Source organism: Bombina bombina, chromosome 6, assembly GCF_027579735.1.
Source record: "Bombina bombina isolate aBomBom1 chromosome 6, aBomBom1.pri, whole genome shotgun sequence".
NCBI classification, from domain to species: Eukaryota; Metazoa; Chordata; class Amphibia; order Anura; family Bombinatoridae; genus Bombina; species Bombina bombina.
In genome coordinates, this window is record NC_069504.1 from 206,277,863 (window position 1) to 206,854,578 (window position 576,716).

The 576,716-nt window shown below is 38.1% G+C and overlaps 1 protein-coding gene across 1 annotated transcript; it reads left to right on the top strand.

Moving 5' to 3' along the window:
* The first annotated feature begins 128,812 nt into the window (after positions 1-128,812).
* NRCAM (neuronal cell adhesion molecule) lies at positions 128,813-463,160 on the top strand. Its single transcript, XM_053716724.1, has 32 exons — positions 128,813-128,898; positions 143,862-143,918; positions 260,751-260,945; positions 274,101-274,206; positions 281,341-281,537; positions 284,136-284,258; positions 286,256-286,426; positions 290,212-290,268; positions 300,063-300,174; positions 303,512-303,696; positions 309,850-309,981; positions 313,020-313,163; positions 314,054-314,162; positions 318,226-318,392; positions 318,496-318,643; positions 319,987-320,111; positions 323,234-323,263; positions 328,729-328,830; positions 329,160-329,357; positions 329,638-329,708; positions 344,213-344,438; positions 344,538-344,653; positions 356,208-356,412; positions 358,665-358,787; positions 365,988-366,164; positions 366,487-366,522; positions 403,143-403,199; positions 409,737-409,850; positions 423,005-423,157; positions 438,174-438,305; positions 443,683-443,761; positions 459,966-463,160. Exons 3-32 carry the CDS (start codon positions 260,855-260,857, stop codon positions 460,201-460,203), a joined length of 3,924 nt encoding a protein of 1,307 aa, XP_053572699.1. The 5' UTR covers positions 128,813-128,898; positions 143,862-143,918; positions 260,751-260,854; the 3' UTR covers positions 460,204-463,160.
* The last annotated feature ends 113,556 nt before the right edge of the window (positions 463,161-576,716 follow it).

Below are 576,716 nucleotides of genomic sequence, written 5' to 3' on the forward strand. Positions count from 1 at the left end.
AATGATTATTTTAATCCCTTTTATTCTTATTGTCTTTTAATGAAAAATTTTAATTAAAAAGGTTTTATGTTTAGCCATACAAAAATCTGGTTCATTATTTTTGCACCATCACCGGCTGAGGAGCTGTGAGCTGGGATTCAGTGAGCTGGAGCACTCCAGAACGTCCCTATTAGCACAAGAGAGTGCTGCCACAATTTGTGATTATCCTGTATCTCTACACCACTGAGTGATTATATTACTGATATGCACATGAAGCGCCCCCTGTGTGTGTTTTTTTCTGTTCAGAATAGAATAACATTTTAATCATATCAATCTGCGATTAATACCCTTGAGCGAGCATGCATAAGGCAAAAATGTTAACTTTATATAAATTTACTTTTTTGTGTGTCATCTTATGTATATGAATTTATCAATTGCTGCTATATATATATATATATATATATATATATATATATATACAGGGAGTGCAGAATTATTAGGCAAATGAGTATTTTGACCACATCATCCTCTTTATGCATGTTGTCTTACTCCAAGCTGTATAGGCTCGAAAGCCTACTACCAATTAAGCATATTAGGTGATGTGCATCTCTGTAATGAGAAGGGGTGTGGTCTAATGACATCAACACCCTATATCAGATGTGCATAATTATTAGGCAACTTCCTTTCCTTTGGCAAAATGGGTCAAAAGAAGGACTTGACAGGCTCAGAAAAGTCAAAAATAGTGAGATATCTTGCAGAGGGATGCAGCACTCTTAAAATAGCAAAGCTTCTGAAGCGTGATCATCGAAAATCAAGCGTTTCATTCAAAATAGTCAACAGGGTCGCAAGAAGCGTGTGGAAAAACCAAGGCGCAAAATAACTGCCCATAAACTGAGAAAGTCAAGCGTGCAGCTGCCAGATGCCACTTACCACCAGTTTGGCCAATTTCAGAGCTGCAACATCACTGGAGTGCCCAAAAGCACAAGGTGTGCAATACTCAGAGACATGGCCAAGGTAAGAAAGGCTGAAAGACGACCACCACTGAACAAGACACACAAGCTGAAACGTCAAGACTGGGCCAAGAAATATCTCAAGACTGATTTTTCTATTTTAGGTTTTATGATGAAAATGAGAGTGAGTCTTGATGGGCCAGATGGATGGGCCCGTGGCTGGATTGGTAAAGGGCAGAGAGCTCCATTCCGACTCAGACGCCAGCAAGGTGGAGGTGGAGTAGTGGTTTGGGCTGGTATCATCAAAGATGAGCTTGTGAGGCCTTTTCGGGTTGAGGATGGAGTCAAGCTCAACTCCCAGTCCTACTGCCAGTTTCTGGAAGACACCTTCTTCAAGCAGTGGTACAGGAAGAAGTCTGCATCCTTCAAGAAAAACATGATTTTCATGCAGGACAATGCTCCATCACATGCGTCCAAGTACTCCACAGCGTGGCTGGCAAGAAAGGGTATAAAAGAAGAAAATCTAATGACATGGCCTCCTTGTTCACCTGATCTGAACCCCATTGAAAACCTGTGGTCCATCATCAAATGTGAGATTTACAAGGAGGGAAAATAGTACACCTCTCTGAACAGTGTCTGGGAGGCTGTGGTTGCTGCTGCACGCAATGTTGATGGTGAACAGATCAAAACACTGACAGAATCCATGGATGGGAGGCTTTAGTGTCCTTGCAAAGAAAGGTGGCTATATTGGTCTCTGATTTGTTTTTGTTTTGTTTTTGAATGTCAGAAATGTATATTTGTGAATGTTGAGATGTTATATTGGTTTCACTGGTAAAAATAAATAATTGAAATGGGTATATATTTGTTTTTTGTTAAGTTGCCTAATAATTATGCACAGTAATAGTCACCTGCACACACAGATATCCCCCTAAAATAGCTAAAACAAAACAAACTAAAAACTACTTCCAAAAATTCAGCTTTGATATTAATGAGTTTTTTTGGGTTCATGAGAACATGGTTGTTGTTCAATAATAAAATTAATCCTCAAAAATACAACTTGCCTAATAATTCTGCACTCCCTGTATATATATATATATATATATATATATATATTCTTCATAAATGGAAAGAGTCCACAGCTGCATTCAGGAGGAGACAAAGACACCCCAGCCAAAGGCTTAAATACTCCTCCCATTCCCCTCATCCCCCAGTCATTGTTTGCCTTTCGTCCCAGAAGGTTGGCAGAGAAGTGTCAGAAGTTTTCGATAGTCTCTTATGGAAGGTAGTACTCTTCGGCATTGGACTGGAGTTTTAAGTAGTAGTCCTATCAGCCTCTCAGTGAGTGCGTGGATGAAAGTCAGAGTCTGGAGATGCAGGGAGAGTTTTTCTGCAAATCCATCCCGACTCATATTAACATCCACAAGCAATCAGCGTTGCCGAGTTTCGCTGCCTGATTTCTTCTCTCAAGTCTATGGCAGAGGCGACGCTACTATCTGTCACACTTGAAGGGCCGTTTTGCTGTTCCACGGTGTAGATTCCGGTAAGACCGTTTCATTTTACTTTCTCATGAACTTATTGCGACAAATACGAAACCGACCCAGATGACGCATGACAGTCAGTTATGTTCCGAAAGCCATTCTAGTGGACCCAATTCATCGGGACCGGGGAATCAAGGGGTCGCTGAGCCATTCGCCTCTGGGGGTTCTGTCCCTCGAGTGGCGAGTTCCCTAACACTTTCTGTTGCTACCTGCAGGTGAACCAGATTATGCTTATCCTTCCCTGGAGGGTGGTTTGTTCCCTCTAGAGGTTGCAGCACGTTTCCGTATCCTAATTTCTATGGCGTTGGCACATCTACAGCTTCCAGATGTCAGCTTAAGATTGTGTTCTTCTTCCGTCAACCCGGGTTCTCTAGGCATGGGATGGTCCGTTCAGTTTTCCGGCGGAGCGACTGGGCCTGAGCTCCGGTGGAGGTGTGCTGTGCTTTTCAGTACAGATTGGCGCCCTTGGTGTTCTGCTACAGCACATTCTGGCATTGTTGGAGGATCCCATCATTAATAGATATAGGGGTTCTGAGTCTTCCTCTCCGAATAGCTCTCAGAATTAATTATAAGGGGATGAAGTAGTCTTTTTATAATCTTATTTGAGTATCTTTTCCTATCCTGAGCTTGCTCGGGCAGGGTTCCATTGGGCTGGTCCTGTGGATGTGCCTCTTGTTATTAGGCGTTAACCTACGGGTTGCCTTTTCTTTAATCTGGTTAGGATGTTTTTTTATTTGATTTTACAAGCTCTTGTTATGTTTTATTTTCCTTCGGGAATTTTCTCTTCTGGAATTGATACTCGTGATATCATGATCTCACTGGTTACTTCTATGGAATTTGTTCTGGGGACACGTTAGTCCTCTGTTTGTCGTTTATTCTCCCTTCCTGGGGGTGTGTATCTCAGCCTTGCAAGTAAGGGCTGAGTTCAGCTCTTTATGGCTTGAGGCCTAAATTTGGTCAAGTGGCGCCTGTCTGCCTGGCTGGTTCGGTTTTGGTGCTGAGTGCTTGCATTACTGTTTGTGTTTGTTTATTATCTTGTTTTTACAAGTTCAACTAAGCATGCTGTAAGGACCTTCGGGTCCGTTTGGCATGGGGGACTGGTTGAGTCCTCATCGGCTCCGAGCTGGTCATTTGGGACTCAGTGGAGTTTCAGTCTGTCCACTCTGTAGGTTCCGATTCTTCGGGATTGAGTGTTTTTCCTTCCCCGCGTGGGTTGAGAATTTGGACCTATTTACCGCCGTTTTGGGCGGTCTTGCCTTCCAGGGCTATTAGACTTTTTGGGGACTGTTCTTAGGGTCGAGATATCTGGTCTGGGTATATTTTCTCCTTATCGGTTGAGGCCGCCATATGGGAGGGCCTTGCGTACTCCTTTTTATGGGGGTTTGTGTTATTAATGGGATAATGGCTATTTTTCTTATCCTAGCTATGTCTAGGGGTTGTTTCTGGGATAGGGATGCTATGCATTCACCTTCCCTGGATGTTGTCCTCTGGGTTGGTACTCTGAGGAGATTTTGAGGTTTAGCCTTATTGACTTGCTCTCCGGGTGACTTTGTCCCTGATGTTTTACCCTTGGTGATGGAAGGGTGGGTATTATAGCCTGTTGGGCTTAGAATCTTTTCGGTTCTGGCATGCCTATTGCTTGGAGTTGGACCTCTGTACGGGGTGTTCTCTTCCCTTTGGGTTGGGATTATTTGTGTGAGTCTTTGACCCGTTCTCTGGTTTGGTCTTACTTCCCGGCGTAGTCTGTTTTTTCTTCAGACGGAAAAATGGTGTTCCCTGGGGCTTCTTTTAGGAAATTTTTATTTTTCTATGTCTGGTCCGGAAGCCCTTATTCTCCAGGGAACGTGGACTATTTCTTATGTTCTTGCTAGTTGTGCTGCTAGAAGCTGGGCCAGGAGCTATGTGTGTTTAGGCTCCTTGCGACCTGTCTTTTTCTTGAGGGTATGTGCTTTCCTTTTGGAGAGTTCCTTTTTCATGTTCATCAGGGGCACCTGGATGATTTTCTTTCGGCTCTACTTCCTACCTCCTCCTTCTTTCTGCTCTCCTTCTACATCCTTGTCTGTGCCCTTCCCTTGAGGTGGGTTTTCTTGCTTTCCTTAGAGGTGAGGTTTCCTCTCTCTGGAAGATGTTGCCCTGTCCTGTGTGTAGGAGGGTGGAAGGTTGTCCTGTTAAGAGGGTGATTCTCTTTCTGGGATTGTTCCTTTCTGTCTGTGATTTTGCAGTTTCCATTCTGGACCACATAGTTCCGCTCATCTTTATTGGTTCTCCTTTGGAGTGTCTGTTGTGGGTGCTATGTGGAGTCTGCCATAGAGTGTTGGGCTACATTCATAAGACTTATTCTTGAGGTTATTTTAAACCTACCTCTATGGGGATCTTCCTTGGAAGTATCTGTTGGTGCTTTTGAATGGTTCCCGAGCTCTGTTGGGGTGTCTGGGATCATCCTTTTCTGCCCATTCTTTCTATGGGGGCTGGTGGTTGGGGCCCTTCTGTTCCCTTGTATTTTAGTCCTGTTGCTTGGGCTGGTCCGGTGTGGACTAGGATCTGAGATGAGCAGTGTCTCCTTGGTTTGTGGAGGTCTAGAGAGCCTTTGTTTGAGGTTCTGGGCTTCTTGTTGCCCGGCTACGTTTGTTGGCCTTGCAGCCTTGGATATCCTGAGTGTACCCACTAGTTGGTGGATGTTACTCTATCTTTGGCTACTTTTTACTTGCCTGCAAGTGTTTCCTTTTTTTTGTTCAGTCATCTTGGTATGTCTGCTGCATTGGGTGCTCAGAAGCTGCTTCTCTGGCGTTATTGCACATGTTGGTGAGAATATTTTTATATTCTGTGTTCCTGGCGACTTGGGACTTGGCTTCAGTCATTTATTCGAGGCATTTGCTCTGATTTTTTCAGAGAAGTGTGTTTCTCTGTTCTGTTTCCCGATCCAACCTTGTGGTTCAGTGCTGTCGGGGTCTGGGCGTTGCCTTACCTTGTTTCGGAAGCATTGGGGTCCCTGTGAGCGTGGTTCACTTTTTTGAGTTCCTCTTTTATTTGGATTTTATTGAGCCCTGTTTAAGGTTTTCTGGGAATCCTTGTTATTCCTCCATATCCTCTCCTTTTGGGAGTTTTCCGTTGTCTCCCTTTCTATGAAGAGGTATGTGGTTGAGGTTCATCCTTTGGGAGGAGTGTTGGCTCAGTTGCGTCCGTTTGCGGGCTCTAGTTTGGCTTGTGGACTATCCTTGGGGCCGTGTTTTCTTTTTCAAATGTTTCTGGCTTCGGATGAAGCAGATTTTTTTCCGGGGTTGTGGTTTCAGAATGGGCCACTTTTTGTACCCTCCCGTTTTAGCATTCAGTGTCCTCTATAGCTTGGGTATTGTTTTCCCAAAAGTAATGAATGCAGCTGTGGGCTCTTTCCATTTATGCTGAAAAACATAAATTATGCTTACCTGAAATGCTCCCCGCCCGTGTTTTTATGGGGGCGGCTGTGATTTTGGTTCTTCTGGCACCTTTTCACCCTGATGTTTCTTCTACTGTTCCTTGTTCCTCGGCAGAATGACTGGGAGGAATATTTAAGCCTTTGGCTGGGGTGTCTTTGCCTCCTCCTGGTGGCCAGGTTCTTATTTCCCAAAAGTAATGAATGCAGCTGTGGACTCTTTCCATCTGAAGAAAAGAAAATTATCAGGTAAGCATAATTTATGTTATATATATGTATATATACACACACTAGGGCTGTGTGATTTTTAAAAATAAATAAAATTGTGGTTTTCGACCCAAAAAAACGCGGTTTCCGATTCAACTTACGATTTTATTAAAAATGACTAAAACACCTTAAATTTTCATTTAGAAATTTATTTAACACTGCAGAATCTTAATGTGTACAATACACAGTCACAGCTATTCTGTAGTACATAACAGAACACTAAGAAGTGGAAAAGTTATAGTTAGAGAACATAAAACAAACAAGTGAACTCAACACACACGCAGCTAAGATTATTGATGAACTATCTGCACTCAACTAAATTATCAGGGAATGCAATCAATCAATGTTTTGCGTCAAATAAGTTAATAAAAAAAAGGCAGTGGCACTTTAAAGTTTTTCTACAATACTACTCACTTTAGAGTCACAACTTTGAGCGCATGTCCCACCGCCACACCACCGTCACACCACCGCTTGACCACCGCCACACTCCCAGATGAAGGACTGTTGCCGCTACTCCCACGTACACTGCAAAAAAAATGGCCGTTTCCCCGGCTTCTAAGGTCCGCCCACAGGTCCGCCTCTCATCCTCCCTCATTCAATAGAACCCTGGAGGACTCCGCCTCCGTTTTCATGACAATCAGACTAATTTATTTTTTTCAAAAAAACGCAGACTCTCAAGGTTTTTAAATCGCGGCAATTAATCATGGTTTAAAACCGCATCCGGGGTAAATCGCACAGCCCTAATACACACACAGTGTGTGTGTGTATATATAATATATATATATAAATATATATATATTATAATAAATATATACAGTATATATATCACATATATCACTACAGATTGTTTTCTGAAGCTGGGGCAATATTGAGACGTTGGATGATGTACTGTATCTATCTATGAGTATTTTATATATGAGAGGGAGGAGTACATTTAAATTTATATCCATTTTTTAATTGTTGTGTATTGGAACTAGTCATGTATAGTGAATACAAATATTTTTCCATATACTTTTTACAAATAATCATCCTTTTTTTAAGTAGGTACTAGATAGCAGGGCTGTCACTCCCCCCCCCCCCCCCCTTGCTTGCATAAGAAATTATCCTCGTATGTACACTTTTGTTACATGACACCACAAGGTAGGGATAATGAGAGCTGTTTGGGAGGGATCAGGTAGGGATCAGGGGGGTGGGAATTGTCAGGTTGAAGGTTAATCTCTACACTAAATCTAAAATTAACCTTAAAAGTTACCTAATTAACTCCTTCACTGCCTGTGCACAGCTGAAATTAAGGGCATCTAATTACCTAAAAAGCAATAGCAAAGCCATATATGTCTGCTATTTCTGAACAAAGGGATCGCAAGAGAAGCTTTTTACAACCAATTGTGCCATGATTGCACAAGCAGTATGTAAATAATTTCAGTGAGAAATCCAAAGTTTTGTGAAAAAATTAACAATTTTTTTTTTATTTGATGACATTTGGCAGTGCAAATGGTGAGGCATGAAATGTAACAAAATGGGCCTAGATCAATACCTTGTGTTGTCTACTTAAAAAAATAAATATAAGTTTTGACAGGCCAAATAAATACATTTTAAAAAAAGGCTCTATTTCTGTTTAAATGAGTGATAGCAAAAATACAAAAAAAATTCCAGTATTTTGGCCACGTTTTTTCCTCTGAAAATCTCGTTGGTGAAGGGGTTAAAAGATGAACAACTTTCTTTCATGTAAGTGGCAAGAGTCCATGAGCTAGTGACGTATGGGATTTACATTCCTACCAGGAGGGGGCAAAGTTTCCCAAAACCTCAAAATGCCTATAAATACATCTCCCACCCTCACTCATACCTTAGTTTTACAAACTTTGCCTCATTGTGGAGGTGGTGAAGAAAGTTGTGTCTTGATTTTCTTCTGTGATAGGCGCTCAGTTCCTCTCAAATACAGTGTTTTCTGAGGGATGTGAAGGTCGTATTGCCTAACGATGCCATGTTTTCACCTATGGGAAATCTATTCTAAGGCTCCTCTGTAATAAGCTCACAGAGATTCATCTCCTGCCTCCCTTTGCAGATAGACATTATACTCCTCTACCATTACCTCTGCTGATATGTTTCAATACTGGTTTGGCTGTCTGCTATATGTGGATGGGTGTCTTCTGGTAAATAAAATATCATTTTTTAAGACACTCTTAGCTATGTTTGGCACTTTATCTTATAAAGTTTTAAATGTATATTGTATATATTTGCCATGAGTCAAGGTCTGTGTATTTCCTTTGCAGTCTAAACAATTTCAGTTTGGGAATTATGCTTATGGGAGTTTTAAGACTTACCTGGGATTCAGTTAATTATAACTTAAAGTCTGTTTTTTTCAAAATTTTGCGGCCTTAGGCTCGGGATGATGCAGAATGTTACTTTTCATTGCAGCATTTTTGGCTGCGAACATTTTTGGCATGAAGTCGCGTCTGCCGTGACTCGAGTCACGTAATTTCTTGCAACTTTCTTGTCGCAAAGGTTGCGCTTGTTATGACGCGAGTCGCATCAATTATCTTTGGCGCAAAAAGTTTTTTGCCTCTGCATTTGCGTCGTTTTTGGTGCCTTAAATTTGTTATATACGGCTCTCCCTCCTTTTTGCTCTCTGCTCAAATTTGATCTTAGAGGGCTAGGGTTGCTTGCTTTTGATTTTACTTTTGTATAAAAATTTTATCATAAGCATTTTTCCCCCCATTCCTTAAACTGCTATTTGAGGAAATTGGATATTTTGTTTAAATGTTTTTTCCTTTTTGTTACATTTTGCAAGATGTCTCAGACTGATTCTGCCTCTGATGTTTACTATAGGAACTAAGCTGCCTGAACACAATTCTACCAAAGTTGTGTGTATGTTGTAATTAGCTGATCTTACTTCTTCAACTCAAAATATGTGGCATCTTTTACATGCTGTGAATCTTTTACATGCTGATAATGTTTCTATAAGTACAAATACATCTACTGTTAAACCTTCACAGTCTAATGTACATGATATTTCTGTAGATATTAAAGATTATATTGCTGCAGCCATAGAGAAGGCTATGACTGCTATTTTCGCCTTCAAATAAACGTAAAAGGTCTCTCCTTACTTTTCATAAATCTGATGAAGCCTGTATTGATCGTCAGCGTACTGAAGTATTTTCTGCTAATGAGGATTTCTCTGGCTCAGAGGATCCTACTTCAGAGTCTGAAATTGATAAATCTTCCTTTCTTTTTCAGATTGAATATATTCGTTTTTTATTAAAGGAATTATTGTTTACTTTGGCATTGAGGAATCTAGTCCTCTTGATAACAAGAATAGCAAACATTTGAATTCTGTTTTTAAAACTTCTGAGGATCGTCCTGAGGTTTTTCCTATTCCAGATGCTATCTTTCATATGATTACTAAGGAATGGTCTATGCTTGGTGCTTCTTTTAACCCTTCTTCTTGGTTTAAAAAAGTTATATCCTTTACCTATGGCTAATTAGAGTTTTTGGGAAAAAGTCCCAAAGGTTGATGGGGCTATTTCTACTTTGGGCAATACATACTACTATTTCTATGGAAGATAGTACTTGTTTTCAGGATCCTTTAGATAGGAGGATTGAATCTTATATTAGAAAAGCATATTTACATACTGGCTATATTCTTAGACCTACCTTTCTTTCTATGGCTGATGTTGCTGCTGCTTCAACTTTTTGGTTGGGCAGTTTAGTTCAACAGTTAAAAGATCCTGAATTGTCTAGCATTGTTCTTTTATTTCAACATGCTAATAATTTTATTTGTGATGCTATATTTGATGTCATTAAGATTGATATTAAATCTATGTCTTTATTTATTCTTACTAGAAGAGCTTTATGGCTTAAATCTTGAAATGCTGATATGGTGTTTAAATCTAGATACTATCCTTATCATTTCAGGGTAATAATTTATTTGGTTCTCAATTGGATTCTATTATCTCCACAATCACCGAGGGAAAGGGAGTTTTTCTGCCCCAAGATACCAAGATAAGAAATCTAAGGACAAATTTAAAGCTCCCAATCATTTTGTTCCTTTCCCTAAGGCCTCTGGCTCTAATTGGAGACCATTCTACGAATTGGAATAAATACAATCCTTTTAAAAAAACCTAATCAGGCCCTAAGACTGCATGAAGGTGTGGCCCTCAATCCAGTTCAACTGGTGGGTGCAGATTGAAATTATTCAACACATTGGACAGTCTCTGTTCAAAACCAGTGTATTCAGAATATTGTTTCTCAGGGGTATTGAATAGTTTTCCGAATAAGACCTCCCATGGGAAGATTCTTATCTCTCTCATGCTCCAACAAACCCTGTGAAGGCTCAGGCTTTTCGCAAATGTGTTTCAGACCTGGAGCTTTCAGGGGTGATTGTTCCAGTTCATTGTCCCAAAGAAAGAAGGTTTGTTCAGACCAATTCTGGATCTGAAATTTCTAAATCATTTTGTAAGAGTCACAACTTTCAAGATGGTGACTATAAGGACTATTCTGCCTTTTTTCAGCAAGGTAATTTCATGTCCACAATAGACTTACAGGATGCTTATCTTTATATTCCGATTCATCCAGACACAATCGTTTTCTGAGATTCTCTTTTTTAGACAAGCATTACCAATTTGTCGCTCTTCAGTTTGGCCTAGCTACAGCTCGAGAATCTTTTCAAAAGTTCTTGGTGCTCTTCTATCTGTAATCAGGAGAGCAGGGTATTGTGGTGTTTCCTTATTTGGACAATATCTTAAAACTAGCTCAATACTTTTCATTTAACAATATTTCACATGAAACAACTAGTGTGGTTTCTTCAAAGACATGGTTGGAGGAACAATTTACAAAAGAGTTTCTTGATTCTTCAGACAAGGGTCACCTTTTTAGGTTTCCAGATACATTCAGTGTCCATGACTCTTTCTCTGACAGACAAGAGACGAATGAAGTTAGTTATAGCTTGTCTAAACCTTCAGTCTCTATCATTCCCTTTAGTGGTTATGTGCATGGAGGTTTTAGGTCTCATGACTGCAGCATCGGGACACGATCTCCTTTGCTCATTTTCATATGAGGCCTTTACAGCTTTGCATGTTGCACCAATGGTGCAGGGATTATACTCAGATATCACAACTAATATACTTAAATCACCAGCACTCAACGCTTGCTGACTTGATTATTCAAGGGGCTGATTTGTTTGTCCTACCTGGACTGTGATCACAAAAGATGCAAGTCTTACAGGTTTGGGAGCTGTCTGGGGGTCTCTGACAGCACAAGGGGTTTGGAAACCTCAAGAGGCGAGGTTACCAATCAATATTTTAGAACTCTGTGCTATTTTTCAGAGCTCTTCAGGCATGGCCTCTATTGAAGAGAGAACTTTTAATTTGTTTTCAAACAGACCAAATCACAACAGTGGCATTTGTCAATCATCAAAGAGGGACTCGCAGTCCTTCAGCAATGAAAGAAGTATCTTAGATACTTTCTTGGGCGGAATCCAACTCTTGTCAAATATCTGCAATTCATATCCCAGGTGTAGACCATTGGGAAGCAGATTATCTCAGCCATCAGACTTTACATACGGGGGAGTGGTCTCTCCATCCAGATGTGTTTTTTCATCTTGTACAGATGTGGGGGTCTTCCAGAAACAGATCTGATGGCCTCTATTCTAAACAAGAAGCTTCCCAGATACCTTTCCAGGTCCAGGGATCCTCAGGTGGATGCCCTTAGCAGTTCCTTGGCTTTACCAACCTGCTTATATTTTCCGCCTCTGGTTCTTCTTCCAAGGGTGATCTCCAAGATCATAATGGAACAATCTCATGTGTTTCTGATAGCACCAGCATGGCCTCACAGGTTTTGGTATGCTGTATCTTGTCCGGTTGTCCAGTTGCCAGCCTTGGCCACTTCCTTTAAGGCCAGACCTTCTGTTTCAAGGGTCGTTTTTCGATCAGGATCTCAAATCTCTGAATTTGAAGGCATGGAAATTGAACGCGTAGTGCTTAGTCATAGAGGTTTCCTCTGACTCAGTGTTTAGCTCTATGATACAGGCTCGTAAGTCTGTTTTAAGGAAAATTTGTTATCGAGTTTGGAAAACCTATATTTCATGGTGTACCACTCATAATTATTCCTGGCATATTTTCAGAAATTCTAGGATTTTACAGATTCTTAAAGATGGTTTGGATAAGGGTTTTGTCTGCAAAAACTTTGAAAGTACAAATTTCTGCTCTCTGTCTTATTTCATAGAAAGATTGCTAAACTTCCTGACATTCACTGTTTTGTTCAGGCTTTGATTCACATCAAACCTGTTGTTAAATCTATTTCTCCTCCTTGGAGTCTCAATTTGGTTTTAAAGATTTTGCAGGTCCTCCTTTTGAGCCTATGCATTCTTTGGATATTAAACTACTGTTATTACTCCATGGATGCAATGACACTGTTTTGATGCCAGATTTCTCATCTTGCGTCACCTGTAATGCATCTCGTCACCTGTGAACACATCACGTCACCTTTGGCACTTCGCATCACCCGTGATGCCCCACGTCACCTATGAAGCATCGCGTCACCTGTGATGCATCACGTTACCTTTGGCGCACTTTTTCCTTTATATGCCATTCAGTTTCTCTGTCTCATTGTCCTAGTATTGAGTGTATCTCGTGGGTGTGCTTGAACTATATTTTGGATTTCCGAATTCTGGCTTCTGACCTGGACCTCTTTTTGAACATTCTTCTGCCTGCTGATTCCACTCTGTTTGTGCCCAAATGGTTCTGACCTTGGATATTCCCTGACTAAGCATTTGGACTCAGATTCTGTTTCTAGTTACCGTTTGGTTTGACCTCTGGCCTGTCGATTTTGCCTTGACCTTTCCGGTCATTTGCTGGTTTATTGCTCCTGGCTTTCCTTCTGGTACTTAGCCTATCCCCTCCTGGGTCATAATGCTATTATCCCTAGGATTTTTCTTTATCACTCCACTTGATGCTGGGATAACATCAAGTGGAGTGATAAAGTGGAGTAATATGAAGGATTCTAACAACTACTTTCTTGGAAAATGTTATTTATTTTGGCTATCTCTTCTACTAGAAGAGTTTCCGAATTGTCTGCTCTCTCTTGCGATTCTCCTTATCTGATTTTCCATCAAGATAAAGCTGTTTTGCGGACTTTATTTAAATTTTTACCTAAAGTTGTGAATTCTAACAACATCAATAGGAAAATTGTTGTTCCTTCCTTGTGTCCTAATCCTAAGAATACATTTTACATTCTTTGGATGTGGTAAGAGCTTTGAAATATTATGTTGAGGCTACTAAAGATTTCAGAAAGACTTCTAGTCTATTTGTTATTTTTTTCGGTTCCAGGAAGGTCAGAAAGTCTCTGCATTTCTTTGGCATCTTGTTTGAAACTTTGATCACAAAGCTCTTATTTGGAGGCAGGGCAGTCTCCCGCCTCAGAGAATTACAACTCATTTCTACTAGATCAGTTGCCACTTCTTGGGCATTTTAAGAATGAGCTTCGGTTGATCAAATTTGCAAAGCAGCAACTTGGCTCTTCTTTGCATACTTTTACTAAATTTTACCATTTTGGTGTCTTTGCTTCCTCGGATGCAGCCTTTGGTTAGAAAGGTTCTTCAGGCAGTTATCTTGGTTTGATTCTACTGCCTTTTGATCTTGAATTTTTTTTAAAGAAAACTCAATTATTTTGGATTTAATTTCTCAGCGGCTTTAACTGTTGTTATTTTATCCCTCCCTCTCTGGTGAATAGTGGTTTTCCACATCTTGGGGTAATATATCCCATACGTCACTAGTCATGACTCTTGCCACTTACATGAAAGAAGCACATTATTTTTTCCAGTTCCTCTTCGTGTATGCTTTTTACTCCTTCTTTCACACCTCACTTCTTGGCTACATAAGGTATGAGTGAGGTGGGAGGTGTATTTATAGGCATTTTGATGTTTGGTAAACTTTGCCCCCTCCTGGTAGGGAATGTATATCCCCATACGTCACTAGCTCATGGACTCTTGCCAATATTGTTATGTTCTCTGTGTAGTTCAGGATTAGAACATTCAGTTGTGTTGCTGTTACCTTGTGTCTGATGTCTCTTGCACATATCATGAAGACTGCAGCAGGAACTTTAGATAACTTTTATTCAGCTACAACCACATGGCTTATTCACTACAGGTTCATCAGTAACAACTAACATGGCTTCTGATGATGTCACAGAGACCCCAGACACACCCAGAGGGTATGTGGTGAGCTGAGCTTAAAGCTGCAGCACTTCTAAATATAATAATGAGACAAGGTTAGTGCAAAGATACAGTAAAAGCTGCAGTAATCTTAAACATCCCCTTTTTTCTCAAAAAAATAAATAAATACATGTAATAAATAAATAAAAATAAAGAGAACAGACAGTGGATAATATTGTAACATACAACAAGTAACTAAACCATACAGTTGAACTTAGAACAGTTTATCTCTATAGTCTATGTGCACAAGACCTAGGTCGCAGCCTAGGATTTTAGTCACAGTTATGTTTTCTGCGATAAGTCCGCCTTCGGATTAGGTCATTCCTTGCTGAATAATCTCTCACAGAATACTCACATTGCCATCTAGAAGGTGGCCTTCTGTTTCTAGAGGGCCGTAGAGTATTTGGTTCAGGAGAAATAGTCTGTAGAGGAGTACCCAATGGTTGTTGATCACTTGTGATAATTTTGTTGTTGGACAGAATCATTCTGAGGTTGATCTGTTTCAGTTGTGTTCATTGCATTTTCATCCTCAGAAGACTCAGGTGGGCACCACACTCCATGCCAGATATCCTCACCATCTGAATCATTGGACCTATTTGTGTAGCTGGTTGAGATCTATGTCTCATTTGTTCTACATGGCGGGAAACTGTACCACCAGCTTGTAGTTGAACTTTAAACATTCTGTTGCCCATACCTTGTATTATGACAGCTGGAATCCATTTATTTGGGCCCACGGAAGATTCTAACCCATACTCTGTCAACGAAGAACAAATTCTGAAACGCTAGAAGTGTTCAACTCTTTTTTGGAATGTTCTGGTCTAACTTTATCCAGTGGAGTTCTCAGGTGCTCTTCAAACATTAACATTGCAGGTGATAGCCCAGTAGTGGCATGGGGTGTGTTTTGATAGTTAAACAAAAAGTTAGAAAGGGAGTTTTCGATTAAATTTTGATTTGTGAGAGACAGCTAAGTGGCGTCTTTCAGCCTGTCCATTAGAGGCTGGAAATATGGAGCTGTCTTACAATGTTTGATGTTATTCTGTATCTAGAAATGTTTCAACATTCATGTGATATGAACTGTGGACCATTGTCTGAGACTAAAGTTTGTGGCAGTCCAAATCTTGCAAACATACTGGAAAGACACGACAATGGTTTTGTTGTGTTGTAGTACTTGACATTTGAACTACTTCTGGCCACTTGGAATGAGCATCAACAGCTACCAATAACATTCGTCCATCCACCTGGCCCTGCCAAACTCAACATGGATTCTTGTCCAAGGTTCATTTGGCCCATGGCCAAGTTTTTGAGGTGTCCCTGCTGGGATTCTGCTGTGTCTGTGCACATGCATTGCAAGCAGCTACATAAGAAGCAATATCTGTATCCAATTTAGGCCACCAAAAATATTCTCGTGCTCTTTGCTTCATTTTTACTACACCCTGATGTGAGCTGTTGTAGTAACATTAATGCTAATGTTATGCAGTAAGTTTCGGAATTATCCACTCGTGACCCCCATAACAGACAGCCTGAGTCATGCACAATCTTCCCTTCTTCCTTGTAAAATATGGACAGAAGCTCAGAGCGAACTACTTTAGGCCACCCATGTTGAACAAAAGACTTAATTTCCTGTAAGGTAGAATCGAGCATGTATAAGTAGCAATCACTTTGGAATTTAGATTTACAGGCTCTGGAGGGGTTCTCTATGATTTTTAGAAGATGCTGTCATGTGATGTACCATTGGTAATCTTGAAAACATATCCACATTCGTTATGTCACTGTAGGCATCGATATTTGATGGAGTAGTTGTAAGCCACCAGCTGAAGTGCATAGCGCTGAAGTCAAGCAGCTGTTGTGTTGGAGATACCCTTCTGAGGGTGCAGAATGGACAAAAGTGGTTTATGATCAGTGATCCAGAGTAAAGGTCTGCCATATATATAAATGTGGAATTTCTTCACAGCCCAAATTATTGCTAAAGCTTCCCGATCAATCTGGGGATAATTTCTCTCAGATGGAGTTAAAGATCTGGATCGCAAAAGACACAGGACATTCAGAACCATCGGGCATAATGTGTGAAAGCTACTGCGCCTAAACCATACTGGTGAAGCATACAGGCTGAGTACCTAAGGCTTCTTAAGGTCATAGTGGAAAGGAGTCTTGATTCCAGAAGAAGTTGCTTAGAGTTTTCAAATGCTCGTGTACATAAGTCAGTCCAGGCCCACTGGTTTTTACTATCTAAAAGGCAGTGTAGTGGATATAGTAAATGAGCCAAATTTGGTACAAAATCTGTCTGATCGTACTAGAGCAACCCACATACGAAAGTAAGCTGAGATACATTACTCAAGGGTGGGAGCATGAACCAGCGCTATCACTTTATCAGCAGTTGGTGTGGAGACCAGTTTTGTACCACTCCATGTGCACAATCTCTAAACACTTGTCAGAAGAAGACTTCACACTTATTCCATGTTAACTTTCAGTTTGAATTCCAGAAGGCGCTGTAAAAACAGCTTAACACATTGGCTTTTATGACGCAGCATCATTTTCACCAGTGATAAGCATGTCATCTAACATACAGTGGGTATGTGGAATACCTGCCAAGATCTCATCCATTATCCGTTGCCACACTGCAGGTGCTGGGGCAATGCCAAACACCATCCACGTATACTGAAAAAGTCTTTGTGAGTGTTGATAGTTACAGGTGTCTGGAGTCTGGATGCACCTCTAATTGTAAGTATGCTTGATGCAAGTCAATTTTGTAAATTTTTCATCCCCTGCCAGAGAACTAAACAATTCTTCAATCCGTGGTAAAGGATACTGATCCACAAGTAATTGAGGGTTAAGGCCCACTCTGAAATCTCCACAGATGCGAATGTCCCCATTTTTTTTTCTGACAGGAACTATTGGGGAAGCCCATTCACTGCTAGAAACTGGAACAATAATCCCCTGATTTTGTAGTCTTTCTAGTTATGCTTCAATTTTAGGTTAAGTGCAAATGGTACAAATTTTGGAATAGCATTTTCTTTTAGGTGAAGCTGAATCTGCTTGTCTTTCACTAAACCTAGGTTCCTACCAAATACAGTCTTATATTTGTGCTTTAGTGAATTAATCCAAGAAGAATTTGAATTGCCACTTTGGTCCAGCAGTTTGTTAAGCAGTAGCTGTTGTGGTAACTTTGGCATGCCCAATGCTTGGATCCAGGATCTAACAAACATAGGTGGTCCTCCTTTAGGTAAAATGTAGAGGCGTAGCTTTTTAGTTATCCCATTAAATGTCACTGTAGGTGATACACTCCCAATAGGCTTTATTATTTCATTTGAATATGTTTGCATGGTGACAGCTGTTGGAACAATTGGTTGCCTTAGTCCCAGGCGGTTCCAATCAGCAGCTGTGATAACAGAGACTGCTGCTTCTGTATCAAATTCCATAATGAGATGTCTACCATCTATATTCACCTTTGCTTGCAGTTCTGGAATTTTATTTTCAAGGCTGTAGATCTGTAATGTGTATAATGGTTTGTCTTCCTCTGAATCAGTGTGTGGTGTATCTACTTGCACATGAAAAGCTGCACGTGACTTGCTGCCATTCTTACTTTTATCTCTGTCCAAGGAACTTCTGCATTCTCTTTGTATGACCAATCTTCCCACACCCATAGCAGGTGCTGTTCCTAAATCTGCAGGCATTTGCTGTGTGATTTGTGTCACCACATCTGTAACATGCTGTCTGTGAGCCTTGTCTAGCTGAATACTGTTTATTTAGGGGCATACTTGTATGAAAAACATCTATTTCCTTATTACAAACTGCCTGTGCTGGGGCCTGGAGCATTTGTGCATCTTTAGTAGCAAGTTCCATGACTGTAGCTATCTCTATAGCACGCTTTATTGTTAAATCATCCTCTGCTAATAGTCTCTTTTGTACTGTACAGTCCATGAGTCCAATAACAAACATATCACGTAAAGCAGTGTATAAATAATCACCAAATCTGCAGCTACTTGCTAGTTTCTTTAAACTGATCACTTAAGTTTTAATGTCTTCATGCTGCAATTGCTTGCGTGTGTAAAACTTAAAGCGTTCTGCTATCTCTAGAGGCTTAGGTAGGTAGTGGTCAGATAACAGGGCAGATCAGGTCAGACAGAGGTTTAGCATTAGGTTTATCTGGTGAGGAGAATGTCCCTTAACCCCTTAATGACCACAATGTACCCTGTATGTCACTGGTCGTTAAGGGTTTTTTCAGGACATAATAGCACAAGTCTAGCAAGAACACACTATTAATGCACTCCCTCCAGCAGGCTTTGTGGAATAGAGCAGTCTCAACGCTGGTAGCAAGACCGCGCTATAAAACAATCAAGTCCCAAAAAAAGGACCAGCGACATACAGGGTACGTCGCTGGTCCTTAAGGGGTTAATGTAGTGTAAGCTGCTGAGCCTATAGTTGTCAGAAACACAGCCACTTGCTTATCAGCTCCTATGTTATTTGCTGTACAATATAACTCAATCTGTTCAACCCATGTGTCACATCTGTCTGTGTCCTGCTGCAAACACAGGTAAGGTGCCAATAAGTGCCATTATAGGGTCAGACCACAGATCCTCGTCGCCAGCTGTTATGTTCTCTGTGTAGTCAGGATTAGAACATTCAGTTGTGTGCTGTTACCTTGTGTCTGATGTCTCTTGCACATATCATGAAGACTGCAGCAGGAAATTTAGCTAACTTTTATTCAGCTACAACCACATGGCTTATTCACTACAGGTTCATCAGTAAAACTAACATGGCTTCTGATGATGTCACAGAGACCCAGACACACCCAGAGGGTGTGGTGAGCTGAGCTTAAAGCTGCAGCACTTCTAACATATAATAATGAGACAAGGTTAGTGCAAAGATACAGTAAAAGCTGCAGTAATCTTAACAAATATGAGATAAATGCATTTATCAGGTAAGTTCTTACATAAATTATGTTTTTTACCTTCACAGTGCTGATTTATGAGCATATACAGCCTCTGATAGGTGTATATTCTCTGTGCACATGATCCATTATTTTGATTTTTTTGTGCAAACTTTCTTTGCTAGTAAGTTTAAGATTGCAAAACCTAAGAATAGTTATTGCTTCAATGTCACTTTAACATAGTTGTTATTCTAAACAATAATTTGTTTCCTTCTAAGGCTCTTAAAAAAAGATCAGTTTTATAACAACTCTACTTGTGTGGCACATTCTGTAAAATTGATGTCCAACAACAGAAGCAGCCAGCAAACTTACACTGAAACTTTACATTAAAAGTGAAAGTGTTTTGAAAGTGTCCAAAACAGGATGATAAGCAAATTGGAAAGTTCTCAAGTTGTACATAAATTGCTGAAATACCTGCTCAGTGGAAAGCAGTCTGCCATAATCAATGCTTCTGTTGCTAGCTGGCAGAGAATGCATTACATCTGATTTAACACTAATAATAAACACAAATCAAGCCCATTATAAGTCTACAGTCTGTGCACAATAAAAAGCCCTTTGGCTTGGTAAGATTCACTATATGCTATATATTGTACTGATTAGGAATATTATACATAATAAACTGCAGCTACATGAGGAAACAGATGGATTGTTTAAAGGACCAGTAAATACAGTAGATTTGCATAATCAGCAAATGCATGATAACAAGACAATACAATTGCACTTAGTGCTCAATTTATCAAGCGACAGTGGGACAGGGGCGTACATATGCACCCCTGTGCAGAGCAGCTTGCTTCTGGCGGGCAGAATTCCGCTGGTGGAATTCAGCATTCAACAAGAGTGCTATTTTGCACTCTTGTGCAACACCGCCCCCCTGGCCGCGCACAGCCAATCACGCGCGGGCAGGAGCTGTCAGAAGGGCTAGGTTAGAGAAACAGGGGTACCAGTGCTAGGCACATGCCCTCTGCAAGCTTGGGTACTGGAGCAGAATAGTGGAGCTTGGCAGATGCCCTCTAATCCAGCTGTCTAATCCATCATCAAATCCAAAGAAGAGCCATAAGAGAAATCAGTGTGCAAGCTGGATTCAGGAACCAGAAGAATCACCAAACAACAGGGAAATGGACTACAGGTCAAAGGCACTAACAGCGAGAATGAACCACAATGTCAGGGCAGGGCGTGCCCTGTGGGGCAGCCTGAACAGTACTTCTACTATGTGTTTAACCACTTTGTGAGGTTAAACACATAGGGGTGCAGGGTCACTAGTCTTATGATTACATGCTCTAACAAATTAGAGTGTGATTTTTTTAGTCAGCTCCAGGGCAGCAGTGCACTGTTTGGAGCTAGCTGAACACACCAGGTTACAATAGGCATATGTGTGTAGCTACCAATCAACAGCTCCCTGTAGTACATTACTGATATTGAGCCTATCTAGATTTGCTTTTAAACAAAGGATACCAAGAGAGCAAAGTAAATTGAAAAGTCTCTTAAAATTGCATGCTGTATATGAACCATGGAAGTTTAATTTTGACTTTTATATTATATTTCTTATGAATCCATGCTATGTATAGTTGTAACTTTTTTTTTTTTTTTTTTTTTTCTTTTCCGGTGCACTAAACAAAGAAATGCCAGATGCAAAGGAGGCAGAAAGGGGATTTAAAAATAGGTAGTAGAAAAAGGAACCTGCTTCCCATTGATACATTTTTAGTCATTTTTATTCACCCTACAGTTTATGAATTAGAATGACTCCTGTTTTGACATATTTCACTCTACGTTACTCAACTTCTTCTATGCTAAAATCCTAATGTAAACAAGCTCAGTGGTAAGTGGTGTTACTTTAACGTGGCAGTAAAGTCAAAATTAAAACTTTATGATTTAGGTAGACTATGCAGTAATAAAAAAAATACTTCTGTTGTCAAATGTACTTTGTGCTCTTGAAATTCTTTGTGAAAGAGTAAATCTAGTTAGGGTCATATGAGCTCAGGGCATGCACTCTAACGCAATAGTGTTTGCAACATTTTTGTACATTAGTCAAAAAACTACAACTATAGAGTGTCAGACAGTGCCTATCTAGGCTTGCTCTTCAACAAAAGATACCAAAAAACGAAGTAATGTGATAATATGCATATGCTGCAGAGTCACTGGAAACATAAATTAAGAAGCAGTGTCGTAAGACCGCTGCTTCTTAACCCTCTTTATTTAACTATTGTTAGCTAATTTTACACATTGGGGTAGATTTAACAAGCAGCGTATACCCCCGTAGTTTCCAGATCACTGTTAACATAAATTAAGAAGCAGTGTTTGTAAGACCGCTGCTTCTTAACTCGGCCGCCACCTCTGAGGCGGCGGACAGCAATCATCCCGATCAGATACGATCGGGATGATTGACACCCCCCTGCTTGCGGCCAAATGCTGTCGGCATTTAGAGATGTCAGGCAGACAGCTACAGCGGATCATGTCCGTCCGACAGTTAATAAATCGGTCCCATTACCTTTATTGCAATAGAATAAAAATAATTGAGTTACTATAAAACTTTATATTATAAAACCAAATTAGACAGTTCCTTTTACTGCACTAGATTCATAATAATATACTGTACTTCACAGAAGCATATGCAGATAAACAGTTGTTTATGTGCTCAAATGTTACAGAAAAAAAAAAAAAATATATATATATATATATATATATATACTACCTTGTGTGAACAACTTTCTTAGCATCTAATAATATCTTGTATGAAAAGATGTTATTCTTGTAACTGATATTAAATACTGTAATTTTGAGCATTTTAACAAACTTATTTTGGTAACAAACATGCAAAATCTACGTGGGTTTGCTCAAATTACTCTTTAAAAAGAACCCTGATTTAAACTGCACTCTGCAATTGCCCTTTAATACTGTAATTATTGTAAACAGACTATGTGACATTTCAAGAAAACCTGCTTTAAACTATGCACAGCGAAGCCCTTTTAAGATTAGGCTCTAGGGAATTATTCTTTGTTGACTTAGCTTTTATATTTGATCGATACAAATTGCTTCTAATATATCCGGAAATTGAATACGATGGAAGGTACATACACTGTTAGGTTGAAATTATTGCTGTAGTGGCACCATAATAGATTTATTTATCACATAAGTATAATAATCATATTATAGCTGTTTATATTGCAACAGAATGAGAAGTATGGGAAATCTCTTTCGTTAAGTGTGAAATACTTCCAGCTTTTCTTCTAAGTGTGTCCACATTTATTATTCATTATAATATTTGAAGCATAGGATCAGTGTTTCTCAAAAAGTCTTTTTGCATGATTACACTTCTGACTCATTTTTTATATTAGGTGATTCCTCAATCAGCCATGTAATATACTACATATAGGTAAATAAAATATGAAACCATTATAATTTCCTTCATAATTTTAAAATGAAATAATTACACAACATAAAAGCCAACCATTGTTTTGAGATTGGTTTATTGTCTTTTTCAGATACTTATATAACTCCAGAATGGCTGATCCTGTGAATTTTCACATAACAGTGAGGTTTTCTGTAAGCTATATTGCTTATACTGTATGTCCTTTAGCAGGTTTGCATTTTATAATGGCATCACAGAGAAGCAAATTGTTATCATTTGAACAGGTTTAAAGCATACTCTTTGCAAATTAGCAAAAAGACCACTGCTTCATAACTGCTGTTTCCTGCAAGCCTGAACTGTCACGCGGAAACAGGGGTATCAAGCTCCATTCGGGCTTGATAATTCGACCCCATAGGGTAGGTTCGATTTACTGAAGCATAATTTAGGATATTTCTTTATGTGCTCTAATACATGACTATTAAATCTGACATTTGGAAGTTTAGTTTTGTAATTTTTGTTAACTCATGGCCCATTACAGACACAGGGGTAATTTGTCAACAAATTTGTTCTATATGCAGATTATCATCATTAGAAACATGCACAAACAAAATCAATTTGAATGCCCAGCTTAGCTCTTCCAATTCTCAGGCCCTTACATTCATTAATTTAACATAACAGATTTTTATTAGTATTAAAAACATTCTGTAGGCTATAATATTGTTAAAGAAAATTCCCTTTATTAAACAAAATGATCTTGAGTGAGCAATTTTGTATAGATAAACATTTCTAACTAACTTACTCATTTTTTCCCCCATAGATAAGTTGACATCTGACAATTTACCTTGGAAAATTGTGAAATAGTTCGGTAGGCATTGGCAGGAAGAAATTAAATTTCTAATCTTGTATTGCAGATTAACAATGGATTCTGTCTGCATTTCCATGTAAAAAAAATGGTGTTAATGCTAGTCATTTGGGGAGTGATACGGGTCAACTAGTTCAAGGCTAGGATCCTTCCATCGCAAGTTTGGATGTCTAGGCAATGTGTTACATTATTCTACACTGGCATAACTTTCTGCCAAGTTATTAATAGTATATTTAGGCACAAAGACTTCAGTTGCCTTCATCTATAAACAAGGTGATCTTAGATATACAGAGATCTTCCCATATATTTAGAGACAGACTGAAGTCCTGGTTGAAGCTTACTTTGATGTTTTAACTGGGGATTATATTCCAGGAGTAGACAACATTTATGTGTACTATCCTAGCTACTATCCCCCAAACCAGATAGATGATTTCTACATTGAGCTTACAGACCTATGGGTTAAATGTGCTACAACATCTAAAATTGATAATATAAAGGCTGCAGTCATAAATATGCAGACCATGCCTTGGTCCATACTTTTAATATTTACCATCCCACTTCTCTCATCCCTATTGTCCTAGCTTCAATATAGTGGATTACACTGGTCACACATATTGCTCTACTATGACCTTGACCCTTTTGTTCCAGTATCTTCATTCTCTTTCTAGCCACTTTATACAACTTCCCCTTCAGTAATACCTCCTTTCAGAAGATCTTTCATATTTTCAAATCTATGGCAGCATGTCATGCCCTATTAGTACATAATTCTATAAGGGATGTAAGATATACCTCATTTGGATTTGTCTCCGTCTTTGTCAGAACCCTGTTTTTGTGACTGATTGAGGTTTCCTCTTACTTCTCCTCATGTTCTCTAATCACAGGTTCCCTCCCCCCTTCTACCCCTTGGATCCTTGTTACCATCTGGAGATCCCAGCCTTCTTCCCTGGATGGTGAGAAACACTCTAGCTAGAATAACTATCTGAACTGTAACTAAAGATTTTAGTTATCTGTTCATTTACTTTTTTATTTATTTATTTCTTTTTGTGTGTGGGGAGGTAGTAGAATTTAAGATTTTCTCTTGGTATTGTTAGTTATCAGGGTATTAATGATGATCATTGAGTTGTGAGGTATCATCTGTATTATTTTGTGTATTTTATACTCTTATACACTGGTTTAAGTTGTACCTTTCTTATCTGGCCCTCCTTGTAATCATCTTTTGTTTCATTTGTCTCTCTATTTCTCCCGTGGCAAAACACAAAAACTATGGAAATGGATGTAGACAGGAGGAGAAAGACTTCCAATTCCATTGCTATTTAAAGTTTCTGTTCTACTATAACAGGTGGATTGCTATTAGCTCCTTTAGTCATTAATAATCTGCAGCTTTGTAAAAACAATATTTAACAGATAGAGCACTAGTCAAAACATCATATCGAAAAGTGAAGAAAAAAAGAAAAAGAAACAAAAAAAAGGCATTAACAACTCGCAAAGTGAAACTTGTGGCTTATTATTTGATGGTATCATCATGGCGAAGATTAAGGAACTCTTTTATCCTATAAAACACGACAACTTCTAATTAGGGCCATCTTGGACAAATGTTATATTAATGTGTTGTTTATCAACAGTGCAGCTTTAGTTTAACATCCATATTGCAATTGACCAGTCATGAATTTTTGGTTAAAACAGGATTTTTTTGAAACAGTGATTCAATAATGTAACAATGGCAACAAGAATGCAAGGCTAAATAATCAAGGCAATGTATGTCATTACACAAGTCAGTCTATTCAGTCTATTAGACAACTTTTCTACTGAAATATTTATGCTAGCTAGTAGTCTTTAAATATTGATAATATGCAAAAAAAACCAGAGTAATTCATAGTAAATAAATGCATCTATTTATGGTATGGACAATAACCCTTTGTTTAGAAGATTGTAACATTATAATATATAATAGACAAATTTTATGGCATGCAGTCGCATGTGAGAGGAGCTCTGATACTTATAAAAGACTTCTGAAGGCGTCATTTGGTATCGTATTCCCCTTTGGGTTTGGTTGGGTCTCAGCAAAGCAGATACCAGGGACTGTAAAGGGGTTTAAAGCTTAAAACGGCTCCGGTTCCGTTATTTTAAGGGTTAAAGCTTCCAAAATTGGTGTGCAATATTTTCAAGGCTTTAAGACGCTGTGGTGAAAATTTGGTGAATTTTGAACAATTCCTTCATGTTTTTTCGCAATTGCAGTAATAAAGTGTGTTCAGTTTAAAATTTAAAGTGACAGTAACGGTTTTATTTTAAAACGTTTTTTGTACTTTCTGATCAAGTTTATGCCTGTTTAACATGTCTGAACTACCAGATAGACTGTGTTCTGAATGTGGGGAAGCCAGAATTCCTATTCATTTAAATAAATGTGATTTATGTGATAATGACAATGATGCCCAAGATGATTCCTCAAGTGAGGGGAGTAAGCATGGTACTGCATCATTCCCTCCTTCGTCTACACGAGTCTTGCCCACTCAGGAGGCCCCTAGTACATCTAGCGCGCCAATACTCCTTACTATGCAACAATTAACGGCTGTAATGGATAATTCTGTCAAAAACATTTTAGCCAAAATGAACCCTTGTCAGCGTAAGCGTGGCTGCTCTGTTTTAGTTACTGAAGAGCATGACGACGCTGATATTAATATCTCTGAAGGGCCCCTAACCCAATCTGAGGGGGCCAGGGAGGTTTTGTCTGAGGGAGAAATTACTGATTTAGGGAACATTTCTCAGCAGGCTGAATCTGATGTGATTACATTTAAATTTAAATTGGAACATCTCCGCATTTTGCTTAAGGAGGTATTATCCACTCTGGATGATTGTGAAAATTTAGTCATCCCAGAGAAACTATGTAAAATGGACAAGTTCCTAGAGGTGCCGGGGCTCCCAGAAGCTTTTCCTATACCCAAGCGGGTGGCGGACATTGTTAATAAAGAATGGGAAAGGCCCGGTATTCCTTTCGTCCCTCCCCCCATATTTAAAAAATTGTTTCCTATGGTCGACCCCAGAAAGGACTTATGGCAGTCAGTCCCCAAGGTCGAGGGAGCGGTTTCTACTTTAAACAAACGCACCACTATTCCCATAGAGGATAGTTGTGCTTTCAAAGATCCTATGGATAAAAAATTAGAAGGTTTGCTTAAAAAGATGTTTGTTCAGCAGGGTTACCTTCTACAACCCATTTCATGCATTGTCCCTGTCACTACTGCCGCATATTTCTGGTTTGATGAACTGCTTAAGGTGCTCGATAGTGACTCTCCTCCTTATGAGGAGATTATGGACAGAATCAATGCTCTCAAATTGGCTAATTCTTTCACTCTAGACGCCTCTTTGCAATTGGCTAAGTTAGCGGCTAAGAACTCTGGGTTTGCTATTGTGGCGCGCAGAGCGCTTTGGTTGAAATCTTGGTCGGCTGATGCGTCTTCCAAGAACAAGCTACTAAACATTCCTTTCAAGGGGAAAACGTTGTTTGGTCCTGACTTGAAGGAGATTATCTCTGATATCACTGGGGGTAAGGGCCACGCCCTTCCTCAGGATCGGCCTTTCAAGGCAAAAAATAGACCTAATTTTCGTCCCTTTCGTAAAAACGGACCAGCCCAAGGTGCTACGTCCTCTAAGCAAGAGGGTAATACTTCTCAGGCCAAGCCAGCTTGGAGACCAATGCAAGGCTGGAACAAGGGAAAGCAGGCCAAGAAACCTGCCACTGCTACCAAGACAGCATGAAATATTGGCCCCCGATCCGGGACCGGATCTGGTGGGGGGCAGACTCTCTCTTCGCTCAGGCTTGGGCAAGAGATGTTCTGGATCCTTGGGCGCTAGAAATAGTCTCCCAGGGTTATCTTCTGGAATTCAAGGGACTTCCCCCAGGGGGAGGTTCCACAGGTCGCAGTTGTCTTCAGACCACATAAAAAGACAGGCGTTCTTACATTGTGTAGAAGACCTGTTAAAAATGGGAGTGATTCATCCTGTTCCATTAAGAGAACAAGGGATGGGGTTCTACTCCAATCTGTTCATAGTTCCCAAAAAAGAGGGAACGTTCAGACCAATCCTAGATCTCAAGATCTTAAACAAATTTCTCAAGGTCCCATCGTTCAAGATGGAAACCATTCGAACTATCCTTCCTTCCATCCAGGAAGGTCAATTCATGACCACGGTGGATTTAAAGGATGCGTATCTACATATTCCTATCCACAAGGAACATCATCGGTTCCTAAGGTTTGCATTCCTGGACAAACATTACCAGTTCGTGGCGCTTCCTTTCGGATTAGCCACTGCTCCAAGGATTTTCACAAAGGTACTAGGTCCCTTCTAGCGGTGCTAAGACCAAGGGCATTGCAGTAGTACCTTACCTGGACGACATTCTGATTCAAGCGTCGTCCCTTCCTCAAGCAAAGGCTCACACGGACATTGTCCTGGCCTTTCTCAGATCTCACGGCTGGAAAGTGAACGTGGAAAAGAGTTCTCTATCCCCGTCAACAAGGGTTCCCTTCTTGGGAACAATTATAGACTCCTTAGAAATGAGGATCTTTCTAACAGAGGCCAGAAAAACAAAGCTTCTGGACTCTTGTCGGATACTTCATTCCGTTCCTCTTCCTTCCATAGCTCAGTGCATGGAAGTGATCGGGTTGAGGGTGGCGGCGATGGACATAGTTCCTTTTGCGCGCATTCATCTAAGACCATTACAACTGTGCATGCTCAGTCAGTGGAATGGGGACTATACAGACTTGTCTCCGAAGATACAAGTAAATCAGAGGACCAGAGACTCACTCCGTTGGTGGCTGTCCCTGGACAATCTGTCTCAAGGGATGATGTTCCACAGACCAGAGTGGGTCATTGTCACGACCGACGCCAGTCTGATAGGCTGGGGCGCGGTCTGGGGATCCCTGAAAGCTCAGGGTCTTTGGTCTCGGGAAGAATCTCTTCTACCGATAAATATTCTGGAACTGAGAGCGATATTCAATGCTCTCCAGGCCTGGCCCCAGCTTGCGAGGACCAGGTTCATACGGTTTCAATCAGACAACATGACGACTGTTGCGTACATCAACCATCAGGGGGGACAAGGAGTTCCCTAGCGATGGAAGAAGTAACCAAAATTATTCTTTGGGCGGAGTCTCACTCCTGCCACCTGTCTGCTATCCACATCCCAGGAGTGGAAAATTGGGAAGCGGATTTTCTGAGTCGGCAGACATTGCATCCGGGGGAGTGGGAACTCCATCCGGAAATCTTTGCCCAAGTCACTCACCTGTGGGGCATTCCAGACATGGATCTGATGGCCTCTCGTCAGAACTTCAAAGTTCCTTGCTACGGGGCCAGATCCAGGGATCCCAAGGCGGCTCTAGTGGATGCACTAGTAGCACCTTGGACCTTCAAACTAGCTTTTGTGTTCCGCCATTTCCTCTCATCCCCAGGCTGATAGCCAGGATCAAGCAGGAGAGGGCGTCGGTGATCTTGATAGCTCCTGCGTGGCCACGCAGGACTTGGTATGCAGATCTGGTGAATATGTCATCGGCTCCACCTTGGAAGCTACCTTTGAGACGAGACCTTCTTGTTCAGGGTCCGTTCGAACATCCGAATCTGGTTTCACTCCAGCTGACTGCTTGGAGATTGAACGCTTGATTTTATCGAAGCGAGGATTCTCAGATTCTGTTATCGATACTCTTGTTCAGGCCAGAAAGCCTGTGACTAGAAAGATTTACACAAAATTTGGAAAAAATATATCTGTTGGTGTGAATCTAAAGGATTCCCTTGGGACAAGGTTAAGATTCCTAGGATTCTATCCTTCCTTCAAGAAGGATTGGAAAAAGGATTATCTGCAAGTTCCCTGAAGGGACAGATTTCTGCCTTGTCGGTATTACTTCACAAAAAGCTGGCAGCTGTGCCAGATGTTCAAGCCTTTGTTCAGGCTCTGGTTAGAATCAAGCCTGTTTACAAACCTTTGACTCCTCCTTGGAGTCTCAATTTAGTTCTTTCAGTTCTTCAGGGGGTTCCGTTTGAACCCTTACATTCCGTTGATATTAAGTTATTATCTTGGAAAGTTTTGTTTTTAGTTGCGATTTCTTCTGCTAGAAGAGTCTCAGAATTATCTGCTCTGCAGTGTTCTCCTCCTTATCTGGTGTTCCATGCAGATAAGGTGGTTTTACGTACTAAACCTGGTTTTCTTCCAAAAGTTGTTTCTAACAAAAACATTAACCAGGAGATTATCGTACCTTCTCTGTGTCCAAAACCAGTTTCAAAGAAGGAACGTTTGTTGCACAATTTGGATGTTGTTCGCGCTCTAAAATTCTATTTAGATGCTACAAAGGATTTTAGACAAACATCTTCCTTGTTTGTTGTTTATTCAGGTAAAAGGAGAGGTCAAAAAGCAACTTTCTACCTCTCTCTCTTTTTGGATTAAAAGCATCATCAGATTGGCTTACGAGACTGCCGGACGGCAGCCTCCCGAAAGAATCACAGCTCATTCCACTAGGGCTGTGGCTTCCACATGGGCCTTCAAGAACGAGGCTTCTGTTGATCAGATATGTAGGGCAGCGACTTGGGCTTCACTGCACACTTTTACCAAATTTTACAAGTTTGATACTTTTGCTTCTTCTGAGGCTATTTTTGGAGAGAAAGGTTTTGCAAGCCGTGGTGCCTTCCATTTAGGTGACCTGATTTGCTCCCTCCCTTCATCCGTGTCCTAAAGCTTTGGTATTGGTTCCCACAAGTAAGGATGACGCCGTGGACCGGACACACCTATGTTGGAGAAAACAGAATTTATGTTTACCTGATAAATTTCTTTCTCCAACGGTGTGTCCGGTCCACGGCCCGCCCTGGTTTTTTTAATCAGGTCTGATATTTTATTTTCTTTAACTACAGTCACCACGGTACCATATGGTTTCTCCTATGCAAATATTCCTCCTTAACGTCGGTCGAATGACTGGGGTAGGCGGAGCCAATGATTCAGTTTTCTCATTCAGTTTTAATATTTTTGTACTATATGAAGAAAGTATACTTGTAATAAATACGTTATTGTCATTTTAAATATCTTTAGCTCAGTATGTTACAAATACAGTGTGCATGAATTAAAGGGAAATTTAACTCACATTCCCATAAAATGTGTTGTTATGCATAGTAAAAATTTGATCTCTTTTTATTTTACACAAATTCTTATGCAATTTAACTCTTATATCGAGGGACTGTTACTGGATGTTTAAGGATTCTGAACTCTGACCCTAAACATTCTGAATAGTGATTTGCTTTGATATATACTGAACTATATAACCCTAATTGGTCATATCAAAGAATACACAATAATAAGGAAGCAATGTCCTGTGACTGCAAAACAATGGACGATAACAGTATTGTAAATGTTATTAAAACAATTGTTTTGTATGCATATATTTTGTAAGCAAGTGATTGATATTTATACTATGGGCCCCATTTAAAGAGACATTAAACTGCTGGGTACTACAGTAGCATGGTTACTATCACCCATGCTATTGGTGCTAAAAGGACATTGTAAAGGGACATTGTACACTACGATTTTCTTGCATAAATGTTTTGTAGATGATCCATTTATATAAAACATCTGGGAGTGTTTTTGTAACAATCTATAGTTATGTTTTTTTTAATAACATTATGGTGATTTTCAGACTACTACCAAGCCCCAAAGAATCAGATGTAGACTGAGTCTACAGATTTGATGCTTTCTCTTGTTTGTGTAATGGATCTTTTCATATGCAGGGAAGGGTATGCTCTTCCTGCTTTATTAGCCCCTTTCAATGGTTGTCCAGCCTAACCTCATCAACCAGTGCTAAACTGGGAGCTTTTAAGTAAGTTTTTAAAAGATTTTATTCTGGATTGTTAGACCAGTATCGTTGCATATTTTTTCTTTATAGTAGTGTCACCTTACAATTCAGTTATATGAAAACAGGTGTATAATGTCGCCTTTAGCTTCTGTACCTGCAGCTCTCTCTAAAGCAATTCTCTTTTTTTAACTAAGTAGAGAATCCATTTGGTAAACCTCTGCATTTTTATACTGGGGCGCCGCCATCATTGTAACTTGTGTACTGTCTCCATTCTGATGATAGGAGCAGTGCACTTTCACAGATCTGCTTTTTGAAAGCCTGTACCTTTCACTTCAGATCTAGCTAACCATAATAGAGTCTAGTTACAATTTTTGCAGATTTTTACACAGTTTAAAAGTTAAATAACAAATATAAGCTCCAAGTTGGCGGTTGCCCAGTGTGAAGATGCAGAGCTTCACAAACTTATCTTATAGGATGGAAAGCAGGCAGTCTGATGACTGCTGCTTTTAAAACTATGGACTCCAGGCTTGCTCATGCGAGCCATTAACGAAGGAGCTCCCAAAGCTTAATAAATGGAGCGCTATGCTACATCTTAGAAATAATGTAATGTGCCTTAAGCAGCTTGCAAGAAAAAGGAAATTATATCACATGGGAAACAATATGTATCAACACTCTTAAAAGAGTAAAGGATCCATTTTGTTTAATCTATAATAATAATAGTTCCTTCCATAAGGCAGGGAGAGTCCACGGACTTCATTCCTACTGTTGGGAAATACAACACCTGGCCACCAGGAGGAGGCAAAGACACCACCAGCCAAAGGCTTAAATATCCCTCCCACTTCCCCATATTACCCCAGTCATTCTTTGCCTTTCGTCACTATAGGAGGGTGCAGAGAAGTGTCAGACAATTTGATAGTCCTGTAATGGGTATGCTCCCCTTCAAGAAAGGACTGGAGTTTTAAGTAGTCATGTCAAACCTCTCAGTGAGAGTATTGATGAGATGCAGGGAAAGTTTCTCTGCGAAAACCATCCAGACTGCTTGCTGTTACACACTCAAGTCCCATGTCAGAGGCGTCGCTGCAAGACTGTCACACTGAGAGGCTGTACCTGTTCCACAGCATCGATCCTGGAGGTAAGATCGTTTTAATATAAACACTTTTTGCTAATCAGGGTCACAGTGTGGCTCCTTCATGCCTCAATAGGATCAAGGGTTAATATCTCCTTCAGGGAGATTATCTTGAACGGCACAAGGGGTTATTTATAACTGCTTTTATGTGAGAGTTTATTTGGGCCTCTTAGACTGTGTGCCTTTTGGCTTGGAACAAGCAGGTTTGGCTCTGGAACAAACAGGTTTCACCTCTTTGTTTTTTGTGTGCTTGCAGCTACATAATAGCTTGGCACCTTTTTTTATAGCAGGGGAAGTCCTGTCCCTATGCACTACGTGACCAGGTGCAGTCTTTTTGTCTTTCCATACGGTCTTGCTCGCGAACATCGCTCCTAAGGAGAGCGTTTTCTCTCTCTAGCTGTATGGGTCTAGGAGGTGGTGAGTGCCCCCAGCCATTGGGATTATAAGGGCGCCGTTTTTTTTTTTAATAAAGTGTTACTTTTTGTCTGTCTTCTGTGAACTATATCCTAGATATGGAGGACTCTGATATTACATTAGACGGTTTTGCTCCTTCTGTACAGATTAATAATTCCTGTTTATATTGTGAGGAGGCCGCTGGTTTGCCCCACATGCTCAGTTTTGTTCCATTTGCCTAAATACTGTTCTAAAGTCTAAGAAGAGAGAGAAGCCCTGCTCATACTCAAAGCGCTATTAGCCCCCTCTGAGCCGGTCTACCTCTCAGGAATCTGGGTCCCTGAGAGATTACTACCCTTTCTACACTACCCACTCCACACTGTAGTTCCCGCGGCTCAACTAATCCTCCATCTGGAGGTTTTTTTTTTCCTGCAGATTTTACCGTGCAGTTGCAATCGACGGTGTCTGCAGCCCTGAGTGCCTTACCTCGCTCATAACAAACGCAAGAGAAAGGTTAAACAAGTTCTCCTAACTTAGAGTCATCTAAATATTTGTCGGATTTAGCTACTATGTCCCAGCTATCAAGGATGAGTTAACCTCTGTAGCTTCAGAGGGTGAACTTTCTAGTTGGAGACCTTCAGTTTCTAAACCCTCCTTCAGTGGAGGAACCCTCCTTTAGATTTAAAATTGAGCATCAGAGTTTTTTTATTTAAAAGTTCTGTCTATGCTAGAGGTTGCAGAGGCTACTCTCCCTGAGGAACCTATGATCCCTAAATTAGACAGGGTTTATAAAGACAGGAAGTCCCCCTGAATTTCCTGTGCCAGTTAAGATGGCGAACAATTATTAGTAACAAATCTGAAAGAATAGGAACTTCCTTCCTCCCTCTGTCTACTTTTAAGAAATTATTCCTGGTCCCTAACTCTCAATTAGACTTATGGGGCTCCATCCCTAAGGTGGATGGCGCTATTTCTACGCTGGCTAAGTGTACTACTATACCTCTGGAGGATAGTTTCTCTTTTAGAGAGCCTATGGATAAGAAAATAAAAACCCTGTCTGAGGAAAGATGTTTCAAAATACGGGTGTTTTCTTCTTAAATGGAAAGAGTCCACAGCTGCATTCATTACTTTGGGAATAAGAACCTGGCCACCAGGAGGGAGGCATAAGACACCCCAGCCAAAAGGCTTAAACTACTCCTCCCCACTCTCCTCATCCCCCAGTCATTCTTTGCCTTCTGTTTCCCAGGAGGTTGGCAGAGACGTGTCAGAATTTTTTTATTTTAGTTTTTTTGTCTCTTATGGAGGGTAGTAAACTTCCGGCATGGGACACGGAGTTTTTAAGTAGTCTTGTCAGTCTCTCAGTGAGGGATTCGGATTGTAGTTAGAGTCCGGAGATGCAGGGATACTCTTTCTGCGAAACCCATCCCAACTCATATTAACAGCCTCCTCAAGCCGTCTGTCGAACTTCTCTCTGCTGCCCTGCTTTCTTCTCTCAAGTCCATGGCGGAGGCGATGCCCACTATTCGTCAGACTTGAAAGGCCATGTTCCTGTTTCACTGACTAGATTCCGGTAACGATTGTTTCATTATTACTTTATCGTCAATGTACTGTAATGTGAATGTTTTCCAAAGAGTTACATGCCTTTGCGGGTCTAACTATATGACATAAGGGTCTCAGTGAGTCTCTATTAGTATCTTGGAAATTGAGGGTTAATATCTCCTGAGGGGGGTTATTGAACAGGGGGGTTTATAATCATGTTTGTTATGTGATACAACCTGCTTATGTGTGAAGTTTATGGGCTCGTGATTGGAACTTTGAGGGCCTTTGGAAGTAACGCTGCCTTTTGGTTGGGCGTGCTTTTTTGGACTATTCAGTTCACCTTGTGTTCGGGCGTTGGTTCCTTTCCGTTCCCCATTCTGCATTCCTGACCGTGTGGCAAAGGAGATATTCTAGTCCGCAGGGTTGGTCATAGGAGGTGGTGAGTGCCCCAGCCATTGTGGGTGTCAGGTGCCCGTTTTTGTTTTCATACTTTAGTCCACTCTTGATATTTCCTCTATTTTGATATCAGATTCAGATTCTGTGTCGGTGACGAATCGGATTGGCCTCGTTGACACATGTCAACCAGTTTTGTTCCGTACTGCCATTTTCGGAGCAGCCTAGGTTCTTGAGCTCGGGGAATCAAGGGACTGCTGAGCCACCGCCTCTGGGGGTCCTGTCCTCTGAGAGGCGAGTTCCCTACCAATTCATACTTCTACACATGTGGGTAGCCCCAGTTTCTAATTCCTCCATGCAGGGTTGCGTGTTCCCCTGAAGGTTTGCAGCACGTTTTCACCTTCCACATAATGTGGAGATTGTTCGTCTGCAGAGTCAAGACGTTTCTTTGAGAATGTGCTCGTGCCCTATTGTTCCGGGCCTTCCGCCTTGGGGAGGGCCTTCTACAGTTCCCCACGGGTGTAAACTGTCCCTGAGTGTTGTGCCTTTCGTTACAGTATTGCGCGCCTTCGCGTATTGCTCAGACATGTTTTTCAGTTATTGAATGATCCTATCGTTACCAGATACAGGGATTTCAGTCTGCATAATTCGAATGGTGCATCTCATTAGACATGTGGGGGATGAAGTAATCTCCTGATTGTCATTTGTTTGAGATCTTCTCCCGTTTTTGAACAGATAGGGCTCCGTTGGCTGGTCCTGCGGGTAGGGCCTGTGTCTTTTTGGGCGTTAAACCTCCGGGTTGCCTTCTATTTTATTTATATATCGATGGGATGTCTTTATTTGTTTTAGTTTCCTTCGGGAACCTTCCTGGGATTGGATACTCTTTATTACTTCTTCAGAAGTAGTTTTGGACATGTTGAGTCCTATGTTAAAAAATGTCTGTTTTCTGCTTTTTCCCCTATGATTGAGAATTTATGCAGCTTGCCGGCTAGGACCCTAGGTGCAGGATGGTCCCTGTTGGGCTGTTCAGTCACGTGGCCGACTGTTCTGCTACGGCCTGGTCCACGGTAGAAGCGCCCCGAGTGCTCAGGTTATCATTGTTTTTCATGTCTCAACTAAGCATTCGAGAGGACCTGTGGCTCCGTGAGGTGGGCCAGGGTTCGGTTTCAGTCCTTATAGCATTCAGTCATAGATGGCCGGACCAGGGGAGTTTTTCCGCTGCGTCCCACTCTGACATCTGATTTCATCAGAATTTATAGTTTTCCCTCCCCTATGTGGTGGAGGGTTGGAGGGCTTAACGCTCCTTACTGCAGTTGAGCGGTATTCAGTGTCCTCTATAGCTTGGGTATTGTTTTCCCAAAAGTAATGAATGCAGCTGTGGACTTTTTCCATTTAAGAAGAAAAACATTAATTATGCTTACCTGATAATTTCCTTTTCTTTTGATGGAAAGAGTCCACAGCTCCCACGCATAATTTTATGTGGGTCGTCCTTATTATGCTTCTGGCACCTTTCACCCTGATATTCTTCTACTGTTCCTTGTTCCTCGGCAGAATGGCTGGGGGATGAGGGGAGTGGGAGCAGTATTTAAGCCTTTGGCTGGGGTGTCTTTTGCCTCCTCCTGGTGGCCAGGTTGTTATTTCCCAAAAGTAATGAATGCAGCTGTGGACTTTTTCCATCAGAAGAAAAGGAAACTATCAGGTAAGCATAATTTATGTTTTTTATTTCAACCGGCGGCAGCTGTAGCCACGGTTGCTGGAGCAGCTACCTACTGGTGCTACACTCTGCTCGGAGCTCAATGAGGTGGAGACTCCCCCTCAAGGATATTCAGGAGAGAATTAAGGCTCTGAGACTTGCTAACTCCTTCATCTAAGACACGAATATGCAGATTATTTTGCATAAATGCAAAGGCTTCTGGCTTTGCGGTCCTAGCCTGGCGGGCTCTCTGGTTAAAGTCTTGGTCTGCTGATATGACTTCCCAAATCAGACTCCATTCCCTTCCCTTCAAGGGGAAGATTTTATTCGGTCCAGGGCTGGACTCCATTTATTCTATGGTTACCGGAGGGAAAGGTGCCTAAGGGAAAAGAAAAATAGGCCTAAGGGACGGCAATTGTCTAATTTTCGTTCTGTACAAATCACAATGACAGCAATCCTCGTCCAAGTCTGATGAGTACTTGGAAGCCAACTCAGTCCTGAATAAGTCCCAAACAGACTAAGAAGCCCGCTGAGAACAAATCAGCATGAAGGGGCGGCCTTAGATCCGGGATCGAATCGGAGTAGGGGGCAGACCTGTCTCTTTTTTCAGATGCTTGGTTCCAGGATGTACAGGATCCTTCGGGTCCTGGAGGTTGTATCTCAAGGATACAGGAAAGGATTCAAGTCTCATCCCCCCAGGGGCTTGATTCCTTCTCTCAGTCTGTCTACAAGACCAGAAAAGAGGGCTCGCCTTCTTAGGTTGCGTGCGGGATCTCTCCTCTCTAGGATTAATTGTCCCAGTACCTTACAGCAGAAAGAGGTTTGGGGTTTTATTCAAACGTTTTCATGGTTTCAAAGAAGTAGGGAACTTTTTGTCTAATTCTGGACCTAAAGTGCCTAAACAAGTTTCTGAGTGTTCCCTCTTTCAAAATGGAGATAATATGGTCAATCCTTCCTCTGGTTCAGGAAGGATAGATTATGACACAATAGATCTGAAGGATGCATACCTTCACATCCCGAATACACCGGGAACATTATTAGTTCCTGAGGTTTTGCCCTTTCTGTACCAGCACTTCTAGTTCCTAGCTCTTCCGTTTGGCCTAGCTACTGGTCCAATGATATTTTCAAAGGTTCTGGGGGCTCTTCTAGCTGTTGCCCAGCAACATGAGGTATTGTAGTAGCGCCTTACCTGGATGATATCTTGGTACAGGGCACTATCTTTTCATCTAGCGGAAAGAACATTGAGAGTCCCTTCTCAATCTCATTTGATCACATGGATGGAAGATAAACTTGGAAAAGAGTTCTTTTACTCCGAGTACAAGTATGAGTTTCCTGGGGACAATAATAGACTCCATATCAATGAGAATATTCCTCACAGATCAGAGACATTGCAAGCAAACCTCTGCATGTCTTGCCCTCCATGCCTCCTCGAGACCCTCAGTGGCTCAGTGTTATGGTGGTAATTGGACTCATTGTGTCCTGTAATGGACATCATTCCTTTTGCCAGATTCCATCTCAGACCCTTACAACTATGCATGCTGAGGCAATGGAACGGCGACCATTCAGATCTGTTTTAACAGATCGTGCTGCACTACCTGTCGAGAGTGATTCTGATTTGCTCCATCGTGGCCGCGAAGGACGTGGTTTGCGGATCTGGTGGGATGTCCTCATCTCCTCAGTGGAGGTTACCTTGTCACAGAGATATGCTGATACAGGGGCGCTTTGTTCATCAAAAGCTAGATTCTCTGAGGCTGACTGCGTTTAGACTTTAGTTTAGTCTTAGCCAAGAGAAGTTTCTCTGAGAGTTTTATCAACACTTTGGTTCAAGCTCGTAAGCCAGTTACTTGTCGTATCTACCATAAAGTGTGGAGCACTTACTTTTACTGGTGTGAAGAGTTTGGTTTTATCTGGCATAAGGTTAAGGTTGCCAGAATTTTATCTTTTCTCCAGGATGGACTGGAGAAGGGTCTATCTGCTAGTTCCCTGAAGGGACAGATATCGGCCCTGTCCGTATTACTGCATAAGAGATTGGTTGAGCTTCGGATGTGCAGTCCCTTGTTAAGGCTCTGGCTTGGATCAGACTGTGTTTTAGATCTGGGGCTCTGCCCTTGGAGCCTAAATCTTGTTCTTAGTGTTTTGCAGCAGGCTCCGTTTGAGCCTATGCATACTGTTGACATTAAATTGTTATCTTGGAAGGTTCTCTTTTTGCTGGCTATTACCTCTGCGCACAGAGTTTCTGAGATTTCTGCTTTACAGTGTGACTCCCCTTATCTTGTTTTCCATGCTGATAAGGCGGTTTTACATACTAAATTAGGGTTTCCTCCCTAAGGTGGTGTTGGACCTGTAACATTAATCAAGAAATTGTTGTTCCTTGCTTGTGTCCTAATCCTTCTTCAGATAAGGAACGCTTGCTTCAGAATCTGGATGTGGTTCGTGCCTTGAAGTTCTATCTTCAGGCTACTAAGGAATTCAGACAATCTTCCTCCTCTTTGTTTGTCATCTATACGGGGAAGCTTAAGGGGCAGACGGCTACTATGACTTCCCTCTCTTTTTGGTTGAGTGTTATCCACTTAGCTTATGAGACAGCGGGATGAGAGCCTCCTGAGTGGATAACAGCTTGTTCCACTAGAGCAGTGGCTTCCTCCTGGGCTTTTAAGAACAAAGCCTTAATGGATCAGATTTGTAAGGCGGCTACCTGATCCTCCTTACACACTTTTTCTAAATTTTACAAATTTGATGTGTTTGCTTCGGCTGAAGCAGCTTTCCGGGAGAAAAGTTTTTGCAGGCTGTGGTGCCTTTTAGAATAGGTTCCGCCTATATTTTTTTGTTCCCTCCCGTTCATTCAGTGTCCCTCTGGAGCTTTGGGTATAGTTTTCCCAACAGTAGGGAATGAAGTCGTGGGACTCTCATAAAAAAAACACATAATTTATGCTTTCCAGATAAATTTCTTTTCTTCCTGGCAGGGAGAGTCCACAACCCCCGCCCGTAATTTATTTTTTGATAGGCAGCTCCCTTTTTATATTATTTCTTCTGGCACCTTTTATACCCTGATGTTTCTCCTACTTTTCCTTGTTCCCTCGGAAGAATGACTGGGGGATAGGGGAAGTGGGAGGGATATTTAAGCATTTGGCTGGGGAGTCTTTGCCTCCTCCTGGTGGCCAGGTGTTGTATTTCCAGTAAGGAATGAAGTTGTGGACTCTCCCTGCCAGGAAGGAAAGGAATTTATCTGGTAAGCATGAATTATGTTTTTGTGTAAATCAGGGGCATATTTAGGTTTTGTGCTGCCCTAGGCATTTAAGATTCTGCTCCCCCCCCCCCATGTTTTAAGCCTTTTTCACATTAATATTTTTTGGGTCAAGGTGTAAATTTATTATTGTTTTTATTTTATTCATAAACAAAGTAAATGTAAAGGGAAAGAAGGAAGGGAGGAAGATAAGGGAAGGAGATAAGGAAGGGAGGGAGAGAAGGAAGGGAGGGAGAGAAGGAAGGGAAGGAGGGAGAGAAGGAAGGGAAGGAGGGAGAGGAGAGGAATGAAGGAGTGAGAGGAGGGAAGGAGGGAGAGGAGGGGAGAGGAGGGAAGGAGGGAGCGGAGGGAGGGGAAGGAGGGAGGTAGAGGAGGGAGGGAAAGGAGGGAGGGAGGGGAGGGAGGGAGAAGAGGGAGGGGAAGGAGGGAGAGGGGAGAGGAGAAGAGAGAGGAGGGAGGGAGAAGAGAGAGGAGGGGGAGAGAGGAGGGAGGGAGAGGAGGGAGGGAGAGGAGAGAGGAGGGAGGGAGAGGAGAGAGGGAGGGAGAGGAAGGAGAGAGGGAGGGAGAGGAGGGAGCCAGGAAGAGAAGGAAAGGAGAGATAAATAAAATAACCAGTGCAGACACAGCATATTTTTAATTACCTGGTGGCCCAGGGTTTTGCATTTCCAGTAAGGAATGAAGTCGTGGACTCTCCCTGTCAGGAAGGAAAGGAATTTATCTGGTAAGCATAAATTATGTTTTCGTGTAAATTTAGGTTTTGTGCTGCCCTAGGCATTTAAGTTTCTGCTGCCGCCCCCCCCACAGGAGGGAGAGGAGAGAGGAGGGAGAGGAGAAGAGAGAGGAGGGAGGGAGAAGAGAGAGGAGGGGGAGAGAGGAGGGAGGGAGAGGAGGGAGGGAGAGGAGAGAGGAGGGAGGGAGAGGAGGGAGAGGAGAGAGGGAGGGAGAGGAAGGAGAGAGTGAGGGAGAGGAGGGAGCCAGGAAGAGAAGGAAAGGAGAGATAAATAAAATAACCAGTGCAGACACAGCATATTTTTAATTACCTGGTGGCCAGGTTTTGCATTTCCAGTAAGGAATGAAGTCGTGGACTCTCCCTGTCAGGAAGGAAAGGAATTTATCTGGTAAGCATAAATTATGTTTTCGTGTAAATTTAGGTTTTGTGCTGCCCTAGGCATTTAAGTTTCTGCTGCCGCCCCCCCCCACATGTTTTAAGCCTTTTTGTTTTTATTTTATTCAAAGTAAATGTAAAGGGAAAGAAGGAAGGGAGGGAGATAAGGGCTCTCTTTTTATATTATTTCTTCTGGCTCCTTTTATACCCTGATGTTTCTCCTACTTTTCCTTGTTCCCTCGGCAGAATGACTGGAGGATAGGGGAAGTGGGAGGGATATTTAAGCATTTGGCTGAGGAGTCTTTGCCTCCTCCTGGTGGTCAGGTGTTGTATTTCCAGTAAGGAATGAAGTTGTGGACTCTCCCTGCCAGGAAGGAAAGGAATTTATCTGGTAAGCATAAATTATGTTTTCGTATAAATCAGGGGCATATTCAGGTTTTGTGCTGCCTTAGGCATTTAAGATTCTGCTGCCCCCCCATGTTTTAAGCCTTTTTCACATTAATATTTTTTGGGTCAAGGTGTAAATTTATTATTGTTTTATTTTATTCATAAACAAAGTAAATGTAAAGGGAAAGAAGGAAGGGAGGAAGATAAGGGAAGGAGATAAGGAAGGGAGGGAGAGAAGGAAGACAGGGAGAGAAGGAAGGGAAGGATGGAGAGGAGGGAAGGAGGGAGAGAAGGAAGGGAAGGAGGGAGAGAAGGAAGGGAAGGAGTGAGAGGAGAGGAGGGAAGGAGTGAGAGGAGGGAAGGAGGGAGAGGAGGGAAGGAGGGAGAGGAGGGAAGGAGGGGAGAGGAGAGAAGGAGGGAGGAGGGAGGTAGAGGAGGGAGGGGAGGGAAGGGAGGGAGGAGAGGGAGGGAGAGGAGGGAGAAGAGGGAGGGGAAGGAGGGAGAGGAGAGAGGAGGGAGAGGAGAAGAGAGAGGAGGGAGAGAGGAGGGAGAGGAGAAGAGAGTGGAGGGAGGGAGGAAGGGAGAGGAGAGAGGAGGGAGGGAGAGGAGAGAGGAGGGAGGGAGAGGAGAGAGGGAAGGAGGGAGGGAGAGGAAGGAGAGAGGGAGGGAGGGAGAGGAAGGAGAGAGGGAGGGAGAGGAAGGAGGGAGGGAGAGGAGGGAGCCAGGTAGAGAAGGAAAGGAGAGATAAATAAAATAACCAGTGCAGACCACAGCATATTTTTAATTACCTGGTGGCGCCGGTGTTGTATTTCCAGTAAGGAATGAAGTCGTGGACCTCTCCCTGTCAGGAAGGAAAGGAATTTATCTGGTAAGCATAAATTATGTTTTCGTGTAAATCAAGGGCGTATTTAGGTTTTGTACTGCCCTAGGCATTTAAGATTCTGCTGCCCCCCCCCCCCACATGTTTTAAGCCTTTTTCACATTAATATTTTTTGGGTCAAGGTGTAAATTTATTATTATTTTTATTTTATTCAAAGTAAATATAAAGGGAAAGAAGGAAGGGAGGGAGATAAGGAAGGGAGGGAGAAAAGGAAGGGAAGGAGGGAGAGGAGGGAAGGAGGGAGAGAAGGAAGGGAAGGAGGGAGAGGAGGAAAGGAGGGAGAGAAGGAAGGGAAGGAGGGAGAGGAGGGAAGGAGTGAGAGGAGAGGAGGGAAGGAGTGAGAGGAGGGAATAAAATTAAAATAAATATAAATAAAAATTCCTATCATTAACTAAATAATTCCTATTTAAAACTAAATACTTACTTATAAAATAAACCATAAACTAGCTACAATATAACTAATAGTTACACTGTAGCTAGCTTAGGGTTTATTTTTTATTTTACAGGCAAGTTTGTATTTATTTTAACTAGGTAAAATAGTTACTAAATAGTTATTAACTATTTAATAACTACCGAGCTAAAATAAATACAAATTGACCTGTAAAATCAAAGCTAACCTAAGTTACACTAACACCTAACCTTACACTACAATTAAATAAATTACCTAAATTAAATACAATGAACTAAATTAAATAAAATTAGCTAAATTACAAAAAAAACAAAAACACTAAAGAAACTGAAGGTAAGTAGTAGGCAATACTTGAACTGTGATTTATAACAGAAGGAAATGTTGTGGCTTATTAGTTTGTTTGTTTTTGGGGGGAGATTATAGTGGTCTAAGTGGTCCCCTGGTATTGTAAACAATAACAATATTAAATGTTTTATCTGTTTTGGTCTTGGACACCTTTATAAAAGCATCATAGCTAAAGTGAATAAAAAAAAAATTATTTTTTTCCTGTTTACTATACTCTGGATTTTGGCCGATGTTCTCCCATAGCCAGAAGTGGGGTTGTTTTTGCTGTTGGGACAACAGCTGTACCATCTGGTACCAGATTGCATAATATTTGTGGAGTTACCTTATAGATGTATTCTTTACAAAATCCCTTGGTATTGTTGGGTCTCAGGATATTAAAGAGACAGTATACACCAATTTTCATATAACTGCTTGTAATAGACACTACAATAAAGAAGAATATGCACAATATAAAACATTTTAAAAGCTTACTTAGAAGAGCACTGTCAATGAGGCTAGGCTGGGACATCCATTGAAAGGGGCTGGGAAAGCAGAAAAAGCAGACCCCCCCTCCCCTGAAAGACAGCTTAAACAAACAGGAGAAAGCAGGACTATGTATGCTGCAGTCTACAGCTGATATTTTGGGGCTCGGTTAGGAGTCTGAAAATCAGCACAATGTTATTAAAATATAAGCAAAACTATATATTGTTACAAAAACACTCCCAGATGAGCTATATAAATGGATCATCTACAAAACATTAATGCAAAGAAAATTCCAGTGTACAATGTCCCTTTAAGGAGGGGGATTGTGCAGGAGGTGTGAGGTAACATCTGCATTATTTTGTGTGTTTTATACATTGGAGCACTAGCTTACACACTAATATTAAGTAGTACCTCCATAAAATGTTCTGAGATACTGACAACACCATAGTCCCACTATTGCAATCCTCTTAGCAATAGGGGATTTTGCTACTTGGAGCAAAGCCTACATTTAATAAATAATGTTTGGAAAATATTGTTTTTGTATTTTTGGAGATGAATGTTATTAATCTAATAATATAAGGATCCAGAGTTTCACTGTCTTTCCATATCAATACAGAATTAAAAATAAGGTGGTAGTATTGCCTAGGGGGTCCCCTGGGGTTTGAGTTTAGGGATTATTGTGATGGTGAGGTTGACTTTTTGGACCATATGGCGTTCTAATGATGCCCAGTTGGGTTATAATTACTGTAGTAGCCGGTTTGAAAAGGATTAATTGTGGTTGGGTTAATTGTGAGGGAGGCTGGGTTCGGTACGACTTGTTCTGGGGGAGTTTTGGATTAAACTTTATTTTGCCAGGATAACTGTTAAAGGGTTGCTCTAATGTACTTTAAAACACAGGCACCTAATAATATAGGTGTCAGTAACTCAATACAAATGGCCCTTTATTTGTTATCTCTCTTCAAAAATTTGTACGCTGATCACGCCGGCAATAGCAAAAAAAAGTTGTTCAACAGGCAACAAATAATAGAGAAATATAAAATGAGAAAGAAGGCGCCACCATAGTGTACGATCAATGGAAACAGACAAGCTTCAGAAGCGAATGAAAAACTGGTACTTACAAGCTCCCTGACACTTGAGAAGTGTCACAAACGCCTTCTGGAACTTTATGAGTCGTCCAGCTAACTCCCACTGTTGTCCGTATTGACCCGTTCTTTGGGGTATTCAAATGGATGCCGGATAACTTGCTCTCCCGGTTTCAGTCTGCTTTAACAGGCTTCAATCTTAAGTTGGAGGTGGCCTAACCCGGTAGGCTCTTATGTGCAGTGGAGACCGTATGGCACCGTGAGCAGCACACACCAAAATGTATAAAGCTAACTGTTAGAATATGATAAAATAATATAAAGTTCGTGGATCCAACGTCTTTATAAAACTTCACTTTATTTTATAAACACAACGTTTCTCGGTCTTAGGTGACCGTTTCATCAGGCGTATCATACACCTGATGAAACGGTCACCTAAGACCGAGAAACGTTGTGTTATAAAATAAAGTGAAGTTTTATAAAGACGTTGGATCCACGAACTTTATATTATTTTATCATATTCTAACAGTTAGCTTTATACATTTTGGTGTGTGCTGCTCACGGTGCCATACGGTCTCCACTGCACATAAGAGCCTACCGGATTATGCCACCTCCAACTTAAGATTGAAGCCTGTTAAAGCAGACTGAAACCGGGAGAGCACGTTATCCGGCATCCATTTGAATACCCCAAAGAACGGGTCAATACGGACAACAGTGGGAGTTAGCTGGACGACTCATAAAGTTCCAGAAGGCGTTTGTGACACTTCTCAAGTGTCAGGGAGCTTGTAAGTACCAGTTTTTCATGCGCTTCTGAAGCTTGTCTGTTTCCATTGATCGTACACTATGGTGGCGCCTTCTTTCTCATTTTATATTTCTACAGATTTCTTTCTTTTGGGACACCAGCAAAAGTATTGAAGAAGCCGCGAGCCATCATTTGACCAAACCTGAGGGAATACTCTGACCCCCTTAGGGTTTACCAAGTTACATTGACGTAGCAATACAAGCTAAGTCATTTGAACATTCATATTTTGGTACATTATCAAATAATACCCATTGACATTTTTTGGGACATTTATTTTATTTTATTTTATTTCAATTTATATGTATAATTATTATGTATTATTTATACATTTTACATGGTTCAGTAACATTTTAGCACTGTATTTGTTGGCTCACTGTTCATTTTTATAATTTATGTTGAACAAATAATAGAGAGTGGCATGAGTTACCGTAGCTATTACTTAGATGCTGTCACAATGCCTGGTGATATCAGAGCGAACAAGCATATGAATCTGCTAAAAGTTTTTATTATTTTATTCCAATATGATGAAAGAAAATATATTTTTCTGTGCGCCTTTCAGATGCTGCCTTCTCAGAAAAAAAAAAAATAACTTTACCTTGGAGATGTAATTTTGTGTTTACTGCACAAAGCAAAATGAAATTAAAAAGGAAGCTTTTGGCCAATATTGCCAGATTTTGTGAAAGAACTGGCATTCCTAGAATGGCAAATCAAACTTAAAGCATTTTAAAAGGCCTACACAAACAACACAAAGGCCAGATTACAAGTGGAGTGCTAAATATCGTTTTCATAAAAGCAATATTAGCGCTCCACTGTTTAATACCAGCGCACGCTAATGTGAGCTGGTATTACAGGTTTTCAGCAATATGTTCACATTGTTGGAAGTATTGTTCTCACAAGAGCGCCCTTCCATAGGATCCTATGGGAGCCTTGTTCTGATGCCGTCAGAGAAAATGATACAGAGTTATTGTCCTCATTTTTCCCCTATGTACAACGGATCCAGACTTCTCTTGGGTCCTTGACAGAAACATATAACAATTATAGGGATTATATTAAGGTAAAGTCCTAATAAAGATCTCCTGTCAAATTTCAAATGCAAATGTAGCAAAAAATATAGTTTGTAAAATAAAGAACAGTGTGAAACTTAGGCTTTTCATATTGGTCTCAGTACGTGCCCCTCATTCACAAGTATGGCATTAGTGGTGGAGATTTTGACTGAGATTTGAGGGCTCAGTAAATTCACACGGCTCCCTGTGCTCCACATTGTATAGGCAAAGCAAATATTCTGCTGGTGCTTTTTTCGGAGTAGGGAATGCATGAGTGTCTCCCATTTTTCAAAGTTCTGATCAATTTGCTGCAATAGATTCTCTTCCCACGTGGTATCCATCTCCAACGGTCAAGTTTGTAGAATAGCTCTGAGGAGTTACTTATGTTTTGATAAAAAGTATGGTGCTGATATGTCCAGTTAAGGCTAGTTGACCTGGAATACCGGCGGGGGGGGGGGGGGGGGCTTGTCGTCCGATCCTTAGCCCCAAAGTCATTATATAAAGGAAATAAAGCCAAAATTCGGTCCACACTGTGTGGATGTTTGGAATTTTGAGTAAACTTTTTGTTTACCCTGTAAAATTGGCAGATATTACTGGTTTTGTTAGGAGCCTTTGAAAATGCGTCCTCACGGGACCGCTGTACGGACACGTCCCCCCGAAAATAATGTAATTTTTATTATTAAATATATATATATAGAGATATATATATATATACTGTATATATATAAATATATGATAATGTTTGTGTAAAATAGATATCGTATACCTATATATCTATAGAAAATAGATATACAGATATAGATATATATAGAAATATATATCTACAATACAAATTACATTATCCTGTAAATGAAGAACAATGGAATGCTAAATTTATGTATACATACATACACATATTTAGACATGTATATGTATGTAAATATACAATATAGCCCTTTGCAGTCAAACACCTTGTCACACACCATATACCTTTTAACCCTTATAACTCTTTTTTTAATATTTCCACGAATATTTTTTTAGCAGATAGTGTTTATATGAGTGTAATTGTAATGTTCAGTGTATTTATGTTATGTTTAGTGCAACTTTTTTTAACACACTACCATTTACGGTCTCAGTGCACTAGCCCAACGAGTGTAAAATGCAATTGGGCTCTCGCGATAAAATCTACTTCCAACTTGTAAAATGCACGCTGCTTCCAAAATACGCAGAAACCCATATGAATTGCACGCAACTGTTAGCGTGCCACTTGTAATCTAGCCCAAAGTTAATGTCCACTGAACAATGGCAATGTGCTGCTGCTCCTGAGATGAACGTGACCAGTGAGTCACAAGCAGCATATGTGCATAGCTGCCAGTCTGCCATGCACCAGCTCTGCCCCCGCTCAGGAGTGGACTTTATGTTTAAGCCTTTTGGTCATAAAATAAAAATAAGAATAGGCATGCAGTAGTGCAAAAGTAAAGGCTCCAGTGCATTATAGGATTTTATTTTCCTTTAAAGGGACATAATACTCATATGCTAAATCATTTTTTAACTGATGCAGTATAACTGTAAAAAGCTGACAGGAAAATATCACCTGAGCATCACTAGAGTAGTTCTGTGTAAAAGTTATACTCAGCTGCTGCCAAGCTGCAGGTAAAAAATAAAAATAAATGAAGAATTGAACAACAGCAGCCAATCAGCATTAACAGTGCTGAGGTCATGAGCTCTTTTACCTGTGATCTAATGAGATTTCACTTAACTCTCATGAGATTTCATAGTTAACTTCCTTAAACTAATAGGGAAATAAGACGAGTGTGCACGAAAGCTCACTCCCCTTAGCTGTCCCGGGACAGACATACTGATTTGCTGCTTAGAAGTCCTTTACAATGGGATGTGGCTACTGAGGAATTTTTGAGGTAAAATTTCTTTCTTTTTTACATAGAGATGTTCAGGTGATATTTTCTAGTCAGCTTTTTACAGCTATGCTGCATCACTTTCAAGTGTTTCAACGTTTGGGTATCATGGCCCTTTAAGCTTTAGGATATATTGACAATATGCTTTTTTAAAATTAAATTATATTTTTTCATATATATTTGGTATTTAGGTTTGTACTGTCTTCTAAAGTAACAAAATTAATGTTTTTGTATTTATTGTATTTATTTTTATTATGGAAAGATGGAATACATAATCATTCATGAGATATCCAGTAAGGTACAGTAAATTGTAAATTGACAGAAACAATAACCAAATCACACCATGAAAGGTGATGACGAATTAAAGTAAATCCAATTGTTTTTCAAATGCTATTAGCTAGTGTGTAGATAAGTTCAGAGTAAAGAATTCCAACATCTTTCAGAATTGTAACTTTATTTAATCAATGAACGTTATTCATGAAAAAGAATAAAGAAAATATAAGACATCTTATAGTTAAATATAGTATAGTAAATATAGTATAGTATAGTAAATTACATTACCTGCAGAGTGCTCATAAATAAGTCAGTGGACCATGGGTGACAGAGCTAAAAAAAAAAAAAAAAAAAGGTAGAATCAAAATCAAGTAGAATCAAACAGCCCTAGTCAAAATGAAGGATCTTCATAGTGTGATTCTGGAGTAATCTATGACTCTAGGCTGAAATATTTAAATGAGATGACTCTAGAGTCATTCATAGGCTGTTCATGTTTGTAAAGTAATCAGTAAAGTAATCTGCTAATCAATCTGAAGTTATCACCCAGAATTGTTTACCTTAGTTGATGAATTTGCAAGCCTGATGATGTGCAAACGACTTCTAAAGTACTTTGATGATCATCAAATGACTCCAAGATGGTCTCTTAAGTAATGCTGTTTGTCTTGGGAGGTGCGGCCATTCCCCTCTGAGAGAAGCCTCCAAAAATATGACAGAATGGAGAAACTAGGTCAACAAATGTCTCTGCACTTTTAATTCAAATGTCTGAATTGATCTGCGCCATTTTGGCAGAAAAAGTGCCAATCTATTTTGCACATCCATTCTTACATCTAGTCGTTCTATAAATAGTTGTGATTTAAAAGCATTTTTAAATTGAGAGAAAGAGGGAGCTGTCTTTTTCTTTCCTAAGATATGGAGAGTTCACTACGTCATTCAATTACTAGTGAGAATATCACTCCTGGCCAGCAGAAGGAGGCAAAGAGCACCACAGCAAAGCTGTTAAGTGTCACTCCCCTACCCATAATCCCCAGTCATTCTCTTTGCCTCTGTCAATGGAGGAGGTGAAGTTTAGTGTCTGAAGAAATTAATTCCTTTTTCGGGTACTTTTACCTGCAAGCAAGGATTTGGGTTTAGCTGAGTCCACGTCATTCTCCTTCAGTAGGAGTAGCGGTGGCTTTTAAGCAGTTAGGAAGTTGTGAGATAGTCCTTGCTTTGTTTTATAACACATTGCTGCCCATGGTACAGAAAGCCAGAGTTGGTTACTCTGTTCTTTCTTTTTCTGCAGGTCTCTGTAAGGAGTATGTGTCCTTTCCTCGCCTTGTGAGCTGTCTTCCTGCCGGACAGCTAGGACTTCAGGTAAGTGCTTTTGTCTTCTAGGTCTTGGAGACTTGCACTCAAGAAGAATATGTCATATACAGTAGATATAAAAGGATTTTCTTTGGCAGTGGGCAGGCACATTATGTATGTTGAGACTTGGGGGCATATTTATCAAGCTGCCTATGGAGCTTGAGGCCCCTTGTTTCTAAAGACCACTGCTCCATAACTTGTCCACCTGCTCTGAGGTGGCGGACAGAAATCAAGCCGATCGAATCTGCCGCAATCTGCAGGGGGCGGCATTGCACCAGCAGATCACAAGAACTGCTGGTGCAATGATAAATGCTGATAGCTTATGCTGTCTGCATTTATCGATGTGCAGCAGACATGATACGCTACTTCGTATCATGTCTGATCACACATTGATAAATATACCCCTAAGGGATAATCTTCCCTTTATTGGGACGTTTTTCCTCTTTGGGCTAATTTTGTTGAAATACTTTATTAGTATGTTTGTGGCTTATGTTTTATACAGATATTTATGTATAAACTTAAAATTTGGCAGTTGGTTTTCTTTGCTTGCTTAGCTAGAACAGGCTAACTGACAAACTGCTTGAGTTTGAAACCAGCTGCAGCTACTTGCGTCTTATATTGTAGGCAGAGGGAAATGCGCGCCTTTTACTTGCTGCGTAGTTTCCTTCTTTGCCGGTCATGTGACTTCTCTCTGCTGTTAGATATTCACGGAGCGGAGCAGTATCATTGAATTTCAGTCTCTTCAGTGTCGATCTACTATACAATCGTTTTAGAGACTTCTGGGAGCCAAATTGTGGTATTAAAAATGTGACAGTGTTTTTTTAAAAATGTCTACAATTTGGGGAATTTTATATTTAGTATTATGGACATGGATCAAGACTGTGTTTTTTCGACAAGTGCTTGTTATGCCTAGAGGCACAAATTGTTTTGCCTATGTAATTCTGTGCTGCATGCTTAGCTAGAACACTTCAATTTAAATATAAATAAATATAAATTGTTGCCCTCTGAGCCCAATGTCTCTCAGGATGATGCTGTTCAGGCAGTGCCACAGCTTTTTCCTCAAACGTCCCAAGCCTCTATGGCACCTTATACAGTGCCCTGCAGTTCATCTCAGCCTCCTGGAGGAGTTTATTTGCCTGTAGATTTTGCTGCACCGGTATCTTCTGCAGTATCTGCGGCATTATCTGCGGCATTATCTGCGGCATTATCTGCTTTTGCTATGCTGGGAAAACGCAAGAGGAAAATTACATAGTAAGGTTTTTGTTCCACCTACTGCTACGTAGGTTGCCCTCCCTCATAAGTCTGATGAGGAGGATACACCGTAGCTTCGGAGGGTGAAATCTCAAATTCGGACAGTATTATTCCTTCATCTGATACTGAAGAAGTAAACTTCAGATTTAAGCTTGAACACCTTTGTGTACTGTTAAAGGAGGTATTGGCTACTTTGGACGACTCTGATACTTCTGTCGTTGTCAACCCTAAGAAGTCTAGTAATCTTAATAAATACTATGAAGTTCCTTCCTCTGTGGAATTTTTTCCTATCTCAGACCGTGTGACGGATATTATTTTACAGGAATGGGAGAAGCCAGGGATTCCGTTCTTCCCTTCTTCCGTATTTAAAAAGATGTTTCCTGTTGCTGACTCCATTAAAGATTCTTGGCACACGGTGCCTAAAGTAGAAGGGGTTATTTCTACTCTGGCTAAGAGAACTACGATCCCTATAGAAGATAACTGCTCCTTTAAGGATCCCATGGAGAAAAGCTGAAAGCTTATTTGAAGAAGATGTTTGTTCATTAAGGTCTTAAATGGCAACCTGCAGTCTGTATTGCCACAGTAGTAAGTGCGGCATCTTATTGGTGCAACGCCTTGTCTGAATCAATTTTAGTAGAGACTCCGTTGGAGGAGAAACAAGATAGGATTAAGGCTCTCAAACTAGTCAATTCCTTTATTTCTGATGCTAACATGCAAGTTATTAGACTGGGAGCCAATATGTCTGGCTTCACTGTCCTAGCCCACAGGGCATTGTGGCTAAAAATCTTGGTCAGCTGATGTTAACTCTAAGTCCAAGCTTTATGGCGCTTCCTTACAAGGGGAAGACCTGTTCAGACCTGGTCTGGCAGAAATAATTTCGATATTACGGGGTGAAAAAAGGTCTTTTCTTTCTACCACAAGACAAGAAGAACAGACTCAAAGGACGTCAAAGTAATTTTTGTTCCTTTCGTAACTTCAAAGGTCAAAAGTCTTTCTCTCCCTCTTCCAAGCAGGAGCAGTCCAAGTCTTCTTGGAAACCCTATCAGTCTTGGAATAAGGGGAAGCAATCAAAGAAACCCTCAGCTGAGTATAAGTCAGCATGAAGGGTTGGCCCCCCGGTCAGGCACACCTTCCTTTTAAACCATCCCTTCAGAATTGTTGGTTAAAATTTCTGTAGATGAGTTGTTAAGAAAGTTTGATAGATTTCAGATAGGGAGAACCTTCCCATTTTAAATAAGGCCTGAGAAATTTTAAAATGGCGAACGCTCCCAGAACTCTTTGTTGTTTATTTGGAATCTCATAATGTCTCTGTATGGAAGGAAACATTTTAAGAATATGTGACACTTGATCTAATATTATTCCAATATTAATTATTCTTTTGCTTTCTCAGTACAAAAAAAAAGGTGGGCTGTCATCTCCAGCAGGAAAATTAGGATTACATCTAATGGGGTAAATAGATAGAAGAGAAACAAGATTTCTTCAGAAATGTGTGCACATGCCACCAAGCCTTTAAAGGATCTCTATAAAGTAAATTTCCTTCAATTTTTTGAAGGCCCAAATAATTAGACATATAAGGGGGTAAGACAACGAGAGGCTACCCAAAGCCGATTGTTCCACAAAGTTTGTCTATAAAAAAGCAGTGTGCCAAGATTCCAAAATAACACTAAACGCACCAAGGCAGCACAGTTGTATAGTCGGAAATCAGGTAACCCCAGCCTTCCATCTATATATCTTTAAAGGGACAGCCTAGTCCAAAATAAACTTTTATGATTCAGATAGGGCATGTAATTTTAAACAATTTTGCTTTGTTCTTTTGGTATTGTTAGTTGAAAGATAAGACTAGAATATTCATATGCTGATTTCTAAGACCTTCAAGGCCGCCTCTACTCTCAGGGCATTTTAACAGTTTTTCACCACTAGAGGGTGTTAGTTCATGTGTGTCATATAGATAACACTGTGCTCAAGCACGTGGAGTTTCTATGAGCCTGCACTGATTGGCTAAAATGCTTCTCTGTCAAAAGAACTGAAATAAAAAGGAAGTTTGCAAAGGCTTGGATACAAGATAATCACAGAGGTAAAAAAGTGTATTTATATAACTGTGTTGGTTATTGAAAATTAGGGAATGGGTAATAAAGGGATTATCTATCTTTTACAACAATAACAATTCTGGTGTAGACTGTCCCTTTAATTTAATTAATCTGCAGCAATCTTTGGCTTTACACCTTTTCAAATGAAAAGCTGTGCAGTTGAGTTAAAAATCCTAACATCCACTTTTGTTAGTAACAAAGGTAACATAAGTAGAGGCAGAAAGTTAATTTTCAATAAACTTTCTCTGCCAGCAATTGATAATGGCCGGGAGAGCCACCTAGCTCCTCATTAAATTGTGGAGTTTATGACATAGTGGAGTAAGGTTTACAGTGTATAGTTTGTTAGGATTTATATGTAATTTCATGCCTAAATAGTTCAAGGATCGTGCTTTCTTTTATCATGGGGAATTAAAAATAACATGCTTATATGTATTTTTTTTATTGCTGCTAAACTAGAAGGTGATTACTTTACTGCACGGTTTCATATGAGCAATACAAAGTTCATAATGTTTTCCTGCCTGCTGGACTCCTTTTTCTCATATCTGTTAAAGGGACAGTGAACACTTTGTAATTACAACATTGCTCTTCAGTCTTATAATAGATTAACTGTTAAACCTTAAAAGGGCATTTAGCTCTTTTTCTATTGCCCAAACCCTAATATAATTGGCTGGGTCAGCCAATAGGATTGAAGCTCAATCCTATTGACTGATTGCATCAGCCAATAGGATTTTTTCACCTTCAATTCCGATTGGCTGATAGAATTCTATCAGCCAATCGGAATTCAAGGGACGCCATCTTGGGTGGACTTTCACTTAAATGAACATTCATTCGGGAAGAAGACTTCGTTTGAAGAAGATGCTCCGTGCCGGATGTTTTGAAGATGGACTCGCTCCTCGCCGGATCGATAAAGATAGAAGATGCCGTCTGGATGAAGACATCTGCCCGTCTGGAAGGACCACTTCTGCCGGCTTGGATGAAGACTTCTCCCGGCTTCGTTGAGGACTTCTTGCCACTTCGCTGAGGACTTCTCCCGGCTTCGTTGAGGATGGATGTCGGTTCTGCAAAACTGTAAGTGGATCTTCGGGGGTTAGTATTAGGTTTTTTTAAGGGTTTATTGGGTGGGTTTTAGTTTAGATTAGGGTTTGGGCAATAGAAAATGAGCTAAATATGCCCATCCAAATGCCCTTTTCAGGGCAATGGGGAGCTTAGGTTTTTTTAGTTATGAATTTATTTGGGGGGTTGGTTGTGTGGGTGGTGGGTTTTACTGTTGGGGGGTTGTTTGTATTTTTTTTACAGGTAAAAGAGCTGATTTCTTTGGGGAAATGCCCTGTAAAAGGCCCTTTTAAGGGCTATTGGTAGTTTAGGCTAGGGTTTTTTTTTATTTTGGGGGGGCTTTTTTATTTTGATAGGGCTATTAGTTTAGGTGTAATTAGTTTAAATATCTGATAATTTATTTTTTTATTTTGTGTAATTTAGTGTTTATTTTTTTGTAATTTAGGTAATTGTATTTAATTAATTTAATTTATTTAATTGTAGTGTAAGGTTAGGTTTTATTGTAAGACAGATAAGGTTTTATTTAACAGGTAAATTTGTATTTATTTTAGCTAGGTAGTTAGTAAAATAGTTAATAACTATTTAGTAACTATTCTACCTAGTTAAAATAAATACAAACTTGCCTGTAAAATAAAAATAAACCCTAAGCTAGCTACAATGTAACTATTAGTTATATTGTAGCTAGCTTAGGGTTTATTTTACAGGTAAGTATTTAGTTTTAAATAGGAATAATTTAGGTAATGATAGGAATTTTTATTTATTTTAATTATATTTTTTAGGGGGTGTTAGTGTTAGGGTTAGACTTAGGTTTAGGGGTTAATAAATTTAGTATAGTTGCATCGACGTTGGGGGGCGGCAGATTAGTGGTTAATAATATTTAATTAGTGTTTGCGATGCGGGAGTGCGGCGGTTTAGGGGTTACTATGTTTATTATAGTGGCGGCGATGTCCGGAGCGGCAGATTAGGGGTTAATAAGTATAATGTAGGTGTCGGCAATGTCAGCTGCAGCAGATTAGGGGTTAATAAGTGTAAGATTAGGGGTGTTTAGACTCGGGGTTCATGTTAGGGTGTTAGGTGTAAACATAAATTTTGTTTCCGCATAGGAATCAATGGGGCTGCATTACAGAGCTTTACGCTGCTTTATTGCATTGATGTCTATGGGGAAATTGTGCACGAGCACGTGAAACCAGCTCACCACTGACTTGAGCAGCGCTGGTATTGGAGTGCTGTATGGAGCTTAATTTTGCTCTACACTAACTTCTTGCCTAATAACACCGGGTTTATGAAAACCTGTAATACCAGCGCTGTAGGGAAGTGAGCAGTTACAATAACTTGCAAGTTAGCACCGCACCCCTCATAACGCAAAACTCGTTATCTAGCCGTTTGTTTGCTGCAAATGGTTTTCAATGACCAAGGTCCACCCTCTAATTTTCTTATTTTATATTACAATATGAAATTTTTTTTTATCGTCCATTTAATATTTTAGTAAACATCTTTTTAAATGAACAAAGCATATATAAAAACAAAATTAAAAATAAAATACAAAACTGTGCATAAGTTAACAGATAATGCTTATTAATTATATTTTGAACTATTTTGACTGTTTTGTATTTGACTTATCTTTAGATCATTACGTTACCATTTTCATTCAATATGTTCAGGTTTCTCCAAGTTAGCATTAGTTTTTCATGTGCTAAAATTAAAAACATCTTGAACTCTGCCTTTAAGCTACAGCCTTTTATCTCTCTTTGTAGCCTGCATTTTATTCGCATGTATAGTGTTTTTAATGCATTACTTGTGTTTCTAGCTTCTAGTAATACAGTATGCTTTTTGAACTACAACCTTCTTCATGTTTGACTCATTTTTTTAACACTAAACAAGACGTAAAGTTATTGCAGTTAGCACACAAATAAAAATAAAAAAAATGTACTGAGTATTGTAAATGTGGGAGTCATGAACCACTTTAAACCATCTTAGATGAATATACATTTTTCAAGTACAAGTGTGTTATAATTTATTATAGGAGCAGTTATTTCTCAATTTCTATGCAATATTTCCGAGGTACGGTGCAAATTATAGGTGGCCCTCGGTTTACGCCGGTCCAATTTGCGCCGTTTCAGAATAACAACCATTTTTTTTCAGTCATGTGACTGCTATTGAAAAGCATTGGAAAGCAGTGCACTAATTAAAATATCCAGTAGGTGGAGCTGTCCGCTTGTGTTACAGCAAAGTTATGCAAGCTTAGCAGACTTAAAGTGATCTATGTACACAGAGCAGACCAGACCTATCGAGCAACAAGATCTAGCACCCACATCCCTTTTATCTTCCTGTCCAGCTGCTTGAGGTGAGGGTGCCTAACTGCCTATTAATCACTGCAGATTGAAATGCATATAATAGGTGCAGACCCAATATTAACTAACATGCTAACAATGCAGAGAACTGTTTGCAGAAAAATGCAAGTAAAAAAACGTTTTTGTTCATTAAACTTAGTTTGATGATGATACAGTCTGTTGTGTAATTATTTTATTAGGTGCTGTTTAGCAAATGTTTTTGTTCATTAAACTTAGTTTGATGATGATACAATCTATATTATTAGGTTTATAATGCTGTTTAGCATTTAAAGTCTTCATTTCAAAGCTTTAAAAATAATGTATTAGGTGTTACTTATGACAATTTTGAGAGGGGCCTGGAATCTAACTCCCTCACTTCCCATTGACATACATTATAAACTGGGTTTCAATTTACAATGGCTTCAATTTACAACCATTCCTTATGGAACCTAACCCCGGCGTAAACTGAGGGCTACCTGTATTTTTCTTGGTTGAAAGATATATAAAGATGAAAACTGTGATAAATTTTGCAGTGATATTTAAAAATTTGGAGCAGCAACAAGAACAACTAGTTCAGTTTAAACATTTAACTAAACAACTCTTGATTTTGTTTAAAAACTGTGCTCATTACACACTCCCTAAATAGATCAAAAAGCAATTCAGTTTTTTTTTTTTTTAAATACTTCATTTATACAAAGACATACAATGAGCATTTGAAATTCAAGTACGTGGTACAGTTTCTTCACATGACATGCAACTTGGAGCTGCAGATCGTTTGTTGTACATTACTCCTGCATGTCTTCAATTTTTAACATAACATAATTAAACCAAATATCCCTGACGTCTACACAATCCTAGATCATGTACCCATTACATTTCTTCAACTGCCATTCAGGACAACTGCAGAGGTTGTGACAGTAGCTTTACGGGTGGATACATTGTGTAATAAGACTCTTGTAAATCTTTAATATTAACATTATATATGACTGGATCAAAGCCTTTACATCCTACTTATGTCAATTGTTGAACTTAACTGGGTCTTCTCTATTTCTTCCCTGTTGTGTTTATTTGAGGTATGTGGGTGTCAGGGTGCCAGGAATCAGACTGAGACGAGAAGTGCAAAAATAATCACACCTTTATTAATAACAAAAAAATAATAAAAAGTCCACAAGTCAAATAACAAGCCAGGAATCAAAACCAGAACTGGTAGTCAGGCAAGCAGAGTCAGGAGCCAAAGCGAATAGTCAGACGAGCCGGAATCTGGAACAAGGAAAACAGCAGAGTCAGGAACAAGCCAGGGATCAGGAACCAGGAAGGACGTCAGACAGCCAGGTAATACACAGGAACTCTCACAAACAGGTCTGAGACAATGCAAAGGCAAAGCATACTGAACAGAGGCCCTTTAAATAATAAGTGATAACATCACAATTCTGAGACTGCATCCTGTCTCACACAGATGATGTACACCAGTCTGGCCATAAAATGAAGTGCAGGAAATGAGCAGCATCCCCCACAATGCACCATAGTCAGCAAGAGAGGTGAGTAAAATGGCTACCAGCAGCACATGGCAAACAAAACAGGGAAAAAACCCTGACAGTACCCTCCCCTCAACAAATCCTCCCCCGCGGGAGGACAAAAGGATTATTGGGGAAACGGGCATGGAAGGCACAGAGGAGGGTGGGAGCATGAACATTAGAGGAGGGAACCCAAGAACGCTCCTCCGGACCATAGCCCCTCCAGTGAACAAAATACTGTACATGACCCCTGGACATACGAGAGTCAATAATGCTGCTGACCTCATACTCCTCATGATTGTCAACAAAAATAGGACGGGGACGAGGCAACACAGTGGTAAACCGATTACAAACCAATGGTTTCAAGAGGGAGACATGAAAAACATTGGAGATGCGCATTGCAGGAGGAAGGTCAAGAGTGTAGGCCACAGGATTGACCCGTCGGAGAATTTGAAAAGGACCAACATAACGGGGATCCAGTTTATTGGAAGGCACACAAAGGTTCAAGTTGCAGGAGGACAGCCAAACTCTCTCACCAACCTGGTAGGAAGGTGCGGGCCTACGATCAGCCTGGAACTTTTGGCGCTGCATAGAACGATGAAGGCAATCCTGAATCTGCACCCACGTGGAACGGAGTTGCCGGAGATGCTCCTCCAAGCCGGAATACCCTGAGACATAAATGAATCGGGCAACAAGGATGGTTGAAACCCATAATTCGCCATGAACAGGGATAACTTGGAGGAAGCATTAATAGCACTATTACGAGCAAACTCTGCCCAAGGTAACCAATTATTGTGGTGATCTGAGACATAGCAACGGAGGAACTGTTCCAGAGCTTGCTTAGATCGTTCTGCAGCCCCATTGGATTGATGGTGATATGCCCAGGAGAAGGAAAGCTGGATCCCCATTTGAGCACAAAAGGAATGCCAAAATCTGGAGACAAACTGGCTACCCCAGTCCGACACTATCTCCTTGGGCAACCCATGTAAACGGAATACCTCCCGGGCAAAAATTGAAGCAAGCTCCTGAGCGGTAGACAACTTCATAAAGGGAATGCAATGTGACATTTTAGAAAAACGGTCAACCACAATAAGGATAACAGTATTGCCATTGGAAACAGGGAGCTCGACAATGAAGTCCATGGAAAGATGTGTCCAAGGACGCTCACCATTAGCAATAGGTTGAAGAAGACCCACAGGAAGACGTCGAGGAGTCTTATTCTGTGCACAAACTGAGCAGGAGGCAACATACGCAGAAACATCAGAACGAAGACCTGGCCACCAGAATTGTCGAGTGACAGACCAAATCATTTGGTTCTTGCCTGGGTGACCTGCGGCTTTAGGATAGTGGTAAGTGTGCAAAAGTTTAGTTCGAAGATTCTCAGGAACAAAACACTTACCACTAGGTTTCTCAGGAGATGCATTGGTTTGTGCAGCCAGGATCTCCTCCCCCAAGGGAGAAGTCAAATTAGTACGTATGGTAGCTAAAATATGGTCAGGAGGTATAACTGGAGTAGGTACAGACTCCTCCTTGGACAAAGGCAAAAATTGTCGAGAGAGGGCATCAGCCCTAACATTCTTACTACCAGGCAGGTAGGAGGCCACATAATTAAACCGAGACAAAAATAGCGCCCATCTGGCCTGTCGGGGGGAAAAATGTTTTGCTTCAGATAGATAAGTTAAATTCTTGTGGTCAGTAAGAATGAGCACTGGCACGCTAGTACCCTCAAGAAGATGCCTCCATTCCTTGAGTGGCAAAATCATAGCCAGTAATTCCCTGTCACCAATTTCATAATTGCACTCCGCTGGAGACAATTTCTTAGAGAAGAAACCACACGGATGCAAGGAACCGTCTGGCGTAGGACGTTGAGACAAGAGGGCACCTACTCCAGTCTCAGACTCATCGACATCAAGAACGAAAGGCAGGACAGGGTTAGGATGAGCCAGAACTGGAGCAGCAGCAAAGGCAGTCTTAAGACTATCAAAGGCCTTAATGGCAGTAGGTGACCATTCTCTTTACGGGTCATGTCTGTGATAGGTTTGACCAAGGAAGAAAAGTTTTTAATAAACTTTCTATAGTAATTGGCGAACCCCAAAAAATGTTGAATAGACTGAAGACCAACTGGGCGAGGCCACTGCAGAACTGCAGATAACTTGTCAGGATCCATGGAGAACCCTGCAACGGAGATAACATAACCTAGGAAGGTTACTTGAGTCTGATGGAACTCACATTTCTCGAGTTTACAAAACAGACCATTCTCACGTAGTCTCTGAAGAACCCGTGTAACATCAGAATGATGAACCTCAAGTGTGGGTGAGTGTATGAGGATGTCGTCTAAGTACACCACAACACACTGTTGCAACATATCTCGTAGGACATCATTAATAAATTCATGGAAAACAGCAGGACCATTACATAGGCCAAAGGGCATTACAAGATACTCATAATGCCCGCTCCTGGTGTTAAACGCTGTTTTCCATTCATGGCCCTCCTTGATCCTAACAAGATTGTACGCTCCTCTCAAATCAAGTTTAGTAAAGACCGTAGCTCCCTTGAGGCAGTCAAAGAGTTCCGTAATGAGCGGAATAGGGTAAGCATTCTAAATGGTAAGACGATTAAGACCCCTATAATCGTCTTAACTCGCCACCCTTTTTCTTCACAAAGAAGAAGCCAGCCCCTGCAGGAGAGCAGGATTTGCAGATGATCCCCCGCGACAGAGCATCGGCAACATACTCCTCCATAGCACAATTCTCTGCAACAGACAGAGGGTAATCCCGGCCCCAAGGAGGAATGGCTCCGGGTTGCAGGTCTATGGCACAATCGTAAGACCGGTAAGGAGGCAACGTACCGGCACGCACCTTGTCAAAAATGTCTAGGAACTCTCGGTACTCCTCTGGCAATTGAGATACTGAAGAAGTGCACAAGACTTTAACTGGTTTCCGAAGACAAGTGGAAATACATTGCGGGGACCAAGACAAAATTTCGGACCTGCGCCAGTCGAGACTGGGATTGTGCTTTTGGAGCCAGGGATAACCCAGAACAACCGGAAAATGCGGAGAGTTTATCACCTGGAACTGGAGGGTTTCAAAATGGAGAGCCCCAACAGCCATGGACAACAGAGCAGTTTCGTTAGTAAAGAGTGCGGGCTGAAGGGGCCTTCCATCAGTGGCCTCAATAGCAAGTGGAACGGACCGAGGCAAAACAGGAATGGAGTGCTTTGATACAATAGCACTGTCAATGAAATAGCCTGCAGCACCGGAGTCAACAAGAGCCTGGGTGACTATGGAGCAATCCACCCAGGAAAGGACAACCGTGACCAAAGGTTTCTCCTTAAGAGGTTCTGGGGACGAGGATAAACCACCCAAGGTCTGCCCCTGACAGAACCTTAGGTGTGAGCGTTTCCCGGCCGTGTAGGACAAGACTTCAAAAGGTGGCCCTATAACCCACAATAGAGGCAGAGCCCCTACCTCCTCCTAAAGGCCCTCTCCACCGCGGAGAGACGCGTGAATCCCAACTGCATCGGCTCAGCAGTACCTGGTGACTCTGGACCAGGAGGCATGGGTGGGAACGAACACGTAGGAGACAACGGAACAGGAGGCATCCGCAAGCGCTCCTTGAAAGAGGGCCTCTCTCTGAGTCTGATGTCAATTAGGATCAAAAAAGACACCAATGCCTTGAGATCCTCTGGTAAATCTCTGGCAGCAACTTCATCTTTAATCGCATCAGAGAGCCCATGAAAGAAGGCGGCAACAAGGGCTTCATTGTTCCAACCAACCTCTGCGGCAAGAGTACGGAACGCAATAGCATACTGAGCAACAGATCTTGTACCTTGCTGAATGGACATGAGTCGTTAAGCAGCAGAGGAGGAGCGAGCCAGAACATCAAATACCCTTCTAAAGGAGGCCACACATTCAGGGTAATTTGAAATCACAGGTTTATTAGTCTCCCACAAGGGATTAGCCCAGGCAAGAGCTGTGTCAGAGAGTAACAAGATGAGAAATCCCACATTAGCTCTGTCAGAGGGAAACGCCTGAGGTAACATCTCAAAGTAAATGCCCACCTGGTTCAAAAACCCTCTTCACTGAATAGGATCGCCTCCATATCTCTGAGGTAGAGGTGCAGAACCGGACATGCTCCTGGTTGGACTGGGTGCAGCAGCGGAAACAGGAGCAGCCATAACTTGTGGAACACTTTGGTCCAAATGTGCAGTGTGAGTCAGCAGGGTTTGCAGGGCTAGTGCAAATTGATCCAAGCGGTGATCCTGTCCATCCATCCTGGAAATGATGGCAGGTAAAGGTGGATTATTAGCACCATCAGGATTCATGGCCTTTGCGTAATGTCAGGGTGCCAGGAATCAGACTGAGACGAGAAGTGCAAAAATAATCACACCTTTATTAATAAAAAAAAATAATAAAAAGTCCACAAGTCAAATAACAAGCCAGGAGTCAAAACCAGAACTGGTAGTCAGACGAGCCGAGTCAGGAGCCAAGGTGAATAGTCAGACGAGCCGGAATCAGGAACAAGGAAAACAGCAGAGTCAGGATCAAGCCAGGGATCAGGAAGGACGTCAGACAGCCAGGTAGTACACATGAACTCTCACAAACAGGTCTGAGACAACGCAAAGGCAAAGCATACTGAACATAGGCTCTTTAAATAATAAGTGATGACATCACAATTCTGAGACTGCATCCTGTCTCACACAGATGATGCACACCCGTCTGGCCATAAAAGGAAGTGCAGGAAATGAGCAGCATCCCCCACAATGCACCATAGTCAGCAAGAGAGGTGAGTAAAATGGCTGCCAGCAGCACATGGCAAACAAAACAGGGAAAAAACCCTGACAGTGGGGTCTGATGGAGAGGGAAGGAGTGGGAGAAAAAAGGTAGAAGGGAACGAAGGGAGGGGGCATGACATGGGAGAGGTAAGACGGAGGGGACTAGAAAATGGACTGGACAGAGATATATGGTAGGAAAATAGAGTCTAGCTGGATACACAATTGTCACAGTTCCATGCAGCTTAACAGCCTATGTGTCTTTTGTTCTTTGATTTTTCTTTTAGCCTTCTGGCTATTGGTCCAGGGTCTCTGGGGTGCCATCAGCTTTCTTCCAAAGGGTTCATGTGTTTTTGAGTGTTTGCTAGTTTTGCTGTTCCTTCAAATTAAATGTACACTCTCCCCTCAGTTGGGCATTGAGAATGTATTCTGTGTTTCTGATTGGGTAAATTATTTGTGCTTGTTGAGTTTGAGTCTAGGTATGTATGTATGTTTCCCATTTTCTCATGAAATGTGTCGTCCTTCCCTTGAGGTCTCCTAGTGTGTCTGCCTGTTCATATAACATCTGTTGGTGTATTTCTTCCTTGAGCTGAGTTAGAGTAGGGGCGGGGCCTTTCAGCCAATATTTGAGTACTGTTTTCCTCGCTTGCAAGATGACATTATATGTAAAGAGTATATCTGTTTTGGGTATACCCTGAAGATCAAGGAATACTACCACTTGGGGTGTAAGAGTCAGCGTGGTTTTGGTCACGGCATTCAGCCAGTGGACAAGCATTCCCCAGACTTTGTACAATTTAGGACAGGCCCATAACATATGTAACAAGTCTGCTTTTAATGTGGAGCATTTCGGGCATTTGCCTTCTGACTCTGGTTCCCAGATTTTGTATATTTTGGGGGTGATGTATGTACCACCTAACAACTTGGTTTGTGATTCCCTGGTGTCTGCCGATAGGGAGGCTCGTCTCACTTTCTGTATGCTTTGCTCTACCAGTTTTGTTGTTATGTCTGCATCTAATATTTCTGTCCATTTCTCACTAATTTGTTTCAGTGAATTTTCATTGTCCGATGTCCCCAGTGTGATTGCGGTCACTCCGTGAGTATACAGATTACATAGTGAGTACTGTGGGTTGTTGTTGTCTGGGAGTCCCCCTTCCTTCTCAAGTGATCTTATATAGTGTTTTACTTGTAGGTATGCAAAGTGGTGCGTGCAGGACATGATACTGTGTTTTCAGCTGTGAGTGTAGTATTTTCCCATCTCCCTCCAGAAGTTTTGAAATAGTGTCAATGTCTAGTTTTTTCAATTCCCTAAACGCTTTAGAGGTGAGGCCGGGGGTGAAGCTTGGGTTTTTCGCATAATGGGAGAAATTTAGTAATTTCATGTTGTGTTTTAAGTTTTCGGCAGATTTTCCGCTATGCATATAACGGCTGATGCATTAAGGGGTAATGTGTAAGCATTTTGTCAGCTCTAGTGGCTTTTTTGTGTGGTAGTGCTGCCAATGACCAGGGTGTTATCGCCTGTCTTTCTAACGCTGATATAGTGAAGCACTCTTTGCCTGTTAACCAGTCCAGTACATACTTTGCCTGTATGGCCCAGCTGTAAAGCATATGAAAAGCTGCACACTCTGTAACAAAAGTAAAAAAGGTTTATTTACAAGCAACGTTTCGGGGCACCTGCACCTTTGTAAAGCTGAATACAAACTACACACAGTGAACATTTAAACCCATCTCCAATAATAGGCTGACCAATTAAAATTCACATTTGACAAAGTGGGATTGGTTAAACATGTCACATTTTAACCGTTTCTAGTTACACTGTTAACCCTTTCTTGACCACATGAATATTTTTCATTACATTTTAATTCTATATATACACAGCCTATAAACATTCTAAGGAAGTAGGCACAGAATAAACACATCATAGTGGCTATAAAATACTGAAATTTAAAAAAAACTCAAGTCAGTTAAATTAGTGGGTTGAGATCAAACTCCCTGTTCTTACCCTTTGGATACATAGAATCCATTTTACAGATCTACTTGGCCTCTTTAAGTAAGTGTTTTTTTCTATCACCTATTCTAGCTTTATGTTTAGCCTGGTCTATGACCATAAATCTTAATTGACTTACATGGTGGCCCATTTCGTGTTAGTGGGATGGCACAGGTAAATCTGTTGAATTTTGGGTTTCTTAGGCCTAGATTTGGAGTTTGGCGGTAGCCGTGAAAACCAGCGTTAGAGGCTCCTAACGCTGGTTTTAGGCTACCGCCGGTATTTGGAGTCAGTAAAAAAAGGGTCTAACGCTCACTTTTCAGCCGCGACTTTTCCATACCGCAGATCCCCTTACGTCAATTGCGTATCCTATCTTTTCAATGGGATCTTTCTAACTCCAGTATTTAGAGTCGTGGCTGAAGTGAGCGTTAGAAATCTAACGACCAAACTCCAGCCGCAGAAAAAAACCAGGAGTTAAGAGCTTTTTGGGCTAACGCCGGTTCATAAAGCTCTTAACTACTGTGCCCTAAAGTACACTAACACCCATAAACTACCTATGTACCCCTAAACTGAGGTCCCCCCCACATCGCCGCCACTCGATTAAATTTTTTTAACCCCTAATCTGCCGACCGCCACCAACGTTATCCTTATGTACCCCTAATCTGCTGCCCCTAACACCGCCGACCCCTGTATTATATTTATTAACCCCTAATCTGCCCCCCACAACGTCGCCGCTACCTACCTACACTTATTAACCCCTAATCTGCCGAGCGGACCGCACCGCTACTATAATAAAGTTATTAACCCCTAATCCGCCTCACTAACCCTATAATAAATAGTATTAACCCCTAATCTGCCCTCCCTAACATCGCCGACACCTAACTTCAAACATTAACCCCTAATCTGCCGACTGGAGCTCAACGCTATTCTAATAAATTTTTAAACCCCTAAAGCTAATTCTAACCCTAACCCTAACACCCCCCTAAATTAAATATAATTTAAATCTAACGAAATAAATTAACTCTTATTAAATAACTTATTCCTATTTAAAACTAAATACTCACCTGTAAAATAAACCCTAATATAGATACAATATAAATTAAAATTACATTGTAGCTATTTTAGGATTAATATTTATTTTACAGTCAACTTTGTAATTATTTTAACCAGGTACAATAGCTATTAAATAGTTAAGAACTATTTAATAGTTACCTAGTTAAAATAATAACAAAATTACCTGTAAAATAAATCCTAACCTAAGTTACAATTAAACCTAACACTAGACTATCATTAAATTAATTAAATAAAATATCTACAATTACCTACAATTAAACCTAACACTACACTATCAATACATTAATTAAATAAAATACCTACAAATAACTACAATGAAATAAACTAACTAAAGTACAAAAAATAAAAAAGAACTAAGTTACAAAAAATAAAAAAATATTTACAAACATAAGAAAAATCTTACAACAATTTTAAACTAATTACACCTACTCTAAGCCCCCTAATAAAATAACAACTCTCTGTCGGTGTTGGAGGCTGGGTTGAGCTCGGGGATCTGGGCCGGGGCCTGTGATGTGCGCTGAGTCCAGAGCCTGACTCTTTCTGCGGTACTCTCTCCCTCAGCCGCACGGCGCTGTCACACATCAAGGTCGCAATGAGAAGCGGTTTGCGGCTGTTGACACCACGTGATCACCCGGCATAGCGTTATCACCATGGCAACCTGGAGCTGCCTGTCAGTAAGGCTAATACTGAGGGTGAATGTCAGGGGATAATACTGAGAGCTGTATGGTCCACTGCCCGGTCCTGGTAAATAACCCCGGGCTAAGCGCTCCTCCGGCCAGCTTATTTTTTGCAAAGTCTGTGCTTGAGTCATTGCTGCGCCAGGGGAGCACTCAGCAAGGGGCATTTGAGGCTAGTTCCGGGACACGGGACACAGAGCCTCAGACCGGGATTGTCCCGGTGAAACCGGGGCGGGTGGCAACCCTAATTGGATCTGATACCTGTTAATTCTGTTTCACTATATCCTCAAATTTTTGTTGCATTTAATTTAATCTTAATTCCTTTTTTACAGGATCTGTTACAATCTTATCAACCCTGAGGAACTATGATTTTGGAACTGTTTTAAATACATTGGGGGGGATGAAAGCTTTTTCTGTGAAGAAGTGTGTTTCTATCTGTTGTTTTTGTATAAAGGTCGCTTTTGAGCATGCCTTCTTCTCTGTATATCAATGTATCTAAAAATAAAATCTGACCTCCATCATGTTTTGATGTAAATTTTATAACGGGTACATCTATCTCAATTTCCAATCTGAATTTTTCTAATAGCTCTAAGGGACCTGTCCAAATTATAAACAAATCATCTATATAGCGGTACCATGTTAAACAGTATTTTTTATAGTTAATATTAGTGTATACCATCCTTTCTTCAATACTGTCCATAACCAAGCAGGCATATGATGGAGCCACATTGGACCCCATAGCCGTCCCTGTGTTTTGTAAATAAAATGTACCATCAAATAGAAAATAATTCTGTGTTAGAATTAATTGTAACAGTTCAACCATAAAGCTAATTTGTTGAATGCTGTACTTTCCACATGTTTTCAGTTTGTTTTCAATGCATTCCACACCTACATTGTGTGGGATTACTGTGTAAAGACTAGACACATCCCATGTGGAAAGTACAGCATCATCTCCCAAATATTTTAATTCTTTGGTTTTTTTTTTTTTCAAAAAGTCATCAGTGTCCCTTACATAAGATTTACCCACTGTTTCCAAAGGGGCAAGAATTTTATCTAAACATTTTGCAGCATTGCTCAGTATGGAACCAATCCCAGCAACAATGTGCCTACCTGGTGGTGATACTAGATCTTTGTGTTTTTTTTAGGTGTGGTATAGAAATCTGGTATAATAGGCTGTTTAAGGTACAAAAAATCATATAGCTTTTTACTGATGATCTGATGTTAGCATTATCTAATAGCATTTTTAGCTGTGCCTGTATCTTAAAAGTAGGGTCCCCATTTAATTTTTCATATACAGTACTGTCTTCTAATTGGCCCAGTCTCCAAAGGGAGGGGATCATGCTCTTCTTCAGTATGTCACAGTACATGTTGGCATTCATGGTTCCCTCAATGAACTGTAGCTCCCCAGTGCCGGCAGCACTCATGCAGGCCCAGACCATGACACTCCCACCACCATGCTTGACTGTAGGCAAGACACACTTTTCTTTGTACTCCTCACCTGGTTGCCGCCACACAAGCTTGATACCATCTGAACCAAAAAAAGTGTATCTTGGTCTCATCAGACCACAGGACATGGTTCCAGCATTCCATGTCCTTAGTCTGCTTGTCTTCAGTAAACTGTTTACAGTCTTTCTTGTACATCATCTTTAGAAGAGGCTTCCTTCTGGGATGACAGCCATGCAGACCAATTTGATGCAGTGTGCGTAGTATGGTCTGAGCACTGACAGGCTGACCCCCCACCCTTCAACCTCTGCAGCAATGCTGGCAGCACTCATATGTCTATTTGCCAAAGACAACCTCTGGATATGATGCTGAGCATGTGCACTCAGTTTCTTTGGTTGACCATGGCGAGTCCTGTTCTGAGTGATATCTGTCCTGTGAAACCGCTGTATGGTCTTGCCCACTGTGCTGCAGCTCAGTTTCAGGGTCTTGGCAATCTTCGTATAGCCTATGCCATCTTTATGTAGAGCAACAATTCTTTTTTTCAGATCCTAAGAGAGTTCTTTGCCATGAGGTGCCATGTTGAACTTCCAGTGACTAGTATGAGAGAGTGTGAGAGCGATAACTCCAAATTTAATACACCTGCTCCCCATTCACACCTGAGACCTTGTAACACTAACGAGTCACATGACACCGGGGAGGGGAAATTGCTAATTGGGTCCAAGTTGGACATTTCCACTTAGGGGTGTACTCACTTTTGTTGCCAACGGTTTAGACATTAGTCGCTGTGTGTTGAATTATTTTGAGGGGACAGCAAATGTACACTGTTCTACAGGCTGTACACTCACTACTTTACATTCTAGCAAAGTGTAATTTCTTCAGTGTTGTCACATGAAACGATATAATAAAATATTTACAAAAGTGTGAGGAGTGTACTCACTTTTGTGGGATAGTGTATCCATCTTTAGACATGTATGTGTATGTATCTCTATGTTAAAGCCCCTTGGATGCCTTTTTTCCCCCCAACACCTGAGACCTCATATCTTTGAGCCCTTTTAACTTTTTATGTGCAATATTTTTTTTTAATCATTTTTATTAGATTGTATTATTATTAGTTTAACTAGTGATGTATTTTATTAATGTGTTTTGTGCAATTTTTTTAGTTTGGTGAAAAAACAGTTAACCTGAAGTTGCGGTAATCATTCTAGCGTAAATCGCGATTGCGCTCAAGCGATCGTGTTTACTTTAAACTTGTAATACCAGCAGTAAGCCTGACAAGCACAAACACCCTCAATAAACCCCTTATCGCTTGAGAGCAAACGTTTGCACCCCACTTGTAATCTTGCACATATGTCTTGAAATTTCTAATTTTTGCAATAAGGAAATGTGTTCCATTTATCATAGTTTATATTAGCATTTAAAAAAAAACAATTATGTGCTGTTTGCTGGGAAGGAGGCGTGGTATTTACCAGGCAGTGTGGCCTGTTAGTTGTTTCAATAACAAAGCTTTATAAAAACAAAAAAAGGAGCCATGAAAACTCATGAACCATAAAGACTTAGGTTGTATGGATGTAATGTACTCCAAGCATTAGTGCTCTCAAGTACAACCAGTTGAAAAGCTATGCCAGCTCATGTGACCTATTTACATAGTTATATGTATCACTATCATTGTGCCTGCCAAGGATTTGCCAGCTGAGCAATCACAAGCCTACACAGTAGTGGGGAATAGCCCAACCAGTCTAGCTAATTTGGACTAATTTGACACTGAGCCTTTGATGCGTATTCTTATTTCTATCCCAGGAAGTCCTGTACGTGGGCTGACATTCATTTCAAATGATCTCACAAAATGTATGCCAGCACAACATTTTAATACTCATGGCATATAGCTGCAGGCTCCTCTCTTTATGCTTTGGATTTTATTTTATATTAATACAATAAACTATTGATCTAGAAAAGTGCATTTTGGAAAGGAATTATGGGAAAATCTAGTTGTAGCCATAATAAATTTCTCATCTTTCTTTATTTCACTCTGTGTTAGTTACCTCCTGGGCTCAGTGTAATATTGGGTTTGTAAATATTATAACACAAAATGTATTTCATAAATGTTTTGATCCATTTTTTTTTCTATGGCTTGATTGATCCATACCTCCAATTTATTGTATAAAAAGTAACAAGATGGTACTTAAACATTTCCTTCAAATCTTTAAAGCGAAATTAAAGTCAAAATGAATACTTTATTATTCAGATAGCGAGCCCGATGATCAAAAGTTTGCATGCAATAACGTGAAAAATATGACCGGAAGAAACAGAAAAAACAGAAAAAAAAAAAATATAACCAATGCAGATGCCTGGGGATCTTCTTTGAGTAGTAAGGGATCTGGGAGGGGGAGGGATGTAGATTATTAAGGGGAGCCAGCTACACTACAGAAAACATATTTTTCATCTAAAAAGTAAAGAAAAAAATATTTTTGGGGGCAAATTGGGTACTGGCAGACAGCTGCCAGTACCCAAGATGGCGGCAAATAGGTAGAGGGGGAGGGTTAGAGAGATGTATGGGGGGATCAGGGAGGTTATGGGGTAAGGGGGGATGCAGACTGCAGACAGTATGAAAAAAAATAATAAAAAAAAATAATAAATGATTTTTATTTCAGTACTGGCAGACTTTCTGCCAGTACTTAAGATGGCGGTGACATTTGTGAGGTGGGGGAGGGAAGAGAGCTGTTTGAGGGAGGTCAGGGGGGGATCAGGGAGTGGGATGTGTCAGGTGGGAGGCTGATCTCTACACTAAAGCTGAAAATTAACCCTACAAGCTACCTAATTAACCCCTTAACTGCTGGGCATATTACAAGTGTGGTGCGCAGCAGCATTTAACGGCCTTATTATTACCATATATGTCTGCTATTTCTGAACAAAGGGGATCCCAGAGAAGCATTTACAACCATTTGTGCCATAATTACACAAGCTGTTTGTAAATAATTTCAGTGAGAAACCTAAAATTGTGAAAAATGTAACAGTTTTTTTTTTATATTTGATTGTATTTGGCGGTGAAATGGTGGCATGAAATATACCAAAATGGGCCTAGATCAATAATTTGGGTTGTCTATTACACTACACTAAATCTAAAATTAAACCTAAAAGCTCCCTACAAGCTCCCTAGTTAACCCCTTCACTGCTGGGCATAATACACGTGTGGTATGCTGCGACATTTAGCGGCCTTCTAATTACCAAAAATCAACACCAAAGCCATATATGTCTGCTTTTTCTGAACAAAGGGGATCCCAGAGAAGCATTTACAACCATTTATACCATAATTGCACAAGATGTTTGTAAATAAATTCAGCGAGAAACTTAAAGTTTGTGAAAAAATTTGTGAAAAAGTCAAAAATTTTCTTTATTTGATCGCATTTGGCGGTGAAATGGTGGCATGAAATATACCAAAATGGGCCTAGATCAATACTTTGGGATGTCTTCTAAAAAAAAATATATACATGTCAAGGGATATTCAGGGATTCCTGAAAGATATCAGTGTTCCAATGTAACTAGCGCTAATTTAAAAAAAAAAGTGGTTTGGAAATAGCAAAGTGCTACTTGTATTTATGGCCCTATAACTTGCAAAAAAAAAAGAAGAACATGTAAACATTGGGTATTTCTAAACTCAGGACACAATTTAGAAACTATTTAGAATGGGTGTTTTTTGGTGGTTGTAGATGTGTAACAGATTTTGGGGGTCAAAGTTAGAAAAAGTGTTTTTTTTTCCATTTTTTCCTCATATTTTGTATTTTTTTTATAGTAAATTATAAGATATGATGGAAATAATGGTATATTTAGAAAGTCAATTTAATGGCAAGAAAAACGGTATATAATATGTGTGGGTACAGTAAATGAGTAAGAGGAAAATTACAGCTAAACACAAACACTGCAGAAAATTAAAAATAGCCATTGTCATTAAGGGTAAGAAAATTTAAAAATGGTCCGGTCATTAAGGGGTTAAAGAACATTGCGCTGATTTTCAGAATCCTAACAATGCCCCAACGTTTTAGGAGAATACTGATGTATACCTACTCCAGCTTGCTTCTGTTTGTGTAAATTGTCTTTTCATATGCAGAGGAAGGGGGGAGTCTGCTTTTTTTTGCTATAGAACCACTTGAGGTGGGTGTTCCAGCTAACCTTTTAACAGTGCTAAACTGGGATCTCCTAAGTAAGTTTTTAAACGGTTTTATACTGGATTGTTAGTTCAGTATCTGTGCATATTATTCTTTATAGTAATGTCTATTACATGCAATTAAATGAAAATTTGTGTATACTGTCCCTTTAATGAGCGCTCTCTGCTTTATAAAAGTTTGCAATTAGAGGACGAAGCACACAGGAAGAAACTGGCGTATTTTAAACTTTAATATTATGCCTAATACAATTCAAAATATGCTGTTTTCAGTGCATTGTACATTAAATGTGCTGTTATTCTCATATCAGAGTAATTAGCAATACGTGTTTTAAGTATTTTGATAAAAGATTTCCACTTTTTGACATGAGAGAAAAAACAGTGAGATCTGTAGGGTGTAAATGTTTACAGAATGACAATTTCATACACCCCCATGGAACGTCCATGTTCAGCTGATTTTAGGAAAAACAACAATTATGCTCTTTTTTTGTTCTTAAAAGTACAATTTTCTATCGGCTAGATTTAGAGTTTTGTCGGTAACGACCCACGTAGCTAACGCTGGCTTTTTTCTGGCCGCACCTTTAAAATAACTCTGGTATTGAGAGTCCACAGAATGGCTGCGTTAGGCTCCAAAAAGGGAGCGTACAGGCATATTTAACGCTACTGCAACTCTCGATACCAGAGTTGCTTACGGACGTGGCCAGCCTCAAAAACGTGCTCGTGCACGATTCCCCCATAGGAAACAATGGGGCTGTTTGAGCTGAAAAAAAAACCTAACACCTGCAAAAAAGCCGCGTTCAGCTCCTAACGCAGCCCCATTGTTGTCTATGAGGAAACACTTCCTACGTCTGCACCTAACACCCTAACATGTACCCCGAGTCTAAACACCCCTAACCTTACACTTATTAACCTCTAATCTGCCGCCCCCGCTATCGCTGACCCCTGCATATTATTTTTAACCCCTAATCTGCCGCTCCGTAAGCCACCGCTACTTACATTATCCTTATGTACCCCTAATCTGCTGCCCCTAACACCGCCGACCCCTATATTATATTAATTAACCCCTAATCTGCCCCCCACAACGTCGCCTCCACCTGCCTACACTTATTAACCCCTAATCTGCCGAGCGGACCGCACCGCTATCATAATAAAATTATTAACCCCTAATCCGCCTCACTAACCCTATAATAAATAATATTAACCCCTAATCTGCCCTCCCTAACATCGCTGACACCTAACTTCAAACATTAACCCCTAATCTCCCGACCGGAGCTCACCGCTATTCTAATAAAAAATTTTAACCCCTAAAGCTAATTCTAACCCTAACACCCCCCTAAGTTAAATATAATATAAATCTAACGAAATAAATTAACTCATATTAAATAACTTATTCCTATTTAAAGCTAAATACTTACCTGTAAAATAAACCCTAATATAGCTACAATATAAATTATAATTACATTGTAGCTATTTTAGGATTAATATTTATTTTACAGGCAACTTTGTAATTATTTTAACCAGGTACAATAGCTATTAAATAGTTAAGAACTATTTAATAGTTACCTAGTTAAAATAATAACAAAATCACCTGTAAAATAAATCCTAACCTAAGTTACAATTAAACCTAACACTACACTATCAATAAATTAATTAAATAAAATACCTACAATTACCTACAATTAAACCTAACACTACACTATCAATACATTAATTAAATACAATATCTACAAATAAATACAATTAAATAAACTAACTAAAGTACAAAAAATAAAAAAAGAACTAAGTTACAAAAAATAAAAAAATATTTACAAACATTAGAAAAAATTACAACAATTTTAAACTAATTACACCTACTCTAAGCCCCCTAATAAAATAACAAAGCCCCCCAAAATAAAAAAAATGCCCTACCCTATTCTAAATTACTAAAGTTCAAAGCTCTTTTACCGTACCAGCCCTGAACAGGGCCCTTTGCGGGGCATGCCCCAAAGAATTCAGCTCTTTTGCCTGTAAAAAAACACATACAATACCCCCCCCCAACATTACAACCCACCACCCACATACCCCTAATCTAACCCAAACCCCCCTTAAATAAACCTAACACTAAGCCCCTGAAGATCTTCCTACCTTATCTTCACCATACCAGGTTCACCGATCGGTCCAGAGTCTTGATCCAAGCCCAAGCGGGGGGCTGAAGAGTGATGTCCATCCTCGGGCTGAAGTCTGGATCCAAGCGGCGGCTGAAGAAATCCATCATCGGGCTGAAGTCGGAAGTCCATCATCGGGATGAAGTCTTCTATCAAGCCGCATCTTCAATCTTCTTTCTTCTGTAGCGGAGCGGAGCCATCTTCTTCCAAGCCGACGCGGAACATCCTCTTCAACCGACGACTAGATGACGAATGACGGTTCCTTTAAGGGACGTCATCCAAGATGGCGTCCCTCGAATTCCGATTGGCTGATAGGATTCTATCAGCCAATCGGAAATTAAGGTAGGAATATTCTGATTGGCTGATGGAATCAGCCAATCAGAATCAAGTTCAATCCGATTGGCTGATCCGATCAGCCAATCAGATTGAGCTCGCATTCTATTGGCTGATCAGAACAGCCAATAGAATGCGAGCTCAATCTGATTGGCTGATTGAATCAGCCAATCGGATTGAACTTGATTCTGATTGGCTGATTCCATCAGCCAATCAGAATATTCCTACCTTAATTAAGGGTAGGGCATTTTTTATTTTGGGGGTCTTTGTTATTTTATTAGGGGGCTTAAAGTAGGTGTAATTAGTTTAAAATTGTTGTAATATTTTTCTTATGTTTGTAAATATTTTTTTATTTTTTGTACTTTAGTTAGTTTATTTCATTGTAGTTATTTGTAGATATTGTATTTAATTAATTTATTGATAGTGTAGTGTTAGGTTTAATTGTAGGTAATTGTAGGTAGTTTATTTAATTAATTTAATGATAGTATAGTGTTAGGTTTAATTGTAACTTAGGTTAGGATTTATTTTACAGGTAATTTTGTTATTATTTTAACTAGGTAACTATTAAATAGTTCTTAACTATTTAATAGCTATTGTACCTGGTTAAAATAAATACAAAGTTGCCTGTAAAATAAATATTAATCCTAAAATAGCTACAATTTAATTATAATTTATATTGTAGCTATGGGTTTATTTTACAGGTAAGTATTTAGCTTTAAATAGGAATAAGTTATTTAATAAGAGTTAATTTATTTAGTTAGAATAAAATTATATTTAACTTAGGGGGGTGTTAGGGTTAGGGTTAGAATTAGCTTTAGGGGTTAATAAATTTAATAGAGTAGCGGTGCGGTCCGCTCGGCAGATTAGGGATTAATAAGTGTAGCCAGGTGGAGGCGACGTTGTGGGGGGCAGGTTAGGGGTTAATAAATATAATATAGGGGTCGGCGGTGTTAGGGGCAGCAGATTAGGGGTACATAAGTATAACGTAGGTGGCGGTCGGCAGATTAGGGGTTAAAAAAATTTAATAGAGTGGCGGCGATGTGGGGGGACCTCGGTTTAGGGGTACATAGGTAGTTTATGGGTGTTAGTGTACTTTAGAGCACAGTAGTTAAGAGCTTTATGAACCGGCGTTAGCCCATAAAGCTCTTAACTACTGACTTTTTTCTGCGGCTGGAGTTTTGTCGTTAGAATTCTAACGCTCACTTCAGACACGACTCTAAATACCGGAGTTAGGAAGATCCCATTGAAAAGATAGGATACGCAATTGACGTAAGGGGATCTGCAGTATGGAAAAGTCGCGGCTGAAAAGTGAGCGTTAGACCCTTTTTTGACTGACTCCAAATACCGGCGGTAGCCTAAAACCAGCGTTAGGAGCCTCTAACGCTGGTTTTCACGGCTACCGCCAAACTCCAAATCTAGGCCTATGTGTTTTTTGCACATCCAGTGTACTTAAATTACCATTTACCCTGCACATATTTTAATACAATTTATTCCTGTGTAGTGTACATTAAAATTAAACGTTTTTGCTAAAATACGATTTTTTGTGAACAATTCTTTTTACGATTTTTGACTCACCGTAACAACACTTTTTTCCCCCTGAATATATTTGTTTGAATGGTTTAATTATTTATTTTGGCCTAGATTATAAGTGGAGCGCAAAATTGTGCTTTCGCGAGCACAGTATTTGTGCTCCACCCAGTAATAACAGCACACGTAAATGTGCGCTGGTATTACAAGTTAGGCGCAATGTGAACGCAACCTCATGTTCACATTGCCCGGAATCCTTGCGCTGATGAGAGTGTGCTTTGATAGGCTCCGTGAGACACGGCAAACCACCTAGCGTAGCTCAGGGAACAATTCACGCAGCATTGGGCAGCAAATAAGAAATATATATGTATATATTTATGTGTTTAGAAATGACAGGCTGGTTCATGCAGCTAATCAAGTTGTACTCTGAGTTATGGGATTTGATGGGAAGTTTAGCTTAGCTGCAGTTCAGTAAAAACACCCGTGTCTCCTAAGCTCTGTGTTCTTACATTGTATTGTGTGTCTTCTGTTATAAGCTGAGCTGTGAACATACTGGAAGCAGAAGAAATGTTTATACTGTACAGATCAGGATAAAAACACGAGCTGTTGCACTGTGCAGCCATTCATACATATGTCATAGCAGATAAAGCAGAGCATCAGGATCATGCTCTGCTTGATTATATGGAGCGGTTGGTATGGCATCTGATTGGCTGTATCGCCTGCTGAAGATTTAAAGAATAAATATGTACTATCATCATATTTAGAAAACATAATTTACTGTCCCTTTAAGTGATTAAAGGGATAGTAAAGACCAAAATAAACTTTCATGATTCAGATAGGGCTTGCAATTTTAAACAACTTTCTAATTTACTTTTATCATCAAATTTGCTTTGTTCTTTTGTTATTCGTAATTGAAAGATAAACCTAGGTAGGCTCATATGCTAATTTCTAAGCCCTTGAAGGCCGCCTCTCATCTGAATGCATTTGACAGTTTTTCACAGCTTGAGGACGTTAGTTCAGGTGTTTCATATAGAACACACTGTGCTGAGGCAGGTGAAGTTATTTATTTATTTTTTATTGAGGTTGAAAAACAGGTTACGACATACATGCCATGTTGCAAGAAGTAAGCTAATACAGAAAAAACTAAATCATATCTGATATACTTTTAGGAATATAGTCATAACCATTGTATCACAGAAAAATTTAAAGGGACACTGAACCCAATTTTTTTCTTTTGTGATTCAGATAGAGCATGGAATTTTAAGCAACTTTCTAATTTACTCCTATTATCAAATTTTCTTCATTCTCTTGGTATCTTTATTTGAAATGCAAGAATGTAAGTTTAGATGCCGGCCCATTTTTGATGAACAACCTGGGTTGTCCTTGCTGATTGGTGGATAACTTCATCCACCAATAAAAAAGTGCTATCCAGAGTTCTGAACCCAAAAAAAGTTTAGATGCCTTCTTTTTCAAATACAGATACCAAGAGAATGAAGAAAAATTGCTAATAGGAGTAAATTAGAAAGTTGCTTAAAATGGCATGCTCTATTTGAATCACAAAAGAAAAATTTTGGGTTCAGTGTCCCTTTAAACATACAGAATAAATACCTGTAGGTATGCATAAATAATTTTATAACATAGAGAATTAAGGGATTCCCTTACATATTGAAACATCCTATAAATATATATAACTTGTGTTACAGCATAAATGAATTTAAGGAATGCGACATTAATACTTGTAAGAGTTAGGGGAAACATTCTGTAGACATGCATGACTAGTTTTGTAATAGAGAAAATTAAGAGATTCCCTTGGATCTACAGGAAATTTGAGTATAAATAGAAGGAATCTCACAACTTCAAACTTTGTTATACTTTGAAACATTCTGTAGACATATATAAAGAGTGTCACAACATAAATTAAATTAAGGGATGTCACATTAATACTTTTAATATTTAGGGTTGCGGTACATGGAAGATAAACTGCATAAGTAGCCCTCCTAAGCAGGAAGGTACTTTATATGGAAATGAGGGGGGGGGGGGGAGGTGGACATTTAGGTGTGGTAGATAGTGTGGACTAAAAGCTATGGCAATAAAATAATTGGTGATAGTAAATATTAATAAAGATATAGCTCAGCATGTAAGGAGACTTAAAAAATATATAGACATTTGATACCAGTTGGATTGGTCGGTGATATGAGTGTGTACATCATGATAAGATGGGGTAAACCAATTATAGTAGGAGTTTGTAGTTAAAACTTGACGGGACAAACCGGACTTGAGTTTATGAGATTATATGAAAATGGAAACTGATTATAAATGCCAGCTCATTAGACATGGAGTGGGTTGATATGGGAAACGTATGTACTTGCCGTGACTGCCTAACAGCCATATATAAAGTATTAACAACATGCCTAGAACCCTATTATAAAATAGAAACATCACTTATACAGGTTAATTTTTATTGTGGTGTAAAGCCAGGTCTAAAACTCTTCCACAGAGCCATACACTAGTATAATACAGACGTCACGCTGCCCCGGCCGCTGGCAGCAGTGTGTCCCAATTAGAAGCTATATCCAAGCTCTGGGAATAAGTGTAATGCATAAAAATCTTCATTGAAACTGAGACTTAGCTAGGGAGGTGGTAGTCTAAGCTTACTTAAGTAAACATGGAAGCATATATAGATAGTATTAAATTTAAGTTCCATTAATATCACGGCGGGTGCTAATAAACTGTAAACAATGTCAACACAAAGCTGAAAAAAGCTAAAATGTATACTTAATGAAAAAATAACTTTTGTTACCACTCCCTGGATAAACAATAGCCCATATCAATTTAACAGCAAGCATTAAGAAACTGATCTCTGTTATGACGTTTGTCACTTAATGTCTTGGTGATCTGGGTCATACATATACATTCAGTAACTAGTTAGTACCAAAAATAGTGCTTGTTAATTTACGATAAGGATGCCTAGGGTATAGATCTGTAATCTGTCTCAGCCTTGGAAATGCTTTTTAATATACTGATGTTGTGTTAGATCTGGCTATAGTAGTAACACTTAAATACTATCATATGCAAAGGAAGAAAATAATATATGAGGCAGTCCAGTGTAAGAGTGCATCTAGGGTCTACCATATTGCTTCCAAACCTGATGGCTTAGAAAATAGTATGTCCTTTCTATCCTATACCCATCTTCCACATCCGTGCCTCGAGCCAGAGGCCTGCCATTACAGCATGCACCTCAGAGAAGTTAAGCCAGGGGATATGAAGTAGGTAGCGTTGTTTCCGTGCAGGAGAGAATTGTTGCGATGCCATCTTTATTAGTAAATCCATTGAAGAAGTACAGAGGGCAACCAAATGGTAATCGGTACTAGTATTTTCAGCACACTTTGAAGTCTCTCGAGACCCATAACTTGCCTTGTTTCCAAGTTGACCTATTTGAGTGAAATCGTCTCCCGTTTGAGTTTTGAGGGCCACGCTGGATGTTGTAACCTCATTGATACTCCCCTCAGCCTCACAAGATGTCTCCGCCTCAGCTGATACAAAGCTGGAAGTGTGCGGGGGACGCTGTGGCCCCAAAGCATCCCCATCAGTTGTAGTCGCCTCAGTCGGGTCCGAAGACCACACAGTCACAAGCCCGTGTTCCTCCACCAGATCTGCGGATCTATTCAAAGTTGGGAAGAGCTGTTTTTGATGATGGGTTAGGAGTTTACTGATCTCGGCTAGTATAAGGTGGATGTCAGCCATAACAACTATGCTCCCACGAGGGTGGTAAAATGGCCGCCTCCTTTGAAGTTCCAGAGTAGTTTTTTTTAGATCTAGCACACGACTAGAGCATAAGTAGCTAAAATTAGTGTCCTCCAGATACCAGATGAGGCTTTAGATGAGCAATCATACGATGGTAAAAGCTATTTGTACATTAAAATCCGGTATTAAATCATTCTTAGATAAAAATACACCGGAGCTCTCCTGTGCGCTTCTGGCTCCGCCCCCCCCCGGTGAAGTTATTTAAGAGTCAGCACTAATTGCCTGAAATGTAAGTCTGTCAAAAGATCTGAGATAAGGAGGCAGAAGTTTAGATACAAGGTAATTACAGAGGTAAAAAAGTATGTTTCTATAACAGTGTTGTTTATGCAAAACCAGAGATTTGTAAATAAAGGGATTATCTATCTTTTTAAACAATAACATTTTAGGGTTTACTATTACTTTAAGAATCTTAAGCCTATTTCCATGTCTCTATAAAGAGGTTTCAAGATGCTCCATAACTAAAAGTGCAGTGCTAATTACTACTGGATCATACTAACATTGTTACACATTTCCTGTGTTTCAGGACGTTGCTCTCTATTTAGAATGGTTACTTTGGGAAGTTAGCATATACAATGAAAAAATATACAAATTATACTGGGAATAGAAAATGCATTAATAGATGAAAATGGTCATGCACTTAACTAAGGAATTTCAGTCCCTCAAGACAAAATAGAAGAGCAATCTGTCTGGTGTACACAGAAATATTGCCTAATGCAATAAGTACATAACAATCAATCTCATCAAGCCTTAAAAAAGTAGGTAATATGTCATATTGATGATTGATTAGATTGTATACATTTATCAGGGAGATCTTTAAGGCTTTTAAGTACTTGGTATAGTTTTTGCATGTCAAAGACATCATTTGTTCTTTGGCTGTTGTGCTTTGTTCAGTAGGAGCTGGTGACTCAAAAATTGTATAAATATAAAAAAAAATTGTCCAAAGTTTTTTAATGGAAGTAAATTGTAAAGTTGTTTTAAAATTGCATGCTCCATCTAAATCAGGAACGTTTCATTTTTACTTGAGTGTCCCTTTAAAGGAATATGAAACCCAAAATAAATATTTTGTGATTTGGATAGAGCATGCAATTTTAAACAACTTTCTAATTTATTTATATTATCAATGTTTCTTCTTTCTTTTGGTATCTTTTGTTGAAAAGCAGGGATGTGAGCCTGCACATTTCTGGAGCACTATATGACAGCGGTTTTTCGAGAAAGTTATCCATTTGCAGGAACACTAGATGTTATCACTATTTTCTGCCATGCAGTGCTCCAGACACCTACCTAAGTATCTTTTCAACAAAAAATACCATAGGAACGAAGCATATTTGAACTTTTTAAAAATTGTATGTTCTGTCTGAATCAAATTTTTGGGTATCATATCCCATTAAGGCCCTTAGGTTGTAAAGTTTATAATTTAAAAATCCTAAAGGCCTCTTGCCTCTTTAGAAGGGATTCTCTATAACCACCCTCCTTAGTCTTTTAATCTGCTCTATAACCTGGAATCTTAAATGAGATATCTGATGGTCTGCCTGAACAAAACAATTGGACACTGGGGCTTCTAAGTTCCTTTTCTGAGTTTTTAGATTTATGTTTTTTAATCCGCTCACTGACTTTTCTATTGGTCTTTCCTACATAAAAAAGCCCACATGGACACATAAGATAAATAACAAATTCAGTATAACAAGTATAGTAACCTCTGTGGGTGTACAAAACTTGAACCTTTAATCATATTACTACAACTAAAAAATCTCAAACATGGGTAACATCCCTTATTGTTCGAAGTTACATACCACACCGTATCAATCTTAGATGTACCAAACCATATGGTGTGTGTATATATATATATATATATATATATATATATATATACAGGGAGTGCAGAATTATTAGGCAAGTTGTATTTTTGAGGATTAATTTTATTATTGAACAACAACCATGTTCTCAATGAACCCAAAAAACTCATTAATATCAAAGCTGAATAGTTTTGGAAGTAGTTTTTAGTTTGTTTTTAGTTATAGCTATTTTAGGGGGATATCTGTGTGTGCAGGTGACTATTACTGTGCATAATTATTAGGCAACTTAACAAAAAACAAATATATACCCATTTCAATTATTTATTTTTACCAGTGAAACCAATATAACATCTCAACATTCACAAATATACATTTCTGACATTCAAAAACAAAACAAAAACAAATCAGTGACCAATATAGCCACCTTTCTTTGCAAGGACACTCAAAAGCCTGCCATCCATGGATTCTGTCAGTGTTTTGATCTGTTCACCATCAACATTGCGTGCAGCAGCAACCACAGCCTCCCAGACACTGTTCAGAGAGGTGTACTGTTTTCCCTCCTTGTAAATCTCACATTTGATGATGGACCACAGGTTCTCAATGGGGTTCAGATCAGGTGAACAAGGAGGCCATGTCATTAGATTTTCTTCTTTTATACCCTTTCTTGCCAGCCACGCTGTGGAGTACTTGGACGCGTGTGATGGAGCATTGTCCTGCATGAAAATCATGTTTTTCTTGAAGGATGCAGACTTCTTCCTGTACCACTGCTTGAAGAAGGTGTCTTCCAGAAACTGGCAGTAGGACTGGGAGTTGAGCTTGACTCCATCCTCAACCCGAAAAGGCCCCACAAGCTCATCTTTGATGATACCAGCCCAAACCAGTACTCCACCTCCACCTTGCTGGCATCTGAGTCGGACTGGAGCTCTCTGCCCTTTACCAATCCAGCCACGGGCCCATCCATCTGGCCCATCAAGACTCACTCAGTCCATAAAACCTTAGAAAAATCAGTCTTGAGATATTTCTTGGCCCAGTCTTGACGTTTCAGCTTGTGTGTCTTGTTCAGTGGTGGTCATCTTTCAGCCTTTCTTACCTTGGCCATGTCTCTGAGTATTGCACACCTTGTGCTTTTGGGCACTCCAGTGATGTTGCAGCTCTGAAATATGGCCAAACTGGTGGCAAGAGGCATCTTGGCAGCTGCACGCTTGACTTTTCTCAGTTCATGGGCAGTTATTTTGCGCCTTGGTTTTTCTACACGCTTCTTGCGACCCTGTTGACTATTTTGAATGAAACGCTTGATTGTTCGATGATCACGCTTCTGAAGCTTTGCAATTTTAAGAGTGCTGCATCCCTCTGCAAGATATCTCACTATTTTTGACTTTTCTGAGCCTGTCAAGTCCTTCTTTTGACCCATTTTGCCAAAGGAAAGGAAGTTGCCTAATAATTATGCACACCTGATATAGGATGTTGATGTCATTAGACCACACCCCTTCTCATTACAGAGATGCACATCACCTAATATGCTTAATTGATAGTAGGCTTTCGAGCCTATACAGCTTGGAGTAAGACAACATGCATAAAGAGGATGATGTGGTCAAAATACTCATTTGCCTAATAATTCTGCACTCCCTGTATGTATATATATATATATATATATATATATATATATATATATATATATATATATGTATATATATATATATATATATATATATGCACCCAAATGTTAGTTAAGATGACGCAAAAATGATTTCTTGCCCACTCACCTCTCTATCCATTGTTGCTGCATTATGTGAAGGCTCCTTACCTTTGAGCTCTGCTCCCTTCTATCCCTGACTACTGGATAAATTGTCATTAGATTACTGAATGAGTTCTCTGAAGCTCAGATAAATAAGTCTGAGCCCTATCTGTATGGTTCATACAGTTCATCCTTGTGTGTCTTGCTAATCCATCTCTGTTTCATTCATGTGAACTACAAGCATCTTGCCAATCACAAAGCTTTCCCATATATGTGCCCTATACATGCTAACGTCTGCGTTACTGTATAGACACCTGTCATAAACTATGTACAAGCTTTCCCCTCTCTTGCAGGGTGTATCTAATTCCAGATGCATTGATCTTATTTTTGATCAATGTGTATGTTGACTTTTTAAATTAGAGATATAACTAGACCTGATTGACCCTCAGGGCAAAGTTTGTGGTTGGGCCGCCATCTCAACAGTGCCCTTTCTGGTTGTTTGCAATAAATTCTACCTGCAATGTCTCTGCTTGCACTTGAATAACAATATTAAAGGGCCAGGTTACCCATATAACCTGAAAGTGATGCAGCATATCTGTAAAAAGCTAGCTAGAAAATATCATATCTAGGTTAAAAAATGAAAATGATTTTATCTTAAAATGCCTTTGGCTCATCAGAATAAGTGCTCTTTACTCTTTCACCTATATTTTTTAGTGTCATCATCAGGGAGAACAAAACAGTCAGCATCGTTATTTTGCTTTAATGTGGTCATGTTAGATTCCACCATAATCTCGCAAGATTTCATAGTAAACTTCCTTATACTGAGGAGGCAAATATAGTGATTGTGCCTGCTCAGATGCTCTCTTCCTTGTAAGTCCTGGAATGGCATCCTGATTCCTATTACCAAGGGATGTGGCTACAGAGGAATGTTTGAGGTAAAATATCTTTGTTTTTTACATAGGGATGTTCAGGCTATATTTTCTAGTCAGTTTTTACAGATATGCTGTATCACTTTTAAGTGATTTAGCATTTGGGTAACATGCTCCTTTAAAGGGACAGTAAAGTCCAGATTAAACTTTCATGATTCAGATAGGGCATGTCATTTAAAACAACGTTCCAATAAATTTTTATTATCAAATTTGCTTTGTTCTCTTGGTATTCTTATTTAATATCCAAACCTAGGTAGGCTCATATGCTAGTTTCTAAGCCCTTGAAGGCCACCTATCTGAATGCATTTGACAGTTTTTCACAGCTAGAGGGTGTTAGTTCATCTGTGCCATATAGATAACATTGTGCTCACGCCTGTGGAGTTAAGTCAGCACTAATTGCCTGAAATGTAAGTCTGTCAAAAGAACTAAGATAAGGAGGCAGTCTGCAGAAGCTTAGATACAAGCTAATTACAGAGGTAAAAAGTATATTAATATAACCGTGTTGGTTATGCAAAAATAAATAAAAAATATAGTTGTACACTAACTTAAGGTGCATCACTTATACACACTGTATCTTGAATTAAAAGTGCAGACATAGGGGCCAAATTATCAAATGGCGGGTGGACATGATAAGCTGTAGCGAATCATGTCCGTCCGACATCGCTAAATGCCGACAGCATACGCTGTTGGCATTTAACATTGCACAAACATTTAACAAGAAATGCTTGTGCAATGCTGCCCCTGCACATTCGCAGCCAATCGGCTGCTAGCAGAGGCTGTCAATCATCCCGATCGTATCTGATTGGGATGATTGCAGGTGGTGGATGACTTAAGGTGCAGCGGTCTTACGACTGCTGCTTCTTTACTTATGCTTCCGACGAGCTTGAAACATCGGGCGGAGCAAGCAGCATCGGCAGCTTGATAGATCTCCCCCAAAATATTGCTAACGTTGCTAATAATAAAATACTAGATGTAAGTAAACTTAAGAGTCAGGAGTGTTTTGGAATGAAAGGTCTGTATGTTAATATCTTTATTTGTGGCTGACAATTTTTGTTGGTATTCACTTATTTTTCTAGTTTGTAAAGAACATAAAAAATGGCTCTGGAGATTACAGTATAGAGGCTGGTACAGATTAATATTTTGGTTCCTGTTAACCTCGAGAGAGACAATTTTATGTATTAGAATTGAGTGTTTGTAGTTAAGTACTCAAAATTTACTCAAATTGGAAGGACCATGACATTTCTTAAAGTGTTTTCTGTAAACTCATGTTGAGTGAATTGCTTGCTTAATTTATAGCTAAGTGCTTTACCTATTGAGCCATTCCAGTGCGCTGGTTGTAAAAAGTAGGATCCAAATGACTAAATTCACATATATGTCTTAAAAGCTTTCCCTCTCATTGCGCTCCTTAATGTCATTTATTGATTGATGTATATATTTAGAGCAAAACTCTTGAGACCTCGGAGCATATTCTTTAACTTTTTGCTTTTTCTAGTTATTGAGTTCATGGATGCCAGTAGAATTACCTAGTTAGAAAGCACAGATCACTCATAATATTGTAATATATTCTATAGAATGCCAGACTAAATGTCATGGTATATTGTTTTCCCATTAACAACAACAAATCACCAATAGAAAAAAACGTCTAATTAGTGAAGGTGATGATCAGGCTCATTAAAATGAGATTAAAGGGATATTAAAAGGCCATAAAGGTGCAAAAATAAAAACATTCTAATATGTTAAAGCGTTTTATTATTGCTCTACTGCTTTCCTTTAACTGTGTGTTTCACCCCAGCAAAAAGGTTAATCACATAGCTAAAATCAATAGAGCAGAAGTGCATTACTGGGAAGTAACGGAAAACATATCTGGCAAGCCGATGACAAGAGGCATATGTATGTAGCCACCAATCAGTAGCTAAATGACCCTACAGTCAAGCCATGCACATATTTTCATGAGTATTCATCGGGGCCTAAATGTGAAAGAGGTAAATTATGGTTGAACAAATATATAGCCCAAATTCTAGGTTTACATCAGAACTTGGACAATTGCCTCCATCCTTAAGGGGTTAATTGTCATCAGTAGGAGAGACATAGATAAATAAAATGAAGTTTAAACATGGCGGTGCCCAATACTTTATAGAAACTTAGTGGAATTTAGAAAACCAAGAATTTTAGAGTTAAATTACAGGAAAAAAGGACAAAATAAATAATGAAAGTATTTTGCAAAGTTGTTTTAACCACACATACCTAAACATTTTGGCCTATATTACAAGTGGAGTGCTCAAGTTAAATCAATAGTGCTCCTATTCTTGCAACTTGAATGTAAAAAGTTAGCCTCAGGCACACAAACATCTGGAGGTCGAATACTGCGACCACTCTGACTCCCTTTACCCATAGACTTATATAGGGCATGCTAAAAAACACTCTTCTGGCTTTCACTTACTTTCTAACACGAAAGTGCACTAAAACCAAAGGTGCATAAAGAAATACCTTCAATACCTTTGTTCTTCACTTAGAAGAATGTGTTATATTTCATTTTAAATATCTGTCTATATCTGTGTTTGTATGTGTGGATATAAGTATATATATATATATATATATATATATATATATATACTCTGTAGATATATATACAGTGTATATATATATATATATATATATATATATATATATATATATAAAATATGTCTATAGCTATATATATTTGAAATGAAAAATAACATTTTCTGCTAGCTGAATAAGAAAGATATTTAAAATATTTGTATTTAAAAATAAACATATTAAATTTTTCAAATTGGATATATTATATGTTAAGGTGTGACTGGGAAAGGCTCAAAAGTGTATATATACAATGCATTCAGAAAGTATTCAGACTGCTTTATCTGTTAAACTGGTTGAAATTATTTCCCCCCATCAATCTAGACTCCATACCCCATAATGACAAAGCTAAAAGCTTCCATCTTAATGGGAGGAGAGTCCACTGCTTCATTCATTACTTGTGGGAATTAAGAACCTGGCCAACAGGAGGAGGCAAAGACACTCCAGCCAAAGGCTTAAATACCTCCCCCACTCCCCTCATCCCCCAGTCATTCTTTGCCTTTCATCACAGGAGGTTGGCAGATAAGTGCTGTGAAGCTGTTTGGGGTGCCAGAAGGGCACAGGGCAGAGGAGTCGAGTCTACCTATAAATATTTTGGAACTTTGAGCAATATTCAACGCTCTGAGGGCTTGGCCCCTTCTCGGTTCTTCCCGATTCATCAGATTCCAATCGGACAACATTACCTCGGTGGCTTACATAAACCACCAGGGGGGGACGAGAAGCTCCCTAGCCATGAGAGAAGTATCTCGGATTCTGGAATGGGAAGAGACTCACAATTGTTCGCTATCAGCGATCCACATTCCGGATGTGGACAACTGGGAAGTGGACTTTCTGAGCAGACAGACATTTCATCCAGGGAAATGGTCTCTCAACCCCGAGATGTTCGCGGAGATCTGCAACAGATGAGGGACACTGGAGATAGACCTCATGGTGTCCAGACTCAATTGCAAGCTACCCAGATACGGGTTGCGACCCAGGGATCCACAGGCGGAACTGATAGATGCCTTGGCGGTGCCCTGGGACTTCAATCTAATTGACATATTTCCTTGTGTAGTGGCCCGTATTAAGCAGGAGCAAGCTTTGGCTATTCTGATTGCTCCGTCGTGGCTGAGGAGGATGTGGTTTGCGGATCTGCTGGTTCAAGGTCCTTTTCTACATCAAAATCTTGATTCTCTGAGGCTGACTGCGTGGAGATTGAACGACTAGTCAAGAGAGGATTTTCGGAAAGAGTTATTGACACTCTCGTTCGGGCCAGGAAGCCGGTCACTTGACGCATCTACCACAAGGTGTGGAGGACCTACTTGTCCTGGTGTGAGGAACGAGGATATCCCTGGCATAAGATCAGGGTATCCAGGATTTTGGTTTTCTCCAGGATGGTCTGGATAAGGGTCTTGCCGCCAGTTCCCTTAGGGGACAGATCTTGGCTTTATCTGTATTGTTGCATAAAAAGCTTGCAGAGCTTCCTGACATTCAGTCCTTTGTACAGGCCCTGGTTAGGAAGCCGGTCACTTGACGCATCTACCACAAGGTGTGGAGGACCTACTTGTCCTGGTGTGAGGAACGAGGATATCCCTGGCATAAGATCAGGGTATCCAGGATTTTGGTTTTCTCCAGGATGGTCTGGATAAGGGTCTTGCCGCCAGTTCCCTTAGGGGACAGATCTTGGCTTTATCTGTATTGTTGCATAAAAAGCTTGCAGAGCTTCCTGACATTCAGTCTTTTGTACAGGCCCTGGTTAGGATCAGGCCTGTATTGGAGCTTAAATTTGGTTCTTAAGGTTTTGCAGAGGGCTCCGTTTGAGCCTTTGCATGCCCTTGACATTAAGGTTCTTTCATGTTAAGTCCTATTTTTACTGGCTATTGCATCGGCACGCAGAGTCTCTGAGCTTGCGGCCTTACAATGTGAGCCTCCCTATTTGGTTTTTCGTGGATTCCTTCCCAAGATGGTGTTGAGTTGTAACATCAATCAGGAGATAGTAGTTCCTTCTTTGTGTCCTAACCCTTCTTCTACAAAGGAGAGGTTAATTCATAATTTGGACATGGTTCGGGCGTTGAAGTTTTATCTTCAGGCCACGAAGGAGTTCATACAGACCTTGTCTTTATTTGTTGTGTATTCAGGGAAGCGCAGGGGGTAAAGGGCCTCTGCCGCTTCTTTATCATTTTGCTTGAGGAGTATGATCCATCTGGTGTATGAGACAGCAGGACACAAGCCTCCTCAGAGGATTACGGCTCACTCTACTAGAGCTGTGGCCTCTTCTTGGGCCTTTAAGAATGAGGCTTCTATGGAGCAGATTTGTAAGGCGGCCACTTGGTCCTCCTTACATACTTTTTTTACATACTGTTTTTGCTTCGACAGAAGCAGCTTTTGGGAAAAAGGTTATTCAGGCTGCGGTGCCCTCAGTATAGGGTCCGCCTCCTTTACCCTCCCATTTTTTTCATTCAGTGTCCTCTAAAGCTTGGGTATTTGTTCCCACAAGTAATGAATGAAGCAGTGGACTCTCCTCCCATTAAGATGGAAAACATAAATTATGATGATAATTTAATTTCCATCTGTGGGAGGAGAGTCCACTGCCCTCGCCCGTGACTCCGGTGGATGGAACTAAATTTAATCTTATTCTTCTGGCACCTTTTATATCCTGATATTTCTCCTACTGTCCCTTGTTCCCTTGGCAGAATGACTGGGGGATGAGGGGAGTGGGGGAGGTATTTAAGCCTTTGGCTGGGGTGTCTTTGCCTCCTCCTGGTGGCCAGGTTCTTAATTCCCACAAGTAATGAATGAAGCAGTGGACTCTCCTCCCACAGATGGAAATGAAATTATCAGGTAAGCATAATTTATGTTTTTTGATAACTTTGCAAAAAAAAAAAACCCTGAAATTTCACATTGACATATAGTAAGTATTCAGACCCTTAACACAATGCTTTTTTGAAGCACATTTCACAGTGATTACAACCTCACACCTTTTTAGGTATGATGCAACAAGCTTTGTACACCTGGATTTGGGAATTGAACGACTAGTCAAGAGAGGATTTTCGGAAAGAGTGATTGACACTCTCGTTCGGGCCAGGAAGCCGGTCACTTGACGCATCTACCACAAGGTGTGGAGGACCTACTTGTCCTGGTGTGAGGAACGAGGATATCCCTGGCATAAGATCAGGGTATCCAGGATTTTGGTTTTCTCCAGGATGGTCTGGATAAGGGTCTTGCCGCCAGTTCCCTTAGGGGACAGATCTTGGCTTTATCTGTATTGTTGCATAAAAAGCTTGCAGAGCTTCCTGACATTCAGTCCTTTGTACAGGCTCTGGTTAGGATCAGGCCTGTATTGGAGCTTAAACTTGGTTCTTAAGGTTTTGCAGAGGGCTCCGTTTGAGCCTTTGCATGCCCTTGACATTAAGGTTCTTTCATGTTAAGTCCTATTTTTACTGGCTATTGCATTGGCACGCAGAGTCTCTGAGCTGGCGGCCTTACAATGTGAGCCTCCCTATTTGGTTTTTCATGGATTCCTTCCCAAGGTGGTGTTGAGTTGTAACATCAATCAGGAGATAGTAGTTCCTTCTTTGTGTCCTAACCCTTCTTCTACAAAGGAGAGGTTAATTCATAATTTGGACATGGTTCGGGCGTTGAAGTTTTATCTTCAGGCCACGAAGGAGTTCATACAGACCTCGTCTTTATTTGTTGTGTATTCAGGGAAGTGCAGGGGGCAAAGGGCCTCTGCCGCTTCTTTATCATTTTGCTTGAGGAGTATGATCCATCTGGTGTATGAGACAGCAGGACACAAGCCTCCTCAGAGGATTACAGCTCACTCTACTAGAGCTGTGGCCTCTTCTTGGCCCTTTAAGAATGAGGCTTCTATGGAGCAGATTTGTAAGGCGGCCACTTGGTCCTCCTTCCATACTTTTGCAAAATTGTATAAATTTGATGTTTTTGCTTCGACAGAAGCAGCTTTTGGGAAAAAGGTTATGCAGGCTGCGGTGCCCTCAGTATAGGGTCCGCCTCCTTTACCCTCCCGTTTTTTTCATTCAGTGTCCTCTAAAACTTGGATATTTGTTCCCACAAGTAATGAATGAAGCAGTGGACTCTCCTCCCATTAAGATGGAAAACATAAATTATGATGATAATTTAATTTCCATCTGTGGGAGGAGAGTCCACTGCCCCCGCCCGTGACTCCGGTGGATGGAACTAAATTTAATCTTATTCTTCTGGCACCTTTTATACCCTGATATTTCTCCTACTGTCCCTTGTTCCCTTGGCAGAATGACTGGGGGATGAGGGGAGTGGGTGAGGTATTTAAGCCTTTGGCTGGGGTGTCTTTGCCTCCTCCTGGTGGCCAGGTTCTTAATTCCCACAAGTAATGAATGAAGCAGTGGACTCTCCTCCCACAGATGGAAATGAAATTATCAGGTAAGCATAATTTATGTTTTTTGATAACTTTGCAAAAAAAAAACCCCTGAAATTTCACATTGACATATAGTAAGTATTCAGACCCTTAACACAGTACTTTTTTGAAGCACATTTCACAGTGATTACAACCTCACACCTTTTTAGGTATGATGCAACAAGCTTTGTACACCTGGATTTGGGGATTTTCTGCTGTTCTTCTCCACAGATCCTCTCAAGCTCTGTCAGGCTGGATGGGGACGATTTTAGGGCAGCTGCTTTGAACAGCCAATGAATTTCAGTAGCTCTCATCCTATCGGCTGATTTGAAAATGCGAGCCAACAGGAATGCAAGGCACCCCATTTTTAAACAGGTACCTTGCATTCAAGCTTCAGTGTACGGCGGTGATTGTATGAAGAGGATGCTTCGCGCTGGATGTCATCACGCTCCGCGCTAGATGCCATGGACAGCTTTGTTCTGGGGTTAGTGTTAGGTTTTAATTTCCATTTTTTGGGGTAGGTTTTTTTTAGATTAGGGCTTTGGGCAGTGTAAAAGAGCTGAATGACCCTTTAAAGGTAATGCTCATACAAATGCCCCTTTAGGCAATGGGTAGTTTAGGATTTTTTTAGACTTAGGTTTTTTATTTTGGGGGGTTTGTTGGGTGGCGGGTTTTTACTTTTAGGGGGGACTTTGTAATATTTTAATGTAAAAGAGCTGTTTAACTTAGGGCAATGCCCTACAAAAGGCCCTTTTAAGGGCTATTGGTAGTTTATTGTTAGGTTAGAAGGTGTTTTTATTTTGGGGGGCTTTTTATAGGGCTATTAGATTAGGTGTAATTGTTTTTATTTTAGATTATTTTGTTTATTTTTTTTAATTTTTGGATTTTATTATTTTTAGTGGGGTTTTATATTTTTTCTGTAGTATTAGGTTTATTTAAATTTGTAATTTAGGTTTTTTAATTGGTATTTTTTTTAATGTTATTAGAATATTTATGTTAGGTTAATTTATAGTTTAATGTTATTTTTTTTTTTAATATATTATTATTGAGGTTTAATTTTACGGCATACAAACAAAAACAATATTTCAATCTTTACAGAGAAATTGGTTCAATAGCAGGAATCCGTACAAGTTACACAAATAGACAATGCGCATTTATATAACATATATAGAAGTCATAATAAACAAGATACTTGTCAGGTAAACGATATGCCTTCTGAATAATATATAAGGTCACTTTTGGACCCTGCAGTACTATAGAAGTAACAGTTACAGAAGACAACCACGGTCAGTAAAGGACCACTCTTGGCTCCCAAATTGTAAACCTCTATTTTTTTTTTATAGCATTTATATCATGATCTAGTAGGAGGACGTTAAGGGTCCAAACTAATAAGGAACATATTAAATATAATGATATTTTGGAACCCTCATTAACTATGGTACCATTTACGATTACATTTTTAATCGGCGATGTAATACAATATATACCTAGTCCCTGACAATGGAAACATTAATAGCAAACACATTTATGTTGGATAAAGTCCCTCATATTTTGATTCATCTAGAGCTTTGGTTAAATATGCACTGATTTAGCTTCAGCCGAATGGAACCTGGGCTTACTTTTTTTCCTATGTACATAGGAAGGAGTACAACAAATAACAACTAAATATCTTGCCCCCCTAGTAAGTATTATATAGTGGTATATGACGGTATTAAATGTTTCAACCTGGTTAGTAATGATCTCTAAGTTATCCCTTTCTCCTAGTGATTGTGACCACCTCTGGACTATAGTAAGTGTGAGTAGGCTACTAATAGGGGTCTTAGCTAAATTAGGTTGAGTACTCAGAAGCTGCCTTCCCTGATCATATAGTTCTAAATAAGAGGACTATATATAATGTAAGCTCCTTAAAACTAGACACTTCCTATTATGAATAAGGCTATGAGAGAACTGCTTAGTTTCAAGCTAGAAAACCATTATTAAAACATTACCCACAGTTAGTGGAGCTGATGTCTAAAAAAGGGTCTCAGGTAGATTTATCAATAGGTTATCTTCTACTAAGGCTTACATTTTCTAACATATAAAGAGAAAACAGCTATGTAGCCAAAACCCAGCAATATAGGAACACAGGAGGTATTATTTTAGTGACCACATATATATAGAAATATAGAAAAAATAGGGTACAGTAGTTGCCATATAGAAAAAGTCCTTCACATATGTTGCACAGTCCTCGTAAGAAACTCCATTCCATCAACTTCAGTCTAGAGGCTCATCATATATACTAACACTGCCATATAATACAGCAGAATAAAAAGTCAGCTCTAAAAAGTTCAACCTACCCCAGTTCTCCCATAGGCATGGACACCACCATTTATTGGAATTAAGGTAGGAATATTCTGATTGGCTGATGGAATCAGCCAATCAGAATCAAGTTCAATCCGCTTGGCTGATCCGATCAGCCAATCAGATTGAGCTTGCATTCTATTGGCTGATCGGAACAGCCAATAGAATGCGAGCTCAATCTGATTGGCTGATTGGATCAGCCAATCGGATTGAACTTGATTCTGATTGGCTGATTCCATCAACCAATTAGAATATTCCTACCTTAATTCCGATTGGCTGATAGAATCCTATCAGCCAATCGGAATTCGATGGACGCCATCTTGGATGACGTCATTTAAAGGAACCGTTATTCGTCGTTCAGTCGTCGGCCAGGATGGATGTTCCGCGTCGGAGGTCTTCAGGATGCTGCCGCTCCGCTCCAGATGGATGTCGATAGAAGATGCCGCCTGGATGAAGACTTCAATCCGATGGAAGACCTCTTCTGCCCCGCTTGGATGAAGACTTCAATCGGATGGAAGACCTCTTCTGCCCCGCTTGGATTAAGACTTCTACCGGATCATGGACATCTTCAGCCCCCCGCTTGGGCTTGGATCAGGACATCGGAGGAGCTCTTCTGGACCGATCGGTGAACCTGTTATGGTGAAGACAAGGTAGGAAGATCTTCAGGGGCTTAGTGTTAGGTTTTTTAAGGGGGGTTTGGGTTAGATTAGGGGTATGTGGGTGGTGGGTTGTAATGTTGGGGGGGGTATTGTATGTTTTTTTTTACTGGCAAAAGAGCTGAACTTCTTGGGGCATGCCCCGCAAAGGGCCCTGTTCAGGGCTGGTAAGGTAAAAGAGCTTTTAACTTTAGTAATTTAGAATAGGGTAGGGCATTTTTTATTTTGGGGGGCTTTGTTATTTTATTAGGGGGCTTAGAGTAGGTGTAATTAGTTTAAAATTGTTGTAATATTTTTCTTATGTTTGTAAATATGTTTTTTATTTTTTGTAACTTAGTTCTTTTTTATTTTTTGTACTTTAGTTAGTTTATTTCATTGTAGTAATTTGTAGATATTGTATTTAATTAATGTATTGATAGTGTAGTGTTAGGTTTAATTGTAACTTAGGTTAGGATTTATTTTACAGGTAATTTTGTTATTATTTTAACTAGGTAACTATTAAATAGTTCTTAACTATTTAATAGCTATTGTACCTGATTAAAATAATTACAAAGTTGCCTGTAAAATAAATATTAATCCTAAAATAGCTACAATGTAATTATAATTTATATTGTAGCTATATTAGGGTTTATTTTACAGGTAAGTATTTAGCTTTAAATAGGAATAATTTATTTAATAAGAGTTAATTTATTTAGTTAGATTAAAATTATATTTAATTTAGGGGGGTGTTAGTGTTAGGGTTAGACTTAGCTTTAGGAGTTAATACATTTATTAGAATAGCGGTGAGCTCCAGTCGGCAGATTAGGGGTTAATGTTTGAAGTTAGGTGTCAGCGATGTTAGGGAGGGCAGATTAGGGGTTAATACTATTTATTATAGGGTTAGTGAGGCGGATTAGGGGTTAATAACTTTATTATAGTAGCGGTGCGGTCCGCTCGGCAGATTAGGGGTTAATAAGTGTAGGCAGGTGGAGGCAACGTTGAGGGGGGCAGATTAGGGGTTAATAAATATAATATAGGGGTCGGCGGTGTTAGGGGCAGCAGATTAGGGGTACATAGCTATAATGTAGGTGGCGGCGCTTTGCGGTCGGCAGATTAGGGGTTAATTATTGTAGGTAGCTGGCGGCGACGTTGTGGGGGGCAGATTAGGGGTTAATAAATATAATACAGGGGTCGGCGGTGTTAGGGGCAGCATATTAGGGGTACATAAGTATAACGTAGGTGGCGGTCGGCAGATTAGGGCTTAAAAATTTTTAATCGAGTGGCGGCGATGTGGGGGGACCTCGGTTTAGGGGTACATAGGTAGTTTATGGGTGTTAGTGTACTTTAGAGTACAGTAGTTAGGAGCTTTATAAACCTGTGTTAGCCCAGAAAGCTCTTAACTACTGACTTTTTTCTGCGGCTGGAGTTTTGTCGTTAGATTTCTAACGCTCACTTCAGACACGACTCTAAATACCGGAGTTAGAAAAATCCCATTGAAAAGATAGGATACGCAAATGACGTAAGGGGATCTGTGGTATGGAAAAGTCGCGGCTGAAAAGTGAGCGTTAGACCCTTTTTTGAGTGACTCCAAATACCGGAGTTAGCCTAAAACCAGCGTTAGGAGCCTCTAACGCTGGTTTTCACGGCTAACGCCAAACTCCAAATCTAGGCCACTGTGTTCGAAATCAGCCAGCATCTTTTCCACAAGCATATAAAAGTCCTCCATGTTGTCTGATTATGAGTATAACTATACTACCCGGAAGACTGGGGGGGGGAGATGAGGTACAAGATAGAGGCCGCCGTCACTGTCCTCACCGGACCAGAGTAGGGTTCCTTCTGGGTTATTATGTAAAACGTTTACATCCAGCAATGCAGCATGGGTTGATTTACCATCTGCGTGGTAGCCTGACAAATAATGCTGCTGCTATATTACAATAATCAACGGATTATTGAAGTAATATGAAGCGCTCCCTATTTTGCGACCTAGTATGGCCGCCGCCTGGACACACCCCAATGTTAGTTTTTTTATTTCACAGGTAAGCTTTTATTTATTTATTTTAAGTTATTTTGTAACTTTTAATTTAAAGTTAGGGGGTGTTAGGTTTAGGGGTTAATAGTTTAATTTAGTGTTTTGCGATGTGGGAGGCCGGCGGTTTAGGGGTTAATAGGTTTATATAGTGTTGGCGATGTGGGGGGCCAGCGGTTTAGGGGTTATTAGGTTTATTTTAGTGTTGGCAATGTGGGTGGGCGGCGGATTAGGGGTTAATAAATTTAATATAGTATTTGTGATGCAGGAGGGTGACGGTTTAGGGGTTAATAGGTAGTTTATGGGTGCTAGTGTATTTCGTAACATTTTAGTTATGAGTTTTGTGAAACATTTTTGTTTCGCAAAATCCATAACTACTGGTCTCAGATAGTGGAATGGCTCATTACGGTATAGGCTGTAACGCAAGCATTTTAGTCGGACCGCACAACCTGTAATACGGCGCTATAGAAAATCCTGCACTGAAACGTCATTTTTTTAGTACAGAATGGACGTTGTGTTACAGGCTAAAATGCTTGCGGTATAGCTATACCGCCACGACTCGTAATATGCGTTACTGGCCATTCCAAGCGCAATGACCAATTCTTTAGCAGTATAGCCGTACCGCAAAACTTGTAATCTTGGTGTTTTTTTAGCATTGCTACATATTGAGTTTGAGCACAACACATAAATTTCAATTTGATAATATGAGAGATGTTTAGTGTGGATATTCTTTGAAAGTATAGGTTGTGCTAAAGGGATGTTGGCCAAGTTAAACATTCTCTGGTTATACCATGGACTTGTAATACCAGATTGCGCACTAATCCTAGGACAGTCCAGCAATAATGATTGCACACCCTGCGCTATCAATAGCGCTCTACTTGTAATCTAGGCCTTTATTTAGCAATCTCATACTTTTTAAAATCCCTTTAAGTGAGCATTCACAAATCAGCCGCATAAAGTAATATAAGAACTGGTAAAGCTGGAGAGGTGGCTGATTATAGCTTTTTATATGATCACAGAACGATTTTTCTTCAAAGCATCACTTAGACATAAAATGTCTTAAAAAGTACCTGACACACTTTACTGAGGGCGATTTTGTGTTCAGCATGGCAAATAAATGACAATTAATTCCAGCCATTGAATCCAGTATGGAAAATTGCTTTAAAGATTAAAGACCCTGTAAATGACAGTAATTGGACAACCTCTTTTCTTGTAATGTGTTATTTTCTGATAAAAAAATGACTTATTTTAACCTTCCATAACTCATTGTGTTTTGCGCCTTCACCAAAACTAAACCCATTCATCAGTTCAACCACGCCCCTTCTGGTTCAGCATAACCTGCGATTAAATACAATTTAGCAAGCGAGAGACTCGCTCTGACCTCTACCTTTGGAAGCAAAGCAATTACTTTGAGAGCATTTCAGGGTCTTTTTTAACTGCTCCTGAATGGAAGAAGTTAATAAACACACACCTTCCCTTACTTGTCCCTTTTACCAATAATAAATGTTACCATTTGACAGTGTTTGCCATGTATTATTCACAAGGAAATGTAATTAGTTAACATAAGACCTATTCTTTAGTTAATTTCCTGGCAATGAAAAAGGAATGAATGAATGTAACCTAATTATAATTTATTTGTAAGGCTAAAATAGTCAGAGATTATTTGATTTAGATGATTTAGGAAATATTTTTAGATAAATCAATACAATAAAACAACTGGCATCGGAACTTTTTCAATGTTGGAAATTCTAGATTAAGTTATTTAACAGATTACACTGGGAAAAACATCATCCTTGCAAAAATAATATACTACCGGTGAGGACACAGCATGGTGCAACAAATTCAAATAAAACCGTCATGCATGAATATTTTTAAATTAGTTTTTAAATAATCGTTTCTCATATTTTTATGAAAACACATTCAGTAAATATGAATCTGCTGTAACTAAAATAATCAATATAATGCTAAATATTAACAAGCTATTTTTTTAACAAAACTAGCCTATTCTTGTTTTGAAATTGCAGTAAATATTCACATTATTGTTTGTGTAAAGGATCACAAAAGTAAAAAAAAAACAAAAAACATGAACAGCTCTATATACATAGAACAGTTTATATTTTTACTTAAATGCACCTAGATATGTTGCTTTTACCTCTATATATGAATATATGCTAGGAAAATAGTCTGAAAGGAGAGTCCCTGGTGAGTTTCTGGTTCCTGCCTCTTAAAAGGATATGCATGGATCATCCAATCAGCAGTCGCAGATGGGCTCCCTGCAGCCTCTGATTGGCTGACCTCTCTACATCCTTTTGTGATGGTGTCAGCAAGATCAAAATTTGCATATTTTCCCCAAGAACACCAGGGGACTGAAAGTTATATCGGCAAAAGTCATTGGCCTCTAGTTATCAATGTCTGTCGGACCTTGATACATATGCCCCATTGAGAGGGTACAAAATATTTGTTTTCATTAATTCAGTTTGGAACAAATCATTGTCTCATTACTGACTAGATGTATGAACCCTTGGCTTAGCTAGGGTGTACTCTTATTGTCAGCATTTGATATTTCCACCAGTAAGTTTTCAGACGGAAGCCCAAAGATGAACAGAAAATCTCTGTTTATTGATTACATCTTTACATTTTATGATTACAGCACTTGTGTTTCATTAAAGGGACAGTCTACTCCAGAATTGTTATTGTTTAAAAAGATAGATAATAACTTTATTACCCATTCCCCAGTTTTGCATAACCAACATGGTTATATTAATATACTTTTTACATCTGTGATTATCTTGTATCTAAGCCTCTGCAGACTGCCCCCTTATTTCAGTTCTTTTGACAGACTTGCATTTTAGCCAATCAGTGCTGACTCCTAGTTAACTCCATGGGAGTGAGCACAATGTTATCAATATGGCACACATGAATTAGTGCTGTCTAGCTGTAAAAAAACCTGTCAAAATAACCTGAGATAAGAGGCGACCTTCAAGGACTTAGAAATTAGCATTTGAGCCAACCTAGGTTTAGCTTTCAGCAATGAATACCAAAAGAACAAAAAAAAAACAAAAAAAAACGGTTTCTGCCCTGTTAAGAAGCATTGTTTATATTTAACCATCCACTTGTAATAATAGATGGTGCGTTATTCTTTGCACAAGATAATGCACTCTGCACTATTGATTGTGCTCAACTTGTAATCTAGCCAAAAATGTTACTTTTGTGTTTTATTTTGTTCACTGATCATTTAAATCTATTCCGAAAAGTGTAGTGTTTCTACTCCTCCAACAAGGTTAGAGTGTTCCTGTAGGATTCAAAACAATGACCTGCAACATGCTACACATGCGCAGTGTGAGTACTTTTATATCTGTCTCTAACTGGGCTATAGCTGTTGGCATAAGACAAACATATCTATCTATCTATCTATCTATCTATCTATCTATTTGTATATATCTAATGTATATCTATTTATCTAACTATCTAGCATCTTTCTATCTGTTTTATCTATCTATTTTTATTTATCTATATAATATATATCTCTCTATGTACATATCTATTTTAATATATTTATATCTATCTAATGTATATCTTTTTATCTATATAGCATATATCTCTATCTAGCAAGTATCTATCGTTCTATCTATCTATCTATCTATCTATCTAGCAAGTAAGTAGATAAGATCAGTTGGTGGTTGTAGGGTTGTAAATAAAATTTATGTTGTTTATACAATCTGTGTAAAACCAACTCAAAGCTGAACAAATATTTGGAATGGGTCAAGTGAACTCTTGACAATTCAATGCATAGCTACACTATTTGCTTTCCTGGAAGGGAATTGGTCTGTGTTTTCTTTCTAGAAATACTGTGTATTTAAATACAGGGCCCATGGTAATGCCAATACAGTTCTGCTATAGAAATATAGATAACATAGAAACATTCATTTTGAAAGCAAATGAATCCAGGAGACTAACGTTCTCTGCCCATGTTCTTATCTTTTTGCACTAGACATTATAGAGACATGAAACACTGTGAAATTATAGTATAAAATGTGTAATTACGTGCAGTATAACTCTCCAAAAACTATGCAATATGTGTTCATTGTTTATTATGCCCCCTTTTATCTGTAATTTAAAGGGACAGTCTACTCCAGAATTGTTATTGTTTAAAAAGATAGATAATCTCTTTATTATCCATTCCCCAGTTTTGCATAACCAGTACTGTTATATTAATACACTTTTTACCTCTGTGATTACCTTGTATCTAAGCCTCTGCAGACTGCCCTCTTATTTAAATTCTTTCGACAGACTTGCATTTCAGGCAATTAGTGCTGACTCTTAAATAACTTCACGGGCGTGAGCAAATTGTTATCTATATGGGACACATGAACTAACAGTGTCTAACTGTCAAAAACTGTCAAAATGCACTGGGATAAGAGGCGGTTTCAACTGCTTAGAAATTAGCATTTCAGCCTACCTAGGTTAGCTTTCCACAAAAGAATACCAAGAAAGTAAAGCAAATTTGATGATAAACGTAAATTGGAAAGTTCTTTAAAATTGCATGTCCTATCTGAATCATGAAAGTTTAATTTTGACTCGCCTGTCCTTTTAACTCACAGTTCTTCCAGGATTTTGAAATCCTACAATTTTTAAAGAGGATGTTCCAAACTTTACTGTCCTGACTTTAATGGTCAGGACAAAATATCATGGGTGTACCTTACTGCATTTGTCCCTACTTCTGTTGGAAGGTCATTCCATATATAAATGTGTAAAGAATATCCTATCTCATGCATTATAGTTCTGAAATGTCTTCACTTTTAATTTTATTTTCAAATTCAGTTTCTGTTTTTGTACAAATGACATTTTTGGATAGATTGCAGCTTTGCTGCTATTTGTGTAAAAACAGTGTCACTACTGCTTGATACATAAGTGACTATTGTGTCACAACTCAAGTCATTAAATCCATTAATAATAATCTGTGCCAGTTACATTTCTAGGAAGATCTTTATTTTCTATTCCCGCTACTGGTAAAAATATTTGTCACAAGCAGAGCAGCTTTGTTCTAAGAAAAATTAAAAAACAGTTTTAAGTGTTGTAGGGGTTAAATGGACCGCCATGTGGGCACTGACAATAACCCCCCCCCCCCCCCCGTCACAGTGTTTCCTCTAATTAACTCAGATCTACTAGTATTACTTAATCACTAACATATTACAAGATAACTCAACCCCTTAACTGTCAATACCCCAGCACATTATCACCTGAATCAATGCTTTTGTATAGTTTTTCTTTGTTTTTGTTTGAACCAATGGATCCTCTTGTTCACCATGCGTAAAGGGGTTTTTAATAACTTTAAGGACATTAAGGGCCCAATGATCTAAACCTCGTAAGATCAGAAGTGTTTTTTCATGCCAAACCTCACAGGGGCTGCCCTGGTGGAATTATCATAAAAACGAGCAGTCCCTGCGAGTGGCGAGATTTCACCTATTGACGGAAATGGAGCTCGCTGGAAAGGTTAGCAGTGAGCAGGGGGCGCACTTTAAAAAAATTAATTTTGCAGCCAATATAAATAACATAATGCTTCTTTCTGCGTATAGCATCTTACCATTGCCTACATTTTCATATGACTGTGTTTGTCTATTAGGGATATAAGTATTTTGAGTGTTTTGCTAAAAGCTTGCCACCCTTTTTAGTAAAAAAAATTGTGAGATCTGTAGTGTGAAAATCTTTACAGAATTACGCTGGGATTAGAGAGACAATGTCAAATACACACCAGTAACGCCTAAGTTCAGCCCATTTTACGAAAAAACAATTACACTTTATATTTTGTACGAATTTCTAAGTGATTTTTGCACATCCAGTGAACTTAAATTTACGCTGTGCATATTTAATACAATTTATTCCTGTGTAATTTGCATACAATTTTTGCTTTTTTGCTAAAATACGATTTTAAGTGAAGAATTTTGTTACAATTTTTGATGCATATTTTTGTGTGAATGGTTCAATTATTTATTTTGTATGATTTTTTTAATACAATTTTTTATTGTGCACTTTTGTAATGTCTGCAGTATACGCCCAATCATGTTTTCAGGGTAAAAAGTGGCTTTTGATCATTCCACCAGGGAAACAGAAGTACTGGTGAGTATTCTTTAATAATCTTGCCAGCCCAGAGAACTTTAGATCTTTGGGCCCTTTGTATCCTAACCTTGTACTTAAAGGGACAGTCTAGTCAAAATGAAACTTTCATGATTCAGATAGGGTATGCAGGTTTAAATAACTTTTCAATTTACGTTCATCATCACATTTGATTTTTTCTCTTTGCATTCTTTGTGGAAAGCTAAAGCTAGGTAGGCTCATAAACTAATTTCTAATCCATTGAAACCGCCTGTTGTCTCAGTGCATTTTGACAGTTTTTCACAGTAAAAATAGTGCTAATTCATGTGTGTCATGTAGATAACATTGTGCTCACGCCTGTGGAGTTATTTATGAGTTATCACTGATTGGCTAAATTGCATGTCTGTCAAAAGAACTGAGATAAGGAGGCAGTCTGCAGAGGCTTAGATACTAAGGCCTCTATTTATTAAAGTCTGGCGGACCTGATCCGACAGTGCGGATCAGGTCCACCAGACCTCGCTGAATACGGAGAGCAATACGCCAATGGGCCGCCAGCAGGGGGGTGTCAATCAACCCGATCGTACTCGATCGGGTTGAATTGCGGCGATGTCTGTCCGCCTGCTCAGAGCAGGCGGACAGGTTATGGAGCAGCGGTCTTTGTGACCGCTGCTTCATAACTGCTGTTTCTGGCGAGCCTACAGGCTCGCCAGAAACACGGGGCATCAAGCTCCGTTCGGAGCTTGATAGATAGGCCCCAAGGTGATCACAGAGGTAGAAAAGGAATTAATATCACAGTGTTGATTAGGCAAAACTGTGGAATGGGTAATAAAGGAATTATCTATCTCTTCAAACAATAAAAAAAATTCAAGTAGACTGTCCCTTTAAAGCCAAATGTTTTGTTTCATGATTCAGATAGAACAATTTTAAAAAGGTTTCCAACTCCTTTTATCATGTTTCTTATAAAAGCAGGCAGGTAAGCTTAGGAGTGTGCACGTGTCAGAATCACTATATGGCAGCAGTTTTACAATACTTTTAACAATGTTATACATTTGCATAAGCACTAGTGTTAGCTACTAGGTAGTGCCCCAGGCACAATCACACTACCTATCTAGATATTCTTTTCAACAAAGTGTGTCATAAGAAAAAATCAAGTATGATAATTGAAGTAAATTAGAATGTATTTTAAAATTGTTTGCTCTGCCTGAATCACCAAAGAAAAATGTTGGGTTTCATGTCCCTTTAAAGCTAAATTTTAGGCCTACAAAAAAATGCTCCAAAAAACATAATGATAATATAATAAAAGAGTTTGGGGCATATTTATCAAGCTTCGTATGGATGTTGGTGGTCCCAAGACCGCTGCTCCATAACCTGTCCGCCTGCTACAGAAATCAACCGGATCGAATACGATCATTCAAAGAAAAGATTATTCTGAGAATAACATGTAAATGTATTTTTTAAAGTTTAATTAGCTGTTTAAATATTGACAAAATAAGTGTAAAGTTTTAATGTTTATAACACAATGGGAGCTGCCATGTTGTAACTTAGGTTACCTTCTCTGCTGTGGCCAATTAGGGACAGTAATAAATAGGTCACTAGAGTGTGCAGCCAATTGCTGTGTGGAATATAACAGTGTTCTGCACTTCCATTTCTAACAGGAACTGAAAAGCTCACAATTTCAGAATGGAATTACAGGAAAGGGGGGCAAAATAAATATTGAAAGTATATTGCAAACTTCTTTTTATATATAAGATTTATCATTTTATGTTACCATCTAAACGGCTAGATTTAGAGTTTTGTCGGTAAAGACCCGCGTAGCTAACGCTGCTTTTTTTCCCAATGCACCCTTAAGACAACGCTGGTATTTAGAGTTGTCTGATGGGCCTGCGTTAGGTTCAAAAAAGGGTGCGTTGAGCCTAACTTAGCTCCACTTCAACCCTCAATACCAGCGTTGCTTACGGTAGCGGTAAGCAGCTAAAACGTGCTTGTGCACGATATCTGCATAGGAAACAATGGGGCAGTTTGGGCTGAAAAAAAACCTAACACCTGCAAAAAAGCAGCGTTCAGCTCCTAACGCAGCCCCATTGTTTCCTATGGGGAAACACTCTCTAAGTCTACACCTAACACCCTAACATGAATCCCGAGTCTAAACACCCCTAACCTCGGAACAGCCAATAGAATGCGAGTTCAATACGATTGGCTGATTGGATCAGCCAATTGGATTGAACTTCAATCTGATTGGCTGATTGCATCAGCCAATCAGATTTTTTCTACTTTAATTCCGATTGGCTGATAGAATTCTATCAGCCAATCGGAATTGAAGGGACGCCATCTTGGATGACGTCCCTTAAAGGAACCTTCATTCGTTGTTAGTCCGTCGGTTGAAGAGGATGGCTCCGCGTCGGCTCCGTTGAAGATGGCTCCGCTCCGCTATGGATGGATGAAGATTGAAGACGCCGCCTGGATGAACACTTCTACCGGATGGAGGACCTCTTCTTAGCCACTTGGATGAAGACTTCTACCGGATCAAGGACCTCCTATGCGCACCTTGGATGAAGAATTCGGCTCGGCTGGGTGAAGACGACTCAAGGTAGGATGATCTTCAGGGGGTAAGCGATAGGTTTATTTAAGGGGGGTTTGGGTGGGTTAGAGTAGGGGTGTGTGGGTGGTGGGTTGTAATGTTGGGGGGGGGGGTATTGTATTTTTCTTTTCAGGTAAAAGAGCTGATTACTTTGGGGCAATGCCCCGCAAAAAAGCCCTTTTAAGGGCTGGTAAAAGAGCTGATTACTTTTGTATTTTAGAATAGGGTAGGGAATTTTTTATTTTGGGGGGATTTTTTATTTTATTAGGGGGCTTAGATTAGGTGTAATTAGTTTAAACTGCTTGTAATTCTTTTTTATTTGTAATTTAGTGTTTGTTTTTTTGTATTATAGAATAGTTTTTTTTTAATTGTATTTTATTTTAGCTAATTGTATGTAATTAATTTAATTAATTTAATGATAGTGTAGTGTTAGGTATATTTGTAACTTAGGTTAGGATTTATTTTACATGTAATTTTGTAATTATTTTAACTAGGTAGCTATTAAATTGTTATTAACTATTAAATAGCTATTGTATCTAGTTAAAATAAATACAATATAAATCCTAAAATAGCTACAATGTAATTATTATTTATATTGTAGCTATATTAGGGTTTATTTTATAGGTAAGCATTTAGTTTTAAATAGGATTAATTTAGTTAATTTTAGGAATATTATTTTGTTTCATTTAAATTATATTTATGTTAGGGGGGTGTTAGTGTTAGAGTTAGGTTTAGGGGTTAATAACTTTATTATAGTAGCGGAGACGTTGCGGGCGGGAGATTAGGGGTTAATAATTGTAGGTAGGTGGCGGCGATGTTAGGGAGGGCAGATTAGGGGTTAATCAAATGTATTCTAGTGTTTGCGAGGCGGGAGTGCGGCGGTTTAGGGGTTAATACATTTATTATAGTGGTGGCGAGGTCCGGTCGGCAGATTAGGGGTTAATAAGTGTAGGTAAGGTAGCGGCGACATTGGGGGGGCAGATTAGGGGTTAATAAAAATAATATAGGGGTCGGCGATGTTAGGGGCAGCAGATTAGGGGTTTACAGGTATAATGTAGGTGGCGGCGGTGTCCTGTCGGCAGATTAGGGGTTAACATTTTTTTTAGATGTACATAGCATTCCTATCTGCACGATTTCCCACTATTGCACAGCACACATATACCATGGTATATACAATTAAAATGGGTTATTTTTAAATGCTTCAATTTGTAAAGATTTAGGGCTGTTACTTGTCTCAGGTTACATTAGAAGAAATACAGCGTTCTATTTATTTGAAGCAGTATTCAGTACTTGTTTAATTCAAATGTAACATAGTAAACATAAAAAAATTAGTGGCTGGAAGATTCATGCAAATTTTCAATTGATGCTGTTAAAAAAAAACAAATAGACCTTTATATAATCATTTTACTAGTAACTCAAAAGTTATTTTAAGGAGCATTATACTTAATAAATGCTAGATCTACTGATGTAATAAAAGGAATCTTAGCCTAATGGTAATATGAAAATATATCATTTTAAAATTATACTAGTTATTAAAATATTGAAGAAATAAGTATAAAACTTTATCTTCTATAAAGTAATAACTGCCTCAATGTTTTAACATAGCTTTACAGCTTTAACAATCTCACAGGGTTTAGTGTTCCTTAAAAAAAAAAAAATATATATATATATATATGGCTACGGAAACGATTGGAGGCCTGGTTTTATTATGTCGTGCAGACTCAGCACCTACCCTCTGGAACACTCTCCCTCGTGCTGTCAGGCTTTGCCCTATTCTTCCTTCCTTTAAATGCTCCCTGAAGACTTTTCTGTTCAGAGAAGCCTACCACCCAACTCAATAATAAATTAACTTCACTTACCTAACAACTTTTACCTCATCTAACTCTGCATTAACATCTTTCTCAATCTTGCAGTCCTCACCTCCTGTTTTTCAACCCTTCTAGATTGTAAGTTCCCAAGGGAATAGGGCCCTCAATTCCTTCTGTATGTTTGTAAAATTTTGTCCTGTCTCTTACAAGTTTTATATCATTGTTTTATTTAAATTAATTGTATTCATGGACAGCTCTACGGAATATGTTGGCGCTTCATAAATAAAGTATAATAATAATAATAATTATTCAAATGTTCACAGCAACATAGCATATAGTGTGACATAAAACATGTTTCCATATTAAATTTCAATACGTTCCTGGGTGCTATGGTGGTTAAAGGGTTACCTGTTAACAAGTGTGAGCAGAAATCTGTGTCAGCATACTCTGGTAGAGGAACAGCGATGGTCGGACGTGGTACACAGACTCTGCAGTCAGCCAGACAGCACACTTCATCCATGACCTATTATATTAGTCTGCTTATGACTATTCATAGTGTCATAGTGACAGACACTGTATGATAAAATGTCTGTCACTGTGATAATATGAACTGACATCTTCATCCTGCTCTAATAAGATAAATGCCAGCATCAGCAGTACCAGCAACAGTTACAGTCAGAGCAGCAGTGGTACAGGACCAGACAGGCTAAAAAAAAATCCTATTGTTTTGCATATAGTCTGGTTTTAAATTAAAGGGACATTAAATGTAAAATTTAATTCCCTTCAAAAATGTTTAATTATGTGCAGTAATTTAACTTTGGAAATTGTGTTTTTCTTCCCTGTCTTCATTGAGTGCATCCTACAGATTCAGGAATTGTCACCTTGCAACATTCTACGCACCAATACAGCATTTGAGATAAAATAAACAAGCACTCAAAAGACGTATTATGTTGTATCTCCATGGAGATCAAACACTGCAAAAATTGCTAATAAAATAACAGTTTTAAATGCATTTACGTTATATGGACGTATTTATAAATTAGTGTATATATCCTATAACTATATAAATTGACTAAAATATCACTTTATCTGAGAGCTGGGGAATTACTTGCACAATCCCTTATATTATCTGTATATTATTTAAAGTTTTTCTTTTTCGGTTACAGTAATAATGTATGGTCAATCATACATTGCCCCTCTCTTTCAGTGAAAAATGAAAATGTAGATGTATAATATTTCTGTCAAGACTTGCATCAGGCATACAGGATATATTGTTATAGCAAACAAATTTGAATAGAAAATGAGAATCATATTTTTGTGTGAAATCCTAGGCAGGTGGTCCAACAGGGACAGTGAATTCATAGAGAGCTGTGAATTGTTTAACATTAGAATGTTATTTATTTCTAGTGACATTCTGTAGTTATATATTGTACATGAGTAGTGAAATAGTGATTGTAAATGCACGCTGACATTATCATTAGGCAATACTGAGTGCTCTATGATAAAAGAGACAAAACAGAAAATTGCCTTTCAAACCTTAATAAAACTGGAATCATTAAAAGTTACCACAGCTAGGAATTGTGATTTTTATATTACTTTTTCAGAACGCTATTCATTAAACCAGACCTGACAACTTTGAAAAAAAAAATGTTTCACTAATTTGCATATATAGAGACCTCACAGATAGTGCTGTCACATAGATATCTATGGTGCTATGCAAATCTACTCCATTCTGCTCTTATTTAAAACTTAAAAATCATCAACCGCTGAGAGCACATACAAGCCAATTGATAGGCAGACAGACAACAGGCACAATGACTGACGCGTTTCTGGCCCCCTAGTGACGCTTATTCATAGACATAACAATTACACTGGGCATACCCCATTTAAAGAGCCAACCTGCATGTGAAAGGCTATGTCTCAACCAACATGTCGTCGATTAAGCGAACATATAAAAGAATGTCCTCTTCTGGATGCTAAAGCTAAAAACACGTGGACATGAATAGGGAGTGTGACATCAGCTAATTTATTGATAACTAGCTTTTGTTATTTGGTTAGTGATGTCACCTTCCCTATTCATTAAATCTTAGGTTTCCCATATGTTACTATCAATCCTAGTAATAAGGCTGGTAATAGCTTATATCAATGTTGCCCTTAATAACTGATTGTACTTGGAACAAATTTCTAGTTTAAAATTTGGTCTCTCAGAATTTATATATGAAAATATATGCAGTTTTACTCTGCCTTTGTTAATTATCAGACAGTATGTAATTTATGGCAAGGATACTAGCAAACACTCAGCTAGATTACGAGTTTGGCGTTATAAGTGAAAAAGCATCGTTATGCTTCATAATGCTGCTTTTTCCCTAACGCCGCTATTACAAGTCTTGCAGGTATAGATGTACCTCACGCCTTTTTGGCCGTCACGCAACGTCAGTACCGCACTTTAAAAAAAAAACTTACAATTATTACCTAAATAATTCCTATTTAAAACTAAATACTTACCTGTAAAATAAAACCTAAGCTAGCTACAAAATAATTAATAATTACATTGTAGCTATCTTAGGTTTTATTTTTATTTCACAGATAAGTTTGTATTTATTTTAACTAGGTAGACTAGTTAGTAAATAGTTATTAACTATTTACTAACTACCTAGTTAAAATAAATACAAAATTACCTGTAAAATAAAACCTAACCTGCCTTACACTAAAAACTAACATTACAATAAAATAAAAAAATTTAATTAATCAAATACAATTATCTAAATTACAAAAAACCCCCACTAAATTACACAAAATAAAAAATTAAATTATCCAAAATAAAAACGAATTACTCCTAATCTAATAGCCCTATCAAAATAAAAAAGCCCCCCCCATAAAAAAACCCTAGCCTACACTAAACTGCCAATAGCCCTTAAAAGGGCCTTTTGCGGGGCATTGCCCCAAATAAATCAGCTCTTTTTCTTCTTAAATGGAAAGAGTCCACAGCTGCATTCATTACTTTTGGGAAATAAGAACCTGCCCACCAGGAGGAGGCAAAGACACTCCAGCCAAAGGCTTAAATACTCCTCCCAATCCCCTCATCCCCCAGTCATTCTTTGCCTTTCATCCCAGGAGGTTGGCAGAGAAGTGTCAGAATTTTCAATTTTTGTTTTTTTGTCTCTTATGGAGGGTAGTACTCTTTGGCATGGGGCAGGAGTTTTAAGTAGTCCTGTCAGTCTCTCAGTGAGGGCTTGGATGAAAGTTAGAGTCCGGAGATGCAGGATGAGTCTTTCTGCAAAACCATCCCGACTCATATTAACAGCTCCTCAAGCAATCGGCGTTGTCAAAATTCACTTTGCTGCCTGCTTTCTTCTCTCAAGTCCATGGCAGAGGCGATGCCACTATTCATCACACTTGAAAGGCCGTGTTCCTGTTCCACGGCGTAGATTCCGGTAAAATCGTTTCATTTTACTTTATCATCAATGTACTGTAATGTGAATGTTTTCCCGAGAGGCTACAACACCTTGTGGGTCTAACTACATGGCATAAGGGTCTCAGTGAGTCTCGGTTAGTCTTGGAATCGAGGGTTAATATCTCCTGAGGGCGATTATTGAACAGGGGGGGTTTATAATCATTTTTGTTACGTGATTCAACCTGCTTATGTGTGATGTTTATGGACTCGTGGTTTGGAACTTTGAGGCCTTTGGAAGTGACGCCTTTTGGTTGGGCGCGCTTTTTGGACTGTATGGTTCACCTGGTGTTCGGGCGTGGTTACGTTCCATTTTCCATTTCCGCATTCCCGACCGTGTAGCGAAGGAAATTTTCTAGTCCGCAGGGATCTGGTCATAGGAGGTGGTGAGTGCCCTAGCCATTGGGGGTGTCAGGTGCCATTTTTGTTTTTACTACTTTAGTCCATACTTATATATCCTCTATCCAGTTATGGAGGATTCTCATGCTGAGACTGTGCTAATTTCAGATTCAGTTGCAGAGGATTCTGATACTTAGACTATTTTGATTTCAGATTCAGATTCTGTGTCCGGTGATGAATCCGGATTGCTCTCGTTGACACATGTAAACCAGTTTTGATCCGTATGCCATATGAGAGCACCTAGTTCCTCGGGTTCGGGGAATCAAGGGTCTGCTGAGCCATCCGCCTCTGGGGGTCCCGTCCTCCGAGAGGGGAATTCCCTACAAATTCATACTTCTACACATGCGGGTTACCCAGTTTCTGATTCCTCCATGCAGGGTGGCGTGTTCCCCACTAACCCCCGACGATCCACTTACAGTTTTCAAAGACCGGACATCCATCCTAATCCAGGCGGCAGAAGTCTTTATCCAAGCGGGCAGAAGTCCTCATCAAAGCCAGCAGAAGTCTTCATCTAAGCAGGCAGAAGTCTTCATCCAGACGGCATCTTCTATCTTCATCCATCCAGCGCGGAGCGGGACCATATTCAAGACATTCGGCGCGGAGCATCCTCTTCTTCCGATCGCCTCTGTAGAATGAAGTTTCCCTTTAAGTGACATCATCCAAGATGGCGTCCCTTACATTCCGATTGGCTGATAGAATTCTATCAGCCAATAGAAATTAAAGGTGAAAAAATCCTATTGGCTGTTGCAGTCAGCCAATAGGATTGAGCTTTCATCCTATTGGCTGATCCAATCAGCCAATAGGATTGAGGTGTCATTCTATTGGCTGATTGGAATAGCCAATAGAATGCAAGCTCAATCCTATTGGCAATGGTTAGCTTAGGTTTATTTAGATAGGTTTTTATTTGGGGGGTTTGGGGGGTTGTTTGTATTTTTTTACAGGTAAAAGAGCTGATTTATTTGGGGCAATGCCCCGCAAAAGGCCCTTTTAAGGGCTATTGGCAGTTTAGTGTAGGCTAGGGTTTTTTTTTATTTTGGGAGAGATTTTTTATTTTGATAGGTCTATTAGATTAGGAGTAATTCGTTTTTATTTTGGATAATTTCGTTTTTTTATTTTGTGTAATTTAGTGTTTTGTTTTTTTTTTGTAATTTAGATAATTGTATTTGATTAATTTATTTTTTTAATTTTATTGTAATGTTAGTTTTTAGTGTAAGGCAGGTTAGGTTTTATTTTACAGGTAACTTTGTATTTATTTTAACTAGGTAGTTAGTAAATAGTTAATAACTATTTACTAACTAGTCTACCTAGTTAAAATAAATACAAACTTACCTGTGAAATAAAAATAAAACCTTAGCTAGCTACAATGTAACTATTAGTTATTTTGTAGCTAGCTTAGGTTTTATTTTACAGGTAACTATGTGTTTAGTTTTAAATAGGTTATTTAGGTAATACTTGTAAGTTTTATTTAGATTTATTTTAATTATATTTAAGTTAGGGGGTGTTAGGGTTAGGTTCAGGGTTACATTAGGGTTAGACTTATGCTTAGGGTTAGGGTTACGTTAGGGTTAAGTTTAGGGGTTAATATATTTATGTAGTTTTAGTGATGTGGGAGGCCAGAGGTTTAGGGGTTAATAACTTTAGTATAGTGCCGTCAACATTGGGGGCGGCAGATAAGGGGCTAACAAGTGTAGGTAGGTAGCGGCGATGTTAGGGGCAGCATATAAGGGGTTAATAACTGTATGTGGGTGACGGCGATATCGGGGACGGCAGATTAGGGGTTAATAACTGTAATGTAGGTGGCGGCGATGTTAGGGGTGGCAGATTAGGTGTGTTTAGACGTGTTTTTTATATTAGGGTGTTAGGTTTAAACATAACTTTTATGGGGATGTTTATGGGGAAATCGTCAAAACACTGCTTGTATTTGGGTGAGGTATGGAGCTCAACGCAACCATATCGCCCGTACAAGCCGGGTTTTACAAAACCTGTAATAGCAGCGCTATAAGGAGGTGAAATACCGCCGCTTTTGTGGCGGTCGTTAATTTCCCTATAGCTTTCTAAACTCGTAATCTAGCTGACTGTTAATTATGTAAAATGTTCTTACTTGTGATATTTTTAAAATAGTGTGATATGTAATTATGTAATAATGTGGATCTGTTTCTTTCAATATTTTTGTACACATGTCCTCCCATATTTGGAGAGCTTCTCTGCTTATGTGGCTTTATGATTTGTGCACCTTTGTCGTATTTTAGCCTATCACATGCAGGTTGGCTCATTAAATGGGGTATGCTCAGTGTATTTGTTATGTCTATGAATAAGCGCCACTAGGTGGTGCGAAACGCCCAGACGTTGTGCCTGTTGTCTGTCTGCCTATCCATTGGCATGTATGTGCTCTCATCAGTTGCTGATTTTTAAGTTTTGAATAAAACCTGGATGTTTTACTTTTTTCACGGTACCCTGTGTAGTGCCTGCTCTTTTTCTTTCTTGCATTGAAACTTCTGTGGCTTGATTCCACCAGTGCTACGACACTCCATGATGTTTGGAGGTTTGTGGATGACCTTTACTGGTGGGGTCATTTCCGCTTTGGGGACTGAGATAATCGGAAGCTGCTTGGACCAGCGCGCTCTGTGTGAATCAGTGAAGTCTATTCTGCTCTTGTTTGCATATTAGACATGTGCACGTCTGAAAATTTTGTTTCGCTTAGTTTTGTATCAATTTGGTATTTCTTTATTTTATTTTGTTTCGTTGCATTCAGATTGATTCGTTATATAGCAGTCATTCATTTCGGATACATTCGGAAGTTTGGATGTTCATTATGTTCGGATTAATTTGTTATGTTATGTTACGTTATTTCAGATGGTTCCAACCAACACAAAGGGAATTATTTCACTGTTCTATCTCACTCTATTTAATTGTAATATATCTCCATTGTTTTTTTTTTTTTTTAATAATACATATGGAACAAAGGAGTTTTGATTTGTCCAGAGAGTCAGAATTATCGCACCATGGCCATACTAATAAAAATAATGAATCCAAACTAATTTGGATGTTTCATTACAAATTAATTCAGATTTGTTTAGTTTCGTTTCTAGGGTAATTCAGATATTCGGATACATCAGAATCACCAGAATTTCCTCAGAATTTTGATTCAGAACGAAATGAATTGCAAATGTCTATTGCATATTGAAGCAAAACATTTTATAAATGTAACCATATTTTTTCCTTATGCATTGCACAGAACAGTCCTGTAAAATAAGATATTAAAGGGACATTAAATAGCTGGGTACAACTATAGTAGTATGGTTATTACTGAGCATAATATTGTTTTCCCTCCTGTACCTGCAGCTCTCTTTAAAGCTGTTCACTTATTTTAGTTCATTACGGAATCCAGTTGGCAAAGCTCTGCATTTTATACTGGGTGCCACCATCTTGTAGCACACGTATTGTTGCATCCTGTGAAAGGAGCAGCGCACTGTGATGTTATTGGCTTTTTCACAGCTGTACCTAGAATTTTTAGCTCACATAATAGAGAATGGAAGTGTTACATTTTTGCAGATTTTTGCACAGTTTAAGAGTTAAATAACAAATATAAGCTCCAATATGGCCGCGCCCAGTGTGAAGATGCAGATTCACTAACTAATACTTGTAAGGGGTTAGAGAATGACTATTTAGACAGTTTGCAGGCACAAGAGGAAAATCAATAGCATGGTGAGTAGTAATAATTTTATTGTAGTTGTCCCTTTAAATATCTTAACATTTATTAGTGTTGTGACAGAACCAGCTAAAGTTTATGTAATGTCCTCAGGCTGCATTAACTTCCTAATGAATTGACTTCTGAAAGTGTACAATTGTTGATGACCTTTGACATTGAGGACCCAGAAGGAGACTTGCACAATGTAATATGTTATATGTAGGAAATGCTCTAAATAGTGTATCACACTGTCTCATGGTAGAGTTGCCAGTTATGTTATATTGTTATATAACAAGAGAGCAACGGACTTACAAACATTAAGAAATAATGCTACAAATAAACACACACTTTTATATGTGTGTGTGTGTGTGTGTGTGTGTGTGTGTGTATATATATATATATATATATATATATATATATATATATATATATATAAGAGATAGAGTAGAATATAACTACTCAGAGAATCTGAGCAGATGCAAGCGATACTCCAAAATTGCGCTAGTCACAGGATGAAATGAAGCGTAAGGCAGCTATTATAAGCAAACACTAAATAAGGGGTAAACCTTAAAGGAGTGTAGGTAAATGTGAGAGAACACAGTTTTAACAGCGCCTATACATCTTCTTATCTAAACAGTGATCAAAGTGATTAATGAGTCTGTAATTCTAGTAGCCAGTTAATTATAGATAGGTGTAGATCCAAGTGATTGTAGATATGTATAAAATACCCTTACCAGAAATTACCCCAATCTAATGAGGTAAGTATGCCGCACTGGGGGGTATATAGATGGTAGATCCCTTCTGGATAGCGGTAGGTGCTCCCTTGGGTCTCGACTGCCTCTTGGAGTAGGTGAGAGAGTGAATCTTTAAGTGGAGATATCCCAATCAATCTCTACTGTAGATGTGCTTGTTGCCTCTTGGAGTTATCTTTGTCTCTGGTGAGAACTTCCTCCTCCGTTGGTGTACCCAAGGAAAACAAGAGGGCATGTATAGTGTAATACAGTTTTATTAAAAAGAACAAATTAAAAGTAATATACACATTCAACTCACATTCATTAACCTCAAACGTATGAGGTATGTAAGTGGCAGTATACAAACTGATAAACCAATAATTAAAAACTTGTAACACCAACCCTCTGAAGAAGAAGGACTATTATAAGCCTTTGAAACGCGTCAGGGTATATACTTATACACTAAGTTTTTAACGTTACAAGTTTTTAATTATTGGTTTATCAGTTTGTATACTGAAACTTACTTTGAATTTGTTCGCCTGTTGTGGCGAGCCCACGGGACTTTGCTTACCATCTACTACCTGAATATATTTGGATATACAGCTGGTCTATCTAAAACACCACTTTTTATGTGCCACTTACATACCTCATACGTTTGAGGTTAATGAATGTGAGTTGAATGTGTATATTACTTTTAATTTGTTCTTTTTAATAAAACTGTATTACACTATACATGCCCTCGTGTTTTCCTTGGGTACACCAACGGAGGAGGAAGTTCTCACCAGAGACAAAGATAACTCCAAGAGGCAACAAGCACATCTACAGTAGAGATTGATTGGGATATCTCCACTTAAAGATTCACTGTCTCACCTACTCCAAGAGGCAGTCAAGACCCAAGGGAGCACCTACCGCTATCCAGAAGGGATCTACCATCTATATACCCCCCAGTGCAGCATACTTACCTCATTAGATAGGGGTAATTTCTGGTAAGGGTATTTTATACATATCTACAATATCTACAATAGGTGTAGATCCAAGTGATTGTAGATATGTATAAAATACCCTTACCAGAAATTACCCCAATCTAATGAGGTAAGCATGCCGCACTGGGGGGTATATAGATGGTAGATCCCTTCTGGATAGCGGTAGGTGCTCCCTTGGGTCTCGACTGCCTCTTGGAGTAGGTGAGAGAGTGAATCTTTAAGTGGAGATATCCCAATCAATCTCTACTGTAGATGTGCTTGTTGCCTCTTGGAGTTATCTTTGTCTCTGGTGAGAACTTCCTCCTCCGTTGGTGTACCCAAGGAAAACAAGAGGGCATGTATAGTGTAATACAGTTTTATTAAAAAGAACAAATTAAAAGTAATATACACATTCAACTCACATTCATTAACCTCAAACGTATGAGGTATGTAAGTGGCAGTATACAAACTGATAAACCAATAATTAAAAACTTGTAACACCAACCCTCTGAAGAAGAAGGACTATTATAAGCCTTTGAAACGCGTCAGGGTATATACTTATACACTAAGTTTTTAACGTTACAAGTTTTTAATTATTGGTTTATCAGTTTGTATACTGAAACTTACTTTGAATTTGTTCGCCTGTTGTGGCGAGCCCACGGGACTTTGCTTACCATCTACTACCTGAATATATTGGGATATACAGCTGGTCTATCTAAAACACCACTTTTTATGTGCCACTTACATACCTCATACGTTTGAGGTTAATGAATGTGAGTTGAATGTGTATATTACTTTTAATTTGTTCTTTTTAATAAAACTGTATTACACTATACATGCCCTCGTGTTTTCCTTGGGTACACCAATGGAGGAGGAAGTACTCACCAGAGACAAAGATAACTCCAAGAGGCAACAAGCACATCTACAGTAGAGATTGATTGGGATATCTCCACTTAAAGATTCACTGTCTCACCTACTCCAAGAGGCAGTCAAGACCCAAGGGAGCACCTACCGCTATCCAGAAGGGATCTACCATCTATATACCCCCCAGTGCAGCATACTTACCTCATTAGATAGGGGTAATTTCTGGTAAGGGTATTTTATACATATCTACAATCACTTGGATCTACACCTATCTATAATTAACTGGCTACTAGAATTACAGACTCATTAATCACTTTGATCACTGTTTAGATAAGAAGATGTATAGGCGCTGTTAAAACTTTGTTCTCTCATATATATATATATATATATATATATATATATATACACACACACACACACACACAAACACATTACTAGTAAGAAGTCTTATTATATCAAAAGGGGGTGGTGACCATATTCTGACTTAGATAGATACATAAATGTAATAGATGTAGAGATATTTCTCAGTACTAGACAATACAATCTACCTATATGCCAGAATGAATAAAGACTGCAACATCAGTTGTTGCCATATGTTAGGCTTCTCTGTCCCTTAACATTGAAAAGTACATTTTTCATATCACTTAATAATGCCACTATTTTCCTTGTTAGTTGATTCTTATTGATTGGGAACCCAAAACTGAGTTCAATATTGAATGATATAATGTAAAACTTCTTTTTTTTTAATTTGGACACCTTATTGCATTGGACAATTAAAAGAAACTTCTTGTCAGGCAGGTAACAGTGCTTAGTTTTTTTTTATCTATCAATATACCACACATGTAAGGGGGATTATTACCAAATATAAGTTAACTCAACTTGTGTAGCCATTGCTAATCACTTGGTTAGACTCATTGTCTAACTTCATGTACATTCCGCATTTGAAGAGGTACAAATTAGTTATGTGCCTACTTATACATACACAACACACACTCACTGTACATTATCACATCTTGTAGGTCCTCCAAAAAATTTTAAGGGACCACCTTGAGGGGCGACTTGTCTAGTAGGCTTATCTATAGCTGCTCTACCAAATACATATATATGTATAAATATATACAACATACAGACAGACAGACTGAGATAGAATTTACTTTATATCACTTAAAGCTGTATGGTATAGTTTAATTTACCGAAGTGTTTAATGTTATACACCTTGTTTTTGAAACTTTGGACAGTGTCAATAAATATATTAAAACTTTAGCATTTTGTGAGCTCTCACAGTAACTGAAAATTATGTAAATTGATTGAGTTGTTTTTGAGATATGAAGGGCTCGATTTATCAACGATAGTGGACAGGAATGCACATATGCACCCCTGTGCTCCGCAGCTTGCCTCTGGCTGGCAGAATTCCATTGGCGGAATTCAGCATTTTACAAGAGCGCTATTTTGCTCCCTTGTGCAACACAGCCCCCCTGCCCCCACACAGCAAATCACGCAGGGCAGGAGCTGTTAATCTCCCCAGTCTGACGAGAACGGGAGATTAAAATTCTCCACCTAAGAGGTGAAGAAGTGGCTAGGAAGCAGCGGCCTAATGACCGCTGCCTGGTAAATCGTGACTGCAGGTTCTCATGTGAGAACCTGCAGTCGCAGAGAGGCGAAGGGCTTGATAAATCATGCATGAAGTGTTAAAAATAAGCCACAACCTAAATCAAAAAAATAAAATAATAAACCCCCCAACCAACTAATCTTTATAAAATTTGGCATTCAGATAGACTTTGTCTAGTAGGTGCTTTTATTAGGTAAAAAAAAAAGCAATGGCTTCTGAGACATAAAGAATTAAAATAACTTCTTTTGATATATTTTGGTACATGCTAAGTAGAAGCAAAAACCTGAAAGAATTAGTAATAGCATGATCAGAAGCAGCATCTGAGGTTTGTGTGAGATGTAGTCCCAGATATTGCTCTGTATGGCGCTGTAGCCTTGAGGGCAGTGAGTATCTGGAGCTGTTTTCTGTGGAGTGTGTGTGTGTGTATATATATATATATATATAAGAAAATAATGTTTTTTAAAGCTTGTAGATAAAGAGGGAAACATATTAACTAAAGGATATTTATTTAATAGGACTTCAATACATACATACTACACACTCCTATACTAGTCATGTGCATCTTGCACACACAAACGCGCACACACACACACACAGACATACAGATTTAGGAATTAGGAAATTCAGCATCAATATGTTCCCAAACAATAATATAAGAACATATATTATATAATCAATATATTAATTGGTGGAAGAGATTAATTTCAAACGGCTAGATTTAGAGTTTTGTCGGTAAGGACCCGCGTAGCTAACGCCGGCTTTTTTCTGGCCGCACCATAAAAATAACTCTGGTATTGAGAGTCCACATAAAGGCTGCGTTAGGCTCCAAAAAAGGAGCGTAGAGCATATTTAACGCAGCTTCAACTCTCGATACCAGAGTTGCTTACGGACGCGGCCAGCCTCAAAAACGTGCTCGTGCACGATTCCCCCATAGGAAACAATGGGGCTGTTTGAGCTGAAAAAAAACCTAACACCTGCAAAAAAGCCGCGTTCAGCTCCTAACGCAGCCCCATTGTTTGCTATGCGGAAACACTTCCTACGTCTGCACCTAACACTCTAACATTTACCCCGAGTCTAAACACCCCTAACCTTACACTTATTAACCCCTAATCTGCCGCCCCCGCTATCGCTGACCCCTGCATATTATTATTAACCCCTAATCTGCCGCTCCGTAAACCGCCGCTACTTACATTATCCCTATGTACCCCTAATCTGCTGCCCTAACATCGCCGACCCCTATATTTTATTTATTAGCCCCTAATCTGCCCCCCACAACGTCGCCTACACCTGCCTACACTTATTAACCCCTAATCTGCCAACTGGACCTGAGCGCTACTATAATAAAGTTATTAACCCCTAATCCGCCTCACTAACCCTATAATAAATAGTATTAACCCCTAATCTGCCCTCCCTAACATCGCCGACACCTAACTTCAATTATTAACCCCTAATCTGCCAACCGAATCTCGCCGCTATTCTAATAAATGTATTAACCCCTAAAGCTAAGTCTAACCCTAACACTAACACCCCCCTAACTTAAATATAATTTTAATCTAACGAAATTAATTCACTCTTATTAAATAAATTATTCCTATTTAAAGCTAAATACTTACCTGTAAAATAAATCCTAATATAGCTACACTATAAATTATAATTATATTATAGCTATTTTAGGATTAATATTTATTTTACAGGTAACTTTGTAATTATTTTAACCAGGTACAATAGCTATTAAATAGTTAATAACTATTTAATAGTTACCTAGTTAAAATAATAACAAAATTACCTGTAAAATAAATCCTAACCTAAGTTACAATTAAATCTAACACTACACTATCATTAAATTAATTAAATAAAATAGAGAGAGGGCGCCACAATAGCGTGATATCGTTTGGAATGCAGGTACGGATAAAAGAAGATTTTATGCTTACCAGATGGTGTGGCACTGTACTGTAACCAGTGCAAGAGAGCAGGCTAGCACTTAACAGTGGCTAGTACACTGTAGGAGCCAGGCTCCAAAGGCACTTGTCCTAGTTGCAACTTGGTTTTTCTCTCCTGTTGTCTGGACTTGTATGGACTTCAGGTGCTGCAAAGGAGTAATCTGATGTGTGTTGTTCAGATGGTATGTATGAACCACAACACAGACAACTTCAAATAAAAATGTCTTTTAATATTTTATGACACGTTTCTCAACCTACAGGGGTTGTTTCATCAGATAAAAAAGTGAATGTCATCATTAACAATTGTTGGCAATTTATACACATTTGTGTATCAAAAGAGGAAGTTGTCATCAAATATGTAATCCAATAGAAAAACATTTGTGTGCATTCAGCTGTGGAACCAACACAGGATCCCAGCTGTTACAATTTGGATAATCAGACTAATTTGCAAGGTTGTATGTGTATGAGAATCTAAAATTTAACCTGTTAGTTGCAAAAATGGGTGAAATATAACAATCTTGTCACTTTATGTTTACTACCATTTATTACATATGTAACCTCACTAAATTTTGTCATAATAGATGCTATTCATTTGCATTTAAAAGATAATATATTTGGTTAAAATGTTAGCAGATAAAAAAGTGTGTGTGTAAGAGGTAAAGTAATTCAAAATACAATTCTGAATGGGAGACAGAGTTTTAGACCTGTTGTTTATATTTAAGCATATGAAGATGTTAAATCTTTGTGGTGGATAGAAAGAGTGTATGTATGAAATAAAATGGTTTATAATCAAAATTTGAATGGGAATCTAAATTTTTGAACCTATTGTTTGTATTTAAGCATATGAAAAATGTTAAATTCTTGTAGATGATGTATGTTTGTATAGATGGTCACTTTGTTTACTTTGTTGTTTACTTTACTTTGTTTGAGCTCAATAAAATATTTTAATAAAATAAACATTCTAAATCTAGAAAATATGTTTGTACATTTTAGATGCCTATACACAAAACAAATTGTTCAGTAAATAGGAATATGTGGGTGTATGTGTATCCATGCACACATAATTGTAAGAATAAAGAAAGAAGAAAGAAAATAGGAAGATACACCCCCTTTCTCCTTGTAAAGAACGTGTGTGTGTGCTAGTATATATACATATTGTGTATGTGTGTGTGTACAATGTGTGTGTGTATGTGTGTGTGCTTGTATATATACATATTGTGCATGTATGTGTGTGCATTATGTGTGTGTGTGTGTGTATGTGCACACATGCCTGAATGTGCATGCATGTGTGCGTGTACACACACACACACACACACACAAATCAAATATATGTGCGTGTGTGTGTGTACACTTATACGTAATGAGTTGTGAAATGTTGGATATCAGTACTTGGTCTCACTCCATTCACCTCAAGTGAGGACAATGGTAATACCAATTGGGAATGTTGTTTTAACCTATTTGTCAATAGTGCCTCTGACTTGTGGATGTAATAGGATGTCATGAAAGGACAGTAATGCCATTTCGGAGTGTTGTTTTAACCTATTTACCAATAGTGTATCTGACTTATATTTGTTGTAGAATGTGTTTGTATTTTGTATCAGACCAAATAGCGGCTGTGAATGTCTATCAATTGAAGGCTTCTAAATCCAGGTTGGCATTTAACCCTTGAGGGTGAAGGGTCTTCAGTCGATAGATCCAGTATGTTTCACGCTGTCTGAGTCTAGTAAGTCTATTGTAGTCAGGACTCTTTGGAATAAAATCAATGGGAATGTATGTGAAAATGTATGGATTTCCATTGTGTTTAGTTAGACAGTGGTTTGGTATGCTGTGTTTAATTTTGTTTTTTCTACAGTTTTTACAGTTGCAGTGATGTTTTTGCGAACCTATTTATGGGTTTTTTTGAAGAAAAATACATCTACTCGGCGGACTTTGGGGCGAACCTGGTCTTCTATGGCCGTTATATAGATGATCTAATTTTCTTATGGGAAGGAGATCTATCATTAGCCAAAAACCTCATAGAACATCTCAATTGTAATAACATGGGCCTCAAATTCACGGCCAACATTCAGACACAAAATATTGAATATTTAGATCTCATCCTCAGTTTAGAAGAAAATAATATTACATCTAAGACATATTTCAAAGATGTCGACAGTAATAGTTTCTTAAATTATCACAGCAACCATCACAGGAATTGGATACATAATGTACCCTATAGTCAATTTCGTAGGATGAGACGTAATTGCAGCGATCACAACACATTCTTACAACAAAGTCAAGTAATATACAATAGGTTCATTGAAAAAGAATACCCCCCTAGTCTACTAGATAGGGCCCTTGAAAGAGCGAGAAATCTTAACAGGGAGGATATTCTAGTAGATAAAAAAATCAACAAAACAGATACACCTTTTGGTGAGAAAGAAACCTTTTTTATAACACAATTTAATTCTGATTTTTATAAAATACAACACATAATAAAAAAAACATTGGTATATAATACAAAGGGACCCCATTCTCAAAAACCTAGTAAAAGAAACACCAAAAATCATATACAGAAGAGCGCCCACACTCAGAAACCAGCTAGCTCCCAGTAAAAAAGTAAAACACAAATCTTCCAATAGAACACCACATAACCCTAAACAAAACAAGGGATTGTTTGGCCTTCGGGGTATTTACAAATGTGGTAAAACAGGATGTGGCTCTTGTAAAATTATAAAATCGGGAATAAAAAACTTCAAATCGACTATCACTGGCGAGTGCTTCCAAATTCCTATTTTTTTCAATTGTAACTCATCTTTCACCGTTTATCTTATGTAGTGTATATGCGGCCTCCAATATGTAGGCCGCACCTCCAGGAAACTGAGAAACAGATGGGGTGAACATCACCGCAACTGTAAAAACTGTAGAAAAAACAAAATTAAACACAGCATACCAAACCACTGTCTAACTAAACACAATGGAAATCCATACATTTTCACATACATTCCCATTGATTTTATTCCAAAGAGTCCTGACTACAATAGACTTAATAGACTCAGACAGCGTGAAACATACTGGATCTATCGACTGAAGACCCTTCACCCTCAAGGGTTTAATGGAATCAGCCAATCAGAATCAAGATCAATCCGATTGGCTGATCCAATCAGCCAATCAGATTGAGCTCGCATTCTATTGGCTGATCGGAACAGCCAATAGAATGCGAGCTCAATCTGATTGGCTGATTGGATCAGCCAATCGGATTGAACTTGATTCTGATTGGCTGATTCCATCAGCCAATCAGAATATTCCTACCTTAATTCCGATTGGCTGATAGAATCCTATCAGCCAATCGGAATTCGAGGGACGCCATCTTGGATTACGTCCCTTAAAGGAACCGTCATTCTTCAGTTGGACGTCGCCGGATGAAGATGGGTCCGCGGTGGAGGTCTTCAGGATGGAGCCGGTCCTCATCGGATGAAGATAGAAGATGCCGCCTTGGAAGATGATGGTTGCCGGTCCGGATCTACTCTTCTTCCCGGATAGGATGAAGACTTTGGAGCCTCTTCTGGACCTCTTCAGCCGCCGGAAGATGGATCGCCAGCCCCCGCTTGGGTTGGATGAAGATTTTGGAGCCAGGACGGATCGGTGAACCTGGTATGGTGAAGACAAGGTAGGATGATCTTCAGGGGCTTAGTGTTAGGTTTATTTAAGGGGGTTTGGGTTAGATTAGGGGTATGTGGGTGGTGGTTTGTAATGTTGGGGGGGGTATTGTATGTTTTTTTTACAGGCAAAAGAGCTGAACTTCTTGGGGCATGCCCCGCAAAGGGCCCTGTTCAGGGCTGGTAAGGTAAAAGAGCTTTGAACTTTAGTAATTTAGAATAGGGTAGGGCATTTTTTTATTTTGGGGGGCTTTGTTATTTTATTAGGGGGCTTAGAGTAGGTGTAATTAGTTTAAAATTGTTGTAAGATTTTCCTTATGTTTGTAAATATTTTTTTATTTTTTGTAACTTAGTTCTTTTTTATTTTTTGTACTTTAGTTAGTTTATTTCATTGTAGTTATTTGTAGATATTGTATTTAATTAATGTATTGATAGTGTAGTGTTAGGTTTAATTGTAGATAATTGTAGATATTTTATTTAATTAATTTAATGATAGTGTAGTGTTAGGTTTAATTGTAACTTATGTTAGGATTTATTTTACAGGTAATTTTGTTATTATTTTAACTAGGTAACTATTAAATAGTTAACTATTTAATAGCTATTGTACCTGGTTAAAATAATTACAAAGTTACCTGTAAAATAAATATTAATCCTAAAATAGCTATAATATAATTATAATTTATGTTGTAGCTATATTAGGATTTATTTTACAGGTAAGTATTTAGCTTTAAATAGGAATAATTTATTTAATAAGAGTGAATTAATTTCGTTAGATTAAAATTATATTTAACTTAGGGGGGTGTTAGTGTTAGGGTTAGACTTAGCTTTAGGGGTTAATACATTTATTAGAATAGCGGCGAGATTCGGTCGGCAGATTAGGGGTTAATAATTGAAGTTAGGTGTCGGCGATGTTAGGGAGGGCAGGTTAGGGGTTAATAAATATAATATAGGGGTCGGCGGTGTTAGGGGCAGCAGATTAGGGGTACATAGCTATAATGTAGCTGGCGGCTCTTTGCGGTCGGCAGATTAGGGGTTAATTATTGTAGGTAGCTGGCGGCGACGTTGTGGGGGGGCAGATTAGGGGTTAATAAATATAATATAGGGGTCGGCGGTGTTAGGGGCAGCAGATTAGGGGTACATAAGGATAACGTAGGTGGCGGTCGGCAGATTAGGGGTTAAAAAAATTTAATCGAGTTGCGGCGATGTGGGGGGACCTCGGTTTAGGGGTACATAGGTAGTTTATGGGTGTTAGTGTACTTTAGAGCACAGTAGTTAAGAGCTTTATGAACCGGCGTTAGCCCAGAAAGCTCTTAACTACTGAATTTTTTCTGCGGCTGGAGTTTTGTCGTTAGATTTCTAACGCTCACTTCAGACACGACTCTAAATACCGGAGTTAGAAAAATCCCATTGAAAAGATAGGATACGCAATTTACGTAAGGGGATCTGCGGTATGGAAAAGTGAGCGTTAGACCCTTTTTTGAGTGACTCCAAATACCAGAGGTAGCCTAAAACCAGCGTTAGGAGCCTTTAACGCTGGTTTTCACGGCTACCGCCAAACTCTAAATCTAGGCCATAATTTCCATGCTTTTTAATTCTTGCTTTGCGACTTCATATCTTACCTTAACATATATTTTTTGCACTGATAATATAGATGCACACAAATATTTTTACTGTGAAGGCTAATAAGAAAGTTTAACAATATAAAATATATAATTTAAAAATAATCATAAGATACATAAATATGTAGTACCTGCTTGTCCAAGAATGTGCTTCTCTGACATACTGTATATACTATCTGGTCCACTATTCCCCATACCATGAACCCCCTCTGCCTCTTTCAACTGCAGTCTGCAGTACTCATATTGCTGACTTAGGCCTAGTTTTTACTGAGGTGGTAACGTTTGGTAACTTGTGATAAAAACATCTATCTCCATTAAAGTCCATGGAGATTTTTTATGTTACCACCATTTTCTACACTTTACCACCTCAATGGAAACTAGGCCTTATTTATGTGTTGGCTTCTTTATTGAGCAAATTCAATGTATCCAGTGAATTAACAGACAGAAAATATACTGTTGAAAAGGTTTGGGATCTATGAAGAGTTCATTTTAACCAATGCTATTACCCATATGTTGTACAACATGGGATGACACTTGACAAATCAGTGGGGCCTCTGTACAAAAACTGGTACAAAAATGCTGGCTTAGAAGGTCAGTTCCTGTTGATTTTTTTCTTCTAGTTAAAAGAATCTGTTACACTGAGTCCTTTTGTGAATCAGTCATAACAAATCTGTTTTATTATGATGACTGCCATCGTGACATAAAGCGACACTTTTTGGTTTTCAGATGTCCGTTGGGTGCAGAGTGTTTTCAGTAGCTACTGTTTTATAAGGAATGGGTCTCTGTGGGAGGCCTTACAGGAATGGGTCTCAAGAAACATTTAGTGTTTAATAGCTCTAGTGCTGTAGTGATGCAGTGTGCAGAAATAATTCAGATTAGACTTGGTCAATCAAGCTATATAATCAAAACTGCCTCCTTCCTCTGTGCTTCCAAATGCCCTATAAGACAAAGACTACGGCTGTCTTGTCCCGCATCCTCTCTTGTGCAAGTCAGCTTGTTAATAAATACACTTTGAAAACAATTAAGTACATAATATAGTGGGCTAGTAAGTAATTGCAGCGGACAAGTGATAAATACAATATCTTTAACGGAACATGAGAAATTTACAATACAAAATATTTATTAATAGTAAAAAGAAAAATTATAATTTTTGTATTCATTGCCCCCATTTCATGTAATTTTAATTTTGAAAATTGTGTTTTAATTCTCATGCTCATTACAGACTTCAGAAGCCTAACCCTGCTAGAAATGTTTCCCTAACTCGCCTCTGCAGACATGCTAAGATAAGATACTGCAAAACAATGCATATTTTGCTGAAAAATGAAAGCGGTAAGCCTTGTCTAGTCCAGTAATAAGTCCATATTGGCTCCATCAAATATGGTGATTTTTTGGGGAGTTTGGCCATTCAAAAACAACTGCAGCAAACAAGGTGTTAATGCATCCATATAGTATTTGGATTCATCTTGTATGTTAATTTATTGCAAGATTACAGAAAAGCCCTGTATTTACAAGGGGATTTACATCCCTTTAACACTGAGGAGACACGTAACTTGTTTACATCTGGCTAGTAATGTTTTCCTTTAGAAGGGTCCTAATGTGCGTTAGTTTGTAGATATGGAGACACTTTATAAAAACAACTGAACAGTTAAACATTCTTCTATTGGACGATATTTGTTCTCATAAAAAAGTGCTTATTAATTGGCAGCTATATAGTAAGACTAAGATTACTGTGTTTTTGCTGAGCAAACTTAACCTTTGAATAATATAGTTTAAGGCAAGCCGTCTAATTAAGGATACATTGATATTGCTATGTATTTAATACATCATATTCTGAAGAGATACTTTACATTTGGTCACATGGTTACTCAGTGATTATTCTTCAGTTTATTTCTTCTTTAGCCCAGATAGGTAAAATGCCTAAGCCGGATATATTGACCCACCTGTGCTTAAGACCTGGGTTGACTATTCATAATGTGAAAAGTGACCGTTGTAGGTCAATCTAATCTAGAAACTGACAGTTATGACAAACTAATCTGTTTACAATGTATTTAAATATTTTATGGAGTGATTGCCAGGTTAAGGTTTTTAGCCAGCAAATGAAGAGTGGTCTTAAAGGACCTTGCGATGTTAATATAAAATGTTAAGTTATGTGTAATGATTCATTACACATAACAACATTTTATATAAACATCTCAAGGTGCTTACTGTTTCTTTAAGACCACTCTTCATATGCTGACTAGGATGGGTGAATGTTTTTATATTTTAATTTGAATGTTAGAACGAATGTTATTGTACAAATTCGATTTACATAATCGAATGTTGATAAGAACGAATATTTTTAAAAATTCTATAATCGAATGCTATTGACAGTTTTCGAATGTCATTTTCGAATTTGAATGTGCATAATTAGTTTGAATGTCCACATTCAAATTTTCTAATGTAACATTCGATTTAACAAATACTTTTCAAAATTTCAATATTTCATGTGGTAGGGAATTTAGTAAATTGATACATAATAGATACTAATACTGTATATGAATTTGAATGTTTCTAATTTGAATATTACATTTAAAGAGAACATTAAAAATAGTATTACAACTATATGAATTTGAGTTTTTCTAATTCGAATATTGAACAATTCGAAAAAAATTATTTGAAAATTTCGAATAGAATATTACATTTAAAGAAAGCATTAGAAATACTATTACATTAAATAAATGTGACAATGTTGTACAAACATTCAAAATTCGAAATGAACGAACAAATGTGTTAAAATTTGTTTCATTTTTTAATGTAGCGAAACATTTACCCCTCCCTAGTAACGAAACAACTTTTCAATATATGTTCTTATCCACATATCCTCTGTTAAATTAATTAAGCTTTGAAATTGTAGATTTTCTAATTTGATTAAATGGTTCCCTATTGAAATAGGTTTAATCTCATTATGTTTTTAAACACAGAATACCTGTAAACATGAAACATCTTTAGTATGTAAGTGTATAGTGTTACATGAAATATTGTAAGCATTTTGACCTTTTTATGTACATAGATGAAAACAATTACTAACAGTAGCAGGGGAGGTCCAAACACAGCTTGATTGGCTGCAGAAACACCTCTTTTCACTGGTTATCACAAACTCAGCCAGCAGCAGGGAACACAAGTCCAGTCTTTCATTAGGATTACCAGCAAGCCGTTTTCCAGCTGTTACACAAAGTGGATAGAAATGATTACTTTTTACACGGTAAATAATTATTTCCTGATTTATATCTAATCATATTAGCCTGTGGTTGCTGTTTTACAGAAATCTCAAGGATCTGTTTTTTTTAAGAAGTATTTTTGTAAGTTTTGTAGCTGTATTTTGCCTTAAATATTATTGTGAAATAGGAGAACAACATCTGAGTGTGTGAAGTTTATTTAAATTAAATTGTGTATTTCATCTTTTTTTATTTTGTATTTTTGTGTATTAGTTCAAATATTGCTGAAATATTGCAGTTACTATCTGTAAACACATTCTTTCATTTTCATTTTGATATTGGGCAGGCATGTGTAATGTGTAATGAGTACTACCAGAATAAATGCATAGTTTAAATATGAATCTGTATTGGAGCCAGTGCAATTTGTTGTTTGTTTTTTTTACAGTCTTTTAGCAGTTAACAGAGTGTGTAGAAATGATTATTACTTTCATTGCAAATAATTAATTCTTAATATTTATTAAATTATACAACTGTGGTTGATTTTTTTTTTTTTTTGTAAGGAAGTTTGTTTTCTATGAAATTGTGATTTATATCCTTATTGAGTAATTTATTTATTTTTTGTGTTATGTTTATTATTGCCTATAATATTATAACTAACTGTAACCATATTAAACGGAGGAGTTGTGAATAAGCCATGCTTTTATTGCAATCTTGTTTATTGCACTGTCTTTAAAGGAATAGTAAACCCCAAAATTTTATTTTGTGATTCAGATAGAACATACAATTTTAAACAACTTTCCAATTTAATTCTATTATCACATTTTCTATATTCTCTTGTTATCCATTGCTGAAGGGACAGCATTGCACTACTGACAGGAAGCTGAAAATATCTATTTAGCCAATCACAAGAGATAAATGTGTGCAGGCACCAATTAGCAGCAGCTCCCACTAGTGTAGGATATGTCCGTATTCATTTTTTAACAAGGGATACTAAGAGAACGAAGCACATTTGAAAATAGAAGTGAATTTAAAAGTGTCTTAAAATGACATGCTCTATCTGAATCATGCAAGTTTAATTTTGACTTTCCTATCCCTTTAAATAATCTGAGTACCATTTATTGACCAGTATCTATTCTATACAAGTTTGGCAATTTTGCCTAAACTTTTATCACCAGAATATCTATAGTTTGTAAAAATCTGCAATGAAGCCAATGCACCTTGCACAGTTAGCAGCCTGTGTATATTATGACCCTTTTTTTACATGATAATGTGACATACAACTCAACCCAAGGCATTCACTTTTTCCAGTTAATTGCAGTGTTTTGTGTTTTTCCCATTTAGAAGATGTTTTAAAGTGGTTTCTTTGAGGAAAATACAATAGGATATTGGCTTTCAAAGCTCTAATGGCAAAATGCAAAGGGGCCTGTTGTCTCTAGCATAATCAATCATGCTTTCATGGAAATAAATCTATTTCCTATTCAACCAATATGATGTGTATTTTTTGTTTAAATGTACATAAAACTCAAAATGAAATTCCTTCTTAAAAAGTTTAATTATGCCTAGTAAGACACATTGCAATTTATTTGTGTTATTTATTTTGCCCCTTTTTATACCAATATCTGCAAGAGATTGAAGTGTATACTCTGGACTTCAGAAGCCTAACCCTGTTACATTCTACACATTAATTGGTTGATTACTGAGATATAACTGTTTCAGATATAATTAACATTTCAATATTATTTATTCTAATAGAATCAACATTTGGATATTCCAGTTGCTTTTTTGTATTTTTTATTAAATACTAAATTTAAAAAAGTAAATGCAACAATACTACAAAAAACAGTAACTGATTGTATCAGAACTTTTATGCGTTTCCTTTTTTTGTAGCCTAAAAAGTGTGGGCCAAAAGCAAACCTGGAAAATGCTGCAAATTGACAGATATCTGATTTGCAGCATTTGCTTTTTGTCCTCATAGGGATTGTGGGACAAGTATAATTTTTTTACACAAAATCAAAAGGTGTTTGATGTCTTTTTATTAGATGGAAACTTAAATGCCTAGTTACATTTTTTGTGCTGTAAATAGGGTTGGCACCACGGCCATGTTTTCCTGGACACTTATGAGTTACACATCCTGCAGGATGTGCAGAGGGGAATATGCATTGTGCTGCTTGGCAGCAAAAAATTGTGACCCTTGGCAGCATTATTCATGTTCATTCCTTCACACCCTACAGCATCTATGGGCTCCATGTACGAAGCAGCGAAAGCTGCTCCGGAGCCTTTGCGGGGCAGGTTCGCATATGCGAGCCTGCTTCCCGCAATGTAAGAAGCAGCGGTCATTAGACCGCTGCTTCCCACACCCTACGCCACCTCTTAGGTGGCGAAGCAAAATCACAGAGAGCACGCTCGCTCTCGGTGACAGCCCCTTCAGTCGCGTGATTGGTCGCGTGATTGAAGGGGCGGGCATTACACACTCCGATGAGTGTGTAATGAAACATACGGGCAAGCGGATCAATAGATCCGCTGCCCGTGTGTAGCGGAGGCGGGCGGACAGCTTTGCGAGTTAAGAAGCTGTCTGCCCGCCTCTTAGTACATGGCGCCCTATAACTCATAAGTGTCCAGGTAAACATGGCCGAGGTAGCTACCCTAGCTGTAATCACCAGTTATAATAGTACTGCAAATAATGATCAATATAAATAATAATAATAATCACAGTGTTGTAAGGTGTGTACTACTAAATAATGGAAAATGTGTAAAAGGCATTCTCCTGTAGACACAATACACATCTTATCTACAACTCTTTTTGTTTATTTAAACTTTTATATATTTGGCAAAGAAAATGCTGCTTAGGGAACAGTGGGGTTTGCACTCAGGTTTATGGACTTGCATTTATTTAGACACATTTGGGACTGAGTTATTGTAAATGTTTTTGGTTGGTTTTTTTTTTAGTTGGTTAATGTTGACATTTGCTTGGATCTAAAGAATATAAAATTGGGCGTTTAAACCAGAAAGTAGCTACCCAAACCTTATGTCTCTGCACCCTCAACCTGTAGACTGTAATATCTTTATAGCTAGGTCCTCCTCCTCCTGTTCTAGATTTGTTTAGTCTGTTATGTATTTGCATCTTATCACAATGTTTTGTCATTATAGACCCTTGTCTCTGTACCCGACGCTACGGAAATTTGCAAATAAATTTTATACAGATAAATAATATTAATTATAATAAAATCTGTTTGCTGAGCCTATTGCAGATTGTATAATTTACATGAGCTTTGTGACTTTTTATTATTCCCCATTGTGTTCACAAGCTAGGTAATACAATATGTCAAAAAAGGTTCGCTGTCTTTTTAGACAATCAATTATGTACAAATTCAAATCTATATTGATGACTGTTGGGTACTCTCCTGTTGTAGTGAAAAGTAAGGATTAATGTGCACTATTTTTATTTTCATAATCAATTAGAATCCTACACAGATGAATAAGCACATGAAGGTTAATCTATATTTTAACATGGTGGCACCCAGGAATAGAGAAAGTCTAAGGAATAACCTTAATACTATGCTTATAATATGTATGTATGTGTATGTTCATAGTGTTTAGTTATGCTAATAGGTGACACGTCTGCAATTAACATTTGGTGCTCCAAATCCATAGAGATATGTGTGTTTATCAATGTGTTTCAACAGTGGTGTTATGGGTACAGTGGGCATGTTTATTTGTTGGATTATTAATTACTTGACTTGTGATTCATGTTTAATATAAAATTTTTACTTGATTTTGCTTTGGGAAGTCAATGAAAATTGTGATCATATCAACATTGAAAGGGGCTTGGTAACATGCAGATAACAATTGATTTTAATCAACTCCCATTTTTTACCCTTGAAAATGTGTTAAGCATACGGGCCCTGAGCAGGACATGGTCTGATTTCGACAGATTTATATGCCAGTTGCTCCTTATTAGCTCACAAACTAAACTGAAGCTTTTGTAAGCAAATTTACCTATGAGTTTGAACAAGTGTATGTATGGCATTTAATTATTTCTTTAGAATGCCTATTTATAGTGATATGAAACCCAAAATGTTCTTTTCTGATGAAGAAAGAACATACAATTTTAAAAAAGGTTTCCATTTCATTTCTATTATCAAATATGCTTCATTCCCATGGTATTCTTTGTTAAAGAGATACATAGATAGGTGTCTGGAGCACTACAAGGCAGGAAATATTGCTGCCATCTAGTGCACTTTCAAATAGATATCAAGAGAAGGAAGAACATTTGATTATAGAAGTAAATTAGCAAGTTGTTTAAAATTCCATGCTCTATCTGAATCATGAAATAAAAAATGTGGGGTTCATGTCCCTTTAAGGATAATTTCACTTTACAGTAAATGTTTCAGCAGACGTACTAGAATTTTCAGGGTGACAAAAACCCAGCAGCAAGTTTCCAACACCAGTGCTGTCTCTCTAGCTTAGAGTGCTGATTAAGACTCCTCATAGAGTAACATATGGAACCTCATTGTGCCCCCACCACAAACATAGCAGCACTGCTCAGTTTCTGTTGGACTAACTGCCATAGAAGGAAGACTGTAGCATGTTTGGAAAAGCACACAGATCTCAATGTGAATGCAAAGTGGGTTTAGCATCAGTCTTCCATTATTGATGCATTTAGATAAATAGATAAAGTAAGTAAATGTCTAGTGCACTGCAGTTAGCTATTGATGGTCAACAGTGTTATATTATTATGCACTACATAGATCTAGACACAGAGTATGAGGTTATGCAATACATAAGCAGGTTTGCATTTCTAATGATGTTGGAAGGAGGTGGATTAGTGATGCTAATGGCCAATATTTTTGTAGAAGAGATGGTTTGTGTGTACAACAGCCTCCTTAGATTGCTGATAATAGTTTTGTTGGTGCTTCAGCAATTTACAAGGTCATTATGTGCTATTTTATGTATTATCCATTAAAAAATAGCTTTTAGAATAGTTTAAACATTTACAGCCAAACATACTTAGAGGTTGTATGTAGCTTGACAAACTTATTGTAACTCTGTGAATAAAACAATATTCAATCTGTTAAATACAATACTGACCCCTAAAACATACATGATCAGTTTTACATGATTAGTTTGTCCATGTTGAAATCTTTATGTCTTCTTGAAGTTAAAGGGATTTGTTGTTCTGTTGTATTTAAATGGACACTCAAAATTGCAGATAATGTTACAACATATACAAAGTTGTTTAAAGTTTTATTGCATATTAACTTGAACACCCCTTATGAACCCAAAGACAATTTTGGCACAATTTTAATTTCTTTCATAATGTGGTGAGAGTCTTCAAGTCCATTATTTCTGGGATTCAGCTCATGGCCACTAGGAGGAGGAAAATATTCCCAAAAACTCCTAGTGTACTTAATCCCTCCTACTTTGATAAGCCAGTCTTATATTTGCCTCCCAGGAGGAAGGTGAAGAATTGGGGTGCTCCAGACTCTTCGTTGAGAGGGATCCTCAGACCGATTTGAGGTCCATTTTCCCCTCAGAGAGCTGCTACTGGAAGACAGAGGGTATGTATAATTATGGGGTAGTGACACAATTATTAGTCACAAGCCTGCCACAGGTATCACAGGGACCGATTCCTTAGCCTCCTTCTGTTATGTTATCGAGATACTCCTTACATTGATCCTCTGCTGTGATGTAGATAGCACTGGATGGGCTTTCTACAGCAAGCAATAACCTCTGCAGTGGAGAAGCACAGTAGAGTGGGTGCAGTTCAAGTATGTTAATTGTCTAGCTTGCACTCATATAGCACAGTCTATTAGTAGGTACAGTTTTTTTTACACAGTACATCATGGCCAGGGGACAAATTTATTAGACAGTTTAAACCACTTCATATACTTCAGTCTATGCATGACTTATGTAAAATGTTTATGGGCTATGGCTTTTTTCTGTGGAACCTAAGTGATTTTGACAGGTTGTTTTTTGTGTGTGTGCTTTTGCACATCTATGGGGATTTTCATCTATGCCATATATTTTATCAGACATTTATTTTGTGCTTTATTTCTTCTTTACACTAGGGCAATGCAGGCACACTCCTATCTTTTGTGAACTTGCATAGCACGTGCCGGCTTTGTTGACCACAAGGCCCAATCAATTCATATAATTTGGTTAATTTTTTTTCTGGCGGAATTTCTAGTTTTGCACCTTATTTTCCCAACTCTGTACTTTACATAAGACCGGCATATCAGAGAGGTGGGAGATATTGAGTACTCTTGGAGGTTTTAGGAATCTTTGCCTCCTTCTAGTGGCCAGGAGTTGAATCCTAGAAGTATTGGACTTGTGGATTCTCACCACCATGAAATACATTATTTTATAACCTAATCAGATAGATAATTAGATAGTTTTTTTAATCTTGGATCAATGTTCTTTTGGTATCCTTTGATGAAAAGTTAGTTCTGGAACAGCCTGTACTCCTGAGAGCTAGCTGAGTACATTGAATGAGCCAATGACATGACACATATAAGTTCAACCACTAATCACCCTCCTGTCTCTATAGGGTATCTCTATAGGGCATTGTTGCTCATGAGTCTATCTGGGTTTACTCTTCAACACAGTATGTCAAGAGAACAATGCAAATTTGAAAATAGCAGTAAGAAATTTTATTACAATATTGCTCTATCTGCACCATAAAAGTGTAATTAACAATTTAATTATCAGCATGATAACATAATGAAAATAATCAGGTACTAATTTAGCACAACCTAAGACCTAAAATCAGAATGTCACCTTTTATTTACCTACACTGTATAATGTTTTGTGCCTGAATTGCAAAGGTATTTTACAACACTTCCGCTATGGCTTACATACTTCTTATTTCTGCTTGTGTGTGGGTATCTATCTATCTAACACGGAAATAGACTGCCTTCTCAAAATGGACTGGGTACACATCCCATGTCATTGCAAAGCTCACAGTGCTGGGTACTCAGCTCCCAGTGACTCAGACAGTTGATTCCAGACTAGCCTGGGTGCATAGCCCATAGGGATAATTACAAAACAAATATATTAACACAACATATAGAAACTCTGACAATCTCTTAGACACAGCTAGATTGGAAGCAAAATGGAATAGTTATTTACAGAATTTGGGCAGATAGTGATATGCTCAGGACCACATCAATATCTTGTCCTCCATGAGTACTTAACCTACGGTCACACAATGCATGCCTTCAGCCAAACAAACAAGGGTGACACTGGCCTTTTGTAATTTCCCTGTATGAACTAACTCTTTCATTTTTGTTTTTACTCTAGCTGTGTGCTTGCAAGTGCCAGACTTTCTATGTGTTCTATGTATATTATATCTATCTATCTCTATCGATCATCTATCTATCTATCATACAAGAAGAACTCACACTTGCTAGATTTCATATATATCTGACCCTGCACCCTGGTGGCTGCTAAACTTTGGGATTGGTGTGAGTGCATATCCATTGTGGGGTAATGGATGCAAAAAAAAAAAAAAAATTCAGCCTAAACAAAAAGAAGAAAGAAAAGAAAATACTTCAAACACTCGTATAACTGATTTAGCACACATTCTTATTATATATCCAATTGCAAATTTATGAGCATAAATAGTCCCACTGATTAAAATGTAAGCTTTATTGATCCACTATAACAGATAATTAAAATAATAATTATCAACGGAGTAGACAAACTGCATCTCCCAAATTAATCTATTGATACCAGATAATTAAATCTGTGGAATCAAGAATTACATGGCAAATCAAGGGTTAATAAAAATCTATACTGTGCAATTAATAAATAGACTGAGCTAGATTAAAAATCAGAATAGCTACTATATATGGCCTCTAAAACTGGATTTATTTACACAAGAGAGAGTTGAAGATATTTTAACTAATAAAAACTTCTTTACTTAGGAGATGTAAAAGTTTAGGAATTGGAAGAGCTAATTGCAAATTTAAAATAGATTCTTGTGCATGGTTTTAAACAAATCTATGTTGAAAATATTTTGCTTAGAAAGCTTGTGCCTGTGATACATATATATTGGTCATTTCATTATAAAATATATAACTGCAGAAAGGGTTCAGAGAGCACAGAGGACAGACCAGCTTGTTGCTGAACTGAATTCCACTGATGCCCTTGAAGCAGTGCATAGTTTTAATTGTTGTGTTTAGCGTTACTGTTAATTAGCAGAGCTCAAATAAATGTATGACTCGTTATGGTTTATGGACAAACGTGCATTGAAAATTATTTTCACACAGAGTTTGCTTGTAAACACATTTAACCTGTGTTTCTGATCATTTAACACAATGGAATAACTAATGAGTAATAGGCTGCAGTGCAAGAAACCTTTTTGAAGTTATCCACACTGCATGATACATTATTACAACTAACAGTAATTGTACAGATGAAAACATTGTTTTATATAAAACAACATATAGAAAAGTATCTATTTACTCACCAGAAATAAAAACAACACTGCCATATGACCATCTGAAACATATACTACTATATGAAAGCCATATGAAAGATATACTACTGCTTAGGGCTGTGCGATATGGGTAAAAAACAAAATTGCGATTTAAAAAATAAATAAATTGCGATTCTGATTCAATCGCGATTTTCACAGCAGCACCCCCTGTAACCCCCATAATCCCCCCTCTGTAACCTACATAAGCCCCATCAGCTCCCACTGTAACCCTGCACCCCCTGTAACCCCCATAAGCCCCCCTCTGTAACCTACATAAGTCCCATCAGCTCCCACTGTAACCCCCCCCCAATAAGCACCCCCTTTAACGTCATAAGCACCGCCTGTAACCACCATCATCCCCCAACCCACATAAGTCCCAGCGCACCCCCTCCCTGTAACCCGCATCAGCCACAGCGCTCCCCAGTAAGTCGTCCCCCCTCCCTGTAACCTGCATCAGCCACAGCGCACCCCCCCTCCCTGTAACCCGCATCAGCCACAGCGCTCCCCGGTAAGTCGGCTCAATGTCGCAAGGCGGGCATAGCAAGTCGGCGACCCTCCTGTACGTCATAGGTGATGTCAAAGGGGGCGGGGCTAATAATTGAATACTCTTGCGGTTTTAAAACCTCAGTGATTAATCACGGTTTCAAATCGCATCCGCGATTAATCGTGCAGCCCTACTATTGATCAGATGCAGATTCCTGTATTCTTAATATTCAAACTTTATGCTCTTGTTAAATCTTAAATAAAGTGCATGGTCTTTCAATCCCACATTATACCAGCTCTGTTCTTAAATTAGACCTCAGATATATGACCATGTTGTTCCCATTGTGCTACCTATATACCCAATTGAAACCATATATTAGATGTATAGCCCCTGTTGTACAGTTCCTATTGTGCTGCATTTTTACTTAAGTAAGGTCACAGCTTAAATGCACTGCCCTGCATTAATCATTACACTAACAATATGCCCAGTTTATTCCTAGAACATGTGCTTGGCACCTACAGCCCTATTATGCCATGTGTATATCCAAGTGAGATATGAAATCCAATGCATGATGGCTGCAGTCCCCTACTTTATTTTACTGATAGTGAGGGTGATAAGAGTTCTGGTCCAGTTAAATGCAAATGATAGATGATTTGCACACAATACTATGTGGGTATCTGATGGTCTGTAGGCCTCCTGCAGTTGAGTTCCCAGATGTGTTTTTAGCTGATGCAATTCCTTGGTCTTAAATTATATTTCTGTATGTGTTGTTACTAAGAATTAAATTATATTTCTGTATGTGTTGTTACTAAGAAATGTAAAACTACTTAGGACTTATCATGCATCCAAATACATTAGCTTAAATTCAAAGGTTCAAATTTCAAAACAGACTCAAGGAAATAAATAACCTTTTTTCCCCTTATTTAATTCTCTTGTGTGAGATCATACAGCAGGTGCCAAAGTTTTCAAAAAAGATGTGTAGATCAAATAACTTATTTAGCTGGGTATGGCTTATATATATAGAAAGTTCTTGGTTTGAATAACTGCTTGGCTGAAAATGTTTGAGAACATTTTAGGTGTCATTTAAAAAAAAAGTAGAAAAATTAAATAGTACTAACTTCATGTTAAAACTTAAGTACTTAAAATGCAAGTCTGTCAAAAGAACTTAAATAAGGGGACAGTCTGCAGAGGCTTAGAAACAAGGTAATCACAGAGATAAAACATGTATTAATATGCGTTGGTTATGCAAAACTGGGGAATATGTAATTAAAGTTATTATCTATCGGCTAGATTACGAGTTGTGTGTTAGGTTTAAAAAGCAGCGTTAAGAAGTCCTAACGCTTCTTTTTAACGCCCGCTGGTATTACGAGTCTTGCAGGTACAGGCTCACCGCTCACTTTTTTGGCCAGACTTGGAAATACTGCAAATCTACTTACGTAAATTGCGTATCCTCTTTTTTCAATGTGACTTGCATAGCGTCGGTAGTACGAATCTGCCAAAAAGTGAGCGGTAGACCCTCTCCTGAAAATTACACTAACACCCATAAACTACCTATTAACCCCAAAACCAAGGCCCTCCCCCATCGCAAACACTAAAAGAAAATTTTTAACCCCTAATCTGCCGAACCGGACATCGCCTCCACTATAATAAACATATTAACCCCTAAACCGCCACACTCCCGCCTCGCAAACACTAGTTAAATATTATTAACCCCTAATCTGCCGTCCTTAACATAGCCGACACCTACCTACATTTATTAACCCCTAATCTGCTGCCCCAGACGTCGCCTCCACTATATTAAATTTATTAACCCCTAAATCTAGGTCTAACCCTAACACCCCCTAACTTAAATAGAATTTAAATAAATCTAAAGAAATATTGCTATCATTAACTAAATAATTCCTATTTAAAACTAAATATTTACCTATAAAATAAACCCTAAGCTAGCTACAATATAACTAATAGTTACATTGTAGCTAGCTTAGGGTTTATTTTTATTTTACAGGCAAGTTTGTATTTATTTTAACTAGGTAGAATAGTTACTAAATAGTTATTAACTATTTACTAGCTACCTAGCTAAAATAAATACAAATTTACCTGTAAACTAAAACCTAACCTAAGTTACAATTACACCTAACACTAAACTATAATTAAATTAATTCCCTAAATTAAATACAATTAAATACAATTAAATAAAATTAGCTAAAGTACAAAAAAACCACACTAAATTACAGAAAATAATAAACAAATTACAAGATTTTTAAACTAATTACACCTAATCTAATCCCCCTAACAAAATAACCCCCCCCCCCAAAAAAAAAGCCCTACCCTACACTAAATTACAAATAGCCCTTAAAAGAGCCTTTTGTGGGGCATTGCCCCAAAGTAATCAGCTCTTTTACCTGTAAAAAAAATTACAAATCCCCCCCAACATTAAAATCCACCACCCACACAACCAACCCTACTCTAAAACCCACCCAATACCCCCTTAAAAAATCCTAACACTAACCCCTTGAAGATCACCTTACCGGGAGAAGTCTTCATCCAACCGGGCCGAAGTCCTCAACGAAGCTGGGAGATGTCTTCATCCAAGCCGGGCGAAGTGGTCCTCCAGACTGGCAGAAGTCTTCATCCAGACGGCATCTTCTATCTTCATCCATCTGGCGCGGAGCGGGTCCATCTTCAAGACATCCGACGTGGAGCATCCTCTTCATCCGACGACTAAGACTGAATGAAAGTTCCTTTAAATGACGTCATCCAAAATGGCGTCCCTTCAATTCCGATTGGCTGATAGAATTCTATCAGCCAATCGGAATTAAGGTAGAAAAAATCCTATTGGCTGATGCAATCAGCCAGTAGGATTGAGCTTGCATTCTACTGGCTGATTGGAAAAGCCAATAGAATGCCAGCTCAATCCTATTGGCTGATTGCATCAGCCAATAGGAATTTTTCTACCTTAATTCCGATTGGCTGATAGAATTCTATCAGCCAATCGGAATTGAAGGGACGCCATCTTGGATGACGTCATTTAAAGGAACCTTCATTCAGTCTTAGCCGTCGGATGAAGAGGATGCTCCGCGTCGGATGTCTTGAAGATGGACCCGCTCCACACTGGATGGATGAAGATAGAAGATGCCGTCTGGATTAAGACATCTGCCCCGTCTGGAGGACCACTTCGCCCGGCTTGGATGAAGACTTCTGGCTTCGTTGAGGACTTCGGCCCGGTTGGATGAAGACTTCTCCCGGTAAGGTGATCTTCAAGGGGTTAGTGTTAGGTTTTTTTAAGGGGGTATTGGGTGGGTTTTAGAGTAGGGTTGGTTGTATGGGTGGTGGGTTTTAATGTTGGGGGGATTTGTAATTTTTTTACAGGCAAAAGAGCTGATTACTTTGGGGCAATGCCCCGCAAAAGGCCCTTTTAAGGGCTATTTGTAATTTAGTGTATGGTAGGGCTTTTTTTTGCTAGGGGTGCTTTTTTATTTTGTTAGGGGGCTAAGATTAGGTGTAATTAGTTTAAAAATCTTGTAATTTGTTTGTTATTTTCTGTAATTTAGTGTTTTGTTTTTTTTGTTCTTTAGCTAATTTTATTTAATTGTATTTAATTGTATTTAATTTAGGGAATTAATTTAATTATAGTGTAGTGTTAGGTGTAATTGTAACTTAGGTTAGGTTTTATTTTACAGGTAAATTTGTATTTATTTTAGCTAGGTAGCTAGTAAATAGTTAATAACTATTTAGTAACTATTCTACCTAGTTAAAATAAATACAAACTTGCCTGTAAAATAAAAATAAACCCTAAGCTAGCTACAATGTAACTATTAGTTATATTGTAGCTAGCTTAGGGTTTATTTTATAGGTAAGTATTTAGTTTTAAATAGGAATTATTTAGGTAATAATATTAATATTTATTTAGATTTCTTTTAATTCTATTTAAGTTAGGGGGTGTTAGGGTTAGACTTAGGTTTAGGGGTTAATACATTTAGTATAGAGGCGGCGGCGGTGAGGGCGGCAGATTAGGGGTTAATAAATGTAGGTAGGTGGCGGCGATGTTAGGGCCGGCAGATTAGGGGTTAATAATATTTAACTAATGTTTGCGAGGCGGGAGTGCGGCGGTTTAAGGGTTAATATGTTTATTATAGTGGCAGCGGGGTTGGGGACGGCAGATTAGGGGTTAATAAGTGTAGGTAGGTGGCGGGGACATTGCGGGCGGCAGAGTAGGGGTTAATAAATATAATGTAGGGTTCAGCGATGTTGGGGGCAGCAGATTAGGGGTTCATAAGTATAATGTAGGTGGCGGTGGTGTCCGGAGCGGCAGATCAGGGGTTAATAATTGTAAGATTAGGGGTGTTTAGACTCGGGGTTCATGTTAGGGTTCATGTTACCTTTTATTTCCCCATAGGAATCAATGGGGCTGCGTTAAGGAGCTTTACGCTGCTTTTTTGCAGGTGTTTGCAGACTTTTTTTCAGCCGGCTCTCCCCGTTGATTCCTATGGGGAAATCGTGCACGAGCATGTTACACCAGCTCACCGCTAACGTAAGCAGCGCTGGTATTGGAGTGCGGTAATGAGCAAAATTTTGCTCAGCGCTCACTTCTTGTCTGGTTTGTAAAAACCCGTAATACCAGCGCTGTTTGTAAGTGAGCGGTGAGCATAAACTGCTCGTTAGCACCGCATAGCCTCTAACGCAAAACTCGTAATCTAGCCGTATATTTTTAAACAAAAATTGTGGAGTAGACTGTCACTTTAACAGAAATTTGAATGTTTTGTTAAATCGCAAGCACCTGTATAAGGTAGTGCAGTAATTTATCCAGCTGTGTTTGTATTTATCATTTAAGTTTTAGGTATTCAAAGTTTGAGTTTCCATTAAGAGATAGTTGAAACCGTGAATTTAAAGTGAATGTCAATTTTCTGATAATTGAAAGTACGTCAATGTAGCTTGTTAGTTTTTCAATTAAACCGCCACTTTATTTTTAAAAAAAAAAAGAAAAATAAATATTATGCTTATATTGCCAAATTTTCTCCGTTTTCCTGACATGCTCCTCCCACCCGCAACTTCCTTATTTTTTACACTCTAACATATACAGCGGTCCCACGTAGTGGCAATGCGCGCTCCCGGCTTTGAGATACAGAGCGCATGCGTTACAAGCCGATGCCGATGACTAGCAACATAGTATTCAGTGAATGAATACATTCACTGAATACTATTGTGCAATACAGTTCAGCCGTGTTTTATCGTCCCTACGTTGTATTGTAGCACATGTTGCAATTTTGATATAATTATTGAATTATAATTATATTTATAATTATAATTATTATAATTTTGAAGTACTAATAATTGAAATGGCGCATGCGCAAAATGTGAACGCGCGTAAGAGCTCTTTTTTCTCGCTTCTTTCAAACGCAAGCTTATTACGGTAGTGTGACGTAAAGGATAGGGGTCTGGTCCCCTCGGGGTAGATTGGATTATTGGTTGACAAGAGCGAGCCTACAATGTCAATCAATAATCCAAGATGGCGGGCGGAGGTTTGAAATGACGAACGGATCCAAATAAATTAAAAAATTATAGGTAATCATAAATTTGTTTAAAAAATCATGAATTAAAGTGCCATTATTTTCACTTCAATTTTTAGACAGTGTTTAGCATGCTGCGTGACTTTACATTCACTTTAACTGATTTTAATGTAAAACTGCATGAATGTAAGAGTATACATATAGGGATATACAGTACATACATACACTATATCACCTGGAAATGGACTGGAAATTCATTCACAAACTAGACTGGTTTAATACCTTGGCCAGAACTCTCAGAATCCACTTATGGGCAGCCATTTGTCCTTAATGCGCTTCATCAGAGCACAGCTAGTTTCTGGTTGCAGCATTGTGAATCAAAAAACTCCAGTGAAAAACCTGCCATTAATCTATTGTTGATGAATAAATATATAAACACACATGATATTAAATCCTTATTATTTTATTTATTGCCATTCATTATACATCAGTTTCTGTTTTTATATAGTGTAATGAAAACATATTTCTGATTCTGCTTAGGATTCCAGAAGATTTGAGACATAAAGGATCCGTAGGAAACAATCTGGCTCCTGGCAGGTATGTAGTTTCTCAGCTTTCTTCTCAGTTTGTAATGGCTGAGCATATCTTGCTGAGCCAGAAGATATACTTATCAAGTTGCATTAGCACCGTGATACATCACATTTGGCCTATTAGAAGATGCCGTTTCAAGCATGAAAATATAAACAGTTTGTGAGCAGGATTGTGAATTTCATATTGTCACTTTTGCTATTTGTCAAGTCAATGAAATCGCTGCAAAATGATCAAACGAGAATAAGCAGCTGAGTGCGTCCATGTTTATGTATTTATTTTTATCACAGAAAGGTTAAAAACATGATTGAAATATGACAGCTTCATGTTTCTGATGTCAGTTTAAAGAGGCTATATAAAGCAAAATGTACTTTTTCTAGTTTGTTACAGCATGTGATTTTGCACTATTCACAATGAAAATCTATGTGTTGAACCCCTAGAAAGAGTTAAAAACATAGGTTAAGTGGGATTCGAAAACATTGCTTCTCCCGAACTGACCACAGCTGGTGATTGGTGGGGTTGTGTGACAGCCGCTGCGGGTCGAGTCACTTGCTATTTCCTACTCATGTCCAGCAGTTCTCTTTAGTCCCCAAGCATGACTTTGTTGCAGAGTGGGTGGAGCAAAAACAACATTAACTCGCAAATTTATTTTCCTACTACAATGTCCCATTAAAGAATTTTTTTTTTTATAATATTTGTTATAACATAATAAATGTATGCTTAAAGTTTTCCAACTGTTTTCAGAGGCGTATACAACTAGTGAAACATTTTTTAATAACCTCTAAACACAAAGGGCGAAATCAGGAGTGGTGAGCTAACAGTTAGTTACTCACGAGCGAAAAGGGGTTTATCGCGGATGTTTGCGCACGTTGGGTTTAGCAGTCGTATTACAAGTTGAAAATAAACACGATTTACGCTAGAAGGATTTCAGCATCCTCAGAGCTCTGGTTAACTGTTTTGCAAAACAAAAAAATTGCATAAAACACATAAAAAATACATTAAAAAATAAAGTTACACTCATAATAACACTATCTAATAAAAATATTGCACAAAAAGGGCTCCAAGAAAGACAAAGGGCTTTAACATAGAGATACATGTGTAAATATGTAAATGCATGTATGTGTGTATATGTGTATATATATATATATACAGTATATATATATATACTATAATCGCGTTTGTAACGCGTCTGTCGATGTCACCAGTTGCGCGCGCATCCTCGTAGGCATGTTGCTGCAGCAGCGGTCCTCGGCGGCGGGGAGGCTCTGCTTCATGTGATCCTCCATCGTACACTGAAGATTGAATGCAAGGTACCCCATATTTATTGGGGTACCTTGCATTCCTATTGGCTGAAATTTTGAAATTAGTGAATAGGATCAGAGCTACTGAAATCTTATTGGCTGATTTGAACAGCCAATAGTATTTCAGTAGCTCGAATCCTATTGGCTGATTTCAAAATTTCAGCCAATAGGAATGCAAGATACCCCAAGTTGATTGCGATACCTTGCATTCAATCTTCAGTCTACGACGGACATCGGATGAAGAGGACCCTCCATGTCGCAGAGGAACGCCGCCACCGCTGAGGACCGCCACTGAGGATCCAGGCATCAGGAACACAGCTCCGTGCCGCCTTCATTCCGGATGAAGATAGAATATGATGGATCCTTTTGGAAGAATACCTTCTCTGCCGAACTTCAGGAACAGTGAGTACCTATCTGGGGCTTAGGTTTAGGCTTTTTTATTTTAATTTTTGGGGTGTTTTTATTTTTAGATTAGGGTTTTATTGGGCTTGAAAAATATCTGATTGCCCTTTTAAGGGCAGTAAAAGAGCTGAATATCATTTTAAGGGCAATGCCCATACAAATGCCCCTTTAGGGGCAATGGGTAGTTTATTTTTTTTTTAATGTTAGGTTTTTTTTTATTTAAGGGGGTTTGGTGGGTGGGGGATTTTTACTGTTAGGGGGGGACTTAGTATTTTTTAGAGGTAAAAGAGCTGTTTAACTTAGGGCGAAGCCCTACAAAAGGCAATTTTAAGGGCTATTGGTAGTTTAGTATTAGATTAGGTGGTGTTTTTATTTTGGGGGGGGGGGGGTTTATTTTTATAGGGGTATTAGTTTTGGTTAAAAAAAATATATTTTGGATAGCTTTGTTTATTTTTTCCTGTTATTTAACTTTTTTTTATTTTTTGTAACTTTAGTTTGGGAGTTTTTGTATTTTTTAAACATAGACTGCATAAGTTTATATGTGTACAGAGGTATTATGTATTTATGTGTATATTTATGTGTATATATGTATTTACAGACATATAATATACACACATACAAACACATAAATGCATCTGTACACAAATATAGACATACAGTATATATATATATATATATATATATATATATATATATAAAAGTGCATTGGAGCCCTTTGCAGTTAAGAAGATGAAAACACGTAAAAGCATATTTATGCAATATTAATATTTAATAAAGGTTTTAACTATGTATTTAGTTCAAATATTTGACATATGCACACAGCAGAATATGTTCTATGTATTTTTAAATATATATTCCAATATATATCTGTAAATAGCTTTACCCATATATAATCATCTTTAGGTATACAGGGAGTGCAGAATTATTAGACAAATGAGTATTTTGACCACATCATCCTCTTTATGCATGTTGTCTTACTCCAAGCTGTATAGGCTCGAAAGCCTACTACCAATTAAGCATATTAGGTGATGTGCATCTCTGTAATGAGAAGGGGTGTGGTCTAATGACATCAACACCCTATATCAGGTGTGCATAATTATTAGGCAACTTCCTTTCCTTTGGCAAAATGGGTCAAAAGAAGGACTTGACAGGCTCAGAAAAGTCAAAAATAGTGAGATATCTTGCAGAGGGATGCAGCACTCTTAAAATTGCAAAGCTTCTGAAGCGTGATCATCGAACAATCAAGCGTTTCATTCAAAATAGTCAACAGGGTCGCAAGAAGCGTGTGGAAAAACCAAGGCGCAAAATAACTGCCCATGAACTGAGAAAAGTCAAGCGTGCAGCTGCCAAGATGCCACTTGCCACCAGTTTGGCCATATTTCAGAGCTGCAACATCAGTGGAGTGCCCAAAAGCACAAGGTGTGCAATACTCAGAGACATGGCCAAGGTAAGAAAGGCTGAAAGACGACCACCACTGAACAAGACACACAAGCTGAAACGTCAAGACTGGGCCAAGAAATATCTCAAGACTGATTTTTCTAAGGTTTTATGGACTGATGAAATGAGAGTGAGTCTTGATGGGCCAGATGGATGGGCCCGTGGCTGGATTGGTAAAGGGCAGAGAGCTCCAGTCCGACTCAGACGCCAGCAAGGTGGAGGTGGAGTACTGGTTTGGGCTGGTATCATCAAAGATGAGCTTGTGGGGCCTTTTCCCAGTCCTACTGCCAGTTTCTGGAAGACACCTTCTTCAAGCAGTGGTACAGGAAGAAGTCTGCATCCTTCAAGAAAAACATGATTTTCATGCAGGACAATGCTCCATCACACACGTCCAAGTACTCCACAGCGTGGCTGGCAAGAAAGGGTATAAAAGAAGAAAATCTAATGACATGGCCTCCTTGTTCACCTGATCTGAACCCCATTGAGAACCTGTGGTCCATCATCAAATGTGAGATTTACAAGGAGGGAAAACAGTACACCTCTCTGAACAGTGTCTGGGAGGCTGTGGTTGCAGCTGCACGCAATGTTGATGGTGAACAGATCAAAACACTGACAGAATCCATGGATGGCAGGCTTTTGAGTGTCCTTGCAAAGAAAGGTGGCTATATTGGTCACTGATTTGTTTTTGTTTTGTTTTTGAATGTCAGAAATGTATATTTGTGAAAGTTGAGATGTTATATTGCTTTCACTGGTAAAAATAAATAATTAAAATGGGTATATATTTGTTTTTTGTTACGTTGCCTAATAATTATGCACAGTAATAGTCACCTGCACACACAGATATCCCCCTAAAATAGCTATAACTAAAAACAAACTAAAAACTACTTCAAAACTATTCAGCTTTGATATTAATGAGTTTTTTGGGTTCATTGAGAACATGGTTGTTGTTCAATAATAAAATTAACCCTCAAAAATACAATTTGCCTAATAATTCTGCACTCCCTGTAGATATATATAGTACCAAAATACCATCAGATATATGTAGAAATATGTATTTATGGATAAATAGAACATATTCTGTTTTGTGCAGAACATTGGAATGTGAAAACATTATATTTTCATGTCAGGTTATTGCACTTGAGAATATGCAATCAAGTTTGCATGTGATCGTTATGTTTGAAGTTCAACTTTTTACTTTCAACTTGTTATATGAGTGCTACCTGGGTCAAAAAACATAATTCTAGCGGAGTTAGCGCTCAAGCAGGCGCCTTAAATACCGCTCTTCTTGTAGAATAGAATGCTCTCTCTTATATCTTACATCTTGACATATTCACATTGGATAGGATTCAATCTAGCTGCAGAATCTAGGAAGCAACTAGAAAAAATCAGTAAAAAAATGATATTGGTGTACACTAAAATAGCACTCGCATTCCTGCTAGACAATATTAAGATAGATAGATTTCAGACACTGGGATGGAGTTTAAAGCACACACATTAAAATATAACTTTTAATCAAAATTATTTAAAATAATGTATTTACAAAAGGACACACATTTAAAATCAACGTTAGAATGATATTGGTTTGGATACTATGTAAATGGCCTCTTCACGGGGTAGCCTGGGATTTGGATAATTAGAAACTACCTTCAGTTGGCTTAGGTGAAAGTCACTGATAGATAATAGTACAGAGGTCTACAATAATATGGCTGGCACTATCACAGCAGTTGAATCCAGAGGAGAGTATGATGACGTACTTATATATTTTAAATCACCCTATATATGTGTCTTGGGATACAGATGGCATGTGTACAGCTGGTTACCTACTCTCCTATTAATCCTGTTAATGCTGTATAGCTTTAGTGATTTATGTAACTTTATTTCCGTATGAGTAGTATTACCGGCCTATACCCACATAGGTGAAGTGAGTGATCACCAAGTGCCTAATAATGTTCTTCCAAACTGGAAAAATACCAGCCAATACCTTTTTACAAGTATACAGGGTATTCTTATAATTACTTGTTATTTAACAGTTATTGTCCTCTAAGGTAGGTGATAATATATATTCCGTTCCGTTAGTTAAGGTACTTGCATATTACATCAAATATCGTAATCATCCGCTGAGAGATATTACATCTATAAGTCCACAAATATTTGTTAATAATCTCTGTACACATAGTAAAGGGTTAATTTGCCTGCCTATGCCTACTGGGTAGTAAAGTTATACACAGTTCAGTTAAATGCTCGGTATACCATTATATAAGTTAGCCAAACTATAGATTGTAGCTGCATAGATTAATAGGGACCGGCCTATAACTTTACTTATACCCAAGTATATATATTTTGAGGTGCCGTATTACTAGATGTTAATGCACTAGGATTATTTACCAACACAACAAGATGCTTTATTAGCCTTATTTCAGTACCGTTTGACACAAAGTGCTGATGCTCATATAATATTGGATTCTGGTGTTGTAGACATACTATTACCTGCCTACTGCATAGTAATGAAATCACTTTGCAAGTGTCTGCTTTTACCTGCTTGTGGTTTCTAATGTACGATAAAGTACTTTTATTTATTATACCGGCCTATACCATACTATCGATGGGGCTCAGACCGCCCTGCTGAGTGTAATGGTTGTCACTGCCGGATATCTAAATGAGTTTTGCTTGAATTGCAATAGTTACCGGCCTATACCTTATATAATTTGCTGAACAAAGATGACTCTGCAAGTAGCTAGATATATATATTTTAGCGGCCTATACCTTTGTAGTTCACTGAACATAGATAGCTTCATAAGCAATCTAATATAAATTATTTACTGGCCTATACCTTTAGTTTTACTTGAATTACAATAGTTACTGGCCTATACCTTTGTAATTAGCTGAACACTGATGACTCTGCAAATAGCTGGATATGTATATTTTACCGGCCTATACCTTTGTAGTTCACTGAACATAGATAGCTTCGTAAGCAATCTAATATAAATTATTTACCGGCCTATACCTTTATAGTTCACTGAACATAGATAGCTTCGTAAGTAACCTAATATAAATTATTTACCGGCCTATACTCAACTATCAATAGCACTTTATCAACTCTGCTGTGTGTAAAAGTAGCCACGTAAAATTATCTGAAAGGATTAGGCTATGTTTGTGAAAATAATTGTTACCGGCCTATACCTTAGTAGTCTTCCGAACACTAGTAGTTCGGCATGTTATCGGATTAACCCCCACAGAGGTTAGATTGTCAAGGGCTGCGACCTAAGTTACTTAATTTTAGTTTAAATACATAAGTAGTAAATTAAGAGCGCAGACTTATTCCAATATGATAACTAACAATTAAAATGAAGCAACACCACTATCCCCTAACATGTTTCGCCAGTAACCTGGCTTTGTCAAAGAGTCCCTAATTACAAAGGTATAGGCCGGTAACTATTGTAATTCAAGTAAAACTAAAGGTATAGGCCGGTAACTATTGTAATTCAAGTAAAACTAAAGGTATAGGCCGGTAACTATTGTAATTCAAGTAAAACTAAAGGTATAGGCCGGTAAATAATTTATATTAGATTGCTTACGAAGCTATCTATGTTCAGTGAACTACAAAGGTATAGGCCGCTAAAATATACATATCCAGCTATTTGCAGAGTCATCAGTGTTCAGCTAATTACAAAGGTATAGGCCGGTAACTATTGTAATTCAAGTAAAACTAAAGGTATAGGCCAGTAACTATTGTAATTCAAGTAAAACTAAAGGTATAGGCCGGTAAATAATTTATATTAGATTGCTTACGAAGCTATCTATGTTCAGTGAACTACAAAGGTATAGGCTGGTAAAATATATATATCTAGCTACTTGCAGAGTCATCTTTGTTCAGCAAATTATATAAGGTATAGGCCGGTAACTATTGCAATTCAAGCAAAACTCATTTAGATATCCGGCAGTGACAACCATTACACTCAGCAGGGCGGTCTGAGCCCCATCGATAGTATGGTATAGGCCGGTATAATAAATAAAAGTACTTTATCGTACATTAGAAACCACAAGCAGGTAAAAGCAGACACTTGCAAAGTGATTTCATTACTATGCAGTAGGCAGATAATAGTATGTCTACAACACCAGAATCCAATATTATATGAGCATCAGCACTTTGTGTCAAACGGTACTGAAATAAGGCTAATAAAGCATCTTGTTGTGTTGGTAAATAATCCTAGTGCATTAACATCTAGTAATACGGCACCTCAAAATATATATACTTGGGTATAAGTAAACGGAACGGAATATATATTATCACCTACCTTAGAGGACAATAACTGTTAAATAACAAGTAATAATAAGAATACCCTGTATACTTGTAAAAAGGTATTGGCTGGTAATTTTCCAGTTTGGAAGAACATTATTAGGCACTTGGTGATCACTCACTTCACCTATGTGGGTATAGGCCGGTAATACTACTCATACGGAAATAAAGTTACATAAATCACTATAGCTATACAGCATTAACAGGATTAATAGGAGAGTAGGTAACCAGCTGTACACATGCCATCTGTATCCCAAGACACATATATGGGGTGATTTAAAATATATAAGTACGTCATCATACTCTCCTCTGGATTCAACTGCTGTGATAGTGCCAGCCATATTATTGTAGACCTCTGTACTATTATCTATCAGTGACTTTCACCTAAGCCAACTGAAGGTAGTTTCTAATTATCCAACCCCCAGGCTACCCCGTGAAGAGGCCATTTACATAGTATCCAAACCAATATCATTCTAACGTTGATTTTAAATGTGTGTCCTTTTGTAAATACATTATTTTAAATAATTTTGATTAAAAGTTATATTTTAATGTGTGTGCTTTAAACTCCATCCCAGTGTCTGAAATCTATCTATCTTAATATTGTCTAGCAGGAATGCGAGTGCTATTCTAGTGTACACCAATATCAGTTTTTTACTGATTTTTTCTAGTTGTCGTTCCAGTACACAGCACCCCTAATCCATTACTCATTAACTACAGCATATAAGTAGGCTGGTTAATTTTATAAGAAACAATATTCCTGCAATATAAATTAGTAGTGCCTTAGTAACCCCAAGTTTGTTTCCAAGAATCTAGGAAGCAACCTAGCAGAAAGGCATATCTCCCTTTTTACAGAAAATTATTTTACTCTACATTTTTGTAGACTGCATATTCAGTAAATGTTGAGAAATGTCTGAAAGTCACCAAATGTATAGAGAATATATATTTTATATATATATATACTGCTGTAATTCCTTATAGCCTCATGTCACTGAGGTTCAATGCACCTGGTTATTTTATCATTTTATATGGTTAACTTCACTGTGGTACAAGCGAAAATTCTCAATTCTGGTTTATTCTCAATGTCATGCATATTCTGTGGGGTTACTTACTAACCTTAAAGAGACTCTACATTCAAAATTAAAATTTCATGATTCAGCTAAAGCTTGAAATTTAAAAAACTTCCATTATCAAAACGTGCACATTCTTTTTACATGCACGTTTTTCTGAGGCTCCAGGTCCTATTGAGCATGTGCAAAAGTGCACAGTTTATACAGATATGCATTTTGTGATTGGCTGATGGCTGTCACATGAAACATATCTTATGGCTCATTTCATATACAATTCTACTGTATGTTGTGGTCCTTTAACTGAATCTGAACCAGAGAACATATAAAAACACAGGTACCTAGAGGAGCAAATGTTTACCCTTTGATGGCAACCTATATACAGGGACGGCTCAAGATATTGTGCTGCCTGGGTCAGAGAATGAAATGATGTGCCCCCCCCCCTGTAGTAACATGATTAGCATATCAACCTACAAGCGTGGCCACTGACCTTACTAAGCCTGCCTACCTGCATGCAACCAATGCTTATGTACAACTGCATAGTAAATGGGAAGGAAGTTAAGGAAGAGATGCACTTGCCCAACTTTGAATGTTACCCCTGACCGGTTTAATGTTTTTATGCATGATGAGGTTATGCTGCTGGAAGCCTGCGACTTCCTCCACAGATACAAAGGACATGAGTGATCTGGGTCTGACAGTGACTGACTCGTGCTTCCCCTTACTAAGTGCTGCCCATTTAACCTCAAATGTGTATATACCACAGACAGACTCCGTACCAAGGACAGAAACTATACATAATACATTGCATGAAAGGGATTTTCATTTTGTGATGATATTTGGGAAAACCTTGTAGTAACAGTTTTGCAAAAACAAAAAATAATCTAAAAATATTCCTGTGTATTCTGAACAGGGACAGTAATCTAAAAAATTTTTTTCATGTATATGTTTGGCTAATATTTGTTGACAGTGACCCAAGCATGAATACTGTACTAAAGTTTTTTTTTTTAGCATGTGAACATGTCCTGTTTTAGATGCAGCAAAAATGACTTTAAACTATCTCTAAATCCTTAATAGACGAAAAGGTCATGTAGGACTAGTTTATTTACAAGAAAATTCACCTAAATTATTTTTTTTTACAAATACATAGGGGCCAATTTATAAAAGTGCAGTGGACATTGATAAATGTTGGCATTTATCATAGCACAAGCATTTCACTAGAAATGCTTGTGCAATGCCGCCCCCTGCAGATTCGTGGCCAATCAGCCGCTAGCAGGGGGTGTCAATCACCCGATCGTATGCGATCAGGCAGATTGCTGTCCGCGCCTCAAAGGAAGCGGACAAGTTAAAGAGCAGCGGTCTTAAGAAGGCTTGCGTCGAAACAGGTGTATACGGCCCATTCGGTCCATGATAAATTGGCCCCATAGGCTTTAATCATCAAGACATGAACATTTTTAAACTGAAAAACATTTTTACATTTTTTATATGTTATCGGCCTTTCTATCAGTGGCAAAGTCAAAAGTCTGCTGTAGTAGCTATGTTTTTTTTTCATGGAATGTGTGCTTCTTGGAAAATAGACACGGCCCCTCCTACCAGGAATGGACAATTGAATAGCGATCTCCTAGACACTGGGGCCAGGGAATTACATTCAGAGATACGGAGTACAGTGTACAGCAGTGTAAACAGCCTTTAGAAGATAATTGTCAATGCTCAATAGAGTGGGAGGAATACATTTGTCATTGTTTCTCTTTATTATATATTCTGCACATAAAGCATTTTCTACAAGTAAAGCATAAAATGTTTGCTCCATTCTTTGGCATTTTATAAACTAAAGCAAAATGTTATGTACTGATTTGTATATATTTTAAGTATATTAAAGAATTTTGTAATATCCAAAAATAGCTGATTTGGAGTAACATTCAGAGATGTTTCATTCTCTGAGCAGTCATAGAGACACTGTCTTAAAGGGACAGTCAACACCAGAATTTTTGTTGTTTAAAAAGAAAGGTAATCCCTTTATTACCCATTCCCCAGTTTTGCACAACCAACACAGTTATAATAATACATGTTTTACCTCTGTAATTATCTTGTATCTAAGCTTCTGCTGACTGCCCTCTTATTTCTGTTCTTTTGACAGACATGCAGTTTAGCCAATCAGTGCTCAGTCCTAGGTCACTTTACGTGCATGAGCTCAATGTTATCTATATGAAACATGTGAACTAATGCCCTCTAGTGGTCAAAATGTATTCAGATTAGAGGAAGTCTACAAGGTCTAAGAAATTAGCATATGAACCTCCTAGTTTTAGCTTTCAACTAAGAATACGAAGAGAACAAAGCAAAATTGGTGATAAAAGTATATTGGGAAGTTGTTTAAAATTGCATGCCCTATTTAAATCATGAAAGTTTTTTTTGGACTTGACTGTCCCTTTAAGAAGGGTATGAAGAAAAAAAAAAGTGTTTAAAGGAGACTTACAAGGAAAGACAACTTGGTCTTTATATATTTATAGCATATAGGAGAGACGTAAGAGACATGATACAATAGAAACTATCAAATATATTAAAGAGACATTAAACACCTTTTGTGCTTTTTCCCACATTCCCTAAGAGGCTAAGATGTAAATAAACCTGCTGCAACTACTGTTGTTTCTAGTAAACCACAGGTACAGTAAAAGTTATATAGTTATATAGTAATATAAGTTAAAGATTTTATGGGGTGGGTGCTGATTTGTCGTACAACCTGATGGCCAAAATGTTAAAAAAGCCTTAGGAGAATGGGTGGCCTGAGGTATTTGAATTCCATTGAATGTGGGTTAAATTAAACAAGACATGTTTTGAAAACTAAGCGATTGATTTAAAAATACAAAAAAGCACAGTAAGTTATTCACAGTTTTAAAGTAATGTTTGCTGTCCCTTTAATTAAGCTTACACTTCAGAAATAAATATTAGCAGTTTTGATGGGATTTCTATTTTTTATCTGCCATCAAAATCAATGTTAGCATATGGTAGTATTAACATGGTTATCCGACCTAAAGTCCAGGGGCTACAGTGCAACCCTCCACTGCTTTTTATCTGGCCTCAACCCATACTACTACTTAACCTCCTCTGTACATCTGTAGCAACCAGATCACTCCTTTTTGTGCCTTACATCTTGTGTGTGTTTGAGGATCCATCTATACTTGCAAAATTGTAACACTTATCATGAAAAAGAATTTCTCATTTGAAGCTTGTTTCTACAAAAGCTTATTTCTGTGTACAAAACTGCCAGCTGTGCTAGTGAAACAATTTCCAGTTTAGTTATGTTGGCCATGCCTGACACAGCAAGTTGCTTATTGGTTTGTGTACAGGAAACAGCTTTTGCAATCATTTTATTGTTTCAGCACCTGTCTGTAAGATCCTCCTTTAGATGATACCTATTTTACATTTTAGTACGGCTTTATGTTGCTTATCTGTTTTTATTTGGCGCTATTGGCATATTATGCTGTGAATACGATTGCTGAAGCGTGGAGTCAGCCCTTGCTTACATTGAACTGCCTATTCAACTGAGTGTTTACATTCCTCTCTGTCCAGTAACATATGAGCACATGTTTCATTATGTTTTCACCCTTTAGTCATTAATGACACCGTAATGCTGTGACAGTCGGTCATTCTAGCTTCTTTGATGACACAAATAGATCTTAAAACACAAGCAATAACCCCTTATGTCATATCACAGAACTGAGTTGTGATATTACAGCATTCAATTTGAAGTACAACTCTTTCCCAGCTGATAACTAATGTTTCTAAGCAAGATATGCAGAATACTGCATTCTAAGTGTTTATATTCCAGTCTGTCCAGTAATATAGCGCTGAGGAATCTGTTGGCGCTCTACAAATAACCAATAATAATAATGTATGGGCACATGATTCATTAATTTTTTACGCCTTAGTCATAAATGACACCATAATGCTATTGCTAAAATGTAATACACATATTCTGATCATTTCTTTTTAATAGATATTGACTTTCTAGGATTATATAGATGGTTTCCATAGCAGATGAGCAGACATAAGGAGCCTAAATTCCTTGGAGTTTAGTTACCATGGGAAAAGAATTACAGTGGAAGTAAGAGATTCACAGAGGAGGTGAAAAAAAAAAGATAAAACAGATGAAAGTCAAGAAGTGAGAGGATTTAAATATATCAGTGCAGAGATTATGTAGTTAGGTCTTAAGAACCAATTCTCGTCCCTGAAATTATGTGTTGTGCCTACTCATACATATCTTTCTGTACATATTGTATATGTAGCTTGTAGTGATATAGACCATGGAATGAAGTGCATTAAAAATATCAGTGTTTATTGCAATTCCACATTTTTGTTAAATCTGTATTGTTGGAAAAACAAGACTAGTCCAATCCGTATATAGATGCTCACATGCATAAAGGGTTAAAACACTGTGGTCACACATGCATGGAATATAGAGCTAACACAAAAAATATTTAAAGGGACACAAAAGGACAAAATAAAATGCTGTAAGGAGTTAGAACAATTTATTATTGCACTATTGCTTGCATATAGCTATGGGTTCGATCACAAGCAAATGACTTTAGGACTAAATTATTGATTAACGTATACAAGGATTTTTATAGTTAAATCGTTTGAAAAGCTTTTTTATAAAATACTAGTCCTAAAGCCCGTTGACACGGGCCGTGTTGTGTTGTGTTCTCTCTCTCTCTCTCTCTCTCTCTCTCTCTCTCTCTCTCTCTCTCTCTCTCTCTCTCTCTCCCTCTCCCTCTCCCTCTCCCTCTCTCTCTCTCTCTCTCTCTCCCTCTCTCTCTCTCTCTCTCTCTCTCCGCGCGCCTCTTACAGCTGAGCTGCTGCCGGGTCCTCGCGCGCCTCTTACAGCTGAGCTGCTGCCGGGTCCTCGCGCGCCTCTTACAGCTGAGCTGCTGCCGGGTCCTCGCGGCAACAGTTTGTCTGAACTGCGCATGACGGCTTCAGACAAACTCTTGTCTTTTATTATATAGCATTGTGATCAGCCCTTATGTGTTAAACCCATGCTAAGTCAACTCCAGATCCACTGCATTACTGTGAGCTAGCATATGACTAGGCATATATGTGTATTCGCCAATCACCAGCTAGCTCCCAGTAATGCATTGCTGTTAGTTATGGTAAACTTACTGAGGAATGAGAACTGAAGATCAATATTTTAGAAGCCTTAAAGGTATTTGGAACAGTGCTCCTTTAGAGGAGACAGGTTGTGTTTAAACAGCAAACATTTATTTACCATTAGTGAGATAAGGATGGTACCATTATAAAATTTAAGTGCTACTGTGAAACACAATTTTTGCAGCAAAAGTCATCCACAGAGCATGAGCAAGAAATTGATTGGAGGTAGTGCAGGTGTTTCCTAGCAACTACGTCAAAGGAAAAGCTGCTCCTTTGCTTTAGAAACCACAGCCCCCTTGTGGGATGATGTGATGTTGTGATATTACAACATTCAATCTGAAGTACATCTCTCTCCCAGCTGATAACTAATATTTCTAAACAAGATACTGGAGAAGCTGTTGCCAAAAGTTCTCTGTCATCAAAAGCAGCTATCAGTAAGTACATTTATAGCATAAAACTATATATAAGGTAAGTATAGAAAATGTACTTATATACTGTGTCTTCCCTCCCCACCAACCAATCTACAATATAATACCAAAACAATGGTGTTTTAAAGCAGATTATAAGTAAAATTAAATAAATAAGCTAAATGTTTTTGTATGGCCAAGTTATACAGCATAAAACTCACATTAGCGAATTTTAGTGTGGAAAGAAGAAATATACTTATGGACATGTATTAGCAAAATGCTCCTAGTTAAAGTTAAATCTGTTGGAGTGAAATATTTTATAAGGCAAAGCATATGTACATATACCTGTGCAACTTCAATCAATCACTAAACCTACTCAGAATGCTCCAGGTAGCATGTATTTGTCAGCAGTGATACAAATTTATGTTTTCTGGGTAGGCTTAATATTTGACCACAAGGAATATCCATACACAGTGTTTCTATTCAAAACTAAAGTGCACATTTTGTGCTTTTATACCCCTTTAATTATTCGCTCTCATCACTAACCCCTTTACTGTATAGGATGACACTTGTTTATTATCTGTACATTGCTTTTATTGTGGAGGACTACTACGTTTCATCATCCCTGGGGAGGGTTCTTTCGGAGTTCATTGCAGGTATATAACTATACCCAAAGGCCCTAATTTATTTGAGTATAATCTCTTGTTCTTTTGACTGAATATAGACACCCTATTGTTTACAACCTTGTTTCTTAAAATTGTAATACATTTTTTATGAGGCGGTGTCTAGGGACTTATAACTGTCCATCAAAAAGGCCTAGAGAACACCAAGATTCCTTGTTGTAAAGCCCAGAAGCCCCTCTTTAAAGTAAAGCCACAATATAAGTTTAATAGCCAGGTGATCATTGCAGTAATAGTGGTCACTCGGTGTGCATTTATTTGAGCTCATGGGAGCTCTTATGTGCACATCAAAGTTACATAACTATACCCAAAGGCCCTAAATTGTATGAGGATAACCCCTAAGCAATAAATAATATGTGTGCATTTCTCACTGAAAAATGTCTAAGATATTAGTGTCTAAAAACTCCCAAACAGCTCAGCACAGTGGGTGGAAACGGCTCAGCAGTTTAAGGGTTAAATTGTTAAATTTAAAAGCGTTGTATTTCACAGTGTTATTTTTGATTGAGCACATCACTTAAAGGGACATGATACCCAAATGTTAAAGCGATTGAAGGTGATGCAGCATAGCTGTAAAAAGCTGACTACAAAATGTCACCTGAACATCTCTATGTAAAAAAGGAAGATATTTACCTCACTGTAAAGAGACTTTAAGAAGCCAAACAGGATGCTAGTCCCAGGACTTGCAAGGGAGTGTGCATCTAGCATGTGCAGGCACAGTCATGTAATCGTCCTATTCAGTTTAAGGAAGTTTACTAAGAAGTCAAGATTTTAGTAAAATTGAGATCACGGCAAAGTAAAACATGACCTAAGTCCTACTGATGCTTATTGGCTATTGTTTTCTTTGTTTGTTTTTTTTTGTTTTGTCTTTTCTACAGCAGCTGGAGTATAACTGTTTACACAACACTTACTCTGGTGAGCTAAAGATATTTTGAGGTAAAATATCTTCCCTTTTTACATAGAGATGTTCAGGTGATATTTTCATGTCAGCTTTTTACAGTTATGCTGCATCACTTTCAAGTGATTTAGCATATAAATATGATGTCTCTAGCATTCCATGCGCTTTCTTGTAAAAATATAGGCCTAGATTTAGTTGGACGTTAGCCGTCAAAACCAGCGTTAGAGGCTCCTAACGCTGGTTTTTACCACCCTCTAGTATTTGAAGTCAGTCAGGAAAGGGTCTAACGCTCACTTTGCAGCCGCGACTTTTCCATACCGCAGATCCCCCTACGCCATTTGCGTAGCCTATCTTTTCAATGGGATCTTCCTAACACCGGTATTTAGAGTCTTGGCTGAAGTAAGCGTTAGAAATCTAACGACAAAACTCCAGCCGCAGAAAAAAGTCAGTAGTTAAGAGCTTTCTGGGCTAACGCCGGTTTATAAAGCTCTTAACTACTGTGCTCTAAAGTACACTAACACCCATAAACTACCTATGTACCCCTAAACCGAGGTCCCCTCACATCGCCGCCACTCTATTAAAATTGTTTAACCCCTAATCTGCCGACCGCACACCGCTGCCACCTACGTTATCCCTATGAACCCCTAATCTGCTGCCCCTAACACCGCCGACCCCTATATTATATTTATTAACCCCTAATCTGCCGCCCCCAACGTCGCCGCCACCTACCTACAATTATTAACCCCTAATCTGCCGACCAGAGCTCACCGCTACTATAATAAAGTTATTAACCCCTAATCCGCCTCACTCCCGCCTCAATAACCCTATAATAAATAGTATTAACCCCTAATCTGCCCTCCCTAACATCGCCAACACCTAACTTCAAGTATTAACACCTAATCTGCCGACCGGAGCTCACCGCTACTATAATACATTTATTAACCCCTAAAGCTAAGTCTAACCTTAACCCTAACACCCCCCTAAGTTAAATATAATTTAAATCTAACTAAATAAATTAACTCTAATTAAATAAATTATTCCTATTTAAAGCTAAATACTTACCTGTAAAATAAACCCTAATATAGCTACAATATAAATTATAATTATATTGTAGCTATTTTAGGATTAATATTTATGTTACAGGCAACTTTGTATTTATTTTAACCAGGTACAATAGCTATTAAATAGTTAATAACTATTTAATAGTTACCTAGTTAAAATAATTACAAATTACCTGTAAAATAAATCCTAACCTAAGTTACAATTAAACCTAACACTACACTATCAATAAATAAATTAAACTACCTACAATTACCTACAATTAAACCTAACACTACACTAGCAATAAATTAATTAAATACAATACCTACAAATAAATACAATTAAATAAACTAACTAAAGTACAAAAAATAAAAAAGAACTAAGTTACAAAAAATAAAAAAATATTTACAAACATTAGAAAAATATTATAACAATTTTAAACTAATTACACCTACTCTAAGCCCCCTAATAAAATAACAAAGCCCCCCCAAATAAAAAAATGCCCTACCCTATTCTAAAATTAAAATAGAAAAGCTCTTTTACCTTACCAGCCCTGAAAAGGGCCATTTGCGGGGCATGCCCCAAAGAATTCAGCTCTTTTGCCTGTAAAAAAAAAAACATACAATACCCCCCCCAACATTACAAACCACCACCCACATACCCCTAATCTAACTCAAACCCCCCTTAAATAAACCTAACACTAAGCCCCTGAAGATCTCCGTACCTTGTCTTCACCTCGCCGGGTTCACCGATCCGATTCATCCTCTTCGTTCGACGTCCAACTGAAGAATGACGGTTCCTTTAAGGGACGTCATCCAAGATGGCGTCCCTCGAATTCCGATTGGCTGATAGGATTCTATCAGCCAAACGGAATTAAGGTAGGAAAATTCTGATTGGCTGATGGAATCAGCCAATCAGATTCAAGTTCAATCCGATTGGCTGATTGGATCACCGCCGACCCCTATATTATATTTATTAACCCCTAATCTGCCGCCCCCAACGTCGCCGCCACCTACCTACAATTATTAACCCCTAATCTGCCGACCAGAGCTCACCGCTACTATAATAAAGTTATTAACCCCTAATCCGCCTCACTCCCGCCTCAATAACCCTATAATAAATAGTATTAACCCCTAATCTGCCCTCCCTAACATCGCCAACACCTAACTTCAAGTATTAACACCTAATCTGCCGACCGGAGCTCACCGCTACTATAATACATTTATTAACCCCTAAAGCTAAGTCTAACCTTAACCCTAACACCCCCCTAAGTTAAATATAATTTAAATCTAACTAAATAAATTAACTCTAATTAAATAAATTATTCCTATTTAAAGCTAAATACTTACCTGTAAAATAAACCCTAATATAGCTACAATATAAATTATAATTATATTGTAGCTATTTTAGGATTAATATTTATGTTACAGGCAACTTTGTATTTATTTTAACCAGGTACAATAGCTATTAAATAGTTAATAACTATTTAATAGTTACCTAGTTAAAATAATTACAAATTACCTGTAAAATAAATCCTAACCTAAGTTACAATTAAACCTAACACTACACTATCAATAAATAAATTAAACTACCTACAATTACCTACAATTAAACCTAACACTACACTAGCAATAAATTAATTAAATACAATACCTACAAATAAATACAATTAAATAAACTAACTAAAGTACAAAAAATAAAAAAGAACTAAGTTACAAAAAATAAAAAAATATTTACAAACATTAGAAAAATATTATAACAATTTTAAACTAATTACACCTACTCTAAGCCCCCTAATAAAATAACAAAGCCCCCCCAAATAAAAAAATGCCCTACCCTATTCTAAAATTAAAATAGAAAAGCTCTTTTACCTTACCAGCCCTGAAAAGGGCCATTTGCGGGGCATGCCCCAAAGAATTCAGCTCTTTTGCCTGTAAAAAAAAAAACATACAATACCCCCCCCAACATTACAAACCACCACCCACATACCCCTAATCTAACTCAAACCCCCCTTAAATAAACCTAACACTAAGCCCCTGAAGATCTCCGTACCTTGTCTTCACCTCGCCGGGTTCACCGATCCGATTCAACATACAATACCCCCCCCCAACTTGAATCTGATTGGCTGATGGAATCAGCCAATCAGATTCAAGTTCAATCCGATTGGCTGATTGGATCAGCCAATAAGATTGAGCTCGCATTCTATTGGCTGTTCCGATCAGCCAATAGAATGCGAGCTCAATCTGATTGGCTGATCGGATCAGCCAATCGGATTGAACTTGATTCTGATTGGCTGATTCCATCAGCCAATCAGAATTTTCCTACCTTAATTCCGATTGACTGAAAGAATCCTATCAGCCAATCGGAATTCGAGGGACGCCATCTTGGATGACGTCCCTTAAAGGAACCTTCATTCTTCAGTTGGACGTCGAACGAAGAGGATGGATCCACGCCGGAGGTCTTCAAGATCAGCCGCTCGTCATCCGATGGAACAACATAGAAGATGCGGCTTGGATGAAGATGTTTGCCGGTCCGGATGTCCTCTTCTGCCCGGATAGGATGAAGATTTCTTCCCGAAGATGGACTTCTTCATTTGCCGCTTGGATCCAGACTTCAGCCCGAGGATGGACGTCACTCTTCAGCCCCTGCTTGGGCTTTGATGAAGATTTCGGAGGCTCTTCTGGATAGATCGGGACCCGGTGTGGTGAAGACAAGGTAGGGAGATCTTCAGGGGCTTAGTGTTAGGTTTATTTAAGGGGGGTTTGGGTTAGATTAGGGGTATGTGGGTGGTGGGTTGTAATGTTGGGGGGGTATTGTATTTTTTTTTTACAGGCAAAAGAGCTGAATTCTTTGGGGCATGCCCCGCAAATGGCCCTTTTCACGGCTGGTAAGGTAAAAGAGCTTTTCTATTTTAATTTTAGAATAGGGTAGGGCATTTTTTTATTTTGGGGGTCTTAGTTATTTTATTAGGGGGCTTAGAGTAGGTGTAATTAGTTTAAAATTGTTGTAATATTTTTCTAATGTTTGTAAATATTTTTTTATTTTTTGTAACTTAGTTCTTTTTTATTTTTTGTACTTTAGTTAGTTTATTTCATTGTATTTATTTGTAGGTATTGTATTTAATTAATTTATTGATAGTGTAGTGTTAGGTTTAATTGTAGGTAATTGTAGGTATTTTATTTAATTTATTTATTGATAGTGTAGTGTTAGGTTTAATTGTAGATAATTGTAGGTATTTTATTTAATTAATTTATTGATAGTGTAGTGTTAGGTTTAATTGTAACTTAGGTTAGGATTCATTTTACAGGTAATTTTGTAATTATTTTAACTAGGTAACTATTAAATAGTTATTAACTATTTAATAGCTATTGTACCTGGTTAAAATAATTACAAAGTTACCTGTAAAATAAATATTAATCCTAAAATAGCTACAATATAATTATAATTTATATTGTAACTATATTAGGATTTATTTTACAGGTAAGTATTTAGCTTTAAATAGGAATAATTTATTTAATAAGAGTTAATTTATTTTGTTAGATTAAAATTATATTTAATTTAGGGGGGTGTTAGTGTTAGGGTTAGACTTAGCTTTAGGGGTTAATACATTTATTATAGTAGCGGTGAGATCCGGTCGGCAGATTAGGGGTTAATTATTGTAGGTAGGTGGAGGTGACATTGGGGGCGGCAGATTAGGGGTTAATAAATATAATATAGGGGTCGGCGGTGTTAGGGGCAGCAGATTAGGGGTACATAGGGATAACGTAGGTTGCGGCGGTATATGGAGCGGCAGATTAGGGGTTAATAATATGCAGGTGTCAGCGATAGCGGGGGCGGCAGATTAGGGGTTAATAAGTGTAAGGTTAGGGGTGTTTAGACTCGGGGTACATGTTAGAGTGTTAGGTGCAGACGTAGGAAGTGTTTCCCCATAGGAAACAATGTAGCTGCGTTAGGAGTTGAACGCTGCTTTTTTGCAGGTGTTAGTTTTTTTTTTCCAGCTCAAACAGCCCCATTGTTTCCTATGGGGGAATCGTGCACGAGCACGTTTTTGAAGCTGGCCGCGTCCGTAAGCACCACTGGTATCGAGAGTTGCAGTGGCGGTAAATATGCTCTACGCTCCCTTTTTTGGAGCCTAACGCAGCCATTCTGTGAACTCTAAATACCAGCGGTATTTAAAAGGTGCGGGGGAAAAAAAGCACGCGTAGCTAACGCACCCCTTTGGCCGCAGAACTCTAAATCTAGCCGATAGAGTTCTAAGAAAAGTTATTTTGCTGCTTTAAAATGCTTTGGTTAAAACGTTTAACCACCCACCTGTTATATATTATTGCATATTAGTGCATTATTCTTTGTGCGAGGTTGTGCAGAAGATAACATACCCTGCACTATTCATTGCGATCCAATGGTAACCTAGCCCATAGCCAATAGCTGCCTGCAATAAAGTAGCTGGAGTTCTAAAGCTTTGGATTTACTGTAGTGAAAGACATTTTATGAGAAAAAAAAGCCCAGTGACTAAATAAGGTCACTCTGGTGTCACATAGTTTTAACTCAGCTAAATATTCTTATGTTAACAACAAAAGAGAGTTATTTCTGGCTGACAGAGCAGGTAAGGTGCAGAGTCTCCAGCAAAAAAACAAAGTTAATCAGTATTCTTACTGGAATTGCTAATGAGTGATACTATTAACACAGCCACACTATTGTACTGCAGATGTTTTAAGACTTAAACAAAGGATTGAGTTTGGAAATGACCATTTCCCGAATTGAGTTCCCAGAGTCTTCTTTTCAGGCAGAATCCTGTACTATTGATTCTCTGTTCTGCCCACTCAAGGCTGTGGTGAAAAATGTAGATAACTAAGAAGGACTGAATAAATCTCCTTACAGATTGTAGCTTAAGTCCAACATCAAAATGTTTCAATTGAAGCCATGATATTTTTTTAACTGTTTTAACATCTTGGTTGGAAAAGCTTTGCAGCCCTCTCAGCAGTCAATAGGTCGAGAAACTGGTTTTACAATATTGCCATATCTTTGTATAGCTAAATCTGTTAGCAATGATACACTGACAATAAATGTGACAAGTTTTATCTTTATTTAGCAAACTTACACTAGTTTTAATATTAAGGTGCATAATAATTGTACAGATATTTTCCATTTACTATGGACCAGATTACAAGTGATGCTAACTGCACTGAAAAGTAAACTTTTAACGCAGGAGAGAGAGACAAAGATGATTTTTTTTTTAAATATAGATCTATACCTATATATCTATATGAATGTATACAGGTATATATATATATATATAATGAACATTTTCTTTTAAGTAAAGTACATTGGAATGCAAAATAATTACAGTAAAAAACACAGTAAAACACATAAAAAAAATAATGTTTAAATGCATTTGAGTGGAAAGGGCTCCAAAGCCCTTCCAAGTCAAATACCCTCTCATACACCGTATACATTTTAACCCTTCTAAAATGTTATATTAATATTTATATGAAATGTTTAATCAGAAAGTGTATAGAAGAGTGTAATAGTTTATGTTGTTTGGTGCAACTTTTTTGAACCCGTACACTTTATGCTAGGTCTTCAGGTGAGCTAATCTGTTGAGAGTAAATTTTGTTTGCACTCAATCGCAACTGTTTACTTTCAACTTGTAATATGTGCGCTAGTTAGTGCAATGGAAATTCTGCTTGTAATCTAGCCCTATATTTTATAGCTATTGTCTCTCCAGAAATGTATGTTGTTAATGCTCCAGTAAAACGTTATGTATTATTGAGAAGTACTTTTAAGCATATTTATTATTCATTAGATAAAAAAATAACAAAAACAAAAATGCATCCTGTGAAAGCTTTCAATCACAAATAATAATAAAGATTTTAGAATATAATACATTAAGTTATTGATCCACCAACAATAAAAGTGTATTTCTTATACTTTAAAGGGACAGTAAAGTCAAAATTAAACTTCAAGGACAATTAAATATAGTGCACATGCTAAGTAGGAGCTGGTGCCGTAAAAAAGTGTGCAAGTAAAAAGACAAAATTGTGCAAAATGTGATAATGGAAGTAAATTAGAAAGTCTCTTAAAATTGTACCCTCTTTCTGAATCGAGAAGTTTCATTTTGACTTTAGTATCGCTTTAAATTTCAAATAACTTCCCAATGTACTTCTATTGTCAATTTTGCTTTATCCTTTGTTAAAGAGTAATCCAATGTAAGCTTAGGAGCGAGCATCTCTTTAGCAATCTGGTAAAAGTGTTTATAGCAATATTATAAATTAATGCAAACACTGCTCCCATAGAATACTAAAGACATGTGCATGCTCTTATCAGTCTACCTAGCTCTGCTCATGTCATTGGCACACCTCATGTGTTCAGCTAGCTCCCAGTAGTGCATTGCTGCTCCTTCAACACAGGATACCAGCAGAACAAAACTAAATTTGTAACAGAAGTAAAATGGAAAGTTGCATAAAATTATGGTCCGTTTAAAATCCTTTCTTTGGAGTTCGGGTTTGAAAGTAAAATATTTACTTGTCTGTTGAAAACGTCTCCGTCGCTTAGGAACTGGGGTGTTGTCTTTTGTGTTTGTATGTGTCACACTGATGGTGCCCGCGTGCGTTTTGCTGACCTTCCTCAGTGTGTTTGTATGTGTCACACTGATGGTGCCCGCGTGCATTTTGCTGACCTTCCTCAGTAAAGAGTGCATTAAAGTGTGTCCAACATTGTATAGATTTCATTTAGTAAATGATGCTGTTTCTTCATGTAAATTCAGTTTTTGTTTACAAGATCCTATTTTATTTGTTTTATTATTTATTTATTATTTATTTATTTATTTATAAAATATTTTACCAGGAAGGATACATTGAGATTTCTCTCGTTTTCAAGTATGTCCTGGGATCACAAAACATTGCATTGATACAATAGGGTACAATAAAATACAAAAACAATAATAATACACAATATATGCAAACATTTAACATAGAGCAGGTACGAAATATTTAATCAACCATGACAGGAGCATTCTGTTTTGAGATATGTATAGAGGGATCTCTTAAAGGATTTTAGGCTTGGGGAAGTTCTTAAAGTGTGAGGGAGGTCATTCCATAATTGTGGCGCTCTGTAGGAAAAGGAGGATCGAGCTGCTTTCTTTTTGTATTGAGGCACGCTAAATAATGTGCTGTTATTGGATCTGAGGTTATAGGAGGTGGGAATAGCATGGGAGAGCATTCTGCTCAGGTAGGGTGGGAGCTTCCCAGAAAGGCTCTTAAAGACAAGGCAGGAAAGATGGAGGGTGCGTCTGGATTCCAGCGACAGCCAGTTTAGTTCTTTTAGCATGTCACAATGGTGGGTCCTGTAGTTACATTGTAGCACAAAGCGGCAGAATGAGTTATATAACGTATTTAGTTTATTAAGGTGAGTTTGCGGAGCAGGTGCATATACTATGTCCCCATAATCCAAGATAGGCATCAGCATTTGCTGTACAATCTTTTCCTTTACTGTAGGGCTGTTTATCTCACTATTCATATAAACAATAACCTATATGTGCACATTAAACCTGTTACATTTTCAGTACTATGTATACAAACTAGGATAGGATATTAAATAAACATTAAACCATTTTTTTCTTTCTGCTATTCTATATATAAACTATTAAAGAGGCAGTAAACATTTATTATTAAAAAGTTTTTTCTTAAGCTAATTGCAGTATAGTAACATAGTTGGTGAGTTTAACAAAAGTGTTGACTTTATTAAAAGACCACTAAACACAGTTATCAATAAATGCATAATAAAGAGACAATGCAAAAGCATTTAGTTTGAATTCCATTTTCTGACAAATATCAGTTACATTTTCCTTCCTGTTTTTTAATACCATTTACCCACTTAACGTGAATAATACCAAATCTGCCTTTTGCAATTCACTTTGTAGCAATTGTACAATACAACCACATTTATCCAGTAACCCTTTATTAAGTCAGATTGATCATACTGACACAATATAGGAATTCAATATCTATCCCTTACCTAAACCTATTTGAAAATATACACTATACAGGTCGATATTATACCCTATTGGTAAAAGGGAAAACTCTATTATTTTACATATCAGCCATCTATGTCGGTGTGAAGTTGTCAAATATCTGGTATAGAGGATCCTAGTGGTTGCTGGTACTCCACCAAAATTATATTAGGTTCACATATACCTTTAAATACACTACCAGATATTCTGCTATAGGTATTATTTGATCACCAGTGGAGCAGAAGCAGCATTTTGATAACACATCCTAGAATCCCATTTGTGTTTTTAATTTCACACATTAATTAATTTTTGCAATAAAAGCTATGTTTTAATTATAGACTAGGTCTTCTACCCCTTGCAAAATGATGTACTCAATATAAGGGGAGACAGAAGTGCTATATATGTGCATACCTTTTGGTCAAACTTCTTTGACTTAATCTTGTACATTTTCCTTCCTAATGCATCATGTGACAACCACGAGCCAATCGCAAAATGCATACATATGTATATCCTGTGAATCTTGCACATGCTCAGAAGGAGCTGGTGACTCAGAAACTGTAAATATAAAAAAGATTGTGCACATTTAGATAATGGAAGTTAATTGGAAAGTTGTTTAAAATTGTGTCCTCTGTCTGAATCATGAACATTTTCAGTATTGACTTGACTGTCCCTTTAATATCTTTTTATGTTGCAATAGTTTTTTTTTTAAAGCCAAACTCCACCTACCACTTGCCTTATATGGAGAAGCCAATACTTACTTGTTAATGGAGTAGAGAAGGCTAGCCACAACCATTATGTTAGCAAAAGTTCCATCGTTTTACAGTTCCTTATTTTATTATCTCTGCTGCGGCCAATTAGGTACAGATATGCAGCAGGGGTAGGCTTGTGAAGCGTTTTATTTCAGAACTGGAAAAACTCTTTATTTTCTCAGTGAAATATTTTTTCTAGTAGGCAGTTGCCCCCATTAGCATCACTGCTTGTGACTAATACAAAAAAATGCTATAGAAGGACAGCTAGGGGCATCTGCAACAGAGCACTTTTAAACGTACATTCAAACAATAAATTAGCAAAAAAAACACACAATTATTTTAATTTATTACCACTAATGAATGGAAAGTGTTAAGTAACGTTTTCTGTTCATTTAAAGCACTTCACTACAATTACAGCTAAATATAACTAAACAGTATGGTTTTAGCTCACCAGTGTTATCAGTGCCCTCTTGGCAGCAAGATTTAAAAATATTAAACTTACCAGGATAGATAAACTGTAAAATGAAAGTTGAGCCATAGGTACAGTTGCAAGAAAAAGTATGTGAACCCTTTGGAATGATATGGATTTCTGCACAAATTGGTCATAAAATGTGATCTGATCATCATCTGAGTCACAACAATAGACAATCACAGTCTGCTTAAACTAATAACACACAAAGAATGAAATGTTGCCATGTTTTTATTGAACACACTATGTAAACATTCACAGTGCAGGTGGATAAAGTATGTGAACCCTTGGATTTAATAACTGGTTGAACCTCCTTTGGCAGCAATAACTTCAACCAAACGTCTCCTGTAGTTGCAGATCAGACGTGCACAACGGTCAGGAGTAATTCTTGACCATTCCTCTTTACAGAACTGTTTCAGTTCAGCAATATTCTTGGGATGTCAGGTGTGAATCGCTTTCTTGAGGTCATGCCACAGCATCTCAAACGGGTTGAGGTCAGGACTCTGACTGGGCCACTTTAGAAGGCGTATTTTCTTCTGTTTAAGCCATTCTGTTGTTCATTTACTTCTATGCTTTGGGTCATTGTCCTGTTGCAACACCCATCTTCTGTTGAGCTTCAGCTGGTAGACAGATGGCCTTAAGTTCTCCTGCAAAATGTCTTGATAAACTTGCGAATTCCTTTTTCCTTCGATGATAGCAATCTGTTCAGGCCCTGACGCAGCAAAGCAGCCCCAAACCATGATGCCCCCACCACCATACTTCACAGTTGGGATGAGGTTTTGATGTTGGTGTGCTGTGCCTCTTTTTCGCCACACATAAGTGTTGTGTGTTTCTTCCAAAAAACTCAACTTTGGTTTCATCTGTCCACAGAATATTTTGCCAGTACTGCTGTGGAACATCCAGGTGCTCTTGTGCAAACTGTAAACGTGCAGCAATGTTTTGTTTGGACAGCAGTGGCTTCCTCTGTGGTATCCTCCCATGAAATCCATTCTTGTTTAGTGTTTTACGTATTGTAGATTCGCTAACAGGGATGTTAGCATTTGCCAGTGACTTTTGTAAGTCTTTAGCTGACACTCTAGGATTCTTCTTCACCTCATTGAGCAGTCTGCGCTATGCTCTTGCAGTCATCTTTACAGGACGGCCACTTCTAAGGAGAGTAGCAGCAGTGCTGAACTTTCTCCATTTATAGACCATTTGTCTTACCGTGGACTGATGAACAGCAAGGCTTTTGGAGATACTTTTATAACCCTTTCCAGCTTTATGCAAGTCAACAATTCTTAATCGTAGGTCTTCTGAGAGCTCTTTTGTGCGAGGCATCATTCACATCAGGCAATGCTTCTTGTGAAAAGCAAACCCAGAACTGGTGTGTGTTTTTTATAGGGCAGGGCAGCTGTAACCAACACCTTCAATCTCATCTCATTGATTGGACTCCAGTTGGCTGACATCTCACTCCAATTAGCTCTTGGAGATGTCATTAGTCTAGGAGTTCACTTACTTTTTCCACTGTGAATGTTTACATGGTGTGTTCAATAAAAACATGGCAACATTTCATTCTTTGTGTGTTATTAGTTTAAGCAGACTGTGATTGTCTATTGTTGTGACTTAGATGATGATCAGATCACATTTTATGACCAATTTGTGCAGAAATCCATATCATTCCAAAGGGTTCACATACTTTTTCTTGCAACTGTATGTATTAGGTATTTTTAAAGACTTACCTGAAAACGATAGTTAAGTAGTAGTGGTCTTAAGACCGCTCCTGCCTAACCTGTGCGCCACCTTTAAATCATCCTGATCCGATCTGACATCCAGTGAGTAGGGGTCGAAATTGCAATGCTTGTGGATGATTCAAGGTGGCCAATCATTTCCGCCCGACCTATGATTAATGGAGCCCAATGTCATCTATAAAAAGAAATAGGGGCCTATTTATTAATGTGTGAGTGGCCATGGTCCAATATTGTGAATCATGTATGCTCTCTGCATTTATCATTGCACCAGCAGTTTTGGTGAACTGCTGGTGCAATGCCGCCCCCTGCAGATTCACAGCCAAACGGCCGCTAGCAGGGGGTGTCAATCAACCCGATCATATTCGATCGGGTTGATTTCTGGTGATTTCTGTCTGCCGCCTCAGAGCAGGCGGACAAGTTATGGAGCAGCGGTCTTTACGGAGCTTGATAAATACAAGGTCATATTCACATTAAAGCAAAATCATCTATCTTTAAATCACATGTATAAAATAACCAAAAACAAGTATAATTTTAACTACAGTCAACAAAAGCTCAATTTCTGGCGGCAAGTGTAAGCCGACAGGTTTCCTGCCCAGTAACATTTTCTGCCTGCTGCTTCATAAATGGGGTCCTATTGGTGATCTTAAATTATAGATACTTAATAATCAAATACAAGATAAACTGGAAATTTCAATTCTGGTGTGTATGTCTTGATGTTGACATTTTTCTAGGACATTTCATAAGAGAGTTTTATTACCATATTTGTATAAAGACCAACTTCTGTGTCTTATATTTTTACCTAAACTTAATTAATTCTCTGGTATGTGGATGGAATTTATAGCTTGAATGTAACAGCTTACACTATGCTGAGGATTCATCATAAGGATGAAACACGATTTGTATTGTGAAATCGGCCATTTCTCTCTGTTCTAACGGGACATTTTATATATACATACATATATATATATATATATATATATATATATATATATATATATATATATATATATATATATATAATTGTTTCCCTGAATATTCGGTGACTGTACTATTCAGTATTCATTTAGTTTAAAACAAAATAATTTTCGTTAAACATTTACATTAGTTTTTGTTATTTTCGTTGCTGCATTCATACAGATTTTCGTGGCGAATGTGCATTTGTCCAAAACAAATGCGCATCTCATATCTATCTATCTAGGTGTGCGTGCGTGTGTATAATTAATGTGTGTAGGTCAAATGTTTTTCTTTGCTGCAATATACAGTATGTATACATATCTAATGTATATTATTGAATAGTATGGATGTATTAATAACCTCAATAAAAAACTTATTAAAAAAAAAAAAATAGTTGCAAAACTAGCACATTGGGTTTGTTTCCTTAATAAAAGTATTCCTTTTTATCCAGTAGCCCAGCAGCAATTCTTTTTATTAATTTATCTTGCAGAATAAGCTACAATGCATTCAAGGGGTTAATGGGACATGAAACCTACATATGTTCTTTAAACTTCAGATTCACTTCATTCTCTTGGCACTACTGGAAGCTAGCTGAACACATTGGGTGAGCCAGTGGCAAGAGACATACAGTATATGTGAAGCCACCAATCAGCAGCAAGCTTCCAGTAGTCGATTGCTGCTCTTTGACCTACCTAGGTAATCTTTTGAACAAAGGATACCAAGAGAAGGATGCAAATGAGATAATATGAGTAAATTGGAAATGTATTTAAAATTGCATGCTCTGTCTGAATCATGAAAGAAAAATTTGGGGTTTCATGTTCCTTTAAAATGAATGGTTTTACTTTTTCTGTACCTACAATAACTCATTTAACTTTAGGCTATTTGAGGGTTTTATATCTCTGATTCTATTTAGAGATGATCTGTTTTCTATGAAAAAAGGAGAGAATCAGCAACTTTGCAAAATAGTTTTTTTTACTTATGAGGAAGGATAAAATGTATGGATATAAATGTCCCCTTCAGAATATTTTCTAGAGAACCAAAGATAACTTCTGTCAAACAATATATACATGTTTTCATACTGTCCAAAATAATTTGAATTAAACATGTTTATAAATCCTTTAAAAAATATAAAATTGTTCTTTTAAAAAGGATGTTTTGTGGACAAGATGGTTTCCTTAAATTTACCAATAATTTACAATAGAATATAGATTAACCATGTTAAAATAATATTGTGGCTTTAATATCTAATGTCTTAAGAGAACAAATATATTAGTATACTGATACAAGGGCCTCTATTTATCAAGCTGTCAACCGCTGGAATTGTGCAGCGTATTTGTGGCGAGCCTGATTCGCCTTAGTTATCAAACTCTACAAACCGGCAAAAGTAGAATTTTGTGACGTAACATACGATCCCCCGGACTCAGTCTGACACAGATCGATGCTTACATCACTACAGATGTTCCGAACGCAAGTTCGGCACTATCTGACTACTTTTGGAAGTTAGCAAATTCCTACCAGGTACGCTCGGCACTTTTCCGGCCCAGCGTACCTGGTTTTCAATCTACCTCCCTGGAGGCGGCGGATGCCATAGGAATCAACGGGAGTCTGAAAGCAGCAAAAGCTCATGTTCGCTGCTGCCCGATATCCCATTGCTTTCTATGGGAAATGTCTACACCTAACACCCTAACATGTACCCCGAGTCTAAACACCCCTAATCTGCCCCCCTACACCGCCGCAACTAAATAAAGTGTTTAACCCCTAAATCGCCGCTCCCTGAGCCCACCGTCACCTACATTATACTTATTAACCCATAATCTGCCCCCCCTATACTGCCGCAACTCTAATAAATGTATTAACCCCTAAACCACCACTCCCGGAGCCCACCACAACTCTAAGTGTTTAACCCCTAATCTGCTGCCCCCTACACCGCCGCCACCTACATTATATTTATTAACCCCTAATCTGCCCCCCTACACCGCCGCCACCTACCTACATTTATTAACCCCTAATCTGCCGCCCAACGTCGCCGACACTATATTAAATTTATTAACCCCTAAACCTAAGTCTAACCCTAACACCCACTAACGTAAATATAATTTAAATATATCTAAATAAAATTACTATCACTAAATAAATTATTCCTATTTAAAACTAAATACTTACCTATAAAATAAACCCTAAGATAGCTACAATATAACTAATAGTTACATTGTAGCTAGCTTAGGATTTATTTTTATTTTACAGGCAACTTTGTATTTGTTTTAACTAGGTAGAATAGTTATTAAATAGTTATTAACTATTTAATAACTTCCTAGTTAAAATAAATTCAAATATACCTGTAAAATAAAACCTAACCTAAGTTACAATTACACCTAACACTACTATCATTAAATAAATTCCCTAAACTAAATACATTTAAATACAATTAAAAACAATTATCTAAAGTACAAAAAACAAACAAACACTAAATTACAGAAAATAATAAAATAATTACAATTTTTTTAAAACTAATTACACCTAATCTAATCCCCCTAATAAAATAAAAAAGCCCCCCAAAATAATAAAAAGCCCTACCCTATACTAAATTACGAATAGCCCTTAAAAGCGCCTTTTGCGGGGCATTGCCCCAAAGTAATCATCTCTATTACCTGTAAAAAAAAGTACAATACCCCCCAACATTAAAACCCACCACCCACACACCCAACCCTACTCTAAAACCCACCCAATCCCCCCTTAAAAAAAAAATAACACTAACCCCTTGAAGATCACCCAGCCGGGCCAAAGTCCTCCACAAAGCCCGGCGAAGTGGTCCGCCAGATGGGCAGAAGTCTTCATCCAAGCCGGCCAGAAGAGGTCCTCCAGACGGGCAGAAGTCTTCATCCAGGCGGCATCTTCTATCTTCATCCATCTGGCGCGGAGCGGGTCCATCTTCAAGACATACGATGCGGAGCATCCTCTTCAAACGACATCCGAAGACTGAATGAATGGTCCTTTAAATGACGTCATCCAAGATGGCATCCCTTGAATTCCGATTGGCTGATAGAATTCTATCAGCCAATCGGAATTAAGGTAGGAAAAATCCTATTGGCTGATGCAATCAGCCAATAGGATTGAAGTTCAATCCTATTGACTGATCCAATCAGCCAATAGGATTGAGCTTGCATTCTATTGGCTGTTCCAATAATAACTTTAATATAGTTGTGGCGGTGTAGGGAGGGCAGATTAGGGGTTTTAAATATAATGTAGGTGGTGGTGGGCTCCTGGAGCGGCGGTTTAGGGGTTAAACACTCTATTTAGTTGCGGCGGGGTCCGGGAGCGGCAGGATAGGGGTTAATAACTATGTAGGTGGTGGCGGTATAGGGGTTAATACATTAGAGTTGCGGTGGGCTCTGGGAGTGGCGGTTTAGGGGTTAATGCATTTATTAGAGTTGCGGTGAGCTCCGGGAGCGGCGGTTTAGGGGTTAATAACTTTATTTAGGCGAATTAAGGTGAGCGTATTGGTGCCGTCGAATGCACAAAAGTTGACGTCTTGATAAATAGAGGCCAAGGGATCTAAGAGCCCTTTTCCTATGGGAGTTTACAAACCATTTGTTTCTACTATAGCTCTTAATTAAGTTTTGAATAACCATTCTGCTTCTATTCTAATCTTGCACATTATTGATAAACCTTTTAAACTAGAGGTTTGTTGTAATTTTCTGTTTTTCCCATGTCAAATCCTATCCTATTTTGTGGCTTTTTAAAATAAAGTTTTGTATTGTTAAACTTTGAAAAAAAATATTCATCAGTATAGCACTTTCAAATTGCACATGCACAAATCATCGTATGCAAGTAGGAAAACCTATTCAAAAGTCAATCGTGATTGGAGAAACTTAAAGGGACAGTCTACTTGAACAGTTTTATAGTTCAAAAAGATAGATAATTCCTTTATTACTCATTCCCCAGTATTGCATAACCAACCCTGCTATATTAAAGGGATATGAAGCCCAAAATCTTTATTTCATGATTCCTTTAGAGCATGCAATTTTAAACAAGTTTCTAATATACTTCTATTATCATTTTTTCTTCATTCCCTTGGTATCTTTTGTTGAAAATCAGGGACGTATGCTTAGGAGCCGGCTCATTTTTGGAGCACTATATGGCAGCAGTTTTGCAAGAATGTTATCATTTGTAAGAGCACTATATGGCAGCACGATTTCCTACCATGTAGTGCTAATGATGCCTACATAGGTATCTCTTCCACAAAGAATACCATGGAAAAGAAGCAAATTTGATAATAGAAGTAAATTGGATTTATTTTTTTAATTTATTTTAAAATTGTATGCTCTGTCTGAATTTTTGGGTTTCATATCTATCGCTTATTGCCATATTATCACTCGCAACAATTTAGGTGGACCTTAATTCATCATTTTTGTGTGTGTACTTGCTAATACAAATTATATACCTTTTTATCTCATTTTTGGAGCCGAGATTCCTCCACCCACGATTTTGTCACTCTATTTGGAAATAATTGACAATAGCGATTTCCAATCCGTTTTTTTTACCCCGTGGCGTTCAACCCCTTTTTTGCAACGTCATGCGCTTATTCTGCGCATGCGTTTGCTTCTAATACTACCCAGCTTCAGAAGTGATGCGTGTCCATGAGACGCGCATGCTCTATAAGACCCATTACTCTTGCAGGTACTGTATACCGCTAGTCACGGTGGCCGTCAGTACTGTATACCAATAATTGTATTCCCACCTGTACACCACTGGTCACGGTGGCCCCGTCAGCGCTGAGTGTATGCCACTGCTCGTGGTGGCCCTGACAGCACTGGGCGCAGCTGGTCTCAGCGTCCCTGTCAGCACTGTGCTCCGATGGTGATAGCGCCCCTGTATAACAGTAGTCGCAGTGCAATTGGAGGCGATGAACATTGATCGCGGGGCCCCTACCAGCACTGTATCCCAATGATAACAGTAGAACTGCCAGCAGTTTATACATCTAATCACAGTTCCCCTGCCAGTATTGTGTACCGCTGGTTGTAGCGCCGGTGCAAGCAATGTAACCCACTAATCAGGGAACCCCTTGCATAACATTAAGTGCATATGTTTTTCACGCATGCACACAGTAAGGGCATCACGGGTGCGCGCATCAGAGATACGTATAGAGTAGGTGGGACCACTCTATACCTCACTCTATGCAAAACAAGGAAGTGCCTTATGGGAGGAGTTGTGGCTCAAAACGGAGTGAAGTTAGTATATAAAATATATTATAAATTATTATAATTTTTTTGTTTAAAAGTTGACGGTTTGAATCAGCATGTGTAATATAAGTATTAGGAGCCTTGAGTAGTTTGAAAATTGACATTCACTTTAAGAATACACTTTTTACCTCTGTGATTATCTTGTATCTAACCCTCTGCAGACGGCTCACTTATCTCAGTGCTTTAAACAGCCATTCAAATTAGCCAATCAGTGCTGACTAAATAACTCCACAGGAGTGAGCACAATATTATCTCTATGGCACACATGAACTAGCACTGTCAAACTGTGAGAAACTGTCAAAATACACTGAGATAAGAGGCTGTCTTCAATGGTTCAGAAGTCTTTTTGAGCCTACCTAGGTTTAGCTTTTAACAAAGTATACCAAGATAACAGAGCAATTTGATGATAAAAGTAAATTGGAAAGTTGTTTAAAATTGCATGCCCCATCTGAATCATGAAAGTTTAATTTTGTCTTCACTGTCCCTTTAAAATAAAATATGCAAACGGATTGATTACACAAAATCTGGTGTTGTCTTGTAAAACTGAGTGGGCTACAATTTTGAAGACGAAGGGGCCTATTTATGCGAGACGACATGATACGATGTAGCATACCATGTCCGCCGCACATCGATAAATGCTGACAGCATACGCTGTTTGCATTTATCATTGCACCAGCAGTTCTTGTGAACTGCTGGTGCAATGCCACCCCCTGCAGATTCGTGGCCAATCGTCCACTAGCAGGGGGTGTCAATCAACACTATCGTATTCGATTTCTGTCTGCCGCCTCAGAGCAGGCGGACAGGTTATGGAGCAGAGGTCTTTAGACCGCTGCCTCATAACTGCTGTTTCCGGCGCCCCTGATGGCTTGCGCGGAAACAGGGGGATCAAGCTCCATTCGGAGCTTGATAATTTGGCCCCGAAGAATCTATTATCAGTTGTGTGACCTTGCATAGAATTTTCCAAGCTTTTAGCTCCATTCATTTTTATGTTCTTTCAATATAATGCATCTTTGTTGTTCTATATTTTCCTATTAATTCTGCATAGACTAATTATATATAGAAATGTGTATTGAAATCATTTACTCGTCCTATCAAATCTAAATTACTTATCCTGCAACTACCACAAAATGTGATTGCAACTTTTCGGTATAGTTTATATTTGTTTGAAACGTTATGGTGTGTTCATAGATATATATGCTTTTAAAATTAAATTGTTTTGTACATATGGTTTTATCAACAAAAACCTTTTTACAAGACCTATGTCTTTTTAGATTTGTCATGGTCCAGTTACATTGTAAAGCTTTAGTGCTTCAGTGACTTGTTGATGAGTATCAGCATTTTATAAAGCCTTTAAACCTGTTGATAGAAAAGATAATTATAGTGTACACTTTGATGGCAGCAAAACACAAAATTGATATTCAAATGCTGTCAGTACTGGCAACAAAATCATTTCCGTTAAAACAAACATAATTGTGACTCTGAATGTGCACATTGAATAAGCTAAGTTTTTATGATTGAGAAACCAATATTTATCCAGAAACATTTGAAAATATAAATATTGGCATTTGCTAAAAAAAATAACTTTAATAACGCTTTAATCTTTTTTTAATATATATTGTACATAATTAAGAGTTGCGTTTTTTTTTTATTAAAGGGGCTTGTTACCTATTTTGTAAAAAATAAATTGAAAGTGAGATCACTTGAAGATCTTTTTGTAAAAAAAAGGGGGAAGATATTTCCTATGTAGCCCTATACTATTGTTATCAAATTGCTTAATTCTGTTGGTATCCTTTGTTAAAGGAGAAGCAATGCACTACTGGGAGCTAGCTAAACAAATCTAGTGAGTCAATGACAAGTGATATATGTGCAGCCACCATTCAACATTTGTACATTGCTGCTCCTGAGCCTACCTAGGAATGCTTTCAAACAAAGGATATCAAGAGTAGAAAGTGAATTTGATGATAGAAGTATATTGGAAAGATGTTTGTAATTGCATGCTCTATATTAATAATAAAATATTCATTTTGACTTTATCATCTCTTTAAGCACATATTCAAAGTTGCTGAAAAACTACTTTTCTGTTCCAGAAGAGCATATAACCAGTTATTTGAGCATATGTATGTTTGCCTTTTCCTTATTGGATTACCAATAGCAACCGTATCTGTAGTGACACGTCGTGAACATAGGTTTCAGTGCATTTTCAGGGGTTAAACATATTGTAAAAAATATACAAAAAACTTTGTGTGCAAATTAAAATGTTCTAAAAAATATAAAATTGTATTTTGAATGTCCCTTTAATAAACAAGAGTGAATATTTTTATTGTTCATGCAGCAAATTTATTTTAGCTGTGACAGATATTAGGAACATAACTGCGAACACTATCAGGTATGAGCCAAACTGTTTCTTAGTGCTGTGTTTAAAGTTGCGTTTGGTTACAGTTTTCATATTTATACCATACATCTATTCTATAATCGCGTTTGTAACGCGTCCTTTGCCATCGCCAGTTGCGCACGCATCTTCAAAGGAATGTTGCGCGCAGCCAAAAGAATCCACCTGGATGCACCGTAGGCAAACAAAGCCTTAGGAAAAAAAAACATGCAACCGCCCGCATGAAATAACGAAAAAACACGTAACTGCCTGCAAGAAATAAAAAAAAAAGAACCGCCCGCATAAAGTATTAAGAAGAAAAAAACGACCCGCCTGCACAAAGTATTAAGAGAAAATAAACCTAACCGCCCGCACAAAGTGTTTAGAAAAAATAAACATAACCGCCCGTACAAATTATTAAGAAAAAATAAACCTAACCCTTAAACTGCCAAACCCCCACAACGCTAAATAAATAAATTACAACATTAACCCTTAAACCGCCAAACCCTACAAAGCCAATTAACTAATTATACTATTAACCCCTAAACCGACAAACCCCCACATCACAATAAACCTAATTAACCTATTAACCCCTAAACCGCCAACCCACCACATCGCAATAAACATAATTAACCTATTAACTCCTAACTGCCAACCCCCCACAATGCAAATAATTAATCTAATTACTAAGCCCCCTAACCTAACACCCCCTAAATTAACCCCAATTACTACTAAATTACAATTAAAATAAAAAATACTAACATTAATTTACAAAAAATTAATCTAACATAAAAAAAAGTCTAACATTAAAAAAAATAAAGAAAATTATTAAAAATAAAAAAATTAAACCTAATCCCTATGAAATTAAAAAAGCCCCCACAACACTAAAAAAACCTAAACTACTCATTGCCCCTAAAAGGGCGTTTGTATGGGCATTGCCCTTTAAATGGCATTCAGCTCTTTTACTGCCCTTAAAAGGGCATTCAGCTCTATTACAAGCCCATTAAATCCCTAATCTTAAAAATAAAATAAAATAAAAAAATCTAACCCCCAAATAGGTACTCAACGTTCTTGAAGTCCGGCGGAGAAGGTCTTTTTCCAGGCGGCTCCATCATCTTCTATCTTCATCCAGAACGAAGGCAGCGCGAAGTGGAGGTGCGGAGCTGGCTTCCCCGATAAACAAATTCTCAGCGGGGTTCTCAGCGGTGGACTTAAGCAGCGGTGGTCCAAAGCGGCGTGGAGGCTCTTCATGTGATCGTCTGCTGCACACTGAAGATTAAATGCAAGGTACCCCATATTTATTGGGGTACCTTGCATTCCTATTGGCTGAAATTTTGAAATCATCCAAAAGGATGAGAGCTACTGAAATATTATTTGCTGATTTGAACAGCAAATAGGATTTCAGTAGCTCTAATCCTATTGGCTGATTTAAAAATTTCAGCCAATAGGAATGCAAGTTACCCCAAATTGAATGCGGTACCTTGCATTCAATTTTCAGTGTACGCCAGAGATCGGATGAGGAGAAGCTTCCATGCCGCTGGGGATTTGAGCAAATTTGATAAAAGTAAATGGGAAAGTTGTTTAAAATTGTATGTATTATCTGAATCATAAAAGTTTGATTTTGACTAGACTGTCCCTTTAAAGGGGCACTCAAGTCAAGCTAAACTTTCAACATTTTAACAAAATGTGCAGTCTTGAGTCACCAGTTCCTACTGAGCATGTGCAAGAATTCACAGAATATACGTATATATGCATTTGTGATTGGCTAATGGCTGTTACATGATACAGGAGGAGTGGAAAAGATATATAACTGAAATTTGTCAGAAAAAAATCTACTACTTACTTGAAGTTCAGAATAAGTGTTATTGCATTGTCTTTTTATAATTCATTTGTTGGTTTTGCAAATCTACAGTATTTACTGGTCCTATAAAAAAACAAATACATTTATTTACATACATAAACACCACTAAACAGAATACCCAAATCTAATCATCTCCGAAATGTACTTAAATAGATAAAAAAAAAATCTATAACATCAATCTTAAAAATCATTGTAAAGCCATCTTACAGTAAAAGATAATAGGTAAATTCCCATGTTACTTTTCTCTCATTTATCTGGAAAAAAAAGTTCTATATAATGGCCACAGAATATTATAAATGGGAGCTCCCAAACTTGCAATGATCCGGGTATCAAAGTTTCAATGTTTATTATTTATAGATCTTAGAAATCACATCATACATCCTATAATGGAGTCTTGAATGAAGCTGTACACCGTTCCCCAACACGGTAGACTTTTCTTTTGAGTACACTTTGATTTGTGTTTTGTTTGCAGCTAAATGTATACACATTTCTATTTCATTGATACTGTCACTTTAACTCACCACTATTTAAATGTGGATTTTCTACTTGACTCAGCATCCCCCTCTTCAAGTGGCAAACTGCTTTCTCTGTATTGTGCTTTTATTTATTCTCTATTCACTCTCAATTGTGTGTAGGAGTCTTCTTAATCTACCTGTCAATTTAAACATTGAGTTCTTGTATATGTTTAAGTGATGTTGAGTGATTCAAAATGTGTTAAATCTATGTTGCATTGCTCTTTAAAATTGTCCTTTTTATCGTGTGCCGTTTCAGTTATTATTTGTTCTCTTTTGTTTTGTTTATGTGTTCATTGTATCATTGTTTTCATTATATCTTTTTGCCGAATAATTTGTGCGTTCTATAAATTAATTAACCATTTTTATCCTATGTCATGTTGGTTTATGTATCTTTATGCAATTGATCATTTATTGGGGGGGGGGTATGTTTTACCATTAAATGTTAATAAATAAAAAAATATTTGTTAATTTTTTAATTAATGTGGCCTTACTACTATGATTTTTATTATGTAAAATTCTGAATAGATTTATACATATAGGACTGTTCTCTAATCTCAACTGTCCAGATGGTATCAAAAAGTGAGCTGGAAAAAATGTCCAAAGTTAGTCAAACTTGTCTGGATCAAGTAAAATAAAGTTCACCTGTTCTCAGACAGGACATAAAAAAACAACTGAGTGTGGCCAACTCAAATCGTCTGCTCTAAACTTAAATTTGATGGGCTAGATTTTTTTCTTATGATAACTGACTTCAAACAGTACTTTAGTGCACAATATGCTTTATTTAAAGTAATGTTTATAGTTGGATCTGTTAATCATTTTAATCAATCTTGTTCTAATAGGTCCTTAAGGTCCTAAGGTCCTTAATAGGTCCTTAAGTTTTAATGGGACATAAACCCCAAATTCTTATTTTATGATAAAGATAGAGAATACAATTTAAAAATGTTTTCTTTGATGAAGCGATATCTAGATAGATAGCGTGCATGTCTGGAGCGCTACATGACAGGAAAGAGTGATGTCATCTACTGTACTTGCTAATGTATAAAATTGGTGCAAAACTACTGCCATATAATACTGCAAACGTGCACTCTCCAGAACTTACCTCCTGCTTTTCAACTTCAGCAAAGGATAGCGAGAAAACTAAGAGAAATTGCTAATAGAAGTAAATTGTATTCTCTATCTAAATTATGAAAAAAAAAAACATTTGGGGTTTATGCCCCTTTAACTATAGCAAGTTAGCAGATGAAGAGTTGCATCTTGAAATCTCTGACAATAAGTTCTTTTCTGTTTTTTCTTTGCTACACAGTTTAAAATTCACATCGAAAATGTTATGAAGTTAGGACCATCTGTGTTGAGTGTCAGATATTTTGATTTATGTTTGCAGCAAGTCATAAAACTGATTCCTTGAACAAAACAGCAATGTCTCCCACAGATTACAAGGGCCCAACTTTGTCATGCTTATTAAAAAGCTAAAAGTTTTATTATTAAGTAGATTTTGACAGTTACTAAACCTTTTGATGCCTCTATGCTTCCCATTGCATTTGATCATTTTCACTAAACCCATCTCACATTCCACTGCTATTTTCCTTTGAACTTCTGCTTTTATCACAATAGGAGGCAGATGGATAGGAAAACTTGAGAGCAACCTTATACTAGTATTGTTATGTTTGAAGTTATAAGTAATTGTATTATCCGTAAAATACTTATCGTGGCTACTACTAACAGCAGGAAAGCAACTAAATGACTAGTGCGTTGTAAATGTCAAACAACTTAATACCGCAGACAAAATCACTTTGCAAAACAATGCTGGATAAATGAAATTGTTGTGTGTGCGCTTTCCTTTTTTTTATGGAATAAATTTATGGTGCTTCCTTACCAAAAAGGTACAATTGTTCATAAATTTTAATTCAGCAGTTAAATTTGTCTGCTAGGCCATATACGCAAATTCTATGAATGTATAATTGTTTAAATTCAGTTGGTTTCATATTTTTGGAATATAAAACATTGCAAAAGTGCACTTTACATAATGGTTGTTGAGTAGAAGTTCCCTTTTGTTGAAGCAAGAACAATTATTTTGTAGAGTTATGTGTGTGTATGTATATGTATATATGTATATATATATATATATAACTCCAATCGCACGTGTTCCAGCACTCCAACTTTGGTGATTTAATAGCGGACTTGGGTGCAATCCTCAAAATTTGTAAATACAAAAACAGGAAAGGGAGGGCACTCTCAGGATTTATATGAATAAAGAATCATTTATTTTTCATCACAGCAACATTGAAAAAATCATAAGTCGACGTTTTGGCCTACAAGGAAGCCTTCATCAGGACACATAAGAAACTGTAGAAAAAAATGAAAACACATCCAGTATATTTGCTAATACACATAAAAAATTAATAAAATACATACACCCATCACCAAAATGCAAAACTTAACCTTCAAGCTAGATTAGATTTAAAATGTAGGCACCCCCATGAAAACAAGACAAGCAAATTCAACAGTACTGAAAAGGTAGTAACCCAAGTAGGTTTAGGAAGAGGCCCGGCGTGATGCTGGAAGCACCAATGGGCTCACATACGGTGATAACAAGACCCCTGTATACCCCCAGTGGGTCATATGGATGTGTCCAATGCCACCCTGATATAAAAGCATATAACAGCACAAGGTAATATTTAATGGAAGCCACAAAGCTAACAAAAAAGTCTAAGCCTGTATCTAATCAACATACACATCTGGGGCCTGCACAAACAGACTGAAAACCATCATAGACCACAGATACTGGGTGGCCCTGGGAACCAAATTAGTCATATACATATGCCCATATTGAAGTTATCCAACCCCTGTTGGGTTGAAGTCACTACCTGCAGTGGTATACAGCAGAAAGTGTAAACATATATTCCCATATAAGAGCCTGCTATGGGCGGCTAACCCCAAATGCCAACCAGAAGAAGAACTTGTGCACATTCTAAAACCGGATATATCTCTAACTTGCATCACACTGCTGGGGTATTCAGTACTAAAAACGGCTACACACAAACCCCTGTACATCTGCAGTAAATCTACTATAATAGCCTATATAAAGCGCGATACTGTTAGCCGGCACCATATGTGTGGCACCTAATCAGACGTGCCCAGTGTGTTATACTCCAGTTGCACCACCGGATTGACAGGATCAAATCCCCTAAAATGTTAGTCACACATATACCATCAAATACTCACACCTAACATCCTGCAGTGAGCCCTCCATATATATAAAAGCCCCCGACCAAACTTAGTCTTAGTAGGCTATGCACAGATACCCTTCAATATCCCAACAATTCTATACGGCAAACAGATTCATATGAGTACATACCTCCAATCGGCACTCCGTGCCGTATCAACGCACCAGGATAGATAGATGCCGGTGCCCAGACCCGGAAGCATAATATACCCATGTCCCAGGTATCTGATTGGTCCTAATGCAGGGGTGTGTCAGACTACGTAACCAGCACAGCTGATGCAGTACGTCTTGTGGCACAGCTGATAAATCCAGCGAAGTGGCAATGCGTAGTGTAAGCCCCACATATGTCAAATCAGTGACACGATCTCACACTGTTCTAAAGACCAATACCAGCTTACGCCAGCCACTGTAAATAATGATGGAAAAACTAGCAAACCAGCAATGCACTATAACCTCTAAGAGGAATTAGGGGTAACACGCCCTTCATTAAGTAACTAGCACAATTCACAAATACCCACCACTGGGGCATAATTGCATTGATAGAGGGGGATCCATGCAGTCATAACCAACTCAACAAGCCCATATTACCAGGTAGCACTAAAGATAGACATAGGGCCCTAGACATGTAGGCAATGTCCTAACCCACCACTGGGGCATAAGTGCATAAATAGAGGAGGATCCATACGGTCATAACCAACTCAACAAGCCCATATTACCAGGTAGCACTAAAGATAGCCATAGGGCCCTAGACATGTAGGCATTGTCCTAACCACACCAACTGTAGTGTGTTATGACGATTCAAGAACCCACCAAAAAACATGAATCACCCATACCAACTACTGGGGCAACCATGTAAATACATAGTTAAAGGAGGACCATTGTAGTCCCATTCAATATGCCGGCCACTGGCACCAGATAACTCAAAGGAAAGCCAGAGAGTCCTCAACTAGTAGGCACAATCATAACCATACCAACTGCACAGTGTCCCAAGACAGAAAGAAAAACATGTATACCAATCTGTATCCATAGGGATTTAAAGGTTCAAATATTCCAGACTGGATTTATCAGCTGTGCCACAAGACGTACTGCATCAGCTGGGCTGGTTACGTAGTCTGACACACCCCTGCATTAGGACCAATCAGATACCTGGGACATGGGTATATTATGCTTCCGGGTCTGGGCACCGGCATCTATCTATCCTGGTGCGTTGATACGGCACGGAGTGCCGATTGGAGGTATGTACTCATATGAATCTGTTTGCCGTATAGAATTGTTGGGATATTGAAGGGCATCTGTGCATAGCCTACTAAGACTAAGTTTGGTCGGGGGCTTTTATATATATGGAGGGCTCACTGCAGGATGTTAGGTGTGAGTATTTATCTGGTGGTGCAACTGGAGTATAACACACTGGGCACGTCTGATTAGGTGCCACACATATGGTGCCGGCTAACAGTATCGCGCTTTATATGGGCTATTATAGTAGATTTACTGCAGATGTACAGGGGTTTGTGTGTAGCCGTTTTTAGTACTGAATACCCCAGCAGTGTGATGCAAGTTAGAGATATATCCGGTTTTAGAACACAAGTTCTTCTTCTGGTTGGCATTTGGGGTTAGCCGCCCATAGCAGGCTCTTATATGGGAATATATGTTTACACTTTCTGCTGTATACCACTGCAGGTAGTGACTGCAACCCAACAGGGGTGGGATAGCTTCCATATGGGCATATGTATATGACTAATTTGGTTCCCAGGGCCACCCAGTATCTGTGATCTATGATGGTTTTCAGTCTGTTTGTGCAGGCGCCAGATGTGTATGTTGATTAGATACAGGCTTAGACTTTTTTGTTAGCTTTGTGGCTTTCATTAAGTATTACCTTGTGCTGGTATATGCTTTTATATCAGGGTGGCATTGGACACATCCATATGACCCACTGGGGATGTACAGGGGTCTTGTTATCACCGTATGTGAGCCCATTGGTGCTTCCAGCATCACACCGGGCCTCTTCCTAAACCTACTTGGGTTACTACCTTTTCAGTACTGTTGAATTTGCTTGTCTTGTTTTCATGGGGTTGCCTACATTTTAAATCTAATCTAGCTTGAAGGTTAAGTTTTGCATTTTGGTGATGGGTGTATGTATTTTATTCATTTTTTATGTGTATTAGCAATATACTGGATGTGTTTTCTTTTTTTCTACAGTTTCTTATGTGTCCTGATGAAGGCTTCCTTGTAGGCCGAAACGTCGACTTATGATTTTTTCAATGTTGCTGTGATGAAAAATAAATGATTCTTTATTCATATAAATCCTGAGAGTGCCCTCCCTTTCCTGTTTTTGTATATATATATATATATATATATATATATATATATATATATATATACAGCACTGTGCAAACGTTTTAAGCTGGTTTGCCATCAAAACAGCATCAGTTCTTCTAGCTACACTTGCACACAGTTTTTCAAGGAACTTGGCAGGTAGGTTGTTCCAAACATCTTGGAGAACTAGCCATAGTTAATCTTTGGATTTAGGCAGCCTCGGTTGCTTCTGTCTCTTTATTTAATCCCAGACAGACTCAATGATGATCAGAACAGGGCTCAGTGGGAGCCATAACCATCACTTCCAGGACTCCTTGTTCTTCTTTACGCTGAATATATTTCTTAATTACTTTGGCTGTATGTTTGGGGTCATTGTCATGCTGCAGAATAAGTTTGGAGACAATCAGATGACTCCCTGATGGTACTTAATGATGAATAAGTATCTGCTTGTACTTCTCAGCTTTGAGGAGACCATTATTTCTGACCAAAACTCAGACACCATTTGCAGAAATGCAGCGTTAAACTTGCAATGAACCTCCACCATGCTTCACTGTTGGCTGCAGAGACTCATTCTTGTACCGCTCTCCAGCTCTTCAGTGAACAAACTGACTTCAACTACTGCCATGCCATATATGTAAATTTTTGACTCATCAGTCCAGTGCATCTGCTGCCATTTTTCTACACCCCAGTTCCTGTGTTTTCATCCATAGTTGAGCCGATTGGCCTTGTTTCCATGTCGGAGGTATGTCTTTTTGGCTGCAAGTCTTCTGACCAGACTTCCTCGAATAGTAGATGTTCCGATCAGCCAATAGAATGCAAGCTCAATCTGATTGGCTGATCGGATCAGCCAATCGGATTGAACTTGATTCTGATTGGCTGATTCCATCTTCCAATCAGAATTTTCCTACCTTAATTCCGATTGGCTGATAGAATCCTATCAGCCAATCGGAATTCGAGGGACGCCATCTTGGATGACGTCCCTTAAAGGAACCGTCATTCGTCGGAAAGTCGTCGGTGAAGATGGATGTTCCGCGTCGGCGGGATGAACATGGATCCGGAAGAAAGAAGATTGAAGATGCCGTTGATAGAAGACTTCAGCCGGATCATGGACCTCTTCAGCTCCCGCTTGGATGAAGACTTCAGCCGGATCATGGACATCTTCAGCCCCCCGCTTGGGCTTGGATCAAGACATCGGAGGAGCTCTTCTGGATCGATCAGTGAACCTGATATGGTGAAGATAAGGTAGGAAGATCTTCAGGGGCTTAGTGTTAGGTTTATTTAAGGGGGGTTTGGGTTAGATTAGGGGTATGTGGGTGGTGGGTTGTAATGTTGGGGGAGGGGTATTGTATGTGTTTTTTTTACAGGTAAAAGAGATGAATTCTTTGGGGCATGCCCCGCAAAGGGCCCTTTTCAGGGCTGGTAAGGTAAAAGAGCTTTGAACTTTTGTAATTTAGAATAGGGTAGGGCATTTTTTTTTATATTGGGGGTCTTTGTTATTTTATTAGGGGGCTTAGAGTAGGTGTAATTAGTTTAAAATTGTTGTAATATTTTTCTGATGTTTGTAAATATTTTTTATTTTTTGTAACTTAGTTCTTTTTTATTTTTTGTACTTTAGTTAGTTTATTTCATTGTATTTATTTGTAGATATTGTATTTAATTAATTTATTGATAGTGTAGTGTTAGGTTTAATTGTAGGTAATTGTAGGTATTTTATTTAATTAATTTATTGATAGTGTAGTGTTAGGTTTAATTGTAACTTAGGTTAGGATTTATTTTACAGGTCATTTTGTAATTATTTCAACTATTTTAGCTATTAAATAGTTCTTAACTATTTAATAGCTATTGTACATGGTTAAAATAAATACAAAGTTACCTGTAAAATAAATATAAATCCTAAAATAGCTATAATATAATTATAATTTATATTGTAGCTATATTAGGGTTTATTTTACAGGTAAGTATTTAGCTTTAAATAGGAATAATTTATTTAATAAGAGTTAATTTATTTCGTTAGATTTAAATTATATTTAATTTAGGGGGGGGTTAGGGTTAGACTTAGCTTTAGGGGTTAATCCATTTATTACAGTAGCGGCGAGATTCGGTCGGCAGATTAGGGGTTAATAATTGAAGTTCGGTGTCGGCGATGTTAGGGAGGGCAGATTAGGGGTTAATACTATTTATTATAGGGTTAATAACTTTATTATAGTAGCGATGAGATCTGCTCGGCAGATTAGGGGTTAATAAGTGTAGGCAGGTGGAGGCGACATTGAGGGGGGCAGATTAGGGGCTAATAAATATAATATAGGGGTCGGCGGTGTTAGGGGCAGCAGATTAGGGGTACATAAGGATAACGTAGGTGGCGGTCGGCAGATTAGGGGTTAATTATTGTAGGTAGCTGGCGGCGACCTTGTGGGGGGCAGGTTAGGGGTTAATAAATATAATATAGGGGTCGGCGGTGTTAGGGGCAGCAGATTAGGGGTACATAAGGATAACGTAGGTGGCGGTCGGCAGATTAGGGGTTAAAAAAATGTAATCGAGTAGCGGCGATGTGGGGGGACCTCGGTTTAGGGGTACATAGGTAGTTTATGGGTGTTAGTGTACTTTAGAGCACAGTAGTTAAGAGCTTTATAAACCGGCGTTAGCCCAGAAAGCTCTTAACTACTGACTTTTTTCTGTGGCTGGAGTTTTGTCGTTAGATTTCTAACGCTCACTTCAGCCACGACTCTAAATACCGGAGTTAGAAAGATCCCATTGAAAAGATAGGATACGCAATTGACGTAAGGGGATCTGCGGTATGGAAAAGTCTCGGCTGGAAAGTGAGCGTTAGACCCTTTCCTGACTGACTCCAAATACCGGCGGTAGCCCAAAACCAGCGTTAGGGGCCTCTAATGCTGGTTTTGACGGCTACTGCCCAACTCTAAATCTAGGCCTATGTGACCTTATCACATTAACTTATTTATGTTTATTTGTTTTACCTGTTCAGTATCACAGTTACTCCACAGATTAGAATTTTTTTGAATAATGATGTTGAATAAGGAGTCATGATGTTTTTTTTTTAAAAAAAATGGGACAGCTACTCTAGATAGATTTTTTGTTATTTTATAATAAATTTGACTAAGGAAAAATTATGTTTTGTCCAAAAATCAGATTTTTTTTTAGAATTGTTAGTGTTCTTTTTGTTGTTACTATGGATTTAAAATACTTTTTTAAGTTGGACATAGAACTTTTCATATGGTGCCAGTTTTTATATTTTTATGTAGCATATTGAATGTTGCTATTTATCTTGGTTAGTGAAATAGATTTTTGTAGTTGATATACACAAACTAAAAAGGTTAAAGAGATATCAAACATAATATTTTTCTTTCATGATTCAGATAGATCATGTGCTTTTAACCCCTTAGTGACCAGACCATTTTTCAATTTTCTTACCATTAAGGACCAGGGGGTCAATTTATTAAAGTGCGGACGGACATGATACGATGTAGCGTATCATGTCAGTCGCACATTGATAAATGTCTACAGCATACGCTTGTGAACTGCTGGTACAATGCCTCTGCCTGCAGATTCCTGGCCAATCGGCCGCTAGCAGGGGGTGTCAATCAACCCAATGGTATGCGATCGGGTTGAATTCTGTCCACGGCCTCAGAGCAGGCGGACAGGTTATGCCTGGTACAATGCCTCTGCCTGCAGATTCCTGCATAAATTCTGTTTCCGGTGAGCCTGAAGGAGCTTGATAAATTGACCCCCAGGGCTATTTTTACATTACTGCAGTGTTTGTGTTTAGCTGTCATTTTCCTCTTACTCATTTACTGTACCCAAACATATTATATACCGTTCTCACCATTAAATGGACTTTCTAAAGATACCATTATTTTCATCATATCATATAATTTACTATAAAAAAAAATATGATGAAAAAATTGGAAACCCCCCCACACTTTTTCTAACTTTGACCTTCAAAATCTCTTATGCAGCTACAACCACCAAAAAACTCCCATGCTAAATAGTTTCTAAATTTTGTCCTGAGCTTAGAAATACCCCATGTTTACACGTTCTTTGCTTTTTTTTTTGCAAGTTATAGGGCAATAAGTACAAGTAGCACTTTACTATTTCCAAACCATTTATTTTCAAAATTAGCGAGTTACATTGTACAGTGATATCTGTCAGTGTATCATTTGAAGCATCAATCAGTATTGTCGCAAATATGAAATTGTAATTAATATATTTTGATTAGGAAAAAGTTAAAAAAAATTGTAACTAGAGGTTTATGCAGAAATTTACAGAGTAGTAATTATACTTACATTTATAATAAAAATATATATTTTTTTTACTATTCGCATAAGTTAAAATTAATTATTTTTGCATGCTTAATTTTTCCCTCAGTGCATAATTTTACATGTGCACATTTCTAAGAAGCTTTGAAATAAAGCTTTGAAATCTGCAGGTAGCAAAGATTTGATTTAAATAATCATTGCAAGCCCTACATACACTATGTTAATGTAGATTATCAAGAGATATGCTTAGTTGAATGAAGATGTATGATCAGATTCTATCGCTCATACTTATTTTTTGACCATGCAAATGGTAATAGAGACAAAGGAAACTGTTAACAAATACAGAAAAATATGTATTAGCATTACAATACTTTTATTTTCCATTATATTGTATATTTATGGTTGCCAGCCAAGATGGTTGTAAGCAACTTTTTTTTAAAAAAAAACCAACAAATAAAAATTTCCCAAAAATGTTTTCAACTCATTTAAACATGTGACAAAATGAAAATGTTAAAATGCTTTAATTAATATTAAATATAACAAGTGTTCTTGAAGATTTTTGTATGGGAAACACAATATCTATTGTTACTTTAATATATATAGCAAGAGATTAAATTAGTTCTCCAAAGTAATTTTTTTTATTATTGGTGCAGTACTCTTGAGTGCACTAACATCTGCATGTCTGGTATCTTGGGTGCGATAAATCCCACACATAAAATACGTCTGTGGCAGCACACAGTAAAATTCATGTTAGATAACTTTTGATTATTAAAGAGACATATGCAAAATCACTTAAAAGTGATGCAGCATATCTGAAAAAATAAACATACATGAAAATATCACCTGTAAAAAGGGAAGGCTATAGTTTGTTTGTTATGCAAACAAACTATAGCCAATTAGCATCAGCCGTGTAGAGATCATGCTTTGATTTGCTGTGATCTCATTAGATATCACTTAAATCTTGTGAGATTTCATTGTAAACTTCTTTAACCCCTTAACGACCGAGGACGTGCAGGGTACGTCCTCAGAAAAAAGGCAGTTAACGCCTGAGAACGTACCCTGCACGTCCTCGGTGTGGAAAGCAGCTGGAAGCGATCCTGCTCGCTTATAGCTGCTTTCCGGTTACTGCAGTGATGCCTCGATATGGAGGCATCCTGCAATAACCTTTTACGGCCATCCGATGCAGAGAGAGCCACTCTGTGGCCCTCTCTGCACCGGACATCGATGGCCGGTATCGTTGGTGGGTGGGAGCCGGTGTGGGAGGTGGGTTGCGGCCATCGATGGCCCTGGTCATGTGGAGGGGGGCGGGATCGTGGGCGGGTAAGTCCATGGGGCGCGCGCGGGCGTGCGCACGTGCACGAGGGGGCGGGGGCAGGCACGTGCACGGGGAGGGAGCGGGTGGGAACCGCTACACTACGGAAAAAATGTGTCCCAAAACAATAAAAGTGGGACAAAATTTAAATCAATAAAAAAGCCCTTAGGTGTGATTTAGGAGATTGAGCTACACTACAGAAAAAAAAAAAAAAAAAAAAATAAACATTTGATTGTTCAAAATGGGTACTGGCAGACAGCTGCCAGTACCCAAGATGGCCCCCAATAAGGCTGAGAGGGAGGCTTAGAGAGCTGTTTTGGGGGGGATCAGGGAGGTTGGGGGTTAAGGGGGGATCCTAAACACAGCATATGTAAATATGCTTTTTTTTTTTTTTTCTTAAAAAAAAAAACTTTTATTTTAGTACTGGCAGACTTTCTGCCAGTACTTAAGATGGCGGGGACAATTGTGGGGTGGCGGAGAGAAGGGAGCTGTTTGGGAGGGATCAGGGGGTGGGATGTGTCAGGTGGGAGGCTGATCTCTACACTAAAGCTAAAATTAACCCTGCAAGCTCCCTACAAACTACCTAATTAACCCCTTCACTGCTAGCCATAATACACGTGTGATGCGCAGCAGCATTTAGCGACTTTCTAATTACCATAAAGCAACGCCAAAGTCATATATGTCTGCTATTTCTGAACAAAGGGCATCCCAGAGAAGCATTTACAACCATTTGTGCCATAATTGCACAAGCTGTTTGTAAATAATTTCAGTGAGAAACCTAAAATTGTGAAAAAATTAACGTTTTTTTTTTTTACTTTGATCGCATTTGGCGGTGAAATGGTGGCATGAAATATACCAAAATGGGCCTAGATCAATACTTGGGGTTGTCTACTACACTACACTAAAGCTAAAATTAACCCTTGAAGCTCCCTACATGCTCCCTAATTAACCCCTTCAATGCTGGGCATAATACACGTATTGTGCGCAGTGGCATTTAGCAGCCTTCTAATTACCAAAAAGCAAAGCCAAAGCCATATATGTCTGCTATTTCTGAACAAAGGGGATCCCAGAGAAGCATTTACAACCATTTATTCTATAATTGCATAAGTTGTTTGTAAATAATTTCAGTGAGAAACCTAAAGTTTGTGAAAAAATTTGTGAAAAAGTGAACAATTTTTTTTATTTGATCGCATTTGGCGGTGAAATAGTGGCATGAAATATACCAAAATGGGCCTAGATCAATACTTTGGGATGTCTTCTAAAAAAAAATATATACATGTCAATAGATATTCAGGGATTCCTGAAAGATATTAGTGTCCCAATGTAACTAGCGCTAATTTTGAAAAAAAGTGGTTTGGAAATAGCAAAGTGCTACTTGTATTTATGGCCCTATAACTTGCAAAAAAAGCAAAGAAGATGTAAACATTGGGTATTTCTAAACTCAGGACAAAATTTAGAAACTATTTAGCATGGGTGTTTATTGGTGGTTGTAGATGTGTAACAGATTTTGGGGGTCAAAGTTAGAAAAAGTGTGTTTTTTTCCATTTTTTCTTCATATTTTATAATGTTTTTTATAGTAAATTATAAGATATGATGAAAATAATGGTATCTTTTGAAAGTCCATTTAATGGCGAGAAAAACGGTATATAATATGTGTGGGTACAGTAAATGAGTAAGAGGAAAATTACAGCTAAACACAAACACCGCAAAAATGTAAAAATAGCCTTGGTCCCAAACGGACAGAAAATGGAAAAGTGCTGCGGTCATTAAGGGGTTAAACGGAATAGGAAAATAACATTACTGTGCCTGCACACTCCCTTGCAAGTACTAGGGACTAGCATCCTGAGCTTTACTGTTAACAATGCTGATACATTTTACAGCTGTATTTTGGATTGTTCTTGAGTGCTATCTGAGTACTAATAAGACTCCCTGTAATATCCATTAAAACTATAGGACACCCTAATATTTAGTTTGAACATGTTATCATACTTTTAGTTAAAATATTTATCCATCCACTTCTAATACCAGAATGTGTGTTATTCTTTGTGTGAAGTTGCACTCCACTTGTAATTGAGACCTAAATACATGTTATAAGCATAGTATTGAGGTTATTTCCCACCTTCCTCTCATCATGGGTGCCTCCATGTTAAAATATAGATTCCATTTATGGGCGGGACTACCATTGGTCCAGCACCAGAGCCCAAGTGCTGGGGGAAGGGCATAGCAACCAGCCTATACATAGGTGTGTGCATAATGTGTACAATCCTAATGCAGAGGAGACTTTTATTAGTGCAGGTTACATGTCCAGCTAATCTACATACAGAAGGGGAAACAGTCTGCCGGAAACGAGCACCAGCTCAGTGGTTTGTTTTATGGTCCGGTTACCACCTGGGAGCAGCTTCTTTTACCCCAATTGTGCTTTTCACAGAGGAAAACTTTGCTGAAGTATATCAGTCTGATCCCGCCTAACAAGTTAAATCCAGCCCCGAAATACCAGGCAATTCTCCTCTGAACAAGGGAAATGGAAACCCCAGATAATCGTTTCGACCTCCTTTGGGCCTCATCCCTGAGGTGCAGCTATCTAGATATCTGTCTATCTCTCTATCTATATAGCAGAATGTATATTATTACTATTGCTTACTACTGAGTTACTTCGAGGTCCAAAATATTATCTTGCACTAGGGCCCTGTATTGAGTAGATCTGCTGTTTATTCCAGTGCAGATATGTGTTTGCACATGTGCAGCAACTCTCCTTCAGATACCTGCCATTATATCTAGGTTCCAAAATAGAGGCGCTCCTAATTAGTGGGAGGTGCATAAAATGTGTTTGGTGTTTAATGTCCCTGTGTCAAAGTATGTCCCTATGCATGAAAATCATGTATCAACCAGTGAGCAATTTAGACCTGAGTATATTAAGGGCTAGATTACAAGGGGAGCACTAAATTATTGCGCAATAATTAATCAGCCATTACAAGTGGATGGTTATTGCTACGTCAAGCTTGCGGTAGCAATTAGCGCTTATAAAATTAACCAGAGATACGATCTCTGGTTAATTTTATAAATCTGCCCCAAATGCCCCCCAAAATACTGTGTAGTGTATCTTATTAAAAAATAATGATGGCAGCATATTTATTTTTTAATAAAATTACTGCACTAGGCAGTATTTTGGGGTTAAAGTTGGTGGGAGTGGGGTGTTAGGAAAAAAAAAACGGCACTGAAAAGTGCCTTTCCATTGCGGTCTATGAGAACTGTGTGTTCCCAGAAAATACATATGTATATGCATATATATACATATGTATATATACTTGTTCCCAGTCTGTTGGATTGAGAGCTTGCATTGCGTGGCTGTTTTAGGGTCCCAGGTTTTGGAAGGGACCTTGACGTGGACCTGGGCATGTCCCATTTGGCCAGATGCGGTAACTAACCCTTCCAGCTTGTAAGTGAGTGCTGGACTTTCTCTTTGTGTTGTATTTTTTTTTTTTGTAATTTTCCTTATGGACCTGTCTGGGGTTAACTGCCTTTGACTCTGGGGACAGCAGAGCTGTGAGTGCCAGTGAGCACCCAGGGCTGAGTATGTTGCAGGTTCATCGGATAAGTACCCAGTCCAGTCTGAGAGTGCAGTCCCCTTCCGTGTTTTGTATATGTCTAGGGTGATTACATGTCTGGGGTCAACCTTCTGTGACTCTGGGGACAGCAGAGCTTTCTGTGAGTGCCAGTGAGCACCCAGGGCTGAGCATGTTGCAGGGTTATGGGATATGTACCCAGTCCAGTCTGAGAGTCTGTTCCCCTTACATGTTTTGTATATGTCTAGGGTGATTACATAAGCCTGTGCACTCTTCACTTGTTTCCAGTTTGTTGGATTGAGAGCTTGCATTGCGTGGCTGTTTTAGGGTCCCAGGTTTTGGAAGGGACCTTGACGTGGTACCTGGGCAGGTCCCATTTGGCCAGATGCTGTAACTAACCCTTCCATTTTTACTTTTAATCTTAGCTGAGAGCTTGTAAGTGAGTGCTAGACTTTCTCTGTGTGTTGTATTAATTTGTTTTTTAATTCCCTATGGTTCTTGCACCCAGACCTGTCTGGGGTTAACTGCCTGTGACTCTGGGGACAGCACAGCTTCCTGTGAGTGCCAGTGAGCACCCAGGGCTGAGCATGTTGCAGGGTCATTGGATATGTACCCAGTCCAGTCTGAGAGTGCAGTCCCCTTCCACGTTTTGTATATGTCTAGGGTGATTACATAAGCCTGTGCACCCTTCACTTGTTCCCAGTTTGTTGGATTGAGAGCTTGCATTGTGTGGCTGTTTTATGGTCCCAGGTTTTGGAAGGGACCTTGACGTGGTACCTTGGCTTGTCCCATTTGGCCAGATGCGGTAACTAACCCTTCCATTTTTGCTTTTAATTTTAGCTGAGAGCTTGTGAGTGCTGGACTTTCTCTGTGTTTTGCTTATATACATATATATTTAAACATTCTGCAATCGTTGTGCTACGTACCCTCTTCGCTGCAGTTCTGATGTCTCTGACGGCATAAGAACGAGGCTCCCATTGAAGATAATGTAAATGCGCTCTCATGAGCACAGTGCTTCCCAGCAATGGGAACGCAAGGTCGCATTCGCATTGCTGACAACTTGTAATACCAGCGCACATTAGCGTGCACTGGTAATACAAAGTTGAGGGCAAATATTGCTTTTTTGAAAGCGATATTTATTGTTCCACTTGTAATCTGGCCCTAAATGTATATTTAATGTAGTAAATATGTCCCGTTGCTTCCAAAGTAAATATAACTATATCATAAACAGTTTGTAGCATGTTCAATTACTGCTCCTTTGTTTGCATAACAGAAACATTAGTTTAGTGTCCCTTTAACAGGAGGTTTAAGATATAATCCACATACTCACAACACTCTCTATTTTCAATATGCCTCAGCAGTAAACAAATATTTTAGTCAGAGGTCTTTTTTAGCTTAGAGGCTAAAAATGCATTAGCCCCAGAGCCCAGACACTGGCAGAAGTTCATAAAATTAGGTCATACTGTTCAATGCTCATGTAACTTGTCTGGGTGAAAAGAATACATGACTTTTGTGAAATAAAAATGCTAGCAAAGCACTCATCAAAGACATATTGTGTTCTGTGGCTTTGTTTGAAAAATAGAGATTAAATATGAAAATTATTGGGTACACATTATCCCATGGATTTAACATGATTTTACAAATAATGAAATGCCATTTATAGGTAAATGTGCCTTACACTCCACCACTTAAACATAGCGTAAGTATCCTGAAAAATAGCGTGAGCATCGTGAAATACTCTAACACAAGAAAATGTTCCTTTGGGCATATTTATAACATACTTTTTGCTTTTATCGCCTGAGAACCTTAGCAACGATGCACATTCTCTTTAAAAAAAAAAATCTTACAAATATATGGCTATATTACGAGTTTTGCGTTAGAGGCTATGCGGTGCTAAGGAGCAGTTTTCTCTCACTGCTTACTTACCTACAGCGCTGGTATTACGGGTTTTTAAAAACCTGGCGTTAAAAGACAAAAAGTGAGTGTTGAGCAAAATTGTGCTCCTTACCGCACTCCAATACCAGCGCTGCTTAAGTCAGCGGTGAGCTGGTCGTACGTGCTCGTGCACGATTTCCCCATAGGAATCAACGGGGAGAGCCAGCTGAGAAAAAGTCTAATACCTGCAAAAATGCGGCATAAAACTCAGTAATGCAGCCCCATTGATTCCTATGGGGAAATAAAATGTATGTTTACACCTAACACCCTAACATAAACCCCGAGTCTAAACACCCCTAATCTTACACTTATTAACCCCTAATCTGCCGCCCCCTACATCGCCGACACCTGCATTATATGTATTAACCCCTAATCTGCCGCTACGGACACCGCAGCCACCTACATTATACTTATGAACTCCTAATCTGCTGCCCCCAACATCACCAACACCTACATTATATTTATTAACCCCTAATCTGCCGCCCCAATGTCGCTGCAACCTACCTACACTTATTAACCCCTAATCTGCCACCCCCATCGTCGCCATCACTATAATAAACATATTAACCCCTAAACCGCCGCACTCCCACCTCACAAACATTAGTTAAATATTATTAACCCCTAATCTGCTGTCCCTATCATCGCCGCCACCTACCTACATTTATTAACCCCTAATCTGCCGCCCCCAATGTCGCCGCCACTATACTAATTGTATTAACCCCTAAACCTAACCCTAACCCTAACACCCCCTAACTTAAATATAATTACAATAAATCTAAATAAAAATTACTATCATTACCTAAATAATTCCTATTTAAAACTAAATACTTACCTATAAAATAAACCCTAAGATAGCTACAATATAACATAGTTACATTGTAGCTATTTTAGGGTTTATTTTTATTTTACAGGCAAGTTTGTATTTATTTTAAGGTAGAATAGTTATTAAATAGTTATTAACTATTTAATAACTACCTAGCTAAAATAAAGACAAAAGTACCTGTAAAATAAAACCTAACCTAAGTTACAATAACACCTAACACTACACTGTAATTAAATAAATTAACTAAATTAATAACAATTAAATAAATTAAATTAGCTAAAGTACAAAAACAAACACTAAATTACAGAAAATAAACAAATGACAAGATATTTTAACTAATTACACCTAATCTAATAGCCCAATCAAAATAAAAAAAGCCCCCCCAAAATAAAAAAACCCCTAGCCTAAACTAAACTATCAATAGTCCTTAAAAGGGCCTTTTGTGGGTAAAGGCCCCAAGAATACAAACAACCCCCCCAACAGTAAAACCCACCACCCACACAACCAACCCCCCAAATAAAATACTATCTAAAAAAACCTAAGCTCCCCATTGCCCTGAAAAAGGACATTTGGATGGATATTGCCCTTAAAAGGCCCAAACCCTAATCTAAAAAATAAAACCCACCCAATACACCCTTAAAAAAAACTAACACTAACCCCCTGAAGATCGACTTACTGTTCTGAAGACCGGACATCCATCCTCAAGGAAGCGGCAGAAGTCTTCATCCAACCGAGCCAAAGTCCTCAGCGAAGCCGGGAGAAGTCTTCATCCAAGCCGGGTGAAGTGGTCCTCCAGACGGGCAGAAGTCTTCATGCAGACGGCATCTTCTATCTTCATCCATCCGACGCGGAGCGGGTCCATCTTCAAGACATCCTCTTCAAACAAAGTCTTCTTACTGAATGACGGTTCCTTTTAGTGACGTCATCCAAGATGGCGTCCCTTAGATTCCGATTGCATGACAGAATTCTATCAGCCAATCGGAATTAAGGTAGAAAAAATCCTATTGACTGATGCAATCAAGTTCAACCCTATTGGCTGATCCAATCAGCCAATAGGATTGAGCTCGCAGTCTATTGGCTGACTGGAACAGCTAATATAATGCAAGCTCAATCCTGCATTCAGCGAGGTCTTGCGGACCTGATCCGCAGTGTCGGATCAGGTCCCCAAGATCTTTGATACTTAGGCCCCCTATTCTTCCCATATATAGGAACGTGAAACATACTTGTAATTCTAGGTTTGACATAATTTTTAAATTTACTTATTTTATTGATTCCTGTCACCTTCAGCATGTTTTAGGAACAATAAATTCAAAATTAAACTTTCATGATTCAGATATGTAATATGTAATAAACAAAAAAACATTAATTATTTCTACCGTTAAAAAAATAGGGACATTTTTTTTTTTTTTAATTCATAATTTTTTATTGAGATCATTAGTAAAATACAGTATCAAGTGACTTTATATAATACATAAATCTGAAAGAGCAATACACTTACAGAGAAAAAAGAATTTCTTTAGAACTAGGGGCGAGATTACATATACGGCGCAGGCTTCAGCGCAAGCGCTGCAACTCGCGCAGCCTGTAATTTCACCTCGCACATTGGGGTATCCAATAAACCCCGCCAGCAGTTCATAAAGTGCCGTAAGTCGGATAAACTAGCGATGTCCAGAAATGAGCATAAATACAAATTTCTGGAGTCGCTAGTGACTTACGACACTTTAGAAACTGCTGGCACCTTAGAAAAGTAAATAAAATATCAAATCTCCCGTAAAAGTCTAGCCAGCCTCCCAAAAATAAGCCCGACACGTAAAACCCCTATATCCGCCATCAAACACACAGAACTAATAAAAGTATTAACCCCTAAACCGCCACCACCCCCCACAACACAATATGCCTAATTAAACTATTAACCCCTAATCCGCTATTAACCCACAAAGCAAACTACCTATTAAGGTATTAACCCCATAAACCGCCAAGGCCCCCAACGCAATAAACCAATTAAAGTATTAATCCTTAAACCGCCAAAGCCCACAACGTAATAAACCTATTAAAGTATTAACCCCTAAACCGTCAAAGCCCACAACGCAAGTAATTTGCCGGTTTAGGGGTTAATACTTTAATAGGTTTATTGCGTTGTGGGCTTTGGCAATTTATGGGTTAATAACGACGCTGCATATGTTATGGGACCCTAGAAGTTATACATAAAGGATAGTAATAGTCAAGCAATAAGCAACATTCAGTAATCTCTGTCAAATTGAGACCTCGATTTTTCAGTACTATAGTTGTCCCTTAGGTAGCGAGAGGTCACTCTTGTATCTCATCCAAATTGGCAATGTAATTATAAGGGAATCTAGTATGATATTTTAATGATATTTATCTAAAGAAGAACATATTGCAGCTAAAACTAGCTTCCCCCCCCCCATTTACACTTGGGCTGCTCTTGGACCCCCTAAAGCAAACAGAGAATGATTTATTGGAGTTATGGGAGAGGAGGATCAGGCTTGGGTTAGAGACTGGCTCAGTGAATGCTTAATAGGAGCCCTGGCGAGCAGTAATATACTAAAAATATGTGTGTATTAGCCCGGTAAAATGATAAGATCTGGCCATATTATAAGTTGTGACACTTATGCATATCCCCTAAATATCAATGTCAAATTCGCTATTTCAAACTGGATATTCAATAGATTAATACACGAAATTAGGAGCTCCCTCTTTTACAACCTATCATGGCTGCCGTCTAGACACGCCCCCAGGGCACTTTCTTTTTATGTGCAATCTTTTAATCATCAGATCCTAATGAGTATGTGCAACAGTGCACACCATGGGGCCGATTTATGAAAGTGCGAGCGGACATGATACGATGTAGCGTATCATGTCTGCTGCACATCGAGAAATGCAAACAGCATACGCTGTCGGCATATATCATTGAACAAGGAGTTCTTGGGAACTGCTTGTGCAATGCCGCCCCCTGCAGATTCGCGGCCAATCGGCCGCTAGCAGGGGGTATCAATCAGCCCAATCGTATAAGATAGGGCGGATTGATGTCCGCAGCCTCAGAGCAGGCAGGCAAGTTATGGAGCAGCGGTCTTTAGACAGCTGCTTCATAACTGCTGTTTCCGGCGGGCCTGAAGGCTCGGGCAGAAACAAAAGCATCAAGCATCATTCGAAGCTTGATAATTCGGCCCCTATATATGATTTGCTGTCACATGATACAGGGAAGTGAAAGGAAATGTTTAAATTTGTCAGAAATAAACTACTGATCATGATCATTCAAAATTGCTATTGCATTGTCTTTTTATTATATACGTGTAGATAATGCAATTCTACTTCATTTAATGGTCATTTAATCCCATATAGGCATTATATGTGTATCAATGGTTGTCAGATGCTTATACAATTACAATAGGTACAAAAACAAGGCTTTTAATTGATTTTCATACATTTGATAGAATTAGGTGTATGCTATAATTCTAGGAAATCTGTAGTAAATATTTTACTTTTTGAGTCAAGAAAAATTGATATTTAAAAAAAAAAAGTTTAAAAGAACCTTTTATAGACAAATATACAGATAAAAATCCTCCACCAATCTTGATAAAATCACACATGGAGATAGATTTCATGGAATAGAGTTTTGAATATATTGTAACACATCAGGTGAGCCTACGAAAAGAGGCATATATGTATAGCCACCAATTAGCAGCTATCTCCCAGTAGTGCATTTCTGCTCCTGAGCCTAGCTAGGTATTCTTTTCAACAAAGGAAACCAAGAGAACAATGCAAATTAGATAATAGAAGTACATTGAAAAGTTGTTTAAAACTGCACAAGCTATTTAAATCATGGAAGAAAAATTTGGTGGTTTATGTCCCTTTAAAAAAAAAATATTTACAATTTTGCTCACACAAGCACAGCAGATAAAAATAGCCAAAGATTAGATTGTGTGTTTGCACAGATGTGTTTTAGTATCAGATTGATATGACATTTTACACAGTTGTCAGGAGTTTAGACTATCTAGAGTTGAGACCATATTTAATTTTTTTTATTTCCATATATACAGTATTCGGTTGTAAGGGATTGGAAAACATTATTGTACAATTAATTAATCAAATAGTTAATGTATTAGCAGGTCATATTAAAACTTTGGTTTTAGAGAACACAGATATATGGTACTCATAAATATATAGTACATATATATATATATATATTTATGTGTGTGTGTATATATACAGTATATATATATATATATATATATATATATATGCCTTTAACATATTTATGCCTTTAAGAGTTATGACTTGTTTGCCTTTAGGAAATACGTTACACTTTATTTTTATTTTATTACTCTGCTTTACCATTCTAAGGCAGATGCTCTTATCTAGGTTGGGGGAAGTTACATTCCAATAGAATGATAGTATTAGGCAAGAACATGAGAATATTTGCTTGTTATGAGAAAAACTCTTATTTTGCTAAAATGTTTGCTATTAATGCCTTAACCAGAAGATAAGTAATGTTTATAGTTTAATCACTGTCTTGTGTTACTATATTGTAACAGCTTAGTTATGATACATTTATAAGCTGATTACTGATTTGTATCATTGCAATACGTTTATAATAAACACTGCTGTTATTATGCTATATGTTGTGTGATTGTTCCTTTTCCAGTAATATAGTGAGAACTAGTATGCGCTTCTCCGGCATATAACAGCAGTATTGACATTTGATACCTGCCTGATGTATTGTTTTGGGTACTTGCATCTCCAAATAGACAAATTAAGTGACTGAGTGCTTGAGATTAAAGATCAGCATACTTGGTTTATATGACCCTTATAACTCCACAGTGTAGATCTATTATTTCACACCAATAAAAGCCTATTGCTTTAATATACAGAATGTAGAAACAAGAATTTGAGAAGCTGTTAAATTAAGAACAGAAGGCTCAACATATTTAAGGGTGAGTGAAGAATTTATGTTTAGAATTTCCGTTAAGAGACCTTGCCTACTTTTTCTGGCATGAACAAGTGTGTCATAAATTACTCTACAGTTTTAAGATTTAGTTAGTGACATTTAAAAAGGTATTAGCTAGCGCCGGACTGGAAAATCAGACCGGCCCTGGAAATGTTTGAAAACAGCCCGCAGCCCTCCCGGCCCCGCCTTCACCCCCCTACCTTACCCACGGCCATTTTTTCCCTGGAAAAGGCCCCCACACCTTCATTAGGAGCAGTCCTTGGCAACTTTTCTACCGCCAGAGGCTCCCACACCCTCATCAAGAGAAGAGCGGCTCTGAAGAAATATGCTACACATGCGTACAAGGCTCGCTCCGTGGCCCACCGGCGGCTGGGAAAAGTCCAGTCATCCTGGCGGGTCAATCCGGCGCTGGATTTAGCACCTGAAAAACATTTAACATGAAACGCTTTTTGAGCTTTATTTATTGCTACACACTGAAAGTATGGTTATTACATTCTAGAACATTTAACATATCCATTTAATTACAAAAAAAACATTAATTTATGTGGAATCTTCTTCATTCACAGAAAATAATCTCAGAAATAGCAATTCTGCAACACATAATAAAACAGTCATATCTTGCATAAAATTAGGAGAGAGATTCTGATTTTCTTGGCTACACATTAGGGATTAGAACCTTTTTGTTAAAACCCACATAAAACATTTACAAATGCTGGGGAAAATAACTGTTATCAATTCCAGTTTAACGAGACGCCTGGACTCAGCAGACGTTTTTTTTTTCCTTTTTAATTTGTTTTGTTTTTTGCAACTAGTTGTTTACTACACTCTGGAAAATGTATGTACACTTTTGATATGGTGTTATATGGTCTTTAAAGGGACAGTAAAGTCAAAATTAAACTTTGAAGATTCAGATAGAACATACCATTTTAAATTTCCAATGCATTTCTAGTTTCAAATTGTGCACACATCACAATCTTTTTATATGCACACTTTTTGAGACAGCAGTTCCTACTGAGCGTGTGCAAGATTTCACAGTGTATACATATATGATTTGCTGGTGGCTGCCTCATGATATAGGGTCAGGGAAATTAAAGGAAATTTGTAAGAAATACTGCTCATTTGGAATTCATAGTAATTGTTATTGCATTGTCTTGTTTTAATGCATTTGATGATTATGCAGTTTAACTGTATTTAATGGTCCTTCTGCAGACTTGCAGTAAATTAAAATACTGGGGCTAGATTTCAAGTGGCGCGATAATGATAGCGTGGGATGGGATAAGCAATATTGCTGGACTACGCTAACATTAGCACGCAACTTGATAATACAAGTCTATGGTAAATCCCATTTACTAAAAAAGAATTTGTGCGACTGACAATGCTCTAGCGCAACCTTTACTTTCAATGGATATCACGGCCACGCTAAATATAGCTCATATTCCAAGTTGAAAGTTATAGGTTGCACTTGATTAAAAGTTGAAACTGCGCAAGAATATTTAGGGCAACTTCAGACCTGTAAAGTAAAGTGTATAAAGTGTAAAGGTTAAATAGTTTTTTTGACAAAACACATCAAAAACATTAACATAAAGTATTACACACACTCACACATATATATATATATATATATATATATATATATATATATATATATATATGTATATGAAAAAGATAGAGGGTGGACAAGCGCACAGGAAGGCACTCCTATTGTAGATCGTTATGGTAAATTAAATCACTATAAAGAGCTGTAAAAATTGCACACTCACGTGATTTAACCTCAATCAACATGAGGTATCAATAAGGCACTTGTATTAACCTCTTAACGATGCATGTCGTACAGGGTACGTCGCACACAACCTGGTCTTTAAAGACCAGCGACATACCCTGTACGACATTAGGGGTTTAAAGCGGCTGGAAGCGATCCTGCTCGCTTCCAGCCGCTTTCCGGTTATTGCAGTGATGCCTCGATATCGAGGCATCCTGCAATAACACCCCTTGGCCATCCGATGCAGAGAGAGCCACTCTGTGGCCCTCTCTGCACCGGACATCGATGGCCGGTATCGTTGGTGGGTGGGAGCCGATTTGGGAGGCGGGTGGGGCGGCCATCGATGGGCCGGGTAATGTAGAGGGGGGGCAGGATCGGGGGCGGGGCCGATGGGGGTGCGCATGCGTGCACGAGGGGCGGCGGGTGGGTGCGTCCACGGGGCGGGAGCGGGTGGGAACCGCTACACTACAGAAAACATTTGGTTCTAAAAGTGGGAGAAAGGGGTATTTTAATTTAAAAAATAAATAAATTGAAGGTATCTAGGAGGGGGTGGGGGGCTGGTCTTTGGTGGGGGGGGGAGCTACAGTACAGAAAAGGGGAATTTTTTTAAAAAATCAACAATTTTATTCTAAACTGGGTACTGGCAGACAGCTGCCAGTACCCAAGATGGCGCCCATTAAGACAGAGGGGGAGGGTTAGAGAGCTGTTTGGTGGGGGATCAGTCAGGTTGGGGGCTAAGGGGGGGTCCTACACAGCAGCATATGTAAATATGCTTAAAAAACACACCAAAAAGCCTAACTATACCTTTTATTTTAGTACTGGCAGAGTTGCTGCCAGTACTTAAGATGGCGGGGACAATTGTGGGGTGGGGGAGGGAAGAGAGCTGTTTGGGAGGGATCAGGGGGTCTGATGTTTCAGGTGGGAGGCTGAGCTCTACACTAATGCTAAAATTAACCCTGCAAGCTCCCTACAAGCTACCTAATTAACCCCTTCACTGCTAGCCATAATACACGTGTGATGTGCAGCGACATTTAGCGGCCTTCTAAGTACCAAAAAGCAACGCCAAAGCCATATATGTCTGCTATTTCTGAACAAAGGGGATCTCAGAGAAGCATTTATAACCATTTGTGCCATAATTGCACAAGCTGTTTGTAAATGATTTCAGTGAGAAACCTAAAATTGTGAAAAATTTAACGTTTTTTTAAATTTGATCGCATTTGGCGGTGAAATGGTGGCATGAAATATACCAAAATGGGCCTAGATCAATACTTGGGGTTGTCTACTACACTGCACTAAAGCTAAAATTACCCCAAAAAGCTCCCTACATGCTTCCTAATTAACCCCTTCACTGCTGGGCATAATACACGTGTGGTGCACAGTGGCATTTAGCGGCTTTCTAATTACCAAAAAGCAACGCCAAAGCCATATATGTCTGCTATTTCTGAACAAAGGGGATCCCAGAGAAAAATTTACAACCGTTTATGCCATAATTGCACAAGCTGTTTGTAAATAATTTCAGTGAGAAACCGAAAGTTTGTGAAACAAACTTGTGAAAAATGTAACTATTTTTTGTATTTGATCGCATTTGGCGGTGAAATGTGGCATGAAATATACCAAAATTGGCCTAGATCAATACTTTGGGATGTCAACTAAAAAATATATATACATGTCAATGGATATTCAGGGATTCCTGAAAGATATTAGTGTTCTAATGTAACTAGCGCTAGTTTTGAAAACAAAAAATGGTTTGGAAATAGCAAAGTGCTACTTGTATTTATGGCCCTATAACTTGCAAAAAAAGCAAAGACCATGTAAACATTGGTTATTTCTAAACTCAGGACAACATTTAGAAACTATTTAGCATGAGTATTTTTTTGGTGGTTGTAGATTTGTAACAGATTTTGGGGGTCAAAGTTAGAAAAAGTGTTTTTTTTTTCCATTTTTTTCTCATATTTTATAATTTTTTTATAGTAAATTATAAGATATGATGATAATAATTGTATCTTCAGAAAGTCCATTTAATGGCGAGAAAAACAGTATATAATATGTGTGGGTACAGTAAATGAGTAAGAGGAAAATTACAGCTAAACACAAACACCGCAAAAATGTAAAAATAGCCTTGGTCCCAAACGGACAGAAAATGGAAAAGTGCTGTGGTCATTAAAGGGACATTAAACACTAAATACATGCTAGATAGAATGATGCATTCAAAGAAAAGATTAGTCCATGACTAACATGTAGATGTATTTTTTAAAGTTTCATTAGTTGTTTAAAAAGTGACAAAATAAGTGTAAAGTTTTAGTGTCTATAAAACACTGGGAGCTGCCATGTTGTAACTTGTGTTACCTTCTTTGCTGTGGCCAATTAGGGTCAGTTATAAATAGGTCACTAGAGTGTACAGCCAATGGTTGTGCTGGATTTAACAGTGTTCTGCACTTCCATTTCTAACAGGAACTGAAAAGCTCACAATTTCAGAATGGAATTACAGGCAAAGAGGACAAAATAAATAATGAAAGTATATTGCAGAGTTGTTTTATTATATACAATTTATCATTTTATATTACCATCTCAAAGTGTTTAATGTCCCTTTAAGGGGTTAAAGTTGATATCCGATCTCCTTGTTGATCCAGCTCCAAACTTGTGTCCTCTTTTTGGAAATCCAAAGACAGGTTTGCAGATGATGATAGCTGCTTGAGTTTATAACCCTCAGGGCACACCAAGTGGAGTCGTATAAAAATGTATAAAATATTTTATTTCTCTTGCAAGGTGTATCCAGTCCACGGATTCATCCTTTACTTGTGGGATATTCTCATTCCCTACAGGAAGTGGCAAAGAGAGCACACAGCAAAGCTGTCCATATAGCTCCCACTCTAGCTCCACCCCCCAGTCATTCCCTTTGCCGGCTCTAAGCACTAGGGTCTCTCTACGGGAGGGTAAAGTGAATGTGGTGTTAGAATTGTAGTTTTTATTATCTTCAATCAAAAGTGTGTTATTTTAAATGGTACCGGTTTGTACTATTTACTCTCTAGCAGAAAAGTGATGAAGATTTCTGCTGAGAGGAAAATGATTTTAGCATGTTGTAACTAAAATTCACTGCTGTTCCCACACAGGACTGAGGAATACCAGAAAACTTCAGTTTGGGGGAACGGTTTGCAGGGTAATCTGCAATGAGGTATGTTCAGTCATTTATTTCTAGACAAGACTTAGATAATGCTAGAAGAGACTGACAATATCCCCATGAGGGGAGGGTAAGCTATGTTCACAGACTTAGTAAGGAATTGAATGCTTACATCACTGGGCTAATTATGCTGGTTGACACTGATTCAGGGCAATCGATTGTTTATTCAAGAAAAATATCTTTTGTAGACACTTTGAAAGTCCTTTTGGGGTTCTTTCTGGGGTTATTACCCACATGGCTGGTTTTTAGTTACTTAAGAGTGATTTACTAGGCCTCACAACTCCGGAGTAGAGTGGGAGGGGCCTAATTTTGCGCCTCAGATGCGCACTTAGAATTGCAGAGAAGTTCATGCTGCTTCACATGGAGGGTCCTGCTGCTGTTTGAGGGCCTTATAGAAGCTATATTCCCCCAAATCTGATTCCTAAGGGCAGGTAGGGCCACAGCAAGGCTTTGGCAAGGTGCTGTACTGTTTTTAACCGGGTGTTGGCTTTAGGCTGCTCCGGTTTGGGCATTAAGGGGTTAATCGTTTTGAAACTTGTGGTGCAATCTTATTAAGGCTTTAGGTACATACTGTGAAAATTTCAGGAGGATTGCTGCATTTTTCACTGTTTTGTAAAATTGTGTGCTCTTTTTATCTCTTAAAGGCACAGTAATGTTTTTTCAAATTGTGTTTTTTATTTGATTAAAGTGATTTCCAAGCCTGTTTGTATATATTAAACATGTCTGACACTAAGGAAAATCCTTGTTCAATGTGTTTAGAAGCCATGGTGGAACCCCCTCTCAGAATGTGTCCCACTTGTACTGATATGTCTATACGCTTTAAAGATCATATTGTTGCTCTTAAAAATGTGGCCCAAGATGATTCTCAGACTGAAGGTAACGAGGGTAGCCCGTCTGCCTCTCCCCAAGTGTCACAACCAGTTACGCCCGCGCAAGCGACGCCTAGTACCTCTAGTGCGTCTAACCCTTTTACATTACAAGACTTAGCGGCAGTCATGGATAATTCTCTTACATCCTTCTTATCTAAACTGCCTGTGTTACCCGCAACGCGTGATAGCTCTGTTTTAAGAACAGATTATGAGCATTCTGACGCTTTGGTAGCCGTATCCGATATACCCTCACAACGCTCTGAAGTGGGAATAAGGGATTTGATGTTTGAGGGAGAAATCTCTGAAAGGGTTCCTCCTCAGACAGATTCAGATACATTGGCTTTTAAATTTAAACTAGAACACCTCCGTGTTTTGCTTAGGGAGGTATTAGCTACTCTGGATGACTGCGACCCTTTGGTGATCCCAGAGAAATTGTGTAAAATGGACAAGTACCTAGAGGTCCCTGTTTACTCGGATACGTTTCCGGTCCCTAAGAGGATTGCGGATATCGTTACTAGGGAGTGGGATGGACCAGGTGTTCCCTTTGCTCCCCCTCCTGTTTTTAAGAAAATGTTCCCCATACCTGACCATGTGCGGGACTCGTGGCAGGCGGTCCCTAAGGTGGAGGGGGCTATTTCTACACTTGCTAAACGCACAACCATACCAATTGAAGACAGTTGTGCTTTTAAAGAACCTATGGATAAGAAGTTAGAGTGGTTACTTAAGAAAATTTTTGTTCAACAAGGTTTTCTTCTCCAACCTATTGCCTGCATTATTCCTGTAACTACTGCAGCTGCTTTCTGGTTTGAGGCACTAGAAGACTCGCTCCAGACGGAGACCTCATATGAGGAAATTATGGATATAATTAAGGCTCTAAAGCTAGCTAATTCTTTTAACACTGACGCTGTTTTCCAAATAGATAAGTTAGCAGCGAAACATTCAGGTTTCGCCATTTTGGCGCGCAGGACGTTATGGCTAAAATCCTGGTCGGCCGATGTGTCGTCTAAATCTAAGCTTTTGAACATTCCTTTCAAAGGAAAGACCCTCTTCGGGCCTGAATTGAAAGAGATTATTTCAGATATCACCGGGGGAAAAGGCCATGCTCTCCCTCAGGACAAGTCCTTTAAGACAAAGAACAAAGCTAATTTTCGTTCCTTTCGCAATTTCAGGAACGGCCCCGCTTCACCCTCTCTCGGCTGCAAAGCAAGAGGGTAATGCTTCACAGCCCAAGGCAACTTGGAAACCTTACCAGGGCTGGAATAAAGGTAAACAGGCCAAAAAGCCTGCAGCTGCCACCAAGACAGCATGAAGGGGTAGCCCCCGGTCTGGGACCGGATCTAGTAGGGGGCAGACTCTCTCTCTTTGCTCAGGCTTGGACAATAGATGTACACGATCCTTGGGCATTAGAGATTGTAGCCCAGGGATACCTTCTAGAATTCAAGGACTCTCCTCCAAGGGGAAGGTTCCACATTTCTCGTCTGTCTACAGATCAGACAAAGAAAGAGGCGTTTTTACGCTGTGTAGAAGATCTACTTACAATGGGAGTGATCCACCCAGTTCCAATTGTAGAACAAGGACTGGGGTTTTACTCAAACCTGTTTGTGGTTCCCAAAAAAGAAGGAACTTTCAGACCAATCCTGGATCTCAAAATTCTAAACAAATTCCTCAGAGTCCCATTATTCAAGATGGAGACCATTCGCACTATCTTACCAATGATCCAGGGGGGTCAATATATGACTACCGTGGATCTAAAGGATGCGTATCTGCATATTCCTATCCACAAAGATCATCACCAGTTTCTCAGGTTCGCCTTTCTGGACAAGCATTATCAGTTTGTGGCTCTTCCTTTCGGGTTGGCCACTGCTCCCAGAATTTTCACAAAGGTGCTAGGGTCCCTCCTGGCGGTTCTAAGACCGCGGGGCATAGCAGTGGCGCCTTACCTAGACGACATCTTAATTCAGACGTCGACTTTCCGAAGATCCCAGTCTCACACGGAGATCGTATTGGCCTTTCTGAGGTCTCACGGGTGGAAGGTGAACGTAAAAAAGAGTTCTCTCTCCCCCCTCACAAGAATTCCATTCCTAGGAACCCTGATAGACTCGGTAGAAATGAAAATATTTCTGACAGAGGTCAGAAAGTTAAAACTGTTAACTACTTGCCGAGCTCTTCATTCCATTCCTCGGCCATCTGTAGCTCAGTGCATGGAGACAATCGGACTAATGGTAGCGGCAATGGACATAGTCCCTTTTGCTCGGATACACCTCAGACCACTGCAACTATGCATGCTCAAACAGTGGAATGGGGATTATGCAGATTTATTTCCTCAAATTCAGTTGGACCAGGAGACCAAAGATTCTCTTCTGTGGTGGTTGTCTCAGGATCACCGGTCTCAGGGAATATCTTTCCGTAGACCAGAGTGGATCATTGTAACGACCAAAGCCATCTGTTAGGCTGGGGTGTGGTCTGGGACTCCCTGAAAGCTCAGGGCTTATGGTCTCGGGAAGAAACTCTTCTCCCGATAAACATTCTGGAACTGAGGGCGATATTCAACACGCTTCAGGCATGGCCTCAACTAGCTGCGGTCAAATTCATCAGATTTCAGTCGGACAACATCACGACTGCAGCTTACATCAACCATCAAGGGGGAACAAGGAGTCTCCTAGCAATGATGGAAGTAACCAAAATAATCAGGTGGGCGGAGGATCACTCTTGCCACCTCTCAGCAATTCACATCCCAGGAGTAGACAACTGGGAAGCAGATTTTCTAAGTCGTCAGACTTTTCATCCGGGGGAGTGGGAACTCCACCTGGAGGTATTTGCCCAGCTGGCTCAGCTATGGGGCACTCCAGAGTTGGATCTGATGGCGTCCCGTCAGAATGCCAAACTTCCTCTTTATGGGTCCAGGTCCCGGGATCCCCAGGCAGTGTTGATAGATGCTCTAGCAGCGCCTTGGTCCTTCAATCTGGCCTATGTGTTTCCACCGTTTCCTCTCCTCCCGCGTCTGGTTGCCAGAATCTTGCAGGAGAAGGCTTCTGTGATTCTGATAGCGCCTGCGTGGCCACGCAGGACTTGGTATGCAGACCTAGTGGACATGTCATCTGTCCCACCATGGACATTGCCAATGAGGCAGGATCTTCTGATACAGGGTCCGTTCAAGCATCCAAATTTAGTTTCTCTACGTCTGACTGCTTGGAGATTGAACGCTTAATTCTATCAAAGCGTGGGTTCTCTGAGTCAGTTATAGATACTCTGATTCAGGCTAGAAAGCCTGTCACCAGAAAAATCTACCATAAGATAAGGCGGAAATATCTTTGTTGGTGTGAATCCAAGGGTTACTCATGGAGTAAGATTAGGATTCCCAGGATATTGTCTTTTCTCCAAGAAGGATTGGAGAAAGGATTGTCAGCTAGTTCCTTAAAAGGACAAATATCTGCTTTGTATATCCTGTTACACAAGCGTCTGGCAGAGGTACCAGACGTTCAAACGTTTGCTCAGGCTTTAGTCAGACTCAAGCCTGTCTATAAACCTGTGGCTCCGTCATGGAGCTTGAATCTAGTTCTTTCAGTTCTTCAAGGGGTTCCGTTTGAACCTTTACATTCCATAGATATTAAGTTGTTATCTTGGAAAGTTTTGTTTTTGATAGCTATCTCTTCTGCTAGAAGAGTTTCAGAATTATCTGCCTTACAGTGTGATTCACCTTACCTGGTGTTCCACGCAGATAAGGTAGTCTTGCGTACCAAACCTGGTTTTCTTCCTAAAGTTGTTTCTAACAAGAATATTAACCAGGAAATAGTTGTTCCTTCTCGTGTCCTAATCCATCTTCGAAGAAGGAACGCCTATTACACAATCTTGATGTAGTTCGTGCTTTAAAGTTCTATTTACAAGCAACTAAGGATTTCAGACAAACATCTTCTTTGTTTGTTATCTATTCTGGTAAGAGGAGAGGTCAGAAGGCGACTGCTACCTCTCTTTCCTTTTGGCTGAAAAGCATCATCCGTTTGGCCTATGAGACTGCTGGCCAGCAGCCTCCTGAAAGAATTACTGCTCATTCTACCAGAGCAGTGGCTTCCACATGGGCTTTTAAAAATGAGGCTTCTGTTGAACAGATCTGTAAGGCAGCGACTTGGTCTTCACTGCATACTTTTGCCAAATTTTACAAATTCGATACTTTTGCTTCTTCGGAGGCTATTTTTGGGAGAAAGGTTTTACAAGCAGTGGTGCCTTCCGTTTAAGGTACCTGTCTTGTTCCCTCCCTTCATCCATGTCCTAAAGCTTTGGTATTGGTATCCCACAAGTAAAGGATGAATCCATATATAAACCGGAAATCTGTACTACAAATTAACACAGATCACCTATAGGAGGCGCTATACAACAGTAGTAAGAATAACCCAGGTGTTGTATGTGCATAAATAGCACCAAATACAGATTAAAAGATATAAAAATGTAAAAATACAGAAATAAATAAATTACATGTATAAAATGTTTTCCAAAAGGGTATATATACACATGTGGCACTAAGTGGTGACCTATGTGCGAGGTATATAGAGATAGTCCCACAAAAGTCCGTGTGAGGAATAAGGCAGCTCTCGGTCTTCACTCCAAAAAATGATGAGTCTTCTAAGATGGATAACTGTAATCAAAACATAAACAGAATCTGCCACCCCCAACATCGCCGCCACCTACATTACAGTTATTAACCCTTAATCTGCTGCCCCCCACATCGCCGTCACCTAAATAAAACTATTAACCCCTAATCCGCCGCCCCGACATCGCCGCCACCTACATTACATTTATTAACCCCTATCCTGCCGCCCCCAACATAGCTGCAACCTAAATAAAACTATTAATATGCCGCCCCGACATCGCCGCCACCTACATTACAATTATTAACCCCTAATCTGCCGCCCCCGACATCGCCGCTACCTAAATAAAACTATTAACCCCTAATCTGCCGCCCCCGACATAGCCGCCACCTACATTACAGTTATTAACCCCTAATCTGCTGGCCCTAACATTGCCGCCATCTACATTACAGTTATTGACCCCTAATCTGCCGCCCCCAACATCGCTGCCACCTACATTACAGTTATTAACACCTAATCTGCTGGCCCTAACATCGCCACCACCTACCTACACATATTAGCCCCTAATCTGCCGTCCCCAATGTTGCAGCCACTATACTAAAGTTATTAACCCCTAAACCTCTGGCCTCCCACATCACTAACACTACATACATTTATAAACCCCTAAACCTAACCCTAACGTAACCCTAAGCATAACCCTAACCCTAACACCCCCTAACTTAAATATAATTAAAATAAATCTAAATTAAACTTACAATTATTACCTAAATAATTTCTATTTAAATTTTGTTTTTTATTTTGTGTAATTTAGATAATTGTATTTGATTAATTTAATTTATTTGATTTGATTGTAATGTTAGGTTTCAGTGTAAGGCAGGTTAGGTTTTATTTTACAGGTAAGTTTGTATTTATTTTAGCTTGGTAGTTATTAAATAGTTAATAACTATTTACTAACTAGTCTACCTAGTTAAAATAAATACAAATTTACCTGTGAAATAAAAATAAAACCTAGGATAAGATAAGATTATAATTATTAGTTATTTTGTAGCTAGCTTAGGTTTTATTTTTTAGGTAAGTATTTAGTTTTAAATAGGAATTATTTAGGTAATAATTGTAAGGTTTATTTAGATTTATTTTAATTATATTTAAGTTAGGGGGTGTTAGGGTTAGACTTAGGCTTATGTTAGGGTTAGGTTTAGGGGTTTATATATTTATGTAGTGATGTGGGAGGCTAGAGGTTTAGGGGTTAATAGTTTAATTTAGTATATTTTGTTGTGGGGGGGCTTGCAGTTTAGTGGTCATTAGGTTTATTATAGCGGCGGTGTGGGCGGACGGCAGTTTAGGGGTTAATAATATTTAAATAGTGTTTGCGATGCGGGAGGGCAGCGGTTTAGGGGTTAATAGGTTTATTATAGTGGCAACAATGTCAGGGAGCGGCGGAATAGGGGTTAATACATTTTAACAGTGGCGGTGATGTCCGGAGCGGCAGATTAGGGGTTAATAATTTTATTTAGGTGTTTGCGATGCGGGAGGGCCTCGGTTTAGGGGTTAATAGGTAGTTTATGGGTGTTAGTGTACTTTGTGACAGTTTAGTTATGAGTTTTATGCTACAGATTTGTAGCATAAAACTCATAACTACTGACTTTAGATGGAGGTACAGATCTTGTCATTTTAGGCTGTATCGCTCACTTTTTGCCCTCCCAGGCAAACTCGTAATACCGGCGCTATGGAAGTCCCATTGAAAAAGGACTTTTTTTAAAGTGCTGTACTGACGTTGCGTGATTGCCAAAAAGACGGCCAAAAAGACTGACAAGTCTTGTAATAGCGGAGTTAGGGAAAAAGCATTGTTATGGGCCATAACGATGCTTTTTGAGTCATAACGCAAAACTCATAATCTAGCTGAATATGTTTTAATACACGTGTGATGTGCAGCGACATTTAGCGGCCTTCTAAGTACCAAAAAGCAACGCCAAAGCCATATATGTCTGCTATTTCTGAACAAAGGGGATCTCAGAGAAGCATTTATAACCATTTGTGCCATAATTGCACAAGCTGTTTGTAAATGATTTCAGTGAGAAACCTAAAATTGTGAAAAATTTAACGTTTTTTTAAATTTGATCGCATTTGGCGGTGAAATGGTGGCATGAAATATACCAAAATGGGCCTAGATCAATACTTGGGGTTGTCTACTACACTGCACTAAAGCTAAAATTACCCCAAAAATCTCCCTACATGCTTCCTAATTAACCCCTTCACTGCTGGGCATAATACACGTGTGGTGCACAGTGGCATTTAGCGGCTTTCTAATTACCAAAAAGCAACGCCAAAGCCATATATGTCTGCTATTTCTGAACAAAGGGGATCCCAGAGAAAAATTTACAACCGTTTATGCCATAATTGCACAAGCTGTTTGTAAATAATTTCAGTGAGAAACCGAAAGTTTGTGAAACAAACTTGTGAAAAATGTAACTATTTTTTGTATTTGATCGCATTTGGCGGTGAAATGTGGCATGAAATATACCAAAATTGGCCTAGATCAATACTTTGGGATGTCAACTAAAAAATATATATACATGTCAATGGATATTCAGGGATTCCTGAAAGATATTAGTGTTCTAATGTAACTAGCGCTAGTTTTGAAAACAAAAAATGGTTTGGAAATAGCAAAGTGCTACTTGTATTTATGGCCCTATAACTTGCAAAAAAAGCAAAGACCATGTAAACATTGGTTATTTCTAAACTCAGGACAACATTTAGAAACTATTTAGCATGAGTATTTTTTTGGTGGTTGTAGATTTGTAACAGATTTTGGGGGTCAAAGTTAGAAAAAGTGTTTTTTTTTCCATTTTTTTCTCATATTTTATAATTTTTTTATAGTAAATTATAAGATATGATGATAATAATTGTATCTTCAGAAAGTCCATTTAATGGCGAGAAAAACGGTATATAATATGTGTGGGTACAGTAAATGAGTAAGAGGAAAATTACAGCTAAACACAAACACCGCAAAAATGTAAAAATAGCCTTGGTCCCAAACGGACAGAAAATGGAAAAGTGCTGTGGTCATTAAAGGGACATTAAACACTAAATACATGCTAGATAGAATGATGCATTCAAAGAAAAGATTAGTCCATGACTAACATGTAGATGTATTTTTTAAAGTTTCATTAGTTGTTTAAAAAGTGACAAAATAAGTGTAAAGTTTTAGTGTCTATAAAACACTGGGAGCTGCCATGTTGTAACTTGTGTTACCTTCTTTGCTGTGGCCAATTAGGGTCAGTTATAAATAGGTCACTAGAGTGTACAGCCAATGGTTGTGCTGGATTTAACAGTGTTCTGCACTTCCATTTCTAACAGGAACTGAAAAGCTCACAATTTCAGAATGGAATTACAGGCAAAGAGGACAAAATAAATAATGAAAGTATATTGCAGAGTTGTTTTATTATATACAATTTATCATTTTATATTACCATCTCAAAGTGTTTAATGTCCCTTTAAGGGGTTAAAGTTGATATCCGATCTCCTTGTTGATCCAGCTCCAAACTTGTGTCCTCTTTTTGGAAATCCAAAGACAGGTTTGCAGATGATGATAGCTGCTTGAGTTTATAACCCTCAGGGCACACCAAGTGGAGTCGTATAAAAATGTATAAAATATTTTATTTCTCTTGCAAGGTGTATCCAGTCCACGGATTCATCCTTTACTTGTGGGATATTCTCATTCCCTACAGGAAGTGGCAAAGAGAGCACACAGCAAAGCTGTCCATATAGCTCCCACTCTAGCTCCACCCCCCAGTCATTCCCTTTGCCGGCTCTAAGCACTAGGGTCTCTCTACGGGAGGGTAAAGTGAATGTGGTGTTAGAATTGTAGTTTTTATTATCTTCAATCAAAAGTGTGTTATTTTAAATGGTACCGGTTTGTACTATTTACTCTCTAGCAGAAAAGTGATGAAGATTTCTGCTGAGAGGAAAATGATTTTAGCATGTTGTAACTAAAATCCACTGCTGTTCCCACACAGGACTGAGGAATACCAGAAAACTTCAGTTTGGGGGAACGGTTTGCAGGGTAATCTGCAATGAGGTATGTTCAGTCATTTATTTCTAGACAAGACTTAGATAATGCTAGAAGAGACTGACAATATCCCCATGAGGGGAGGGTAAGCTATGTTCACAGACTTAGTAAGGAATTGAATGCTTACATCACTGGGCTAATTATGCTGGTTGACACTGATTCAGGGCAATCGATTGTTTATTCAAGAAAAATATCTTTTGTAGACACTTTGAAAGTCCTTTTGGGGTTCTTTCTGGGGTTATTACCCACATGGCTGGTTTTTAGTTACTTAAGAGTGATTTACTAGGCCTCACAACTCCGGAGTAGAGTGGGAGGGGCCTAATTTTGCGCCTCAGATGCGCACTTAGAATTGCAGAGAAGTTCATGCTGCTTCACATGGAGGGTCCTGCTGCTGTTTGAGGGCCTTATAGAAGCTATATTCCCCCAAATCTGATTCCTAAGGGCAGGTAGGGCCACAGCAAGGCTTTGGCAAGGTGCTGTACTGTTTTTAACCGGGTGTTGGCTTTAGGCTGCTCCGGTTTGGGCATTAAGGGGTTAATCGTTTTGAAACTTGTGGTGCAATCTTATTAAGGCTTTAGGTACATACTGTGAAAATTTCAGGAGGATTGCTGCATTTTTCACTGTTTTGTAAAATTGTGTGCTCTTTTTATCTCTTAAAGGCACAGTAATGTTTTTTCAAATTGTGTTTTTTATTTGATTAAAGTGATTTCCAAGCCTGTTTGTATATATTAAACATGTCTGACACTAAGGAAAATCCTTGTTCAATGTGTTTAGAAGCCATGGTGGAACCCCCTCTCAGAATGTGTCCCACTTGTACTGATATGTCTATACGCTTTAAAGATCATATTGTTGCTCTTAAAAATGTGGCCCAAGATGATTCTCAGACTGAAGGTAACGAGGGTAGCCCGTCTGCCTCTCCCCAAGTGTCACAACCAGTTACGCCCGCGCAAGCGACGCCTAGTACCTCTAGTGCGTCTAACCCTTTTACATTACAAGACTTAGCGGCAGTCATGGATAATTCTCTTACATCCTTCTTATCTAAACTGCCTGTGTTACCCGCAACGCGTGATAGCTCTGTTTTAAGAACAGATTATGAGCATTCTGACGCTTTGGTAGCCGTATCCGATATACCCTCACAACGCTCTGAAGTGGGAATAAGGGATTTGATGTTTGAGGGAGAAATCTCTGAAAGGGTTCCTCCTCAGACAGATTCAGATACATTGGCTTTTAAATTTAAACTAGAACACCTCCGTGTTTTGCTTAGGGAGGTATTAGCTACTCTGGATGACTGCGACCCTTTGGTGATCCCAGAGAAATTGTGTAAAATGGACAAGTACCTAGAGGTCCCTGTTTACTCGGATACGTTTCCGGTCCCTAAGAGGATTGCGGATATCGTTACTAGGGAGTGGGATGGACCAGGTGTTCCCTTTGCTCCCCCTCCTGTTTTTAAGAAAATGTTCCCCATACCTGACCATGTGCGGGACTCGTGGCAGGCGGTCCCTAAGGTGGAGGGGGCTATTTCTACACTTGCTAAACGCACAACCATACCAATTGAAGACAGTTGTGCTTTTAAAGAACCTATGGATAAGAAGTTAGAGTGGTTACTTAAGAAAATTTTTGTTCAACAAGGTTTTCTTCTCCAACCTATTGCCTGCATTATTCCTGTAACTACTGCAGCTGCTTTCTGGTTTGAGGCACTAGAAGACTCGCTCCAGACGGAGACCTCATATGAGGAAATTATGGATATAATTAAGGCTCTAAAGCTAGCTAATTCTTTTAACACTGACGCTGTTTTCCAAATAGATAAGTTAGCAGCGAAACATTCAGGTTTCGCCATTTTGGCGCGCAGGACGTTATGGCTAAAATCCTGGTCGGCCGATGTGTCGTCTAAATCTAAGCTTTTGAACATTCCTTTCAAAGGAAAGACCCTCTTCGGGCCTGAATTGAAAGAGATTATTTCAGATATCACCGGGGGAAAAGGCCATGCTCTCCCTCAGGACAAGTCCTTTAAGACAAAGAACAAAGCTAATTTTCGTTCCTTTCGCAATTTCAGGAACGGCCCCGCTTCACCCTCTCTCGGCTGCAAAGCAAGAGGGTAATGCTTCACAGCCCAAGGCAACTTGGAAACCTTACCAGGGCTGGAATAAAGGTAAACAGGCCAAAAAGCCTGCAGCTGCCACCAAGACAGCATGAAGGGGTAGCCCCCGGTCTGGGACCGGATCTAGTAGGGGGCAGACTCTCTCTCTTTGCTCAGGCTTGGACAATAGATGTACACGATCCTTGGGCATTAGAGATTGTAGCCCAGGGATACCTTCTAGAATTCAAGGACTCTCCTCCAAGGGGAAGGTTCCACATTTCTCGTCTGTCTACAGATCAGACAAAGAAAGAGGCGTTTTTACGCTGTGTAGAAGATCTACTTACAATGGGAGTGATCCACCCAGTTCCAATTGTAGAACAAGGACTGGGGTTTTACTCAAACCTGTTTGTGGTTCCCAAAAAAGAAGGAACTTTCAGACCAATCCTGGATCTCAAAATTCTAAACAAATTCCTCAGAGTCCCATTATTCAAGATGGAGACCATTCGCACTATCTTACCAATGATCCAGGGGGGTCAATATATGACTACCGTGGATCTAAAGGATGCGTATCTGCATATTCCTATCCACAAAGATCATCACCAGTTTCTCAGGTTCGCCTTTCTGGACAAGCATTATCAGTTTGTGGCTCTTCCTTTCGGGTTGGCCACTGCTCCCAGAATTTTCACAAAGGTGCTAGGGTCCCTCCTGGCGGTTCTAAGACCGCGGGGCATAGCAGTGGCGCCTTACCTAGACGACATCTTAATTCAGACGTCGACTTTCCGAAGATCCCAGTCTCACACGGAGATCGTATTGGCCTTTCTGAGGTCTCACGGGTGGAAGGTGAACGTAAAAAAGAGTTCTCTCTCCCCCCTCACAAGAATTCCATTCCTAGGAACCCTGATAGACTCGGTAGAAATGAAAATATTTCTGACAGAGGTCAGAAAGTTAAAACTGTTAACTACTTGCCGAGCTCTTCATTCCATTCCTCGGCCATCTGTAGCTCAGTGCATGGAGACAATCGGACTAATGGTAGCGGCAATGGACATAGTCCCTTTTGCTCGGATACACCTCAGACCACTGCAACTATGCATGCTCAAACAGTGGAATGGGGATTATGCAGATTTATTTCCTCAAATTCAGTTGGACCAGGAGACCAAAGATTCTCTTCTGTGGTGGTTGTCTCAGGATCACCGGTCTCAGGGAATATCTTTCCGTAGACCAGAGTGGATCATTGTAACGACCAAAGCCATCTGTTAGGCTGGGGTGTGGTCTGGGACTCCCTGAAAGCTCAGGGCTTATGGTCTCGGGAAGAAACTCTTCTCCCGATAAACATTCTGGAACTGAGGGCGATATTCAACACGCTTCAGGCATGGCCTCAACTAGCTGCGGTCAAATTCATCAGATTTCAGTCGGACAACATCACGACTGCAGCTTACATCAACCATCAAGGGGGAACAAGGAGTCTCCTAGCAATGATGGAAGTAACCAAAATAATCAGGTGGGCGGAGGATCACTCTTGCCACCTCTCAGCAATTCACATCCCAGGAGTAGACAACTGGGAAGCAGATTTTCTAAGTCGTCAGACTTTTCATCCGGGGGAGTGGGAACTCCACCTGGAGGTATTTGCCCAGCTGGCTCAGCTATGGGGCACTCCAGAGTTGGATCTGATGGCGTCCCGTCAGAATGCCAAACTTCCTCTTTATGGGTCCAGGTCCCGGGATCCCCAGGCAGTGTTGATAGATGCTCTAGCAGCGCCTTGGTCCTTCAATCTGGCCTATGTGTTTCCACCGTTTCCTCTCCTCCCGCGTCTGGTTGCCAGAATCTTGCAGGAGAAGGCTTCTGTGATTCTGATAGCGCCTGCGTGGCCACGCAGGACTTGGTATGCAGACCTAGTGGACATGTCATCTGTCCCACCATGGACATTGCCAATGAGGCAGGATCTTCTGATACAGGGTCCGTTGAAGCATCCAAATTTAGTTTCTCTACGTCTGACTGCTTGGAGATTGAACGCTTAATTCTATCAAAGCGTGGGTTCTCTGAGTCAGTTATAGATACTCTGATTCAGGCTAGAAAGCCTGTCACCAGAAAAATCTACCATAAGATAAGGCGGAAATATCTTTGTTGGTGTGAATCCAAGGGTTACTCATGGAGTAAGATTAGGATTCCCAGGATATTGTCTTTTCTCCAAGAAGGATTGGAGAAAGGATTGTCAGCTAGTTCCTTAAAAGGACAAATATCTGCTTTGTATATCCTGTTACACAAGCGTCTGGCAGAGGTACCAGACGTTCAAACGTTTGCTCAGGCTTTAGTCAGACTCAAGCCTGTCTATAAACCTGTGGCTCCGTCATGGAGCTTGAATCTAGTTCTTTCAGTTCTTCAAGGGGTTCCGTTTGAACCTTTACATTCCATAGATATTAAGTTGTTATCTTGGAAAGTTTTGTTTTTGATAGCTATCTCTTCTGCTAGAAGAGTTTCAGAATTATCTGCCTTACAGTGTGATTCACCTTACCTGGTGTTCCACGCAGATAAGGTAGTCTTGCGTACCAAACCTGGTTTTCTTCCTAAAGTTGTTTCTAACAAGAATATTAACCAGGAAATAGTTGTTCCTTCTCTGTGTCCTAATCCATCTTCGAAGAAGGAACGCCTATTACACAATCTTGATGTAGTTCGTGCTTTAAAGTTCTATTTACAAGCAACTAAGGATTTCAGACAAACATCTTCTTTGTTTGTTATCTATTCTGGTAAGAGGAGAGGTCAGAAGGCGACTGCTACCTCTCTTTCCTTTTGGCTGAAAAGCATCATCCGTTTGGCCTATGAGACTGCTGGCCAGCAGCCTCCTGAAAGAATTACTGCTCATTCTACCAGAGCAGTGGCTTCCACATGGGCTTTTAAAAATGAGGCTTCTGTTGAACAGATCTGTAAGGCAGCGACTTGGTCTTCACTGCATACTTTTGCCAAATTTTACAAATTCGATACTTTTGCTTCTTCGGAGGCTATTTTTGGGAGAAAGGTTTTACAAGCAGTGGTGCCTTCCGTTTAAGGTACCTGTCTTGTTCCCTCCCTTCATCCATGTCCTAAAGCTTTGGTATTGGTATCCCACAAGTAAAGGATGAATCCATATATAAACCGGAAATCTGTACTACAAATTAACACAGATCACCTATAGGAGGCGCTATACAACAGTAGTAAGAATAACCCAGGTGTTGTATGTGCATAAATAGCACCAAATACAGATTAAAAGATATAAAAATGTAAAAATACAGAAATAAATAAATTACATGTATAAAATGTTTTCCAAAAGGGTATATATACACATGTGGCACTAAGTGGTGACCTATGTGCGAGGTATATAGAGATAGTCCCACAAAAGTCCGTGTGAGGAATAAGGCAGCTCTCGGTCTTCACTCCAAAAAATGATGAGTCTTCTAAGATGGATAACTGTAATCAAAACATAAACAGAGGCGCCACATGTGGCGCCTCTGTTTATGTTTTGATTACAGTTATCCATCTTAAAGGATGAATCCATGGACTGGATACACCTTGCAAGAGAAAACAGAATTTATGCTTACCTGATAAATTACTTTCTCTTGCGGTGTATCCAGTCCACGGCCCACCCTGGCATTTAAGTCAGGTAAAATTTTTTTTGTTTAAACTACAGTCACCACTGCACCCTATGGTTTCTCCTTTTTCTTCCTAACCTTTAGTCGAATGACTGGGGGGTGGAGCTAGAGGGGGAGCTATATGGACAGCTTTGCTGTGTGCTTTCTTTGCCACTTCCTGTAGGAAATGAGAATATCCCACAAGTAAAGGATGAATCCGTGGACTGGATACACCGCAAGAGAAAGTAATTTATCAGGTAAGCATAAATTCTGTTTTTATCCAAACATATAAAAGTCTGTGTACACAATCAGTATACAGCTGTAATGTTTAAAAGATACTCAGCTGAATTCGTATAAGAACAATTCTAAAAACAAACCGCAGTAAAAACGATTCTCTTATGTGTTTAGGCTGTTCACTTTTAAGCCAAACACTGGAACCGTAATTATTCTGCTCAATATTGCATGTAAGTAAACACTGTGCTAGAGACAGAAGCAGGTAAATCATTACACTGATCACACTATTATGTGTGCAATCGTGTATTAGTAGCCTGCTCTGCTATTTCCACAGTGAGTGTATTACGTGTGGCGGGGGGGGGGGGGGGGGGTTCCAGTGTTTGGCTTAAAAGTGAACAGCTGATGTTTAAACTTAACACCCTAACATAAAAACCACACCTAAACACCCCTAATCTGCCACCCCCAACATCGCCGCCACCTACATTACAGTTATTAACCCTTAATCTGCTGCCCCCGACATCGCCGTCACCTAAATAAAACTATTAACCCCTAATCCGCCGCCCCGACATCGCCACCTACATTACATTTATTAACCCCTATCCTGCCGCCCCCAACATAGCTGCAACCTAAATAAAACTATTAATATGCCGCCCCGACATCGCCGCCACCTACATTACAATTATTAACCCCTAATCTGCCGCCCCCGACATCGCCGCTACCTAAATAAAACTATTAACCCCTAATCTGCCGCCCCCGACATAGCCGCCACCTACATTACAGTTATTAACCCCTAATCTGCTGGCCCTAACATTGCCGCCATCTACATTACAGTTATTGACCCCTAATCTGCCGCCCCCAACATCGCTGCCACCTACATTACAGTTATTAACACCTAATCTGCTGGCCCTAACATCGCCACCACCTACCTACACATATTAGCCCCTAATCTGCCGTCCCCAATGTTGCAGCCACTATACTAAAGTTATTAACCCCTAAACCTCTGGCCTCCCACATCACTAACACTACATACATTTATAAACCCCTAAACCTAACCCTAACGTAACCCTAAGCATAACCCTAACCCTAACACCCCCTAACTTAAATATAATTAAAATAAATCTAAATTAAACTTACAATTATTACCTAAATAATTTCTATTTAAATTTTGTTTTTTATTTTGTGTAATTTAGATAATTGTATTTGATTAATTTAATTTATTTGATTTGATTGTAATGTTAGGTTTCAGTGTAAGGCAGGTTAGGTTTTATTTTACAGGTAAGTTTGTATTTATTTTAGCTTGGTAGTTATTAAATAGTTAATAACTATTTACTAACTAGTCTACCTAGTTAAAATAAATACAAATTTACCTGTGAAATAAAAATAAAACCTAGGATAAGATAAGATTATAATTATTAGTTATTTTGTAGCTAGCTTAGGTTTTATTTTTTAGGTAAGTATTTAGTTTTAAATAGGAATTATTTAGGTAATAATTGTAAGGTTTATTTAGATTTATTTTAATTATATTTAAGTTAGGGGGTGTTAGGGTTAGACTTAGGCTTATGTTAGGGTTAGGTTTAGGGGTTTATATATTTATGTAGTGATGTGGGAGGCTAGAGGTTTAGGGGTTAATAGTTTAATTTAGTATATTTTGTTGTGGGGGGGCTTGCAGTTTAGTGGTCATTAGGTTTATTATAGCGGCGGTGTGGGCGGACGGCAGTTTAGGGGTTAATAATATTTAAATAGTGTTTGCGATGCGGGAGGGCAGCGGTTTAGGGGTTAATAGGTTTATTATAGTGGCAACAATGTCAGGGAGCGGCGGAATAGGGGTTAATACATTTTAACAGTGGCGGTGATGTCCGGAGCGGCAGATTAGGGGTTAATAATTTTATTTAGGTGTTTGCGATGCGGGAGGGCCTCGGTTTAGGGGTTAATAGGTAGTTTATGGGTGTTAGTGTACTTTGTGACAGTTTAGTTATGAGTTTTATGCTACAGATTTGTAGCATAAAACTCATAACTACTGACTTTAGATGGAGGTACAGATCTTGTCATTTTAGGCTGTATCGCTCACTTTTTGCCCTCCCAGGCAAACTCGTAATACCGGCGCTATGGAAGTCCCATTGAAAAAGGACTTTTTTTAAAGTGCTGTACTGACGTTGCGTGATTGCCAAAAAGACGGCCAAAAAGACTGACAAGTCTTGTAATAGCGGAGTTAGGGAAAAAGCATTGTTATGGGCCATAACGATGCTTTTTGAGTCATAACGCAAAACTCATAATCTAGCTGAATATGTTTTAATGTGTCTTGAAAAGAAATACTTGATATTCCTGTATTTTTATTTTTAAATATATATTTCTAAATATATATATCTGTTTGTATATATATATCTGTTTGTATATATATATATATGGAATCATGCAGAAACAGCTCCTTTGGCAAACATTATGTGTTTAATCCATAATCTATTTAAAAATAAAAACAATATTTTTGATCTATGTGAAGAAAATGTAAAGTATTCCTAACACCTTTGGGTTGGCCTAGTTCAGAGTTGGGTTAGTGCCCAAATAATAACTGATAGTTTGGTTTTTTGTAGCGCGCCCCATAGAAATCTATGGGAAGAAGTTAGCGCGGTCGGAATATCTTAAGTCCTGAAGTTAAGACACCTGAGTCTTTTGCTTGCATGTCACTTATAACCTGGCCCTAGGAAGTTAGAATTTTTTTCAATGCATTTACACCTTGTTTGCTGCACTTGTTTTTTAATAGCCAAGCTCTAACCAATGTTGGTTCTCTGGGGCTTGTGGGTTGCCATACACTCACAAACTTGTGTGTAGCACCCTCATTGTTCTGCCAAGTAGCTCAGTTCTCCTACTTTCTGCACACTGCTCACCTGACCTTTCTGTAGAAGTGGTTGCATAGAGTTGAGAAAAAGGTCCCACCTAACTCCCCATGCCGACAAGACAGAAGAGAGTGCCGAGAACAGAGAGAAGCTACCAGGAGAGACTAAAGTAGGGGACCAGTTTACTGTCCTGGCTTCCCTCCTTTATTTACAGAAAAAGTGTTTGAGGATTCACAGCATAGGATTTTGCCAGAAAAGCAAATAATTACCTCATACCTTAGCCCCCAGCCCTGAATGGGCCTACCATAGGCTTAGAAGTAATGTCCTTATACCCAGTGTAAAAGACATGTATAACTATACATGTCTTTATAGGGACCCTGTGCAGACTGTTTAGCCCCAGAAAGCAAAACCTCAGATAAGTCGGATAGCATACTCCTAGGGGCCAATTTATCAGTGTCTGGCAGACATGATACGCTGTAGCAGTTCTGGTGCCGCCCCCTTCAGATTTGCGGCCAATTGGCCTCTAGCAGGGGGTGTCAATCAACCCGATCGTATGTGATCTGGCGGATTGATGTCCACAGCCTCAGAGGTGGCGAACGAGTTAAGGAGCAGCGGTCTTAAGACCGCAGCTTCTTAACTCCTGTTTCCGGTGACCCTAAAGGCCCCATTTAGCCCGATTCGGGCCATGATAAATCGGCGCACCAAGGTCTTAAGGCTTCTCTACAATTGCAAGTGAGCAAAAATGCTTATGTCTGTACACATTTCTGTAATGATACCACATTGCTAAGAAATTATTGTTTTCTGAATGACAGGAGCACGCCAGGTTATGTCACCATATATCAGTATGTTCTTCACAAAACCTCAGTGGAGCTATAACAGGGATCAATATATACACATAATCTCAGCTCTCTGGACACAAGGTCAGCTGGCAAAAAGTTCCATTACCTTTGGAAATGTATGATATGAGCACACAGTGTACCAAAAATGTGCTCTGTGGTCTGAAAGTTATGTATTTTGTACATCATGATGTTTTGAGATGTATTTCTTGCATATATATATATATATATATATATATATATATATATATATAACATTCTATCTGATAAGAGTGCATAGATGCTCAAAGAGTATAATCCAAGCATTATTATGTATAAAAATGTGTTCTATGTTTGACTCTATGATGATAATAATATTACCCACATTTAAGAAAGATTCAAACATGGAATGAATTTTCATACATAATGATCTTTTAGTTAAAGGGAAATAAAACTTTCATAATTCAGATAAAGTATGTACAATTTTCAGAGACTTGGTGGTTACACACATGCATTTTAGCACTGACTCATCAGAGGATGTGTTGTTAAACACACTATATTCAAGCAATAGTGATACAATACAATAAAATATTAGAACATTTAGTTTTTGCACATTTATGCCCCAAAATATAACATCCATATGTGATCTAATTATGTTGTGTCTCCTAAATCTGTGTGGGAGGGTGGGGGGTTGTTGGATGTTAAAAATGACCCATCAAACTTGTAATAACTAATATAATAAAAATATTCAGATAGATGTTTCAAGTGTAATCAGTAAAACTTGTTTATTAAAAAATCTAAAAACAATAGATAAAACATGGAAAAAATCTCAATAGAAAATTCTCTCCCACAGAAGGAGGGGGGTTTAGTGAGAAAAGCTATAATCAATAGGCAATAACACTAACTAAATCATAAATCAAATAATGACCATCAGATGCTTAAAAATAATTGAGTGAGATATAACCCATAATCAGAGTTGTCTTACTAAAAAGGATCCCTAATTCACTGTTATTACTGGACTTTATTTTTTTACAAATCTGAAGTGAGAAATGCAACTAAATGCTTTTTTCCAGTCAATAATTAGAAAAAGATTCTGGGTAATGTAAGGTGAGCACATAACGTGCAGAGATAAAAGTGGTAAGTCAAAATCCCATTGAAAAAAAAATATATATAAAGAAAAGTTTCCCCTTGCAGACATAGGGCGCCATGTACTAAGCTTCGAAGTGACCGTCCGTCTGTATTTCCGCGTCAAAATTCGCTCACGATCTGCTTCTCGTATGTATCAATCTGCGATCTGCTCGAAAAACCACTATTTTCATCAGCGATCGTAATTTTACTCAACTCATCGTTCCGAAGCCTTTTTCCACTTACTACATGTTCGATCGCACGTAAATTCGCTGTAATCGGAAATTATGAATGTTACAACTAATCCGCCCGCTCCAACTTTCACTGTAACTTCGCGTGATTGGCTTCGCGACCATTTAGGTAGCGAATACAATAGAAAACTATAGGGGGTATCAACCTGACGCCAGGTAGAAGTACTTAAGTGAAAGGACTAGACTACTATTGTAGCATTATTGGTTTTTGGATCACTGAATGAAGATGGAGACACTTTTACACATGTTTCTTTTCCGATTAATTCAATTACGAGGAAGAAGGGCTATACAGGCACCGGTTAACAACTTGCAAAGAAGGAGAGGTAGAAGAATTAGAGTCCCTAGAGTTTTCCTTCCACGTATGGGTTTGGAAAGCATTTCTGATCGAGAGATTACCGAAAAGTAAATAAACAATATTCTAAGATTTCTGGGAAAATGCACATTCTTATACATGTCAGCAGCCAGACGTTGCCGCTTGTCTGGCGATTATGACACCTAGATCGTCACGTGGGTAAAGAACTAAACCAATCAGGTCGCAGACTGCTTCTTAACTTTGCTCTTTCGCGCCGAACAAAGCTTCAAAGTTATCAATAATCCGATTGTCTTCGACACACAATAGACGCAAAATTTTACGGCTTGGTTTTTAGTACATTCATGTAACGAAGTGCCATCCGCATGGTGCTAATGCCGGCGGGTTATTTTGATACGGTCTGTGCGAAAAAATTGACGCCTTAGTACATGGCGCCCATATGATGATGATGATGATGATTATTTTAATTTTCCACATATGCATCCATATTCTTGAGGGGAGTTTTCTTGGAGGAGGTGATGCAGATCCTGTGCAACTGCTTTTGTACGTGCATTTATTTTTGCTATATGTAAAACAAAGTACAATATATCACATTAACCCCTTTGCTACAAAGAATTTCAGAGAAAAACTTGTACTGGAGAATTTTTGTATCATTTTTGCTTTCATTGGCATCATCTGATATATATGTGTGTGTGTGTGTGTAATTTTTATGTTAAGGTCTTTATCTGAAGCTATGCGTAAAAGGATGCACTGTTTATTTACACACAATTACTGCAGACATAAGACAAATTGTTGCAAAAGGTTCTCTAGGATTCCCTTTATTTAGAAATATCAGATGTGCATGGCTTCACCATTGTTTTTGTTTTTTGTTAATTAGAGGGCTGCTAATTGCAGTTGCACACCACACTTCTGAAATTCCCAGCAGCAAAGGGGTTAAAGGAACACTAAACCCAACTTTCTAATTTACTCCTATTATCAAATGTTCTTCATTCTCTAGGTATCTTTATTTGAAATGCAAGAATGTAAGTTTAGATGCCGGCCCATTTTTGGTGAACAACCTGGTTTGTTCTTGATGATTGGTGGATACATTCACCCACCAATAAACAAGTGCTTTCCATGGTCCTGAACCAAAAAAATAGCTTAGATGCCTTCTCTTTCAAATAAAGAAAGCAAGAAAACAAAGAAAAATTGATAATAGGAGTAAATTAGAAAGTTGCTTAAAATTGCATGCTCTATCTAAATCACACACACACACAAAAAATTGGGTTCAGTGTCCCTTTAATTAGTTAGCTGTCAAGGGTAATATTTGCTGTAGTAAAGGGTTTAACACCCTACTTGACTCTTCCTACCTCCCTAATCCCCCCACTGATCATCACCATCTTAGGTACTGGCAGACAGTCTGCAAATATGAAGCTTACGGTTTGCTTTTTTAGTATTTTTTTTCTACCCCCCCCCCCCTCCTATTGTTACCAGCCATCTTTGTTACTGGCAGCTAGCCTGCCAGTAACAATTTAGATCACTTTTTTACATTTGTATTTCATTATTTTTTTATTTTTTTTGTCTCTAGTATAGGGACCCACCTTCCCCTCTTATCCAGAAGACATTCTGTAGAGTAGGGACTCATGCCTCAATCTCCTATGTTTGCTGGAGTGTAGGGAACTGACCGTGCCTCCCCTCTCCTGCGTTGGTCTGCCCAGACGCCTCCTTCTTTCTTTACCACAGCACCACTGCAAAGATTGTTACAGACAGTGTCACTGTTTGTAGTGATCAGAAATCTGGCTTCATACAGTAAGGGAGCACAATCAGATGCCTTCTGCCCCCCTGCTGCAGCTCCTGCTGTCAAAGCTGACAGCGGAACCACAACTTGCACCTCTGTGCTTGACTTAGGTACTACGTTTGCACAGTACGCTAAACAATGTTCTGTATGACGTATTATCTAAGTTAAAAAGGCGCAAGGGGTTTAAAAAAATACTACTTCCCTGGATAGAAGTTTCCATCCTCAGTCTCAAGACTCTAGCCAAAAAAATAAAAATAAAAACCTGAAAAGGGAATCTTTGGTTGAACAAATCATTCTAAATTGAATGTACACACAGGATTAAATGAGTAAAATGAAAAGTACTCACGAGATTAAATTAATAAAAGAAAGTAGTTTATTCCAGTCCCTCTTTCATTAGACAGCAGCAAGCAATTATTCCAAAGTAAAATTTTACAAAAATAAGACACCTCAGCTTTAATAAATATTAACATGTTCAACGCGTTTCGGGAGGTAACATCTGCCTTTTTCAACAGCAAATTAAAAAGTTTACAAATGAGCTAAATCTATTTATTTTTGCTAGATTATTTCTAGTGATGGTAATATTTTTTTGTGGGTTTTTTTTTGGTGATATTTTTTATGTACACCGCATGGCCAAATACTGGGGTTTGTGATAAAATAAGCATTTTTAAGTAACTATACTATACTTTATTAATTGTACCACTTTATCCTCCTGTTGTCTCAATGCTTATAGTTGGGCGTGAGACTGATAAACTCCTATGAAACAAAAGCAAGCACCAAAGCTGTTCTCCCTCCTTGAAAACATCACATACAAGCAAATGCTGGCATCATCGTTTTGGAATACAGAAAAAATAACTATGCTAACTTAAAGGTTCTTGAAACTTAAAGTTTTTCTTTTGTGATTTAGATAAGGCATGCAATTTTAAACAACTCTCCAATTTACTTCCATGATCAAATTTGCTTCATTCTCTTGGCATCCTTTGTTGAAGGAGCAGGAATGCACTACTGGGAGCAGCCACCAATCAGCAGCTAGCTCTTAGTAGTGCATTGCTGTTCCTAAGCCTACCTAGATATGCTTTACAGAAAAGGATGCCAAGAGAAGGAAGTAAATTAGATAATTTTAGTAACTTTGAAAGTTGTTTAAAATTGAATTTGCAGGCTCTATCTAAATTATAAAACTAAAATTTTGGGTTTCATATCCCTTTAAATGAAAAATTGTGGAAAGCAATTTTAATGAAGAGGCTTGGCAAGTTGAGTCATAGGGGCATATTTATCAAGCTCCGAACCAAGCTTGATGCCCCGTATTTCAGGCGAGCCGGGTCTAAAGACCGCTGCTCCATAACCTGTCCGCCTGCTCTGAGGAGGCGGACATCGATCGCCAGACATCAACCCAATCAAATACGATTGGGATGATTGACACCCCCTGCTATCGGCCGATTGCCGTAAATCTGCAGGGGGCGGCATTACACCAGCAGTTCACAAGAGTCTGTTTCACTTCATTCAGTAAGGGACCACCATCAAATATCATAAAACAAGTAAAAGGGCGTCTTATAGTGTAGTGCTACATTATAAGGCGCCCTTTTGCTTTTGAGTCATAAAGTACTCTTCGATCAAGACAATTCTTCCATGCTCAAGTCTTTTGTTATTATGGCTGTTATTGCTAAATCTAGGTTTAAACTGCTGGATCAATCCCCATGTTCACCAGACCTTGCCCCCAATGACTACAAGCTGTTACCAGATTTCAGGATCACTTTGAAGGAAAAATAACATTGTATATTATACTAAAAATATGTATAGTAAAATTTCAGACTCCATGAAAAAGAAAACCTATATTATTTTACCAAAATAGAAAGATCACCATGAAATTAGGGCATAGAACATGAAGTATAGAAATATATATACATCCATTTGCCATTAGCAGGACAGAATTGCACCATGGGTTATAGAAAGAAATGGAAGGATAACCACTGGAATTTGGAGAAACCCAAAAATGTCACTATTATTTGAGAATAGTTTCACAAATGATCTTTAAAGGGACCCTAAACACCTTCTGTTTTCATTTAATTATTATTTTTTTTAATCATTTTATTTTAGTTTTAAACATTATTTGTTTCTCCATATTTGTATCTTGCTTCTGCTCAATTATCTTTTATTTTAAATTTTAGACTAAACCACCGTCTACTGAATGCGGTGGTAGCCGCCATGTTGTAACGCACGTTGTATGGGATAGTATGCAGACTCGATGTGCACTCCCTTCTTTACTTCCGCGCATGCGCATACAAATAAAGCAACCTCTTATCCGCTTCTATGAAGCTCGTTCTCATTAACTTTGTGAACGAGCTTCATAGATTTAGTTGTCAAAGGCAGCTGTTTTCAGTGAATGACAGCTGTGTTACTCTATTTTGCAATAAAGCTTGTGCTACGAGCGAAAGAGGGATCGTCCAGCACACTGCTAAGGGAGACAGTTGCTGTCTCATAAATATACTCTGTTTTCTTTTACCACTCTGTTATCTCTCCAAGCTCCCGGAGTCCCGCTCAAGCTATACCTTTTCTGAGCTTATTGCAAATCGTGCATCTATGTGATGTGACAGCATCAGTGGTTTGTTTATTTAGCAGGCATTCTGAAGATCCTAAAAGATAGCGTAGTGAATGCTTTGTTTTTTTTTACAAGTATGGAGCGGTCAGCCATAGGGGCCTAGTTATCAAGCCGTCAACCTCAAATGCGGCACAATCTGACTACTTCTGCTAGCTATCAAAAAACTAGCAGGTGTGCTCGGCACTTTTCCGGCCCAGCGTAATTGCGAAAGTACAAGTTCGCTGCTGCCAGACATCCCATTGATTTCTATGGGAGATGTCTGCACCTTACACCCTAACATGTACCCCGAGTCTAAGCACCCCTAATCTGTCCCCCCCTACACCGCCGCAACTAAATAAAGTTATTACCTCCTAAACTGCCGCTCCCGGAGCCCACCGCAAGCTACTCTATACATATTAACCCCTAAACCGCCGCTCCCTGACCCCGCCGCAACTATAATAAATGTATTAACCCCTAAACCGCCGCTCCCAGAGCCCACCGCCACCTACATTATACCTAGTAAACCCTATCCTGCCCCCCCCTATACCGCCGCCCTCTATAATAAAGTTATTAACCCCTATCCTGCCGATCCCGCACCTCGCCGCAACTAAATAAATAGTTTAACCCCTAAACCGCTGCTCCCGGACCCTGCCGCAACCTATATTAAATTTATTAACCCCTAATCTGCCCCCCCTACACCGTCGCCACCTATAATACATTTATTAACCCCTATCCTGCCCCCACTACACCGCCGCCACTGTAATAAATTTATTAACCCCTAAACCTAAGTCTAACACTAACCCTAACACCCCCCTAACTTAAATATTAATTAAATAAATCTAAATAATCATTCTATTATGAACAAAATTAATCATATTTAAAACTAAATACTTACCTTTAAAATAAACCCTAATATAGCTACAATATAAATAATAATTATATTGTAGCTATTTTAGGATTTATTTTTATTTTACAGGCAACTTTGTATTTATTTTAACTAGGTACAATAGCTATTAAATAGTTATTAACTATTTAATAGCTTACCTAGCTAAAATAAAGAGAAATTTACCTGTAAAATAAAAACTAACCTAAGTTACAATTACACCTAACACTACACTATACTTTAATAAATTATTCCTATTTAAAACTAAATACTTACCTGTAAAATAAACCCTAAGAAAGCTACAATGTAATTAATAATTACATTGTAGCTATTTTAGGAATTATATTTATTTTAAAGGTAACTTTGTATTTATTTTAGCTAGTTAGAATAGTTATTAAATAGTTATTAACTATTTAATAACTACCTAGCTAAAAGAAATACAAAATTACCTGTAAAATAAATCCTAACCTAAGTTACAATTAAACCTAACACTACACTATCATTAAATAAATTAAATAAATTAACTACAAATAACTACAATTAAATACAATGAAATTAACTAAAGTACAAAAAATAAAAAAAGCTAAGTTACAAAAAATAAAAAAAATAGGTTACAAACATTTAATAACCTAACACTAATCCCCTGAAGATCATCCTACCTTGAGTCATCTTCACTCAGCCGAGCAGCGATGGAACCGAAGAGGAGACCCGGAGCGGAAGAAGTTATCCTCCAAGCGGCGCTGAAGAAATCTTCCATCCGATGAAGTGATCCTCCAAGCGGCGCTGAAGAAGTCTTCCATCCGGGCGACGTCATCTTCCTAGAGGCTCTGAAGAAGTCTTCTATCCTGGCGATGTCATCTTCCAAGCGGGGTCTTCAATCTTTATCCCGCCGACGCGGAACATCCTTCTTTACCGACAAATGAAGGCTCCTTTAAGGGACGTCATCCAAGATGGTGTCCCTTCAATTCCGATTGGCCAATAGAATGCGAGCTCAATCTGATTGGCTGATTGGATCAGCCAATCGGATTGAACTTGAATCTGATTGGCTGATTCAATCAGCCAATCAGATTTTTCCTACCTTAATTCCGATTGGCTGATAGAATCCTATCAGCCAATCGGAATTGAAGGGACGCCATCTTGGATGACGTCCCTTAAAGGAGCCTTCATTCGTCGGTAGTCCGTCGGTAAAGAAGGATGTTCCGCGTCGGCGGGATGAAGATTGAAGACCCTGTTTGTAAAATGACATCGCCCGGATAGAAGACTTCTTCAGCGCCTCTTGGAAGATGACATCGCCCGGATGGAAGACGTCTTCAGTGCCGCCTGGAGGATCACTTCATCAGATGGAAGATTTCTTCAGCGCCGCTTGGAGGATAACTTCTGCTGCTCCGGGTCTCCTCTTTGGTTCCATCGCTGCTCGGCTGAGTGAAGACGACTCAAGGTAGGATGATCTTCAGGGGATTAGTGTTAGGTTATTTTAAGGGGGGTTTGGGTTAGATTAGGGGTATGTGGGTGGTGGGTTTTAATGTTGGGGGGGGTTGTATTTTTCTTTTACAGGCAAAAGAGCTGAATTCTTTGGGGCATGCCCCACAAAAGGCCCTTTTAAGGGCTGGTAAGGTAAAAGAGCTTTGAACTTTTTAAATTTAGAATAGGGTAGGGCATTTTTTTATTTTGGGGGGGTTTGTTATTTTATTAGGGGGCTTAGATTAGGTGTAAGTAGCTTAAAATTGTTGTAATATTTTTTAAATGTTTGTAACCTATTTTTTTATTTTTTGTAACTTAGCTTTTTTTTATTTTTTGTACTTTAGTTAGTTTATTTCATTGTATTTAATTGTAGTTATTTGTAGTTAATTTATTTAATTTATTTAATGATAGTGTAGTGTTAGGTTTAATTGTAACTTAGGTTAGGATTTATTTTACAGGTAATTTTGTATTTCTTTTAGCTAGGTAGTTATTAAATAGTTAATAACTATTTAATAACTATTCTAACTAGCTAAAATAAATACAAAGTTACCTGTAAAATAAATATAATTCCTAAAATAGCTACAATGTAATTATTAATTACATTGTAGCTATCTTAGGGTTTATTTTACAGGTAAGTATTTAGTTTTAAATAGGAATAATTTATTAAAGTATAGTGTAGTGTTAGGTGTAATTGTAACTTAGGTTAGTTTTTATTTTACAGGTAAATTTCTCTTTATTTTAGCTAGGTAGCTATTAAATAGTTAATAACTATTTAATAGCTATTGAACCTAGTTAAAATAAATACAAAGTTGCCTGTAAAATAAAAATAAATCCTAAAATAGCTACAATATAATTATTATTTATATTGTAGCTATATTAGGGTTTATTTTAAAGGTAAGTATTTAGTTTTAAATAGGATTAATTTAGTTCATAATAGAAATATTATTTAGATTTATTTAATTAATATTTAAGTTAGGGGGGTGTTAGGGTTAGTGTTAGACTTAGGTTTAGGGGTTAATAAATTTATTACAGTGGCGGCGGTGTAGTGGGGGCAGGATAGGGGTTAATAAATGTATTATAGGTGGCGACGGTGTAGGGGGGGCAGATTAGGGGTTAATAAATTTAATATAGGTTGCGGCAGGGTCCGGGAGCGGCTGTTTAGGGGTTAAACTATTTATTTAGTTGCGGCGAGGTGCGGGATCGGCAGGATAGGGGTTAATAACTTTATTATAGAGGGCGGCGGTATAGGGGGGGCAGGATAGGGGTTACTAGGTATAATGTAGGTGACAGTGGGCTCCGGGAGCGGTGGTTTAGGGGTTAATACATTTATTATAGTTGCGGCGGGGTCAGGGAGCGGCGGTTTAGGGGTTAATATGTATAGAGTAGCTTGCGGTGGGCTCCGGGAGCGGCGGTTTAGGGGTTAATACTTATATTATAGTTGCGGTGGGCTCCGGGAGCGGCGGTTTAGGGATTAATATGTATAGAGTAGCTTGCGGCGGGGTCAGGGAGCGGTGGTTTAGGGGTTAATACATTATAGTTGCGGAGGGGTCAGGGGTTAGGGGTTAATATGTATAGAGTAGCTTGCGGCGGGTCAGGGAGCGGCGGTTTAGGGGTTAATATGTATAGTGTAGCTTGCGGTGGGCTCCGGGAGCGGCAGTTTAGGAGGCAATAACTTTATTTAGTTGCGGCGGTGTAGGGGGGGGGCAGATTAGGGGTGTTTAGACTCGGGGTACATGTTAGGGTGTTAGGTGCAGACATCTCCCATAGAAATCAATGGGATGTCTGGCAGCAGCGAACTTGTACTTTCGCTATAGTCAGACTCCCATTGATTCCTATGGGATCCGCCGCCTCCATGGCGGCGGTTTGAAAACCAGGTACGCTGGGCCGTAAAAGTGCCGAGCGTACCTGCTAGTTTTTTGATAACTAGCAAAAGTAGTCCGATTGTGCCGCACTTGTGTGCGGAACATCTGGAGTGACGTAAGAATCAATCTGTGTCGGACTGAGTCCGGCGGATCGAAGCTTACGTCACAAAATTTTACTTTTGCCAGTCTCTAGCCTTTGATAACTAAGGTGAATCAGCCTCGCCACAAATACGCTGCGGAATTCCAGCGTATTTGAGGTTGACGGCTTGATAACTAGGCCCCTATGGCTGACCGCTCCATACTCGTAAAAAAAAACAAAGCATTCACTACGCTATCTTTTAGGATCTTCAGAATGCCTGCTAAATAAACATACCACTGATGCTGTCACATCAGATAGAGAGCGTGAGCTGCATATGATTTGCAATAAGCTCAGAAAAGGTATAGCTTGAGCGGGACTCCGGGAGCTTGGAGAGATAACAGAGTGGTAAAAGAAAACAGAGTATATTTATGAGACAGCAGCTGTCTCCCTGATCAGTGTGTTGGGCGATCCCTCTTTCACTCGTAGTACAAGGTTTATTGCAAAATAGAGTTAATTATTTTTTTTTAAAAAAAATTATAACAAATTTATTAGCTTACAAGGGTGTTAGCTATAGATGAGGCCAGTTCAAATGATATTATTTAGGGAAAAAACTAAGATAATCGCTGCAAACTTTATAGCAGCAGTAGTTTTAGTTATGCTGTGCTGTCTGCATGTGTGCGCGCTCACAGCAATAAGCAGAGACTTCCGGCTTTCTCAACATAACTTTCAGCCATGTCGGCACGGACCGGTCGGAAAGTGAAGTAAATTTAAAAAAATAAATAAACCTATAATAAAAAGAAATAGCGATTTGCATTTAAAAAAAATAGAGAAACATTATGAATAAAAAACAAACAAAACACTAATGACAAGTGTTTAAAGTCCCTTTAAATTAGATAATATATTTGTATTTCACTCAGTGCCATCTGTAAAGTTGTTAAGTAGCAGAAAAACAAATTTGCTATTTTTATTTTGCTCAGAGTAAAACATAAAGCTCCTCCGGCATAATTGCGCTCATTTAACCAAGAAAATTATATTTAGCAATGTATTTATTTTGGGAAAATGCAATGAACAGAAAATTAAGAATAACTATAGCAGTGTTTATTTCAGCATATTAATCCAGTAAAAAGGTGATATGAAATGGGTATAATTTCCATTATAATATGTAGATATTGTATTTACAATTATTAATAGAAAAATAATGATTTTGTTTCAAATGTTTGTTGTCTTCAGAACTCCTCTTGTGAACTGCTATATTAAAAAAATCAATACAATCTTTCACTTATGACACTTTATCTATATGAAATTCACAGGTTTAAATGTAAAGTGCTAGAATTGATCAGTATGATAGCTTAAAGTGACATGGAAGTGAATTTAAATGACGAGAACATTGTCCATAACATGAATATATTTTTGATAAATAATGTGGGATGCACAGAGTTCAGTGTTCCTTCAGTGCACAACCATGTGTTTGCACTGTAAATTGCTGCTGCAAGATTGGCTGGGTCTGTGGAATACACTATATAAAAGAAAATGCTGACTGCAGATAAGAATTTCTCAGTCTTCAGCCCAAGAAAAACTTGATTCTGGTCTGGCTATTTCAAAGCTAGTAAGATTGTGCTGAATATGTTTTAAAATGATTTTTAACATGAACACACAAAAAAAAGATTTAAAATGCTAGGTAATTTTAGCTGTATGTTATATATATTTTTGGCTTACTGCAAGCGACCCTTAAAGGGACAGTGTACTGTAAAATAGTTTTAACCTTAATTTGTTTCCACTGACTTTTTATGCCAGCTGCAGAGTATAAAATGTATGATAAAATGTTCATTTAGGTTTATTTTTATTTGAAATAACCGATTTTGTTCTTTGAAACCATAACCAATCAGGGCCTCGATCCGATATGCAGTGTCGCCCGCAAAAGCCGGTGACGCCAAATTTTGCACTGGTTTGGTATCACATATACCGCGTAACATAGAAGTTACGCTTGTATATTTCTGCCTTCGGCCGTAGTTTTTTGGCCCATAGACAGGTATACCAAACCAGCGCAGTTTGGTATCCAATATACAGCGTAAGGACTTACGTGGTGAAAATGGAGAAATTCTACTCCATTTTCACCTCGCCACAAATTGCAGGCGTAGTAAACCTTATGCTGTCTATTGGAGCCCCGTAACTCCATAAACTAGCTGCTAAATAAAACCTAACACCTAACGCATGCGCAATGTCTATCTACCTGGCAACCGCGAACTGCTAAATAAAACCTAACACCTAACGCATGCACAATGTCTATCTACCTGTCAACCGCGATCCCCCGCCGCAATACCTAATAAAGTATTTAACCCCTAAACCGCCACTCCCGGACCCCGCCGCCACCTACATTAAATGTATAACCTCCTAATGTGAGCCCCTACACCGCCGCCATCTACATTACATACCCCCTAATGTGAGCCCCTTACACAGCCGCCACCTACATTACCTACTCCCTAATGTGAGCCCCTTACACCGCCGCCACCTACATTACCTACCCCCTAATGTGAGCCCCTTACACCACCGCCATCTACATTATCTACCCCGTAATGTGAGCTCCTACCCCGCCGCCAGCTATATTAAAATTATTAACCCCTAATCTAATCCCACTATACCGCCGCCACCTATATTAAATTATTAACCCCTAATCTAATCCCCCTATACCGCCGCCACCTATATTAAATTATTAACCCCTAATCTAATCTCCCTATACCGCCGCTACCTATATTAAATTATTTAACCCCTAAAATACTAAACTATCCCTACCACTAAACCTGTCTAGCCCTACAAATAGCCCTGAAAAGGGCTTTTTGCGTGGCATTACCCCAAAGTAAACAGCTCTATTGCCAGCCCTTAAAAGTGACCTAAAGTAATCAGCTCTTTTACCAGCCCTTTAAATGGCTTTTTGCAGGGCTTTGTCACAAAGTAATCAGCTCTTTTGCATCTAATCTAAATCCCCCTACACCGCCCCACCTATAATAAATGTATTACCCCCTAATCTAATCCCCCTACACCGCCCCACCTATAATAAATGTATTACCCCCTAATCTAATCCCCCTACACCGCCGCCACCTATATTAAATATATTACCCCCTAATCTAATCCCACTATACCTCCGCCACCTATATTAACTATATTAACCCTAATTATATTAGGGTTAATATAGTTAATATAGGTATTATATTATATATATTAACTATATTAACCCTAATTATATTATTATATTATATATATATATATTAAGTATAATAACCCTATCTAACTCTAACACCCCTTAAAATAAATCTAATTAATATTAATATTATGAATTAAAATATTCCTATTTAAATCTAAATACTTACCTATAAAATAAACCCTAAGATAGTTACAATGTAATTAATAATTACATTGTAGCTATTTTAGGGTTTATATTTATTTTACAGGTAACTTGATATTTATTTTAACTAGGTACAATAGCTATTAAATAGTTTAATAACTATTTAATAGCTACCTTGTTAAAATAATTACCAATTTACCTGTAAAATAAATCCTAACCTAAGTTACAAATACACCTACACTATCAATAAATTAAATAAATTACAAATGTCTAAACTAAAATACAATTAAATAAACTAAACTAAATTACAAAAAAAAACAACACTAAATTAAAAATTAACCAGCTCTTTTACCAGCCCTTAAAATGGCTTTTTTGTGGGGCATGCCCCAAAGTAAACAGCTCTTTTGCCTGTAAAAAAAAACACAATACCACCCTCCAACATTAAAACCCACCACCCACATACCCCTACTCTAAACCCACCCAAACCCCCCTTAAAAAAAACCTAACACTAAGCCCCAGAAGATCTCCCTACCTTGAGTCGTCACCCAGCCGGGCCGAACTCTTCATCCAATCCGGGCGATGTCTTCATCCAAGCAGCAAAGAAGAAGTCTTCCATCCGGTGATATCTTCATCCAAGCGGCAAAGAAGAAGTCTTCCATCCCGGCGATGTCTTCATCCAAGCAGCAAAGAAGAGGTCCTCCATCGGGGCGAAGTTTTCAAGCGGCATCTTCAATCTTCTTTCTTCAGCCCTCCGACGCGGAACATCCAGCTGGCCCGACGACTGAACGACGAATGAAGTTTCCTTTAAATTACGTCATCCAAGATGGCGTCCGTCGAATTCCGATTGGCTGATAGGATTCTATCAGCCAATCGGAATTAAGGTAAGAAAATCTGATTGGCTGATTCAATCAGCCAATCAGATTCAAGTACAATCCGATTGGCTGATCCAATCAGCCAATCAGATTGAGCTCGCATTCTATTGGCTGTTCCGATCAGACGCTTGGATGAAGACATCGCCGGATTGAAGACTTCTTCTTTGCCGCTTGGATGAAGACATCGCCCGGATTGGATGAAGAGTTCGGCCCGGCTGGGTGAAGACGACTCAAGGTAGGGAGATCTTCTGGGGCTTAGTGTTAGTTTTTTTTTAAGGGGGATTTGGGTGGGTTTAGAGTAGGGGTATGTGGGTGGTGGGTTTTAATGTTGGGGGGTGGTATTGTGGTTTTTTTTACAGGCAAAAGAGCTGTTTACTTTGGGGCATGCCCCGCAAAAAGCCCTTTTAAGGGATGGTAAAAGAGCTGGTTAATTTTTCATTTAGAATAGGGTAGGGCATTTTTTTATTTTGGTGGGCTTTATTATTTTATTAGGGGGCTTAGAATAGGTGTAATTAGCTTAAAATTCTTGTAATCTTTTTTTTTTTTTGTAATTTAGTGTTTGTTTGTTTTTGTAATTTAGTTTAGTTTATTTAATTGTATTTTAGTTTAGATATTTGTAGTTTATTTAATTTATTGATAGTGTAGGTGTATTTGTAACTTAGGTTAGGATTTATTTTACAGGTAAATTGGTAATTATTTTAACAAGGTAGCTATTAAATAGTTATTAACTATTTAATAGCTATTGTACCTAGTTAAAATAAATACCAAGTTACCTGTAAAATAAATATAAACCCTAAAATAGCTACAATGTAATTATTAATTATATTGTAGCTATCTTAGGGTTTATTTTATAGGTAAGACTTTAGATTTAAATAGGAATATTTTAATTAATAATATTAATTAGATTTATTTTAATAAGAATTTAGTTAGGGGTGTTAGAGTTAGATAGGGTTATTATACTTAATATATATATAATAACTATATTTACTATATTAACCCTAATATAATTAGGGTTAATATAGTTAATATATATAATATAATAACTATATTAACTATATTAACCCTAATATAATCAGGGTTAATATAGTTAATATAGGTGGCGGCGGTATAGTGGTATTAGATTAGGGGGTAATATATTTAATATAGGTGGCGGCGGTGTAGGGGGATTAGATTAGGGGGTAATACATTTATTATAGGTGGGGGCAGTGTAGTGGGATTTAGATTAGATGCAAAAGAGCTGATTACTTTGTGACAAAGCCCAGCAAAAAGCCGGCTGGTAAAAGAGCTGATTACTTTAGGGCAATGGCCCGCAAAAAGCCCTTTTAAGGGCTGGCAATAGAGCTGTTTACTTTGGGGTAATGCCACGCAAAAAGCCCTTTAGGGCTATTTGTAGGGTTAGACTTAGGTTTAGTGGTAGGGATAGTTTAGTATTTTATGGGTTATTTAATTTAATATAGGTGGCGGCGGTGTAGGGGGATTTAGATTAGGGGTTAATTAATTTAATATAGGTGGCTGCGGTGTAGGGGGATTTAGATTAGGGGTTAATTAATTTAATATAGGTGGCGGCAGTGTAGGGGGATTTAGATTAGGGGTTAATTCATTTAATATAGCTGGCGGTGGGGTAGGGGGATTTAAATTAGGGGTTAATAATTTTAATATAGCTGGCGGCGGGGTAGGAGCTCACATTAGGGGGTAGTTAATGTAGCTGGCGGCGGGGTAGGAGCTCACATTAGGGGGTAGTTAATGTAGCTGGCGGCGGGGTAGGAGCTCACATTTGGGGGTAGTTAATGTAGGTGGCGGCGGTGTAAGGGGCTCACATTAGGGGTAGTTAATGTAGCTGGCGGCAGGGTAGGAGCTCACATTAGGGGGTAGTTAATGTAGGTGGCGGCGGTGTAAGGGGCTCACATTAGGGGGTAGTTAATGTAGGTGACGGCAGGGTCCGGGAGCGGCGGTTTAGGGGTTAATAACTTTATTAGGTGCGGCGAGGTCCGGGAGCGGCGGTTTAGGGGTTAATACATTTATTATTATTAGGAGAGTGAGGGGGGATAGCGGATAGAGGGGTATACGTGTCGGGCTATGTTTGGGAATCGTGTTAGACAGTACGGGAGATTTTATAACTTAGTCAGGTTTTGTAGGCGCCGGCAGTTTCTAAAGTGCCGTAAGTCACTAGCGACTCCAGAAATTTGTACTTACGCAGATTTCTGGACATCGCTGGTTTATCCGACTTACGGCACTTTAGCATCTGACGGCGCCGTATATGTGATAGCTCGAGTTGGGAGCTGAAACTACGGGCGGCGGGGGTTCCCTCGCTTGCGCCGCAAACTACAATCTATATCGGATTGCGCCTCACAATTGGAGCTTGCAGGGAAATCAGATATTCTTAGTTTTTGCACACACTCACACACATGCTTCTTTATATTATCTCTGTAAACCAAAGCCCAATACAATTGAAAATTAACATTTTATTGCTCTCTTTTACCTCCTACTGGGAGTGTAATTTCTTCTGTTGGGTATAATTACACAGGTTTTCTTTAACGTATATTTAAAGGGACAGTCTAGTCAAAATTAAACTTTCATGAATCAGATAGGGCATGCAATTTTAAGCAACTTTCCTATTTATTTTTATCATCAAATTTGCTTTGTTCTCTTGGTATTAATTGATGAAAACTAAACCTAGGTAGGCTCATATGCTAATTTCTAAGCCCTTGAAAGCCACATCTTATCATAGTACATTTTGATACTTTTCAAAGCTATACAGTGCTAGTTCATGTATATTATATAGATCACATTGTGCTCATTCCAATGGAGTTATTTGTGAGTCAGCACAGATTGACTAAAATGCAAGTCTGTCAAAATAACTGAGATAAGGGGGCAGTCTGCAGAGGCTTAGATACAAACTAATCACAGAGGTAAGCAGTATATCAATATAACCATATTGGTTATGCTAAACTGGGGAATGGGTAATAAAGGGATTATCTGTCTTTTTAAGCAATACAAATGATAGAGTAGTCCCTTTAAAGGATCACTAAGCACAAATGGTAAACTACATGATTTTGAACCTTTATATCCTAGAATAATTTTGCAATGAAAACTGCAGCTTTATTTTGTCAAATGAGTATATTATTTTATGTTTATTCATTTAACTAATTTCCCGGTCCCCCAGAACAAAAGAACCCTTGCTAATCAATCACAAACTAATATTCAGATATAGCACAAACTCTGGCCTAGATTTAGAGTTCGGCGGTAGCCGTCAAAACCAGCGTTAGAGGCTCCTAACGCTGGTTTTGGGCGCCCGCTGGTATTTGGAGTCAGTGATTAAAGGGTCTAACGCTCACTTTTCAGCCGCGACTTTTCCATACCGCAGATCCCCCTACGCCATTTGCGTAGCCTATCTTTTCAATGGGATCTTTCTAACGCCGGTATTTAGAGTCGTTTCTGCAGTGAGCGTTAGAGCTCTAACGACAAGATTCCAGCCGCCTGAAAATAGCAGGAGTTAAGAGCTTTCTGGCTAACGCCGGTTTATAAAGCTCTTAACTACTGTACCCTAAAGTACACTAACACCCATAAACTACCTATGTACCCCTAAACCGAGGTCCCCCCCACATCGCCGCCACTCGATTAAAATTTTTAACCCCTAATCTGCCGACCGCCACCTACGTTATACTTATGTACCCCTAATCTGCTGCCCCTAACCCCGCCGACCCCTATATTATATTTATTATCCCCTAACTTGCCCCCCACAACGTCGCCGCAAGCTACTTAAAATAATTAACCCCTAATCTTCCGACCGCAAATCGCCGCCACCTACGTTATCCCTATGTACCCCTAATCTGCTGCCCCTAACATCGCCGACCCCTATGTTATATTTATTAACCCCTAATCTGCCCCCCACAACGTCGCCGACACCTACCTACACTTATTAACCCCTAATCTGCCGAGCGGACCTGAGCGCTACTATAATAAATGTATTAACCCCTAATCCGCCTCACTAACCCTATCATAAATAGTATTAACCCCTAATCTGCCCTCCCTAACATCGCCGACACCTAACTTCAATTATTAACCCCTAATCTGCCGACCGGAGCTCACCGCTATTCTAATAAATGTATTAACCCCTAAAGCTAAGTCTAACCCTAACACTAACACCCCCCTAACTTAAATATAATTTACATCTAACGAAATAAATTAACTCTTATTAAATAACTTATTCCTATTTAAAGCTAAATACTTACCTGTAAAATAAATCATAATATAGCTACAATATAAATTACATTTATATTATAGCTATTTTAGGATTAATATTTATTTTACAGGCAACTTTGTAATTATTTTAACCAGGTACAATAGCTATTAAATAGTTAAGAACTATTTAATAGTTACCTAGTTAAAATAATTACAAATTTACCTGTAAAATAAATCCTAACCTAAGTTATAATTAAACCTAACACTACCCTATCAATAAAATAATTAAATAAACTACCTACAATTACCTACAATTAACCTAACACTACACTATCAATAAATTAATTAAACACAATTGCTACAAATAAATACAATTAAATAAACTATCTAAAGTACAAAAAATAAAAAAGAACTAAGTTACAGAAAATAAAAAAATATTTACAAACATAAGAAAAATATTACAACAATTTTAAACTAATTACACCTACTCTAAGCCCCCTAATAAAATAACAAAGACCCCCAAAATAAAAAATTCCCTACCCTATTCTAAAATACAAAAATTACAAGCTCTTTTACCTTACCAGCCCTGAACAGGGCCCTTTGCGGGGCATGCCCCAAGAATTTCAGCTCTTTTGCCTGTAAAAAAAAACATACAATACCCCCCCCCAACATTACAACCCACCACCCACATACCCCTAATCTAACCCAAACCCCCTTAAATAAACCTAACACTAATCCCCTGAAGATCTTCCTACCTTGTCTTCACCATCCAGGTATCACCGATCCGTCCTGGCTACAAGATCTTCATCCAACCCAAGCGGGGGTTGGCGATCCATAATCCGGTGCTCCAAAGTCTTCCTCCTATCCGGCAAGAAGAGGACATCCGGACCGGCAAACATCTTCTCCAAGCGGCATCTTCTATGTTCTTCCATCCGATGACGACCGGCTCCATCTTGAAGACCTCCAGCGCGGATCCATCCTCTTCTTCCGACGACTAGACGACGAATGACGGTTCCTTTAAGGGACGTCATCCAAGATGGCGTCCCTCGAATTCCGATTGGCTGATAGGATTCTATCAGCCAATCGGAATTAAGGTAGGAATTTTCTGATTGGCTGATGGAATCAGCCAATCAGAATCAAGTTCAATCCGATTGGCTGATCCAATCAGCCAATCAGATTGAGCTCGCATTCTATTGGCTGATTAACTTAAAATGGGCTGGCTGCTAATATTTACATTCCTGCTTTTAAAATAAAGATATCAAGAGAATGAAGAAAAATTGATAATAGGAATAAATAGTTGCTTAAAATGTCATGCTCTATCTGAACCATGAAAGAAAAAATTTGGGTTCAGTGTCCCTTTAACTCTTCCCTTAAGGTGGTTTAGCATTTATTCAGCTTAGTTACTGTTGAAAGCATGCTTTTCTACTATCATGATTGTTGATGCAAAACTGATAATCCACCTTTTACAAACATGTGACTGTTGAGAATCTTAGGGTAAATCTTAGGGTTTTTTTTTTTTTTTGTTTTTTTTGACAAAGCCGAACTGACGAAACATGTCAGGGAGCGCTGAGACATTTTTAAACCTCCTGCAGTTGTTTGGATGCACGATTGACCTCTTTATTTAGAAATTTAAACTAAGTGTGGATGAAAGTGTGTGAATGCGTTAGTGCTTCTTAACTGATCCAGAACATTATAATTTTCTAGTTTAATTTACGAGTATTGAGCCGAGATCTCCCGGTGGGGAGCCATTTTATTAGAGGTATCTGTAATTGGTAATCTACTCCCAAACGGGTTAAAGTGATACTTTTGGTTGTACCATACAAACAAGTACTAGTGGATATCTCTCCTTAGAGAGGGACTACAATCTCCATACTAGCTTTTAAGTATCCATATGATAGTGTCCTGATATAACGGACTACTAGATACAGTGTACAGCATTTATTTACACCAACTGGGGTCCAACGATCACATCAGTTTTTGATCTCTCCCACACGTCCAGTTTGACTTATTAACATCTGATATCCTCTTACATAAGATTTTATTTTAGGCACTACAAACTGCCTGTAAATATTATGAACTACATCTCTCTATTTAGACTGATACTAGTTATATGTCTAAACGTATTATAAAGAATTATAGAGACCAATCACTATTTTCTGATCTAGTTAATGATAGATCTATTTATTGATAGATTCTATCTACTACCTTGTAAATTAAGAATGATTTGGTATCATATCCCAAGTTCTGGGCGAGTACACTTTCTACACTGGTCTAGCTGCAGTACCCTTTAATTTACCACTAATATATAAGGGGCTTGTGTCCTCTCTTGGGATTGCAGTAATAGACTTTGCGACTCTAATATAATTTGAAATTTCATTAGTCCTCCCACCAGGAGTTTCACAAAAAGTACACCACTAACAAACCTCTAATCAGAGGATGTGGTAAACACTCCACTGACATATAGGATTTGTGTTTCTATTTGGTGATTCCATTAGTGGGGTACTCCACCCTGGTATAGATATTGCCACTTTATGTTTACTCACCTGAGAGCGATGCGCTCATTAGAAGGTGGCCCATACATTTGGTCAATCTCTATTCTAACTTTCACAAAGTCAGTTACCTTTGAACTCCTTAGTTCCAGCTCAGCTCAATATTAGTAACATTAGCTATTCTAGCTATAATTACACACTAATTCTGACCATTGTGGATATCAGCTCAGAGATCAGTAGCCACCAGCTATTACCACCAATATAATCATATGGAGGTTACACCCTAATACCATTAAAAGGTTAAAACAGGTGGGTCTGAATACTCCACAGATCACCTGATAGGACCACGAGTGTAACCCCATAAGTACACCACCAATACCCTCATTGCAGAGGGGGTGGTAAAGCACTACAAGTCACTCACACTCAGGATTTATAGTTATGGGTATTATACCTAGACCTATATGCTATTAAGCAATTTTTTTCCTGGTGTTTTCCACCTTTGTGATCCAATTTGTTTGGTCTTGTGGTCCACATCTGTGTTTTTAATTAATTTACAACCTTTTTAATATTTTATATTAAAAGTTAAGTTTTAAACTCCCGTCACCACTCAGGGCTTTCCTTTATAAGTTTATAGTGGTCCCTCCGTGCAGTATTGGGGAGTGCTATCCAAGTACATTCTTTTTCATTCGCTTCCGCAATTGATCCCTTTTTCTTCTAAAGTAAACAAACGCTTACATAATTTGCCTAAAAGTATTAACCCAAATCTCTTCTGAGAGAAAGTAAAACAAGCAGGTTTTTTTAGATGTATTTTACAGCAAAAGGCAGCAAAATAAATAATGAATGTATATTGCAACAATGTTTTACTTGCAATAAGGAAACATGTTATGTGCTGTTAAATTGTCAAGTTTAAGGGTCCTTTAAGTGTTATTAGAGATACTACAGGAAAGATCAGGTATTTCAAATGATGAAATAAAATTAAAGGAGCTATTTTTAAACATAGTAATACACTCGAGCAAAATAAACGGATCATTGGAAACAAATTAAAGTGGAGAAAATTTTAGGGTTAACTCTCCCTTAAAAGTAGTTAGTATACAAAGCATTTTTGATGGCACTAAACAACTCACTCTCAGTTCCAGTATTAGCCCATTAAATTCACTGAGGTTTATAGGCTTCATTCTCACTGACCCAACAGAGTTTATTGTATCTAGCTCATTGTCCATGGCAACCAAGGGGTTAATGCTTCAAAGTTCCAGATAAAAGAAACATTTCATAGCCTCTTGTTCCTAAACCACTAAGCAAAATCACTGGGGGTGAGAAGTTTCACAATAATTGTAAAGGGCTCTCCGTAGGCTCTCTCTAAAACAGCTAATAAGTAGACATTTATACTGTGTGTGGATGGTGGGATTCTCATTAACGTATCTTAAAAAATAACTTTTTCTACCTTTTTTTAGATTTCAAAATTCACACTGCTTATTTGTAGGCACTTTATACAACACACTGACATTTGTTTTCACTTTTTTTTCATTGACCTACACTGAGCAACCTGACGATTTGTAAATATATGTGTAGCAGTTCAGGCCACAGAATATGAATTTGTGGTTTATAGGCAAAATAAACATTTTCTGTCAATTATGATAAAATCCTGACATACCCATAGCCTTATTCTTCTTATTGGTTGTTTAAGAGATTGTTTATAAAACTGAAATTTCCTTCTCTCTCAGACATCCATCTGCGCAAGTCTTTTATTTCAAACTGAATATCACAGTGCAGTACAGACAATCAAAAGCCCTTGCCTGCCCCATTGATTGTTGTTTAGTAGTAAAGACTGGCTTATGCAAACACCTAAACAACCAATATAAAGCATGAGATGTGGACTGGTAAGGATATTATCAGTAATTCAGTGATAGAAAAGATTTTTATTGACTATGCTTAGTGTCCCTTTAAGGCTTACCTGAAATATGGGCAAACATCATTTAAAAAGGCAGTAAATACGATCGCCTAGATTACGAGTCTTGCGTTAGGGTTAAAAAACAGCGTTGAGAGGTCCCAACCAGTGTTAATTTTGACGGCAAATTTCAATTTAGTCTTAGTTTTAGTCTTTTGACTAAAATGCCATTTTAGTTTTAGTCGTATTTTAGTCATCTAAATTGTTTTAGTTTTAGTCTAGTTTTAGTCGACTAAATCTTCAGTTTATATTAGTCGACTAAATCTCCAGTAGATTTTAGTTGACTAAAATCTAAGGGGTTTAGTTAAAGTGTAATGTATTATTTAAGCATTTCTCTATAATTTCCAAACTCATTATATACTCTAGGAGTAAACATAACACCGGTTATTATTTATTGAATTAAGGTTTAAACATCCAGTACAGACACAGATTTAGAAACTGTTAATTTTGACAGCAAATTTTGATTTAATTTTAGTCATAGTCTTTTGACTAAAATGCCATTTTGATTTAGTTTTAGTCATAGTCTTTTGACTAAAATGCCATTTTAGTTTTAGTCGTATTTTAGTCATCAGAATTTCTTTAGTTTTATGCTCATTTTAGTCAAGTTTTAGTCGACGAAATTAACACTGGTCCCAACGCTGCTTTTTAACGCCTGCTGGTATTACGAGTCTTGCAGGTACAGGTGTACCGCTCACTTTTTTTTCACATCTCGAAAATACCACAAATCCAATTGCGTATCCTATATTTTCAATGGGATTTTCCTAACGCCGGTATTACGAGTCTTCCTAAAAATGAGTGGTACACCCTCTCCTGTCAAGCCTGGTACCGCATTTGAAAGTCAGTAGTTAAGAGTTTTATGAGCTAACGCCGTAGCATAAAACTCTTAACTAAAGTGCTAAAAAGTAAACTAACACACATAAACTACCTATTAACCCCTAAACCGAGGCCCCCCCCCACATCGCAAACACTTAAATAAAATTTTTAACCCCTAATCTGCCGAACCGGACATCGCCGCCACTTTAATAAATATATTAACCCCTAAACCGCCACACTACCGCCTCACAAACACTAGTTAAATATTATTAACCCCTAATCTACCATCCCTAACATCGCCGACACCTACCTACATTTATTAACCCCTAATCTGCCGCCCCCAACGTTACCGCCACTATATTAAATGTATTAACCCCTAAACCTAAGTCTAACCCTAAACCTAACACCCCCTAACTTAAATATAATTTAAATAAATCTAAATAAAATCACTATAATTATCTAAATTATTCCTATTTAAAAATAAATACTTACCTATAAAATAAACCCTAAGATAGCTACAATACAACTAATAGTTTCATTATAGCTAGCTTAGGGTTTATTTTTATTTTTTACAGGCAACTTTGTATTTATTTTAACTAGGTACAATAGTTATTAAATAGATATTAACTATTTAATAACTACCTAGCCAAAATAAGTACAAATTTACCTGTAAAATAAAACCTAACCTAAGTTACAATTACACCTAACACTAAACTATAATTAAATTAATTCCCTAAATTAACTGCATCAGCCAATAGGATTTTTTCTACCTTAATTCCGATTGGCTGATAGAATTCCGATTGGCTGATAGAATGCCTCATTGTGTCCTTGTATATGAACTGATCAAGGGTTATTCTAAAGTGGACATGTGGATTACACTGCATGTAAAATAAATAAATAATACATTTGTGTTATTTTTACATATTTGTTATGTACAATTGTCCTAGTTGAAAAGTGACATTTAAACAAACTTCATTTTGATGAAAAAAAGGAAATAATCTTGTTCATTTATATGTAAAATGAGTGTGAGCAAAGACATTAACATTTACAATAGCTAAACAAACTGTGAAGAGATGCCTCCCAAGCAAACCAGCATAGATTTTTAAGAGGTCATGCTTGTTGAAATGGATAGGTTTCAAAACTCGTGTAATAAACTGAGTGGAAAGCAATTCTGTCAATAAAAAACACAAAACACAAAGGGGAATAGAGTACACAAAAAAGAGATTGCAGAATCTGCTAATGTGTCACTGGACTGCATGAATGCATTTAGGTATTTACGCATCTTTTAACAAAGTGAAACCTGGTGCACCTAAACCTTATTCGGCAATGCGCCAGACTTCCAAACCACACCCACAGGCTGACCTTACACCACCCTAGGGTATGCAGCCGTTGCATGGACTGCCCAGACTCCTCCTCACCACCTGTCAGCCCAGTTTATAAAAGAAGAATTAAAGGACATAATACTCATATGCTAAATCACTTGAAAGTGATGCAGCATAACTGTTAAAAGCTGACAGGAAAATATCACCTGAGAATCTCTATGCAAAAAAAGGAAGATATTTTACCTCACAACTTCCTCAGCTCACCAGAGTAAGTATTCTGTAAAAAGTTATATTTCAGTTACTGCCCAGCTGCAGGTTTAAAAAAAAAAGAAGGAAGAAATGTACAGCAGCCAATCGGCATCAACAGTACTGAGGTCATGAACTCGTTTACTGTGATCTCATGAGATTTCACTTTACTTTTATGAAATTTCATAGTAAACTTCCTTAAACTGAATAGGGAAATAAGATGAGTGTGCATAAGGCTCACTCCCTTGCCTGTCCCGGAACAGACATACTGATTTGCATCTTAAAGCCCTTTACAATGGGGTGTGAATACTTAGGACATTTTGAGCTAAAATATCTTTCTTTTTTTACATAGAGATGTTCAGGTGATATTTTCTAGTCAGCTTTTTACAGCTATGCTGCATCACTTTCAAGTGTATAAAAATTTGGGTATTATGGCCCTTTAATTTGTGTGCCTAAGTACAGTGTGTCAGATCTGCATATATTTCACTATTTTAAAAAGTATGGATCTTGTAGTTAATTTATATATTTTTTCATAAACAATGCAAATTACACTGTCATACTTTGATTTTCCCCCCTATTCTTTGGTATTATAAATGTAAATTGGTTAACTTCTCCAAAGCATTGTCAACAATGTAGAGCTACATCCATTGAGGCCAATTTATTAGGGTCTTGCGGACCTGATCCGACAGTGCGGATCAGGTCCGCAAGACCTCGCTGAATGCGGAGAGCAATACGCCACCCCCTGCAGACTTGCGGCCAATCGGCCACCAGCAGGGGGGTGTCAATCAACACGATAGTACTCGATCGGGTTGAATTTGGCGATTCCTGTCCGCCTTATCAGAACAGGCGGACAGGGTTATGAAGTAGCAGTCTTTAGAGCGCTGCTTTATAACTGCTGTTTCTGGCGAGTCTTCAGGCTCGCCAAAAACACAGCCCTTCAAGCTCCGTTCGGAGCTTGATAGATATGCCTCATTGTGTCCTTGTATATGAACTGATCAAGGGTTATTCTAAAGTAGACATGTCCATTTAGATTCCACTGCATGTAAAATAAATAAATAATACATTTGTGTTACTTTTAAATTCATCTGCAGACAAAAAAAAAGTAGAAAAGCCTTTTCTATAGCTTTAAAAGAAACAAATTTACACACTCTTTGTTAGCATAGGTTTTATTGTTGGGTTTTTTACATTTTTGCACAGCATATTTAACCTGATTTAAGTGGATATTGTGAATCACAATTAATATTTTAACAAACAACAATTTCCAGGTTTAATAGAACATGAATAGCTCACACTTTTAAATGTTGATTCATTAGCAATTAATAGTTTCATTGTAAATTAACACAACATTTAAAAAGAAGGGTTAAAGGGACACAAATTGTAAACTACATAATTATAAACTTTAATATACAAGAATAATTTTGCAATGAAAACTGCAGCTTTATTTTGTCAAATTAGTATATTGTTTTATGTTTATTCTTTTCCCTAATTTCCCTGTCCCACAGAACAAATGAACTCTTGCTAACCAATCACAAACTAATATTCAGATATAGCACACACTCTGTTTACACATGTGCAGACTGGGCTAGCCTGAACTTTTGTATTTCATTTAAAGAGGTTTAGCACTAACTCAGCTTGGTTACTATTGCAAAGAATGATTTGCCCATCATGATTGTTGATGCAAAACTGATAATCCACCTTTTCAAAGCATGTGACACTAAAGAAGCTTAGGGAGGGAGGGAAAAGTAAACAAAAGCTTGAATACATTGTAAAAAATGTAAAGTATTAACCCACGCCTCCCCGGGAGAAAGTGAAACAAACACATTTTTGAGATGTATTTTATAACAAAAGGCTGCAAAATAAATAATGAATGTATATTGCAATAATGTTTCACTTGCAATAATTAAACATTTTATGTGTTGTTCCAGTGTCAAGTTTAAACTTTAATGATTCAGATAGAGCAGACATCCTCAAACTTGGCCCTCCAGAGGTTTTGGAACTACATTTCCCATGATGCTCAGCCAGCTGATATGCTGGCTGAGCATCATGGGAAATGTAGTTCCAAAACCTCTGGAGGGCCAAGTTTGAGGATGTCTGAGATAGAGCATGCAATCTTTAGCAACTTTCTAATTTACTCCTATTATCAAATTTTCTTTGTTCTCTTGGCATCTTTATTTGAAAAAGCAAGAATGTAAGCTTAGGAGCTGACCCATTTTTGGTTCAGAACATGGGTAGCGCTTGCTGATTGGTGGCTACAACTGCTTCTATGTTGACCTGTGAAAAGCCTATCAAAATTTACTATTGCATAAAGGTTTTCTCAGATGTATAAGAAATCTTGGTGTTCAAGAGTTATCAGTTTCAAACTCCGGCAGACTAACTAACTGATCGCCCTGATGATCAAAAACTCTTGGTGATGAAGAGAAATTAAGCAAAATCTTTATTTTTTTTTAAACCTTGTTTTGCAAAACATAAAATATTAGATTCTAGATCTGTTTGTTTCACATGAACTCCATTTAAAGGGACAGTCAACACCAGAATTTTTGTTGTTTAAAAAAGATAGATAATCCCTTTATTACCCATTCCCCAGTTTTGCATAACCAACACAGATATAATAACACACTTTTTTCCTCTGTGATTACCCTGTATCTAAGCATCTGCAGACTGCCCCCTTATTTCAGTTCTTTTGACAGACTTGCATTTTAGCCCATCAGTGCTTACTCCTAGGTAACTTTACATGAGTGAGCTCAATGTTATCTATATGACACACATGAACTAACGCCCTCTAGTGGGGAAAAACTGTCAAAATGCACTCACATAAGAGGCTGCCTTCAAGGTCTAAGAAATTAGCATATGAGCCTACCTAGGTTTAGCTTTTAACTAAGAATACCAAGAGAACAAAGCAAAATTGGTGATAAAAGTAAATAGGAAAGATGTTTAATATGTTATGCCTTGTCTGAATCATGAAAGTTTAATTTGGACTTGACTGTCCATTTAAATGCTACTTATAGGCTTAAGTAATATGTGCAATTCTAGTAGAGAAGCCATTAAATGATTGTGCATTTGAAATAACAGTAGCTAAACTTGTTAATATTGTACCATACATTGGTAGACAGTGAAGAAACTATATTCAGCAAATAGGTGTTTGTTTTACAAAATACAAGACAATTTAAATACATTTTAAAATACCCTGTTGTGAATGTAACAAATTGTAATTTACATCTCATATCCCTTAAAAACAGACTAATGTTGACATTGGTAATAAAACGATTTTTGTTGCCTTCTGCAGAGAGCACAGCCAATACCCAATCAATTGCTCTGTCTGCTGATGGATGCACAGCACTGTAATTAGCATGTAAAAGTGCACAGTCACATAAGCACATTTGTTTGGTGGGTTAGAATAGATAAAATGCATTGTGCAGTTAACATTGTCAGATAAGTCTAAGGATGGAGCAGAAAAACGTAGAAGCCAAATTGATACAAAGTAACTGCCAGTGATGTGGTGAGATTGTGTTTTTTTTCCATCTGCAGTGGGTAATGGTAAGTGGAATATTTATAGATTGTTTTGACCTCATTATATGTTTGTTTTTTTTCTTCCAATTTTCAGGAAAATGTTTTCTTGTAATTGTTTGGTGAAATGTAAATGATTAAATACTTTAACAATTTTTATGTATCATTGTCAGAAATAAATTACAGTAATGTAGTTAAAAAATATATAATGCTATTTTCTACGCTTTAAATAAATCTGTGGAATTATTTATCCCCATTTTCATTGAACTGGAAATCAAGAGTACATTAATCAGTTTAATTGTTCCACTATCAAGTTAATGTATGTAGTATAACTTAGTGATAAATATATATATATATATATATATATATATATATATATATATATATATATATATATAAGCCAAGAATGTACAATATTTTATCTTAACAAATTGTGGTTTAGTTTACATATCATTTTAATTTAATTTGTCTGTTCAGTTTTAATTTTAGCAATTAAACACATTTAATATTTTGTGCATTTTCTTCCTTTGTAAAAAAATAACTGATATGTATTTTTAAAAAGTATTAAATATGATTGTATTTATTAATCAATCACTGCTATATAGAGAAGGGGAGTGGCATATATACAGTGTGTATATATATATATATATATATATATATATATATATATACATAATTTATATATATATATATATATATATATACAGCACTAAATAATATGTGAATGTTATAATATTAGCTATAATTTCCACTGTGTTATAATATACAGTTAAATGTAAAAGCCAGTTTGGCAGTGATAGAACAAGAACAGAAAACCTTGTGTTTTTATTATCTCAAGTGAGAATTTATAAAAAATAGATTTATCTAGCCAGATTAGATCCAGTGTCAGGCATAGACAGGCAAATAGGAACTGACTCTAATCGTTATAACAAATGGTGAAATTCTGGGCAATTTCCATTTTTTGGTGCATAATAGGTTACATTTTCCAATCTTCTGGCCTATGTGTTGCAGTCATCTGCCCCCAAATTCAGTGCAATGATTTATTAGCAAACACTCACAATGTTAGATTTGATCTAGTAAAAATACTAACTTAATAAATTATCTTTATTTAGATAAACAATTGAACGATTATCATCCATGTATATCACTTTAATACAATAAGCATTCTGAAACACATACACAAGATGCCACGTCTGAAAGAAAGTATCTTCTCTTTTAAATTAAGGATTTAGAATTGTACCATTTACCAATGCACAAATCTGAATTATTTTTTCACAGCTAGAAGTTTGATTTAAAGTAATACAATAGGATTGTAGATCTATATATTTATTTTTCCTGCCAAAGTCAACATATCATTATTTGAAAGAGGAGATGCTCCTGCTTCAAATGATATCTCACATGATACTCTTGATATTTCATGGTCAATGCAAACATGGCCAATGATAACAAATGTTAATATAGGGTGGCCACTAAAAGTGTTTCTTGCCCTGTAAAAAATAAACTGATACATGGGATATGCCTTATTTGATAGAAGAGAGACCTACCTACTGTATATGCAATTATGATAATGGGGATTATTTCATAGGTCCTTTATATGTACAAATTTTGTTAACAGAGAAATAAGGTTAAGTATTTACAAAAAAAAAAAAAAAAAGGATGAGAAACAAAGTATCTTTATAACTGAACTAATGTGTGTAAAGTATTAAAATATTTAAATGTTAAGATTATTTTTCATAAAGTTAATTTGATTGATATACAGTTGCATCATTAAAACATTGTCACAGCTCTATTTTCCTTTCTTTTTTTTTGCTACTGATTTTAAGCACCCTTGGATTTTTTTTTTTGCAAAATGAAATAAGATTACATGATAAGAATAGTAAAAATATATATCATAAAATGTCCCTGTGATTTTATAAACCATAGCAGATAATGAGGACTGACCAAAGCTTTGAGTATTTTTGCACATATTGATAGGTCTCATTATAGCAGTATCCTTACTGCTTATTTAAATACTGACCATTCATTAGTGTACAACAGGTTTATCTCTTCTGCCATACCCAAGATTATTCCTTTTTTATGCAGCTGGCTCATTCCCAACTTGTCTGTATGGATCCATTGTATAGGTTCGTTGGATAGTGTGATTCAGATAGAGAATGCAATTTTAAGCAACTTTCTAATTTACTCCTATTATCAAATATTTCTTCATTCTCTTGCTATCTTTATTTGAAAAGAAAGAATGTACGTTTAGAAGCCGGACCATTTTTTGTTCACAACCTGGGTTGTGCTTGCTGATTGGTGGCTAAAAGTACCCACCATTAAACAAGTGTTGTCCAGGGTTTCTGAACCAAAAATTGTCTGGCTCCTTAGCTTAGATGCCTTTTTTTTCAAATAAAGATAGCAAGAGAACGAAGAAAAAATACTAATAGGAGTAAATTAGAAAGTTGCTGAAAATTGCATGCTCTATCTGAATCATGAAAGAAAAAAAAAATGGGTTTAGTATCCCTTTAATAGCTAGTCTAAAATGTGTTCACTGTCCTTAAGAGCTGAGAAATATTCCTGTTAGTATGTTTCTTCATAAATTACCCATGATCTAGATCATTTACCCACTTTTGTTTTGTTATTTAAAGTTTCCTGCGTTGATTACAATAACTTTGTTACTTTTCTCTGTTCATCTATTTTTGCTTTATTAATCTTATTATTGTATTCTTTAGTGCATTATCTTGTTAAAAAAAACAATCGTTGTGCTTATTATTACAATTGATGATTGGTTTTGTTATTTGAAATATTCTAATACTCTTGCATATTTATGTTATTCTCTTTTGTTTCAGCTTCTAGTCACTCAACCATTGGCTTTTATGTTGTGAAGAAATCAGAGGGCTAAGTAGAAAGGCTTCTGTCTCTCAGCAGGAGTAAACTCAAGCATCTTAAAATAATGCAGGGGAAGAAAAGCTTATTCCCAGGCAGAGCGTCTTTAGTTCTTTTCCTTTTCCAAGCAGTTACATCACTGGAAGTACCACTTGACCGTAAGTCTTCACTTTTTTTTAATGGTGATTAAAGATATTCTGTGTACATATTTGTATCCCCAGAGTTCACTCTTTTAAGGGGAGAGCAAGTACATTTGCATTCCTGAGACTTTAACTGCACTTAAATGATAAAAACATCACAAAGAGAGAATAAAAGGAGACATTATTTCCAATTAAAAAGATTGGACTTTACCACTCTTAATTAATGCTAGCAATAATTATATTTAATATGAGAAAACAGACTTGGTTCAGTGAGTCACCACCTTTAAAAACAGATTTAAAAAAAGTATGGGCAGCCAACAATTATAACCAGCAAATAGCATCAAAATAGCTAGAGCCTTTGCTTTAATTGGGACCTGTGACGCTTCTATTGGTGGGTGACCTCACACAAATACATATGTGGGTACTGTTATCTTGTTAGGCAAAGAGGATCTATGCAGTCCACAATGCAAATCAGTTCTAGTTGACTATTAGCAAGTTAGAGAGATATTATGAATATGTGTTCATAAAAATGTAACCAAATTATGTTTTGAAGTTGAAATAACATCCCTACACTCATGCAGAATGACCATGAACTCAATCACATAGGTGACCAGTCTATATAGCATATTATATATGGCAGATACATCTCTTACCTTAAAATTATCCTGCTAGCAAACATCTAGAATTAAGCAAGTAAATAAATAAATAAATAACAAACACCTAGATTACGAGTTTTGCGTTAGAGGCTATGCGGTGCTAACGAGCAGTTTTACCTCACCTCTCACTTACCTGCAGCGCTAGTATTACGAGTTTTCAGAAACCCGTCGTTAAAAGACTAGAAGTGAGCGTTGAGAAAAATTTTGCTCACTACCGCAATCCAATACCAGCGCTGCTTAAGTCAGCGGTGAGGTGGTGTAACGTGCTCGTGCACGATTTCCCCACAAAAATCAAGGGGGAGAGCCGGCTGAAAAAAAGTCTAACACCTGCAAAAAAGCAGCGTAAAGCTCGCTAACACAGCCCATTGATTCCTATGGGGAAATAAAAGTTATGTCTACACCTAACACCCTAACATGAACCCTGAAGGGCATATTTATTAAAGTCTGGCGGACCTGATCCGACAGTGCGGATCAGGTCCGCCAGACTTCATTGAATACGGCAAGCAATATGCTCGCCGTATTCAGCATTGCACCAGCAGCTCCCAATAGGCCGCCAGCAGGGGGGTGTCAATCAACCCAATCGTACTCGATCGGGTTGATTTCCGGAGATGTCTGTCCGCCTGCTCAGAGCAGGCGGACAGGTTATGGAGCAACGGTCTTTGTGACCGCTGCTTCATAACTGCTGTTTCTTGCGAGCCTGCAGGCTCGCCAGAAACACGGGGCATCAAGCTCCATTCGGAGCTTGATACATATGCCTCTGAGTCTAAACACCCCTAATCTTATGCTTATTAACCCCTAATCTGCCGCCCCGACAACGCCGATACCTACATAATATTATTAACCCCTAATCAGCCACTCCGGACACCGCCGCCACCTACATTATACTTATGAACCCCTAATCTGCTGCCGCCAACATCGCCGACACCTACATTATATTTACTAACACCTAATCTGCCGCCCTCAATGTCGCCGCCACCTACCTAACACTTATTAACCATTGTAGCCAGTTTAGGATTTATTTTTATTTTACAGGCAAGTTTGTATTTATTTTAACTAGGTACAATAGTTATTAAATAGTTATTAACTATTTAATAACTACCTAGCTAAAATAAAGACAAATTTACCTGTAAAATAAAACCTAACCTAAGTTACACTAACACCTAACACTACACTACAATTAAATTAATTCCCTACATTAAATACAATTAAATAAATTAAATTAAAAAAAAACACTAAATTACAGAAAATAATAAACAAATTACAGAAATTTAAACTAATTACACCTAATAGCTCTATTAAAATAAAAAAAGCCCCCCCAAAATAAAAAAAACCCTAGCCTAAACTAAACTACCAATAGCCCTTAAAAGGGCCTTTTGCGGGGCATTGCCCCAAAGTAATCAGCTCTTTTACCTGTAAAAAAAAATACAAACAACCCCCCAATAGTAAAACCCACCACCCACACAACCAACCCCCCAAATAAAATACTATCTAAAAAAACCTAAGCTCCCCATTGCCCTGAAAAGGGCATTTGGATGGGCATTGCCCTTAAAAGGGCAGTTAGCTCTTTTGCCGCCCAAACCCTAATCTAAAAAATAAAACCCACCCAATACACCCTTAAAAAAACCGTAACACTAACCCCCTGAAGATCGACTTACCGGGAGACGTCTTCATCCAAGCCAGGGCGAAGTGGTCCTCCAGACAGGCAGAAGTCTTCATCCAAGCCAGGCAGTAGTGGCCCTCCAGACGGGCAGAAGTCTTCATCCAGACGGCATCTTCTATCTTCATCCATCCGGCGCAGAGCTGGTCCATCTTCAAGACATCCGACGCGGAGCATCCTCTTCATCCGACGACTAAAACAGAATGAAAGTACCTTTAAGTGACGTCATCCAAGATGGCGTCCCTTAGATTCCGATTGGCTGATAGAATTCTATCAGCCAATCGGAATTAAGGTAGAAAAAATCCTATTGGCTGATACAATCAGCCAATAGGATTGAAGTTCAATCCTATTGGCTGATCCAATCAGCCAATAGGATTGAGCTGGCATTCTATTGGTTGTTCCAATCAGCCAATAGAATTGCGAGCTCAATCCTATTGGCTGATTGCATCAGCCAATAGGATTTTTTCTACCTTAATTGCGATTGGCTGATAGAATTCTACCAGCCAATCGGAATCTAAGGGACGCCATCTTGGATGTCGTCACTTAAAGGTACCTTCATTCTGTTTTAGTCGTCGGATGAAGAGGATGCTCCGCTTCGGATGTCTTGAAGATGGACCCGCTCCGCGCTGGATGGATGAAGATAGAAGATGCCATCTGGATGAAGACTTCTGCCCGTCTGGAGGACCACTTCTGTCCGACTTGGATGAAGACTTCTGCCTGTCTGGAGGACCACTTCGCCCGGCTTGGATGAAGACGTCTCCCTGTTGGGGGGTTGTTTGTATTTTTTTTTTTTTTTTTTTTCACGTAAAAGAGCTGATTACTTTGGGGCAATGCCCCGCAAAAGGCCCTTTTAAGGACTATTGGTAGTTTAGTTTAGGCTAGGGTTTTTTTTATTTTGGGGGGGGCTTTTTTTTATTTTAATAGAGCTATTAGGTGTAATTAGTTTAAATTTCTGTAATTTGTTTATTATTTTCTGTAATTTAGTGGGGGGTTTTTTGTACTTTAGCTAATTTAATTTAATTTAGGTAATTGTATTTAATTTAGTTAATTTATTTAATTATAGTGTAGTGTTAGGTGTTAGTGTAACTTAGGTTAGGTTTTATTTTACAGGTAAATTTGTCTTTATTTTAGCTAGGTAGTTATTAAATAGTTAATAACTATTTAATAACTATCCTACCTAGTTAAAATAAATACAAACTTGCCTGTAAAATAAAAATAAATCCTAAGGTGGCTACAATGTAACTATTAGTTATATTGTAGCTATCTTAGGGTTTATTTTACAGGTAAGTATTTAGTTTTAATAGGAATTATTTAGTTAATGATAGAAATATTTATTTAGAGTTATTTCAATTTTATTTAAGTTAGGGGGTGTTAGGTTTAGGGTTAGACTTAGGTTTAGGGGTTAATAACTTTAATATAGTGGCGGCGACGTTGGGGGCAGCAGATTAGGGGTTAATAAATGTAGGTAGGTGGCGGCGATGTTAGGGAAGGCAGATTAGGGGTTAATAAAATTCAACTAATGTTTGCGAGGCGGGAGTGCGGCGGTTTAGGGGTTAATATGTTTATTATAGTGGAGGCGACGTTGGGGGCAGCAGATTAGGGGTTAATAAGTGTAGGTAGGTGGCAGCGACATTGGGGGCGGCAGATTAGGGGTTAATAAATATAATGTAGGTGTCGGCGATGTTGGGGTCAGCAGATTAGGGGTTTATACATATAATGTAGCTGGCGGCGGTGTCCGGAGCGACAGATTAGGGGTTAAAATTTTTATTTTAGTATTTGCGATGCGGGAGGGCCTCAGTTTAGGGGTTAATAGGTAGTTTATGGGTGTTAGTGTACTTTTTAGCACTTTAGTTATGAGTTTTATGTTACGGCGTTGTACCATAAAACTCTTAACTACTGACTTTTAAATGCATTAGGACTCTTGACAGGGTAGGGTGTACCGCTCACTTTTTGGCCTCCCAGGACAGACTCGTAATATCAGCGCTATGGAAGTCCCATAGAAAAAAGACTTTACGAAGTTTACGTAAGTCATTTTGCGGTAAGGCCAAAGAAGTGTGCGGTGCCCCTAAACCTGCAAGACTCGTAATAGCAGTGGGCGTAAAAAAGCAGCGTTAAGACCTCTTAACGCTGCTTTTTTACCCTAACGCACAACTCGTAATGTAGCCGATAATGTATAATTAATCTCTTAATTTTTATAACTGGTCTCTTCATTTAGTTTTTTGGGGTGAATCTCTTTAAAGGGACATTAGTCGCTGGGGAAAAAAAAAACTTAGGTAGAATGATATGTTAAAAGCACAGATTAGCCTAAGAATAATGTATTTTTATAATTATATTTGTTGTATAAATAAAAGATTTTACATTTTAAAAAGAAGTGTAAAGTGTTAGTGTCCATAAAACAGTGTTGTAACCTAGGTTTCTTCCACTGCTGAGGTCACTTAGGGACAGCTATAAATGAATTACCACAGCAACTGATGACTGTGTGAAATATAGCAGTGTTAAAGGTCCATAATAGTTGAAAAAGTTACATGTTCTAATTTGTTAGAGCATGTAATTGAAAAATTATCGACCCTGCACTGTTGTGTGTTTACATTTAGTAAAGTACTTTTAGCCACCAATCAGCAAGCGCTACCCAGGTGCTGAACTAAATATTTGCTGGCTCCTAATCATTCATTCCAGCTTTTCAAATAAAGATACCAAGAGAACTAAGAAAAATTGATTATAGGAGTAAATTAGAAAGTGGGTTAAATTTGCATGCTCTGTCGGAATCATGAATTAAAACATTTTGGTTTCATATCCCTTTAATAGAAGTGAAGTGGTTTAAAGAGACCATATTTGGCCCCAATAAAATCCCTTACAGTTTGCAATATGAAAATATCCTATTTATGGAATAGTTAACCATTGAATTCCAGTCCATTATAAATCTGACAGTGATTTATAAACTGTTGCCGTAGGGGATTGATTTTGGCTTCAGCCATGTTAACAGGATTTTAGAATCCCAAACAGCTCAGAAAAACCCCCCACAATCCTTCACCAGTAATCTAAAATGTCCTTTAATAATTGAAATGGGAATGCATAGGTCCTTTCAAAAGCCACATTATATCACACTTCCGTCCCCAACACCCTAGAACTGCTGCCTTTCTGTATCTGATGCCATCATGCTCCATGCACAGCGCTTTCCATAGAATGAAATCTTTTTGGGAAATGTGTTTCTGCAGTTCTAATCACACATAATGGAACAATCGTACCCAAAGTTATGTTTGGAACCTCTGTTATAAGATACATTAATACACATGTCTGCAGATATATATATCCATAAAAGCACTAAGGGACATAAAAAAGCTGTGACATGCTAGAACATTTTATTATAGCACTATTGCAGATAACCACAGGTATATGTTTAGCCTCTGCTTGCAGATAACTACAGGTATAAGTTTAACCTCTGCTTGCAGATAACTACAGGTATATGTTTAACCTCTGCTTGCAGATAACTACAGGTATATGTTTAACCTCTGCTTGCAGATAACTACAGGTATATGTTTAACCTCTGCTTGCAGACAACTACAGGTATATGTTTAACCTCTGCAGATAACTACAGGTATATGTTAAACCTCTGCTTGCAGATAACTACAGGTATATGTTTAACCTCTGCTTGCAGATAACTACAGGTATATGTTTAACCTCTGCAGATAACTACAGGTATATGTTAAACCTCTGCTTGCAGATAACTACAGGTATATGTTTAACCTCTGCTTGCAGATAACCACAGGTATATGTTTAGCCTCTGCTTGCAGATAACTACAGGTATATGTTTAGCCTCTGCTGGCAGATAACTGCAAGTATATGTTTAACCTCTGCTTGCAGATAAATACAGGTATATGTTTAACCTCTGCTTGCAGATAACTACAGGTATATGTTAACCTCTGCTTGCATATAACTGCAGGTATATGTTTAACCTCTGCTTGCAGATAAATACAGGTATATGTTTAAACTCTGCTTGCAGATATCTATAGGTATATTTTTAACCTCTGCTTGCAGATAACTACTGGTATATGTTTAGCCTCTGCAAACGGTTTAAAGTAAACTCTAGAGCAGGTATATACTACTGGGATATAGCTAAATACATCTGGTGAGACAATGACAAGAGGCATATGTGTTTAACCACCAATCACCAGCTAGCTCCCAGTAGTGTATTAGTTCTCCTGAGCCTACTTAGGTATACTTTTCAACAAATTATACAAGGAGAACAAAGTAAATCTAAAAATAGAAGTCAGTTAAAAAGTGTATTAACCCTTTAAGGACACAGCTTTCAGTTTGCTCAATTGTTTTATGACGGAAAAATTCCGTCATATGTCCTTAAGAGGTTAAAATTGCATGCTCTGTCTGAATCAAGTTTAATTTTAGATTTCATGTCCCTTTTTCAAATGCTAGTCTTGTACTACATAACTTACATGTAGATATCATATTAAAGGGCTATTATAGTGATAAAATGATATGCTCTAATTCCTTAGAGCAGGTAATTTTATCACTAGTGAAGCTGCAACACTAAGGGCTCCATTACTCAAAGGCCGAGCGGATGAGGTTCGTGGTCTTGAAACATGTCCGCCAAACCTTGCATGCAGTCCGCTTCCCACAGGTAACATTGCACAATTCGCTGATTGTGCAATACTGCCCCCTGCTTGTGCGCAGCCAGAGGGGGCTGTCAATCATCTACAGTAGAGCTGATTAGAATGTGAAGCTTAAGAGCCAGCCCATTTTAGGTTCAGCACCATGGATAGCGCTTGCTCATTGGTGGCTACAATTAGCAAACCAATAAGCAAGCATAACCCAGGTTCTGAACCAAAAATGGGCTGGCTCCTAGGCTTTACTTTCCTGCTTTTTAAATAAAGATATCAAGAGAATGAAGGAAAATTGATAATAGGAGTAAATTAGAAAGTTGCTTAAAATTGCATGCTCTATCTGAATCACAAAAGAAAAAAATTGGGCTTAGTGTCCCTTTAATAAAGTATTTAATTGTGCATGAACTGTAAATATTTTACGTTCCAATGTATTTTACATAGGCGAATATGTTCTACGTATTGTTATATAGATATTCGTTTATACAGTATATATCTGTATATATCTATATATATATATATATATATATATATATATCTATACCTATATATATATATATATAATTATTATTATTTTAAAGTAATCATATATATAAATATGTATTTATGAGTAAAGAGGTTATATTCAACTCAAAATACGAGCGCGAATTGCAGAGCACAAAATAATAATTCTAGCGGTTTTAACGTGAGTGCAAACTACCGCTCCACTTAGTGTTGCAGCATCGCTAGTGATAGCTACAAACTCTTACAAATTAGAGCATACCATTTTATCACTGTAATGACCCTTTAAGTTTCACTTGTAAAACAAACTACAATGTAAATATTGATAGAAATAAGTGATTTGAACCTGCTTTGATTTTAATCTTCACTTTTTTTGTGATTTGAAGACACCACAGAAGCAGTTTCACTGCCACATAATCTAAAGAACCCAAAATAACACTCAAAGAACACATCAAATATATTGGGGCCGAATTATCATTGTGTGGGCGGACATGATCCACACAATACGCATACGCTGTCTGCATTTATCATTGCACAAGCATTTCTCGTGAAATGCTTCTGCAATACTGCCCTATGCAGATTCACGGCCAATCGGTCGCTTGCAGGGGGTGTCAGAGGTGGCGGACGAGTTAAGGAACAACGGTCTTAAGGCTCACATGGAAACAGATACATTCGGCCCCATTGACGGGTTAATAAATCGACCCCATTGTCTCATGGTTGGGTGCAAAATAGTTTTTGTTGTGAATTGTATACATGGTTAGATTTTACTATAAACCACTTATCTACATGGTATTTCCTTGTATACACATTTCTTTATCAACATATACATTTAAATTAGTTATATCATACCAATCAAAATTGTGATAGCTTTTATAAAATATAAAAAATATCCTACCCCTGCATTTGTCACATTTAAACTGCTGTATTCCTAAGGTTCTGATCATAAATAAAACTTATAATTACAGTAAACAAAGAGATTACAAAGATTGAAAGCAGATTTAGACAGTAGATGTTCCCTATATTGGTTACTGCTGTCAAGTACATAAAACAGTTGGTAAATTATACACAGAACAATATTAATGTAATAATGAGGATCAAAGCGCTTCTGTGTAAATGTTTGAAGCAAAAAGAACTTCATGTCCAAAATCACATTTAATCCTTCACACAAATGCATTTGGCCTTAAGGTATTTCATTGGTGCTCCACATGATTAGCTTGATTGATTGATTTGGTTTTCATCTGAAATAAGAGCATTGCATGGCTACTCATTTAATTTTCCAATAGTGTACCCTTCTCTTTAGGACAATTAAAGGTCACATTTATTGCTTTTTTTCTAATCTTTAAGGTTACTTGAAAATTATGAATTAACTTTAGTGCATCACCTAAGTCATAAGAAAAGAACACACTTTTATGAAAAAGTCAATTCAATTTTAAATAGATTTCATTGGCATATGCACATATGCTATGTGGGACTAGTGCAGTGATGGCGAGCCTTGGCACTCCCGATGTTTCAGATCTACATTTCCCATGATGCCCAACTGGACTTTAGAGGGCCTAAGCATTATGGGTAATGTAGTTCTGATAGTATTTCATGTAGTAGTGAAAGACAGCACCTTATTCTGTCTGGGGCACAGGAAAGGGTTAGCCAAACCCCAATATCAAATCCAAAAAAGTAATTTTCTAGCCTCCATTAAAATTTAAAAGACCTTTATTGTTTCCTTGCAGGGTCCATCATACAAACAACGTTTCAAACCATAACTTGACATGATTAAGAACCAAGTTATGGTTTGAAACGTTGTTTGTATGATGGACCCTGCAAGGAAACAATAAAGGTCTTTTAAATTTTACTGCAGGCTGGAAAATTACTTTTTTGGATTTAATGTAGTTCTGAAACATCTGGAGTGCCACGGTTCACCATCACTGGACTAGAGGATCAGGATAAAACACCAGAGAGTTGACATTGCATCAGTGAAGACTTACTTTGTGTCATATAAACCACTCCTGGCTATGAGAAGGTGTAGTGTTTAATGCTGATGCACAGACCACTAACAGCATTCAGCATTGCACCAGCAGCTCTTGTGAACTGCTGGTGTAACGCCGCCCCCTGCAGATTCGCGGCCAATCGGCCGCTATCAGGGGGTGTCAATCAACCCGATCGTATTCGATCGGGTTGATTTCACACAATCTCTGTCCGCCTCCTCAGAGCAGACGGACAGGTTATGGAGCAGCGGTCTTTAGACCGCTGCTTCATAACTGGTGTTTCTGGCGAGTCTGAAGGCTCGCCATAAACACGGCCCTTAAAGCTCTATACGGAGCTTGATAAATGGGCCCCAGAGACTCACAAAAACACACAATCACAAGCGCACACACATATTGGCACATAGACACACAATCACTGACACAAACAAGCGCACACACATATTGGCACATAGACACACAATCACTGACACAAACAAGCGCACACACATATTGGCACATAGACACACAATCACTGACACAAACAAGCGCACACACATATTGGCACATAGACACACAATGACAGACACATAGACACACAAAGACAGACACATAGACACACACATATTATGAGTGATAACGACAAATGTATTTTTTTTATACTAACCAACAATTTTCTTACATCTCTGTTTACTTTTACTTCTGCTGATTCTCTTGTGGGGGAAAAAGCAAAACTTCTAGAACAATGTAAGTTTCTGTGAACAGTTTGCAATTGGAAATATAGCATCTGTGTGCTTTGTAGTGCCTTTTATAATGGCTTTAAAGAGTTTGGAGTTCTATATATATATTTTGTTTGCTGTGGTTAATTGCTTTCTGCATGGTTTTTATGTTTTTTTTCTTTATAACTTTTTTATCCTTTGTTTTTTGTTAAAGATTTTTAGTTAGAAAAAAATTATATTCCTACTTTATTTGAATGTGAATAATTGGTATAAACATAACTAATGTTTCGTTAAAAAATACCTTTCAATAAATAATTCTTGTCCAGACAGTGCACTTTTAACTATATTTGTTAGTAATATGCTAAACTGCACCCTAGTTCATTAGAGCATGTGATTGTAAGACTAGTGGCCCTGGACTTCTATGTGTTTATCTGAGCTCTGCAGTGTTTAAACATGTAGGTCCCAATGATCAAAAATTCACCTCTGTGGAAAGCAATCACACAAAATCTCTGGCATGTTTTAGACCTCATATTGTAATATAGGACTCTTTACCTCACATACAGAGTCATGAATATTGATATAACCATGTCTCAAGCTAAAATTTGTGTTTCTAAAATTCTTTGAGGGACCTCGCTGTACTAATGAGATTTCTTAGATCATTTCGCCTAAGAGGAGAGCTTTAGATGATTTAACCTGTATGAATTAGAGCATGTCAATTTTTCTGACTTTAATGGCCCTTTAATCCTTTTTCACTCTAAGAATAATCACTTTAACATACAAGCAAGTGTAAAGATACTAAAATATAATCATTTCATTTCAACATTTTGAGGTTTAAAGGAACATCATGCTCTAGATTGTTAGAATATGTCATTTTTTGTTCTTCACTCGCCAGTAGCAACAAGCCTTGCAGCTTCCAAACCAATTGGCTCACTTGCTGTTTCCTGTTTGGACTAGCAGCTCTCTCTCTCAAGCAGAAATGTATCTATGTTTTTAACCCCTTTACATGGGCTTAACACAAAAAAAATCATACATAGTAGTGCAAAAATGACATGCTATAATGAATTAGACTGTATAGTTTTTGTACTACAATGTCCCTTTAAAGGGACACTGAACCCAATTTCTTTTCTTTCATGATTCAGATAGAGCAATTTAAACAACTTTCTAATTTACTCCTAATATCAATTTTTCTTCATTCTCTTGCTATCTTTATTTGAAAAGCAAGAATGTAAGTTTAGAAGCCGGCCCATTTTTGGTTCACAACCTGGGTTGTGCTTGCTGATTGGCTGGCTCCTTAGCTTAGATGCCTTCTTTATCAAATAAAGATAGCAATAGAACAAAGAAAATTTGATAAATAGGAGTGAATTAGAAAGTTGCTTAAAATTGCATGCTCTATCTGAATCATGAAAGAAAAAAATTGGGTTTAGTATCCCTTTAAGTTTAAGATTAAAGGGTTATTAAATTAATGTTATTGTATCTGCATCAGTTAATATTAGTGTTATATCTGCGTCATCACTGCTTTGCAAAATATTTACATTCAATTATTAAATACTTTCATTTTGTTATAAAAATGTAATTTGATTTGTAGTCAAGAGACACACCCCTTGTAAAGCCTGTTGAGTAATATTTACATTATCCCCTGTGCATTCCTCAGAATGCTGTTCATCGTCTCTCGGGATAGTTGTCAAACGACAGTTTTCAAATTTAAATTACATAAAAATATTGATAGTTCATTTCCTTTTAATAAAAACAATGTGGGTCAGAATAAATCATGAAGTGGCACTTTCAAACCCTATTGCTGTTTAAAAAAATAATCTCCCAAATTAATCCGATACTGAATTTCTATTGTCGATTTTTTTTAGATAGCTTAATTTATTTTAGTTTTCTTTACATTAAAGGGACATTAAACACTAAACAAATGCTAGATAGAATGATGCATTCAAAGAAAAGATAAGTCTGAGAATAACATGTAGATGTATTGTTTAAGTTTCATGAGCTATTTAGACAAAACAAATATAACGTTTTACTGTTTATAAAACAAAGGGGGCTACCATGTTGTAACATAGGTTACCTTCTCTGCTGTGGCCAATTAGGGACAGTTATAAATAGGTCACTAGAGTGTGCAGCCAATGGCTGTGTGGAATATAACAGTGTTCTACACTTCCATTTCTAGCAGAAACTGAAAAGCTCACAATTTCAGAATGGAATTACAGTAAAAGGGGACAAAGTTAATAATGAAAGTGTATTGCAGATCTTGTATATACTATATATATATATATATATATATATATATATATAATTAATTTATCATTTTATGTTACCATCTCAAAGTGTTTAATGCCCCTTTAAGAAACAAGTTTATAGATGCTAGAGTTTAACCTTGTCATAGTTGTGGAATGTTTAATTAAACTTCTTAAAGGGACACTGAACACAATTTTTTTTCTATCGTGATTCAGATAGAGCATGCATTTTTAAACAACTTTCTAATTTACTCCTATTATCAAATTATTTTCATTCTCTTAATATCTTTATTTGAAATGCAAGAATGTAAGTTTAGATGCCGGCCCATTTTTGGTGAACACACTTGTGTTGTTCTTGCTGATTGGTGGGTAAATTCACCTACCAATAAACAAGTGCTTTCCATGGTTCTGAACCAAAAAAATAGCTTAGATGCCTTCTTTTTCAAATAAAGAAAGCAAGAGAATGAAGAAAAATTGATAATAGGAGTAAATTAGAAAGTTGTTTAAAATTGCATGCTCTATCTGAATCACGAAAGAAAAAATTTGGGTTCAGTGTAATGTTCACTGCATTGACTTTCAATATAGTTGAAGTTCTTTTCTAGTGCTCTCAATTATTTTGTACAATATCTAACATAGAAAGTGCATGTTGATAAGATTTTGCCTTTCTCTTTACTCCTTTTTTTATGCAATTGATTTGGCTTTCTAGTTTTAAGTTTTTGCTTTGTTTTACCTGCAGTAAATTTAAGATCTACCAGAAGGAAACAGTATGTTGATACCTTGATGAATCATTATCTTGACTGATTATCATTATTTCCTGTTCTGTTTCATAACACAGTACCACAGCCTCCAACCATTACTCAACAGTCACCGAAAAACTATATAGTGGATCCACGAGAGAATATAGTAATTCAATGCGAAGCAAAAGGAAAACCTCCTCCAAGGTAGACCATTTTTATTTATAATTTCAGCAAAATATAGCCGTATGCCTTGATTGATTAGATCAAATATGTTTAAACAAATCCAAATAAATCATTCTTTCATCTCATGTTAAAAATTCACTTTTATTGATGACTCTTAAAAAGAACAAACAGTTCATAGGTGACGTGGCTTAAAAATGCTCCTCAGTCTTGTTAGATAAGTCTGACCTCGGCAGAAACACAGAGGAAATATACTTTTCCTTTTAAATTATTTCACTGGATCAAGTGTAACATCTTATGTGGCTGGGACACTGTGAATTGATGTTGTTTTAAAATATGCCATAGTATTTTGTATTTTAATATTCCTTTCAGTGTACCGTCTATAACTCTGGAGTGTATAGACACAGATTTCACATATGACAGATATGAAGGGATGTTTCTCCAACATAGGTGTGTCCGGTCCACGGCGTCATCCTTACTTGTGGGATATTCTCTTCCCCAACAGGAAATGGCAAAGAGCCCAGCAAAGCTGGTCACATGATCCCTCCTAGGCTCCGCCTACCCCAGTCATTCTCTTTGCCGTTGTACAGGCAACATCTCCACGGAGATGGCTTAGAGTTTTTTAGTGTTTAACTGTAGTTTTTATTATTCAATCAAGAGTTTGTTATTTTAAAATAGTGCTGGTATGTACTATTTACTCAGAAACAGAAAAGAGATGAAGATTTCTGTTTGTATGAGGAAAATGATTTTAGCACCGTAACTAAAATCCATGGCTGTTCCACACAGGACTGTTGAGAGCAATTAACTTCAGTTGGGGGAACAGTGTGCAGTCTCTTACTGCTTGAGGTATGACACATTCTAACAAGACGATGTAATGCTGGAAGCTGTCATTTTCCCTATGGGATCCGGTAAGCCATGTTTATTAAGATAGTAAATAAGGGCTTCACAAGGGCTTATTAAGACTGTAGACTTTTTCTGGGCTAAATCGATTCATTATTAACACATATTTAGCCTTGAGGAATCATTTATTCTGGGTATTTTGATATGATTATATCGGCAGGCACTGTTTTAGACACCTTATTCTTTAGGGGCTTTCCCTAATCATAGTCAGAGCCTCATTTTCGCGCCGGTATGGCGCACTTGTTTTTGAGGACAGCATGGCATGCAGCTGCATGTGTGTGGAGCTCTGATACATAGAAAAGTCTTTCTGAAGGCATCATTTGGTATCGTATTCCCCTTTGGGCTTGGTTGGGTCTCAGCAAAGCAGATTCCAGGGACTGTAAAGGGGTTAAATATAAAAACGGCTCCGGTTCCGTTATTTTAAGGGTTAAAGCTTCCAAATTTGGTGTGCAATACTTTTAAGGCTTTAAGACACTGTGGTGAAATTTTGGTGAATTTTGAACAATTCCTTCATACTTTTTCGCAATTGCAGTAATAAAGTGTGTTTAGTTTAAAATTTAAAGTTATTATCTTGGAAAGTTTTGTTTTTGGTTGCAATTTCTTCTGCTAGAAGAGTTTCAGAATTATCTGCTCTGCAGTGTTCTTCTCCTTATCTGGTGTTCCATGCAGATAAGGTGGTTTTGCGTACTAAACCTGGTTTTCTTCCAAAAGTTGTTTCTAACAAAAACATTAACCAGGAGATAGTTGTGCCTTCTTTGTGTCCTAATCCAGTTTCAAAGAAGGAACGTTTGTTGCACAACTTGGATGTAGTTCGTGCTCTCAAATTTTACTTAGCAGCTACTAAGGATTTCAGACAAACTTTGTCTTTGTTTGTTGTTTATTCTGGTAAACGGAGAGGTCAAAAAGCAACTTCTACCTCTCTCTCCTTCTGGATTAAAAGCATTATCCGATTGGCTTATGAGACTGCCGGACGGCAGCCTCCTGAAAGAATCACAGCTCACTCCACTAGGGCTGTGGCTTCCACATGGGCCTTCAAGAACGAGGCTTCTGTTGATCAGATATGTAAGGCAGCGACTTGGTCTTCACTGCACACTTTTTCTAAATTTTACAAATTTGATACTTTTGCTTCTTCTGAGGCTATTTTTGGGAGAAAGGTTTTGCAAGCCGTGGTGCCTTCCATTTAGGTGACCTGATTTGCTCCCTCCCTTCATCCGTGTCCTAAAGCTTTGGTATTGGTTCCCACAAGTAAGGATGACGCCGTGGACCGGACACACCTATGTTGGAGAAAACAGAATTTATGTTTACCTGATAAATTACTTTCTCCAACGGTGTGTCCGGTCCACGGCCCGCCCTGGTTTTTTTAATCAGGTCTGATAATTTATTTTCTTTAACTACAGTCACCACGGTAACATATGGTTTCTCCTATGCAAATATTCCTCCTTAACGTCGGTCGAATGACTGGGGTAGGCGGAGCCTAGGAGGGATCATGTGACCAGCTTTGCTGGGCTCTTTGCCATTTCCTGTTGGGGAAGAGAATATCCCACAAGTAAGGATGACGCCGTGGACCGGACACACCGTTGGAGAAAGTAATTTATCAGGTAAACATAAATTCTGTTTTTAATGAAAACCGGGACACATTTTAGTTTTGTATGGAAGCATTTTCTTTGCAATACACATATATAAGCCTGAATGCTTCTAGTGAAAGCTGTCATTGTTTCATTGATAAATTCTAATGCACACTGGTTAAATGAAGCATACATCTCTATGCACGGCGCACCTAAATTCAAATGTGAGAGACAGGATGCTCAGATGGAAATGACACATATTGCATGATTGATGGCACAAATTGATCATCACTGATAAGATACACATCATTGCCAACTCTCTAAGCAGTGATGCTGTCTAAATGCACGTGCAAGGAGCATGCTCAGTATGCCCCTACACAATAAATTTATTACCAAAAGAGTGAAACTTTTTAAAGTTTTTTTTTCGTTTACTCCAGGCTGATGCAAAATTCTCCTATTTAAAATTTTTATGCCCTGAAGTGCCTTAAACCATTTTTTTTATTATAGAGTTTGTCTCAGCATTGTTGTGTGGGCGCATGCCTCTTTTTGTTAGGGAATGTGTTGACGGTGGTACTTTCTGTCCATTATTAGCAAGCATGACAATTTGGATGATGACACATCTTCCTTAAATTGGGAGATGGCACGTTGCAATAATTTATGCAAATTTCTCTGTTTATTTTATTTTATTAAGTTCTTACTGATTTTAAATTATGGTCCTCATTAATGTTAATATAATTGCACCTTTCACAGTCTCTGTATAATCTGTTTACGTGGAAGGAGTCATTAAAGCTCTGTCTCATCCCCCAAACCTCTGTCACAACTGGAAGACATTAGCTTCCTATCTTCTGCATAGGTTAACCCTTCCATGCTCTCTTCCTATATTTCCCAGGACTTCTTATGTACATCTTATCTCCTCATTCCCCGTCTAAACCCACCTCCTCTATTCCCACAGCGGCATATAACTCCTAGCAGCATGAATGCAGGATTATATCATCTGGCGGGCACACACAGAAGCTCACTTTCAGTACAACAGGTGCTAGCAGTAGCGGAGCTAAGCATTACGCACCTTGTTGCTGACCTGGCCTAGCTAGCTCTAGTCTTCTCAAATGTACACAGTAAGATTGTTAGTGTGGAAAAGTTACATGATAATATAATTAAGTGGAAGCAATGTAATATTTAAGATTAAGGCTAGTTTATCATGGAATAATGTTGTAGTTTACACACATTAATGTAAAAAGACCATTTTTATTCTTAACATCAGTTTGAGGTAGTTCGCATTATTGTTAGCTATAGATTTTGAGCTATGCACTATATTGTCTCTCAAACTAGAACAACATCAGGCCTCAAATACATTTTATACTGAAAGACAATAGAGAGCTATCCTTTGTACAACTAGTAAGCAAATACATCATCATACAGCAGGTGGAACCTGTAGATACTTTTCATATAGCATTATTTTTCATGTATGTAAACTGACACACTGGGCTCCATTTATTAAGAGCTAAAAATATTTTCTACTTTCTTCACCAAACCCATAAACAGTTTAAAATATAAAGACTGGGGTATGAAATAACAAACAGAATTTATTCATCATAAAGTTCAGTTTAACTTGTACAGAGTAACCGCTAAAATGTATTATATATATATATATATATATATATAAAAATATATATGTAATATATTTTATGTATGTATGTATATATATATATATATATATATATATATATATACACACATACATACAGTGTATGTAATATATTTTATGTATGTATGTATATATATATATATATATATATACACACATACATACAGTGTATGTAATATATTTTATGTATGTATGTATATATATATATATATATATATATATATATATATATACACACATACATACAGTGTATGTAATATATTTTATGTATGTATGTATATATATATATATATATATATATACACACATACATACAGTGTATGTAATATATTTTATGTATGTATGTATATATACATATTCATATATATATATATATATATATATATATATATATATATATATATACACACATACATACAGTGTATGTAATATATTTTATGTATGTATATATATATATATATATATATATATATATATATACACACATACATACAGTGTATGTAATATATTTTATGTATAGATATATATATATATATATATATATATATATATATATATATATATACACACATACATACAGTGTATGTAATATATTTTAGACCATTTAATTTCACAATTTAGCAGAAATACAGAAATTTCACAGTAACACAAGGTGTTGTGCCACACTATATTATATTTAATCCAGTAGAATGTGTCAAATCTCTACTTCTACACAGTTTGTAGAATTTTACTTCTGTTTAGTGTCATAGCCTATGGCAATGCCTTAAAGGGCCATGATACCCACATTTTTTCTTTCATGATTTAGAAAGAGAATTAATTTTTAAACATATTTCTAATTTACTTCTATTATCTAATTTGTTTTATTCTCTTGATATTCAATGCTGAAAAGCATATCTAGATATGCTCAGTAGCTGCTGATTGGTTGCTGCACATAGAAGCCTCATGTGATTGGCTCACCCATGTGCATTGCTTTTTCTTCAAATAAGGATATCTAAAAAATTAAGCAAAATAAATAATAGAAGTAAATTGTAATGTTATTTAAATTTGTATGTTCTATCTGAATCATGAAAGAAAGATTTTGGGTTTAGTGGCCCTTTAAGCTAATATCTGACCAGTTTCTGAACTTGCCCAAAGAATATAAAGTCATTCAACTTATTCATGTGTTTACTGCATGACATGAATTCACCCCTTGATAAAAGTCTTTACATTCATTGATGGTGGTGGACTTGACAATTATATACTAATATTCTGAAGGTCATACAGTTCATTACCTCTGCTGGTTTTAGTCTTCTCATAGAAATATTGTGATGCCATATAAATGTTATGGTCACATTGTTTGTGATATTTAAGTAAAAAAATATTTTTCTCTGACAGCAAATATAAATCATAAGATTAAGTCTGAGCGGATTATAAGCAGCACCGGAAACCCAAGATGACTTTATAACATCTGTAACTAACCAAACTAATTGAGGGTTTGACAAAATTATTTAAAATTTAGGAGCCAGCTACACTCTTTATGAGTACACGAATACACTAATCTAATTTTAAAAGTTAGGAGTGACGTGAACATGTTGTGGTGACTTATAGCTGTTCTGTACTAAACCATTGCATATCGTTTATACTGTATGGTTATATCTGAATGTACTTCCTACATTTGCTATAAAACAAACATATTCACAGACTGTATATTTATATCTCATTCCCTGTTTTGACAGATTTTTTTTCGTTCTTTATATGAATATTTCTTTCTCACCCTGATTTGCACTGCATTGGACCTATGCACACAAGACAGTTGAATTGTTCTGCTATTTGTATGTCTGTTCCAGAGTCTATATGTATATTGCTCTCTGCCTACCAGCCTTGGCTTTTTATTCCTGTGTTAGTATCTTCTTGGAAGTCTGTCACCAACACACAAACACAGCATTTTCTTTCTGACTGTAATTTATTATTTTGAACTAGTGCTAGGGAAAAAGACAGAGGGACCTCTTCTTGATAGATCTATGACTGGGCATTTGTTTTCTCATGCATGGAAAATGTATTAAGACAGAAAACTGTTGTCTTCCCCTTTCCTTGCCTCACAAAATGTATTTTCACATGCATGCAGGGCTAACACTGTAATTGGCCCAAGCAGGACCATGAGACCCAAGCGAGATTTAACAGGGGTGTCTAATATGGATAGCGTATTGTTTTTAAGAGATATTAATCTTTCGCAATGATTATTAGCATGCACTTATGTGAAATTTCACACTGCTAAACTAATGTGAACTAATTGTGATTGGATTTAAATTGAAATGGATGGATAGTTTAGAGGCATCATTTCATTATTGGACCAAGGCAGCGCAATGTCTTAATTCGGCCCTTCTTGCACATAACCCACTATCCCTATTCAAGTGAAAAACAGCATTTACATTTGATAATGAGAAATATGCAGAACAAATTTAATAATGTCTGGGATTTATATGTAAGAATAAATAAACTAGTGTTTGCTAAACTGTGTTCTATTAAATCCTAATATTCTGCTGTGTTTGATTTAGGTTGCCCTTGGAACTGGCCAGGTTTCGTTTTGTGAATAACAATAAGAGCAATAAGGCATCTAGCAGCTCATAAATAGCTTTGGGAAAGGATTTTCAAGTGTAAAGTCAAGAAAGAGTAAATTCAGAATCCTGGAGAGGATTCATGGTTTATTTGGTTGCTGTTTTGTAGACCATATAATATTTTGTCCTAAAAGGCTCCTTACATGAATTTCTTTAGGAAACAAAGATATAAGCCTACACAATTTAGATGTGAAAAAGATAGACTAGATGTGATTTATAAATTTGTCTTGTCATCAAAGCCTATACTAATAAACATTAAAAAAATCAATAGTGAGGTAAGTTATTATTTGTGCTTATGAATGTGTATTCTGTATATATGGTATTCCATGCACTTTTGTAGCTTGGTTTCTAATACTTTTTTTTTAAAAGTGATATAAATAAGTTTGTAACAGTTCTGGATTTTTATATCCCAGGATAAATATTTTTTTTAAAAAATTGATTCTTTAATTGGTAGCTTCTCATGGACACGCAACGGCACCCATTTTGACATAGATAAGGAACCACGGGTAACTATGAAACCCAACTCAGGAACACTTATGATAAATATCATGGATGGGGGAAAGGCAGAAGCATACGAAGGGGAATATCAGTGCACTGCCAGAAATGACCGAGGGACTGCACTATCCAACAATATTGTCGTCCGCCAGACCAGTAAGTAATGTAATTGTCTTGGAACACAAAACATAGGTACAGTGTCCAATATGACAAGTTCATTATGCTATATTTGTATTAATTTATTTATTTATTTCTGCAGATCATGTTTTGTTGCACAATTGTTTTTTTTCTTTGTTCCTTTTTAAATGTACAAGATGAGCTAAACTGTTAAAGTTTAAATGCTGCCTAAAATATCCATTATCACCGCTAAATGTTCTGCTTAATTATCTTGCTTTTCTTTTCTTTTGGTTAAAGACATCTTAAAAATCATCCAAGCCATCTTGTTAGAAGGTAACAGAGTCCTCAAATGCTGCATGAAAGTATGGACTTTCCCTCAAACATTCCTCTGTGTGGGACCCCAGATAACACCTTGCACATTACTCTTTTCTACAATCTCCACATTGAGATTGTAGGCCCCTATAATAGTAACCCTGGGTAATGTATAACATGTAGCACCAAAGTACATGTGATCATTTTTTTAATTTAAATTAGTAATGACAATGATAAACATCATTGCACACGGACAAATTTGATCTTATACTAAAATTCTCAAGTTGATAAACCAATTAAGTTAAAAAGCTTGAATAAGGGTCATTGATTGCATGTCATACACATAACATCATTTTTAAGTTTATATATTACCCATTGTTTTGCTTCCATGATCAAAATAGTTTGAGTTCAATAGATCTTTCATCATGACATTTAATTCCTTGATTTTTTTCCTTTAATTTCAAACCACATATATATCCTTGTTGTCTTATCTTGAACCACATGTAATTCAATATATAATGCAATGTGACTTTGTGTAGTTGAATATAGTCATACAATGTTCTTAGAAAGTTGTGTTTTTATTAGCCAGCTCCATTTTCATATGCTGTATACAGCATAGCATATTAATTTGAGGTCTATTTCACTGCATTTCTTAATTTAAAGGGATACTAAACCCATTTTTTTTTCTTTCATGATTCAGATAGAGCATGCAATTTTAAGCAACTTTCTAATTTACTCCTATTATATAGGAACTGGACCATTTTAGGTTCAGCACCTGGGTAGTGCTTGCTGATTGGTGGCTAAATGCAGCCACCATTCAGCAAGCGCTACCCAGGGTGCTAAACCAAAAATGGGCCGGCTCCTAAGCTTTTATTCCTGCTTTTTCAAATAAAGATACAGAGAGAAAGAAGAACAATTGATAATAGGAGTAAATTAGAAAGTTGCATGCTCTATCTGAACTTTAGTTTTGACTTTCATGTCCCTTTAATATAATCTTCTTAACCTCCTAAATATATACCAATTTGTGTAACTGTTTAAGGGTTCTATAATAGGCCTTAAAGGGATAGTGTAGTCAAAATTAAAGTTTCATGATTCAGATAGAGCATGCAATTATAAGCAACGTTCTAATTTACTCCTATTACCAATTTTTCTTTGTTCTCTTGGTATCTTTATTTTAAATAGCTGGAATGTAAGCTTAGAAGTCGACCCATTTTTGGTTCAACACCTGGGTAGCGGTTTCTGATTGGTGTCTAAATGTAGCCATCCAATCAGCAAGCGCTACTCAGGTTCTGAACCAAAAATGGGCTGGCTAATAAGCTTACTTTCCAGCTATATTCAAATAAATATACCAAGAGAACGAAGAAGAATTGATAATAAGAGTAAATTAGAAAGTTGCTCTAAATTGCCTGCTCTATCTGAATCATGAAAGTTTAATTTTGACTAGACTATCCCTTTAAGAATGTAATAGTCCTATATATATTTTCAGTTGCATTCATTTCTGGTTACATTTATTTTCTGCTCAGTGACATAGTTTTTTTCTAGTGCTGACAGTCACACTAAGCAAAGTGCTCCACTCATTAGCATGAGCCAGTCAAGTAGATTCATGGTGAGATTTAACAGCATGCTATTTAGTTTAGAGATATAAGAGAGTCCAAAAACATTTAGATTGTATTTTCTGCAGAGTCCAGAGGTGATATTTTAATGGAAATTCTCAGTTTGAGCTGCTTGATTTTCTCTACAGTAAGAAATTCACAGAAATATCAGAAAATGTGTGCTGTAGCAGAACTAAACGCCCTAAAAAAGAAATGATATGTAAACAGACACAAGACAGACATGTCATAAACATGTTTTGCTTAATGTTTATTTTGTTTAATATAAATACAGATAGGGTGACGATCTAATTTAACAATGTACATTATATATATAAATCAGTAGAAATTACAACAGCTAATACTTTGTTTTATATGCATTATAGTGTAATCAATGTAAAGAGTACCCTTAACTCCAGTGTCGCTACATTTAGTTGAGTTTATTATTTGTTGTGCTAATTCTTGGTCAGTCATAATGATTGTTTTTCTTTATATAATTAAAATAATTACAAAATAAAAATGTAAACCTCTAATCTACTGAATCCAGCCATTCAGATGAAGAAAGGTAAATTAGGATACAATTGGGTGTGTAAATCCAGGGTGTCACAGAAATATTCTATACATTGTGGCAAATATATATATGTACATGTGTGTGTGTGTGTGTGTGTGAACATCAGCCCTGCACTACTTATAGTATCTGTTCAATGCTTACCCACTGAATAATTCATTTTTATAGGATCACCTCTCTGGACAAAAGAAAAAATTGAGCCAATAATAATACAACAAGGAGTTCCTCTGGTCCTGCAGTGCAAACCGCCAAAAGGGTTACCACCGCCTGTTATATTTTGGATGGATAATTGTAAGTGTGTGGCTATGCTTACCTTGTACTTTTTTATTTATTGTTACATGCACTTTTAGTTCATCTTTTTTTTAAAAATTAGACAAAATTCTGTTTATTAAGGAATTGCCACATGAGAGAAATGTAGTGATTACATAAATAAATATTTTATAAAATAATTGGTTTTGTTAGAAATACAGATATTTGAACCACAAAAGCACTTGCTTGGAGCTTCAGCTATCCCCTGTTATTCTTAATCTTGGTTCTTAAAATTAGCCGGGTGGTGCACCCGCTAAAAGGTCCTGCTGGAGAACACTGGCTAAAATGTCCAGCCCCCCCCCCCCCCGCATAAATCCTTTGCCCTAGGCACAGTCCTATTTTGCTAAGACTCTGGTGTAAGTAATGTCAATGATGTAAGACACTGAGAGGCAGGTAATAGACCTATTAAGTGAACAAGTCAAATGTCATATTACTATTTTATCATCACATTACATATATATATATATATATATATATATACACACAGTATATATATATATATATATATATATATATATGTTTGAAGATACCAGCACTCACTTTTCCCATTCCATAATGTCGGGGTGCTACCCAGAGAAATAATATCAATAAACAGTCTATAGGGTGCACTCGCCATTTGAAAAACAAAGTGTCTTTATTGAGAACTCCCAAATTTTCTCTTTCGTGATTCAGATAGAGCATGCAATTTTAAGTAACTTTCTAATTTACTTCAATTATAATTTTTTCTTTGTTCTCTTGCTATCTTTATTTGAAAAAGAAGGCATCTCAGCTAAGGAGCCAGCAAATGTTTGGTTTAGAACCATGGACAGCACTTGTTTATTGGTGCTGTCCAATTAGCAAGGACAACCCAGGTTGCTCACCAAAAATGGGCCAGCATCTAAACTTACATTCTTGCTTTTTAAATAAACATTCCAAAAGAATGAAGAAAATTTGATAATAGGAGTAAATTAGAATTTGCTTAAAATTGTATGCTCTATCTGAACCACGAAAGAAAAATTTGGGTTCAGTGTCCCTTTAAGGATATCCCTGTTTGAGCACATGTGAATCAATAAGTGGCACTGGCACCTTGATTTCTTATTATACATGAATATTCCAACAAAGTTGGTCTGTCTCAGCCCTCAAGGATAAGATAACCTTGGAAAGAAGACAAAAATTGCAAAAATTAAAGATCCCAGTATTTTTTCTTTTGTATAATTAATTATTGTAACATATTACTAGTAAAAACCAATTTAATTGCTGCACTTAATCACTGGTTAATCATTGCATACCTCCCAATATTAAAGGGACATTGTACTCAAAAATGTTCTGTAATTCATATGACATGATAAAGTTAATCTGTGGGCAGAGTTATTGTGAGTTGGTGTGGATTCAGGAGACTCTTGGTCATGGCTGGGTTAGATCACCAAAACTTTATTAGGTAAGGGAAAAGAGTGGGAGGGACAGCAAGACAGAGTTCCCAAACAGTAATAGTCCTGCAAAATGCTGGGCACTTAGGAGTTTGTCTTAATTGCTTTTATCTAAGTTATTCTCACCCATGGTCATCCTGACACATACCTAACACATACTAACAATTCCCAGAGGCTTTACCAGGACAAGGAGGTGAGTGATCTTGTGGATGATGGTCAACCAATGTTTTTGTGGTTAGGGCCATTACGATAAAGGAGGGGCCACTATTGGTTGCAGGCATGACCAGAATGTTTTATAGGTGGGGCAGATGAATTTGCGCCTTGGGAAGAGTTGGGGCAGTCCCTAAAAACTGTCACATTTGCCCTGACCTGAGGCTCTGCATGCGGGACAATAAGCAGACCTCTCAAGCCATGACAATCCCACAGGATCCAAGAAAGGAGGTCTGAATCCGACCTGTTTGTGATTCTGGAAGATTGGAGTCTGGAAGCCCTGAAATTTTACTATCTTGTATGTGAATTTCATGATTCATCCACTAGTGATTACTGTTTGTTGACATGTTTTTTCTTCCATAGTTTTCCAGCGGTTGCCTCAAAGTGAGCGTGTTTCCCAGGGCCTAAATGGAGACCTTTATTTTTCTAACGTACAGCCAGAGGATACTCATGATTTTTACATTTGCTCTGCAAGATTTAACCTTACTCAAACCATACATCAAAAACAGCCAATTTCTTTAAAAGTCCTGTCAAGTAAGTTGTAAGATTTTTTAACTTATTATTATTATCCTAACTCATGATAATAGCGCCTCTTCTTGTATTTTTCTTCTCAGTAGTATATGAATAAAATAACACTGTATATAACGTTTTTTTCTGTGTTTTGATATATATATATAGTTTACAATTTTCACACTATTTGTCCCATTTTTTTTTTTTGAGAAACACTCACAAATCCACATTATTGACAGGAATAGCATGTTAAAGAGACTTTACCTGAGACACTAAAGTGTTATCTATTTAACACTTTATTTGCTGTTGACCTCATATACTTTTGCTAATGGGGCATTCAACTTCTAAACATTTTGTCATGTCTAGGAAAGACATTTAACTATTTAAACGTGTTTAAAATATTTTTGTATGAGAAAAAGTTAAAGCTGTTTAAATCAATTTTAGAACTAAGAAGAAGTGTGTTTTTGTACACAATTTGTCCCTTGGAACAATTCTATTCACTAGCATAAGGGCATATCCCACAGCTTCATAACTAGACAGCAACTCTCTCTGAAACCATATAAAAAAAAATCAAAACTATAACTATTAAATCCTTTTATATAAAACAAAAACTGTAATGCATTTTAAAATACTTTCATTTATAAGCAAAAACAAAAAAAAAATGTCTCACATAATTCACTGGCAGTGTGCATTTTGACAAGAGCTGTACCCAACTGATAGTTTGCAGTGTAAACAGCCATAATAAGAGTGATACAACTATTGTAAATATACATTTAGAGATGCCAGTATAAACATCTGTACACCTTAAAGGGATAGGAAACTCAATTTTTGTTTTCATTATTCAGAGAGAGCATGCAATTTTAAAGAACTTTCTAATTTAATTCTGTTATCAGTTTTTCTTCATTCTCGTTTATCTTTTGTTGGAAAGCAGGGACACATGCTTAGGAGCCAGCCCATTTCTGGAGCACTATATGGCAGACGTTTTGCAAGAATGTTATCCATTTGCAAGAGCACTAGATGGCTGCACTATTTCCTGCCATGTAGTGTTCCAGGTGCCTACCTAGGTATCTCTTCAACCAGAATATCATTGGATCAAAGCAAATTTGATAATAGAATTAAATTGGAAACTTTTAAAATGGTATGTTGTGTCTGAATCACAAAGGAAAATGTCTCTTTAATGTTATTTAAACAACAAATCTAATAAGAAAAAGGTTTGTTAGAGTTTTTTTTTTTAGTTTGTAATGTGACTGTATTGTAACATTATAGGTTGCGTCCAATGAATCAAGCCACTGTAAATACAATATAAAAGTTTACTGTTTTAACCTTTACCCCTTTGGCTACCCGACAGGGAGGCTTCAAACTGTGAAAAGATTGTTAAAGGTCCATAATACCCAAATGTCAAATGTTTAAACACTTGAAAGTGATGCAGCATAGGTGTAAAAAGCTGACTAGAAAATATCACCTGAACATCTCTATGTAAAAAAGAAAGATATTTTACCTCAAAAGTTTCTCAGTAGCCACATCCCATTGTAAATGATTTCTAAGCAGCATATTAGTATCTCTGTCCCGGGACAGCGGACGGGGCGAGCTTACGTGCACTCTCATCTTATTTCCCTATTCAGTTTAAAGGAAGTTTGCTATGAAATCTCATGAGAGTTAAGTGAAATCTCATGAGATCACAGTAAAAGAGTTCATGACCTCAGCACTGCCGATGCTGATTGGCTGCTGTTCATTTCTTCATTTTTTTTATTTTTTTTACCTGCAGCTGGGCTGCAGCTGAATATAACTTTTTACACAGAACTTACTCTGCTGAGCTGAGGAGAATGTGAGGTAAAATATCTTCCTTTTTTAATAGAGATGCTCAGGTGATATTTTCCTGTCAGCGTTTTACAGTTATACTGCATCAGTTTCAAGTGATTTAGCATATGAGTATTATGTCCCTTTAATGTAAATAAATATTATACGGATGCTCAGTTGCAGCGCTGTAAAACTACAGTGCTCTCCCAGTGATAGCATTTATAGTTTAGAGGTTAGTTTAATCATAACTGCTCTAGTACACAGCATTGACATTTGAGGCAAGTGAAAAGGGAGGAATATAGATTTAGACGCTAGCTTTACTTCTCTAAAGGTCATTTACTTTATCTGAGAAGGTTAGCTGAGCTGTCAGATAGTCAGCAATGTTTAAACTGGCTTTAACTACAGGTACTTCCAGGTGCTTGAAAAGTGTATTTAAAAGGTAATCTAGCAGAAAATATATCTTACTTCGGTACTGGAAATGTTTCATTTAACCCTTTGGATCTCATTTATTAGCAGGGTTGATATTAGGGTTGCCACCTCAGCCATGTTTTCCTGGGCTCTTATGAGTTACACATGCGGCAGGGTGTGCTGGGAGGAACATGTATTGTGTTTCTGGACAGCACTATTCATGTTCCTCCCTGCACACCCTGCAGCATGTGTAACTTATAAGTGTTCTGTATTTTAAGGGACAGGTGGCAACCCTAGTTGATATGTTTTATATTGCACACACTTACTATAAATATGTGGGTAAAGGATAACAGCCACTTTCACATTATCCATGCTAATGTAGTTGTCCCTGCTTGTCCTGTGTCACTGAGCATTATTTGCCAAAAGGCTAATGATTTTTTTTTTCTATAAAATTCACTACTAAATTGTTTTTAAATAAATAATGTCCTAAAAGGTTAGAATATACCCCAGTATTATTGTAGATATCTTGCACCGTTGTGTGAAATCTTCGTGTGCTTAGAGGTTTGTAGCTAAACCTCACTAACAAGCCATGTTCTAGGCTGAAGCATATGTACAAGGCTTGACAATATCAGAGGTGAACTGCACAGTCAGGAGAGTTCTCTTGTACGAGAAGCACACTAAGGCTAAAAGAGTCTACACCCTGTATAGGCACCTTCCCTTGTGCAATCTGCAAGGCCACATTAATTCCAAGGTGATTGTGTCTTCCTATATTGTTATTTGATAGAGATTGTATGCATAAGGAATTTAGATCACATATAATAGTATAATAGTATACATTGTTTGTGCATATGAATGTTACAGTTTCATTGTTATGATCTCATCAATACTTTGTCGTAGAAACATTATGAGGTTGACCAAATCTTTTAGAAAAGTTTATCAAATGTCTTATCTACAAAAATCCCCATAGACTTTAATGTTGGTTTTCTGTAGAAAAACATTAGATATAGTTTTCTAAAGGATTGTGATTTAATCCTAGGTGAGTAGGAAATACGCATGCCCCAATTATTTTTTTTGTAAACACATAAATATTGGAGGGATATTGTCACCAGTTTTATGTTACACTTAGTAGAAGACAATTACAGACTCACTAGGTTGAACTTTCATTGCAAAACTATTTTTTCAGCTGGGATCCATTTATTCTCAGATGCTTTTTACTTTAGTTTCATAAAGTAAATAATTTGGATGTATTCTCTGCTTTCTTAGGCTATCCTCAGGGTAACGCTAGTCACCCATTTTGGTAGACAGTGACACAAAATCAGATCTCCCTCTTATCTAAAGGGGGATGTTATATAGATGTCATTTTTGTTTTGTAAAAGTCCAGTAATTCTGTAAGAAAGATCTGAACATTTATTTACACACTAACATAAAACTTGGTGACAATGTGCCTATAATAAACAAATGCATTATTCTCTTAAATGTTGTTTACGAAAACAAAATACTAGTAACAGAATATATGTTCAGTATATGCAATTCAATCTAGTGTGTTTTTATTGCCGAGTTTTATTTGATGCTATAAAATATTGATGTCCTTCTGTTTATTTCAGTGGATGCAATGAATGACACTATAGCTGCTAATTTAAGTGACACTGAGTTTTATGGTGGTGAGTTCTGGTAAAACATTCTCAATAGTAATTAATTTAATACTAGTACTAGTCAACTAACCTCCCATCCATAGCTACTTAACAATTTAGTAACTCTTCTATCTCCTTTTTTTTCAAAATATATTTATATATTACATATTTAACCTATTTATCTTTGTAAAACTAAGTAGCTAATTAAAACTATTCACCAAAACTTGGTAACAGCAGGATGATTTTTTTCTCATGCTTTACTTTCTTCATTGACACCTGGTCATTTTTTTGTGGTATCCAAAATAGAGTATGATTTTGCTATATGTTACTTAAATTGACATAAAACTCACCTTACAACATTAATGTATATGCACCGAAAAGGTAAAATATTTACTAATATGCTTTAAAAAATGTCTCCCTTTAAAGATAACCTTTTATAAAATGTACAATCGTTTCAGTGTCTACCGAGTGGTTGAACACATACAACAGATAAACTCCCACTCTGGAACTTTAGAGAAATGCTGGCCCCAATTAGTAAACAGCTGGCGAACCAATTGCAGTATTGACTGCACAACCCACCAATCACCAGCTGGGTTCAGAACGTGCTTTCAGCTAATATAGGAGACTTTGTGGACTGGAGGTTAACACTTAGATTTTCACAGCAAGTAGTGCTAAAATTACTTGATGCTGTTCAATTTTTTTCAATCTGCTCACATGCTTAACTCAAACCTGAAATACCCACAACTGAGACAGAAACTTACAAATGAATGTGCCATTTGGGTGTGGTGAAGGGTTGAAGACTTTTACAGTTTAAAAAACACGTATTTTTTTTAGCCAATTTTTAAAGAATACATCTTGTTAAAATTCACACTCAGTAGTGTTCAAGGGATGCATTTTATGTTTCTTAAATGTATGTGCCCCTAAAAACATTGATACATTCATGTCTGAAACGAATTATAGTAGACATTATAGTGCCTGAAGGTTAACACTGGTTAAATACTGTAAATTATATATTGAATAATAAATCAGAATTGTTTAACCTATTAAAAATTAAATTAATAGAGATGTTTGGACTACTAAATTGTTTTCACTATAAAAACTTTATATACTCATGCCAAGAAAAGTATTCAAATTTGAGCAATTAAAGGTATTCAAATTTGAGCCATTAAACTTTATTTTTCTGGAAACTTAACCATTAAAATGTGTGATATTTAGTTAATCGTAAAGTGAGATTTAAATGCAGTCATTGCATAAAATAAAAAAACAAGCTGCAACATTTAATATTTTCAATTAAATGCTATTTTGTTGTAGATAACATATTTGCAAAAGTCTATTATTCAAATTCAAATTTTTTCTCATTGGCATTATATAGAGCAGCTTGTTTATAAAAAGCCACTTTACTGTGTTTTGTAGCATAATAATAAATAATTTTCCTTTTCTGGTTGAACCAAGACAATGAAGCCATAGTAATGAATAGCAGCATGATCCTTGCAGATGTGTTTTGGGAACGCCTTTGCATTCGAAGCCTAGTGTTACAGTCACAAGCAATTTTCAACATAATTATTACATGCTTTTGAATAAGGATGTGTAATAATGTGTGTTGCTGTCTATTTTAAAAGAAAAACAGAAATGTGTATACTAATAGATTTGTAAACCTTGTGCTTTAGCATCAGTATAATGTGCTACATGTAATTTTAGCACTACCAACCCTACAAATCTATGTGTTCAACTCCTGCAAAGGAAGCTGTAGAAAACTGCTGGTCCCAAGCAGACTTGGCCCATGAGATTATCAGCAGGGGCGTGTAATTTTTTTCTACAAAGTCCCTTTAAAGGGACATTTACCCCAAAATGGAATTCCCCATAAAAAAAGGTTTAATTCTGTATAGGGAAACTGCAATGCAATTTCATTGTTCATTTCGCCTGCTTTTCCTGTAATTTAAAGTGTAGCTTTTCTTTACCTTCAGAGAGCATCTGGAGTTCAGCCACCTTTACAATGCAACCAATAAAAATCTTGTAAACAAAATGACAGTTGAATTGCTTTTAATACATTTATTTTGTATACTGCTCTTCTACAATATAATGATTAATTTCTGATGTAGGACTTGATTTTTTTTTTTATTTATGTAAATGAGTTCTATAGATTTTATATTGAAGTTAATTTAAATCTTTACAATAATTTAGAACAATCTGCCATTGTAGGAAAACAAAATATTTGAAACTACTACAGTATAACAATTTGATGAATTGTTAATGAAATCATATACATTTATTTGCAATAACCTTAATTTGTATATTTTTTAGAATGTGATTTAATGGTAAATTATGATCAGAAAGAAAATGAAATGCCCTCAGCTTAGTTATATGCCATTTAAAGCCTCATTATTATTTTTTTGCCAGACTGTATGTCCCCAGAAATCCCCCTTTTCACTTGTCATTTTGTCACCTCTGTAAATAACGATCTCATGCACAATAAAATACAAGTAATCAAGATAAGATTGGTCTGCAACTGTGAAGCAGAAAGCATTATTAAGAGAAAAAAGCTTCACCTAAACTGGACATGAGCAAAAAGCTAACATTCTGTAGAGGGATTCGTCAGTCAAATATTTTCCCAGCTCATATATTTATACTTTTGTCATTTTATTTGTGTTTGGTATTTCCATAGCTAAAATGTGATATTTCATTAATCTCTGTAAATTAAACTATAAGCTGAATCTAAAAGATGGCACTAGTTATACAATTATCACAGATGCACATTTGTTTATGTGAAAATTATTTTTTTATACTATTTTTCTGGTTTAATAAGAGCTATGGAAATATTGCTGTAAAATGCCATATGTCAAAAGGGGGATATTTCAATCTCTACATATAGGTGTTTGCTAAGCAGTTGCCCATTTCTCTTGTTAAGTGTAGTCAGTCCACGGGTCATCCATTACTTATGGAATATATCTCTTCCTAACAGGAAGCTGCAAGAGGATCACCCAAGCAGAGCTGCTATATAGCTCCTCCCCTCACATGTCATATTCAGTCATTCTCTTGCAGCCTAACTAAAGATAGGTCGCTGTGAGAGGTCTGTGGTGTTTTTTAACTTAGTTTATTTCTACAATCAAAAGTTTGTTATTTTAAATGGCACCGGAGTGTGCTGTTTATTCTCAGGCAGCATTAGAAGAAGAATCTGCCTGCGTTTTCTATGATCTTAGCAGACGTAACTAAGATCCACTGGCTGTTCTCATCTGAGGAGTGAGGTAACTTCAGAAAAGGGGAATAGCATGCAGGGCCCCCCTGCAAATGAGGTATGTGCAGTAATTATTTTTCTGAGGAATGGAATTGACTGAGAAATTACTGCTGATACCAATGTAATGTAAGTACAGCCTTAAATGCAGTGATAGCGACTGGTATTAGGCTGATGAGTGTGTGTACACTGAATGTATTTTTCTAAGGAATGGAATTGACTCTGAAAATACTGTTAATACTGAAATAATGTATGAGCCTTAATTGCAGTAAAAGCGACTGGTAGCAGGCTTATTAATAAAAATTCATAACTTTTCAAATGTATGTTTAAAACGTTTACTGGCATGTTAATCGTTTTTTGTGAGGTACTTGGTGATAAAACTTATTGGGGCATGATTTTTACCACATGGCCATCTTTGTTTTCTGCATAGAAACAGTTATCTGAGCTTCCCCACTGTTGTAATATGAGTGGGAGGGGCCTATTTTAGCACTTTTTTGCGCAGTAAAAATTCAGTCACAATCCGTCTACTTCATCCTCCATGATCCAGGTCGTCTCTAGAGAGCTCAGGGGTCTTCAAAATTCATTTTGAGGGAGGTAATCAGTCACAGCAGACCTGTGACAGTGTGTTTTGACTGTGATAAAAACGTTAATTATTAAATTGTTATCCGTTTTTGGGTATTAAGGGGTTAATCATCCATTTGCTGGTGGGTGCAATCCTTTGCTAACTTAATACATTTACTGTGAAAAATTGGTTGCTATAACTATTTTGGTTCATTGTTATTTCAACTGTGACAGCTTTTTGTGCTTCTTAAAGGCACAGTAGCGTTTTTTATATTGCTTGTAAATTTATTTAGAAAAGTATTTCCAAGCTTGCTAGTCTCATTGCTAGTCTGTTTAAACATGTCTGACACAGATGAATCTCTTTGTTCACTATGTTTAAAGGCCAATGTGGAGCCCAATAGAAATTTGTGTACTAATTGCATTGATGTTACTTTAAATAAAAGTCAATCTTTACATGTAAAGAAATTATCACCAGACAACGAGGGGGAAGTTATGCCGACTAACTCTCCTCACGTGTCAGTACCTTCGCCTCCCGCTCAGGAGGTGCGTGATTTTGTGGCGCCAAGTACATCAGGGAGGCCCTTACAAATCACTTTGCAAGACATGGCTACTGTTATGACAGAAGTATTATCTAAATTGCCAGAATTAAGAGGCAAGCGCGATAGCTCTGGGTTAAGGACAGAGCGCGCGGATGAGGTGAGAGCCATGTCAGATACTGCGTCACAGTTTGCAGAACATGAAGACGGAGAGCTTCATTCTGTGGGTGACGGATCTGATCCAGGGAGACTGGATTCAGAGATTTCTAATTTTAAATTTAAGCTTGAGAACCTCCGCATATTGCTAGGGGAGGTATTAGCGGCTCTGAATGATTGTAACACGGTTGCAATTCCAGAAAAATTATGTAGGTTGGATAGATACTATGCGGTACCGGTTTGTACTGACGTGTTTCCTATACCTAAAAGGCTTACAGAGATTATTAAAAAGGAGTGGGATAGACCTGGTGTGCCTTTTTCCCCTCCTCCCATATTTAGGAAAATGTTTCCTATAGACCCCACCACACGAGACTTATGGCAGATGGTCCCTAAGGTGGAGGGAGCAGTTTCTACTTTAGCTAAGCGTACCACTATCCCGGTGGAGGATAGTTGTGCCTTTTCAGATCCAATGGATAAGAAATTAGAGGGTTACCTTAAGAAAATGTTTGTTCAACAAGGTTTTATCTTACAGCCCCTTGCATGCATTGCGCCTGTCACTGCTGCGGCGGCATTCTGGTTTGAGTCTCTGGAAGAGGCCATTCGCACAGCTCCCTTGGATGAAATTATGAACAAGCTTAAAGCACTTAAGCTAGCTAACGCATTTGTTTCTGATGCCGTCGTACATTTAACTAAACTTACGGCTAAGAACTCCAGATTCGCCATCCAAGCGCGCAGAGCGCTATGGCTTAAATCCTGGTCAGCTGACGTGACTTCTAAATCTAAATTGCTTAATATTCCTTTCAAAGGGCAGACCTTATTTGGGCCCGGCTTGAAAGAAATTATAGCTGACATTACGGGAGGTAAGGGCCATGCTCTACCTCAGGACAGGGCCAAATCAAAGGCCAAACAGTCTAATTTTCGTGCCTTTCGTAACTTCAAGGCAGGAGCAGCATCAACTTCCTCCGCTCCAAAACAGGAAGGAGCTGTTGCTCGTTACAGGCAGGGCTGGAAAGTTAACCAGTCCTGGAACAAGGGCAAGCAGGCCAAGAAACCTGCTGCTGCCCCTAAGACAGCATGAAGAGAGGGCCCCCTATCCGGAAACGGATCTAGTGGGGGGCAGACTTTCTCTCTTCGCCCAGGCTTGGGCAAGAGATGTCCGGGATCCCTGGGCGTTGGAGATCATATCTCAGGGATATCTCCTGGACTTCAAAACTTCTCCTCCACGAGGGAGATTTCATCTTTCAAGGTTATCAGCAAAACAAATAAAGAAAGAGGCGTTTCTTCGCTGTGTGCAAGACCTCTTACTAATGGGGGTGATCCACCCAGTTCCGCGGACGGAACACGGGCAAGGATTCTATTCAAATCTATTTGTGGTTCCCAAGAAAGAGGGAACCTTCAGACCAATCTTGGACTTAAAAATCCTAAACAAATTCCTAAGAGTTCCATCATTCAAAATGGAAACTATTTGAACCATCCATCCCATGATCCAAGAGGGTCAGTGCATGACCACAGTGGACTTAAAGGATGCCTACCTTCACATACCGATTCACAAGGATCATTATCGGTACCTAAGATTTGCTTTCCTAGACAAGCATTACCAGTTTGTAGCCCTTCCCTTCGGATTAGCTACGGCTCCAAGAATCTTTACAAAAGTTCTGGGCTCACTTCCGGTGGTACTAAGACCGCGAGGCATAGCGGTGACTCCGTACCTAGACGACATTCTGATACAAGCGTCAAGTTTTCAAACTGCCAAGTCTCATACAGAGATAGTTCTGGCATTTCTGAGGTTGCATGGGTGGAAGGTGAACGTGGAAAAGAGTTCTCTATTACCACTTACAAGGGTTCCCTTTCTAGGGACTCTTATAGATTCTGTAGAGATGAAAATTTACCTGACAGAGGCCAGGTTATCAAAACTTCTAAATGCTTGCCCTGTCCTTCATTCCATTCCACACCCGTCAGTAGCTCAGTGCATGGAAGTAATCGGCTTAATGGTAGCGGCAATGGACATAGTACCATTTGCGCGCCTGCATCTCAGACCGCTGCAATTGTGCATGCTAAGTCAGTGGAACGGGGATTACTCAGATTTGTCCCCCCTACTAAATCTGGATCAAGAGACCAGAGATTCTCTTCTATGGTGGCTTTCTCGGCCACATCTGTCCAAGGGGATGACCTTTCGCAGGCCAGATTGGACGATTGTAACAACAGAAGCCAGCCTTCTAGGCTGGGGCGCAGTCTGGAACTCCCTGAAGGCTCAGGGATTATGGACTCAGGAGGAGAAACTCCTCCCAATAAATATTCTGGAATTAAGAGCAATATTCAATGCTCTCCTAGCTTGGCCTCAGTTAGCAACTCTGAGGTTCATCAGATTTCAGTCGGACAACATCACGACTGTGGCTTACATCAACCATCAAGGGGGAACCAGAAGTTCCCTAGCGATGTTGGAAGTCTCAAAGATAATTCGCTGGGCACCTGTCAGCGATTTACATCCCAGGCGTGGAGAACTGGGAGGCGCCAGACTTTTCATCCGGGGGAGTGGGAACTTCATCCGGAGGTCTTTGCTCAACTGATTCATCGTTGGGGCAAACCAGATCTGGATCTCATGGCATCTCGCCAGAACGCCAAGCTTTCTTGTTACGGATCCAGGTCCAGGGACCCGGGAGCGGTGCTGATAGATGCTCTGACAGCCCCTTGGGTCTTCAACATGGCTTATGTGTTTCCACCATTCCCGATGCTTCCTCGTTTGATTGCCAAGATCAAACAGGAGAGAGCTTCAGTGATTCTGATAGCGCCTGCGTGGCCACGCAGGACCTGGTATGCAGACCTAGTGGACATGTCGTCCTGTCCACCGTGGTCTCTGCCTCTGAGACAGGACCTTCTAATTCAGGGTCCTTTCAACCATCCAAATCTAATTTCTCTGAGGCTGACTGCATGGAGATTGAACGCTTGATTCTATCAAAGCGTGGCTTCTCGGAGTCGGTTATTGATACCTTAATACAGGCTAGGAAGCCTGTTACTAGAAAAATTTACCATAAGATATGGCGTAAATATTTATATTGGTGCGAATCCAAGAGTTACTCATGGAGTAAGGTTAGGATTCCTAGGATATTGTCCTTTCTACAAGAGGGTTTAGAAAAGGGCTTATCTGCTAGTTCGTTAAAGGGACAGATTTCTGCTCTGTCTATTCTTCTACACAAACGTCTGGCTGAAGTTCCAGACGTTCAGGCTTTTTGTCAGGCTTTAGCTAGGATTAAGCCTGTGTTTAAGACTGTTGCTCCGCCGTGGAGCTTAAACTTAGTTCTTAACGTTCTTCAAGGCGTTCCATTTGAACCTCTTCATTCCATTGATATCAAGCTGTTATCCTGGAAGGTTCTGTTTTTGATGGCTATTTCCTCGGCTCGAAGAGTCTCTGAGTTATCTGCCTTACATTGTGATTCTCCTTATCTGATTTTTCATTCAGACAAGGTAGTTCTGCGTACTAAACCTGGGTTCTTACCTAAGGTAGTTACTAACAGGAATATCAATCAAGAGATTGTTGTTCCATCACTGTGTCCTAACCCTTCTTAAAAGAAGGAACGACTTTTGCATAATCTGGACGTAGTCCGTGCCCTGAAGTTCTATTTGCAGGCAACTAAAGATTTTCGTCAAATTTCTTCCCTGTTTGTCGTTTACTCTGGACAAAGAAGAGGTCAAAAGGCTTCGGCTACCTCTCTCTCTTTTTGGCTTCGTAGCATAATACGTTTAGCCTATGAGACTGCTGGACAGCAGCCTCCTGAAAGGATTACAGCTCATTCTACTAGAGCTGTGGCTTCCACCTGGGCCTTTAAAAATGAGGCCTCTGTTGATCAGATTTGCAAGGCTGCAACTTGGTCTTCACTTCATACTTTTTCAAAATTTTACAAATTTGACACTTTTGCTTCTTCGGAGGCTATTTTTGGGAGAAAGGTACTTCAGGCAGTGGTTCCTTCTGTTTAATGTTCCTGCCTTGTCCCTCCCTTCATCCGTGTACTTTAGCTTTGGTATTGGTATTCCATAAGTAATGGATGACCCGTGGACTGACTACACTTAACAAGAGAAAACATAATTTATGCTTACCTGATAAATTTATTTCTCTTGTAGTGTAGTCAGTCCACGGCCCGCCCTGTCTTTAAGGCAGATCTAAATTTTAATTAAACTCCAGTCACCACTGCACCCTATGGTTTCTCCTTTCTCGTCTGCTTTGGTCGAATGACTGAATATGACATGTGAGGGGAGGAGCTATATAGCAGCTCTGCTTGGGTGATCCTCTTGCAGCTTCCTGTTAGGAAGAGATATATTCCATAAGTAATGGATGACCCGTGGACTGACTACACTACAAGAGAAATAAATTTATCAGGTAAGCATAAATTATGTTTTTGCAACTGGAAAGATTTTAAATGTCAAAGTACTAAAAAAAAGTACTCCCATAAATAGCATTTGTTTACCTTCTACTTTACTGGACTTTGGCAAAAGCATTTTTATTATTTTATTAAATGGAGTGGACAACAGTGTACATGAACTAATACGATCTTGTGAACATGGATAAAAAACAACTATAGCAAACTTTAGCATGACTTGTGTGTGTATCACTTATACTGTCCTACAATTACTATAAACAGAAACAAAACTTGAAAACAGACGAGTCAATAATTTATATGTGTGTGTGTGTGTGTGTGTGTATATATATATATATATATATATATATATATATATATTATATACAGTATATATATATATATATATATACAAAAATATGTACTATATATATATATATATATATATATATATATATATATATATATATATATATATACTATTTTATATTTTCCTGCAGCTAATACATTACTTTTATTTAAGCAAATTAACTACCCATTGAATGTATTCAATCAGTGGCAGTGTGTATACTGTATATGTAAAAATGCAGCCAAGTATACTTTTCGATCTAGTAGATATTTCTGGCATTTTTTAAGTGTATACGGTATATTTAGGACTAGATAGCTTTATAAGTCATCCAAATTTCAACAAACCTTATGGATTGAAGACATTATTTAATTTTTCCAAGATGGACATAAAATGAAAATTTGAAACACACAGAAGTGATTAGAATGTGAACAGAAAAAAAAAATCAATGTATCTGATTGTGTACAGAATGGAAATATGTTGGCATGACATAAATCAGGTGTACTTCTATACTTTTCTATAATTCCTCACTCATACTTTCAGTCTAACAATATCTATATGTCTGTATTCTTTGTCATACAGCTTTATCGTAACAAAATATAATTACAAGCAATTTAATGATTAATTGTTTATTTTTTTTCTTCTAGACAGTCCAACTGGTGAAAGGCGTCCCAGCCTTTTAACTCCTACAGGAAACACCAGTAATAAAACAGTGCTAAGGAGCGAAGTTCTCCTACTGGAATGTATAGCTGAAGGACTGTAAGTCCAATTTTGGGATATTTTGAGCAATGGTGCATAAAGCATGTAATTTGTTTTATCTTAGTTAACTATGGATTTTACTCCTTTGTGAATCAGAGCATGTCATTTTTCCATCCCTGAACGTGTCAACACATTTAGGGCAAGATTAAGAGTGGAGCGCTATTTATTGCTCCTACTCGCATGCTAAGTACGCTAGACTTTAGCTTTTTGTGCACGTCGGATACGGCACGTATTACATGTTAAAAGTAAAAAGTGTTTGCTCTCGCTCTAACCCGACGCACACAAAAAGCTGAAGTAACAATATCACAACCGCGTTCAGGTATTTTCCCATAGGCTTCAATGGAGCTCAAAAAGTGGCAAAAAAGCTGACATGAAATATGAATATTTTCCATTCCAATGTTCTTTACATAGCAGAAAATGTTATATTTATATATATAAATAGATATATATACATCTGATTGTTTTTTGTTAAAATATATAGCTGTAACTATATATAATATATATATAAACAGTTCAAAGAAAGAGCACTCTCACCTTAATAACAACTGCCAGGGTGCCAACAGTTGAATATAACAGATAGAGGATGGCACTCACTGGACTTTTTCAAGTGTACTTTTATTAGAAAGAGCGTGACGTTTTGGAGACACGGTCTGAGGAAGGGGAGTGTCCCCCCCGAAATGTCACGCTTTTTCTATTAAAAGTACACTTGAAAAAGACCAGTGAGTGCCATCCTTTATCTGTTATTTATATATATACTGTATATATATATATATATATATATATATATATATATATATATTTAAAAATAGTCAGAACATATAACCCTACATAGGAATGTGAAATATTTACAGTACAAACACAGTTAAACACTTTATTAAATATGAATATTGCATAAAAATGATTTAATATGTTTTCAGCTACTTAACTGCAAAGGGCTTCAATGCACCTATGTATTTGTCTATATGTGTATTTATGTGTTTATATGTGTATATATGTCTGTAAATACATATATACACATATAAATACATATGCACACACATATAAACAAATATAAATATACATACATATACGTATTTAGACATGTATATATCTATGTTATGTATCTCTATGTTAAAGCCCTTTGCAGCCTTTTTTTCTAACACCTATTATCTTTGAGCCCTTATAACTTTTTATTGCAATTTTTTTAGATAGTGTTATTATAAGTGTAACTGTACTTTTAAATGTATTTTTAATGTTTTTTGTGCAACTATTTATTTGAGTGTAACAGATAATCGTAGCTCTGAGGTTGCAATAACCTGATGCAAATTAAATTAAAATGTGCTTGAGCGAACTCGTTTACTTTAAACTTGTAATATGCACGCTACTTCCAAACACGCGTAAACAGCTGCGATAAACCCGATATTTCTTGCACGCAACTGTTAGTGCGACTCTCATAATCTGGCCCTTAGTATGGTGATTTTACATTATTATTAATGTGCCAATGAATTCTGAATAGTAATACAAGAGCATTAGAGGTCTCTGTTCCTCGGAGAGTTTGCAATCTAAGGTGTGGGTACATTTAGTAACGAGTAACATAGACCCTTGACAAAATTAATAGTGTATGTGTTTTTATTTATGTATTATATTCTTTCAATCATATTTGACCCTGACTGCAAACGATCATAATATGAAACTATATGTACACTGCTGAAAATATAGTACTGTGTTATCCTTCTAGATTTTGAATGAGATCATAAATAAAAAAAATAGACATATTAAAGCTTATATTGAATATATTAAGAACACTATCTACAAAAGCAGCATTTGCAGCTTTTTTTATTATTGATATACAAGGGAAACATTACAAGTAGGTCAGAAGGCATTTCTTCTGATATAATATGTCCATAAATAAAAATGACAGATCCTCGGATGAATATTTTCAAGGCGGGCTTAACCTGGCAGTCTGATCTTCTTTATTGTCATAGCAACAGCTGTCTTATTTCACAGGCAACTATGTTCACATAGCAGCCATGCCAGTTTTATGGAGAAAATTCAGACCACATTTGCTTACAATTATTTGTATATTGTTTCACTTGTATCAAGTAATATCTAGATTTTATTGGGAAACATACTTTTTCTGATTATCTGCAAATCTAAGGCTCGCTGGTTTTAGTCAATACATTAAAATAAGCTACAACCTCTGAAAAATTTACATTTATAAAAATGTATAGATCCTGAAGTTAAAATAATAAAGGGAATAATCTCTTACTAGCATTGTCTATATGATCTCTTGTTTTATAAAGTATTTAGCTTCTAATTGCATGGTATTACTTGGACAAGCTAAGAACAAATTACTGTATTCTGTACTCAAATCATTTTCTGGCCTTTGGACCCAAGCTTCATTTAATTTAAATGAGAATTTTTAAATTACACACTATTGATTTAAGCCTCTCTTGCACCAAGGAAACTAATAAATAATATTTTATGACACAGTTAACTAGACATTTTTTGAATGGAAAGAAATGGCTGGAAGCTCTTTTCTGGAAGCAAAGTTGTTCACTCCCAGTTTACAGTCTGCATGTCAATGTCTTACATAAATAGTTTTTTTATGGACAAGTATGTGACATGCTGTTATAACATTTTTCATAGCAAAATAGAACAAGTTTTTATTTTGGAGATAAATTAAAAATGCATTTTGTTATAGATAAATTGTTTTTGTTTGCAAGATATTTCTGAAGCTTCAGATCAACATTTTGTTTTATCATATATATTAAAGGGACACTGTACCCAAATTTTTTCTTTCATGATTCAGATAGAGCATGCAATTTTAAGCAACTTTCTAATGTACTCCTATTATCAATTCTTCTTTGTTCTCTTGCTTTCTTCATTTGACAAAGAGGGCATCAAAGCTAAGGAGCCAGACAATTTTTGGTTCAGACCACGGACAGCACTTGTTTATTGGTGCTGTCCAATTAGCAAGGACAACCCAGGTTGTGAATCAAAAATGGGCCGGCTTCTAAACGTACATTCTTGCTTTTCAAATAAAGATAGCAAGAGAATGAAGAAAAATTGATAATAGGAGTAAATTAGAAAGTTGCTTAAAATTGCATACTCTATCTGAATCATGAAAGAAAAAAATTTGGGTTCAGTGTCCCTTTAATTTATTTATCTATTTGTAAAACACCAACATATTCCACATTGTTATATATCGTTAGCATAACATGTAAGCAGGCTTCAAATAGCTAAAAAGGCCTCATTTGTGAGTTTGGATTTAAAATCCAAACAACTTTATGAAAGATGTTCTGAAGTTCTTGGTGGCTTATTTACATACTAATTAGCATTTTGGTTTCTTTGTCAGTCCCACCCCGGAAATCCGCTGGAGTAAAGAAGGGGCAGAGCTACCAACTAACAGAGTATTTTATGAGAACTTCAATAAAACCCTAAAAATAATTGATGTCTCAGAAGCAGACTCTGGAAAATATAAATGTACAGCAAGAAATCTTTTAGGGTCCACACACCATATCATAACAGTAATTGTCAAAGGTGAGTATGTAGTATTTTTTCACTTAAAGGGACAGTCTAGTCAAAATTAAACTTTCATGATTCAGATAGTGCATGCAATTTTAAACAACTTTGCTTTGTTCTCTTGGTATTCTTTGTTGAAGGGTAAACATTGGTTGGCACATATGCTAATTTCTAAGCCCTTGAAGACCACCTCTTATCTCATTTTGGCAGTTTTTCACAGCTAGACAGTGCTAGTTAGTGTGTGTCATATAAATATAATTGTTCTTACTCCTGTGGTGTTATTTATGAGTCAACACTGATTGGCTTAAATACAAGTGAGATTCGCTGTTTTTTCCGCGGCTGAGATTAAATACAAGTCTGTCAAAAGAACTGAGAAAAGGGGGCAGTCTGCAGAGGTTTAGATACAATGTAATCAAAGAGGTAAAAGGTAACTGTTTTGGTTATGCAAAACTGGGGAATGGGTAATAAAGGGATTATCTATCTTTTTAAACAACAAAAATCTGGAGTAGACTGTCCCTTTAACTAAATTAATGAAACAGTAAATCAAAATGCATTAATCATTTAATTTATACACTGCAATTCTCCTTTCAGCATATACAGTATTCATGTTTATGATTGCAGTCAAAACTAAATAGAAAATCACCTTAGAAACATTTTATAATTTACTGCATTCAAGACTTTGAAAAATGACTATAATCAGAAATATATTCTATTCAAATTGCTTATTCAATTGCATCTGAGTTTTGTTTCTCCTAAATGTTCAACTTTTTTTTCTGATAAAGTTTTCCAGCTCTGTCTAGATTTATTAAGCTCTATAAATGTACCAAGGCTGAGAGACCCACATTTCCACCTCATGTATTGTCCTTTTTGTGAGTAGAGTTGAAGAGGAAGCTGGTTGCTATGGTAATAAGCAGTAATGCTTTCTTTTCCTGTCTAAGTGATTTACTCTCTATTAAAAAAAACAATACTACAGTAAGCTACATTGGTCTTTATGTTCTCTCCTTATGTAATCAGTATACACTAGTATTCAGCAAAGTCTTAAAAAGAGGAGTCATAAGTGCAGAGACACTGCTAATGTAAACTTTTGTATTTGCTGCTATCAATTATGATCACAGTTACAGGGCTTCTTTTTTATAAAACAAAAACAAACAAAAAAACGTACTTTTCAATAGAATAAATTAGGGTGACCAGATCTTGAAATAAGAAAAAAAAAATGGGAATTTAAATAGCGCGCAAAACTTATAGCGACAGTGAAGTCAATATTAAACTTTCAGGATTAAGATAGAGCTTGCAATTTAAAATAACTTTCCAATTTACTTCTGCTATCTTAGGCCTAGATTTAGAGTTCGGCGGTAGCCGTCAAAACCAGCGTTAGAGGCTCCTAACGCTGGTTTTGGGCGCCCGCTGGTATTTGGAGTCAGTGATTAAAGGGTCTAACGCTCACTTTACAGCCGCGACTTTTCCATACCGCAGATCCCCCTACGCCATTTGCGTAGCCTATCTTTTCAATGGGATCTTTCTAACGCTGGTATTTAGAGTCGTTTCTGCAGTGAGCGTTAGAGCTCTAACGACAAGATTCCAGCCGCCTGAAAAAAGCAGGAGTTAAGAGCTTTCTGGCTAACGCCGGTTCATAAAGCTCTTAACTACTGTACCCTAAACTACACTAACACCCATAAACTACCTATGTACCCCTAAACCGAGGTCCCCCCACATCGCCGCCACTCGATTAAAATTTTTAACCCCTAATCTGCCGACCGCCACCTACGTTATACTTATGTACCCCTAATCTGCTGCCCCTAACCCCGCCGACCCCTATATTATATTTATTAACCCCTAACTTGCCCCACACAACGTCGCCGCAAGCTACTTAAAATAATTAACCCCTAATCTTCCGACCGCAAATCGCCGCCACCTACGTTATCCCTATGTACCCCTAATCTTCTGCCCCTAACATCGCCGACCCCTATGTTATATTTATTAACCCCTAATCTGCCCCCCACAACGTCGCCGACACCTACCTACACTTATTAACCCCTAATCTGCCGATCGGAGCTCACCGCTATTCTAATAAATGGATTAACCCCTAAAGCTAAGTCTAACCCTAACACTAACACCCCCCTAAGTTAAATATAATATTTATCTAACGAAATTAATTAACTCTTATTAAATAAATGATTCCTATTTAAAGCTAAATACTTACCTGTAAAATAAATCCTAATATAGCTACAATATAAATCATAATTATATTATAGCTATTTTAGGATTAATATTTATTTTACAGGTAACTTTGTATTTATTTTAACCAGGTACAATAGCTATTAAATAGTTAAGAACTATTTAATAGTTACCTAGTTAAAATAATTACAAATTTACCTGTAAAATAAATCCTAACCTAAGTTATAATTAAACCTAACACTACCCTATCAATAAAATAATTAAATAAACTACCTACAATTACCTACAATTAACCTAACACTACACTATCAATAAATTAATTAAACACAATTGCTACAAATAAATAAAATTAAATAAACTATCTAAAGTACAAAAAATAAAAAAGAACTAAGTTACAGAAAATAAAAAAATATTTACAAACATAAGAAAAATATTACAACAATTTTAAACTAATTACACCTACTCTAAGCCCCCTAATAAAATAACAAAGACCCCCAAAATAAAAAATTCCCTACCCTATTCTAAAATACAAAAATTACAAGCTCTTTTACCTTACCAGCCCTGAACAGGGCCCTTTGCGGGGCATGCCCCAAGAATTTCAGCTCTTTTGCCTGTAAAAAAAAACATACAATACCCCCCCCCCAACATTACAACCCACCACCCACATACCCCTAATCTAACCCAAACCCCCCTTAAATAAACCTAACACTACCCCCCTGATGATCTTCCTACCTTGTCTTCACCATGCCAGGTTCACCGATCCGTCCTGGCTCCAAGATCTTCATCCAACCCAAGCGGGGGCTAGACATCCACTGAAGAAGTCCAGAAGAGGGTCCAAAGTCTTCCTCCTATCCGGCAAGAAGAGGACATCCGGACCGGCAAACATCTTCTCCAAGCGGCATCTTCTATGTTCTTCCATCCGATGACGACCGGCTCCATCTTGAAGACCTCCAGCGCGGATCCATCCTCTTCTTCCGACGACTAGACGACGAATGACGGTTCCTTTAAGGGACGTCATCCAAGATGGCGTCCCTCGAATTCCGATTGGCTGATAGGATTCTATCAGCCAATCGGAATTAAGGTAGGAATTTTCTGATTGGCTGATGGAATCAGCCAATCAGAATCAAGTTCAATCCGATTGGCTGATCCAATCAGCCAATCAGATTGAGCTCGCATTGTATTGGCTGTTCCGATCAGCCAATACAATGCGAGCTCAATCTGATTGGCTGATTGGATCAGCCAATCGGATTGAACTTGATTCTGATTGGCTGATTCCATCAGCCAATCAGAAAATTCCTACCTTAATTCCGATTGGCTGATAGAATCCTATCAGCCAATCGGAATTCGAGGGACGCCATCTTGGATGACGTCCCTTAAAGGAACCGTCATTCGTCGTCTAGTCGTCGGAAGAAGAGGATGGATCCGCGCTGGAGGTCTTCAAGATGGAGCCGGTCGTCATCGGATGGAAGAACATAGAAGATGCCGCTTGGAGAAGATGTTTGCCGGTCCGGATGTCCTCTTCTTGCCGGATAGGAGGAAGACTTTGGACCCTCTTCTGGACTTCTTCAGTGGATGTCTAGCCCCCGCTTGGGTTGGATGAAGATCTTGGAGCCAGGACGGATCGGTGAACCTGGCATGGTGAAGACAAGGTAGGAAGATCATCAGGGGGGTAGTGTTAGGTTTATTTAAGGGGGGTTTGGGTTAGATTAGGGGTATGTGGGTGGTGGGTTGTAATGTTGGGGGGGGGGGTATTGTATGTTTTTTTTTACAGGCAAAAGAGCTGAAATTCTTGGGGCATGCCCCGCAAAGGGCCCTGTTCAGGGCTGGTAAGGTAAAAGAGCTTGTAATTTTTGTATTTTAGAATAGGGTAGGGAATTTTTTATTTTGGGGGTCTTTGTTATTTTATTAGGGGGCTTAGAGTAGGTGTAATTAGTTTAAAATTGTTGTAATATTTTTCTTATGTTTGTAAATATTTTTTTATTTTCTGTAACTTAGTTCTTTTTTATTTTTTGTACTTTAGATAGTTTATTTAATTTTATTTATTTGTAGCAATTGTGTTTAATTAATTTATTGATAGTGTAGTGTTAGGTTAATTGTAGGTAATTGTAGGTAGTTTATTTAATTATTTTATTGATAGGGTAGTGTTAGGTTTAATTATAACTTAGGTTAGGATTTATTTTACAGGTAAATTTGTAATTATTTTAACTAGGTAACTATTAAATAGTTCTTAACTATTTAATAGCTATTGCACCTGGTTAAAATAAATACAAAGTTACCTGTAAAATAAATATTAATCCTAAAATAGCTATAATATAAATGTAATTTATATTGTAGCTATATTAGGATTTATTTTACAGGTAAGTATTTAGCTTTAAATAGGAATCATTTATTTAATAAGAGTTAATTTATTTCGTTAGATAAAAATTATATTTAACTTAGGGGGGTGTTAGTGTTAGGGTTAGACTTAGCTTTAGGGGTTAATACATTTATTAGAATAGCGGTGAGCTCCGGTCGGCAGATTAGGGGTTAATAATTGAAGGTAGGTGTCGGCGATGTTAGGGAGGGCAGATTAGGGGTTAATACTATTTATGATAGGGTTAGTGAGGCGGGTTAGGGGTTAATAACTTTATTATAGTAGCGCTCAGGTCCGCTCGGCAGATTAGGGGTTAATAAGTGTAGGTAGGTGTCGGCGACGTTGTGGGGGGCAGATTAGGGGTTAATAAATATAACATAGGGGTCGGCGATGTTAGGGCAGCAGATTAGGGGTACATAGGGATAACGTAGGTGGCGGCGGTTTACGGAGCGGCAGATTAGGGGTTAAAAGTGTAATGCAGGGGTCAGCGATAGCGGGGGCGGCAGATTAGGGGTTAATAAGTGTAAGGCTAGGGGTGTTTAGACTCGGGGTACATGTTAGAGTGTTAGGTGCAGACGTAGGAAGTGTTTCCCCATAGGAAACAATGGGGCTGCGTTAGGAGCTGAACGCTGCTTTTTTGCAGGTGTTAGGTTTTTTTTCAGCTCAAACAGCCCCATTGTTTCCTATGGGAGAATCGTGCACGAGCACGTTTTTGAGGCCGGCCGCGTCCGTAAGCAACTCTGGTATCGAGAGTTGTATTTGCGGTAAAAATGCTCTACGCTCCTTTTTTGGAGCCTAACGCAGCATTTGTTTGAACTCTCGATACCAGAGTTAAATTTATGGTGCGGCCAGAAAAAAACCCGCGGAGCGTTAACAGCCCTTTTACCGCCAAACTCCAAATCTAGCCGTAAGTTTGTTGTCTTGGAATCCTTTGTTGAAAAGCATACCTATTTAGGTTCAGGATCAGCAATTCACTACTGGAAGCTTGCTTTTGATTGGTGGCTGCGCATAGATGCCTCATGTCTTTGGCTCACCTGATGTGTTCAGCTAGCTCTCAGTAGGAGCTCCTTCAACAAAAGATGCCAAGAGAATTATGCAAATGTCATAATAGAAGTACAATGAAAAAATGTTTAAATTATATGCTCTTTCTGAATGATAAAAGAAAAAAAATGGTTTTATGTCCATTTAAAGGGACATAAGACAATGCAATTTGTATATAGCCGGTGTTTATAAACTCCATATTACTTTCCTATGTCTACTCCACTGCTCAGAGGTTGCTATTTCCTTCAGTACCAGCCCACGGCAAAGCTACATATCTGTGCATTGCACTTTTTCCTTGCAACAAGGCATACTGAGTTTCCTTCTCCATGTAGTCATGCAACACGCTGTCCATAAGATATTGCAGCCCTAGATGCAGAGGGATTCAGATCGCAGGTATGGGATAGTGAAAGGCTAAAAGGCAGCACAATGTGGTTATGCTATGACAACTGAGAAAAAACCACGTGCTGTAATTACAAATTACTACATTTAAAATGGGGCATATTGGGTCACGCTAGTATAAATATATGTCACATTACTAATCCAGTGAAAATCAAAAATGGAATTAGTACATAAACCTTACTTATTATTCTTTTTTTTTCCAGCTGCCCCTTACTGGATAACTGAACCTAGAAATCTTATTATGTCACCAGGAGAGCATGGGATTTTAATATGCAGAGCTAACGGGAATCCTGCTCCAAGTATTACATGGTTAATTAATAGCGTTCCTATTAATTGTAAGTACCATAACATTTGTTATTCTTTGTGCAAAAAAATATTAATATGTGATTCATTTCCATGTTCATATTTCTACAAAAGCTGGTAACAAACAATCAGATTTTTTTGTGTTTTATTTTCCAAGATTTTATACAGCATATTCTCATAGATTTCTATTGTCTATATTTTAGAACCATTTTTTTAAAACATGAAAAAAATAGCTGTTACCTTGTGTTCAGTTTGCTTTATTAAAAATAGTTCTGTTAATTATTTTTTATTGTCTGTTGTGCTAGTCTCTCAATAGAGACTTTTAAAAATGTGTTCTGATTTGTTTCCAGTCATATCATTAAATGACCAATATTAGTTTTATCCAAGCATTTGTTTACTTATGCATTTATTGATTCATTAAATTAAATTACTTTTTGCATACTAGTATCTCAAATTTTGTACGTAGAAAAACAGAAAAAAGTGAGTAATCTAATTAGTAAAGAAACTTGCAAATAATTGCCATACATTTAGCACTGTTCGTGAATTAAACTATGTTAGTGTTACTTATAATTTAAAGAACTTCCCTTTGCGGAGAAATTAAAATATTGTAAGTTTAAAGCAATAGTGATCAGATACAAAAGTATTTACATACCCCCCCCCCTCAAAGAAAAAGACCACAAATCAACAAATTTGAAGCAAAACCTAACATGTAAGAACATAGCGGTAATCAATAATTAAATATTGTTTAAAGTTCTATATTCATTGCATAATTACACTCCCTCATATTTAAGAGTTCAACTAGTAGTACGTTGAAGTTTGTTTTCTAAACCACTATTAAGGTATCTTGTTGAAATAAAATAATTGCTTTGTATACATTTTTTAAATTGAAGGGACATGGAACAAGTCAAAATTAAACTTTTATGATTTAGACTGAGTGTGCAATTAAATAAAAATCTAGTTTACTTCTCAAATCTACTAATTGTTTGGTATCCTTTGTTGAAACGTTCTGTAACAAAATACCTAGGTAGGCTTATGAACATTCATGTGTCTTCAACATTATATGTCAGCAGAGTATGCAACAATATATAACATTGTTACAAACATTCGGCTAGATTACGAGTTTTGCGTTATGAGGGGTGCGGTGCTAACAAGCAGTTTTCTCTCACCGCCACTTCCCTTCAGCGCTGGTATTACGGGTTTTTACAAACCCGGCGTTAAAAGACAAGAAGTGAGTGGTGAGCAAAATTTTGCTCCACATCTCACTTCAATACCAGTGCTGCTTAAGTCAGCGGTGAGCTGGTGTAACGTGCTCGTGCACGATTTCCCCATAGGAATCAACGGGGAGAGCCAGCTGAAAAAAAGTCTAACACCTGCAAAAAAGCAGCGTTTAGCTCTTAACGCAGCCCCATTGATTCCTATGGGGAAATAAAATTTATGTCTACACATAACACCCTAACATGAACCCCTAGTCTAAACACCCCCAATCTTACACTTATTAACCCCTAATCTGCCGCCCCCGACATCTGCCGGATTCTTCAAGGGGTTAGTGTTAGGTTTTTTAAGGGGGTATTGGGTGGGTTTTAGAGTAGGGTTGGTTGTGTGGGTGGTGGGTTTTAATGTTGGGGAGGATTTGTAATTTTTTTTACAGGTAAAAGAGCTGATTACTTTGGGGCAATGCCCCGCAAAAGGCCCTTTTAAGGGCTATTTTTAATTTAGTGTAGGGTAGGGCTTTTTTTATTTTGTTAGGGGGATTAGATTAGGTGTAATTAGTTTAAAAATCTTGTAATTTGTTTATTATTTTCTGTAATTTAGTGTTTTGTTTTTTTGTACTTTAGATAATTTTATTTAATTGTTGTTAATTTAGGGAATTAATTTAATTATAGTGTAGTGTTAGGTGTAATTGTAACTTAGGTTCGGTTTTATTTTACAGGTACTTTTGTATTTATTTTAACTAGGTATTTAGTAAATAGTTAATAACTATTTAGTAACTATTCTACCTAGTTAAAATAAATACAAACTTGCTTGTAAAATAAAAATAAACCCTAAGCTAGATACAATGTAACTATTAGTTATATTGTAGCTATCTTAGGGTTTATTTTATAGGTAAGTATTTAGTTTTAAATAAGAATAATTTAATTAATGATAGTTATATTTATTTAGATTTATTTAAATTATATTTAAGTTAGGGGGTGTTAGGGTTAGACTTAGATTTAGGGGTTAATACCTTTAATATAGTGGCTGCGACATTGGGGGCGGCAGATTAGGGGTTAATAAATGTAGGTAGGTGTCGGCGATGTTAGGGACGGCAGATTAGGGGTTAATAATATTTAACTTGTGTTTGTGATGCGGGAGTGCAGCGATTTAGGGGCTAATATATTTATTATAGTGGCGGCGATGTCCAGTTCGGCAGATTAGGGGTTAAATATTTTTTTTTAGTGTTTGTGATGCGGGAGGGCCTCGGTTTTCGGGGTTAATAGGTAGTTTATGGGTGTTAGTGTACTTTTTAGCACTTTAGTTAAGAGTTTTATGCTACGGCGTTGTAGTGTAAAACTTAACTACTGACTTTAAAATGCGGTACCAGTCTTGACAGGAGAGGGTCTACCGCTTACTTTTTGTCAGACTCGTAATACTGGCGCTATGCAAGTCCCATTGAAAACATATCATATGCAATTTACGTAAGTGGATTTGTGGTATTTCCAAGTCTGGCCAAAAAAGTGAGCGGTACACCTGTACCTGCAAGACTTGTAATACCAGCGGGCGTTAAAAAGCAGCGTTAGGACCGGCTAACGCTGCTTTTTAAGCCTAACGCACAACTCGTAATCTAGCCGATAGTTACTAAGACATAGTGCTGAAGATGTGCATTATTGTTAGCTTACATGGGTATGCTCTCATAGAAGAAGCTACATAGAAAAATAAGTAATTGTAAAGTTGTTAAGAATTGCTTGCTCAATCTGAGCGATGAAAGATTCATTTTGGCTTTCATATATATTTAACAAACACTCACATGATGTACAATTTAATATAATTTCTCATGTTGTTAATTTAAAATAATATTTTGCTGTTTTTACAGTGGCTCCTAACGATCCAAGCAGAAAAGTAGATGGCGATACAATTATATTTACTGATGTTCAAGAAAGATCAAGTGCTGTTTTTCAGTGCAATGCCTCTAACCAGTATGGTTATTTGCTTGCAAATGCATTTGTAAATGTTCTTGGTAAGATCAATTTGATTTTCAATTCAAATTAAAATTGTAATTAAGATTTGTTTTTCTAGATCTCTTTCAATTCAGGTACTATTTGAACAACAAGGAGTTGTTAGCTGAGTTGGAATTCTTTTGTTTATTCTATTACAGGTGAAGCGTAGATATCATGCATAGTTAAAGGGACATTAAAAACCTAATATATTTCATGAACATCCCTCTAATTATGGGTCCAGCCATTTTGAGAATGTGTGTTTCACAGCAGGTATCTAAAGGTGATTTGCTGCACATGTGAATGCAGTTAAAACTAGATTTCAATATGGCGGCACCCATGACTAAAGGAAGTGGGGAATAATCTCAATACTATACTTATAAAATGTTTTTAGTATTTCATGTCCCTTTAAAGGGACATTGTACCTTAGATTTTTCTTTGCATAAATGTTTTGTAGATGATCCATTAATCTGGCCCATCTGGGAGTGATTTTTGCAAAAAAATGTATAGTTTTGCTTATTTTTAAATAACTGTGCTGATTTTCAGACTTCTAACCAAGCCTCAAAGTTTTAGATGTATACCGATGTCTACAGACTCCTGGTTGTGTAATGGGTCTTTTAATATGCAGGGGAGGGGGGAGGATCTGCTATTCCTATTTTCCCAGTCACTTTTAGTGGGTGTCCTAGCCTAACCTCATCAACAGTGCTAAACTGGGAGCTTTTAGGAAAGTTAAAAGGTTTTATACTGGATTTTTATATCAGTATCTGTGCCTATTCTTCTTTATAGTAGTGTCTATTACATGCAGTGATATGGAAATTGGTGTATACTGTCCCTTTAAGATATTTACATAAATGTGTTTAATTGTTTATGATTTATAAATACACAAAATGAATGTATGTTTTATGCTTTACAGCGGAACCTCCACGTATATTTTCTACAAGCAAAGTGTATCAAATAATTGCCGACAGAACTGCCCTGTTAGACTGTGCATCGTTTGGTTCTCCAATTCCTATCATAGAATGGTATGGCAGGATTTGTATTCATTTATTTGTTACCTTAAAATAATATATTGCCTTTGTTGCTCACCTAGTAATATAGTGTGAAATTATATTTGATCAGTTAAAATATGTATAGTCCTCTAAATTATTTTTATCCCTGCTATGAAGTTACTTTAATAAATTATTTTCTCTAGCATTAAAGAGACACAATTTTTTTTTTAATTCAGATATATATAAAAAAAAAAACTTTCTAAATTACTTCTATTATGAAATTAGCTTAACCCTCTTGGTATTTTTTGTTGCAAGAGCAGCAATGTACTACTGTGAGCTAGCTGAATATATCAGGTGAGCCAATGACAAGATGCATATATGTGCAGCCACCAATCAGCAGCTAGCTCCAAGTAGTGCATTTCTGCTCCTGAGCCTACCTAGATATGCTTTTCAACAAAGGATATAAGAGGAATAAAGCAAATTAGATAGTTACTGTGGGATCTTTTTAAATTAACACAGCGCCCACACAGAACTGGCTATTTCTACAGAGACTGTGTGCACAAGTTGTTGTTCAGCACTCCACACACAGACTCCCAAAATCAGTTCAGTTTGACTCTGCTAATAAATCCTCAGTTTACAAATCTTAGTCCCTCAGGGACTGATGATCTTAAAGCTCTCTGGTCTGGCGGGATTATCTAAGAAATCTCATCAGTGAGGTCTCTTAATGACCACCTTCTTTATTGGGCTTGTTTATAGCGCAGGTTTTGCCAATGTTGGCAAGGCCGAGCTATATCTGTACGCCTCAAGAAGTGAGATATACAGTACGAGCACAGTTTTGTCACTTCTGGCAAAGCTGTGCTAGGAGACCCCTTAACGACCACGCAGCGTACAGGGTACATAGGTCATTAAGGGGTTAAAGGATTTTAGAAAGGCAAATTTTACAGAGATGTTATCTAGTTCTCATAACTGGTTATATTGCTAAATACACAAATAAGTCTTATAAACTAATTAAAACTTATCAAAACATATAGGGCTAGATAACAAGTGGAGTGCTAAATTGTTGCTTGCCCGCAAACAGGCAAATTTGTGATAAATAACCATTCATTACAAGTGGCTGGTTATTGCTACTGTGAACTTGCGGTCGCAATTAGCGCTCAGAAAATTAACCAGAGATTAGGTTAATTTTCTAAAAGTGCCCAAAATGCCCTCAAAATATAGGGCATTATAGTTTGGGTTTTTTTGTTTTTTTAAATGTAGCATTTTTTAAAAATGAAAAGCAACTGCACTAGGCAGTTTTGGGGCTTAATAGTTGGTGGGTGAGGGGTGTTAGAAAGAAAACAACACTGAAAAATAACTTTACATTGTGGTCTATGGGAACTGTGTGTTCACTGTAAATATATATGTATATGCTTAGTTTAGTAAATGCAAATAAATATAGTTCTAATATGTACTTCTTGAGTTGTGTGTGGAATCATGAAAGTGTTCTATCTCTTACACAAAAACGATCTGGTTTAATAACGTGAACTGAGCATGTGCAAGATCTTTAACATTAACCCCTTAACGACCAAGGACGTACGCCACACGTCCTCAAAAAAAATGCAGTTAATGACCGAGGACGTGTGGCGTACGTCCTTGGTCTGGAAAGCAGCTGGAAGCGATCCTGCTCGCTTCCAGCTGCTTTCCGGTTATTGCAGTGATGCCTCGATATGGAGGCATCCTGCAATAACCCCCCTTGGCCATCCGATGCAGAGAGAGCCACTCTGTGGCCCTCTCTGCACCGGACATCGATGGCCGATATCGTTGGTGGGTGGGAGCTTACGTGGGAGGCGGGTGGGCGGCCATCGGTGCTCTATGTGGAGTGGAGGGGGGCGGGATCTGGGGCGGGAGCTACGGGGGCGCGCACGGGAGCGCGCGCGTGCACGGGGGGTGGTGGGCGGGCGCGTGCACGGGGCGGGAGCGGGTGGGAACCGCTACACTACAGAAAAAAAAAGTTACAAGTTAAAAACACAAATACATTAAAATGCAATCTAAGGGTCCTGGAAGGGGTTGGGGGTTGGTCTCGGTGGGGGGGGGGGGGGAAGCTACACTACAGAAAAGGGATTTTTTTTTAAAAAAAGGCACATTTTGTTACAAAACTGGGTACTGGCAGACAGCTGCCAGTACCCAAGATGGCGCCCATTATTGCAGAGGGGAAGGGTTAGAGAGCAGTTTGGTGGGGGATCAGTGAGGTTGGGGTCTAAGGGGGGATCCTACACATCAGCATATGTAAATATGCTTTTTTTTTATAAAAAAAAAAAAAAAAAAAAAGGGCCAAATACCTTTTATTTTAGTACTGGCAGAGTTTCTGCCAGTACTTAAGATGGCGGGGACAATTGTGGGGTGGGGGAGGGAAGAGAGCTGTTTGGGAGGGATCAGGGGGTCTGATGTTTCAGGTGGGAGGCTGAGCTCTACACTAAAGCTAAAATTAACCCTGCAAGCTCCCTACAAGCTACATAATTAACCCCTTCACTGCTAGCCATAATACACGTGTGATGCGCAGCGGCATTTAGAGGCCTTCTAATTACCAAAAAGCAATGCCAAAGCCATATATGTCTGCTATTTCTGAACAAAGGGGATCCCAGAGAAGCATTTACAACCATTTGTGCCATAATTGCAGAAGCTGTTTGTAAATAATTTCAGTGAGAAACCTAAAATTGAGAAAAAATTAATGTTTTTTTTTAATTTGATCGCATTTGGCGGTGAAATGGTGGCATGAAATATACCAAAATTGGCCTAGATCAATACTTGGGGTTGTCTACTACACTACACTAAAGCTAAAACTACCCCAAAAAGCTCCCTACATGCTCCCTAATTAACCCCTTCACTGCTGGGCATAATACACGTGTGGTGCGCAGTGGCATTTAGCGGCCTTCTAATTACCAAAAAGCAACACCAAAGTCATATATGTCTGCTATTTCTGAACAAAGGGGATCCCAGAGAAGAATTTACAACCATTTATGCCATAATTGCACAAGCTGTTTGTAAATAATTTAAGTTAGAAACCAAAAGTTTGTGAAAAAATTTGTGAAAAGTGAACGATTTTTTGTATTTGATTGCATTTGGCGGTGAAATGGTGGCATGAAATATACCAAAATGGGCCTAGATCAATACTTTGGGATGTCTACTAAAAAAAAATATATATACATGTCAATGGATATTCAGAGATTCCTGAAAGATATTAGTGTTCTAATGTAACTATCGCTAATTTTGAAAAGAAATGGTTTGGAAATAGCAAAGTGCTACTTGTATTTATGGCCCTATAGTTTACAAAAAAAGCAAAGAACATGTAAACATTGGGTATTTCTAAACTCAGGACAAAATTTAGAAACTATTTAGCATGGGTGTTTTTTGGTGGTTGTAGATGTGTAACAGATTTTGGGGTCAAAGTTAGAAAACGTGTGTTTTTTTCATTTTTTCCTCATATTTTATAAAAAATTTTATAGTAAATTATAAGATATGATGAAAATAATGGTATCTTTAGAAAGTCCATTTAATGGCGAGAAAAACGATATATAATATGTGTGGGTACAGTAAATGAGTAAGAGGAAAATTACAGCTAAACACAAACACCTCAAAAATGTAAAAATAGCCTTGGTCCCAAACGGACAGAAAATGGAAAAGTGCTGTGGTCATTAAGGGGTTAAAATAAGGCATGCAAGTCCAGTTTGTAGAATCTGAAATCCCATAAAAATCTATAAACAAAAGTTTTCTGACCTATGGTTCCTCTCAACCAAAAATCCTATACAAGACGATGGCCTAGTGTAAACTGGTGGTAACATAAAACATAAAAAACTAAAAAAAATCCACTCACCATCCTTAAAACTCCAATGCTTTAGTGAATAATTATTAGAAAGAAGCCAGGAGGCTCACATACAAAAAGGAGCGAGGTACATAATCCGGCTAAACATTACCATAGATTTTAATGGAGATACTTGTTGTTTTCATCAGTTTACAACAACTAGGCTACGAATGTTATGTTATAAAATGTTGTTAGCCGGACTATATCTGTATAAACCTTGGTTATTGAACAATAAATAATTTACTGCCTATCGTTAAGGTTTAAAGGTGTGCATGGAAGTGTACTTCATGGAAATGGATATGTCTTTCATGATAATGGGACACTAGAGGTACCTGTGGCACAGAAGGACAACAGCGGGAATTATACATGTATTGCCAGAAATAAATTAGGACGGGTACAAAACACTGTTGCGCTTCAAGTGAAAGGTAATGCCTGAATACTATACTGCTCAGTACTTTCAATACATTTAAAATAGAGATTCAGATTTCTGGGGGGAAAAAATCACAAATTGTGCAATTTTCATTTCAGATCCAACTATGATCATTACTCAACCTGAATACCGGGTCATCCAGAGATATGGCAGTGCATCGTTTCACTGTAAAGTTAAACATGATCCTACTTTAAAACCAATGATATTATGGCTTAAGGATAGCACAGAGTTACCTGAAGATGAAAGGTATTGTGCAGTTAGTTATATTGGGCAACATTTCCTGCATTTGCTAATTAAAAATATGGTCAAGCTATGCATTTAGCAACAGACATAATTTTATTGTATTTTAAAATATCTCATTGGTCATAATTTAGCTATTTAGCTATTAACCAAATGTTAATAGTTTGGTATGTTTATGATATATAAAACAAAAAGAAATAAAGTACTTGGTATAAAAAGCTGGGGAATAAACCAATACTAAATCATCAGCCATCATATATGTATATTTGTTGGCAAATATTATATGCAAAATAAGAAAAAAATAAAGAACAATAATAAAAAACACTTCTCATGTAAATAAGTTACTGATCACTATAACTGCTTTAAAATATATATATTATTAAAAAGAAGTGTCCATTAGAACTGGTAATAGAAGTCAAATTCTGTATTCACAGATAATTTGCCATCTCCTTTCAAAATACTTAAAATACAAGTTCCTATTTTCCAGTATTGGTTTGTTTCCCTTAGCTTTTTATATAAAGTACTTTGTTATTAGGTGCTGGTTTCTTTTTGTGCATTGTTGAATCGTTCTAGCCATTTGAGGAATTGGTGGTTTTATAGCTTAAAGGGTTCATAAGCTCAGCATTCTAGTCTTTTTGCAATATTGGTCTGTGAGCTTTATGGGGCAAGTTAGTCAAAATTAATGTTTCTATGGTCAGACAGAGCATGCAATTAACCAAAATTTTAAAAAAAAAAAAACAAAAAAAAAACTTGCCCAGTTAGAAAAGCACTTGATGTCATACCATAGTTAAAGATAGGAAACCCATTTTTTTTCTTTTATGATTTAGATAGAGCATGAAATTTAAGCAACTTTTCAATTTCCTCCTATTATCAACTTTTCCTTGTTCTTTTGGTATCTTTATTTGAAAATCATGAATGTAAGCTTAGGAGCCGGCTCATTTTTGGTTCAGTACTCTGGGAAGCGCTTACTGATTTGTGACTACATTTAGCTACCAATCAGCAGGCGCTACCTAGGTGCTGAACTTAAAAGGTGCCAGTTTCTAAGCTTACATTCCTCCTTTTAATAATAGAAATAATAATAAAAATACCAAAAGAACAAGGAAAAATTGATAATAGGAATAAATTGGAAAGTTGCTTAAAATCACATGCTCTATCTGAATAATGAAAGAAAAAAATTGGGTTTCATATCCCTTTAATAAAGATTGCAGCACAAATATAATCTGCTCCCTGTCATTACACATTAAACATATGAAACGATTATGAACTCTTTGGTTGTATGTAAGTATTTAAATATTTCAGTTTTTAATAAAAACAAGCTGTATGTGATAAACAAATCTTATGGTTTTTAGATTCATTGTTGAAAAAGAAAGTCTGACTATTAAGAATATAACAGACAAGGATGAAGGAACCTACACATGTGTTGCAAACACTACCTTGGACAGCGTCTCTGCAAGCGCAGTGCTCACTGTTGTTGGTAAGGCATTATGGGAAATGCTTTTTCAGCTAATGGATAAACATAGGAAATAGGGTCTTTTGTCCATCACTATTCTGTTGCTTTTAGTATAACAAAAACGTCTTGTATGTTAGTCTTAAATTATTTTCAGTTGTGTACACTTTTTTAATTTAAATATTTTCTAGGAAGTTTAGCCTTCTTTAATAGTGAGATTTGTGAGGGGGGAGATTCCTGCATATATTACTACAGTATCTTGTATCATATCTTACCATCAGCTTATTAACGTTTTCAAAATCAAAGAAAAATCATGATCATTTTTTTAAGCAGTCAATAAGTCAGGTAGCTGTCTGCACTTTAATTCCCATAAGTTTGAAGGATTTGCCGGGTAAATGAAAGATTGATTAATAGTATAGTATGTTGAACATTTCAGTACACTTAACATTTACTTTAGAGATCTCGAGTATTGTTATCCCTGACAACCACTGGTCCATATTTTTTCTAGTTCAGTACTATCGCAAAACCAGACTTATTATTTCATCAAAGTTCTATGGGGCCAATAAAAAAACTCACTGGCAGGGACAGAAATCATGCAAAATCTTTGGGATTTTTTGCACCCTCTTTTACAATGTAGAAGTCTCTCAATCACATCCAGAACACTACATAGCAACATAAACAGCCCTCAATGCTGACAAGTCTTCTTAAATAATCTTGTCAGACCAGAGAGCTTTTGAGAATCAGTCACTATGTCTTACCCACATACTAAAAGCAAACTTGCATTTATTTTGCTTCCTTTTTCTGTAATTTAACTTCTGAAAATTGTTTTTTCCCAAATCCTTCAAGATACTTTATACTTTACAAGTCTATCCCTACTACATTATACACAATAAATGTTTGATTTGTTTGATCAGTGTAGTAGCTCCCTTATATCTTCAATTAAAAGCCTTAGCACATACACACATATAAAGTATATATACACACATATATACATGCATACACATAAATATACACATACATATATACAAACACAGATTTGTATATTTATATGTGTGTTTATGTATATATATACATACTGTATGTGTGTGTATGTGTGTGTATATATATATATATGTGTGTGTATGTACAGTATGTGTGTGTGTGTATATATATATATATATATATATATATATATATATATATACAGTATATATATATATATATATATATATATATATGTGTATGTACAGTATGTATGTGTGTATATATATATATATATCTCCTCTCATGTACCTTATCCCTTTCTGCCACAAAACTTTTTTTGTTATTAAACCTGCCTCATAAATATTAACTCTAAATATAACTTAAATCCTTTATTCCCATAGCATTGCTGTTTGTTTTGTAATGCAGACTAGCAAACAATATTTAATTATTTCAGGTCTCCAAAAGCACTTTATTTTAAAGAGGTATTTTGCATTGGACAAAAACTCAACACTTAGCTGACCACTTGTAATGCAAGATCAATGAGCGTGCTAATACTGCTCTGCACTATTTAGTAAAAGTATAGGGCGTGCTTAAAATGTTTTAGACAAGTTTAGATGATTTATTTAAAATTTTAAGCATCGACTTTTATACAGATTGACGGTTATTGTTTAGGTAAGGCTGCGCACAAGATTGTACTCCACTTGTAATATAGCCCTTTATGTTTACCAAAATCTACAACAAGCTCAGCTATTCAGTATTAGTCATGTATCCTTGTGAGTGATGCTGTGTGACTTTGTCTTTATGAATGTGTAATACTGTACAAAGATATGTGATACCATACAGTATGTTTTTCATTAAGGGTACCATTCCAGAATTTAAAGGGATAGAATTAGAAATTATGGTAAAAATTGAAATGTGCATGAATGCATTTAAATTTTAAATAAAAGCATTTTTTTTAATGTACTTCCATTAGCAAACTTGCTTTTAGTAAAAAGTATTACTGTTTCAACAGCATACACACATATGCTATGTGTGACTACAGCATGAGGATTTAAATACCATGCCTCTCAGAGAGCTGGCGGTGATGTGTATTGCACCAGTTAAGACTTAATTTATGTCATACAATCCACTGCTAACTCTCAGAGAGTTGTGATGTTTGCATGTTGGTGCACAGGACGCTCACAGCATATCTGCATATGCCACTGAAAACCAGTAATATATTTTACTAGAAGCACTATTGCTAATGGAAGTATTTTGAAAAGTTCTTCTGTTTAAATTTAAAATGCATCCATTTACAATTAAGTTTTGATATTTATATCCCTTTAATAAATTTGATGTATTTGACATATACAATGAGTAGTAAAGATACAAGAAAAAAAATGCAGAAAAAAATCAAACACTAACAACTCTGCTGTAACAATGAAAGGGAGAATGTACTGTACATTTGTTACCCCTTTATGTGTATCCAATGTAATTGTTATACCAGCTGCAGAGTTTAAAATATGAGAAAATATTATTTTTATTTTGTATATGAAATAGCTATATCTGTTAATTGAAATAAATATCTCTGTTAATTGAAATCACAACCCAATCAATTGGGCAGTGCTTGTAGGGAGAGCTGTCCTCCCTATCTCACCTGTTTAATCCGTCCTTGTTTTCTTTTTTCTCTCTGATTTCTCAAAGACCAATACTTTGTGAGCATTATATGGTGATGTAGATGTCTCTCCTTCACATCCACAAACCTACATAGCTGGATAAACAGCTCTCAAGCTAAATTTTGCTTTCATATTTTTTGAGGGAACTTGTAGTACTGGTGTAGTACTGGTGAGACTTCTTAGATAACCAGTGTGGAGAGATTTAGATTATCGGGCCCTTAGAGAAAACAATAGAAAAGGACTATTTTATTACCTATCTGTCACACCCCTCACTGGGAGTATGATTCCATCTAAACCTTCTTGTTTACATAGCTTTTTATAACTAGTACTTAAGTATAGGTGGAGATACTACCGGATAAAGCAGATATTCCAAATGACAAAAACAAAGCTAAAGAAGCTATTTGTAAACAATTTAAAAATCTCCAGCAGGTAAAATAGATTGAGTGCACATTAAAGGGGAGAGAAAAAAATGACAGTATGCTGTCCCTTTAACTCAATTTGCACTAATACTTTTGTTAATGTCCCTTGCAGCAGCTACTCCAACTCCAGCTGTAATCAACGGTAAAATACAGAACATTATCTAGCTGTGCCTGTATCAAGTCTATTTCACTTTCATCATTTATTTTTTCAAGGAGTCTATTGCATGTTTAACTTTATTTTTGTTAGCTGATCATAATAATTACAAGATCAAACTTATTTTGTTATAGTTTAATAGGTTCGTTTTCACAATATTTTGCATTTGAGTGTGTTCTTCCAGATTGCTTTTATTCGCTTACTCATTGGATGGAATCGGCAGGCATATTAAAACTACTAATAAATTAATAAAATGTCTGTATTTGTTTGTAGATCAATAAAATAATTTAGTCACCACTGAATATTGATTGAGAACTAAATAATAATAATATTTAATACCTATTCAGAAAATCTAGTGACCATCAGTAAATTAATTTAATAGTAATACATAACCTGCCTGCTATTTCCATCCTATATGGAGGGGAACCCATAAATTTAATTTTGCAGTGAAAAATGCAATGCAATCTTAAAGAGACATAGTAGTCATAATATAAACATAAAACTCTTCAAGCTATAGAGGTGTTCATTTTCTGCTAAAACACTTTTGTATATTTTGTGCTAATTAAATCCTCCCATGCAGATTCCCTATGGTTGTATTCACTACACTTTATCATGTCTACTGAGTCATATTATCCAACCACATAATGAGCTGTAATTGTGACTGCAGACCCCTAAGGTTTTACTTGTGAACGGCCTGGGCCGCAGTTAGCATGGAACAGCAGTGTGAGTAAATTCTGTGGTCATACTAAGAAGAGTGCTGTGAATAAGTTTAGCGCAGCTGACAGTCTGACTGAAGAGACGTGCTCTTAGTTTGGGGCATAAGTTCTTCATGCTTCTTCTAATAATAACCCTGTGTGACCTGCGCTAAGTGTAGCACTATTGATATCAATTATGTCAGAGTGATTAGCTGGTAGAATTGCTAGAAGTCCTGCAGAGGAAGTGTTAAAAGACCCTTAGTGACATAATTCAGTGCTTGATAATTCTTTGTGAAAGTTCTGATGTTCTTACCTTTCAGTTTTCTTGTATCTCTAGACTGACCCTTGTTTGTACACTGATTGGTGGACAGCTATAACTGTTACTGAATATCCAGTTACTGAATATCCATTAGCTTATTCCTTCTTCATAAAAGCCTGGTCATTGATGATTTTGGTTCCCAACCTCTGCCTGTTTACAGATAATCCTTCTGCTCCATTATCTTCTTATATGAAAAATTTGGGGGCACCTTCATTACTGCCTGCCAAATCCTCTTTTCAGTTAAACCTGGAAATTATGCTACAGACTTTGTCAAGGTTTGCAATGTTAGAGCCTTACTGATGGGTAAAACTCAGAACTGGTTGCATAATTCAATTCAGAGGAATAGTGACAATCTTTCTTAAATGCAATGGGGCTGAATTATCATTGTGCAATCGGACATGATCCAATATTGCGGATCATGTCCGCTGCACATCGATAAATGCCAGCATATGCTCTTGGCATTTATCATTCCACCAGCAGTTCTTGTGAACTGCTGGTGCAATGCCGCCCCCTGCAGATTCACGGCCAATCGGCCACTAGCAGAGGGTGTCAATCATATCGATCGTAATCGATCGGGTTGATTTCTGGCAATGTCTGTCTGCCGCCTCAGAGCAGGTGGACAGGTTATGGAGCAGCGGTCTTTAAAAACAAAAGGGGCATCAAGCTCCATACGGAGCTTGATAAATATGCCCCAATGTGTTGTTTATTATATGATCATTCTCACCAGATTTATTCACAGTTCATCTTTCTTCAGTCTCATCTTTTGAGACCATGTTGTAAGAAGAACCTATACAATGAGGCTCTATTAAAGGGCCGATTTCCTCTTCAGAACAAATCAAACTCAGAGCTCTCAACCTATTTTATTGTTGAAAAGCTAGGCATTGCCTATGCACTTTTTCTTGTGAGATCTAAGTAAGAACCCATGGATTGTAATAAGGAATTTGTGGCTGTGTTTCTTAATACTTCATCTGTTTCTGTTGCATGATATTTATCATTACCAATTTCCTTACATTGTTCCACTAATGTAATTAGGATTGATGTAAATATTGACTCCGGGGCAAGTGTTTTCTTGATTCAACATTATTGACTAACATTGGGATTCCTCCGCAATCAAATATCTCACCATTTCAATTGTTTGATGTGGATAGCAGTCCTATGAAATGTGTTACTGTTGTCCAAGGGAATGTTCCACTTTCTATCATAATGGGTTCTGGACATGAAGAGAATTTGCAATTTGTTATAGTAGTTTCACCTTTGTTTCCTCTGATCTTGGGCCTACCTTGGTTGAGGTTGTACAATTCTACAATTAAGTAGGGCAATGGTAGCTTAACCCTTTCCTCTGTCTTTTGTCATGTTTCCAGCATAAGTCAATATACTACATTTTGAATATTCAGCGAAATGTTTTGAAATCTATCCCTAAACAATTTAGAGACTTTTGTGATGTTTTTGAAACAAAGGGTACAGATCAACCTCCTCCCAGACATCCTTACATCCGTCCCATTGATCTGGTTCAAGGTCCATCAATTCCATTAGGAAACATTTTTTTCCTGTCTGGTAATGAACTGCATCATCTTTAGTAATATGTTGATGACAATTTGGCCAGTGGATTCATTAGACCTTCAACTTCTTGATCTGGGGCTGGTAAATTCTCTGTAAAACAAAAAAGATGGGGTTTGAGATCTTGACACAGGTACCTCTTGCCCCTTATTTCTGAAATGCTGGACAGAATAAAATAAGCTAACATTTTCACTAAGATTGACCTTAAAGGGGTTTTCAATTTGGTATGTATTAGAGGAGATGATGAGCGGTAGATGGCCTTTTGTATTGGTTAAGGACCTTTCAAGTATCTTGTTATGCCATTTGCTCTGTGTAATTCCCCAGCTATGTATCAGCACTTTTTTTTATTTTATTATATATTTAGAGACTTATTGCACGTTTATTGTAATTTATCTAAATGATATTCTGGTTTTCTCTCCTCTCCGGATTCTCATGTCTGGTCTGTGTTATAAAGGTTAAAGGGACACTAAACCAAACATTTTTATTTCATGATTCAGGTAGAGAATACAATTTTAAAGATCTTTCCAATTTACTTCTATTATCTAATTTTCTTCATTCTTTAGATATCCTTTTCTGAAGAAATGGCAATGCACATGGGTGAGCCAATCACACAAGGCATCTATGTGCAGCTACCAATCAGCAGCTACTGAGCCTATCTAGATATGCTTTTCAGCAACGGATATCAAGAGAATTAAGTAAAATAGATAATAGAAGTAAATTAGAAAGTTGTTTAACATTGCATACTCTTTCTAAATCATGAAAGAAAAAATGTGGGTTTCATGTCCCTTTAAGGTCTTATTGTCTATTTGCCTAATTAAAGAAGATTCAAATCTCATCTTCATCAATAGAATTACTAGGTTATATACATTTATTTTATTTGCACATTTTTACTTGTAATGTGTTAGGAACCTTTCTAAAGTTTGTTCCCCTATAACCCATCTTAAGAGGTGTCAAATCCATCTATCTTTCTTGAAAAGCAGAAGCACAATTAGCCATTAATAAGCTTAATGAATTTTTTACTTAAGCTCCAATCATAATTCAATGGATGTCCATTGACCTATCTTTCTAAAAGTGTTTTTTTCCAATGTGCATATTGGTGCTATACTATTGCAGGGGGTGGAACTTAAAGATCAGATGGATCCAGTTGCTTTTTTCTTTCAACTTCTGAGATCTGCTGAAGAGAATTACAACGTGGGAGACCAGGAATCGTTAGTGATCAAGTGTGCCTTAAAGGAGTGGAGGCATTTGTTGGAATGTGCTGTCCATCCTATTATGATTTTCACAGATCATCAAGATTAAACGTGTCTCCATTCCGTGAAAAGATTTCATCCCAGGCAAGCTTGTTGAGCTTTATTCTTTACTATATTCAGTTTCATTATTTATTATTGACTGGGGTCTAAGAATTGGAAGTCAGACGCCTTTAATGAGAATACCTGATGCTTTTTCAGACCCTTCTATTCGACATGATAGTATTCTTTAGAGTGGACATTTTTTGTTAACTCATCGCTCTAGGTCTGTAGATGATTTTTGTTTCATCCTAAGTCTGTTGTGAGAATATGCATTTTTTTCATGATTCACTTGTTACTGTCCATGGGTGAACTAAGAAGAAACAGGAACTGATTTCTAAAACATTTTACTGGCCAAAGTTACCGAAGATGACTGTGGGTTTGTTTGGTTATGTGATGTTGGAGCCAATGGCTGATTCTTCTGGTTCCTGACCTCTTCCTATTTACCGACAATCCTCCTGCTCCATCCTATTCTGAAGCCTGGTTTTTGTACAGCCTTCCTAGTAATGACCTTGGCCTGTTTCTGTCAACTGCTTACAGCTCATATCCTTCCAGATTTGTTCCAGTCTTCAACCAAGGTAATTCCTTATTTACCTAACATTGACTTACCATTGTTTGTGAACACCTTGATCTGGCTGTGGTCTGCATGCAAGCCAAGGTAGGGTTGTTATGTTGAATGGCAAAAAAAGAGAAGAAGGTGCCACGATGGTGCAAGATCAACTATAATTTGATTCAAATACAGTTGTATCCCCAAAATACTCACAAATTGCAAAGCACTTGAGAAGTGCCACAAACACCTGCTGGACCTTTAGGAGCCATCCAGAAAGCTCTCACTCTGATGATACAAAGCCAACGGGTCCTTCCAATCTGTATGGATACACACAGGTCCCAAACAGGTAACGCGTGTCTGATTCTAAATACCAGATCAATCTCTTGGCAGTATAAATTGCAGTGGTAAAGTTAAAAGCTCTAGTCACACTACTGATATAGTATGATTAAAATAAGCCATGCTGAGTCCGTCTGACACATGACAAACTCACTGCAAAACTTGAGAAGGGTCTGGCTGCAGACTGGAGCTCCACTCTAGACAGGCGTTGTTATGTCACCTGAGGCTTTCAGTTACCATAGCTTTGTTCCAGGATGAATCAAAAGTTTAGAGCAATGTTAAACATTTAAAGACACTGCACCAAGGGATGGGTAGTGGTACTTTTCAAAATCTATTTAAAAAAAATATGTATATACAATAGCTTTAAACATAACATGCTTTGGAGCACTTTATTTTCTGAACACTATGTCTCTTTAACTTTTGATAAAAATAGTTGGTATACCTGTCTGTGTATTATTCATTTTTTTAGTTTATATTCTTTTCGTATGACCTAGAATAAATGTAAAATGCTTTGTTTGTGTAATTTTGAGTTTCCAACTCTGGCATTTGCAATTTAATTTCAGTTGCATGTGAACGTATTTACTTTTGCTTGACACATGAATTAAGCAGTAGATATGCTTCAGAGATCCTTTTGTTATTGTTGCTAAGCTGTCTCAGTGGTTGAAGGAAGCTTATTATTTATGCTACTTAAAGCATCATTTGATTTACAGCTCGTCCAAATCCACCTTTTGATTTGGAGTTGACTGATTACCATGAAAGAAGCGTGCAACTCTCGTGGGTTCCTGGAGATGATAACAACAGTCCTATAACTGGTACGATACTATACCTACATGTGCAAAACAATTTATATCTTTACTTTTAGTATGTGTTTATTTAAAGTGAAACACTGTATATATCCATCTGAACTGATTACAAGTTGTTATGTTTTATTACTAAAATAAATTTTGTTGAAAGTTGACAACTTTTTGTTGTAAAAATAACTGGCAACATCAGTTGCTGTTCTATATTTTTATGTAACATTTGTCACTGAAACTGGAGATGTGAAAAAAAAAAGTTTGAAAATGTATTAAAAGATATGGAGCTTTGCATGTATGTATAATTATCTATAGCCATTATTGATTATATTTGCCTTTGTTGTAAGATTTTCTCATAGAGTATGAAGATGTAATGCACGAACCAGGAATATGGCACTTGCAGACCAAAGTCCCTGGTATTCAAACTACAACAACATTGAAACTTTCACCATATGTCAACTATTCATTCCGCGTAGTCGCTGTCAACGAGGTTGGTCAAAGTGATCCAAGTGAACCATCGGAACAACATATGACTAAAGCAGCAGGTTTGTAATTATCTTGAGAACCGATAACTGTATTTGCAAATATACAATAGACAGAAATATAGTTGCTAAGATCTTGTTATTATAGGGAATACTGATAACATTAACTGTAGTAGTCATCATGAGCTTTCATCAATGATGGTAGCAACTTTACACATTTTCCATTAGCGGTGAATTATAACTTAAATATGTGATATTTACCATTTTAAAGATATTTATGAGAAAACACTGAAAAATCTAACATGGAAAAATATTGACATTTAAATAATTATTTTTATTGTAGCACCGGATCAAAGTCCAGTTGGTGTTAAAGGAATGGGCTCTGAACCCGACAACTTAGTTATAACTTGGAAGGTATGTCAATGTGTCTCCTTTGTATGTCATTTTATCATATCTCACAATTTAGCAATTAGCAACATCTCAGGTTTAATATTTTTGGGCAATATTTCTTTCTCATTTCTCCTCACACTTAACCCGTGTTACTAAATCCATTTTTCTCTGTGACTTTTTTTCTGGTGTTGATTGTTCTAATCAATGCTTAAATGACTGTCCCATCCGAAGCCTTCACCCAAATAACAATTCCTTTCATTTACATCATCAGGCTGCTTCTCTGCATCAGTGACCTAAACCTCACTTTTCACTAATACCTTGCATTGTGTGCATTCTAATTATATTAACTTTTAATTATTCCGTGAGACCTTCCTGCCTCACTAATTTCAGACATTACCTTAACTTTTTAAAATCTAAATCAGATCCTCCATAAAATACACTTTAAATCTTGATCTGCTCTATGGGTTAATTTCTTTTTCTACTTCCCATTTCAACCAACCAACCAAATTTCCTATAGACCAGTGGTCCCTTATATAGGCACTGGGGTGTGGTAAGAATAACTTTCGGGAATACTGAGATCCTTTAGTGGTGGTAGTGGTCCTAAAAAGGTTTTAGAACTTCATCTCTTGACTGTAATCTCATTCTTTATTGCTTACAAATTAACCTTTTTTACATTTGTTTAATTTATATATAGTGATTGCAATTTTCTTGTATATTGCTATGGGATTTGTAAGTACTTCAATGAATAACAATACATGAACTCCTTAAGTAGTTGTTATCGTAAGAGTTTTTAATCCTAGCATTAGACTGCTTAACTTTAGAAATCTAAAGTATCAAAGAGTAAAAATATAATTTAGGAAATACAGATGATAAAATGCCAATCCGTACTATAGATCATCACATATATAAGCAAAACATACTCTTATAACAGATTTATGGGCCTTTTGATGTCATAATCTAAGGTTGTATCGCTGTTCTACCTTGATTTATCTAAGCTATTTATATAAGTTTATTAACCCTTTCCTTATAATTTTTATTTTTTTCACTTGTACTTTAAACAGTTTCTATCCTATTTATATCCTTCTGGAGATATGGTCTCCAGAACTGTGCACAATATTATAAGATAAGGCCTAACTAGTGGTATAAGAAAAACATATTTTCCTCTAATACCCCTTTCTATATTATCAGATGCTTTACTAGCATGTAGAAAAACTGCATTTACTGCTTTACCCTGGTGACATTAGTAACACTGATATTAACCAGATTAGTCTGACATGATCATTTGCAGTAACAACCTGCTATCTTTGATCTTGTAAATGTCACACTGTGTTTACCAAATTGCCACACTTTCTCTTAATCTGTGGGTCATGATAATATTTTCTTTGTGAAGTACTTTCACAACAGACCACATGTGTTATGTGGTGTTCTTCTGCAGGTATCCATGTATAACCCCCTGCTGCCTCTTGAATTGTCTTTGGATCTCACCATTGCGTTGGTTTAACCTCTTGGTGCCTAAATATCTATGCAAATACCCTGCTGTACCTGCTGAACTGTGTTCCTGAATTCACCAGGTTAACAAATGGAAAACTGCTTTTAAAACAGTTTGGCACTATACATAGCTTGTTATGCCCTATTGCCTCTTTAATGCACCAACAGTTTTCCAAGCATTTGTAAACAATATCTTGAGAGAGTACTTACACTCCATTGTCATGCATTGTATATCTGTATGGCGTATGCATCTAGTCAAAGATTCCCCAAGACCACAAAAATATGTCAAAATTGTACTGCAACTTTTTAAGGGGTTCAAAGATGCCATGCCCTTGCCACCTATTGTAGATAGTTTATTAAAAACTTTTCTACCATTGTAACTCTTATTACAGCTTTCACTAAAAGGGCAAAATTGCAATGATTGGTCTTCAGAACCTATTACTACTTTTGTGAAATGACAACATGCTTTTCTACGGCTCCTGTGCTAAAACACATCCCAATACCAGCTTGCAGTATGTTCTTAAAATGACTGCCTCTGATGTTGGCGCTGGAGCTCTCTTTCCCCAGCATGATTGCTCTACTAAACTGCTCCACTAGCCTATGTCTGAAGAAAGTATTCTCTAACTTAGATAAATTATGACAAGGTGCATTGGTAATTAAAACTACCACTTACTGAATGTTGTAATTCTGTTGAGGGGACATTTGCGCCAATACTAATACATATTGATTGCTAGACCCTATACCTAGAGTCTGCTAATCATCTGAAAACTGCACAGGCCTGATTGTTTTTTTTTTCTTCTTATGTTTCATCTTTTATATTGACACATATACCTGGCACTAATCATTTTGTAAAATGTAGATTTCCTTCTTAATGTGGGAAGAGTCCACAGCTGCATTCCTTACTTGTGGGAAATACTGAACCTAGCCACCAGGAGGAGGCAAAGACACCCCAGCCAAAGGCTTAAATACCTCCCCCACTTCCTCATAACCTCAGTCATTCTTTGCCTTTCATCACAGGAGGTTGGCAGAAAAGTGTCAGAAGATTTCGGAGTAGTCTCTTATGGAGGGTAGTACTCTTCAAGATGGGACTGGAGTTTTAAGTAGTCCTGTCAGCCTCTCAGTGAGAGCATGGATGAAAGTTAGAGTCCGGAGATGCAGGGAGAGTCTTTCTGCAAAACCATCCTGACTCATATTAACAGCTCCATAAGCAATCAGCGTTGAAGAGTTTCACTGCCTGCTTTCTTCACTCAAGTCCAGGTCAGAAGCTACGCTACTATCTGTCAAACTTGAAGGACCGTGTTACTGTTCCACAGCATAGATTCTGGTAAGATTGTTTCCTTTTTTATACATGTATGATAACACAAGAAGACAGGGTCACAGTGTGACTACTTTTATCTGTATAGAATCAAGGGTTAATATCTCCTGAGGGGGATTATTGAACAGTGGGGAATAATATTATATGTTTATTTGATTTCTCCAACATTGGTGTGTCCGGTCCACGGCGTCATCCATTACTTGTGGGAAATATTCTCCCCCACAGGGAAAGGCAAGGAGAGCACACAGCAAGAGCTGTCCATATAGCTCCCCCTCTGGCTCCGCCCCCAGTCATTCTCCTTGCCGCTCTGAACAAGTAGCATCTACCACGGGGATGGCGAGGAGTTTGTGGTGTTAGTTGTAGTTTTTTATTCTTCTATCAAGAGTTTGTTATTTTAAAATAGTGCTGGCTTGTACTATTTACTCTATAACAGAAAAGTGATGAAGATTTCTGTTTAAGAGGGCTATGATTTTAGCAGACAGTAACTAAAATCCATTACTGTTATCACGCAGGACTGTTGAAACAAGAGAACTTCAGTTGGGGGTAACAGTTTGCAGACTCATCTGCTTCAGGTATGACTGGTCTCCTTCTAACAACACAGGCTAATGCTAGATGACAGTCATATTTCCCCTCAGGGGAAAAGGTAAGCCATTTTTCTTTCACCTCAGCAAAAAAGATAACAGGCTTCCCCTTTTTGTTTTTTATGCTGGTAGACACTGTTAGGGGCAAAATCGATTGGTTTTTATTACAATATGATACCATTTGAAATATTTTATAAGCTCACATACACTGGGGAACGTTTTTTATTGATCTGGCTTGTTTTAGACACCTAAATCTAGTCAGGAAGGCCCCTTCACTCTAGTGTGCTGAGGGAGGAAGCCTCATTTTGGTGCTTCAGCTGCACAGTTGATTTACAAGGCAGTGCATGCAGATAGGGTCCTTTGGCTCAGAAAGTGACTCCAAAAGGCTTTTTCCTGTGAATGGTGACCCCTAAGGAAGGTAAAAAGCTGCAACAAGGCTGTAGCAGGGATTGTAGTGTATAAAAACGGTTAAATCCAACAATTAGCTCCGGTTTGCTTGTTTTAAGAGATATAGTCTCCATATTTGCTGTGCAATACTTTCTAAGCATTAAGACACTGGGGTCCAAATTTCAGAAAAATCGGATATTGCCTTCATAGTTTTTTGAACATTCAGAAATAAATGTGTCATTTTATTATTTAAAGAGACAGTAACGTTTTTGTTTAAAATCGTTTTTATTGCATTGTTTGCTTGCCTAAATCTGTTTAACATGTCTGTTCCATCAGATAACCTATGTTCTGTGTGTATAGAGACAAATGTGGTTCCCCCTTCGAGTGTTTGTGATAATTGCGCCATAGCGTCCAAACAAAATCAGGACAGCTCTGTTATTTTTCATAATGTTGCCCAAGATGATTTATCTAATGAAGGTAGTGGGGATAGCTCTACATCCTCTCCTTCTGTGTCTACACCAGCTTTGCCCGCGCAGGCGACACCTAGCGCGCCAGTTCTTATTTCTATGCAACAATTATCAGTAGTAGTGGATAATTCTATAGCAAATCTTTTATCCAAACTGCCAGCTTTTCAGAGAAAGCATGATTGTTCAGTTTTAAATACAGATAAAAAGGATGAACAATCAGACGCTGACGATGCCTTATCTATTTTACCCTCGCATCAATCGGAATTGGCTGTAAGGGAAGGGCTGTCTGAGGGTGAAATTTCAGATTCAGGAAAAATTTCTCAACAGGCAGAACCTGATCTAGTGGCATTTAAGTTTAAACTAGAACATCTCCGCGCTTTTCCAATACCTAAGAGGGTAGCGAACATAGTGGAAAAGGAGTGGGAGAAGCCAGGTGTACCCTTTGCCCCACCTCCTATATTTAAGAAAATGTTTCCCATAGTAGACCCTAGAAGGGACGCATGGCAAACGGTCCCGAAGGTTGAGGGAGCTGTTTCAACACTAGCGAAGCGCACAACTATTCCTATAGAGGACAGCTGCGCTTTCAAAGATCCTATGGATAAAAAATTGGAAGGATTGCTTAAAAAGATTTTTGTTCAGCAAGGGTTCATCCTTCAACCAGCTACGTGTGTTATTACTGTCACTTCAGCGGCGTCCTTTTGGTTCGAAGAACTAGAAAGGTCGCTCCAGAAAGAGACTTCCTATGAAGAAGTCATGGACAGAATTCACGCATTAAAGTTAGCTAATTCCTTTATATTGGATGCCGCCTTTCAAATAACGAAATTGGCGGCGAAAAACTCAGGTTTTGCTATAGTAGCGCGGAGGGCGCTTTGGCTGAAATCCTGGTCGGCAGATGTGTCGTCCAAGACTAAGTTACTGAATATTCCTTTCAAGGGTAAGACCCTTTTTGGGCCAGAATTGAAGGAAATTATTTCAGACATCACTGGGGGTAAGGGCCATGCCCTCCCACAGGATAGGCCTTTTAAGGCTAAGAACAAGTCTAATTTTCGTTCCTTTCGCAATTTCAGGAACGGACCGGCTAATAACTCCACTGCCGCTAGACAAGAAGGTAACGCGGCCCAGCCCAAACCCGCTTGGAAGCCCATGCAAGGCTGGAACAAGGGTAAACAAACCAAGAAACCTGCTGCTGCTACCAAGACAGCATGAAGGGGTAGCCCCCGATCCGGGACCGGATCTGGTAGGGGGCAGACTATCTCTCTTCGCTCAGGCTTGGGCAAGAGATGTTCTGGATCCCTGGGTACTAGAGATAGTTTCCAAGGGATACCTGTTAGAATTCAAGGGACTTCCTCCAAAGGGAAGGTTCCACCTGTCTCGCTTATCTTCAGACCAGATAAAGAAACAGGCATTCTTACATTGTGTAAGAGACCTATCAAAGATGGGAGTGATAAACCCAGTCCCCTCCGGGGAACAAGGTCTAGGTTTTTACTCAAACCTGTTTGTGGTTCCCAAAAAAGAGGGAACTTTCAGGCCAATTCTGGATTTAAAGATATTAAACAAGTTCCTCAGAGTTCCATCCTTCAAGATGGAAACCATTCGGACAATCTTACCGACAATCCAACAGGGTCAATTTTTGACTACCGTGGATCTAAAGGATGCGTATCTGCATATCCCAATCCACAAATCTCATCATCAGTTCCTGAGGTTCGCCTTTCTGGACAAACATTACCAGTTTGTGGCTCTTCCATTCGGTTTAGCCACCGCTCCCAGAATTTTCACAAAGGTGCTAGGGTCCCTTCTAGCGGTCCTAAGGCTGAGGGGCATCGCTGTAGCACCTTATCTAGACGACATCCTAATCCAAGCGTCGTCCCTTTCCAAAGCGAGGGCTCATACAGACATTGTGTTGGCCTTTCTCAGATCTCACGGGTGGAAGGTGAACATAGAAAAAAGTTCACTGTCACCGTCCACAAGGGTTCCTTTTCTGGGAACAATAATAGATTCTGTGGAAATGGAGATCTTTCTCACAGAAGTCAGAAAGGCAAAGCTTCTAAAAGCTTGTCGAGTTCTTCATTCTATTCCTCAACCCTCCATAGCTCAATGCATGGAAGTAATAGGACTAATGGTCGCAGCAATGGATGTGGTTCCTTTTGCTCGAATTCATCTAAGACCATTACAGCTATGCATGCTCAATCAGTGGAATGGGGACTATACAGACTTGTCTCCCCAAATTCAAGTAGATCAGGTAACCAGGGACTCACTTCTCTGGTGGTTGACCCAGGATCACCTGTTTCAGGGAATGAGTTTCCGCAGACCGGAGTGGGTCATCCTCACGACCGACGCCAGCCTCTTGGGGTGGGGCGCAGTCTGGGACTCCCTGAAAGCTCAGGGCCTATGGTCGCGGGAAGAGTCGCTTCTCCCGATAAACATTTTGGAACTAAGAGCTATATTCAATGCGCTCCTGGCTTGGCCTCAGCTAGCGGAAGCCAGGTTCATAAGATTTCAGTCGGACAACATAACGACTGTTGCGTACATCAATCATCAGGGGGGAACAAAGAGTTCCCTAGCGATGAAGGAAGTAACCAAGATAATCCAATGGGCAGAGAATCACTCCTGCCATCTATCTGCTATTCACATTCCAGGAGTAGACAACTGGGAGGCGGACTATTTGAGTCGTCAGACTTTCCATCCGGGGGAGTGGGAACTCCATCCGGAGGTCTTTGCTCAGTTAACCCAATTATGGGGCATTCCAGACATGGATCTAATGGCGTCCCGTCAGAACTTCAAGATACCTTGCTACGGGTCCAGATCCAGGGATCCCAAGGCGACTCTAGTGGATGCATTAGTGGCGCCTTGGTCGTTCAACCTAGCATATGTGTTTCCACCGTTTCCTCTCCTTCCCAGGCTCATAGCCAGGATCAAATAGGAGAAGGCCTCAGTGATTCTGATAGCTCCTGCGTGGCCACGCAGGACTTGGTATGCAGACCTGGTGAATATGTCATCGGCTCCACCATGGAAGCTACCTTTGAGACAGGATCTTCTAGTACAAGGTCCATTCGAACATCCAAATCTAGTTTCTCTGCAGCTGACTGCTTGGAAATTGAACGCTTGATTTTATCCAAGCGTGGGTTTTCAAATTCTGTGATAGATACTCTGGTCCAAGCCAGAAAACCTGTGACTAGAAAGATTTACCATAAAATATGGAAAAGATATATCTGTTGGTGTGAATCCAAAGGATTCTCCTGGAGTAAGATTAAAATTCCAAAGATTCCCTCCTTTCTCCAAGAAGGTTTGGATAAAGGGTTGTCAGCTAGTTCTCTAAAAGGACAGATTTCTGCATTATCCGTCTTGTTGCACAAACGACTGGCAGCTTTGCCAGATGTACAAGCTTTTGTTCAGGCTTTGGTTAGAATCAAGCCTGTTTACAGACCCATGACTCCTCCTTGGAGTCTAAATTTAGTTCTTTCAGTTCTTCAAGGGGTTCCGTTTGAACCTTTACATTCCATAGATATTAAGTTATTATCTTGGAAAGTTCTGTTTTTGGTTGCTATTTCTTCTGCTAGAAGAGTTTCTGAATTATCTGCTTTGCAGTGTACTCCACCATATCTGGTTTTTCATTCAGATAAGGTTGTTTTGCGTACTAAGCCTGGTTTTCTTCCAAAAGTTGTTTCCAACAAGAACATCAACCAGGAAATAGTTGTTCCTTCTTTGTGTCCGAATCCAGTTTCAAAGAAGGAACGTTTATTACACAATTTAGATGTTGTTCGTGCTTTAAAGTTCTATTTAGAAGCAACAAATATTTTAGACAAACCTCATCTTTGTTTGTCGTTTACTCTGGTAAGAGGAGAGGTCAAAAAAGCTACTGCTACCTCTCTCTCTTTCTGGCTGAAAAGCATTATCCGCTTGGCTTATGAGACTGCCGGACGGCAGCCTCCTGACCGTATCACAGCTCACTCTACTAGGGCTGTGGCTTCCACATGGGCCTACAAGAACGAGGCTTCTGTTGACCAGATATGTAAGGCAGCGACTTGGTCTTCTCTGCACACTTTTGCCAAATTCTACAAATTTGATACTTTTGCTTCTTCGGAGGCTATTTTTGGGAGAAAGGTTTTGCAAGCCGTGGTGCCTTCCGTTTAGGTAACCTGATTTGCTCCCTCCCTTCATCCGTGTCCTAAAGCTTTGGTATTGGTTCCCACAAGTAATGGATGACGCCGTGGACCGGACACACCAATGTTGGAGAAAACAGAATTTATGCTTACCTGATAAATTACTTTCTCCAACGGTGTGTCCGGTCCATGGCCAGCCCTGGTTTTTTTAAAATTTTTCTTTATACACTACAGTCACCACGGCACCCTATGGTTTCTCCTTTTTCTCCTAACCGTCGGTCGAATGACTGGGGGGCGGAGCCAGAGGGGGAGCTATATGGACAGCTCTTGCTGTGTGCTCTCCTTGCCTTTTCCTGTGGGGGAGAATATTTCCCACAAGTAATGGATGACGCCGTGGACCGGACACACCGTTGGAGAAAGTAATTTATCAGGTAAGCATAAATTCTGTTTTTATGCTGCTTTTATGCGTGAGATGTTATGGGCTCATGGGCTGTTATGGATTATACAGGTTTCACTTTCACTTTGAGAGCTGTGCAGCTTACAAGTTTGGCGTGCTTTTTCTCATAGCAGAGACGGTCCTGCATTGTGCAGTTTTCATTCCCTCTTTCCTGACCGGGTGTCTATCAGAGAGGAGTCATAAATCTCTGTACTGTCTGGGTCATAGAAGGTAGGGAATGCCCCAGCCATTGGGGTATAAGGGTGCCGTTTTTTGTGAATAAAATAAGATTGTTTTATTTTCGAAATTTCTATGGTAATTGCACTAGCGACAGAGGATTCTGTTACTTTAGAGGGTACTCCCTCTATTCCTAAAGAGTAATTCCTGTTTATATTGTGAGGAGGCCTTAGATCCTCCCTCTCAATTATGTTCCATATGCCTTGATAATGTGATAATATCAAACATGTTTGATACCACTGAGCCGTCCACCTCTGAGGAGTTGTCGTCCAGTGAGGTGTGTACCATACATTCTTTTCTCTCTAAACATGCAGTTTCCCATAGCATTGCTGATCCTCCATCTGGAGGGGGACTTTTTTCCACCAGACGTTACTGCGTAGTTCAGACGGCGGTGTCTGCGGCCTTTAATGCTTTACCTCGCCCTGCCAAGCGCAAGCGAAGGGTTACATATTGCACTCCTTCCCAGAGTACATCAGATAATGTATTGGATTTAACTAATAAGGTTATCTGAGGATGAAGTTCTTTCTGAGACTTCAGAGTATGAACATTCTAGATCGGAGTCTGCTGCGTCTAAACCTCCGGCTGCAGAGGAACCAGACTTTAGTTTTAGGAATTTGTGCTTTCTTCTAAAGGATGACCAGAAAGGAGGGAAGCCGTTCTGGGATGTGTACGGGATTTGTCCTCTTAGGAGTTATTGTCCCGGTGCCTATCGCACAGAGAGGTTTGGGATACTATTTAAACCGATTCTGGACCTAAAGTGCTTAAACAACTTTTTATATGTCCCCTCGTTCAAGATGGAGACAATGAGGTCCATTCTTTCCCTCGTTTGAGAAGGGCACTTCATGACCACGATAGATCTGAAGGATGCTCCCTTCACAAACCAATCCTCAAGGATCACTTGCAGTTCCTAAGGTTTGCGTTCCTGAACCATCACTTCCAGTTTATTGCACTTACGTTGGGTCTAGCTATGGCTCCAAGAAATTTTTCTAAGAGTGGACCATTCAGAATCTCTCCTCTGTCTTCTTCGATCCCATGGATGGTAGATAAATCTAGAGAGAGTTTTCTTATATCAAGTACCAGGATAGAATTCCCGGGTACTATCATAGACTCCATAGACATGAGAATATTTCTAACAGACCAGAGACGTTGCAAGCTAGCTTCAACATGTCTTGCCCTCCAGACCTCCTTAAGGCCATCTGTGGCTCAGTGTATGTAGGTGATTGGTCTCATGGTGTCCAGCATGGACATCATTCCCTTTGCCAGGTTTAATCTCAGACTGTTGCAACTGCGCATGCTGAAGCAGTAGAATGGCGATCATTCGGATCTGTCTTAACAGATTTCTCTGGACAACTGATCCAGAGAATCGCTCTCTTGGTGGTTTTGTCTGGATCACTTGTCCCGAGGAGCGTCCGTCTTAAGACAATCCTGGGTGATTGTGACTATGGTTACGAGTCTGTCAGGATGGGGAGCTGTTGGGGGTGCCAGGAAGGCACAGGGCCTATGGATTTAGGAGGAGCACAGGGCCTATGGATTTAGGAGGAAAGCTCCCTCCCGATCTCATTTTGGAACTTCGGGCAATATATAACACTCTGAAGGCTTGGCCTCTGCTGGGTTTTTCATAGTTTATCAGATTCCAATCAGACAATATAACCTCGATGGCTTACATCAGCCATCAGGGAGGAACAAGAAGCTCCCTAGCTATGAGGGAAGTATCTCGGATTCTGGAGTTGGCGGAGACCCGCATCTGTTCCCATTCCGGGTGTGGACAACTGGGAAGCGGATTTCCTCAGCAGACAATTCTTTCATCCGGGGGAATGGTCTCTGTATACTGCAGTGTTTGCAGAGATTTGCAAAAGGAAGATCTTATGACATCTCAATACCAAGCTACCCAGATATGGGTCGAGGTACACGGATCCTCAGGCGGAGCTAACAGATGCATTAGCGGTGCCTTGGATGTTCAATCTAATTTATCTTTTCTGGCCGTTTACCACTACTTACTCGTGTAGTGGGTAGAATCAAGCAAGAGCAGGTGTCATTGATACTGATTGCTCCATCTTGGCCGCAAAGGATATGGTTTACGGATCAAGATACTGCAGTGTTTGCGGAGATTGGCAAAAGGAAGATCTTATGACATCTCAATACCTCGACCCTCATCTATTCCATGGAAGTTACCTTGTTACAGGGATCTTCTGATCAAGGTCTCTTTGTTCATCAATGTCTAGATTCTCTCAGGCTGACTCTGTGGAGATTGAACGCTTAGTCCTAGCCAAGAGAGGGTTTTCTGAGAGAGTTATTTTTACTCTCATTCAAGCTCGTAACCTGGTTGCTCGTCGCATTTATCATAAGGTGTGGAGGACCTACTTATTCTGTTCTCCAGGATGAACTGGAGAAGGGCTTTTCTGCAAGTCCCCTGATGGGACAGATTTCGGCCCTGTCTGTGTTACTGCACAAGAGGTTCGCTAAGCTTCCAGATGTGCAGTCATTTGTTAAGGCTCTGCTAGGATCAGACCTGTGTTTAGATCTAATGCTCCTCCTTGGAGTTTAAATCTTGTTCTTAAGGTTTTGCACGGGCTCCGTTGGAGCCTATGCATGAAGTAGAGATTAAATGGTTGTCTTGGTAGGTTCCTTTTCTACTGGCTATTGCTTCTGCGCTCAGAGTATCTGTGATTGCTGCCTTGCAATGCGTCCCTCCTTATCTGGCTTTCCATGCTGATAAAGCTGTTCTACGAACCAAGTTAGGTTTTCTTCCTAAGGTTGTGTCAATTCGCAACTTCAATCAAGAGATCGTGGTTCCTTTCTTATGTCCTAATCCTTCTTCGTCGAAGGAACGTTTACTAATTCTGGATGTGGTTTGTGCCTTGAAGTTCTAGCTTCAGGCCACAAAGGAATTTAGACAAACTTCTTTCTCTGTTGGTTCTCTTTTCCGGGAAGTGTAGGGGTCAGAGGGCCTCTTCAACTTTTATCTTTTTGGCTGAGGAGTGTCATCTGTTTAGCATAGAGACAGCGGGACATAAGACTCCTCTGAGGATTACGGCTCATTCTACGAGAGCAGTGGTTTCCTCTTGGGCCTTCAAAAATGAGGCCTCTATGGATCAGATTTGTAAGACGGCTACTTGGTCCTCCTTACATACTTTTTCCAAACTTTACAAGTTTGATATTTTTGCTTCTGCTGAAGCAACCTTCGGGAGAAAGGTTTTGCAGGCTGTGGTGCCCTCAGATTAGGGTCCCCCTCTCTTTTTTCCCTCCCGTTAGCATTCCGTGTACTCTAGAGCCTGGGTATATGTTTCCCACAAGTAAGGAATGCAGCTGTGAACTCTTCCCATATTAAGAAGGAAATTTTAAATTATGCTTACCAGATAATTTCCTTTCCTTCTGTATGGGAAGAGTCCACAGCTCCCGCCCGTGTTCTCCGATGAGCGGCCTTAAATTTAATTTATTCATCTGGAACTTTTTTCACCCTGATATTTCTCCTATTGTTACTTCTTCCTTCGGCAGAATGACTGGGGTTATGAGGAAGTGGGGGAGGTATTTAAGCCTTTCGCTAGGGTTTCTTTGCCTCCTCCTGGTGGCCAGGTTCAGTATTTCCCACAAGTAAGGAATGCAGCTGTGGACTCTTCCCATACAGAAGGAAAGGAAATTATCTGGTAAGCATAATTTAAGATTTTCTGTTAAAAAAAATAACCGTTGAAACTGAAGAATCCTTCAGTTTATATCCTGGAGAGAGCTCTACTCTGTCCATGTCACAACAAATTTTTTGGTGTTATTCTATGTCTCGAGAAGTATGAGTATAGGTGCAAGCCTGTATGTTTCTGCTGCAGTTAAAACCCCCGTTATACTTTCTTCTGGTCTACTTCAGTTTTTATCTTTATCTAAACAACCAAAACAATCTTTTAATGACTTTAATCTAGATAAGGATTTCAGCTAAAGTTTGTCTCTCATTTTAAACTATTCCACAATCCAACAGCCAGCAAAGTAAATCAAGACTTGAAGCAGTATCTTTGTACTTTTCTTTTTAAATGCCCTCCATTTGGAGTATCTGCTACTCATTGGTGGTAAATTTCTAATGCTACACATTCAAAGAATCCTCTTACTGCCTTCATGGTGGTACTAACACAAGGCAAATAAGCACTGCAGACCACTTCTAAAACTAGACAAAAGTTGTAAAATCTGGCCCTAACTTTACAAGGTCCTCTGCTTGGTGAATCTAGTTTTTTATAAATTAGTCCTGCCGCCTATCTTCTCTAAAGGCACATGAAATCAGCCATTCTTTGGTATTGCGAAACCTTGTACACTGTAAAAGATTTTCTGTGGTAGAGGGATCTCGTATTTCACACTATGTTTTGCATATTATTTAGCACTGTTTTTGAATCTGCAGCTCATACTGTTTTTTTGACGTGTGCAGTGATTTTACAACTGGCTACTGGTGCTGTTTGTAGTGGTCTTTAAAACTTGCTCTCACATACTTATTTGGGCCCATGTATTCAGTCATTCTGTTTGTATTCTGTGTGTGACTATCATTTCTGTTGATTTCCATGTATGATCCCCGGCTGCCTCTTGACCTTCCTTTGAATCAAAACTCATGTATTAACCTGCTTGATTGGCCTGATTATTGAATCTGCTCTCCCCTGAAATCACAACATTGTATTGTTGAAGTGTGACAAAAAGATGTCTGATTTTATGTAAAGTTTTTATACATCAGTAGCAACCCATGATATCACTACCCTTTTATTGTTTAAGTAATTTTCTTTTTCCTTATTTTCATCTATAATTAAGCTCACATTTAAAGACTTGATAACATTGTGTCAAACTCTAGTCCTTGAGAGTTGCAAATACTGTAGATCAGGATTTGAAAATGTATCTTATCACTGAATAACCAACATACTTGAATATAATTAAAGTGAAGGTCAATTTTGATGAATTGGTTTTTAATAATCCTATTAAAAACAAGGGCCCTTTAATTAATCAAAATTGACATTTCACTCGTTTTCTTCAAAAACTTACCTTTTAATCCTGGCAGCCGCTCCAGCACTTCCTCCGCCCGTCGCAAGCCGTCTTCGCAGGTCCAAAATGAGAAATCCAGCTTCCTCCAATCATGGCGTTGGATCAGGCCAAGATTCCCCCGGGGTGGAAACCGTGATTGGAGGAAGCCGGATTCGTCATTTCTGACGTCTGCAGAGACCTCCGACGGCCGTGGGAATCGCTGGAACGGCTGCCAGAATGAAAAGGTATGTTTTTGAATAAAAAGAGTGAAATGTCAATTTTGATGAATTAAAGTGCCCTTGTTTTTAATAGGATTATTAAAAACCGGGCACTAATTCATCAAAATTGACCTTCACTTTAATTCACTCACCCAAAGAGATTCTTTAATCATGATGTGTTTAACCCTTAAAGCCCATAATACTATAGTATGTTGTTAGTATGTTTTATCTTGTGAAATAAGTTTTTAGGCTTTAAACTATTATGCTCTCAATATTGTCATATTCTCATGTAACTTTGTCTTAATCCTGTTCCATACAGCCTTTAAAAGGATTCCTTTCCAATGGGCCTGGACTCCAATACAAAGTCAGTTGGCGGCAGAAAGATTTTGATGATGAATGGACATCAGTTATACTTGCGAATGTTTCTAAATATATTGTGGCTGGCACACCAACTTTTGTTCCTTTTGAAATCAAAGTTCAAGCATTAAATGATCTTGGTTATGCTCCAGAACCAGCCGTTATCATTGGACACTCAGGAGAAGATTGTACGTCTCATAGATGTATTAATATATCATACAATATGTATATTTAAAATATATTTTTATCTGTATTAATGGTAAATGCTTTTTCTTTTTTTCATTTAGTACCAATGGTCTCACCAGGAAATGTACAGGTGGAAGTTATTAATACCACACTGGCAAAAGTTCAGTGGGAACCTGTTCCTATAGCAAAAGTTCGTGGTCATCTTCAAGGATACAGAGTAAGTTATTTTAAAGGGACATGAAACACAACATGTTTCTTCATGATTTAGATGGAGCAATTTTAAACAACTTTCAAATTTTCTTCTATTATCAAAGTTGTATCGTTCTCTTGGTATTCATTGTTTTAGGAGCAGCAATGCACCACTGTGAGCTAGCTGAACACATCTGGTAAACCAATGACAAGAGGCATATATGTGCAGTAACCTATCAGCTCCCAGTATTGTATTGATGCTCTTGAACCTACCTAGGTGTGTTTTTCAACAAAGGATGCCAAGAAAACAAAGCAAAAAAGATAATAGAAGTAAATTAGAAAGTTGTTTAAAAACGCGTTCTCTATCTCATGAAAAGGTTATTTTGACATCCCTGCACAAAATAAATAAATACATTTGCTTTATTGTGTAGAAAAATATTTCATTAAAACAGATGAATATATTGGCATAGTAATTTAAAGAATAAGTAAGGTAACTTTCTGCTAGATTACGAGTTTTGCGTTTTGAGGGGTGCGGTGCTAACTTGCACGTTATTGTCACCGCTCACTTCCCTACAGCGCTGGTATTACAGGTTTTCAGAAACCCGGTGTCATAATGCAAGAAGTGAGCATAGAGCTAAATTGTGCTCCATACCACACTCCAGTACCAGCGCTGCTAGCTGGTTTTACGTGCTTGTGCACGATTTCCCCATAGACATCAATGGGGAGAGACAGCTGAAAAAAAGCCTAACACCTGCAAAAAAGCAGCGTAAAGCTCCGTAACGCAGCCCCATTGATTCCTATGGGGAAACTTAATTTATGTTTACACCTAACACCCTAACATGAACCCTGAGTCTAAACACCCCTAATCTTACACTTATTAACCCTTAATCTGCCGCCCCCAACATCGCCGACACCTACATTATACTTATTAACCCCTAATCTGCCACTCCAGACATCGCCGCCACTATAATAACTATATTAACCCCTAAACTGTCGCACTCCCGCATCACAAACACTAGTTCAATATTATTAACCCCTAATCTGCTGCCCTTAACATCGCCGCCACCTACATTACTGTTATTAACCCATAATCTGCCGCCCCCAACGTCGCCGCCACTATACTAAAGTTATAAACCCCTAAATCTAAGTCTAACCCTAACACCCATACAGAAGAAAAAAGTAGAGAGGTGTTAGTCAAGTAAGCAAATAAGCATTGTAAGGGGATAGATTAACCCGGTGCCTTTCTGCTGCCGTATTAGTAACCCAATCTGATCTCCTCTGACGTCAATTCCAAATAAGCAAGTCCCAAATCAATAGGCAATATGAAAATTAAAGGGGTTAGGACCCGTGGTGCACTCTTACCCTCCGCCTTTCACTCAGCAGCTCCAGAGAGAAAGAAGACCCCGATATCTTGTCGGTGGAAGCAATTGGCTCCCCGGTCTCCTGCGCCTCCCTCGGCGTCTCCGGCTCAGAGTATTCCTAAAGTGGCCCGGCACTTCCGGTTGGTGACGTCACTCCCCTTCACAACGGACGATTGCAGATGGGTATTGCAGCAGAGTGTGGGATAATCAGCTGTGCGGCGCTGAAGGATCCTCTGGATGCGGCAAATGACCCTAACACCCCCTAACTTAAATATAATTAAAAGAAATCTAAATAAAAATTCCTATCATTACCTAAATAATTCCTATTTAGTTACATTGTAGCTAGCTTAGGGTTTATTTTTATTTTACAGGCAAGTTTGTATTTATTTTAACTAGGTAGACTAATTAGTAAATAGTTATTAACTATTTACTAACTACCTAGCTAAATTAAATACAAATATACCTGTAAAATGAAACCTAACCTGAGTTACACTAACACCTAACCTTGCACTACAATTAAATAAATTACCTAAATTAAATACAATTAACTAAATTACAAAAAAAAAATCACTAAATAACACAAAATAAAAAAAGAAATTATCAGATATTTAAACTAATTACACCTAATCTAACAGCCCTATCAAAATAAAAAAAGACCTCCCAAAATAAAAAAAACCCTAGCCTACAATAAACTACCAATATCCCTTAAAAGGGCCTTTTGCGGGGCATTGCCCCAAAGAAATCAGCTCTTTTACCTGTAAAAAAAATACAAACACCCCCCCAACAGTAAAACCCACCACCCACACAACCAACCCCCCAATTAAAATCCTAACTAAAAAAACCTAAGCTCCCCATTGCCCTGAAAAGGGCATTTGGATGGGCATTGCCCTTAAAAGGGCATTTAGCTCTTTTTCAATTGCCCAAAGCCTAATCTAAAACTAAAACCCAACCAATAAAGCCTTAAAAAAACCTAACACTAACCCCTGAAGATCCACTTACAGTTTTGAAGAACCGACATCCATCCTCAACAAAGCCGGGAGAAGTCCTCAGCGAAGCAGCAAGAAGTCCTCAACAAAGCCGGGAGAAGTCTTCATCCAAGCTGGCAGAAGTGGTCCTCCAGACGGGCAGAAGTCTTCATCCAGACGGCATCTTCTATCTTCATCCATCCTGCTCGGAGCGGGTCCGTCTTCAAGACATCCAGCGCAGAGCATCCTCTTCTTCCGATGACTAAAGTCGAATGAAGGTTCCTTTAAATGACATCATCCAAGATGGCGTCCCTTGAATTCCGATTTGCTGATAGAATTCTGTCAGCCAATCGGAATTAAAGGTGAAAAAAATCATATTGGCTGATGCAATCAGCCAATAGGATTGAGCTTCAATCCTATTGGCTGATCCAATCAGCCAATAGGATTGAGCTCGCATTCTATTGGCTGTTCCAATCAGCCAATAGAATGTGAGCTCAATCCTATTGGCTGATTCGATCAGCCAATAGGATTGAAGCTCAATCCTATTGGCTGATTGCATCAGCCAATAGGATTTTTTCACCTTTAATTCCGATTGGCTGATAGAATTCTATCAGCCAATTGGAATTCAAGGGATGCCATCTTGGATGACATCATTTAAAGGAACCTTCATTCGTCTTTTGTCGCCAGAAGAAGAGGATGCTCCGCGCCGGATGTCTTGAAGATGACCCACTCCGCGCCGGATGGATGAAGATAGAAGATGCCGTCTGGAGGACCACTTCTGCCAGCTTGGATGAAGACTTCTTCCGGCTTTGTTGAGGACTTCTTGCTGCTTTGCTGAGGACTTCTCCCGGCTTCATTGAGGATGGATGTCGGCTCTTCAAAACTGTAAGTGGATCTTCAGGGGTTAGTGTTAGTTTTTTAAGGGTTTATTGGGCGGGTTTTAGTTTTAGATTAGGCTTTGGGCAATTGAAAAAGAGCTAAATGCCTTTTTAAGGGCAATGCCCATCCAAATGCCCTTTTCAGGGCAATGGGGAGCTTAGGTTTTTTTAGTTAGGTTTATATTTGGGGGGTTTGGTTGTGTGGGTGGTGGGTTTTACAGTTGGGGGGTGTTTGTATTTTTTTTTACAGTTAAAAGTGCTTATTTCTTTGGGGCAATGCCCCGCAAAAGGCCCTTTTAAGGGCTATTGGTAGTTTATTGTAGGCTAGGTTTTTTTTGGGGGGGGGCTTTTTTATTTTTATAGGGCTATTAGATTAGGTGTAATTAGTTTAAATATCTGATAATTTCTTTTTTATTTTGTGTAATTTAGTGTTTGTTTGTTTTTGTAATTTAGTTAATTGTATTTAATTTAGGTAATTTATTTAATTGTAGTGTAAGGTTAGGTGTTAGTGTAACTCAGGTTAGGTTTTATTTTACAGGTAAATTTGTATTTATTTTAGCTATGTAGTTAGTAAATCATTTATAACTATTTAGTAACTATTCTACCTAGTTAAAATAAATACAAACTTAGCTGTAAAATAAAAATAAACCCTAAGCTAGATACAATGTAACTATTAGTTATATTGTAGCTAGCTTAGGGTTTATTTTATAGGTAAGTATTTAGTTTCAAATAGGAATTATTTAGTTATTAATAGTAGGTTTTATTTAGATTTATTTTAATTATATTTAAGTTGGGGGGTGTTAGGGTTAGTCTTATATTTAGGGGTTAATAACTTTAGTATAGTGGCGGCGACGTTGGGGGCGGCAGATTAGAGGTTAATAACTGTAATGTAGGTTGTGTCGATGTTAGGGGCGGCAGATTAGGGGTTAATAATATTTAACTAGTGTTTGTGATGCAGGAGTGTGGCAGATTAGGGGTTAATATGTTTATTATAGTGGCGGAGATGCGGGAGGGCCTCGGTTTAGGGGTTAATAGGTAGTTTATGGGTGTTAGTGTACTTTTTATCACTTTAGTTATGAGTTTTATGCTGCGGCTTTGTAGCGTAAAACTCATAACTACTGACTTTAGATTGCGTTACGAATCTTGCAGGATAGGCTGTAACGCTCAGTTTTTGGACTCCCAGAAAAAGCTTGTAATATCGGCGCTATGGAAGTCCCATTGAAAAAAGACTTTACTCAAATTGCGTAAGTTAATTTGCGTTAAGGCCAAAAAAGTTTGTGGTACAGCTGTACCTACAAGACTCGTAATAGCAGTGAAAAAGCAGCGTTATAACCCATAACGCTGCTTTTTTACTCATAGCGCAAAACTCGTAATCTAGCCATTTATTTGCTGTTGTCAGGTGGACTCTTCAGTATAGTATAACACAGCATTGCAACTTTTTATTGATTTCAAAGCTATTCCACTTTTTTTTTTGTGTATATGTAATTGATTTTGTTTTTTAATTTTAAAAGGGACAGTCTAGTCCAAAATAAACTTTCATGGTTCAGATAGAGAATGTAATTTTAAACAATTTTCCAGTTTACTTTTATCACCAATTTTGCTTTGTTCTCTTGATATTCTTAGTTGAAAGCTAAACCTAGGAGGTTCATATGCTAATTTCTAAGCCCTTGAAGGCCGCCTCTTCTCTCAGGGCATTTTGACAGTTTTACACCACTAGAGGGTGTTAGTTCATGTGTGTCATATAGATAACACTGTGCTCACGCACGTGGAGTTCCAGTGAACCAGCTCTGATTGGCTAAAATGGATGTCTGTCAAAAGAACTGAAATAAGGGGGCAGTTTGCAGAGGCTTAGATACAAGGTAATCACAGAGGTAAAAGTGTGTTTATATATATATAACTGTGTTGGTTATGCAAAACTAGGGAATGGGTAATAAAGGGATTATCTATCTTTTTAAACAATAAACATTTTGGTGTAGACTGTCTTTATTTTTACTTTTGTGCTTTGAAATGCAAACAAAAACAATGTAAAAGAAACAAAGGCATTGCTGGGTTTTCATGTAGGTTTTTGCAAGGGTTTTCAAAGACAACCATGGATGCAAAATGATACATAGACAAACGAGAGTAAAACGCGTTAGTTTGATTCAGTATCGATGGTGACTGCCAAATATTTATGTGAACTTAGGTTTTTCCACACGAACAATTATATTCATTGTGTAATAGCATATACTTTGAAATGCTTTTTAATTTACATTTTTTAAAGAATATTTTTGTAATTAATTTGTATTTCATAGTTTAAAAAGGTGATTTAAACTATATTTTCACTTTTTTGCTAAACACAGATCAACAATCTGGTTTGGTTCCAAGGAATAGAATATAACTCAATAAAGGTACCAAAGAGTAGAATATGATAAATCAAAAAGTACCAAGGAGTAGTAGAGTATAAGAAATCAAGAAACGTACCAAGGAGTAGATTATGATAAGTGAAAGAAACGTACCAAGGGGAAGAATATAATATAAATAAAAAGTAGCTGAAAATATGTTTTCTGTTTAAATTGAATAGCTGGTGTTGATTGTTACCCATGCATGGTTTGGGGCATGTAATAACTGTTAAATAGATAAGTTAACAGATGTTTTGAAATGTATTTGAACTTGAAAACGTTGCATAAACCTATGTGATATACTTTAGAAGGCAACTTGCATTAATTGGAATTGGGCTAAGTAAGTAACATTGTTTTCATGTGAAATTGTATTCATTTGAAATACACATACATGAAAGAAAGAGGAAGCTTGTCAATTAGAGACACAAAGCCCAGCTCCCATATTATTACTGGGAACAAAGACAAAGACCAGAGGACAGCTGACACATTTCAGTGTGGGCTTTTCTCAAGCTTCTAGTGTTTACTAGATCTCCTCTTCCTTTCTTCTTTGACACAAAAGATTTTTCTGCTTCAAGCATGCCAACAGTTGTGCTGGTCACTATTGTGCATCTGATGCCATGCTTTGTTGAGGGGTGAATTCTAGAACAGAAATGATGGTATTTGAAGGACAGAATTATAAATTTAATATATATATATATATTTTAAATGTATTTATTTATTTTTTCCTCAATTTGATTGCGATAATTTCAATATTCAAACTATTTTTATAAAAGTAATATACTTTTAAAGAGACATGAAACCAAATTTTCTTATTTCATAATTCAGACAGAGCATACAATTTTAAATAACTTTTCAATTTACTTTTGTCAAATTTGCTTCATTCTCTTTGTATTCTTTGCTGAAGGACCAGCACTGCAGTACTGGGAACTAGTTGAACACATCAGGTGAACCAATAAAAACAGGCATATGTGTACTACCACCAATCAGCAGCTAGCTCACAGTAGTGCATAGCTGCTTCTGAGCCTTCCTGGGCATGCTTTTCAACAAAGGATACCAAGTGAACAAAGCAAATTGGATAATATAAATCAAATGGAAAGTTGTTTAAAATTGTATTCTCTATCTGAATCTTGAAAGAAAAAAATGTGGGTTTAATTCCCCCTTAATGCAGTGCGTAGCCAATTTTCCTCCTTTTGTATAAAAATATTAGGCCTAGATTTGGAGTTTGGCGGTAGCCGTGAAAACCAGCGTTAGAGGCTCCTAACGCTGGTTTTAGGCTACCGCCGGTATTTGGAGTCATTCAAAAAAGGGTCTAACGCTCACTTTTCAGCCGCGACTTTTCCACACCGCAGATCCCCTTACGTCAATTGCGTATCCTATCTTTTCAATGGGATCTTTCTAACTCCGGTATTTAGAGTCGTGTCTGAAGTGAGCGTTAGAAATCTAACGACAAAACTCCAGCCGCAGAAAAAAGTCAGTAGTTAAGAGCTTTCTGGGCTAACGCCGGTTCATAAAGCTCTTAACTACTGTGCCCTAAAGTACACTAACACCCATAAACTACCTATGTACCCCTAAACCGAGGTCCCCCCACATCGCCGCCACTCGATTAAATTTTTTTAACCCCTAATCTGCCGACCGCCACCTACGTTATACTTATGTACCCCTAATCTGCTGCCCCTAACACCGCCGACCCCTATATTATATTTATTAACCCCTAACCTGCCCCCCACAACGTCGCAGCCAGCTACCTACAATAATTAACCCCTAATCTGCCGACCGCAAAGAGCCGCCACCTACATTATAGCTATGTACCCCTAATCTGCTGCCCCTAACACCGCCGACCCCTATATTATATTTATTAACCCCTAACCTGCCCCCCACAACGTCGCAGCCAGCTACCTACAATAATTAACCCCTAATCTGCCGACCGCAAAGAGCCGCCACCTACATTATAGCTATGTACCCCTAATCTGCTGCCCCTAACACCGCCGACCCCTATATTATATTTATTAACCCCTAATCTGCCCCCCTCAACGTCGCCTCCACCTGCCTACACTTATTAACCCCTAATCTGCCGAGCGGACCGCACCGCTACTATAATAAAGTTATTAACCCCTAATCCGCCTCACTAACCCTATAATAAATAGTATTAACCCCTAATCTGCCCTCCCTAACATCGCCAACACCTAACTTCAATTATTAACCCCTAATCTGCCGACTGGAGCTCACCGCTATTCTAATAAATGTATTAACCCCTAAAGCTAAGTCTAACCCTAACACTAACACCCCCCTAAATTAAATATAATTTAAATCTAACAAAATTAATTAACTCTTATTAAATAAATTATTCCTATTTAAAGCTAAATACTTACCTGTAAAATAAATCCTAATATAGCTACAATATAAATTATATTTATATTATAGCTATTTTAGGATTAATATTTATTTTACAGGTAACTTTGTATTTATTTTAACCAGGTACAATAGCTATTAAATAGTTAAGAACTATTTAATAGCTAAAATAGTTAAAATAATTACAAATTTACCTGTAAAATAAATCCTAACCTAAGTTACAATTAAACCTAACACTACACTATCAATAAATTAATTAAATAAAATACCTATAATTATCTACAATTAAACCTAACACTACACTATCAATAAATAAATTAAATACAATTCCTACAAATAAATACAATGAAATAAAATAACTAAAGTACAAAAAATAAAAAAAAACTAAGTTACAAAAAATAAAAAAATATTTACAAACATTAGAAATATATTACAACAATTTTAAACTAATTACACCTACTCTAAGCCCCCTAATAAAATAACAAAGCCCCCCAAAATAAAAAAATGCCCTACCCTATTCTAAATTACTAAAGTTCAAAGCTCTTTTACCTTACCAGCCCTGAACAGGCATGCCCCAAGAAGTTCAGCTCTTTTGCCTGTAAAAAAAAACATACAATACCCCCCCAACATTACAACCCACCACCCACATACCCCTAATCTAACCCAAACCCCCCTTAAATAAACCTAACACTAAGCCCCTGAAGATCTCCCTACCTTGAGTCGTCTTCACCCAGCCGAGCCAAATTCTTCATCCAAGCGGAGCAAGAAGAGGTAATTAGTTTAAAATTGTTGTACTATATTTCTAATGTTTGTAAATATTTTTTTATTTTTTGTAACTTAGTTCTTTTTTATTTTTTGTACTTTAGTTAGTTTATTTCATTGTATATATTTGTAGGAATTGTATTTAATTAATTTATTGATAGTGTAGTGTTAGGTTTAATTGTAACTTAGGTTAGGATTTATTTTACAGGTAATTTTGTTATTATTTTAACTATTTTAGCTATTAAATAGTTATTAACTATTTAATAGCTATTGTACCTGGTTAAAATAAATACAAAGTTACCTGTAAAATAAATATTAATCCTAAAATAGCTACAATATAATTATTCGTTATATTGTAGCTATATTAGGGTTTATTTTACAGGTAAGTATTTAGCTTGAAATAGGAATAATTTATTTAATAAGAGTTAATTTATTTCGTTAGATTTAAATTATATTTAACTTAGGGGGGTGTTAGTGTTAGGGTTAGACTTTGCTTTAGGGGCTAATCCATTTATTAGAATAGCGGCGAGATTCGGTCGGCAGATTAGGGGTTAATAATTGAAGTTAGGTGTCGGCGATGTTAGGGAGGGCAGATTAGGGGTTAATACTATTTATTATAGGGTTAGTGAGGCGGATTAGGGGTTAATAACTTTATAATAATAGCGGTGCGGTCCACTCGGCAGATTAGGGGTTAATAAGTGTAGGCAGGTGGAGGCGACGTTGTGGGGGGCAGATTAGGGGTTAATAAATATAATATAGGGGTCGGCGGTGTTAGGGGCAGCAGATTAGGGGTACATAGGGATAATGTAAGTAGCGGCGGTTTACGGAGCGGCAGATTAGGGGTTAAAAATAATATGCAGGGGTCAGCGATAGCGGGGGCGGCAGAATAGGGGTTAATAAGTGTAAGGTTAGGGGTGTTTAGACTCGGGGTACATGTTAGAGTGTTAGGTGCAGACGTAGGAAGTGTTTCCCCATAGCAAACAATGGGGCTGCGTTAGGAGCTGAACGCGGCTTTTTTGCAGGTGTTAGTTTTTTTTTCAGCTCAAACAGCCCCATTGTTTCCTATGGGGGAATCGTGCACGAGCACGTTTTTGAGGCTGGCCGCGTCCGTAAGCAACTCTGGTATCGAGAGTTGCAGTTGCGTTAAATATGCTCTACGCTCCTTTTTTGGAGCCTAACGCAGCCTTTCTGTGGACTCTCAATACCAGAGTTATTTTAAAGGTGCGGCCAGAAAAAAGCCAGCGTTAGCTACGCGGGTCGTTACCGACAAAACTCTAAATCTAGCCGTATGTAACTTAAAAAGTGGACATTTAGGGCTAGATTACAAGTGGTGCACAAACCCGACAGGAGTAAACTAATTCTTAATGTGCGCTAACCCGAAATGAGTTATATTAAGGTGTATTTATTAAATATAAAATATTGAAAAATATTAATGTAAATAATTATAGATGTACTAAAATATTCTAAAAATAATCCATAGAATATATTTGTATATTTTGCAGTATCTTTAATAATTATTAAGATTTTTTTTTCAATATGTTGTATTTAATATTTACATAACGTGTCTCAAGATAATTAGTTCTTCATGTGCACTAACCCGACATCGTGCTGGAACTAAAGTGTGCAACCTGAAGCGTTACGCATATTTTACATTCCAATGTTCGTCACTTAGAGAAAAAAATATATTTTTGTTTTATATATATATATATATATATATATATATATATATAAAATTAGCCAGCGACCCAGAATTCCGGTGTTGCTATAACCTGGGTGCTATCCTCAGTTGCAATACATATAATCTTTCTCATGGTAGGGCACTCACAGGATTTAAACTCAGTCCATGTTTATTTCAAAATATTTTATTGATAATAGATCAAATGTCGACATTTCGGCCCTTCATTGGGCCTTTCTCAAGACAAAATGTTATGTGGCCATCAGAGGAAAAAGCTTCACAGCTGCATTTCAGCCGTTCTCCCGAAAAGCAGGCCTTGTCCGCCTGTAAAAGTTTTGCACAGCTAGACAGCGCTAGTTCATGTGTGCCATATAGATAACATTTTGCTCACTCCTGTTGAATTACCTAGGAGTCAGCACTTATTGGCTTAAAGTGCAAATCTGGCAAATAAACTGAAATAAGGGGGCAGTCTGCAGAGGCTAAGATACTAAGAAGTGTATTAATATAACTGTGTTGGTTATGCAAAACTGGGGAATGGGTAATAAAGGGATTATTTATCTTTTTTAACAACAAAAATTCTGGTGTAGACTGTCCCTTTAATTTAAAAACAAACAATAATTTTCCTGTATGTAAAGAACATTGGAATATGAAACATTAATAACTCCTGTCAGGTTAATGCGCGAGTGTTAGTTGTTTTGTTCTGCACTCTCCATTAAAGTCTATGGGGAGAAAAAGTTAGTGTGGTCGCAATATTCGATGTCCTGAAGTTCGTGCACGTCGTGCAAAAGTTTTCCTTTAACTTGTAATCTGCATGCACAACATCTTTACTTCTGGCAACGTTAACGCTCGAGCGACAGCACTAAATAGCGTGCCACTTGTAATCTGTCCCTTACTGTGTGCATTTAATTAGCTTACAATTCTAAAATCCTGAGTATATTGTCAGCAACAAACTTACCAAAAGTGACAATAAAATATCAAGTCTTCTATGCGTATTTTGTTTACTCTTATAATGTGTTCTAAAAATGAAATAAACATTAATTATATTGTCACAGTACCAAACCAAGCCAACTTGTTTATTGTAAATCCATAATTATGGGGGGAAAAAAATCTTCTTGACTGCAACACAATGTGTCTGTTATTTTCTGTAAATGTTTGTGACAGTAATTGCTGAACAAGATTTTACTTACAATTAGTTTTTTAATAATACCTTTTAGGTCTACTATTGGAAAGTAAAAAAATCAATAAAGAGAAGTCTACGGCATGTGGAAAAATATAATCTAACTTTTACTGGAAACAGGACTCATGGAATGCTCCCTGGTTTACATCCATATAGCCGCTACCTGCTCCATATCCGTGCGTTTAATGGTAAAGGTGAAGGTCCCCCGAGTGCTGATGAACAGTTTGAGACACCACCTGGAGGTAAAATATAGTTTGTTGTTGGTGTCATAGAGAACAATATATAGTACAATGGCAGTTATGTCATAATTGTTACAAACAATTTTCGTCTAATGGATTTAATTGGTGTAGTAATGAGTTTAAATAATTTATAAGCTGTTGTACTATTTTTATCAGTCTCACCTCAAGTAACAAGTGAGGGTGTTGTGTGTGCAGTGTGGGTGATGTGTGCAGTGTGGGTGATATGTGCGCAGTGTGGGTGATATGTGTTCAGTGAGAGTGATATGTGTGCATTGAGAGTGACGTGTGCATTGAGAGTGACATGTGTGCATTGTGGGTGATATGTGCGCATTGTGGGTGATATGTGTTCAGTGAGAGTGATATGTGTGCATTGAGAGTGACGTGTGCATTGTGGGTGATATGTGTGCAGTGTGGGTGATATGTGTGCAGTATGGGTGATATGTGTGCATTGTGGGTGATATGTGTTCAGTGAGAGTGACATGTGTGCACTGGGAGTGACATGTGTGCATTGTGGGTGATATGTGTGCAGTGTGGGTGATATGTGCTCGGTGAGAGTGATATGTGTGCAGTGAGAGTGACATGTGTGCATTGAGAGTGATATGTGTGCAGTGAGAGTGATACGTGTGCAGTGTGGGTGATATGTGTGCAGTGTGGGTGATATGTGTGCAGTGTGGGTGATATGTGTGCAGTGAGAGTGACATGTGTGCAGTGTGGTTTATATGTGTGCATTGAGAGTGACATGTGTGCAGTGTGGGTGATATGTGTGCAGTGTGGGTGATATGTGTGCAGTGAGAGGGACATGTATGCAGTGTGGTTTATATGTGTGCAGTGTGGGTGATACGTGTGCAGTGTGGGTGATATGTGTGCAGTGAGAGTGACATGTTTGCATTGTGGTTGATATGTGTGCAGTGTGGGTGATATGTGTGCAGCTTGGGTGATATGTGTGCATTGAGAGTGACATGTGTGCAGTGTGGGTGACATGTGTGCAGTGTGGGTGACATGTGTGCAGTTTGGGTGATATGTGTGCAGTGTGGGTGATATGTGTGCAGTGAGGATGATATGTATGTATTGACAGTGAGGGGGCTGTGTCAGCAGTGATGCTGTTGTGTGTGCTCTGAGAGTGTTGTGTGCGATGATGTTTTTGTCTTTGCATTGAATATGCTCTGTGTGCAGTGATAGTGTTGTGTGTGCAGTGTGGGCTTTAGTCCATAGACATTAAGGCTAGCCCCGTTCATAAAGTTAGTATAAAATGAATTGTTTTGCAGTAATTATCTGACAAACCCACTTAGGAACATGTATGTAGCATGGTTAGCCTTGCAACATAAGCAGTGTGTGTTTGATGTTCTAAGAATTAGAGATTGCTCAATCTTCAGAACTTAACTACACAAAATGGGGCAAAATAAATAATGAAAATATACTGCAAAGTTGTTTCATTATGCATAACTAAACAGATTATATTGCAACCTCAAGTTGTTTACTGTCCTTTTAAAGCAAATAAGTAGCAGTTATTACAACAGGTACCATATCAGTATATACTTAATATTAACATGATTTTTTAAATGTATTTATTCATTTATTTTTTATGAAAAACATGGTTTAAATATAAACTTATACAAGTGTGTAAAGCAACATTTGATTATATGCAAGTCATTTAGGCATTATTAATGGTTTGCAGCCTAGATTGACCTGATTTTATATACTGGCTAGATTTAGTTTTTTATGACTTTCAAAGACAATTCTTCTATTTATTCACAAATAGGATTTTATTAAGATATTGCAGTGAAAACATTAACAGATTACTTATTGCATAGTGGTGTGTTGCACTGAAATTCAATAGTCTAGGGACATATTCCCTCTAGTGGCGAGTTGCAAAAACTCATGACTCCATTTTGACAGTATGATTTTTATATTATTTTTTATATACTTTGTTGATATTCAGGAAACAAATAAATTATTATTTAAATGAATTCACAATTTGACTTGCTTCCTTAAATGTGTCCTAAACAAATTACTGATAAGCACAGCTTATAATGGTTCAAATAAATAAATGTATGGTAAGATATTTATGTATGGTGTTTAATAAAGTGTTCCATTTATTTACAAATTGCACCTACATGAAATTTACAATGCATTTTCTTGATTTAATTAAATTATTTACTTTTTTTGTAAACAATTAATTTTGCCTTGTTATGCATTTTCTAATTATATTTAACATAAGGAATGTATTAAACTTTTAATACCTTTATTATTTAAAGTTCCTAGTGCACCAGCTTTTTTGAAGATTAGAAATCCAACACTTGATTCCCTAACTCTGGAATGGGGACCGCCCATCCATCCAAATGGCATTCTGACAGAATATACATTGAAGTATCAGCCAAGTAAGTAGAAATTAATTTTTAATTGCCATCAGTATATTATATTCTTGGGATACACCAAATACTGTAATATTAGTTTGCACAGGGGTTACCACAGGGGTCTCAGAATGCACCTCTATGGAGTCCCATCAAGCCCTGCAATCAGTATTGGTCTCTCTAAGACGCCTTTGCAAAACAGGGCATACAGTGTAAGGAAAGCGTATGGTTTGCCTTTACAAATATGGCTGCAGGGTTTACAAGATGGCCATCACAGTGTGGGTGTACAGCAAAACCTCCCACAACATTTGTACAAGAAGTCTTTGCAAGTGCATATCTCAGACTCACCAATGGAGAATTACAACTCGTAGGAAAGAAGCTCTTGCTCCTACATGGTGCTGGTTTAGCTCCTACTGATTTTAAACAGCCAGAAATGGCAGAGTTGGAATGAGGGCCCCGTTGCAGCCTTTGCCTTGGGGCCCAGTAAGTCATGTTGCTGCATTTGCACTTATACTTGTTCAGTCTCCTCTGGGCTTTATGATGATGACCTTCGTGGCAAACATAAATGCCACGTTTTCTAAAATAAATCAATGCAGCGACCAGAGCTTTATGGAATCCACCATCTTCATTTTAATCAACCTTTTGATGATTCAATCAAACAAATATTTGGTACATCCCTAAATTATAATATATTTTTGATAGTCATTAAAACAAAATAACACTGTTTATTATACTGTTAAGTATTGTTTTGCATTAAATTAAAGGGACAAAATGTTCTATAATACATTTTAAAAAGCAGATTGCAGTTTATGCTATTGCATCTCACTTTGATAAATACAAAGTTATATTTTCTCCAACATTGGTGTGTCCGGTCCACGGCGTCATCCTTACTTGTGGGATATTCTCTTCCCCAACAGGAAATGGCAAAGAGTCCCAGCAAAGCTGGTCACATGATCCCTCCTAGGCTCCGCCCACCCTAGTCATTCTCTTTGCCGTTGCACAGGCAACATCTCCACGGAGATGGTTAAGAGTTTTTTGGTGTTTAAATGTAGTTTTTATTCTTCTATCAAGTGTTTGTTATTTTAAAATAGTGCTGGTATGTACTATTTACTCTGAAACAGAAAAGGATGAAGATTTCTGTTTGTAAGAGGAAGATGATTTTAGCAGACAGTAACTAAAATCGGTTGCTGTTTCCACATAGGACTGTTGAGATGAAGTAACTTCAGTTGGGGGAAACAGTTAGCACACTTTTCTGCTTAAGGTATGACTAGCCATATTTCTAACAAGACTGTGTAATGCTGGAAGGCTGTCATTTCCCCTCATGGGGACCGGTAAGCCATTTTCTTAGTCAAAAACAAACAGAATAAAGGGCTTATTATGGGCTAAAAAAAACTGGTAGACATTTTTATGGGCTAAATCGATTGCTTTATTTGTGCATATTATTCAAATTTAGGCTAACAATTGACATTTATAATCTTGGGGAACGTTTATAAAACGGCAGGCACTGTATTGGACACCTTTTTATGTCAGGGGGCCTTTCTAGTCATAGACTGAGCCTCATTTTCGCGCCATTAATGCGCAGTTGTTCTTTGAGAACAGGGCATGCAGATGCATGTGTGTGGATCTAAGAATCTCTGAAAAAGCTTTTAGAAGGCGTCATTTGGTATCGTATTCCCCTCAGGGCTTGGTTGGGTCTTAGCAAAGACTGTATCTGGGACTGTATAGGGGTTAAATTGAAAAACGGCTCCGGTTCCGTTATTTTAAGGGTTAAAGCTCTGAAATTTGGTGTGCAATACTTTTAAGGCTTTAAGACACTGTGGTGTTTGAACAATTCCTTCATACTTTTTCACATATTCAGTAATAAAGTGTTTTCTGTTTGAAATTTAAAGTGACAGTTATTTTAAAACGTTTTTTGTGCTTTGTTGACAAGTTTAAGCCTGTTTAACATGTCTATACCTTCAGATAAGCTATGTTCTATATGTATGAAAGCCAATGTGTCTCCCCATTTAAATTTATGTGATAATTGTGCCATAGTGTCCAAACAAAGTAAGGACAGTACTGCCACAAATAATGATATTGCCCAAGATGATTCCTCAAATGAGGGGAGTAAACATGATACTACATCATCTCCTACTGTGTCTACACCAGTTTTGCCCATGCAGGAGGCCCCTAGTACATCTAGTGCGCCAATACTTATTACCATGCAACAATTAACGGCTGTAATGGATAACTCCATAGCAAATCTTTTATCCAAAATGCCTACTTATCAGAGAAAGCGCGATTGCTCTGTTTTAAACACTGAAGAGCAAGAGGACGCTGATGATAATTGTTCTGTCATACCCTCACACCAATCTGAAGGGGCCATGAGGGAGGTTTTGTCTGAGGGAGAAATTTCAGATTCAGGAAAAATTTCTCATCAAGCTGAACCTGATGTTGTGACATTTAAATTTAAATTAGAACATCTCCGCGCACTGCTTAAGGAGGTGTTATCTACTCTGGATGATTGTGACAATTTGGTCATTCCAGAGAAATTATGCAAGATGGACAGGTTCCTAGAGGTTCCGGTGCCCCCCGACGCTTTTCCTATACCCAAGCGGGTGGCGGACATAGTAAATAAAGAGTGGGAAAAGCCCGGCATACCTTTTGTTCCTCCCCCTATATTTAAGAAATTATTTCCTATGGTCGACCCCAGAAGGGACTTATGGCAGACAGTCCCCAAGGTCGAGGGGGCAGTTTCTACAAACGCACTACTATTCCTATCGAAGATAGTTGTGCTTTCAAAGATCCTATGGATAAAAAATTGGAAGGTTTGCTTAAAAAGATTTTTGTACAGAAAGGCTACCTTCTACAACCAATTTCATGCATTGTTCCTGTCACTACGGCAGCGTGGTTCTGGTTCGAGGAATTAGAAAAGTTGCTCAGTAGAGAAACTCCATATGAGGAGGTTATGGACAGAGTTCACGCACTTAAATTGGCTAACTCTTTTATTTTAGATGCCGCTTTGCAATTAGCAAAATTAGCGGCGAAAAATTCAGGGTTTGCTATTGTGGCGCGTAGAGCGCTTTGGCTAAAGTCTTGGTCAGCGGATGTGTCATCCAAGACAAAATTACTTAACATTCCTTTCAAAGGTAAAACTTTATTTGGACCTGATTTGAAAGAGATTATTTCAGACATCACTGGGGGAAAGGGCCACGCCCTTCCACAGGATAGGTCTTTTAAGGCTAAAAATAAGCCTAATTTTCGTCCCTTTCGCAGAAATGGACCAGCCTCTAATTCTGCATCCTCTAAGCAAGAGGGTAATGCCTCACAACCCAAACCAGCCTGGAAACCAATGCAAGGCTGGAACAAAGGTAAGCAGGCCAAGAAGCCTGCCACTGCTAACAAGACAGCATGAAGGAGTAGCCCCCGATCCGGGACCGGATCTGGTGGGGGGTAGACTCTCTCTCTTTGCTCAGGCTTGGGCAAGAGATGTTCAGGATCCTTGGGCGCTAGAAATAGTTTCTCAAGGTTATCTCCTGGAATTCAAGGAACTACCCCCAAGGGGAAGGTTCCACAAGTCTCACTTATCCTCAAACCAAATAAAGAGACAGGCATTCTTACATTGTGTAGAAGACCTGTTAAAGATGGGAGTGATACACCCAGTTCCAATAAAGGAACAAGGAATGGGATTTTATTCCAATCTGTTCGTAGTTCCCAAAAAAGAGGGAACGTTCAGACCAATTTTGGATTTGAAGATCCTAAACAAATTTCTCAGGGTACCATCGTTCAAAATGGAAACTATTCGAACGATTCTACCCACCATCCAGGAAAGTCAATTTATGACTACCGTGGATCTAAAGGATGCGTACCTACATATCCCTATCCACAAGGAACATCATCAGTTCCTAAGGTTCGCTTTTCTGGACAAACATTACCAGTTTGTGGCTCTTCCATTCGGATTAGCCACTGCTCCAAGGATTTTCACAAAGGTGCTAGGGTCCCTTCTAGCGGTTCTAAGACCAAGGGCAGTAGTACCTTACTTGGACGACATTCTAATACAAGCGTCGTCCCTGTCAAAGGCAAAGGCTCATACGGACATCGTTCTAGCCTTTCTCACATCTCACGGATGGAAGGTGAACAAAGAAAAGAGTTCTCTGTCCCCGTCAACAAGAGTTCCCTTCTTGGGAACAATAATAGATTCCTTAGAAATGAGGATTTTTCTGACAGAGGTCAGAAAATCAAAACTTCTAAGCTCTTGTCAAGTGCTTCATTCTGTTCCTCGTCCTTCCATAGCGCAGTGCATGGAAGTAATAGGATTGATGGTTGCAACAATGGACATAGTTCCTTTTGCACAAATTCATCTAAGACCATTACAACTGTGCATGCTCAAACAGTGGAATGGGGATTATACAGACTTGTCTCCAATGATTCAAGTAGATCAAAAGATCAGAGATTCACTCCGTTGGTGGCTGACCCTGGACCATCTGTCCCAGGGAATGAGCTTCCGCAGGCCAGAGTGGGTCATTGTCACGACCGACGCCAGTCTAGTGGGCTGGGGTGCGGTCTGGGAATCCCTGAAAGCTCAGGGTCTTTGGTCTCGGGAAGAGTCTTTTCTCCCGATAAACATTCTGGAACTGAGAGCGATATTCAATGCTCTCAGAGCTTGGCCTCAACTAGCAAAGGCCAAATTCATAAGGTTCCAATCAGACAACATGACGACTGTTGCTTATATCAATCATCAAGGGGGAACAAAGAGTTCCCTGGCGATGAAAGAAGTGACCAAAATAATTCAATGGGCGGAGGATCACTCCTGCCACTTGTCTGCGATCCACATCCCAGGAGTGGAAAATTGGGAAGCGGATTTTCTGAGTCGTCAGACATTTCATCCGGGGGAGTGGGAACTCCATCCGGAAATCTTTGCCCAAATAACTCAATTATGGGGCATTCCAGACATGGATCTGATGGCGTCTCGTCAGAACTTCAAGGTTCCTTGCTACGGGTCCAGATCCAGGGATCCCAAGGCGACTCTAGTAGATGCACTAGTAGCACCTTGGACTTTCAACCTAGCTTACGTATTCCCACCGTTTCCTCTCATTCCCAGGCTGGTAGCCAGGATCAATCAGGAGAGGGCCTCTGTGATCTTGATAGCTCCTGCGTGGCCACGCAGGACTTGGTATGCAGACCTGGTGAATATGTCATCGGCTTCACCATGGAAGCTACCTTTGAGACAGGACCTTCTTGTTCAAGGTCCATTCGAACACCCAAATCTGGTCTCCCTCCAACTGACGGCTTGGAGATTGAACGCTTGATTCTATCAAAGCGTGGGTTTTCAGATTCGGTGATAGATACTCTGGTTCAGACCAGAAAACCTGTAACTAGAAAAATTTACCATAAAATATGGAAAAAATATATCTGTTGGTGTGAATCCAAAGGATTCCCATGGAATAAGATAAAAATTCCTAAGATTCTCTCCTTTCTTCAAGAAGGTTTGGAGAAAGGATTATCTGCAAGTTCCCTAAAGGGACAGATCTCTGCTTTATCTGTCTTACTACACAAAAGACTGGCAGCTGTGCCAGATGTTCAAGCATTTGTTCAGGCTCTGGTTAGGATCAAGCCTGTTTACAGACCTTTGACTCCTCCCTGGAGTCTAAATCGAGTTCTTTCAGTTCTTCAAGGGGTTCCGTTTGAACCCTTACATTCCATAGATATTAAGTTACTATCTTGGAAAGTTTTGTTTTTGGTTGCAATTTCTTCTGCTAGAAGAGTTTCAGAGTTATCTGCTCTGCAGTGTTCTCCTCCTTATCTGGTGTTCCATGCAGATAAGGTGGTTTTGCGTACTAAGCCTGGTTTTCTTCCTAAAGTTGTTTCTAACAAAAATATTAACCAGGAGATAGTTGTACCTTCTTTGTGTCCGAATCCAGTTTCAAAGAAGGAACGTTTGTTACACAATTTGGACGTTGTCCGTGCTCTAAAGTTCTATTTAGAGGCTACTAAAGATTTCAGACAAACATCTTCCTTGTTTGTTGTTTATTCTGGTAAAAGGAGAGGTCAAAAAGCGACTTCTACCTCTCTTTCCTTTTGGTTTAAAAGCATCATCCGATTGGCTTATGAGACTGCCGGACGGCAGCCTCCTGAAAGAATCACTGCTCACTCCACTAGGGCTGTGGCTTCCACATGGGCCTTCAAGAACGAGGCTTCTGTTGACCAGATATGTAAGGCAGCGACTTGGTCTTCACTGCACACTTTTGCCAAATTTTACAAATTTGATACTTTTGCTTCTTCGGAGGCTATTTTTGGGAGAAAGGTTTTGCAAGCTGTGGTTCCTTCCGTTTAGGTGACCTGATTTGCTCCCTCCCTTCATCCGTGTCCTAAAGCTTTGGTATTGGTTCCCACAAGTAAGGATGACGCCGTGGACTGGACACACCAATGTTGGAGAAAACAGAATTTATGCTTACCTGATAAATTACTTTCTCCAACGGTGTGTCCGGTCCACGGCCCGCCCTGGTTTTTTAATCAGGTCTGATTAATTATTTTCTCTAACTACAGTCACCACGGTATCATATGGTTTCTCCTATATATATTTCCTCCTGTCCGTCGGTCGAATGACTGGGGTGGGCGGAGCCTAGGAGGGATCATGTGACCAGCTTTGCTGGGACTCTTTGCCATTTCCTGTTGGGGAAGAGAATATCCCACAAGTAAGGATGACGCCGTGGACCGGACACACCGTTGGAGAAAGTAATTTATCAGGTAAGCATAAATTCTGTTTTTTAAAAAAAAAAAAAGTCTGCTTTAGTACTGGGATTGGTTATAATCTGTGAACCTCTGATAGCCAAGTATGTGTACTTATTTGATAGGCAAACTTGTGCATAGTGCCATGCACCAATCAACTCCTGCCAAGCTCCAAGATTACACTAGGTGCATGCATGAGGTGGTAGTGTTGCGCTTTTAGGTACATAATTGTTAAAAATGAAATGTGCAGTGGCATATGTACGTATGCTATGTGTATCCCCCTCATTGACTGGCTAAGACCATTCAGAGCACACATGTGCTTACTGGGCTTTAATATAATATCTGTGCAGCTTCCTAGTCACCTTATCTATCTTAGTGATCCTGAACCAGACTTCATGTGAACATTATGCGCTATATTTATCTATGGTATTTACAAACCATGGTGTATCTGTATAAATAAACGTTATACTATATTATTTGCTTCGTAATTAACTGTTATTGTTTTTCTTTAAATTCCAGTAAACAGCACCCATGAATTAGGTCCTCCGGTGGAGATCACTATCCCTGCAAATGAATCAAGTTTAGTTTTAACCAAGTTAAGCTACAGCACTCGCTACAAATTTTATTTTTATGCCCATACTTCTAAGGGACCCGGAAGCCAAATTACTGAAGAAGCAGTTACGGTTATGGATGAAGGTAAGATGGGTATGTACCAATACAGAGCACCAATGTATATCTGATTGACCATTTTACTGTTATGTCAACAACTTATTCAAGAAACAAAATATATGTAGCATTAAACATTTCAATGGATAGTTTATTTCAGAAAAGGCACCGTCTATACTATAGTATTTCAGTGGGAAAAAACTATTTTCTTATTTGAAACTGTCCAATTTTATAAAATGTTAGCATGGTTATTCTTGTTGTTATTAGTAAATATTAGTGATATTATTATTAGTAATAACGCATGTATGTGTCATATCTAATTTATACAGTGTCCTTCTGTTTTTATTTAAAGCTGGTTTTCTCCCACCTGCTGTGGGTACAGGCAAAGGTAAAATTCATCTTTGCATGTTTTTTTTTCCTAAATATGTGAGCGTGCACGCACCGTAATGTGTTACTTAGCAATAATGATAACACTTAACATAAAAATCAGCTCATGGGCTATATTTATATACAAAGGCTAAAAACAGATGCCTATTTTAAAATTACAATAAACTTTAAACCTAAAATCAAGCATTGCACTAAATAGTGTGTATATATATATATATATATATATATATATATATATATACTGTATATATATATATATATTATATATATACAGTATATATTTATATTTTATATTCTTCTTTTTTTTACATACTCCACCACATATTCCTAACTCCACAGCTTTATATTTCCCAAAGGGGTGCACCAGATGATATTAGCCATGAGGTAATACTGCCTACGTCATTGAAAGAAAGCACACGTTCAAGAAACATAGAAACACAGATTTTGACGGCAGATAAGAGCCATAGGCCAAACAAGTTTGCCCATTATTTCCTTAAAGTATAAACTTATCTAGTTGGTAGAATAGCCTTATGCTTATCCCAGGCATTCTTAAAGTCCCCCTCAGTGTTTGTCATTACCAGCTCTTGTGGAAGTTTATTCCATGAATCAGTCACCCTTTCTGCTTCCGCAAATGACTCCTGAATCTACTACACTTCAGCTTGAGATCAGGACCCCTTGTGCTTGAATTTTTCTGTTAATGAAAAATACTCCCAGCCTCAGCTTTACTAAGCCCCTTAATACTTAAAGTCGCTATAATATCACCTCTTTTCCTTCCCTCCTCTAAGAACCATACCCTTAGACCAACAAGCACTTTTACATTTTGTGTCCCTCTAATGCAGTGTTTCCCAACCGCGGTCCTCAAGTACCCCCAACAGTCCTGGTTTTCATTATAGCTGAACTAGAGCACAGGTGAAATAATCAGCTGATGAATGAGAGCAGGTTGGTTACTGATCAGTTGATTACTTCACTTGTGCACTGGTTCAGCTATAATGAAAACCAGGCCTGTTGGGGGTACTTGAGGACCGCGGTTGGGAAACACTGCTCTAATGTATTGAATTACTTTCTCAGTTATTTTTGTAAACTACTGTTTGATGTGATTAAAGGGATATGAAACCCACAAATATTATTTTGGGATTTAGACAGAGCACATCATTTTTAAAAAGTTTCCAATTTATTTATATTATCAAATTTGCTTCGTTCCCATGATATTCTGTGTTGAAGAGATACCTAGGTAGGCATCTGGAGCACTACATGGCAGGAAATAGTGCTGCCATTTAGTGCTCTTGCAAATGGATAACATTCTTGCAACTGCTGCCATATAGTGCTCCAGAAACAGACCAGCTCCTAAGTATACGACCCTGCTTTTCAACAAAAGATACCAAGAGAGCAAAGAAAAATTTATAATAGAAGTAAATTAGAACGTTGCTTAAAATCGCATGCTGTATCTGAATTATGAAATACATTTTTTTGGGGGTTTCATATCCCTTTAAGTAATAACAGCCACGGAAGTTTTTAAGGAACCCTCTACCTGTTTTCCTGTTACTTAAAACGTGCACACTTTAGTAGATTTTTGTAATGCTGGCAGTCTGTGGGCATTTCAATTAGCATTTGTGAATCCAAGATGAGACTAAGAGGCTGAATTATCATATGTCTGTCGGACCTGATCCAACGCGGCCCCCTGCAAATCAGCAGGGAGGTGTCATTTAACCCGATCGTACTCGATCGGGTTGCATTGTGGCGATTCCTGTCCGCCTCATCAGAGCAGGCGGACAGGGTTATGGAGCAGCGGTCTTTACACCGCTGCTCCATAACTTGTGTTTCTGGCGAGTCTGAAGACTCGCCAGAAACACAGGCCCTCAAGCTCCATACAGAGCTTGATAAATGGGCCTCTAACTATCATATTACGATTAATTATCGTAAGTGATTTTGGGGCCGATTTATTAAAGTGCGGACGGACATGAAAAGATGTAGCGTATCATGTCTGCCGCATATCGATAAATCCCGACAGCATACGCTGTCAGCATTAATTATTGCACAAGTAGTTATTGTGAACTGCTTGTGCAATGCTGCCCCCTGCTAGCAAGGAGTGTCAATCAGCCCGATCGTATAGGATCGGCTGATTGATGTCCGCAGCCTCAGAGCAGGCAGACGAGTTATGGAGCAGCAGTCTTTAGACCGCTGCTTCAGAACTGCTTTTTCCGGCGAGCCTGAAGGCTTGCACGGAAACATTCGGAGCTTGATAATTCAGCCCCATTGAATTCAAATTCTTGTGTCCACAAAACAATAACTCTTCCGTTTCTGCAGAATTTCCCCCAAACTGCTTTCCTTTAGAGGCCTGAAGCTTATTTTAACTAGTTAGACTCAGACCAAGTGAAGAAAAGAGAAATGTAAATGTTGTATCTTGGCTCACAATAGAAGCACCCATTGTCAAATACTGCCCTATAAGTAGAGCTCTAACTGAAAAAGAAAAACATGAAACTTTTCATATGGATTATATTGCTCATCCTGCTACCTATCACTGCTTTAAAAAAATAAAAAATCCTCTGGACAGGATGTGCTGAAAAGCATCAAGGCTCAAAATATTCCTTGTCACCCCCACCCCACTCCCATTCCTTGTAGGTTTTATTACGCAGCATATGTATTATTTATATTTTATTAACATTATTAACATATGTTGCAGGTGAACGTATGGCCCTTTTGGGGCTGTTATATTTATGTACATATGGTTTAAAGAAGTGCGGTTCTCATTTTTTTTTTCTGTATTGTTTGCTTGGGTGTATTTTTTAGTGTATGTTTTTCTCTTTTTCAGTTTACTTATTTTGTAGTATGTTGCTTAGTGGTTTGCGTGGCGCAAGCTTCACCTGACAAATCAGATGTGTGCCATTGTGTACATACAACAGAAATAGACACCCAATGACAAATCAGATGTGTGCCATTGTGTACATACAACAGAAATACCCTATGACAAATCAGATGTGTGCCATTGTGTACATACAAAAGAAATACCCTATGACAAATCAGATGTGTGCCATTGTGTACATACAACTAAAATACCCTATGACAAATCAGATGTGTGCCATTGTGTACATACAACTGAAATACCCTATGACAAATCAGATGTGTGCCATTGTGTACATACAACATAAATACCCTATGACAAATCAGATGTGTGCCATTGTGTACGTACAACTGATATACCCTATGACAAATCAGATGTGCACCATTGTGTACATACAACGGAAATACCCTATGACAAATCAGATGTGTGCTATTGTGTACATACAATGGAAATACCCTATGACAAATCAGATGTGTGACATTGTGTACATACAACATAAATACCCTATGACAAATCAGATGTGTGCCATTGTGTACGTACAACTGATATACCCTATGACAAATCAGATGTGTGCTATTGTGTACATACAATGGAAATACCCTATGACAAATCAGATGTGTGCCATTGTGTACATACAACATAAATACCCTATGACAAATCAGATGTGTGCCATTGTGTACGTACAACTGATATACCCTATGACAAATCAGATGTGCACCATTGTGTACATACAACGGAAATACCCTATGACAAATCAGATGTGTGCTATTGTGTACATACAATGGAAATACCCTATGACAAATCAGATGTGTGACATTGTGTACATACAACGGAAATTGACACCCAATGACAAATCAACATTGTACACCATTTTTGTTTTCATTCTTGAGGACAAAGATTTGTATTTAGTTTCCTAAACATTCACAGATTACCCTTATTACGAGTGTTGATTTTGTATGTAATAGGAGAATAACATATATGCTATTGAAATGTCTACTTTTAAAACCTATTAGGTAACAACATTTAGATTTAGAAATATTGTTTTAACCTTCAGGATGGGACAACAGGGATAACACTCACTTGTCTGCTTCATAAGTCAACTTCCTTATTATCTAGAGGCTAAATGACAAAGTACTGGGCATCACATGTCATTAATAGGCATGACCAGTTCCCAGCAATACTGATGATTTCATCATTTATGAGCATAGCCTCATTCACAATGAGGAGATTCCCAGGTGCAAATCACATTATCATTATACTACACATAGTTCAGGGGTTTACTGGACTCTTATGTTGGACCCACTCTACTTTAGTGGCATTCAAACCTTTCTTTGAATAAGGAGAATCTGATGTTGCAAATTAAGGTTCATATGCTCAAGTGGTTGTTGTTGTTTTTAAATTTTTCTGTGTATAATTTTTCTTACTGGTGAACATTCTGCTATTTATGGGCTAGATTACGAGTGCAGAGCAAACTGTTGCACCTAAGCGATAATGTGTTTATCGCCAGGGTTTGTGCTAGCCTGGCTTACCACTGGTATTACTAGTTGAAAGTAAACATGATCTCTTGAGCGCAATCGAGATTTACGCTAGAAGGATTACCGTGACTTCAGAGCTCTGGTTAACTGTTTCGTGAAACATAAAAAGTTACACAAAACACATCAAACATACATTATAAAGTATAGTTACACTCATAATAACACAGTCTAATAAACATTATTAAAAAAAATATATATATTGCACAAAAGATATAAAGGCTCAACGGTATGAAGTCTCAGGTGAAGGAAATATAAAGGCAGCCAAAGGGCTTTAACGTACAGATACACACATATACATGTCTAAAGATGTATATGTATGTATATATATGTGTACATATGTTTTTATGTATTTATATGTGTACATATGTATTTATATGTGTATATATGTATTTGTATATGTATTTACAGACAGATATACACATATAAACACATAAATACATATGTAAATATATATATATATATATATATATATATATATATATATATATGTTAAGTTGATGAAAACATGTTAAAACGTATTTATGCAATATTAATTTTTAATAATGGTTGTAACTATGTATTTGCTGTAAATATTTCACATTACAATGTTCTGCACATAGCAAAATATGTTTTGTGTATTTATAAATAGATATTCATATATATATATATATATATATATATATATATATATATATATATATATATATATATATATATATATAGAAACCAAGTCAAGTGCACTCACTGTAACAGCCACAATTGCTTTTGGGACACAGGAACTTTGTTTAGACCCATTGAAAAAGATACCAGCAGGTATCGAAACGTTTGGGATGTCTTTTGACTGATTGCCTGTTAAAATGGATTAAAGCCTTTTTTCTTTTGGAAAAGACCGGAGAGTGAAGCGTTTTTTCTTCCCCTTGGTGGGTGGATTGCTACCACTATATATATATGTATATATATATATGTATAAATCTATACCTATATATGACCATATAGACATATATATATATATATACTACCAAAATAACATCAGATATGTAGAAATATGCATTTATCAATAAATAGAACATATTCTGTTATTTGAAGAACACTGGAATTTTAAATATTCATATGCGATCGGGTTTGTGTGAGAGTGGGGTGTTTTTTCACTTTTTTTTTCTCCATTGACTTCTATATTGGAATATGTGGACGCGCACATAATATTCTAAGAGAGCAAACAGTTTACTTTCAACTCGTAATATGAGCGCAACCCGACAAGCGCAAAAAGCTTACTTCTAGCGCAATTAACGCTCGAGCAGGAGCGATAATTAGTGCTCCACTTGTAATCTGGCCCTATTTGTGAAAGAGTTCTGTGGAAGTAAAGCCCATGTCGTCTGACTTTAAAAGTTCTTTTCTTCTTTCTGATCTTTCACTTTTCCCTTCTGGGGCTGATTGCACAAACAAAAAGCTGTACTGTATCGATTCTTCAACTCATTATATAAGAAGCACTTAATGCATTTTCTCTTGGTAACGTAAATGCTTTTAGTATTGCATTTTATAAACATAGAATTTAGCTCCATTCCTTGCACATTGCTTCAAATTTCTGTCTCTAATTGTATTTTTTTTTTTTGTTCTCTTGTGAGATTTTAGTATTTTTTTAATAACCTGCAAATACCTAATAATCAGTGTGATTGATCGTATAAGTTTGATAGCCTGTATAGAACAATTACTTAAATACATTATCATTTCATTTTGAATTTACCATATTATTATGTTTATGGGGTGTTTATACTTTCAGTTCTTTAAACACCAAGCTACAGTAATTAGTGTTCTAAATGAGTGCTACTTCATGTGTTTGTAAATGTAGTAAGTACACAGCACAGCACTGTGTCATTGCAAAGAGGGAATAGTTACACAAGCTGGGAGCAGGTGCTTAGATGAGCAGTTTCTTACATTGTTAGGATTCTCCACTGGCTGATAAAATAAGGTGGACTTCATGGTAGATCATTAATGTCATGGCCTTAGGGTAGGAGCCAGTAAAAAGCAACACAAAAATGGAGAAGCAATAAAATAAGGCTAAGGGACTTGGCTGCATAACATTAAACTGGTGTAATAAAAACAACAAAAGCATTAAAGTGAGAGAGCAAAAAACATGGGAAATGGCGTGGCAAAAAAGAGAAAAAGGTAAAGCACACAGGGAAGAGGGCATAAATAGGAAAGAGAATTGCTCAAAAGTAGAAAGGCATTTAAAAAAATGAGAGAGCAGATTGCATAAAGGTATAGCATAAGGGTGATATAAATGCATAAAATAGAGAGGGCAAATAAAGGGGGGCAATATATTAAATATAAATATATTAAATAAAAAACAGCAGAATTTGGAGAATATATGACATAAAGGGGAGAGGATGGCACGAAAGGATGAGAAATAGTGAAAGGAAAGAAAATAGCATGAAGGAGGGGATGCTAGCTGGGGATAAGAGCAATTACAAAGTCTAAAGACAATAACATACATGAAAGGACATAACACAAAGGAAAACATAAAGAATGTAAGTTTAAAAAAAAGGGGAGTATGACAAAAATGGGAGAACGTATGGCCTAATAGGGAGATGAAATAGCAGAAAGGGAACAAGGTATGGCATGATGGGAAGATGAAATGGCACAAAGGTAAGGAGGCATGGCATGATGGGGAGATGACATGGCAAAAGGAGAGAAGGTATGGTATGAAGGAGAGATGACATGGCACAATGGGTAGGAGGCATGGCATGAAGGGGAGATTACATGGCCAAAGGGCAGGAGGTATGGCATGATGGGGAGATGACATGTTAAAAGGAGAGACAGTATGGCATGAAGGGTAGATGACATGGCACAAAGGAAAGGAGGCATGGCATTATAGGGAGATGACATGAGAAAAGGAGAGAAGGTATGGCATGAAGGGAAGATAACATGTTAAAAGGAGAGAAGGTATAGCATGAAGGGGAGATAACATGGCACAAAGGGAAGGTGGCATGGCATGATGGGAGATGACATGGCACTAAAGAAAGGATGTATGGCATTATGGGGAGATGACATGGCACAAAGGGAAGGAGGCATGGCATGAATGGGAGATGCCATGGCACAAAGGGCAGGAGGCATGGCATTATGGGGAGATGACATGTTAAAAGGAGAGAAGGTATGGCATTAAGGGGAGATGACACAGCACAAAGGGAAGGAGGCATGGGATGATGGGGAGAAGGCATGGCACAAAGGGCAGGACCTATGATATGATGAGGAGATGACATGGCACAAAAGGAAAGATGTATAGCATGATGGGGAGATGACATGGCACAAAAGGAAGGATGTATGGCATGATGGGGAGATGATATGGCACAAAGGGAAGGAGGCATGGCATGATGGGGAGATGACATGGCACAATGGGTAGGAGGCATGGCATGAAGGGGAGATTACATGGCCAAAGGGCAGGGGGTATGGCATGATGGGTAGATGACATGTTAAAAGGAGAGATGGTATGGCATGAAGGGTAGATGACATGGCACAAAGGAAAGGAGGCATGGCATTATAGGGGGATGACGTGTGAAAAGGAGAGACGGTATGGCATGAAAGGAAGATGACATGTTAAAAGGAGAGAAGGTATTGCATGAAGGAGAGATAACATGGCACAAAGAGAAGGTGGCATGGCATGATGGGAGATGACATGGCACTAAAGAAAGGATGTATGGCATGATGGGGAGATGATATGGCACAAAGGGAAGGAGGCATGGCATGATGGGGAGAAGACATGGCACAAAGGGCAGGGCTTATTGTATGATGGGAGATGTCATGACATAAAGGACAGGAGGCATGGCATGATGGGGAGATGACATGTTAAAAGAAGAGAAGGTATGGCATGAAAGGGAGATGACATAACACAAAGGGAAGGATGTATGGCATGATGGGGAGATGACATGGCCCAAAGGAAAGGAGGCATGGCATTATAGGGAGATGACGTGTGAAAAGGAGAGAAGGTATGGCATGAAAGGAAGATGACATGTTAAAAGGAGAGAAGGTATGACATGAAAGGGAGATGACATAACACAAAGGGAAGGATGTATGGCATGATGGGGAGATGACATGGCCCAAAGGGCAGGAGGCATAGTATTATTGGGGAGATCGCATGGCACAAGGGATATAAACTCATTGCAAAATTTTGAAGAGTGCCTGGCTCAAAGGTAAGAGAGCACCTGGCATAATGGGTAAAATAGGATAAATAAATGACAGACATGGAAGAAAGCATGGTCTAAAAGGAGGTGACATGGTACAAAATGTAGATGGCATTATTCAAAATAAATAATGCATGACACAAAATGAAGAAAACATGACAAAAATAAATAAAAAGGAGATGGTACAGAGGTGAGAGAGGGTTGTGTTAGTATTATTATTATTGCTTTCACTATTATTTTTCACTTTCAAAGGGAATTATGCCAAAGCATTGAATAAATGAGGATAGGGGGACCCTGCCCCTGCTCTGAATAACTGGAAAACTAAAGATTAAATGAGACAAAAATGTGGAGTTTGCAGCAGCAGCAACTAAACAAGATTATCTGTACATTTGCTTTGATGGGTTTTGGTGATGAGGAACTTTTAGAAGGTTTGAATTGAATTTTTTTTTAAATAGATCTTTGTATATAGTATTTAATTTTTAAATGAGAATAAAATTGTTACATTGAGTAGCGAAGTATTAAAAGTGTTTTTGCAGCTAAACTCCACCCCTCACGTATGCCTTTTTTTGGAGGAGCCAATCCCAAACTTGTTCCTGGAGTAGACAAGGCTAGTCATAGTCATTATGTTAGTAAATGCAACACTGCTTGTTACCTCATAAGCTTTGCTAAAGCCAATTATAGAAAGCTATGTAGCAGAGTTAGCCTTGATAAATGTGTACGGTGTGTTTCCAGTTCTAAGACTTGAAAACCCAGAATCTTCAGAGTTAAATAACACGAAAAGGCAGGGAGTAGTGGACTGTGTAAACCATATTAAAAATATGGAAAACTATGTCTTTAGAGAACGGAGACAACTGAATGACTACTGCCTTATATGGGAACCGTGGGAATCACTCTGGACCCGTAACATCCCATAGTGAGACTAACCAATCGGATTAGAGTAGTAGCCAACAGATGAGACCCCCAACCCCCTACCCCCCAATGCAGTACCAGACTCTAGATGATTCTTGGTATATGACCCCTAAACCTCTCCCCCCTAGACGAGCCAGGTGCGGAGGAAATCGGACAACCTCACTGTACTAATATATTTAAGCAGAGGGGAAGACTTGACATCTCCCTCACTAAAGTCCGTAATACTGTACTGACGAGGTGCCTTAGTAGACTAAACTGTTATCTTAAGGGTCACGCCTTTATTGTTTATCGTAGAACAGTCAGAAGACCCATAGAAAGAAAATGTGTAAACAAAAGGTCACCTCTGTAAAAACGAGGTTTAATTCTGAGTACAACTCTATATCTTTATACTGTGTATTCATTTTGCATTGCATATACAATGTATGATACAAACAAAACCTCAATAAAAATTATTCATATAAAAAAAAAAAAAAAAAAAAACACGAAAAGGGGCAAAATAAACTGCCAACGTCTTTGCCTGAACCACTGATGAACTAACCTGTAATCAGTATCACAGGGTGTGTTATCTTTTGTGGGTCCTTCAGAATAGCACATCTGTTATTACAAGTGGATGATTACATTTTTTAACCAAAGCATCTTAATGCTGGTGAAACTTTATTTTTGCCCTCCCTGTACTTTTATTGGATAGCAGGGAGTGCTATTAGTGTGCTCATTGTGTTTGTGGTAAGTTATCTGTTGCACTATAGCACTAAAATACATAAGTCAACTTCCTTAGCGCAGAACTACATGAAGAATATATATACTGTATATCACCAGGGTCGCAGATACAGTGGTGGGTGGCGGGGGCAGTGTTGTCAGAGCATCAGTGTTGGTGGCAGCATTGGTGCTACGATGCAAACTCCCCTGTCAAGTAGTAACCCTAGCCATAGTGTCACCCTCACCTGTCTCAGCACTGTTATGGACGACAAAAGGTTTACATCAGTGCCCTTGATTTTGTCCCACGGTAGTTGTGGTTGACCTTTTTTAGTCGTGACACTAGAGCTGGAGTCCTTTCAGCAGGTGTATGGAGTGCAAATGCTTGTGTTAGTCTATTTAAGTAGAATGTTAGTGAATTCACAGGACCACAGACTAAGAAATGTTCTTAATATTCAATGATCATACTTGTTTATTTACCTGTGGTTGTATGGTATGAAAAACAATAAAGGGACAGTCAACTCCAAATGTTTTATTGTTTAAAAAGATAGCTAATCCCTTAAATACCCATTCTCCAGTTTTGCATAACCAACACAGTTATATTAATAAACGTTTTACCTCTGTGATTACCTTGTAATTAAGCCTCTTTTGACGGCCTGATCACATGTCTATTTATTTATTATCTATTGACTTGTATTTTAGCCAATAACTGCAGTGTCATCCACAACCCACGGGCATGAGCACAATGTTATAAATATGGCCCACATGAATTACCAGTCTCCTGTTGTGAAAAGCAACTAAAAAAGCATGTGTGTAGTGGCTTACAAACAGGCAGAAATGTTATAAAGTATATTAAAGGGACACTGAACACAAATTTTATCTTTCGTGATTCAGATAGAGCATGAAATGTTAAGCATCTTTATTTGAAATGCAAGAATGTAAGTTTAGATGCCGGCCCATTTTTGGTGAACAACCTGGTTTGTCCTTGCTTATTGGTGGATAAATTCATATACCAATAAAAAAGTGCTGTCCAGAGTCCTGCACCAAAAAAGCTCAGATGCCTTCTTTTTCAAATAAAAATAGCAAGAGAACGAAGAAAAATTGATAATAGGAGTAAATTAGAAAGTTGCTTAAAATTGCACGCTCTATCTGAATCATGAAATAAAAAAATTGGGTTCGGTGTCCCTTTAATATCACAATGTTGGGTAATAAAGGAGTTATCTATCTTTCTAAACAATAACAATTTTGGTGTTGACTGTCCCTTTAATGCTATGCATGGGAAATTGTCTGTATTGAATAAATATATTTCTTCATTGTCACACAATCTTTAATGCCTGGATTACCTTTAATTCTTGCAGATTCTGTAGCGCACTTATAAAGATGCATATAATTATATAGGATACTGGGCTATACATTCACTGCATACTATTGCAACACATTTTGAAATACAAACGGATAGATTACGAGTCTTTCGTTATGAGCTGTTTGGTGCTACCGTGCAGTTTTTTCTCACCGCTCACTTACCTGCAGCGCTGGTATTACAGGTTTTTACAAACCGGCGTTAAAAGGCAAGAAGTGAGCGTAGAGTAAAATTGTGCTCCATACCGCACTTCAATACCAACACTGCTTAAGTCAGCGGTGAGCTGGTTATACGTGCCCGTGCACAATTTCCCCATAGACATCAATGGGGAGAGCTGGCTGAGAAAAAGTCTAACACCTTCAATAAAGCAGCGTAAAGCTCAGTAACGCAGCCCCATTGATTCCTATGGGGAACCACATTTTATGTTTATACCTAACACCCTAACATGAACCCGAGTCTAAACACCCGTAATCTTACACTTATTAACCCCTAATCTGCCGCCCCCGACATCGCTGATACCTACATTATTCTTATTAACCCCTAATCTGCCACTCCGGATATCGCTGCCACCTACATTATACTTATTAACCCCTAATCTGCTGCCTCCAACATCGCCAACACCTACATTATATTTATTAACCCCTATTCTCCCACCACCAATGTCGCCGCAACCTACCTACACTTATTAACCCCTAATCTGCCGCCCCCAATGTCGCCGCCACTATATTAAATGCATTAACCCCTAAATCTAAGTCTAACCCTAACACCCCCTAACTTAAATATAATTTAAATTAATCTAAATAAAATTCCTATCATTACCTAAATTATTCCTATTTAAAACTAAATACTTACCTATAAAATAAACCCTAAACTAGCTATAATATAACTAATAGTTACATTGTAGCTAGCTTAGGGATTATTTTTATTTTACAGGCAAGTTTTTATTTATTTTAACTAGGTAGAATAGTTATTAAACTATTTAATAACTACCTAGCTAAAATAAATACAAATTTACCTGTAAAATAAAACCTAACCTAAGTTACAATAACACCTAACCTTACACTATAATTAAATAAATTCCCTACATTAAATACAATTAAATAAATTAAATTAAATTAGCTAAATAACAAAAAAACCCACTAAATTACAAAAAATAAAAAACAAATTACAGATCTTTAAACTAATTACACCTAATCTAATAGTTCTATCAAAATAAAAAAGCCCCCCAAAATAAAAAAAAACCCTAGCCTAAACTAAGCTACCAATAGCCCTTAAAAGGGCCTTTTGCTGGGCATTGCCCCAAAGAAATCACCTCTTTTTCCTGTAAAAAAATATACAAACACCCCCCAAACAGTAAAACCCACCACCCACACAACCAACCCCCCAAATAAAAGCCTAACTAAAAAAACCTAAGCTCCCCATTGCCCTGAAAAGGGCATTTGAATGGGAATTGCCCTTAAAAGGGCATTTAGCTCTATTGCTGCCCAAAGCCCTAACCTAAAAAATAAACCCAACCAATACACCCTTAAAAAATCCTAACACTAACCCCCGAAGATTCACTTACCGGGAGAAGTCTTCATCCAAGCGGCAAGATGTCCTCAACAAAGCCGGCAGAAGTGGTCCTCCAGACGGGCAGAAGTCTTCTTCCAGACGGCATCTTCTATCTTCATTCTTCCGATGCGGAGCGTCTCCATCTTCAAGACATCCGGCGCGGAGCATCCTCTTCAAATGACGTCTTCTTCGGAATTAATATCTCTTTAAGTGACGTCATCCAAGACGGCGTCCCTTAGATTTCGATTGGCTGGTAGAATGCTATCAGTCAATCGGCATTAAGGTAGAAAAAATCCTATTGGCTGATGCAATCAGCCATTAGGATTGAACTTCATTCCTATTGGCTGATCCAATCAGCCAATAGAATTGAGCTTGCATTCTATTGGCTGATTGGAACAGCCAATAGAATGCCAGCTCAATCCTATTGGCTGATTGCATCAGCCAATAGGATTTTTTCTACCTTAATTCTGATTGGCTGATAGAATTATATCAGCCAATCGGAATCTAAGGGATGCCATCTTGGATGACGTCACTTAAAGAGATGTTCATTCCGAAGAAGACGTCGTTTGAAGAGGATGCTCCGCGCCGGATGTCTTGAAGATGGAGCTGCTCCGCATTGGAAGGATGAAGATAGAAGATGCCGTCTGGATGAAGACTTCTGCCCGTCTGGAGGACCACTTCTGCCGGCTTCGTTGAGGACATCTTGCCGCTTGGATGAAGACTTCTCCCGGTCAGTGAATCCTCGGGGGTTAGTGTTAGGATTTTTAAAGGGTGTATTGGGTGGGTTTATTTTTTAGGTTAGGGCTTATTACAGGGAAAAAAAAGCTGATTTCTTTGGGGCAATGCCCCGCAAAAGGCCCTTTTAAGGGCTATTAGTAGTTTAGTTTAGGCTAGGGTTTTTTTTTATTTTGGGGGGGCTTTTTTATTTTAATTGGGCTATTAGATTAGGTGTAATTAGTTTAAAGATCTGTAATTTGTTTTTTATTTACTGTAATTTAGTGGGTTTTTTTGTGATTTAGCTAATTTAATTTATTTAATTGTATTTAATGTAGGGAATTTATTTAATTATAGTGTAAGGTTAGGTGTTATTGTAACTTAGGTTAGGCTTTATTTTACAGGTAAATTTCTATTTATTTTAGCTAGATAGAGTTATTAAATAGTTAATAACTATTTAATAACTATTCTACCTAGTTAAAATAAATACAAACTTGCCTGTAAAAATAAAAATAAACCCTAAGCTAGCTACAATGTAACTATTAGTTATATTGTAGCTAGCTTAGGGTTTATTTTATAGGTAAGTACAGTGGGGGAAAAAAGTATTTAGTCAGTCATCAATTGTGCAAGTTCTCCCACTTAAGAAGATGAGAGAGGCCTGTAATTTTCATCATAGGTATACCTCAACTATGAGAGACAAAATGTGGAAACAAATCCAGACAATCACTTTGTCTGATTTGGAAAGAATTTATTTGCAAATTATGGTGGAAAATAAGTATTTGGTCAATATCAAAAGTTCATCTCAATACTTTGTTATATATCCTTTGTTGGCATGGACAGAGGTCAAACGTTTTCTGTAAGTCTTTACAAGGTTGTCACACACTGTTGCTGGTATGTTGGCCCATTCCTGCATGCAGATCTCCTCTAGAGCAGTGATGTTTTGGGGCTGTCGCTGGGCAACACAGACTTTCAACTCCCTCCAAAGGTTTTCTATGGGGTTGAGATCTGGAGACAGGCTAGGCCACTCCAGGACCTTGAAATGCTTCTTACGATGCCACTCCTTCGTTGCCTGGGTGGTATGTTTGGGATCATTGTCATGCTGAAAGACCAGCCACATTTCATCTTCAATGCCCTTGCTGATGGAAGGAGGTTTTCACTCAAAATCTCACGATACATGGCCCCATTCATTCTTTCATGTACACAGATCAGTCGTCCTGTTCCCTTTGCAGAGAAACAGCCCCAAAGCATGATGTTGCCACCCCCATGCTTCACAGTAGCATACTTCAGACGGGCCCGGACATGTACTGGCTTAAGCAGGGGGACATGTCTGGCACTGCAGGATCTGAGTCCCTGGCAGCGTAGTGTGTTACTGATGGTAGCCTTTGTTACGTTGCTCCAGCTCTCTGCAGGTAATTCACTAGGTCCCCCTGTGTGGTTCTGGGATGTTTGCTCACTGTTCTTGTGATCATTTTGACCCCACGGGGTGAGATCTTGCGTGGAGCGCCGGATCGAGGGAGATTATCAGTGGTCTTGTATGTCTTCCATTTTCTAATTATTTCTCCTACAGTTGATTTCTTCACACCAAGCTGCTTGCCTATTGCAGATTCAGTCTTCCCAGCCTTGTGCAGGTCTACAATTTTGTTTCTGGTGTCCTTCGACAGCTCTTTGGTCTTCACCATAGTGGAGTTTGGAGTGTGACTGTTTGAGGTTGTGGACAGTTGTCTTTTATACTGATAACAAGTTCAAACAGGTGCCATTAATACAGGTAATGAGTAGAGGACAGAGGAGACTCTTAAAGAAGAAGATACAGGTCTGTGAGAGCCAGAAATATTGCTTGTTTGAAGGTGACCAAATAATTATTTTCCACCATAATTTGCAAATAAATTCTTTCCAAATCAGACAATGTGATTGTCTGGATTTGTTTCCACATTTTGTCTCTCATAGTTGAGGTATACCTATGATGAAAATTACAGGCCTCTCTCATCTTCTTAAGTGGGAGAACTTGCACAATTGATGACTGACTAAATACTTTTTTCCCCCACTGTACTTACCTATAAAATAAACCCTAAGCTAGCTACAATATAACTAATAGTTACATTGTAGCTAGCTTAGGGTTTATTTTTATTTTTACAGGCAAGTTTGTATTTATTTTAACTAGGTAGAATAGTTATTAAATAGTTATTAACTATTTAATAACTCTATCTAGCTAAAATAAATAGAAATTTACCTGTAAAATAAAGCCTAACCTAAGTTACAATAACACCTAACCTTACACTATAATTAAATAAATTCCCTACATTAAATACAATTAAATAAATTAAATTAGCTAAATCAAAAAAAACCCACTAAATTACAGTAAATAAAAAACAAATTACAGATCTTTAAACTAATTACACCTAATCTAATAGCCCAATTAAAATAAAAAAGCCCCCCCAAAATAAAAAAAAACCCTAGCCTAAACTAAACTACTAATAGCCCTTAAAAGGGCCTTTTGCGGGGCATTGCCCCAAAGAAATCAGCTTTTTTTTTCCTGTAATAAGCCCTAACCTAAAAAATAAACCCACCCAATACACCCTTTAAAAATCCTAACACTAACCCCCGAGGATTCACTGACCGGGAGAAGTCTTCATCCAAGCGGCAAGATGTCCTCAACGAAGCCGGCAGAAGTGGTCCTCCAGACGGGCAGAAGTCTTCATCCAGACGGCATCTTCTATCTTCATCCTTCCAATGCGGAGCAGCTCCATCTTCAAGACATCCGGCGCGGAGCATCCTCTTCAAACAACGTCTTCTTCGGAATGAACATCTCTTTAAGTGGGAGAACTTGCACAATTGGTGGCTGACTAAATACTTTTTTCCCCCACTGTATTTAGTTTTAAATAGGAATAATTTAGGTAATGATAGGAATTTTATTTAGATTTTTTTTTAATTATTTTTAAGTTAGGGGGTGTTAATAAATTTAGTATAGTGGCGGCGACGTTGGGGACGGCAGATTAAGGGTTAATAAATGTAGGTAGGTAGCGGCAATGTTGGGGGCAGCAGGTTAGGGGTTAATAATGTAGGTTGCGGCGATGTCCGGAGTGGAAGATTAGGGGTTAGTAAGTATAATGTAGGCGGCGGCGATGTTAGGGGCGGCAGATTAGGGGTTAATGATATTTAACTAGTGTTTGCGAGGCGGGAGTGCGGCGGTTTAGGGGTTAATATGTTTATTATAGTGGCTGCGATGTCCGGAGCGGCAGATTAGGGGTTAATAACTTTATTTTAGTGTTTGCGATGCGGGAGGGCCTCTGTTTAGGGGTTAATAGGTAGTTTATGGGTGTTAGTGTACTTTTTCGCACTTTAGTTATGAGATTTATGCTACAACGTTGTAGTGTAAAACTCATAACTACTGACTTTAGAATGCGTTACGGATCTTGTTGGTAGAGGCTGTAACGCTCACTTTTTTGGCCTCCCAGGACAAACTCGTAATACCAGCGCTATGGAAGTCCCATAGAAAAAAGGGTTTACGAACTTTACGTAAGTTGGCTTGCGGTAAGGCCAACAAAGTGTGCGGTACACCTATACCTGCAAGACTCGTAATAGCAGCGGGCGTAAAAAAGCAGCGTTAGGACCTGTTAACGCTGCTTTTTTACCTTAACGCACAACTCGTAATCTAGCCGAAAGTATGTTAAAAAAAACAGCCTTCTGTAGTATAATTTAATACTAAGATTTTTCCTCATTCACACACAACACAGTGGAAAACAGAGAGTGTATTAATTGCTGATTGATAAGTACTCGCTAGGGTGCTAGTTTGATTGACAGGCAAAGGAGAACAGATTACGTAATCACCAAGCAGTGCCTGTCAGTTTCCGAGATTGGCACCAGACAGGTACACCTGGTGTCAATCACTTAAAAAACCGAAAGCATAATAAAAATAAATAAATATATATATATATATATATATATATATATATATATATATATATATAGTATTTCACAGTGTTTTGCAGGGTCAGGATTATGAGGCTTTATATAGTTTCTGCTTATTTTTGGCATGTTTATTTAAAGGGATAGTAAACCCACATTTTTTCTTTAATGATTCAGATAAAGCATGCAATTTTAAGCAACTTTCTAATTTACTCCTATTATCACTTTTTCTTCTTTCTCTTGCTATCTTTATTTAAAAAGCAGGAATGTAAAGCTTAACCCTTTGGCTGCTAAGCCATTTCCCACCTGGGTGCTAAGCTAGTTTTGAGCTTTTTGTTGCAGTTCACGTTTAAACACTTTTAGAAGTAAAGTTTGTGTGAATAAACTATACAAACTATATATTGTTTTTTTCAGCAGACCTAGCAGATTCCAAATATACCATTATTATATGTGTATGTCTCAGCAGGTTTTAAAAATAAAACATAAAATATGAAAAAAGTGAGCGACATGTTCATTTATATCTTACACACTCCAAATTTGTGCTAGCAATACATGCAGCCCCTCATTTGGTGTGCCAAGGGATGTACTTTGTATACTGTATCTTAAATTCCCAGGTGGCTACAGCTGTCTAATTGTACCCCAAATGTTATAAGATTTTTAAGGTTGCCATATCTGCAGTTAAACAGCTCTAGCCATCTGGGAAGTTAAATTAGGGTACATAAAGTACACATTTGTAGAAGTACACCCCCTGACGCATCAAATGAGGAGCTATATGTACTTCTAGCACAAAAGTGGAGTGCGCAGATATTCATGGAATATGGTGCTTTGCTTAGAAAATATTTTTTTCTAAGCAAAGTGACATGTTCATTTATGTCTTATGCACTCCAAATTTGTGCTTGCAATACATGCAGCCCCTCATTTGATGCACCAAGGGGTGTACTTTCCAAAACTGTGTACCTTGTATACTGTATCTTAAATTCCCAGATAGCTACAGCTGTTAAACTGCAGACATTACCCCTAAATGTTTAAAGACAATTTTAAATAAGATTTTCAAGGTTGCCATATCTGCACTTAAACAGCTCTAGCCACCTGGGAAGTTACGGGTAAATAAAGTAGCAATACATGCAGACCCTCATTTGATGCGTCAAGGGGTGTAATTTCCAAAACTGTGTACCTTGTATACTGTATCTCTAATTTCCAGGTGGCTACAGCTGTTAAACTGCAGACATGGCTACCTTGAAACACTTTAAACGTATAGGGGTTATATATGCAATTAAACAGTTTTATCTACCTCATTAATTGACTAACCTAATTCTAAATGATTTTATTTTATGTTTAAAAATATAACACTCTTTTGCATTACCCACACAAGCATTACAGGCACTCACACTGGTTGAATTAGCACATGGATACCCATGTGAGCAGTAACGCCACGTCAAGGCTGACCATTCACACACCTTTCATGTCTGATTCACTCACAGAAGCAGCCACCCCTACATTCTTCAAGACTTTCATCCCTACTACTGACCATACACACACCTTTTGTATCTTTATTCACTCACAGAAACACAACCCCTACCACTGGCCGTCACACACCTTTCATATCTCCCTTCAAAAGTACCTTTTGCTAGTGGCAACTCAATCACTGGGCTAGTCAGGCGTAAGCCTCAACCAAGGCACTGTGCTGGTCAAGCATAAGCCTCAACCAGGGCACTGTGCTGTTCAGGTGTAAGCCTCAACCAGGGTACTGGGCTGGTTAGGTGTAAGCCTCAACCAGGGCACTGGGCTGGTCAGATGTAAGCCTCAACCAGAGCACTGGGCTGGTCAGGCCTAAGCCTCAACCAGGGCACTGGGCTGGTCAGGTGTAAGCCTCAACCAGGGACATGTATCTGTATTTCAGAGCCTCCTAGGGTTGTGAGGGTATGGAGCTAGTATGTTTCCATAGTATAATAAATACGGAAGCATTCTGGCATGCATAGCCCTGGTTTAGAGGGGCAGTCTGGACAGTAATAACGGGTGTCTTTACGACGTCCATGCTGACTGTACACTCTACTCCTTCTACTAGGGAAAGTTTTTTTCTCAGTAGCTGGTATATATGCAGCAAAGTGACGGCCATGCAACCTTGCATTCTCCTCACTTGGCCCAGTTACTGGAATATCCCCTGAGAAGAGAAGGCTTTTAATAACAGATTCCTGAAATTTCAGGAAACGTAGCCCTCTTCCTTGGGTAACCTGATACAGGACAAATGCATTAAGCATTGACATTTGATAAAGTGGACTGCCAGTTTTTTTGTACCATGTATATGCTTTGCGAGAAGCAGAGTATGGTTCAAGCATCTGGTCAGTCTTATCTACCCCTCCCATATGCTGATTGTAATCCAGGACACATATGGGTTTCTTAGGCCTCGCTTCCATTGAGTCGTTAAAAATGGAGCCGTAAGCTACCGAAGCGGCCGACAGCTAAAAGTAATTTACGGCTGCATTTTAGTACCAGGTTTCCATTGAAAAGATTAGCGTGTTGCGCGCAGTCGCTCTTTTCGTGTAGCTGTAAGTTAACGTTGTGTTAACACTTACATCTGACGTCGGATTTCTTGAAAATCAATTAGTTGCTAAGGTAACCCGACCTTACGCTATAGAATTTACGTTTAACGTCCGTGCTTCTTACCTGTGATCGCCTCTCAAGAAAAATAAAAAAACACTTATCCATATTTTTAATAATCAAATACTATTTTCTAATATAATTATATTTAACACTTCATAAATATAAGTAATATTTATTGCTGCCCTAGGCATAGGTCTAGTTTGCATTCTGTAGATATGTTCTTGCATATATTATTATATTTAAATATATACTGATATTTCTATTAGAATATAAGTTCAACTATTTCTATACATGAGACAACAATAAATATTACTTATAACAATTTATTTCTACATTAAAACACTTGCATTATTTGCAAGTTTTATCATTTCAATAGAAAATAGGTCTCAAAAATCACAATTTTCCTCTTTTACACCTAGTTGAGCTGGGGGTAATATTTCTCAATGTATCGACAGCCTCCGACAATGTATTAACGGTTAGCGCTTTCATTGGAAACCTGGTATAATTTATCGATTAACGGCTTCTATTACTTTCTATGGGACGCGAAGATCTTTTCGGCAGCCGAAGTCCGGCTGCTGATATTGAGGTATAACGTGCCATTGGAAACAGTCGATAAACGATATCGCTTCCGACAGCATATTTATCGGTTTGCGAGTGCACGCAAACTGAATTACGACTCAATGGAAGCGAGGCCTTAGTTGGTGTGTTCTTCCCCCTGACATAAACAGGTGATGTGCTCTCATCATGTATAGTTGTGAGAAGATGCACATCCTTCTTGTCTGTGAATTTCACAGCTAGCAGCTCATCAGAGCGCAAAGCTGAGGTCTCTCCTCTCTTTTGCTTTTTCAACATGTGAATCGGAAAGACTTTGCGATTGGCACGGATTATGTCACACGCAACAGTGCCCTTGCTATATAGCAATTTAAATAATGGCACACCAGTGTAAAAGTTATCCACATATATATGGTAACTTTTATTAAATATTGGGTGGAGTAAGTCCCACATAACTTTTTCACTGGCAGAAAGGGAGGAGGGACAGCCAGAGGGTACTAAAACAGAATCCTTGCCAGTGTATACCCTAAAACGATAGGTGTATCCACTAGAGCTCTCGCACAGCTTATACAGCTTGAACCCATAGCAAGCTCTCTTAGAAGGAATGTATTGTTTAAAAACAATACGTCCCTTATATAAGATTAAGGATCATCATAAATGGTCAAGAACAGGCCTTATTTTAAACAATCAGTCATGTTCTGGGTTGTCCCGTGGCAGAGCATTTGCATTATTATTATAATGCTAAAACTTGAGCGGTAACATATATCTGTCCCTGCTTATTGTAGCAGGGAAGATAGGGATCATCTGAGTAGACTGCTTTGACTAATATGAGGCTATGCTTGGCTTTTGCACAATCCCCATTTGCAGAGTGAGGCCCCAGAATTTCCTCATCTCTTGCAAATTGGTCGCAGTCAATCGATGTGCTCTGGCATGGCGGCTCAATTCTGCACCAGTATTTTGAAAAAATTGCTCAGCATACAGATTTATCTGCTGATCAATACATTCTAAGAACTCATCATCCACAAACAACTGAAAGTAGTTGATGGGTTCAAAATTTGCAGTGCCCACCAAGAGGCCAGAATTGCCAGTAAATGGAGGCAACACTGGCTGAACCATATTAGGGGAGGTCCAGTTGTAGCTTGGAACAGGCCTGCCCATGACTCCCACAGTATGCTGTGCGGCCACTGCGGATGTTGTTGCAACATCCCCCATGCCCCTGACTCCCACAGTATGCTGGGTGGCCACTGCAGATGTTGTTGCAACATCCCCTATGCTCATGACTCCCACAGTATGCTGTGGGGCCACTGCGGATGTTGTTGCCATCCCTCTGCCACAGGAACTGACAGCTCTGAACTGTCTGCGGCCACGCCGTGGCTCAGTTGGTTCATCTGTCTTACTTGAACTGTCACTATATGATGACAGTCCAGGGAAAAAAGTCGCTGTCAGAATCTTCTGCAGCAGATGTGTCATCAGAGAAGGAATCAGAGTCTAAGTTCATCAGACGCTAATTCTCTTTACAAAAATAAAGATATTTTCAAAGAAATTATGCTGCTAGAAATAAAAGATATAAATCTTACTGCAAAAAATAAGCTTTTTGCAGTAAAAATGAAAGGATTTTAGACCATGGGGAGAGCTGAGCAAAGAGGATGCTTACTCACCTAACACAGGCCAAAAGACTGATAATAAAAATATTATTAGTTTTTCATAAAAAGCATCCCTCTACCATTGGTTATTTGTAACCACATGATCTAGGTGATCATGGGATTACAAATATAATATCAGGAGCCATACTGGAAAAGGGAATGTGACATTTTATAGCTAAGTGATCACTGCATTTACACTGATTACTACAGTGATCATTTAGTTAGAATATATAAACCAATATTTTTTTTTAAAGATATATTAGTTAATTTTAGAAAATATATTTTGGGGGTCTCTAGGCAGTTTTGTTACGCTTGCTTATTGGTAGCTAAATGTAGCCACCAATAAGCAAGCCCTATCCAGGGTGCTAAACCAAAAATGGGCCGTCTATTAAGCTTTACATTCCTGCTTTTTAAATAACAATAGCAAGAGAAAGAAGAAAAATTGATAATAGGAGTACATTAAAAAGTTGCTTAAAATTGCATGCTCTATCTGAATCATTAAAGAAAATAGCATAGTTTCATGGATCTTAATTTTGTCAGATTTTAAGTAATAGTATCTCTCCATTTGCAGGAGTAGGTCTACCTGGGTAGTCCATACCCCTATAGTGGGAATGTCAGTAGATTTCCAATACCTAGGAATTATTATTTTAATGCTATTAAGCATCCAAATCAATAAAGCACATTTTGCTTTGTCTTTTAGCTTAGGGAAGCCTTTAAATAAAAACGTTTCAGGTATGTTGGGTATGAGTGTCCCTATAATGGCGCTTATTCTAGCTGTTACCTCGTCTAGCCAGTCCTGTATTCTCGGACAATGACACCAGATGTGTGTCATTGTGCTTCTTTCTCCACACCCTCTCCAGCATTTTCCCGACAACTTTGGGTATATTGTTTGTAGTCTATGAGGTGTTAGATACCATTGTGTTAAGAATTTGAGGTTGGTTTCCAAGACCCTTGAGGATATGGAGGAGGCTTTTGTTATTCTGAATACATCTGACCATTCCTGTTCTGTTATGTCTACTCCAAGCTCCTTGCTCCAGGCACCAGTGTAGCTCAGTGGGGAATTTGTGTCTGCTGCCAGTAGAATTTTGTAGATTAGTGAGATAGAATGTGTCGGTGTATTCTCCAGAAGGCACAGTTTTTCAAAGGCTGTCAATTGTCTTGTAAACTGATTTTTATGTGTATGAGTTTCGTAGTAGTGTTGTGCATATGTGAACAAATTAGGCAAGAGTCCGTGATCTATACTAATAATTTCTTCATATGTTTTAAATTTACTATTCTGCAGTATGAGATGGAAAGACGTCTCTCCTACATGAGTCGGTTTATCTGAATTTGCTGTAGGGATTGATATGGCGCTGCGGAATCTGTTGGCGCTCTACAAATAACCGATAATAATAATAATATGGGTATCGCTGGGTTGTGTTTGAAAGGAGTTAAAGGAGAAGTGTTAGTCGAGATTGTACTAGATGTATTTATTACTGAGTCCCAATTTGTGAAAAATTCCTGAAACACTGGATTGTTCGCAATTTGTTTTGGACTATGTTTTGAATGTATCCATGCTATGGAGCCCACATTTTCCCTGTGTAGTATTTGCCTATCTATTTGTGTCCATTGTTTGTTTACATTGTTTGTACTCCAATCTAGGAGTCTTTGTAGTAAAATGGCCAGTCTATATGTAGCTATGTCAGGTACCTCTAGGCCTCCTTGTTCCTTTGTAAGATATATAGTTTTTCTTTGGATACGTGGTCTAAAATTTTTCTAAATATAATTATTTAATTGAGTCTGTAATTTGTGAATATAATTGTGCGGGAGTGGAATGGGCAGTGTTTGGAGGATGTATAAGATTCTCGGGAGAATATTCATTTTGATTACCCCAATTCTTCCCAGCCATGAAATGGATTTGTTTTTCCAATTTGATAAGTCGCTGATGATGGATTTCAAGAGTACATTATAATTAGCCTTGAATAATATGTTTGGGTCTGTCGAAATGAATATTCCCAGGTATTTCATTTTTTTACCTTGTATGTGGAGAGGGCTGATTGATGTAGTCTGTAAGAAGGAGTTTTGTGTCATGGATATGTTGAGTATCTCTGAATTTTTTAGATTTAATTGGAAGTTCGATATTGTGCCATATTCAGAAATTACTTTCAAGGCTCTGGATAGAGAAGTTTGTAAATTTGTGAGAGTTAATAAAACGTCATCCGCATACATTGTCAGCTTACATTTACTATCCTCTATTTTGACCCCTGATATGTGCTCTTGTACCATTAGTAATGCGGAACTTGTCCGATAGTAATTTGTTAACTTTGATCTTAGCCGAGGGAGTATTATATAGGGTGAACACGAGATTGATGAATTTGTTACTGAAATTCATCTGTGACATTGTGGAATGTAGGAAAGACCAGTTCACTCTATCAAAGGCTTATTCAGGGTCCATAGAGATGAACGCAGCTGGTAATTTTGCGCGTATGAAATAAGTTGAAGGATTTTGAGGGTATTGTCCTGCGCCTCTCTTCCCAGTATAAGCCCCACTTGGTCTAAGTGTATAAGGGATGGTAGAAATGTATTTATTCTGTTAGCTAGGATCTTCGCAAAGATTTTGATATCTGAATTTAGTAATGATATAGGTCGGCAGTTTTCGGGCCTGTCTGGGTTTTTCTCGGGTTTTGGTAAAAAGGATATATGGGCTTCTAACATATTAGGAGGAAATCCTCCTTTGTCTAGTAGAGTGTTGAACATTTGTAAGAGATGAGGCATTAGTAGGGTCTTAAAAGTTTTGTAATATTTTATACTAAAGCCGCCTGGTCCCGGACTCTTGCCACTCGGCATGTTTTTTATTGCAGTAGATATTTCGTTATTGGTAAATCAAGAGATATTTTGATCTCTTCTGTCAATTTGGGTGTATTAATGTCTGAGAAATATTCTGTGAGTTGTTCTGTCGTCAGGTTCTGTGGGACGGGTCACTGTTGATGTTGTATAAAGATGAGTAATAATCTTTAAATGCGTTTGCTATGGCTTTGCTATCTTTATGTTTATGTCCCTCTGGGTCTACGAGCTCAGTTGTTTATAACTTAGTGCCCTCGCTAGTATAGCGCCAGGTTTGTTGCCATGCTCATAATATTGTGGTTTGGTTTTTGAGATTTGGTTTGTAGTCGTTTAAGTAGATGTGAGCCTAGTTCTTTTCGGGCTTGCGTTAATACTTCAGTGACTATATGTGAGGAGGGATCCTTTTTATGTTGCTTTTCCCAGTATGAGACCTGTGACAGAAGTGAATCTAAATACTGTCTATTTTGTTTTTTTGTGTTTGACTGCTAGCTGTATAAGTTCACCTCTTATAACACACTTGTATGTTTCCCAGATGGTGGTAGGTGTATGTAATGCAGATGAGTTGTTTAAAAAGAACTCTCTCAATGTACTTCCCAGATTAATTTGGTTGAGGCTGTCTTTTAAGAGTTGTTCATCTAACCTTCAAATATATGGTGTAAGAGGTGTGTTCGGCCATTGGAATTTACAAGACACTGGGGAATGGTCAGACCATGTTTGAGGGAGAATATCCGTCTCTAAGATCAGTGACAGCCCCAAGGAGTCTGTCGTTAGGATGTCTTTTCTGGAGTATGAACTGTGTGGGTGGGGAAAAAAGAGTAATCTCTCTCCGTGGGATGGTTAGTCCTCCAGATGTCGTGCAGCTGTAGTTGGTTTAGTTGCGAGTTTACTGATTTTAGCGTTTTCATAGAATTAGAAGATTGGCTGTTAGAGGTATCTTTTGTGGGATCTAAGGGCAGACTGAAGTCGACTCTTAAAAATATAACTCCTTTTGAGTGCTCCAAGAGCTTCTGTGTTACTTTTTTTAAGGTTACTTGCTGGTTTACATTAGGGAGATAGATGTTAGCTAGCATGATGGGCCTGCCGAAAAAGAGTCCGATCAATATTAAATAGCGACCCTCTCTGTCCTTTTCGACATGGGTAGCTTGAAATTGGAGAGTGTGCTTTAGTATGATGCCTAATCCACATTTTATGGTGGGGCCCAATGATACGAATGTTGTGGGGTATCTATGACTTATCAACTTGGGTTCCCTGCCTTTTTTGAATTGTGTCTCCTGGAGAATAATTATATCTGCAGATTGTCTATAAAGGTCAAAAAATGCCAATGACCTTTTCTCTGGGCTGTTTAATCCCTTGGCATTTATTGTAATTAACTGTAGTGCTCTCGGTGTGGGATTCGAGTTGTTCATCGTATCGGGGTGGATATCAGTGTGTGAGCTATCTAGATTTTCTCACTGTAAAGTTAGTCTGAAGCTTGGTGCTTGAGTGATGGTAATGATGGTTTAAGCATATGTATGAGTATACTGAATAAAGGACTATCTATAAGGCACAGGTGAGTGGAGAATGAGTATGAGCGTATAGTTTCAGGCAGGTTAAAGCATTAGTTAATAACAATGTCTTATGAAAAAAGAAAAAAAAAACACACAACAAAAATAGGTAACAATATAGAAATTAGGTGCAGCTTCAGTTACAATGCTGCGATAATGAAATAAGCAATCAATATTACAGTAATAATAAAAAAAATAAAACGGTCAATAAACAATGAGGAAAGTATCCCTTTTGCCCTCAAGCATTTATGCCTTTCTAACTATTAACATGGTATAATAAAACATCCCATCGAACAAACTATTGTATCTAAACTAAGTGTGAATATTACACGGCCCACAGCATGTCAAACAATGGGGAGGGCCGGCCCTTCGTCTAGTGAGAAACCCATGGCCACCCGCCAATAGGGAAAAAGTCCCCGGCATCGTATATCAGAAAGTGTCCTTTTGGCACTTCATGCCGTGCTGCTCCTGAGGCATCTTAAGACTAAACAATGGAACAAATAGAACATGGTATTAACAGTACTTGCCCTCCGTGGTGATTGGAGTGGTCCATGTCACTGTCAGCGCAGCTCGACATAGAGTGCAGGAGTCCAGTGTCTTCAGATGGTGCAGGAAGGTTTTGCGTGTTCCTCATTCTATCCGGGACTGGCCCACATCTTGTCTTGATTCTTTTCTTGGCAGATCCTGCAAATGTGAAGCTGGTGTATGTAAAGTCAACTGTTCTGCAGAATTAATCTTGATCTGTAAGGCTTCACAAAAAGGTTGAAGGTCGTCTGATGTATTGTGTGTAGCAATTGTGTCTCCTCTATGCGCAATGATGCTTACGGGGAACCCCCACCTATAAGCTATTTTGTGTTCACGTATAACCGTAGTAATGTGTTGGAGTTCTCTCCTCTTCTAGAGGGTCGTAGGGCTCAAGTCAGCAAATATTTGTATGTGTATTCCTGCGTGGATTATTTGTCGTTTTATACGTGCATTTTTAAAGGATCTCTTCTTTTTCTTTGTAAAGTAATAACTTTGCCACTATATCTCTTGGTGGAGCCTTGTTAGGTGGCTTAGCTCTAAGAGCTCTATGGGTTATTTCGATAGCAATGTCAGAAGTGTTTGGAGTGCCATTAATGGTTCTGAATAGATCTTGGAGATATCCAGGTATTGCCGATGGTAGAACTGATTCAGGGACTCCCCTTATTCGCAAGTTGTTCCTTCGACCCCTGTTGTCAAGATCCTCCACCTTTTCCATTAAAAACCGAATTGTTTCATCCTGTGTATTTAATTGGTGTGAGATCTCTATAATGTCTTGATTCGCCGTTTCATGACTGTTCTCCAAGGTGGTAACTCTACGGTCCAGCTTACTTATGTCTTTAAGGTCTCCAAACAGGGATCGCACCTCTGCCATCATTTCTCTCATATCTTCTTTGGTTGTCAATAATTTCAAGTCCTCCTTAGTTACTTGCTCAGTATTGCTGACAGGCGTTGAATGGTGTGCCTGGACCTCAGCGACTGCGCTAGGGGTTTGTGTCTGCCCTGTTGCGCCAGTCTGTAAATGCAAACAATTTTAACATATTTTGATGTGTTCCACTGACCTTCATCTAGTCAGTTTTACTTTGCTGAGAAGCCTTTGGAATAGAGGCAGGATATTTTTTTCCTCTCTCTTTTGGCACAATTATACTTTATGTTGTAAAAAATAGAGCACAGTGTTTTCATTAAGCAGCCAAGTCTTTTCACTCTCCAGGGTTCCTTTTATCGAGCAAACAAGTGTTTGTTGTGTGGCCAAACTGAGCTCCATAGACATCTTTAGAACAAGGGGCTTTTGTTTTTATTTCCTTTTATTTTGCTGTTTATAAATGCGTGGCCACTGTAGATTAGCCCATTTCAGTCCCTATTATGTTCTTTGTTCACCAATATTAGAAATCAACATAAAATGTTTTTTTTTATGTAATGTTGACATTTCTGCAGAAGCTTCACTGTTTACACTTAACAAACAACTGTTTAATGCTTCCATCGGCCATACAGCAGTAAAAAAAGCTTATTGTGGTTAGCGATACAAATAAACCTATTAACAATCCAATGGTAACACAAGCTTAAGCTTCAAGATCTATCTTTTGGAATACTAATTAATAAAACCCTAACAGCAGTAACAATTCACTTGAAATGATTAGTTACTGTTCTTTATTAACAAAGGGGACTCAACGTGGGGTGTTGTCATTCCTTAAATATACTTTTTATTGCTGATTTAGAAATTAAATTAGTTTTAGTGTCTATTAGTGCAATAAATTGCTTAAGTAAAAAGTGTAAAAAAAAAGTAAAGTAAAAAGTGTGTGGTTAAAGTCTGGTATCAGCTTATATTTATAAAATGGCTATAACATCCAGTTACAAAATATTCCTTAAAGGGACATGACCCCCCCCCCCCCACACACACACACACACAGTTTTAAACAACTTTCCAATTTACAACTTTCCAATTTACTTCTATTATATAATTTACTTCATTCTCTTGGTATCCTTTGTTGAAGAAGCAGCAGTGCCCTACTGGGAGCTAGCTAACGCTCTGAGCGGATCAATAAAATGAAGCAAATATGTGCAGCCACCAATCAGCAGCTCATAAGCCTACCTAGGTATCTTTTTCAACATTGGATAGCACTAAAATAAAACAAACTAGATAATGGAAGTAAATTGGAAAGTTGTTTCAAATCACAAGCGCTATCTGAATCATGAAAGAAAGAAAAATGGGTTTTTATGTCCCTTTAACCCCTTAATGACCACAGCACTTTTCCATTTTCTGTCCGTTTGGGACCAAGGCTATTTTTACATTTTTGCGGTCTTTGTGTTTAGCTGTAATTTCCCTCTTACTCATTTACTGTACCCACACATATTATATACCGTTTTTCTCGCCATTAAATGGACTTTCTAAAGATACCATTATTTTCATCATATCTTATAATTTACTATAAAAAAAATTATAAAATATGAGGAAAAAATGGAAAAAAACACACTTTTTCTAACTTTGACCCCCAAAATCTGTTACACATCTACAACCACCAAAAAACACCCATGCTAAATAGTTTCTAAATTTTGTCCAGAGTTTATAAATACCCAATGTTTACATGTTCTTTGCCTTTTTTGCAAGTTATAGGGCCATAAATATAAGTAGCACTTTGCTATTTCCAAACCACTTTTTTTCAAAATTAGCGCTAGTTACATTGGAACACTGATATCTTTCAGGAATCCCTGAATATCCCTTGACATGTATATATATTTTTTTAGAAGACATCCCAAAGTATTGATCTAGGCCCATTTTGGTATATTTCATGCCACCATTTCACCGCCAAATGCGATCAAATAAAAAAAAAAAGTAAAATTTTTCCAAATTTTAGGTTTCTCACTGAAATCATTAACAAACATTTTGTGCAATTATGGCACAAATGGTTGTAAATGCTTCTCTGGGATCCCCTTTGTTCAGAAATAGCAGACATATATCGCTTTGGCGTTGTTTTTAAGTAATTAGAAGTCCGCTAAATGCTGCTGCACACCACAAGTGTATTATGCTCAGCAGTGCAGGGGTTAATTAGGGAACTTGTAGGGAGCTTGTAGGGTTAATTTTAGCTTTAGTGTAGTGTAGTAGACAACCCCAAGTATTGATCTAGGCCCATTTTGGTATATTTCAGGCCACCATTTCACCGCCAAATACGATTAAATTAAAAAAAATAGTCAACTTTTTCACAAACTTTAGGTTTCTCACTGAAATTATTTAGAAACAACTTGTGCAATTATGGTACAAATGGTTGTAAATGATTCTCTGGGATCCCCTTTGTTCAGAAATAGCAGACATATATGGCTTTGGTGTTGCTTTTTGGTAATTAAAAGGCCGCTAAATGCCACTGCGCACAAAACGTGAATTATGCCCAGCAGTGAAGGGGTTAATTAGGTAGCTTGTAGGGAGCTTGCAGGGTTAATTTTAGCTTTAGTGTAGAGATCAGCTTCCCACCTGACACATCAGACCCCCTGATCCCTCCCATAGAGCTCTCTTCCCTCCCCCACCCCACAATTGTCCCCGCCATCTTAAGTACTGGCAGAAAGTCTGCCAGTACTAAAATAAAAGGTTTTTTTTTTTACTTTTTTTTTTAAGCATATTTACATATGCTGCTATGTAGGATCCCCCCTTAGCCCCCAACCTCTCTGATCCCCCCCAACACAGCTCTCTACCCCCCCCCCACTGCCTTATTGGGGGCCATCTTGGGTACTGGCAGCTGTCTGCCAGTACCCAGTTTGCATATAAAAATGGTTTTTTTTTCATTTATTTCAGTTTTTTTCTGTAGTGTAGCTCCCCCCCCCCAGATCAATCCCCCACCCCCTCCCAGATCCCTTCCATTACGTTTTATTTGTATTATTTTGTACAAAAATATGTACAAGTTTCTGTAGTGTAAGCGGTTCCCACCCGCTCCCACCCCGTGCACGCGCCCTCCCGCCGCCCCCTGTGCACGCGCGCGCGCCTGTGCGCGCCCCCGGCGATCCCGCCCCCGATCCCGCCCCCCTCTCTGACTAAGAAGCCATCGATGGCCGCCCACCCACCTCCCATTTACGCTCCCACCCACCAACGAATGCGGCCATCGATGTCCGGTGCAGAGAGGGCCACAGAGTGGCTCTCTCTGCACCGGAGGGGCAAAAATTGTTATTGCAGGATGCCTCGATATCGAGGCATCCTGCAATAACCGGAAAGCAGCTGGAAGTGATCAGGATCGCTTCCAGCTGCTTTCCAAACCGAGGACGTGCAGGGTACGTTCTCAGGCATTAACTGCCTTTTTTCTGAGGACGTACCCTGCACGTCCTCGGTCGTTAAGGGGTTAATTGTTACTAGCATTTTAAGGCTAAATGTAATATATGTCAGTAAATAATAATAAATATAGTTATGCTGTGATGCACAGCCCTAGTGCTTTCTCAAAACAGTTTATAAATGTATGTTTCCCAGCATCATCATTGTGACTATAAGGAATTATAGTTGTTACAAAGACATTCAAGGGAAATACAATATTAAAAGTAGAATGCTTCAATGTACTAGATAATTGTATTGCTGCACTATAGCTTGCATCACTTTAGTAGATAAAGCTTATCCAACAGAATAAACAATGCTTAGAAAAGTAATAATTTTGGTGAGAAAATGAGTAGCATTACATGTTTTCTTTTCTTTTAATTTCTAAGTATTGAGAACTAATCTTGTTACCTTTCATACTGTTTCATAGTCATATTTCAGAAGATAATACTATCAAACTGTTTAAGTTTGGTATAACAAAGCTACAATGATCTTTTAAATATTCCTGTTACAGCTGTATCTTCCCTAGTGGCGGATCTATGAGAATTCGTGGGGTGGCGATTGTAATATACTCCCAGGGCTCGATGATTGAAAGCTCTCTGGGCTGGCGGGATTATTAAAGAATGCTCGCCAATCCTATCTCCCTGGAAGAATGATTTAAAGCCACTTTTTACCCTGAAAACAGGGTATTTCACTAAGGGACGTATACTGCATTTTCATATTTGTATTTTAAACATCATACAAAACAAATATTTGAACCAATCACACAAAAATAAGCAGGGAAAAATTGTATTGTTAAGGTGCATCAAAAATCGTAGCAAAATCCTTCACCAGAAATCATATTTTAACAAAAAAGTAAAATGTTTATGTAATTTACAAGGGAATAAATCGTATTAAATATGCACAGCATAAAACGTAATTGTTGTTTTTTCGTAAAACGGGCTGAACATGGGCGTTCCATGAGCGTATATGAAAATGTCTCTCTGATCCCAGTGAAATTTTATAAAGATTTTCGCACTGCAGATCTCACATTTTTTTTCTCGCCAACTAAAAGGTGGCAAGCTTTTCTCAAAACAATCTGAATACTTATAACCCCAATAGAAAAACAAATGCCTACTAAAATATAGGCAAATGTAAGATGCTATATGCAGAAAGCAGTGTAATGTAATTTATATTGGCTGCAGGATTTTAATTTTAAAGTGCTCCCCCTGCTCCCTGATAACTTCGCACTAAGCGAAGTGTCCCTATACAGCGAGCTCCATTACTTTGAGTAAGAGCCATCTCGCCACTCGCAGGGACTGCCCATTTTTTACGATCATTCCACCGGGGTAGCCCTGCAAAAGTCGGTAAGAAAAAATAGTTTTGAGCACGCAAAGTTTATACTACGAGCCCTCAGTCTTTTATATTGCACCTTCATTGTGTCCACAGCTAGCAGAACAACATACTCCAGGATGCTGCGCTTATGGTGGTGCACATGAATGAAGCCAAAACCAGTGCTCCTTTCACACACTGGCTACGAGGAAATATCATGGCGATTAAAGTGATGGTTAATCCTAGAGTTTTTGAAACGCTAGGATTTACCAATGCAACAAATAAAGGGGACTTTCAGTCATGAAGTATAAAATATTTCATGCTGAAAGTTCCTTTATTTGCATATAGTGTATGCAGCACTAAGTGCCTCAGCAGAATGCTATTTTTTTAATGAGTTAACGTTTCCACCTCGTAGCCAATAGCTGTGTTGCCCAGCTGGCATTATTCCAGATAGCTAGCACGCTATTGACTGAGATCACCTCACTAAAAAATAGTGTTTTGCCGTGGGCGGACTGAGGTGCTCAGCTCAGCATATGCAGCAGACAAATAAAGGAACTTTGTGCATAACGTTTTTTTTACTTCATGAAGGAAAATCCACTTTTTATTTTTTTGCACTTTTAAATTCTAGTGTTTTTATAAACGCTAGGATTTACCATCACTTTAAACTACACTACAGATATTGGTTGGATAGAAAAAGCATAACTGACTACAGACAATTTTATGACTAGGGAGAGACCCACATTCTCACACTAATACTTTCTGATTCTGCGTGTGAATATTTGATATACTCTATTGCTCTGTCAACATCAGAGGAGGCAATGAATATAAACTTATGAGTAGCGTAATAGTTAATGTACATTCTTTGTACAAGACTTAGTTGTACCTACTTTTGAATATTGGGTATATTAAGACAGTTCTTGCTGCATTCTTAAATTAAGTCCATGTTAGGACCATCAACAGGTAGAATTTTAGCACCCAATAAACAGATTGGTTTTCTCTTTTTTTGCTCACTATAAGAGGCAGTAGACTAGCAAGTTTTAAAACTGTGACAATTACACACAAATAGGTTTTGCACAATTTTTTAAATACTTTGGAGTTCAAATTATAGCTTTTGGCGAGGGCGATATTTGCGCTCCACTTAGTAATACCAGCACATACAAATGTGCACTGGTATTTCAAGTTAGGTGCAATGCGAACGTGACCTCGCATTCGCATTGCACGGAAGCATTGCCCTTACAAGAGAGCGCTTCCATAGGCTCCAATGGGATGCATGACATGAGAACCTAGCCCAGCGCAGGGGGTAAGTTGCTCCGCGATGGGCAGCAAATTTAAGCATACATATAATTTATGTGTTAATATGTGTATATACGCAAAGTATGGTTGCTATTTAGTGCCTCTTAAAAATGTGTTTCTTCAGCCAATACATTATAGTGTCAAGCAATACATTCCAATTGCAATCATCATATCTTTTTAAATACAGAATTTCTTGTATCACATCAAATTATTCAGATTTTATTTATATATAAATATCTGCAACATATTTTGCTAATAATGGAATTAGTGATCATTATATGTTAAAATAAAAAGATAGTGTTATATTGTACCATGTTTTGTTATGATCCAATACTCATTGTTTGTGTTTCTGTATTTTTAGCTGTATGTTTAGTGCTTGCGTGCACTTGTTACAATAAAACCGTTTAAAATCTGTGTTGAGCAAAATACAATGGAAATATCTGCCACAAGGTGGCGTAACAGGAACAGCTACGCTATTTTTCAGCTGGATCACAACGTATTATTAGAAAACTATGGACTTGGTAGTGTTTTAATACCTGCGAGTAATGATTAATACCCATGTACTTATTAAACCACCCAGTTTACAAAGGATGTAATTTTCAGTTGTAATTAAGTAAGATACAGAAGAATCCTTAAAGTTTAACATTTAACCAACATACTCTTTATTAGGTTGATAAGGGAATTATATGCTTCAAACAAAATAGAATCTATCTCACATAAAAAAAGGTCTAAAGATACAATACCAGCTCAATTGTGCTACTCAAATAGCATTGTTATAGGCATATTCTAACATACTGAGGTGTGAATTGTTGCCCTACCTTGTCTATTAAGCTGGTTATTGACTAACTGCAGTATTTATTAAACCTCATGCGTTAAGGTTCTAGTATCGACTGAGCCTTTTCAGGCTGACAAACAGAAAACCATTAAAGCAACATCGAAATTATGATTTCAATTTAATTCATCATGTCTGGACCATATTTTATCCACAGATGTTAGTACTTTTTTATGCATATTTGCATATCTGTAATGCAGTAGCCAGTTCAGTCCACTTTCTTGACCATATGTTATTTATTTATTTTATTTCAAGCCTGTTTGTTGCAGCCAATAAGAGGCTGTTTTGGCTGAGTCATTCTTTTTCTGTGGGATAACTCTTCTGTGATTTGTCTTTGTCTAAGTAACTGAAGTACTATTCCATATAAAGAGTACTCTCTACAGGCACTTTAGTGGAGTCCACTACCACAGTGACATATAGCTTGCATAATACGGCATCTGAGTGGCTAGATCAATCTGTATATATTAAAACAAAGCAAGACGAGATGGACTTTCTACTGCACTACACATATTTTTTATTAGAAATGTACAAAAGAAAAACTGCTAAAAAAAAAGCCATACTTAGTGCATGTTGGGCTGTAAGTAATGTATTCATGCTGGTGCATTTCTTTTTAGGCTGTTAGGTTAAGTACCATGGTTGACTATTCAGCTTCTTGGCTATGTATTCAGCTGTGTGCTAAAGCAATATGAGTACATTTTGTGTCGGGGCGGGGCATAATAATACTATAGAACATTTTATTTTCAAAATTGAGATCTGTTTTTGAGCTCTATAAAGTTTTGCAAACTGCACAGCAAGTGAATTACACTGACAGAAATTTGAGGTTTTACCTAGTCCTTTATTTAAAGGGCTTTCTTTAATTTATTTCCAGAATGAGGTAATACGAGGTTCAAATACTGAATTTTGTATTAATTCTAAAAACAAGTTGTTTTTGATTGGTTTGAACTTTTAGAAATGGTGTAAACTCATGAAGAGAATTATTTCTAGGTAGATTAGTATGTTCCCGAACACATTCCATTATAAGGAGATCCTGTATCAGTATATGGATATAACATACAAATCTCACTGTTTAATAGGCTATAGATCACATGATGAAATTGTGCTGAACAAATTATTATATCGACAGAAATTGTACCTTTTTGCTTAATTTAGCATAGATGGCAGTGCAATCTTTCTATCTTGCATAATTTGTAATATTTTAGAGAGGAAATTCCCCATATGACTGTAACATTATGTATTAAAAAGTCATTAAGCAGTTATATAAACAATTAGTCAGATAAATTTCTATTTTCCCTCTGGAGTTGAGGTATACATTATGTATTAATATAAGCAACTAATACTTTGATTTGGACTTGGTGATTGTGTAATAATTTACTAGTGTTATCATGAAATATTTGTCTAACATTATGGACTAACTGCACTGTAAGCATGAGTTGCATGAATATATTTATTAACAGGTAAGCACGCATGTTCATTTGTTTTAACAACTAAAAAAATGATGTCAATCTCTCTTTCTCTTTCTACTTTTTCTTATTCCCACTGGTGGCTTTGGACTTGCAGAAACTCTTTTTTCTACTTCTCCTGTCATGCACACTGTTCATCCAACATTCAACAAGGGTATTGTTTTCTTTCTATTTTGTGCTCTGTAGACAATAGTTTATAGTTTTTATAGTATTCTGCTTCCTACTAGATACACTATAGCCTAGTTACATTGCATGCTTGTAACATTTTTATGGGTATAAAACTTGCTATTTTTCTGCATAAAAGCAAGCATTAAAGGGATAGGAAAGTCAAAATTAAACGTTCATGATCCAGATAGAGAACGTCATTTTAAGATACTTTTCATTTCACTTCTATTTTCAAATGTGCTTTGTCCTCTTGGTACCCCTTGTTAAAAAAAGAATATGCACATATCCTACACTAGTGGAAGCTAATTGCTGATTGGTGCCTGTACACATTTTTCTCTTGTGATTGGCTAACTAGATATGTCCATCTAGCTGCCAGTAGTGCAATGCTGTTCCTTCAGCAAAGGATAACAAAAGAATGAAGCACATTTGATATAGAAGTAAATTGGAAAGTTGTTTAAAATTGAACGTTCTATCCAAATCATGAAAGAAAAGTTTGGGGTTTCCTGTCCCTTTAATGATATTCCTATAATATTATATGAGAACTAAATATCTGTTAAGCAGACATTGAGAAGTGATACCTACAGTTTAATGTGTGACTTTTTAGTACTGCATTATTTGGTTTCATTTAAAATGTGCATGCACTGTTTTTGCATTTTTAAATAAAATTTTGCTTTTTCTGCAACCTATAGCTTAGCCCTTCCTAATTAGACTGTGATCAGTACAGCCAGATGCTGTATCTCTTAAGCCATTGATCCAGGAGTTAATGTTTGTCTCTTTTTCGAGGCAGCAAGCACCTTGGAGACTGCTTTCCATGACTTACCTGGTGAAAAGAACTCAGTGTCCTGAGAGTGTAACCAAAAACTACTGTGTTAGCCATTAAATAGGATCATCCTTACTTAAAGGGATATAAAGGTCAAAGCTGAAACGTGCATGAATGCATTTCAATTTTAATTAGAAGCATTTTAGCAGTTTACTTCTATTAGGAAAAAATACTTCTAGTAGTAAAGCGTATCACTATTTCAGTGGCATATGCACATAAGCTACATGGGGCTTGTACACTATGCCTGCTAAGAGAGCTGGTGGTGGTGTATATTGATTCAGTGAATACTTCATTTGTGTCATACAAGCCATGCTGACTCTCTGAGAAGGTAACAGATGTTTCAATTAAAGGGATGTTAAACAGTCTGTTTCATTGTTGTAATAAAAAAGACCTAAGCAGTGAGTTATACTTAGTAGATATCATTGCAATATCTATTATCCGTAATTTTAAAAAGGATTTTACCTTTTGTTTCTTATTTTTAACTTCATTTGTGCAGGGTCCATTACTTCCTGTCACAGCCCTACAAGGAGGCTGTGTTCTCTACAGGAAGGCTTATCTAGCTTGATGTCATAAATCTTCTAGAGTAACTTGAGCTGGTTTACTATTCAGACAATGCTAGAGAGAGAGTAAGTCTGTTTTGCTCATGCTCAGAAGAAGCAGAATGCAACTTAAGTTCAAAACATGTCTGCTCTATTATCACCCTGCGGGCAGGGGCTACAATGAGAAATTAAGTGCTCATTTTGCAAGAAAACAAGTAAGTTCTTTGCTGTATTTTACACAGTCTGCTACTTTTTTATGTTTAGTTTTATTTGACATATATGTTTTCTATTATAGGACTACTGTTTAATATCCCTTTAAAATATATTTTTTTCTATGTGCCATACCCAGAGCAGGATTCAATAGACAGACCCATCCAATACAAGTTTTTCGGAAACTTATACAATTTACTACAGTTCTTGCGAGTAGTTTTCTGCAGAAGATGTATCATTGTATGTGTTACATGTAACTGCGCATACTGCTATAAATGCTTTTGCTACTTTGAATCTAATCATTTCTATTTAACGGGACAGTAAACACCTTGTAATTACAAGACATTTCTTTTTGGCTGTTAAAGAATGACATCAGTTAAGTCTCAACATATTTTCAAACAAATTAAAATCGTTTTTGCTGCAATAGTTTTTCCATAGCCACACTGCAGCCACCATTTGCAAAAACATAATACACACAGAGAGAAACGAGAAACCAGCTCAATAACTTGTTAGCTTGTTCTATGATGATTTACTACCTGTGTGCAGCTTCTTTTTAGCCCAGTAATGCTTTTCACAGAGTAGAACTTTCCTTTATTATATTAGTCTGATCCCACCTATTAAAGTCATTCCAGCACCACAATACCAGGCAATTCCTCTCTGAACAAGGAACACGGCAACCCCAGGCAATTATTTTGTCCTTCATTGGGGCTCATCAGTGAGGTGTAGCCATGTTACTCTAAGCACAATGAGCAAGCACCCACAATTTGCCTCATTTAGAGGATCCAATTTGGGCTTGTTATTATAAAATGCATTGTTTTGCAGTTGTTATCATTTAAAGCCAATTAGAGACATACATGTAGCAGGGTTAGCCTTGAGTCAGCAGGGTACATTTCATGTTCTGAGAATGAGAAAATCCTCAATTTCAGAGCTTATTTACATGAAAAATGTGCTTTATCACAAATTCAGGCTCAGTTGAAAAGAAACATTTTTACATAAGCAGAATCACCCAAAATTTACATTTTTTTTTAATCTGGTTCCTCAGATAGTTACTGTTAATTGCTCCCATTTTTTTGCATTACTGAAACAGAAAATATTTATTTGCACTTGGGCAACTATTGTAAAAATTTCAAATTCACAAGATACCCCAGACGTGTATCCCTGTGATACTCTGATAACTCTATTAATATAAATAAATGCTATAAAATATAAATATTGTGATCTAAGAATATGTAGACAACATGTCACTACACAAATCATTTTATAATTAAGATAGGTTATGCTTAAATAAGAATAGCAAGTTTTGAGTGTCCATAAGATAAACAATAACTATTTCCATATTGGTAAGCGTTTGGATCGGATCTGAACAGAGAGCTGAAAAGTCACCCATATGATGCATGGATATCAATTACCACAATCCCCCTTAGCACCAGTTTTTCACTATATTTTGAAAACAAAATGAATACATAGGACTAAACAGACAAAGGATGTTAAAAAAGTGCAAAAATGCCTTTTGGCATGTTTGAGAGTTTTCCAAGAGGATTTGGAACAATTCTATTATCTGTGCAATACACTCTGTATTGGCCACAGAGGACAATTTAGATGTATATATGCAGTACTTTTTTTGTAAGATAAAATTTGCCAGTACTCACTGATTATTAATTTATATATTATGCTCAGTAACTTTGAGAAAAGCAAAGGGACAAAGTTATTTACAATGCTTGATATACTTTGCAGTCTCCTCTTGAAAGCCATGTATTTATGAATATATGGTTGAGATTCTTTCAACCTATATTTATCACCATTTTATAATCCCTCTGTAGTGGGAGGGACAGATTTTTACATGTGTGTATGTGTATTTAATAGACATATACGTGATGTCGCATATAGCTAAACAGGGCATCAGGAAATGTGATAAAATGAAATCAGAAATGCAACATCTAGAAATTAGTATTTAGCAATCCCACTATTAAAATGTTTCAGATTTCGATTTCTTGATTGTAAATTACAGTAAGTTTGTCTTCTTAAACAGGATTTCTATCAGCAATCACAAATTTTTTTATCGGGATTTAAGTTTGCTGTTTCATTTTTTTATTGATGAACTAAATAGTTTGTACTCTAATTACAGTATCTAGAACCTCCATTTTCTTCAAGTAATAAAAAATTGGCAAAGACAAACCTAGTCCCATACACTGAGGTTTGGAGCTTTCGATGATATTGTAAATCTTGTCATTTATTGGTCTCACCGTGTACGGTATGAGAACTGTTAAAATCCTGCACAGTTCGTCTTGAATTTTAGATGAAAATCTCGCAAAAACAAGGTTTTCTCAATGAATTTTAAAAAAATACTTTTAAAATATTAAAAGTTTGAACATCATAATTGAGCAAACCTTCTCCGTATACCCATCATGCCCTAATACAAACGCATTCATATTGTTTAACACTTATCATAAACACTACTCTATCCAATTGCAAAACACACATGGGCTCCATTAAAGGGACAGTCTACTCCAAAAGTGTGATTATTTAAAAAGATAGATAATCCCTTTATTACCCATTCCCCATTTTTTTTATAATCAACACTGTTATATTAATATGATTTTTTACCTCTGTGATTACTTTGTATCTAAGCCTCTGCATACTGCCCCCTTATCTCAGGGCTGTTTACAACTTGCATTTTAGCCGTTCAGTGCGTTCTCATTTGTAACTTCACAGGAGTGGTAAACATAAACTAGCTCTCTCTTGATGTGAAAAGCTTATAAAATGGACTGAGATAAAGGCAGCCTGCATGGGCTTAAAAATAGGTAGAGATTCAGACTTTTAGATGTTATAAAGTATATTAATATAACACTGTTGGTTATGCAAAGCTAAGGAATGGGAAGTAAAGGCGCTATATGTCTTTTTAAACAAACATTTTGGAGTAGACTGTCCCTTTAATCCTAATTCAGATTTCAGTGTTTGGCATCCATTATTGATAGTTTAGTGAGGTGTTGTGGGAAAATCAACATAAATGGAGCCCTTAAAGTTGTAATTTCCTGCCTGTTCATCAAATTCTTTATGCCAAGCATTTATGGATTCACAAAGTGTATTTCAAAACATTTTTAGAATCCCTTTTGAGTATAATTTATCCTGTTTTAATGCATAATTTTATTGCAATTAGCCAAAAAAAATATTCTGGAAAGAACTCTCTCCTGTCTAAAGCCTGTGACACACTTCACTCAAAGTGATGCGAAGCGATGCAAAGCAGCTAGAAAAGTTTGCAACCTTCACTTTGCGCTGCACCACCTCGCAGCTTGTCTACACTGTAGTCTGTACTCTGATATCACTGGTCATGTACAGGGCTGTTACAGAATACAGAATTAAAAAATACAAATTACACTGTGCTCTATATAGCTACCAACAGTCCTGATTTTATTAAAACAAGTCTTTGTGTTGGTTAAATTAATAAACTATTAGAACTAATGAAGGTGCTATATATAAGCTATATAATCAGAGAATGATTCAGGTTCCATTCTTTTATTATATAGATTATACTGTATATAGCACCTTTATTTCTAAGTTACTAAGGACTTTTTATAAAAAAAGAAGTGTTTGCAGCATAAAAACTTGAAAAATGTTAGTACATTTTTAAATAAAAATATTACATTTGTTATACCAATTTTTATCAATGTGCAGGCAAAGCTCCACTCTCTGCACTACTGCTGACCAATAGATTCCTCTCACCAGATGCTTATTTGTCTGGAGGAATCTGATTGACTGCCTGCGTCCTAACGTGCAGGTTTATACACCTGAGCCGATTGGCTGAAGATGAAATATTTCATCTTGCAGCGCTCGGCTACGTGAGCCCTCGCCAGCTGACGCGTGCAAGGTAAGTAGGAAGTCACACTGCATGCGAATGTCTACGCGTCGCCTCTTCTCCTAGCTGTGCGCAGCTCCACGTGTCACGGGCTTTACACTGACAGTTGTTCCATCTCAATGAGCTATGTTCTTTATGCAGCAAAACTACAAGAAATAAAACAGAGTTGACATTACAGAAATAATGCAAATTGCTTTGAATGTACATTTTCCATTGTTTATAAATATTTTATATTCTAGCCCCCATATACTGTACATTAATATTATTATTTTTCATTATGTAATTGGAGGTACAAAACAGTGCTTAGAATATTAATTTTCTTTTATTTTAGTATATTTAGTATAAAATTGTAAATATCTCAGGAACCAGAATGCATATTAACTAATTCCCTTGCAGTATAATTAAATTAGGGGCAACAGGCAGTCATTGAACTTAAAAGAGATTTGTATGGACTCACTCCGCTTCATAAAGATTTTAATTAATCCCAGGAAATAAAAAAAATACTTAAACCAGAGAGCTCCTGGATTTGCGCTGTGGAATTGCCTGAATCTAACGCCAGGCTATATTTTATACAGGTGAAAGGTTTTCCACTTAAATATTTTCACACAAAAATTTCTATATATTTAAAAAGTTGAAGGGTAGCTAGACACCTTGTAATTAAAAGATATTTATGTTGCCTTGCTAAAGAATAACATACAGTATCAGCCAAGTCTAGAGATTATTAAATAAACTATTGTTTTTTTCAATAGCCAAACTCCAACCACAACTTTTATTATTTGGCTATGCAAATCCATGCTTGCCTCTGTAGAAGACAAGGCAAACCACAGTAATTATGTTAGTAAAACATGCATTGTTATCTGTTGAAGCCAATGAGGGAAAGATATGCAGCAGGGTTAGCCTTGAGAAAGCCACACTGTTTAGAGGTAGATTACATGAAAAAGAGGAAAAATAATAAAAGTATTGCAAAGTTGTTTTACTAAGGATAGCTAAACATTTTATATTAAAATCTCAAGGTGTTCACTGTCCCTTTATGTCATTTAAAAGCTGTATTCAGTTTCTAAACGTTATGGTTTATCATATCTGTTTCTCTTGCTTGTTGTCCAGTTCGACCTTTTTTTCCAAGGATCAAGAATGTTACTGCAACTGATTCCTTTGCTACTATCATAATGGATTATGAGGGTCCTGATGTGAAGTTATATGTTGAATATGTAGAACAGAGTAAGACGCTGCTTCATTTAATCATTTAAAATACTTATATATGAAACAAAGTTTTCTTTACTTGTGCATGTCATTTAAATAGGAAAACATAGCAGGTGAATTATGGAAGTATTTGTCAGATAAATGATATACTGTTATATTCTGTTTGCTGTATGTTTAAATCAATAGCTATTGATTTTTAATTGCATATATTAATGTAATAGTTCATTATTCAAATGAAGCATTTTTGTTAGAGTTTTTAGAATATTTTAAGATTTAAAATGATCTACAAAGTGGGAATTGTATATTTGGTTTATATACTGCATATACCTGAATATAAGTCATACTTCCTGTATTTTAATGCATATGTCTTTAGACAGCTTGCTTTTTAAAGGGACATTAAACACTAAATACAGTTCATGCATCACCCTCTCATCATGGGTGCTGCCATTTTGGAACCAACGTTACGCTGAAGGTATCTGAAGGAGAGTTACGGCACATGTGCAATTAGGTCAGTACTGAAATGTAGTTAAACATAGATTTCAACATGGCAGCACCCATGACTAGAGGGAGGTAAAGAATAACCTTAAAGGGATACTGAACCCAAATGTTTTCTTTCATGATTCATACAGAGCATGCAATTTTAAGCAACTTTCTCATTTAATCCTGTTATCAATTTTTCTTTGTTGTCTTGGTATCTTTATTTGAAAAAGTAGGAATGTAATCCTAGGAGCGGGCCCATTTTTGGTTCAGCACCCTGGGTAGTGCTTGCTGATTGGTGGCTACATTTTAGCCACCAATCAGCAAGCGCTATCCAGTTGCTAAACCAAGGATGGGCCGGCTCATAAGCTTACATTCCTGCTTTTTGAAATAAAGATAACAAGAGAATAAAGAAAAATTAATAATATAATTGCATGCTCTATCTACCTGAATCATGAAAGAAAAAATTTGGGTTCAGTATCCCTTTAATACTATGCTTATACAATATATTTAGTGTTTAATGTCCCTTTAATTAAAGAACAAATAGAAACAAACTTAGGGTAAAGCTAAATTATCATTAATACAATAGATATCCAAAGCACATATTACTGTATTACCTTTCAACCATTTTACTGTAAAACAAATGTCAATGGAAACTTTATAAAAAAAACTGAGGATCAGACAGCAGAGAGGGTAGGCGGGAGTGAGAGAGCGCCCGTGGCGGGGGCGTAGCCGGGCAGGTGGGACCGATGCACTGCAGAAAATGGCCCATGTACACAGGCTTTAGGACTAGTGTATATATATATATAAATAAATAAAGGCGGGTCCGAAGCATTGAGCACTGAAGCTCAAAAATAGGTAATAAGCATAAAATATATATAATTCTGTCATATCTCTAATAAAAGAAAAAACAACATTAAATTCAATTTTCAGAATGAAAAGATTTGTTCAGGCAGATGATTTATTAAAATTCTTATAGTTTTAAGTGAAATTATAATAATCTGGCTTAATTTAGTGTCTATAATTAAAAGGATTGCTTTTTTTTTTTTTTTAAAGGGACATAAAAGTGCAAAAATAAAACGTTTATTATTGCAAGTAACAGTGTGTTTAATCCAAGCAAAGGGGTTAAACACATAGCTAAAGCAGCAATGCCCTACCGTGATCTAATCAATCACATCTGGTGAGCCAGTGACAAGAGAAATGTGTGTGTATCCACCAATCACCTGCTAGCTTCAATTAGTGCTTCTCCTGAGGCAATTAAAAAAGACATTGTGAAGTCGCACTTACTTGTTGAGTAGTTTTGAGGGATACTCCTAGAATTATATTCAGGTAAATATTGTATATGGCAAATAGAAAATATCTTTGTTTATTCAACTATTTTATTTTGGAACAAATAGTTTTACACTGTTCTATGCCAGCTTAGCACTGATCCAAATATAAATAGTTTTATACTATAGTAATTTATTACAATAAACTATAAACCAAGGTTTATTGTGTTTATATTGATTTTCAAGTAGTTGTGTTGAATGCATTATTGTTAATATACAGTAATTGGACACTGCAATCAGCTAATGTGTTTGTATATATAAATGTCTGCACACATTCTAGGCTAGGCAGCATTGACCACTCACATTTAACAATACACATGCAAGTGCTTATGCGATCCCTCCCCTGCTGGGGTCCAACAATTCTGTGAGAACAGGGCTTGTCAGTCATGCCAGAAAGATCCCCTCAGGATGATGGAAATCTTAAGAGGCCGCAGACATAAGACCACTTCTTCTTACGTAGCCAGAACCAGAAGGGCTCCTGCTGCATTCACAGCTTCTTAAATGGAGCCCATAGTCTGATATGACTGTCTAAAATGTATTTAATGATATCAGGAATGGTAAATCTCACCCTAATAACCTCATTTTGTATTTTAGATCTGACATGCTTTACTCTTTTTCTGCTATTCTGAGCAGTACCATATATCAATGATTCCCAGCGAGATAATATTGATAATAAAGCTAAGATAATAAAAGTACCTTTAGTTTATTTATGATGTTAACCCTTTATTTACTTAATTTATTTGCCGGTATAATCATATAATTAAGCATAATGGTCCAGATTATGAGTGGAGCGCTAACAGTTATGCGTAAGTGATAAGGGGTTTACTGCTTGTATGAAAGTAAACACGATCGCTTGAGCGCAATTGGGATATACGCTTGAATGATTACCGCATCTTCAGAACTCTGGCTAAGTGTTAAGCAAAACAAAAAAATGTCACAAAACACATCAAAAATATATTACAAAGTACAGTTACTCATAATAACGCCATCTAATAAAAAGGATTTAAAGAAAAATATTGCACACAAAAGTTATAAGGGCTCAAAGATATGAATTCTCATGTGTTAGAAAAAGGGCTTTAACAGAGAGAATCATACATACATCTGTCTAAAGATATATATGTAATTATGTGTATTTATGTATTTACAGACATATATACACATATAAACACATAAATACATATAAAGACATATATTAGTGTATTGGAGCCCTTTGCAGTTAAGTAGATAAAAACATGTAAAATCATATTTATGTAATATTCATATTTAATAAAGGTTTTAACTATATATTTACTATTACTATTTTACATTCCAATGTTCTGCACATAGCAGAATATGTTCTAAGTATTTATAGATATTCCTGTAAATATCTGTATATAGCTATACCTTTATATAATTATGTATATATATATTGTACAAAAATACCATCAGATATATGTAGAAATATTTATGTATTAATAAATAGAACGTATTATTTTATGTGAAAAACATTGAAATGTGAAATATTCATATTTTTATGTTGGGTTAGCACACATGAGAATATGCGATCGGGTTTTGGGCGCGAGTTGGGTGTTAGTTTTTTCCCCACTTTTTTGCTCCATTGACTTCTAGGGAGAGTACATGAAAGTGCACACAATATTGTAAGTTTGGCTTTTTTCACTCGTTGGGTTAGCTCGAGTTTACTTTTAACTCATAGAGGCCCATTTATCAAGCTCCAAATGGATCTTGTAGGCCCGTGTTTCTGGCGAGTCTTCAAATTGACACCCCCCTGCTGGCGGTCGCGAGTCTGTAGGAGGTGGCGTTGCACCAGCAGCTCACAATAGCTGCTGGTGCAATGCTGAATACGGAGAGCGTATTGCTCTCCGCATTCAGCGATGTCTGTCGGACCTGATCCGCACTGCTCTAGCAGGAGCGTTAACTAACTCTCCACTTGTAATCTGATCCAATATGTTTATTTAACAGTAGCTAAATTGAATAAGAGTGTTATATGTTAATAAGTCAAGGCAGATGTTATATTTCTTTAATAGTAGATTAGCTTTTGTCTGAACATATATATATATATATATTGCTATACATTTATATGTAATTGTATATTAAATAAGTTAAAAACTACCTTCTATATACATTAGTACGTGCAGTATCACGTCTATGACTCCTTCAGAATGAATCCTCCGATTATAAACAATAACTGGATAGTTAACATATTAATTTCTTAAGAAATTTGTATTGTGCTTCTCCAAATCTAAATCACTAAAGTAGTGTACTGCTATAGAAAAGGCGAACTAACATTTGGTACAAGCGTGGGAGTTAATTTGCCTTTATAAACCATAGGCGATAAGCCTGCCCAGAGGGCAGTCTATTTAAAAAGAAAACTGCAAACCCCAAAGCACAAATTACACAAAATAAAAAATGTAAAATTACAGAAAAAAATAAACAAAGCTATTTAAAATAAAGAATTTAAACCTTAACTAATACCCCTATAAAAAATCCCTCCCAAAATAAAAACACCCGTCAATCTAATACTAAACTACCAATAGCCCTTAAAAGGGCTTTTTGTAGGGTATTGCCCTAAGTTAAACAGCTCTTTTACCTAAACAAATTACCAATTACTCCAGTAAAACCCCCACCCACCAAACCCCCCAAAATAAATAAACCTAACACTAAAAAAAACCTAAACTACCCATTGCCCCTAAAGGGGCATTTGTATGGGCATTGCCCTTAAAAGGGCAATCAGCTCTTTTCCAGCCCAAAAAACCCTAATCTAAAAAAAAGCCACCCCAAAAAATAAAAAAAAGCCTAAGACTAAGCCCCAAATAGCTACTCGCCATCTGTAATGGTCGTGGGATATTCCACTTTCAGACCAAACTTGGCCAGTAGTCTTCTTATCCTGGCTCAAGTGGAATGATAGGAAATATCCCAGAGCAAAGATAGAGTTTGTAAAATGAGGTATGCAGTACTCACAGCAGGCAGGGCAGTACTCAGCGGCAAGAGGAAGGTAATCCATCAGTATGACAGTTCAGGGGTAAACCAATAGAAGGACCGGGAACAGGCAGGAGTCAGCAACAAAAGGATATCCAGCAGTATAACAGTTAAGAGGTAAACCAATAGAATGGTCAGACAGGCAGAGTTCATCAACAATTAAGCAATCCAGAAATGCAGGAGTACAAGAAGTAACACCTATACTTGAGCACAGGTGAGACTGAGGCCTTTACATAGGGAAGACAGGGCGGGGGCGGTGATGATGTCATCACCGTGCTGCAGTTACACTGCTGTATTCCTAGCAACAGGAGGAGTGCCTGTGTCCATGGCAGCGGCCACAGCAGAACAGAGGAGCAGCGGAGCTGGCTTCCCGATGTATAGAACCACCCCTGAGGATCCGTACATCGGGGAAGCCAGCTCCACACCTCAGATCCGCGCCACCTTCTCTCTGGATGAAGATAGAAGATGATGGAGCCACCTGGAAGAAGACATTCTCCGCCAGACTTCAGGAATGCTTAGTCTTAGGATTTTTTTTTTTTTTTTCAAGATTAGGTATTTAATGGGCTGTAAAAGAGCTGATTGCCCTTTTAAGGGCAGCAAATGAGCTGAATGCCCTTTTAAGGGCAATGCCCATACAAATACCCCTTTAGGGGCAATGGGTAGTTTATTTTTTTTAGTGTTAGGTTTTTATTTTGTGGGGTTTGGTTGGTGGTGGGGTTTTACTGTTAGGGGGGACTAAGTATTTTTTAAATGTAAAAGAGCTGTTTAACTTAGGGCAATGCCATACAAAAGGCCCTTTTAAGGGCTATTGGTAGTTTAGGGGGTGCTTCTTTTGCGGGGGGCTTTTTCTCTTGTTAAGTGTATCCAGTCCACGGATCATCCATTACTTGTGGGATATTCTCCTTCCCAACAGGAAGTTGCAAGAGGATCACCCACAGCAGAGCTGCTATATAGCTCCTCCCCTAACTGTCATATCCAGTCATTCTCTTGCAAGCCTTAACCAAGATGGAGGTCGTAAGAGGAGTGTGGTGTTTTATACTTAGTTTATTCTTCAATCAAAAGTTTGTTATTTTTAAATGGTACCGGAGTGTACTGTTTATCTCAGGCAGTATTTAGAAGAAGAATCTGCCTGCGTTTTCTATGATCTTAGCAGAAGTAACTAAGATCCATGGCTGTTCTCACATATTCTGAGGAGTGAGGTAACTTCAGAGAGGGAATGGCGTGCAGGGTATCCTGCAATAAGGTATGTGCAGTTAATATATTTCTAGGGATGGAATTTGCTAGAAAATGTTGCTGATACTGAACTAATGTAAGTAAAGCCTTAAATGCGGTGAGAGCTACTGGTATCAGGCTTATTAATAGAGATACATACTCTTATAAAAATGTAATATAAAACATTTGCTGGCATGTTTAATCGTTTTTTATATATGTTTGGTGATAAAACTTATTGGGGCCTAGTTTTTTTCCACATGGCTGGCTTGAATTCTGCCTAGTAACAGTTTCCTGACTTTCCACTGTTGTAATATGAGTGGGAGGGTTTTTTTTGTGCAGCAAAAATTACAGACACAGACATCCAGCTTCTTCCTGCATGATCCAGGATATCTCTGGAGGGCTCAAAAGGCTTCAAAGTCGTTTTTGAGGGAGGTAACAAGCCACAGTAGAGCTGTGGCAGTTGTTGTGACTATTTAAAAAAAAAAAAGAAAAAAAAGTTTTTGTCAGTTATTATTCTGTGTTTGGTATTAAGGGGTTAATCATCCATTTGCAAGTGGGTGCAATGCTCTGCTAACTTGTTACATACACTGTAAAAATTTTGTTAGTGTAACTGCCTTTTTTCACTGTTATTTCAAATTTTGGCAAAAATTTGTGTTTCTTAAAGGTGCAGTAACGTTTTTTATATTGCTTGTAAACTTGTTTAAAGTGTTTTCCAAGCTTGCTAGTCTCATTGCTAGTTTGTTTAAACATGTCTGACACAGAGGAAACAACTTGTTCATTATGTTTGAAAGCCATGGTGGAGCCCCATAGGAGAATGTGTACTAAATGTATTGATTTCACCTTAAACAGTAAAGATCAGTCTTTAACTATAAATGAAATATCACCAGAAGATTCCGACGAGGGGGAGGTTATGCCGACTAACTCTCCCCATGTGTCAGACCCTTCGTCTCCCGCTCAGGGGATGCACGCTAATATGGCGCCAATTGCATCAGGGACGCCCATAGCGATTACCTTGCAGGACATGGCTGCAATCATGAATATTACCCTGTCAGAGGTATTATCCAGGTTGCCTGAATTAAGAGGCAAGCGCAATTGCTCTGGGGTTAGGAGAAATACAGAGCGCGCAGATGCTGTAAGGGCCATGTCTGATACTGCGTCACAATATGCAGATCATGAGGACGGAGAGCTTCAGTCTGTGGGTGACGTCTCTGATTCGGGGAAACCTGATTCAGAGATTTCTAATTTTAAATTTAAGCTTGAGAACCTCCGTGTATTGCTTGGGGAGGTATTAGCTGCTCTGAATGACTGTAACACAGTTGCAGTACCAGAGAAATTGTGTAGGCTGGATAAATACTATGCGGTGCCGGTGTGTACTGATGTTTTTCCTATACCTAAAAGGCTTACAGAAATTATTAGCAAGGAGTGGGATAGACCGGGTGTGCCTTTTTCCCCACCTCCTATATTTAGAAAAATGTTTCCAATAGACGCCACTAAACGGGACTTATGGCAGACGGTCCCTAAGGTGGAGGGAGCAGTTTCTACTTTAGCAAAGCGTACCACTATCCCGGTTGAGGACAGTGGTGCTTTTTCAGATCCAATGGATAAAAAATTGGAGGGTTACCTTATGAAAATGTTTATTCAACAAGGTTTTATTTTACAGCCCCTTGCATGCATAGCGCCTGTCACGGCCACGGCAGCATTCTGGTTTGAGGCCCTGGAAGAGGCCATCCATACAGCTCCATTGACTGAAATTATTGACAAGCTTAGAACACTTAAGCTAGCTAACTCATTTGTTTCTGATGCCATTGTTCATTTGACTAAACTAACGGCTAAGAATTCCAGATTCGCCATCCAGGCGCGTAGGGCGCTATGGCTTAAATCCTGGTCAGCTGACGTGACTTCGAAAGTCTAAATTACTCAACATTCCTTTCAAGGGGCAGACCTTATTCGGGCCTGGTTTGAGGGAAATTATTGCTGACATTACTGGAGGTAAGGGTCATACCCTTCCTCAGGACAGGGCCAAAGCAAAGGCCAAACAGTCTAATTTTCGTGCCTTTCGAAATTTCAAGGCAGGTGCAGCATCAACTTCCTCCGCTTCAAAGCAAGAGGGAACTTTTGCTCAATCTAAGCAGGCCTGGAAACCTAACCAGTCCTGGAACAAAGGCAAGCAGGCCAGAAAGCCTGCTGCTGCCTCTAAGACAGCATGAAGGAACGGCCCCCTATCCGGTGACGGATCTAGTAGGGGGCAGACTTTCTCTCTTCGACCAGGCATGGGCAAGAGATGTTCAAGATCATATCTCAGGGATATCTTCTGGACTTCAAAGCTTCCCCTCCACAAGGGAGATTTCATCTTTCAAGGCTATCTGCAAATCAGATAAAGAAAGAGGCATTCCTACGCTGTGTGCAAGACCTCCTAATTATGGGAGTGATCCATCCAGTTCCGCGGACGGAACAAGGACAGGGTTTTTATTCAAATCTGTTTGTGGTTCCCAAAAAAAGAGGGAACCTTCAGACCAATTTTGGATCTAAAGATCTTAAACAAATTCCTCAGAGTTCCATCTTTCAAAATGGAAACTATTCGGACCATCCTACCCATGATCCAAGAGGGTCAGTACATGACCACAGTGGACCTAAAGGATGCCTACCTTCACATACCGATTCACAAAGACCATCATCGGTTTCTAAGGTTTGCCTTTCTAGACAGGCATTGCCAATTTGTAGCTCTTCCCTTCGGGTTGGCTACAGCCCCGAGAATCTTTACAAAGGTTCTGGGCTCACTTCTGGCAGTTCTAAGACCGCGAGGCATAGCGGTAGCTCCGTATCTAGACGACATCCTGATACAGGCGTCAAACTTTCAAGTTGCCAAGTCTCATACAGAGATAGTTCTGGCATTTCTGAGGTGGAAAGTGAACGAGGAAAAGAGTTCTCTATCCCCACTCACAAGAGTCTCCTTCTTAGGTACTCTTACAGATTCTGTAGAAATCAAAATTTACCTGACGGAGTCCAGGTTATCAAAACTTCTAAATGCTTGCCGTGTTCTTCACTCCATTCCGCGCCCTTCGGTGGCTCAGTGTATGGAGGTAATCGGCTTAATGATAGCGGCAATGGACATAGTGCCATTTGCGCGCCTACATCTCAGACCGCTGCAATTATGCATGCTGAGTCAGTGGAATGGGGATTACACAGATTTGTCCCCTCTGCTAAATCTGGGTCAAGAGACCAGAGATTCTCTTCTCTGGTGGTTGTCTCTGGTCCACCTGTCCAAGGGTATGACCTTTCGCAGGCCAGATTGGACAATTGTAACAACAGATGCCAGCCTTCTAGGTTGGGGTGCAGTCTGGAACTCCCTGAAGGCACAGGGATCGTGGACTCAGGAGGAGAAACTCCTTCCAATAAATATTCTGGAGTTAAGAGTGATATTCAATGCTCTTCTGGCTTGGCCTCAGTTAGCAACACTGAGGTTCATCAGATTTCAGTCGGACAACATCACGAAGGTGGCTTACATCAACCATCAAGGGGGAACCAGGAGTTCCCTAGCAATGTTAGAAGTCTCAAAAATAATTCGCTGAGCAGAGTCCCACTCTTGCCACCTGTCAGCAATCCATATCCCAGACGTGGAGAACTGGGAGGCGGATTTTCTAAGTCGTCAGACTTTCCATCCGGGGGAGTGGGAACTCCATCCGGAGGTGTTTGCTCAATTGATTCATTTTTGGGGCAAACCAGAGTTGGATCTCATGGCGTCTCACCAGAACGCCAAGCTCCCTTGTTACGGATCCAGGTCCAGGGACCCAGAAGCGACGCTGATAGATGCTCTAGCAGCGCCTTGGTTCTTCAACCTGACTTATGTGTTTCCACCGTTTCCTCTGCTCCCTCGACTGATTGCCAAAATCAAACAGGAGAGAGCATCGGTGATTCTGATAGCACCTGCGTGGCCACGCAGGACTTGGTATGCAGACCTAGTGGACATGTCATCCTTTCCACCATGGACTCTGCCTCTAAGACAGGACCTTCTGATACAAGGTCCTTTCAATCATCCAAATCTAATTTCTCTGAGACTGACTGCATGGAGATTGAACGCTTGATTCTATCAAAGCGTGGCTTCTCCAAGTCAGTCATTGATACCTTAATACAGGCACGAAAGCCTGTTACCAGGAAAATCTACCACAAGATATGGAGTAAATATCCTTATTGGTGTGAATCCAAGAATTACTCATGGAGTAAGGTTAGGATTCCTAGAATATTGTCTTTTCTCCAAGAGGGCTTGGACAAAGGATTATCAGCTAGTTCCTTAAAGGGACAGATTTCTGCTCTGTCTATTCTTTTGCACAAGCGTCTGGCAGAGGTTCCAGACGTTCAGGCATTTTGCCTTTGGTTAGAATTAAGCCTGTGTTTAAACCTGTTGCTCCTCCGTGGAGCTTAAACTTGGTTCTTAAAGTTCTTCAAGGAGTTCCGTTTGAACCCCTTCATTCCATTGATATTAAACTTTTATCTTGGAAAGTTCTGTTTTTGATGGCTATTTCCTCGGCTCGGAGAGTCTCTGAGCTATCTGCCTTACAATGTGATTCTCCTTATCTGATTTTTCATGCAGATAAGGTAGTTCTGCGTACCAAACCTGGGTTTTTACCTAAGGTGGTTTCTAACAAGAATATCAATCAAGAGATTGTTGTTCCATCATAGTTTCCCAATCCTTCTTCAAAGAAGGAACGTCTTTTACATAATCTGGACGTAGTCCGTGCCTTGAAGTTTTACTTACAAGCTACTAAGAATTTTCGTCAAACATCTTCCCTGTTTGTTGTTTACTCTGGACAGAGGAGAGGTCAAAAAGCTTCGGCAACCTCTCTGTCCTTTTGGCTTCGGAGCGTAATACGCCTAGCCTATGAGACTGCTGGACAGCAGCTCCCTGAAAGGATTACAGCTCATTCTACTAGAGCTGTGGCTTCCACATGGGCCTTCAAAAATGAGGCCTCTGTTGAACAGATTTGCAAGGCCGCGACTTGGTCTTCGCTTCACACTTTTTCAAAATTTTACAAATTTGATACTTTTGCTTCTTCGGAGGCTGTTTTTGGGAGAAAGGTTCTTCGGGCAGTGGTTTCTTCCGCTTAATCCTGCCTTGTCCCTCCCATCATCCGTGTACTTTAGCTTTGGTATTGGTATCCCACAAGTAATGGATGATCCGTGGACTGGATACACTTAACAAGAGAAAACATAATTTATGCTTACCTGATAAATTTATTTCTCTTGTAGTGTATCCAGTCCACGGCCCGCCCTGTCCTTTTAAGGCAGGTCTAAATTTTAATTAAACTACAGTCACCACTGCACCCTATGGTTTCTCCTTTCTCTGTTTGTTTTCGGTCGAATTACTGGATATGACAGTTAGGGGAGGAGCTATATAGCAGCTCTGCTGTGGGTGATTCTCTTGCAACTTCCTGTTGGAAAGGAGAATATCCCACAAGTAATGGATGATCCGTGGACTGGATACACTACAAGAGAAATAAATTTATCAGGTAAGCATAAATTATGTTTTTTTTTATTTTCATAAGGATTAGGTTAATTGTTTTTATTTTTTATAATTTTGTTTATTTTTTCTGTAATTTTAGAGTTTATTATTTTTTGTAATTTTAGAATTTTTTTTGTAATTTAATGTAAGGTTTTATTATTTTATCTGTAACTTAGTATTGGGGTTAATTTAGGTGGTGTTCAGTTAGGGAACTTAGTAATTAAATTAGTTATTTGCGGTTTAGGGGTTAATAGGTTATTTAGGTTTATTGCGATGTGGGGGGTTGGCGGTTTAGGGGTTAATTTTTTAATTATGTTATTTGCGGATTAGGGGTTAATTACTTTATTATTTGCAATGAGGGGGTTTGCGGTATAGGTGTTTGTTAATACTTCGTGAGGGAGGTTAGGTATTTTTGTTATACTTTATGCGGGCAGTTAGGTTTTTTATTTCGTGCGGGCGGTTACATGTTTTTATTTATTTCTTGCGGGCGGTTATGTGTTTTTTTGTTATTTTGTGCGGGCGGTTGCGTGTTTTGTTTTTTTTAGGATTCGGGTTTGCCTACTATCCAGGTGGATTCCGAAAATAGCAGGGTGGTGAAAGAAAGGTGGATTATTTTGGCTGCCTTTGAGGATGCGTGCGCAACTTGCGAGGGACGCGTTACAAACGCGATTATAGTAAACATTGGCAGTTTCATTGGCTATAAGTTTACATGTAATGTCCAATTAGCTCATTTACGTTGCATCAATTAACATATTACAATGGAAACATATATTGTAAGCAGAAAAAAAATATAAAAATTAACTGACTATATGATCAAATTGACTTTCTTTTTTTATCCTTAGTTGAAACCTATCTCCTTCCCATTACAGAATCTATTGAAAACATTGTTACAAACAATGCTGCCATATGGGGCCAGATTTATCAAAGTCTGGCAGACAGGGGCATACATCTTCGCCCATGTCCTCCTGGCATTTATCATTGCACACTACTGCTAGTGTGCAATGCCACCCCAGCTTGCCCACAGCCAATCGTGTGCAAGCAGAGGCTGTCAATTTTCCCGATCGAAAAAGTCCGGCGGATTGAGATATGCCACATAATACGCCTTATGTGAGCCTGCAGCCCGATCGCTTAATAAATCTGGCCCATAGTGCTCTTGAGCCTACCTACTTATTTTTTTAAACTGTATGCTTTATCCGAATCATGAGACTTTAACTTTTATGCTCTTTAAAAATACAAAATATTCAAAGAAAAGAAAAACATCTTTAAAGCTTATCTCAAAAATGTCCTTTAGCATTTAGATGATTGCAGAATCCCTAATAAACAACTTTCATAAGCAAATAATAATAGGTATTTGTAGTGTTCCGTCTAAGGCCATGTTTGTGAGCTGCCCAGCAGTGAAACAGTTAATAACCACATCTTGCAGCTTGCATTGTGTAGTGTTTGCTAATTGCTCTAAATAACTGTTTCACTGATTGGCCGCTCACTGGCCTCAGAGGGAACACTGCATATTTGTTTAATAAGAGTCATACACATTTGTAGGCGTCATGGTCTAGTTCTGTACTTAAAATTGTATTCGTTAGAAAGCAGAAAAAAGTTGTTTTGTTTTTTTTGCTTGGTCCATTTTACAAAAAAGCTGTTCTTAACATGTGCTATTACACTGTGTTGTTTTCCTGAAATTTTAGGCAAAGAAGACTGGAAAAAAGAATTTATAAATGATTCTCGGAGCATCTTTTTGTTAAAGGGTTTAAGTCCTGGAACATCATATAAAGTTCGTGTTGGTGCTGAGGGTCATAATGATTTTGTGAGTTCAGAAGAAACCTTTCAGACAGGTCCAGGTGAGGTATCTCTTCTGCCTCACATAAGCACGTCAACGCTTAGTGACCAGTCCCACTTAGTCAATTATTTCAAAGATAAACAAGCTAAAAGCCCAAATGTTTTATCTTTGACAAATTCTTGAAGAGATCATAAAGTGAAGGAGAAAGAGAGAGAGAGAGAGTTTGTGAGACTGAGAGAGTGTTTGATAGAGAGAAGGAAGCAACCGGCACAGATTAAAGAGACAATAAACTTGATTACAAATAAACTGATGCATATGAAACTGTACTAATTATGTTAAATGTATTTGTGTGCATGAAAATGCTTACGTTAAAGCTGCTTATTTTGTTTTTGAAGTTAACAATTCTGTGAACAACTGGTCCTTAACCCCTTCACTGCTTACATTTTTAATACTATTGCGAGCCATAATTCAGTGAGTGACCCACACAAATTATATAGGTTTTTTCAGCAGGCCCAGAAGATTAATAATATACCATTATTAAATTTATTTTTCATGTCAGATGAGATAGCTGCTTCAAAAAAAATATATATTTTTTTATATTTTTCTTAAAATTTTAGTAAATGATATTTAAAATGGACAGGTGACCACTGTTGTTACTGTGATTACCTTGCTAAATTGTCATCAAGGCTAACCAAATGGGCAATAGGGCACCCCCCCATCCAGCTCTCTTAACTTTCTGTCACTTCCTGGTCTTACCACCTGGCAACAACACCAAAAACAGGTTTTCTAATGTCTTTTTAAGAGAATGGGGTATAAGACTGCTGGTCAGAGGGGTAAAACATTTATCAACTGCCAGATGGACAAGGTTCACTCCCGGGAATCTATCCGCCTGGCATTGTGGCATGCGGGCAGCATCTGCTACCTGCATTAATCATCGCACAAGCAAATGCTTGCGCAATTTTACCCTCTGTTCTTGTGCAGCCAATTGCACATGAGCAGGGCCTGTTAACCATCCAGATCGGATCGGGATGATTTAACTCAGCTGCATTTGAAAGCCTAAATAGCTACGGTTTTAAGAGCATAAATAAAACCTGTTGTCAACACAAAATCGCACGGCAGCACTTTCGTTCATCAGGGGCTTATCAGTTTGGCTATGGCGATTAACTTAGATTGGCTAGTTTCATAGATATTTGTTAGGCTGTTAAGGAGCCTTGTTGTTAAAGGGACACTGAACCCAATTTTTTTCTTTTGTGATTCAGATAGAGCATGCAATTTTAAGCAACTTACTAGTTTACTCCTATCAATTTTTCTTCATTCTCTTGCTATCTTTATTTAAAAAAGAAGGCATCTAAGCTTTTTTTTATTGGTTCAGACCTCTGGACAGCACTTTTTTATTTATCAACCAATCAGCAAGAACAACCCAGGTTGTTCACCAAAAATGGGCCGGCATCTAACCTTACATTCTTGCATTTCAAATAAAGATACCAGGAGAATGAAGAAAATTTGATAATATGAGTCAATTAGAAAGTTGCTTAAAATGTCATGCTCTATTTGTATCACGAAAGAAAAAAAAATTGGGTTCAGTGTCCCTTTAAGGCCAGAATATGTATAGAGGCTGTCTTCACCTATCTTTTTTCTAGTATTTTACTAGTGGGAGTTCCTGCTGTGTTTTCTACGATATCTCACACAGCAAACGAGAACTGTTATCTATTCAGCAAAGCAATAATTACAACCTTGACACCAAACACTAGAGAAAGTTTTGATATACAAGATGTGTCTTTGTGTAACTATCCCATTAATATGAAGTAGTTACAATGTTTTGGTATTTTTTTATTATTATGTTTTGTGTTTATATATATACAGTGGGTGTTCTAGGGCTTTCTAGAGCTGTGGTGATTTTTTTCACCTAAACCTCATTCAAGCATCCGCAATTCATAAAGACCCAAAAGATCTTGTTTCGTGGTCAAGTTTTTCAAAGATGACGAGGTGGACTCTTTTTTTTCTTCCTGTTATTTCTTTTTAACTTTTTTTTAAAGTTTTCTTTTCACATATTTATAAACTGTTTTATAGAGGGTGTATTTTTTTGGATTTCATTAGTTTTGTAAGGTTTTTAATCTTTTCACAAATGATCCAGCCCAACCTTTTTTTTATCCCTTCACAACTAATCCAGTCTCTTTCATCCCTTTACAACTGATCAAGACTCATTTAGAAGAGAGTATAACTACCGTTAGGGTCATTTTTGCACTGTTTACAAAGTAGATTACTGGAGTATGTTGAAAATAGTTACAGTCTTCATTATGCTGTGGTCCTTTTATACACTATAACTAACAAATGCATTGAACACGAGATCTGTGAGGTCTTGAAAGCTTATGGAATAAAAAAAAAACTTGATTTTGTTGGTCCATTAAAATGTATCATAATTTACAAATAAACAGAAACATTTTTTTGTGCAATAAGACTCATGAAACAAATATAAAGTCACATTTCAAATACATCCTTAATAAAAGTTAAGTACATTAGGTTTGACCATTTATTTATTTTTTACCTGTACCTAGTACTTTCTGGGTAGCAGGCGATTTATTGAACACTGAAATATTAATAATGTTAAAGGGACATAATACTCATATGCTAAATCACTTTAAAGGTTAAAAAAGAAGAAGAAAGAAATGAAGAAATGATCAGCAGCATCAGCAGTGCTGAGGTCATGAACTGTACTGTATTACTGTAATCTCGTGAGATTTCTCTTAAAGGGATACTGAACACACATTTTTTTCTTTCATGATTCAGATACAGCATGCAATTTTAAGCAACTTTCTATTTTACTCCTATTATCAATTTTTCTTTGTTCTCTTTGTATCTTTATTTCAAAAAGCAGGAATGCAATCTTACGAGTCGGCACATCTTTTCTTCAGCACCTGGGTAGCATTTGCTGATTGGTGGCTAAATGCAGCCACCAATCAGCAAGCACTATCCAGGGTGCTGAACCAAAAATGGTCCGGCTCGTATGCTTACATTCCTGCCTTTTCAAATAAAGATAACAAGAGAACGAAGAAAATTTGATAATAGGAGTAAATTAGAAAGTTGCTTGAAATTGAATGCTCCATCTGAATCATGAAAGAAAACATTTGGGTCAGTATCCCTTTAACTCTCATGAGATTTCATTGTAAACGTCCCTAAACTTCCTTAAACTGAATAGGGAAATAACATAAGTGTGCATGAGGCACAGTCCCTTGCAGATCCCGGGACAGACAGACTGATTTGCTGCTTAACGTAACGTCCTTTACAATGGCGTGTGAATACTTGGGACATTTTGAGGTAAAATATCTTTCTTTTTTACATATAGATGTTCAGGTGATATTTTCTAGTTAGCTTTGTACAGATATGCTGCATCACTTTCAAGTGTTTCAACATTTGGGTATCATGGCCCTTTAATGTAATGCTCAGAAATAAGTATATAAAGTAGCATTAAAGGGACAGTATACACCAATTTTCATATAACTGCATGTAATAGACACTACTATGAAGAATAATATGCATAGATGCTGATCTAAAAATCCAGTATAAAACCTTTTAAAAACTTACTTAGAAGCTCCCAGTTTAGCACTTTTGAGTAGGTTGACTGGAACACCCAGTGAAAGCAGACACTCCCCCCTCCCCTGCATATGGAAAGACCCTTTACACAAACAGGAGCAAGCTGGAGTAGGTATACATCAGTATTCGCCTAAAACTTTGGGGCTTGGTTAGGAGGCCGAAAATCAGCACAATGTTATTTAAAAATAAGCAAAACTATACATTTAAAAAAAACAAAAACCCTGTATGGGCTATATAAATGGATATTTAACAAAACATTTATGCAAAGAAAAATCTAGTGTATAATGTCCCATTAAAGGTACAAGAAATCCCAAATTTTTCTTTCATGAATCAGAGCATGCAATTTTAAACACCTTTTTAATTTACTTATTTTATCTGATTTGCTTAATTTTCTTGGTATCCTTTAGAGAATAAATGCACTACTGGGAGCTAGCTGAACACACAGGTGAGCCACCAATCAGCAGCTAGCGCCCAGTAGGTGCCTGAACCAACATAGGTATGGTTTTCAACAAAGGTTTCAAAGCAAATAAGATAATAAGTAAATTGGAAAGTAGTTTAAAATTGCATGCTCTGTCTAAATCATCAAAACATATATTGGCTTTCCTGAAGGGATGCGCAAATGTGTTTAAATTCAAATGGAAGAATGACTTTTATTGTTCAAATTTGATTTGGAAAATCGAATGTTGATAAGAACAAATATTCTTTAAAATTCAGAAATCAAATTTTATTGCCATTTTTTAAATGTAACTTTCAATTTTGAACATTATGTTGAATTTCAAATGTTGGTTTCGATTTCAAATGTTGGTTTCAATTTTGAATGTTCATAATAGATTGAATATACGCATTCAAATTTCAAATGAGTATATTCGATCTATTAGGAACATGTGAAAATTAAATGGATTTGCATTATTTCAAATTAGCTTTTAATATTACATTTATAAAAGATTACTAAATTATAAATACTAATTCAAAATTTAATTTGAATATTATTTTTATAAAAAATAAATGTAGATTAGAAATATTATTTCGAAATCAAATTAAAATATATTTATAAAAGATAGCGGTAGATTAGATATACTTTTTTTAAACTGAATGTTAGAACTTCGATTAGCATAAAACTAATTCAAAATCGAATGTTAATAATATTTTTCAAATTTGATGTAAAATACATAACTAAACATTTGATTATTCAAACAAATATTTTCGAATATTGTTTAAAATTCAAAATCAAACATTCGTCAAAAAAATGTTAGAATGTCCGGACATTGAATGAACGAATGTATCAAAATTTGTTTTAAATTTCGAAGGTCCATGAAGAAATGTTTTAAAGAAAACAAACTAAATTAAGTGGGACTGGTGATTAAATACTTGTGGCTTGCAGATCTGCTATGGGAACAATTTGCTTCTCTACAATATAGTAGTAATGGCAAGTTGCTTTTACAGTGTGCTGTGTGTGCATGTTTATATATTTCTGTGCTTTACCTGCATGGTTCACATATATTTATTAATAAGCATGCTACTAATTATAGTTCTGTAAAAATAAGTTTCCATTTTATAGTGTTAAACTCATTAATGTATATTTCACAAGTGTTACAGCTGTTGTTTGGGGGGGGTCAGTGATTGGCAAAAACTTTCAATTTTGGTTTGCTGAGGTTGCATGAATTCAAAATGCAATTTGAAATGAACGTAAGATTTAATCTAGTAAACTAAATAACTTAACATAGTTCTGAAACATTTAAAGAATAGTTTATCAAGAAATGTTTTCATATTTACAGATTTTTTAATATTCCAGCTACCTTTGTACTTCGTATTTATACAGTGGATTTATTACCAATATTTCCTATATGGTCCTCTGTTCTAATGTACAACTATAGATGTGGCTACAAATATTGGTACCCTTCAGCCTTTTTAGGAAAACGCACAATTTTCTCTGAACTAAGTAAAAATTGACAAAAGTATTTTGTATCTACCAATCTTTTTTTCAAATGTAATAGAACAGAAACTTCACTTTTGATGTATGACTTCACATAATACTTTAAACAGTAAAATAAATAAGAATGGCACAGACAAAAATATTGGTACTCTTTACCTAAAGAGCGCTAGATTCCAAGTGGCGCTCTAACTGTTGCGCTTGAGCAATATCAAGTTTTTGTGCACAATAAAAATAGCTCATATTACAAGTTTTAAATAAATAAATGAGATAACAAGAACACAATCGCATTTTATGCTCACGTTAAAATATCTCGTAAAGGGTAGTGCACTAAAAAAAGTTGTACTAAACACAACATATTGAAATATTTAAAAAATAATAATAATTATTAAAAATTATTATAAATCATGTAAAAAAATCTAAATAATCCACATATATATATATATTTACATTATGTATATTTTTAATAACACTATTTTTATTATTTAATATTTCAAGAATGCACTTTAAATAGGATTTAGTAATCCTTCATTTGTGCTAACCCGACACCACGTTAGACCTAAAGCATAAAATATTTTTATTATTAAAAATGTGTGTATATATATATATATATATATATATATATATATATATATATATATATATATTTATACTAGGCGATAAGCCTGCCCAGAGGGCAGTCTATGTTTATACAAACCCCCAAGCTAAAGTTACAAAAAATAAAAAAAAGTTAAATTAGAGAAATAAATAAACAAAGCTATCCAAAATAAAAAAATTAAACCTAAACTAATACCCCTATAATAATAAAAAATCACCCCAAAATAAAAACACCCCCTAATCTAATACTAAACCACCAATAGCCCTTAAAAGGGCCTTTTGTAGGGCATTCCCCTAAGTTAAAGGGACACTAAACCCAAAATTTGTCTTTCATGATTAAGATAGAGCATGCAATTTTAAGCAACTTTCTAATTTACTCCTATTATCATTTTTTCTTCGTTCTCTTGGTATCTTTGTTTAAAAGGCAGGAATGTGATGCATAGGAGCCGTCCCACTTTTGGTTGAGATCCCGGTTTATGCTTACTTATTGGTGGGTAAATATAAAACCTCTGATAAGCAAGCGCTATCCATTGTGGTGAACCTAAAATGGGCTGGCTGCTAAGATTTACATTCCTGCTTTTAAAATAAAGATAGCAAGAGAACAAAGAAAAATTGATAATAGGAGTAAATTAGAAAGTTTCTTAAAATTTCATGCTCTGGGGGGCGTGTCCTAACAGCGATCCTGACCGGTCGCAACTTCCAAGAGCTCTGATTGAGAAGCTTAAAATCCGCCGATTATAGGCGCTACTACACAGCTAAAATATAATAGTATATGGTTGCAACATCTGTTAGTCCCTCTGAGGGCTCATCTCTAATATTTGGGCTGTATTTTTGACATCGGATCTCTGGAAAGGACAATAGGGGCCTGGAGCGGCGGCTCCTTAATGGCGGCGCTTCCCCCTCGGTAAATCCGAGGTACTTGTTCCTAACTGGGAATTACAGCATTTCTGCACTAGCGAGAAGAAATCAGATACCTACAGTAAAGTGAATTAACACACTTTTCAAAGAGAACAACAAACAAACTACCTTACATGGCGACACTTAAAATGGCGCCAATGGCGGGAGAATCCTACTTGCAGCGATCGGATGAGAGGTTGGAGAGAATTGAAAAGCTGTTTCACAGGATGATGGATAAAGCTCCATATGACCGTTTGATGCAAATATTGCATAATAAAGAAATACATGCCACACACCTAACCAGGTCTTCTACTGTGAAAGGGTCCCTTGACACAGAGCCACTCGAAGACTTCTCACAGCCGGGAGAGCTGGCTGACTTGCCACAACCACAGGAGTCTCCTATGGAAGCCCATGCTGCGCAGAACACTACACCGCTGCCAAGATTGTCCGTAGCGCAGGAGAAGCAGCAGATCGCTTGCATTACAGACCTGCAAGATCAGGGGACACAGAACATCACCTCGATCATCACACCTCGTATGAGCGGGCGCCCTCAAAAAATTACTGGATCTATACCCCGGCATGTGACTCGGAGGCTAACGGTGCAAGACACAGCAGGGACGCTAACCCAAGGGACACAAAAATGGACTCTGCCACCTGCTGTTCTGCACTGGAGGTACGCTGAGCAGACATCTCGTTCTCCTTCACAACAACAAGCATTAAGAGAACTCAAGTCCTGTCATCGCAAAAATTCACAGGTTTTTATATCAGATAAAGGCTAGATTATTGTAATGTCAGCTAGCAGGGGTTAAACAACTATCCTGTTGTGCTGACCAGATGTGACTTTGCTCAATTCATCTAGGAGGTTGAACAGAGAAAACCATAAGGGACTCATTTTGAAAGGTGGCCCGTTGGCAGAGATGTTTAGTGTTTCACATGTTGTTTAGTTTCAGTTAATTAAGTATAGGATGCGATAGCTTGGATATGCCACATACCTCACTCTACCCTACACAGCCTGCTACTCTAAGATGCTTAATTTTAATTTTTATAAAATAGCATATTCTTCCTCATACTATTGTACTGAAGGAAGGCTATCTATGGGAAAATAAATAATAAATAGCCTACATGTTTGTGGAACGCACAGTCTTTCCCTGGCGGCTGGCGGCCGAGGCCACAGGGAGGGTAGTATTATATTGCATTAGATGACATGTACAGAGAACAGCTATGTATCCCAACATTATAGTGATGGTATTGGCGGTATACTTTATGAAACAGCAGAAATATGTTGGGTCACTAATTCACTTTCAAGTATGTAACATGAATACCTCAGTAATTCATATCATATAGTATTAGTAGTTTTTTTTAAGTCTTGTTACTATTGTTGCTGCAGTTACTAATCTCTCACTAATATTCATTGCTACAACATTGATAATGCCCACTCCTCTCCAAAAAGATTGCTATACATAAGATCTCATCATTAAGACAGATATCAAGAGGATCCTTTGTCAAATATCACATTTATTTATACCCTCACTTTGTGTAGGGGTAGTATAATTTATCCTCCCTATTGCATATGGAACGTTAGACAGCTAGTTATGTTCTTAACTATTAACCCAGTTGGGACTTTTTTCTTTCTTTATTGTTTTCTATATCACATTATGTAAAACCTTCCCTTTTTAGTTTTTCTTTCTGTTAGTTTATCCACAGCATTGGACTAATACTACTCCACACCAAACAGATTTTAAATTTCTAAGGGGTCCAAGAGCGACCTAACATGTCTTAGGGGTATAAAAATGAAGTCTGTCTTGACTCCTATGTAATATCTTCTTTAAAGACTCAATTTACAAATTATATGTATAATTACTGCATGATAAGTCTGTATGTACCATTTCATTTGACAGTTCTTCAATAAAAAAAAAATTAAAAAAAAAAAAAAAAATTCATGCTCTATCTGAATCATGAAAGAAAAAATTTGGGTTCAGTGTCCCTTTAAACAGCTCTTTTACATTTAAAAATTACTAAATCCCCCCCCTAATAGTAAAGCCCCCGCCCACCAAACCCCCCAAAATAAAAAACTAACACTATAAAAAAAAACTACCCATTGCCCCTAAAGACGCATTTGTATGGACATTGCCCTTAAAAGGTCATTCAGCTCTTTTACTGCCCTTCAAAGGGCAATCAGCTCTTTTCCAGCCCAAAAAACCCTAATCAAAAAAAAGCCACCCCACAAAATAAAGAAAAAGCCTAAGATAAGCCCCAAATAGGTACTCACCATTCCTGAAGTCCGGTGGAGAAGGTCTTCTTCCAGGCGGCTCCATCATCTTCTATGTTCATCTGGAATGAAGGCGCAGAGGTCTTCCCTGAAGCGTGGATCCTCAGCGGCGGTCCTCAATGGCGGCGGTCCTCGGCAGTGGCGGTCCTCGGTGGCATGGAGGCTCCTCTCCATCCGATATCCGTCGTACACTGAAGATTGAATGCAAGGTTAGTTTTTTTTTTTATTATACTTTGTGCGGGCTGTTACATGTTTGTTTTGTTTTTTCTTGCGGGCGGTTATGTTTTGTGTTGCCTACACTGCATCCAGGTGGATTCCGAAAATGCTTCTTTTGGCTGCGCGTGCAGCCAACAGTCTTTTGGCTGCCTTGCGCAGCCAATATTCCTTTAAGGATGCATGCTCAACTGGCGACGGACACATTACAAACGCGATTATAATATAGATATATATATGATGATAATGTAAAATTCATATCTATACCTAAATATCTATAGGAATAGATATATAGGTATATACATATATATATATATATAAATATATATATATATATTTACAATAACAATATTTTTTTTCAGTATGTGAAGAACATTGGAAGTTAAATTTTAATACCTCCTGTCAGGTAAGCACGCGAGCGATAGGTGTTAGTTAATGCAGTCGCAATATTCTAAGTCTTTTGGTTAGCACCCGCAAACGTTTTACTTTCCACTTGTTATATGCATGCTACCCGATGCACTTAAAAAGCTTACTTCTATCAATAGTTCGCCACTGTCCCTATATCTTAGCACAACCTTTGGAAACAATAACTGCAATCAAGTGCATTCTGTAGCACTGAATAATAAGATTTACTTTTGACCCACTCTCCTTGAGCAAACTGCTCCAGTTCTCTCAGGTTTTATTGTGGCCTTTTCCCAACTGCGAGTTTCAGCTCTTTCCACAGATGTTCTATCGGATTCAGATCTTTACTCATAGAAGCCACTTTAGAACGGTGTAATGTTTTCTTCTCATCCATTCTTGGTTGCTTTTTGAGGAAGGTTTCAGGTTATTATACTTCTGGAGGACCCATAACCTGCTACTGAGACAGAGCTCTTTAACACTGGGCAGTGGGGTTTGCTCTAGAATACCTTGATAGTCTTCTGATTTCATTGTGTCCTGCACCGATTCTAGGTACCCAGTGCCAGAGGCAGCAAAGCAACCCCAAAACATAACTGTGTCTCCTACATGTTTCACAGTAGGGATGGTGTTTTTTTCTTTGAAAGCTTATTTTTCCGTCTCCGTATATGGAGTTGTGATTTGCAAAAAAGTTACTTTTGTTTCATCTGTCCAAAAGACATTCTCCCAGAAGGATTATTGCTTGTCAACATGCATTTTGGCAAACTCCAGTCAGGGTTTTTTGCGTTTCTCTCTTAAAATTCAAGTGTATTAATACTATAAGATGTAAGGGTACCAATACTATAAAATGCAAGCTTAACAATACTATAAAATGCAAGCTTAACAATACTATAAAATGCAAGGGTACCAATACTATAAAATACAATTGTACCAATACTATAAAATGCAAGCGTACCAATACTTTAAAATGCAAGATTACCAATACTATAAAATGCAAGCGTACCAATACTATAAAATGGAAGCGTACCAATACTATAAAATGCAAGCTTAACAATACTCTTAAATGTAAGTGTACCAGTATTATAAAATGCAAAGGTACCAATACTATAACATGCAAAGGTACCAATACTATAAAATGCAAGGGTACAAATACTATAAAATGCAAGGATACAAATACTATAAAATGCAAGGGTACCAATACTATAAAATGCAAAGGCACCAATACTATAAAATGCAAGGGTACCAATACTATAAAATGCAAGGGTATCAATACTATAAAATACAAGAGCTCCAATACTATAAAATGCAAGGGTACCAATACTATAAAATGCAAGAGTATCAATACTATAAAATGCAAGAGCTCCAATACTATAAAATGCAAGGGTACCAATACTATAAAATAAAAGGGCACCAATACTATAAAATGCAAGGGCTCCAATACTATAAAATACAAGGATACCAATACTATAAACTATAAGGGCACCAATACTATAAAATACAAGGGTACCAATACTATAAAATACAAGGGCACCAATACTATATATATATATACAAGGGTACCAATACTATACAATGCAAGGGTACCAATACTATATATTCAAGGGTACTAATACTATAAAATACAAGGGTATCAATACTATAAAATACAAGGGCACCAATACTATATATACACTATATATACAAGGGTACCAATACTATAAAATACAAGGGCACCAATACTATATATGTACAAGGGTACCAATACTATAAAATGCAAGGGTACCAATACTATATATTCAAGGGTACCAATACTATAAAATACAAGGGCACCAATACTATATATACACTATATATACAAGGGTACCAATACTATAAAATACAAGGGCACCAATACTATATATACACTATATATACAAGGGTACCAATACTATAAAATACAAGGGCACCAATACTATAAAATACAAGGGCACCAATACTATATATACACTATATATACAAGGGTACCAATACTATAAAATACAAGGGCACCAATACTATATATACACTATATATACAAGGGTACCAATACTATAAAATACAAGGGTACCAATAATTTAAGCCACATCTATATATTGTTTTATAAAGTATTGTATTATATGTAATTCTATGTAATTAGAAACATGACAAAGGCATGTTTTGAAGTATCTGTTAAGTTGATACACGTGATAACAAAAATTATGTGCTGCATCTGTATACAATTCAGTTTAGAGATTCTTCAAAAGTTAATAAAACTAGATTCCTACATACATCTATAAATATATGCAGAATTTAAAAAAAATGTGTATAAATTGTCAAATACACAATATTTTTTTTCTTGAAAAACAAGTAATTTCTAAATAGCTCTCTCACGGAGGCATATTTTTCCAGTATATGTCATTCTGTTCGTTATGAATATATTTCTAAAACATCTGATGAAAACCAATCAGTTGACTGTCTAGAATGTGATTGTCTAATTATGACACCAAACCTTTTATATATATATATATATATATATATATATATATTATCTATCTATCTATCTATCTATCTATCTATCTATCTATATATATATATATATATACATCTACAATTTATTTATATAGATAGATAGATAGATAGATAGATATAAAATAGTTCACAACTACTTAGATCCATTATCACTGTAAGATATATAAGCTGTTCTATTTATATATTGTAATCAATACATTTAACTAAGGAATGTGGTTAATTTATTTTAAATGCAGTCCACGCTTGAAGGGACAGTCTACACCAGAATTTTTATTTTTTTAAAAGATAGATAATCCCTTTATTACCCACTCCCTAGTTTTGCACAACCAACACAGTTATATAAATACACTTTTTAACTTTGTGATTACCTTGTATCTAAGCCTCTGCAAACTGCCCCCTTATTTCAGTTTTTTTTGACAGACATCCATTTTAGCCAATCAGAGCTGTCTCACCTGAACTCTACATGCGTGAGCACAGTGTTATCTAAATGAGACACATGAACTAACACCCTCTAGTGGTGAAAAACTGTCAAAATGCCCTGAGAGAAGAGGCAGCCTTCAAGGGCTGAGGAATTAACATATATAAACCTCCTAGGTTTAGCTTTCAACTAAGAATACCAAAAGAACAAAAGCAAAATTGGTGATAAATTTTAAATTGGAAAATTGTTTAAAATGACATTCTCTATCTGAATCATGAAAGTTTATTTTGGACTAGACTGTCCCTTTAATAAAATTCTGTTTTTTTTTTTTTACTTATGCTTTTGTGATGAAACTTTCTTTAATAAATGCACTTTTTCTGCAGTAAATGCATTTATTGTTTTAACATTTGGGGATGTATATGTTATATATAGCAATACTCTATATCAGGAGATTCCAACCTTCTCAAACGAAGATCTGCATCAGATCTTTTTTTTTGTTGTGTTTGTTTTTGCATGGCTGGTACACAGATTTATGAATATCATTTTTTCTCCAAAAAAATAAAAATATTCATGCCTATTTGTAAAAATACTTTAATGAACCCAGTGGACAGAGTGAGGCATTTTACAGAAGATGATAGAGTGTTTTGCAGATAGAACAGTGTAGAGGAATAATGTGTGATCATTCAGCTATGCACTACACATAAGTAGCCCGCAGTGTCATATAGTGCCTCTAAGGCTTTTTGTATTCGTAATGCCTGATAAAAGAGAACAGATGAAGGGATAACCCTGTTCTAGATACTTACACAGAAGCAAATTAAACACAGTTAATGCAAATGTAAAACATGGAGGCTGATTGATCAGATATGGATAATTTTTTCCTAATTTGTTTGACTGCAGGTGTTTTTACGCTTCACCAATTATCAGTTGATGGTTTATGCTAATATCATGTTGCCTCATTTTTATAATATCTTATACAAACACTTGTTTGCTATCAGAAATAAATATTCTGATGATAGCATCTATTCGTCTACAATTTCTTTCATTTTAATGGGATTTGAGTTATATTTTGAACTGTTTATTAATCCAGGAAATGAATGTGGGAAGTCTGAATTCATTAAACTTTAACATTGAATAAAAAATCAATAAAACAGCCAACATGTGCAGCTAAGACTGTCGAAAATGTCTAAAAATCATTAAAAATGTATTCGAAAAGTATTTTATATGGATTAAATCTATCTATATTTTGTTTTTGTGTTTGGGTATGTATGTGTGTGTGTATATATACATACTGTATATATATATATATATATATATATATAATCAGAAGAAGATGTTGTGGTGGGAAAAATAACTACATATTTATTAGCATTTCCTTAAAGCTCCAAGTTGATAGTTCTGATTATTATTTTTTCTAAAGTATAATGTAGGTTTAAATTTGCCTTCACAAAACTTCCTATTTGTGAACAGTTTGAGCTTTTAAGAATTTTACTAGAATATAATGTTTAGTATTATATAAAATTGCAGGAGCATTGTATTTGTATAGATAATTTGCTAGAAGGCGTATGCCAAGAGTTCATCCGTTATTTAATACTGTAACTAAAAAAAATGAGTGCATATTTATTATTAGTTTTTTCTTAAAGGGATACTAAACCCAATTTTTTTTTTCTTTCTTGATTCATATAGAGCAGCAATTTTAAGCAACTTTCTAATTTACTCCTATTAGCAATCTTTTTGTTCTCTTATTATCCCTATTTTAAAAGCAGGAATGTAAAGCTTAGGAGCCGGAGCATTTTAGGTTCAGCACCCTAGATAGCGCCTGCTTAAATCAGCACGCACTACCCAGGTGCTGAACCAAAAAGGGGCTGGCTCCTAAGCTTTGCATGCCTGCTTTTCAAATAAAGATAGCAAGAGAACAAATACAAATTTAAAATAGGAGTAAATTAGAAAGGTGCTTAAAATTGCATGCTCTATCTTAATCATTAAAGAAAAAATTGGCTTTAGTATCCCTTTAAATTAATCAGTTGATTAGTATTTTCTTAAAACTCAAGCCTTCTCAAGAAAGTGGGATTCAGTCATCTGTTTGAGCTTTCATGATGTTCACTAGAATATCATTTTTACATAAACTTGTAGCAAGTGTATCTGAAGTCAGTAGGCAAATTTAATATTTTATTTCATTTTCTGCTTTATCTTTTTTTTTTTTTTTATTCCTATTGTCATTACTAAACTGTTACTTTCTGTTGTAACCATTTCTTTCTTCACAGCCATGGCAAGCCGACAGGTTGACATAGCTACACGAGGATGGTTCATTGGTTTGATGTGTGCGGTGGCACTGCTCATTTTAGTTTTACTAATAGTTTGCTTCATCAGAAGAAATAAAGGTGGAAAATATCCAGGTAAGACGTTTATGGAAAATGTTACTTATATTATTAGGCTGCTTTTTAAGATTTTTTTTAGTGTATTTAAATCATTGTGTAGGAGTGAAAACTCTTAAGGCTAGATACCATTCCATATATAACTTTAAACCTGCTAGTAAAAAAAAAAACAACATTTTATGCAGATTGTTAAATTAAATTTGATCAGCAAATTACAATTTTTTTTTGTCATTCTAACACTCCTGTGATGCACACTATGGGAGAATGCAGCTTCAGAGCTCATACTGTGCAGACTCGCTCATGTGAGTCTGCAACCTCAAGTTTATAGGAATTTTGGTAATTGTGGGAATGTCATAGTTTTCTGCTGGTGGACTTTTTATTCAACAAAGCACAAACCAGCCATAGTGGCCAGCAATCCGATTACTTATTGACTAATTATTTCTTATTGGCTAATTATCTCTTGTCAACTCCATAGCTGGAGATGATTTTAAAAAAAAAATAATTAAGCATATTCAAAAAAATGTATGCTTTTTCCAAAATGGTATATCTATATTTGCCTACAGATGTAATAATGCATAAAAGGCATTGTGAATAAATCATAGCCCAATCACTGCTTCTTATATTGTATCATTGCATAAAGCCTCTAAAACAACTGCATTTCTTTTTGTGCTTTTAGTGCACAGTTTCTTAATTAACCTCATGTTAAGGGTTTAATTACACTGATTGAAATGCTGATGAACTATTTTGTAATTATCGTGTTTGACATTAAATGTAAAATTCATTTAGTTTTACATCTGCAATAAAATTATCTAAATCATTCTGCAATTGCAATCATTATTGTTCAAAAAAGATTAAAACCCTCTGTTGTTTATAAAATAATAATTTATAAAAAATAAGTGTACCTCCTGTGTTTGGTTCTATGTTTTTACTAAATGTATTTTTTGTAATTTTATTCTGCATTGTTTTTTTACATTTTTTATGTAGTATGACATGTTCGCTCCTCTCAGGAGTAACATTGAAAAGAAATAAAACAATAACTAATTTCAGTCTTTTAGATGAACAGTAAAGTTAAAATTAAAATGTGATTCAGATAGAACAGCAATTTTAAACAGCTTTGCAATGTACTTCTGTTATCTAAATTGCTTTGCTCACTTAGGCCTAGATTTGGAGTTTGGCGTTAGCCGTGAAAACCAGCGTTAGAGGCTCCTAACGCTGGTTTTAGGCTAACTCCGGTATTTGGAGTCACTCAAAAAAGGGTCTAACGCTCACTTTTCAGCCACGACTTTTCCATACCGCAGATCCCCTTACGTCAATTGCGTATCCTATCTTTTCAATGGGATCTTTCTAACTCCGGTATTTAGAGTCGTGTCTGAAGTGAGCGTTAGACATCTAACGACAAAACTCCAGCCGCAGGAAAAAAGTCAGTAGTTAAGAGCTTTCTGGGCTAACGCCGGTTCATAAAGCTCTTAACTACTGTACTCTAAAGTACACTAACACCCATAAACTACCTATGTACCCCTAAACTGAGGCCCCCCCACATCGCCGCCACTCAATTACATTTTTTTAACCCCTAATCTGCCGACCGCCACCTACGTTATACTTATGTACCCTTAATCTGCTGCCCCTAACACCGCCGACCCCTATATTATATTTATTAACCCCTAATCTGCCCCCCACAACGTCGCCTCCACCTGCCTACACTTATTAACCCCTAATCTGCCGAGCGGACCGCACCGCTACTATAATAAAGTTATTAACCCCTAATCCGCCTCACTAACCCTATAATAAATAGTATTAACCCCTAATCTGCCCTCCCTAACATCGCCAACACCTAACTTCAATTATTAACCCCTAATCTGCCGACCGGAGCTCACTGCTATTCTAATAAATGTATTAACCCCTAAAGCTAAGTCTAACCCTAACACTAACACCCCCCTAAGTTAAATATAATTTTAATCTAACGAAATTAATTAACTCTTATTAAATAAATTATTCCTATTTAAAGCTAAATACTTACCTGTAAAATAAACCCTAATATAGCTACAATATAACCAATAATAGCTATTTTAGGATTAATATTTATTTTACAGGCAACTTTGTAATTATTTTAACCAGGTACAATAGCTATTTAATAGTTAAGAACTATTTAATAGCTAAAATAGTTAAAATAATTACAAATTTACCTGTAAAATAAATCCTAACCTAAGTTACAATTAAACCTAACACTACACTATCAATAAATTAATTAAATAAAATACCTATAATTATCTACAATTAAACCTACCCCTACACTATCAATAAATAAATTAAATACAATACCTACAAATAACTACAATGAAATAAACTATCTAAAGTACAAAAAATAAAAAAGAACTAAGTTACAAAAAATAAAAAAATATTTACAAACATAAGAAAAATATTACAACAATTTTAAACTAATTAAACCTACTCTAAGCCCCCTAATAAAATAACAAAGACCCCCAAAATAACAAAATGCCCTACCCTATTCTAAATTACTACATTTCAAAGCTCTTTTACCTTACCAGCCCTGAACAGGGTCCTTTGCGGGGCATGCCCCAAAAAAATCAGCTCTTTTGCCTGTAAAAAAAAACATACAATACCCCCCCCCAACATTACAACCCACCACCCACATACCCCTAATCTAACCCAAACCCCCCTTAAATAAACCTAACACTAAGCCCCTGAAGATCTTCCTACCTTGTCTTCACCCTACCAGGTTCACCGATCCGTCCTGAAGAGCTCCTCCGATGTCCTGATCCAAGCCCAAGCGGGGGGCTGAAGAGGTCCATGATCCGGCTGAAGTCTTCATCCAAGCGGGAGCTGAAGAGGTCCATGATCCGGATGAAGTCTTCTATCAACGGCATCTTCAATCTTCTTTCTTCCGGATCCATCTTGCAGACCTCCGACGCGGAACATCCTCTTCTCCCGACGCCTACTAGCCGAATGACGGTTCCTTTAAGGGACGTCATCCAAGATGGCGTCCCTCGAATTCCGATTGGCTGATAGGATTCTATCAGCCAATCGGAATTAAGGTAGGAATATTCTGATTGGCTGATGGAATCAGCCAATCAGAGTCAAGATCAATCCGATTGGCTGATCCAATCAGCCAATCAGATTGAGCTCGCATTCTATTGGCTGATCGGAACTTGATTCTGATTGAACTTGATTCTGATTGGCTGATTCCATCAGCCAATCAGAATATTCCTACCTTAATTCCGATTGACTGATAGAATCCTATCAGCCAATCGGAATTCGAGGGACGCCATCTTGGATGACGTCCCTTAAAGGAACCGTCATTTGGCTAGTAGGCGTCGGGAGAAGAGGATGTTCCACGTCGGAGGTCTGCAAGATGGATCCGGAAGAAAGAAGATTGAAGATGCCGTTGATAGAAGACTTCATCCGGATCATGGACCTCTTCAGCTCCCGCTTGGATGAAGACTTCAGAGTAGGTGTAATTAGTTTAAAATTGTTGAAATATTTTTGTTATGTTTGTAAATATTTTTTTATTTTTTGTAACTTAGTTCTTTTTTATTTTTTGTACTTTAGATAGTTTATTTCATTGTAGTTATTTGTAGGTATTGTATTTAATTTATTGATAGTGTAGTGGTAGGTTTAATTGTAGATAATTATAGGTATTTTATTTAATTAATTTATTGATAGTGTAGTGTTAGGTTTAATTGTAACTTAGGTTAGGATTTATTTTACAGGTAATTTTGTTATTATTTTAACTAGCTAACTATTAAATAGTTCTTAACTATTTAATAGCTATTGTACCTGGTTAAAATAATTACAAAGTTGCCTGTAAAATAAATATTAATCCTAAAATAGCTACAATGTAATTATAATTTATATTGTAGCTATATTAGGATTTATTTTACAGGTAAGTATTTAGCTTTAAATAGGAATAATTTATTTAATAAGAGTTAATTAATTTCGTTAGATTAAAATTATATTTAATTTAGGGGGGTGTTAGTGTTAGGGTTAGACTTAGCTTTAGGGGTTAATACATTTATTATAGTAGCGGTGAGCTCCGGTCGGCAGATTAGGGGTTAATGTTTGAAGTTAGGTGTCGGCGATGTTAGGGAGGGCAGATTAGGGGTTAATACTATTTATTATAGGGTTAGTGATGCGGATTAGGGGTTAATAACTTTATTATAGTAGCGCTCAGGTCCGCTTGGCAGATTAGGGGTTAATAAGTGTAGGCAGGTGGAGGCGACGTTGAGGGGGGCAGATTAGGGGTTAATAAATATAATATAGGGGTCGGCGGTGTTAGGGGCAGCAGATTAGGGGTACATAAGGATAATGTAAGTAGCGGCGGTTTACGGAGCGGCAGATTAGGGGTTAAAAATAATATGCAGGGGTCAGCGATAGCGGGGGCGGCAGATTAGGGGTTAATAAGTGTAAGGCTAGGGGTGTTTAGACTCGGGGTACATGTTAGGATGTTAGGTGCAGACGTAGGAAGTGTTTCCCCATAGCAAACAATGGGGCTGCGTTAGGAGCTGAACACGCCTTTTTTGCAGGTGTTAGGGTTTTTTTCAGCTCAAACAGCCCCATTGTTTCCTATGGGGGAATCGTGCACGAGCACGTTTTTGAGGCTGGCCGCTTGCGTAAGCAACTCTGGTATCGAGAGTTGAAGCTGCGTTAAAAATGCTCTACGCTCCTTTTTTGGAGCCTAACGCAGCCTTTTTGTGGACTCTCAATACCAGAGTTATTTTTATGGTGCGGCCAGAAAAAAGCCGGCGTTAGCTACGCGGGTCGTTACCGACAAAACTCTAAATCTAGGCCTGAGTATGCTTTGTTGAAAAGCATTCCTAGCTTAGCTGATTGGTGGCTGCATATATAAGCCTCTTGTCATTGGCTTATCCAGTGCACCCAGTAGTGTATTACTGCACATTCAACAAAAGATACCAAGGGAATGATTGCAAATGTGGTAATAGAATAGATTGGAAAGTTATTTAAAATCAAATGCTCTGTCTGAATCATGAAAGAGACAATTGTGTTTCATGTCCCTTTAAAGTGTACTTCCTCCTGCTGAAGTGGCATTGTAATTTAACATTTAGCAAACAAAATAATATATATATATATATATATATATATATATATATATATATATAGTTATATAACACCACTGATATTTCCCTACTTCTCCCATACATTATGTGGGGCCCTGCAGTCTAAATAGGCAGAGTAAAAACATATATCCAATTAATTACATATCTTTAGGTGCACTTGATTGGTTAAGACCTACCTTTAATGCAAAAAATGAATTCATGTGATTGGTCAAAATGAATTTGCTATTAATATTATATTTTCATTTGCCATCATAACATGAATGCATGTGATCACACAGCAACTTTGTTTTTTGTTTTTTTTTAAGTCAAAGAAAAGGAAGATGCACATGCAGATCCAGAAATCCAGCCTATGAAAGAAGATGATGGAACATTTGGTGAATACAGGTGAGAAAATTCATATTTAGTTTTGTTATCTGTAATTTCATGTAAGTAGATGAGGTAATATTTAGTTAGAAGTGTCATACTAAAACCAGTTAGCTTTCTGAGTTATGTGACTTATGTATCAGTCAAGCAATTAAAGAGACAGTATACTGTAAAATTGTTTTCTTTCTAATGACACGATGAATCCACGGATCATCTAATTACTATTGGGAATTTCACTCCTGCCCAGCAGGAGGTGGCAAAGAGCACCACAGAAAAGCTGTCAAATACCACCTCCCTTCCCTCCCACCCCAGTCATTCTCTTTGCCTATGTTAGAGCAAGGAAGTGGTAAAGTTAGGTGTTAGAAAAAGATTCTTCAATCAAGAGTTTATTATTTTTTAAGTAGTGCAAGATTGTGCTGCTCTATCCTAGGGTGTAGCCGTAGTCCATATCAGTCTCTTCAGTAGAGCAGTGGTGGCTTTAGAGCAATGGGAACTTGTGGGACATAATTCTCACTGCGCCTCCCATATACTGATGCTGCTATGAAAGCCTGAGTATCATTACTCAGTCTTTTCTCCTTTTTTCACAGGTCCATGTGAGGGACCTCTCAAACCTGGGAGCTGCCTTGCTGTCGGGCAGGTGAAGAGGTAAGTGCTAACTTTATTTCTGGGGTTGCAGAAGAAAGACTCAGAATAAGTTGGGCACTTTATTTCAAATGGGACACATATAAAGGCTCAGTGGAGTTTGGGCACTATATTTGTAAGGACTTAACATTCTTCAATAAGCACAGGAGATTCTAGGTGGACAGCTTAGACGCAGGCACTGGGGCTAGTTAAAGTTGGTGGTTCCACTACTCCCAGGGGTTTCTCTTACACAAAAACAATATGCCAACCGGGAGAGAACTTTTTGCGACACCCGAGATGGGCAGTCCTAGAGGAGGCGGCACTTTGTGTTGCACGCCTTTTTCCCTTACTTCCTAGTGATCGGAAGGGGAAGTAGTACAGCATCGGTTTCTATTACGCATACTCTTTTAATTTATGCATGTCTAGGAACAGAGTCCGGTTTCCTGCATCTACTGCTGAGTTCCGGATCAGTTATTAGAGACGGCTCCTGCTTAGGAAGAACCGGGAGGCAGGTAGGCACCTCAGCAAAGCAGCTGAGGTATAGAGGTGATCTGCAGTATCACGTTACTGTCCTCTCTGCATATAAAAGATAAAAAAGTTACCATTTTAAAATTTAAAGTTTTTTCTGTGTTAAATTTTATTAAAATTTTTTAACTTTTATTTGAATTTTGGATCCCTTGTGAATCAGAATGGACCAAGAGGCTTTGCAAAATGTGACTTGTTCTTTGTGTTTTGATGCCAATGTGGAACCACCAATCTTTCTGTTCCTCATATATTGAGAGAACTTTAAATTATAGGGATAGACTCTTTTCTGAGCCAACATTTTCCAAGGTGGATGCTGTTCAGGAGCCTAATGACAATGTTCAATATATGCTTATATATTTAGGAACTGTGTCCTGTATTGCCCTATATTAGGGTAGATAAGCCACTTTTTTTTACACTAAATATACTATAAATCCCTTCCCCATCCTTCCCACAATATGTCCCAAATGTTACAACAAATGTTACAACAACAAATAAAATGATCAATTAGTAAATAGTCTGAAAGTGCAGTTAAAATAAACACAAAGCCTCTGACGCGGTCGTGTTTCACTACTCAAGAAGATGTATGTACACCAAGGTTTACAATGGCAACATGCTGTGTGCATAGCTACCGTCACTAGTGCAGCGGCATATTGGTTTGATGCGTTGTCTGATGCTATTAGGACAGACACTCCCCTTGATGAGATGCAGGATAGGATAAAAGCCCTTAAGTTGGCTAATTCCTTTATTACTTACTAGTCCTAAAGCCCATGTACACGGGCCAATTTTTTAGGTACTGCGGTTCCAACCCTTGCTCCCTCTCTCTCCCCCCTCTCTTTTGCGCTCTCTCTCTCTCCCCCCCTCTCTTTTGAGTTCTCTCTCTCCCCCTTATTTTGCACTCTCCCCCCTCTTTTGCTCTCTCTCTCTCCCCTTTTTTGCTCTCTCCCCTCTTGTGCTATCTCTCCCCCCTCTTTTGCTCTCTCTCTCCCACCTCTTTTGCTCTCTCTCCCCTCTTTTGCTCGCTCTCTCTCTTCCCCCCCTCATCTGCTCTCTCCCCCCTCTTGCTCTCTCTCGCCCTCTTTTGCTCTCTCTCTCCCCTATTTTGCTCTCTCCCCCTCTTTTGCTCTTTCTCTCCCCCCTCTTTTGCTCTCTCTCTCCCCCCTCTTTTGCGCTCTCTCTCTCCCCCCTCTCTTTTGCTCCCCCCTCTCTTTTGCTCTCTCTTCCCCTCTTTTGCACTCTCTCTTCCCCTCTTTTGCGCTCTCTCCCCCTTCTCTTTTGCGCTCTCTCCCCCTCTCTTTTGCACTCTCTCTCCCCCCTCTCTTTTAAACTCTCTCCCCCCCTCTCTTTTGAGCTCTCTCTCCCCCCCTCTCTTTTGAGCTCTCTCTCCCCCCCTCTCTTTTGAGCTCTCTCTCCCCCCACTCTTTTGCGCTCTTTCCTCCCTCTTTTTTGCGCTCTCTCTCCCTCTTTTGCACTCTGTCTCCCCCTTCTCTTTTGCGCTCTCTCTCTCCCTCTTTTGCTCTCTCTCTCCCTCTTTTGCACTCTGTCTCCCCCTTCTCTTTTGCGCTCTCTCCCCCCTCTTTTGCGCTCTCTTTTAAACTCTCCCCCCTCTCTTTTGCGCTCTCTCTCCCCCTCTCTTTTGCGCGCTCTCTCCCCCTCTCTTTTGAGCTCTCTCTCGCCCCCTCTTTTGTGCGCTCTCTCTCCCCCTCTCTTGCGCTCTCTCCCCCTCTCTTTCGCGCTCTCTCTCCCTCTTTTGCGCTCTTTCTCTCACCTCTCTTTTAAGCTCTCTCTCCCCCCTCTCTTTTGAGCTCTCTCTCTCCCCCCTCTCTTTTGAGCTCTCTCTCCCCCCTCTCTCTCCCCCTCTTTCTCTCCCACTCTCTTGCGCTCTCTCTCCCTCTTTTTGCTCTTCCCCCCTCTTCTGCTCGCTTTCTTTCTGGGTCTCTCCCGCCGGCCAAGCCCCTCCCGCACGCTCCAGCGAGGCCACGCCCCCTCACCACGCCCCTTCGCCACGCCAACCACACCCTCCGGCCACGCCCCCATCACAGCACGCCCGACGACGGTCACGCCCCCACCAGGCAGCTTCCGCAGTGCGCACTACTCTGCAGCTGAAGGCCAGGTGTGTTTGTCCGCACGCAGTCTCTACTGCGCATGATGGCTTCAGACAAACACACTTGGCCTTTTATAATATAGGATGCTTCCCTACAGGTTATCAAACTGGGAGCAAAGATTTTAGGTTTTCCTGTTCTAGCCTGCAGAGCCTTATGGTTAAAACCTTGGTCTGCGGATGTGTCATCTAAGTCTAAGCTTTTAGAGATTCCTTACAAAGGGAAGACCTTGTTTGGACCGGGTTTGACGGAAATAATCTCTGATATTACAGGAGGAAAGGGTCATCTTCTCCCTCAGGATAAGAGAAACAAGCAAAAGGAACGTCAGAGTAATTTTCGTTCCTTTCGAAATTTCGAGGGAAATTCTTCCTCTTCCAAGCAAGACCCAGTCAGTCTTGGAACAAGGGAAAACAATCCAAGAAGCCTGCTATTGAATCAAAGACAGCATGAAGGACCTGCCCCCTTCTTTGCTCAGGCTTGGGTTTGAGATGTTCAGGATCCCTGGGCAGTGGGCATAGTGTCCCAGGGATACAAACTAGAGTTAAAAAAATGTCCTCCCAGAGGCAGGTTTCTGCTTTCAAGATTATCTGTAGACCAGACAAAAAGAGAGGCATTCTTACACTGTGTACAGGACCTCTCCGACCTCGGAGTGATAGTTCCTGTCCCAATGCAGGAATGGGGTCTGGAGTTTTATTCCAATCTGTTTGTGGTTCCCAAAAGGAGGGAACCTTCAGGCCAATTTTAGATCTCAAGAGTCTAAGCAAATTCCTCAGAGTACCGTCCTTCAAGATGGAAACTATTCGTTCCATTCTTCCTTTGGTCCAAGAGGGTCAATTTATGACAACGGTGGATTTAAAGGATGCATACCTGCATGATCCCATTCACAGGGATCATCACAAGTTTCTAAGGTTTTCCTTTTTAGACAAACACTTCCAATTTGTGGCTCTTCCTTTCGGCCTTGCCACAGCTCCCAGAATTTTCTCAAAAGTTCTGGGATCCCTGTTTGCGGTGCTCCGATTATGGGGCATTGCAGTGGCGGCTTATCTGGACGACATCCTGGTCCAGGCGCCATCCTTTCAACAAGCAAGGTCCCACACGGAAATGTTGTTATCTTTCCTGCGATCTCATGGATGGAAGGTAAATTTGAAAAAGAGCTCCTTAGTTCCAAATACAAGGGTAACTTTCTTGGGAACCATAATAGATTCCCTATCAATGAAGATTTTTCTGATAGAAGTCAGGAAATCAAAGATTTTATATTCTTGCCTAGCGCTTCACTCCGCTCCTCGGCCATCAGTGGCTCAGTGCATGGAGGTTATCGGGCTGATGGGGGCGGCAATGGACATCATCCTGTTCGCTTGTTTCCACCTAAGACCTCTGCAGTTAAACATGCTCAATCAAAGGAACAGAGATTATGCAGATTTGTCTCCACGAATACAACTGGAGCAGGAGACAAGGGAGTTTCTTCTTTGATGGTTGTCTCAGGATCATCTCTCCCAGGGGACCTGCTTTCGCAGACCCTCCTGGATTATTGTGACAACAGACGCCAACCTTCTGGGGAGCAGTTTGGGGCTCTCTAAAGGCTCAGGGAACTTGGACTCAGTCAGAGTCTGTTCTGCCCATAAACATTCTGGAGCTGTGAGCAATCTTCAATGCTCTTCTGGCCTGGCTTCAGTAAGCATCAGCCCGGTTCATCAGATTCCAGTCGGACAATATAACTTCAGTGGCTTACATTAATCATCAGGGAGGAACGCAGAGTTCCTTAGCCATGACAGAGGTAGCCAAGATAATTTGGTGGGTGGAGACCCGCAATTGCTGTCTGTCGGCGATCCACATCCCAGAGGTGGACAACTGGGAGGCGGACTTCCTGAGCAGACAGACCTTTCACCCGGGGGAGTGGGAACTCCATCCGGAAGTATTTTCCAGCCTGATTCTCAAATGGAGTGAGCCGGAATTGGATCTCATGGCATCTCGTCAGAATGCCAAGCTTCTGAGGTATGGATCGAGGTCAAGGGACCCTCAAGCGGTATTGATAGATGCCCTGGCGGTACCTTGGAATTTCAATCTTGCATACCTATTTCCTTCGTTCGCTCTTGTTCCTCTGGTCATTGCTCGAATCAAGCAGGATAGGGTGTCAGTGATCCTCATTGCAGCAGCTTGGCCTTGCAGGATTTGGTATGCAGACCTGGTGGAAATGTCCTCTCTTTCACCTTGGAGACTTCTGTTGAGGAAGGACCTTCTACTTCAAGGGCCTTTCCTTCATCCAAATCTAGTTTCTCTGAAGCTGACTGCGTGGAGATTGAGTGCTAAATTTTATCTAAGTGGAGATTTTCAGATTTGGTCATTGAGACCATGATTCAGGCTCGTAAACCTGTGACTAGAAGGATTTACCACAAGATATGGCGTAAATATCTATATTGGTGTGAATCCAAGGGCTACTCTTGGAACAGAGTTAGGATTCCTAGAATTCTGTCATTTCTCCAAGAAGGTTTGGAGAAAGGATTATCGGCTAATTCCCTAAAGGGTCAAATATCTGCCTTGTCTATTTTGTTACATAAACGTCTGGCAGACGTTCCAGATGTGCAATCATTTTGTCAGGCCTTGATCAGGATCAGGCCTGTGTTCAAACCAGTTACTCCTACCTGGAGTCTTAATTTAGTTCTTAAGGTTATTCAAGGGGCTCTGTTTGAGCCCATGCATTTCTTAGATATTAAGTTGTTATCTTGTCAGAACTCTCGGCATTACGGTATGAGTCACCTTACCTTATTTTTCATTCCGATAAGGTAGTTTTACGTACAAAGTTAGGTTTTCTTCCAAAAGTAGTTTCTGACCGGAACATTAATCAAGAGATTGTTGTTCCTTCATTGTGTCAGAAGGAACAGCTTCTGCATAATTTAGACGTGGTACGTGCTCTAAACCTTTACTTACAGGCGACTAAGGATTTTCGTCAGTCTTCTGCTTTGTTTGTAGTTTTCTCAGGAAAACGTAAGAGACAGAAAGCTACGGCTACTTCTCTTTCATTTTGGCTGAAGAGTATCATACGTTTTGCCTATGAAACTGCTGGACAGCAGCCTCCAGAGAGGGTTACGACTCATTCCACAAGGGCTGTTTCTTCCTTATGGGCATTCAATAATTAAGCTTCTGTAGATCAGATTTGCAAGGCTGCAACTTGGTCCTCTCTTCACACTTTTTCAAAATACTACAAATTTGACACTTTTGCCTTGACTGAGGCCGCTTTTGGGAGAAAGGTTCTTAAAGCAGTGGTACCTTCCATTTAGGTTCCCTATCTTGTCCCTCCCTTATCATCTGTGTACTCTAGCTTGGGTAATGATTCCTAATAGTAATTAGATTATCCGTGGACTCATCGTGTCATTAGAAAGAAAAGGAAACTTATGCTTACCTGATAAATGTATTTATTTCTTGACACGATGAGTCCACGGCCTAGTAATTAGATTATCCGTGGTCTCATTGTGTCATTAGAAAGAAAAGGAAATTTATGCTTACCTGATAAATTTATTTATTTCTTGACACGATGAGTTCACGGCCCGTCCTGTTCTTTAGACAGGTTGTTGGTTTGTTATAAACTTCAGACACCTCTGCACCTTGTTGCTTCCTTTCTCTCCTTTAGTTCGGTCGAATGACTTGTGGGAGGAAAGGGAGGTGATATTTAACAGCTTTGCTGTGGTGCTCTTTGCCGCCTCCTGCTGGGCAGGAGTGATATTCCCAATAGTAATTAGATGATCCGTGGACTCATTGTGTCAATAAATAATTACATTTATCAGGTAAGCATAAATTTCCTTTTTCCCGTAATGTGTTTCCAATTACTTTTTTTCCAGCTGCAGAGTATAAAATGTATGAGAATTAGCTTTTTATGGTTTATTTGTGAATATGAAATAACTGATTCTGTGTTTTGAAGCCGCAACTTAATAAAATGGATTGAGCTTGTAGGTATTATCAGATCTCATTACTTTATCTTATATCTGCCCATAAACAAAAGACCAATACTTTGAGAGAACAATGGAAAATTGACATTTTATTACCTTATCTCTTCTATACCAAACTGGGAGTGTAATTTCTCCTGCTTGCTGTGTTAACACAACTTATCTATATTTTGGAGCTGAGGCCACAAACTTTAAGAATAGGTGGGGATACCACAGGCTAAAGAAACTATTTCAAATGCCAATATAAGGGTAAAGGAAATACTTGTTAACAATTTAATAAACTCCAGCAGGGAAAGTAGAACATTGGGAACAAATTAAATGGGAGAACATGTTTGAGTAAACCTTCCCTTTAAGTAAAGCATTTAGAGGGCTGGAATATTTGGGCTCTGTAATAGAAACTTCCTGTGCATTGTGAGCATGTCACGGTGAAGAACATGTGAAACTTTAAAGAGAGAAAGAGAGAACCACAAATGTCCAATATTTCAATAAACAGAGGACTTTTTGTTACCAGAAACAACATGCCATACTATTTCTTCAAAATGAAAGGATGCTGTAATAGTCAGTCCAACCTGTAGACTATCACAGCAAACAGTCAACAGTGTGTTTCTCCATCAATCATTTCAAGGTTAAACCCTAAAAGTTTGTCCTCTCAGGTTAAAACTAGTAGTATATATATCCCACAATGAAAAACATAAGCTGTGATGTTTTATCAAGCAGTATTGTTAATGGCCATACATGAGGCCAGATTTCTCACTAGAATTCTGAATGCAGATAAAAAAAGTATGTGTGAGACACTTATTGAAATGCACATAGAGCCCTCAACAATCAACAGATTGACTACAGAAAAATCTATTGAATTTAAATTGAAAAATTCTAGAATAAATTATTGTAATCTCTAGTTTGATTGAAAGTGGCATTTTTGGTGAAAAACATATTCTGAATGATACTTTCAATATTTGATCGATTTCAAATAAACTAGTGTAATTATTTAGCTCATACCTAGTTATAATTAACTTGAGATGTAGAGTACAACATCATACTTTTTTCCCCACAACTAAATTACAGCATCATACTTTTTCCCCCGCAACTAAATTACAGCATCATACTTTTTCCCCCACAACTAAATTACAGCATCATACTTTCCCCACAACTAAATCATTTATCATTTTAAAAAGCAATGGTAATATACAATAACATAAAAACAAATAGTGGTATGATTGATTTCTTCTGTTAAGTGTGATCAGTCCACGGGTCATCATTACTTCTGGGATATTACTCCTCCCCAACAGGAAGTGCAAGAGGATTCACCCAGCAGAGCTGCATATAGCTCCTCCCCTCTACGTCACTCCCAGTCATTCTCTTGCACCCAACGACTAGATAGGATGTGTGAGAGGACTATGGTGATTATACTTAGTTTTATATCTTCAATCAAAAGTTTGTTATTTTAAAATAGCACCGGAGTGTGTTATTACCTCTCTGGCAGAGTTTGAAGAAGAATCTACCAGAGTTTTGCTATGATTTTAGCCGGAGTAGTTAAGATCATATTGCTGTTCTCGGCCATCTGAGGAGTGAGGTAAACTTCAGATCAGGGGACAGCGGGCAGATGAATCTGCATAGAGGTATGTAGCAGTTTTTATTTTCTGACAATGGAATTGATGAGAAAATCCTGCCATACCGATATAATGTCATGTATGTATACTTTACACTTCAGTATTCTGGGGAATGGTACTTCACTAGAATTACACTGTAAGAAATACATAAAGCTGTTTAATAACTAGAGATTATGTTTAACGTTTTTGCTGGAATGTAAAATCGTTTTCATTTGCTGAGGTACTGTGTGAATAAATGTTTGGGCACTATTTTTCCACTTGGCAGTTGCTTAATCTGTTTTTCTGACAGTTTCTGTTCTCCCTCACTGCTGTGTGTGAGGGGGAGGGGCCGTTTTTTGGCGCTTTTACTATGCATCAAATATTTCAGTCAGCAACTCATTGTATTCCCTGCATGATCCGGTTCATCTCTACAGAGCTCAGGGGTCTTCAAAACTTATTTTGAGGGAGGTAATTTCTCTCAGCAGAGCTGTGAGAATTATAGTTTGACTGAGATAAAAAACGTTTATTCTGTAATTTGTTTCCTGCTTTCAGAATTTGTTATCTTTGCTAATGGGATTAAACCTTTGCTAAAGTTGTGTTGTTTACAAGGATTGAGGCTATAACTGTTTCAATTTATTAATTTTCAACTGTCATAGATCTTCTGTGCTTCTTAAAGGCACAGTACGTTTTAATATTATTCTAATTGAATTGTATTTCCAAGTTGCAAGTTTATTTGCTAGTGTGTTAAACATGTCTGATTCAGAGGATGATACCTGTGTCATTTGTTGCAATGCCAAAGTGGAGCCCAATAGAAATTTATGTACTAACTGTATTGATGCTACTTTAAATAAAAGTCAATCTGTACAAATTGAACAAATTTCACCAAACAACGAGGGGAGAGTTATGCCGACTAACTCGCCTCACGTGTCAGTACCTACATCTCCCGCTCAGAGGGAGGTGCGTGATATTGTAGCGCCGAGTACATCTGGGCGGCCATTACAAATCACATTACAGGATATGGCTACTGTTATGACTGAGGTTTTGGCTAAATTACCAGAACTAAGAGGTAAGCGTGATCACTCTGGGGTGAGAACAGAGTGCGCTGATAATATTAGGGCCATGTCAGACACTGCGTCACAGGTGGCAGAACATGAGGACGGAGAACTTCATTCTGTGGGTGACGGTTCTGATCCAAACAGACTGGATTCAGATATTTCAAATTTTAAATTTAAACTGGAAAACCTCCGTGTATTAAAAAGTTAGAGGGTTACCTTAAGAAAATGTTTGTTCAACAAGATTTTATATTGCAACCCCTTGCATGCATTGCGCCGATCACGGCTGCAGCGGCATTCTGGATTGAGTCTCTGGAAGAGAACATTGGTTCAGCTACTCTGGACGACATTACGGACAGGCTTAGGGTCCTTAAACTAGCTAATTCATTCATTTCGGAGGCCGTAGTACATCTTACTAAACTTACGGTGAAGAATTCAGGATTCGCCATTCAGGCACGCAGGGCGCTGTGGCTAAAATCCTGGTCAGCTGATGTTACTTCTAAGTCTAATTTTCGTTCCTTTCGTAATTTCAAAGCAGGAGCAGCATCAACTTCCTCTGCACCAAAACAGGAAGGAGCTGTTGCTCGCTACAGACAAGGCTGGAAACCTAACCAGTCCTGGAACAAGGGCAAGCAGACTAGGAAACCTGCTGCTGCCCCTAAAACAGCATGAATTGAGGGCCCCCGATCCGGGATCGGATCTAGTGGGGGGCAGACTTTCTCTCTTCGCCCAGGCTTGGGCAAGAGATGTTCAGGATCCCTGGGCGCTAGAGATAATATCTCAGGGATACCTTCTGGACTTCAAATACTCTCCTCCAAGAGAGAGATTTCATCTGTCAAGATTGTCAACAATCCAGACAAAGAAAGAGGCGTTTCTACGCTGCGTACAAGAGCTCTTGTTAATGGGAGTAATCCATCCAGTTCCACGATCGGAACAGGGACAGGGGTTTTACTCAAATCTGTTTGTGGTTCCCAAAAAAGAGGGAACTTTCAGACCAATCCTGGACTTAAAGATCCTAAACAAATTCCTAAGAGTTCCATCGTTCAAGATGGAGACTATTCGGACAATTTTACCTATGATCCAAGAGGGTCAATACATGACCACTGTAGATTTAAAAGATGCTTACCTTCACATACCGATTCACAAAGATCATTATCGGTACCTAAGGTTTGCCTTCCTAGACAGGCATTACCAGTTTGTGGCTCTTCCATTCGGATTGGCTACAGCTCCAAGAATCTTCACAAAGGTTCTGGGTGCTCTTCTGGCGGTACTAAGACCGCAGGGAATCTCGGTAGCTCCATACCTAGACGACATTCTGATACAAGCTTCAAGCTTTCAAACTGCCAAGTCTCATACAGAGTTAGTGCTGGCATTTCTAAGGTCACATGGATGGAAGGTGAACGAAAAGAAAAGTTCACTCGTTCCACTCACAAGAGTTCCCTTCCTGGGGACTCTTATAGATTCTGTAGAAATGAAGATTTACCTGACAGAGGACAGGCTAACAAGACTTCAAAGTGCTTGCCGCACCCTTCATTCCATTCAACACCCGTCAGTGGCTCAATGCATGGAGGTAATCGGCTTAATGGTAGCGGCAATGGACATAGTACCCTTTGCACGCTTACACCTCAGACCACTGCAACTGTGCATGCTAAGTCAGTGGAATGGGGATTACTCAGACTTATCCCCTTCTCTGAATCTGGATCAAGAGACCAGAAATTCTCTTCTATGGTGGCTTTCTCGGCCACATCTGTCCAGGGGGATGCCATTCAGCAGACCAGACTGGACAATTGTAACAACAGACGCCAGCCTTCTAGGTTGGGGTGCCGTCTGGAATTCTCTGAAGGCTCAGGGACAATGGAGTCAGGAGGAGAGTCTCCTGCCAATAAACATTCTGGAATTGAGAGCAGTTCTCAATGCCCTCCTGGCTTGGCCCCAGTTGACAACTCGGGGGTTCATCAGGTTTCAGTCGGACAACATCACGACTGTAGCTTACATCAACCATCAGGGAGGGACAAGAAGCTCCCTAGCTATGATGGAAGTATCAAAGATAATTTGCTGGGCAGAGTCTCACTCTTGCCACCTGTCAGCAATCCACATCCCGGGAGTGGAGAACTGGGAGGCGGATTTCTTAAGTCGTCAGACTTTTCATCCGGGGGAGTGGGAACTTCATCCGGAGGTCTTTGCCCAAATACTTCGACGTTGGGGCAAACCAGAGATAGATCTCATGGCGTCTCGACAGAACGCCAAGCTTCCTCGTTACGGGTCCAGATCCAGGGATCCAGGAGCAGTCCTGATAGATGCTCTGACAGCACCTTGGGACTTCAGGATGGCTTACGTGTTTCCACCCTTCCCGTTGCTTCCTCGATTGATTGCCAGAATCAAACAAGAGAGAGCATCAGTGATTCTAATAGCACCTGCGTGGCCACGCAGGACTTGGTATGCAGACCTGGTGGACATGTCATCCTGTCCACCTTGGTCTCTACCTCTGAAACAGGACCTTCTGATACAGGGTCCCTTCAAACATCAAAATCTAACTTCTCTGAAGCTGACTGCTTGGAAATTGTACGCTTGATTTTATCAAGACGTGGATTTTCTGAGTCAGTTATTGATACCTTAATACAGGCTAGGAAACCTGTTACCAGAAAGATTTACCATAAGATATGGCGTAAATACCTATATTGGTGTGAATCCAAAGGTTACTCTTGGAGTAAGGTTAGGATTCCTAGGATATTGTCTTTTCTACAAGAAGGTTTAGAAAAGGGTTTATCTGCTAGTTCATTAAAGGGACAGATCTCAGCTCTGTCCATTCTGTTACACAAACGTCTGTCAGAAGTTCCTGACGTCCAGGCTTTTTGTCAGGCTTTGGCCAGAATTAAGCCTGTGTTTAAAACTGTTGCTCCACCATGGAGTTTAAACCTTGTTCTTAATGTTTTACAGGGCGTTCCGTTTGAACCCCTTCATTCCATTGATATAAAGTTGTTATCTTGGAAAGTTCTATTTTTAATGGCTATTTCCTCGGCTCGAAGAGTCTCTGAATTATCAGCCTTACATTGTGATTCTCCTTATTTGATTTTTCTTTCGGATAAGGTAGTCCTGCGTACTAAACCTGGGTTCTTACCTAAGGTAGTTACTAACAGGAATATCAATCAAGAGATTGTTGTTCCTTCTTTATGCCCAAATCCTTCTTCAAAGAAGGAACGTCTACTGCACAACCTGGATGTAGTCCGTGCTCTAAAATTTTACTTACAGGCAACTAAGGAATTTCGACAAACGTCTTCTCTGTTTGTCATTTACTCTGGGCAGAGGAGAGGTCAAAAAGCTTCCGCTACCTCTCTTTCTTTTTGGCTTCGTAGCATAATTCGTTTAGCTTATGAGACTGCTGGACAGCAGCCTCCTGAAAGAATTACAGCTCATTCTACTAGAGCTGTGGCTTCCACTTGGGCCTTCAAGAATGATGCCTCTGTTGAACAGATTTGCAAGGCTGCAACTTGGTCTTGGCTTCATACTTTTTCCAAATTTTACAAATTTGACACTTTTGCTTCATCGGAGGCTATTTTTGGGAGAAAGGTTCTTCAGGCAGTGGTTCCTTCTGTATAAAGAGCCTGCCTATCCCTCCCGTCATCCGTGTACTTTTGCTTTGGTATTGGTATCCCAGAAGTAATGATGACCCGTAGACTGATCACACTTAACAGAAGAAAACATAATTTATGCTTACCTGATAAATTCCTTTCTTCTGTAGTGTGATCAGTCCACGGCCCGCCCTGTTTTTAAGGCAGGTAAATATTTTTTAATTTATACTCCAGTCACCACTTCACCCTTGGCTTTTCCTTTCTCGTTGGTCCTTGGTCGAATGACTGGGAGTGACGTAGAGGGGAGGAGCTATATGCAGCTCTGCTGGGTGAATCCTCTTGCACTTCCTGTTGGGGAGGAGTAATATCCCAGAAGTAATGATGACCCGTGGACTGATCACACTACAGAAGAAAGGAATTTATCAGGTAAGCATAAATTATGTTTTTAGTGATATTATTGGTCAGTAACATAGGGCTCGATTTATCAGGAAACAGCAGACAGGGACGTACATAAGCGCCTCCTTCCGGCGCAGCTCTTCTCTGGCGGGCTGAATTCCGTTGGTTGAATTCAGCATTGCACAAGAGTGCTATTTTGCACTCTTGTGCAGCAACACCACCCCCTGCCTGCGCACAGCCATTCAAGCATGGGCAGGAGGTGCCAATCGGACGAGACCGGGGAGATTAAATTTCTCCACCAAAGAGGTCTGGTGACCGCCGCTTTATAAATCAAGCCCTTAGTATCATAATTAACTTGTTATTGTAGAAGTGTTAAGATTAAATTATTTAAATATTGTGGGCTTTTGAATAACTTTAAGATACAAAATAGCACATTATATTATATTGAGCTAGTGTTCAAATTCTGTAAAAAAATAAGTATTTTTGTTCATACTATGTTACACTGCACCAACTTTTACACAGTTATTATGTGTTCTATTTGAATTCTATTAAGTATAATAGTTTGTATGTGTTTTTGTTGGGTAGTTCCACAAAACACCTGTTTAGATTTCTCTGTTTCTAAATTATAACATAGTATATAATTTGTAAATATGATTTTTTTTTTATTACATTAAAGGGACACTGAACCTAAATTTTTTATTTCATGATTCAGATAGAGCATGAAATTTTAAGCAACTTTCTAATGTACTCCTATTATCAATTTTTCTTCATTCTCTTGGTATCTTTATTTGAAATGCAAGAATGTAAGTTTTGATGCCGGCCCATTTTTGGTGAACAACCTGGGTTGTTCTTGCGGATTGGTGGATAAATTCATCCACCAATAAAAAAGTGCTGTCCAGGGTTCTGAACAAAAAAAAAAAAACCTTAGATGCCTTCTTTTTCAAATAAAGATAGCAAGAGAATGAAGAAAAATTGATAATAGGAGTAAATTAGAAAGTTGCTTAAAATTGCATGCTCTATCTAAATCAGAAAAGAAAAAAATGGGGTTCAGTGTCCCTTTAAAGGGACATTAAAGTCAAATTAAACTTTTATTATTTACATAAAGCATGTAATTCAATTTCTGTTATATTATTTGTTTCATTCAGTTAGTTTCCTTTGTTGAAAAACACACATAGGTAGGTTTAGGAACAGCAATGCACTACTGGGAGCTGACTGTTGATTGGTGGCTACACATAAATTAATTTTTTCATTGGCTTACCCGATGGGATCAGCTAGCTCACAGTAGTGCAAGAGAATAAAGCAAATTTGCTAATACAAGTAAATTAGAAAGTTGACTAAATTTGTATGCTCTATGCGAATCATGAAATAATAGAATTGTGTTTCAAGTTCCTTTAGTATTACTAAATGAAGCAGTTGATAGTAAAGTACAGTAGATTTTTATTTAAGGCCATAATGAGACAAGCATACCCACTCAGGACACAAGTATTGTTTTCTATAGGTGATTTTTGTTTCTTTTTCATTTTTTTTATTCAAAATATATAGGTCGCTTGAAAGGTAAGAGTGCAAATTTGCAACCTGTTCTACAGATTGCAAAGATATTAAATACTCCTTGACACTTCATCTGCATCTTCCCATTGTAACATGAATAAATGAAAATGTGTAGTTTATTATTTATTCATGAAAATACAGAAAGCGTTAGCTAATGTCACAGAATATATGTAATATTTTAGAGCAGACTCACAGAAATAAGAACGTATTGTTCCAATGCTGGAAACCATTCTGATTCCTACCTCTAGGGTTGCATAATAGCGGTATAAGAATATTTAAAAATGTGGATTTAAATGGATCATTTAGCACTGGGTTCTTGAATTTTGCATGCTCTTTTTTTAGTTGTAGAATTTGTATAAAGCTTGCTTGTTCAATAAAACCACAATGCATCCGTCCAACATATTTTAACTACCCAGCTTGTCTCTGTATGCAATACTGTTTGTCTGTGAACCAAGATTTTTTAATTCTTTGGTCAATGTAAATGCAACATTTTTTTTTATGCAGCAAGTGCACACTAATAGAGTGGTATAACATCTTGTATGTATTATTTATATGTACAGTAACATGGTTGAATTAATATCACAAATTGATACTGGTTCTTAAACAACCAGAACAAAAAAATCACATGTTTATATAAATCATTGCTTATTTGTAAGCTAGTTATATAAAGCTCAAGTATATATATATATATATATATATATATATATACACTGTATATATGTGTGTGTGTGATATTTTCATTAGCAGGATTTCTACAATTTGCTCTTTGATTCTCTAATTGAAGAAACAAATTGAGTGTGGCCCCTCATGTGAAATGCTTGGACATCCCTGATATATAAAAATATCACTATACCTTGCTGATTTGTTATTTTTTTATTTTACTTACAGTGATGCAGAAGATCAAAAACCACTTAAAAAAGGCAGCCGGACTCCTTCGGACAGAACAGTGAAAAAAGATGACAGTGATGATAGTTTAGTTGATTATGGTGAAGGAGTAAATGGGCAGTTTAATGAAGATGGCTCCTTTATTGGACAGTACAGCGGTAAAAAAGAAAAAGAACCCGCGGAAGGCAACGAAAGCTCAGAGGCACCATCTCCGGTCAATGCCATGAATTCCTTTGTTTAAAGAGCAAGACAGCGATTTTCTCTTTTGCATACTGCCAAGTTAAAGTATATTCAGTGCACCCAAATATCGTATATCAATTGATTGGTATCACATGGTGTGAAGACATATTCATATATTGGATAATAATTTAAAATATACACACTATTGTAAGTTATACTGAATGTCAGTGTGAAAAAAGAATACAGCATCGTAATCTTTTTTTGTTGAAGACATCGTTTTATTCGTTTAACATATGTGGAAACCAACTGACACATAGTCTACATTATGACAAAATGAATTAATCATAAATGCTATTCCTTTTTTGGAAAAATATATTGCATGTAATGCTTCACATTTCACAGACAAACCAGTGTTTGTAAAAAAAATAAAAAATAACATGGTTTGGTTGTTATGGAGTCCTAAGTCAAACACACCTGGATATGAAGTCTTTTCTCATTGTCAGTGTTCCAGTATTATTGCAGTGTGTAAAACTTCAATGTCTCTGTGGACATTGTTGGTGAAGTTGGTGATTTTGTTGTTTATCTATAATACGTCTTGTTAAAAGACTGGAAACATATATATAGATATGATGGCAAAGCAATTTAGGCATGGCACTTTCAGTTGCTGATGCTTATGAAGACCCAGATAAATGCAATTTGCTCCCATAATGTTCTAGCTGTTTAATCTTTAAAGTATTACAAATGTACAGTGTTGTATTTTGTACACCATGTAAAAACCAGGTTGTCCATACAGTGCTAGGCTTTGCAATGTATTCTAGAATTTTTACAGTCACTGAAGATGAAATGCAATGCTTTGTGATTTCCTAAGCAAGATGTTTCAGTGCCTTTCTTAGAAATGTATTTTATAATGCACTGTTCTGTTGAATTAATTGGTGCTGTAAAATCAGATTGGTGACCTACAGTATCTACATTGCCAAAAATGTAAATTGTATAAATAACAAAAAAAAAGTTATGAAAAACATTGTGCACAAATGGAAAATAATCTGCTTTCTACAAGTTGAAGTATCACTGTGTTCCTTAGATTTCTACAGTAGCAGCAAATAGCCTTGAGCACAAATTATTTATTATACTTATAGATTTTAAAGCACAGGGTGTATTAAGGGGACAGTAAAGTCAATATCAAATGTTCATGATTCATATAGAGCATGCCATTTTAAACAACTTTCCAATTTATGTCTATTATCTAAATTGATTCAATCTCTTGTTATCCTTTGTTGAAAAGCATGCCTAGGTAGGCTCGGGAGTAGCAATGTGCTACTGCGAGCCTGCTCCTGATTGGTGGATGCACATATATGCCTTTTGTCATCTGCTCACCCAATGTGTTCAGCTAGGTCCCAGTAGTGTATTGGTGATTCTTCAAGAAATTATACCAAGGGATTTTTGATAAACAAAGTAAAATGGGAATTTGTATAAAACTGTTTGCTCTACCTGAATCATGAAAGAAAAAAATGTTGGTTGTATGTCCCTTTAATGATCTTTTACCCAGTTTTTACATAAAAAAGATGACAAAATCCCAACTATTTCTACAATAGAAAATCCAAGCCAGTAACTTCATAGAACGTCATTACAAAGTAATTTCCAACTATAAAAAAAATTATAAAAATAAATAAATACATTTTATATATATATAAATACATACAAAAGAGAAAGCTGCTAACAGAGATTAGTAGAGATGGATGGTTATCATCCATGATTAAAAAGAAAATATTTATCTTGCGTGCATAAACTATTTCAATACTGTGGTTTAGCTCCATATGAAATTATATAACAACCTATGGTTGAAGCAATGCTCCTTTTCATTTGCCAATAAATTGCTTTTTCATAACTTGCATCAAGTTTAATTTTAAGTAAGCTTTTATATGTAGATATTTTGTTCAATTTGTAAATATACTGAAAGTTTAGATGCTTTACGCTTCTAGATGTTATAGAGGAATTTAATGGAATAAAGGTTATGTTATACCTTATAAGAAGAAATATAGACAATATGGAGTGCATGGTATTTTTAAGACATCTATCTAATTACATATATTTTGCTGTGAAAATGACATATTAGCCTATTGTACTCACTGCAGAATTAATGAACTTGTGCCAGCACGTTTTATTTTGCCATTTTTTTGCTTACAAAACGATAGAATTTAAGCACAAGTTCAACAGCTGCAGATCCATTTTTACATTTTCTGTCCCTTTAGTGTCTTAACCAATGGCAAACTATTGGTATACAATACAGTTCTTGGAATTTGGCTCTAAGTGGGTAAAACTATAGTATACAAATCGAATTTCAAAGCACACAGAAAAAAAGTATTTTAAAAAGTCGAACAATATTGGTGGCTGTTTAAATGAGGACTGTGCTAAAAAATGTAATGTTATCTATACACAAGAGCAGAATTTAACTACATTTATATTTTTTGCATACAACTATGCAAAGTAAAATCCATTTAAATTTAAAGATATAAGTATAAATTGTGAACTTCCTGTCTAAGCTCATTGGCTGATAGGTACTTCCTGCTTACAGTGAGCATCTGTAACTTGCAGTAAGTGCATGGCTGATACTGTTGTATTAGTTTAAATTTGAAATAAAAATTACTTTACATTTTAATGCAAAATAATGTTCTTTTTTTTTTAAAGAAGATAGCATTTTTTGTACAATGTCCCTTTAAGGAAAAACACTGTGACATAATTCTGTTTTGTTAACTTATGTAGCAGAAGTTGCATCTTACTCCTACAATACATTCAACAAAAGATGCAAAAACTTCAAATTGATATCAACTGTACTTGATAATTGACACAAATGGAGCATAAAAATGGTGTCACCTTTAGGTTGAGTTCAAAAACCTTAACCTATGATCTTCAGGAAAGTAGCACATGATAACATAAACTGTGCATGTATTGGTTCACCTGCAGACTCTCTTGTGTAAAAATACATTTTTGTATATTAAATGTGTTCAAATTTGAATTGCATTTTGTGTCGTGGCTCATCTTTTAACTTGTAATTCAATAATATGTTCACATAAATTAAAGTCATTGTTAGATTCAGTGAGTTTTGTTTCTCCAAAGTTTTCATTAAACTGGACAAGTATGTAGTTGTTGTGTGTAAATGAAGCGGGCAGTTAAAGGGACATTAAACCCACATTTTTTCTTTCATGATTTAGATAGATTTAGAACAACTTTCAAATTTACTTCTATTATCTAATTTGCTTCATTCTCTTGATATTCTGTGCTGAATAGCTCGATAGGCTCAGTAGCTGCTGATTGGTGCCTGCACATAGATACCTCATGTGATTGGCTCACCCATGTGCATTGATATTTCTTTAACAAAGGATATCTAAAAAAAAAAGCATATTAGATAATAGAAGTAAATTGGAAAGTTGTTTAAAATTAAATTCTCTATCTGAATCACAAAATATTTTTTGGGGGTTTAGTGTCCCTTTAAAGATGACATAATACATTTACCAATTCAGTTTTAGTTATTTATTTATTTCTGCTATAAGGGTTGTATTCTCATAAACCAGAAACACTGCCTTTCTCACACACTTAAAGGGACATTAAAATAGTTTAGCATATAACTGAGCAGCAACTGAATGTTAAACATTATTTGCATATAATGTATAAAGGAGGTTTGATCATTGAAGATTGTATATGCAAAATCTTAAATAAAAAAAAAATCAAGATAATGTATAAAGGGGGTATTTAATGTATGTTCCTTGGCTGAATAAACCTACTTTTTCTGTAAGAGGTGTCACCTGTCAAACAATGAGCTGTTGAACGCAGTCATACACTTCCTGTTACTTTCACTTTAAATATAGCTCTTACTTATCTGTTTATTATGAAAAGAAAAATATTTTAACATGTTTTGCTGCTGCATTAATGTACATGGTAGAAAAAAAACAATTAGTTCCATGTCCCTTTAAGTTATTTAAACATATTGAAATGAACAAGGACTATCATTTTGCATACATCTTCTGGGGGCGGGGGGCTGCATATTGGTTGCTAAGGACAAGACTCATAGCGTTATTGGTGGGCATTGAAAAGCCCATAGCCGCATGAAAACAAGAGAAAATATTTTAATTAAGAAGATGCATCCACTTTCATTCATTTTAAAGTGAAGGTCAATTTTCATCAATGAGTGCCCGGTTTTTAAAAATACTTTTAAAAACAGGGGCACTTTCATTGATGAAAATTAACATTGCACTGGATTTGAACAAATACTTACCTTTTACTTCTGCAAAGCCGGATCGACAATCCCCCTCCTTCGTCCTGCTGTAGACCACAGCAATGACGAAACTGGCTTCCTCCAATCACAGCCAGGCATCACGAGCTGGACGCTCTAGGGTGAAAGCCATGATTGGAGGAAGCCGGTTTTTCGTCATTTCTGACGTCAGTACAGAGGAACTGAGGCTGAGATCGGTGATCCGGTTTTGCAGGAGTAAAAGGTATTTCTTCAAATCCAGTGCAATGTTAATTTTCATCAATGAAAGTGCCCCTGTTTTTAAAAGTATTTTTAAAAACCGGGCACTCATTGATGAAAATTGACCTTCACTTTAATGGGGCATGAAAAACCAAAATCTTTCTTTTATTATTCACATAGAATAAAAAAAAAAAAAAAAAAATACTTTCCAGTTTATCAAAAGTGTTATTATGCTATCCTAAGGAGGTAGGTAGGCTTTTAAAAATGTCACACATTTGTAAGAGCACTAGATGGCACTGTACTGCCATGCACTGTTCCAGGCATTTGCACATTACCTACCTATCTCTTCAACAAAGAATACCATGAGTACAAAGCAAATTTAATAACAGAAGTAAATTGGAATCTTTTTTGTTTGTGGTTTCATGTCCCTTTAAAATACAAAGTTTTAAATACAACTTAGTCAAACTTGATTTTATTGGGCCTTTAGGACAAACATCTGTCCTAGAGAATCTATTTCTGTAGGATGCAATGCCCCATATGTGTATTTACTTTAAAAAAATGTTTCTATTTGCTCTGACCTAACGGCAAAGCAACACCCAGATTGTTGCTCCAGATCATTTACTACAGATAGAAAAAGGTTTGGATTTCAGAATAGTTTGGATTGTGGAATATTTGCATGTTTAAAATGGGCAGTTAAGAGAGGGGATGGAACCAAATGTAAATAACAATATAACGTCATGTAGACAATATTTACATGTCATAATACAGCTTATACATGCAACCTAAAGGTAGTTTTATGTAATTTAATTAATACTTCTGTATACAAAGTACCCTCAGAAAGATAGTACAATACTGTAATCATAAAGGTAATAGTTATTATTTTAAATAAATATAGACTATTATTTACATTTTAGAACACAAAAAACAAGCCAAAGACATAGGCAGATAATACTGTGAAAGGGTACAAACCGAAAATACTGCTCACAGGGATAAGAATCGTATTTTGAGAATTGTTAAGGCAGCAGGAAAGGGAAGTGAGTTAGATGTGATTGTTCATTTAGGAACAAATGATCTGGCTAGTAATGATGTTGCTGCTGTTCAGAACGAGTTTTGTGACCTATTCTGCTATTTTACCTGTGTATGACCAGGAAGCAGGAAAAATGGAGCGGATAACAACATTTAATTCTTGGTTAGATAAGTGGTGCAGGGAACGAGGATTTTGTTTTATTGGCCATTATAGCTCTGTTTGGAAAGATACTAGGTTATTTAGGAGAGATGGCTTGCATTTGGATGCTAAAGGAGCAGAGTATCTGGGAGAGGAGTTCAAATACTTTATTATAAATCATTTAAACTAATAAAGAGGGGGGTAGCATTAATGTATTCACCTGCCCCCCACAGCATGCCAAAACTGTCAGTCCAAGTAACAATTCTAGAAACTCTAGTAGAAAAATTCTTCGTGCCATGAGCACAAATGCTTGCAGCTTGGGAAATAAATTACCTGAACTCATTTCAATAATGACTAGGGACAACTTGGATTTAGTAGCTATAACAGGAACATGGTATAATGATTTGCATGACTGGGACATAGTCATACCTGGATACAGGTTATTTAAAAAGAACAGAGTAGGAAAGAAAGGTGGAGGAGTTGCTCTGTATGTAAATGCAAATATAAAGGTTACTGAAATTGTAGGAACAAATGATGAGGTGGAAAGTATTTAGGTGACTTTGGAAATTGGAGATAAAAATGTGTTTAGAATAGGGGTTGTATATAGGCCTCCATTGCAGGATGAAAAACTGGACAATCTGTTATTAGATGAAATAACCAAAATGACCATAAAGGGTAAGGTTATAGTACTGGGGGACTTTAATTTGCCAGATATAGACTGGAAGATTCCTTCTGCTAGATCAGCTAGAAGCAGGTATATTCTTGAATCTCTGCTAGGTGATTCACTTGAACAATTAGTTAAGGAACCAACTCGTAAGGAAGCTATATTAGATCTAATACTTACAAACAGTGATACAGTTTCAGATGTGTCTGTAGGTGAGAACTTAGGATCCAGTGATCATCAATCTGTTTGGTTTAGTATTCATGTGCAGGAACTGTCCACCCAGGCTAAAACAAAAGTTTTATACTTTAGGAAGGCAAATTTTTCATTAATGGGAGAATGCCTAAAAAAAATTATTTAAAGGGGAAAACTCTTATTACAGGGGTTCAAGAACACTGGGAATTTGTGAAAGGTGCCATTTTAGATGCTACCGCTCACTGTAAAAGTAAAAGAAAGCGTAAACCAATTTGGTTTTCCAAAGAAGTAGCACATGCTGTAAAGACAAAAAGATAGCTTAAAAATTACAGACAGACACAAGCCGATGAAGATATGAAAATATGGAGACTCCGACAAAAAAAGACTAAGCAGTTAATTAGGAAGGTTAAAGCTCATGCAGAAGAGAAGATAGCACAGTCAGTAAAACATGGGGACAAAACATTCTTTAGATATATCAGTGAAAGAAGTAACAATAAGGTAGGAATAATAAAATTGAAATCAGTTGATGGTAGAATAATAGAAGGACAGAAAACAAAGTGTCTTAGTAAATGAAGTTCATTCAGCAGAGGGGGCTGTTACTAGTGGTGTTCCTCAGGGGTCAGTTCTGGGGCCTGTTTTGTTTAACATATTTATCTGTGATATCAGCAAAGCATACAGGGGAAAGTATGTCTGTTTGCAGATGATACAAAAATTTGTAACAGAGTGGATGTTCCGGTGGGGGGGGGTGTAGACAAAATGAGAAGTGATATACAACAATTGGAGGATTGGACAAATGACTGGGACCTAAAGTTTAACACAGCAACGTGTAAAATAATGCATTTAGGGAAGAAAAATCCAAATGCTAATTACAGACTCAATGACACTTTACTGACTGTTAAAGATAAGGAACAGGACTTGGGAATTATTATTTCAGATTATTTAAAACTTAGTAAACAATGTAGTAATGCAGTGAGTAAGGCTAGCAGAATGCTTGGATGTATTGGTAGAGGTATTTACAGCAGAAATAGTAAGGTTCTTATGCCACTTTATAGATCATTAGTTAGGCCTCATCTTGAGTATTGTGTGCAGTTCTGGAGGCCATATCTTCAGAAGGATATTAACAAACTTGAATCTGTGCAAAGGAGGGCTGCCAAAATGGTACATGGTCTAAAAAAAACTTACCAGGATAGGCTCAATGACCTAAATATGTATAGCTTAGAGGAGAGAAGGGAAAGAGGTGATATGATAGCAACTTTCAAGTATGTTAAAGGGCTTAGTAAAACCGAGGCTGTGGGTATTTTACATAAAATGGAAAATTCAAGAACAAGGGGTCATGATTACAAGCTAAAGGGTAGTAGATTCAGGAGTAATTTGAGGAAGCACTTCTTGTCAGAAAGAGTGATTGATTTATGGAATAAACTTCCTCAAGAGTTAGTAGCAACAAACACTGTGGGGGACTTTAAAAATGCATGGGACAAGCATAAGGCTATCCTACAAACTAGATAAGTTTATACTGTTAGGTAATATCGGGCAGACTTGCTGGGCCTATGGCTCTTATCTGCTGTCAATATCTATGTTTCTTTATGTGTGAGGAGGTGCATACTTCTCCTATTAATAGGTCTCCCACTAAGCTACAGTTCAAATATATATCAAAAAATTCAATTATCAATTATCACAGGAGGGCGCTAGCACAGAAATTAAAACACCATAATACAACTTTATGAGTAATCACAGTTCTATAATCAATAATAAAATGTATAAAGATTATACAGGGAGTGCAGAATTATTAGGCAAGTTGTATTTTTGAGGATTAATTTTATTATTGAACAACAACCATGTTCTCAATGAACCCAAAAAACTAATTAATATCAAAGCTGAATAGTTTTGGAAGTAGTTTTTAGTTTGTTTTTAGTTATAGCTATTTTAGGGGGATATCTGTGTGTGCAGGTGACTATTACTGTGCATAATTATTAGGCAACTTAACAAAAAACAAATATATACCCATTTCAATTATTTATTTTTACCAGTGAAACCAATATAACATCTCAACATTCACAAATATACATTTCCGACATTCAAAAACAAAACAAAAACAAATCAGTGACCAATATAGCCACCTTTCTTTGCAAGGACACTCAAAAGCCTGCCATCCATGGATTCTGTCAGTGTTTTGATCTGTTCACCATCAACATTGCATGCAGCAGCAACCACAGCCTCCCAGACACTGTTCAGAGAGGTGTACTGTTTTCCCTCCTTGTAAATCTCACATTTGATGATGGACCACAGGTTCTCAATGGGGTTCAGATCAGGTGAACAAGGAGGCCATGTCATTAGATTTTCTTCTTTTATACCCTTTCTTGCCAGCCACGCTGTGGAGTACTTGGACGCGTGTGATGGAGCATTGTCCTGCATGAAAATCATGTTTTTCTTGAAGGATGCAGACTTCTTCCTGTACCACTGCTTTAAGAAGGTGTCTTCCAGAAACTGGCAGTAGGACTGGGAGTTGAGCTTGACTCCATCCTCAACCCGAAAAGGCCCCACAAGCTCATCTTTGATGATACCAGCCCAAACCAGTACTCCACCTCCACCTTGCTGGCGTCTGAGTCGGACTGGAGCTCTCTGCCCTTTACCAATCCAGCCACGGGCCCATCCATCTGGCCCATCAAGACTCACTCTCATTTCATCAGTCCATAAAACCTTAGAAAAATCAGTCTTGAGATATTTATTGGCCCAGTCTTGACGTTTCAGCTTGTGTGTCTTGTTCAGTGGTGGTCGTCTTTCAGCCTTTCTTACCTTGGCCATGTCTCTGAGTATTGCACACCTTGTGCTTTTGGGCACTCCAGTGATGTCGCAGCTCTGAAATATGGCCAAACTGGTGGCAAGTGGCATCTTGGCAGCTCACGCTTGACTTTTCTCAGTTCATGGGCAGTTATTTTGCGCCTTGGTTTTTCCACACGCTTCTTGCGACCCTGTTGACTATTTTGAATGAAACGCTTGATTGTTCGATGATCACGCTTCAGAAGCTTTGCAATTTTAAGAGTGCTGCATCCCTCTGCAAGATATCTCACTATTTTTGACTTTTTTGAGCCTGTCAAGTCCTTCTTTTGACCCATTTTGCCAAAGGAAAGGAAGTTGCCTAATAATTATGCACACCTGATATAGGGTGTTGATGTCATTAGACCACACCCCTTCTCATTACAGAGATGCACATCACCTAATATGCTTAATTGGTAGTAGGCTTTCGAGCCTATGCAGCTTGGAGTAAGACAACATGCATAAAGAGGATGATGTGGTCAAAATACTCATTTGCCTAATAATTCTGCACTCCCTGTATAAGGTAGATTTACTCTTTAAAACAAATATATACACTATAATTAGGAACATCTCCCTTTAAAAATAATGGCTGCAGCAAAAAGAACAGTCCTTGAACAAATCCAGTATCGTGAAACTAAGTCAACAGATATAGGATTTTTATTATTATATTAAAGTTTCTACATTTAATATATAATGTTTATACATCTCCTTTTAAGGTAGATTAATGTGGTAGACAGAACAATCCACAATGTGAAAGAGCAATAAACAGTGTTACGTTCATCCAGTCTTAGAATGTGTACATGTCCCACAAACAAACCGCTATAGTTACCTTCATGCTCCCATATCACACTGCAGTAAGTTTAATAAACCACAGAGAGCGGTTGGAAGAACCTTCTGTATTCTGCACGAAGAAAGCTAATTGGCAGTGTGCTATGGGAGCACAAAGGTAACAATAGCAGTTTATGGGACATGTTCGGGTATTGCTGAGTGACATTATATAAGATATATATACATATATATATATGCATTACATAGATAAAGAATTAATTTATATATTAAATATTAAACTAGGATATGATTTGACCATTGCTAGATATATTTATTTGTATTTACAGTTCTGATGTCAGAAATTGACACACACACCCCTTACTGACACCTGGATTTAGAGTTTTGCGTTAGCCGTCCAAACCAGCGTTAAGGGGTCCTAACGATGGTTTTGGCCGCCCGCTGGTATTTAGAATCAGTCAGGAAAGGGTCTAATGCTCACTTTCCAGCCGCGACTTTTCCATACCGCAGATCCCCTTACGCCAATTGCGTATCTTATCTTTTCAATGGGATCTTTCTAACGCTGGTATTTAGAGTCTTGGCTGAAGTGAGCGTTAGAACTCTAACAACAAAACTCCAGCCGCAGAAAAAAGTCAGGAGTTAAGAGCTTTCTGGGCTAATGTCAGTTTATAAAGCTCTTAACTACTGTGCTCTAAAGTACACTAACACCCATAAACTACCTATGTACCCCTAAACCCAGGTCTCCCCATATCGCTGCCACTATAATTAAATTTTGTAACCCCTAATCTGCCGACCGCATACCGCCGCAACCTACATTATCCCTATGTACCCCTAATCTGCTGCCCCTAACATCGCCGACACCTACATAATATTTATTAACCCCTAATCTGCCCCCCCCCAAAGTCGCCGCTACCTACCTACACTTATTAACCCCTAATCTGCCGACTTGACCTTGCCGCAACTATAATAAATGTATTAACCCCTAAACCGCCTTACTCCCGCCTCAAAAATCCTATAATAAATAGTATTAACCCCTAATCTGCCCTCCCTAACATCGCCGACACCTAACTTCAAGTATTAACCCCTAATCTGCCGACCGGACCTCACCGCTACTCTAATAAATGTATTAACCCCTAAAGCTAAGTCTAACCCTAACACCCCCCTAAGTTAAATATAATTTAAATCTAATGAAATAAAATAAATCTTATTAAATAAATGAATCCTATTTAAAGCTAAATACTTACCTGTAAAATAAACCCTAATATAGCTACAATATAACTGATCATTATATTGTATCTATTTTAGGATTTATATTTATTTTACAGGCAACTTTGTATTTATTTTAACTATCCGGCAAGAAGAGGACATCCGGACCGGCAGACATCTTCATCCAGGTGGCGTCTTCTATCTTCATCCATCCGGCGTGGAGTGGGACCATCTTGAAGCAGCCGACGCGGATCCATCCTCTTCTTCCGGCGACTCCCGACGAATGAAGGTTCCTTTAAGTGACGTCATCCAAGATGGCGTCCCTCGAATTCCGATTGGCTGAAAGGATTCTATCAGCCAATCGGAATTAAGGTAGGAAAAATCTGATTGGCTGATTGAATCAGCCAATCAGATTCAAGTTCAATCCGATTGGCTGATCCAATCAGCCAATCAGATTGAGCAAGCATTCTATTGGCTGTTCTGATCAGCCAATAGAATGGGAGCTCAATCTGATTGGCTGATTGGATCAGCCAATCGGATTGAACTTGAATCTGATTGGCTGATTCAATCAGCCAATCAAATTTTTCCTACCTTAATTCCGATTGGCTGATAGAATCCTATCAGCCAATCGGAATTCGAGGGACGCCATCTTCGATGACTTCACTTAAAGGAACCTTCATTCGTCGGGAGTCGCCGGAAGAAGAGGATGGATCCGCGTAGGCTGCTTCAAGATGGTCCCGCTCCGCGCCGGATGGATGAAGATAGAAGACGCTGCCTGGATGAAGATGTCTGCCGGTCCGGATGTCCTCTTCTTGCCGGATAGGATGAAGACTTCGGAGCCTCTTCTGGACCTCTTCTTGCCAGATAGGATGAAGACTTCGGACCCTCTTCTGGACGGATCGGTGATACCCGGCGTGGTTAAGATAAGGTAGGGAGATCTTCAGGGGCTTAGTGTTAGGTTTATTTAAGGGGGGTTTGGGTTAGATTAGGGGTATGTGGGTGGTGGGTTGTAATGTTGGGGGGGGTATTGTATGTTTTTTTAAAATGCAAAAGAGCTGTTTACTTTGGGGCATGCCCCGCAAAAGGCCCTTTTAAGGGCTGGTAAGGCAAAAGAGCTGTTTACTTTTTATTTTAGAATAGGGTAGGGCATTTTTTTATTTTGGGGGGCTTTGTTATTTTTTAGGGGGCTTAGAGTAGGTGTAATTAGTTTAAAATTCTTGTAATCTTTTTTATTTTTGTAATTTAGTGTTTGTTTGTTTTTGTAATTTAGTTTAGTTGATTTAATTGTAGGTAATTGTAGGTAGTTTATTTAATTAATTTATTGATAGTGTAGTGTTAGGTTTAATTGTAACTTAGGTTAGGATTTATTTTACAGGTAATTTTGTAATTATTTTAACTAGGTAGCTATTAAATAGTAAATAACTATTTAATAGCTATTGTACCTAGTTAAAATAAATACAAAGTTGCCTGTAAAATAAATATAAATCCTAAAATAGATACAATATAATTATTAGTTATATTGTAGCTATATTAGGGTTTATTTTACAGGTAAGTATTTAGCTTTAAATAGGATTCATTTATTTAATAAGATTTATTTTATTTTGTTAGATTTAAATTATATTTAACTTAGGGGGGTGTTAGGGTTAGGGTTAGGGTTAGACTTAGCTTTAGGGGTTTATAAATTTATTAGAGTAGCGGTGAGGTCCGGTCGGCAGATTAGGGGTTAATACTTGAAGTTAGGTGTCGGCGATGTTAGGGAGGGCAGATTAGGGGTTAATACTATTTATTATAGGGTTTTTGAGGCGGGAGTGAGGCGGTTTAGGGGTTAATACATTTATTGTAGTTGCGGCGAGGTCCGGTCGGCAGATTAGGGGTTAATAAGTGTAGGTAGGTAGCGGCGACATTGGGGGGGCAGATTAGGGGTTAATAAATATAATATAGGGGTCGGCGATGTTAGGGGCAGCAGATTAGGGGTACATAGCTATAATGTAGGTTGCGGCGATGTACGGAGCGGCAGATTAGGGGTTAATAGTAAAATGCAGGGGTCAGCGATAGCAGGGGCGGCAGACTAGGGGTTAATAAGTGTAAGGTTAGGGGTGTTTAGACTCGGGGTACATGTTAGGGTGTTAGGTGCAGACTTAGGAAGCGTTTCCCCATAGGAAACAATGGGGCTGTGTTAGGAGCTGAACGCTGCTTTTTTGCAGGGGTTTTTTTCAAGCTCAAACTGCCCCATTGTTTCCTATGGGGGAATCGTGCATGAGCACGTTTTTGAAGCTGGCCGCGTCCGTAAGCAACACTGGTATTTAGATTTGAAGTGGCGGAAAATTACACTCTACGCTCCCTTTTTGGAGCCTAACACAGCCCTTCAGAGAACTCTAAATACCAGCGTTGTTTAAAAGGTGCGGGGGGAAAAAAACACGCGTAGATAATGCACCCCTTTGGCCGCAAAACTCTAAATCTAGCCGTGATTTACCATACATTTCAGACTGCCTTACTGAGTAAGATACACCTCACAGACCGGATGTCTCAAACTACAAAGGGACCTTTGAACCACTGTTTAAGAGATCACTAGACCTCCTGTGAGGGAAGCAGACGATCAGTCTAAACTGACCTTTGAAGCTAGCAAAATCTCAGGAGGGTATTTGATTTAACACAGGTAAATGGTGTGACAAAGAATTCCCCTTTCAAGTCCCAATACACAATATAATGTCTTGAGTAGACACAGGCATGTGAAAACAAATTGGGATTTTAAATAATCTATATTATAAATTTTCAAATATTTAATTTGTACCTCAGTAATATATAAATAAATAAATATATACATATATATGGATTCTGAGGGATATCTCATGTCTCAACCATGTTGCACAATACCTTTTAAATATGAAGTGAAATGAATACATATCTGTATTGATATTTAAAATGTTTACCAAATTATTTCAGGATGAATTGCAGTTCATTATAAACATCTGATAAACCAAGGAGGTTCCAAATATGACTGGTATATACTGGTATATAAATGCCTATGTAATTTGTACAATGAATTGTATCATGTAGTTGTATGAACGCAATATTAAAGGGATATCCACAGATATACAATATATTCCTATTAAATGAAATAATATAAATATTTATTTATCTATAGTGATATTGGTTCAAACAGAATTCTAAGTGCAGGTACGTATGGAATATGGAAACATGACTCTTAAGCACATCTGTTAAGTAGGATTGTATGGAAGCATGCATCATATAGGTATATTCATATTACGTGTATTATACATATATATATATATATTTGAAAGATATCCGAATACCTCCCATGTTTGGTATTGAAATACACATGCTTAGTCAAATTAAATAGTACCATATCAAATTGACCAAATAGTTTATTGTTCTAGAAAATATAAGTGTATTAAATGAACACTTATATATGAGAAAATATATTTTTCTGTAGTAAGTATTTACTAATGAAACTACATTCCTACACCTGCTGCTGCCCCTGGTGTTCAATATGAGGCAATACAGCCAGATATATTCAACCATGGGGGTTGGATTACAAAGTGGCATTACCAATTGGCCAATGATATAAGCTTTGGCTCAAAGGTTGTATCCAAATTATATTAAATGATTCAAGAAATGGGGAGGAGTTTATCAGAGATAAAACTCTTAGCACAGAAAGTGAAAAGGGCTGATGCTGCTTACTTTGACTTGTGACTTGACTGAGCCTGACCCTTGCCTGGTTAAACTTGCTGCCTTGGATATACAAGTCTCTGTGAGATAAACATTTGGGACCCTCTTTATACCGAAAGCGTAAACAAATTGGACCTACTTTTCACCTTCAGATTTTGCAATATTTCCCTTAAACGCATGACAATAAAGTTATCTGGGAGATTAAACTCTCATTGGGGCTGGTAATGTATGGTGATTGTTAATTATATTTTAATATTTAAATCAAAAGTAGTCTCTATCGCAGTAGTTTAAGTGTAGCTGTGATTTGTAAGTGTAATTTGTAGTTAGGTGTTCCATAGGCCTGTGTAGTCTATAAATAATTATATCTAGCACCAAGCAATTTACTGTTGAGAGGAAATGTTTTGTATCCTATATTTATAAATTATTATTTTTTATTTACTGTGAACTCTCTTAATAATTGCACATAAATAGGCTATTGTGTTGAATTGATAATTGTATAACAATCTCTGGGTTTAATGAAGCATATTATATTATATTGGGTTTAAAATAGGGAATTATAGTTCCCTGGAAATTCCATTAGATGGTGGGAGTTAAACTAAAACTTTATTGTCAGATTTGGATATAACGTTGTTAACTAAACTATATATTGAATTAGTAAATATTTCTGGATAATTTATAAATCGTTCTTGTAAAGCTTAATTTGATGTTTAATTCATTTTGAGTTAAGGTTAATTCATAGAAACATTGTGCCCATAATATTGAGGTATCTGGCGATTGAATATTAATATATATTTTTATAGCCTGCTTGATATAGGATATCGTAGCAACTAGACATTCATATATTTGGTCATAATCAATACACCATTTTCTGCATAAATATGATCAATGTGTTTATGCAGATTAACTGGTCAGAACTCAGGAATTAATTTAATTTGAGATGAAATATTAATGATTATAATAAAAATTTTGTCAAATTTATAGATCTCGATAGTGCTATTTTGGGGTACACTACAGCGATTTAACATCTTACTGTAGTGTATTGTCAAAATATATCTGCTATATTAATTGTAGATGTCGCTGGCAATAGTTTTATTCTGCTATTAATTATTAATATTCATAATTCCATTAATCAAAAATATTGTTACGTAAATATATAACACAAAGGTTACTGCTGAGATAGAAATAAATTATATTGTAACATAGGATATATAACACTTTGGAGGCACTGCTGAGATAGAAATAAATAATATTGTAACCTAGGATATATAACATGTTGGAGGCACTCACAGGAGACCATAACATCTTTATCACATTGATATAATATATTTTGTAGTAAAGTAAAAATGATTATATAAAACAATTTTTTTACTGATATTTAAAAAAAATAATTGTTGTTAAAATTATATTAGCGCTCTAAATTAACTAAATACTAAGCCAAAATCATAATGTCTATCACTAGAAGTGACTCAAATGAATCTGTACACAGTATTGAAATGTCCCCCCCAAACTCCCCATTACTAAGGCTAACCCCCTTAGAATAGACGCTATCGGCCACTTTTAAAAAATAGATTTAATATTTCAGGTGAATTAAACAAGTATATTGATATGCTTACCACTAAGGACAAAAATATTGCTATTGATAATAAAATGTGGAACGAAATAAGTGAAATAAGTGAATTTTTTTAAGAATTATTAAAAATTTATCAATGCAAGTGTTCTAAAAAACGGGATAAGAAAATAATCAAATCTTGGCCATTAATAATAAGTCTACTAACCTTATAGAAAAGGAATGGCAATTACAGCAGCTAAGAAATTAAATTCGCTCATCATTATGCAAATGCAAAGAAAATTTAGAAATTGCCCAAAAATTTAATTGTTACACTTAAACAAGACATGGCCACCTTAGATAAACATAACCAAAAATAAAAAGCTTAAATGAGAAACTCAACAAGAATAAGCCCCCCTCCATTAGTGATGAAAATAATTGAAATAACACAGAGATTATTAAATCCTTAAAAGAATTTGTGAGAAGTGAGATACAAGGTATAAGGGAAGAAATTACCCCCAGAGATGTCTCAGAAATAAATTTCCCACATAAGCAGTCACCTAAGGGTTTAAATGCAGGGAATGTCTACACTTCAGAGGGAGAGGACAGTTATTATGGTGAGTCAGAGGATGGAGCCAGCTACCCAGATAGCCTATATAATAATAATACACATAAGGGATCTCCCTGTATTAAAAAATAGGAAAGATAGGGGGCGCTTCAGCCCTAATAATAAGATTCCTAGGAGAACCCAAGATGTACCTAATAAGGTGTATGACACCCATAAGATAATTACTTTCTTAAACAGTGCAGTACCTGTATTCTCCAAAAGGGGGACCATTTCTATAATCGACCACATAGAGGCCTATGAAAATGCTTTATCTATACTTAATGTTCATAGTGAGCAGTCTAAAATTGAATTTCTGCTATGGGTATTTAAAGGTAAGCATCACAAATTCTTTGTTTCACTAAAGGATATGAATATTAATTTTTGGAGTGAAACAAAGCAACAATTTAAAAGGGAGTTTGGGCAGTAAAATGCGGTGCAAATCAAAGCACAATCAAATTCCTTTCTTCCCTAAAAGGAGCTTACAGTATGTCAGAGAACAAGCCCAAATTTGAAAGCTCAGAGTTTGTAAATTTATTTTATGAAGCCTTGCCCTCACACATCAAAATAAATCTGGCTAGAGACTTTGATGATAACTGTTCATTAGATTGGCTGATCAGAGAGAGTACAAAGTTATACTCGATTCAGCAGTCCAGTGAACAGGGGGTTAAAAAAGAAACAAGGCCAAACCCTAAAATTGTGGCAGAAACTAGGGTGTCACCTAGCCCCCTAAATTTTGAATCTAAAAAAAACATATGCTGAGGTAGCCAGAGGAAACAGGCCTTCGCCACAAAGTTTTGAGTCTGCCCCTCCCCGACCAAGGGCTGAGGCACATAGTCTGCAAGCTGATAGGAGGGAATATACCCAAAATGGGGGACATACCCAAATAAATATATATCCCCAAAGAGACAAATACCCACAAGGTAAAAGGTATCCCTGTAGAAGTAGATACCATAAGTGGCGTGGATACTCTCAGGATAACCAGACACCCCAATGAAATAGTGCACCCCAGGATATTAATGCTGGACAAGTTGAGCCTTAAAGACAACTGAGTCAAAATAGACACAATGGCTATGACTCTGAGGGAATCACAACAATCCAGTAATCACTACTCTGGGGCATCAAAAAAATCAACCCATGGGTAGAAATAGCTTGTACTATCAGGTCAGTCAACTTAGTACCCAGTTAAATCAATTATCTGAACAGTTCGCCAATATGAGCCAGGCTCTTACGGCTAAGCAGCCTAATAATCCTTTTTTCGGAGTGATGCCAGTGGCCAACAGTGCGCCACAGGCACAAGCATAAATACTCAGATATCATCTGGGGGGAGAGAAGTATCAAATGGGATAATGAATGTTAATAATGATACTAATCAAATTATTTCCCTACAGCCCAGAAATAGAAGGCCTGACTGTGATGACACATGTCCCCAAACTGGAAATATTAATGAATCTCCTCTTTTGCAGTTCTCACTAAGCCTTATTCACACAGGCGAATGTGCAGAGAAATCCTCACCTGGAGAAGGGAGCCCTGACTGCGATGCAATGCGCAGTAAACCTGTTATCCATGCTACAGAGGAGACCATGGGTAAAAATTATGCTGTATCAGGTAACGTGGCTGATTCAAGTAAATCATGGCAATGCCAACAAATGTGTAAACATGCTAATTTTATGTGTGAAATGGTAGAAACTGAGGGGAGATATTATGTATTAGCTGAGCTCCAGAATTTAGTTATCAACCCTATAATGGGATTAATTAATACTAGATCTCAAGCAACTATTTTATCTTACAGGTACCACACACAGCTAAATGAGCTAATGCCCCACAAGCCTAAACTCAGGGAATTTGATGGTTCATTAATAGGTGTTGGGGTTGACTCTCTCAAAGTCTGGGGCACTGCATGGTTAAGGCTAATGCTGGGAAACAGGGTAACAAGACACCCTGTCATTATAGTGGATCTGCCAAATGATTGTTTAATAATCGGTATTGATCTTCTTAAGCGATTTAGTACTGTAATTAATTGCATAAATAATATTATTTGGTCACAAGTCAAAAGACCTATTAATTATTAGCGGTCCATCATACCTCACACCAGACATAACTGTCATGTGGTGGAAGATAAGCCAGAGGCTGTCGAAATTCAGGAATAGCTCTGTACCTGAAATAACTGTTCTACAAATAGATGATCAGACTCCCTTAAGTTGCTCTGATGGTCATACCATTAAAATTTTGCCCAGGAAAATAGCCAATATTTCCCTAGATGGTGATGTATTACCCATATCTCTCTACAAGGGGGGTTTTATATCCCCTAAAGGGGGCGATCACTCTCAGTTCCTTACAGAAATTGAGAAAATTAAGGATGATTTATTTATCCCTATGTAAGTGCATGACCTTGGAAAAAACAAGTATGCTAAATTAAATTTAAAACAGGAAGCTAGCTATATAAGCCAAGGCTTATTAGCACAAATGGCAGGTCCTTAAATGATTAAATATCTTTCTCCCCAAGATCACTGGGTCCATGACCTAGATGATAACTCTGAAACATTATAGCTAAGTGTTTATTATCTATTTCCATAGGTAATAAATCAGCAAAACACCTGTTTTTAGTTTTGAATAATCCCCATAATCAAATATATATCGCAAATTATCTCTTGCATAGATATGCCATACAAATAGATCTGATTAACTTTTGCCTCTGGAGCAGGTTAAAAGGGGACCCGGAAGTATTTCAGGATAAAAATGCAGCTCTGAAATCAAACCAGCAAATGCCATATGCTGTGAATATGCAGGTGTCTAATGATATTGTAATCCCTGCTGGTGCTGATGAATTTATCTTACCCTTACAGGTAAAAAGCACTAATTTGCCTCTCCCAGAGAATGCAATATATGGGTATAACAATGACCCATACTCCAAAGAAAATATTGGAACTGTTCCAATACATGTTATTGTGCATAACATGACCCCACAGGACATCACCTTATCCAAGGGAACTACCATAGGATATGCTCTGGAATCCATATACTTTCAGATTCCAGAATAATGTAATTGGGCTAATACCTGAAAGATACTTAACTGAAGAACAGTTAATAGAACAATCCTTTGCATCCATGTCAGAAGGATTATTCACAGTTCAGTCTATTTACCCTTTCAGCTCACAGAAAGGCATCTGTAAAATTGAAAAAACCTCCCTAGTATTTGATCAACCGATCAAAGAACAAGAATACCCTAATATCCAGAATCATAAGGGTAATGTAAATTATAATCAAGGGGACCTCACATCTAGGCTTGAAGAAGCCTATGAGATAGGACAGCCTTAAAACTTTCCTGAATTTCAGCAAATAGTCGAAGAGCAAATCTCCTTAGCTGTTGGCTGTTCCAGTGGTGATGAACGCCAACAGCTACGAGAATTCCTGATGGAGTACAAGGATATTTTTGCTAAGGAATCTTATGACTGTGGGACCACAGACCTACACATTGCAAGAATCCAAACAGATCCTAATGCACCACCTGTATTTGTTAAGCAATACAGACTCCCTTTAGCCTCATACAATTCTCTTGCAGGAATCATAATGCACTTGGAAGAAAGGAGTATTATCAGACAGATGCATAGCTCTTATAATAATCCTATTCTAGGTATTATTAAACCCAATAGACAATGGTGTTTGTGTGCTGATTTAAGACAGCTAAACAAACAAGTGTACATGTCTGGCTGGCCTGTGCCATACATTGACCAGTGGCTAGCGCAGATGCCGGGATCTAAGATATTCCCTGGCATCGATTGTGCGCAGGGATATTGGACCATAAAGGTAAATGAGGAAGACCAGTATAAGCTAGCGTTTTTCTTCCAGAAGGTCCAATATGCATTCCAAAGACTTCCGTTTGGATACGTAAATTCAGGACATGAGTTTGCTGTATTTATGTATAAGGCTATTCCAGCTGCACTAGAAAGGGGGACATTAACCTATGTTGATGATTTATTAATCAAAAGCACAGACTTTGAAAAACACATCACAAAACTTAAACTTAAAAGGGCAGGTGTCAAATTATCCCTACAAAAAGCTCAATGGTGCCGTACTCGTGTCAACTTCCTGGGACATGAAGTTACTTCTGAAGGGTTAAATCCTCAGAAGAAAAAAGGTTGAAGCCATAATAAATTCTAAGAACCCCACTAATTTAAAAAAATTAAGATCATTCCTGGGTATGACAAATTATTCTTGCAAATTTATTGATAATTATGCAGAATTAGCTAATCCCCTGCTACATCTTCTAAAGAAGGATGTAGTATGGCACTGGAGTGAGGCTTAAGAAACAGCCATAAGAGAGCTTAAGAGAAAGCTCACTCAAGCACCTTGCTTAGCTTACCCTGAAGGTGGTAAACCTTTCTACTTAGAAGTAGGTTACACTGATGTACGAATGAGTGCTGTATTATATAAAAAAATAATTATAATTTAAGCAAAGTTATTGCTTATGCGAGCAAAACTTTATCCCCTGTAGAAACAAAGTTTAATGATTGCAAAAAAAAAACTTCATATCTACTGTGTCAAAAAAAGAGAGAAGAAGGGCACCCCCTAGTGTAGCCAATACTGATATATATGTACTGAAGAAAGATAGAACAAAGGATACTCACATATCCCAAAGGCAGAGATATGCCTAGGAGAACAAGCTGAGAAATCCCAGTGTCCCAGCGCACTGCACTGTGTTGCGATCTGCTCCTTTCAGTTACCAAACAAGGCACGGATAATCTAGAATAAACCAAAATAGAAAAGGGCACCTCCTAGTGCAGATAAACCAAAGATAGTGTGGCCCCCAAGATAACAGTTCCCAAGGTACTCACATTCAGAATAGCACTTGACAGCACTTGGTGCTACTATATTGTAGTATTTTATTTGTTTATCTTGTTTTTAAATATAAATTTATATTATACATATCAAGCAGCTGACTTTGGAGTCTTTTTTTAGCCAAGCGCTAATTTTTATCATCTCAACAGCCTGATATAGTGAGCTGGGCCACTACTAACAGACCAACCTGTGTGTTTGGCACTTGACAAGTGCTTATCTACTGTATGGGCTCTACAAAAATTCCACAGCTACATACAGAGCAAGAAAATTATTGTAGAAACGGCCCACCAGCCTTTGCTATATTTGCAAAGTGAGAGAATAAGAGATGGGAACCTGTCCAATAGCCACATAACTGCTTGGAATCGTTCCTTACAAGGCTGACCTTTAGAAGTTCGCTATAAGCATAACAAAAAGAATCCAGTCGCAACAGGGGCTTGCTGAGCTTCATAACTCCACTGCTAAAGATCATGGGGAAGATTAAATAGAAGATGATTTCCTGGAGGAACAATTGCTTTCCCCATATAAAATATAAAATGAGGACCATTGTCAAACATTACCTTGGGTATATGTTGATGGTTGTTCTTACCATGCCACTATGGATAATGAGCGCAGATTAGTCGCTGGCATTGGTATAGCTTGGGCAAATGGATTTCCAAATATTTCTGTAGGATTCAACATTAGACCAAGATTTAGTCAAGTAGCAGAACTCACTGCTATTTAAAAAAAAAACATTGAAATGGCTATTAAACAAGGTATTCATGAATGTGTGATCATTACTGACTCAAATTATGTGCGTGACAGTTTTGTTGAATACCTGCCAACCTGGAAAAGAAATGGCATGCAGAAAACTAATAACAAATCAGTCAAACATGGTAAGTTGTTCTACGAGATTGATAAATTAGGGGTTTCCAATGGGTTAACCATACACTGCAAAAAGACCAAGGGTCATTCCAGAATTCAAGGTCCTGATAAAGAGGACAATGATCTTGCAGATTAATTAGCCAAACAAAGAGCCAACACTGGAGAGCTCCTCAATATTGACCACTTAAAGGGACAGTCAACACCAGAATTTTTGTTGTTTTAAAAGATAGATAATCCTTTTATTACCCATTCCCCAGTTTTGCACAGCCACCACGGTTATATTAATATACTTTTTACCTCTGTGATTACCTTGTATCTAAGCATCTTATGACAGCCCCCTGATCACATGACATTTTATTTATTATCTATTGACTTTCATTTTAGCCAATCAGTGCAGTGTCTGCCACAATTCACAGGCGTGCTCACAATGTTATATATATGGTTTACAGGAACTAGCTCTCCCCTGTTGTGAAAAGAAAATACAAAAGCATGTGATTAGAGGCGGCCTTCAAGGGCTTAGAAATTATCATATGAGCCTTCCTAGGTTTAGCTTTCAACTAAGAATACCAAGAGAACAGAGCAAAATTGGTTATAAAAGTAAATTGGAAAGTTGTTTAAAATTACATGCCCTATTTGAGACATGAAAGTTTTTTTTGGACTTGACTGTCCCTTTAATGGGTGCTGCTCATGTAGAAGCCATTACCAGAAACCAGGCTAAACAACAAAATGAGCCTAACATGGTACAATGGAATAAGGATTCTCCATGTGAGGTCCTGATCACTAGTCAAAAAGAAGATCCTATTATAGGTATTTTCGATAAACATAATGAAAATCCTGAAAACAGCCCCATCTCAAAAGAGGACTGTATTGGCAAGGGAGATCTTAGAATCTTAATGAAGTCCAAATCAGAATTCAAATTACAGGATGGTTTGTTAATTAGAACCTCCAAAACAGGTATCCAACAATGGTTGGTACCTACCCAGATAAGAGGTCTCATGCTTCAACATGCCCATGATGCTCCCATATCTGGTCATCGTGGTGCCAAATTAACATATGAAATATTGCGTAACTATGCCTTTTGGCCGCATATGTTGAAGAATATTCAAACCTACTGTCAAGGTTGTTTAATCAGTCCACAGTTCCAAAACACTGCGCCAACACATAGAGCGCCATTGCAGAAAAGGGGGATGATAATGCGATGGTCGGATATACAAATTGATTTTATTGGTCCAGTAACTAGGTCATCTAGAAATAACAGATACATGTTAACAGTGACATGCCTGTTCACAAAATGGGTAGAGTGCATCAGTGCACCTAACAATAGTGCTGAAACATGCACAGCATTGCTCATCAACCACGTTTTTTCCAGATTAGGTTTACCACAGTGAATCGAATCCGATCGGGGACACACTTCACTAGTGATTAAAAAATGTGGAAAATACTAGGGGTTAAAGAAAGCTCCATATTGCATATAGAGCTGCCTCTAGTGGTGGTGTAGAGCGTTACAACCAGTCCTTTGTGAACATTACCTCTAGTCCTAATGGCATTAAGAGCAAAACCAAGTAGTACTACTAAGATGGCACCTTTTAAATTGATGACTGGTAGAAGAATGGTTCTACCTCAACATTTATTGTTCCGTACATCAGACCAGAACTTAATAAAAGCTGCTACTACACATCAATATGTGTAAAACTTAAGTAAGCATCTGCAATATGCTTTTGCATTTGTCCAAAGGAACATAGAAAAGGCCGCAACTGCTGCTAAAACTTATTATGACCTCAAGACGTTCAAAAAGGAATATGAAATCAATTATAAAGTTTATCTTTATAATTTTGGAAGGGATCGGGTTAAGGAGAATAAGTTTCTTCCATCATGTAAGGGTCTTTTTATCATTACTGACAAAATATCTCCAGTTGCCTTTAAAATTAGGATCCCTAAAAGCGATGCTTTTATGGATAAATGGGTCCATATTAATCAGTTGCGAGCATGTCAGCCTAGGTCCCAACTCCAAGTCATAGAGGGAAAATGACAGGTCATTTCCCCAAATACACTAATAAAGCTCTGTAGTTAAAGCATAAATAAGATGTCTAGCTAAAGAGCATAAATATGAGGATTAAAAAGTAACTGCCTCTCTTCTGGTAAGACTGTCTATAATGCATACTGTCAGTACACTCACCAATTACCACTGGATTTCACTCCATTCCAATACATGTGTCCCACATATCTTAAAATGGAAAGGGGGATTTATATCAGAGTATTGCTGAGTGACATTATATAAGATATATATATATATATATATATATATATATACATATATATATATATGGAATCGGGTGTGTTCTAATAGCGCTTGCAGAAGATGTTCCTCATGAGTGAGTGGGAGGGGGGGAAACAGAAATGGGAATATCCCCAGATGAGTGGTGAGTAGTTGAGATCGAAATAAATAATAATAAATGCTCACCTGTTGGATCACAGGGGTCAGCGATCAGCGACGAGTAGAAATGGATGGTGTGTGTTAACACCAAAGCACAAGTAGGGGAGACAAGAGAATATGCCCCCAAACAAATATTTATATATCAAAAAATAAAGATTTGTGAATAAATATAGTTGTATATAAACTGTTTATATATATTCTTTATATATATTATATATTATGTTTTATAAGTATACTGGATCAAGAGGCAACCACTTAGTTACTGTGGAAACGGTTGTTGTGGAAACGGAGGCTGCTTGTGGGAACTTCTAATTCTTACCACACTGTATATGTGGACAGAGGGTAAAGAGGAAGGAAGTTCCTATTTAGTATAAGCTGATAACCAGAAGAAAATATTTTAGAAAATGAAAAAAAAAAATTTTTTTTAAAAATATATATTGAAAAATATATATAGGGGTATTAAAAATGTGTATGTGTGTGTGGAGGGATACTATTTTAAAAGCAATTATAATTTATTATTAATCTCATTAAAATATAAAATATAAGGTATAGATAATTGACAAATAAAAGCATACGAAAAATAGCAAAAAAAATGTGTAAAGGCAATACTGATAAGTGCAAAATGATACAAAAAGACAGTTGCCAAAACGCTAAAAGGGGTATGTAAGTGGCCAGTCAGCCTCTGATGAAGTGAGCTGATACGCTCACGAAACGCGTAAGGCACGTGACGCACGTTCGTGACGTCACTTCCGGAATTCCAATACACACGCCGAGACCTTGTCACTAGCTGCTCCGTGCAGCGTTTTTTGTCTCAGCCGCATTTCCTCATTTTCCGATCCCTAGGACCCTCCATTTGTCCTCTACCCAGCTTCACATTGTAAGTAAGTTAAATTGCCATCCACTCGGCACCTTATTCCGCCGTGTTGACTGGCCACTTACATACCCCTTTTAGCGTTTTGGCAACTGTCTTTTTGTATCATTTTGCACTTATCAGTATGGCCTTTACACATTTTTTTAGCTATTTTTCGTATGCTTTTATTTGTCAATTATCTATACCTTATATTTTATATTTTAATGAGATTAATAATAAATTATAATTGCTTTTAAAATAGTATCCCTCCACACACACATACACATTTTTAATACCCCTATATATATTTTTCAATATATATTTTAAAAAAAAAAAAAAAAATTTTTTTCATTTTCTAAAATATTTTCTTCTGGTTATCAGCTTATACTAAATAGGAACTTCCTTCCTCTTTACCCTCTGTCCACATATACAGTGTGGTAAGAATTAGAAGTTCCCACAAGCAGCCTCCGTTTCCACAACAACCGTTTCCACAGTAACTAAGTGGTTGCCTCTTGATCCAGTATACTTATAAAACATAATATATAATATATATAAAGAATATATATAAACAGTTTATATACAACTATATTTATTCACAAATCTTTATTTTTTGATATATAAATATTTGTTTGGGGGCATATTCTCTTGCCTCCCCTACTTGTGCTTTGGTGTTAACACACACCATCCATTTCTACTCGTCGCTGATCGCTGACCCCTGTGATCCAACAGGTGAGCATTTATTATTATTTATTTCGATCTCAACTACTCACCACTCATCTGGGGATATTCCCATTTCTGTTTCCCCCCCTCCCACTCACTCATGAGGAACATCTTCTGCAAGCGCTATTAGAACACACCCGATTCCAATCCTCACCACTTTCGTCTCACCCAGGAGGAATGAGACATCACTAATAGCAGCAGGCATTGGACATCCTCATAGAGCATTTCACTATACAACTACTATTGCTCTAATTGTGGCGCAACTACCTACAACCCTCTCTCTTCGCATATATATATATATATATATATATATATATATATACATTACATAGATAAATAATTAATTTATATATTAAATATTAAACTTTAATATGCTTTGACCATTGCTAGATACATTCATTTGTATCTGCAGTTCTGATGTCGGAAATTGACACAAACCCCCCTTACTGATTTAGCATACATTTCAGATTGCCTTACTGAGTAAGATACACCTCACAGACAGGATGTCTCAAACTAAAAAGGGACCTTTGAACCACTGTTTAAGAGATGTATTTCCTATCAGATCACTAGATCCCCTGTGAGGATAGCAGACGATCAGTCTAAACTTACCTTTGAAGCTAGGAGGGTAATTGATTTAACACAGGCAAATAGAGGGACAAAGAATTCCTTTTTCAAGTCCCAATACACAATATAATGTCTGGAGTAGACACTTACAGACATGTCCCAATACACAATATAATGTCTGGAGTAGACACTTACAGGCATGTGCAAACACACTGGGATTTTATAACATAATTTATGCTTACCTGATAAATTTATTTCTCTTGTAGTGTATATAGTCCACGGATCATCCATTACTTATGGGATATTCTCCTTCCCAACAGGAAGTTGCAAGAGGATCACCCACAGCAGAGCTGCTATATAGCTCCTCCCCTAACTGTCATATCCAGTCATTCGACCGAAAACAAACAGAGAAAGGAGAAACCATAGGATGCAGTGGTGACTGTAGTTTAATTAAAATTTAGACCAGCCTTAAAAGGACAGGGTGGGCCGTGGACTGGATACACTACAAGAGAAATAAATTTATCAGGTAAGCATAAATTATGTTTTCTCTTGTTAAGTGTATCCAGTCCACGGATCATCCATTACTTATGGGATACCAATACCAAAGCTAAAGTACACGGATGATGGGAGGGACAAGGCAGGATTAAGCGAAAGGAACCACTGCCTGAAGAACCTTTCTCCCAAAAACAGCCTCCGAAGAAGCAAAAGTATCAAATTTGGAAAATTTGGAAAAAGTGTGAAGCAAAGACCAAGTCGCGGCCTTGCAAATCTGTTCAACAGAGGCCTCATTTTTAAAGGCCCAGGTGGAAGCCACAGCTCTAGTGGAATGAGCTGTAATCCTTTCAGGGGGCTGCTGTCCAGCAGTCTCATAGGCTAGGCGTATTATGCTCCGAAGCCAAAAGGAAAGAGAGGTTGCCGAAGCTTTTTGACCTCTCCTCTGTCCAGAGTAAACGACAAACAGGGTAGATGTTTGACGAAAATCTTTAGTAGCTTGTAAGTAAAACTTCAAGGCACGGACTACGTCCAGATTATGTAAAAGACGTTCCTTCTTTGAAGAAGGATTAGGACACAATGATGGAACAACAATCTCTTGATTGATATTCTTGTTAGAAACCACCTTAGGTAAAAACCCAGGTTTGGTACGCAGGACTACCTTATCTGCATGAAAAATCAGATAAGGAGAATCACATTGTAAGGCAGATAGCTCAGAGACTCTCCGAGCCGAGGAAATAGCCATCAAAAACAGAACTTTCCAAGATAAAAGTTTAATATCAATGGAATGAAGGGGTTCAAACTGAACTCCTTGAAGAACTTTAAGAACCAAGTTTAAGCTCCACGGGGGAGCAACAGGTTTAAACACAGGCTTAATTCTAACCAAAGCCTGGCAAAATGCCTGGACGTCTGGAACCTCTGCCAGACGCTTGTGCAAAAGAATAGACAGAGCAGAAATCTGTCCCTTTAAGGAACTAGCTGATAATCCTTTGTCCAAGCCCTCTTGGAGAAAAGACAATATTCTAGGAATCCTAACCTTACTCCATGAGTAATTCTTGGATTCACACCAATAAAGATATTTTCTCCATATCTTGTGGTAGATTTTCCTGGTAACAGGCTTTCGTGCCTGTATTAAAGTATCAATGACTGACTCGGAGAAGCCACGCTTTGATAGAATCAAGCGTTCAATCTCCATGCAGTCAGTCTCAGAGAAATTAGATTTGGATGATTGAAAGGACCTTGTATCAGAAGGTCTTAGAGGCAGAGTCCATGGTGGAAAGGATGACATGTCCACTAGGTGTGCATACCAAGTCCTGCGTGGCCACGCAGGCGCTATCAGAATCACCGATGCTCTCTCCTGTTTGATTTTGGCAATCAGTCGAGGGAGCAGAGGAAACGGTGGAAACACATAAGCCAGGTTGAAGAACCAAGGCGCTGCTAGAGCATCTATCAGTGTCACTTCTGGGTCCCTGAACCTGGATCTGTAACAAGCAAGCTTGGTGTTCTGGTGAGACGCCATGAGATCCAACTCTGGTTTGCCCCAACAATGAATCAACTGAGCAAACACCTCCGGATGGAGTTCCCACTCCCCCGGATGGAAAGTCTGATGACTTAGAAAATCCGCCTCCCAGTTCTCCACGCCTGGGATATGGATTGCTGACAGGTGGCAAGAGTGGTACTCTGCCCAGCGAATTATTTTTGAGACTTCTAACCTCGCTAGGGAACTCCTGGTTCCCCCTTGATGGTTGATGTAAGCCACAGTCGTGATGTTGTCCGACTGAAATCTGATGAACCTCAGTGTTGCTAACTGAGGCCAAGCCAGAAGAGCATTGAATATCGCTCTTAACTCCAGAATATTTATTGGAAGGAGTTTCTCCTCCTGAGTCCACGATCCCTGTGCCTTCAGGAAATTCCAGACTGCACCCCAACCTAGAAGGCTGGCATCTGTTGTTACAATTGTCCAATCTGGCCTGCGAAAGGTCATACCCTTGGACAGTTGTACGCAAGACAACCACCAGAGAAGAGAATCTCTGGTCTCTTGATCCAGATTTAGCAGAGGGGACAAATCTGTGTAATCCCCATTCCACTGACTCAGCATGCATAATTGCAGCGGTCTGAGATGAAGGCGCGCAAATGGCACTATGTCCATTGCCGCTACCATTAAGCCGATTACCTCCATACACTGAGCTACCGAAGGGCGCGGAATGGAGTGAAGAACACAGCAAGCATTTAGAAGTTTTGATAACCTGGACTCCGTCAGGTAAATTTTCATTTCTACAGAATCTATAAGAGTCCCTAAGAAGGAGACTCTTGTGAGTGGGGATAGAGGACTCTTTTCCTCGTTCACTTTCCACCCGTGCGACCTCAGAAATGCCAGAACTATCTCTGTATGAGACTTGGCAACTTGAAAGCTTGACGCCTGTATCAGGATGTCGTCTAGATACGGAGCCACCGCTATGCCTCGCGGTCTTAGAACCGCCAGAAGTGAGCCCAGAACCTTTGTAAAGATTCTCGGGGCTGTAGCCAACCCGAAGGGAAGAGCTACAAATTGGTAATGCCTGTCTAGAAAGGCAAACCTTAGAAACCGATGATGATCTTTGTGAATCGGTATGTGAAGGTAGGCATCCTTTAAGTCCACTGTGGTCATGTACTGACCTTCTTGGATCATGGGTAGGATGGTCCGAATAGTTTCCATTTTGAAAGATGGAACTCTGAGAAATTTGTTTAAGATCTTCAGATCCAAAATTGGTCTGAAGGTTCCCTCTTTTTTGGGAACCACAAACAGATTCGAATAAAAACCCTGTCCTTGTTCCCTCCACGGAACTGGATGGATCACTCCCATAACTAGGAGGTCTTGCACACAGCATAGGAATGCATCTTTCTTTATCTGATTTGCAGATAGCCTTGAAAGATGAAATCTCCCTTGTGGAGGGGAAGCTTTGAAGTCCAGAAGATATCTCTGAGATATGATCTCCAATGCCCAGGGATCCCGAACATCTCTTGCCCACGCCTGGGCGAAGAGAGAAAGTCTGCCCCCTACTAGATCCGTCGCCAGATAGGGGGCCGTTCCTTCATGCTGTCTTAGAGGCAGCAGCAGGCTTTCTGGCCTGCTTGCCTTTGTTCCAGGACTGGTTAGGTTTCCAGGCCTGCTTAGATTGAGCAAAAGTTCCCTCTTGTTTTGAAGCGGAGGAAGTTGATGCTGCACCTGCCTTGAAATTTCGAAAGGCACGAAAATTAGACTGTTTGGCCTTTGCTTTGGCCCTGTCCTGAGGAAGGGTGTGACCCTTACCTCCAGTAATGTCAGCAATAATTTCCTTCAAACCAGGCCCGAATAAGGTCTGCCCATTGAAAGGAATGTTGAGTAATTTAGACTTCGAAGTCACGTCAGCTGACCAGGATTTAAGCCATAGCGCCCTACGCGCTTGGATGGCGAATCCGGAATTCTTAGCCGTTAGTTTAGTCAAATGAACAACGGCATCAGAAACAAATGAGTTAGCTAGCTTAAGTGTTCTAAGCTTGTCAATAATTTCAGTCAATGGAGCTGTATGTCTGGCCTCTTCCAGGGCCTCAAACCAGAATGCAGCCGCGGCCGTGACAGGCACAATGCATGCAAGGGGCTGTAAAATAAAACCTTGTTGAATAAACATTTTCTTAAGGTAACCCTCCAATTTTTTATCCATTGGATCTGAAAAAGCACAACTGTTCTCAACCGGGATAGTAGTACGCTTTGCTAAAGTAGAAACTGCTCCCTCCACCTTAGGGACCGTCTGCCATAAGTCCCATGTAGTGGCGTCTATTGGAAACATTTTTCTAAATATAGGAGGTGGGGAAAAAGGCACACCCGGTCTATCCCACTCCTTGCTAATAATTTCTGTAAGCCTTTTAGGTATAGGAAAAACATCAGTACACCCCGGTACCACATAGTATTTATCCAGCCTACACAATTTATCTGGTACTGCAACTGTGTTACAGTTATTCAGAGCAGCTAATACCTCCCAAAGCAACACACGGAGGTTCTCAAGCTTAAATTTAAAATTAGAAATCTCTGAATCAGGTTTCCCCGAATCAGAGATGTCACCCACAGACTGAAGCTCTCAGTCCTCATGATCTGCATATTGTGACGCAGTATCAGACATGGCCCTTTCAGCATCTGCGCGCTCTGTATTTCTCCTAACCCCAGAGCAATCGCGCTTGCCTCTTAATTCAGGCAACCTGGATAATACCTCTGACAGGGTATTATTCATGATTGCAGCCATGTCCTGCAAGGTAATCGCTATGGGCGTCCCTGATGTAATTGGCGCCATATTAGCGTGCATCCCCTGAGCGGGAGGCGAAGGGTCTGACACGTGGGGAGAGTTAGTCGGCATAACTTCCCCCTCGTCAGAATCTTCTGGTGATATTTCTTTTATAGTTAAAGACTGATCTTTACTGTTTAAGGTGAAATCAATACATTTAGTACACATTCTCCTATGGGGCTCCACCATGGCTTTCAAACATAATGAACAAGTAGTTTCCTCTGTGTCAGACATGTTTAAACAGACTAGCAATGAGACTAGCAAGCTTGGAAAACACTTTAAACAAGTTTACAAGCAATATAAAAAACGTTACTGCACCTTTAAGAAACACAAATTTTGTCAAAATTTGAAATAACAGTGAAAAAAGGCAGTTACACTAACGAAATTTTTACAGTGTATGTAACAAGTTAGCAGAGCATTGCACCCACTTGCAAATGGATGATTAACCCCTTAATACCCAAAATGGAATAATAAAAGACAAAAACGTTTTTTTTTTGTTTTGTTTTTTTTTTCAAACAGTCACAACAACTGCCACAGCTCTACTGTGGCTTTTTCCCTCCCTCAAAAACGACTTTGAAGCCTTTTGAGCCCTCCAGAGATGTCCTGGATCATGCAGAGGGAAACTGAATGTCTCTGTCAGTATTTTTAGCTGCACAGAAAAGCACTAAAAAAGGCCCCTCCCACTCATATTACAACAGTGGAAAGCCTAAGGAAACTGTTACTAGGCAAAATTCAAGCCAGCCATGTGGAAAAAAACTAGGCCCCAATAAGTTTTATCACCAAAAAGATCATAGAAAACGCAGGCAGATTCTTCTTCTAAATACTGCCTGAGATAAACAGTACACTCCGGCACCATTTAAAAATAACAAACTTTTGATTGAAGAATAAACTAAGTAAAAAACACCACACTCCTCTTACGACCTCCATCTTGGTTGAGGCTTGCAAGAGAATGACTGGATATGACAGTTAGGGGAGGAGCTATATAGCAGCTCTGCTGTGGGTGATCCTCTTGCAACTTCCTGTTGGGAAGGAGAATATCCCATAAGTAATGGATGATCAAGGTGAGACAGAGGCTGCTTGCACCCTTACCAGAAGGTGAATTGGTGCTGGACTTTACACTGTTTATATATATATATATATATATATATATATATATATATATATATATATATATATATATATTCTGAGGGATATCTCATGGCTCAACCATGTTGCACAATACCTTTAAATATGAAGTGAAATTAATACATACTGTATCTGTATTGATATTTAAGATGTTTAACAAATTTTTTCAGGGTGAATTGCAGTTCATTATAAACATCTGATAAACCAAGGAGGTTCCAAATATGACTGGTATATACTAGTATATAAATGCCTATGTAATTTGTGCTATGAATTGTATTATATAGTTTTATGCACTCAATATTAGATAAAGTGATAACCGCAGATATACAATATAAATAATAAATATATATTTATCTATAGTGATATTGATTCCAGCAGAATTATAAGTGCAGGTACGTATGGAATATGGAAACTTGACTTTTTTTTTATATATATTTATTTATATCCAGCAATGTATACATTTGTACAAGTCATTTACCTTTTGCACCACGCAGGGCCCAATATCATCTAGCATGCTTAGAAACATTTATCATACACAATTAGATCCTTATTAACATTGTGTTGTACACATCGCTGGGATTTTTAAACGTATTCAACACATAATAAGACAGGTTGGGATGGGGAGGGGGTAAGGTTGGGATGGGAGGGGGAGGGGGGGCGGTTGAACATAAATGATATTACAACTGGAGGTGATTTCAGGGGCCTATTGTAATACATTAGTACAAATACCTAAAACTGAAGACAGGTCAAATTTCAAGATTTAAATTATAAGGTAATTTTCTTATGTATACTGGGCCGAAAGCTGCTGTTTATGGAATATGTATAACCTCTATCAATATTTGTAAACTGCATGTTATAATAAGGTAAAAAAATAAATAAATAAGACAAAACATAAAAAAAAAGGGAAGGATAAAACATTTTTTTTTTCCTTCTCTTCTTTTCTTCCTTTTTCCCCCCTTTTCCCCTCCTTCCCTTTTGCCTCCTTCCCTTACCTTGTCCTTCCTTTTTAATTTGTATTTATTATACAAAACCCAAGAGCATTAGTAAGTCAAGATAGATTGCGCCACGCAGGACCAACATATACATAGGGCATTTCCGTATCAGAATAAACAAGAAAAATAGAGCAAGTGAATCAATAAAATAATCACTGGTATATAGCGGCATCTGCATAAAAATAAAACATACATATTTTCAGCCTTGGTCCTTATAATGATTTATAGGACTAACGCATGACAACTTTAGCTATATTTTTACTTTTTTCTTCCCTTTCCTCCCTTCCCCTCAACCCCAGGTTAGGCTTTCCTTGAATTGACCTCCGGGAAACTCAGACATGGGGACTACAGCCATTCAGGGATTCTTACATCAAAAGGAATGCGGTGAGTGTTTCACTTCTTGTTGCTTGGTGTGCTGTTGGATTTAAGCCTGTTTGAAGTTGAAATGCATAGACCGCAGACTGCAATCTTCCTTTGATACACAAGAATATAACTACCACAATTACACTCAGCTGCTACACAGTACCCTACTGTGCAAGCACTTTGGGGTGACGACAAGAAACTATAAATATACTTTCCAATACAATGCTATACAAATAATAATATAACATAAACAAAGGGATTTTAAGTGGACAAAGTGTTTACAATACAAATTGTGTTCAACCATAAAACAATTGACATTTATATTGCACACAGATGCCAGAAAGTTTTTGAAGATTATAAATCACGTTTTTGGAGGACACAGTACTGCACCACTTTGAATAGCCGCCTATAATTTTACATTGGAGTGTAATTAAGCAAAAATACAATTAAAATAAAAAGACTGTGTATCTTAATCCCAGGCGCAATTGACAATATTAATTTATTCATTGTTACATGAATTATGGCAACAGGCAAAGCATTGGAGAATGTCTCTATGCGTCCAAATATATTGGAAAGCTTATTATAGCACACACACCTCACAGCAGATATTAACGATTTGACAGCAGCATTTTGTTTTATGAATAAGATCTGAGTAAAAGAACTGAAGCTCTGGTACAAAATAATGTTCTTTGAAAAATACGTACAAAGTGAAATAATACCAAGAGGTCTCAGACTTAAGAAGTTCCTGATTATGGAGGATGAAGACAAACGCCTAGATTACGAGTTTTGCGGTAAGAGGGGTGCGTTGCTAACTTGCAGTTTATTCTCACCGCTCACTTCCCTACAGCGCTGGTATTACGGGTTTTTCTCAACCCGGCGTTAACAGGCAAGAAGTGAGCGTAGAGCAAAATTGCGCTCCACACTGCACTCCAATACCAGCGCTGCTTAAGTGAGCAGTGAGCTGGTTATACGTGCTAGTGCATGATTTCCCCATAGACATCAATGGGGAGAGCCGGCTGAGAAAAAGTCTAACACCTGCTCAGTAACGCAGCCCCATTGATTCCTATGGGGAAACACATTTTATGTTTACACCTAACACCCTAACATGAACCCAAGTCTAAACACCCCTAATCTTACACTTATTAACCCCTAATCTGCCGCCCCTGACATCGCCGACACCTACATTATATTTATTAACCCCTAATCTGCCACCCCCAACGTCGCCACCACTATAATAAACATATTAACCCCTAAACCGCTGTACTCCCGCATCGCAAACACTAGTTAAATATTATTAACCGCTAATCTGCCACCCCTAACATCGCCGCCACCTACCTACATTTATTAACCCCTAAATCTGCCGCCCCCAATGTCGCCACCACTATACTAATGTTATTAACGTTTTTAACCCCTAAACCTAGTCTAACCCTAACACCCCCTAACTTAAATATAATTAAAATAAATCTAAATACAAATTCCTATCATTACCTAAATAATTCCTATTTAAAACTAAATACTTACCTATAAAATAAACCCTAAGCTAGCTACAATATAACTAATAGTTACATTGTAGCTAGTTACATTGTAGCTAGCTTAGGGTTTATTTTTATTTTACAGGCAAGTTTGTATTTATTTTAACTAGGTACAATAGTTACTGAATAGTTTTTAACTATTTAATAACTACCAAGCTAAAATAAATACAAATTTACCTGTAAAATAAAACCTAATCTAAGTTACAATAACACCTAACACTACACTACAATTAAATAAATTCCCCACATTAAATACAATTAAATAAATTAAATAAAATTAGCTAAATTACCAAAAAAACCCCCACTAAATTACAGAAAATAAAAAAACAAATTACAAGATCTTTAAACTAATTACACCTAATCTAATAGCCCTATCAAAATAAAAAAAGCCCACCCAAACAAAAAAAAAAAACCATAGCCCCAAAGAAATCAGTTCTTTTACCTGAAAAAAATACAAACAACTCCCCAACAGTAAAACCCACTACCCACACAACCAACCCCCTAAATAAAACCCTAACTAAAAAAACCTAAGCTCCCTATTGCCCTGAAAAGAGCATTTGGATGGGCATTGCCCTTAAAAGGACATTTAGCTCTATTGCAATATGATGAAACAATTGATTAAACACAAAAAATCTAAAAGGGACGACACAATGAAAGAAATTAAGGCCCTACAAGTGAAACTGAGGGTTAAGAAAGAGGATTGAGAACATAAAAAATTAGATGACGAATTAGAGAAAAATTTGGAAAAATTTATGAAAGAAATTCAAGAAAGAAAGGTCTCCAAATTATGAAAGAGATGAGAAAGATTACCAACTTAATATAGTGTATAACTGGCATAGTGTCAGAAGAAACATATGGGACCAGGGAGACAAGAAGAAAAATAAAGGTTATAAAAACACTGTTTAATAAAAACAAGAGACATCATAGTGGAAATAAGAAAGTAAGCTTCTCGGACACCAGCAGAGAAACAAGCAGCTATTCTGTATCAACTCCTATACAGTAACACGATGAAAAAGTTACAGACCACACAGAGTCAGAGAATGAGGAGCAGTCCATAAGTAAAAAAGCACAAGGCACAATACCAAAAGCAATGAAACAACAGCGTGATTTAAACTTGGAACTGTCATTGATAGAAGAACCTCCGCAAGGGAATGAAAAACGGAAGAATGACGTAGAGATGAGTGCCAAACGGGTGAAGAGGAGCAAACACGAACATTGATTAATTTATCATCATATGTCTTGAGTCCAGAAGAATATGAGTAGAGGATTAGGGTTCTCCCCTACTACAGATCTGGACTTTTTCAGAACCATAACTGATGTCAATAAATTTGTCCACAATATAACATTGTAGAGACTTTTCTCTTGTATAAATAACGATACTGAAGCAAATGGGAATGTAAATGACGCATCTACGGAAGATCTAAACCATACTCCAAACAGGTATGAAGAAAATCCTATTAGCGAGAATGACATACTAGATTTACAAGACCAATGTGCTATGCAACAACGTAAAGATATACAAATAGATTCTAATACACAGGAAGATCAGGTTATATATAGAGTAGGTGTGGCCAATAAAAATAAAAAATCTTCTTTTTACCCTGTTAACTCCCGTAGTAAAGAAATAGAACTATTTCAGGTGACAGTGAATAGGCAAATTACATAAAAAAATTAGAGCCAAATCTAATGTTCCAACAAGATATAACAACTTAACCTTTAGTGAGAGAAGGGCTCTTTACAAATTACAAAAACAAGAGAAATTGATGATTACCAAAGCTGATAAGGGTGGCTCAGTAGTCATTCAAGACATTGATAGCTACAGAGCAGAGGCAGAAAAACAATTACATAACCAAGAAATATACAATAGAACTGGGACAAGACCCCCACAAATAAATATAAAGTAGAATTAGAGAACATTCTACATTTTTGGTAAACAATTGGGATTTCTGACTGATGAAGATGCAGATTATCTAATACCTAAATACCCTAGAGTGGCGAATTTCAGACAAGTCCCAAAAATACATAAAAATGAAACTTCTCCACCAAGGAGACCAATAGTGTCAGGTATTCGGTCCCTGGGGGAACAACTGGGTGAATGGCTTGATAATATATTGCAGCCCTTAGTGAACAAATTACCAGGTCATTTAAAAGATACTAAACACCTGCTGAAGATAATAGATACACAAGAGTGTCACAACATGTACACATGGACGTACACATGGGTTACCATTGACGCAGAGTTTCTATACTCTTGTATACCACACGACAAAAGAAAGATAGCAGTGAATTACTTTTTGAAGCACTATACTCAATTCTCAAATTAATTTGTACATTTTATAGATTTAGTTTTGGATTTTTTACTTACCCACAATTATTTTTTGTTTAATGGCACTTACTATCTCCAGAGATGTGGCACAGCCATGGGTGCTACATTTGCACCAACATATGCTAACCTGTACCTTGGATGGATGGAATCTGGCCGCATCTTTGGAGATAGTAATAGATTTCAGGATGTAATATGTCTATACACTAGGTATATAAATGATTTATTGTTGATTTGGAAGGGAGACACACATGACATACCAAGTTCTGTAGCACATCTTAATGATAATATTCTTAATCTCAAATTCACTTTTTAAACTGCAAGGGTGGAAATCAATTTTCTGTGTGTGACACTGAGGGGTAATATGAAAACTCATAAGATAGAGTCTGAAATATTTAGAAAGAAAATTTCAGGGAAAACTATACTTAGAGCTGACGCATGTCATCCCCCACATCTCAAAAAAGGTATACCAAAAGGACAGTTTGTCAGAATTAAAAGGAACTGTACAGACTTAACCAAATGTGATTTACATGCATACAAATTAGAGAAACAATTAATAGTTAGAGGATATGACAAAGAAAGACGTAAAAATATTAATAGAGAAGTGAGGAAAATACCCAGAGAGACTCTTGTGAAGGGCAATACATTTTCTAAGAAATTTAAGAATAAGGATTATAAGTATAATATCTACTTTGTGACCACATAAAGTCATCAATATAGGCAGATATGTAACATTATCAAGAACAATATTGAGATACTAGAATAGGACATGAAATTAAAAGATAAGATAACCAAAATAATTAAATTCTCTACAAGAAAGGCAAAAAAATTGGAATTACAAATAACTAACGGCTAGATTTAGAGTTCTACGGCCAAAGGGGTGCGTTAGCTACGCGTGTATTTTTTCCCCCGCACCTTTTAAATACCGCTGGTATTTAGAGTTCTCTGAAGGGCTGCGTTAGGCTCCAAAAAGGGAGCGTAGAGCATAATTTACCACCACTTCAACTCTAAATACCAGCGGTGCTTACGGACGCGGCCAGCTTCAAAAACGTGCTCCTGCACGATTCCCCCATAGGAAACAATGGGGCAGTTTGAGCTGAAAAAAAACCTAACACCTGCAAAAAAGCAGCGTTCAGCTCCTAACGCAGCCCCATTGTTTCCTATGGGGAAACACTTCCTAAGTCTGCACCTAACACCCTAACATGTACCCTGAGTCTAAACACCCCTAACCTTACACTTATTAACCCCTAATCTACTGCCCCCGCTATCGCTGACCCCTGCATATTATTTTAAACCCCTAATCTGCCGCTCCGTACACCGCCGCAACCTACGTTATCCCTATGTACCCCTAATCTGCTGCTCCTAACACCGCCGACCCCTATATTATATTTATTAACCCCTAATCTGCCGCCCCCAACGTCGCCGCCACCTACCTACAATTATTAACCCCTAATCTGCCGACCGGACCTCACCGCTACTCTAATAAATGTATTAACCCCTAAAGCTAAGTCTAAACCTAACCCTAACACCCCCCTAAACTAAATATAATTTTAATCTAACGAAATAAAATAAATCTTATTAAATAAATTATTCCTATTTAAAGCTAAATACTTACCTGTAAAATAAACCCTAATGTAGCTACAATAGAAAAAATAATTATATTGTAGCTATTTTAGGATTAATATTTATTTTACAGGCAACTTTGTATTTATTTTAGCCAGGTACAATAGCTATTAAATAGTTAATAACTATTTAATAGTTACCTAGTTAAAATAATTACAAAATTACCTGTAAAATAAATCCTAACCTAAGTTACAATTAAACCTAACACTACACTATCAATAAATTAATTAAATAAACTATCTACAATTATCTACAATTATATCAACTAAACTAAATTGCAAAAAAAAAAAAACACTAAATTACAAAAAAAACCCCCACTAAATTACAAAAAATAAAAAAAGATTACAAGAATTTTAAACTAATTACACCTACTCTAAGCCCCCTAAAAAAATAACAAAGCCCCCCAAAATAAAAAAAATGCTCTACCCTATTCTAAAATAAAAATTGTAAAGCTCTCTTACCTTACCAGCCCTTAAAATGGCCTTTTGCGGGGCATGCCCCAAAGAATTCTGCTCTTTTGCCTGTAAAAAAAAACATACAATACCCCCCCCCCAACATTACAACCCACCACCCACATACCCCTAATCTAACCCAAACCCCCCTTAAATAAACCTAACACTAAGCCCCTGAAGATCTCCCTACCTTGTCTTCACCACGCCGGGTATCACCGATCCGTCCAGAAGAGGGTCCGAAGTCTTCATTCTATCCGGCAAGAAGAGCTCCTCCAGAGGGTCCAAAGTCTTCATCCTATCCGGGCAGAAGAGGAGATCTGGACCGGCAGACTTCTTCATCCAGGCGGCATCTTCTATCTTCTTCCATCCGGCGCGGAGCGGGACCATCTTCAAGCAGCCAACGCGGAGCCATCCTTCTTCACCAACGGACTAACGATGAATGAAGGTTCCTTTAAGGGATGTCATCCAAGATGGCGTCCCTCGAATTCCGATTGGCTGATAGGATTCTATCAGCCAATCGGAATTAAGGTAGGAAAAATCTGATTGGCTGATTGAAATCAGCCAATCAGATTGAACCTGCATTCTATTGGCTGTTCCGATCAGCCAATCAGATTTTTCCTACCTTAATTCCGATTGGCTGATAGAATCCTATCAGCCAATCGGAATTCGAGGGACGCCATCTTGGATGACGTCACTTAAAGGAACCTTCATTCGTCGGGAGTCGCCGGAAGAAGAGGATGGATCCGCGTTGGCTGCTTCAAGATGGTCCCGCTCCGCGCCGGATGGAAGAAGATAGAAGATGCCGCCTGGATGAAGATGTCTACCGGTCCGGATGCCCTCTTCTTGCCGGATAGGATGAAGACTTCGGACCCTCTTCTGGACCTCTTCTTGCCGGATAGGATGAAGACTTCGGACCCTCTTCTGGACGGATCGGTGATACCCGGCGTGGTGAAGATAAGGTAGGAAGATCTTCAGGGGCTTAGTGTTAGGTTTTTTAAGGAGGGTTTGGGTTAGATTAGGGGTATGTGGGTGGTGGGTTGTAATGTTGGGGGGGTATTGTATGTTTTTTTTACAGGCAAAAGAGCTGTTTTCTTTGGGGCATGCCCCGCAAAAGGCCCTTTTAAGGGCTGGTAAGGTAAAAGAGCTGTAAAATTTTTATTTTAGAATAGGGTAGGGCATTTTTTTATTTTTGGCGGCTTTGTTATTTTTTTAGGGGGCTTAGAGTAGGTGTAATTAGATTAAAATTCTTGTAATCTTTTTTTATTTTTTGTAATTTAGTGTTTGTTTTTTTTGTAATTTAGTGTTTTTTTTTTGTAATTTAGTTTAGTTGATATAATTGTAGATAATTGTAGATAGTTTATTTAATTTATTTATTGATAGTGTAGTGTTAGGTTTAATTGTAACTTAGGTTAGGATTTATTTTACAGGTAATTTTGTAATTATTTTAACTAGGTAACTATTAAATAGTTATTAACTATTTAATAGCTATTGTACCTGGTTAAAATAAATACAAAGTTGCCTGTAAAATAAATATTAATCCTAAAATAGCTACAATATAATTATTATTTATATTGCAGCTATATTAGGGTTTATTTTACAGGTAAGTATTTAGCTTTAAATAGGAATAATTTATTTAATAAGATTTATTTTATTTCGTTAGATTAAAATTATATTTAACTTAGGGGGGTGTTAGGGTTAGGTTTAGACTTAGCTTTAGGGGTTAATACATTTATTAGAGTAGCGGTGAGGTCTGGTCGGCAGATTAGGGGTTAATATTTGTAGGTAGGTGGCGGCGACGTTGGGGGCGGCAGATTAGGGGTTAATAAATATTATGTAGGGGTCGGCGATGTTAGGGGCAGCAGATTAGGGGTACATAGGGATAATGTAGGTGGCGGCGGTGTGCAGTCGGCAGATTAGGGGTTAAAAAAATTAATAGAGTAGCGGCAATGTGGGGGGGCCTCGGTTTAAGGGTAGATAGGTAGTTTATTGGTGTTAGTGTACTTTAGAGCACAGTAGTTAAGAGCTCTATGAACCGGCGCTAGCCCAGAAAGATCTTAACTCCTGTTTTTTCTCTGCGGCTGGAGTCGTGTCGTTAGATTTCTAACGCTCACTTCAGCCAAGACTCTAAATACCAGCGTTAGAAAGATCCCATTGAAAAGATAGGATACGCAATTGGCGTAGGGGGATCTGCGTTATGGAAAAGTCGCGTCTGGAAAGTGAGCGTTAGACCCTTTCATGACTGACTCTAAATACCAGTGGGCAGTAAAAACCAGTGTTAGGACCCCCTAAACGCTGGTTTTGATGGCTAAGGCAGAACTCTAAATCTAGGCGTAAGTTTGAGTACAAAAGTGAGAAGCAAATAGGTTCAAAAGAAAATTGGCTTACGAGGAAAGGCCACTTTAGATGTGGCAGAAACCCGTGCTTAAGTTGTAAATATGTTAAAGTGACAAATGTCTTCAGTTCAAATTCCACAGGTATTCAATACCAAATTAATCTAAGAACAGACTGTAACAGTTTATTTGTCATATATTTAAAAAATTGCAAAGTATGTAATAAGCAATATGTAGGATGCACGAGGAGGTTTCTCAAAGACAGAACGCGGGAACATCTAAATGCCATAGATCAAGATCCCCCCTGCACCCCAATAGGTAAACATTTTAACTTGCACGAAGAAAAAAAGAAAGCTTTTAAATTTCTGGCCATAGATTTTATCCCTAAACCATATAGAGGAGGAGACAGAATTAAACTGTTACTAGACAGAGAAGCAAAATTGATAATCTATATGGAAACAATGGAGCCAAAGGGTCTTAATAAGAGATGGGACATAGACCAATACCAGGGAATTAACTAATAGGTTAATATATGGGCACAATGGAGCCATAGGCATCTACTTATCAAGCCGTCAACTGTGCTGCATTCTACGGCACCAACACGCTCGCCTAAGTTCGCCTAACATAGCTGCCGTGGACCTGAATGCGCTCTCCAAAGTTACAAAAAAAGCTGTCAAAAAGCCACGCACCAAGTACGGGGCGAAGACTGTTGTTAACTGACAGTCATCAATCTCGCTGCTCTTCGGCTTTTTCACAGCTTTATTGGTACCCTGTCACTAAACACCCACACTATACTATACTGTTTACCCGCTATACCGCCGCTCCCGGAGCCGACCGCAACTCTAATAAATGTATTAACCCCTAAACCGCTGCTCCGGGACCCCCCGCCACAACTAAATAAAGTGTTCAACCCCTACACCGCCACTCCCGGAGCCCACCGCCACCTACATTATACTTATTAACCCCTAATCTGCCCCCCACACCGCTGCCACCTACATTATATTTATTAACCCCTAATCTGCCCGCCCTACACCGCCACCACATACATTATACTTATTAACCCCTAATCTGCCCCCCTACACCGCCGCCACCTACATTATACTTATTAACCCCTAATCTGCCCCCACTACCCTGCCGCAACTATATTAAATTTATTAGCCCCTAAACCTTAGTCTAATCCTAACCCTAACACTCCCTAACTTAAATATAATTTAAATAAATCTAAATAAATATTCCTAGCATTAAATAAATTATTCCTATTTAAAACTAAATACTTACCTATAAAATAAACCCTAAGCTAGCTACAATATAACTAATAGTTACATTGTATCTAGCTTAGGGTTTATTTATTTTTTACAGGCAAGTTTGTATGTATTTTAACTAGGTACAATAGTTATTAAATAGTTATTAACTATTTAATAACTTCCTAGTTAAAAAAAATACAAATATACCTGTAAAATAAAACCTAACCTAAGTTACAATTACACCTAACACTACACTATAATTAAATAAATTCCCTAAACTAAATACAATTAAATACAATTAAATGAAATTATCTAAAGTACAACCCCCCCACTAAATTACAGAAAATAATAAATAATTACAAGATTTTTAAACTAATTACACCTAATCTAATCCCCCTAACAAAATAAAAAAGCCCCCCAAAATAAAAAAAAGCCCTACCCTACACTAAATTACAAATAGCCCTTAAAAGGGCCTTTTGCGGGGCATTGCCCAAAAGTAATCAGCTCTTTTACCTGTAAAAATTTTTTACAAACCCCCCAACATTAAAACCCACCACCCACACAACCAACCCTACTCTAAAACCCACCCAATACCCCCTTAAAAAAACATAACCCCTTGAAGATCACCTTACCGGGAGATGTCTTCACCCAACCGGGACGAAGTCCTCAACGAAGTCGGGAGAAGTCTTCATCCAAGCCGGACAGAAGAGGTCCTCCAGACGGGCAGAAGTCTTCATCCAGACGGCATCTTCTATCTTCATCCATCCGGCGCGGAGCGGGTCCATCTTCAAGACATCCAACACGGAGCATCCTCTTCTGACGACGTCTTCTTGTTGAATGAAGGTACCTTTAAGTGATGTCATCCAATATGGTGTCCCTTCAATTCCGATTGGCTGATAGAATTCTATCAGCCAATCGGAATTAAGGTAGAAAAAATCCTATTGGCTGATTGAATCAGCCAATAGGATTTAAGTTCAATCCTATTGGCTAATTCAATCAGCCAATAGGATTGAGCTTGCATTCTATTAGCTGATTGGAACGGCCAATAGAATGCGAGCTCAATCCTATTGGCTGATTGGATCAGCCAATAGGATTGAACTTAAATCCTATTGGCTGATTGCATCAGCCAATAGGATTTTTTCTACCTTAATTAGAATAGAATTCTATCAGCCAATTGGAATTGAAGGGACACTATCTTGGATGACGTCACTTTCAACAAGAAGACGTCAGAAGAGGATGCTCCGCGTCGGATGTCTTGAAGATGGACTCGCTCCATGCCAGATGGATGAAGATAGAAGATGCCGTCTGGATGAAGACTTCTGCCTGTCTGGGGGACCTCTTCTGTCCGGCTTGGATGAAGACTTTATTTTACAGGTATATTTGTATTTATTTTAACTAGGAAGTTATTAAATAGTTAATAACTATTGTACCTAGTTAAAATAAATACAAACTTGCCTTTAAAATAAAAATAAACCCTAAGATAGCTACAATGTAACTATTAGTTATATTGTAGCTAGCTTAGGGTTTATTTTATAGGTAAGTATTTAGTTTTAAATAGGAATAATTTATTTAATGCTAGGAATATTTATTTAGATTTATTTAAATTATATTTAAGTTAGGGGGTGTTAAGGTTTGGGTCGTTAGGTGTAAACGTTACCATAGGAATCAATGGGATATTGTGCAGCAGAGAACATAAGCTTTCACTGCTTTCAGACTCCCATTGATTCCTATGGCATCCACAGCCTCCAGGGCGGCTGATTGAAAACCAGGTACGCTGGGCCGGAATAGTGGCGAGCGTACCTGGTAGAAATTTGATAACTAGCAAAAGTAGTCAGATTGTGCCGAATTTACATTCGGAACATCTGTAATGACGTAAGCATCGATCTGTGTAGGACTGAGTCCGGCGGATCGTATGTTACATCACAAAATTCTACTTTTGCCGGTCTGTAGGGTTTGATAACTAAGGGGAATCAGGCTCGCCACAAATACGCTGCGGAATTCCAGCATATTTGCGGTTCACAGCTTGATAAGTAGATGCCATAGGGTCTAAACAGGAGATGTGATATAGATCTATGCAAGGGATTGAACTAACAGGTTAATATATTAATATATTTATAATATTACTCCCTATTCATCCCGTAATAATCATATGTTTGTCCCCACCCAACTCATAATACCATGTTTGATTAACAGTATGAATTAGGTTTGAAGACTCCACACTCATAAACTTTATATAATATATAATGACTCAAAGAAAATAATGACACAGTCCTTGCACTACAAAGAACTATACTCAGTTTAGTATCAGTTTTTCATTTAACTTTTTATTATGTTTTTCATTATGTTTTGTCTTATCGTTATATCTGCAAATTGCTAGCTCAGGCAGTAACATACTAGGCAAACTTTCCTATTAGTTAATAAGAAACTAATGTTTCTTTTTCTTTTTAATAATATGTAATCTTTTTAATTGAATGAATATGTTATATACTTACCGAATTGTAAGCGATTACTATGTAGCACTCTATATGATACAGCACTATGTCACATAAGCATATTGTTAACATTAGTGTATTGCATTGGAGTTTACTAAATGCTAAGTGCCGTTAAGTTATCTACTAACAAAACTATGCTGCAGAAAGAGTTAAGTAGTTAGTTGCTTACATAGTAAAAGGGGAGGAGAGGTGTTCATTTAAAAGACGGAACCCTCATGCGTTACGTCATCTTTGAGAAAGTGCCAATCAGAGGTGCAAAACACGACAGATGAGCAGTTGTAATAAAGTAACGTTTTATTTGACAAACGGAGCATGTGCCTTTTTCGATCAGCCATTGAAGAACTGTTGCCGGGGCTTCGTAGAGGAGGTAATTTGATTATTGTATTCTCTACTTGCTGTGACAAGAGCTACGGGGTTAGGCTTTTCCCGAATTGACCTCCAGGAAACCCAGACACAGGGACTACAGCTGTTCAGGGATTCTTACATCAAAAGGAATGCGGTGAGTGTTTCACTTCTAGTTACTTGGTGTACCACTTGTATAATATAGTAAAAAAAAGTATTTCATAAATAAATTCATCAGTGCTCCATTACCATATGAAGCCAGATTGCAAGATTGTTACAGTCACACTGTCTGTGTCATGTCTTTAATGATCTCTGTTGATGCCAGAGGATGGCAGGTGGGAGGCCCAGTGGAGGAGGGGGGGAATAGGGGGAGGTAGGGGTGGGACCATGCACTACAGAATATAAATGTTCAAAGAAGATGGAGGAATGGGTCGATGCACTAAAAAAATAAGGGGTGATGGTGTGGGGGACTCCCTACATAATGATCACGGGGAGGGAGGAGGTAGGTGGGACCACTGCACTGCAGAACAAACATTAAACAATAAATACATCAAAACAATTAAAGGGACAGTCTATTCCAAATCAAACTTTCATTATTCAGATAGGGCATGTACGTTGAAAAATTTTCCAATTTACTTCTATCACCAATTTTGCTTTGTTCTCTTGGTATTCTTAGTTAAAAGCTAAATCTAGGAGGTTCATATGCTAATTTCTAAGCCCTTGAGGGCCGTCTCTTGACGCAGGGCATTTTGACAGTTTTTTACCACTAGAGGGTGTTAGTTCTTGTGTTTCATATAGATAACACTGTGCTCATGCATGTGGAGTTCCTAGGGTTAAAATATTTATTCCAATAATAAAATTATATATAATTCAATAGAAACACATATTTTTAAACTAGAGAGAGTACAAGTGAAGTGCTAATGATAATATACAGATTTTAGTGCACCCTAGGCTTTCACTTGAGCGCTAACATTTTACTTTAAACTAGTAATCTGAGTGCAAAAATAAGAGCACTATTTATTTAACTTGAGCGGAGTTTGCACACAAAAGCGCCAATATTTTTGTGCTCCACTTGTAAGCTAGTCAAATGTGTGTCTAATTATTTGCACAAAAGAAGTTTAAAAAATAAATAAAATGTAAAATCCTTTTAAATGAACAAAATCATACATATTGCAATCATTTCTATTAAGTGTAACACACTTTTTTATTACAACGAAACAGACTGTTTTATATCTCCTTAAGTCCTGATCACATCTACACAATTACTGCTAGAAATTCCTTTTAAGAAGATTAAAGGGACACTGAACCCAAATTTTTACTTTTGTGATTCAGATAAAGCTTGAAATTTTAAGCAACTTTCTAATTTACTCCTATTATCAAATTTTCTTCATTCTCTTGGTATCTTTATTTGAAATGCAACAATGTAAGTTTAGATGCCTCCCATTTTTGGTGAACAACCTGGGTTGTTCTTGCTGATTGGTGGATAAATTCATCAACTAATAAAAAAGTGCTGTCCAGAGTACTGAATCAAAAAAAAGCTTAGATGCCTTCTTTTTCAAATAGAGATAGCAAGAGAACGAAGAAAAATTGATAATAGGAGTAAATTAGAAAGTTGCTTAAAATTGCATGCTCTATCTAAATCACGAAAGAAAAATTTTGGGTTCAGTGTCCCTTTAAATTCCTGTAACTTTAAATCACAAAAATGTGAGTATGAAAATACAAACAAAAATTTTAAGATTTTGTAGTTGTGATTTCCGTTTTCTCTCAATTCCCGGCAGATCTTTTTAGCTATACAGGATATTACTTATCTTTCTTTTTAAATATATATATATATATATATATATATATATATATATATATATATATATATATATACATACATATATATATGAAACTGAAAAATAGAGCTGAATATAGGTTTAATGAATCTAGACCATATATTTATATACATCTAAAATGGGATCTGTAGCCGTTTTTTTTTAAATTGCACACGCACAGCATAATAAAATGATGCCAAATCTTCTTGAAACATTTTGAAAAGTTGAATTCAATGGGGCCGAATTATCAAATTGGGGGCAGCCATGATTCGCTGTAGCGAATCATGTCCGCCCAACATCGCTAAATGCTGACAACATACGCTGTTGACATTTAACATTGCACAAGCAGTTCGGTGAACTGCTTGTGCAATGCTGCCCTGCAGATTTGCGGCCTATCGTCCGCTAGCATAGCAGGGGATGACAATCAACCCAATCGTATTCAATCAGGCTGATTGTTAAGGAGCAGCGATCTTAAGACCGCTGCTTCTTAAATACTGTTTTTGGCGAGCCTGAAGGCTTGTGCGGAAACAGGGGTATTCAGGGCTATTCGGCCCTTGATAATTCAGCCCCAATGTGTCCATTTTGTTGCCAAAATAAAGTGCAAAACTGTGGTCAGGGTTGGTCTGATCGCCAAAGCCATTATTGTCAATGCATCATATGGGTAATTTTTCTGCTATCTGCTTGGATCCAATCCAACTCTTTCCCAGTAGGGAGATGGTGCTATGACTTGGATTGAGACTGCTCAGAACATGAAAAGCATGGATCATGAGCTGAAAAAACACAGATAAACAGGATTGGGATTGGACTCAACCCCATATTAATATGCAAGCAGAATACCGCCATGGTGAAATACTCTAATATATTAGATCATTTTTCGAGTTGCTCTTTTATGTTCCTGTAAGTCTTTAAAAATGCTACTTTAATAACACAAAATAATATAAAACCCAAATCATACAATGCATGTGGGGCATATCCATAAGTCACATAAACAGAAAGAATACACTGGAATGCTAAAATGCAAAATAATCAACTATTTAACATTCACAATGTGTATATTATTAACTGTTCATTTATAAACCTCAGTCCAAGTAACATTAAAATTAAAGTATCGCTCCCCATAAAGGACTAGATTATAAGTGGATCTTAGGGTGTCTTTTCTTTTGTGCTACCTCATGCAAAAAATAAAGCACAATTGGAAGTGGATGCTTAAAATATTTTATCCAAAGCATCTTAATGTAAAATGTAATTTAAAGCATATAGTGTAGAGTGACAAACTATGTGTAATCTGGATAAATAATAGCAATATACAAAACAGACTAATGTAGAAATCAGTGCTGCAAATGTGTGATTCTAAATGTAGCCTGTAGGATTAGTATTCTAAAATGAGTGTCACTGAAAGTTCAACAAATAAATGACACAGGGGGACTAGCAGGTGCATGTGATTAAGCCACTGTGGGTAATGAACACAGATATTGCATTTTACAAGGATCTGTCAGTCTAAAGAGGCAACAGATTAAAAAAGGTGATGACAGAACATTGCTTAGAAGATAAATAAAGCACTAACATGTGTTTGTCTACTCAATGTGGTTGGCTTTCAGTACAAAGTGCAATGATGCGTGTGCTGTGCTCCACAAATACAACTGAGCCATGATAAATATAATCCATTTCCTTAAACATCATATAATAAAAATATAAATTAATCAATAAATATATTATATTTATATGATATATAAATTAATCAATTCCATGACTTCTTAATATAGTAATTATTGGATCACCTTGCTGAATAGTTGGCCTTCTAGAAATGGTGAACCTGTCACAGAAGATGTAAATGTCAGCCCAGGAAGAGACTTGTATTAGTAATATGATAAACACATGAAACCAATAGCAATTAACAGGTATAATCAAGTCAAACCAGAAGTGGATAAGCCAAATCATTAAGGAGAATCAGGTCAAGACAGCCAGAGTCAGAAACCAGGCCAATCAATGACTATACCATATTAAAAAGACAAAGGTGGATAAACAAGCCAGAAGTTAAACACTTGGAGGTAAGCATGGTTCATAAAATCCAGCACATAGCCATGAAATCTCCATTGACACACAGTATAAAGTGTCATACTTAAGAGATCAGCGACTTTAAACAGGGCACTGTCAAAGGATGCCAGGTCAGGTAATGAAATTTCTAGATCTTCTCCTGACAACTGTAAGTGTTATTATTGTGAAATGGAAGTGCATGGGAGCAACAATAGCCTAGCCACAAAGTGATAGACCTCAAAATCTCACAGAGTGAGGCTCTCAAGTGTTGTGTGTAAAAATTGACTATCATCTGTTGCATTGGCACAAGAAATGTGTGTCAGGAGCTTCATGAAATGGTTTTCTTTGGCTGAGCAGCTGTTCACCAGTCTTACATTCACAATGCCAAGCTTCAACAAGAGTGATTTAAAGCATGCCCCCACTGGACTTAAGCAGTGAAAATGTCTTATCTGGAGTGATGAATCACACTATCACTATCTGGCAGACTGAGGCAAGAATCTAGGTGGCGCACAAACCAATTATGTACTCAAGCTATTATAATGGAATGGACTGGTGATTTTGGCATATGCATGAACAGGCAATGGCATTTTTCTGGTGTGTGGGGGAGGGGAATACAAATATATCCTGACAACAATAACACCCCGTGCTCTTTGGTTCTCTGGACATCCGTATAAGCAGAAGAGAATTTGTAAGACTGAATGTTATGTTGAAGTGCTCAGTACCGCCTCAGCCATCTAGTCTGTCCTCAGTAACAAGCTCCAGGGAATTGTCTGTAAATAACTGACTGACGCCCCAAGCTTACTTTTGAAAAACAAAATTAGCCCTTTAGAGAAGCTTAAAGACACTCGGCTAGATTTAGAGTTTTGTCGGTAATGACCCGCGTATCTAACGCTGTCTTTTTCCCCCCGCACCTTTTAAATACCGCTGGTATTTAGAGTTCACAGAAGGGCTGCATTAGGCTCCAAAAAGGGAGCGTAGAGTATATTTACCGCCACTGCAACTCTCAATACCAGCGGTGCTTATGGACGCGGCCAGCTTAAAAAGCGTGCTTGTGCACGATTCCCCCATAGGAAACAATGGGGCAGTTTGAGCTGAAAAAAAACCTAACACCTGCAAAAAAGCAGCGTTCAGCTCCTAACGCAGCCCCATTGTTTCCTATGGGGAAACACTTCCTATGTCTGCACCTAACACCCTAACATGTACCCCGAGTCTAAACACCCCTAATCTTACACTTATTAACCCCTAATCTGCCGCAACCTACGTTATCCCTATGTACCCCTAATCTGCTGCCCCTAACACCGCCGACCCCTATATTATATTTATTAACTCCTAATCTGCCCCCCCCCCCAACGTCGCCGCCAGCTACCTACAATAATTAACCCCTAATCTGCCGACCGGACCTCACCGCTACTATAATAAATGTATTAACCCCTAATCCACCTCACTAACCCTATAATAAATAGTATTAACCCCTAATCTGCCCTCCCTAACATCGCCGACACCTAACTTCAAGTATTAACACCTAATCTGCTGACCGGACCTCACCGCTACTCTAATAAATGTATTAACCTCTAAAGCTAAGTCTAACCTTAGCACTAACACCCCCCTAAATTAAATATAATTTAAATCTAACGAAATAAATTAACTCTTATTAAATAAATTATTCCTATTTAAAGCTAAATACTTACCTGTAAAATAAACCCTTATATAGCTACAATATAAATTATAATTATATTGTAGCTATTTTAGGATTTTTTTTTATTTTACAGGCAAATTTCAATTTATTTTAACTAGGTACAATAGCTATTAAATAGTTATTAACTATTTAATAGTTACCTAGCTAAAATAAAGAGAAATTTACCTGTAAAATAAAAACGAACCTAAGTTACAATTACACCTAACACTACACTATCAATAACTAAATTAATCCTATTTAAAACTAAATACTTACCTGTAAAATAAACCCTAAGATAGCTACAATGTAATTAATAATTACATTGTAGCTATTTTAGGATTTATATTTATTTTACAGGTAACTTTGTATTTATTTTAGCTAGTTAGAATAGTTATTAAATAGTTATTAACTATTTAATAACTACCTAGCTAAAAGAAATACAAAATTACCTGTAAAATAAATCCTAACCTAAGTTGCAATTAAACCTAACACTACACTATCATTAAATTAATTAAATAAATTAACTACAAATAACTACAATTAAATACAATTACATAAACTAACTAAAGTACAAAAAATAAAAAAAGCTAAGTTACAAAAAATAAAAAAAATTACAACAATTTTAAGCTAATTACACCTAATCTAAACCCCCTAATAAAATAACAAAGCCCCCAAAATAAAAAAATGCCCTACCCTATTCTAAATTTAAAAAGTTCAAAGCTCTTTTACCTTACCAGCCCTTAAAAGGGCCTTTTGCGGAGCATGCTCCAAAGAAAAATACAACCCCCCCAACATTAAAACCCACCACCCACATACCCCTAATCTAACCCGAACCCCCCTTAAAAAAACCTAACACTACCCCCCCTGAAGATCATCCTACCTTGAGTTATCTTCAGCCAGCCGACCCACCGAGGGAACCGAAGAGGAGATCCGGAGCGGCAGAAGTGATCCTCCAAGGGGCGCTGAAGAAGTCTTCCATCCGATGAAGTGATCCTCCAAGCGGCGCTGAAGAAGTCTTCCATCCGGGCGATGTCATCTTCCAAGCGGCGCTGAAGAAGTCTTCCATCCGGGCGATGTCATCTTCCAAGCGGGGTCTTCATTCTTCTTCTTCAGGATCCATCTTCATTCCGCCGACGCGGAACAGCCTTCTTCCCCGACGAACTATCGACGAATGAAGGCTCCTTTAAGGGACGTCATCCAAGATGGCGTCCCTCGAATTCCGATTGGCTGATAGGATTCTATCAGCCAATCGGAATTAAGGTAGGAAAATTCTGATTGGCTGATGGAATCAGCCAATCAGATTCAAGTTCAATCCGATTGGCTGATCCAATCAGCCAATCAGATTGAGCTCGCATTCTATTGGCTGTTCCGATCAGCCAATAGAATGCGAGGTCAATCTGATTTTTTATTAGGGGGCTTAGAGTAGGTGTAATTAGTTTAAAATTGTTGTAATTGTTGTAATATTTTTCTAATGTTTGTAAATATTTTTTTATTTTTTGTAACTTAGTTCTTTTTTATTTTTTGTACTTTAGTTAGTTTATTTAATTGTATTTATTTGTAGGTATTGTATTTAATTAATTTATTGATAGTGTAGTGCTAGGTTTAATTGTAGATAATTGTAGGTATTTTATTTAATTAATTTATTGATAGTGTAGTGTTAATTGTAACTTAGGTTAGGATTTATTTTACAGGTCATTTTGTAATTATTTTAACTAGGTAGCTATTAAATAGTAAATAACTATTTAATAGCTATTGTACCTGGTTAAAATAAATACAAAGTTGCCTGTAAAATAAATATTAATCCTAAAATAGCTACAATATAATTATAATTTATATTGTAGCTATATTAGGATTTATTTTACAGGTAAGTATTTAGCTTTAAATAGGAATAATTTATTTAATAAGAGTTAATTTATTTTGTTAGATTTAAATTATATTTAACTTAGGGGGGTGTTAGTGTTAAGGTTAGACTTAGCTTTAGGGGTTAATAAATTTATTAGAGTAGTGGTGAGGTCCGGTCGGCATATTAGGGGTTAATACTTGAAGTTAGGTGTCGGCGATGTTAGGGAGGGCAGATTAGGGGTTAATACTATTTATTATAGGGTTATTGAGGCGGGAGTGAGGCGGATTAGGGGTTAATACATTTATTATAGTAGCGGTGAGGTCCGGTCGGCAGATTAGGGGTTAATAATTGTAGGCAGATAGGTAGATGGTGGCGACGTTGGGGGCGGCAGATTAGGGGTTAATAAATATAATATAGGGGTCGGCGGTGTTAGGGGCAGCAGATTAGGGGTTCATAGGGATAACGTAGGTTGTGGCGGTGTGCGGTCGGCAGATTAGGGGTTAAAAAATTATAATAGAGTGGCAGCGATGTGGGGGGGGGCTCGGTTTAGGGGTACATAGGTAGTTTATGGGTGTTAGTGTACTTTAGAGCACAGTAGTTAAGAGCTTTATGAACCGGCGTTAGCCCAGAAAGCTCTTAACTCCTAACTTTTTTCTGCGGCTGGAGTTTTGTCGTTAGATTTCTAACGCTCACTTCAGCCAAGACTCTAAATACCGGCGTTAAAAAGATCCCATTGAAAAGATAGGCTACGCAATTGGCATATGGGGATCTGCGGTATGGAAAAGTCATGGCTGGAAAGTGAGCGTTAGACCCTTTAATGACTGACTCCAAATACCAGCTGTAGCCCAAAACCAGCGTTAGGAGCCTCTAACGCTGGTTTTGATGGCTAACGCCAAACTCTAAATCTAGGCGACTGTTAACTTCATCAAAATTGTGCATAGAGAAAACATCTCCTTAATTAAAGATCTGTTATATACACAATACAGATCTGTTATATGAGTAAATCAATGGAGCGTTTGTTGCAGGGAGTGTAAAGCATCATAGTCAGTGACCACTTTACTTATAGGTATAAATTACAGTTATGCTTAAATGCTTTCTTTCACATGTTTTCATTGTATATCCATTTATGCCTGTTAATGTATTACTTTCAAATCTAATTTATATTTAGTTACCCTACCTCCCAAAAAACATCTTCCAGATGTGTCATGCCACCCCATTAGTGTGATTATTTACCAGTACAGCCCTGTACTATACCCGCTCACTGTAGCACCCCTAGATACACTAAGGGGACCACCTGTAGTGAGACACTGTGTACACAATGTTAACACATTATGCATTCATTCTGAAGTCTCTCCCTTCCTTTTCTTCCCTCTGTCCTTCCCTTCTCTCACTCCCTCTCTCCCTCCCTTCACTCCCACCTTTTCTTCCTTCTCTCCTCTCCCTTACTTCTCTCCCTTCCTTACTTCTGTCCCACCTTTCCTTCCTTCTCTCCTCTCCCTTCCTTCTATCCCTTGCTTCCTTCTGTCCCACCTTTCCTTCCTTCTCTCCTCTCCCTTCCTTCTCTCCCTTGCTTCCTTCTGTCCCACCTTTCCTTCCTTCTCTCCCTTGCTTCCTTCTGTCCCACCTTTCCTTCCTTCTCTCCTCTCCCTTCCTTCTCTCCCTTCCTTACTTCTGTCCCACCTTTCCTTCCTTCTCTCCTCTCCCTTCCTTCTCTCCCTTGCTTCCTTCTGTCCCACCTTTCCTTCCTTCTCTCCTCTCCCTTACTTCTCTCCCTTCCTTACTTCTGTCCCACCTTTCCTTCCTTCTCTCCTCTCCCTTCCTTCTCTCCCTTGCTTCCTTCTGTCCCACCTTTCCTTCCTTCTCTCCTCTCCCTTCCTTCTCTCCCTTGCTTCCTTCTGTCCCACCTTTCCTTCCTTCTCTGCCTCCTTCCTCTCACTTCCTATCTTCTTTCCCACATTTCCTTCCTTTTCTGCTTCCCTTCCTTCTCTCCCCCCATTCCTCCATATCTCCCACCCATCATTCTTTCCCTCCCTCCCTTCTCTCCCTCCCTTCTCTCCCTCACCCCTTCTCTACCTCTCACCCTTCCTTCACTCCCTTCCTTCTCCCCTTAACCTCCCACCTTTCCTCCAGTCTCTACTTCCCTCACTTCTTTCTCTCCCTTTCTTCCTTCTCTTCTTCCCTCCCTTCCTTCTTTCCTTCCAGTCCTTCTACCCTCACCTTCTCTCTCTCCATTTCCTTCTCTCCCTTCTTTCTCTCCCTCCCCTCCTCCTTTCTCTTCCTTCATCTCCCTCATCTCATTTACCATTTACTTTGGAAATTCCATGAAAAATAAAAAGAATGTTATGTCACAACCTGATTAAAACTAATATGGTTTAAAAAGGCCTAAAACATATGAGGAAGCAGAATTCTGAGTGAGATTTGCAGTACAAAACGTATATAATTTTATTTCTTACCAACTACTCGTAATAATAGATTTGCAATATATTTTTGAGCAATGTCGCACAAAGGATAATGCACCCTGTGCTATTGATTGTGCTCTACTTGTAATCTAACCCATTGAATCAAAGCACTGCCATACCTGATTTAAGCAAAGCTTTGTATAAACACCAGTTATTACAAATCCATCATTAATGCCAGGTGATCAACACAATATAATCTAGGGCAGTCCTGCCTGGCAGCCAATCTATCCATAAAAGTAATCATAATCTTTACTATAGCGGTAATTATAATATTTAGCTGACATTTTTGCAGACATTTAATTTTCAATAACTAATCCTAAAACGTCTATTCCCAATCTCTTGTCAGAATTAAATACATATAACAAACTTTAAAATTTTCTCATTAACTACTTTTGCCCTTACACAGGCCCCATGACTTAAAATATTTGGTAGTCTACTTAGCAAAGTCTTTGGACATGGTTTATAAATTACATTCTATTTCTAATAAAACAATATAATCTGAGATCTCATTTCTTGGAGATTGAAGATAATATCCTTGCTGGTGAAAATTAATATTTTCCCACAACTACTTTATATATTCCAAACTTTTCCCATACCAATTTTATATTCTTATATTCCATCTATACAGAAAGCATTTGCCTATTTTATCTGGGACAGAAAACGTCCCTTAATAAGCCAGTCTATTATGCAATTTTAGAAATACGAACACAGGTTGTGGGGCCTAATATAGAGCTTTATAGCCAGGCCAGAGAGTTTTAGACTGGTGTATAAATTATGGGTTATGATAGAGTCCTACTAGGGCACATTAAATATTTGGAGTGTGGTATGTTAGTACCATACTCCCCAACCTAAACCCCATTATTAAAGAGATATTGACTGGCATCAATAACAAAGACAAAGCCATACCTCACATCAAGGCCCTCTCCACTAACATCCTTAAAGGTACATTAAAATAAAAATGAAACGTCCATATTTCATACAGGACATGAAGTTTTAAGAACTTCCCAATTTACTTATATTATCAAATTTGCTTTGCTCTCTTGGTATCCTTTGCTAAAGTGTAAACCTAGGTATGCTGATAGGAACTTTAGAGCTTGCATGTGTCTAGCACTCTATGGTATTAGTATTTGAAACTATGTATAACATTGCTATAAACCAGGGGTGTCAAACTGGTGGCCCGCAGGACTCATGTGGCCCACAACCTAATTTTGTGCGGCCCACACTACCTCCGTGAAAAATAATAATTATAACATGCTATTAATTAAAGAGTGATTGTTCTTACTGTTAGGGTTGCATACATGCAACCACCATTCAGCTCTCCATTAAAATGACTTTATCCCTTTGTTCTGACATTGTGATTCACTTGTTGTATAATGAGCAGCTGCATTATGGTAGATATGTATTGAAAGATATGTAGGTAGTGTGCAGCCCACATGAGTTGCACTTGTATGAAAAATGGCCCTCGACTCAAATGAGTTTAACACCCCTGCTATAAACTGTGTTGCAAACACTTCTGCATAATGGATAAAATCACATGAAGGCTCCTGAGCTCACCTAGGATTATTCTTTAACAAAGTATACCAAGACAACAAAGCAAAACTGCTAATAGAAGTAAATTGGAAAGTTGTTTTAAATGCCATGCTCGATATAATCCGTTTAAGTTTAATTTTGTCTTTACTTTTCCTTTAATAGAAAACAATGAATTGGGCAAAGACAGTGTAAAGTAAAAGGATACTGCAATATCCCAATTTATTTTTTAACAAATGAATCCATGATCCTCATTCAAATGGATTTACAGCAAAAGGAATTTGCCTGGTTTACTAACTGGTTTAATTACAAACAATTGCATAGATTTTTGTCTAGCCATAAACAGTCCCATAATATTATTAAATCTTGAACTAATTATGAGAAATTATGCACATCCCCTATGCACATTTCATAATACTTTCTAAACTTTACGAATAATTACTTATCATACCCTAGTGTACCTTCTATCAAGAGTGTAGAGGTAGGGAACTATTATGTTACCTCAACAAGGTCTCAAACACAACATCCTCATCAGTTTCAGATCTTACCCAGATTGTATTAAACCCCTTAAAAATGACCCACCATATGTTTCCACGAAAGTGTACCAGGTGTTAGAGATGTTGGCATGCCATTTTTGGAATTGGACAAGGGTGCACATGGATTCAGCTCTACCAGTCTAAAATAAATTGCACATGTTTTTGATATAATTTGTTCCACTTGACCCCTTTTGGCTGTTAAATAATTCACCTAATATTTCTCTAAATTATGAATGAAAACTTTTTTAGATTATGATAAAAAGGCCCCTATTTATCAAGGTCTGGCGGACCTGATCCGACAGTGCAGATCAGGTCCGCCAGACCTGGCTGAATATGTCGAGCAATGCGCTCGTCGTATTCAGCATTGCACCAGCTGCTGGTGCAACGCCGCCCCCTGCAGACTCGCGGCCAATGGGCTGCCAGCAGGGGTTGTCAATCAACCCGATCGTACTCGATCGGGTTGATTTCCGGCGATGTCTGTATGGAGCAGCGGTCTTTGTGACTGCTGCTTCATAACTGCTGTTTCTGGTGAGCCTGCAAGCTCGCCAGAAACACGGGGCATCAAGATCCATTCGGAGCTTGATAAATATGCCCCATAGTGTGAGATACTTAACTGAAAGGATAGAGAAAGATGTGGAAGCTTAGGGTGTCCAAATTCATAGACCTAGGAAAATGTCAGTATTAATAGCAAAACACCATGGGTATGAGAATTAATTAACAAAAAATATCTTCCACAAGTCTGTCAGGTTTATTTAACCCATTTGCTACCATGAATTTCAGAGAAGAACTTGCCCAAAATAACGGAGAATGTTTAGCTTTCCATTTAAACAGAAATAGAGCCCTGTTATTTTTTTTATTTACCTGTCAAAACTATATACATTTTTATATAGAAAACCCAAGGTATTGATCTGGGCCCATTTTGGTACATTTCATGCTATCGTTTTCCCACCAAATGCGATCATATAAAAATAATCGTTAACTTTTTCACAAACATTGGGTTTCTCACTGAAATTATTGACTAATCTTGTAGGGTTAATTTTAGTTGTAGTGTAGAGATTAACCTCACACCCCCTGATTCCTATCAAACAGCTCTCTTCCCTCCCTCACCCCCCCACTGGTCACCACCATCTTAAATAGTGGCAGACAGTCTGTCAGTATGCATTTTTTTTCTGCATTTTAGTAATCCTCCTCAACCCTCCCACCTTCCTTATCTCCCCAAATAGATCTCTAACCCTCCCCCTCCCACTAATTGCAGCCACCTTTTGTACTGGCAGCTGTCTGCAAGTAACTATAAATACATATATTTTTTATTTTTTTTAAAATTCCGTAATGTAGTGGTTCCTCCCTTCTGGTGATCATAACCTGGGACCGACCCAACCCGCTACCCCACTTTTTTGCTGTAGCGTAGCACTCCATCCCTCCATCTCCCTTCATTTTTTGTGCAAGGCCTATCCCCTCTACTGCTGACCGCCCATCCACCTCCTGCTTTACCTCCCACACCTCCCGCAGTGCCCAGCAGATGATTGTTACAGAGGGTGACATATACGATCTGACATCTGCCATCATATGGAACAATCGTGCTCTGGTTCCATGTGCAGGCAAGTGCTCGGAGCCCAGGAACTCCAGCTCTTGGCTGTAACTCTACAGCCGAGACTGCTGAACTTTCACTGCAGCTTGGACGTATATATAGGTCATGCAGTATGATATATATACGTCCTACTGCTCTCTCTCCCCCCTCTCTTTTGCTCTTTCTCTCCCCTCTCTTTTTCTCTCTTGCTCCCCTATTTTGCTCTCTCTCCCCTGTCTCTTTTGCTCTCTCCCCCCTTCTCTTTTGCGCTCTCTCTCCCCTCTCTTTTGCTCTATCTCCCCCATCTCTTTCGCTTTCTCTCCCCCCTCTCTTTTGCTCTCTCTCCCCCTTCCTTTGCTCTCTCTCCTCCCTCTCTTTTGCTTTCTCTCTCTCTCCTCTCTTGTTTGCTCTCTCTCTCCCCCTCTCTTTTGCTCTCACTCTCCCCCTCTCTTTTTCTCTCCCTCCCCTCTCTTTTGCTCTCCCTCTCCCCCTTCTCTTTTGCTCTCTCTCTTCCCTCTCTTTTGCTCTCTCTCCCCCTGTCTTTTTTTTTATTAGGGCACTCCCACTGCCTCCCCTTCCCTGCTGAGCTGCCCACCCACTACCCACCCACACCTCCCGCCGGCACCAGCAGAACATCGTTACAGATGGTGACACACACAGTGTCACCGTCTGTAACGATCAGCCATCTGGCCTCATATTGAGGCAGAGCACCGATCGCTCTCCGGCTCCATATGCGCCAGATGCCTGAAGCTTCAGTAACTCCAACTCTCAGCTGTTATGTTACAGCTGGGAGTTGGAGCTCCTGAAGCTGTCTCGCCGTGAGGTGGCTGTGCGCGCACCCTACATTCTTTTGAGCATGCGTGCGCATCTGCCGAATGTGATAGACACTTACAAACAGGATTATATATATATATATATATACATATATATCATTTCGCTTGTTTGGATCTGTGATTACTGCCACTCGGCAGTTTAAAGATAATACCTGTCCTGATGAAGGCCCAACTGAGGGCCGAAACGTCGACCATGTATTAATGTTCTAAGAATAAAGAAAATATTTTTCTCTATACAAACCCTGAGAGTGCCCTTCTTCCACACTGTTCTCTCTCTCTCTCTCTCTATATATATATATATATATATATAGAGAGAGAGAGAAAAAAGCTCTGTCGAAGTGGCCATCAGACGTGTGGCTGCTGAGGTATGTCTGAATAATTTGTGTGCACTTTAATTTTGTTATATTTTGATCACACTAGTATCCGTACGGAGTAAGACTGTAGCCCTTGAACCTTTTTGTGATAATAATTGTGCTAATCCATTCGTAAGAGTATATATGTGTTAAGCCTGACTAATACCCACATTTATGGGGCTCGCCTGTTCATAATAGTAATTACCACAGGGATCTTTTTTTACTCGCAAAGTGTGCTACAACAATGGGCTTCTTAGTTGAAGGCCAGTTACCCCAATGAAGTGGACTGGCATGTTAGTAAATTTGGAAATTTTATCAAATCATTTGATTTTGTACTATATACTTTTTAAAATGTTTTTAACAAGAGTATGTATGTACTGTTTATACTTAATTTTTACATCTGGGTGAATTAAAGGTTAAGTTTTATTTTTTCTCTTTTTTTTGGTCTCATCTACATTTGCACTGCTATTTAGCATTTACAAGTGTGTGCCTAAAAGGAGTTTTTTATTTTTGATACCATTTACTCTTTATATGCACTAGGCACCCCCCACTTGTCATTTGCATTTTATGATTAAGACAGTTTTGATACTGATATTGAACTAATTGCTTGTACTCAGGACCTCTTTTTTCTGTATTATTTAATATTAATAGAGCACCCTGATCTATCAATAGCGCCCCACTTGTAATCTAGGCAATAGTGTGCTTTTCCATGGATAGAAGGTATTTATTTTTTATTTTTAGAATTAATTGATTAGATTCAAACCTTTTAATGCAATTGTATTAACTTGTGCTAAAATGGTTTTTATTCTTTATTTCAGAGGTGACTCAGCAGTGCTATTCTCTGTATAACTCATTATATATCGTTATGTTTATTTAATGTTGATTTTTAACTTGATTGTTTCTTGGCAACAATTTACAGTTGTGTAAAATGTCCTTTCAACTCTAAATAGGTCACCAACGTAGAAACAAATTTGTTAAATCAGGGCATTCAGCCTCAGGTTATTTTCCCTCCAATGTTAATACTTTATTATTACTAATTTATCAGTTTATCAAATTTTAATCTTTTGAACATTTACTATTAATATTTTAATAGAAGTTTTCATGTAACATTTACATTGTGAATATTTTAACAATGCAAGCTTTTAAAATACATTTTCTTTTTTTCCTCAGAATTTTATGTAGAAAAGTAGCACATTCTAAAATACATGAGACCATGTCAACAGGATAGCTAATTAACATTCGGCTAGATTACGAGTTTTGTGTTAGGGTTAAAAAGCAGCTTTAAGAGGTCCAAACGCTGCTTTTTAACGCCCGCTGGTATTACGAGTCTTGCAGGTACAGGTGTACCGCTCACTTTTTTGGCCAGACTCGGAAATACCGCAAATCCACTTACGTCAATTGCATATCCTTTTTTTCAATGGGATTTGCCTAACGCCGGTATTATGAGTCTTCCAAAAAGTGAGCGGTAGACCCTCTCCTGTCAAGACTGATATCGCATTTAAAAGTCAGTAGTTAAGAGTTTTATGGGCTAACGCCGTAGCATAAAACTCTTAACTAAAGTGCTAAAAAGTACACTACACCCATAAACTACCTATTAACCCCTAAACCGAGGCCACCCACATCGCAAACACTAAAATAATTTTTTTAACCCCTAATCTGCCAAACCGGACATTGCCACCACTATAAAAAATATATTAACCCCTAAACTGCTGCACTCCCGCATTGCAAACACTAGTTAAATTTTATTAACCCCAAATCTGCCGTCCCTAACATCGCTGACACCTACCTACATTTATTAACCCCTAATCTGCCACCCCAATGTTGCCACAACTATATTAAATGTATTAACCCCTAAATCTAAGTCTAACCCTAACCCTAACATCCCCTAACTTAAATATAATTTAAATAAATCTAAATAAAATAACTATCATTAACTAAATTATTCCTATTTAAAACTAAATATTTACCTATAAAATAAACCCTAAGCTAGCTACAATATAGCTAATAGTTACATTGTAGCTATCTTAGGATTTATTTTTATTTTACAGGCAATTTTGTATTTATTTTAACTAGGTAGAATAGTTATTAAATAGTTATTAACTATTTAATAGCTACCTAGTTAAAATAAAGACAAATTTACCTGTAAAATAAATCCTAACCTAAGTTACAATATTTAATAACTATTGTACCTAGTTAAAATTAAAAGTGAATAATTTAGTTAATTGTAGTTATTTTATTTAGATTTATTTAAATTATATTTAAGTTAGGGGGTGTTAGGGTTAGACTTAGGTTTAGGGGTTAATAACTTTATTATAGTGGTGGCGACATTGGGGGTGGCAGATTAGGGGTTAATAAATATAATGTAGGTGTCGGCGATGTTGGGGGCAGCAGATTAGGGGTTAATAAGTATAATGTAGGTGGCGGCGGTGTCCGGAGCGGCAGATTAGGGGTTAATAATATAATGCAGGTGTCTGCGATATTGGGGGCTGTGGATTAGGGGTTAATAAGTGTAAGATAAGGGGTGTTTAGACTCGGGTTCATGTTAGGGTGTTAGGTGTAGACATAAAAGTATTTCCCCATAGGAATCAATGGGGCTGCGTTAGGAGCTGAACGCTGCTTTTTTGCAGGTGTTAGGTTCTTTGTCAGCCGGCTCTCCCCCATTGATTCCTATGGGGAAATCGTGCATGAGCACGTTTTACCTGCTCACCGCTACCGTAAGCAGCGCTGGTATTGAGGTGAGATGTGGAGCAAAATTTTGCTCTCCGCTCACTTTTCTGAGGCTAACGCCGGGTTTCTAATAACCCGTAATACCAGCGTTGTCTGTAAGTGAACGGTGAGGGAAAACTGCTTGTTAGCACCGCACCCCTCTTAACGCAAAACTTGTAATCTAGGTGATTATTTTTAATAATATAAAATGTATGTGTGCACATATATATATATATATATATATATATATATATATATATATATATATATATATATATATATACAGTATTCCAAAATTAATGCAGCCCGGGTGCTCTTTTAAAAATTGAAAATGAAATTGTGTTTTCCAAAGAGGCACTCACAATAATTAAACTCCTAGAAAAATATTACCAGAAATGTGTTATATATCCATTTTAAAAACGTGCAGTTAATGTTTTGGCTTATAGAAAAGACTTTGTCAAGTCAAACAGCTATTACATTTCCACTACAAACCAATGTATCACAACAAAACAACCAAATATTTAAACCGTTAAACTCCACATGGCACCAACTTCCCTGTCCTGGTGAGACTACAAATAAATAACTTTCCTTACAAATACTTATATACTCCAATAGGCTGTTTATACCATCTGATACCTAACTAATATAATCCTTTATCTGCCCTAAAAGTAACTGTTTATGCCTGACATGTGTAGACTCCATTAACCCTTCCTTCTTAGAGCTTCCCACATCTCTATAGTAACCATTCACAACTTACATCAGCCTTTATTACATTAAACAGCAAGGACAAGATTACAAGTGATGCGCAACGGACATTGCTCTATTTTTCTTCTGCTTATATTACAAAAATCGCCATTGTGCTAGTGCAATAGTCCTTTTCGCATTAATCCATACCGTGATCTATGAGCTCTGGTAAAGTGTTTTCCAAAACTAAAAATTTGTACAAAACACAACATTACAAAGTACCCTTACACTCATAAACTATACCATTAACCCCTAAGCCACCATTCCCCCACATTGCAAATTATCTAATCAAATTATTAGCCCCCAAACCCCATCACAAACACTAAATAAAAGTATGAGCTCTAACCCTTCATCCTCCCAGAATGCACAGTAATAAACTAATAACTAAACCCCCTAACCTAACACTCCCTTACTTAGCCCCAATTAAAAATACCCATAAATTAAATAAAAACTATCCAAACTACCTTAAAATAAATGCAAACTTACCTGTTAAATAAAATGTAAACCTAAGATTACCCTAAAAAATATCTAACATTACTTAAAGAAAAAATACATTACAAAAAATAAAAAACCTAACATTACCAAAAACAAACAAACAACTTAGCCTTTACAAATAATAAAAAAACTAACATTTACACAATAAAACCTACCATTCAAAAAAAAAATAACAAACACACCCTTAGAAAAAATTAAATAAATTACAAAAAAATTTCCTATTCTAATACCTCCGCCAAAAATACAAATAAACTAATAGCCCTTAAATGGGAGTGTAAGGTAGCAAGGTCACCTGGAACGGAATTAAGGGCCTGTGCAATCTATAGGTAGTGAAAATCCCTGGTTAGGTGTGTGATGGCAACATTGTAGCAAAGTGAGAGGAGGGCTCAGACTCACCAGTTATAAGGCTAGTTCTAGAAGGATCCAACCTCTTCTTCCTGGGATTTTCCTCTTAAGCTCAATTTGATAACCTCTGATGAAGAAGGGACTTAAACAGAATCAACCCTTTGAAACGCGTAAAATGTGGATATTGATATTGCAGCCTTCCTCTAAATTAATAGATAATATAAAGAAGATATATATATATATATATATATATATCTTTCCTACATGGTTCTTTTATATATTTTTAATCATTTTTTAAACATATCACAGGGTAATCCTATGTTTTATAAACTTAAGCTTAAGAAAGTTGTCCCGTCCCTCCCTCCCTCCCCTTGGAAAATGTTTGTGTTCAAAGTTAGTGGTCTCATTCAGGCAGATGGCTTCCTAGAGGTTGCTGGTCTTTTAGGCTGAAGGCGGGGATAGGGTTAATGGGCTTAATTGTTGTAAGACGTTGGCGTTAAATTTTGATGCTTCCTGGAAAAAATTGCTGCAGGGCTTTTTTCTTTCCAGTGCCTTATAGGTTGAAGCAGATATACAATTTTAAATCTCCTAAAGGCAGGAGGTCGTGACCATAAATATTATAAATAGAGTCTGTAGGGGTGACAGTCGGGCTAATTGGCGGGGGGATGTCACCAGGTCCTGACCTGGTGACATCATTTTTTAAATCATTTTTTAAACATATCACAGGGTAATCCTATGTTTTATAAACGTTTTAATGTATATATATATATTTGATGTATTTCAGGCATATCTTAGATAGATTGTGTACATTAACTTTTTTTATTATTATTATTAATTATTCTTTTTACGGATTAATGAATTGGTGTAATTAATTGATTGATTTTATTGCAAATGGCTCTAACCATGAAATGTATTTGTTCTATGTATTACTGTATAGTGATGCACTTAGAGATACAAAAACAGATCGTAAATTGTCATAATATAAGGGGATTTGAATGTACTATGTAAATTGCCCATATCTATAAATATGATTTTCTCGCAACTAGTATCGATAGGGTAAATAAATGATAATATTGGATGTGTAAACGGAAATGACACTATGGGTGTCAACCGTTCCGGAAATGGCATTTGCGGGTCACTCTGCAGGAAGTAGCCTGGAGATAGAGATCCGGAGGTTCTGTGCCGCAGTAGATATACACGGCTTATGACCGGATATGACGTCATGCGTGTCACAGCTCCGGATATGGCATATGCGTGCCATTAAACCGGAAGGGTGGAAAGTTTTAAATTGGATGAATAGGTATCGCAAACATAGCTCTATATAAGGTAAGCTCTTAAACAATTTGATAACCACTGATGAAGAAGGGACTTAAACAGAATCAACCCTTTGAAACGCGTAAGGTTTTAATGCTAAGGGAAGGACAACCCTCTGACAAAACTCCAGAATATTTGGTGTGAATATTTGTTGGGAAACAGTGAATTGAGAAAGAACTTTTGCTTGAGTGCATTACCTGTTTGTTCCAGCTATATTTTATGCGCCTACTGCATACCTCATTTGTTGAGGGTTTTAAATGTGAGTTTGACTAAGTCACTTGTGTGTATATGTGTTTAATAAAATGGTATTACACTATATATTTTTTTCTGGTTTCCTTTATGTGACGGGGATTGAGTTTCCATCTACCTGAATACTGAGAGGGGCAAATTGTGAAAGGAAAAGAAAAGAAGCTCTACTTTCCGGTAGATCCATACTTCAGGGGGTACTAACTTCTCAGCGATTCCGAATCATCCTTACCTCATATGATTGAGGGTATTTAATGTAAGTGCACACTCAAGGGGGAGCTGTATATGAAGAAAAGACTCCTAGATATTTGGCTCTGTGTTGCTGTTTCATTTTTGTAGACTTTGTGCATTATTTATTATTTTTTGCTCTTCACATATATTCTTTACCTGAATATCTCTGTACAGGAAAGTATATAATACCATATATTAATAAATGGTATAGTAATTAGCCTGGATTGGTATATTACAGTGCCCCATTGTGTATAGCGCTATCCCTTCTTTTGTACATATATATATATATATATATATATATATATATATATATATATATATATATATAGGTATAGATATATAAAGATATCTATAGGAATATCTATTTATCTATATACACTTATATATAAATACATATGTATTCATATATAGACATATAAATTTACATACATATAAATCTTTAGACACGTATATTTACGTATCTCTATGTTAAAATCCTTTGCCTGCCTTTTTTTTTTCTTACACCTGAGACCTCATATCTTTGATCCCTTAAAACTTTTATGTGCAATATTTTTTTTAATCTTTTCAGATAGAGTAACTGTACATTTCAATGGATTTTTGACGTGTTATGTGACACTTTTTTGTTTTGCGTAACAGTGAACCACAGCTCTGAGGACGTGGTAACACAACCGGCGTTAACTTGAATCGTGCTCAAGTGGTCGCGTTTACTTTCAACTAATAATACCAGCAAAATGTAACATGCGCGCAAACGATCGTGAAAACCCAATATCGCTTGCACGCCCGCGTTTGCACTCCACTTGTAATGTGGCCCATTGTGTCCACGCTAACTTGCACACATATTACTAGTTCAAAGTAAATGCATTTGCTCAAGTGCAAACTAAATTTGCACGTCCGGTTAGTCCAACTGGAGCCCTAACATAAAGAGTATGAGTCCAAACCCAACATAAATGCATTAAAATAAAGTGTTACACTCATATATACACTTTGGAGCCCTTTCAACTCAAATACCTTAAAACAAGAAAAAATATTTTTATTCAATTTTAATATTAATGTGTTTTACTGTGCATTTACTGTAACTATTTTACCTTCCAATGTTCTTCACATAGTAGAAAATGTTCTTTGTATTTTAAAATATATATTTCTATATATATCTGCATATATCTATATTTGTATATATTCAAATAGATATATAGGTATAGCCATATATTAAAAAAAAAATCATTTTTATAGAACATTTGAATGTAAAAATGTATAGCTACCTTTGGGTTTAGAGTTGTAGGTCTAACTTGGTGTCGAGTTAGGATGCAAGCGATGTGTTAGCCTTTTTTTTAAAGCAGGTTCCATTAAAGTCTATCACCAAGATTAATAGTTGTGCGCTAAACCGGGTGAGTAAATAACGCAAACAAATTAGCGGTATCACGCTCTCCATAGCGCTGCCATTACAATTTACTGAAAAACCTTCTTTTGTTGTGCGTTATGGTGCGATAAGCTCCATACTGCACAAAACCCACTTGACATGCTTGTGCACGTTTTCCCCCATAGACATCAATGCAGAGAAAGTGTTAGAAAAAACTTAACACCTGCGATTGTGCGAAAACCTGCATATTCCGCACACAATGGCCAATTTTGCTGTATGCGAAGAAGAAGTCAACAAGGTCACATTATCCAAACTTTTGGTTTCTCACAGAAATGATTTACAAACAACTTATGCAATTATGGCATAAATGGTTGTAAATGCTTCTCTGGGATCCCCTTTGTTCAGAAATAGCAAAGCACTATTTGTACTTATTTGCCCTATAACTTGCAAAAAAAGCAAAGAACATGTAAACATTGGGTATTTCTAAACTCAGGACAAAATTTAGCATGGGTGTTTTTTGGTGGTTGCAGATGTGTAAAAGATTTTAAAGGTCAAAGTTAGAATAAGTGAGTTTTTTTAATTTTTTTCATCATGTTTTATAAATATTTTTATAGTAAATTATAATATATGACAGTAAAGTACAGTAAATAAGTAAAAGAAAAATTACAGCTAAACACAAAGACTGCAGAAATGTAAAAATAGCCCTGGTACTTAACGGTGAGAAAATTGAAAAATGGTCTGTTTACTAAGGGGTTAATTTTTTATTTCCCCATTAAGGCAGAACATAGGCAAGAAAAATATAATCAAATAAGCCTAGAAACTTGCACTTTTTTTCCCCAAAGAAATTTGGATGGAGTCTCTTTCTAGTTTTTCTTTGCCTGGAATTAGATACTTATGGTTACTATTGGGTAGACCAACATGAGTCAAATGTTAATTTCTAGGTTGTCTTGCTTTATTTTGTGGAGTGAATTAAAAGGGACAGTCTACTCATCTCATTAGTAACTCCACCGGCGTGAGCACAATGTTATCTATATAAGAGGCAGCCTTCAAGGGCTTAGAAATTAGAATATAAGCCTACCTAGGTTTAGCTTTCAACTAAAAATACCAAGAGAACAAAGCAAATTTGATGATAAAAGGGAATTGGAAAGTTCTGAATCATGAAAGTTTAATTTTGACTAGACTGTCCCTTTAACCCCTTAATGACAACTGACGTACCAGGTACGTCATGCATTAACAAGCAGTTAATGACAATAGACGTACCTGGTACGTCAGTTGTCTAACACAGTGCTGGAAGCGATTGCGATCGCTTCCAGCAGCTCTGAGGGTATTGCAGTGATGGCTCTCTCCTGTACCTGATCCTGCGCTGCTGTTTAAAGTCTCCTGTACCTGATCCTCGCACTGCTGTTTAAAGTCTCATGTACCTGATCCTCGCGCTTCTGATTAAAGTCTCCTGTACCTGATCCTCGCGCTGCTGTTTAAAGTCTCCTGTACCTGATCCTCGCGCTGCTGTTTAAAGTCTCCTGTACCTGATCCTCGCGCTGCTGTTTAAAGTCTCCTGTACCTGATCCTCGCGCTTCTGTTTAAAGTCTCATGTACCTGATCCTCGCGCTTCTGATTAAAGTCTCCTGTACCTGATCCTCGCGCTGCTGTTTAAAGTCTCCTGTGCCTGATCCTCGCGCTGCTGTTTAAAGTCTCCTGTACCTGATCCTCGCGCTGCTGTTTAAAGTCTCCTGTACCTGATCCTCGCGCTGCTGTTTAAAGTCTCCTGTACTTGATCCTCGCGCTGCTGTTTCAATTGCGGAAGTGCGCGTGCGAGGTCGGGTGGGTGCACGTGCGAAGGTCTATTCTCAGCTGTGCACTGCAAGGTGTTTTCTCAGCTCGGAGGTACGCGTGCGAGGATCTAAGGCCAAGTGTGTTTGTCTCTACTGCGCATGACGGCTTCAGACAAACACACTTGGCCTTGGCCTTTTATAATATAGGATGATGAAAATAATGATGATGTAATTAATGGTGAGAAAAACGGTATATAATATGTGTGGGTACAGTAAATGAGTAAGAGGAAAATTACAGCTAAACACAAACACTGCAGAAATGTAAAAATAGCCATTGTCATTAAGGGTAAGAAAATTGAAAAATGGTCTGGTCATTAAGGGGTTAAAGGGAAAAATGTATCCCCTTTAATTTGTCCCTTTTGGGGGTTTTTAGAGTGTATTTAATTGCCTAGAAACAGCGACATTTGAGAGTTGTTTCCCCACCTACTCTGAAAATATGAGTGACAAACATTTTCTCTGTAGAAAATATATGAAATAGGAGACAATAGCACTGGTTAATCTCCCAGTGGGAGTATGAGAGAGAGATTTTGTATGAGAAATAGTTGCTTGTGTTTATTCAACTCCCAGAGTAATTATTATTATTATTATTATTATTGTTTATTACATAAATAACATTAGCAAGTCTGCTTTACTTGGAGGTTCAGCCCATTGTTATGGGCATGTCCTAGGTGATGGTTTTAATGAGAAAAAAGGTATTTCAAATACAGAAATATATATAAAGGAACTATTTCCCATACAATTAATACTCTGCAGTAGGTAGGACACGTCATTTGGAACACATTAAAGGGAAACACATTTTATAGTACAGTGTCCCTTTAATAAAGGTGATTTTTAACATTCAAGCATCTGCCTTTTAGAGCTGTTATTAGGTGATCATTCTGTTTGTTGTGCCTTGAAAGAGATAACAGACAATAATACTTGTGTTTTACAGGTAGTAAAGAATGAGTTAATAAAACACGGAATCAGCGTAATTTAAATATCTAATTCAACATGTTATTGCCCAAGGATTTCAGGTTGTCAGGTTGTATATACTGAAATATAAGGATATAACATTTTGTTCTAATAGACAGAAATATCAGGACATTTCCATTTTCCAGAACAATTCTGTGCAAGCTCTCCTTATTGTGTACCAACTGATGTACAGACCATTCTGGAAAGATCAATAGTTTTAAGCACAATTATTTTTTTAGCCAAAATAAAAAATTACTTTTAGCTGGATTTCTAGTAAACAAACTGAAGGAACTGTAACTAACTGCTCTACAATATTATTTTTCTTGAAACTTTGCTTTAATGCAGTGTGAATGCACAAGTCAGTTCAATAGCAAATAAGGTATTTTGGAAGAAGAATCTGTAGTATTTTGGTCATCAGTTAGAACTCTGAGGCGAGATTACATATGCGGCGTCACCCACAAAAGCCGCAATAACGAAATAAAATCTATTAACCCCTAATCCGTCAATCCCTACATCGCAATATACCTAATAAACAGCTAGATTACAGCTAGAGTTTTAAGCTCTATAGGGTTTTTAACGACCGCAACAAGAGCGGCGTTATTTCACCTCCCTATAGCGCTGGTATTACGAGTTTTTAAAAAAACAGGCTTGTGCGGGCGATATGGTTTCGTTGAGCTCCATACCGCACTGAAATCAAGCGCTGCTGCTCGTGCACGATTTCCCCATAGACATCAATGGGGAGAGCCGGCAAAAAAATGTCTAACACCTGCGATCGCAGAATGAAAAGCTCCATAACGCAGCCCCATTGATGTCTATGGGGAAATAAAAAGTTACGTTTAAACCTAACACCCTAACATAAACCCTGAGTCTAAACACCCCTAATCTGCTGCCTCCAACATCGCCGCCACCTACATACAGTTATTAACTCCTAATCTGCCGCCCCCAATATCGCGGCCACCTACATACAGTTATTAACCCCTAATCTGCAACCCCCAACATCGCCGCCACCTACATAAAACTATTAACCCCTAATCTGCCAATCCCGATGTTGCCGCCACTATACTAAAGTTATTAACCCCTAAACCTCTGGCCTCCCACATCACTACCACTAAATAAATCCATTAACCCCTAAACCTAACCCTAACCCTAACGTAACCCTAACCTAACCCTAAGCCTAACACCACCTAACTTTAACATAATTAAAATACAGCTAAGATAAAGTTACAATTATTAACTAAATAATAACTATTTAAAACGAAATACAAACTTACCCGTAAAATAAAACCTAAGCTTGCTACAATATAACTAATAGTTATATTGTAGCTAGCTTAGGTTTTATTTTTATTTCACAGGTAAGTTTGTATTTATTTTAAGTAGGTAGACTAGTTAGTAAATAGTTACCATCCAACCTGGGTAAAATAAATACAAACTTACCTGTGAAATAAAACCTAACCTGCCTTGCACTAAAACCTAACATTACAAAAAAAAATAAACACTAAAATTACTAAAAATAAAAATAACTAAATTACATAAAAAAGCAGAAACTAAATTGCAAAAATTAAGAAACAAATTATCAAAAATAAAAAAGAATTACATCTAATCTAATAGCCCTTTAAAAATAAAAAGCCTCCCCAAAATGAAAAAACCCTAACCTACAATAAACTAACAATGGCCCTTAAAGGGCCTTTTGTGGGGCATTGCCCCAAAGGTAACAGCTCTTTTTCCTGTAAAAAAAATAAAATACAAACACCTCCCCAACAGTAAAACACACCACCCCCACAACCAACCCTCCCAAATAAAATAACAACTTTAAAAACCTAAGCTCCCCATTGCCCTGAAAAGGGCATTTGTATGGGCATTACCCTTAAAAGGGCATTTAGCTCTTTTACATGCCCAGACCCTAAACTAAAAATAAAACCCATCCAAAAATCTTTAATCCCCGACGATCCACTTACAGTTCTTGAAGTCCCGCTGGAAGGATCCATCCAGCCGTCGAAATCCTCATCCAGACGGCAAGAAGTCTTCATCCAGGCGGACTCTGTCATCTTCATCCAGGCGGCAGGAAGTCTTCATCTAGACGGCATCTTCGATCTTCATCCATCCGGCGCGGAGTGGTTCCATCCTGAAGACATTTGGTGCGGAGCATCCTCTTCATATGATCTCCTTTGTACATTGGAACTTCAATGCAAGTGACGTCATCCAAGATGGTGTCCCTTGCAGTTCTTTTGGCTGAAAGATTTCAATCAACAAATAGGATTAGAGCTGCTAAAATCCTATTGGCTTTTCTAATCAGCCAATAGGATTAGAGCTGCTAAAATCCTATTGGCTGTTCCAATCAGTCAAAAGGATGAGAGCTCAATCCTATTGGCTGATTGGAACAGCCAATAGGACTTTAGCAGCTCTAATTCTATTTGTTAATTGAAATCTTTCAGCCAATAGGAATGCAAGGGACACCATCTTGGATGATGTCACTTGCATTGAAATTCCAGTGTACGTCGGAGACCGTATGAAGAGGATGCTCCATGCTGCATGTCTTCAGGATGGACCCGCTTCGCGCCGGATGGATGAAGAAAGAAGATGCCGTCTGGATGAAGATTTTTTGCTGCATGGATGATGACTTTGCCAGCTGGATGGAACCTTCAAGTAGGACTTCAATAAATGTAAGTCAATTCATCGGAGGTTAGTGTTAGGTTTTTTAAAGTTTATTTTGGGTGGGTTTTATTTTTAATTTAGGGTCTGGGCATGTAAAAGAGCTAAATGACCTTTTAAGGGCAATGCCCATACAAATGCCCTTTTCAAGGCAATGGGGAGCTTCGTTTTTTTTAGATAGTTATTTTATTTGGGGGGGGGGGTTGGTTCACTTTTAAGGGCCATTGGTAGTTTATTGTAGGCTAGGTTTTTTTTATTTTGGGAGGGCATTTTTATTTTTAAAAGGGCTATTAGATTAGGTGTAATTCTTTTTTTTTTTGATAATTTGTTTCTTATTTTTCGTAATTTAGTGTTTGTTTTTGTAATTTTGTTATTTTTAGTGTAGTGTTATGATTTTTTTAATGTGTAGTTTAGTTTAATTTAATTAGTAGTTAGTTTAATTGTAGTTTAATAATTATCTTAGTTTAATTGTTAGTTTAAAATTAATTTATTTAATTTGACAGGTAAGTTTTAATTTAATTTAAGATAGGGAAATTGTAATTTTAATATAAAGTTAGGGGGGCGTTAGTGTACTTTTTAATGCTTTAGTTATGAGTTTTATGGTACAGCTTTGTAACATAAAACTCATAACTACTGACTTTAGATGGTGATACAGATCTTGTGGTTATAGACTGTATCGCTCACTTTTTGACCTCCCAGGCAAACTCGTAATACCGGCACTATGGGAGTCCCATTGAAAAAGGACTTTTTTTTAAAGTGCGGTACTGATGTTGCGTGACTGGCTAAAAGGTGTGTGGTACACCTATACCGATAAGATTTGCAATAGCAGCGTTATGAGCAATAACACTGCTTTTTCACTAAGAGCGCCAAATTTGTAATCTAGCTGAAAGTGATTAACTCCTAATCCGCCATTCACCCACAATGCAAATAAACAAATTAAAGTATTAACCTCTAAACCACCAACCCCCCATAAAGCCAACTACCTAATTAACCCTTAAACCGTCATCCCCCCACAACGCAAAGAGTTAATCTAAGTACTAAGCCCCCTATCCTAACACCCCCTAAATTTACTCCAATTATATAAAATAAAAAAGACTACATTAAATAATAAATAATTAAAAATTACAAAAATGATCCTAACATACAATTAAAATAATAAATCCTAGCATTACTTTAAAATAAAAACTAAGATTAAAATAAAATGAAAAAAACTCTAATATTGCAAAAAACTAACAGCTAGATTACGAGTTTTGCGGTAAGATGAAAAAGCAGCATTAACAGGTCCTAACGCTGCTTTTTCACTATCGCTGGTATTACGAGTCTTGCAGGTTTAGGGGCACCGCACACTTTTTTGGCCTTACTGCAAACCGACTTACATAAAGTTCATAAACCCTTTTTCTATGGGACATCTCATAGTGCTGGTATTATGAGTTTGTCCTGGGAGGCCAAAAAGTGAGCGGTACACCCTCTACCTCAAAGATTCCTAACACATTCTAAAGTCAGTAGTTATGAGTTTTACACTACAATGCCGTAGCATAAAACTCATAACTAAAGTGCTAAAAAGTACACTAACACCCATAAACTACCTATTAACCCCTAAACCGAGGTCCTCCCGCATCGCAAACACTATAATAACATTTTTAACCCCTAATCTGCCGCTTCCGGACATCGCCGCCACTAGAATAAACATATTAACCCCTAAACCGCCGCACTACCGCCTCGCAAACACTAGTTAAATATTATTAACCCCTAATCTGCCGTCCCTAACATCGCCGCCACCTACATTATACTTATTAACCTATAATCTTCCGCCCCTAACTCGGCGCAACCTACATTATATTTATTAACCCCTAATCTGATGCCCCCAACATCGCCGCCACCTACCTACATTTATTATCCCCTAATCTGCCGTCCCCAACGTCGCCACCACTATTCTAAATGTATTAACTCTTTAAACCTAAGTCTAACCCTAACACCCCCTAACTTAAATATAATTTAAATAAATATAAATAAAATTACTATCATTACCTAAATAATTCGTATTTAAAACTAAATACTTACCTATAAAATAAACCCTAAGCTAGCTACAATATAACTAATAGTTACATTGAATCTAGCTTAGGGTTTATTTTTATTTTACAGGCAAGTTTGTATTTATTTTAATTAGGTAGAATAGTTACGAAATAGTTATTAACTATTTAATAACTATCTAGCTAAAATAAATACAAATTTACTGGTAAAATAAAACCTAACCTAAGTTACACTAACACCTAACACTACACTACAATTAAATAAATTAACTAAATTAAATACAATTAAATAAATTAACGCCTAGATTTAGAGTTCTGCGGCCAAAGGGGTGCGTTAGCTACATGTGCTTTTTTCCCCCCGCACCTTTTAAATACCGCTGGTATTTAGAGTTCACAGAAGGGCTGCGTTAGGCTCCAAAAAGGGAGCGTATAGCATAATTTACCGCCACTGCAACTCTCAATACCAGCAGTGCTTACGGACGCGGCCAGCTTCAAAAATGTGCTCGTGCACGATTCCCCCATAGGAAACAATGGGGCCGTTTGAGCTGAAAAAAAACCTAACACCTCCAAAAAAGCAGCGTTCAGCTCCTAACGCAGCCCCATTGTTTCCTATGGGGAAACACTTCCTAAGTCTACACCTAACACCCTAACATGAACCCCGAGTCTAAACACCCCTAGCCTTACACTTATTAACCCCTAATCTGCCGCCCCCGCTATTGCTGACCCCTGCATATTATTATTAACCCCTAATCTGCTGCTCCGTACACCGCCGCAACCTACGTTATCCCTATGAACCCCTAATCTGCTGCCCCTAACCCCCGCTGACCCCTATATTATATTTATTACCCCCTAATCTGCCCCCCCCATGTCGCCGCTACCTACCTACAATTATTAACCCATAATCTGCCGACCGGACCTCGCCGCTACTCTAATAAATGTATTAACCCCTAAAGCTAAGTCTAACCCTAACCCTAACACCCCCCTAAGTTAAATATAATTTTTATCTAACAAAATAAAATAAATCTTATTAAATAAATTAATCCTAATTAAAGCTAAATACTTACCTGTAAAATAAACCCTAATATAGCTACAATATAAATAATAATTATATTGTAGCTATTTTAGGATTAATATTTATTTTACAGGCAACTTTGTATTTATTTTAACCAGGTACAATAGCTATTAAATAGTTAATAATTATTTAATAGCTACCTAGTTAAAATAATTACAAAATTACCTGTAAAATAAATCCTAACCTAAGTTACAATTAAACCTAACACTACACTATCAATAAATTAATTAAATAAACTACCTACAATTAACTACAATTAAACCTAACACTACACTATCAATAAATAAATTAAATACAAATACCTACAAATAAATACAAATAAATACACTAACTAAAGTACAAAAAATAAAAAAAGAACTAAGTTACAAAAAATTAAAAAATAACTAAGTTACAAAAAATAAAAAAATAATTTACAAACATTATAAAAATATTACAACAATTTTAAGCTAATTACACCTACTCTAAGCCCCCTAATAAAATAACAAAGCCCTCCAAATTAAAAAATGCCCTACCCTATTCTAAAATAAAATTTGAAAAGCTCTTTTACCTTACCAGCCCTTAAAAGGGCCTTTTGCGGGGCATGCCCCAAAGAATTCTGCTCTTTTGCCTGTAAAAAAAACATACAATACCCCCCAACATTACAACCCACCACCCACATACACGTAATCAAACCCAAACCCCCCTTAAATAAACCTAACACTAAGCCCCTGAAGATCTTCCTACCTTGTGTTCACCACGCCGGGTATCACCAATCCATCCAGAAGAGGGTCCGAAGTCTTCCTCCTATCCGGGGCTGAAGAGGTCCATCATCCGGCTGAAGTCTTGATCCAAGTGGGGGCTGAAGAGGTCCATCATCTGGCTGAAGTCTTGATCCAAGCGGGGGCTGAAGAGGTCCATCATCCAGCTGAAGTCTTGATCCAAGTGGGGGCTGAAGAGGTCCATCATCTGGCTGAAGTCTTCTATCAAGCGGCATCTTCAGTCTTCTTTCTTCCGGCTCCATCTTCATCCCGCCGACGCGGAACATCCATCCTGGCCGACGACTTCCTGACGAATGACGGTTCCTTTAAGGGACGTCATCCAAGATGACGTCCCTCGAATTCTGATTGGCTGATAGGATTCTATCAGCCAATCGGAATTAATGTAGGAAAATTCTGATTGGCTGATGGAATCAGCCAATCAGATTCAAGTTCAATCCGATTGTCTGATCCAATCAGCCAATCAGATTGAGCTTGCATTCTATTGGCTGATCGGAAATTTAGGGGGGGTTAGGGTTAGACTTAACTTTAAGGGTCTGGTCTGCAGATTAGGGGTCAATACTTGAAGTTAGGTGTCGGCTATGTTAGGGGGGCAGATTAGGGGTTAATACTATGTATTATAGGGTTTTTGAGGTGGGAGTGAGGCGGATTAGGGGTTAATAACTTTATTATAGTATCGGTGAGGTCCGGTCAGCAGATTAGGGGTTAATAATTGTAGGTAGTTGGGGCGATGTTGGGGGCAGCAGATTAGGGGTTAATAAATATAATATAGGGGTCGGCAGTGTTAGGGGCAGCAGATTAGGGGTACATAGGGATAACGTAGGTTGCATCGGTGTGCGGTCGGCAGATTAGGGTTTAAAATTTTTTATTAGAGTGGCGGCAATGTGGGGGGGCCTCGGTTTAGGGGTACATAGGTAGTTTATGGGTGTTAGTGTACTTTAGAGCACAGTAGTTAAGAGCTTTATGAACCGGCGTTAGCCCAGAAAGCTCTTAACTCCTGGCTTTTCTCTGCGGCTGGAGTCTTGTCGTTAGATTTCTAACGCTCACTTCAGCCAAGACTCTAAATACCGGCGTTAAAAAGATCCCATTGAAAAGATAGGATACGCAAATGGCGTAGGGGGATGTGCGTTATGGAAAAGTCGCGGCTGCAAAGTGAGCGTTAGACCTTTACCTACAGACTCTAAATACCAGTGGTAGCCCAAAACCAGCGTTAGGAGCCCCTAACGCTGGTTTTGACGGCTAACGCAGAACTCTAAATCTAGGCGTAAATTAGCTAAATCACAAAAAAAAACCCCACTAAATTACAGAAAAAAATCTAAAAAACCTAAACTCCCAATTGCCCTGAAAATGGCATTTGGATGGCCATTGCCTTTAAAAGGGCATTTAGCTCTATTGCAGGCCCAAAGCCCTAACATAAAAAAATAAACCCACCCAATACACCCTTAAAAAAATCTTAACACTAACCCCCGAAGATTCACTTACCAAGAGAAGTCTTCATCCAAGCAGCAATATGTCCTCAACGAAGCCGGCAGAAGTGGTCCTCCAGACGGGCAGAAGTGGTCCTCCAGATGGGCAGAAGTGTTCATCCAGACAGCATCTTCTATCTTCATCCTTCTGGCGCGGAGCGGGTCCATCTTCAAGACATCCGACGCGGAGCATCCTCTTATTCCGACGGACTAACGACAAATGAAGGTACCTTTAAATGATGTCATCCAAGATGGAGTCCCTTAGATTCCGATTGGCTTATAGAATTCTAGGTAGAAAAAATAGGATTGAACTTCAATCCTATTTGCTGATCCAATCAGCCAATAGGATTGAGCTTGCATTCCATTGGCTAATTGGAACAGCCAATAGAATGCAAGCTCAATCCTATTGGCTGATCCAATCAGACAATAGGATTTTTTCTACCTTAATTCCGATTGGCTGATAGAATTCTATCAGCCAATCGGAATCTAAGGGACTCCATCTTGGATGGCATCATTTAAAGGTACCTTCATTTGTCGTTAGTCCGTCGGAAGAAGAGGATGCTCCACGTCGGATGTCTTGAAGATGGACCCGCTCCGCGCCAGAAGGATGAAGATAGAAGATGCCATCTGGATGAAGACTTCTGCCCATCTGGAGGACCACTTCTGCCCGTCTGGAGGACCACTTCTGCCGGCTTAGTTGAGGACATCTTGTCGCTTAGATGAAGACTTCTCCCGGTAAATGAATCTTCGGGGGTTAGTGTTAGGATTTTTTTAAGGCTTTATTGGGTGGGTTTATTTTTTATGTTAGGGCTTTGGGCCTGCAATAGAGCTAAATGCCCTTTTAAGGGCAATGGCCATCCAAATGCCATTTTCAGGGCAATGGGGAGCTTAGGTTTTTTTAGTTAGGATTTTATTTGGGGGGGTTGGTTGTGTGGGTGGTGGGTTTTTTTTTGTTGGGGGGGTTGTTTGTATTTTTTTTTTACAGGTAAAAGAGCTGATATCTTTGGGGCAATGCCCCGCAAAAGGCCCTTTTAAGGGCTATTAATAATTTAGTTTAGGCTAGGGCTTTTTTATTTTGTGGGGGCTTTTTTTATTTTGATAGGGCTATTAGATTAGGTGTAATTAGTTTAAATATCTTGTAATTTGTTTTTTATTTTCTGTAATTTAGTGGGGGGTTTTGTGCTTTAACTAATTTAATTTAATATATTTAATTGTATTTAATTTAGTTAATTTATTTAATTGTAGTGTAGTGTTAGGTGTTAGTGTAACTTAGGTTAGGTTTTATTTTACAGGTAAATTTGTATTTATTTTAGCTAGGTAGTTATTAAATAGTTAATAACTATTTAGTAACTATTCTACCTAGTTAAATAATTACAAACTTGCCTGTAAAATAAAAATAAACCCTAAGATAGATACAATGTAACTATTTGTTATATTGTAGCTAGCTTAGTGTTTATTTTATAGGTAAGTATTTAGTTTTAAATAGGAATTATTTAGGTAATAATAGTATTTTTTTTTTATTATTTATAATGTTTTTATTGAAATTTCTGCATTGCATTACAAGGAAGAAGAAATACAGATTACAGCAAACCTTCAATGCAGAACTCGAACAATATTAGAAATTAAACATTTATCACTACAACAAATAATTTACCATGTTCCACAAGTTGCTATTCACCTTTGTCTTTGAACCCATTGTCTTTAACACCCATTCTATCGTGACCAGCAATGCTATCCCTTTGCATTCTATCTCGCCCTACTCATATTCTAGATGTTAACAATAAATGTTTCCCACAAAACCTTCATTTGTGTAAACATCTCTTCTACCGTTCCTCATGTAAGCGTATTCTTCTAATGATAGAATGAATTGAAATTGAGCATACCATGTGGCCATGTTTAAGGTTACCTGAGACTTCCAATTTCTTGCTATTAATTTTTTGAGGCTATTGCTAGCAATACAAATCAATTTTTTCTTATACGTTGGAATTTTATTAGGTATTGCATTTAGTAACCATATTCTAGGGTCCGGTTCCAGAGTCAGTTCAGTCATTGTGTTAGTCGCCTCAACTATAGCTAACCACAATGGTCTCAAAATCCACAAGTCCACCAAATGTGAAGCATAGACCACCTCTCTTTGCCGCACTGCCAGCATTTATGCGAGATCGATGGAAACAATTTATTGATCCTAGTCGGGGTGAGGTACCACCATTGTAGGATTTTAAAGTTTAGCTCTATAAGGTTACTGGATACAGTGACCTTGGTAACATTATTGAATAATTTAACAATATTAGTCACTGATAGTTCAGTATCTAGCTCATCGTTCCATCTGTCTATGTAATAAGGGGAATAGCCCACAGCTGGTTTCTGTAACAACGCGTACGTCAGTGATAGGGTCCGTGCCGCTGGGGACTCTGAGTGACACATAGTCTCAAACTGAGTGAGAGGTCTGACTAGGTTACGTCTTTCTCTATGTTTGAATATGTATGAGTGACATTGTTGAAGGACAAACCAGCCGCTGAAGACAGTTAGGCCCCTCTCCACCAGCTCCCCCTCAGTAAGTAGTCTTGTCTCGTTGCCCAAGTGTATTGCCCACAAAGTCCTAAGTGGAGTTTCCATTTGCTTAATTTTTTTTAGAAGGCCTTTAGGGAGTTCAGTATTTTCTCTAAGGGGGGTCAGTGGGGAGAACCGGGAGGATATATGTGGGTATTCTCTAAGTATCCCCTTCCATATTGTTAGGGTCTCCATCAGTATAGTGTTCTGTCTGAAGTCTGTATTTAGTTGAGGGGCAGACTGCCAGCAAATCGTACCCAAGTGTGACTTCTTTGTATATCGTGTTCTAAGGCTACCCATTTTTTACCGTGATAATTCCTAAATCAGTCTACTATCCTCTGTAAAAACACAGCTTGTCTATATTTAGTCAGGTTAGGGAGCCCCAATCCTGCCTCGCTGACCGGCAAGCACATTAATGTTTTATTAATTCTTTCTTTCTGTCCCATATGGAATCAAAAATTTTATCTTGTAGGGCTGTCAAGAAGCCCCTAGGTAGAGGGATTGGTAGTGTCTGCAATATATACAGCACCCTAGGTAATATATTCATTTTAACTGAGTTTATACGGCCAAGCCATGAAACCCTTTTGAACCACCATGAAGAAAGGTCTGCTACAATATTTTTCTGTAGTGTGACATAGTTAGCCCCGAACATCTCCCGAACAGTTGGTGCAAGAAATATACCTAAATACTTTAGACTTTTTGTTTGAATTCGAAAGGGGCATTTTTGCGATAGTAACTTAAGGTAGTCTGCGCCACACTGCAGCGCGAGCATCTCCGTCTTAGATTTGTTAATAAGAAAATTTGAGGCCCAAAAAAAAAAATCAAATTCAGCTATTAGTCGGGGAATCGATGATACTGGATCCACTATGAAAAACAAAATATCATCCGCATATAATAATAATTTGTGTGTGTTATGGCGTATTTGAACTCCCTGAATTTCTATCCTATCTCTGATAGTTATCGCCAAGGTCTCTATGACGCAGGCGAATAAAAGAGGGGACAGGAGACACCCCTGTCTGGTACCATTATATATCCGAAATGGGGTTGATAATACGCCATTAACTCTGATTTTGGCCATTGGGCAGCCATAGAGGGCCATGATTTTGGAGATGAAGTGTGACCCCACCCCAAATCTTTCCAGTGTTGATCTCATGAAGTGCCAGCAGACGCGGTCAAATGCTTTTTCCGTGTCCGCTGACACCACCGCTGATGGCATATTACTCTGAGTGAGGAAATTTATTATGTGCAAAGCCCTTACCGTATTGTCACGCACTTCTCTACTCTGTATGAAACCAACCTGATCGCCATTTATAATATCTGGCAATACTGGGGACAATCTATTTGCCAACAACTTCGCATATATTTTGAGATCAGAATTAAGGAGAGAAATTGGCCTAAAGTTCTCCACGCAATCCGGTATTTTCCCAGGTTTGGGTATCACAGTTATGTGTGCCTCTAATGCTGTGGTTGAAAAAGGACTGGTTTCTGATATTTTTTTTAAACATCTTTAATAAATGTGGGATTAATATTGTTTTGTATGTCTTATAATAACTATTAGTATACCCATCTGGTCCTGGAGCCTTACCCTTGGGTAAATTCTTTATTACTTCCAAAATCTCTGAGTGTTCAAAGGGCTTACTCAGGGCCTTCTGTTGTTCCTCACTAATTTGCGGAAAGTTGATGCCATCTAAATAATTGTCTATCAGGGTATTTTTAGTTCTTTGTTCCGCAAGGGAGACATTATGTTCTGAATTTAAGTTATACAAGTTTTTATAATAGTCCCTAAAAGCTTTTGCAATATCTTGGGAAGTATGTACCTTTTTACCTCCCCCACTACTGTTAATAGCCAGGATGCATTTTTTATTAGCCCTCCTTTTCATTTTTTTCGCAAAAAGGGAGCTACTTTTGTTATCATTTTCAAAATATATCTGTTGCAATTTAAGAGCTTGCTTTTTGCAGTCCGCATGAAGTATTTCATTAATCTGTGTTTTACAATCAGTAATGGTCTGGGAGAGTGTTGTGTTGTTGGGATCTTGCCTACGCTGTGCTTCTAAGTCATTAAGGTCGTTAAGTCTTTTGTCCATTAAGTTTCTATCCTGCTTGTCTCTGTGTGTTCTAGTGCTGATCAGCTCTTGTCTAATGACCGCCTTGTGCGCCTCCCATACTAGGCCACTGTCCGAATCAGGGACATCATTAAAGAGAAAGTATTCCTCTATAGCTTTACCGATCCGCTCTGTGCGACCAGGTCTGTCAGCAGAGTATCGTCTAGTCTCCATATGTACTGGGTGATAGGGGTATGTGGCCAGTCCAACGAGCAACTGACCATCGCATGATCGGACCATGTGTTACATCAATCTCTATTTTAGTCACTCTAGCTAGGTTAGTAACATCTAACATGAAGTAGTCGAGTCTGGAATGTCTACTGTGCGGATTAGAATAGAAAGTGTACTCTCTATTTTCCTGGTGTATAATTTTCCATGCATCATGTAATGTGAGATCTTTAAAACTTTGTTTCACTTTGTTTACAACTTTGTGTGGGGTAGAAGATAAACCATTAGAGTTGTCTAGTCCTGGGTTAATGGTAAGATAGAAATCTCCCCCATGATAACAGCGCCTTTAGTCATTTCCAGGGATATATTAGTGAGGCGCTTAAAAAAAGTATCTTGTTGTGATCAGACGCACTAGTGAAGAGCTCCAGGCACTTTTACTAACAAAAACCACTTTAAAACTCTTTTTAGCTGCCTAAACTCGGTTTTATACGAGACACCCTAACTATCAACCACCTGGGCACCCCTTGCTAGCCTGGGTAACAGAAACGGTGCTTTTAAAGTAAACCGAAAACCCTGGTCTTCACCGCACCGGACTGTGTGAATCTAGCCGCTGCTCTACATCTGGCTCTGGAGGGCTGGGGCTCCGCTCCGGAGCTAAGTGGCCTACACACGGACCCCTGAGCTGAGAGAGGTTACGGGGTTGAGATCTGCCTACCCAGACCGAGAATCGTCAACTCTCCTTGCCCGAACGCTCCAGCCGCAATCCGGTGCAGACCGGAGCTTAAGATACTAACTCCCACGGGACCGGGCACATTGGGAAAGTAAGAGGAGGAAGGTGCTGGCCGATATCCCCGAAAGTGTACTCTCTATTTTCCTGGTGTATAATTTTCCATGCATCATGTAATGTGAGATCTTTAAAACTTTGTTTCACTTTGTTTACAACTTTGTGTGGGGTAGAAGATAAACCATTAGAGTTGTCTAGTCCTGGGTTAATGGTAAGATAGAAATCTCCCCCATGATAACAGCGCCTTTAGTCATTTCCAGGGATATATTAGTGAGGCGCTTAAAAAAAGTATCTTGTTGTGATCAGACGCACTAGTGAAGAGCTCCAGGCACTTTTACTAACAAAAACCACTTTAAAACTCTTTTTAGCTGCCTAAACTCGGTTTTATACGAGACACCCTAACTATCAACCACCTGGGCACCCCTTGCTAGCCTGGGTAACAGAAACGGTGCTTTTAAAGTAAACCGAAAACCCTGGTCTTCACCGCACCGGACTGTGTGAATCTAGCCGCTGCTCTACATCTGGCTCTGGAGGGCTGGGGCTCCGCTCCGGAGCTAAGTGGCCTACACACGGACCCCTGAGCTGAGAGAGGTTACGGGGTTGAGATCTGCCTACCCAGACCGAGAATCGTCAACTCTCCTTGCCCGAACGCTCCAGCCGCAATCCGGTGCAGACCGGAGCTTAAGATACTAACTCCCACGGGACCGGGCACATTGGGAAAGTAAGAGGAGGAAGGTGCTGGCCGATATCCCCGTCAGAGGTAACGGAGAAAAATCAGAGATCCGAACACACACGCCAGCTCCATTTGGCGCGAAGCACGGCCATCTTGGAAGACACAGACCGGACCGGAGGCTCTGGAAACTGCAGCTGTGTCAGAGCCGAACTCACCTCACAACAAAGAAGCAGCACCCAACTCCCTCAAACGCTAGGAGGCTGTCTGTCCCCCTGCGAGCTCTGAGGTGGACGTCTGGAGCAAAGTTGGACCACCTTGGCAAGACAGGCCTGACCCTAAGAGAACTACAGGCCCAGATCAGTGCTGCAGACAGCCACGTGGAGACGGGTGAGACCTAACCATTTTTATATCTTAAGTGCTCCCCACGCAGACTGTACACAATCCTTATTAGAGACCTCTTGTATTAAATTAAGAGCAGGGACTTCATCTCACATTATTGCAGCCCAGCTTACTTAACTTTACACGGGCTTATCTCCCTGCATCAGAAGCTGCTCTCAGAAATTGCTACCTACCCGATACCACAGCAGTTTGCAATATACCACCTAAGGTGTTGGTGTTTGGCTGGCCCCTACCGGTCTCCCCACACCTTAGCCTTTCACATCATAATCTATGGGGTCACATTTAAACATGTACTAAGTGCTATCTGAGGAGCGACTTCAGGCCTTATCATCATCCATCTTTCACTGGGAACCATATCAAGACTTTTTGCCCTCATTTCATCCCTAAACAGCCCTGCTCTACACATGAGATTACTCTGACCACGCATTATTTTCTCTGCTGTTATTCAGTTTCTGCCAGCAGGATTGAGATCTTGGTGCTACAGTCCAACATAGTAAATCCTATACAAATAATACACTAGATTCCTCCTATATACAGCTGCACTCTGGAACCCAGAGGGACAAAGTACACAGGCAGCATCACAGATTAAAGCAGACCCATGGAGTCTCACACAACCACTATATCGGTTACAATACAGCCTAACATCACCTGGACTACAGAATCCCTCAGTGCCTTCTCCCCACCCCTTTCCTGCCATCCTAAACAGGTGGCAGGTCATACCCCCTATACCTTTTCCCGTGATCGCCCTGTGAGGACAACCACCCCGGGGAGAAGGACTTTCTCTGAAAGCAAGGCCCTCTGGAGGAAGGGAACAGGAGGAAAGGCCACACTAGATTAGAAGCCTCTACATATCTTTCATACTATTCCTATAAATAAAGGGCGCTACATGTTGGTACTTTACTTAGTTGTTTGTGCTTTAACCATGGACATGTAATCCGTATGATAACCTCACAAGAGAGGGCCCATCTAGCACAGTAAGGCATGGAGGAAGTGTAATCCTCTGATTCTATGAGATGTTAATACCCTTTTGTCCTCCATAACACTGCAACAGTGCCACAAGTAAAGGTCCAGCCAATCAAGACACTAAACACGACTTCCCATAGGTGGGAATATACCACCCATTACAACAGAATTGTACACATCTCTCAATTACACAATGTCTTCAAGAAGGGTGACAAAAGGTGATAAACAAACCCCTAAACCCTCTACAGTATCGTCCTTCTTTAAATCATCACAACCAGCCAAATCCAATAAAGACATGGAGGAAGAGGAGGATTCGGATCTTGAATCCATACAACCACTAGAGGATAACACCCCACTAACTAAGGCAGATCTACAGACCTTAGTTTCAAAAAAAGACATCACCGACAACTTTGAGAAACTCTGGGAGAAAATCGACTCCATCCATTCTTCGGTCACCAGCAGTCTCACAGAGATTAAATCAGACCTCACAGATATGGGAAATAGGATAGACACGCTCGAAGATCAGAAAGATGCTATGGTTGAGAATGTAGATGAAATATCTCAAGCGGTCTCATCACAGCAACAACAACTTCTAGAATTCCAGGATAAACTAGATGACCTGGAAAACAGGAGCAGAAGAAACAATCTCAGATTGAAAGGAGTCCCAGAGGAAATAACAGGAGGGGAACTCTTGGCTTACCTTACACAGCTTTTCACTCAGATCACAAATTCTCCCTCTGACTACACCTTCCATGTCGAAAGAGCTCATAGAGCATTGAAAGCTAAACCGAAGATGGGCCTTCCTCCCAGAGATGTAGTAATCAAAATGACCTTCTTCCCAGATAAAGAAAAGATTCTCCAGGCTGCTAGAAAACAACCCACTTTTAAATACCAAGGCAATGTGATCCAGTTCTATCAAGATCTAAGCCTTCAGACCTTGCAGAGACGAAGCGCCCTACGTCCACTTACCACCTTGCTGAGACAAAAGCAGATCCCATATAGATGGGGCTTCCCCTTTGCATTACTCATAACAAAAGACACTAAAGTCATAACTATTAAGGAACCAGAAGATATCCCCGAAGTATGTGAGGTGCTAGGCCTGGATACACCTTCACTACCTGAGAGAGAATCAACCCTAATATCCAAACCACCATCTACGCGGACAGAGGACCAATCTAAATGGCACACATCAAAATACAAGAAACGGAGGACAAAGGAACTCAGAGATAAAGAACTTTGACAAAGATCTCAACTCTCAACCTCATGAGACAAAGAACTTTGAAACATAACACTTAAAAGTGGGACAGCAAAACTCTTTTTGGGCATCTCCTGCAACAGGATGCCTAAGTGACAGAAGTAGCTGACAAAAATACAGGCTATGTATCATTTATGTTTGACATTTTTTCTTGAAAAGAAAAAGGGTTAAAAGAAAAGATGTGCACAGCTGTAGGACCCTTGAGCCACTAGTGTTATGTTAATGTTATTGTTCAAGAACTATTGTTTTGTAATAACTTCCCTCTCTTTTTTTTTAATTAATAAGATAAAACTGATATGTCTAGATGGGCCCTCCCAGCCCTTCCCTCTAACTGAGGAATAAACAGGGAACTCACAACAGTTATCCAGCTATTTATTTCAAATGTTCTATCCCAAAGTTAGGGATAAAGTTTTAGTTATTGCTCCCAATAATGGGACTTGTTTCTCACCCTTGTTGTTTTTTCTCCTTCTAGTGACACCTCCGTGGCGCACTCCTGTGGACCCCAAGCTCCGAAACAAAACATCACTGCAAGTAAGACTTTAGATCTGAAGGTAATTGTGGACACGCATGACACTCTTAGGGCGCAGATAGGGGACGGGGGACCTCATAATGTCTTCTAATATACATATAGTTTCACATAATGTTAGAGGGCTTAACACTGATACCAAAAGGAAGGTAGCCATATCCCAATATACATCTCTAAAGGCCAATATCTTGTTTCTTCAGGAAACACACTTCCTCAAAACCAATATCCCAAAATATTGGTCAAAACATTTCTGCACCCACTTTCACGCCACTGCAGCTGCTAAAAAAAGAGGAGTTTCAATCCTTATACACTCATCTGTTAACTTTACCCTCGAAAGCATCTTGGCAGACCCGGAGGGCCGATACCTAATAGTCAGAGGAAAGATGCTAGATACTGAGGTTACATTATGTAACATTTACGCTCCCAACGAAAACCAACATGATTTCTTTAGACACGTTTCCAATCTCTTAACCCAATGGTCCCAAACTAAAATTATACTAGCAGGGGATTTTAATATCTCTATGGTCCCACTAGTGGGAACTAAACACACTCCCTTATCCAACAAACAACACAGACACAATAGATTAGTTAAATCAATACAGGATTCTCTTACACCACACTCCCTGATGGACTCTTGGCACACACTATACGGAGCAACAAATGACACCACTTTTTTCTCCACGGCTCATAACACCTATACAAGATTGGATTACATCTTTGTTAGTCAGGCGCTCCACCCGTTGCTGCAGAACTCAACTATTCACTCATGTGTTTGGTCAGACCACTCTATTCTATTATTAAAGTTAAGTGGGATGATAGATAGCAATAGAAAAAGATCATGGACTTTTGATCCGACTCTTATGAAACACCCGCAGCGATTTGACAAGGTTCTGCAGTCGCTGGTGGAGTACTGGGAATTAAATATAGACACCACAAACAACCCTATAAACATATGGGCAGCACACAAGGCAGTGATCAGGGGACTACTGATACAAGAGAAAGCTAGAATAAATCACCAAAATAGGCATCTATTAGAACAATTACAAAAGGAGATAGAAACTTTGGAAAGACAACATAAATTAACAGGGAAGAAGACAATATTGCAGACCCTCCAAACCAAGAAAACCATGCTAGCAAAAATTTTAAATTCCCAAGCTGCAAGAGCAATTCAAAAATTGAAGGCACATTATTTCATCTATGCCAACAAACCAGATAAATTTATGGCACACAAGATCAGGGAAAGAGGCAAAGCTACATTCATTCCTACGATAGAAACGGATCAGGGAACATTGACTTCGAACCCACAAGAAATAGTTGATACATTCGCCACCTTCTATAGCAAATTGTATGATGGGAAAAAAGTCTTACATAACACGGGGACAGATAAACATACTGACACATTCTTAGCAAACTGCCCATTAAAAGTCCTTACTAAAGAGCAAAAGGATACCCTAAATGCCCCAATAACTGCCTTAGAAGTAGTGAAAGCAGTAAAAGACCTTAAGCCTGGTAAAGCAGCAGGTCCCGATGGTTTCACGGGAGAATATTATAAATTGTTTCGCGGCACCCTAATACCACACCTAACCAAAGTCTGTAACTATATTTTAGAAGGGAATTCTATCCCGAGTGAGCTGCTCCTAGCCAAAATAGTGGTGATCCCCAAACCCGATAGAGATCACAAAAGATGTAAGAACTACCGCCCAATCTCGTTGATAAATCAGGATCTGAAACTATTTACTAAGATACTAGCGAATCGCCTTAAGGAGATTCTCCCCAATTTGGTCCACCCAGACCAGGTGGGATTCGTGAAGGATAGGGAAGCCCCAGATAACCTACGTAGAATTACTAATATTATTCACCATCTAGAAAGACAAAGGACGCCTTCTCTGCTATTATCGCTGGATGCGGAGAAGGCGTTCGACAGGATTGAATGGCAATATATGACCAAGGTCTTATTGAAAATGGGCTTTGAGGGCACATTTATGACAGCTATCCAAGCTATCTACTCACAACCCCAAGCCCAGGTGACTGCGGGAGGATACAGATCTGCTATATTCCCCATACTTAATGGCACGAGACAGGGGTGCCCCCTGTCTCCCCTGCTTTTCGCGCTCTGTATTGAACCTTTGGCAGCTAGTATTAGAGCACATCCAGATATAGAAGGAGTTAAGATAGCACAATCAGAATACAAATTGACCCTATTCGCGGACGACATCCTACTGACCATCACAAAACCCCTCATCTCCTTACCCAACCTATATGCAGTATTAACATCCTTTTCGACTATCTCAGGTTACAAAATTAATTCGGACAAGTGTGAGGTCCTCCCTATCGCTATCCCTCACCAAACTAGGAAGCTACTGGAGTTAAACTTTGATTTTCGTTGGGTTAAGCACACACTTAAGTACTTAGGGATTTATCTTTCACAACAAACACAACACTTATATAAACACAACTACCTACCTCTGTTTCAAAAAATCAGACAAGACATAGCAAAATGGCGTAAATATAACTTCTCTTGGATGGGTAGACTGGCTGCCGTCAAAATGACCATATTACCCCGAGTACTATACCTATTCAGAGCGCTACCAATTAAGATTGTCAAAGCAGACATCGAAAGACTACAAACAGATCTCTCAGCTTTCATAAGAGGTACTAAAATGGCAAGAATTTCTAGACACCTAATACATAGACATAGATCACTAGGAGGGGTCGGGGGACCTAATCTAATGGACTACTATAGAGCAGCGATATTAGCACAAGATGCAATGATACTGAAAAGAGAGGGAGAAGCTGTTTGGATTAAACTAGAAGCGGAACTAGAGGGGAGACCATACCCGGACTCCATTCTGTGGGCCACACAACAGAATAAGATTGATAGCTATCATTCAGACTCACACACAAGAAACCTTACCATTAAGGTTTGGTCAACAACTAGGAAAAGAGAGGACATCTTCCCTAAAAACTCATTGCTAATGCCAATTAGATACCTATTACAGGGAGATACGCATAAACATCTAGAAAAATGGGAAAACAAAGGTCTCTACAGGGTAGCTGACATTATAGAAAAGAACACACTGATACCTTTCTCTCAGCTACAAGAGAAGATCACCCCCCTTAAGCTACAATGGTTCATTTATTTACAATTGCAATCTTCTCTCCGAGAATTCCTCAAAAATGCACCTAGCAAGGTAACCACCCCGTTAGAAATCTCTAGTGTCTGCCCACATAGACTCAAACGCTCAATATCCAAGCTATATGTATCTATCCAATCCCCCCCTTCTGAATCAAAGACACAAGTGATGCTAGCATGGGAGAAGGAGCTGGATATAGTAAAACATAAACAGGAGTGGGAGTTAATTTTTCAATCAGGAGATAAGGGGTTACTAAGCGTTGACTTAAAAGAGAACACACTAAAAACAGCCTTCAGGTGGTATTTGACCCCAGTTAGGTCGGCACACTTCAAGCCTCAGGGGAGTAACTTGTGTTACAGAGGATGCGGACAAAAAGGCACATACAGACACATGTGGTGGGATTGCATATCTGTGCAAGAAATATGGAATAAATTATCTTCGTTTATAGGCCAGTTGATAGATGAGGAGATGACCCTCACCATACAACAAGCACCACTACATGAACCCATAGAGACGTATCACAGACACTTGAACACCTTCATTAGAATTCTATGCACAATCACAAGAATATGTATCGCAAGATACTGGAAAGTAGGCGCACCAACATGGACAGAAATATATAATAAAATACAATTCACCTACACCATGTACGAGGAAGCAGCAGGAATTCTAAACAATAGGGAAACAGTACAAAAAGTATGGCTATATTGGATAGGTAGACAGGAACAGAGGTCTAGGGTCTGAAACTCATATGAGCTGATAGGGGGTTGACGGGAGTGCGCCACGGGAAGAAGTGTCTCCAACTCTCAGGTACTATACTATTCTTATGAAAGAGACACTGTTTAATATATGAATGGAAGGAGAAATTGTTTGTTTGAATTGTTTGGTTTGTTTACAACTAGTACTTTACTAATTGACTTTACTATGTTTGCAACGAATACTGCTCATCCCACCATTATGTGACCCACCTTTTTGGTTATATAAGATAGGTTAAGATCAAAGGGAAAATTTTCTAAGGAATCTTAGCCCAAGCTAGAGATTCGTACTCTGCTTAGTGATAAGGTATATAGCTGGGCATAAAGACAGTTGATTGGCCCCAAACACCTATATACCAGAAGGGATGAGAATGTCATGATAAAAGCACTTCTTTCTTTGTATGTTTCTTACAAAAATGTTCAATAAAAAGTATTTTAAAATAAATTTATATTTCGCATACCATTGTCACTAATCTTGTTAAAAAGATGCTCCCTTTGCTACTAAAAAATTAAAACCGCATGGAAGCACCATAGGTTTCTCACAAGCAATGTTAGCTCAGTACTACACTTGTAATCTTTTCCAAAATATTTTTGTTTTATTAAGGGACACTGAACCCATGTTTTTTCTTTTGTGGTTCGGAAAGAGCGTGCGGTTTTGAGCAACTTTCTAGTTTACTCCTATTTTCAGTTTTTCTTCGTTCTCTTGCTATCATTATTTGAAAAAGAAGGCATCTAAGCTTTTTTTTGGTTTCAGTACTCTGGACAGCACTTTTTTATTGGTGGATGAATTTATCCACCAATCAGCAAGGACAACCCAGGTTGTTCACCAAAAATGGGCCGGCATCTAAACTTACATTCTTGAATTTCGGATAAGGATACCAGGAGAATGAGGAGGGTTTGATGGTGGGAGTGGATTGGAGGGTTGCTTGAAGTTTCGTGCTCAATCTGAATCGCGAAGGAGAAATTTTGGTTACAGTGTCCCTTTAGGGAAACCAAATGGAACACAAACTTCTGGAGGCAAAGAGAGCAGTTATTGCCCAAATATTTGATGTGGTTATAAGGTTTTATACCTGTAAGTAGTTTAGCCTGCAAACTATCCTTAGAGACTGTGATGTTTGGAGATTATTGTGAAGCAAGGTTTTTGTTGCAGCTGTCAAACATTTATTGCGCATAATTTTTTGTTTGTTAGTAGAAGCGTGTTTACAATTTGAAAAGGTATAATATACAACTAGCAACTATTTTTATATGAAGTTAACAGCTTCATAGCCATCTGTCCAAATCCTCACTGAACCACAAATTCAAGCAATATAAAACATTTAAAGGCACATTAAACTCAATACATTTTATATGGAACAGCAGTGATTCAAATTTTAACTTTTTTACAGATTTTTTTTATTTTTATTAATGTTGATTAAATTGATTTATATATTGAACTAAAAAAAAAAAAAAAAAAGTATCTTGTTTTAGGTTAGGGGCGTATACGTTAATTAACGTGACTATAGTATTTACCAGTCTCCCAACCACAATAAGAAATCTTCCTGCTTTGTCGCTATGCTTTTTAATGATGGTGAATGGGATACCTTTTTTAATGAGGATAGCCACGCCATTAGTTTTTACAGTGTTTGAGGCATAGTATGTCTCCCCAAATTTATATGAAAAGGTTTTGGGTTCCCTGCCAATTTTAAAGTGCGTCTCCTGTAAAAAGACTATATCGCCATTGCGGTGAGCAATATCCCTATGGGCTATATTACGCTTATATGGACCGTTCAGACCCCTGGCATTTGCTGTAATAAAATATAAATGTCTAGGTGTCTGTAGCATTTTGGCATGTGAAGGAGAGAACAATAGTTTCTGATACAATGATGTATGTATAGGACCTAGCTCCGGGTTTCAGAATCTGTGTGCGGGTCAGTGAGCCCATGGGTGCATTGGTGCTTTGTAATTTAGTCAATTCCTGGGTACATTTCTGTGTGCAACATTGTGGAACAATTACAACAAAAAAACAAATAACATGCAAATACATAACAAACACAATAAAATGAACAAACAATACTGCCGGCATCATCTCTCATGACACCAGTACAAAGGGGGAATGCTCAGCGCAGATTCCGTAATATGTAGTTATCTGAGAGAAAGTCAAACTTTAGGGGCACAGAATTAGTAGAATTCCACCTGATCATTAGCCTTCAGCGTCCGGCGCCTTTGATTACTTTAGGGAGAGGTAGTTACAAATAAAGTTCACCAAACAACATAATCCTTTTCTCCCTGACATTTAACGCCCTTTGTTTCATGATCAGGCCACACAGTACATAACGAATGTCCAGTATCTGTCACTGTGCTGCCTTAAACCATTCTTATACAATAATAGTGCCTAAGGTTGCTCTAAGATTAGGAACTATGATGAACTAACTCCTTCCACGAGTTTGAGGGGTTTGTAGGCTATGAGTCCTATTCAAGGACCGGGTTTCTTAACTTATGGAGATAACCCCTGCCATTTTAGTTACAAACTACTCTTGGTAAAACAGGTTTACAAGTGTTAACTGTATCTAAGCATATATTAATAACTGGTGTTAAAGCCCGTGTACACGGGCCAAAATGTGTATTGAATTTTTATGTTTTATTCAAAAAATAACAAAAGATATAAACATTAACATAGACATAAAATCATTTTTTTTATTTAAAGTAAATTAAAATAAAATAAAGTTTAAAATGTACATTAAGAATATTGCTATAAATAATACAAACATACTTGTAACTAAATAAAAAGACACAACTTATTTATTTATTTAAAGTATATTTCTTTAAAAACAATGTTTTTTGTATAAATTTTATCACTGTTTGGTAATATCTTTCCTTGCTTTGAACCTTGAAGTATCTTAATTTTGACATCAGATGATGTACGAACTAGAGACATTGCAACATAAAGTTGTCCATGACTGAATACTGGTTCTGGAAGGAATATTCCAACTTTGTCTAACGTTTGACCTTGTGATTTGTTGATGGTCATTGCAAAGGCAAAAATAGTGAACCTTTCAGTTCTACTGGCAATTTTTATGTGTGCTGTGTAGCGCACTTTTACGCTCTTGTATGAGCCTGTTAAAGGCAGCAGTTATGTTTTTTTTTTTTTTTTAAAAAAAAGCAAATAGTGAACCTTTCAGTTCTACTGGCAATTTTTATGTGTGCTGTGTAGCGCAGTCTTATGCTCTTGTATGAGCCTCTTAAAGACAGCAGTTACGCAGTAATGTTTTATTTTAATAAAAGCAAATAGTGAACCTTTCAGTTGCCAGCAGTGATGTTTTATTTTTAGAAAAAACTAAAATAGTGCTATAAGGAATTAACTTGTTATATGTGCTGTGTAGTACAGTATTGGGCTCTTTTATGACCCTATTAAGCCAGCAGTTATAAAAAAAAAATTTAAACTAAAAAAGTGCTACAAGGACTTTTTATATGTGCTGTGCAGCAAAGTGTTGGGCTCATTTATGAACCTAAGAAGCCAGCAGTGATGTTTTATTTTTTTAAAAAACTAAAATAGTGCTATAAGGAATGTATAGCACAGTGTTGGTCTCTTTTATGAGCCTATGTGCTGTGTAGCACAGTGTTGGTCTCTTTTATGAGCCTATGTGCTGTGTAGCACAGTGTTGGGCTCTTTTATGAGCCTATTAATCCAGCCTTTTTTGTTTTATTAAGTAAAAAAAAAAATTTCTATGTGCAATTTTTTTTTTTAACTAAAATATGTTTTTTTCTATGTGCTGTGTAGCACATACATAAATCCTGAGGCATTTTTTTTTTAAACTAAAATATTTTTTTTCTATACATAAGTCTAGAACAAAATGTATTTTTTTTAAACTAAAATATTATGTGCTGTGTAGCACATACATAAGTACAGAGCAAATGTTTTTTTTTTAAATAAAATATAGCACAGTGTTGGGCTCTTTTATGAACCTATTAATCCAGCCTTTTTTGTTTTATAAAGTAATTTTTTTTTCTATGTGCTGTGTAGCACATACATAAGTCCTAATCAAATGTTTTTTTTTTTTTTTACTCAAATATGTTTTTTCTATGTGCTGTGTAGCACATACATAAATCCTGAGGCAATTTTTTTTTTTTTTAAAACTAATTTTTTTTTTATATACATAAGTCCAGAACAAATGTATTTTTTTTTAAACTAAAATATTATGTGCTGTGTAGCACATACATAAGTACAGAGCTTTTTTTTTTTTTTAAAACTAAAATATTGAGTAAAATATTATGAGCTGTGTAGCACATACATAAGGCCAGAGCAAGACCTTTCTATACATATAAGTCCAGACCCATTTTTTATTTTTTTTTAAACTAAAATATTATGTGTTGTGTAGCAAGTTCTGTGTAGCACAGATAACTCCGGAGATTTCAATGGAGTTTGTTGGAGTGTGTTGCGCAGTTTTAAGTTTTTTTAGGCTCGCAACACTTTGAAATGGTAGTCACAAGACTACTTGCGCCGGTGTGTATTGATCTCGCGCTGCGATTGTGCGAGGGTGCGCGTGCGGGCAAGTCATTTGTGGAGGGTGCGCATGCGCGTGCGGCCAAGTTAGGTGTCTATTCATCTGGCGCTGCGTGCGCGTGCGGGCAAGTTCTGTGTGTGGGTGCGATGGTGCGAGGGTGCGCATGCAGGCAAGTCATTTGTGGAGGGTGTGCATGCGCGTGTGGCCAAGTTAGGTGTCTATTGTGTAGGGTGTGCATGCGCGTGCGGGCAAGTTCTGTTAATAATAGGCTGTGTGTGGGTGCGAGGGTGCGTGTGCGCGTGCGCTGGCGGCCAAGTTAATTTTTGTGAGTATAATAGGCTGTGTGTGGGTGCGAGGGTGCGGGTTTGTGTGTTAAGGGTTGCTGTGTGTGGGTGCGAGGGTGCGCGTGCGGCCAAGTTTGTGGGTGTGTGGATTTGTGAGCTGTTAGCTGTGCGCGCAAGGTGTCTGGGATCTAAGGCCAAGTGTGTTTGTCTCTACTGCGGCTGCGCATGACGGCTTCAGACAAACACACTTGGCCTTTTATAATATAGGATAACAAACAATATCACCATATACAGTGCAATCAAAATTTGGTAAGATCTCACCCAATCTGGTAGGCATTAGACAGTTCAGGTCTCATAGTCCTTATTAGACTCCATTTTTGGTGCAGCGGTTTTAGCATTGCCTTTCTTGTAGCTCACTGTCGTCCATCCTGAAGTCTTGGTCCTCTGCGTTGCTGGTTTGTCTGGAGTAGGGCCCCTTATAACAACATCCTTGATCTGAGGAGCTTGAAACTTAATATTTAGAGCCTTGGATATCATTTCTAAGTCCTCAGGTGATTTATAGGCGTAAGACTGTCCCTCGTGTGAGATCTGCAGGCTAAATGGGAAGCCCCATCTGTATCTTATAGACCTCTCCTGAAGTGCCTTAGTGACAAAACGGACATCTTTGCGCTTTTGTACTGTGGTAGGGCTTAGATCTAAGTATACTTACAGCGAGTGATCCAGGTACATGATGTTTTGTGATTTTCTGGCTTGTTGCCAAATCTTTTCTTTATCAGTAAAGCGTAAAAATTTTAGAATAACGTCTCTTGGTGGAGAACCTGGGGAAGGCGGAGGTCTGAGGGCTCTATGGGCTCTTTCCAATTCCAGGTGAGGGGCTTGTGGGTCTTGGAGTAAAAACTTGAAGAGGCCTTGCAGATGTTGCTGTAGATCCGTGAAAGAGATAGCCTCAGGTATGCCTCTTATCCTTAAATTATTCGCCTCCCCCTGTTATCCAAATCTTCTACTTTGTCTTGTTGCGCTTCTATTTGTGCACTAGCAATGTTAGAATACGCGTTTAGGTTATCATACATTGTGCTTAGAGAGTCTTGTGAATCTTCAACGTATTCCATACGATGGCCTAATTCTTCAATATCTTTTTTCATATTAACCAATTCAGAGGTAATTAGCGTTTTGAGGGCGTCAAAATCTGCTTTTGTGGGCAGATTAGCAATGTTATCTTTGAGCTCTTTTATATTCTCTTCAGACATGGTAGTGTGTGTCTGCGGGTCTGCTGGAGTAACTCTTGTTAATAAAGATTGGTCTGTCAACCTCCCAGGAGAAGTATTTGATCCCTGAAAGAAGCTGCTCACAGTTGTATTATTAGTGGAAGGGGGTTTCTGCACCTTATCAGGTTTAGCAGACCTTTTAGACATTGTATGTATATAGAGCTGTGTGCAGTTTCTGTAGGTATGATGTATTCTAATAACCTTGCAGACCCTTTACAGATCTAATTTGCACTATGATCATAGAGAGCACTCAGGTTCCTGTAACAGCTCAGGTAAGGTTAACTATGTATATGGTGACCAGATGAGAGAGAGCTTACATAGGGGCATAGCAATTACCCAGCAACTGAAAGGTCTCTGTGTGTCATTTAAACCTGCTATTCTGTTCTGTGTAACCAAACTTTTTAACAGCTTATCAGATATTATAGCCGCTTGGTTAATGTTTGATTTTTATTATTTTATTTTTTTGTAACGTTTATCTGCTGTACTCTTTAGTCTGCAAGCATCTGGCCAATATGTATATGTGGTTTCTATTCACCACTATATATTGCGCCCCTTGGATGCAGCTGCCATGCTGTTCAAGCAGCGATATTAACACCACGCTGTATCATCACTTGTCCCAGTCGGGTATGTATATGCACCGGGCATTCCTACCTCTTTCCCCGTTGTGTTGTAATATGCGCTATAGTTCTTAGATGAGCGCTCACTGCAGGGGTCTCATGCCGAGCAACATGTGCTCCAAAATCGCCGCTGTAACTCTCCCGATACTAACTGCTCACTCGGCTGTGCTCTGCAAACTGCGGATCAAACCTCAGACGATCTCCATAGCGCCAGTATCCACTGCTCACCAACCTGGCATAAGTTTGCAGTCTCTCTTTGTGCTTCTATTTCGTTGGAGTCTAGCTCTGGCTCGGAGCTTCAGTTCCCTGCGGCCATTCACTAGCACGGCCAAGCCCCCCCCAATAATAGTAATTTTTATTTAGATTTATTTAAATTATATTTAAGTTAGTGTGTGTTAGGGTTAGGCTTAGGTTTAGGGGTTAATAAATTTAGAATTGTGGCTGCGACGTTGGGGGCGGCAGATTAGGGGTTAATAAGTGTAGGTAGGTGTCGGCGATGTTGGGGGCAGCAGATTAGGGGTTAATAAATATAATGTAGGTGGTGGCGATGTCCAGAGCGGCAGATTAGGGGTTAATAAGTATAATGTAGGTGTCGGCGATGTAGGGGGCGGCAGATTAGGGGTTAATAAGTGTAAAATTTGGGGTGTTTAGACTCAGGGTTCATGTTAGGGTGTTAGGTGTAAACATAACTTTTATTTCCCCATAGGAATCAATGGGGCTGCGTTACTGAGCTTTACACTGCTTTTTTGCAGGTGTTAGACTTTTTCTTAGCCAGCTCTCCCCATTGATGTCTATGGGGAAATCGTGCACGAGCACGCACGACCAGCTCACCGCTGACTTAAGCAGTCCTGGTATTGAAGTGTGGTATGGAGCTCAATTTTGCTCTAAGATCACTTCTTGTCTTTCAACGTCGGGTTTGTAAAAACACGTAATACCAGCGCTGCAGGTAAGTGAGCGGTGAGAAAAAACTGCACGTTAGCACCGTACAGCTCAGAACACAAATCTGGCCGTAAGAAAGTCTAAAATTGCAGTAAAAAATAAACGAAATTATCCAAAATAAAAAAATGTAAACCTAATCTAATACCCCTATTAAATTAAACCCCCCCCCAAATAAAAACACCTCTATTCTAACACTAAAATACCAATAGCCCTTAAAGGGACAGTCTACACCAGAATTTTTATTGTTTTAAAAGATAGATAATCCCTTTATTACCCATTTCCCAGTTTTGCATAACCAACACAGTTATAATAATACACTTTTAACCTCTGTGATTGTCTTGTATCTAAGCCTCTGCAAACTGCCCCTTTTTCAGTTCTTTTGACAGACTTGCAGTCTAGCCAATCAGTGTCTGCTCCCAGATTACTACACGTGCACGAGCACAGTGTTATCTATATGAAATATGTGAACTAACACCCTCTAGTGGTGAAAAACTGTTAAAATGCAATCTGAAAGAGGTGGGCTTCAAGGTCTAAGAAATTAGCATATGAACCTCCTAGGTTAAGCTTTCAACTAAGAATACCAAGAGAACAAAGCAAAATTGGTGATAAAAGTAAATTGGAAAATTGTTTAAAATGACATGTTCTATCTGAATCATGAAAGTTTATTTTGGCCTAGACTGTCCCTTTAAAAGGGCTTTTTGTAGGGCATTGCCCTGAAGCAATCAGATCTTTTACCCCAAAAAATGACAAAGTTCCCCCTAACAATACAAACCCCCACCCACCCAAACCCCCAATATAAAAAAACTAACACTAAGAAAACCTAAGCTACCCATTGCCCCTAAAGGGACATTTGTATGGGCATTGCCCTTTAAAGGACAATCAGCTCTTTTGCTGCCCATTGAAATAAAAAAGCCCTAATCTAAAAAAAACACCCCAAAAAATTAAAAAAACTAAGTCTAACCCTGAAATAGGTACTCACCATTCCTGAAGTCCGGCAGTGAAGGTCTTCTTCCAGGCGGCGACATCTTCACCAAGTGCGGGGACCTCTTCTATCTTCATCCGGAGCAAAGGCGGCACAAGGGGCGGAGGTGGCCGTGGAGCAGGAACGGAGGCTGCAGAGACATCCAGCGTGAAGGATCCTCTTCATGCGATGACCGCCGCACACTGAAGCTTGAATGCAAGGTATCCGTTTTATATTTGCCAATAGGATTTTAGTAGCTCTCATCCTATTGGCTGATTTGAATTTGTCAGCCAATAGGAATGCAAGGTACCCCAAATATATAATGGGTACCTTACATTCAATCTTCAGTGTGTGGTGACAATTACATGAAGAGGATCCTCTGCGCTGTGTGTCTCCCCGGCCTCCGTTCCTGCTCCGTGCCGCCTTCGCTCCGGATGAAGATAGAAGAGGTCCCCGAGCTGGATGAAGATGTTGCCGCCTGGAAGAAGACCTTACAAATGCCCATTTAGAGGCAATTGGTAGCTTAAGTTTTTTTTAGTGTTATTTTTTTTTTTGGGGGGGGTTTGGGTGGGTGGCTGGTTGTATTGTTAGGGTGGACTTTTGTCATTTTTTGGGGGTAAAAGAGCTAATCGCTTTAGGGCAATGCCCTACAAAAGGCCCTGTTAAGGGCTATTTGTAGTTTAGTGTTAGATTAGGGGGTGTTTTTATTTTTAGGGGGCTTTTTTATTTTCATAGGGGTATTATATTAGGTTTAAATTTTTTATTTTTTTATAATTTAATTTATTTTTTCCTTTTATTTTCGAATTTTTTATTTTAATTGATCTTAGTTTTTTTTTAATGTTAGGATTTTTTATTTTAATTTTAACTTAGGATTTTTTATTTTTTGTAATTGGGGTTAACTTAGGGGTGTTAGGTTAGGGGGCTTAGTGATTAGATTAGTTATTTGCGTTGTGGGGGGATGGTTGTTTAGGGGTTAATTAGGTTTAATGATTTGTGGGGATAGTGGATTAGGGGTTAATAGTTTACTTAGGTTTATTGCGTTGTGGGTGGATGGCGGTTTATGGGTTAATTAGGTTTATTGCGTTGTGGGGGATGGCGGATTAGGCTTATTGCATTGTGGGGGGTGGAGGTTTAGGGGTTAATCACTTTTATTATGAGTTGTGATGTGAGGGGATGGCGGATATAGGTTTATTTTTTGTAGGCGGGTTAGACTTTTATGGGCGATGTAAAAAATTAGTTTTTTACTTATTCGCCGGCAGTTTATAAACTGTCGTAAGTCACTGGCGACTCCAGAAATATGGATTTCCGCACATTTCTGAACATTGATAGTTTATCTGATTTACTGCAGTTTATGATCTGACGGCGCCGTATATGTAATTCACATGATGTGCGAGGTGAACTTATGGGCGACGCAGGTTTCAGCAGTTGAGCTAAAGCCTGCGCGCATATGTAGTCTCACCCCAGGTTTTTAAAAAATCTGGCTTTATTTGATAATTTATTAAAAGAATATACTTGTCAGAATCAAAGGATCAAACATTTGCCTCAATTGTAATCTGATAAAACAGTGTGTTACACTGAGAAACGCGTTGCTGTTTTTTTTTAATTGTTATTATATTTTTATACATTTTGAATTCTCTATCTGCTGCCGACTATACTTCTTTTTATTTGGCTTTGGCCCAATACACTCATTTGGTATTCTCCTGAGTACTTCTGGACCCCTGTTGGATCTTTGGGTGCACTGATACACATCCATTACATCCCTGGACTCTCCCTGGTGAGACGAGGACCTCCATCAGCGACACTCATCCACTGTGGTCTACCGGACAACGTGTGGTTCCGGACTGCGATTATTGCACTCTTTTGTGCGCCACAATCTGTGAGTAGGATTCTTTTGATCATATTGCTGTTTTGTTCTTTCATATGATCTGCACCATGTGGCGCCCTCTATCTATTCTCTCCTAGATTCTTCATCTGTGTTCCTGGCACAACACTTTGGAGGAGCAGACTACCTTTCCTTGAAACACTGCCTATCATATAATATATAACCTTTGGGTAAAATTAATTGGACTTTGCTGGATCTGGCAAAAAAACCATATATACTGGACTAACATAGATCTTAGACATTGATATTATTCCTCATACTCTTGTCCTTATTAATTTTGCATTTATCTTCTGGGATTTAGGATTTTAATATTGTTACCAAATATTTTTGCTGTTTATTTTGCTTTGTTCAGTATCTTACCATCCACAGCATTTTTTCCTAACTGTATTATATTTAGGATTTTATATTGCACCATATCTGTCCTAGGCGCCTCTTATTAGTACTCTGGTGACGCCGGTGTCACTAGATATACTAATTGTGCCTGCACCAATACGCTCGCCTAAGATCGCCTAACATCCCTGCCGCGGACCTGAATACGTTCTCCAAAATTACCAAAAAAGCTGTCAAAAATCCGCGCACCAAGTACGGGCAATGAGCAGCGGACTGTTGTTAACTAACAGTCATCGATCTTGCTGCTCTTCGGCTTTTTCACAGCTTTATTGGTACCCTGTCACTAAGCACCCACACTATACTATACTGTTTACCCCCTATACCACCGCTCCTGGACCCTGCCGCACCTAAATAAAGTTATTAACCCCTAAACCGCCGCTCCCGGAGCCCACCGCCACCTACATTATACATATTAACCCCTAATCTTCTGCCCCCTATACCGCCGCCACCTACATAAAGTTATTAACCCCTATCCTGCCGCTCCCGGACCCCGCCGCAACTAAATAAAGTGTTTAACCCCTAAACCGCAGGCTCAATCCTATTGGCTGTTTGGATGAGCCAATAGGATTGAAGTTCAATCCTATTGGCTGATTGCATCAACCAATATGATTTTTCCTACCTTAATTCCGATTGGCTGATAGAATTCTATCAGCCAATCGGAAAATTGAAGGGACGCCATCGTGGATGACGTCCTTTAAAAGAACCTTTATTCTACAGTAAACGTCAATGGAAGAGGATGTTCCGCGTCGGATGTCTTGAAGATGGAGCCGCTCAGCGCCGGATGGATGAAGATAGAAGATGCCGTCTGGATGAAGACTTCTGCCTGTTTGGAGGACCTCTTCTGCCCGGCTTGGATGAAGATTTCTGTCTATCTGGAGGACCACTTTGCCCGGCCTCGTTGAGGACTTCGGCCCGGTTGGGTGAAGACGTCTCAAGGTAGGGTGATCTTCAAGGGTTTAGTGTTAGGTTTTTTTAAGGGGGGATTGGGTGGGTTTTAGAGTAGGGTTGGGTGCATGGGTGGTGGGTTTTAATGTTGGGCGGTATTGTACTTTTTATCAGGTAAAAGAGCTGATTACTTTGGGGCAATGCCCCGCAAAAAGCCCTTTTAAGGGCTATTTGTAATTTAGTGTAGGGTAGGGCTTTTTTTATTTTGGGGGGCTTTTTTATTTTGTTAGGGGGATTAGATTAGGTGTAATTAGTTTAAAAATCTTGTAATTATTTTATTATTTTCTGTAATTTAGTGTTTTGTTTTTTTTGTACTTTAGATAATTTTACTTAATTTAATTTAATTGTAGTTAATTGTAGTTAATGTAGGTAATTAATTTAATTATAGTGTAGTGTTAGGTGTAATTGTAACTTAGGTTAGGTTTTATTTTACAGGTACTTTTGTATTTATTTTAACTAGGTAGTTATTAAATAGTTAATAACTATTTAAAAACTATTGTACCTAGTTAAAATAAATACAAACTTGCCTGTAAAATAAAAATAAACCCTAAGAAAGCTACAATGTAACTATTAGTTATATTGTAGCTATCTTAGGGTTTATTTTATAGGTAAGTATTTAGTTTTAAATAGGAATAATTTATTTAGATTTATTTTAATTATATTTAAGTTAGGGGGTGTTAGGGTTAGGGTTAGGCTTAGGTTTAAGGGTTAATACATTTAATATAGTGGCGGCGGTGTAGGGGGGGCAGATTAGGAGTAAATAAATATAATGTAGGTGGTGGTGGGCTCTGGAAGAGGTGGTTTAGGGCTTAAATACTTTATTTAGTTGCGGTGGGTTACAGGAGTGGCGGTTTAGAGGTTAAACACTTTATTTAGTTGCGGCGGGGTCCAGGAGCAGCGGTTTATCGGTTAAACACTTTATTTAGTTGTGGCGGGGTCCGGGAGCGGCGGTTTAGGGGTTAAACACTTTATTTAGTTGCGACGGGGTCCGGGAGCGGAGGTTTAGGGTTTAATAAGTATAATGTAGGTGGCGGCGGTGTAGGGGGGGCAGATTAGGGGTTAATAATATAATGTAGGTGGCGGCGGTGTAGGGGGCGACAGATTAGGGGTGTTTAGACTCGGGTACATGTTAGGGTGTTAGGTGTAGACATTACCATAGGAATCAATGGGATATCGGGCAGCAACGAACATAAGCTTTCGCTTCTTTTAGACTCCCATTGATTCCTATGGTATCCGCGGCCTCCAGGGCGGCGGATTGAAAACCAGGTACACTGGGCCGGAAAAGTACCGAGCGTACCTGCTAGTTATTTGATAACTAGCAAAAGTAGTCAGATAGTGCTGAACTGTGTCGGACTGAGTCCGGCGGAAACGTATGTTACGTCACTAAATTCTACTTTTGCCGGCCTGTAGGGTTTGATAACTAAGGCGAATAAGGCTCGCCACAAATACGCTGCGGAATTCCAGCATATTTGCGGTTGATGGCTTGATAAATAGATGCCAATTTCTCAAGAGCAAATGAGATTGGTGCTTATCAGGTTAGCGCGACCGAAGACCTCACGTAAAGGTTGAGTTAAAAAAAAGTGCACCGAACACAACATAAATACAGTAAAATAAACTGTTACACTAATATATACACTATCTGAAAAAATATTCATATAAATATTAATACAATTTATTTGATAAGGGTTAAAAGGTATATGCTAAATGACAAGGTATTTGAATGGAAACGGCGATATGACGTGCAGTGAGGTCACTAACTATTATACGCCCGAGAAGCAAATATATGAATCCAAATCACATCTTTCTCTGTCTCTCCCTCTCACACACTTCTCTCTCTCACTCTCACACACTTCTCTCACTCTCTCTCTCTCTCTCTCTCTCTCTCTCTCTCTCTCTCACTCTCACACACTTTTCTCACTCTCACACACTTCTCTCTCTCTCACACACTTCTATCTCTCTCTCTCTCTCTCTCTCTCACTCACTCTCATACACTTCTCTCACTCTCTATCTCTCACTCTCACACACTTCTCTCACTCTCACACACTTCTCTCACTTTCTCACACACTTCTCTCACTCTCACACACTTCTCTCTCTCACACACTTCTCTCTCTCACACTCTCACACACTTCTCTCTCTCACGCACACACTTCTATCTGTCTCACTCTCACACACTTCTATCTCTCTCACTCTCACACACTTCTATCTCTCTCACACACTTCTCTCTCTCTCTCTCTCTCTCTCTCACACACACACACACACACTTCTCTCTCTCTCACACACACACTTCTCTCTCTCACACACACACACACTTCTCTCTCTCTCTCTCTCTCTCACACACACACACACACACACACACACACACACTTCTCTCTCTCTCTCTCACACACACACACACACACTTCTCTCTCTCACACACACACACACACACACACACTTCTCTCTCACAAACACACACTTCTCTCTCTCTCACACACACACACACACACACTTCTCTCTCTTACACACACACACACTTCTCTCTCACACACTTCTCTCTCTCTCTCTCTCTCTCTCGCACACACACTTCTCTCTCTCAGTAAATACGCTACAATCATAGGTTGGGGGAGGGGGTTCTAATTTTTTTAACAGTACACAAATTCCAATTGTAGTTCTGTTCGTTTCTTAGTTAAAATATAAAACTATAGGGGCGGAGCCAACTGCAGTGCTGGCCGGACGTGTCTTGGTGTAGCTCCCGGGCCCAAGATCCTAATTCAGGGGTCTATTCATGTATCACAGCATCCCTTTATTACCTAAACCTATGTAGATAGACCCAGGAACTGTTATATTGCTCCTATTTACTTTTTAAGGGTCCGGTGAGACTGCACCGAGTCATTGTGGCTGGCCTATACCGAGGTGCTATGAGAGGGAGCCGCCATATTAAGAACACTATCCTTTGGCCCTCTGACCACTTATCTAGCACGGCAACTGAATCTATATTTCCCACTGTTTCCACCCCAACTCACAACATGAGTATCTCGGCCTGCTTTTTGGAGGAGCTGTGGCTCTTACTTGAACATCACCACGCTTCCTTGACTGACAAGCTATATGCTGCACATAGCAAAGATGGCGGTAACCAACTTCGGCAGCCCGACTTCACTGAGCCCGTCCTGCCTGAATACGGGTGGGGGGGGTGGGGGGGTGGCGCTAAGGGGTCCCGGCGCTCACCCCCTGCCTGTAACACAACTACAATGGATCGAGATGGCGGCGCAGCAAAAGAGCCAGGTCATCTTGGCTATCCAGAGGCTAGAAGGGAGGTAAATTTTGCCGCAGCTATGGACGCCCCCCCACATACTAGTACAACCCCACCTGAAGCTCTTGCACCGGTCTTGACATCCGACCATGGCAGCGGGCCCCTGAAGCTACACAACGCAACTTTGGATACAGCTCTGGCATCTCTGCATGCTCTCCTCCATGCCTTGGGACAACACCCACCGACTACGTTACAGGATGGCGCAACACTCAGCATAATCCACTCCCTGCTGAGTCACTGGGACCCAGATGGTAGGCCACAAGCTGTGAGGGTTTGCATATATGCCCTGCTGAGACATTGGGACCCTGGTGGTACGCCACAAGCTGTGAGGGTTTACATATATACTAGCAGATGTCCATACCTGTGAATACAAGCTTGCAGTAGAGAATACTAACTATGTATGAGCTCACGACTACTGGAGAGGGGTAAGAGACATAGCGCAAATAGCCCAGAATACAATGGATCCTGCCATCACACTAGACTCTAAGGGCAAGGCACAGTTTTTGTTAATCATCTTTCCGTCTATGTCCCATAGGGAACACTTGTAGTGACAGAGAATAAAGTGACACTCTTTTTCATTATGGCTAATACTGGCTCTATCTGGGGACATACATCTCTATGCTTGTATCTTTCTTTTTTTTTATTAGGACCCTGGCTTTAATATATGTTCCTTACAAATGGTACAGAATATTGCAGATGTGAATTCAATCTACCTAATGCTTTAATGTTTGTACTGTTGGCTCTCCCCATGGTAATTTACTCAAGAGACATTGGGACATTTACTGCGCTGTTCCCTTTGCCCAGTTTTGTTCTAGGTTTCCTATGATTATTAGTATGGGAACTTTTTCCATAGCAGGTGGAGCCTAGGCTCACACTATTTTTTTCTTGTTATTCTTACCACTCTTCCTACTACTAAAGCATAGAATAAGGCACACATATATTTATTTAAAGGTATAAAATGTTAAGCTCCTGTGTATTGCATGAAGGATGTTAATGTACATAGCGATCTATTATCATATTAATAAGGGTCCAGCTATTCGTGTATAGATCATACCCTTTACAGTTCATAGACACTATAGAGTCTGTTTTGCTGATCCCTACCGTTCTGAATCCTCCTAAGGCTTGGGTGTCTGCGGCCCAGATGCTTGAGCCTTTCCATGTCTACCCCCATAGTCGGGATTGGCATCTTATTCAAAGATAGGAGACCAAATGAATAGAAGGGTAAAACCATTATTCACCAACAACTATTTGTATAAGCCCTTGCAATTAGCCCCAGGTTTTTGCTCATCATCAGGATCTATATACAGTTATGTGTAATCTCGTATTTGAGTATTCAACGTGTGTATTAAGGCAGGCTGGTCCTGCATTCTGTACAGTTGCCCTACCCATGATACCAAAGCTAAGCCACATAGCTCTCGCCAAATTTAGCCATCAAGCTTTATTGGGCTCTGGTATGTTTAGTTCTTTTAAGAAAAAGCAACAAGAAAGAGGCGCCAATGGTGCAGATCAATGGAGGTTTTTAATTCACCAAATGTATGTGAACACTAGGTACTCACAATAAGAGGAGGCACTCAGTTGTGCCAGTAGACACAGGCTGGGTTTTAACAGCAATCCAGCTGGCTGAACAAGGAAGCAGCTCTCTATCAGCATCCAATAGGAGGAAATCTAAAAAGTGTAAGCAGGGATAGAGGCGCCAATGGTGCAGATAAATGGTGGTACAGATAGCACTAATAGCCCACTATACACAAAGTACTCACATTTATTGAAGGCACTCACTTGTACCTATAGAGGCGGGCTGGATTTTAGCAGCAATCCAGCTGGCTGATCCAGGGTAGAATGGCTGGTTCGTGGGTGTCACTCTGACACCCACGAACCAGCCATTCTACCCTGGATCAGCCAGCTGGATTGCTGCTAAAATCCAGCCCGCCTCTATAGGTACAAGTGAGTGCCTTCAATAAATGTGAGTACTTTGTGTATAGTGGGCTATTAGTGCTATCTGTACCACCATTTATCTGCACCATTGGCGCCTCTATCCCTGCTTACACTTTTTATGTTTAGTTCTTCACTAACCCAATGTGCATTTAGTCCTCTTTACGCATAACCTAGCGACCCATATGTTTCGAGGACTCCTTGCATAGATGCGGTGCCTTGCTTTATCTAAGCATGCTTTCATTGAAACATTTTTATTGCAGTTACCCTTGTCCTTTTTGGAAGGTATGGCTTCTAAACATACTTGGCTTATTTTACTTCATTCCCCCCCCCCCACCCTCATAATATACTTCCTTGAGTGGAAGAATTAACTACGCGGTTTCTCTTACTTATACCGCACCCTAACCACCTTCTTTATGAACGTATCTTGCAGCATAATATTTCAGTGACATTATTTCCCCCTTTCCAATGTTAGCTATGTGATAAAATAACAAAAATTTTGAGGTTTCATCATTGAGATCCATAAGTGGTCTCCTGTAAATCAAATAGCCCTCTGTAATTCTTATTGTACTTGATATGGGGTCCTAGAGAGGCCTCCTTAATGGAATAGAGGGCTTTGTTCTTTTTATTGGCATGTCCTTTTTAAATTGTCTCATCTTCGGCAGCACCCCTATAATGCACTAACCTTTTTCCATATAGTTAGAAGATATTGCTCATTGTATGTGTAACTATAATGTTTAACTTAGGGTTTGCATTTCTGTTATAATTATAAGATATAACGTGTTCTGCGCATGATTGGAATGCAACTGTCTGATGCTGTAATGCTTATTATGTATGCCATTTTTTTTTCCTCAATAAAAAAATATAAATAAATAAAAAATAAAAAATATATATAAAACTATAACAATTAATAATCTTGTATAAGCAGTATTTTTGTCAACAATTCCTTAAAAACGAAATTACACAATACTAAGCCGTCCAGTGGGAACTCAATCTGATTATTTGGGGTTATAAATGATTACTATTTTATTGTGTAAACTACACCCAGCAGGTGGCGCTGCTGGACAAATATTGTGTAATTAGAACATAGCACAATTCTTTAATAAATAAAATAATAATAATTTAACCACAAAGAATCGGATTAAGTTTCCAGTGGAAGGCTCAGTATTGTGTAATTTTGTTTTTAAGGAATTAGTGACAAAAATACCACTTATACAAGATTATTAATAAATTAACTTTTAAATTCACTGACCATATGGATCATTATACAATAAATGTAAAGACACAGCCTTTTGATTTATTTATTTTTTTTAAATGAATTGATGTACTGAGAAATACATGGGAAATAAAATGTGGACATTGCAGATTCAGTCAGTGTTTTTGAACACCGACATTTGAGATTTTCTCCAGCAGCGCCACCTGCTGGGTGTAGTTTACACAAATAGCTCTTTACAAATAAACTACACCCAGCAGGTGGCGCAGCTGGACAAGATCTCAAATGCCGGTGTTCAAAAACAAAGACTGAATCTGCAATGTACACATTTTATTTCCCGGGCATTTCTCATTCATTTATAAAATAAATAAATCAAAAAGCTGTGTCTTTACATTTATTGTATAATGATCCATATGGGCAGTGAATTTAAAATATCCTTGTATATATTTTGGTGACTTACACAACGTACCAGTATTACCCCTGCTTGCCTCCATGATCCATTCAACACACCTCCCCTCAATAAAATAGCGGTCTCCCCCAGTCCCCGCTGCCTGTCAGTGCCACTGCTGCATCACTGGACCGGTCCGACTCCTCATCATTCCTAACGGTTATGACTTACACACCAGTTCCAGTATTACCCCTTGGCTTGCCTTCAAGTTCAGTCACACAAGTCAGGCGTTTTTTTTTTACAGTCAGTCAGTAAACTACATAAGACAGTTTTTACCCTACCGGTATGGAGTGTAACAGTCCGTTGCTCAGGCAGGGGCCAGCTGGTCTAGCTGAGTGAGATGTCCTCCAGCTCCGACTCCACCTCTAGTTGAAGAGGCTACCATGCTGCTCAGTGCTCAGGTCAGAAGTCAGACAACAGGAATGACAGCAGTCTAAGTCTCCCTTTGTTCCCGCCAGTGGTCCTCCCTATGCACATGCGCTGGGAGTCAAACAACTCCGGTCACTTCTCCTGGTGCTGTCAATCACCAAGAGAACATACATGACCGGAGGCCTCATTAGACATGCCTCTATAATTAGTTTTCCAGCCTCGCTGCAACTACAATTCACCATCGGGTGGTGCAGCAGAGCGGCTAGTGATATAAATGTATGTGTTATATGCGCAATAGAGAGAAAGCTTATCCAGCTGCCTCAATTGCGCAATATTGTAGAGGTGAATTTTTTTTTTTAAATAAAGTTTTATTTTTTATTTTATTTTTAATTTCAAGATGCTCCAAATGGCAGGTGCGGCGGTGCCTCACCTGCCTCCTATGTGTGCACGTCACTTCTAAATAGGTTTATGTGTGTGTATTCATGTATTTATATATTTACACATATTTATGTATATTTATACATACATATATAAACACATATACAAATGTATTTACATATTTACACAGACACACACACACATATATATATATACACACACACACACACACACGCTTTGAAGCCCTTTCCACTCAAATGAAAACATGAAAAATAATTTGTATTTATTTATAATATTTAATAATGTGTTTTACTGTAAATATTTTACAATGTTCTTCACATAATAGAGTATTTTCTGGACTGACCTTGTTAGTCAGGATCAAACTGATATACTTCAGGTAAGTTCTCCTCTGGGAAAATCACAATTGGGCTAGAAGAGGCTGCTACTAGGTGGTAACTCGCCATAGAACAAGCTACTGAGCTGTTGTTCGTTCCTGGTAGAGTGCTTCTCTTTCAGTATGGATTAACTATAAACACACGAGTACGGTTAGTGACAATCATGACAGTGGGAGTGTGACTTAGATTCAAATATTATAAATGAAAAATAAAAACATGCCATTTTTAGATGTTGAGGCCTGAAGTGACATTTCTGGCAGATCCCCTTAGCTGTACTTGTATGTACCTATACATTTGTAGATGTGTGCAGTGTTCCCTGTATACAGCTTCTCCGATAGGGATGAATGCAGCTTTAATGAATCAATACCAGGTTAATACCTATGTTAATAAACCTCTAGAATGTCTCATGTGGTCATTTAAAGGGACAGTCAAGTCCAAAAAAAACTTTCATGTTTCAAATAGGGCAAGTAATTTTAAACAACTTTTCAATTTACTTTTATCAACCATTTTGCTTTGTTCTCTTGATATTCTAGTTAAAAGCAAACCTAGGAAGACACATATGATAATTTCTAAGCCCTTGAAGGCCGCCTCTATTTTATTTACTTTTCACAGCAGGGGAGAGCAAGCTCATGTAGGCCATATAGATAGCATTGTGATCACGCCCGTGGCTAGTGGCAGACACTGCACTAATTGGCTAAAACGCAAGTCAATAGATAATAACTAAAAGTCATGTGATTAGGGGCGGTCAGAAGCTGCTTAGATACAAGTTAGTCACAGAAGTAAAAAGTGTATTAATATAACAGTGTTGGTTTTGCAAAACTGGGGAATGGGTGATAAAGGGATTATCTATCTTTTTAACCCCTTAATGACCACAATGTACCCTATATGTCACTGGTCGCTAAGGGTTTTTTCAGGACATAATAGCAATAACAAGTCTAGCAAGAACACGCTATTAATTCCCTCCCTCCAGCAGGCTTTGTGGAATAGAGCAGTCTCAACGCTGGTGGCAAGACCGCGATATAAAACAATCAAGTCCCAAAAAAAGGCCAGCGACATACAGGGTACGTCGCTGGTCCTTAAGGGGTTAAACAACAAAAATTCTGGTGTTGACTGTCCATTTAAGTGAGTTTAACATACTCTATATACCACCAAGGTGCCCCAGCTCCTATACTGGTGCCTGGCCTTCCTGATGCTCCAAGTTATTGAAACAAAATACCCCTCTACAATATTTAACCCCAAACTGCCACAACCCCCTTGCAAAATACCCCTCTACATTATTAATCCCTAAACCACCACAACCCACATTGAAAAATACCCTCTACTCTATAAACCCCTAAACCAGTGGTTCATTTTCATCCCGGCAGTGGTGGTCATCCATCTTCATCGCTGTGGTGGTCTTCTATCTTCATCCATGTTCTTATTTTCTGATCTTCAGCACAATGTCCTCTTCATGTTGTCACCCACCGCACACTGAATTTTGAATGCAGGGTACCCCCTTTATATAAGGAAACCCTTGCATTCCTATTTTTATTTTCAAATTCAAATCAGCGAATAGAATGGCTTGAACAACTAATCTCAAAAAAAGAATTAGTGCAAGGTGGCGTTCTGCCTCCAATTAAAATGTGCAATAATAATAACAGTTTAAAACAACAAAAATAAACAGTAGTGATAATAATGTGTTTCAAAATACAAAACTATATTTTTAAAATGTCCTTATGAGATTTATGTCCAAGGGCTGTACATCAAATTAAATAGTGGATGATGATTAATCAGGTTGCTCCTCCAAAATTTAGTACTAGACATGTGCGGTTCGTTTCGGATTAATTCGGAAATTCGGTAAATTCGGTAAATTCGGAGATTCGGATCGATTCGGATTTCCGAATTAAAATACTTCCGAATCTTCCGAATGAATCCGAAATAGCTGCCGTATCTCCGAATAAATCCGAATTAGCTCGTTAAAATTCGGCATTTCCCCATAGGAAACAATGGGAGTTTCGGCTGAAAAAAAACTAACACCGCAGCCCCATTGTTTCCTATGGGGAAACACTAAGTCTGCACCTAACACCCTAACATGTACCCCGAGTCTCTAAACACCCCTAATCTAACACTTATTAACCCCTAATCTGCCGCCCCCGCTATCGCTGACACCTGCATTATTTTATTAACCCCTAATCTGCCGACCGAATATCGCCGCCACCTACATTATAACTATTAACCCCTAATCTGCTGTCCCTAACACCGCCGACCCCTACATTATAGTTATTAACCCCTAATCTGCCCCCCCCAACGTCGCCGCAATCTAACTACAAGTATTAACCCCTAATCTGCCGACCCGATATCGCCGCCACCTACATTATAACTATTAACCCCTAATCTGCTGTCCCTAACACCGCCGACCCCTACATTATAGTTATTAACCCCTAATCTGCCTCCCCCAACGTCGCCGCAATCTAACTACAAGTATTAACCCCTAATCTGCCGACCCGATATCGCCGCCGCCTACATTATAGCTATTAACCCCTAATCTGCTGTTCCTAACACCGCCGACCCCTACATTATAGTTATTAACCCCTAATCTGCCCCCCCCCCAACGTCGCCGCAATCTAACTACAAGTATTAACCCCTAATCTGCCGACCCGATATCGCCGCCGCCTACATTATATCTATTAACCCCTAATCTGCTGTCCCTAACACCGCCGACCCCTACATTATAGTTATTAACCCCTAATCTGCCCCCCCCAACGTCGCCACAATCTAACTACAAGTATTAACCCCTAATCTGCCGACCGCAAATCGCCGCAACTATAATAAATGTATTAACCCCTAAACCGCCGCACTCCCGCCTCGCAAACACTATAATACATTTTATTAACCCCTAATCTGCCCTCCCTAACATCGCCGCCACCTACCTACAATTATTAACCCCTAATCTCCCGCCCCCAACGTCGCCGCTACTATAATAAGGTTATTAACCCCTAAACCTAAGTCTAACCCTAACACTAACACCCCCTAACTTAAATATAATTTAAATAAAACGAAATAAATTTACTATAGTTAAATAAATGAATCCTATTTAAAACTAAATACTTACCTGTAAAATAAACCCTAAGATAGCTGCAATATAACTAATAGTTACATTGTAGCTATTTTAGGATTTATTTTTATTTTACAGGCAACTTTGTATTTATTTTAACTAGGTACAATAGTTATTAAATAGTTAATAACTATTTAATAACTACCTAGCTAAAATAAATACAAATTTACCTGTAAAATAAATCCTAACCTAAGTTACAATTACACCTAACACTACACTATCATTAAATAAATGAATCATATTTAAAACTAAATACTTACCTGTAAAATAAACCCTAATATAGCTGCAATATAACTAATAGTTAAATTGTAGCTCTTTTAGCATTTATATTTATTTTACAGGCAACTTTGTATTTATTTTAACTAGGTACAATAGCTATTAAATAGTTATTGACTAATTAATAGCTACCTAGTTAAAATAATTACAAAATTACCTGTAAAATAAATCCTAACCTAAGTTACAATAAAACCTAACACTACACTATCATTAAATAAATTAACTACAAGTACCTACAATTATCTACAATTAAATAAACTAAAGTACA

What these genes read in the sequence shown, in the direction of transcription:
- NRCAM (XM_053716724.1), top strand. Translation starts at nt 260,855, where the DNA reads ATGCAGGGGAAGAAAAGCTTATTCCCAGGCAGAGCGTCTTTAGTTCTT. An exon ending in CATAACAGTAATTGTCAAAG is followed by an intron (nt 303,697 to 309,849) that starts GTGAGTATGTAG and finishes TTTTTTTTCCAG; the next exon opens with CTGCCCCTTACTGGATAACT. An exon ending in TCATCCAACATTCAACAAGG is followed by an intron (nt 403,200 to 409,736) that starts GTATTGTTTTCT and finishes CTTGTTGTCCAG; the next exon opens with TTCGACCTTTTTTTCCAAGG.